General features: G+C 44.2%; 2 protein-coding genes and 1 long non-coding RNA gene across 9 annotated transcripts; 1 reads left to right on the top strand and 2 right to left on the bottom strand.

The window, feature by feature from the left end:
• The first annotated feature begins 46,687 nt into the window (after positions 1-46,687).
• On the top strand, positions 46,688-91,641 carry CLIC6 (chloride intracellular channel 6). Of its 2 annotated transcripts, none has more exons than XM_044250972.1 (6): positions 46,688-47,791; positions 82,647-82,756; positions 83,354-83,479; positions 84,109-84,215; positions 84,760-84,941; positions 89,854-91,641. In XM_044250972.1, exons 1-6 carry the CDS (start codon positions 46,688-46,690, stop codon positions 90,013-90,015), a joined length of 1,791 nt encoding a protein of 596 aa, XP_044106907.1. In that variant the 3' UTR covers positions 90,016-91,641. The 2 variants fall into 2 exon arrangements, with proteins under 2 accessions (XP_044106907.1, XP_044106908.1); XM_044250973.1 differs by lacking the exon at positions 46,688-47,791 and adding an exon at positions 48,068-48,438.
• On the bottom strand, positions 66,908-78,256 carry LOC122908314. Of its 2 annotated transcripts, none has more exons than XR_006384954.1 (3): positions 78,161-78,256; positions 76,638-76,801; positions 66,908-67,074 (listed from the first exon to the last, which is right to left on the bottom strand). It is a non-coding gene; the product is annotated as an uncharacterized LOC122908314 (long non-coding RNA). The 2 variants fall into 2 exon arrangements; XR_006384955.1 differs by lacking the exon at positions 66,908-67,074 and adding an exon at positions 75,754-76,214.
• A 72,797-nt stretch (positions 91,642-164,438) lies between the features above and the next one.
• RUNX1 (RUNX family transcription factor 1) lies at positions 164,439-412,083 on the bottom strand. 5 transcript variants are annotated; one of them, XM_044250968.1, is made up of 9 exons: positions 411,929-412,081; positions 411,586-411,702; positions 260,349-260,387; positions 254,029-254,282; positions 247,615-247,771; positions 228,175-228,279; positions 205,010-205,201; positions 174,523-174,684; positions 164,439-168,987 (listed from the first exon to the last, which is right to left on the bottom strand). In XM_044250968.1, the coding sequence occupies exons 2-9, from the start codon at positions 411,641-411,643 to the stop codon at positions 168,512-168,514; spliced, it is 1,443 nt and encodes a 480-aa protein (XP_044106903.1). In that variant the 5' UTR covers positions 411,644-411,702; positions 411,929-412,081; the 3' UTR covers positions 164,439-168,511. The 5 variants fall into 5 exon arrangements, with proteins under 5 accessions (XP_044106903.1, XP_044106904.1, XP_044106905.1 ...); XM_044250969.1 differs by lacking the exon at positions 411,929-412,081 and adding an exon at positions 411,822-411,840; XM_044250970.1 differs by lacking the exon at positions 411,929-412,081 and adding an exon at positions 411,788-411,802.
• Positions 412,084-518,770: the final 106,687 nt, after the last annotated feature.

The following is a 518,770-nucleotide window of genomic DNA, read 5'->3' as shown; positions in this document are numbered from 1 at the left end:
CAATAAGTATTGAACTAGACCGTGACGACAATACCTTTTATATATACTTTATATATACTTTTATATATACGTATTCGTCATTATATCATTGTTCAAAATTTATATAACCAGAAGTAAATTTTTGAGTTACCACTATGTGCTGTGTACAAAAGGAGATAATAAAAGGAGCAAAATAACGGTGCTTGCATTTGTGGAATTCATAGAGGGAAAGCACAAGTTCTCAAATAAACCTCTTCTCCCTACAAAATAGATAGAATTCCTTCACCGTGAAAGACAACGTGATGCAATGAAGACTTGGGTCTGAATTTCAGCTTCGCTGTTAATTACTTGGACGAGTAACTTGAGTCTTAGTTTCCTTATCTGAAAAACGAGGTCATATGTGGTAGGAGTCCAGTAAGGGCCAGATACATGGTAACTCTGTTTATGTGTAGATTTCTTTGGAAGGTGTGAAATCAGACCTGTATTTTCTCCTAAAGTGGGCTTACTCAATTTAGTTAAGAACTGTAACTGAATATAATAAAAGACATATCCAACTAATAGCTGTGATTTATTCAGAACATATCATGTGCTGTGGTTCCCACTGTGACAATCTCGCAGGGTTTGTGGCCACTAGGAGCTTAAAGTAGTAATATACATACAGAGATAACTCATGAACTAGAATGTGATACAAAGATCAAGAAATATAGGAACTACCCTACATTGCTGGTGGGAATATAAAATAGTGCAGTCACTTTGGAAAAACAATCTGGCAGGTCCCCAAAAAGTTAGCAATAGAACTACTCTGGGACTCAGCAATTCCTCTCTAGGTATGAACCCAAGAGAAATGAAAACGTATGTTGAAAAAAAAAGAAAGAAGGAAAGAAAGAAAATGTCTGTGCACACAAAACCTATATTCAAAGGTTTATAACATCCTTATTAAAATAGCCCCACTGTCCAGAGTGTGGAGCCTGCTTAGGGCTCTCTCTCCGGGTGCCTGGGTGACTCAGTGGGTTAAGCCTTCACCTTCAGCTCAGGTCATGATCTCAGAGTCCTGGGATCGAGCCCCACATGGGCTCTCTGCTCAGCGGGGAGCCTGCTTCCCCCTCTCTCTCTGCCTACTTGTGATCTCTCTCTGTCAAATAAATAAATAAAATCTTAAAAAAAAAAAAAAAGGATTCTCTCTCTCTCTCTCTCTTCCTCTGCCCCGACCCCCCTTTCCCCCCTGCTGGTGCTTTCTCTCCTCTCTCTAAAAATAAATAAAACAAAACAAAATAAAAAATAAATAAATAGAAACAGCACCAAAGTGGAAATAACCCAAATGTTCATTAGCAGATGAATGGGTATCTGTCCATCCATACAATGGAATATTATTCAACCATAAAAAGGAACGAAGTTCTGATAAACACAACCACATGATGGGCCTTGAAAACACTAAGCTGAGTGAAAGAAGCCAGTCACAAAAACCACATACTATGTTATCCCATTTATACGAAATGTCCAAGAGAGGCAAATCCATAGAGACAGAAGGTAGTTCAGTGGTTGTCAAGGGCTGGGAGAGGAGAGAAGACGCAGTAAGGGCTAAAGGGTATTTTTTTTTTCCTTGGAGGTGGGTAAAGAAAATGTTCTAAAATTGGACTATGGTGATGTTTGCACAACTCCATGAATATACTAAAAGTCACTGAATTGAACTTTCTTTTTTTTCCTTTTTAAAGATTTATTTATTTATTTGACAGACAGAGATTACAAGTAGGCAGAGAGGCAGGCAGAGAGAGAGAGGAGGAAGCAGGCTCCCTGCTGAGCAGAGAGCCCGATGCGGGGCTTGATTCCAGGACCCTGAGATCAGGACCTTTGCGGAAGGCAGAGGACCAACCCACTGAGCCACCCAGGCACCCCTCCTGAATTGTACTTTCAAGAGCAACTTTTACGGAATGTGAATTATATCTCAATAAATCTAGTGTTTACAAATAGAGAATGTGCTAACGGTCACGGGGGTTAGATGAGTTGGGGCAGAGTGGGTGACATTGCAGAGTTGAAAACTCGGTAAACTTGGCCAGACTTTTTGAAAAGGGTAACAAAGGGGATGAGACAGCAGTTTTGGAAAAACAACACCCAGGCAACCCGTTGCTGGGTGGGTCCACGTTGTCATCACCCTTAGGACAGGACGCTCTTTCAATCCAAGCTTACCCTAAGCTGCTTAGCGCAGGCAGAGAGGGCCGGGGACAGTGCATGTGAGTGGGAAATGGACCAGGAAAAAGAAACCTAAAACGCACACTGAGCGGGCCATCACAGCTGGCCAGCTGCTGAGCTAAGAGAGCAGGGCACGAGTTCAACCTCAGGCAAGTGGTAAAGAGAGTGACCTGTCATTGACTTCGGAATGCAGTTAGTCATTACTAAGGTGCAGGCACCGTCACCACACATTCCTTCAAGAGACTTTGGGCTCCCACCACCCACTGTGTCTTTTCTCTCCCTCTCCAGGCAGCAAAGTAAAGACAGGTCACCATCTTTAGTTGTCTGTGTGATCCCAATAATAATACCGATTTCATTTGGGTAGCTTTTAATTTAAGGGTGTACACCTGAACTAGCTCACATAATCCCCACAAACAGGTATTATTACTTGTTCTTAGAACTGAGGCTCAGAGAAGGAATGACCCACCCACAAGCAGAGAAGCAGCATATGGCAAAGCAGAACACCAGCTTTGCTCTCCACCCTGCTTCTGCCCCTTGGGACTCTAAGACACAGAACAATGGGGAATGAACCAAAGAAAAACAGCGGGGGTAAAGGACAGGAGAAGGAAAAATAAGGGAGAAGAAAAGAAACAAAGGAATAGGAGAGGTAGGAATTTACAAGCAAAGGAAGGAGGTATTTGAGGTTCCAGATGGAGGACAGGGTGATGATCTTTTTTTTTTTTAAGATTTAATTTATTTATCAGAGAGAGAGAGGGAGAGAGAGCAAGCACAGGCAGACAGAATGGCAGGCAGAGGCAGAGGGAGAAGCAGGCTCCCTGCCGAGCAAGGAGCCCGATGTGGGACTCGATCCCAGAATGCTGGGATCATGACCTGAGACGAAGGCAGCTGCTTAACCAACTGAGCCACCCAGGCGTCCCCAGGGTGATGATCTTAAGGAAGGGCTTACTCTCAGGGACTCAGGACCAGCACTGGGTGTGATGCTGGAGAGATAGAGAGCTCTCGAAATAGCAGAGCAAAATGACGGAATCTCTCAAAAATTAGGATGAACATCACCCCTTCCTCTTCTAGGGGCCTGCCTGGGGTCCTTGCCCTACTGCAGGCAGCATCCTTAGTCATAAAATGTCCAATTCTTCCTTCCACTTAGAAAATAAACTTTTATAGTAACTGCCATCTCTGCCATGCCTTATAAATTTAAGAAAGGCAGACACCTGTCCTCCGCTTTCACGGACACTCATGCTAACCACCAGTGGCCTTTCCCAAGGAGGGAAAAAACAGAGACAATGTGCTGTCAGCAGCACAGGTGGAAACTAAGCAAAAGATCCTGCTTCATTTGGATTGCAGACGTTGCTAAGGGTGAAATCCAGTCAACTTGGGGGCAATCTTTGAAGAGCTGTCCTACCATCAAACAGGTACAAAATTCCCGATGTGTCCTTTGGGAGCTGTTAGCTGTTCCCCTTTGTCCAGCTGCGGCGATGGAATCCAAGATCTACCCCTGTTTCCTGGTTGGGCATCCAATAGAGAGCCATCCCTTCTCCTCAGCTCGAACAGGCAGAGCCGATCCAGATGTTCAGATACCCCGAAGGCAAAGGAACCAACATGGGTGAAGAGCTGCTCTCAGAGATTCCTTTTTGGAAATGAGGGAAGGGACACAAATCTTAATCACTATATCCTACCATTTCCCGTTCATTTTCCTCCCCTAACTCCTTCCTCCATGTCAGCCATTGTAATTACCGAATATAAGAGACCAGGCGCTCAGAAAGCCACGTTTGGTTATTTTTGTTCTTAGCATCTGTCTCTTATATTTAATGCAGCCCGGTTATGCAAACATGCCTTTGCCCAGATAAGCCAGCCTATTCATTTGCCAGGTGGGAAAGTTTCATTGGATGACACTTTAGATTGCTTTCTATTTTATTCCGGAAATTGAAGGGGGCTGTGTGCAGTAAGCACTCGCTGAATGCTTATTAAATGAACCAACGGCATTTCTGAACACTCGAGAAATTATAGGCATTTAAATATTTGATTTAAGATAGAAGGCACATAGCTGACTTTCCGAGTGTTTGCTATTATAAAGGATGAACTGATCCAAAGGCTGCTCAAATGAGTAAACCCCTCAAATATGTCAATTTGCAAATTTCTATTTTGTTAAAAATATATGCTGCTTTTTGTTTAGTTTGTTTTTTGTGGTTTCTGTTGTTGTTGTTTCGGTTTTCTTTTTTCTTTTTTTAAGGAAAGGAACTTTCTCCCCAGATCAAGCCTAATCAACTTTCATTCTGAAATGTCACTTTGAGGGGTGCCTGGGTGGCTCAGTGGGTTAGATACCTGCCTTATACTCAGGCCATGATCCTAGCATCCGAGGAGCATCGACTGAGCCCCTCCTTGGGCTCTCTGCTCAGCAGGGAGTCTGCTTCTCCTTCCCCCTGCTCTCGTGCTCTCTCTCTCTCTCTCCTTCTCAAATAAATAATAAAAAAACAATATTTTAAAAAAATTAAACTAAATTCCACTTTTAAAATCCCTGTTGTTTTCTATGGTCTTCTGATGTTTCTTAAATCAGAAACTTGAGTTATAAACTGGGTTTTGAGAGAAATATTGGAATTTGGCTTCTTTGCTTTTCCAAGTTTAGAAGGTTCACTGGCTTCTCTGTCACCCTAAGTTCTCTTTCAAGGTAGCTGACACCGGTGAGGTTTTTAAGTGAGTTGGGATTCTTCTGGTTGCAAGTTAGCAAAACCTCTGGAGCCAGTTTAAACAGGAGAGAATTTAAATGTAGGGTGCCGTGTGGTAGCCCAGGGCAGCCTTGCAGCCAGGCCTCAGGATGGTCCTAGAAACTGGGCCTCGGTGGTTATCCAGAAGCTGGGTGGTCACTTGGGCCACCTTGAGGCCATGGGAGGTCAAGGACGGGTACATAAGGAAAAAGGTATCTACTTCTGGGAGTTCGCAGCCATGCATTTTCAGGGTGCTCTCATTGTTCCAGATACCTTCCTTTTATTGAGCTCGAATCAGGAATCCTGTCGTAGAATCACACAATCTCCTGTGTGGCTTCACAAGCCAGGGACATGTCGTCCAAGGTTCGGTTCTATTTGTTCCATCTCCATGGACTTGGGGCAGTCACCGGCCCTCTCTGACTCTCCAGATCCTCTTGTAGAGAAGGGTGGTGTAAGTAGCTTCCTGTCAGAAGTGCCGAGGGGCTGGAAACAGTGCCCGACTTCTGCCTGGCACAGGGGAGAGGCTCACGATGGAGAGGTATACTTATACTCCTGGTCCTGGCTCTCCCACTTGGAGACGCTCTTCTGTCCTCTGTGTTAGAAAGTCCTTTAACAGTGAGAATCCTGGTAAATGGATCTTCCCCTCTGGCCAGCTTCTAGGGAATGAACACCAGGGCAGGGTCTGGACCTGTTGGGTCACTGAAAAGACATGTCTGCCCACTGACCTGTAAGCTGGACCTGGGCACTTGGAGGCTCTCCTCACCTTCCCTGTTTTTGGAATGTGGATTCCACTGGCTTTCTGGGGCACATGACCTGGAGCTGGGGATGCGGTGTTGAGAACACCTGTGCGGCACATGTGACTGAACCCTATTAGGACCTCTTTACCAACTTTTAAGACCTGGTGTTAGGGCAGCTGTGGGAGTCCATCCATCTTTTCATCCTGCTGCTGCTCCAGCAGCCTCGCACCCAAGTTCTCTTGCTTATTAAACATGCCATCCACCAGCCCAGAGTGGCCCGCCTCTTTCTTTGGTCTCTCCCTGCCCTCTGCACACAGCTGAGGCTTTCAGATTACATCTGGGAAATTCCCAAGAGGATTTCAAACCAATAGGTTCTGGGGACCCGTGAGCTCCTATGCTGATGAGCTCTTCTCTTCAGATTGCAAGATGGGTGAGACCTTAAGGACTAGTCCCACCTCATACCCAGTCCTGAGGTCAGACTGAGGTTGTTGTCATCATTCCAACAGGAGATAGCTCCTTTTAGGGAGTGGGGCAGGATATCCCTGGGACCTCTCCCAGCGCCCTTCCTCAGGGATGGTTTTTAACCATGTGATAAGTTCCGTCTTTGATTTTACCCTATAGCATAGGAACCACATCTCATTGGCCTGTGATAGCCAGCAGTTGGTTAAATAATGATGGCCTCATGCTCCCGAACACACAAGGAGCAGGACCTGGAAGACAGCATACTCGCAGGTTCCGGGTTTTAGCATGTGGGCATCTTGGGCAGGAGGGAACATTATTTATCTACTTAAAGAGAGGGGTCAGGGCTGAAGCTGAGGTTTTGGCCTGCATAGCCTTAGGGAAGGAGCCACCTCTGACCTAGATAAGACTTGGGGAGGAGCAGGTTGGGAGCGAGGATTAACGGGAGCTCACTCTGGGGTAGTTAAGTCTTGAAAGACCACTTAGGGCTGCAAATGGAGCCCTCCAGGAGGCAGTTGAGTAGAGTATCTGGAGTTTCCCTGGAAAAGGCTGGAGGCATTCTGCGGGAGATGCAGCTCTAGATAGAAATCAAAGGCATGAGGCCATCAAGAGCCCCTTTGGAGTGAGGAGAGGGGCTTGAGCTCAGATATTAGTCAGCAGTGGAGCCTGGGAAGGTGGGCTGAGAGGCCAGGGAACCACTGGGCCAGTGCCGTGTCCTAGAAACCAGAGACGGGGGCTTCATGGAGGACAGAGTCTTCTCTGTCCAATGCTGCCAGAAGGTTGGCTTTGAGGAGATTGGGAAACTGAGTTTTGGATTTCACACTTTGGAAGTCATTGTTGGTCCTGGCAAGAGAAATTTTGGAGAAATGGCGGGGGATCAATGCCCAACTGGGGGAAGAATTGAATTCAATGAGCCTCAGCAACTCGTTCAAGAGGTCGTGCTGCAGACGGGGACAGAGGAGTGGGAAGAATGACATCAGAGTAAGGGAAGGGCTTGGCTTGTATTATAGATGGGAGGAGAGGCACCAGGTTTGCGTGCTAATGGAGATAACTCAGCAGATAAAGCTTGAGGACTGGGCGGGGCAAGGGGATTTCTGGAGCTCTAAGTGCCTGGGAAGAGGGAGGAGAGGCGGGTCCAGAGGGAAGAATGGAATCCATTTATTATTTATTTTATTTATTTATTTTTAAAGATTTTACTTACTTATTTGACAGAGACACGGAGAGAGAGGGAACACAAGCAGGAGGAGCAGGAGAGGAAGAAGCAGGCTTCCTGCTGAGAAGGGAGCCTGATGGGGGCCTCAACCCCAAGACCCTGGGATCATGACCTGAGTTGAAGGCAGCCGCCTAACGACTGAGCCATCCAGGCGCCCTGGAACCCATTTACTGCCACAGAGAGCAGGTAGCAAGCTCAGCACAGGTGCTGGGAGGAATGGGGAAAGTTCCTTGTGGTTGCTCCGGTCTTCTCAGTGAAATAAGAAGTGGTACCACCACCTGAGGGTAAGGATGAGGAACATGGCATGGGGAGTTTAAGGCGAGAGAAGAAGATGTAAAGTCGTCTTCCAGGAATGCAGGAGAGTGCGTACACTGGGGAAAGGCAGGAGGATTACAAATGTAGTATGAGTATAATATATGCACACATTATGTAAATATATGCACATGATTATAATATATACAAATGCATCAGTAGATGTAAGTAAGCATATTTAATATAGTATGTATAATTTAACATACTGCAAAATAATTACAATCAATAGTATCTAATATACATGTAATATGGTATATTAATATATGTTCATCATCTATGAATTGGAAATATATGCGGATAATGTATGCAATAACATTAATCAACTATATTATATGTAATTAAATATATTTATTTATAAATTATGTCTCCTTCACTATTCATAGTACAGTGATGCTTATTATAAAACATACATAAAAATAGATATATTAAAAGTATAGGAAAAGAGAAGTAAATGCACATTTAAATGTTTGTTTTATTTTTTATTTTTTTTCCAATTTATTTATTTTCAGAAAAACATTATTCATTATTTTTTCACCACACCCAGTGCTCCATGCAAGCCATGCCCTCTATAATACCCACCACCTGGTACCTCAACCTCCCACCCCCCCTTTGTTTTATTTTTTAAAAGTAATCTCTACATCCACCGTGGGGCTTGAACGCACAACCCCAAGATAATAGTCAAATGCTTCACTGCCTGAGACAGCCAGGCACTCCTGAATGTTTATGTTTTTACCCTCCTCTTTTCTAGCTTGGAAGACCAAAAAGGCAAAGTCTTAACAACCATCAAAAATACCCTGTTTTCTCAAAAATCTTTTGTACCTCTCAGTTCCTTATTAATGATGTCTTATTGAGAGTGATGTGATTAAATGTGTGTCATCCTTTTGGGAAATCATAATGAGCCACATGGTAGGTGTTCCATACTCCGCTTCCTAAATCAGAATATTCATTTTCCAACCCCATCTGTCGAACATGCCAGGGGCTGTTATTATTTATTGCTATTATTATGTGATGCCGTTAGTAAATGTCCATGCTCCTTGATGTCAGAGAGTAGTTTTTGCAAATTAATTGGAAGTTATTCATTTTTATATGTTTCACAAATGGTTTTAAAATGCAGAGAATCCCTTGGAAGCTTTTTAACAGGTTAGGAAATGGTGTTTCCAAGTTTTCAAGTGTGAGATTTGAGAGCTCTGATAGTTGTCACACGTCATTTGTCGGCAGTAAAAACACTAATGATAGAAAGCTTTCCAAACTCCTGTTTTCAGAATGTTCCCCTCGTAGTACATGTTTCTGGCAGGAAAGTGGTTATTTTCTCATTTGCTGTTAAATGCCACTTTGACCCGGAAGGGCCAGGCTAGGTTTATTCCTTTATCCTGACCTCCTGCATTGCTGGAGGGCAGTGGTTCCTTTCTCTCTGCCAACCCCTGCTTGCTTCCCTGGAAATCTCTTCACACCATCGTCCAGCAGGCATCTGTGTAAGGCACTTGTCCATTTTCAGGAGGATGAGTTTGATTAAAAACTAGATAATGTAATCTGCAAATTCTCTTAATGGGGATTTGGGACCTGCAGTAACAGCAAAATTTGGAAAGCAAAGACGGTGTGAAGAGCTGTGTCGACCCACGCCACCTGGAGCTCCAGCTGTCCCTTCAGGGTGCTGAGAGCATCCCATGACACCTGCCAGTCTGGCCCCTGCAGTGAGATCGGGTACCAGGGTTAGCCCACAGGGCGAAGCAGCAGAGCATACCTTTTGCCCTCGCCCTTTCCTTCCTTCCTTCCTTCCTTCCTTCCTTCCTTCCTTCCTTCCTTCCTTCCTTCCTCCCTCCCTCCCTCCCTTCCTCTCTCCCTCCCTCCTCCCTTCCTTCCTATGGTCCTTCTTTCCTTCTTCCCTCCCTCCTTTCCTTTTTTCTTTTCTTTTTCCTTTCCTTTCCCTTCCCCCTGTTTCCTTCCTTTCTTCTTTCTTTCTTCCTTCCTTCCTTCCTTCCTTCCTTTCCTTTCCTTTTCTTTCTCTTCGTTTTCTTTTCTTTAGTTAGAAACCAATGTAAACAAAAGTCCTAGTATTTTTCATTCATCCCAGTAAGTGACCTTGACCTAGTAGGGCAAATGAGCAGAATGCACAAAACTCCACCAGGGACAGCTTCTTCCACCTGGACTGTCTCACTCTGACCTGAGACTGTGATTTCTGGCTGTCGGGAGCCTGGGGATTGAGCGAGCTCTGCCCCTTCCACCTTCCCAGCTCATCACTGGCCTCTGAAATACAGGCTAATTCCCAAAGAACACTTTGGAAGGCCAAAATGGAAGTCTTCATGTTTCCCATCAAACTTGCTCATCCCTCTCTGTTCTGTTTTAATTTGTACTCTGCAATCTGCCCGATCACCGGAAAGAAACCAGGAGCTCTGCAAACTGCTCCCTTTACCTTACATCCCTGTCCCCTGTTCCCTACTCCAGGCGACCATCACTATATCCTGCCCACGCTTCCTAGGGAATAACATGGGCTGAAGTTACCCCATTGTCTTGATCTCCATCTCTACCCTCGAGTCTCTTCGCTCAGGACCACAGCTGGGTCCCCCATGCTGTGTAGCAGAACCAAGGACTCGGGTGCCTTCTTCCATTCACAGTTGAGTTAATCACCAGGAACTTCTGAGGAACAGCATCCAAATAAGGGTCATCAAATTTCCTCCCTTTTCCACTGTCCCCTCGAATGAGATGTGTCCCTACACAGTCCCCTATACACAATTGCCCTCTTTATCACCTTTATCAAATATAATGACTGTACTGCCTTCTAACCCGTCATTGTCTTGCTTCTGCATTGCACCACGAGCCGCCCGAGAGCAGGGAGGGTGGGGGTTCTCCTTGTCTGCGGCGTGGCGCATGGCACACAGGTAGTCAGCATTCAGTCCTCACAGCACCAGCCCGGCGGTGTCTGTGGATCCCAGCCCCAAGCGTGGCATGACCGGCTGCTGCAGGGATGAATGGGTGGTTGACAATATCCCCCCGACGACGGGCAGAGCGCAGATTTTATCAGAGTTTCCATTGAGGCAAGCTGGGAAAAGTGACCCGAAGCCTCGTTGAGTACACGAAAGCCATTCAGTGAGGAAGCCGGCCTGGCAGCCCCGGTCTGGCTTGGTTTGGAGCCCATTGTTTAGTTTACAGAATAAGCTGTTCCACGGTAAAGGGGGGCTGTGTGTATTTCACGCCACCCATTGGCCTGTCCTCCTGCCTTACGGGTGACTACACAGATGTGACGGGGGAGGGGTCGGTCTGCATTTTCGGTTTTAACTGAAGTATAATGAACACACGGCAGTTTCAGGCAGTTTCGGGCAGACGACATAAGGATTCGACAGTTCCATATGTTACTCAGCACTCATCCTGGGGCAAGTATATTTTTAAAACCACCTTACTGGGGGTACCTGGGTGGCTCCATTGTTTACGCATGTGGCTCTTGGTTCTGGCTCACCTCCTGATATCCGGGTCCTGGGATGCAGACCCACGTCGGGCTCTGTGCTCCGAGGGGAGCCTGCTGGAGATTCTTCCCCAACCCATGCTCCCCTTCTGCTCCTCCCTGCACACACACACTCTCTCTCTCTAAAATACATAATCTTAATAAAATAGGACCACTTTATTGAGGTATATAATAGGCGTGCTCTAAACTAAACAGATTTAAGCAATACAGCTGGTAAGTTTGACACACATGAAACCATCACCAACCAGAGTCAAGAGAGGGAATGTACCCATGCCTGCTGAGTTTTCCCAAGCTTCCTTTCCACAGCACTCCTAAGTCCCCCCGATCTGCCTCCTGGTACTGCAAATGAGTTGAGCTAGCCTGTGTTTAATCTTTCAGAGCTTCCTTGTTCTGTCTTCTCTTTACATACCTTCCTTGCACTTAAATTATTGCTTTATTACCTGACCTCCCTCTAGAGTTTTAGTCCAATTAAAAACACGCATTGGTCTGCTGAGTTTCCTCTGTAGCCTCCAAAGCAGTTTTCCAGTGATGGTTTATCTTGCTTGTTCTCTACGTCTGGTGAGTGGTGAGCCTGACTCCCAAAGAAAGAAGGACCAAGTGGCCAGCATGCGTTTCCTCTGCTGTCAAATGAGACATTTCCCTAGGGCCTCTCATCTAGTGGGGATGCGGTGTGGCAGCTCTCTGCAAGAAAGGACAGTGGCTCTGGTCAAGGTAACTGGTGGTCGGTGCCGGAGCCTCAAGCCAGCTAACAGCGTATGAACCTCCAAATGCCAGAGGGAAAGGCTTCCTTTGGGATGCCAGTATTGAAGAGTATAGACTTAGCTTCCCTCAGTTTGTTCCATTTATTGGTAGCGGCAGGTGGATTTTTGCTGTGTTCTGTGTGCTGTGTGTATCTGTGCCTGAGCGCATGTGTGTGCGTTTGTATGTGGATACGAGCTTGTGCATAGATAGGCATGAGCATTTGTGAGCATGTATATGTGTAATGTGAATGTTTTTGCGTGTGTCTCCGTGCCTGCACGTCTGTGCACGCACACACGCATGGCATCTCTGTGTTTGTGCAGGGAATGTGTGCCTAGGCTCATGTGTGTGTATGAGCGGGTATGTATGCACACATGCACGGGTGTGTGTCAGGTGCGTGTGCACATGTGTACATGCCTCCGTGCGTGGACTGGGGTGGCTGCTCCCGATACAGAGGCTTCAAGCAGTCCCTGTGTCCACCGTCGTCGTCTGCCGGTCCTGGTCCCGGGGCTGCTCTCTGTTCTCTCAGCTACATGGCTCCCTGGAGCTTTGCAGCTCCCTCAAAGTCGGCATTGCATTTGGTATGCGGGTTTCTTACTTTTACTAAGTCGGGTGGCCTTTTACTAAGGGTGTAAGGGGGACAGGCTGAGCCCCACTGTAGGCGTAGTGAGGGGGTCTCCTGTCTCTCACCCCCAACTACTCTTCAGGGCCCATCTGGGTGTTTCTTACTCACTTGCGAGACCAAGGCCATTTCGCTACAATGTGGAATCACTGTCGCCACCTTATTTTATTTAAAAAAAAGGTTTTCTTCTACTAAACCCACTTCACCTGAGTATTTGAAACTAGTGTTGGTCAGAAGAAGATCACAGGCTATTCAGAATGTAGAACTCTGCTTAGTGTGTTAAAGGCAGATCTATTTCCCCATCAGTCAAGTGCGCAGGCGTGGGAGGGCATGTAAGTTTGGGGTGGGGGTCGGGTTCCTTTTACCCACTGGGAGCTCCGTGGACTCCAGTGACACTTCGTGTCTATTTCTGGAAGGACCACGATCATGGCTAGAAAACAGCAAGGGCCCCAGTGTTGGAGATGGTGTTCAGATGAAAATGTCCAACCATTCCTTACTGTCAGCCAACCCTCTTGATAAAGATCACCCAATAAAACATAGCCTTACCATACAATCCGCTAATTGTGCTTCTTACTATTACGTGAGTTGAAAACTTATGTCCACATGAACACCTGCACATGACTGTTTATAGCATTTTTACTCAAATTACCAAAAATTAGAAGCCAACGAAATGCCCTTGAGCAGGTGAACGGATAAACGGTTGTACAGTCAGCTAATGAAACGTTATTCAGGGCTAAAAAGAGGTTCCCAGCCACAAAAAGAGAGGGCGGAATCTAAGATGTGCATTGCTAAGAGAAGGAAGCCAGTCTGAAAAGGCCGCATACCCTATGATTCCAACTACATGACGTTCTGGAAAAGGCAAAACCACAGAGACAGTAAATGGATTTGTGGTTCCCAGGGCTTGGGCGGGGGCATCGGGGAGGGAAGAATAGGTGGTACAGGGGAATTTTAGGGCAGTGAAAATACTCTGCATGACATTATAACAGTAGATACATAGCATTATACATTTGTCCAAACCTATAGGACATGCACCACCAGGAAGGAAACCCAAGGTAGCCTATGGACTTCAGTTAATAACAATGTATCAGTATTGCCTCCTCAATAACAGAGATGTACCTCCCCAGGGCAAGACGTCAGCAACAAGGGAAACGGTGTGCTGTGTGTGGAGTGAAGTGATAGATGAGAATCCCCTGTAGTTTGGCTCAATTTTTCCTATAATCCCCAAATTACTCTAGAACAGAACCTATTAATTAAAACAAAAAACAAAAAACAAAAAAAACTGTCTAATAATATGGCCACAAAACACCTGATGGAAAGCAAAAAACGTGAAGTCAGCTTGCCAGAACAAACTAGTCGCAAATTGTACCTGTCCAGGGTGATATTGGTGAAGACGTGTCAATAAAACGGAAAGCATGAAGTCACCCCACTGTTGGGGACAGTCCTTGCAAATGGTCGGGTAAGGAGAGCAAGGCATGGCAACACTGCCACCTCGTGGTCGAAGTCAGACTTGCAAGAGAGTCGCTTGGCGTATCCCATTTTCTGTGACGTTATCACTATATCTACATCTTTTTATAAAGCCCGGAGAAAGAAGGAACAGGGGTAGGAGGGAGATAAGTGGGAGGCATAAGGAGATCTTGGCTGTCCAAGGGCCATGTCCCTAACATTTTCCATCTGACAGACAGGCAGAAGGGTCAGATGGCGAGAGCCCAGAAGGCTGCTATACAGGTTAGGTACAGAAGGATCTTGAAGCATCTGATTGCTTAAAAATATCTCTGTCATGTAATACTGCTCACACACACTGCTTGATGTTGATTCCCACCATACACGATCGGCCAACGTGGAGGGATCCCCTCGTTCAATGAGGCTCTGGTGGGGGGGGTTCCTCTGGACTGGGCATCCCTCGTAGGGAGGGGATGTTATGTCCAGATGTCTGCCCCGTCTTCTGGAAATATGAGCAGACTTCTAGCCCCCTTTTCTGAGTGCAAAGAGATGGACCCCTTGACTAGGAAAGGGGGCAAGAATGCACACTTTGGAGGGTGACTCTGGAGCTGGAGGAGGGGGAACTTAGGGCTCCTGTCCGGGAGGGTATGTTTAGAGGGACACCAACAGCCAGTTGTGTAGGAGAGACCAATGGGGCAAGAGGCAGGGAGGCAGGGAGGCAGTGAGAATGAGAGTGAGCCTCTCTATGGCTGTGCTTCAGGTCTTAAAACTTAGCTGGTTAGGGGGTGGCTGATGGTGGGCGGCTTTGCCCCGACAGAGGAATGTCCCTTTTATGAAGGGTCTCTAAGTGGCGTTCCAGCCCCACGGCTCTTGCCCAGGTTGGCCTGTGTATCAGTTTCTGAGGGCTGTGGAAGCGAAGCACCATGCACCGGGAGGCTTAAAACAAGGGCATTGAGCTTCCTCAAGGTCCCGGAGGCCAGAAATCAAGGAGTCAGCAAGGGGATGCTAGCTCCGAAGCTCCAGGGGACGGTCCTTCCTCACCCCTTCCAGGTTTGGAGGGTTCCTGCTCCTCCTCAGGCTGTAGCTGCATCGCTTGGTCTCTGTCTCCACAGTCACAGGGCCTCCCTTCTGGCCTCTTTGACACCCAATCCCCCTCTCCTATAGGGACGCCATCCCTGGATTCCAGGCAGCCCCCCGCCCCCATCCAAGGTGACCACCTATGAACTCAATCCAACCTGCAAAGACCCTGTTTCCAAATAAGGTCACATTCACAGGTGCTGAGAGTCAAGCCCTCAACACACCTTTTCGGGGTCACTTTCAACCCATAGCATCCCTCCTGAGTTGCTCTGCAGAATCACCCAGCGAGAACTGCGTTCTTTCCCCGGGGAGCCAGAGCTGCTCTGGCCTGGGGTGCGGCGTCGTGTTAGGAAAACACAGTGGTTCCGTGTCGGTGTTTCTGGTCCTTTGGTGTGTTCGTGGCTTTGGGTTCCTCTGAGTCAAGGGCAAGCTCCACTGAGGTGTTTCTGCCCCAGGAAAGGGCCAGCTGTTGCAAGTCTCCAACCAGCTAGCCTGATTTGTCGTTGATAATCAGAATGATTCCTACAAAAAGAAAAATCCACAAATGGTGTCATTCTCCTCCCAAATGTTGAATGCATTACACCAGGAGGAAAGGGGCTGTGATCCGAGCCCCCCTCCCCCCGGAAGTAGTTGGTTGGTAACAAATTTGAACACGTTCTCCCCACTGGAATGGGAGCAGGTACTTGATGGTGGTCAGATCGCTTCTGGGGCCTCCGACGCTCACAGGTTTTCATCCTACATGAGCTGGAAGCAAGCAAACAAAATATTTCTAGCTAAAACCAGGCCCTGTCCATCAGCCTATCCCCCTCTGCTGCTTTGTTTTCTCCATGAAGCTTATCATTATCCTAGGCAGTCGGTTTTTTACACTATTATCAAGATTTTTGATTATTTTGTTCTGTTACGCTCCTGCATTAGCTGGTTATGGCTGCTGTTAAAAAAAAAAATCACTGTAAACGTAGTGGCTTAAACCAATACAGATTTATTGTCCTATAGTTCCAGGGGTCAATGCCACGGTGGGTGTTACTGGTTCCACTAAAATCAAGGGTGTCTGCGGAGCAGGGTTGTGTCTCTTCCTGGGGGCAGCGCCAGCTTTCCTGCCTTCCTGGCTTCTAGAAGCTGCCCTCAGTTTTGGCTTGTGGTCCCTTTCCATCCTCAGAGCCCCCTGAGATCACTTCACCACCCTGGCTTCCGTCATTCTGTCTCTTCCTTTCCCCCGGTGACTCTGCTGCCTCCCCTCTTCCATCTTTATGGAACACGTGGGGTGACACTGACCTACCACTTAGTTCGATATCATCTCTTTATTCTAAAGTCAGCTGATTGGCGACTTTCACTTCATCGGCAACCTCCATTCCCCTTCATCATATAACATCTTCACAGATGCCAGGAATTAGGGTGTGACCCTCTTAGGGGGGCTTTATTCTGCTCCCTGCAGTCTCCTGCCCCCACATGTAGGTTTCATGAAAGCAGGAATTTTTGTCTATATTCTTGTAAAAACACAAATGTGATGACATCACCTTCGTACTTTTCCTTTTTCACTATCTCCCATGGTCTTCCTATAGGATCAAGCATCCTTGCCAGCAGGAGTCTGCCCATGGTCCCCCCATCATGGGTCCTGAAGATAAAGATCTGAGACAAAGGAAGTGATCCTGGGAAACTCTGAAGGAAGTGGGGAAGGGAGGTGGAAGGAGCATATGCTGGTTGCATCGGTGGGCAGGTGACCAAGGCCAGCTTGGTGGCTCCTTGTGCGCAAGTGTGGAGAACACCCCTCCGTTGTCCACCCAAACAGCTTGGGAGCTGGGGTGTGAGTCTTCCATCGGCCAGCAAGGATGGTTGCTGGAGGTGTTGACTCCCTAGCACTTGTGGCTGGGAAGTCTTCAGGGGGTATCTCAGGTGCATGTGGTGGGTCGTTGATGGCTTGTGAGCATGGAGGGGATTGGGCAGGGTGCCTGCTACAGCCTTATGTCCCCAAGGGTGCCCGGCAGGTCTGAAGACACCTACTTGTGTGAGACGGGGCTGCTTTACACCAAGACGGCGGGAGTTCTGTGCAAATTTTAAGTTACCTGAAGGTCCTTGGATGACCAGCTTGTGCCAGTTTGCCCATGATTTTCCTGGTTTTTGCATTGACCCTCCCCTCCACTCCCCACCCCCCAATTGCCCCATGTACCTAGTCCAGGGAAAACCCAGACAGATGGGGCACCGTCTCTGGTTACTGCTCTTGGACAAGGTCATGCTGAGATGAGCAAGTTAGTGATTTAGAAAGTGCTGTTTATATATGCAACTCTCCTGGAGGCATCCAGAGCTAGCTTGTCTACACTGTTTATGGATGTAGAGATCCGTGAGGGTACATCGGCTTCACCCAATTCCACAGCCCCCTTGACATACAGATAGAGCACACACATCTTGGAGGTTCAGAATTTGAAGACCTGGGCATCCCGTGCGACTGAGAAAGGGCAGTGGAGGCCTGTGCCTGCAAGTTTTGGGACCTCTCCATGGTTGTTGTCATTTCTCTTCTTACTGTGCCCCATCTCTACCTTTGTCAAAGTCGCTTGTGCTCCAGTGAGGACTTGCCATGGCTGGATCCTGGGTCAAGAATGCAGTGCTCTCTAGGCTGACCACTTGCCTTTCTCCTCAATCTCCTCAAATGTCTTAGAAATAGGACATTTCTAGTCCTATTGAACATGCCAGGGTCTGTCTTCCTTCTGGAACTTTCCACGTATTGTTCCCCTGGATTCCTAACTGCCTTTGTTGACTCCCCAAGGCTTATCAAGGTGCCCCCTCTGTGCTCTCAAAGTCCTTGGTTCTTGCCCCTTGGCACCCAACACATTGTATTATACTTGGCCTGTTCTCTTGCCCAAACCCTTACTGAACTGTCTTAGCCTGCTCGGACGTCTGTAACAAAATACCATAGACTGAGCTGCAGAAATGGATCCTCTCACAGCTCTGGAGGCTAAAAGTCTGAGCTCAAGGTGTCAGCATGGGTTCTGTTCCCAGTGAGGGCTCTTCCTCTGGCTTGCAGATGGCCACCTTCTTTTTGTGTCTCTGCATGGCTTTTCCGCTGTGTGTCTGCATGGAGAAAGAGAGAGAGAGAGGTATCTAACTCTCCCTTTTTATAGAAGATCACCAGTCCTATTAGATTAGGACTCTACTCTTAGGAAAGCTTTTTGCTTTAAATGTCTTCTAGAAGCTCTATCTGCAAACACAGTCACCTTAAGAGGAAAGGCTTCAACATATGAATTTGGGTGGGGGTGGGGGCACAATTTAGTCCAGAGAAAAACCCGCAAGCTCCTTGGGGTCAGGGACTGTACTTCACTCCCCACTGAGCTCTTGGTACCATAAGTGGCAGTAATTATTCCCTGAATAAACAAACATACGAATGGAACAATAAAGATATCATTGTATCCTCCAACACCTCTGTGAGGGGGCATGCCATTTATGATCAATCCCATTCATTCTTTCCAACCTCCTTCTACTGGGTTTTCCTTTACTGCAGAGACTGGAGAAGCAGAAACCTCATTTCCCAGCCTGTCTTGCAAACAGGGTGCCACACGTGATTTGGGAGCTGCGGACTGAGGCGGTGAAGAGGGAGTTTGCAGGATTCTGTGCACAGAGAGATAGCAGTTGGGGGCATCTTTTTTTCTCTCTCTCATACAGATTTAGCAGGTTTGAAGAGCCACTGAAGGTGTCCCGCCACTGGAAGCAAAGGCAAACCTTCTGTCCCTGGAGACTCCAAAGCTGTGTGGCTTCCTGCTTCCAGAATTTGCCTTGGAGTTAGTTAGAAGCTCCTCTGGTGGGTCCGTTCTGGGGTACTGGCCTGTGAGTCATTCCTGGAAGCCTTCTTTGCAGCCTGCATTTTCAGCCCTTCTGAAGATTTTATAACCGCATACATGTTATTAAATGCATTTCTGCTTAAAATAGCTAGACTGGTTTCTAGAACCTCAGGTTGACGCTGCCTGAAACGGATGGCAGCTCTCACCTACTCATGGCACAGGTGAGACCCGAGAAGACCAACAGCTACCCAAGGTCATCGAGGTCCTAAGTGCCTGGCCCAGTGAAGACTAGGCCAGGCAGGGAGGGAGTGTGTTTCACAAAGTGGTATGGTCCTGCAGACAGAGATGATGGACAGCGAGATGAGGACGACGACTCAGTGAAGGGATGGCAGGAGTATGGGATGAGAAAATTTCAGGGAATAGATAAGCACAGGTTCCCCTTAGCAAACTGGCCACTGAGGGATAGAATGCAAGGCACGGGGCGTCACAGGTGTGAGGCTCCGAAGGAAGCCTGGGGTACACTTGCATCCTGCTGGGCCAGGCGGATGCCTCAGGTTACAGGGAAAAGTCTGGTGCTATTGGCTCTGGCACTCAGATGGAACGTTGCTGCAAAGATGTTTTTTTGTTTCTGAGATCCTCAGAAGCTGTTGGATAGGGATGTGGTGACTCTGCTGGAATCTGGTCCGGCAACCCTCTTTCAGACACGCAGCTTAGAAATTTCCTGAGTCCTGCCGTTGTGCTAGAGAGCACCAACCCCTTCCCAGATTTTGGAGGAATTCATAGTGCTGGGTGCACAGGTTCAAGGACATGGAGAATGGATTCTTTTTTTTTTTTTTTTTAAGATTTATTTATTTATTATTTGACAGACAGAAATCACAAGGAGGCGGAGAGGCAGGCAGGCAGAGAGAGAGGAGAAAGCAGGCTCTCCGCCGAGCAGAGAGCCCGATGCGGGACCCGATCCCAGAACCCTGGGATCACGACCCGAGCCGAAGGCAGAGGCTTTAACCCACTGAGCCACCCAGGCGCCCCAGGAGAATGGATTCTAAGGCAGAAAGTTCAGATCTGCCAGCATCGACCAGGAGCTGATGTAGTAAGTCACAACACCTGAGAACAGTTGGATTTGATTGTTTCCCTAACGGTGAAGTTCAGGGGTTTTCTCACCTCCGATGGTCCCAAGCCAAATACCTTTCACTTGCATCTGCAACAGGACTCAAATGGCCCTGTGTCTAAAGAAGGAAGAGAATTCCACGGTGTATCCATCGTTGGAGAAATTAACCTCCCACAACGCTGTCTTTTGTTACGTGGCTATTTACCACAGTGGTTGAGGCCACCCAGGGATTTCCAGGACTATAATCACAGTGTTGATGTTGATAAAACCGATGTCTTCATACAAGTTTGAAAAAACTAACTAATAGCTTTTGACAAAGCAAAGTTTCTTTCCATCAGGAAATTGGCATCTCATGCAGGATTTATTGTGATGGACCCAATGACCACATACTTCTGATTTCCTGGGGTCATGTACTAAACATTGATTCCTGGGCCCAATCTACAGTTGCTGAATTGGAATTTCTGGGAATGGTGCATTTATAAAAGTCTCTGATTTATAAAAGTCCCAGATGATTGAAACCTGGAAGTTACTGGTCATAGGCACACCTGATGCCAGCATCATCTGACTGCCAGATCTTTCAGTATCTGTCCCAAGATGTTTTCCGGGGAATCTGAGCAGTGAAAGAATGAGCCTCTGAGCAGAGAAGCTTTGAGCTGTTGTCCTGCATTCTTGGCTCAGTGTGGGAGGAGAAGAGGGACAGGCTCAACTGGCTCCTTCCTCCAGGGTGTCCGATGGCTCAGCTGCCTGGGCTAGGGGCCACCCCAGGACTCACACCACACACCTGTCCACAAGCTTGAAAGAGCATTCGTCCATCTTATGCCATCCCGGCTCTCAGAGTGAGTATATACGCATGCATTTGTCAACCACCTTATTCCAATACCACCGAACATCGGTTTGGTTGACCAAAGTACATTATGTAAATGTCACTAAAAAATCTAAACTCTGGTCCTCTTTTCTTCTCCCCCAGCATCTTGATTTTGGACTTCAGGCCTTCAGAATTCTGAGAGAATAAATTTCTATTTTTTTACTTGCAGTTTAATATATGTGATGGAATATTTATCATTTTAACCACTTGTAAGTGTACAATCCAGGGGCATTAAATACTTTGGCAATGTTGTATGACCATCACCACTGTCTTCACGTAAAACGTTATCAGGAATAAATAAATAAATAAATAAATAAATAAATAAATAAATAGACGTTATCAGTCCCCAAATAAATTCTGTATCCATTACACAACAGATCTCTTTCTGCCCCTGTCCCCAGCCCCGGACAACCCCTATTTTGCCTTGTCTCTATTAAATTGGACTGTTCTGGGTACTGCCTGTAAGTGGAATTATACAGCGTTTGTTCTTCCCTGTATGGCTTGTTTCACTGAGTACAATGTTTTCAAGACCCATCCACATTGTATCATGTGTCAGAACATCATCTCTCATTATGGCTGAACAAAGGTCCATTGTAGGTATAGACCTCATTTGAATTTTCTTTTCATCTGTTGATATGCACTAGGGTTGTTTTACCTTTTGACTATTGTGAACAACATGGCTGTGAAAGCTGGTGTACAAATACATGTTTGAGTCTCTCCTTTCGATTCTTCAGGGTTTTACACCTAGAAGTGGAATTGCTGGGCCATGTGATAACTCTGTGTTTAATTTCTTGAGGTTTTCCACAGTGGCTGCACCATTTTGCATATTCTCTCTCTCTCCCTCTCTTTTTGAGGAACTAAAAAAGGAATTTGTTTATTGAGGACGAGAGAATGAAAACAATACAAAAACCAAAAGCTTATCTGACTTTTCTTTCTCTCCTTCTCAAATGGGTGTTGGATTTTATCTGTACATTTTCTGAGGGTCACCATCTGCCAATGGAATCCTTTATACAGGAGGAAGCTGTGGGACAAATTCCTTCAGAGACCCTTTGGGAGAACTCTTATTGGGTGGGAGTGTTGCTCAATGTTGCCTACTTCTTTCCCTTACATGTGTGCTAAAAATAGTCTTTGCACACGATGGTGAGCCTCACAATTAGTAAGAAGCAGCTGTGGAAGCCCACTTTGCCATCTCCACACTGGCCGAGGTCCTCCCTTATTTTGACCACGGACAGAGGGTCTTTTTGATTTTCCAAAAATCCAGAGAACTCCTTTTTCATGAGTACTCTCAGGTCATCCTTTGTTAAGTAGCCTTTATCCTCAGCAAACCTGTGAAACATGAACATCATGATTTCCATGGGGTGTTCCATTTGAGACTGCATTTTGGTGAGGTCTGTGAAACCATGGCCTGAGGTGCAGCAGGGATGATTGTCTGGTTGGGACACAGGGCCAGTCAAATTCTCTCTTTTTTTTAATAAGTAAAAAGGATTTTTGGCTTTGTAACAAGTTTGAGGTGAAGCCCACATGGGGGCTCACTTGATGCTCTGTACTTGGTCTCCCTCCATCTGACCTGCCTCTGTCCCCACCATTCCCCCTCCATCTGCCCCACTGACAACCTCCATCTGCATGTCTTCCTCAGGCTCTACGTGATGGTAAGATGCCTGCAGCAGCCACCATGTCCAGTTATGCTTGAGTTCATCTCATGGACTCTGAGTTCATTGGAGACACTTTAAGGTTCTGCCTTACTAGAAGCTGACTGGTTTCTGGGAAGGCAAAGATAACAGCCTGTCCCATTTGGTAAATGTCCCCCCACCACATCTTGGGGAAGCCTCTCCTCCTCAAGCACTAGGTTTGTGAGTGGAGATCACTGTTCATCTGGTGTGCACGACTGTATCCCTCAGGGCTCTTCAGAGAAACAGACCCAGTAGGACATACAGGAAAGGGGATTTGTCATGGCATATTAGCTCACAGGATCATGGAAGCTGAGGAGTCCTCCTGCTGTTTGCAGCCTGGAGGCTCAGGAAAGCTGGTGGTGAAATTCCGTGTGGGTAGAGCCCAGGGTGGGAGAAGATTGATGTCTCCATTGAAGAACGTGGCTGGATCACCCCTCCCTCTGTCCTTTGTTCTATTCAGCCTCTCAGTGGGTTAGATGAGCCTCATTGGGGAGGGGATTCTACCTCCCAAGGCCCCTGATTTAAATGTTAATCTCCTCTAGGAACCCCCTCCCAGACACACCCAGAAAAAACCTGGGCACCCCATGATAAATCAACCTGACATAAAATTAAACTGTCACAGGGACTCAAGTTCTCCATCACTTTTGATCCTTCTTTCTTCCTTGACCTTCACACCCAGTTCCTTGCTCTGCCCACCCACACCCCCCAGCAGATAGTTTTTCTTGTACCTGATTTGCTCCCACCTATTTCAGTCTGTGTTAAGTGGTTACCACAGGCATTCCAGATGCAGAGGTAATAATGCACTCTTGAAGGTCTACTTGGTAATCTCACCATAGAACAGAGGAGAAGGGGCTGTTTGTAGAACCTGGAATAGGATCACTTCCCTCTTGTGACCAAGGTAACCCTGGGGCTTAGAAGGCAGTCTTGGGAGACCCACCGAATGTAGTAGAAAGGTATCGTTGATCAGGAAGATTTAAACAACATGACCAGCGAGGAGTTTAGAGAAAAAAAAAGGGGGGGGCAGGGGGAGAAGGTTAGAAAGTCACAAGCATAAGTGTCCTGGGGGTGCAGCCAATATTGTGTCATCAGATGTTTCTCACAACCCATGATAAATGTCTCTCTGTCCTGAGTCCATGTTCAAAAAGCAACCTACTGATTACTAGTTAGTGTCCCAAATGCTTACATGGCAGAAAAGCAGTGCCTTGAATGTTGTGACAAAAGTCCATTACTGGTCATTGTTAGAGATGGAAGGCTCTCTGAGGGGCCAGAGGGCAGACATAGGGCTCACAAGAGAGCACGATCTGACCACAGTGGGTAGAACTCTTGATGTGAACCCAAAGCCATCTGCACCTGTCTGCTCAGCCAGTATCACCTGCATGGCGATGCCATTCCGGGAAACCTTCCTTCCCCTGAGACATAGGCTTGAGTCTCACTTCCCTTGCATTGGGTCATCTTCTGATTCCTCCCAGTGTCCCAGGGTTTCAAAACCTTGGCCTGAATCCAGACTGAATCGGAAGATTCAAAAAACTGAGCTTCCTATTAGAGCCACAGAGTAAAAAAATGTGTCTCAGCTGTAAGTCCTAGGGGCCCAGCGTGGTCACCAGAGCCACAGCATGAGCAGGACCCTGGCCTTGGATCTTGCCCTGTTCTCACTCCACCACTGCCCAACCATGGCTGCCAGCTTACTGTGCCTGGGACAGCCCGCTCCTTGGCAAACCAAAAGGGGATTGCTTAGGGATACTACTTTACTACTCCAGCATGAGGAAGGACTGTTTTCTCCTCCACCCGCAACAGCCCAGCCAATGAGAGACAGTCACAGCTCAGCCAATGAGTAGCCACTATACTTCAAACTTCCAGTTTGCTCCTATGGACTTTTTGCTCATAACAGCCCCTCCCCATAGTCACTTTTCATTTATAAAAAAGCGGTCTTCTCCCTTGTTCTGTAGACTTGCCAATGATTTTGCCATAGGTTTCCTGTCCTGAATTGTGATTCTCCAGTATTTCAGAATACACATTTTTTTGGGGCGGGGGCTGGTGAAATAACTGACAGTTTTAAGTTTAATTATTAATATGTGTGTATTTTATTGTTTTCTGCATGTTGCTTTTTTGGGTTAATCCTATTTCTTGGAAATCACTCCAGAGTAGTACAGGGAACTAGTCCACATTCATGTCTACAGTCCACCGTGTAGCCATTCCTGAGTTTATTCAACCAGTTTCTAATTTGTTCAGCCATTCCTTATTGATGGGCATTTGGGTCGTTTCCCGCCTTTTGCTATTAAAAACAGAGCTTCTGTAACTAGCTTCGTGTGTATAGCTCCATTGCATTTTGCCAGTATTATCTTTGGGAGAGATTTCTAGAAGTGGGTTTGCTGGATCAGAAGGCAAATGTATAGATAAATTTGCTAGATAATGTCAAATCCTCCTCTATAGAATCGTACCATTCACATCACAATTTTTATGTCTATCTCTTTTATGTTATTAAACTAGAGCTTGTGTTTAACTTACTTATTATGTCCCATTGAGTCAGAAAAACAACAACAAAAAAACCCCAAAAATAAAAAAACCCACGAAAACAAACCACAAGCCATTTTCCCCCACTGTGTGTTTACTTTCACACAGAAAACTTTAATTCTGACACTTGTAGTCAACATGTCTATGGGGGATTTTCCTACGCTGAGCAATTCTACAACACCAGTTGGGGGTCCTACAATTTAACCAAATTCTGACACCATCTACGTGGAGATAGCATCAGCTCTTACAGCACAAGGGCTCAGTTTCACGAGGTTCCTCCTCACTCCAGATGCCAATTTCAAGTCTAGGTGGTCACCTGTGCTTCTGACCCATGGGCTATAAATCAGAGGTTCCCCTAGCCACCTCTTTAGTTAGGTTTGATTAATTTGTTAGAGCAGCTCACAGGAAACAGTTTACTTATGCATACCAGTTCATCATAAAGGGGTACAATAAAGGGTGTAGATGAACAGCCAGTCAAAAGCAATGCACAGGGCAAGGTATGTTGGAAGGGGGCCAACCTTCCATCCCTCTTCAGGTGCGTTACATGTTCAATCAATCTAGAAGCTCTCTGAAGCCCATACCATTGGGATTTTTATGGAGGCTTTCTCACATAGGTAAGGTCAATCATAAATTCCATTTTCAGCCCTTCTCCTTTCTCAAGAGACTGAGGGTGGGCTGGGAATTTCAAGCTTCTAATCATGACTTGTGTTTTTCTGGTGACCAGCCTCCATCTGGGAGCCCAGGCAGGAGCCCACCTGGCATCACCTCATTAGAACAAAAGAAACTCTCTGGTATGGGAACCGGGATGCGGAGAAAGGGGAACCCTCCTACACTGTTGGTGGGAATGCAAGCTGGTGCAACCACTCTGGAAAACAGCATGGAGGTTCCTCAAAATGTTGAAAATAGAACTGCCCTATGACCCAGCAATTGCACTACTGGGAATTTACCCTAAAGATACAAACGTAGTGATCCAAAGGGGCACGTGCACCCGAATGTTTATAGCAGCAATGTCCACAATAGCCAAACTATGGAAAGAACCTAGATGTCCATCAATAGATGAATGGATCAAGAAGATGTGGTATATATACACAATGGAATACTATGCAGCCATCAAAAGAAACGAAATCTTGCCATTTGCGACAACATGGATGGAACTAGAGCGTATCATGCTTAGCGAAATAAGTCAAGCGGAGAAAGACAACTATCATATGATCTCCCTGATATGAGGAAGTGGTGATGCAACATGGGGGCTTAAGTGGGTAGGAGAAGAATCCATGAAACATGATGGGATAGGGAGGGAGACAAACCATAAGTGACTCTTAATCTCACGAAACAAACTGTGGGTTGCTGGGGGGAGGGGGGTTGGAAGAAGGGGGGTAGGGTTATGGACATTGGGGAGGGTATGTGCTTTTGGGTAAATTGGAAGGGGAGATGAACCATGAGAGACTATGGACTCTGAAAAACAATCTGAGGGGTTTGAAGTGGCGGGGGGGGTGGGAGGTTGGGGTACCAGGTGGTGGGTATTATAGAGGGCACGGCTTGCATGGAGCACTGGGTGTGGTGAAAAAATAATGAATACTGTTTTTCTGAAAATAAATAAATTGGAAAAAAAAAAAAGAACAAAAGAAGCTCTCATCAACCAGGAAATTACAAGGGTTTCAGGAGCCCCGTGTCAGGAACTCAGGTCCAAGACCAAATCTTAGAACAAAAGATGCTACTGGTGCCCTTGTCACTTCAGAGTTACGAGAGTTTCAGGAGCTCAGTGCCGGGAGCCGTGGGCAGAGGCTAACATATATTTTTCTCTACTCTTACACCCATTCAAGAGAAAAACAAATTGAAAGACTAAAATTTTGTTTCCCATCACAAAGTTTATTCAATGTGTCCATAAAACAATCTTTATTTGTCCGTGAAAACAAGCCAATTTGGCTGTTTCATTATTTGGTACTTACAAAGGTACCCTCATGCCGTATTTCCAGTGCTAGTAGCTGGCGGTTACAATATCAGTAGAAATATTGCACTCTGAAATATTTCAATGAAAAAAATTTGTACTGTCCCCAGGGGGAAGAATTCTGGTGTTAGCATGTCCCTTGATGACATTACATGTTACTCAAGTCCTATAGAGAAGGGAAGCTCCCTCCTGTGCAAGATGTTGAATTTCCTTCAGCACGGAGCCCTTCTTTGCTCTCTCCCACAGATGTAGCCAGGACTCTCGATTCTCTTTGCCTCACATCACCTTCCAAGCGAGCTGGTTGAGGGCCAGCCCCTGGAAATATGGGGAGGGTTTTGATTCCATTTATCTGGGTCCAGTGGAGTCATGCCAGCCTGCGTGATACAGCTAGGTGCGTCATAAATTCCACGGACTGACCCCAAGACTGGGGAGTTTGGGCCCCATGATCGAGGTAACAAATTCCTGGAAGTTGGTTACCTGCCAAAAACCCCTTTACAGGTGGACATGTCCTGAAAGGAGGGCTTACACACCTTGGATATACGATCCTCTCTCCTAATGAGCCAGCCGGCCTTCAAAAAGACTTCTGAAGGGAGAGTGGCCACAGTGGAAGAAAACAGGATTCTGACCTCTCAGAGCCTATGGATACCAGGGAGGGATCAGGTGGTGGGTTCATTCAAAAGCTTCCCTGTAGAATAAATGCATTGCACAGGTGAGTCCTGGGACAAAACAAGGTTCACTGAAATCAGATCACTGCTGGCTTCAGGAAAGATTAAAGGGGGAGGTTGAGCCTTTTTAAAGCATTAGGGTGCACATCAGCTGTGAAAATTTCACAGGAAGGGGTTACCAGGTAGTAGGGTGTTGTGATCAAGACACCACTGATTTATTAAGAAAGGTCATCAGAAAAATATCAGACTTTACGGATAAAGTTCAGAAGGGACAAAGATTTGGAAATTTGAATTACTAACCTCTTTAAAAAAATTAATTATTATTTTTGTATTGGCAAGACAATTTTTAAATTTTAGTATTTAAATAACTTTAATGTAATAAAATTAAGGTATAGGATCCAAAAGTCAAAGCTATACTAGAAAGACATTCACAGGGATGACTCACTCCCATCCTCGCCCACTCCCCTGTAACTATGTATTGTTATTGTCTCCGTGTGGAGCCATTCAGCCGTCTGGCCAGCCGGCAGTACCTGCCACCTCTTTGGGAATTGTGGCAAAGGGGAGAGAAGGGCTTGATGAACATAACATTCCTTTCCAACTCTGGCCAGGAGGCGGCACCTTTAATCTGGACCCCTTTCCACCTGAGGGATTGAAGGGTCACCCTCCTTGTGGTGAAGGTGGAGCCTCTCTCCTGGCAAAGGGGAGTAAGGCCCCAGGATTGTGCTAGAAATGGACCAGGTTAACTGTTGAAAATCCAAATCATCTGCATGGTTATTTCAAGACTCGTTTGCCAGAAGTTGAAAAAGTTCCTTAAGAGAAGAAGTTGAATTTTGGAAGGGTAGAAGCCCTTGGTCTAAAAATAGTTTTTAAGGCGTTGGGATAAATGGAGCAATCCCCTAGACTCACTCCTCCCTGAAGCACTGCAATCTAGAGCCCATGCTAATGGTCTACTGTCAGTGTCAACAGTTTTTGACTGAGCACCCCATTAGCAAAAAAAAAAAAAAAAAAAAAAAATTTGAATGTATACTTCCAATATCCCAATATATGTAAATATCTTAATACATGTTAAACCACACATTTTTATATAAGAACATTTTATTCAGGGGTGTCCAGTGAGTTCGGTCTTGGAGCACGTGACTCTTGATCTTGGCGCTGGAACTTTGAGCCCCACATTGGGTGTAGAGAATACTTAAAAATAAATCTTTATTCATAGATTTCATATATTACTAAGAGAATGTTATACTATATAATACGCAAAAATATGTATTAAAGAGTGTTGATAATAAAACATCTCAATATGTGCTTATGTTTACTTCCTTCACCCTTGGGGTGTGGACACCTTGCTCCCTTGGGGACCACTACCCCACTCTCCCCAGATTCCAGAAGTGAGTTCTAGACTGTCTGAAAGTTCACCTTCCCAGACACTTCATCTTCTGTTCCAGACCCTTAGGGAGGAGAAGAAGTGGCAAGGAGACGGATGTTTCCTGAGTGTCTGTGATCGACCAGCAGGCCACCAACTCATTTTGTCCCTGTTGCATTTGTCAGACGAGGCACCCGAGGCTCTCAGGTGGGGGGTCTGCCACGCAGCCCCGGGAGGAGGGAGCGGGAGGGAACCCCCATGGCTGGTCTGCTCCAGGAAGCCAGGAAGCTGAAGACTGGACTTGGGGTCTGGCATGAGGGTAGGCGCATTATTTTGTTTATTTTTCTACTTGGAATGTTTTTAGAGAATTGTATTACTTTTTTTTTAACTTTTCAAATTTAGCCTCTTAGGAGGGGACTCTTTCTCCCTCATTGTCCCATGGAGAACTTGTTCTGAGTTGCTCACAAGTTGCTTTGTTTGGGTCATCTGTAGCAGTGCAGGCTTTCTCCGCGTGGGCACTACTGGCATTCTGGGCTGGATCCTTCTTTGTGCGAGGGCCATGTTGTGCCTTGTAGCACACACATCCCCAGGCTCTATCTAGTATACTCCCCCAAGCTCTAACCACCAAGAATGCCTCTAGATTTTTGCCAAATGTCCAATGTGGGACACAACTGCCCCCACTGGGAACTAACAGTGAAAAGTCCTAGCCCTACAGTTGGGTGAGCCCTTTTCAAATATAACAGATTCCATCATCCTTTGATGTTGAGCCCAGAACCACTGCTGGGGCCCCAGACTTCCAGGTTGGAACTCTCCATGTACCAGGAAGCAGTTACATTAGATCTGCAGAGAGTGGAGCCTATCCTGGACCATGGCCCCCTCCTTCCAACCTGTTCCTGCAAAGCACTCTCTCTAGATGCACGTCAGTTCATATACCTCCAGTGGACAACACTTTGGGATGCTGCAATGTTCTTTGAATAAAGCCCAGACTTTCCAAAGGGCCCTTCACTGCCTGATCCATACCGACCTCTGCAGGGCTCTCTGCCCGTCACCTGACCAGCCCATCCATGCGTAGCTCCACCCTCTCTGTACTTCTTGCTCTGGGTTTCCCCAGGCTCACTCCTCTGTCTGGAACGCTATCTCCAAGATTTATTTATTTATTTATTTTTTGACCAGCTGTATTTCAATTTCTCTTTCAGGTGTCCCCTAGGCCTGACCAAGCTTTATTCCACACCTACCCAGCCCCAGGTCAGGGTTGGGCACCCCTCCTCCATGGTCCTAACAGAACATTTATTTCGTCTGTCTTATAAGGAATGCTCCATCTGGGTGTGGGCCATGTGGCCTGGCCACCCCTGTGTCCCCAGCCCCAGCCCCAGCACAGTGATTGGCATGGCGCAGGTCTCAGAGCTCAAAGGACACCCACACTGGACAGTCCTGGCATGACGCACATGCTTCCCAAATAATAGGAACGGTCAAGTTCACAGGGTTAAGTTCACAGACTCTGGAGCCAGGCTGTCTGGGTCTGTGACTGGGCTCTGCTGCTTGGCAACTGGGTGCCCTTGGGCAAATCACTTACCCTCTCTGTTTCAGTCTCTTTATCTTTAGCACGGAGCAGTCATAACAGCATTTACCTGGAAGATGATTGTAAGAATTACATGAATTAATATATGTTATGTGCTCAAAACAGTGCTTGGCATTCAGCCAACACTATGAGTTTGCTGTTAGTGGTTCCTAATGCTTGATAGAACTTACCCGGGCTAAGAGGATAAGACTTGAGGTTTGAGGGGGATGGTAAGTGATTGGGATCAAGAGGGAAAGGGAGACAGGGTGGGCTGGGAGTCCTTATGGCGTAAGAGAAAACCAAGAGCCTGGACTTCCCCAGAAAGATGTTGGGACCTTGGAGAAAAGTGCAGGACAGTATGGGAAGATTCTAGAAACTCATTCATTTTATCAGATTTTGTGGTAGGTTAATTTTGATTTGGGAAAGGAGAATGGAATTCCCTTTCTTCCTTCCCCTCCTTCTTTGGCTTTTTCTCTCTAGGACTCACATGAGGAAGCTTCTCTAGAAACTTACTTTCCATTTATCACATCATTTCATTGGAAAAATACATTTCACATTTCTACCTTCTGGCTGGTCAACACAACTACTGGAAAAGAGGAGACTGCCTATTACATAAAACCACAAAGCTTTCTTCCTATTCTCAAGCACTTGGATAAAATGGAAAAATTTAAACCTGCCTCGGAGGCATTTCTAGCTCTCCAACCTATGCCCATTGCATAGAAAATGAAAACAAGAATTTTCCATCCATCATTTTCAGTTTGCATTCACAGGTCTGGAGTCATAGAGAAATAACCTGGTCTGGGCGTCAAGACTAAGTTTTAAAATCTAGAAGGGAAATGACTTTGAACTTTAGAACAAGGTCATCATGACTGGAGAAGCCAAGAACAGGAATGTTTCTTGATTCCTGAGCCTGTGTTCATGAGCTCACACTGACCTTTACTGATTATTTAAGCTCCTGAGGTTTAAGTGCAATGGAAATCTCCAAGTTATTTGTCAGCCGTTGAGTTAATTTGGTTGTTTAAACAATTAAATCAAGCAGGCAGGTAAGCAGACCCACGCAAACACATGCCTGACATTGGCACTAGGTGCCCTTGGGTGAATGGAGACTAAGTATGGCAGGACGTAGGAGTTTTCTCCTCATCCAGGTTGCCTGAGAGCCCGGGCTCCTGGTTCTGCCACTTACCAAGGGTATTTGACACCTTTGAATCTCAACCTGCTCATCTTTAAAATGGGATAGTCATTTAAGGTACCTCATGGAGGTCTCCAAAGTTGAAAGGAGATGGTCCACGCCCATGGTGTGTTAGGCATTAGTGTGACTGCCTGTGTTTTGGAGCTTAGGAGCAGAGAGACGGCTCCTACGAGGAGAAAGAGCTGATTCATAGAAGGCTTTTTGGGAGGAGTGTGAGCAAGCTAAGGGGGAGAATGCAGGGTGAGGTGGAGAGGGAGGGCGTTAGTCCTGCTAAAACAGCAGGTGTATCCAGTGATACTTTCTGGGGCCAAGAATGACCTAATGCCCTCAAGAAGCGATATATCAATTTTCTGGCATTTTTTGGTCCTGTATGTCTCTGATATCACCAACCTCCGAACCCAGTGCCCAACCTTAGCCCTGGTTCCGAAGGAAACATCTCCGATGCCATGAAGCTGTGGGTCCTTGTTTCCTGGGTCAGTCTCGTGGTTTACACGTGTAACCCAAGCATCACTACCTTCACTTTTGAAAGTGTTCAAGTTTGGGTTATAAATTATGTCTTAACTACACCAACCACCTTCTGTGCAGTGGTGTGTTTAGAAAACGAAGGAAAAGAGGCAGAGATGAGGAGAGGAGGAGACACAGCAGGTGGAGGTGGGCTGGGGGCAGGGCGGACGTGGATGCTGGGGGCCAGATGGGATGGTGTGGGGGTGTGTGGGGGGGTTCGGCAGGGGGTGGAGCCAGCCACAGAGGGAGGAACTGGAAAGAGGCAGCGCTGCCCTCCATGCTCAGAATGGGGCTGCCAGCCACTTGGAATTTCAGGGACAGCTGGAAGATAGGGGTGTAGTCAGGCAACCAGCATACAGATCGTATTTATAGCTTTGTTAAGGTGAACCTACATACATTGAAATAAAAAATTCTCTCGTCTCCAAAAATCCCCTTGTCCCTCTGCCAGCAGCGCCCCCACTCCCTGCCCCCAGCCAGCCACTGATCTGATTTGTATGGTTTTGGCTTGGGAATAGTGCCAGACAGGACACCTGGGCGGCTCAGTGGGTTAAGCCTCTGCCTTCAGCTCAGGTCATGATCTCAGGGTCCTGGGATCGAGCCCTGCATCAGGCTCTCTGCTCAGCAGGGAGTCTGCATCCCTCCCCTTCTTTCTCTGCCTGCCTCTCTGCGTAGTTGTGGTCTCTCTCTTTGTCAAATAAATAAAATGTTAAAAAAAATGGTGCCAGATAAATCGAATGATATGTAGATTTTTGAGTCTAGCTTCCTCTATTTTCACAATGTGTTTGAGATTCATCTATCAATAGCCGGACCTTTTAATGATGGAGGCTGTATGGGTACAACAAGTGAGGACATTTAGATTGTTTTCATTAACGGTATTATTTTGACCAATCAATACACTTGTGTAACTGGTACCCCCTTAAGATACACGTATAGGTTTCATTTAAAATACCGCCGAGAAACAAATTCTAGATTAAGGGCTCTTGACCTTATCTGAGCTATGGATCCCTTTGCTCGCCGGGTGAGTTCTCTCTAAATCGTTCGATGCCCAAGATAAAATGCGTGGGATCTCAAAGGAAGCCAGTTATACTAAAATGCAATTAACCGACAATAAGAAGAAATGTGTGGTTAAGAAGAAATATAAGAGGAAATGAAGGAACGGTGTATGCATTTCTTTACGAACCCATTACATAAATTCCAGAGTTTATGTAATTTCCATGTAGTGATAAGCAGAAACGACACTTCAAGTTAACTCGCCTCTGGAATGAGATACAAAAATCCCTCTGATTCTTACTGGGGATAAAGCCATGGCTACAATTATTGCAATAGTTCGCTCCTTACATTCATCCCTGGACGAATTGCCAAATTCGAGTTTTGTGAGTATAAAAATATGATTTTTCCCCAGGAACGCCAAATTCTATCCACCGCCTTTTGGGGACTTTGATTACGGTGCCTTGTTGTAATTTGAACATCTAGCTAGCTCATTTTTTTTTGCTACAACACGAAAAGGGGATGGCAGATCAATTTTTTTTTCGGACTTCCATATTCTCAGAATTCACCCAGGTCTTTCCCTCTGCTGACTCCCAGGTGCTGACTGATAAGTGAGTGCGTATTTCAGAGAGGTGCCTTGTCCCGAGTTGCTTCTGCAATGTTAGAAACTGCTGGGCTTACAGCAGTGTAACCATTATGCCTTCACATCGCATGAAAGAAAACTGGAACAAAGCCCTCAAAGTCCTCAGGGAGGTGAAATGTCTCTTTATCTCGACCTGGGAGACCTGCTGCCTGAATTTACAGCAGTGTATGCACACTTAAAGCAGAAGGAAAAAAAAAAAAGGCAAGAATCGGTTAACTAGGGGTAGAAAAATACAACTCGTAACCTGTGTTTTGTGAGCTCTGAGTTTCTAATGAAACACGAGCCAGTATGATTCTGGGAAAATTCAACTTCCTGGTGTAAAGACAGGCTTATAAAACAGCTTTCAAGTTTTGTATATATCGAATGCTCCTGCACTCACCCAACTGGATTTTTTCAGATGTAATGCACATAAGGGCACCAGAGACATGGAGACCGATAATGCCTTACAAACCACTGAAATTTACAAGGAAGAATAATTTTATCCCAAAGATACAAAATCTTCTCCAAATAGGGTTGTTTTGAAATTTAGTGGTTCAGGCTTTGTCTCACTCTTCCAAACAATCTAGAATTCCCTCCCCCTCTGACTGCCATATGTCTACATTGCTTTCACATCCCCCAAGGTTCTCACTCACTCCCTCACTATAAACATCCATATGGCCAATGTGTACCTTCCTTTTATTCTTTCATCAAAGATCCCAAGTGGCTTAATGTAGAAACGGTCAAAGACTTTCTACCTGGAAAATAGTTTCTTGCTCTCTCTTGGGTGCCTTAACACGTTCATGGGTGCGAAGCTTTTATTTCCCAAATAGAGGTAGGGACTTAAATGTGTAAATGCTCTTTGTCCTGGTAGTTCATTGACTCAAGCTCACATGAAGGTGTCCATGCGTGATGCTCAGGGTGGTCTTCCCCAACTTGGAAGAACGTGAGACATTCCTGCAGACACCAAGGCCTCATTTCTGGAGACCGGGCCAGCAGGCATTTCATTCTGACACATGCCCCCGGCACCCCTGTCATTGTGATGCACAGCTGGGGTTGGAGCACTGAAGGTCTGATGCTGACGCCTTATCTTTGTTATGTCCACAGTTCCACGGACTTCTTGTTTGGTCCCAAATAACCTTATAAGAGCAGGAATCTTATAAGGGATCACTTCCCAATGCTAAGGTTGGGAAACTTTTTTCAAAGACACCCAGAAAGCCAGTGCAAGTAAAAGAAGAAGAAGGTAGGGCTGGTCTGCCCTTGGCTTATTTTGGAAATTTTGTTTAAAGCCAATCCTGAATGTTAATAAATGCTATGAGTATCATCTGTGAAACTAGGGACTTAAACATGAAATGGGTTTTTAAGAAAAGCTGGCTTCCATTTCCAAATGGAGTCGGGAGCCCTCCAGAAGGAATCTTCCAGCTGGATGGTAAGGATGTATTTCTTTTTTTTTTTTTTTTTTTTCTTTGCAAGAAAGTTGCCATCCCTGTCTTAGCAGAGAAAGGGCCAGTCAAGTATCTTGGACTCTCTTGATTTCTGGGTTACAAATATTGACAAGTATAAATGGGGTTGCAAATGTATACAAATGGAGAAAAAAGTTTTATGAAGCATATGAATCCAAATAATGAGGATTGCCTATACTTTGTAGAGATTGACTCATAACACCCTTAGTGGAAGGACCCATGTCACGGAAGGGAAGACCAAGACATGTAGGGGTTAGTAGCTTGCCCCAAGTCAGACAGCAGGCAAGAAGGAAGCCAGGACTCTACACCTGCTTCCAGGGCTCCTCAGAGCCCTACCTGCTGCTTTCAGACTTGTTAAGAGTACCAGGTGCCATGAGACCTTAACTCTGCCAAGAGCACCTTTGGCATTGGGATCTTTCCAGAATATTTTATGGGTTTTAGGGCTTCAGGACAGGGTCTATAGAAGGCACTGTGCCTCTCATCCCTGCTTCTGGTGTGACAATTGTCTACAAGCTAAAGAACAGGACGGACATCAGATCTGGGCCTCTAATTGGCCCTGTTTTCAAGAAGAAATAAACAAGAGAAAAGAGAAGGAGATTTAGCAGCTGTGTTCAGAAGGCTGGCAGGGATAGGAGTGGGATTTGGGCAGCAGCCTTCATGGCGAGCCTGTAAGATGGAGGCTGTGGCCCGAAGTCAGCCGCCTGCACGGAGAGGGAAGCAGGTTCCCAGAATAGAGCTCCACATTAAGGCAGGGCACAACCTCACTGGTATGTAGAATCTGCAAAAGCTGAACTCAGAGAGACAGAGAATACATGGTGCTTTCTGAGGCTGGGGGTGGGGCAGTGGGGGGAGACTGATCACAGGGTACAAACTTTCAGTGATGAGATCAGTAAGTTCTGCGGAGCTAACGTACAGCTGGGTGATTACAGTTAACAAGACTGAAATGAAATATACTTGAAAATACACTTGAAGAATACTTGAAAGTTGCTAAGAGAGTAGGTCTTAAATGTTGTTTGCTACACCAAAAAATGGTAATTATGTGAGGTGGTGGAGATGCTAATTAACCTTGTGGTGGTGATCATTTCGCCATATGTATGTGCATCAAATCGTCATGTCGGACATCACACAATGTGATACGCCAATTAGATCGCAACAAAGCTGGCGAGAGAAATAAAGCACAGCATCTTATTCCATGATCGCCAGGGATGATTACCATGATTGGTTTTTTTTTTTTTTGTACAAGGGCCTGAAAGTGATCAAGTTATCCTCAGAGGAAATACTTCACACACAAAAAAATCATATTAAGAAGTGAAATTCACAACTCATAATTTAATCCAGTTCAAGTCCCTGTCATTTCCCTCTGAGTCATCCTCTTTTCTACTCTAGGACAGTGACCACCTCTCAGGATTGTTGAGATTATGAAATAATTCAAAATCACATATCATGTATAAAAAATGCTCTATCTAGTGGCAGAATGCATAACAATCTATTTAGAAGACGGAACTAGACAGAACAATCTTTAAGGTCTTTGATCTTACTGTTGATAACCATACCTGCACTAGAATTATGGAAGAATTTTAAACCTAATTTAGAATGTCATAAAGGAAATATAAAGGGAAGAAATTACTGTGCCTTGTAAACTTCTAATTAAATTTCTAATTGGTACTATAATGCTTTCTCTGCAAGATGGATAATTATATAATAAGTACTTATACATAATTTTTTATAGTGAATCACTGTACCCAAAATATTTACATACAAGGTTTTGTTCCAATAATACTGTGACATTTCATAAATAAATACAATAAAATATAACCAAATATCCATATTGTTTTTCCCCAACATGCTCAACAACCAGTCTGTTTTGAGATTTTGGTTCATTATTCTGTACTATGTACCAGGCATATAGGGCTCTTCTTTCCTTTCTTTCCTTCCTTCCTCCTTCCCTCCCTCCCTATTCCTTCCTCCCCTTCCTTGGGTTCCTCCTTTCTTTCTTTCAATCAGTAAGTCCTTTGCTTTGCTCATTTGGAATAAGGAAGTAAACCTCATTGCTAACTAAAACTTAAAACTGTAAGCATTCTTTTGCTTTTAATTTAAGCATTTTGTTTTCATGAAGATGACTGTTACAGCTTCCTTTTTTGCTCTTTCTGATGGGTTCTGGATCAAGACACTAGAAAATGGGTTAGACTGAATTTAGGATAGAGTCATGGGCTCAGAATGAGAGCTCAGTTGCTCACCCTTGGGGAAAACACTCACACTGTGAGAGGTAAACTCAGTTGTATTGTTTTTGGCTCTGGGAGACCTTTTCTGCTCACTTCCTGATTCTGAGCTTTGTTCCGCTCTGATTAGTGATTTCCACATATGTGAGATGTTAGATCATAGATTACAGAATTGGAGTGCTGAAGGAACCCCACAATCATCTGATTCAAGGTCCTCATTCAGGCGATGTACCATCAAGTGAAAGGGACTTCACAAGGTCACTGTATTCACCACTCTCCTGATACCCAAACACCTCCCGGGAGAGTGTGCCCACAGAGCTGAGGCCCAAGTAGCGCGTCCTTCACAGCTTTGATCTCTTTCTGGTCCAATCAGATTAAATTAAACCAAATTCAAAAGGAAAGCTCAAATCTTAGTAAGATTTGGAGGTGTAAAATCATGAGCTAAATGATTTCATCCTAAGTGTGTTGAATAAATGAACAAAAATACATTTCATTATTCTGTACTATGTACCAGGCACATAGGGCTCTTCTTTCCTTTCTTTAAGTTTTTAAGAATATGTTTCAAAATATAAGCAGCAAAAATATTTCTACAAAGCATGGCTGGTGAATTTGAATTCATAGAATGTGGTTAAAGATCTTCAAAATAAACAAATGTGTAATCAGAGTTATTGATGAAGCATGGTGTGAAATGCCAGCAATGAGCCAGTGTGAACATTGCAGGTTTACAGCTGTAGTGAGGTTTTTCCAAAACAGAGAGGGACCTTTGTTCCATTTGTGCTTATTTCTCCAGCACTATATGAGTCTGTGCCACAAGAAAGTCCTCAGAAAAAGTTTGTGGTATGATGGATGGTTGCATGGTTGGATGGATGGATGGATGGATGATAGATGGACGGACGGATGGATGATGGATAGATGATGGATGATGGATGGATGGGTTGGTCTTCTCAATGCTGTGAGTAGAACAGAAATGTTTTTTTCTAAAAGACAGTTTCATGACTATATCGTAGAGAGGATAACTTAATTTTGTGATGTGGTACTTACTTTTTCATGAACCTGTTGTTAGGCAAAATGATAAAAACAAAAGGGTTTTTGTTTTGTTTTTGTTTTTGTGGTCACAATGGTCAGCTTGTGCTTCACCCGGCTACTCAGAGCTTACTTGACTCCCAGCAGCAGGTATTTTTTGGATGTGTGGGTACAAGGTATGCTCTAGGATCACCTTTTCTCTTTACCTCCATCTTTTTCCATTCTGACAGATAATTTTTTTCCCAATGTTTCCTATAAGGAATGGAAATTTAGGAAATTGAATTTTCTAAGCCCTTATGTGTCAGTGGATGCCCAGGGCCACTAAAGCTGGCTTTTTGACAAATAGCAAGGGGTTAATATTTTAGATAAATGTCCTATGTTATAGAAGAAGTCCATTCCAATATCTGGACAGTGAAAAACAATTGGGCCAGCCCTTGGACCACCACCCAAAGGCAAATCAATACCACTCGGTGATCGTGCAGAAACATCCAAGTTTACAAAATGCTTTACACATTATCGTTTGCAAAGTTCAGAGGATCCTAGCGCGGTAGGTTTATTACCAAGAAGTGGCTTGCACAATACAGCACAGCCAGTTAGCAGCAGAATTAGGAGTTGAGCCTAGACTTCTCAATGCAAATCTCATAATCTCTCTCTCCTTTCAAAGAGTTTCTCATCAGGATTCATTTGTAATCTGTAAGGAGATGTTTGAAGAGTGAGCAACCCTCCGACACAACACAGCACCCCCTCACCTACTTCCTCTGAGCTCTTGGTAGAGTTGATATACTATATTAAGGCAATTTCTTTGGAAAATACTACAATCAGGGGGCTGGAGGGAGGCTGGTCTCCTTATCACCCAACGATTGACAATATGGGCTGATTAATTCTTGGTGGTGGGGGATGCCCTGTGCGTGGGAAGTTTAGCAGCATCCTGGCTTCTACTCACTAGAAGTCAGTAGAGCCTCCAATCACGACAACCCCAAAGTGAGTCCAGACATTACCAGGTGTCCCACGAGGGGCATAATTGCTGCTATTTGAAGCCCAGGGTTCACACACACCTCCATCCATTGCTGTAGATTTTAGGGTTCTGAAGGATGGGAGGGAGGAGAAAGAAAACTTGGGGAGTTTAGAGTTAAAAGAAAAGTGAATTTCTACAACATGTAGAGAACAGATACAGAACACTGGACAGTTTGAGAAAAATGCAAAAATGCTTAGAAAAAACTTTTATAGATAGAACTGGAAGGTTTCAAACGGACTGTCAGTCTTGAGTTTTAGTACTGTTTTATCTGCAGCAGGATCGTTACTGCTACTCCTGGTGCTGTTGAGAGTAAGAGGCGGGAACTGCTGCCTTGGGGGCCCAGGAGTCAGCTTGGCCCAGGAGTCCACACCCCTCCATCCCTACCCTTCTCCCTGGACTGACCATGAGAACTGCAACACAACTTCATGTTTTCCCTTCCAGACTGTAGGCTGCCTTTCCAGAAAGGCTTTCAGCAAGAGATTTGTAATACAATTTTGGAGGCTTCTCTCCTCCTCTTTCATCTCCTTCTTCCCCTCTGGTTTGTAAAAAAAAAAAAATCTCTTCTCTCATCCAACAGGTATTTGTTCCAAATCTTGTTTATTTTGAGAATAGTGCAAGATCATGGGGAAAAAAAAAAAAAGCCAAAAAAAAAATCCTCACTATGTGAGTTCATGGTAGGGTGACCATATGATTCATTGTCCAAACTAAGACACGTTTATGAGTGACAGGGGGTGCTTTTATGATTAGGTTCCCGAGTCAACAGAATAACCCATGACTGTCACTAGCTAAGTGGGATGAAGTGTTGTGGTTTTTCCAACACTTCAATATGCTGTTCTGTCAAGATGTGTCCTTTGGGATGATACTAACAATGAGGTCACAATGTCAACAAGTGCTGTGCTGAGCACATTCTCCGACTTACAAGGGCCATGGTCCTATTACAACATCTTCTGTTCTAGATGAAAAACTTAGTCACTATCCCACGGTTAAAGTGGGATTTAAATCAGCCAACAATGTGACCAGAGAAGCCACAATTTCACCATGGCATCATCCGTATTCATTTGTGTAATATCCTTATTGACTTTCAAGATGGTGTATCTGTGCTTCAGTCCCTGCCTTCTGGTTCAGGCTGATTCTTCAGCAGTAGCCTCCTCCTCCTCCTCCTCCTCCTCCTCCTCTTCCATCTCCTTCTTCTTTTTCTTCTTCTTCCTCTTCCTCCTCTTTCTCTTCCTCTGCGTCTTCTCCTTCCCCTCCCCTTTCCCCTTTTCCTCCTTCTCTTTCTTCATCTTCTTCTTTGTCCTCTTCTTCTCCCCCTTTTTCTTCTCCCCCTCCTTCCTCTTCTCCTCCTTCTTTTGAGATTCAATTTTTTAAAGTAATATGGGCCTTGAACTCACAACGCTGAGATCAACAGTTGCATGATCTTCCAACTGCCCAGATAGCCACCCCAGTGATAACCTTCTTTTAAGTGAAATATGCCTTTATATTTGACTAGGTAAATCCAGGGAAATTAAGGCAGGTTTGGGGCCACTATAAGGTGAGGAGGAACAGTTGTTGAAGAGAAATCAGTGCAAGGGGGGACTTCTGTTTGGTCATAACGCATCCTGTGATCTGAATGTTATACATACATCACAATCCCAAGGGTCCTTCTGAAAGGAAGAGACACCTGCTAGAGAAAGAGATCTCTATGGAAGTGAATCTATTCATTCTGGAAAAATAGCAAAATGACAAATCTTTACATTGTTTAGTTATGAGCCCTTGAGTTTTTCCTCATTAATCCCGAGTTATCCTGCCTCAAGATTCCTCATAATATGTGGTAGGTCAACTCTGTAATTACTAAGAGCTACTTAATTACCTGTACATTGGCCTCTTGCCTCCCAGCCTTGAATCTGTCACCTCTGTCTAACCCTCCTTGGTATTTAAATAGCTAATCTAGTGCTGGCTGCTGAGTTAACCATGTGCAAACCTCTAAGCACCATCACCTTGACCTTCACAATTCTGTTTCTTTGGTATTTCCTTTTGTGTTTCTGTGTATGAACTGATTTGACCTTTGCTAATAATTAAAAGCATTTGCTGAAGTATTCACCACAGTCAGTAGATAAGAATTTCTTTGAACAGTATTTCTGTGACATTAGCTTGTCCCCTGAAGTATAAAACCAACTGAGGTAAGTATTTTTGAAAACTGGTTCTAGTTGATACAAATGTATTTGAAAGCATACATGTATTCATTACTCCAGAGGTATCAAGCTTCTACTACAATGTGCCCAGTCCTGTTCTAGGCAGTGACAAAGAAAACCCCCGGTCTTCATGCAACAGCATGATGTTTGGGGGGTGGATCAAGAAAATAGATAATAAAGAAGCAGAATACATTATATGTAATACGGAGATAACTGCTATGGGAAAAATAAGGCCGAGAAGGCTGATAGAGAGTAGGAATTGAGCTTTGAAATAAGGTGCTTATCCACCACTCACAATAGTCAGGATATGGAAACAATGTATATATCCTTTGATGGATGAACAGGAAAAAGGAAATGTGGTATATACACACAAAAGGAATACTATTCAGTCTTTAAAAAGATGGGAAACCTGACATTTGTGACAACAGGGATAACACCTACAGGACATTCTGTTAAGTGAAATAAGCCAGGGAGTGCCTGGGTGGCTCAGTCTGTTAAAGCCTCTGCCTTCGGCTCAGGTCATGATCCCAGGGTCCTGGGATGGAGCCCCGCATCGGGCTCCCTGCTCAGTGGGAAGCCTGCTTCTCCCTCTCCCACTCCTCTGCTTGTGTTCCCTCTCTCACTGTGTTTTTCTGTCAAATAAATAAAATCTTAAAAAAAAAAAAAAGAAAGAAAGAAAGAAAGAGAGAAGCCAGATGCAGAAAGGCAAATACTGCGTGACCTCACTTACATGTGGAATCTAAATAGTCCGACTCTTGTAAACAGAGAGTAGAATGGTGGTTACCAAAGGCTGGGGGAGGGGAGGGGGAAATAGGGACGTGATAGTCAAGGACACAGAGTTTCAGTGATGCAAGGTGAATACGTTCTGGAGATCTAAGTTACTGCAATATCGTACTGTATATTGCTAAGAGGGTGAATCCTAAATGTTATCACCCCAAAAATATGATAATAAAATAAAATAGGGTGCTTAGGGAAAAGAGCTTATGAAAAATCTCAACAAGGTAAGGTCCAAGGCTAGCAAATTCTGGCAAGAGCAGAAGGTTTGATGTGTAAGATGCCAGTGAGGCCAGAAAGAGTTTGGGGTGTCTGATTTTATAGGACACATATTTCATATATAAGGACTGGACTTCTTCTTGGTGTGAGACAGGAAGTCTCTGAAAGGTTTCAAGCATAGGGATGCTCAGCTGGCCCAGCCCGTAGAGCATATGGCTCTTGATCTCACGGTTGTGAGTGTGAGAGCCATGTTGGGTGTAGAGATTACTTAAAAACAAAATCTTAAAAAAGAGGGAAAAAAAGTAAAAAAAAAAAGAAAGGATTCCGGCATAAAAGTGGCCTGGCAGACTCGTGATTTTGAGGGGGTCATCTGGCTTTGGGGTGGCGAACAGACTTTGGAAAAGCAAGAAAACCAGGAGGACCAGTTGGGAGGTGATGGTGGTTTGGTCCAGTGGGGCAGCAGTGGGGGTAGAGAGAAGAGGTTGGATTCTGGATAAGTTTTAAAAAGTGAAGATAATAGGATTTATTGGCACGTTGGATGAGGTGTGTGAACAAAAGAAATTAAGGTTTTCAGAATGTGCATGTGTGAGTATAAGAGTGTATGTCTGTATAAAGCCCCACATTATCCACAGATGTCTGGCTTAATTGCTTGCTTATTTAATTTTGTTCCATCCCAAAGCCCTGCAAAAGAAAGGAACCTCTCAGTTTTGCTCCTTGCTATATGCCGTGTCTAGAACAGTCTCTCTCTCAAAATGAAAAAAGTGTTTATTATGAGTAACGGGATTACAGAAAAATTGTAAAGAGCTCTGCTATTCTCTGTCTTCTCAACTTTTGGCTTGAACACTGTATTCATTTAAAAATAATATATTGGGGCACCTCAGTGGCTCAGTGGGTTAGGCCTCTGCCTTCGGCTCAGGTCATGGTCTCAGGGTCCTGGGATCGAGCCTCACATCGACTCTCTGCTCAGCAGGGAGCCTGCTTCCCCCTCTCTCTCTGCCTGCCTCTCTGCCTACTTGTGATCTCTCTCTGTGTGAAATAAATAAATAAAATATTTAAAAAATAAAAATAAAATATTTAAAAAATAAAAGAAATTTGTAGAATTATGTGATGTAAACATTTAACAATTGTTTATTAAGACTATGACTAAAATATGGAAGTCTACATTCTACAGATGGCCTTGTGTTATTTTTTTTTTTAAAGATTTTATTTATTTACCTGACAGAGAGAGATCACAAGTAGGCAGAGGGGCAGGCAGAGAGAGAGAGAGGGAAGCAGGCTCCCTGCTGAGCAGAGAGCCCGATGCGGGACTCGATCCCAGGACCCTGAGATCATGACCTGAGCCGAAGACAGCGGCTCAACCCACTGAGCCACCCAGGAGCCCAGCCTTGTGTTATTTTTAAAGCCAATATCAATGTGAGTAAATGAATGCAAAAAGTATATAAAAATAAATCCTAATCCTATAGAATAAAACAGCCTTGTAGGATATGCAGGATCATTGCTAGGATGGAATAGACTTCACTAGGGCTGTTTTTCAACAAGGACACTACCCGGGACTAGCCTTCAGCCAGCCAGTCAGCTGTGGTGAGTTTGCATTCATGGGTTAATCAACTCTGGGCTTGATTCAAAAGGAGTTTTTTCAGAGATGCCAACCTTCCTATAAGGAGGGTGTTTCTATTAACTTTGCCTAAGTTAAGGCTCACGAAATACTGTTAACTCACATACGTATGAGCCTTTGATTTGGTTCTTTGTGATGATAGAGCACTGGAGACAGTTGGTTTGTTATTAAGAAGGAATGTATAGATGTAACTAATCTCGGAGGTTTCCACGGAGAGCAAACAAACCCAGAGCCCTGAAGTAGGTCACAGGACCACAATGCATGTATACATCCCGAAATCCAAAAAACTCTGAAAACTGCAAGCTTTTCGGGGGACCTCTTCTGGAAGCAAAGCCAGACTGACCAGAACTCCTTTGGTGGTGAACTTGAACTGGGATCCCTGGAGCTATATGTGGTTTTTATGTATCCCATCTAATATGAGTGTTCACTGGTACCACTGCAGAAATAATGCGTCTGATCACGGGGTGGGGGTGAGCCGTGTGACATAATATATACTAGAAACTCTCAGCCAACTTTCCGTTTCTAAGAATTCTGTTTTCTGAAACACATCTGGCCTCACGGGCTTTGCCTTGTCCTGGACTGTGTTTGCCGTCTGGGGCTGATGGTGGTGCTGGCTTTGTCCTTCTTTGAGAAATAAGGCTGATCGCTGTCTTGCCTTGCAAATGCTTCAGGATTTTCCCAGTGACCGGAGGTTTTGCAAGGCAGCATCTGTGTCTGATATTTCTGTCTAGCTCATATGTGTGAGTGCCGTGCTTTGTGGTGATAAATCTTCTGGCCCCTTCCTTTCCCAACAGGGCACAACCTTGGAGAAACGAATCATGAATCTAGGTGGGCTACTGTCTTGTTACCCATCAGTGATGGACAATGAGTATAGAAGGAGACAGCCTGATGATTGCCTAAATGGATGACTCTAAACCGTATCAAAGATACCATCTGATCTTTTAGGGGTGACAGAGCCCTCTGCAGATGTGATAGACTAAGGTGTCTCAGGGCAGTGTCAAGGCCGCTAAGAGCCCGACAAACTCAAACCAGTCTTGAGTTGGGCTCCCTACTCTATCACATTTAGACTGGCCATCTGGGGCAGCAGGCTCTTCTCTGTAACCCACACAACTCAGCCTAGCTCATAATAAACTTACTACATAATTTTCGTTTCTTTCTTTCTTTATTTACTTACTTATTTGTCAGAGATAGAGAGAGAGCAAGCGCAGGCAGAGGCAGAGAGAGAGAAGCAGGCTCCCCACTGAGCCAGGAGCCAGGTGCGGCACGAAATCCCAGGACCCCGGGATCATGACTTGAGCCGAAGGCAGGGGCTTAACCGACTGAGCCACCCAGGCGCCCCATTACTACATAATTTTCATCAGAACTTCCTTTTCTTGGGGAAAAGGTGGCCAGTATGGGATTCTGGGAGGTTCCTAACCCAGTGAATGCCACAGCTCCCCTTCTTCAAATCTTGTATTTTCTCCTCTTTACCCCCACCTCCCCAAGCCCTTAACACGTAACAAGGTAAAGCACTGGCCGTGGGTTTAGAAAAACCTAGAATTTGAAACATAGACTGTTAGAGTCTTCAGGAAACAGGGAGATGAAGGATCTAACCTCTCCCCAGTGCAAGGCCCCCATTCTTGTCATACCTTGAGGAGGGGACCTTTGTGCTCAACAGAACCCATCTCTGGTCAGAGCAGTAAGACTCCTTTTGCTTCTATATGGGGCAGAGAAACCTCTCAGGAAGGGCTTGCAAAAATTGGTAGGTGTCCTCCCCTTCATCTCTCTTCCAGGATTTACCTCCTTGCTCTTAGACATTGAGGTAGGACCTGGACATCTGCATTAGGTACCAGCTGAGAAGCTGAACGCTTGGGTGCCTGGGGGAAAGCGGAGATTAGGTATTTGGGTGTCCAGTGTGGGGTGTTGGCGGGGATGTGATCCAAATGGCTCCGGAACTTGATGCTGTTACAGAAAACACCCAAGCTGCCAATAGAACCAGAATCTTTTCACTGAGATCCACAAGGGCCGTGAGAAAGGCTGTCATTGGCCAGGCTCCCAGGCCACCCCACCAGGGGGAGAGGATGGGGTGCAAACCCCGCCCAAGCCCCAGGGGGATGGAGTTGGCACTGATGACTTCTGGTCAGCCCCAGGACTGCAGGGCAGGCCTTTCAAAGGGTGCGGGAGCGAAGAGGTCTTCGCCAGCCGCGCTCTGCTCCTCGGTGGCCAGCGCCTCCAGGGAACCTGGGTCAGAATAGAGTCTGGGTGGGAAGCAGACGTGGAACCGCAGTTACGGTGGAGGTGGAGGAAGATCCCAGAGAGCTTAAACCGCGAGGAGAGGCGCGGTAGCTTGGGGTCGAGCCCCATTTTAACCCCGCAGTTCCAGAGCTCCGCCCCGCCTGGCGCCCCGCGAGCCCGGAGCCGGGCGTCCTCTAGGAGCGGGCGCAGTGGGCCCCCGGCGCGGAGCTCCTCGTCCAGGGCCGCTTGCTCCATCAGCAGTGTCAAGGAAGGGTCTCCAGGGGAGGACAGGGATCGGCGGCCATGGCCGAGGCCGCGGAGCTGGAGGGGGCCCCCCTAGGTCCCCAGGGGCCGCTTGAGGCCGCGGTGCCTCTGGCAGAGAAACCTGGCGAGCCGGGGGCAGCGGGCGGGAGGGCGGAGCGGGAGGAGGCCAGCGAGGGCGCCGCGGAGGCGCCGAGGGGCGAGGGGGCGGGCGCAGCAGCGACGGTCGCGGTGAACCACGCAGAAGGCACCGATCCGGACGGAGCGCGCGCGAGCGAGCCGGAGCCGGGCGCGGACAGTGGCCCCGGGGCCGAGACTCAAGGCCCGAGGGCCGCGCAGGGCGAGGCGGAGGCCGAGGAGGGCGCCCCGGGGTGCGCGGAGGTCCCCCAGGGAGAGGAGGTGAGCGGCGCAGAGCAGGTGGAGGAGGCGAGCTCCGACCGCGGCACGCAGGGCGAGGCTTCGAGGGAGATTCAGGGGGATTCCGGGGAGACCGAGGTCCCTGGGGCAAAGGAGAAAGCGGAGCAAGGGCCAGAGGAGCCCGGAGGCGGCACGCCGGGGGCGCAGGGGGCCAGCATGGAAGCCGCGGGGCAGGCGGGAGGGGCGCTGGGGGCCGAGGGTGAACCCCGGGACGGAGGGGATCTCAGCTCCCAGCCCCAGGTCGAGCCCACCGAGGCCGCCGCGGCGGAGATTGGGGGGTGCGGCCCCGGGGAGCTTGCAGAGGAGCCTGGGGGTGCAGCGGCGGGCGCCGCCGCCGACGAGGCGGGGGCGACGGGGACAGAGGAGTCAGAGGAAGTGGCCCCCGGGGACTCGAGGGCGGAAGCTGTCGAGGACGGGGACCAGGGTGAACCCCAAGAGGAGATGGAGGAGGCCGAGGAGGAGAGGCGAGAGCGCGGCGCGGAGGTACCAGTGGAGCCGGTCGCAGCCGGGGCCGAGGAGGAGCCCCCAGACAGCAGCAGCGCGCGGGCAGAGGCGGCCGCGCCAACCCGGGCCGCGGAGCCGGAGCCCGAGCTCAGCAACCACCTGGCGGAGGAGGGCCGCGTCGAGGGTCGGGAGGAGACCGAGCGGGTGAATGGCGGAGGAGAGGATGGCGAGACGTCAGAGGAGGGGGCCCCGAGGCAGGAGCACGACATCACCCTCTTCGTGAAGGTAAGTTGAATCTAAGCGGTCCAGCTGTCCGGACTGTCGCTTCTGTTCACGGGAGGGACGCGGGACGGCCTGGGGGTCATGGAGAGTCTCACGAGCGTTTTGGGGACAGGATGGTTTGGGAACAAGAAGTTGGGTTAGGGGTGGTAGGGGGTAGTGCGGGTGCGGGTCCAGCATCCCACTGTCTTTTGTTCTGAAAATCCTAACTGGTCCTTCTAGTCTGGAGATTATTGAAGAATCAATTTTTAAAAAAGGTGATATGCCCTATTAATGTTCAAAGCAATTCATGCCAAAGGATTTCACTTGAAGTGAAAAAAAAAAAATGCGAACAGGTTGTAATGTGAGAAGTCTCCCCGGGACTCAACTTTCAGAGGCCCAGAGCTGGCCAGTGTTTTCAGCTCCCAAAAAGTATCCCTCCTTGGTATTTGGAATGCAAGTGGAAATTTATTTAAATATTATAATATTTGTTGAGCATTTTAACCTGTATTTTGGAAGAATACAAGATGCTGGTGACTTGAACATCATCTGCTTTTAAGTCATATTTCAACCCTGCTACAAATGGGAAGAAAGCAATGATTTTATTGAAGAATTTGTAGGACACCACTGAGGAACTTTTGCATTTAAAGAGGCCTTTCTACAAGACATCAAAGGTAAAGGACAAGGTCCAGTGGTAGCTCACAAACGGGGATCTTTGTTAAAAAAAAAAAAAAAAAAAAAAAGCCCTTTCTGAGGACCTTCGGGCGGACCAGGAAAGCAGCAGATAATAAGGTCAAGAATGTGCATTGCATGTTGAATTGTAATCCTTTCAAAATACTTTCAGGCTTATAGAAGCCAGTTAGGACCTAAAGGTCCTTGATGGGAATGTAAGCAAATTCTAATAAGCAAAAGGAGAAATATTTCCAAAGTGATTAACTTCAGAATTTCAAGAATTGTTTGGGGGGGCAAAGGGGTTAGGGAAGAGAGGGCATGCGTTTCTTCACTGGTTCAGGAAGGTGCTGTTCTGAGCATTTCTGAAGACCCTGGAGCATTTCAAGGTTAGGTGTTGGGATATAATCTAAGGGCATAGCCCATAGGAAGGCCCCTGGGAGCTGGATGTCTGCAGGGATGGGAAAGGGAACTGGGAGGGGAGGAGGAGGGTGGAGCTGGACACAGTGCCGCTGTGTGTAGATCTGCCCTTGATGTAAGCAGTTCCCCCTTACTCCATCTCATGGCAACCTGCTTCCAGCATATCTTTGCAGTTTCTTGTTATAATTTTGGAATACGTAACATCTTCCTCGTCTTCCTGCTTCCATTTCTCAGCTCTCCAGTCTAGGCCTTTGGTGATAGACAGTGAGCTGGGAAATGAGATCCGATCACTTTATTTCTAAAAGTAAAATTCTCCTGTTGTTTCTTGTAGACTTTAAGATGAGGCCACGGTCCTTAGCCAGGCCACAGACCACTCACGATGGCCTTCTGGCCTCTGTGCTATTGCTTGGGTTCCCCCCCCAACTGCCCGACTTTCTCACCCATGGTACCACCATGCCAGCCTATTGAACTAGTTATCATTCCTTGCGAGATCCACATTCTTGCCTGCCTGGAAATTTCACAGGTGCTGTATCCTCTGCCTGAGTCAAGTTTCTCCCCCCCCCCCGACCCCACTCCTTGCCTCCTTCCTGGTTGTCTGCTGTGTGTCTACATTCAGCACGGGCATCGTCTCCTCTGTGGCACCTTTGGCAGCCCTAGTTGAAGGTCCCTTCACATGATGCATGTTTTACCTCTTCCCTTGACTGTGTGAGATCCATTTTCTATCCTCTATGTGGAGCACAGGCTTGGAGCATGATGAAGGTTTGAATGGGTGGCTGCCTACCCAGGTAGTATATACTGTGGACATTAGAGCCAGTGGGATCAAATTCTGGCTCTGCTGCTTTCTTGCAGGGTGACCTTAGGCAAGCTACGTAACCTTTCTGTGCCTTTGTTGCTTATGGATAAAATGGGGATAGTCATAGTACCTACCCCACAAGGTTGTTATGGGGATTCAAGAATTTGATTATGTAAAGCACTTAGAAAGGCACCTGGCTTGAAATAAGCATTGTATAATTGTGCATTCTTGTTCTATCTGCTCAGCTCCAACAAATGTCCATTGGATTTTGCACAGAAACAATCCCCTTGCCCATTTCATCCCTGCCTCTTTTTATTTTTTTAAGCTTTTATTTACTTATTTGTTGGGGGCGGTGGGAGAGAGGGAGAGAGAAAGTACAAGTAGGGGAAGGGGAAGAGGCAGAGGGAGAAGCAGGATCCTTGCTGAGCAGGGAACCCAAAGCAGGACTGAGGCTTAACTGCCTGAGCCACCCAGGTGCCCTCCCTTCTTTATTAAGGGAAGATCTCTCTAGGTACCTAATTACTCCATTCTCTGAGGATAGGCACGTTATGAAAAGTAAAAATAAGTTTCTTTGTTGTTGTTGTTTTCTCAGTTCCTGCTCAGGAGTAGTTTGTGTGGGCAGAGGCAAGGGGCTTGTCATGGACAGCTTTCCAGAATGTTTCGTTCTGACATGATCATCCTGGTTCTCAGTTGCCTGCTCCCACCCCATCTTTTTTTTTTTTTTCCCCTTTAAGAAAACAGATCTCTAAACAGGGAGATTGGTCTTGAAGCAACTGCTACTTGATATAAGATCTGAGGATCAGTTAAGATGTGCCTTGTAGGATTGTTAAGGCACTTCACTTTCTCTTTATCCTACAAATCATTACCCTTAAAAAACAAAAAAGACCCCAATGCAGAAATCAAGCAAAACCCTTTAGACACTTCTACCTTTTGAGTTCGTAATACTTGATTTAAAATCCTTAAATTAGTCTAAAATAGGATTTCTTTGCCAGATTTAGCTTTCTTGAGGTTCCTTCTTTGGGCTCCACTGAGTTTAGACCGCACTGCGTAGTCAACATCTGAACTCCTGGGTTTTGTAAACATGTCAAATTTTTCTGTGCCATCACTGGAATGCAGAATTCACAGATTTGTTCTTTAAGGAGAAGTACCACAAACATTCCAAACATTCCCCTCGCTTTCATCTGACAGTTTAGTAAACGTGGTTGTAATTAGCCCATATTTTATTTGTCAATTTTTAACTTTTACATTTCCCCATATTTTTAAAAATAAATATATCAGCTGCAAATATACCACAAAGTGATGACTGATGACCCAGTGACAGGTGCACATCAAATCTGCTTCTACTTTTAGCCACCTGGTAGTTTATATACTCCATCTTTGTGGAAGTTTATATACTTCATATACTATACTTTGTGGTAGTTTATATACTCCATCTTACTAATTTGACATTTTGTTTTATTCTGTAAGCATGCAAGAATGTATTCTTGAAAAAGAGCCAAGAACATATGGAACGGACCAAGGAAAACTTCCCTGAATTATTGTATGGTAAATTAATTGCTGATCATGGTAATTCTTACTTTTGTTTTTTTACGAAGAAGTGTTAATTATTTGTCATCAAATTATAGGGTAACCCTGAAGCATATTTAGTAAGAAAGTTCCCTTTCTTCTTTACTCATAACAAAGGGTTACAATGTAATAACATACTAACATAACAATAACAAACGACAAACAAAATACTGACAACAAAGGATAAGGTAGGAACTTCACCAGCTGTGGGGCTTTAGTTACTAAGGAAGTCTTGCTTACAAATTTGGTGTTTCTAATCCAATAGTACCTGGCAATTGTGTATATTTAAGGTAAGGTCTAGGGGTGGGGCTGTCTAAGATGGATTTCCTGGCAAATTTCACATAACCTAAAAACCTCAATGTGACCAATGAACAGTCCTGGGCCAGAGTCTAAGAGTTTCTTAAACCAGGTTTTGGACACCATATATTTAACACGTAGCTACTGTGGAGCTTGGAAACTTGCATTTGCCATCACATTTGGGTCTCTCAATAGGTGGAATTGGAGATGGAACAAAGTCCAACTCAAGAAGGACTTGACCTCTGAATAGACATTGTCACTGAGAACTGCCCCCCAACATAAATGAGTACATACATGGAGCCAGCCGAGCAGTGCCACACCATGTGGCCATGGCAACTTGGGAAGGATAGGTGTGTGTCCAGGAACAGCAGCTGAGAAACTCGTGGTAGACCAGTTGGCTGCAGCAATCCATGCACCTTTCTTAAGGAGAGAACATGTTGAGACTGTTCTGTGGGGGCTCAGTGCCCGAGGAGCTTGAAAGGGAGCTGCTATTTTCATACTCTGACCCTGTGCTCTGAAGGGAAATGAGCAAAGATGCATTTCTATGACTTTACCTCTCCCTCCAAAATATTATTTGTTATTTGTTTCTTGAGTGTCTTACACAACTTGCTTACAAACACATTTTTCAAATTTAAATTCAATTAGCCAACTTACAGTACATCAGTATTTTCAGATGTAGTGTTCAGTAATTCATCAGTTGAGTATAATACCCAGTGCTCATCACATCTTGTGCCCTCCTTAATGCCCATCACCCAGTTACCCCATCCCCCTACCCACCTCCCCTCCAGCATCCCTCAGTTTGTTTCCTAGAGTTAAGAGGTTCTCATGGTTTGTCTCTCTCTCTGATGACTTCCCATTCAGTTTTCCCTCCCTTCCCCTATGATCCTCTTCCACATGTAAGTACCGGATGATAATTGTCTTTCTAATGATTGATTTCATTCACCATAATACCCTCCGGTTCTATCCAGGTTGATGTAAGTGAGAAGTATTCATCTTTTCTTATGGCTGAGCTTACAAACTCATTTATGAAATCAGTGGAGTTAGTTGGGGTAGAAACTGGAGGAAACACTGGGGGGAAACACATGCTCACTGGGGATCATGGTCCCTCTCCCCATGCTGAATGAGATCCATGTCACAATAGCTTCTTCACATCATGTCCTCCTCACCTGGCATGGCGGTGGGCTTGTTCTCAGCTCTCAGTCAGTGCTTTTGGTAATGATAGGTAAATAGCCGAATGGATGCATAGTCCAAGGTGACTCAGCTAGTGAGAAGCTGGACACAAAACCATTTCCCACCAACCCAGTCTGGCGTCCCTTCTGAAAGATCCAGAGTCATTCTCCTCTATGAAGACATCTTGGTAACAGGGCTGCAAGATGCTGGACTTCCCTCAGGGCCGTGGGAATTTGTGGCTCTGCTTTGCTGGGTACACATATGCCATAGCTCTTGCCCCTCACTGTTGCTGACAGGCCGTGTGCTCTGGACTCTTCAGATGTCTTTTTTGGTGAGTGATCATGCTTCACCCGCAGCCTGAGGTCCTCCTTCTCACAGTGGGTCTCCTTTATAGCTTTGATTTCTCAAGGTCAGCTGCTTTCTAGGAGTCCTCTCAGATATCCTACTTCCCTGAGTATCTAGAGATCTGTAAGATACCTTCAGAAACAGCACACTGGATCCTTAGAGCAGGTAAATTTACCCTTTAGTTTCATATACATAGAAAAATAAAATCTAGACTTTGACGGAATGTATCAAGGACAAAGCTCTGGGCCATGGTTTAGGCTCAAGTGGGTCACAGAACTGTAGATTAGTCTGTTAACTTAGCCCATGTGGATTTATCACCTCCTACGTGTTGACTCTGTGCTAGAGTTTGTGTACCCAATGTCAAGCAAGACAGACAGGGTTCGTGCCTTCATATTTTTAAAATATTTATTTATTTATTTGACAGAGATCATAAGTAAGCAGAGAGGCAGGCAGAGAGAGAGGAGGAAGCAGGCTCCCCACAGAGCAGAGAGCCCAATGTGGGGCTTGATCCCAGGATGCTGGAATCATGACCTGAGCTGAACGCAGAGGCTTTAACCCACTGAGCCACTCAGGTGCCCCTAGACAACTTCTAAAGACATCAGTGTGTCTTTTGGCAACCCATTCTCCTCCCCACAGGGAGACGGTGTCTAATTCCATTTTCAGCTGGAGTCTTCAAAGCCTAAAATATTTATTGTTGGGCCCTTTAAGACAAGATTTGCTGACCCATAGCTTAAATTTCCCGTGATTCATGACCTGGGACTAGATACTCTGCCTCTGGCACAAAATTGAAGTTTTATTTAGCGAGGAAGAAGGGGAATGACTATTGAGTAAAGAATCAGCAGTATCTACAACAGTGAAAAATATTTAAGACACTATACATCTTATACATATTGTTAGAAATGTTATTTTTCTGTGAAGTCCCTAATCTTGATTTAAGTGAGATTGAAATAAAACAGAGATTATAAATATAAAAACATACAATGCAATGCAACATAATGAAAGGACAAGGAAGTCTTTTTCTACCCCTGAGGTCCAGCCTTTCAGTTTTTCTTCCTGGAGACAGCCACTGAATATCTTTCCAGAGATATTCTGTGCGTATGCAAGCTTATATGTAAATATTCTCACTGTATTAGTTATCTAACACTGTATAATAAGTTACTCTAAGACTTAGCAATCTAAAACAACAAATATTTGTTATTCACAGTTTCTCTGTGTCAGGAATTTGGGATCAGTTTAGTTGGGTAGTTCTGGCTCATAAGTTTGCAGTGAAGATGTTGGCAGGGCTGTGGTCTCATCTGAAGGATTGGTTGGGGTGGTGGGGTGGCTGACTCACATGTCTGTTGGCAAGAAGCTCATTTCCTCATCATTTGGGGTTCTCTTCCTGTGCTGCTTTGATGTGCTCACAACATGGTGTCTGGCTTTCCCCAGAGCATGGGTCCAAGAGAGAAGAAACCACAACTGTCACTTCTGGTCTTATTTTATTCATTAAGTCCAATACTTAAGGAGATCAAAATTAAACTCCACGTTTTAAAGGGAAAGTCAAATGATTTGTGGATGTATTTTTAAAAAATACCACACCCACCTTTTTTTTTTTTCCATAAAAAGTAGTACACTGGGTTACATCTTGCTTTCTTTACTTAGTAAAGAAATAGTATATCATTCTGTGTTAATACCTATAGTTCTATTAAATTCTTGTCAAAACTTCCATAGTTCTCTAGTAATGGGTATACTCTATAGTCAGTTTCCACAGGTGGATGTTTGGGTGATTTCCACTTTTGTATCATAAACCGTGCTGTAGTGGATATCCCTCCACAGATGTGTAATCACGTATGGTAGCTCAGTTCTTAGAAATGACATTAATACAGGAAAGGATGTGCCTGTTTAAGATTTTGATAATCTTTACCAAATTTCCTCTTCAGAGGTTTCACCACATAATGTCCTCCTAACACAATATGGAGGCCATGTTTATTTTCCCAACCTTCCCTCCTCAGAGTTTTCTCAAACTTTTTGAAGCTGAGAGGTGAAAAATGATACCCATCGTCATTTAATTCACATCTCTTTCGGTGTACTTTTATAGCTCCAACAACTATTGATACCATTTTTCCATGAGCAGCTTGCTTATGTCCTTTGCCCATTTTTCAAATCTATGTTTGGCCTTATTCTTCCTGATTTTTATATTAAGGAAATTAGACCATTGTCTGTGATGTGGGTTGGATATATTTTATGGGACTATTTTGACTATTTGTACTGGAGTAATTCATCCTTTTAGTCTTAGTAACTTCTTGGAATTGATGCATGGGAAAACCAAGCTAAGGCTGTGACAGACCTCTTCAAATCTTCAACTTCATTTACTAGGATCTTTAAATGTTCTGTTTTATCTTCCATTCTATCACTTCTTGAGTCCTGAGGGATCAGATATTTCGAATCTTGCCTTTCTCCTTTTCTTTTTAATTAGCAGGTTATATTTTATCTAGCGCATGCCCTCGGAAAACTACATTCTTTCTCACATGGTAAGAATTCCTATTCAAAACAAGGTTTAAAATACATAGATCGCAGGATCATTTCATGCCACACTGCTCCATGTGAACGGGTACGATACATCACTTTGATTGTGGCATGCCATCTACTGGGATGGACTTGAATCCCACAAATAAAAAACCATAGTGAAAAGAAATCAAATGTGGTGCAGTGATATCAAAATAGGGTTTCTGAGGTTGTCTCCTAGCCAGATGTTCTATTTATGCTCCCATCTGTTGAAAGAATTGACTAAAATTTATAGAGAATGATGACAAATCCTAGTTGTAGACATCTAGTGGATTGTGGAAGACTACCCAGAGCTTATGTTTAATTAGTGGGAGGAACTGAAATACTCAAATACCAAAGACCATTCAGAGAGATACTTTGGAAGCATCTCAGAGCCCATAGCCCTATGGGCAAGAGTTGATATATACTTATTCAGTCTGAGAGGGTAAGTCTAATTTGATATGTGTGTGTATGAAATCATCAGATTAGAAATAGTTTCTAAGTCCAGATTTTTACTGGGTTTATGTACTCTACCCCCAACTCACTGTGTCTTCTCCCTTTGGGCTTGGTTGGCCACATGAACGTTGAGGCTCTTGCTGGGGGGAGAAGTAAAAGCGGATTTTCTATCTTCCGAACTCCTGAGTGGTATTTTGGACCCAAGTGGCTATTTAAAGCAAATATTTTGAGTGCCTGCCAAGTATCAGACATTGTGCCTGGGGCTGGTGTACAATAGCGATAAACAATGATGAACACAACCCTCACTTTTCTAGAGCTTTTGGCCTACAGAGTGATCCAGAAGGAAATGGCTAGAGTGCAGTTTGAGGAAGGGGAGCTTGGTGGGAGGGTGGTTTGCTGGAATAGGTGGGAGGTGTAGGATGGCAGGCTGCACAACGAGCCTGAAAGGGGGGGAGGGGATCTAGCCTGTAGGTCTCTGACAGCCTGGGCTTCTCCACCCTTCTCCCTTCCCTTTGGAAGATTGTGCCATGCACAATGGATGGGAAAGAATGAGCAATGTACAAGCATGTCTACTGCATCAGGTAATAAGAATTGGGTGGTCAGTTTTAATGATGCATTTTTTGCAGAATGTAAATTTTATAATCTCATAAATTCTTTCCATCTAAGTTAGCAATGCCCCATGCATCATCATATTGCATTCACAGACCTTGGCTTGAATCTGAACACAGTAACTGAACAGCTGTTAAAGGTCCAAGCATGTTGCACATTGTTTTTGGCTTTCTGTTTCTATGGTGGAGCTGTGGTAAGGAATACAGTAGAAGAACAAAAAATGGGGGAGGTAGACACAGGTCACTCAGTGGTGTTCAGCTGGTAGATGGGTCCATCTGAGGGGTTCAAGGCAGCTTCTTGCATCTTTCTAGGGTCTCAGCAGCGTGGCTGGAAGGCTGGGCTCAGCTGGGCTCAGCTGGGGTTGTCAGAGGGAGGACCTACACGAAGACCCTCCAGCTGGTGGCCTCATGAGGGTCAGTGAACAAGGCAGAAGCTGCATAGCTTTTTATAGTGAAAACCACACAGCTCCAATGTTTGTCTCTAGATCCAGCTCTTTATTAACTTGAACTGGTTTAAGAACATTTTAGCAGTGCCTCAAAGCCATGGAGTTATGTCATTTATACCCAGGGATGGGCAGAATGGCGTCTCTGTGACATTTTCTACAGCTAATGTCAATATGTGGAGAGCAATGGAGCAATCTTGTTTTATTGCTGCTGTTTAGGACAGTCATAATATCATGCTTAAAGTGGCAGTTAACAAAAAGTAAGTGTCCCTCATTTCTGATGTGTTAATGCTTCCGGGTTTTCTTCAGCATCAGATTCTCTGCAGAGTTAAATGACACAAAGAAGCCATTGAGTTGTTACCCAGAACTTTATCCAATCTGACCATGAGTGCGGACAGAGTCACAGGCATTCCCTCCTGAAGCTCAAACAAAGGGAACCAAGTTGGGGTGGAGATTAAGTCGGTCCAAGAGTCGTCGAACTCACTGCCTCCCTGACCCAAAGGCACCCCCCAAAAGTGTTAATTTCCCTCATTTAGGAAGAAAGCCTCCTGTCCCTGGATCTCCAAACCAATAATGCTTTTGTTCTGCACAGACTTTAAAGCCCGTGAGGCCTGCAATGTGCGGAGTGTGTCAGACGCGCTGTGGCTGTATCTGAAGGGCCTCATCAGAACTCTTACAATGACCGCCTGCCCTGAGTCCTCTCCCCCCACCCGCTGCGGCCAGGGCTGGGGCTGGGGCACCCAGGGGTCTCTTTCTCCTGGACCGCAGCATCCTAAGCCCCCAACAAGGTTAGAAAAACACAAAGATAAAGCCTGGGGCAGAATGGGTCTGGGCTTTCTCCTCCCACAGGGGCTGGCCATCCCTTCAGGAGAGAGTCCTGCAGGCCAGAAGGCAGAATCGTCCAGCTTTGTGAATGGGGACCCAAGTCTATTGTGTCTCTGGGACCACACAGGATCCGCACACTTGGAAACAAACAAAACAAAAAGGGTCCCTGGGGCGAGTCTCTACTTAATTGGCACGGAATTTCTTCTTCATAAGAATAAATGGCTGCTTTGTAGAGAGGACAGAGAAATGACTCTAGAAAGGGTACATGGAGTGACCCAGATGTCAGCTTTAGGCCCTCCTTGCCCACGTGTTGTAATTACAGTAATTATATAGTATTGACCTTTGCTGTAGGAAATGCCACAGAGATGCCGTCCTGCCCATCCTGGATATAAAAGACGTAACTCCACGGCTTTGAAGCACTGCTAAAATGTTCTTAAACCAGTTCAGGTTAGGAAAGAGCTGAGTCTAGACACAAATGATTGGAGCATTTCCTCACACCCTGAAATCCCATGATGGTGGGGTGGGTTAAAGGTGGCTGCAAGTTCTTTGACCCTCCTTCCATTGGGAAATGGGGTCTCTGAGTCTCTCTCCTCTCTCCAAATCTGGCCAGACCCCTGTGACTGGCTGTACCCCAGTAGAATATGGTTCACTATAAAAGGCTATGTAGCTTCTGCCTTGTTCACTGACCCTCTTGAGGCCACCAGCTGGAGGGGCTCCACGTAGGTGTTCTCTTCGACAACCCCAGCTGAGCCCAGCTGAGCCCAGCCTTCTGGCCATGCTGCCAAGACCCTAGACAAGAGCATGAAATGACCTTGAACCCCTCCGATGGGCCCATCCACCAGCTGAACACCACTGAGTGACCTTTATCAATGCCACGTGGAACAGAAGGGTCACCGAGTTGAAGACCTTGTCCTGATTCCTGACTGATGAAATCACGAGACATAAAAAAGCAGCACTCCCTGCTACATTTGGGGTAATTTGTTACTTGGCAGCAGGTAACTGGGAGGTGTGGCTTGTGTCTCTTCTCAGCTGGTGAAATCTGGGTGGGTCGAAAGACAGCCATGGTGAGAGGCATGGAGGGCTTTAAGGCCAGTCGAGGAGTAGGCAGGGCAAAGAATTAAGGCTCCCTGTGGCTGGTTCCTCTGTTTGCTGCATGGATGTTTTTCCCTCTGCGGTCACTGTAGGGACTGGAATATTCTTAGCCATTCAAGAACGCAAACCACCAGGGTATATAAAAACAGGCTGCATTATTAAGCAGGCTTTCCAGAACAAGATGTTCTTTTGTTGTAATAATTCCTTGTGAGAATTTTACAAGGAAATAAGCTTTTCATGTCTGTGTAAAAGGTTCAGTTGGTATCAGGCCATATTATTAAATAAGGATTAAAAATAGCCCTGGAGTTTTTAAAGCGTAATTCATATATGAGGATAAGTAGTAAGTTCCATTTTGTTTGTCGGTGTACTTCTTATGACTTAATTCCACCTACTGTGACAATGAATACTAACGCAGCTAAGCCTCTGGCTGGAATTTAAAGCTAAGAGCAGTTCGATTCAGTGATTAAGTTCGGTTGGGGGGCGGGACTGGGGGGCGGTGTGTCAATCACCTAATCCATCTAATAATACACTGATTGTCATGATAGTTGAAAAGAATAAATACTATACATAACTTGGGAATGTATCCGGGATGAAGGGGCTTTTTGAAAGGTTCAGATTATGTTTCAAAGTTTCAAGATCTAAAATATATTTCTCAGGATCTAAGTATAATGATGACTTACAATGTTCTTAAGTTCTAAGTGTATGGAAGAGGGAGAAGCACTTTTCAATATATATATATTTTCAAGGTATATGTAAATATACATTTATTTTTATAACAAATATTTACTTTTAATATTATATTATTTTATATAATTATATAATAAATATATTTATTTTCTATTACATTTATATATAATAAATACATATTTATTATATAAATAAATAAATAATATTTATTTATTTTTTGCAGCCTGGAGTGAAGAACTTCTTAAACACAGTATATTAATAAAGTGCAGGCAACGGGCCCATCTCGCCACTTCCCTGGGGACAGGCAGCCGAAACCATTGGTTGGTTGGGCAAAGTCAATCTTGAAAGCGTTATCAATAGTGCAGGCTTGTATTTATTTGTGAAAAAAAAAAAAAAAAAAAAAAACCACTCAGGAGTGCCTGGCTGGCTCAGTCGTTAAGGGTCTGCCTTCGGCTCGGGCTATGATCCCAGGGTCCTGGGGTTGAGCCCCGCATCCTGCTCCCTGCTTGTTGGGGAGCCTGCTTCTCTCTCTCCCTCTCCCTCTGCTTGTGTTCCCTCTCTTGCTGTCAAATAAATAAAATATGAACACACACATACACACATTCTCAATGTTTCTTTTCTAAAGTAGGCCTTGCTGCACTTATGATATACATTTTTCCTCCATGGGCTTTTAAGAAGCAGGACACATAATCTTTGTGTCATGGGATTTGCTAGTATAACAATAAACTACCAACAAAGATCCGAAAACGAGGGTCTTAACGGCCTTTCTCTTCAGTCCTCAGAGGTGTGGGGAGAGAGAGTCTTCAATCCTTTGGCTCCGCTTCTGCAAGGAACCTTACTTCTGTCCTAGGGTTTGTGGACCGCCGCGGTCCTCGCTGATCACCTCGCTGCCGCTAGAGGGCAGAAGTGGGAAGGCACAAGCCAAGACGATGGGCCGGAAGGGTAGTTTCCTGGCCGGTTAGCAGTTCCCTCTGCCTTGGGAAAAGTTAAAGACCAGAAACCTTGCAGATGGTCTCTACTGCACAGTAGTCATGGCGATGATACAGCTGGAATCTTTGCAGTCATTGGCCTCTTGCCTGCAAGCAGCTGATACAGCCCTTCCTATTGACCTTGGCAGTTACCTTGGCCCCGTAATCCGCGGTGATAGCAGGAGTCCAGCAGGGCAGGGTCTGGCTTTCTGCTCTGCTCCCCGTGGGCCCTCCTCCCCTCCCATCTGCAGGTGGTCTGCTCCACCGCCCCACGTTGCATGGCTCCGTTCTCACCAAGAGGTGGGGGAAGGAAGTGCGGATTCTCCTTTGCTGTCACACGCCCTGCAGGAAGACGGGAGATGGTGATGCTGAGATCAGAAAAGCTTGCACGGAACTGCCGGCAGCAAAATCATCAGGCCCCAGCAAAGGGCTCGTCCTGTGAATGAGACGCAGTAAGACTGGTTACCCTCAATTGAAGGGAGTCTGGAAAATAGAAATTCTGGCATTGGAGCCGGGATATCAGATTCTGAGGGCTGCAGGGTCAGAACCCCCCCAACGAAAGCAAGCAGCGTGCCTACTTCCCTTGCACCTTACAGACGAAATGAGGCGAGAGCTTAGTGTGTTAGGGACTGGCACTCTCTCTCTCACATTTCTGTTGGTTTTCGCTCATGTTTGTCTCTGTCCCCCGCTGAAGAGGTTTATATATCTTTTAGAACACTATATCTTTCACAGGATACTCCTTCCCCAATTATGCAGTGGGTTGGGCATTTCTGTTCAGGTTGTTCCATTAGTTCCTGGCAAAGAAAATAACCTTCTGTTGTATCATTGTTTCTGTGGGAAAATCAGTCAATATATCAATTCAACTCACATCATCTTTCCCAGGAATGAGGTTTCCTTTTTAAGAATGTCCTTCCCTCTAAAAGGTATCAGTGACTCTTATTTCAGTAACGGATTTTTTTTTTAAACGTGTAGTCCAGATTTTCAGAACTATAAGCCTGTGGTATACCCTATTCTGATGAATCAGGTTGATTAGCTATTCAAGGTTTGCAGAGTATTATTAAGTTGTGACTTTCTGCACCGATAGCATCTGAATAAAAATGGAAAGAGTTAAAAATCCCCTGAAATTATTCAACTTATTCCTCAAGAATAATGTGTGACGTGAGTTTAGAGCTTTGGATTTCCCCTACACTACCCTTCGTAGGTGGAATTCCAGAATGTTCTCCCCACAATGGGTATCCAAAACTAGGTTGGAAGTAGGAGTCAAGGAAGCAGTACTTCAGAAGCTGATCCTACCCTGGTTGGGTCTCTCTTCTCTCCCCATTGCTACTGTCCACTAGACCTTGAGGACGTGTTGACAAATTAAAGACCCTGAATGCTTCTGTTCAGCACTGTGGTGGGTGCTAACCATCAATGTGGACACTGCTGCTGTAAACATTGAGGGTGCAGAAGACCCTTTTGATCACTACATTTGTATCTTCGGGGTAAATACCCAGTAGTACAATTGCTGGGTCATAGGGTAGCTCTATTCTCAACTGTTTGAGGAACCTCCATGCTGTTTTCCAGAGTGGCTACACCAGCTTGCATTCCCCCCAACAGTGTAGGAGGAGTTCCCTTTTCTCTGCCTTCTTGACAACATCTGTTTTTTTCTGAGTTGTTAATTTTAGCCATTTTGACAAGTATGAGGTGGTATCTCATTGTGGTTTTGATTTGTATTTTCCTGATGCCAAGTGAGGTTGAACACTTTTTTCATGTGTCTGTTGGCCATTTGTAGGTTTTTGACAAAATGTCTGTTTATGTCTTCTGCCCATTTCTTGATTAGATTATTTGTTCTTTGGGTGCTGAGTTTGTTCTTTATAGATTTTGGATACTAGCCTTTTTATCTGATAAGACATTTGGAAACATCTTCTCCCATTCTGTAGCTTGTCTTTTGGTTTTGTTGACTTTTTCATTTGCTGTGCAAAAGCTTTTTATCCTGAAGTCCCATAGCTCATTTTTGCCTTTGTTTCGCTTGCCTTTGGAGACATGTCTAGTAAGAAGTTGCTGTGGCCAAGGTCACAGAGGTTGCTGCCTGTGTTCTCCTCTAGGATTTGGATGGATTCCTCTCTCACATTTAGGTCATTCATCCATTTTGAGTCTATTTTTGTGTATGGTGTAAGGAAATGGTCCAGTTTCCTTCTTCTGCCTGTGACTGTCCAGTTTTCCTTGGGGCACTTTTATAAAGTTGCCTTGTGAGGGCAGGGGCGGGACAGCTCCAGGTGGTTCAGAGCAAGAGCAAAGTGCACACTCTGTTGTCCCTCCCTTGCCTGAGGGACCAGTTTCCTGCCCTCCCCTCTCTAAAGTACTTGTCCTCCTTATTTCTTCTGCATGGGAGAGGGGAGAGCCGAGAGAATGGTCTCCACTGCTGGATCCTCTACCTCCACTTTGGTTTCCCACCCATCTAGTGGTCACGGTCAGACCCACTCTTGGGGAGAAGTTGTCAGTACTCAACATGGGACCCAACACTGGAGTGTTGCAGGAAGGCGGCTCTCTGCAGAGAAGCCCAAGTTAATTGGTGTTAGCAGGGATTTCGCTGAAGAGGAATGGTTTTCCTTTGGGGATTGGGAGGTGGTGCAAAATAAAACCAGAGAGCACTTCCAAGGTCTTTATGTTTCAAAGCACAGAGCTTGCATGGCATCATCCATTCTGAGTATTATTTTTTATGATCATTTTCTGCCAATCCTCATTTCAGGGCCAATTTCTTCTATGGAAGGTGCTCTTGCAAGCTTCTCATTTGGTGCACTGAGGGGTCTGAAGTTCTTCCTTTTTATGAGAACTGTTGGGGGAGGGGATTGATGTTGGTGTCCCTCAGAGTTGCTCGGCACCACTCCAGGGGCACTAAACCCCCAGGATAGATGGGAGTATTGCTGTCCATGGCCCTTTCTGAGGGTTGTGGCTACTGGAGTTTGTTCTTTTGGCTTCACTTCCCTGGGTTTGGCAAAACCTTTCAGACTGGTCAGTTTGTGGGCTGTGACGTTTCTCTAGTGCTTTCTGATGTTTGATTCACCTTCAGTGCAGCGTAAAATGATGCTTCTTGGTCTCCCTTTGCCCTCCAAACAGATGCCCGCATTCCCTTGGAGCAGCCACCCGGATTCTGGCTCTGCACTCATGGGGCAAGCTTCTGCTTCCTTCTTCCTACAGAAGACTGTCCCCTTCCTTCCTATAAATGGATCACAGGAGCTTGTCCCGGGTTCTTGTGGGGGGGCATCTGGACCCTTGCATGCTCCCAAAGGACAGACCTGGGGGCTGGAGCAGGGCAAGGGGCTTCTTTGATCCTGCTCAAGCTTACAATGCATGGGGTGGCACATGCCTGGATGTCCGGGTGCCCAGGATCAACCTCTGGTTGATGCGTGGCATCCCCCCGAATCACAGCCAGATCATCTTCTCATTCTGTAGTCCTCCTGAAGGGGCAAACATTTGTCTTTCCCTGTATAGTTCATGAGCTGGAGGCACACTAGTGTGCAGTATCTGCAAGTTATTCTCTGCAAATAGGAGGATTTTGTTGCCTCCCTTTCTGAATTCCAGTTTCCCAAGCCTTACTTTGGCTTTCAACATAAAACCAAAATATAGCAATTCTTTTTTTTTTTTTTTAAGATTTTATTTCTTTATTTGAGAAAGGGAGAGGGATTGAGAGAACATGGGCCGGGAGAGAGGGGAGAAGGAGAAGCAGACTCCTTGCTGACCAGGGAGCCCAACTTGAGGCTCAATCTCAGGACCCCAGGATCATGATTTGAGCCAAAGGCAGACGCTTAACAGACTGAGCCACCCAGGCATCCCGAAATACAGCAATTCTTAAGGAACTGGACTTGCCTAGTTTGGATTTAGGACAATACATGAACATCTTTAGAAAAGTCCAGCCTCTCCTCTTGCGTCTGCATGTCTGTCTCCATGGGACAGATGAAGTGACTCATCACCCTGACATCGGATTTCTGCAGCCACAGTATGGTTTGCAACAAATTAGGGACATCGGTTTCCTGCCCGCTGACCATAACTGCCCCTTTTAAAAACAGGAGGCTTGGAAGGGTTTGCTCCTTGACGGGTTTGTGGACAACTCTGTGACGCTGATCTCTGGGGTCACTGTCTCTTTTGAGCTAAAGAGTCAGGGTTAGGGAATCCTGAAATAGTAGAGGCCCCTCCTTCTCTTTTCCCAGGGGTGAGGGTGGGGAAGGAGTTACAATATTTGCCAAAAAAAGCATGTGGCACAGGAAAGACTTCCTTATAATAAAGCCAGGGCGTTAGCCATGGCCTTGGCCAGCCCATTTGGTGTTTCTGCTTGTCTGGAGCGCAGCTGATCCCCTTGGCCTGAGGCCACCTGCCTTCCCTGTTGCATGGGTCAGGCCGGGGCATAGAATATAGTCCTAAAGACGAATAAAACCTCCAGATAATTCTGTAATGTCTGAGTCCCCAAATCTCCCTGTATAAATTGTGAATAACTGCAGATCGGTACTGCGTGTCTCTCTTCCCTGACAGAGAACTTCCAAGTTTGGCACATTTATTTTCCATAATCTAGGAATCCCTGAGCTTGCAAGGAACTCATCAGAGTCTGCAAGGAAAGGCAAAATAAAATCTAATCGTTACAACTGGAGTCCTTACCTTCTCAAGCATAGTTCTGCTAGAATACTGTCATTTTACTAAATGCTGCATATATATATATATATATATATATATATATATATATATATTTATTTATTTTTCTGACTCTGATTTTCTTGCTTTTGAAGCTTAAACCAACACTCCCTAATTTATACCTGATAGGATTTTGTGTCCTCTTGGTTGGTTCTTCTGTCTCCTGTCACTGATGCAAAATGATAGGCTGGTTAGAGTCCAAAGGTTGTGAGGCCTGAGATTTCTGTTTAGTAATGCAGGCTTACCTTCAGTGGGAAAACAGGGTGAGTTGGGGAAAATTAGCAAGTTGAAGGTGCTCAGGTTTTTTATTAACCAGGGAGATACAAGACAAAGTTTACTACATTTGCATTTAAATAAAAAAATACCATCCCCTTATACCATTGATCTGGCCTGGGGTCCCATAGTGTGTTGTGCAATCACCTTTCTCCTCCTCCAGAAGTTGTGTTTTGTGCTGGGAGTTGTTCCTTTGTTTGCTATTTTTTTTAAAAAGATTTTATTTATTTATTTGACAGAGAAAGATCACAAGTAGACAGAGAGGCAGGCAGAGAGAGGGGGGGAAGCAAGCTCCCTGCTGAGCAGAGAGAGCCTGATGTGGGGCTCAATCCCAGGACCCTGAGATCATGACCTGAGCTGAAGGCAGAGGCTTTAACCCACTGAGCCACCCAGGCGCCCTCTCTGTTTGCTATTCTTGTTGAAGTGCAAAAGTCATTCAGGGATAATCCATTATTCCATTAGGCAAGACAACTGCAGGAGACTCGTTCGTCTAATGCCTAGAAATGGCTCTGTTCTATTTGTCCTACCTGGTACCTGTGGTTGCTGTTTTTCAGTATACCAGATTTTTTTTTCTTTCAATTATGTAAGTATCATCGAGGCCCAATGTTTTATTAGTTTCAGGTGCACAACATAGTGATTGGACAAATCTATACATTATGCGGTACTCATCAAGCTAAATGGAGTCCCCACCTGTCCCCATACCTTATTACAATATTATTGACTATATTCCTTACACTGAGCTTTTCATCTCTGTGACTTATTTATTTCATAACTGGAAGCTTGTACCGCTTAATCCCTTCGCCTATTTCGCCACTACTCTGTACTTAAAAGTGAGTTTTGTTTGTTCTTTTATTATTTTATTTTATTTTTTAGATTCTACCCATAGACAAAACTATGTGGTATTTGCCATTCTGTGTCTGACTTATTTTACTTAGCATTCTACCCTCTAGTTCCATCCACGTTGTCACAAATGACAAGATTTCATTCATTTTTTTTTAGATTTTTTTTGTTTATTTGACAGACAGAGATCACAAGTAGGCAGAGAGGCAGGCAGAGAGAGAGAGAGTGGGGGGAAAGCAGGCTCCCCACAGAGCAGAGAGCCCGATGCGGGGTTCGATCCCAGGACTCTGAAATCATGACCTGAGCTGAAGGCAGAGGCTTTAACCCACTGAGCCACCCAGATGCCCCCAAGATTTCATTCTTTTATGGCCAAGTAATATGCCATGATACTATACCAAATGATTTAATATGAAATTTTGAATATCCTACTACAGCTATAGCTGTAGTAATTAATATGGCTTCTCAAAAGTGCCTTGAACCTTTTGGAAGGAGATCGGACAAGCATAGCTTTACAAAATGACATTTAATAAACGAGACGAGTGTTGATCTGGTTTTGCCACTTAAGCAAACACCTGTAGGAAGGTGCAGAAAGGGTCATCCAAGGGGACATTTTCATGTTGTGTACGAGGAGATGGACAGCGTCAGTTTGGCGGTTACTGGGGCCAGTGTCCTCCTGGAAAGAGAAAAATAACCGTGACCACTTACCTTAACAGACCATGACTTTTTTTCTAGATGATTCTCTGAGTTGTAGGCCTTCATGGAAGGCTGGTATGGGCATCTTTAGCCAGCTGGACTCTTACAGATCTCACGACTCATACTGTCTCGGTGAACTTTGCCTTCTACCTGGAAAGGTAACCACAAAGCTTCTGGTTTCTGCCAAATATTAAAAAAAAAGCATCTTAAATCCACATTCATCCTAAAACTGTATTTCAAGAACATCCTTAAGATATTTCTGATTCCCTGGCTAGTTCAGTCTGAACAAAAAGTTTTACAGAATTCCTAGTCCTATTCGTGTCCCGATCAATAGAACTTTCCTACGTTGGTCATTGAAACCAACCTAAGAGTCTTTGAGGCACTAAACTTTCTTCTTTGTATATAGGTGGTTCTAGGCCTTTGGCTTCCTTAAAACTTATAAACATTACAAAGAAAAATAAAGAGAAAGCAAGTACCTCTTTTGTTTTTCAGGAAGCTACAGGTTTCTAATGACTTTTGCAAAAGAGCTACAGAATTCTGAGCAAAATGAGAAACCTGAATCTGGACACTTCTAGAGATAATTAGATTTTTTTTTTTCATGTTCTTTTCTGCCCAGCAAATGGAGTGATCCTGCCTTCCCACGCACTGTACTTCCTCCCTCCTCTCTCCATTGTACTTCAGTGAAAACAGAGAAATAATTTGCAAGTCATAAACTGCTGTTTTCCTAACATGAACAAAGTACGCACAGCTGATCTCAAATCAAGATGCCTTTTAAAAGCCACATTGTTCAGGTCCCAGCTGTGTCTGGGATCTGGTTGTGGCAGTGCTAGGACAAAGAGACTAGGCCCTCTTTGGTGGTTTTAACGTGGGGTCTAAAAGGGAGCCCAAAGGTAGGAAGACCAGTGCATTGTCGTTTATTCAGGACTTTACTGGTTTTAAAATCGAAAATCTAGGTAGCAGGAAACCCCTGAGTCCCTGGCAAATCAGGAAGGTAAAGCCTCCTGCAGGCGCTAAAAAGGAACTTGTGACATTCTTCCCCAGAACCTAGTTAGGGCTGAAGTGGTAAAAAGGTGGTGGAAAGTCTGAATGTGCATCTCAGGACCACTAGGGGGCGCCATCAGCCTCTTGATGTCGTTCCACAGTTTGATGCTCTAAGGGCCTTTTGAAAAGGCAGGTTCTAAAAACTACAGTAAGGATCCAAGATTATAAGGGGCACAATGTCCTTGGGGGGGCGCTCCTTACCCTCTAGATGTGATGATCTGTGACTGTGACCAGTTAGAGTTTTGGCTGTATGAACCCTCAAATTGGGTTTTACCAAATAAAAAATTGGGCAAAGACAATAGCCATGTGAGTCCCAGTGGAAAGAAAGCTACCTTTGGGGCTGGTCATGACAGGCTGTGACCCCAAAGGTGACATGGAGGAACAAGCAAGAGTCCCCACCATTCAGGTCAAAGTGCTCACAAGTCCATATAGAGCTGCTGTGGTCCTGGCCTGGGTGAACGTGGACCTTCTTCAGATGGTAGCCTTACTTGCCCTCCTTGGTGCCCATGGCCATCATGCAAATCCCTGGCAAATGAGAGGAGTGGCTCCATGCAGGAAGTTTCTAGGACTAGGCCGAGTGCCACTTGCTTCAGGATTTGTCCCTCGCCATGACTGATCAGTTGGTTGATCTGCTGAGTTGTCTTAAGAAGAGGTTTAGCATTCTCATAGGGAACCACTAACTGTATTCATTCCTACTGATGTAACCAATTACCCCAAAACTTGATGGTATAAAACAACTCAAATTTATTATCTCAGAAGCTTGACCTGAGTCTTCCTGGGCCAAAACTAAAGTATGAGCAGGCAGGGCTCTGTCTCTTTCTGGAGACTCTGGGGAAAATCCAGATTTCTGCCTTTCCCTGCTGCTGGAGACCATCTGCATCCTTGGCTCATGGCCCCTTTCCTCCATCTTCGAAGCCAGCAGTGTTCATCTCTCTGGTCATTATTCCCTCCTTATAAATCTTTGCAGACCAGTCACATACCATAGCTTTCAAGGACCCATGTGATCAGATTAGGCCCACCTGGTAATCCAGGATCACTTGTCTATCTGGAACCCACAGCCTTGATCACACTGCGTAGTTCTTTCCACCATAGAAGGTAACATAACACGTTGGCATCCCCAGGAGCCATTATTCTGCTTTACGTGCACCAGTAAGTCATCTTCAAGCTTGGGTTTCGCCCTCTGCTCATCACCCCAGGCCACGGCCAGAGTGAATTGTGTCAAGAGTAGACCTACTTGGAAAGTTGGTTGGTGGGTACTTTCCTGTCTGCTTCTGAAGTTGTCCTCCTGGTCCTTAACCAATGCCTTCTCAGACTCTCCAGGGAGAAGAGCAAGTCTGAACATCCTTGGGCTGCAGCAGGAAATGGTCTTGCTTGGAGCTTAGGGCTCTCTGTGGGTTTTTTAGTGAAGCCTGTTCATGGCCAAGATCAGGCATTTGTTGTTGTTTTTTAAATTAACATATAATGTATCATTTGTTTCAGGGGTGCAGATCTGTGATTCATCAGACTTAGAAAATTCACAGTGCTCACCATAGCACATACCTTCCCCAATGTCCATCACCCAGCCACGCCATCCCTCCCACCCCCTCCCCTCCAGCAACCCTCAGTTTGTTTCCTGAGGTTAAGAGTCTCTTATAGTTTGTCTTCCTCTCTGGTTTCATCTTGTTTCATTTTTCCCTCCCTTCTCCTATGATCCTCTGTCTTGTTTCTCAAATTCCTCATATCAGGGAGATCATATGAAAATTGTCTTTCTCTGATTGACTTATTTCGCTTAGCTTAATACCCTCTAGTTCCATCCATGTCATTGCAAACAGACATTTGTCTGCCTTAAGAAGATTCCAGATCCAGACTCCCTTGGCCACGTGGCATGGGACAGGCTACATGGTCTGTGTTGGAGTGAATCCTAGTGGATCGACAGGATCTTTCAAGGGGCCCTTTGGCTTTGCCTGCCCTGCTGGAAGATGAGGTGGGACTGTCTGCTAAGGGTCATGGCTTTGCAGGACTCCCTAGATTCTGTCGGCAGATGTCAGCTCTGGATAGGGGTAGGGGGGTTTTGGTGTTAATTGGGCAGAAGGACTGTTTGTGTTGTAGTTGTGGGGATGGGGGCACAACGTCAAACTCATTGTCACCTTGAGTTATGGCAAGAGTTTCTTAGAGAGAAAAGAGAATATGTGGCACATGGCCAGAGGCCCCCCAGCCCACTTGGCCGCCAAAGATGTTCCCAGGATTGTCAAATGTCTTCTCCCTACTGCCCCAATCCCTGCCCCACAGGACGTGCATTTTCAGTAGCCTTCACCCAGATCCATTTTCTGTCCCAAGCACTGTTTGTCCTTTGCGCCTGGTTCTAAAATGCACCTTTTAATTATTATGGATTCCCCAAGCTACCTCCAATCCTTACTGAAAAGAGATGGGCTAAAACCAAGAGGTAGACCTTTACTCCGAGGAAGAACCTTGCTAGAGTTCTATGTAAACATAGGCCGGTGTCCAGAGTAGGTTGAAGAGGATCAACTTTGGCCAACTCCTGGGTTCTAACCCTGCTGGGTGACCTTGGGCAAGTTACTCTACCTCTCTGTGTCTTAGTTTTCTCACCTGTAAATGGTGCTAGTAATAGTGACTGCATCTAATAGGGTTGCTGTCAGGATTGAGTTGATAGAAGTGTTTAGAACAGTGGGTGGTAGAGTATATAAATGCTATGTCCTAGTTGTCCTCCTCTTCACTGTTTTACAACATAGCTCTTCCATTTGCAATGGCACTGGCAAAAGAACCGGGATCTGTTATCCTCTTAAGGACTCAGGTGAATTATTTCTAGATTTACCTAATTACTTGTCTTCTTGTTGGATTGGCAGGTGGGAGATAAAATAAGGTAGCACTTTCCAATCAGTACTCAGCTATCAACTCCAAATTCCTGTGAGGCAAACTTTCACCCCAGTGGTTTCTGATGCCGGGGTTACTCGCAAGGTTTTCCCACTTCACTGGGATGGAGGTTCTTGCTGTTCCTTTTAATCCCAGGGGTAATAGGGAGGATCCAAGAGAAATCGTGGCCCTTGTTGAGAGTGATATAGGGATTCCCAAATGAGGAGATCCTGATTTCTGGCCCATTTCTGTGGTCCCCTGGGGTCTAGAGGGTCCATTATACCCAGAGCTGGGCGATTCTGGGGTAGGTTTGCCACCCGGACCTCACCACTGATTTTTAACTGCTTCTCTTTCTCAAAGGCTTCCCTAACAACTCAGAGGGGAAAGGCTGTTCTTTTATTAGCTGGCTGTGCATAACTTGGGGAGATCGCCAGGCTGGTCTTAATTCCCACCTCCTTCCCAGACCCCTGAGACCTTACCCTCTGTTTATCTGTCCGCTTTCCCAGGGAGCTGATAGGGTTGAGCATTCAAGGTATCAGCTACCTAATCAGTGCATTATACTAATCTATGCTGATGTTCTGGTTAGAGAGGAGCAAAGCCCTGTTTCTAGGTAATCTAGGAGGACATTTACAAGTTTTTCCTCCCCTAAAAAGTAAGGCTCTCATCTAGGCAGACAGCATGGTGACCAGATGTTCCAGTTTGCTCAGCGCCTGGGGGAGGAGGATGCAAAATTTCCAGCTTTAAAATCAGGACCGTCCTGGGAAACCAGAATGAATTTGTTCCCCAGAGATGGTCATTTTGGGTGGGTGGGGAAAGGACCCTCAGGACAGGCAGGCTGGGGAGATACTTGAGGACAGATGAGGCTGACCACGAGGCTGGGCGTGGTGGATGGTCTCCTGGGGGAGAAGGCGGGGTTTTGCTGACGTTAAAGGAGCTGTACGTGATGAAGAATTGCTAGAACTTTGCAAGACAGTGGTCATTTGCTCCACCTATGAGGATTTTAAAAAATATTTTATTTATTTAATTGAGAGAGAGGGAGAGAGAGCAAGAGAGAACACTAATGTGGTGAGGGGCAGAGGGAAAAGCAGACTCCCTGCTGAGCAGGGAACCTGACGTGGGGCTCAATCCTGGGACTCTGGGATCATGACCTGAGCCAAAGGCAGCCACCTAACTGACTGAGCCATCCAGGCGCCCCCTCACTATGCGAGTTTTTGTAAAGTGACTTCCATAGGTGCAGCTTAGTGCTGTGGACACTGTCAGGGGAGTTAGGTAGGAGATGAACATGTTACAGACACTAGAAGGGAGCAGTCAACCACCTGTCCTGCTCAGAAGGCTGACACGGTCCACTATGAAGGAATGCAACCAACAGGAAACAATTAATAAACAATTTGGTGCTAAGCCAGACAGAGCCATCTGTATTGCAAGCAGAATTCAGCCAAGGGCAAAAGCAATGCCCAGCAGTCAGCCACAGGAAGGGATCCAGAATGGGAGCGAACACCTACAGGTTGGGAGGCAACAGTTGGTTTCAAGGTGGACAAATTGTATTGTAGGAGGGTGACATGGGACAATTAAGGACACAGCAGTTGGCCAGAGAGAACAGCATTTGGGGAGACTGAATGGGTTAACTGGCCTATGTTACAGAGTGGAAAGCTTCATCCTTGAAAACAAAACAGCCAGTTATGTCACCAGGAAAATGGGTAAATTCGGGAACAGCAGAGGGATTGGAATTTGGGATGGGCAAGCTATGGCAAACGGGTAGGTAAGTCCAGAGCACAAAGGAGAGGGACATTACGTTAGAGAGAAAAAGGAGGGACTCGCAAGGGGCTGCTTTGAATGAGTCTGTTGAAGAAGAGTGAGAGTTTGAGGAAGTTGAAGGTTTTTCATTGGCTGAGTTGTGGCAGTTTCTCATTGGCTGGGCCGTTGCCCGGTGAAGAGAAAATCTTCCTTCCTCCTGTTGGGGTAGCAAAGTTGGCTTCTTCCTGTTGGAAGATGCAGGGGACGCTTCTTTCTGTTGTGTCTGCAATGGAGTTGGTTGGGCAGGAGAACGCTAAATGAGGTTTCCCTCATTCAGTTTCACAAAAGGAGAGGAAAGAAGGAGGACAGGTGCAACAGATGATTAAACATTTCTGGGTGTCAGAGATTGTCCTCCATAACATCTAATGAATTCTCACCCAGTGGGGTGGGGTGCATACTGTTACCCTATGTTGTAAATGAGGACATCAGGGTTCTGAAGGCGAGGTACTTTGCCTTGGTCACACTGCAGGGACTCCAGCAGTGTCATTTTAATTTGCTTTCGAACAACATTCCAGCTGAATGACCTAAGATCTAAGGAAAATGGTATCTTATCTGGGTGGTCCAAGATACAGAAAAGATCAGAGGAGTTAGCAACCCTAGGCTGGGAGACGCAGCAGGAGGCTGTTGCAGGAATTTGGGTGGGAAGCTGAGACCTTTGCTGTGCTGGGGACAGACTAATGTTCAGGTAAAGGAGAGGAAAGACTCTGGCTTCTGTCTTGAGGACCTAGAAAGCAGCTGGGACCATTAACTGGATCCCGTTTGGGAGAATAAGAGAAATCTTTATTCACCCAATCCTGTCTGTGTCTTTGGGCAAGTTACTTAGCCTCCCTGAGCCTCAGTTTTCTCCATCTGTACAATGGGAATAGTTCTAAGGCATCCTACAAGATTTTGAGAGGATTAAATCTGATTAAGGGCTGTCTTTGGTTTAGAAACATATTTAAAATCAGAGCAGGTATTCAGGGACTCTTTGCTCTTCCCAGTTTTGAAAAATCATCTTAAAAATTGCTGATTTTTGGAGGACATTTCCTTCAAAAAACATTCTCATTCGACAAGAAAGGGATTGGCCAGTTTGTTTCCCTCCTGCTTCGCTAAAATAACCTTCCTTCATGGGGTGCTTGGGTGGCTCAGTTGTTAAGTGTCTGCCTTCGGCTCAGGTCATGATCCTAGGGTCCTGGGATGGAGCCCCACATTGGGCTTCCTGCTCAATGGGAATCCTGCTTCTCTCTCTCCCATTCCCCCTGCTTGTGCTCCTTTTCTCTCTGTGTCTGTCATTGTCAAATAAATACATAAAATCTTAAAAAAAAATAAGCTTTCTTCATGTGGATCTGCAGGTCTGCTGTGTAGACAGACCTTCAAATCCTGATGGAGACTCTTCCATAATGTGGAATTCACTCTGCCCCGTGACAGTGGACACAAGACAGCGCAGAACTGCTCAGGGTTCCTTAGACTTAGCATGGCAAAAGTCAGAGAGGAGAGCCACTTTCACTTTCCAGCAGGGGCCGTTGGTGCCATTTCTTGAGAAGAAAGCAGCAGTCCTCTTGGGCTTTTCAGCCCTGCCATCAGTTAAGGTGCGCACAGAGGTCCAGATGTTCTTTCCTCTGGGCCTTTCCCCAAGAGGTTGGTGCAACCACTCCCAGACATGAAGGCCGGCCCAGGCCCTGCCTTTTTCTGCCTCCTGGCTGAAGATGTGTTTGCTTTTGCAATTAAGAAAATGACCTGAGTTGTTAATTTTCACTTGGAATAGGTATAGGAGGCGTTACTTTTGGGAGGGGGGGGCAATCTGTGGCTTTTTAAGGACTGTACAGTCTGGCACAAAAATCACACTAATTGAGCCTTGTTAAAAAGTTCCCTCAATTCCATAATTGTCCGTTCTGGGGTGCTCCCATTTGGTGGAGTAATGATGTTGTTGCTGCCAGTGTTAATGACACTAATAGCCTTTTTTGGGTGCCCCGGAGACCCAGGTGTATCACACCAAGAACCTGCAAGGCGTAGGTCTCCTTATCCTGTTTTTAAAATGGAGAAACTGAGGCTCAGGGACAACCTGTGAACTGCCTGAGGTCGCACACTAGTCCGTAGCGGGGCCAGAGTTCACACCGGCTCTCCCTGGCTCCAGGCCCTGTGCTCATTCCCGTTGACCACTCTGCCTCAATATAGAAACTTCCATGTATCAGGCAAATGGAAAGAATTATACATTTTAAAAAAATTTACAGAATTAGTCAAAATCAGGAAGTCTCAGATCTGCTTAAATATTGCATTTCAGGTCGAGCCATTAGAGCAAGAGGCTTGGGGAAGATTTTACAGCCCATAACTCAGGTCTTCCCCTCCCCAACCCTGTTCTCCCTCTCCCCCCTCCTCCTTCTCTCCAGCCCACTCCTGTTAGCTGTTACTCTCCATGGGTGATATCTTAGTAGGAAGAATTTGGAGCTCCTGAAAGGGAAAAGTTCATGGACGTTGGCCCAGAAAAGAAAGAGGGGGGAGGGGCTGTGAGGCACTTTCTGAAGCCAGCCAGGATTCAGGTGTACAGAAGCCACAGGACTCAGGCCTCCGGTCATTTCCCTGTGTGCCAGGAACTCTCCCAGGCCCGGTGGTAGTGGCCCTGATGAATGAAGATGGGTCCCTGCCTCCAGACACCCCCCGCTTTGAGGGTTAGAGCTATCCTGGTTCTCCCACCTGCTTCTAAATGGGAGCCAGAAGAGACCCCGGAGGAGGGCCCCCACCTTTCTTCTGCTCCCCACCAGGCCTTCTCCTTGGGTTGGGACAGTCTCCCCAGCCCCGACCTGCACCAAATGGTGGGTGCAGAGGCAGGATGGATGCAGGCTGGGCAGCACAGGGAGCAGACAGTGCTCCCACATTTCTCTGTCACAAGCCCTGAGGATTCCAGGCACCACACGTCGGTGGTTGATAACGGTCGGGTCCTCAGGGACCATGCAAGGTGTTCATCAGACCCCAGAGTCAGGCTGTCCATGCAGTGAGCCTGTGTGTGCAGAGGGAGGGGAGCCATGCAGTCAGTGTAGACACACGGAACTTGGGAGGGGGCTGGGCGTACCGCCTGAAGGCTAAGCGCTCTGTGCTCAGCCTTGCCGTGCACGTCTGATGGCCAGTTCCCAAGTGTGTGAGGCCATCATGCTTCCGGCAAAGGACACTGGAGGAATTCGGGGAAGTTCGTGGGTGGGACTTGAGGGAGGGAGTCATCGCCTGTCTGGTTGGCTCTGACTTTCTCTTTGGCGGGCACAGAATTTCTCTCTGTCCAGCCTTCCATGGGGTCAGCGGCCAACAGAGGAGAGTCCTGGCCCCTCCCGTCGACCACACTGGTCTTCTCAGAGGAGAAGCGGTTCTGGTGGCTGCCCGTGGCCTTCCATGTCACACTCCGCCTTCTGCCTCCTGCCTCCCCTGGTCAGCTACTGTTCGTGTTCTGGCCTAAGTGCCTCCAGCACACTGGAAACAGGACAGCCTGTCATTAGTCACTGATTTTCTCCCAATCCCTGTGATGCAGCCAAATGAGCTGTTCGCCCCCACGTCCCTCCTGGTTTCCTGCAGGGACTGGAATACTTCCCTGCACATGGGGTGCTGTCTGACCCCCTTGGATGAAAGCCAGGTATCAGAAAAGGGACTACGAGAATATTCCTGCTTTATTGCCTCTTTTTTATCTTCCCTCTGCCCACCCCAGTTGTCTTTCATTTTACATTTGGGTAGAGGAGGGGGAAAGTGCTTACTTTATAGAATGGGTTTAACCTTTGGACCCCATAGAATTTTCTAGAAAGAAGGTAGAGCCAAGTGGTTGGAGAATCAGGGTGGTGGGTGTGTGGCCTGCTCTGGAGGAAAGGAGAGGGAGGGGTGCTGAGGAGCTGCCAAAAATACCTTGATGGGGGTCGTCACCCCAATGTCAGGTCTGGACCGGGGTCCTAGGAGTCCATTTGGTCCCTCAAAGGCAGTGGCAGGGCAGGAACATTTTAGTGGAAGCCTGGGGCATGGGAGGTGCCCCTTCCCTGTAACCGCAGTGCAGAGCTGGAGAGGTGGTCTGCCTGAAGCAAAAAACAGTGAAAGGAAATTTGAAAAAAAAAAAAAATTTTTTTTTCTAAAAAAAAAAAAAAAAATTTCTTTCCCCCCACAGATTCTAAATGGCACGATTATGCAGAGGGCAAGTGGGAGAGGCTCTAGTTTGCCAACCTCTAGGGTGTGACACGGGGACCCTTCTGCCTCGGGCCTGGGGGACTCTGTGCGGGGGACGTGGGGGCAGGCCAGAAAGGCAGCTCCTTCTCAAGTCCGCAGCTGCCCTCTGTGGCAAAAGGAATGTCTCGGAACGTGTCAGAGGCATTCCTGTTTTCCTTTTTGAGCATTACCATCACAGGCCCTCAGAACTGTTGAATCTGAAAGGCAGACACACGATTCTGGGTTATCCAAGCGTCTGGGACTTCACTGGAAACAAGACACTCCGCGCTCTTAAACTGCTTCATCTGATTTTATCAGAAATGTGTACAAAAATCCCCCCCGCCCCCACCGTGGGCTGAGAAGCTCCGCTGAGAAATTTTAGCCCAGGGTGTAATTAGCCCAGGAGAATTATCAGCAACGGAAAATAAAACCTGGTACCATAAAACGTCTCAATTAGGGCGACGGTGTCAGTTAGTCACTCCTCCTGTCCGCCTATTTATCCCATCATCTCCGGGGCTCCGTGAACCTGACCTGGACCGGCCCCTCCCGGGTGTTGCGCAATCCCGGGCAGCCGGGCCGCCTCGCTCCGCCCTCGTCCCTGCCCGCGTGTCCTAGCCCTGAAAACACATTCAAGTAATCAAGTTGGGCAGCAAGGCGTCCTCGGCGGCCCCCTCCCCCCCGTGTTCCCCCGACTCCCCCATGTGCAGGAGACCAAGACGGGGAAGTGTGTTCAGAGCCATTTAAGAGGAGGCGACACCGCGCATGTAAAGCTTGTTGGCAGCCCGGCGCCGGGCGCATTCCGGAGGACCCACTCACTCTGGGACTCACTCTGGAAAGCGCAGGACAGTCCCCAGCCCGCTAGCGCCGCTGGCACGCGACGGTGCTGCTTTGGGGCCACAGGGGGGTGGTGCGGAGGGCAGTCGTGACTTTCATCCCCTCCTTCCGAGCTCCGCGCGCGGCGCCCTGCGCCGTCCTCCCGCCACCTGTCTCCGGTCGTCCCTGTTCCAGAAAGGAGCCTGTGCCCCAGTGTCCGTGTCTGCAGAGCTGGGGGGCGAGGCAGGTTTTACTGGGAGGGGACGTATGGCTCCTAACCCCCACCCCGGAGATGGCAGACCCGCACGGGCCCCGCGGGATTTGGCCGCGTTCGGAAGGAGTTACGACAGGGGTCCCCGAGGCTGCAGAGGCGAGGGGGAAAGAGAACGGAAACTCTTGCCCCGCGCCGCGGAACTTACCTTAGGCTTGACTGTGCTTAGTGTAATAACCACTATAAAAATAAGAGGTTTGGAAGCGGCGAGCAAGTCAGGACTGGCCGAAGTATGCGGCTTTCGGTCCCTGCGCTTTCCGAGCCCCGCCCCGCTCTGGGCTCGATTCTGCCCCATCCTGCCGCGGTTAAGAAAGAACCGAGAAAGGGGAACCCTCTTACACTGTTGGTGGGAATGCAAGTTGGTGCAGCCTCTTTGGAGAACAGTGTGGAGATTCCTCAAGAAATTAAAAATAGAGCTTCCCTACGACCCTGCAATTGCACTCCTGGGTATTTACCCCAAAGATACAGATGTCGTGAAAAGAAGGGCCATCTGTACCCCAATGTTTATAGCAGCAATGGCCACAGTCGCCAAACTATGGAAAGAACCAAGATGCCCTTCAACGGATGAATGGATAAGGAAGATGTGGTCCATATACACTATGGAGTATTGTGCCTCCATCAGAAAGGATGAATACCCAACTTTTGTAGCAACATGGACGGGACTGGAAGAGATTATGCTGAGTGAAATCAGTCAAGCAGAGAGAGTCAATTATCATATGGTTTCACTCATTTGTGGAGCATAACCAATAGCATGGAGGACAAGGGGCGTTAGAGAGGAGTAGGGAATTTGGGTAAATTGGAAGGGGAGGTGAACCATGAGAGACTATGGACTCTGAAAAACAGTCTGAGGGGTTTGAAGTGGGGGGGGGTGGGAGGTTGGGGTACCAGGTAGTGGGTATTATAGAGGGCACAGCTTGCATGGAGCACTGGGTGTGGTGAAAAAATAATGAATAATGTTTTTCTGAAAATAAATAAATTGGGAAAAAAAATAAAAATAAAAACCTCCTAAGGGAAAGAACATCAAAAAAAAAAGAAAGAACCGGGACTTAGAGGGGTCCTTGCAGCCAGGCACCCGGAGTTTTATGTAATTCAACTGTGCTCTTCATACTCCAGAACGGAGAGAGGAGGAGCCTGGGCAGCCTTCGGAATGGCCAGGAGCGGGTGGATCCTTGGGTAGGGAATGGTTTCTGGAGGCCAAGCAGGATGCTGTTTCGGGGCCCATCTGCAAGGGAGTTGTACTGCCCACTCGGTGGGGTGGGGGGGTCCTGCCTGCCCACCTCTCCTCTCCAACCCTCCAGCTCCCAGAGGCTTCGGAGTCCAGCTGGGGGAAATCCTCAGGCCTTTTCCCCTGCTGGGTCGACAGGCCAGCACCTGCCCCTGGGGGAGGGAGGATTGGAGGGCTGGAGAGGGTAGGCTGTGCTGCGAGGGCCTGGAGCTTCCGGGACTCTGAACCCAGCCCTCTAAGTCTGTGGGTGCCTCTTTATGCGCATGAAGTCAACCTTCATGGGTCTCCGGCCACCAGCATGGTGTCACCTTGGAAGAGCTTGTTAAAAATTCATATTCTTGTGGAGCATAACCAATAGCATGGAGGACAAGGGGCGTTAGAGAGTAGTAGGGAATTTGGGTAAATTGGAAGGGGAAGTGAACCATGAGAGACTATGGACTCTGAAAAACAGTCTGAGGGGTTTGAAGTGGCGGGGGGGTGGGAGGCTGGGGTACCAGGTGGTGGGTATTATAGAGGGCACGGCTTGCATGGAGCACTGGGTGTGGTGAAAAAATAATGAATACTGTTTTTCTGAAAATAAATAAATTGGAAAAAAAAATTCATATTCTTGGGCCCCAGGCAAAACTTACTGAACCCAACTCTCTGTGATGTTTTAATTCATTGTTTTACTTATTTATTTATTTAATTTATTTTTAAGTGAGTCATGCAGTAAAGTAGCCCAAATGTAATGCCTGCCACTTGAATATACCTATGTAGCCACCATGGAGATCAAGATCTAGAACATTTCTGCTACCAAGAAGCCTCCTTCCCATTCTTCCCAGATAATACCCGACTTTCTAGGGACCACTGTTCTTCGGACTTTCATGAACCAGAGGCGTTTGCCTGTGTCTGAACTCCCATGAGTCCAGTTTCTTTCTCTTAACAACCACCTGTTGGGGATTCATCCACATTGTTGCCTATAGTAATAGCTAATTTTTTTCCCATTGTGATGTAGCGCCCTATTGTATGAATGGACTACAGCGTATCTCCTTTTCTATGCCTGATGATATCTGGGCTGTTTCCTGGTCTTGACTCTTGTACCAGAGTTACTAAGAACATTCCTATGAGTGTCTCTAGTGTTCCTCAGCATTTCCTTTTGTCAGGCATGGAATTGCCTTGTTGTAGGGCTTATTTTTTTTTTTTAAATTTTTTAAGTTTAATTTTATTATGTTAGCCACTATACAGTACATCATTAGTTTTTGATGCAGTGTTCCACGGTTCGTGGTTTGCGTATGACACCCAGTGCTCCAGGCAATCCCTGCCCTCCTTAATAGCTACCTTAATACTTTAATACCTCCTCCCCCCTTCTCCTCTAAAACTCTCATTTTGTTTCTTGGAGTCCACAGTCTCTCATGGTTCATCTCCCCCTCCAATTTTCCTCCCTTCATTTTCCCTTTCCTTCTCCTTGTGTCTTCCATGCTATTCCTTATGCTCCAGAGATAAGTGAAACCATATGATAATTGACTTTCTCTGTTTGATTTATTTCACTTAGCCTAATCTCGCCGTAGAGTTTATGTTTAACTTTGGTAGATGACTGCTAAACAGTTCTCCAGAGTACTTGTGCCATTTGCCCTCTGACCAGCAGCGAATGGCAGTTCAATTGCTCTGCATTCTTGTCAACACTTGGTATTGTCAGACCTTTTCACTGTGGCTGTTCTGGGAGGTGTGCATGGGATCTCTTTGTGGCTGAAGTTTGCACTGCCCTCCTGCCTACAGATGTTAGGAACATTTTCATGAGCTTGTTGGCCATTTGGATGTGTCTTTTGTAAAAAGTCTGATCAAGTCTTTTGAAAACTGGGAGTCTCTTGCCCTCTTAATTTCTAGGACATCTTATTATTTTTTTTAATTTTCTTTTTTTGTTTGTTTCTGGTGGGCTTTATATTAACATACAATGTATTATTTGTTTCAGGGGTACAGTCTGTGAATCATCAGTCCTACACAATTCACAGCACTCACCATAGCACGTTAGGACATCTTATTATTAACGGCCCCTCCAGGGGAGCCTGGGTGGCTCAGTCACTAAACATCTGCCTTTGGCTCTGGTCATGATCCTGGAGTCCTCGGATCTAGCCCTACCTACATCTGGCTCTCTGCTTGGCGGGAAGCCTGCTTCTCCCTTTCGCACTCCCCTGCTTGTGTTCCCTCTCTTGCTGTGTCTCTCTCTGTCAAATAAATAAATAAAATCTGAAAAAAAAAGAAAGAAAGAAAAAGAAAAAAGAAGAAAAAAAAAACCAAACAGTCCCTTCAGGTGACTTAAGGACACCATCTCTCAGAAGGTCCTGTTTTCTTGGCATCCGTTTTGGCCTTTCTTCAGTTCCCAAGCCAGCAGCTTGCTTCCTGTCTCGTGTCTTGTGAGGCAGGTTACAGATGCGGTGCTGTCCTCTGCCGCTTCTCTTAACCATAGGCGGTAGGGTTAACTGTGGCTGTGTTTCTGTCACCGAGGTCTGGCTGGGGGTGGGGCTTGCCGTCTGGAGATATGAAGAGCATGTCCAAGCCCCCTTCTTGCCTTTCCAGCAGCATCTCATCGTGCCATGGGCTTGTCAGAGGCCTGAGGCTTGGGAGAAAGAGGGCGGGAGAAAGAAGCATCTGGGAACTTCCTTTCTTGCCCTTGATCCTACTGCTCCATTTCCAAGGGCATGTGGAGCCCCCCCCCCCCTTCCCCATCACCTGCCTTTGAGAAGGACGTGATTTAGTATGTGTGTTTCTACGTTTAGGGGAGGTGTGTGTGGATGTGACCTGCTTTGGGTCACCAGAGAGGAATCACTCCCCTCTCAACACCACCTGTGTAATAAGCCCCCTGCTCAGTAGAAATGCTCCCCATCTCTCAGCCGCCCCATGAGTCAGATGAGGGGATATCCAAGTTTGATAGCGTACGGGGATCTAGAACGCGTACAGTGCCCCCCTCTCATTCTGGAGACGCGCACCGCAGAGGCCACGAGGGCTGGTGTCTCGGTGCGAGAACCCGCTGGTGGGTTTCTAAGGCTGCTCCTCCTGGAAAGAGGGGTACTGCTTCTGGAGACTATTGTGAGACAGAGGAGGGAAAGAGCATGTCTTTCTTGTGGGCCTTTGGTAACAAAGGGAGTTCCCAGGGGCTGCTCTCTCCGTGTGTGCAGGCTGGGCAGAGACCCAGCATGGCAGGAAGTGGTGAGTGGTGGGAAAGAAGGAGGAAATGCTCGGAGCAGCCTGTCCCTGTGCTTCCCCCACCCTCAGCCTGGCGGGGCTCAGCGGCTCCGTGAAATGGCCCCGGAAGGGTATTTACAGTGTTATGACCATTAACACAAATGTGTAACGGTTTTGTGCCCGCGCGTTGCGGAATCTGGGACTTCCCACTGTGAAGCCGGCTCTGATGAAGATTCCTTTTTCCACGTAGGCTGGTTACGATGGTGAGAGTATTGGGAATTGCCCGTTCTCCCAGCGCCTCTTTATGATTCTCTGGCTAAAGGGCGTTATATTTAATGTGACAACAGTGGACCTGAAGAGGTAAGATGGGTCTTCCGCATTACTGCAAGAACTGTACTTTACGCCTGGCAAACCCATTCACACCCACACCCGTTCTCACCCGCACTCACATCCCCCACACGCACATAACACACACACATACCACACACTCACACATTTAAAACTCAGGCATACCCACACATGCACACACTCACACTCACGCTCTCCTAGGACCCAAGGGCAATATCGTGGCCCATCCATCCTTGGTCAGGATCCTGAACGGAAGCCCGAGTCTGGGCTTCTCACGCAACAGCAAGATTCGGGAGGAGCTGGGGGCACCATAAGGAACTCGCTCCTCTAGCTACTGGTCTGCCGAGAACCTCTCAAAAGCCTGTGTGAGCAGCTCTCCTGCGATGACAATGGGGGGCGATTTTGCTTTCTCACCTCTGCCTCCAGAGAAGCGTCACACTTTTGTTGTCAGTAGGACATTTTGGAGACCCACGATCACTGTTGACATTCTTAAGGGTTGCCCCCCATAAACTGGGGAGGACCTGGCTAAGCTTTGGCAATGAGTCTGCAGGTTGGCAACTGTTTATACAAAAGCTGGTGCTCACCGCACCCCTCCTCCCCCTACCCCAGGAAACCCGCAGACCTGCAAAACCTGGCTCCTGGAACAAACCCTCCCTTTATGACTTTTGATGGCGAAGTCAAGACGGACGTGAATAAGATCGAGGAGTTCTTAGAGGAGAAACTAGCTCCCCCGAGGTAGGCCTCGAAAACCAGCATTCACAACCCGATTGTCACTTTCCCCCCCTTCACAGACAATTTGAAAGCTCCTGGCTTCTGTGTATTTGGTTTTCCGTGGCCACGGTACTTCATTTCCTTTGCTGTACCGCGGTGTGCCACAGAAAACACAGAGCGAGATCAGAAGCCTTGAGTGACGGTAGGCCTGGGTCTCTCTGCTCTGCACCTGCAAGTTGGCAATCATGGTTTAATGGCAGGAAGTGGGGGAGGAGGTGGGTTGATGTCACATGGGTCGGCCATTTCTTAGGTCCGCTGCTAGAAGGTAAGGCGTGCAGGGTAGCATGCAACGTTGCAGAGTGCTGGACCCAGAAGAGAGCCTTCTAGTGCCCCACCTTCATCTTACTTGGAAGGGAGCTAAGACCAGCAGGGTCCAAGGTGTGCCAGGACGAGAACAACAAGTGCTTTCTCCCTAGACTATTGCTTCCAAGACTTGGAGATAAAAAGATTAGGAGAACATTCCAGAGGGAAGTGTTCTCATTTATATCCACTCAGAGAAAGACTTGTCTGCCTCCCCCCACCTCCCCAACCACTTGCATGAACCCAAATCAAACATTGCTTTTCTGTGATGCTCCAATTCTGAATTTTTCAAGGTACCCTAAGCTGGGGACCCAACACCCTGAATCTAACTCTGCAGGGAATGATGTGTTTGCCAAATTCTCCGCATTTATAAAAAATACCAAGAAGGATGCAAACGAGAGTGAGTACCTGCTGTCTTCCTGTTCAGTGTTCTCCATGTGGACGACCCCTTGCTCAGCCTCTGGTGTGGCTGCTTCTGAGATCCTGGGAGTTCTGACTAATGTCCCTGGGGGTAGGGACCTGTATCTGGAAATGAGGAACAATGCCTCTAATACTGAATCGGCACATTGGTTTCAGGAGCTCGAGGTTGGGAGCCCAAGAAAAAAAACATTTTGAGGGGAAAAGAATGCCCACCAGGAATTCCCTGCTGCACCATGGGAATCAGTTTCAAGGAGGCTCCTTCCAGTGCTTATTTCATTATGGGCTTCCCATAAATATTTCTGAATAAGTGGATGGGTCCAAGAAGGAGCATTGTTGTGTAGACAGCAGAATTATTTTCTAGGGAGGAGTGAGTCCTTTATGCAGATCTTAGAAATCCACATCCCTCCCTCCAGTTCCCTGTGCTGCCCGGCCGTGTGTCAGGAGGGAAAGGTGATTGACTCCTTCCTTGATATCTAGAGAAAGGTGACAATAATTTTTACAATTTTTTTGCCTTTATGTTCTAGTTTATGAGAAGAACCTGTTGAAGGCCCTGAAGAAGCTGGATAATTACTTAAATAGCCCTCTGCCAGATGAAATCGATGCCTACAGTACTGAGGACATCGCTGTTTCTGGAAGGAAGTTCCTGGATGGGGACGAGCTCACGTTAGCTGACTGTAACCTCTTACCCAAGCTCCACATTATAAAGGTTTGATGTTCCTCCTACCGTAGGTGCTGAATACATGAATAGAGCTTTGTTTTATTTTGGCCAGACATCAAAACAATCTAAAATGCAGACTCTTGAGTTAAAAAGTCAGGTATTTTGTTTGTTTATTTGTTTGTTTGCTTTTTTTTCTCTTTGAGGTGGTCGAATCCTAAGTCTCAGATACAAGTATATTCCCAGGTATTTTTCAGGTGGTCTCAAGAAACATTTTGGGAGCTTGGCTTCCACCCCTCCCTCCTCACTGTGTCTTGTTCCAAGTCTTACCCCCAGAGCCTAAAGAAAAGTTATATGAAGACAACTTGAGGGCAACATTGACTATACCTGGCATTTAATGCTTGAGCCTTGGAGATGATGTGCCGAATCTGGAACACTGCAGTGTGTGTGAACTCAGTCACTTGTTGGTGATTAGCTGGGGAAATGGCTTTGCATAGGGATGACAGAGGTGTGTCTTCTCAGCTCTTAATATCTACCCCCTACATCTAGGGAGCAGCTCCTTGGCTGGGCCTCTGCCAGATTTGGCATTGTGTCTTCCCAGATAGTTGAACAGGAAGTCAGCTTCATGTGTCATTTATTTTAGGGTTTAAAGTCTCCCTAGACCAGCAGTTCTCCAGCATTAGTAGGCATAAGAATTATTTGGGGAGCTTTTTAGAATTGTAAATCCTGCCATCCAGCCTCTGGTCTCCTCAGTCAGAACTTCTGGGGGAGATCCTGGGGGATTCCAAAGTAGATGGCCCAACACGTGGCCTCTGGAGTTATGGCTGCCTCTCAGTGGTATCCCTAGACTTCAGGTCACTTACAGGTGTTAACTGCTATCATCATCACAACTGCAACATTGTGGGCCCTCAGGATCCTCAGAAGCCCCAGAAAGAAGCCCAAACCTTGTTCTGGGGCACCTTGATGATTAAAATCCCACCCAGTCCAAACCCAAGTCCTTGGTAGAAGGACGGGGAGATGGGCGAGAAGACAGAGGGAGTTTCAAGTTGAGGACCCTGTGATCTCATAAGGCATGTCATTGACTTTTAGAAATTTGCAAATTAGGCTCACCTGTCTGTGTTGCTGAGGCTTCCGCAGGCTACCAGCAGCCCGAGCTGCCTTCATCATTGCCTTGCCTTTCGCTTCTGCATTTCTTCTTCCTTCCTGATTCCGTTCCTAACCCTTGCCCCGTTTCTCTTCTTCTGTCTTCCCGGGTATGCTTGAAGGATACTAACTTGAAATTCAAGCCTTGAATATGTGTCTGAGCCCTTAAGTGAATATTGTTTTCAATAACGTTGCCAGTTCCCCAACACCTAAAATGTAGTATTAAGCATCTCAACTCATCAAAACCTTCTACGTCTGGGAGTCATTTTCCAACAAGTTATTTATGTGGTTGTGTGTGGTTTAGTCCTCACAGCGGTGGTTTTGTCGTCATTGCTTCGACTAGTGTAACATCGCAGAGATACGTGGAGGTTGGGAAAGAGCAAGAGAAATGCCCCAGCCATGTACCATCAATTGCCACTTGTTTCGCTCCTGTAGGAAAAGAGTATTTTAAATTTCAGTAGATGGGGTAGACTTCAGAGTAAAATAAAGAAGTTCCTGGCTCCAGTGTAAGACCATAGAGCAAATTTTTCAAAGCCGTTGAGCATTGAAAATACCAAATAGCTTCTTAACTTTTCAGGATGGAGCACCTTTGGAAGGGAAATGAGACTTGGTATAAAGGAATTTATGGTAAAAGATGAGAGAGTAAAGGAATTTGTAATCTATTCTCTTTCCTGAAATCCAGCAAAAATAATATGAAAAAAAAAAAAAACAGAGTAAAGCTTCATCTGTCATAAAACCAGAAAAGGACAGAACACTAATTCAAAGACTAAGAAACTGTCCAGTGTGAGGTGTCACAGAGCCAGTGCAGGCTTTCCTGTATCTTTAGCAAAGTTCAGATTTCTCCAAAAGTAAATAGTACAGTCCTGAAATGCCCAACCCAAATAGTCCAATAGGTCTGCCTCATTAAAGGATGATTAATAACCAGTAAGAACCTAAGTAGGACTTCTGTGAGGATAGAGATGATCAAGAAGGACCAGGGAAAAAGGAGAAAAAGAAGGATCTGAAAAGGAAAGGGCAGATGAGAAACACCTATGTGATGAGGACTTGCTCCAGTAAATGAAAATACATTCTAGTCAGATTCTCCTCTGTGACCTTCAAGACATGAAAGAGAACATGGATCTTTTGAAAAAAAGCTCAGAGATGGAACAAGATATCAAAAAACTATAACATCACAAGGAAGAGGAAAATCAGGCTGGTGGAACTCAAGACAAAAACTTAAAGACAAGTTTAATAATTTCAAAAATAAAAGTTACATTACACATAGCAAGACACAGAAAAAGACATTGCAGAAATTCATCAGGGACCTGGAGGACAGGCCTGAGACATCATCCAAAATCGAGTGGAGAAGCAGCAAGGGATAAACGTGATTAGAGATTTCCTGGATGTACATAGTTAAGAACCAGAGAACAGGAGAGAAAAAAGAAAGGAAGGGAAGGAGGGACAATTATTTTGAACTAAAGGATGATCTGAACCTTCAGGATAAACAACGTGCCATGACCGGAAAAGTAAAATCAGAACAATCAACACACTATGATATACATGATAAATGATAAATTACTGAACTTTGAGGATCAAAAGAACACTTTGGGTGTCCAGACAATAAAAGAATTAATAATAATAATAAACAGTAAAGCCACCTACAGAGGGAAGAAATTCAGACTGGTCTCATGCATCTCCATGACCACATTAAAACCCAGAAAACAGGGGCACCTGGGTGGCTCAGTCAGCTGAGCATCCAACTTTTGATCTTGGCGCAGGTGGCGATCTCATGGGTGGTGGGGTCGTGCCCTGCTTTGGGCTCCATGCTCAGTGGGGAGTCTGCTGGAGATTCTCTCTCTCCCCGTTCCTCCTCCCTCACTGCACATGCTCTCTCTAAAATAAATAAGCAAATCTTTTAAAAAACCCAGAAAATGGTGGTTTAATAGTTACAGAGACTCAAAGGAAAGATTGTATGATGTAAGAATTCATATCCAGGTAAATTGTCGTTTTTACCTGGATTTCTAATCTTAATAAAATAAGCGCTCCTGAGCCATTTTTTAAAATAAAACTTTTCTGTGATGAAATAATAAAATGTTCATCAAAATAAGAATCCAGGAATAGAGACAGTGTGTGACATAAAAGGCTAGTGATAAACATAGAACCTTTTTAAATCTAAAGACAGAACTAAAGACTAAACAATGTTGGGAATTATGGTTAAAGAACAGAATCAGAACATGGTAAACTTGGATGTTTTTATAACCAATGGAAGGGGGATAAGGGAGAAGAAATGGAAAAAAAAGTGTAGAGTTGTACTAATTTCCTCATTTGTCATAATCAGGAGTAAATAGATATCATCTAAACTTGACAGATCAAGAAATAGAGAATCTCTATTATTTAAGGTTATACTGGAAACCATGAGAAAAGTTAAAATAGACCATAAGCTTCCAAGTGACCAGAAAGAAATACAGAAACACACACACACAGTAATATATACAGAAAGACAGAAAACAATATAAATATTAAATTCAGAATAGGTACCATAAAAAGAAGATTATATCTATAGGAGGCATACACTTAATAAATTTGCTCAAAAATGTTAAAATTAAAAAAAATTTGAAATTAAATTAAAATGTGTTTTGCAAAACAAAAGGAAAGCAGAATCTTAATATTGATAGCAATAAGGTTGAATTCAGGTAAAAGATGTTAAACAATTTAGTAGGGTTTCTGACAGTTATATATTGTCTTATGCTGCATCAATGACTTCTGGCCTGCAAGATCTGAGTAATAGGTCCCAAAGATCTTCTCATTTGTGTTGTCCCATGTTCACTTCAACCAGACAACCCAAAAAACCAATGCAATAGGAGGCAACAGAGCAGAACTGAACTTTGTAGCCCTAGGTCCCTGTTAGGGGATGAATTGCATCTCCTCAGATTCTTATGTTAAAGTCCAGATCCCAGGAACCTGGTAGAATGGCCAACAGAATATATGCTCCTTTCTGACAAATTCCCCAACAACACCCCTCCAGTCAGACGAAACATCTCACACTGTAATGTTTCTCATGATGTTCACTCTCAGTTGCCCTTTCCTTACATCCACCATTTCCATGAATATAAGATTTATGTCCTTTTGTTGAACCTGAGATGATCTCTTCAGTGATAGGACGATGGAAATCTGTAGGAATAACATACACAGATATCTGGGATTTCAGGAGGTAAGGCTCAACAAGCAGAAAGAGAGAGCACTTCACAGTAAATCTGGCACATTCTGAACTGAAGAGCCTCATGAATCTTTAGGCACCAAATAACATAACAGCAGAACACACAAAAGCCCAAACTGCTGGCAAGACAAGGAGAAGTCGAACAAAGTAGAGACTAAATTCATGTCAGTGGATCCCAAGGACTATCTGGGATAAACTGGTGAAGGGGATTGTGTGTGTGTAGGAGCCATTCTTTTTCTTTTTTTTTTTTTAAAGAGAAACAGTGAGAGAGGGAACACAAGCAGGGGGAGCAGAAGAGAGAGAAGCAGGCTCCCCACAGAGCAGGGAATCCAATGCAGGACTCCATCCCAGGACCCTGGGATCATGACCTGAGCTGAAGGCAGACTTATGACTTATAAGCCACCCAGGCACCCCTGGAGCCACTCTTTTGTGCCCAGTGCTTTCATGGACTTTACTGTTGCAAAGTTAAAGTGCAATTTGGGCGTAGCCTGCCAGGCTGTATGAAGTATACATCAGGACTCCAAAAAGAGAATATATTACACACCTCAAAAGAGTGGATTGTCTGATCTAATTGTCTACATTAGTGGGCTTTTCCTTTGCTGATTGTTTCCTCTTGATTTTCAGATTGTGGCCAAGAGATACAGAGATTTTGAATTTCCTTCTGAAATGACTGGCATCTGGAGATACTTGAACAATGCTTATGCTAGGGATGAGTTCACGAATACGTGTCCAGCTGACCAGGAGATTGAACATGCATATTCAGATGTTGCAAAAAGAATGAAGTGAAGCCAGAGTGTTTTCTGTCTTATTTTCAGCTGTATGAGCTAGGCTATGATGCGTGTGTGTTCTTTGTGAGTGTACCATTTGTATTCCTTCCAATAACCATAATGCCCATATTTAATGATACTGTATCATAGCGAAATGGTACCTGGCCTTGTGATTTGTCAAGTCACGTGTGTATCGGAATAATACCAGTACATATTGTGACACACACCCCTTGTCCAGTTGATTTCTTATTTTACTTCTGTGGCATTCTTGGACCCTGTAAACCATTATATTAGGGCATGTGTTTTGCAATTTAAGTTTCAGAGCAAATTAGATTTGGGTTCAATTCCTCCTCCAATTTTTGAAAAAATTAATCTGTCTCTGATAGTTTTCCTAATCGTCACACACAGCTTATTTTTCTCCTCTATAGTAGTAGGTTTTTGTGGGTTTTTTTGGAACAAAAATACTCTTTTTGTAGTCACAAGATGATTACATGCCTATTTTAATATTTTAAAACAATGTCAGAGAGTATAAGGAAGGGATAAAAGAAACCACCTAAAATGTCACCCCACCTAAATAATTGCTGATAACTTATCGGTGAACATCTTCCCTCCCTTAGCTCTTGCAGATGTTCACTGCACACAACTCCATTCCTGTGAAGTTGGTGAGGGGAACTGTGGGTGATGCCTTTGGTGATCATCCACAGAGGATCCAAAAAGATTTGACCCTGCAGAGCTAGAGAATGCTTGCGATTAGGTTTCACAGGTGGAGAGTTGGCGTCCACGGACCCGCAGGGTCCTGCAGGGACCGCGGGGACTGGGAGCTATGGGAGATCCCTTCTCTGCCTGGACACCACTTTGGTGATGCCAGGGGCCTCCTGTCCCAGAACGGCAGTGGAGGAGAGCGCCCATGGTCGTTTGTTCCAACTTCTTTTTGGATGCCTTCTCTTGCTCCACCCCCTCTCATGAGGCCATGCCTTCATGGGGACCACTCAACACCAGCTCCCCCTTGGAGGACCCTCCTGTCCTATGGTGAAATGCGAAGCAGACACACTTCGATTCTTTCTAATGGTCGCCCTCAGACCCAGAGCTGAGCTTCTTTGGTGGTGATGGGCTGTGGGCCTAGCCTGGTTCTCATTGCTTCTCCCGCCTTTACAGTGTCATTTCAAGTTTAGGCAGGGAAATTCCAGAGAGACTGAATTTGTGATGACTACTCTTGGGCAGTTCTGGTAACCAGTCAGGTTGGGGAGGAAGTGGAAACTCTAGGCTGGAGAGTTTTCTGGTTTGTCTGTGGCTTGCCTGCCACCTTGCCCTGCAGCCAGCTTCTCTCTTTAGTGTGTCTGGGCTAGGCTGCCTGACTCCAGCTGAAAGCACGGGAGACAATGTGGAAGGCTGTGTAGATATGCATCACAACCCCTCTGGGTTTGAGCATTCTCGAGCATTCTTGGGGTTACACTCCTTTGATATTTACACACATCTTATAGAAACCCTCTTGTCCATTTGGTGGTAGCCTGTGGTTGATGCTAAATGCTCATTAAAAAATATGCATTTGCTTTATGGGCATTTATTTGGAAAAGAATTTATTGGATTTATTTGGAAAAGAGTAAGATGCGGGGCACCTGGGTGGCTCAATGGGTTGAGCATCCAACTCCTGATTTCCACTCTGGTCCTGATCTCAGGGGGGAGATGGAGCCCTGCATCAGGCTCGAGTCTGCTTGAAATTCTCTCTCCTTCGCCCTCTGCCCCTCATGCCTGTGCTCTTCCTCTCTCTAAAATGAGTTAAGCAAATCTTAAAAAAAAAAAAAAAGGAATAAAATGCATTAACAACTCTTCTGGGATTTAGTGACAAGTGTCCAGTAAGAGAACCAAAGTCCATAATATGGTGGCTACTTTGTATTCCTTCTTACTAGAGGCTCCAGGTTCGTGCAGGGGCTTTCTTTGTTAATCCTTTCTGTTTTTGGAGGTTGTGTCTAACATTCCCCATCATGCATGTTTCATATCTGTTTTGGGGTCAGATTTTCAAGTCTAGTGTTATCTAATGGTACATCTACATGTGGCCAATGAACAGAATACTACTTGTGACTAGTGCAAACTTTGTAATTTTAGATGGTGATATGATCTACATAAACTCTTTGTGCCTTAAAAATTAAATGCATAAAAATGTTTACACGAAACCAAGATCTTTAATCTTTTTTTTCCCACTTTATCTTCCTCACTCACACTTAAAGGAATAAAATGAACAGAAACGGCTTCCTTTAAAATAATGAGAATAATGTCGAAGCAGAGATTATTGATAATTGAATTAGAAATAATCTGTATTTGATTGTGAGCCACAGAGACATTTTAACAGAAACTTGAAGAGATTAGAAAAGACCTATCCTTGTGTGACCTGTTCTTGTCTGGGAGGCTCCAGTAGAGGTGCTCAGACTGTTCCAGTTTTCAGTGTGGTTGTAGGAAAATGGGTGGTCCCTAGCCATTCCCCCACCCACTCCGGGGTCCCATCCCCACATCCAGTTCACCTGCCCCTAAAAGGCTATTCCTTTGGGGAAGGCAAGAAATATTCCAGGACTGTTCTTTGGCTTCAAGTCTTTATTACAGTGTGGGTCTTGAAAAAAAATATGTTTGGTCTTGAAACATACTGTATGTTTCATTCAAAACATTCTTGCAAATATGGACATTCAGTGAATGAATCCCCACCTGGAGGCTGACTGAGAAGTTTTCTTGCCCAAGAGGTCCTACAATTAGGAAAAAAAAATCAGCTTTTCTTCTGAGCACAGAATTTCCACGTGTAAGCTGGAAAGGATATGGGAGCGTCGCAAAGTTGCACTGCCTGGCTACTGCCCAGGGATTGGGGATGGAATGAGGGAATTCAGTCCAGGAAAGGAATTCTAGAGACCAGAGGTCTCAAGAGGTAACTTCTGATCCATAGGTCCATCCAAAGGCATTGACTGTATGCCCAAGTCCCCCTCAGACAGAAAGATAGATACACATATACTCAGGGACATACACACAGACACACAGTCTCATACACACACACACACACACACACGCGCGCGCGCGCGCTCGCGCAAACATGTTCACATACAACAGGGTCACAAGCGTGCTCTCACACAGACACATGCACAAACACACAGACACACATATAACACAATATGCTCACCCATAGGCACACACTCACATATACACACATGTGCACACACATCCGCCTACAAACATATTGTGGGCAAGGTCAGCACTGTTCCCTTTCCCGTGTCATCTAGTCAATGACCGTAATACCTCTTAGCACCTATGACTCAGTCCCCACCTCCAGTGGTTCATAATTAGCAGACATCAAAGAATGTCTTTTGAAAAAAAGAAAACTCCAACATTTATTTTACAATTAAGAGAACAAAAAGTGCATCATCCCAAGAACGTATAATTCACAGAACCCTGGATACATACAATGGATACCTTGGGGTTCATATTTTTGCATTTCAAAATAATTTCTCTTTCCACACGGAGCTTTAATTCTGAATTTTTCAAGATGGTCAGTTTCCCTTCTGACATCTGCGTTTTGGTCTAATGTCTTAGCACACTTCAGGACATGACCACTTGAGAAGACCAGATGTACGTGTGTGGTCCCCTGCTCCCAGAGGGACTGTCATTCACCGTGACTTGCGATGGCATTTGCGGGTCAGAGGGACCTGGTTGCTGCCTGCCTGTGTGCTCAGTGACTCTGGAGCAGCTGCTTACCCTTGTAGCCTGTGCTCGGACAATGTCATTGTCCCCATTACAGAGGGTTTGTGCAAAATCTCTGATGACCCTCATCCTGGAGAAGGTTGTTGAGTCAGGGAGCGAGCCCAGAGCTGCCATTTTGGGGTCCCCATCACCATCCAGGGGAAATTGTGTTCAAAAACAGGGAGTTGCTGATTTGGGGGTGAAAGGCATCTATTTAGAAAGTCAGGCCTGGGATTTGGCCACCAATGTCCCAGTGACCGGGGAGGGTGATCTTACGGAGCCTGCTGTTCACTTCTTCCCTGTCAGGGACTGCTGTCCACACCGTGCTGTCTCAGTGCCCCTCCCGTGGCTTCTGAGCATTTCAGCGATCCTAACAACCCTTGGGAAAGGAGGCCTGTTTCTTGATGTCACTCCACTCCCGTGTATTTCTCCTGCCCCCTTCTGTAATGGGTTCCCTGCTGTCCTCCTGGATAAGTGCTCAAGGCCTGTGGGTATCAGTGACTGGCCTGGGGTTACCCACGAATCTACTGACCTGCTGGGCTCTGATCCCTGTAAAGCTGACTTTTTAGGGCCTAATGCTCTTGAACCTGAGTCAGGCCCCTTTCGGAAGCCCCAACCTCCTCCTACTACAAACGTCACCAGTACCGTATAGGGTCCTGGGAAACCCTTAAAAAGAGTGCAGATTCCCTCAGGGCCCAGGATAATCAGAGCAGGAAGAGGGTAATGGCCATTGCTCAAGGAAAACATTCCTTGGTTTTGTAAAAGGGTGTTCAAATAGCATTAAGGTTTTTGTTTGCTTGCTTGCTTTTCCCTTATCTGGCATTAAGCACTAACAAGTTAAACCTGTTACTAGTCTCTTCCCTAAGAGGACCTTTGGGGGTGTGTGTGATGTTTTTAAAAACCCAAAAACATGGGGCACATGGGTGGCTCAGTGGGTTAAAGCCTCTGCCTTTGGCTCTGGTTGTGATCCCAGAGTCCTGGGATCAAGGCCCACATTGGACTCTCTGCTCAGCGGGGAGCCTGCTTCCCCCTCTCTCTCACTGCCTGCTTCTCTGCCTACTTGTGATCTCTGTCTGTCAAGTAAATAAATAAAATCTTTAAAAAAGAAAAAACCCAAAACCAAAACTGAGCAACAGCAGGCACTGGGTCCTAAGTCTGCCCTTGATGCCTTTGATACATCTGAATAATCATTTAATCTCTCTGAGCCTTGTTCTTCTCATCTGGAAAATGGGAATGCTATCTCACAGTCAGGTAGAAATCAGTGTACTTAGAAGTTCTCTGTGGCTGGAGGCGCACACATGATTTTTTGCCTGTATTTGCTCTTCTTATATGGGTCATGTCAAAATGGACACGTTTACAGGACCTTGAACTTTTCTCCTGAAATGGAAGGCAGTTAAGCCCTGCCCTCCTGTAGCCCTGCCATGAAGTGCCTCATGGGGAATGGTGGCCACTAACTACTCAGCTGTCCCCTCTGGTGGGTCATTGTGAGCGGAGCTAGTCATCTGTCACGCATCCTGTGAACGGACAGGCTCCGCAGTTGACTGATGGCTCCTCTGGTACGCCTCCCATCTGGCTTTCTGTTGCGTGACATGTCCTTGAGCCTCGGAGATGTGGAAAATTAGATACATTAATGTGAGTGGTGTTCGAGCCAGAGCCGGAGGCCCACCGGGGTCCAGCTGTCCTTCTCCCCACGACATGGCCCTTTCTTCCATTCCCTGAGGTGGGAGACGTCATCCCACCTTCCACAGGAACTGGGCTTCAGGCAGGTAACAGTAGGCCTGGCACCTCTCCTCCCTTACCCCCGGGCCTGGTGTCCATTCAGCTTCAGGGCTTAGTAAACCCAGTCCAGCCTTCTTGGTGTCTGTCATTCAAGGTCAGCCCACTCCTCAGAGGGTGGCTTTTCAGGGCCAGAGAAGCAAAGCCTAAAATGTTCCCGTTGGTCTCAGCCTGGCTTCCAGAAGCCTCCACCCAAGCCAGGCTGGATTTTCTGAGGGCTGCTGGCTGTCCACGGTGGGCTCCGGTCTCTCATGTGGCTTTCTCTCCTGCTATGGGAAGTGCTCTCAAGGACAAGGAGCTCCTGGTCAAGCCTATCTCTAACACAGCTCAGCCACTTCTGTTTGTGAGCCCAGACTGGCGTGGGTTGGGCACTGCCTGTGGCCTTCAGGAGCTAAGGGCCCTTTCACTCCTTGGGCTCTTCCTCCCCTAGCCCATGAGCCCAGCGCTCCCTCCTGGAGCCCAACACACTGATGGCTTGGAGATGCACGAGGGGTTCCTGGAAGGAGCATGTTCCTGGATCCTGAGAAACCTGGAGCATCTGAGATTTCTCCTTTCTCTTCCCACCAGCCTTGACTCCTGGGCCCAGCACACCTCCCTGAGCCACCATGTGCTCTGTTCGCAGTCCCTGGAGGAAGGTGGGCGTGGTGGGTGGGTGGGGGCACTGTCTCCCCTCCCTCCTGTGGTTGTGTCCCCACAAACCTCCTTTTGGACCCTCACCTGCCGGGGAGGGTGGAGGGGCTGCTCACTGTGGGGTCAGAGAAAGGGAGAAGACGGTCCTGCTCCTGTGAAGTTGCTACTGGATGTCTCCAGGGCTGGGGCAGAGGCTGGCAACCTACTTAACTGTTCCCCAGTCCGTGGCCCAGCAATGGATCAATCCATCCATTGATTTCACTGTAGAGCTAGATCAAAAAACAGCCAGACAATCTGGACATGGAGTCCCACAGACCAGTCCCCCGTTCTCAGACTGCTGTCCAATCCAGGGCTTGTCCTCTGGGCTACCTGAGAAGACAGTGTGGTGACTGTATTATTATCCTGTGGTGCTCACCTTCGAACCCCACCTTCCACCCTGACCGAAGCCCACCTCTTTGCTGGCTCTTTTTTTTTTTTTTTTTCATCCTGGAGCTCTGACTTTTCCAATGTGCTCCCTACTAAAGGAAGACCCGCCTTCCATCAGACCAGAAGGCAGCTTCCTCACAACCCTACAGAAAGTGGACCTGGAAGATTCTATCCACATCTTCCTGCTCAGAAAAAAAAAAAAAAAATGAAAAAGGCAAAATAGAGATAGACCTTGGATTTTCCTGGAAGAATCCTCAAAGAAAGGGAGGGGGAGGGTAGAAGGATGAAAGAGAGGGAGGGGCAAGAGGAAGAGGAAGCAGGGGAGGAAGGAGGGGAGGGAGAAGGGGACAGAGGAGGGGCAGGGGGACTCCCCGCAGGGGTGGAGGTGACTGCGGCTTATACCACAGGTATGCTAGTACTTTCTGGTGCCCGAGGGACCTTTCAGGAAGCCCACGGAGTAGACACAAAAGTCAAGTTTAGCCGCAGCTACAAATTGCCTGGAGTTGACAAGGTTGGTGGATGGCGGGTGGTGGGTGGTGCTACGGACTTGGGACTTTTGGGCAGTGGAGGCTGCCAGGCCCTCTCTAGTCACGTCACCTACCAGAGTTTTTATAAAACATAAGCCCATCGCGGTCTTCTTAAACATGTGCACACACTTTCCCCACAGGGTGGACTGAATGAAAAGAAGTAAAAGAAAAATGCAGGTTATTATAACAAGGATCTTTGCCTCTTGGTCCCTAAGTCTGTATAAGGTCGAGGGGTGGAGGCCTGGTCGCGTCCTGTCATGGGGTTCCTTTACCCTGTGGTCTGGGGTTCTCCCAAGTTTGGAGTCAAGAGGAAGGAGAAAATGGGTGAGGGAGGAGTCCAGGATTCTGCAGGAGACTGAGCAGCAGGTCTGGTCTTGCCTCCCTCTGGATCTTTCCGTTTCTATTTTATCTTCTTTGAGGCGCGTATGCATGTACGGATGTACTTACTGCAGCTCACAAATGATTCACTGGTCCTGAAAGTGAATATTGTTTAAAGGAAAATCTTAGGGTCATTTGGCAGTCGTTCAGGTGTTGGGAGGCCTGTGGTACATACTTTGGTATTTTTTGCTAGCTCATGCAGGGGAAAGAAGAATTTGTTGTGTTGCGTATGATACTGGAATACACAAAGATTAAAAATACACAAGAAGTGAAAAAAAAAGGTTCTTGCTTTTAAAAAATGTGTAATTACAATGAGAAAATAGAATGGCGGCCAGAGAGATGCTCAAGAATATGCATAATGGAAACCAAGTGGGTAAGTGGGCAAGGGGGATACACTTAAAGATTTTTTTTTTAAGATTTTATTTATTTATTTGACAGAGAGAGAGAGCGAGAGCGCAAGTAGGCAGCAGGCAGAGAGAGAGGGGGAAGTAGACTCCCTGCTGAGCAGAGAGCCTGATGCAGGGCTGGATCCCAGGACCCTGAGATCATGACCAGAGCTGAAGGCAGAGGCTTAACTCACTGAACCACCCAGGTGCCCCATACACTTAAAATTTTTACAGTGTTGTTGAGGGGACACTACCACAAATGAAGTAATAGAAGTGATAAAGGACATTCAAAGATCACTTTATAGTTTACAAAACCTACACAAGTATGTGTGGTCCCATAGGCCATGGGTGTGTGCTGTGGTGGCAGCAAGGTGGCTGCCATCTTGCCTTGCGATCTGGGAAGAGCCTTACTTGTTTCTCTCTCATGAGTGGAGGGTGAGGGCCACCACAAAGACCTCGTTCTGTCAACTTCAGGGCCTTGTAATGTCTAGAGGGGGCAGAATATTCCAGTCAGAATTGACAACTTACAGGTTTAGAGATAGCAGTAAATGGAGGGGAGGGGGGATAGGTAAAGTTTAACCTTCTCCAGATCTTTACCGAAAAACTAAGCAGTTGGGCTAGATCGGTGAGTTTTAAATCTTGACTGCATTTTAGCATCATCTATAGCTTTAAAAATTGTCGATACACAAGCCACACCTCAGACCAAATGAATTACTATCTTTGGAGTTAGGCTTGGTCATTGGTGTTTTAAAAATATTCCCAGGCAATGGGGCACCTGGGTGACTCAGTCAGTTGAGCATCTAACTCTTGATTTTGACACAGGTCATTATCTCAAGGTCATGAGATAGAGGCCTGTGTTGGGTTCCATGCTGAGCATGCTTGGGATTCTCTATCTCCTTCTCTCTCTTTGCACTTCCTCACTCTCTCTTTCTCAAAACAAACAAACAACAAAACAACTTCCCTCTTGTGTAGTCAGGATTAACAACTAATGGATAGATGTTCCTTAAGCTATTTCCAGCAAAAACTCTAATTTTGGGGTCTGGGTTATGAGTCCTGGTGGGGTGGGTGAGGGAGAGGAGTGATGGAGAAGGTTGCACATACAATCTATCTCTACTCTTAGGGCAGTTGGTTGGGCCAGTCTTGGGCATCCATATAACACCAGTGGACTGGGTTGAATGCTGTCCCCACCAGGTTCCTGCCCACTTAGAGTCTCAGAGTGATATTAATTGGAAATGCAGTCTTTGCAGATGTAACTCAGTAAATTAAGATGAGGTCCTATTGGATTAGGGTGGACCCCAAATCCAATATGACTAGGACCTTTATAAGAACAGAAGACACTGAGACATACACACCTAGAAGGAAGGGGCCCCCCATGAAGATGAAGACAGAGACAGGAGTGAGGCAGCCACAAGCCAAAGGATGCTGAGGCTTGTCCACAGCCAGCAGAAGCTGGAAGAGGCAACGGAGAGTCCTCCCCTAGAGCCTTCGGAGGGAGCATGTTTCCGCAGACACCTCGATTTCAGACCTCTGCCCCCTAGAACAGTCAGAGAATATGGTTCTATTGTTTTGAGCCCCCTACTCTGTGGGTTTTCTCTTACTGCATCCCCAAGAAACTTTACCCAGTGAGTTTTGGGTCTGAGGGCAGCTAGGTGCAGATTGAGCCAGGATCTGTTTGAGGGAATTGGTGAGTTAGCCAACAGGCAACACTTAGGTCATTTTGTGCTACGGGATGGGGGACCAGACAGGATAGACTTGAGAGCCCTGTGTGTTATTTCTTTTCCCTGCTGTTTCTGGCTGGGGTCTCAGGAAAGATGAACTAACCTTCCTGGCCTTGGTTTCCTCATCCTTCCAATGTGGGGATGGGATGATAGGTAGTTCCATGTGGTTCCATGTAGTCCCATTACTGAGTTGGAAACCCGGAGTCAGCAAGGCAGTTAAGCACCAGTAGCAATGCTTAGCGAGACTCCCCACCCCCACTCCCCACAGCCCTCACCCCAGGGCTGGTTCTAAGTTCAGACCCTTTTAGCTACCTGCTTTGGGGAATTTTGTTAAATGTTTGGCTTTCTGGTAGAGCCACTCGCCCCATGTAGGACTATCTCTGCAGTCTAAGACTAAACCAGCAATATCTAATCATCTGATCATGTAAGATGAAGGAAGGATTAAACACTCAAAATGGGTCCAGTGAGCTACCTTTTCTCAGAACCCATCAACCCATCTACACCATCAACCAGACTTTTATAACCCAAACCAAAGGCCTGACTTTGGGCATTCACCTTGACAGGGCAAAGTGGGCACAGAAAACACAGGGATGGAGAAATGATGGACAAAATGTGGTCCCATTTCTCTCTGCGACTCTAGGGTAATATGCTCATTTTCTCTGCTGCCAGCAAAATACCCCAAACTTGGCAGCTTAACATAGCATGTGGTTTGGTTACCATGTCACAGGCTCTGGGGGTCAGGAAACCAGGCACGCCATAGTGGGGTCTTTTGCTCAAGGTCACACAGGATGAAATCAGGTGTCAGGCAGGGCTGTGATTTGTATCAGAGGCTGGGATCCACTTCTGAACCCACTGGTTATTGAAAGATTTCAGTTCTTTGCTGTTTTAAGACCAAGGCTGTCTGCCTTGAGGGACTGACCACCAAGACCCAGCACATGGCCTTCTCCTTAATGTGGCTGTTTGCTTCTGCAAGGCCAACAGAAGAATGTTGCTGCTGCTTGAGGATCTCTCTGACTTCTTCCAACTCTGACCTCTAGTCCCTCTCTGACTAAGGTCAGGCCCACTAATGATACTCTTCTTTTGGATTCAAGGTAACTGATGAAGTCAGGCCCACACAGGATAATGTCCTTAAGAAAAGTCAACTGATCAAGGCCTCTAATGACATAAGCAAACCCCCTTCATCTTTGCCATATAAAGTAGCAGAATCAGAGGAGTGATATTCCACTGTATTCACAGGTCCTGCCCCCCTTGAGGGTGGGGGAATTATGCAGGGCACATGGGTCCAGGGATTTGGGGGACTATCTTAGGTTTCTCCTGTCACTGATGAGTTGGAGAACCTGCAATGGCCATCCCAAGGGAAGTCTGCATCATTATACAAATCTCACTGGCTGAAGTCAGCTGAGATGATATCGATAAACATTTTAGGTGGACCCAAGCCACACCATAGCACTAAATGTTTGCCGCATGTGTCCCTGGCAGGCTTCCCTGGGATACTTCTACTCCTAATCCTTAAGCTCAAACAACCGTGGAAGGAGGACTTATGTCAGTTAAGTCCACTGACTTGATTTCCAGGTTCCTCTGACAAAGCAGGAGCTTGCTGACCTTCAAGTCCTGGCACCAAATGTACCTATTTACACAGGCTTTTGCCAAAGGGTGGGGAGAGAGAGTAAAGGAAGAATCCTTTGCAGTTGGTCAATACCGTGCTCTGTTGTGGTTTTGCTCCATGCTGTGCAGGTGACCAAGTGTCCCCCATACGAGGCAGATAGATTTCTCCTCCTTCGCCTTCCCTGCATGCAGCTCCAAAGTCAGTTGTAAAGATTAAAAATGAAAGAAAGAAGAAAGAAAGAAAGAAAGAAAGAAGGAAGGAAGAAAGAAAGGAGAGGAGGAAGGAAGGAGGGAGGGAAGGAAGGAAAAGAAGGAAAGGCAGATCACGGTTTCTCCTGTGTTAGAAAAAGCTATCTTTAGAAAGAAACAAATAGGGGTTCCTGGGTGGCTCAGTCAGTTAAGGGTCTGACTCTTGATTTCAGGTCAGGTCTTGATCTCAGCTCAAATCTTCATCTCAGCTCAGGTCTTGATCTCAGGGTCGTGTGTTTGAACCCCGCATTGGGTTCCATGCTTGGCATGTAGCTTACTTAAAAAGGAAAAAAAAGAAAAAAAAAAGAAACAAATAATCTAAGAGCAGTTGCATGGAGCTTGGAAGAGCAAAGCAGAAAACACCCAATTCTCTTCTACTCCCGTTTGAGTTTCATCCTGTGTTGTTAGTCAATGTCTGATGGTTATACATCACGATGCGGGTGTATTATCTGTTTCACTCAGGGGTGCTCCTGGCTTATCTGCCCAAACCAGGCAGTCTTTCAAGGGATGAGTTTTGGGGGCATGGATTTGCTTTCTCTTGCTTATGTTGCAGGGTCCTTGGGAGTCCTAGGCCTATGGACTGGAGTGGGAAGGGGAGCTCTCTGCCAAAACAGGACTGCCAAGTCGGGGAGAGGAGGCAACCAGTGGCACTCTGCGCTTGTGTACACATGAGATCCAGGCAGGCCTCCTGGCTCAATGGAAGGTCACCAGAGCAAATGTCAAGTGGCTGGAACGCTGGTCCGCAGGCCCTGGGGTTCTTATTGCCAAGAGAGGAATTCAGTCTATGTAATCTCCAACGTGGTCTTTAGCAGTAAAATCTCTGATTCTGTTCAACATGCAGTCCTTCACGTAGCCTAGTGGCTATGACCTGGTTTCCCAGCTTTTACAAGAGACCACCTCCAAGGAGATCACGGATATCTCCCCCTGGAAAAGTGGCAATGCGTTGGGCTTTCGAGGTGGGGCTGGTTGGCTTGTTTTCCTAGGAGATCTCCTCATGAGAGATGTTACATGACAGAAGGTTGCATATTTTTAAAAATTAAATTAAAATTTTAAAAATATTTTTTACTCTCCTTAGTCTCATGTTTTTCTGCTGTAAGAACAAACACCTTTCTTTCTCTCTTTCTTTCTTTCTTGACGACAAACAAGAGCTGGGCATGCTGATTTTGTTCTCAGCAGCGACTTTCCTCACTCATGTTAAATGAGATAAATGCAGTTTCCCTGGTAAGAAATGAATATATAGTTTCAACCACAATGCATATTCACAGATGAAATGATTTCTATCTTTATTAAGAAGCACATTTTCTGAGGACTCTGGGCTTCCCTGAAAGTGTGATCTTCAGGAAGGGACATGTTCCTGCCTTGTCCTCAGGACCAGACCCCGTGAATACTACCCACGAACACAGGAGGGATTTGATTTTGCTCTGTAAAACTTTCTGGGGAGTGATGATCACTAGAAGTGCAAGTGGCTGTAGGAGATAGGACATCTCCTCCCCAGGAGATCTTGACAAAGGAAACTCCTCATCTCTGGGAGGTATCACTGGGTGGCCCCTTCTGGCAGCTGGGAAACAGGCTAGATCTATCAAAGTACCCCAGATTTCAGCAATGTTACTTTTCTTTTCTTTTTAAAAAATTTAAAAAATTATGTTCACTTAGTCAGCATATGGTACATCATTCATTTTTGATGTAGTGTTCATTCATTAGCTGCATGTAACAGTGCTCATCACATCATGTGCCCTCCTTAATGCCCACCATCCAGCTACCCTCCCTACCCCACCACCCCCTCCCTTCTGTAACCCGTGGTTTGTTTCCCGGAGTCCAGAGTCTGTCCTGGTTTGTCTCTCTCTCTCTGATTTCTTCTCCTTCAGTTTGCCCTCCCTTCCCTGTGGTCCTCTGAACAATTCCTTATGTTCCACATAATAAATGAAGCCATATGATAATTGTCTTTCTCTGCTTGACTTATTTCACTCAGCATAAACCCCTCCAGTTCCATCCACGTGGATGCAAATGGTGGGTATTCATCTTTTCTGATGACTGAGAAACATTCAACAGTGTTACTTCCCATGAGAGAGGTTCCACTTGGTATTTCTGGGACGTCTGAAGATCCATTTCCATTGCTAAGGAGGAGATATTTATGAAAAGCAATGACATTCAAAAGTGAAATTTGTGGCAACCACTCCCTGAACACCACCACTGTGGGGGCCTTTAGCTCCTAGAAGACTACCCCAGTGGCCCTGTCATGTTTACCTGGTGATTAGGGTCCGGGTGGCGTGGCAGTGACTTGCCACCCCAGAAAATTCTGTCCTGTCCCACTGCTCAGCAGGGAGCCTGCTTCCCCCTCTGCCTCTGCCTGCCTCTCTGTCTGCCTGTGCTCGCTCTCCCTCCCTCTCTCTCTCTGATAAATAAATAAAATCTTTAAAAAATGTTTAAAAGAGGCCATCCCCAGTTTCCTCTGTGGAGGCTGGCCGGTCCTGGCCCTCTGGCTCCCTGTGCCACAACTGGTAAAGGAAGTTCGCATCTAGAACCTAGAGCCTGATGAATGGTTAATGCTGCAGCCTCCTTTCAGGGGAATATTCCAAGTAATATCAGAAGAAAGGCTATTGCTGGCTCCCCAGCACTCCTCCCCCAGCCCCCCTGCAGAGGCCTCCCCGGCTGCTGCGTGGATGGGTTCCTGGGTGTACGGCCCCTTCCGCGAAGGCAGACTTAGTGCCTCCTCCCCGTACGAGGCGTAGAGGAGGAAGTTGAAGTGGATGGGATCAAGGAACAGGGTGAGGGTTTAGAATGGGTGGGAGCAGCGAGATTACCCAACACTTGAGTTTTTAATCAACGGATCTTACTAAAGAACAGTATATCCTTTGTTGGGCAGAAAATAAAAAATGCGAAACAGAAGCCAGTGGAGATTTAATGAACAGAGCGATCAATAGGGCGCTTTCAGGAGGATTTTGTCACAAGGACCGTTTGAACCCCGCGGAGATGCGCCTCGGTGTGGGCGTGCGTTGGTGTCCCTTGGCGCCGTCTAAGGTTGGCCCAGGACCCAGCGCTAGAAACTTTGGGTTAATTTGGACAGTTAATTATTTCAAGCAGTAGGCCCCAGGATTCATGTTTTCAGTGAACTTTTAAGAAGATAGAAAATGTTTTCAGGGACAAAGTGTTCTAAATGCTTTCATAAATGACTCCATGTACTTGGGTGAGGAGCATAAATGTGAGCCGGGGAGGGGGGGTTGGGGGGCTCCTGAGATGACCAAGCAGTTGTAGATGTTTTTGAGACTAATCCCACGCCCTTCCCTGTCAGCCGAGCCTCGGTGCTCCAGCCCCTCTCCCTTGTTTAACTAGGACTTCAGGTAACTGAGTAAAAGGACTTGCCTTGGGCAAGTTCTCTAACTTTGCAGAGTCTCACGTCACTCATCACGTCGCTCATCTGTGAAAGGCTTTTTTTTCCCCCTCCCGGCTCTTGGAACAGTTAGGAGAAAGTACAGGGCAGTGTCTGAAAATATGAAAAGCTACGTGACATCAAAGACACTTATTCTTTCTTCCTGGCTATTGGGCTGGGCCTCAGAAAGCTAGAGCAGCCAGATGACCAGATAGCTGGGCCAGGTGTCAAGACACTTGTTAGTCGGGAGGCCTTGAACAAGTGCCTTTTCCCCCCAAAGCCAATGAAAGTCACACCTGCCTTTTTGAGGCTTTAAGAGGAAATGACAGTGAAATCAGTCTGACTTTGTCTAAAAAAAAATTGCTATAAGGGGAGCTGTATCGCTCCAAAGTATGTTTCATGTTAATTGTTTAGGTTGGTTCCAGGTGTCCTTTGTCCCTGAAACCTCCTCCAGAAGACTCTGTGACGTGCAATCCGGGGAGGAGGTCACCCCCGGGCCCGGGTCGTTTCTGAAGCCATAACCGAGTGCAGGGCACCCACACCCAGTCTGATTCACTTCCTCTGGTGAAGAAAGCACGCAAAGCACCTTGCAAGGCATAAACCGTGTTTCAGGCTTCCTGCTTTTAGCTGTTCCCATTTTGTCATGTAGATTGTGGGCCGCCATTAGGCATGACCACAAGTCTTTCAAGAAACCCAGTCATTATGGAGCAGCTGGGATTATACAAGAGAACTCATAGGAAAGTACTTTGAAAATGGCAAGGTGCAGCACAAATGCTCATGATACCAACAGTTATTTGGTCAGCCACTCTCTAAATCACTTTAATTGAGAAACTTCTTAAGCACCAGAGGAGAGACGAGTACTAAGAGAGAATGTTGACAACAGATGAACAACTCTACTTTAATTTGCTCACTTACTTACTTATTCATTTATTATTTGTTTTGAGAGCGAGAAAGAGAACATGTGTGGGGTGGGGAGTAGGCAGGGGGAGGGACAGAAAGAGGAGAAGAGAGAATTGCAGGCAGGTTCCATGTCAAGTTGGAGTCAAGCATGGGGCCTGATGTGTGGTTTGACTTCAAGAGATCATGATCTGAGCCAAAAACAAGATTGATTGATTGATTGATTTTTTAAAAGATTTTATTTATTTATTTGACAGAGATCACAAGTAGGTAGAGAGGGAGGCAGAGAGAGAGAGGAGGAAGCAGGCTCCTTGCTGAGCAGAGAGCCCGATGCGGGGCTCGATCCCAGAACCCTGGGATCATGACCTGAGCTGAAGGTAGAGACTTTAATCCACTGAGCCACCAGGTGCCCCCAAAACCAAGATTTAGACATCCAACTGAGCCACCCAGTTCCTCAGGATGTTATAGTTGAGAACTAAACTACACTCACCTCCCTGGGGTGGTTATTTGAAAATATGAGCTGTTTAGCAGTGTGTTAGGAGCTCCAGTCCTGGAGTAGCAAGTGCAGGGGTCATGGATGTGGATCCATGGTTGTGTTTACTTGTGAAGTAAAAGCGGCAGGTTAATCAATAGCAAGTGCAGGGGTTGGCTGAGACTTGGTCCCAGTCACCGGTATGACTAGAGGACAGGCAGTAGCTGAAACCCTAGATATTCTGACTCAACACAAAAGTGAAGAATGGATCTTGCATGGAGTGCACTGAGTGTCCTTGACAATCATGTAAGTGTCCTCATTTCCACATTATCATCTCCTGAAGATAGCCGTGGGGAACATGACTTTTCATCAATATCTCTGTACGTCAATATTCTGTATTTGCCCTTCTCTTTGAGGATATGAAACCAATCTTGGTCATTCTCTACCCTTGATTATCACCCAAGGACTGACACCTTTTCACATACATTTGTTGGTAAAGATATTAGTGAGAGAGACCCCTCCTATTTGGTGATGCCAAAGAACAAAATAAACACAACCATCTTTTTTAAAAATTAAATTTAACTGTTTTTCAGTGTTCCAAAGATCATTGTTCATGCACCATACCCAGTGCTCCATGAAATACGTGCCCTCCTTAATACCCACCACCAGGCTAACCCAACTCCCCACCCCCCTCCCCTCCAAACCCTCACTTTGTTTCTCATAGTCCACAGTCTCTCATGGTTTGTCTCCCCCTCCGGTTTCCCCCAACTCACTTCTCCTCTCCATCTCCCCATGTCCTCTGTGTTATTCCTTATGCTCCACAAATAAGTGAAACCATATGATAATTGACTCTCTCTGCTTGACTTATTTCACTCAGCATAATCTCCACCAGTCCCATCCATGTTGATACAAAAGTTGGGTATTCATCCTTTCTGATGGAGGATGATACTCCATTGTATATATGGACCATATCTTCTTTATCCATTCGTCCGCTGAAGGGCATCTTGGTTCTTTCCACAGTTTGGCGATTGTGGCCATTGCTGCTATGACTACTGGGGTACAGATGGCCCTTCTTTTCACTACATCTGTATCTTTGGGGTAAATACCCAGTAGTGTAACTGCAGAGTCATAGGGTAGCTCTATTTGTAATTTCTTAAGGAATCTTCACACTGTTTTCCAAAGTGGCTATACCAACCTGCATTCCCATCAATAGTGTAAGAAGGTTCCACTTTCTCCACATTCTCTCCAACACTTACTGTTTACTGTCGTATTGATTTTGGCCATTCTAACTGGTAAACACCACCAATCTTAAAGGCAAGGAAGAACCACTTAGCTATGACATCTGGTCATCTCTCTTGAGACCTTGGAAATTGAACCAATATTGAGCTCTATGGAATGTGCTTCTCCTCCTTCCTAAGGAAAGTCACCATTCTTTGGGGTCCAGGTCCTTTGTCCACCTATGGCAGAGCTTGGACTTGTGTCCAGACCTCTGAGTGATAGCTGAGGACTATGAATACAAGGCAGTGTTTCTCAAAGTGTGATCTTCCAATCAGTAGCATCTGCCTCACTTGGGAACTTGTTAGAAATGTACCTTCTTGAGCCCCACCTTGATCCGACTGAGTCAGAAGCTCTGACATCTGAATGTTGTTGAGTCCTCTAGGGAATTCTTATGCTTGCTGGAGTTTGAGAAGCACTTTCCATTGTAGGCCAAAGCAAACCTTTTGTGGGGGGTTGTGGTGGTGGTGTCAGTTCAATATTTTTCATCATGGGAAGAAGAGTTGAGTGCTGAATGGTGATTTTTATCACTCTTCCTTTTATTCATTCGTACATTCATTTAAAAAATTTATTTATTTTCAGCATAACAGTATCATTATTTTTTCACCACACCCAGTGCTCCATGCAATCTGTGCCCTCTATAATACCTTCCACCTCTTTTTTAAATTTAAATTCAATCAGCCAAGATATAGTACATCATTAGCTTTTGATATAATGTTCAATGATTCATCAGTTGCATGTAACACCCAGTGCTTATCACATCATATGCTCTCCTTAATGTCCAGGACCCAGTAACCCCCTCCCTACCCACATCCCTTTCTGCAACCTTCAGTTTGTTTCCCAGAGTCATGAGTCTCATATGGTTTTCCTCCCTCTCTGATTTCTTCCCATTAAGCTTCCTCTCCCTACCCCTATTGTCCTCTGCACTATTCCTTATGTTCTACAAAGAGTGAAACTGTATGATAATTGTGTTTCTTTGATTAACTGATTTCACTTAGCTTAACACCCTCCAGTACCATCTACCTTACACCAGTAAGAATGGCTAAAATTAACAGGACAGGGAAAACAAATGATGGCAAGGATGTGGAGAAAGGGGAACTCTCTTATGCTGTTGGTGGGAATGCAGTCCACTCTGGAAAACAGTATGGAGGTTCCCCAGGATGTTAAAAATAGAGCTACCCTCTCACTGAGCAATTACACTACTGGGTATTTACCCCAAAGATAGAGATGTAGTGAAAAGAAGGAGCATACACACCCAAATATTCATAGCAACAATGTCCACAATATCCAAACTGTGCAAGGAGCCAAGATGACCATCAATGGATGAATAGATAAGGAAGATGTGGTTCATACATACATTCATTTTTGAATGCCCATTCCTGCATCAGGCACCACATAGAGCAGAAGGACATATTGGGCATATATCCTTCCTTCAGGTAGTTGAAGAGGAGTCATGGCATCGATAATGGGGAATTTTCTATTGAAAAGTAAGGCAGAGGGAGCCTGGCTGGCTCAGTAGGTTAAGCCTCTGCCTTTGGCTCAGGTCATGATCTCAGGGTCCTGGGATCGAGCCCAGCATCGGGCTCTCTGCTCAGCAGGGAGCCTGCTTCCCCTTCTCTCTCTGCCTGCCTCTCTGCCTACTTGTGATCTCTGTCTGTCAAATAAATAAATAAAATCTTAAAAAAGAAGTAAGGCAGAATGCTTGTCTTGAATGCTACAGAGACATCAAGGCAATGCTATGAGTTTGGGAACATCTTGAGTTGCAGAGGTGAGATTGGAAATGTCAATGGGGTGAGAGAATTAGCAGTCATATGGTGGAAATGAGCCTAATGAGTTCTGGAAATAGTAACAGTAAACTGAGACTGGTCAGAGTTAGAGGAAAGAGCTTGTGCTGAAAGTTATATGGTTGAATTTCTCCATTCAGTTGAGGACCCCAAAGGTGCTGGCCTCAACGACTGAGGGGGCTGGGTGGTTGGCCTTCAGTGCACTTCTCAGTGATTGACTCTGAAACCTTCTGTCTGGTAGGGAGGTATTTTCAGACTTCTCTACAGTACATGCCTCAAGCAATTTGGCATGACTCGTGTGGTTGGGAAATAGCCGTGCTCCCAGGATAGCTTGACATGTCACTTGAGAAGACTCCTTCATCTGAGCTGTTCTTTTTAAGAAAGAGCTTTGAGCTGATTCTGAACTTGGAAGAGAGTCCAGCAAACAGCAAGTGGACACAGAAGGTCAAGTCACGAGTGCATGCCTCATCAAGGCCAGTCTTGCCTTCCAAGCATGAAGGAGACTACAGAGCTGGACTGGGTTCATCATTCATCTGCATTTTCAAATTGCAGCATTAAATTCTCTGTAGTCCACTTCCATTCCTTGAATCCATCTATATAACTGTATTTATTTTATTTATATATATATATAAATATAAATATATATATTTAGTTATCAGATTTTTTCATTAATCAGAAAACTTTATGACCAACCGTGTTAGATAATAGAGAATTTATTGCAGCTATGACTGCTCTTATTTTTGAAGATAACACTAGCTGACATCAATTTAGTATGGGCTCAGTTATCATACTGCTGTTTTAAATTCACTATTTCGTGTCATACTCACACTTATGCTAGGAAGTAAGCCTTACGACTGTCTCCAGCTTATAAGTGAGCAAACCGAGTGACAGGATGGGATATCTTCAAGGTTCTACAGTGAGTGGCATGACATGCACACACACACCACACACACCCCACACTCATGATCCTGCTGGGAGATGGTATCGCATCTGAGAGAGAGATAGGGATTCACATGAGTATGTGGTAGTTGAGTTCTGACAGGCTGAGCATTTTGGAGAAGCCACTCTTAACTCTTAGAGGACGGGTTACCTGTTCGCTGACATGGAATCCCTTCCTCACAGGTTTGTCGTGAGGGAAAAAAAAAAAAAAAGAGATAATATGTTGAAAAGTTCTGCTCTATTAACTACCCCCCTTCCATATCCCTTTTTTCTGCCACCAGATCCAAAAGCTAGGTTTCTCTGGGAGGTCATGGATGTGGATCCATGGTTGTGGATCTCTGATGGATCTCCTGATCCAACTCTTTTATCCCAAATCAAATGGGCCAAGTCCGTTTCTGATCTGTCTGGCCAGGTGACCTTGGTAATTAGTCGATTAACTGTGGGTTTCTTCTGGACCTTTTGCGAGAGCCAGGAATACTGACATAGACTTAGACCTGCTCAACCTCTGACAGATGGATGCCAGCATCCCTGAAAATAAAGATGTCTTGTCTTTGGGTCTGTGTGTTTGGTTCCCTGGGACTCTTCCACCATGGGGAGGTCATCTTTTCCTCTGCTTCCCCCGGGCAGATCCTGTACCTGGTGGTTTAGGCATATAGGGCTTCACATCCATACCTTCTCCAGCAAACAGTATTTCAGGTATCCTCTCACTAAACCTCCTGATCTCCCATCTCACTCACTGCTACCCTCACCGGCAGAATTTAACTCCTTTTTTTTTTTTTTTTTTTTTGGTAAAGTAGGCTCTACACCCAGCATGGAGGTCAACATGGGGCTTGAACTCACAGCCCTGAGCTGAGATCAAGAGTCAGATGCTAAACCGACTGTGCCACCCAAGCGCCTCACTGAATTTTAACTCTGGATAAATTCATGTAATAGGGTTTCCCGTGAGCTTGTGTCTCTCAGGGGTTCAGGAAAAAGCTTCATGCCTGCAGCAGAAACAAGTGTTTTCACTTCAGTTTTCTAGAGTGAGTGAGTGAGTGGGATGTTTGGAAACACATAAAGAAATATCTAAAAGGACTTCCTTGCTTCCATCCTGGCCCCCATCAGCCCACACCCCCTCTCTTCTCTTCTATGCCTTTGTCGATTCGTATATATTCTGGAAGAATCTGTGTATCCCAGTACAAGCCAACATGATACACATTATCACCTGCCCCTTTCATTCCACAAAATGTAACATTCCATACACAATATTCTGGACTTGTTTTTTACTCACATAATAAAATGTCCTAGAACTTTGTGCATATCCAAACACGGAGAGCTTCTTAATCTTTGTGTTGCTTCACAGTAGCTTGGAGGTTCCATGCTTTATTTAACAAAGCCATTCTTGATGGACATCTGGGTTTGTTTCCAGTTGTTTGCCATCGCCAGAGAAGCTGCAATGAATCATCTTGTACACATGTCATCTCAGAAGTGTCCCCGCAGTACAAATTCTCAGAAGCGCAGTGGCTGGGTCAGAGGACATGTGGACTGCAGCTTTGTTAACTCTTGTCTCATGGGCCCCACAGGTGTTATACTGGTTCACACTCTCCTGGGCAAGGAGCATCCCAGACTCCATGGTAATTGTTCCAACCCCAGTGTAGTTTTCATTTGCATATCTACTCATGTGCTTAAGAAATAGGATCCCCCCCCTTTTTTTAAGATTTTATTTATTTATTTGAGAGAGAGAGTGAGTGTGAGAGAGAACACAGCGGAGGCAGAGGGAGAGGGAAAAGTAAATTCCCCTGCTGAGCAGGAAGCCTGATGCAGGGCTAGAACCCAGGAACCTTGAGATTATGACCTGAGTCTTAGACAGACACTTAACCAATGAACTACCCAGGTACTCCAAGAAATAGGTTTTAAAGAAAAATTATTCTCTTTCTGTCTCCTTATAGGAATGGAATATTGCCTGTTTGTCATCTCCTGTGAATCCATGGAAGCCTGCACACCCTTCCCCTGTGGGAAGTCTCAGCTTTCCTGGTCCATAGGTCATCTGAGACCCTCTTTGTTGCAAAACGATTTGTTATTTTCAGAATAGATTCCTTCCCTTTCCAACCTAAGTATGCTTCCCACATTCCCAGGCAGAGCCTGTGAAGTCCTACCCATCAACACTCCCTCACCATTGGCTTCAGTCCCTGCCAGTCAGTTGCTCCCAGAGCACCAAGTCAGGGCTCTAGCCCTTTGTTGGAAACCGTGGAGAGAGCTCTAATTATGGAGATAAAAGCCATGTGGGGTGTAAATCAGGGCTCGGGTTGAAGAGGCCCCTTCTTGGCTCTTCCCCATCTCAGTAGATTCGTGTGTGTGTTTTGGGAGGGGAGTGACTGGCTGCCTCCAGGTTTAGTCCTTAGGACCCATGTGACAGCAAATGGCAGGAATAACGGCACTTGTGCCCTTTGACTGTTCTTATAAATTTTTTTTTTAAAGGTATCCGGAAAAAGTGACTTCAGTCTTTGAGGAATCTTATCTCTCTCCTTAATGAGGAGTCACAGAATCCATTGAAAACTCATACTTTCATCTTGCTGTCATGGCCTCTGTGTGGATCTCTGTCTCTCTATACTTGGTGCAGATGCAGCAGCCAGCTCTGCTCCCTGCTCTGTGCCCCATCTCCTCCTCAAGGCACAGAATTCTTTCTCTGCCTTCCCAGGGACTGACAGCCAGCGCTAGGAGCTCCTATGTTGGTCAGCTGCCATGTTTGGCAACTGATCTTGGAGGGACAGCTGAATGGGCAGTTAACGTCCATCCATCATTTCAAATGCAGGGAAATAAACTCAGCCCTCAGGCAGGGCAAAGACCAAGCAGGAGGTGAATCCTCCAGGGGCCATGTTCTCTGCAAATAGTGCAGGTGAGAGCCTGCATTCCTTCCCACCACATGCTGCATTTTCCACTGTGCCTCAATGGCCCTTATTACAGTGTTGAATCAGGAGTGGGATGGAGATTTCACACCAGATAGCTGTGAAGTAGGGATGCCTGGGTTTCCTGCATCTTCAGCTAAGTGTACCACCTACATCCCCTCATCTGGAGAGCATTTTTTTTTTTTTTGCCTTCCCTCTGATTTTTCTCCCTTAAATTTACTCTGCTAACCTCTCACTCTGCCATCTTCCTAAAGTGAACCCCCATCTCCGGTGCTTGGCCCAGGGCTCTGGTGACCAGCGAAGCCTTGGGAGACAATTATAGAAGGTCATGTCCCAGCTGGACTCTTTACAGTCCAGGACTACTTTAACCTTTCCAGAATTCAGTTTCTTCATCTGTAAAATGGGTTAGTAATAGTAATATCCAATGGTCAAGGGTAAGGACTGAAGGAGACATTTAGAAAGTGACAGTCCCCATGGAATGCTCTGTGGTGGCCGTGGGATGTTCCACTCATGATTGGTGGTGACCCCATTTGCTGCTCCTTTCAACCCACCATGAGTGTATGTGGAGCCACACTTGACCTGGGCTGTTCCCAGGCAGTGACAGTGTGTGGCGGGGTGTGACAGGGGTATTCTGACGGGCTCATTCCTGGAAGGATGTGGGGTTCCTCTGTTAGATAGTTTTGGCTTGAGGACTCTCCATGGGTTTGACTGGAACTTTCTTAGAACTGTGCTGTTGAGAAGCTTTGCCTATCTGCTCCCCTCTCCCTCCTTCCCAGGGTTAGACTTGCCTCTAGTTTGATGGCTCTCCCACTCCTGGCTCCTTCACTCTTTCCAGCACAGTGGTGTCTATATCTTGGTCTCTGCTTCTTGGAGAACCCAAAACTAGCATGACACCCAACACATTTTAGTTCCCTCTCTTCTTAGCCAAATATATAGCTCTAAGGCCATGTCTAACCATTTATTATCTAGAAATCATTTAAAGGGACAATGACGGATGTTAATTATTCATTTTTAAATTATTTTCTCTCAACCTGGTGGAATTCCTGTAAGTATCTCTCAGATTGTGAATCATGGGACTTTTTTGAGCATCAGGATTTGGGGGAGCTGCTTTTCAGGCAGACAGACAAAATTCTCAGGGTCTTTTTCTCTTGTTGACCAGGGATTAGGTGTTTTAAAATGTGTCTTTTTCCTACATGAAGATAAGAGAATAGTGTTGCCACCTCTGCCAGAGCTGTGCTCCCCGAAACCAGTGTCTCTCCACCCAAGGGCTGGAGTGGCTGGGAGGATCACCTCAGGCCTGGGAACTTCTATGTGTGTGCACAGAATCACCTCTGGTCTCTTTCTGGTCTCAGGAGGTAGTACTCCTTCCCTCTGAATTTGCTTTATCTGATTTTTCTAGGAATCTCAGCTCCTTGGTGCTGGCAGTGGTTAGAAACCCTCAAGCCCTTACTCTTTTCACTCCATAAATCAGCCTGTGGGTCCTGGGCAGCTCAGAGTAATGACACAATAAACATGAGGTGACAGAGTATGGAGTGGTTTTAGAGATCATTAAATTGACTCACCACATTTGCTAGGTGAGAAAGGAGGCCTAGGGTATAGCGGAAATTGTATTTCCTTTGCATTTCCCTTGACTTCCAACCATTCGTCCATCTACCGACACATTCACCTACTAATCCATTCACCCATCCATCCATCTATACATCCATCCGTCCACTGACTCATCTAACCATCCATCCATCCATCCATTATTCCATCCATCCATCCATCCATATACCAGGGCTAGGCTCTGAAAATACAAAGAATAAAATGTGACGTCTTTCCACTGAAGCTTTCCCAGTCCAGAACTGCCTAGATTCCATTCCTTAAAAAGGCTCAATTCAACCTTGTCCCTGAAATAGCCCAACTGTGTCATCCATCACTCAGCCTTTTGCAGTGGAAGCCTTTCAGATTCCATCAGCAACACTTTGGTTGTGGGTATGCAGGTCACAAAGAGAAGGATCAGCCACACATGCCTGTCCGTAGCTTCTTCCCAGAAGAAGGCACGCTTATGCTCAGTCTAGGCAGTGGGAAGCAGGTGCCTCCAGGCTCTGTGGCTGTCCCAGCAGAGAGAACCCACTTTTCAAGCTCTGCCTCCCTCCACTCTCCTCCCTTCTCTTATCCCCACCCCATTGCCCTGGTAACTCACCTTTCTTCTTTTTGCTCCCTGCATGCATGTTAGCTTTGAGGCCACCCAGAGATGGGTTCCTTTTATGGTCCTCCTTGTCCCATTGTCTTTCACATCAGAGATCCTTTCTCTCTTGGAGCAAATCCATTACCTTCTGTCCTCACTGCTTGTATAAAAGAGGCTCCGATGTGTGGGATGGGAGCTCAGGAAAGGAGGGAGGATGACAGGTACTTGAGCCATAACCAAGCTTACGGTGCTTACCTTCTAGAGGGTCAGAGGTCCAGAAGGTCCATTCAAAAGAAGGAACTTTTAAATAGGTCACTGATACCAGTACTGGGCATAAGAGAAAGGCAAGAGAATCAATAGTGAGGCATCTGGAAGAAACCATCAGCTCCCCTAGCCATGGTGATGGAGAAAGGCCAGAGCATCTTGTCAAGGACTCCTTTCTGCCACTCCCATCAGCTGGGTGAGTCACAGAGCAGTCCCCTCATGATGCTCCTGGTCCCAGTGTCATCTGAAGGCAGAGGCAGGTTGTGAGTAACTGGTCACCCAGCTACCAGCAGAACAATCCTGGACAGGCCATGAAAGCTCCTGGATGTCAGGACCTTTACCAGAAAACAAGGATTAATAAAAATATCTTCACCACCCCAGCGCTGAGTACTAATGCATAGAAGGCTTGCAGCATGCTATGCACACCACCAGTGAAGGGTACGTTGAGCCCTACATGGCGTGTTTGAGTGCTGCACAAACACCACCCCCTCAGGTACCAGGATTTGGTCAATAGTCCCAGGTTTTGGCGATCTTCAGGATGAGCTGAACAGTTTTTGGAACAGTGGCACTTAACCCTTCTTCATGTTTCAACCCCCACTGAGAAGCTCTCCCAATACCCGTGCGCATGTACACACACACACACACACACACACACACACAACACTGAAATTGTTGCCAAGGACCCAGGTAAGAAGCTCACTCTTAGTGGGAAAGACACAGCCTCAGAAACTTCCCAGGGGAGCTCATATAGGATTTGGTCCCTCAGTCAAGCCAGTTTCTCAGGACCCTGAGGGTCCTGGCTGTGCTAAGCTGTGGGGCCCAGACTTTTTAAGATTTGGGGGCTACCTCTGATTTCAAGTCTGTAGAAGTCCCAGTCTGTGGTTGAAAGGTGAAGAAAAGGCTTGGGACCATGAGCTGGTGGCAGCATCATGTTTTCCTGGTTTTTGTTTGAAACAGAGAAGAGAGATCAGGTGAAGCCTTGTACGTTGGCTGATTCTGGCCCAGCACTGTCAGCATGTGGAGGAAAAACTGAGAAAATGCAGAGACGTGGCTTGGGTTTATCATGCTTTTTTTTCCCCCCCCTTTCTTTTTTTTCCTCTTTCTTTTTTCCTCGTGCATGTGTACAGCTTTCCCAATCCTCAGTTGTGAGACATCCAGTTCTTTTCTCTTTTCTTAATTTTTTAAAAATTTTAAATTCGATTAAATTAATTAACATATAACGTATTATTGGTTTCAGAGGTAGAGGTCAGGATTCATCCGTCTTATACCACACCCAGCGCTCATTACATCACGCACCCTCCTTAATGTCCATCACCCCGTTACCCCTTCCCCCACCCCCATCCATGAGAAGGGTTACATCTGTGCTCTTGCTGCTGATAAAGAAGGCAGGGGTCCCTTGGGCCTACCTTGCAGCTTTGCCCTAGAGCTGCTTTGAGACCTCAGGAAACCGCTTCCTCTTTTAGGTGGGTGCAAACCCGCCGATCATCAGATAATACTCGTCACGTCCTTTGAAGCCAACTCTTCTAGTACCTGAGCACCTGGGGTTTCCTCTATGGCTTGAAAGCATGGTGACCAAGATACGCAGATGCCAAGATGCATGGTCACACCTGCAGCCCCTCTGGGTGACGAGATGCTGCACACCGTGGCATGTCTACAGTGGACGTGTAAAGCAAGCAAGGTCTTGGGTCTCGCCATTGTCATTGTGACTGTGGTCTCTTTCCAGCAGTGTGTGTGCCCTGGTGTGCCACAGACCTAGGGGACATTCTGGACTTTGCATGTACTTGGGGATTGGGTTGGGAGCCAGACAGAGTAGCAGACTGGGACCCTGAACCCTACCCGCAGGAGCCAGAGACATCTAGAGGCTCCTTGCTCCCACTATCCATTTGCCCTCAATCCTTTCTCACACTTTTCAAAAAACACAGTGATTCTGGCTGACATTCATCTTGTGATCTTGGCAAGTCACTTAGCTCCAGAAGTCTCAGTTTTCAAATTTGAGAAGTGGAATCATAATCGCATGGACTTCGCAGGATAGGTATGATGATGACATGAGGCCATTTTTGTGAAGGTGATTCATTAACAGTTTCTCACACGTTATTTTTACAAAGATGGGCTATTGTTAGGGCAACTTGAGAGGGAAAGGAACAAAGAGTGGGGGTAGATTCTAGGGTTCCACTCTTGGGAAGGAGGTCCCAGAGCCTCCCTGTGGGTCCACATAGAAGACAGTCCCAGCCCTGAAAGAGCCCTTGGCACGGACATGCAGTAGGTGTACTGTGGACACTTTTGTATGCCCAGTGTCATTTTAAGCCAGTCCCTGCCTGCTCCCACCTGGTCCCCTTCATACGCATGGAAATGGTACCCTGTGAATCCTTGGCTTACTGAGGAAGAAACCAGAAAGGAACTTCTCCCAGTGGCACAGCTAGGAGGTGGCATGGTCAGAATTTGAGCCTAGGCTGTGTGGTTCTTGCCCAGCTCTAAGCCATGGCTCTGCTGGATCTATTGGATATAGGATGGAGCTCCGGGAAAAGCCCACAGAGCTTGCCCTGCTGGCTTGTTCCCCAGAGAGAACAGCTTTTGCCGGGTTCATCCCCATGGTCACCCTGTCACCCACTGCATCCCTGAGGCTTACAAAAGGGACGCATGAGGGCTCTGGCTCTCTGCTCCTTGCACGCTGAGCACAGGCAGCATGCATACCCCACCCTTGGGATTTCCCTGAGGGCCCCACGTCCAAGTGCGTGACCTGGGAGTCCCTGGGCATCCCTCCAGGTCTGGGTGTCTGTGACAAATCAGTCACTGGCTCTCTTAGTTTGCTAGGATTGCAGTAACAGAGGACGACAAACTGGGTGTCTTAAAACAACAGAAATGTATTGTCTCACAGTTCTGGAAGCCAGAGGTCCTAAATCAAGGTTTCAGCAGGGCTGATTGCTTCTGGGGAAGAATCAGTCCCGAGAGAATCTGTCCCAGGCTTTTGTCCTAACTTCTGCCGACGGCCAGTAATCCTTGGCGTTTCTTAGCTGGGGGCAGCGACACTCCAATCTCTGCCTCTGTCTCCACGTGGGCTCCCTGTGTCTCTGTCTCATCATGTGAATGTCTCACGTGACATTCTTTTTATAAGGGTGTCTGTCGTATCGGATTGGGGCCCTCCCTACTCCAGCATTACCTCAGATTCGCTAATGACATCAGCAGCAAGCCTACTTCCAAATTGGGCCACACTGGAGGTACTGGGGGTTAGGATGTCAACATGTCTTTTTTTGGAGGGGGGACAAAATGCAACCCCTAACATCAGCTTTGCATACAACTGGCCTAATGGGTAGTATCTTTCGTCTTGTTTAAGTTTCCTTGGACTGGGTCAGTTTGAAAGAGTTGTTAACAAGATTCCTTTTGCTGCAAATACCCAGAAGGTGTCTCCTCTGGGGCTGCTCTGGGCGGGGGAGATGGGGAGATGTGACCCGTGTCCCCTGGGCGGCTCCACCTGCCAAGTGAGGCTTCCTCAGGGTCGCCTGTGGGCTTCTCAGAATTTATCAGAACCACTTTTGGGGTGGGATGGGGTCTTGTTGAAGACACAGTTTCTGGGGGTAAGAACCAAGAATTCGTTTTTCTTGGTAGGTGTTATGGGTTGAATTGTGTCCCTCGAGAAGATATGTTGAAGTCCTAACCCCCAGGACTTCAGAACGGAGTTCTCAGATGGAGTTCATGAAGTGGAGGCCATTCTAGAGGAGACTGGGTCCTCTCATGCAATAGGACTGTTGTCCTCATAAGAAGAGGCACGATGGCTGTGTGATGACACAGAGACACCGGGGATTAGGCCATGTGACGACAAGCAGAGACTGCGGAGTTGAAGCTGCCAGCCGAGAGAGGCCCAGCCAGTCCCTCCCAGAAGCTAGCAGGAGGCCGCAAAGGATTCTACAGAGTCTCAGAGGGAACCTACGTGGTCTGGCCCCCTTCCCTCATGGGGGTCATGGGACACTGTGAGGCCTCTTCCTCCCGGGTTCCTGACGCTGGTGCTCCCTCAAAGAAGGAAGAGCTGAGGAGAAATGGATGGCGGAGAGTGGGAAACATCAACTGTGTGTCAGGCGTTTTATGCATGGTCTCATTTGTCCCTCATCTGACTCTTCTGAGGCCAAGATTCGTAACCTTGTCCCCACTTCGCAGATGGGAAGCGAGGGAACTTGTCAGAAGGTTCATGGCTGGTACGCAGCCAGGCGGGGCTTCCTGGGGACTTCCTGGGGGATGGTCTGTGTGACATTGCTCGGTTCTTCCTGGCTCTGACCTGGACAACCTCTGTGAGGTGGTTCAGCAAACACCCATGGGTACCCTTCCTACCCTCCACGGCAGCTGGGCTATGCTACACCCTACAAGTGACACATTCCCCAAACTGTAGTCTTTCCCTGCAAACCCTGAGCCAGCCTGAAAAGCAGCCCCAACTCAGGGCCACCAACATGGAGCCCTGTCTGTCCCTGAGAGCTCAGTGCCCAGGGCTCCCGGGCAGGGGGACCCAGAGGATCCCAAGGTGTCCAAGTCCTTAAGGAGGTCTATGATGTCTGCGTGTTTTTTCCAGATGTGCTCCAAACTTGGACCTCATTGTCCTGCAGGGGCTGGGACTGTGAGTCACATGGAGAGGCTCCTCATAGTTATTAGGGGACTAGTAAGATTCCTCCTCAGAATATGCTTCAGGTCATACACCACACACACACACACACACACACACACACACACACACAGCTGACCGGCCTTGAAGTCATCTTCATGACTGTTTCTCTGGAGAGCCTTAGTGTCCTCCCCGTGCCCCATTTACGGGCCTTAGCTGTTGTACAGTTTCCTGTTGACCTCTGTGGTGTTGGCCCTTTTGAATTCCTCCTGTCTGGTAGCCAAAGCCAACTTTTCTCCAGGCCTTATCTCCAGGAAAACTGTACAAATGAGCTCAGGTCAGCTGGTCTGAGCCAGGGTTCTTCCCAAAAGCACCACTCTGAAGGTTTTCAGGATCACTTTGCTCTCTCTTTTTTGGGCCCAGTGAAGTCAGGGCCCTGACCCAGCCCGGAGTAACTTCCCTTTCGTTTCTCAAGAGCTCCCAAAGCTCCAGATAGTCAGACTAACCTTTACCCAGATTTCCTCATTTAGTTCTTAGAACCATCCAATTAGATAAGCACTCTGATACTTCCCATTGTACAGATTGAAAAACCCCCAAAAAGGAGGCATGGGGGTATTATGTAACTTATCTAAGGTCCCCTAACTAGTGGTTTTCAGAACTTGGACTCTAACCCAGATGTATTGAGGATGTGTAATCAAAATTCCACACAGCAGCCTGAATGTCTGAGGCGTGTTCATGTAGGTAGGTACATACATGACAGGTAATGTTGGGTAGATAGATAACAGGCAGATGGAGACTCTAGACATCAAAGGCTGTGAACTCCCACAGGAGATAGATATTATTTGATGTTATATATTTTTTTCTAAATCTGTCTTTCAAAATTATACCCAATACAGGCAATCTGCCTTATGATGACCATCTCCTAGGGGAGGAAATGAATGTCCAGAGAAGGTTCTGTGCCTGAGGGGCCTCCATGTGCCCATGCTGTGTGCTGACCTGCCCCCAGGAACCCCCTGTCGTGTGGGGCTTCATGGGGCCCCTGTTGGGGGAGCTGGCATGGGCAGTGGTGGTCCAAGCCTCTCCTTCAGGATGTCACTTCGTGTCTTCAGAACACTGGACATTGGACATGAGGCCTCATTCCCAGGAGCACGTCGGTTGCCACCAAGCAGTGTCTGAGGGGGACACGGGAAGCTGGAGCCCCCTCTGGTGCCAAATCCCCACCTGACCACGCTGGGGTCTGCAGCTAGGGAGGGGAAGGGGCCGGCGCAGGGAGCCCTACCCGGGGAGGCTGATCTGGTGCTCGACTTGTGGGTTTAGGACTGCCTCCCCGCCCCCGCCACGGCTGAGGCTGGTCGGCCAAGCGCTTCTGCTTCCCCACCTACAACAGGAGGCCCTTAACAGTGACGACGTCACAGGATGGTTATGCAGTAAACGAGTTTCTGTGTGAAGGATGCTTCAGAGGCGTCGGGATGCCGTTGTAGGCGACAACCTCGGGGCGGCAGAGGCCGATCTTTGGCCCCCAGATGATCATGTCGGCCATGGCGGTTGCTGCCACTAAGTCAGGTCCCGGGTTTGTCTTGGCTTGACTTGTTTCCATTTTCAATTGAAAATGAAATTTGGATCAACTTCAGCCTGACTAGGTCTGCTCCCTGGGCGCTGGCCAGCGAGCGCTGAGTAACTGCAGACAGGGTGGGGTCACCGGGATTTGGTTATTGGATATTTTCCCCCCTGCGGTTCTGGGCAGCCTCTCCAGGACAGGCAGCTGCGTCGTCTTAAGACTGGACTTTCCGGGAGAGCCTTCGGGTCACTCCAGGCGTCAGCTGGAAAGGGCTGCTCTTGGACGAGGTCACCGGCCTGTACTGGGAGCTGCCTCCTTCTGACCTGGAGCTCCTGAGCCCATCACAGTCTGGGTGACACCCAGCTCCAACGGCTGTCACTCCACTGCTAGGCTCTTGGAGCTGCTGTTTCCACAGCAGGCCTGGGCTGCTCGTCTGTGATCCTCTCTGTGCTTTCCCTGGCTGTAGCCTGTTCTCTACCCCTCTGACACCTTCCCCACCTGAGCTTTGGGGGAAGGCAGAGGCGGGGCACCCCAGCCGGGACACGTCCCTGTCCAGCCACGCGTCCTGTGGACCCCAACCACGACGTCTCCTTCCCTGGCTGGGATTCAGTTAGCTGGCTGGGGTGCCCGTCCTTGGCAGCTCCCCTGTTCTCCTCCAGCATGCTGACTGTGACCCGTCTCTCCATGCCCTCCACCCCAGGAACCACTGCAGGCCAGTTCTCAGGACACCAGCCCAGGCCAGATCAAATATTATGTGAAACTAAAGCTTGAATGGGGAGAGCTTCACTTGGGGCACACACCTAATGCTTGTGTGTGTGTGTGAGAGAGAGAGAGAGAGGGAGAGAGAGAAAGAAAGAAGGAGTATTTTTTTCTTCATTTGTTTAAAAATTTTTGTCTAGGGCAAGAAGTCAGTAGATACGCTAATACAGAACACTCAATCATGAGGACATGGGGGCCAGACCTCCATTAAGGTGTGCAGAAACGGAGGGGTCCTCCTGGGCGTATCCGGCTTGCTGGTCTTCTGGTATAGACTGAGGTGCCGCAGCCTCCCAGACTGGGTTATGACAGGTGGGAAGCAGTCCTGAAACCTGGCACGCTGCATTTTGTTGGGGATGTAGGAACGACACCCTCTTCTGAGTCCTTTATGAGGCTTTGTACCATGCTGGGCCGCTGGTGTCGGATGCAAACAGCGTCAATAACTCTACAAAAAGTTGCCAGACAATTTATCCCATTGGCACCAAGCCTAGAATTATAATCAGATCTTGAGTTCTTCAAAGCCTTCTTGCTTTGGACTTTCCAAATCGAAAATAAATATTGAGGGCAATTACCTTCCCTTAGTCCTCTGATGTGCGAAGGGGAGTTTTCATCCATTAATTCAAGAAACCTCTCATTTCATTCGGAAGGTATTAGCCCATGGAATATCAACACAGTTCGTCTAGGTTTTGACTAAAAGGAGGGAAGATTTATTATGCCCCGGGTTAATATTTTCCTCTCTTTAAGAAGTCTTGGGCATGCCAGACACTCCTTTTCAGACAAAACCGGCTGTTTTCTTCCCATTACTGGATGCATTGTTTGTGCGTCCCGCCGACTTGCCATGGTCAGAACTTCCTCAAGGGGGCAGCAAAGCACAACGCCGGCCACTTTTCTGGGGCTGTCCCTGGGGTGGCGGAGCCCTTTGGCACTTGCCTGCAGAGGGGGAATGGTTATTGGATTAGTGCTTGCCTCCTCAGGAGTTTCTTTGGGGTTGATACAAAAGCACTTCTTCTGCAGTGAAAGCCTGAACTTCCCCAGTCTCATTTTTAGAGAGCTGCGAACATGACCAGACCTATTAATTACTTAATTGAGATTCTGGGCTTTGAAGATGAAAAGTGTGTGTGAGTGGTAAGTTCTGTTGTTTCCAGGCTGGGAGAGCTCTTTCCTGGGGCTCTTCTGAGTGTCTCTCCAAGTCATAGGTCCACTGTGGTGACTTTCTCAGGTGACGTGGACCACCCAGCTCACCCCTGTGGGTCAGGGAAGTGTGTCTTAGGTGAACCCACTTGCCAATACTTCCTTGATCTTAAGCCACACCACGCTGCCTGTGGAGTCCCAGCAAAGGGGCTGGTCACACTCATTGTGTGTCCTTCTCACTCTGATCTAGTCACAGGCCCCGGGGAGTGGCTGAGAATCTGCAGGGGTGCTGGTCCATTAAGGTCTCTGCTTGGCTGAGATAGCCTGAGGTGGGTGCACTGATGGCTTTGTGGCCCTTCCCCAGGGCAGAGGGTACCGATCTCATCACTGAGCAGCACCTCCAAGTGCCAGGTCAGCTCAGGGTGAGCAATGCCTGTAGCTTCATCCACGGGGATGGAGGAACGGAAGGTAAGATACGGAGGTCTCTTGCACCAATGGAACAAAGTCACCCAGAATAATGGAAGCCTTGGAATGTGGCATTAATGCTCTAGTTAACAAAGAACTTTCACTTCCACATTACCTCACAGGAGCTGCTAGAAGGTTCTCGTGAAGAAGCTGACAGGAGGAGGAGGAGGGACTGCGGGGCTGGAAGTGGACCTGGAGAGAAGAGCTTCCCTAGAAGCTCCTGCGTCCCTCCCTCCCGTCCTCCCCTTTCTCCTTCCCATTATATGGGAGTGCCGAAGACAAAGTAGTTAGCAGGCAAAATCCTAAAGGCAAGCTTTCCCCAACTGTGGCCTAAGATACTAGCCTTCGTCTTGTTAGAATTTAAAATTAATCCCTATGAAGCAGGGTGTTAGACACACTCTGTTGCTCTTAGTGAAGTAGTCCTTGTAGACGGTAACTTGTTTTCCTTTGCGTCTGAACAGAAGGGCAAGAGACATCATTTAAGAAACTGAAAAGTCTAGATGCGGCATAAAAGGCTGGGGCGGAACACCCGAAGCCCCCCAGTCTAGGGTGAACTTAACTGTCCCATGTTGGGCACACGTTTCTTTCCCAACCCTCACTTAGAGCCCAGGGCCTGACGTGGCTGGGAAGTAGTTTTGTTTAATGTTTTGAGAGCCTGTGCAAGTCTCTGAGCTGGATTATGATGATCTCTAGTGCAAGTCCTTGGCTCACCCCCTATGGAAGTCCAAAAAGCACGGAGCACCGCGGTCTGCTGGTGGCCTGCCTTCCACATCCACTGGCCTGGAGTGTGGATGTGCAGGTGAAGAAATGAGAGGAAGGGGAAAGGGGCTTCCGTTCATCCAAACAGCTGTGTCTTTGGTGAGGTCCTTTGGGTTACAAACCACAGAGATAGATTCCAGCTTATCGGTTGAATCAAAATGTAATTGAAGCTGGGAATCTACTGGAAAGATTTGGGACATTTACAGGCTCCGGGTGGGAGGCGGTATGTCATGCTAAGTGGGCCCCTCCTCGCTGAGCTGCCCCCAGGACAGCTGCCCTTCAGGTGGCCTGGCCTCAACAATTGGTGTTTGGGTCTTGCAGGTCCAACCTTGAATACCCAGGAGCCCAGATCTGATTAGGTCAATGGGATGTGGCCAGGGGGTCAGAACACAAACCCGTGCTTGTGCATGTGTGTGTGTGTGTGTGTGTGTGTGTGTGTGTGTGTGTGATGTTAGAGAACCAGCAGCTTCTCCAAGTTGTCTGGTTGACCATTTCGTGTCGTATAGTTTCATACATCATCTGTCCAGCCCTACCATTGCCCTGCCAGGGGGCCACTATTTGTCTCCTATTAATGCTAAATGCAGCAGGAAAAAATACTACTCTTGGGGATTTCTTCAGCTAATTACCGATTTCCTACCAGAACAGTATACTTTCTTTAAGGGTTACCAGGTTTTCTGTTAAAAGAAAGTTTAAAAGTAGAGATAAGTACCAAGAATAAAATTAACATTGTCTTCAATTCCGCCATTCAAATAGAACAATCTTCATATTTGGGTCATATCCATCATACAGACAGACAGACAGATATACAGATAGATACTATGCATAATATATACATCTACTTTTTTTTTAAAGATTTTATTTTTTTAGGGACGCCTGGGTGGCTCAGTTGGTTGGACGACTGCCTTCGGCTCAGGGCGTGATCCTGGAGTCCCGGGATCGAGTCCCACATCAGGCTCCCAGCTCCATGGGGAGTCTGCTTCGCTCTCTGACCTTCTCCTCGCTCATGCTCTCTCTCACTGTCTCTCTCTCTCAAATAAATAAATAAAAAAAAATCTTTAAAAAAAAAAAAGATTTTATTTTTTTATTTGACACAGAGAGAGAGAGAGTGAGAGAGGGAACACAAGCAGGGGAAATGGGAGAGGGAGAAGCAGGCTTCCCACTGAGGAGGGAGCCCAATGCTCAGGACCCTGGATCCCAGGACCCTGGGATCATGACCTGAGCCAAAGACAGATACTTAATGACTGAGCCACCCAGGTGCCCCTATGTATCTACTTCTAACAAAAATATGATTATCATGAGCACATTGTTTTGTGATCTTTCTCTCCATTTGTTGAATTTCCTATTCCATTAAATATCTCTCATTTTTAATGGGCTCTTAATATTTTCCATCTGACACATGGGGCAAAGTATATTTACTTAGTCCTCCACTGTTGGGCAGTTTGGTACTCCAAATTGTTTTTTTGCTGTCATAAGCAATGAAGTGATGAACATCTTTGCATAAGTATTTGTGTACATCTGTGTGGCTGTTTCTTTAGGATAAATTTTACAAGGGAAAATATTAGGTTAAATGTGGACCCTTGTAAAGTTTTTGGTTAAGCAGGATCAAAAACCCTTCTGAAATGTCCCAAGCATCTTCCCCACCACACCAAATAAGACACCAATGCCGAGCATTATGCATTTATAAAATGTTTTCCTATTTTACAGTGACATCTCATTGCTGTCTCAACTTTTTTTGTTGTTTTTTAAAATACTTTTTAGCATATAAGGTATTTAAAATACTTATATAGGGTATGACATATAAAACACACAGATCTTAAGAGTGTAACTCAATGAACTTGTATGTATAGGGCTGTCTATGTGACCACCATGCTGGTCAAGGTCTAGAATGTTTCCACCACTCCAGAAGGCTGTCTGTGCCCAAAGAAGGTCACACTCAATAGATGGGGGGTGTTAGGGCTCGGTCATAAATTTTAGGGGGTCACCACTCATCTTCACTGGATTTACTTCCCAGGGATAGCTTACCTGCTGAAGGTAAGGCGGCCCATTTCTTTGTGTTAAGTGGGAAGCGGGAAGCCCTCCATCTTCTCATCCCCTGTGACACGTCTTGGTCCACATCTGGTGCAGATTCTTGCAAGTGTTTTCACTACATAAACTTAATAAACTATGATCAGCTCCTCCTGCCAGGAGCATCTTAGAAAGAGAGAGCATGGATTTGAGCACATGTGTGTCTTTAATTTTAAGACAACAGTTAGCAAAAAGACATGATGATAACAAGAAATAGGTCTATGGATCTGAATTTTGAGCTATTAAACATAAGAACCAGATCCCTAGGTGGTTGTCAGTAAGTTACCGTGTATTTTTAAAAAAGTGATCTGTGTTTTCTTTCTGCCTCCCTTGAATGAATAAAGATGCTCGAACAGGTGACAGATGTGGCATTGTTTATCCAGGCTTAGTTTGGGTTTGCATTTATTCTTTGCCATTCTTCAAAACTCAGATTAAAAATGGCTTCTAGGGGCTCAGGTATCTTCCACATGTAGTAGGCACTCTGTGGGTGTCATATTTACTTGTGTAAGGTGGTAGAAAGTCACAATGTTAATTATTTTTTAAAGAGACTTTTATTTATTTATTTATTTATTTGAGAGAGAGAGAGAGAGAGCGCGAACAAGCGAGGGAGAAGGAGAAACAGACTGCTTGCTAAGCAGGGAGCTTGACGTGGGGCTTGATCCCAGGACCCTGGGATCATGACCTGAGCCTAACGCAGAGGCTTAACCAACTGAGCCACCCACGTGTCCCACAACATTAATTATTGATGTATGGATTTAAAATTGAAGCATTTTTGAACTAAAAGTTCAAACATCCGAAAAAAGAGAAATTAAGATGGAACACAGTTTGGGAAAAATAAAATCTTTCAGCAAAACACACACATGTGCTGGGAGTGGTACCTGGTACCTGATGCTGGCAGGTGGGGACCCGTTCAGCCCATGCACTTCACCGAATCCATAGCAGTTACAGAGCTCTTGTCTCCCGTTCTCCAGACCTGGCGCTCGGCTCCTCTTTCTCTAGGGGGCTGGTGGCCCCTCATCCCATTCCTGCTAGTTTCACCCAGATCTGAGGCTTCCCCACTAACCCCTCAACTATTCTGCCTGCCACTCCCAGCTGGATCCTGTTTCCTGAAACCAATTCCTCAAATCTCTCCTAGATTCAACTGAAAACCACCATATCAACCGTCATGACTCAAGACCCACAGTAAAGAAATATGTTGTAGCATACAACCCACTGTATGTGTAAGCATGTGCATATGTACATGCTTGTATGCATATGTGGATAATATACCCTCCCCCCAAAAAACTCCCACAAGTCAGGATTCATGAAGTAATGTTTGCTTTTCTTGCATGGAGCCCTCTCAGACATTTGCTAATCCTTGTCGTTGCATCCTATTTTACTTCATTCCGTTCCCTCTCATTGGGTTCCATGTCATTAAGATTGATGTTACTGTGCCCTTGGCTTATAGCCACATGGGATCAGAGGGGAAGTTGAAGTCCTTAGCCTTGTTCTCAAGGTTCTTGCCAACCTGCCACCCCCAGGCTCCCTGTCCCTACCACTTGCGCCCACCATCCTTCAGCCTTTCTTCCAGACTCCGTGTAGGAGCTCTTGGTTTTATTTCCCACAAAGTGCCCCACTATCAGCAGTTCGTAAGGTTCCATGCTCATTCCTGCCTGCCCCTCTTTGGCCTTTCTCTACCTTATCCTCCTTGTCCTGTGGGCCCTGTTCAATCCCTGCCTCCTCTCTGAAGCATCCTGACCAGGAGCCCCCTCTCTTGTTTCTTGTCCACCCATCTGATGTCTAGATCAAGACGGTGAGCTCTGTTCTCATAACACTTAATTTACACCGCGTCCAGGTTGGTTTCCCAGTTCCAACCATTAGGGAGATGTTTGGCCAGGAAGAGACACTTGGCACTTCAGCAAGTTACTTATGCCTTGAGTACCTGACCTCTCCTCTCTCCAAGTCTCTGTCTTCAGGCTGCCTGTGGTGGTGATGAGGAATGGGAATGTTTTGGTAGCAAGTTTAAACCAGAAGCCATTTTCCTGCTAAGGTTTCAAGATTAGGTAGGCAGGTGCACCTGAAAAGGTGTTTGGAGTGCCATGCTTACATGCTTTCTGGTTAACTGGCTTTTATGAGCTAGCCAACCAACCTACCCTCTTCTCAGAGTATCGTTTTTACAGAAAACGCATTATATTGTATCTAAGTTCCAAACCACTACCTATTAACAGATTTGGAACACTCCTGGTCCTGTGGTTGAACACCTCTTGTACTGTACGGTCTCACCGTCTTTCCGTGTGGGCATGTCTTATCTTCCCAAACTCGATGCCAAGCCTTGGAGCACAAGCACTGTGTCTCCAGCCTCCTGCCATTTATTGCAGAGCTGAGCATACTGCCTTGTAACAGGCAAGCTCCCTCCATGACTACCCATTGGGGATATCCCTGCCGGCTCCGGGAACCCAGAGATCTCACCTGTGTCCTCATCTGAGTTTGTCCCAGAGGGAGTGGGTCCCTGTCTGTTGTTTGGAAGATTTTGAGGGGTACTTGACAGGCCAGAGAGAAAAAAGTGAAAGCTGTTGAAGGCAATGGGGAGGAGACAAAGAACAAGGAATGACAGGGGTGGAGAAGGAAGCTGATGGAGGAGACCCAAGCAACAAAAAGGAAGAAAGGAAGACAGGGGGTGGAGGGGACAGAGGTGTAAACAGGAGGAAAGTGAAAGGGGAGAAACAAAGCGAGGACAGGAAAATCAGGAGAGAAAAAGGTAGGGAAAACAAAAAGTAAAGAGAAAGAAAAAAATATATATATAATTCTACTCATCTGACCAGAAACTGTTTTTCAGGGGGAAAAGAGCAGAGAAGCTAACTTGGGGGAGGACATGGAAAGGAAATGCAGAGTTGGGATATCCATCCTGGATGGAAAGGTAAGGAGGAGGAGAGAATTGCAATCTTATAGCATGAAAGGATTAGAGAGATGCTTTCCCAACATTGTGGGTGCATTTAACACCTCTGGCCTGCACACTTAGAAATGGTTAAGATGATAAATTTTATGGTATGTGTATTTACCTTAAGAACAACAACAAAATAGCAAAGACCCAATTTGATCAACCTCTCATTCAGTGAACAAAGAGCCCTAGGTCACTGCATCTGGCATATGTACTCAATTTTATTCCATACATTTCTAATGTGTAAAATAAATTTTAAGCTTCATACTAGATGATATCCAACAGAAATATTGATTTGAAATAAATAAGAGAAATGCTCCAGAGGGAAGGATTGACTATTTCTTTTGTTTTTCTTTTAAAGTTTTATTTATTTATTTTAGAGAAAGAGAGAGAGAGAGAGAGAGAGAATATTCATGTGAGTAGGGAGGAGTGGAGGGGGAGGGAAAGGAAGGAGGGGAATGAATGTCAAGCAGACTCTCTGCTAAGCATGAGCCAAGCATGGGGTTCAATCCCATGACTCAGAGATCACGACCCTGAGATCATGACCTGAGCCAAAACCAAGAGCTCACTCAGCTAACTGAGCCACCCAGTTGCCGAAGGATTGACTTTAACTTGATAAGCGTTTAGGTTACATGGTTGCATGCACACACACTGAAGATTTGCAAACATACACTTAAGGACTCTACATTTCCTTGCATATAAATTTTACAGCAAAAGAAAAACCTATAAATAAATATTTAGCTCTAAACTAAAGTAGACCAAGGAGAAGGCTCAGGTAGGTGTTTCTGTGGGACAAGGAGCTATGCTGACCTAGTAAAGTAAATATCTGTTTACTGACCCAAGGAGAGCTGGTAAGGAATGACCATGGGACAGATGTCAGGTGGGCTGTCCCTGCTCCCAATTTATTTAGATGACACATGGGTCCCCATTTGGTCATAAGTTCTTGTATTTCCCTCCTCAGCTGAGATAGGTCTCAAAGCACCATTTATGCCCTCAGAATAGGTTATCATCAATTCATTAGGGCATTGGGGGGGTATAATGGGTCCTTAAAAATGTCCAGGTCCTAGACTTTGGGCCCTGTGACTATGTCATATTACACATCAAAGGAGGATTAAGGTTGTAGATGGAACCACAGCTGCCAATCAGCTGACCTTAAGATAAAGTTAATCCTGGTAGCCAGGATTACACAGTGTTTCTGGTATAATCACAGAGGTCCTCAAGTGAGAAAGCAGAAGAGTCAGAACCAGGGAGATTCCATCATGAGGAAGACTCAGCCTGCCTGTGCTAGGTTTTCGAGGAGGGAAAGAAGGGTATGAGCCATGAGATGTGCCTGGCCTCTGTAAGCTGGTACCTGAATTTTACTTTAGTTAGGCCCATGTCAGTCTTCAACCAGAATAAATCTGTGTTTTTTTAATGTTATTTCTTTATTTAACAGAGAGAGAGAGAGAGAGAGAGAGCACACAAGCAGGGGGAGCAGCAGAGGGAGAAGGAGAAGCAGGCTCCCTGCTGAACCCAGACCTGGGGCTTGATCCCAGGACCTGAGATCATGACCTGAGCTAATGGCAGACGCTTAACCAACTGAGCCACCCAGGCACCCCTACCTGTGTTGTTTTCAGCCACTTAGTCTGTGATAATTGGTTACAGCAGCCACAGAAAACAAATACAGACATAAATCCTAGAACTACTCAAAAGGCTTAAAGCTCTTCAGTACATGGTCAATGAGTACCTCACTCTCAGAAAGCCTCTGAATTACATTCATGTGTCAAAAAAATAAAATCCTAATAGTTGTCTACAGGCCAACAAGCCAACAATTATGCTTTTAAAATAGCTGTTCATTAAATTGGTTGAAAAATTTTAAATTATTTTTTGAGTAGTTGGGTGTATGTTGGTGTACATGGGTCACCTTAAAACCATATCACACAGGAAGCTTGAGGGGTAGTTTAAACTGTGGAGAGCCCTGGAAAGTCAGACATTGTCTAGAGAACTGAAAATATAGAGACTCAGTCATTTACCTTACTTGTTGCCTCTCCACATCAATGAAAGCCTTAATCTTTTCTGTTGTGTAGAGCTGGAACCTCCAGAATTACAAATCTTTAGCTCAGAGAAGTTTAGGATCGAGGTTTCTGACCCTGGCCACCTCTAAGCACAACCCAGAAACTTCTAGAAATCTTGATGGCCAACCCAGACCATGTAAACTGAAATCTTAGAGAATGTCACCAGGTATCAAAATTTTGCGAACTCCCCAAGTTATTCTGGTATGGAGCCCAGGTTGAGAACTGATGCTTTAGAAGGATATAAGGATCCCAGGATCCTATGTAGAACATCAAAGTAGGCTGCATGGATAAAGGCAGAGACTCTATCCATGGTAGTGAATGGTATGGGGGTGACTGGAAGCCTACGTGACAAAAGGATGCAGGTTCAGGTTTCACGTGGCGTACCAAGTATTAATTAAGGCTGCGATATTATTTGCGATAAAATCTAGATGCCTCGGAAACATTTCCAACGATTGCCTCATCCGTGTGAGCATCAGACCATGACCGTCTTTAGTTCTCAATGCTCCACACATGGATTGGGTGTTGATGAATGCCTGTCGACAGAGGTGAAGTCCCTGAGAAGCTCTTAGTGGTGACTGACAACTGCCAGGTGGGTCAACCTCATCGTGTGTTTGTCTCTGAATCCTCCTTGGTTGCAGGACTCCCACCAGTCTCCTGGCTTCTCTGCTTTGAATGGTTGTGGGAGACAAGATGATGAAAGTCTCCTGTCAAAGAACGATGCTTTGAAACCTCAGATGTCTGTTGAATAAACAAACAGGTGTGGATGTGGAATTGTGTCGTTATCCTACATCATGTTCTCTGCCCTCAGGTGATAAAGGGAAAGTAATCCAGTCCCAGGACTGCTCTTCCTTTTACTATAATTGTCAAAAGAAATATAGCAATAAAATTCCCTTTTCCTTGTATAAATAAGCAGGAATTTCACAACCCTGGGCAAGTGGAAAGTTGGAAAGTTTTCTCAGTAAAAAATATGTAGGGACAGGAAACTTTTAAAGAACTATAATATCCTGTGGACCAGTCACTGATATAACTATAATGTCATTAATTTGGGTTCTATTAATTTGGAATTTGCAATAAGGAACACTTGTCCAACTAATTCTTCTTGAAAAAATTTTCAAAATAATTCCTTCCCTGATGGAAAAAACACTGAGTCTGAACTTTGGAAGCTTACGATCAAATCCTGGATAGGAGATTTTTTACTTCTATGATGTTGGAAAAGTATCAGCCTTTCTAAAACTGGAATAATAATCTGTGGTTTGTTGTGGGTGTAATGACACAATACAGAGGACTGTAGAGTTCTTTGTAATTGTTTAAGGTTTTTCTTATAGTCTAAATCTAGTTGTTCAGTAGTGCTCTCTTAAACTCAAGAAACATAAAATTCTTTCATGAGTCTCCAAATTCTGGGTTTAGCAATTGTTTATAAATATGTTTATCATTAGATTGCATGAAATATAGAATTTATAGACACTACCTTTCTTTATCACATAAACATTTAAAATCTGGGGACAGTATGTCTAAATGCATTTAATAAAATAAAATAAGGTAAAACATATTTATTACTTTTAAAATTTTAATATAAATTCAATTGGTCACCATAGAGCACTTCATTATTTTCAGATATAGAGTTCAATAATTCATCAGTTGCATATAATACCCAGTGATCATCACATCATGTACTCTCCTTAATGCCCATCACTCAACTACCCAATCCCTCTACCAACCTCCCCTCCAGCAACCCTTTTTGTTACCCATAATTAAGAGTCTCTCATGGTTTTTCTCACTCTCTGATGACTTCCCATTCATTTTTCTTTCCCTTCCCCTATGAATCTCTGTGCTTTGTATTCCAATGTGAGTGAAACCACGATAATTATCTTTCTCCACTTGACTTATTTTGCTCAGCATAATACCCTCCAGTTCCATCCATGTCAAAGAAAATGGTAGGTAATCATCCTTTCTGATGGCTGAGTAATATTCTACTGTATATATATACACCTCATCTTCTTTATCCATTCATCTGTCGATGGACATTTCAGCTCTTTCCATAATTTGGATATTGTGGACATTGCTGTTATGAACATTGGAGTGTAGGAGCCCCTTCAGATCACTACTTTTGTATCTTTGGGGTAAATACCTAGTAGGGCAATTGCTGGGCCATAGGGTAGCTTTATTTTTAACTTCTTGAGGAAACTTTATACTGTTTTCCAGAGTGGTTGTACCAGCTTGCATTCCTACCAACAGTGTAAGAGAGTTCCCTTTTGGCTGCATTCTCACCAACATCTGTTGTTCCCTGATTTGTTCATTTTAGCCATTCTTGCTGGTGTGAGGTGGTATCTCATTGTGGCTTTGATTTGTATTTCTCTGGTGCCAAGTGATGTGGAGCATTTTTTAATTCATCTTTTGGCCATTTGTATGTCTTTGTTGGAGAAATATCTGCTCATGTATTCTGCCCATTTATTGACTGGATTATTTGGTTTTTTTTTGGGGGGGGTGTTGAGATTGATAAGTTCTTTATAAATCTTAGATACTAGCCCTTTATCTGATATGTCATTTGCAAATATCTTCTCCAAGTCTGTAGATTGCCTTTAGTTTTCTTGACTGTGTCCTTTGCTGTGCAGAAGCTTTTTATCTTGAAGAGGTCCCAATAGTTCATCTTTGCTTTTGTTTCCCTTATCTTTGGAGACCTGTCTAGCAAGAAGTTGCTGCAACAGGGGTTCTTCTCTAGGATTTGGATGGATTCCAGTCTCACATTTAGGTCTTTCATCCATTTTGAGTTTATCTTTGTGTATGGTATAAGAAAAGTTTCATTCTTCCGCATGTGGCCATCCAATTTTCCTAACACCATTTATTGAAGATACTGTCCTTTTTCCATTGGATATTCTTTCCCACTTCGTTGAAGATCAGTTGACCATAGATTTGAGGGTCCATTTCTGGCTTATCTGTTTTGTTCAGTTCATCTATGTGTCTGTTTTTTGTACCATACTGTCTTGGTGATTACAGCTTTGTAATAGAGCTTAAAGTCTGGCATTATGATGGCACCAACTTTGGTTTTCTTTTCCAACATTCCCTTGGCTATTTGCAGTCTTTTCTGGTTCCATACAAATTCTTGGATTATTTGTTCCATCTCTGTGAAAAATGTTGGATGGTATTTTGATAGGGATTGCATTGAATGTGTAGATTGTTCTTGGTAGCACAGACATTTTAACAGTATTTATTCTTCCAACCCATTAGCATGGAACGTTTTTCCACTTCTTTGTGTCTTCCTCAATTTTTTTCATAAATGTTCCGTAGTTTTTAGACAACAGATCCTTTACGTCTTTGCTTAGGTTTATATCTAAGTAAGTATCTTACAGTTTTTGGTGCAACTGTAAATGGATTGAGTCCTTAGTTTTTCTTTCTTCTGTCTCATTATTAGTGTATAGAAATGCAACTGATTTCTGTGCATAGATTTTATAACCTGCCTTGTTGCTGAATTTCTCTATGGGTTCTAGCAATTTTGGGGTGGAGTCTTCTGGGTTTTCCATATAAAGTGTCATGTCTTCTGTGAAGAGTGAGAGTTTGAGTTCTTCTTTTGCCAATTTGAATGCATTTTATTTCTTTTTGTTGTCTGATTGCTGAGGCTAGGACTTCTAGTACTATGCTGAACAGTAGTGGTGAGAGTGGGCATCCCTGTTGTGTTCCTGACCTTTGGGAAAAGCTTTCAGTTTCTCCCAATGAGAATGATATTCGCTGTGGGCTTTTTGTACATGGCTTTTATGATATTGAAGTATGTCTCTATTCCTACACTGTGGAGAGTTTTAATCAAAAAAGGATGATATATTTTGTCAAATGCTTTTTCTGCATTAATTGAGAGGATCATATCACTCTTTTCCTTTTTTTTTTTTTTAACTAATGTAGTGTATCATGTTGATTTATTTGCAAATGTTGAACCATCGTTGCAGTCCAGGAATAAATCCCAGTTGGTTGTGGTCAATAATCCTTTTAATGTACTGTTGGATCCCATTGGCTGGTAACTTGGTGAGAATTTTGGTACCCATGTTCATCAAGGATATTGGTCTGTAATTCTCCTTTTTGGTGGGGTCTTTGGTTTTGGGATAAATGTAGAGCTAGCCTCATAGAAGGGGTTTGGAAGTTTCCCTTCTTTCTTTCTTTCTTTCTTTGAAACAGCTTCAGAAGAATAGATATTAGTTCTTTAAATGTTTGATAGAATTCCACTGGGAAGCCATCTGGCTCTGGACTCTTGTTTGTTGGGAGATTTTTTTTTTTTTTTTTTTTACTGCTTCAATTTCCTTGCTGGTTATGGGTCTGTTCAGGTTCCTTTATTTCTTCTCATTTCAGTTTTGCTAGTTTATACATCTCTAGAAGTAAACCTGTTTCTTTTAAAAAATATTTTATTTATGTATTTCACAGACAGAAATCACAAGTAGACAGAGAGGCAGGCCGGGGGGAGGGCAGGGGAAGCAGGATCCCTGCTGAGCAGAGAGCCCAATGCAGGTATCGATTCCAGGACCCCGGGATTATGACCGGAGCCGAAGGCAGAGGCTTTAACCCACTGAGCCGCCCAGGTGCCCCACACTGTGTCTTTTGATTGCAGCATTTAGCTCATTTACATGCAGAGTAACTATTGAAAGATATGAATTTAGTGCCATTGTATTATCTGTAAAATCACCGTTTCTATGTATTGTCTCTGTTCCATTCAGGTCTATGTTACTTTTGGACTCTGTCTTCGCTTACAGGATCCCTTTTTCTTCATTTCTTGCAGGGCTGGGTTACTAATCACAAATTCTTTTTGTTTCTGATTGTTCTGGAAGCTCTCTATCTCCTCTTCCATTCTGAATGACAGCCTTGCTGGATAAAGTTCTCTTGACTGCATGCTTTCTCCTTTGGTACCCTGAATATATCATGCCAGTCTGTTCTGGCCTGCCAGTTCTCTGTGGATAGGTCTGTTGCTAGTCTAATGTTCCCACCCTTGTAGCTTAAGGAGCCCTTGACTCAAGCTGCTTTCAAGATTTTCTCTTTGTCTCTGAAACTTATAAGCGTCATTATTGTATGTCAGGGTGTTGATATATTTTTATTGATTTTGAGGGGAGATTTCTCTGTGTCTCCTGGATTTGAATGCCTATTTCCTTAGGGAAATTAGGGAAGTTCTCAGCTATCATTTGCTCAAATATATCTTCTGCCCCCTGTCTCTTCTTCCTCTGGAACCCCAATAATTCTAATATTGTTTTGTTTTATGGTTATCACTGATCTCTTGAATCCTCCCTGCATGGTCCAGTAATTGTTTATCTCTCTTTTGCTCAGTTTCTTTATTCTCCATAATTATATCTTCTATATCACTTATTCTCTCTTCTGCCTTATTCATCCCAGCAGTTAGAGCCTCCATTGTTGGGACGCCTGGGTGGCTCAGTTGGTTGGACGACTGCCTTCGGCTCAGGTCATGATCCTGGAGTCCGGGGATCGAGTCCCGCATCGGGCTCCCAGCTCCATGGGGAGTCTGCTTCTCTCTCTGACCTTCTCCTCGCTCATGCTCTCTCTCACTGTCTCTCAAATAAATAAATAAAATCTTAAAAAAAAAATCCTCCATTGTTGACTGCATCTCAGCAATGCCCTTTCTGATTTTAAACTGACTAAATCTTAGTTCCTTTATTTCTCAAGAAAGAGATTCTCTAGTGTCTTCTATGCATTCTTCTTTTTTTCCAATTTATTTATTTTCAGAAAAACAGTATTCATTATTTTTTCACCACACCCAGTGCTCCATGCAAGCCGTGCCCTCTATTATACCCACCACCTGGTACCCCAACCTCTCACCCCCCCGCCACTTCAAACCCCTCAGATTGTTTTTCAGAGTCCATAGTCTCTCATGGTTCACCTCCCCTTCCAATTTACCCAAAAGCACATACCCTCCCCAATGTCCATAACCCTACCCCCCTTCTTCCAACCCCCCTCCCCCCAGCAACTCACAGTTTGTTTCGTGAGATTAAGAGTCACTTATGGTTTGTCTCCCTCCCTATCCCATCTTGTTTCATGGATTCTTCTCCTACCCACTTAAGCCCCCATGTAGCATCACCACTTCCTCATATCAGGGAGATCATATGATAGTTGTCTTTCTCCGCTTGACTTATTTCGCTAAGCATGATACACTCTAGTTCCATCCATGTTGTTGCAAATGGCAAGATTTCGTTTCTTTTGATGGCTGCATAGTATTCCATTGTGTATATATACCACATCTTCTTGATCCATTCATCTGTTGATGGACATCTAGGTTCTTTCCATAGTTTGGCTATTGTGGACATTGCTGCTATAAACATTCGGGTGCACGTGCCCCTTTGGATCACTACGTTTGTATCTTTAGGGTAAATACCCAGTAGTGCAATTGCTGGGTCATAGGGCAGTTCTATTTTCAACACTTTGAGGAACCTCCATGCTGTTTTCCAGAGTGGTTGCACCAGCTTGCATTCCCACCAACAGTGTAGGAGGGTTCCCCTTTCTCCGCATCCTCGCCAGCATCTGTCATTTCCTGACTTGTTGATTTTAGCCATTCTGACTGGTGTGAGGTGATATCTCATTGTGGTTTTGATTTGTATTTCCCTGATGCCAAGTGATGTGGAGCACTTTTTCATGTGTCTGTTGGCCATCTGAATGTCTTCTTTGCAGAAACGTCTGTTCATGTCCTCTGCCCATTTCTTGATTGGATTATTTGTTCTTTGGGTGTTGAGTTTGCTAAGTTCTTTATAGATTTTGGACACTAGTCCTTTATCTGATATCTCGTTTGCAAATATCTTCTCCCATTCTGTCAGTTGTCTTTTGATTTTGTTAACTGTTTGCTTTGCTGTGCAAAAGCTTTTGATCTTGATGAAATCCCAATAGTTCATTTTTGCCTTTGCTTCCCTTGCCTTTGGCGATGTTCCTAGGAAGATGTTGCTGCAGCTGAGGTCGAAGAGGTTGCTGCCTGTGTTCTCCTCAAGGATTTTGATGGATTCCTTTCTCACATTGAGGTCCTTAATCCATTTTGAGTCTATTTTTGTGTGTGGTGTAAGGAAATGGTCCAATTTCATTTTTCTGCACGTGGCTGTCCAATTTTCCCAACACCATTTATTAAAGAGGCTGTCTTTTTTCCATTGGACATTCTTTCCTGCTTTGTCAAAGATTAGTTGACCATAGAGTTGAGGGTCTATTTCTGGGCTCTCTATTCTGTTCCATTGATCTATGTGTCTGTTTTTGTGCCAGTACCATGCTGTCTTGATGATGACAGCTTTGTAATAGAGCTTGAAGTCTGGAATTGTGATGCCACCAACTTTGGCTTTCTTTTTCAATATCCCTTTGGCTATTCGAGGTCTTTTCTGGTTCCATATAAATTTTAAAATTATTTGTTCGATTTCTTTGAAAAAGATGGATGGTACTTTGATAGGAATTGCATTAAATGTGTAGATTGCTTTAGGTAGCATAGACATTTTCACAATATTTATTCTTCCAATCCAGGAGCATGGAACATTTTTCCATTTCTTTGTGTCTTCCTCAATTTCTTTCATGAGTACTTTATAGTTTTCTGAGTATAGATTCTTAGCCTCTGTGGTTAGGTTTATTCCTAGGTATCTTATGGTTTGGGGTGCAATTGTAAATGGGATTGACTCCTTAATTTCTCTTTCTTCTGTCTTGTTGTTAGTGTAGAGAAATGCAACTGATTTCTGTGCATTGATCTTATATCCTGACACTTTACTGAATTCCTGTACAAGTTCTAGCAGTTTTGGAGTGGAGTCTTGGGTTTCCCACATAGAGTATCATATCATCTGTGAAGAGTGATAATTTGACTTCTTCTTTGCCGATTTGGATGCCTTTCTTCTATGCATTCTTGAAGTCCCACTAGTATCTTTGTAACCATTGTTCTGAATTCTAGCCCCAACATTTTAACAATATCCATATTTATTATGTCTTTGGCAGTGCTTACTGCTTTCTGCTCTTTTTTTTTTTCCTGGAAATTTTTCCTTCTGGTTATTTTGTTCAGAGAGGAATAGAAGAATGAGAGAAAAAATAAAATAAAATAAAACTGTCAACTATGACCCCAGCAAAATATCCACTAGGCAAATCAGAAGATATCAGAAACCAAAATAGAAAAAAAAAAAAGAAAAAGAAAGAAGAGAGAATATGATCAAAGAGGTAGATAGAACAGGATGATACCCTTGATACTGGCTGTATTTTGATATTTTTTTTTTAAAAGACATTTAATCCCAAAATTGTAAAGAAAGAAAAACTAATGTATATACAAAACCAGAATTGAATACAGTGAAAGGAAGCAAAAAATGAAGAATTTATCTATAAAATATAAATGCCAAAAGAAAATTTAAAATAAGACCAAAAAAGTTGATAAAATAAGAAGCTTGTCGAAAAAAAAAAAAGTAAATGAGAATTTTAAACTAAAATACTAAAGAAACAAGAGAAAAAATCCTTGAATTCTATATACTGTTTTCCTTTACTGCTGGAGTTTTGCAGTTCTCCATGCTCCATAAACTTCATGTTTGCTTGTTGTTCCAGCTGGTCTTCTAAGGAAAGGGCCTGGTGTTCAGATTCTCAGTTGACTGCCTGGGCAGAGTTGTACCCTCCACCTTTTCCAGGGGGCTGGACTGAGTATAAGCTTCTTCAGGTTGCTCTATGTGGCTTTATTTCGCTGAAGGCTTTTCATGCAGCTTTAGAGGGTGAAAAATAAATTAAATTAAAATGGCAATGCCTGGATTTCCAGTCCTGGAGCTGTATGAGGGGGACCTCCACTCTTCAGTGTGCCTTCAGTATGCCTTCATGACCTGAGCCAAAGGCAGATGCCCAACTGACTGAGCCACCCAGGTGCCCCCCCCCCCCAGCAAACCCTCTCTGTTTTTACTCATGAAGTTACAGAAGCCCCCAGAGCTGGTGACTTGGATGAGGTCATATAGCTTGTTAGAAGCAAAGCCGAAAACAGAACATTGATCTCCTGATCTGGCTCGGTGCAGATAGCAAGAAACCACACTGTCACTGGACTCATAAATTAGTTCTAAAGATGCCATGTCTTGGGTATATTTGACTTGCCAGAGTAGTTTCCACTGCCATTTCTGCACTCAGTCCTTGAATGCCAGGTGGAGCCAGTGCTGCCTGCCGAGGGCCTGAGACCTGTATGCAGGGGTCCCGAGACCCTTGATGTGCACCCCCCAGCCCTTCCCTGCTTGCCCTCCTCAGGCCTAGCACTCTGAGTCTTTATCTGAGCCTCGTGAAAGCGGGGTGTCTTGCTGGGGGATGCTGTCTTCCTCCCTGGTCTGCCAGCTTTCTAAGAAGATTCTATGTCTGAATCAGACTCTAGAATTCCAGGCCATCAGAATGGGAGGGCAATGGAAGGTTTTGAGGAGAGGAATAGAGACCATTTATAATCTTAACCAAGTCTGCCCAGTACCACGTGGAGGACAGACTTTCTGGGAACAAGAGTAGAGGCAGGAGATATGTAGGGAAGTTTTTTCAATACCTTGGCAAGATATTTTGGCAGATGGCAGGGATTTGCTAACTGCAGTTCATGGACCAAATCTGGCTGGACACCTGTTTTTGCGTGGCATATAGAAATAAGACTGGTGAACATTCTTAATTGATTCAATGACAGAGGACTCTAACTCTGAACCTCAATTAAAGGAAATACTATTCTCCCACAAAAGAATTCCATTCTCATGACTTGATCTGTATCTAAAAATTGTACTCAGTTGTTAATATTATTATATTTTAAATTTTATTAATAAAAATGTGTGGAAGCATGTTTTCTCTTTTATTTTTAATTTATTTATATTTTAAATTTTATTTTATTTTTTCAGTGTTCCAAGATTCATTGCTTATGCACCACATCCAGTGCTCCATTCAATACATGGCCTCCTTAATACCCACCACCAGGCTTACCTAACGCCCCATCCATCTTCTCTCCAAAACCCTGTTTGTTTCTCAGAGTCCACAGTCTCTCACAGTTCATCTCCCTGTCCGATTTCTCCCAATTCACTTTTCCTTTCCTTCTCCTAATGTCCTCCATGTTTTATTTTATTTTTTTAAGATTTTATTTATTCATTTGAGAGAGAGCGAGCGAGCGAGCACAAGCAAGAAGGAGAGGCAGAGGGATAGGGAGAAGTAGATTACCTGCTGAGCAGGGACCCCGATGTGGTACTTGATACCATGACCCTGAAATCATGACCTGAGCAGAAGGCAGTTGCTTAACTGACTGAACCATCCAAATACCTGTCTCTTTTGTTATGTAAGTACATGCATAATATCCTCAATTTTGCCCCTTTTCCCACAATACCTAAAATATTTACTATCTGGCTCTTTATGGGAAAGTTTTGTTACCCCAGGGCTGGTTATTAGCATTGAGGTGGATAAAATGGGTGGGTTCTGATACATTTTGGTGGAGAGTCAATAGGATTTTGATGTTTCATGCCAGTAGAATAGAGACAATGAGGCTGGTGAGATGTCTGATCCCTAAGACCCCTCCTAAGACCGTGAGGGGCCAATGGGCAACAGCCTCTGGGGTCAGGAGGTCTCCATTATGGCCACAAGGCAGGCCTGTCCATAGATAACTCCAGGCTGGATATTTGGGGGTCCTGACCTAACCCTGGCTAAGCCTGCAGCAGGGTCTCATGTGTGCAAACAACACTGTTGACCAGGACAAGCAGTGCTTGGTGTGGATCCTGGATACTCCATGGTGCAGCCAGTAAACAACGATGTATGTATTGATAAGTTATTCTCATTGTCACATTTCCAGCCACCTCCTCACCTTCCAATGACCAACAGGTTGGCTCATGGTTGGCACCAAGAATGAGCAGCTTAAAAATTTAATCAGGTTCAGGTAACAGGTAAGGACTGGTTCCTTAGTGAAGAGAAAAACAAAGCAAATATTTTGGATTAAACTAGGTGTGCTGTATCTTGCTGGAGCTTGCAGGCCCTTTGGAGGCTCTCAGACGGCTCTTAATTAATTGCTGGAGCCAAGTAGGGCAATCTTGTGAATGCGGCTGCTTTTGCTAATCTGATCCAGCCGTGCTCAGGGGAGGGGGCAGCACTGGTCTTGGATTTGGGGGATGAGTGGGGCGGGCTGGGGTGTGGGAGGAGCTCAACCCAGATGGTTGCAACAAAGCTTGGAACAGCCAACTTGTTGGTCAAGGAAACAAACAGGCCTTCCCTTCTAGGATTAGATACCTGGCTTGGGAAGGAGGGACCTGAAATCAAATCCTAGCTCTGACACTAAGTGTCCCTGAGAACATGGGCCAATTAATGCCTTTGAACTGCATTGTATCATATGTGCGATGAATATAGGATTTCAACCCTGCAGGACTGTTGTGAGAATCAAATAAGATGAGGATGATGGCATGTAACACAAGCTCCAAGTCCAGCCCTGCAAGACCACCGATCAGCTAGGCATGCCAGCAGCTAGAAGCAGTTCTGACCTGGGACAGGGAGAGGGGAATAGGTCTCAGGGACACAAGATGCTAGGGTTGGAGCGCTGCCAGTGCTAGGGACCACATCCTAAACTCCTGGGAAGCAGTGGACATAGCTCCTACAGAATTGGAATGACTGCGGCCTGGAGGAGGTGCTCTTGGCTGCTTAGCCTGGGCCTCCAGTGGGTGCAAGGGGAACTTCCCTTGGCCCTGGTCCCTGTGAGGCCCCCTTTTGCTTTCACTGACTTTGATATGGCCCATGCTCAGGTCAGAGAGGTTGAAGAGTCCTTCCACAAGCTCCAGTAGAGCGCCATGGTTAGAACACACCTCCTGGAGAAGCAGGGTGGGCTGCACCACAGGAAGGGCACATGTACAGTTGCATCGGTTGCACCTTCCTGGCCTATACTGACCCTTCAATAATCCATGCTGCTCGGGCTTCCTTTCTGTGCCCTGATTATACCTTTGCCCTTGCTCTTCTCTTTGTCTGGGACACCTTCCCTCCTCACCCTTCTCCTGCAGACAGTCTTCCCTGCGCATACAGGTTGGGAATAGCCCTCTTCCAGGCATCAGCACTGCCTGGAGACACCTCTGGCATTCTGTTGCCTTGTCCTTGTCTCCACTGCCTCCTCCAACCAGTCTTCAAAGTGCTTGAGGGTAAGCGCTAGGTACAGCTTTGAGTCTCCAGGATTGGAGTCAGTTCCCAGTGAATATTTGCCGATCTGCGCAGATCCCATTCCTTATAATGTAAGAGTTGAAACTATGAGAGTGATGGTGACCTGCCTAAAGTCATATGCTAAACAACAGACTCAACCCCTACTTCTGGCAGGGTCAGACATAACATCCATTCTCATCACATTCTTCCCAGATCAAAGAATGTCATACTCATGACTCAACAGGATCAGTAGCGGTCAGTCACAAAACGTTCCTTGAACATCTCATTGTGGTAGATCCAGGGAAAGCAGATAGTAATTACCTACAAGTCTCAAACTCAGGTGTGCAGAAATGTAACTTTTACTTTTTTGCTGTTGTTGTTTTTCAAGCTCACACAATCATTACATAAAAGCAAAACACTATTAAAAAGCCATTCTTAAGATGTCGTTTCCCTTTTATTAGTTTCTTGTGATTCTTTTTAAAATAGAACCAAATGTGAGCATAAATTCTTATTCTTCCCATTTCACATTAAATGGAATATGTAATCCTTTCCTTATCATTATTTTTTAGTAATAGAATATTCCATTATTGATTTAATCTGTCTTCTGTTGATGGACATTGGGCTGCTTTCAATCTTTTTTTTTAAGTTTTTATTTAAATTCCAGTTAGTTTACACTGTAAATTAGTTTCAGGTTTACAATATAGTGATTCAGCGATGGTGAATAACTCTGTGCATGTATTAATTTGCACAGGTATGTCAATAGGAAAAAATCGCAGAAGTGGAATCACTGGAATACAGGGTAAATGCTTTTGGAAGTTTTATGAATATTTCCAAACTCCTCTCCACAGGGTGGTGCCAATTTAGACTTGCACCAGCCCTGGAGAGAGTGCCTGCTGGCCACAACCCCAACAACAGACTGTCAACTCGTCTCTATTGGAAGTTCCCTTTCTACCTAGTGATAGTGCCAAGCACTGAGTTGTAGCCCTCTGATTCAAATGTTGAAATTCTAAGTGCCACTGTGACTGCATTTGGAGGTAATTAAGGTTGAGTTAAGTCTTAAGATTGGGGCTCTGATCCAGTAGGACTGGTAGTCTTATAAGAGGAGGAAGAGAGAGGCCATGCTCTCTCTTCCCACATATGCACCAAGAAGAGGTCATGTGAGGACAAAGTGGCCATCCACAAATCAGGAAGAGAGCTCTCACCAGAAACTGAACCCTCATGGATCTTGATCTTGGACTTCCAGCCTCTAGAAGTATAAGAAATAAATGCCTGTTGTTTAAGATGCACGGTTTATGGTACTTTGTTATGACAGCCTGAACAGACTAATATAGGTAGAAAAAATTATATATACTCTAGAGTAACTTATTCATGTTGGTGGTTTTTTGCGGTGGGAGGTGGGGGAGAGTTGCTTTTGAAACAAGCTTGGCGAGTTCAAGAGTTTTTGCTTTCTTGGGCAGCATCTATATACAACCATGGCAGCATGTCTTTGGCTTTTGCTGTGGTCTCATCATGCTTGTCTCCAGGCAACCAGTTCATGGCAACCTCCTCCTCTTTTTCCCTTTCTGTGGATGATGGGAGCATAGAATTGGATTAATCATAACCCTTGCTTCATGCCATACTCTCACCTTCACCCGCTTTTATTGAGTTAGTTATTTTTAATAATGATTAAAATAATTGTGAGATGCTTGTGTCCCACTAAGGTATCCTGTCACCAGATTGTGACTCTGTTTCCTTCTTATTCTGTGAGGCCCTGTGCACACCCCTCTCTGGGTGCGAGGAAGTTTCTGATGCTCCCTGAGTCTCTCCAGTGTTATCTCAGGTCATCCCTTCTAGTCCTGCTGCCTTTTCTACCCAACTGTTTTTGAGGTGGAGGCTGGGAGAACACTATAGGCTCAGTGTCTAACAACTGTCTCTCTGGTGCTGGGGGGGGGGGACTAAGAAAAGCCCAAATTTGTATCTTTGCTTTTTTCAAAAGTGTGAAAACTAACTCCATGTCTAATTTCTAGCTGCTAATCTCAACCAGTCCATAAAATTTCTGAAAATCTAACAAATGTCTTCTAGCATGAGTGTGTTCCAAGCTTACCCCTGGGATAGGGCATAGAGGCCTTCTTAAGAAACCCACAATTTTTCCTCTTCAGTTTCCATCCCCTTGTTTGGGCAGCATTTCTCTAATTCAGTGAAAGGGTCATCTAGTTCTCATTTGTGCTCTTTTTAACCCGTGTGGTTGACCTGGGCTTGCCATTCTTCAGGGATTACTTTACAGAATGTGACTATGATCTTTGTACTCTGTGTACTTTGTATCCATCAGTGAATGTATGTTTCTGTAGGAATAGGGGAAGAGAGTTGTGGCAAGAACAAGGCAGCACAGAGGAGAGTTCCTCTACTATGGAAGGGGTTTTGATCTGTTTTGTTTCTGTTGCCTTCCTGGTTGGCATCTTGTCGATGGCCAATAAAGATTTGTGGACTTCATAGATATCTAAAAATCTTATCTTGCTGCTCAAAAAAAGTAGAAGACATGGTGTCCTCATGAGACTTACAGTTGGTATAAGACATGAATGAACAAAGTAATAGATGGCCAGTGCCAAATTATGGCCCAGTGAGTTTTTGGTGGTTGTCTGGAGGACGGAGAGATTGCCATGGGTCAAGATGTTCAGAGAGTGCTTTATGGAGAGGATGGGGTTTTTTCCAAGCCTTGGAGGATGTTGTTCCTGGAATAAGCCCATTAACAACTAATTGAAAGTACATAATTCAACTTTGACAACCTGTCAGTGGTGTCTTACAGAAAGCCAGCAGGATTCTTCCTGCTTGGCCAAAAGACGTATGTCACTAGGAAGCAGGTTTGTTCAATGCACTCTTGAAACTTCAGCTCCCCCAAGCCATCTATGGCCCAAATTTGAGAACAGTCTTGTTGAATCAATCACTGAGTGGTGAAATAGGACCTGCAAATGTATGAGGAAGCTTCCTGTTCTCTGAGAGCTACAGTCTAATTAGGAAGATCCTGACACACTCAATTGACAGATAGATGAACAATGTTAGGGAAATGCAATTTTCCCTATTGTCCATCTCAGCATGGACTGGGAACTTATGGATGGGAGGTATGAAAGGAAATCATTATGTGGAGCCTCCCAGGATGTCCCAAATCAATATCCTAACTCCACACAGGTTGAACTCAACCTACTACCTTCCTTTTCTAGATGTTCAATATTTCCTGTTTCTTACCTCCAGGCCCAATGGCAACATCCACCTGACTGTGAAAATTATAAAACTTGGCAGGACCTCTAGTTTGCTGTATGTTGTGTAATCAGCATTCAGTCCATATGTGTTTTTTCACCCACTTATTCATTTATTCATTCACTAATTCACTCAAAAAACAAGACCATGATCTGGTCTTGGAAATATGGGAATACTGGGAAACAGTAGGGTGTATAGACCAAGAGCATGGACTCTGGAGAGGATTCCTTGTGTTGGAACACTGGCTCTGCCACTTACCAGCTTTGTGACTATGAGCACGCCGCTTAACTTCTCTAAGACTCAGGTACTTTATCTCTAATATGAAAACATAATGTACCTGTCATCTGGTTATTGTAAAGATTAGAGTTAGAGACTTCATAAGAGCTAAGCACAGAGTTAGCACTCAATACATTTACTATTTACCATTATTGTTGCTACTAATTCCATCACTGTGTTTGGTCTCATAACTTAGTAAGAGGATGGATGAATTATGACCCCATCCTTGTACCTTTAGCAGAAAAATTCTGTTGCCTCTTTTTTGGAAAGTGCTTATATCCCTTACCAAAAAGTCATGTGTGGTCCTTTTAATTAAATCATCCACTGGAAGAAGTGTCTACCAGGTGGACTTGAGTTTTTGTTTTGTTTTGTATAATTGTTTTTATTTATTTTTAAGAAAAAAATTAATTTTAAATTGATGAATTGACAATTAAGATCATGTATTAGCATCAGCATTAGTTATTACATTTAGCATTAATAATTAGGATTCAGAGAAAATAGCACAGTGGCATACATGTTAAGCTCTAAACCACCCATTATTTTTGGAAATTAGATTTTTTTTCATAATGATTTATAATTAAGAAAAACTGATTGACTGTATTTTATGTAATTTCAGGTGATGATAAAAGAAAAACATCTACAACAAACTTATTAAAAGTTAAGGGTAATTTTTCACGTGTTTTAACATTAAATATTTCAAGGCAAGATATGTTTTACCAATATGTTTTTGAGATAGATTGACCAAACTAATATATCTTCCACTAAATATTCTAAAAATATGAGCATTTGAGTCAATTGCACAAAAAGCCCTGAGAATATAACAATATCATGAAGAGTTTACTTTGTGCCAAATTCTTCATATCTATTGACTTGTTGAGTTTCACAATAAACTTAAGAGGTGAGGAACTATAATTCTCTTTTCCACTGATAGCAAAATTGTGAATAATGTTCTTGTGGTCACACATGCTGTTAGTGGCAGGAATGTTTGGATCAGGCAAGGTAGACTTAAAGGGAAAATGTGATCTAATCCTCTCTTATCCTTCCCTTTTAGACCCATGTCTGGAGGACATCTGTCTGAATCTTTCTGAACATGGCAAATGAACCATTGACCCCTACCTTAAATACTTCTCTGTCTGTGAGATGTCCCCATCCTTGGCTAGGTTGATATCAGCTGCTTTTGTGCCTTAGCTGGTACCCCTGGCCTCATCTACAACAGTAAAATGCTGGAAGATGGTCCCAGACACACTCTAGAAACATTCGCCTATTGCTAAAGGGAAAGGATGTAGGCATACACAAAGGTAAGAAAGAGGTATTCAAGTTCAGTAGTAGCCAGATAAAAGGAAATTATTCAAGCCCAGGCTCTAAGGCAGAGGACAATGCAACATAAACATCCTGGGGAAGACACAGAGCATCTATTATCACATCATATTACCCAGACTTACTCAACTGTGATGATTTGAGATGGCTGGGCCACATGAATGTGTTTGGCAGTAGAACCCAAGTGAGGCGGCTTCGAACCCAACACGTGACACCTGTGGGAAGAGACTGGGGCATCTGATCAGAATCTCCAAGGAAAAGGTGTCTCTGGGAAATTGGGTGTAAGGTCTGAGAAAACAAACCGAATGAAGTTCAAGGAGTTTGAGATTAAGTAACAGCCTCTACACCTTCATGTCCACTTTTCTTCACGAGTGAAGCAAGGGTCAGCTTCATGGCTACTGAGAAAGCTCCTGATCTAACTCCTTGTCTTCTTCCCCTGCTTTCCCTTAACAAGGGATCAAGCCTCCTGCAATTCTAGGAAATTCTTGAAATGCATCTTCCACCTGGAAAAAAAAAGCAACATGTGATTCCTAATCACAGTAGCAGTAAATCACTGGTCCAGGGGCTTGTTTCTGAGAGTAGGTTGAGATAAGAGGACACTGGAAAGTTGGAGAAAACACTGACCAATCTAGAAGCTTGAAGGGGTGAGAGAGGTAGTGGAGAGGACAGGGCACGGAGGATGAGGCTGGGGCATTTAAAGACAAATCTTGCTTCCTTTGCTCACAAATTAATTTGATTTCCTTATTTCCCCCCTCCCTTCTTTATTTTCTTTCTTCCTTCTATATGGTTTTTGAAGCCTAATACATTTTTTTTTTTTTTTTTGCACTGGGCATATAAAAACAAATGATACACCAACTCTGTCCTCTCTGAGTTCCTAAGAGAAGACCAAAGGTAAACTAGTAAAGTGTCACAATGAAATATGAACATGAACTATAGAAAGATTAAAATATAAAATGTACTGGGAGGAAAGGGGAGGGAGGGATTACTTCTGTTCAGGGTTAGCCCTTTACTTGCACAGCCTGATCTTGAGGGATTTTCATAAAGGCTGGCTGTTTCACTCATGCCTTCAACTGGGTTGCAAGCAGAAACAGTCTCTCTCCCCAGAGGAAAAGTAAGGTTGAAGTGGTAGTGGTGTTGGATTTACCCAAATTGTTGAACCTAGGTGGATTTTGGACCTAGGCCCTAAGTCGTCTTGTGCATAAGTAATGACCTTAAACAAGTCAGTTCATTTGCAAGCACCTCTGCTGGATTAGATAAACTCAGGAGTCTCTTTCTGCTTTCCTCACAATTATTTGAAGGGTTTTTGGGTTGATCTCCACAGGGCAGACAATTCACTTCCTTTATGAAACTTGTGGTTGGTAGGGAAGGGTAGAACCAACATAACTGGGTACCAGTTGCTTTCAGGCACTGTGCCAGGCAATTTTCAGGTATCATTTAATTAATTCTTCACACACCCTTATTGAAAGGCATACTATTCATCCCACTTTGTAGAAGAGGAAAGCAATGCTAAGAGCAATGAAGTACCATGTCCAAATTTACACGGTTAATTTGTGACAAGGTCTGGAATTTTTCTCCCATATTTGATCTTACTTTAAAGTCTATGCTCCATCCATCATTTTGCACAGGATAATTTGGCTTTGTAAAGCAATGGGAAAGTGGAGTCTAAATAGCCATGTTCATGGATTTCACTACAGTGGCTTAAATAAGTTTTGTTAAATTGGACTCCAAGGGGACAATATGGTCAATGGTTCAATAATCCTAGGATGTTCTGTTATTAGATGACTTGGCATTTTGATAATAGATATAGCATCTGGATGAATCACTGAACTTGCCAATATTTCATTTGTTTCATTTGTGTTATGGGGTTATAATATTTTGTAACCCCAAAATTGTTATGGGGTAACAATATCTACCTACACACCCTATGCTGCCTCTGATGGCTGGAGTGAAGAGCAAGGAAGATAATGTATAAATGCACTTTTTTGAATTATAAACTGCTATGAAATTTTTATTTGGTATAATTTAGTTTATAGTATCTTGGGTGTTTAAACATGTTTTTAGTTTTGATATTCAAATCCACTTACATACATAAAAAGCACAAATGGTAACTAGTGATTAGTTTGATTAATTGCCACAACATTAGCATACTTCTATGTAACCCATGAGAGCTAGCACAATAACAACACCCTAGAAGCCTCTCTTATGCTTACTCCCAATCACTGTCCACTTCTTCCTTCCTAAAGGAAGCAATCACTGTCCTGACCTCTATAACCTTACATTGCTTTGCCTATTTTGGTGTATACATAGATATAATCATACAGTATGAATTCTCTGTTAACTTCTTAACTAATACATTTAACTAAATCTTGTTTGGGAGAAAGCTCTTGTTGCTGAATCAGTAATTTACTATTTTTCATTACTGAATAATATCCTATTGCATAAATAGACCACAATTTATACCATCCTCATAGATTAATTGATTATTGAATAGTAAGCCAGTTTAAATTCCTGGAACAAACCCAAGCTGATGTGATGTCTTATCCTTTTTTATATTGCTAAATTTGATAATGTTTTGTTCAGTCATTTTGTCCCTGTGGTATTATGGATGAGACTGGGCTGTACTTTCCCCTTTTTTTTTTGCAATGTTCTTGTCAAGATTAAGGCTATGCTGGCTTCAGAAAATAAGTAGAAAATGTCTTTTCTTTTGTCATATGAAGAAGTTTGGTTATAATTATTGTTATTAATTTTAAGAAATTAATTTAAACTTAAATTTAAGTATATTTAAGTAATTTTAAATTTAGGGAACAAGTAACATCAATTGTAAACAAGCTTTTTACCAATGAAAGATATAGACTTGGAGTTTTGTTTATGGGAAGATTTTAAATCATACATCCAATTACTTAAATAGATGTGAGATCTATTTAAAGTTTCTATTTCCTCTTGTGTCAGTTTTGGAAGTATTTTTTTTTTTTTAAGGAATTTTTCCATTCATTTACATTTTCACATTAACTGGCACTTTGTTCTTAATGTCTTTTATCTATTTTATATTTGTAGTGTATTTTCTTGGTGCATTGACCCTTTTATTACAAAATGTCATTATCTTTATGAAAAGTTCCTCTTTATCTAGTAATGCTCCTTGCCTTCAAGGCTACTTTGTTTAATATTAATATGGCTATTATGGTTTCTTTTGGTTAGTGTTTGCATGAGTGTAAATCTATTTCTATTCTTTTATTTAAAAATTTTCCATATACTCATTTAAGTTGTGCCTCATATAGGCAGCATATTTTTTATCCAGTCTGATAGTTTTTGTCATATAATTGGAATATTTGGTTTTTATACTTAATGTTTTTTTTAATAATTATGGTTTCTGAAGAAAGAAACAAAATGGTTTATTTTGTTCTCTCTTTGTCTTACCTTCTACAATTCCTTTAATTTCATTTTTCTCATGGCATCAAAATGTGTCCACAGATTCTTTGATATTTCCTCTTTCAAGAGGTATAGCTTTATCTTCCTGTGAATGTGCCTTAGGCTTATTGACTCATTTCTATCAAATAGAATAGGCAGAAATGACAGTGAATTATTTAAAAATACGGGATCACAAAAGGGATGTTATTGGAACTCTCAAACACCCATTTACATGTAGTGAAGAACTGAGACTCCTTGGGGGTGCCTGGGTGGCTCAGTGAGTTAACCATCTGCCTTCGGCTCAGGTCATGATCCCAGAGTCCCAGGATTAAGTTCTGCATTGGGATCCCTGCTCCATGTGGAGTCTGCTTCTCCCTCCTGTTCTGCAGCTCCCCCTGCTCATGCTGTCTCACTCTCTGTCAAATAAATAAATAAAATCTTTTTAAAAAATTTAAAAAAGAACTGACACTCCTTGTCAATAGCCTTATAAATGAGTCTTCTTAAAAGTAGGTTCTTCAGGGTGTCTAGGTGGCTCAGCAGGTTAAAGCCTCTGCTTTCAGCTCAGGTCATGATCCCAGGGTCCTGGGATCGAGCCCCACATCCGGCTATCTGCTCAGCAGGGAGCCTGCTTTCCTTCCTCTCTCTCTGCCTGCCTCTCTGCCTACCTGTGACCTCTGTCTGTCAAATAAATTTTTATTATTATTATTATTATTATTTTTGTCAAATAAATTTTTAAAAAAACTTAAAAATAAAGTAGGTTCTTTACTCCTAGTGAAGCCTTTCAATGACTATAGCTCTGGCTGACATCTTGATAGAAACCTCATGAGAAGCTCTGAGTTAGAACCACACAGCCAAACTGTTTCCAAATTCCAGACTCACAGAAACTGTGGAATATTATTTTGTTGCTTTAGCTGTTAAGTTTTCTTTAAGCTGCTACATTTCTTATTTTATTTGGAGTAATTATTTCTTATTATTCCTTTACTCTGTTAGATATTTGTCATTATATATTCTTTTTTTCTGGTTTGTTTTGTGGGGGCCTCAGCTTATTGATAGTGATGCTATTGGTTAGAAATGCCTGAGGGCACTCACCTAGGCTTGTGGTGAGTTCCTCCCAGAAATTTTTTTTTTTTGGAACCAATGTTGTCAATAGACTGGCATTTGTAGTTCTTATTATGATTGCAAGATAACCTCAGGAATAGCCATTTAGAAACTTCAAGAAGATAAAGGTCCTGGAGAGCACATAACACTCCTGGGGTTACACAGTGAGGACATGAGAAGAAAGAGGGGAGGTGGGGGAAGCAGCCCTGGGGTTGTTTTTTATTGGAGTCAAGGATGAGGGGCTAGGATTTTGCAGGTTCACTCTCTATTGTTGATTAAAACATAAAAGTAGGAATTAAAGTATAGGAAGGGGAAAACAAGTGACCAAATGGTCATTTATCTGAATCTACTAGAGATATCCAAAACAGAGGGAAACTTCATGGGTGGAAAGGGCTGGCTCTTTATTTAGTCCTGTGACTGACAATTTGTTTATTCATGGTAGCCATCTTTGAAGTGATGTCTTGATAATCAAAAACTTAAGTTGGGCACTTGTGTTACAATAAAAAATCCCATAATAAAAACCCAGCTGTCAAGTGCTTATACTACATGGTCATTCTAGATTATAAAATGCATATTTGACATTGAAATCCACTATAAGTTAGTATTTTCTCTTTTATCACTAATGGATAATGCAAGGAACATAGGACATTTTAACTTTATTTCTTCTTGCTTTTGGTGTTGTTATTGTCATGTATTTTAATCGGGTGCCTAGGTGCCTCAGTTGGCTGAGCATCTAGCTCTTGGTTTCAGCTTAGGTCATGATCTCAGGGTCATGAAGTCCAGTCAATGTAGGGTTCCCCACTCAATAAGGAGTCCCCTCTCCTTCTCCTTTTGTCCCTCCCCCTACTTGCACTCTCTCTCTCTCTGAATATTTTTCCTACCTATTTTCTTATTCTTATGTTCTTATTCCTGTCCTGGAATTTGATTACATATATATTAGAACTTTCACCATGTACCATATGTCTCTTATTCTCTGTTCTGTATGTACTGCAACACACACACATTGAAATTTTATTAGTTATTCCCTATGGGTGTCTTGGTCTGCAACATAGCACTCCAACAATTACTGGAGGCAGAAATCTCTCAAAATCTACTTTTCACATACCAAATGCATAACTCTTCTTAACTTCATGATAGGCAGTCAAATAAACTGAGAATCAGGTCTTTAAAACCCTAAATTATGTTTATGATGTCAGAAAATGTATTAATTTAAACTCTATTTTTGACTTTATTTCTTTACCCCCCCATTTTATTCTTGTTCTTATTTGTTCTATCTTAGTCTGTGTGAGAAATATGTAAAATGTCCCAAAGTTCAGATTTGAACTCAATGTTGCCAAGAAAATACAAGACAAACATATAGGGGGATGCCCAGGTGGCTCAGTCAGTTAGGCATCTGCCTTTGATCTCAGTTATGATCCTCGGTGGGGAGCCTGCTTCTCTCTCTCTCTCCCTCTGCCTGCCACTCCCCCTGCTTGTGCTTGTTCACTCTCTCACTCTCTCTCTCTGACAAATAAATAAATAAAATATTTTTTAAAAAAAGATAAACATGTAGGGTCAATGACTATTAAACAATGTGAACTGACCCCCAGGCTGTCCATGACTTTAGACAGTTTTTTTTTTTTAACCCATTCTTTACACTTTAAGTTGAGGCAGTACCTAGAGAAGTGGTATCTTGTGAACTCTTACCTTTTGCCTACTTTGTGATATTCTATTTTGTCACCATTTTGTGACCATTTGATTTTGAATCACAGTTCTGGTGTCTTCAGATCGACACATACAGAAACTCAGACCTGTACCCTTTAAAACTCAGCTCCATTAAAGGGAGGCGCTAAGCTTTTTTTTTTTTTTTTTTAAATTTTATTTATTTATTTGACAGAGAGAGATCACAAGTATGCAGAGAAGCAGGCAGAGAGAGAGAGAGAGAGAGAGAGAGAGAAGTAGGCTGCCCACTGAGCAGAGAGCCCAATGTGGAACTCGATCCCAGTACCTTGAGATCATGACCTGAGCCGAAGGCAGCAGGTTAACCCACTGAGCCACCCAGGTGCCCAAGAGGCACTAAGCATTTTAAGATGTTGGGAATAGAGGAAAATCTTCCATTGAAGCCATTTCTTTACACAAACTGTAAGAGTCATTGTTAAGACAAGATGGGAAGAGCCTAATCGGCTAGTCTGAAAGAACTACCTGTTAAATGGTAAAGTACAGTATGTTTCAAAGTGACAAGCCTAAGAGCTGAAAATGACTCTTTGATCTTTAGAACCCTCATAAACAGAGGCAGTGTGCTTGCAGACCTATATTTATGTATTCAAATATTGGGAGAAAATCCAAGCAGAATCTCTGGACTGCAGGAATTTGTGGTTTAGACAAAGAGGCCAGGGAGAAGGCAATTACATCAAAACTTTTACAACATAAAGCAAGCTTTCTTCCCTCCTTGCTAACCAGTGAGCTGGGATCTTGCTAAGGGCTTGTTTTTTAAGTGGGTCTTGAACAGATCATTACACAGACATGAGGTATTTGTGAAGAAAGAAAAAAAAAACAATTGAAACCAAAAGAAAGACTGTTCTGTTTCTACATTCAATTTGTGGTTATTGCCACCTTCTTTTGTTTTTACTATCTCCTACTTCTCAGGGCCACCCACGTGCACATATCCCCCTCCTTAGTATTTAAATCATTAACCACATGTGGGGAGTTAATCTATGGACAATGTAGCCATTTCCTCTGTTTCATGGAGAAGCTAGAGAGTGTTCATAAATAACTTCAGGGACATCATCAGGGTTTTAAGGATGGTTTGTTGTGAAAAGACATTCAAATGGATTCAAATAAGTATGCTGTTGCCCCCATGGATACTTTCATTCCTATTAGCATGTTGGTGTTTTTTCTTCCTCTGACTAAATGATCTGGTTATATAAGAATGATAGGCACTGGAATGTGGTATCTGAGCTGTGGTTCCAGTAGTAGCCACTTACTCTTTTACTTGGTTCCAATGATGACCATAGGTATATATTTGTCACATGAAATATTGGATCATGGGAGACACTGATTGGATCATCAGAGACACTGATTCAAAATTGAGTTTTGATCTCATAACAGTCTGCTTGAACCAAGTTCTATGTATATGATTAAATAAATACACCTATATGTGCCCCTAAACTAAGAAACAATATAACAATATCTCAGAATCTCTGTTTCTCCCTCACCCACCAAGTGTAACCAAGTATCCTGAATTTTGTGTTAAGTATTCCCCTAATTTTCTCATAACACCAGTGTATGCATCCTTAAAACATTTTGCTTGCTTTTGAATGTCATATAAATAGAATTATACCCTGTACATTCTTCTGATTTTTCTCCCCATAATTTATTTTGCTACATGCAATTATAGTCCATTCACTTTCATCTTGATATACTATTCCATTGTAAGACTATAACACAGCTTATTTACCCATCTTCTATTGTGGACATATGGCTTGTTTCTAGTTTTTGCTATGACAATTAATGCTGTGCTGCTGTAAGCATTTGAAATATTTCTTGGTGCATATGAAGACTCTATTGAATAGTTTGCCTGTGATAGACTCGCTGGGACTAAGTGTAAGGATGTGTTCAGTTTTTAAGCATAATGTCAAATTGTTTTCCAGAGTGGTTATGCCACTCTGCAACCCCAGAGAGGTTATTTATACCCCCATCTGCAAAGTAGGAAAGTTGTAGTGACTCATTCTCTCTAACATTTTCTATTGTCTTCATTTTTTTTTTTTTTTTGGCAAACATACTTATAGTTTATAATAGTTAGATGAAATAGGCATTTTCAATTGTACATCACAGGTGTAGAATTTGAGGCTTAGGAATGCCAAGTCATTCAATTAGGTTTAAGGAGCATAGATTCTGGAAATGTCTTATGTATAAGGAGGAGATCATATCACTCAAAACCAATGTATAGAAAACCAGCTTAATGGCCAGTCATCTAATGGCCAGTTTTCTTCAAATCCACCTTTTTGAAGATTTTGCATCTGTTTGGAAACCCTTCTTGTGAAACTAAATACAAAGCAATATAACTAAATAAAATTAAATAAAAAAGAGTAACCAATATTGGTTAAAATTTGAGAAAAGGATCTTTAGAAAGACTGGCTTAAAAGTCTCCCATTTACTTACAAAGGAAGAAAGGATGCACAGATTTAAAACAAACAAACAAACAAAAATCCTCACATTATCTACAAAGCACTGCAAACTTGATAGCTACCTATCAAAGGCTTTTAAAAAAGTCAGAAACGCCCTTAGACATATTCAGCAGTTAGAAAAACAAGATGGCAGACAAGCATGGGACATGCAAGGAAGGCAAAAACTCTGCAGCTGGGTTAAATTTTAAGGTAATTTCACTATCAAGCAAAGTGGTTTTTGACAAACTGACCTATGAAATTTTGGGTTGTTACAAGTGTTAGGACAGAATTAGGGATGAGCTAGCAGTGGACACATGGGACCATTCATCCTGGTAGATTCTGGAGCAGCCACACTACCTCCTCTCACTTCTTCACTACTTTGCAGTTCCTGAACATCCAGAAGGGCACCTGATAAACTGGAAAGAATCAGAGTTTAGGGGAAGAGAAAGCACCTCTTCTCCAGTCAGTGCTTCTGACCAAGGTAACCATTTATGTGTGCATGCCACTTAAAATTAAGTTTGCCTTGGTGACAGAAAACCCCACGTATAGGTGGCTTAAGTGAAATGCAAATGTTTAGTTTTCTTTCATGTAGATGCATCCAGACATAGGCAGTTCAGGTGGGATGGAGACTCCATGAAGACATTGCACCAGGCTCCTAATGTCATCCACCTCTTGGGGTATAGCTCTCTTCCACTGACCATCACCTCATTTTAGGCAACAAGGCTGGGAAATGGATGAGGAAGAAGGGGCGGCATATGCATATCTACTCTTTGTTAAGTAGTTTCTCTGGAAGCTACCTCCATTTAGATAACATTGGCCAGAAGTTTGTCATATGGGATGCCAAGCTATAAGGAAGGTTGGGAGGTACAGTCTTTCTTCCAGACAGTCATTTTTCCAAGGGAATCTTTACTAAGGAAAACAGATATTGGGGTAGGCAACTGGCAGATTTTGGCTCTCTAAAATTCATTAATGAAAGGAAAGCACAAGTATTTCAGCTCTATAAATCCTGTTGGTTTTGCAGGTTTTAACATGCAGACCATTCTGTTTGACAACCAAAGTTAAGGCACACACAGACTTCGTGAAATCCTCCCTCCATCCTTGCGGGCCAGCTGATTGGCATAGGGAAAAGTTGAAGCTGACAGTTAGGCCTTGCTCTGCGTTTGCCTGCCCATAGGCAATGAGGCCACAGGGAGGGGAGATTCCTCACCTTCCAAAGTAAGGAATGAGAACATGGTAGGAAGGTAGTTCAAGGTCTCACCCCCTAGTTTTGCAGAGTCAGATCTAGATCACAGAATACTTGTTGGAGAATGGAATACTACTTTCCTACTAAACCATGTATGTGGCTGTCAAGCAGAATTATTTATTTATTTATTTATTTTTTATTGTGTCATTCTTTTTTTTCCCCCAATTTATTTATTTTCAGAAAAATAGTATTCATTATTTTTTCACCACACCCAGTGCTCCATGCAAGCTGTGCCCTCTATAATACCCACCACCTGGTACCCCAACCTCCCACCCCCCGCCACTTCAAACCCCTCAGACTGTTTATCAGAGTCCATAGTCTCTCATGGTTCACCTCCCCAAGCAGAATTCTTAGCAAACAAGGGAGGTCAATCTTTTTTGGCTACTGCAACTTCTGTTTCCACCTGGGTGTATTCTGCATTGTTGGAAGAAGTCTTTTTTTTTTTAATTTTTTTAAAGATTTTTATTTATTTGACAGACAGAGATCACAAGTAGGCAGAGAGGCAAGCTGAGAAATAGAGGGGGGAGCAGGCTCCCTGCCGAGCAGAGAGCCTGATGTGGGGCTCCATCCCAGGACCTTGGGATCATGACCTGAGCTGAAGGCAGAGGCTTTAAACCACTGAGCCACCCAGGCATCCTGTTGGAAGAAATCTTGAAGATCATATACTGCATCTGCCTCTTCCCTTGACCCACCATGAGGCAGGGGTCTCTGGTCACCTCTCCCCAGACTTCTGTTTCCAGGACTGCCAACTTCATTGTTATTCCTCAGACCTAAAACCTTGATGATATCCTCAATTTCTTTCTCTCCCACACATCATATTTAATTCATCAGTATAGCCTGGTGGCTCTACTTTGAAAATAGATTCATAATCCAACCATTCCTAACCTCCTTTTTGCAATAATCTCCTACCTTGAGTGACCAGATGAGTTGGTGAATGGGAGCTGAAATCCAGCCCTGCTCTACTCATTGAACTGTGTGCTTTGCTCCAGGGCTGCATCTGTTTGACAGAATAAACCTTGCCAGCATCTTGATCTTGGACTTCCAGCCTCCAGGATAGTCAGACAATACATTTCTGTTGTTGCTAGCCATTCAGTTGTGGTATTTTGTTACAACAATCCTTGGAAATGAATATACCAACTGATAAACAATATGTTATTGTTGATTTGTTTGGGGTCTGCCTCCCCCAGTAGGAAAGAAAGACTGCTGTTCACTGCCAAAGAATAAATTTTTGATGAAAGGCAACCATTTTGTAAGGAAGACACTGCAGCTTTGAATTGTCTGTAGAAACCCTCCCATAATCGCTAAAGTGAGGGAAGAAAGTGCCCCCATACCACTATTTATAATAACAAATAATCATACTTTGTTTGCATGTAAGACTTTTCATCTTCAAAACATTAATTAATCTTTACAATAGCATCAAGGAAATTGAAACAAGAGAGAATTTGAGGTATGTAAAACTTAATTACTGATATTAAAATTTGGCACACAACAAACACTCTTCCTTCTGGGGCAGTAAACACATTCTGTGTCATCTTCTCTCCCTTTGAAAATGTAAGCAGGGATCTTAATTCTAGAATGTGTCAGGAAGGAGACAAGGCTATCCCTGAGAAGCTGTAAAGGATAGGGTATAGTATTTATTCATCAGAGAGAGAGGGGCATTTGCTCACTTTGGAGTTCCCTTAGGATTCTGGGATCTAGAATTCTGAGACACCACTTAAAGTGGGGGTGGGGAAGCATATGGAGTGGGCTGCTTTTGAACAAAGATATGGGGAATTCCATCAGGTCAAAAGATAAAGATCAATGGTCTACAAACATTCAAAAAAAATGGTGGCAACTTTTTAAAATCCTGAGCCACATTTGGATACTTTTTGGTCAGAACTTTATTAGCAGCATCTGGAAATAAAGGGTGAAGGAAAACTTGGTTTTGAAAAAAGACAGTGGACCCAAAGTGACTGAGCAACACGGAGCTACTTCTAGAAATCTGAATCTTTGGATTGTCTTGGCTGGAAGGGGCAGGGATTGGGTGCTCATGCACTTAGCAGGAGGGGAGCACAGAGAATGCTTTACACCAGAGCTTTACTTTGATTGCTGCTGGCTTGCTATTCTAGCAAGGACTCCTGCCTCATCATTTCTTAAACATGGCTTGTGTGTAGTGACTTCCTTCCAAAGAGCACAGTATGGAAAGGGGAGTGGGGATTGAAGGACACTTTACAGAAGAGAGCCTGACAAACACTTCTACCCGCTGATCAAGGTCAATGCCAACAGTCATAAATCATGTTGATAGCATGTACCCTTGATAAAATATGATAAAAAATAGCATGTTACCTCTGTGATCTTCTTCCTCAAAATCCATAACCCCAGTTTAATCATGAGGAAAAAATGGCAGACAAATTCTCAGAGAGGGGTGTCCTACAACGTGCCTGACTAATACCTTTAAAGAACCTCATAAACAAAGGAAGTCTAAGAAAATGTCAAGAGCCTAAGGAAACATGACAATTAAATGTAGTATACTATCTTGAAGCAGAAAAAGGACATTAGGTGAAAACTAAGGAAATCTGAATAAACTGTGGACATCAGTTAACAATAAGGTATCAACATTGGCTCATAAGTTGTTGCAAATGCACCATACTAATATTTAAGATGTTAGTCACAGGGGAAATTGGGTGCTGGTAGAGGGGCTGTCGGAGGGTATGGGGGAGATGGAAACTCTAAATAGTATCTGCTCAACTTCTCTGTAAATCTAAAACTGTCTTAAAAAAAAAAAACAAACAGCTTCTTCATTAAGTCAAGCAGAGAGAGTCAATTATCATATGGTTTCACTTATTTGTGGAGCATAACAAATAGCATGGAGGACAAGGGGCGTTAGAGAGGAGTAGGGAATTTGGGTAAATTGGAAGGGGAGGTGAACCATGAGAGACTATGGACTCTGAAAAACAGTCTGAGGGGTTTGAAGTGGCGGGGGGGGTGGGAGGTTGGGGTACCAGGTGGTGGGTATTTTAGAGGGCACAGCTTGCATGGAGCACTGGGTGTGGTGAAAAAATAATGAATAATGTTTTTCTGAAAATAAATAAATTGGGAAAAAAAAAGATAAATAGATGGGGGCTCCTGGGTGGCTCACTGGGTTAAGCCGCTGCCTTCGGCTCAGGTCATGATCTCAGGGTCCTGGGATCGAGCCTCACATCGGGCTCTCTGCTCAGCAGGGAGCCTGCTTCCCCCTCTTTCTCTGCCTGCCTCTCTGCCTACTTGTGATTTTTCTCTCTTCAAACAAATAAGTAAAATCTTAAAAAAAAATAAAAATAAATAGATGAAGGGCAGAATTGAGAAGCTATGGAAGACTAGGGTTGTGTCTTCCACTCAGACCTCACAGGGTCTGCCTGACACTCAGTCATGCAGGGAAGAGGCTTTTCACTTGGAACTCTCCATGATCTTGAGCACTGAGCAAGGGTGAACAATTTCTTTGGAAACCCTTTGGGCTCCCCCTTTTCTGGAAACTCTCATGCACTCATTTCTCCCTTCTGCTTTTAAGACTAGCATTCTTTGAAGGGAAAGACCACTCATGAGGGTTTATTTGAGTCTTTTGTCATCAAGGAGTGTCAGTTTTTCTCAGAGCTTCAGTCTGGAAAATGGTGAAGGGCAAAGAGTCATGCACCAGACTGCTGGGCTCAAATCCTGGCTCCTCCACCAGCAGCCATGGGACATGGGCAGATTTCTTAACGTCACAGGACTTAGGTGTCCTTATCTGCAAAATGGGGGTAAAAATGGGATCCTCCCCCTCATTATAGGGTCACTGTAAGAACTGAATAAGCTAGTATATGTGAAGCACTTAAACCAGAGCCGAGCTTGTAGTAAGCATTTAAATATGTGTTGTTATTTTTAATTCACTCCCCCTCTGGCATGTCGTAAGCACTTCAGAAGGTACTAAGGTACTCTCTGACACTAAGATCTGGTTTAGAAATCTGCTACAGACAGTGGTCATCAAGTATTTACCTGGCAAGTTTCTGTTTTCTGCTTCTTAGCACATGGCCCATGGAAATCTAATTCGATAAAACATTTTGAAAGAGCATACTGGAGGTATCTGTCAAAATGCAAAATCGCTTGGAACTAGCAGTTCCTTTTGAATGTATAAAAATTCAAACATGAGGTCATAAGATATATGCAGAGAACTGTTGTGTAGCAAGACACAGCGGACACCTTCACTGTCTCTCAGTAAGGGGAAGGGTAAATGAATGAGTCCAACCATATACTTTCATGCAGTGTAGTCATTAAGAAGAATGAAGTAGGTCTAACTGTGCTGAAAGACACACATTTTATATTAAGTCAAAAGGTGAGCAATGATACATATTGTATGATGTCTTTTTACATGGATGCAATAAAGTATATGGTGTATATTATGGGTATAGAAAAAAGTCTGGAATGGCCAACACCACCCAGTTAGCAGTAATAGCAGGGCATGGATTGGGAGAAGTGGAAAATATTTTAACTTTTTATTTGATGCTGTTCATGTTGTTAATAATGAGCAGTATTATTCTGTGTATTTCCATTTATTGAGTGTATATTATGTGCCAACACTTTATGCAGAGTTTCATGTGTATTAAATTATTTAGATCTCCTAACTGATAGCATTAGTGTCTCTTTTATAGGTGAGAAGAGCTAGGCCACTGGTTCAGTTTGTTGCCCAGCGTGAGGCAGAACTGGAACTCAAACCCAGGCATTTAGGCTCCTGAGAACATGCTCAGCAGCCCCACTAGGCTCCCTTTCTGAACATATATAACCTGATCCTCCCACCCACCTCCTGCCTCCGTTCCTTAACTATGACTTCCCGGGGCCAGTCATTTCTTTTGATCCCACTTGCAGGGGTTCCTGACATTCTTTGTGGCCACCCTGCAGACCATGGGAGACCCTGAGATGGCAGCAAAAAGAACTGGGAAGGAGGGTTAGCCTAGGTGGCTCTTGGTCGGGAGGTGATTTGGTTCACATAGTCTCGAGGCTGAAATATGAATAATGTTTGGCCCTGTGGGGTGGTGAGGGAAGACCTTGTAAAAAACTCCCTATCACAGCTCAAAACTGATTCCCATGATTTAAAGAAATGGAGGCTGGGGATGGTGACTGGCCTCCTATTGAATATCCACCCTTTCCACTTCATGTTTGCAAATGCCATGTCTTTCTTTTGAATTATTATTAACATTTTAAAATCATTATTATTTTTTAAACAGACATTAAATATACAGACATTGCTCCTGCATACCCAGAGAGGCAGCACTGGGGTCCTGGGCTTTACCTGGTCCCCCCTGGCCTCAGAAACCAGAGGATGCAGGATGCATAGGGCAGAGAAGGCACAGATGTCAACCTGAAGCCTGGCGAGCCTATGAAGAGCTCCCTTGAAGATGTTCTATGTGCTGAAGTGGCTTCACTTGGCTTCCCAGCTCCTCCATTTCAGAAAAAGACAATACCAGTGTGCTATGGTGTCTGTACTTGCCAAACTGTTTATTTGCCATTCACTAGTGATAATACTGGATTTACAGAAGAAACTGTGGTACAAAAAAAGTAAAGACTCAGAGGCTCCTGGGCAGCAGCAGTCCAGCTGCCCTGCCCAGGCTGGGTATGGGGAATGCTGCCGGCAGCAGCGGGGATGGACACTCTGACTCTGAGCAGTGGACTATAATGGAGTGCCTGCTCTCCTGCCCTGTCTGGAAACACCTTGGACAGGGGCTTGGAGGAGTGGTGTTCTCTCATAGGGTATCTGGTTTAAACCTCGATATTGACAGTTCCCTTTAGGGAAGTATTCAATATGTCAGTACCAGGGAGAAAGAAAGCACACACAAATTTCCAGGATGCTTTGTGAACAGATCCAGTAACTGCTACACAAATAGACACTAGGTGGGGCCTGTCCAAGCAGGACTGCAATTCCCATTGTTACTTTTTTAATAGATGTGTTTTACTGTCATTTCAATTTGGAAGTTTATTTTTTCCATTGATTTTTATACATCCAGAATAGCACAAATAACCAACAGTTCTTTTTCTTTTTCTTTTTTTTTTTTTGCACATTCATTTCCCCTAGAACAAAAGGTGAACTTAAAAAAAAATTGGAACCATGCTATTAGCTCTTTACAAAAGTGAATAAAAAGTAGCTCATCTTTAATTCTAAAATAAACAAAGTAGAAAGAAGCATTTTTGTCTACAGTATTTAGCAAACATAAGAAAAAGTCCTTAGAAACACACACAAAAAAATTGAAAAAAAAGTTATTACAGGTATTAACAATATTTTATAATGAAGCTTAAAATCTATTTACATACATAAATACAATTAACTTTGTTGATGCAACTCTTCTGGAAAGAAAAAAAAAATGCCAAATGATCAGCCTCTTCAGTACTGATCTGGCTAAAGGGAGGGGAGAAACTCCAAACAGACAAACAAACTAAACCCCAAACGATTGTATACTGCAGGTAAACAAAAAGACATTTTGTTCAAATGTAAAAAAAAAAAAAATGTTTTCTGAGATTATTAACTGATTTTTCATGTATAAAAGACCCCAAACATGATGTACCCCAGAAAACAAAACCACCAAAAACAAAAATTGCCAGGATGGAATGTCCTAAGGAAGCAGGCCTTTCAGGAAAGAAACCTGCAATCCTAAATTGCAGGACATTTGAGTGAAACCATTCATTTCCTTTCCAGTCAGAGCATTTCTGTTTATCTGCACAGAAATGTGAGGCAGCAGTAAGGCTGTCTATTAACTCACTGATTGTAATTTGTCCAGGAAGGCTTTGGTTGCTGCACTTGGACAGCAAGCAGATCCAAAATGGTTGGCAATGTCTCTGCTCTGCTGGAAGAAACCCATGATGAGCAGGAGAAAGGCTGACTCACCATGTTCCTTTATGTAAAGCGAGGAGATCTGCAGTTCCTCGTGTTCTGGACACTTGGTGTGAAGTTGGGGGTGTGTGTGCTGTCTCCTTATATAAAGCAAGAGAATGGAGGAAGGAGGAGAGGTTTGATGGAGGAAGAAGAGAAACAGAAGGAGTTATTAGGGGGCCAGCAGAAGAAAGAAATAGAAGTCATATAAGAAATATAAGTCATATAAGAAATATAGTGAGAAAAACCAAAAAGAATTAAAATACATGTCCATGTTGAAATTATAAATAAAGGCATGAACAAGCAGTAGAAATGGCTTAATCTTTCTTCTCTTGGACCAATGCTTCCAGATACATCCAGTTATTACATTATTGGCTTAAGGGTCTCCTTGATTAAAGGATCACCTTAATTTACCTGAAGGCAATGAATACAATTTTTGCTGGGGAGAGGAACATTAAGTGTTATGTGAGACCTATCTCCAAAACACTAAAGTTTGATTTAATTTTTTCTGTAACGATTAAGTCTAATATGCTGGTAAGGGTCTGTGAAACTCTGACTAGCTAAACCAGTGGGACTCCAACGAAGTGACAAGCCCTCCTCATACATGCCTTTGAGAGTGAAGATTCAATGTGAAGCATTGTCTGATCCCCTTTCTAGGGCATTAGGCTGGTTTTGAGTTGGAATATCTTTAGGTACCAGAAATGAACTGAAAAATATAATTTTTTTTCCTTCATTTTCCCCCAACATTTTGTCAGGTCAGATATGGCAACATGTGTTGAGAACACTTAGGTTTGATTTGGGGTCAAGGGACCAAAGGTCCTTTCCAAAAATATAAATTTTCAATTTGCTGACATTTAAGGATAATTTTGCTGCAAAAACATAATAGAGAATAAGACATTAAATTGAATCATGAAGAGAGGATTATGTCTAAAATGAAAATGAATATATTCTGAATTTCTCCAAGATTTGTTTTAGCTCTTTTCTAGATAAGAATGACCTGACTGACAACACAAACTGCTTTACTCTTTCTTACCAAAGTGCTACTGCATCTGTGTAAAACAAATAATCAATATATATATATATATAAGAAAACTCAAAAACAAGTTGTTTTAAATAAGACCAGCTGTTTTGCTGCCTGCAGCCAAAGATCTTTCTAATTTGAATCCTTAAATTTATAAAATAAAAATCAAACACTGTTCTGAAGTCCTGCTTTCAAATACTCTTCAGAGTTGACCTGAAATCATTTCAACTAATTTAAGAGGTACATTAAATAACAACCAGATCATTTTGAGCACACATATGTGAAAATCAGCAGTTAGTATTTATGAGTTGTACAACAACTGCATTCTGACCAAATTCTCCAATAAAAATTTACAGTGACATTGGATACTTTTGAATTGTAGCCTTGGGCAGCTGTGACATGAATCTTTCCTGTCATGCTGATGCACAGATAAAAGTGCACATACCCCATTAGGTAGGGTCTCAGCCTGGTGAAAGCAATGTAAAGATGGCTGCTGAATGAGCAGCTTGGGATCGAGTCTGGCACAGCGGGGAGGATGCTTTCCTATGTGACTCCATGGAAGCACACAGAGGAAAACTGTCCTATTCAGGTCTGCTTCCAAGCCACCCTATGAAAATTCAGCTGGAGACCTTCAGGCACCAAAGACACCAGGTCTAGTTTCTTCCACTCCCAGCCTTGGGGAACAGCCACATGTTTTGTTCTGAGTCAATGAACAGGTACTGTATCAAATAGGAGTATTTTCTTGGAGCTAAAAAATCTGAATTCTGGATTCAGATGATCTCCTTACTACTCCAGAAGGGAGCAGTTAAGAAACCCATAAATCCGTTCTTTCGGTTCCCATGTGGATACTGCTCTTCCACATAGTTTACTTTGGATTCAATGGTTACAAAGCACGTCTAGAATTATGAAGCCCATAGAGGGAGCAAGCCCCTAGGCAGAAAATAAATCCTCTCCAGAGGTGCAATCATTGACAACTATCTGAACCTCCTGGAACCAGATTTGACCTTCTCTGTTGGAAAGGAGGGAGTCAGGTATGAGACCCTTTGTTGAGCTTGGCAGAAAATTCCATACTTCAGATCCTTCAAGTGACCCTCAGTATCTAAAAAGCATTAAAAACATTGCTGCATTAGCTACCAACTCGTTTGATTAACATGAAAGGGAGTTTAATGTAAACAATATTTAGATAACCAAGTCATCACATTGCTCATCCTTTTTTTCCAGCCTTCTTCAATGTGATACATTTAACTTTGGCTACTATCAAAAACAATAATGTAGTACTTGATATTTTTCTTCTTAATATAAGTACATTTAAATAATAAAAAAGTATCAACACATAAGTAAGTGTCTAAACAACAAGATACATAAATATCTAGGGATTCCTTGTGGGAATACAGTAGTTGAAAATGACCCAAAGCTGTAGCTGTTTCTCAAAAGAACAACCACACGAAAGTCCAAAGAAAAGTTAAATAAAACTTACAGAAAAAAGGAATCATATTTCTTTCAATTGTCAAAGCAAGAAAGAAGCAAGCTCAATTTTTTAATATATATATATAAAAATAAAAACCACCCCAAATGCAAATATGCACTTTGCAATTTATAAGGTGCTGGAAAAGAAAACTAAAAAATACAAATTAGATACCAAACAAGAGGAGTTGCATTCCCCGCCCCCACCCCAACCAAAATTCCACTCTTTGGAATAAACAACTTGGTTAAAAAGTGAAGTCAAGGGTATAAAATCTTTCTTTTATTCACAGCATCGCTAAATCAGAAGCATTCACAGTTTCCCTCTGGGAATCTTCCTGTTTGCCTTACGACGCGTCCACGTGGTGGTGAAGCGGACACCCTCCTGTTGGGTCAGGTTCGGAAAAGGTGAGCCGGGCCCAAAGCAATGGCGCTCCGCATGGCCTCGGGGTGCAGGCGGCCTGAGTGCCCCAGGGCCCGGGGTGGGGGTGGTCGCGGGTACGGAGCAGAGTGAGATCCCAGAACCCGGTTGGCAGAGGCGCGCCCCCTCCGCAGTGCCGGCCACGGACCCCATACCCATGGGCTCTCCAGAGCATAGGCTGGGCCTGGGCAGGGGGCTCCTCCCGCTGGGCTGCCGCGGGGCCCTCAGTAGGGCCGCCACACAGCCTCTTCAAGGCGCGCCGCGGGCGCCATGTTGGTGGGCGAGTTGCTGTGGCTGCCCTCAGCCTCCACCACGTCGCTTTGGTTCGGGAGGCTGGGGTTGAGCAGCGCCGAGCCCGTGGAGGCGTTGGTGCACGGCGGCAGGATGCGCGGCGGCGAACGCTCGCCGCCCACCATGGAGAATTGGTAGGAGCCAGCCGAGGCGCCGTAGTACAGGTGGTAGGAAGGCGAGCTGGCCTGGAAGGGGCCGCCCTGTGCCTGCGACGAGCCAGGGTAGGGCGGCGGCAGGTACGTGTGGTAGCGCGTGGCCGAGCTCATGGCCGACATGCCGATGCCAATGCCCGACGTGACGGGTGTCGGGGAGTAGGTGAAGGCTCCGGGGTAGTGCATGCGAGGGTCTGAGATGGAGGGCAGCGCAGGGAACTGGCGTGGGTCGCCGAAGGCTGTCAGGTCGGGGGCCGCTGTGGGGGCGGGAGAGAAAAGATTGTGAGGTGGGAGATGGGAGCCAGGGAGGCCATGGTTCTCCCGCCCGCGGCCCGCCCACTGGATGATTACCCAGAATGCTGCTGCCCCGGGAGCCAAGGGAGTTGGCTGCCTACCCAGCATGCTAGCGGGCAGGGAGGTGGTGTGATGGTCTGCGGTGACAGAGGGTGGTGACTCGGGGAGTCACGGAATGTAAGGTGGGATAGGCTACAATGTCATTACAATATAATAGGATGTAATACAGTGTAACATAACACATACTATATATAAATATAATATAATACCTGTAATATCGAGGTAATGACAGGGTTGGCAAACCCACCTTTTCGACGCCACCAGTTTTTGTATGGCCCCCAAGGTGAGAATGAGTTACTTTTCTAAATGGTTGAAAAAAGTGAAAAGGAAGATAGTATTTTCTGACGTGAAAATTATGTGAAATGCACATATCCGTTGCCCTGCATGAAGTTTCACTGGAATGAGCCTCACTCCTATTAGGAATTCTCCTAGTTGCTGAAGAACGACCACTGCAGAGTGGAGTCGTCATGACACAGACAAACCGTGGGACCTGGGAAGCCCAAAATATTAAGTATCTGGTCCTTTACGGAAAAAAGTTTGCCAGTCGTCGATAATCAATATATTAATATGCTAATATTAATATAAATGTAATTTGTGATATTAATATAACAATATGTAACTTATAAAATTATATGATAGTAATTATATGATAGTATGAGATAGATGCATCCATAGATTAATAATAGAATATATCATATATAATATGATATTGTGTTATAATCTTAATATGTAATAACATTATAATACAGCATACATAATATTTATGTTGAATCACAGGAAACTGCTATTTCTGTAGGTTTCAAACAATTAAAATTGTCATGCATGATTCTATGATTCTACCTAATGATTATGATTCTACCTAATGCATGCCATAGTAGTGACTGTGAGTGGTTGTCAGTGAGTATCAATACCACTCTTCCTCCCCTCTCATGTGCCTTTAGACTACTTCCACATTTTTAGCAAAATAGGACCTCAGTGTCACCTGGTATTCCCTCATGTGCTTCAATGATTTGTTAACACAAATGGCTGCAGGGCTTTGATTTATCTGCTCCATTTTTCCACATGTTTAAGTTTTACCAGGAATGGCAAAACTTTGTCTATAAAACTCACTTTGTTAGGATTCTGCATTTCTGGTCTCAGAAACTGGCTTTGGCCTTCATTGCATCCTTCTGCATTTTTCTTTACCATAGACTGCCCATGGGAAACTTTTTCTTTACCATAGGCTGCCCTTGGGAACTACTAGGGGCTTTGGGTGCCAGGAAGTGTTCCTTGTGTCCTGTAGATCAATTTCTCAGCAGTAGTGTTGTTGACATTTTGGGCCAGATATATATTTGTTGGGGGTGTGGGGAGCTGTCCCTTGCATTGTAGTATGTTTGGGAGCATTCTTAGCTTCTGCCTACCAGATGTCCATAGCGCTCCCATACCCTGCATTGTGACAACTAACATTGTCTCCAGACACTGCCAAATGTTCTGGGGATAGGGTGAAGCAGGGTAACCATTCCCCCACTCTCCGACTGAGAATCACCATGTAGATGTAAGATGGTATCCTGTTCCACAGAATTCTTAATCAAATGACTGGGCCAGGGCTGTAGTCTTTACAGCAGCAAACCCAAAAGACAGCAGAGGCAAAATTAAATGTTTAAAAGTTTTTAAGCTCCCAAATCAACATACAAAGTAAGTCCAAGTTCAGGATGGCATGTAGTCTGTGTCCTTTTGTGTTCAGGCCCATAGAGAAACTTGACAGAGCCAAGAGTTTGCTCTGAAAGGAAAGCTACCAGGGTGGATTAATCTGTTTTTGGAAGGCATCCGGGGTTGATCAACTTCCTCATATTTCAAGCCTATTATTCCAGCAGGGAGAGCTAGTGTTCTCATTCTCTTTCTGCCTTTCTCTCTCTCTCTCTTCCACTCTCTCATCCCCCCTCTCTCTCTCTCTTTCCCTTTCTCCCCCTTTCCCCCCTCCCTTCTCCCCTTTCTCTCTTTCCAAACTCCTCTATAAATTTGGGGTGAATGTGATGAGGAGGTATATACCCCTCATCAGAGAGGTAATTAAAGTTTATAGAAACAACCAAAGCCTGTAGCCAATCTCTGTGCTAATGAGGAAACCAGGAGTCTGACTTTCAAACAAACACTCCTGTTAATCTTTTCAAAGCCAGTCAGACATGTGGGCAGGGAAAACGTTGTAAACTGACAGTGGTTCTGGGGCTGCCCTTCCACGGCCACACTCTAGCTCGTCCTGAAGCCAGGCCGCACCTCATTCCACACGGTTTGTCCCTGGCCACTTACTGGGGCCGTTTGTGAGCAAGCTCTGTGTCACTTGTTTTTGCTCACCCAGAGAGCTGTGACAGGAAGCTTGACTCCATTTTTCCAGTTAGATTTCTATAGTCTAGGGAGAAGCTGAGGTAGGAGGAAGAGCATTAGGCAAATACAATCAATTTGTTGGCATCTGATGCAAGACTCTGGACACAAATTAATGACTCCGCCCAGTATTCCTCTTGCTTCATTTGCCCTGAGACAAAAAGGTGAATCCACTGGAAAATGAATGAAAGGTCACCCTGTTTCATGGCGATGTCTGGACATGCTCTGCCAGTCTGTTCCAACAACTACGTGGTAATGTGGTGATGGTACCAAGTTACCGTAATCCCCAGTGAGTCCGTGGCTGGTCACGGACATAAGTAATGCAATGATGTTATGGTCTCAGCTGTTAGAGGAAAATAGTTCTTTCACTTGTGGGCAGAGTATCTGAAAGATCCTCAATACTGCCCGTGATTCTCCTGTCTCCACCGCACCACTGGACAAAAGTAAGCTTTCTCTCCCCACACATTTTGATAATAAAAGATCTTTGGCCCTCTAGATACGTTCTGATTCAAATGATCTATTCAAATATTTGTTTCCATTTTTATGTCTCGTCTGACATTTCCTACTGAGCCCCACTGTCATGCACCAATCAGCCCACTGTCACCCATTTGTCCTTTGGGCTGGCCCGGTGCCCCCTTATTCCATAGTGGGTGGGGGTGGAGACCCCAGATAGTCACAGGGAGCTTTTAAAGAGTAGGAAATCTGGGGATTAGGAGGTTCAGGTATTTTAGTTGGAAATGTTTCCCCACCGATGGGGCTAAATATTTGCCATGACAGCTCAAGTGTTTGTTCCACAGCTTGACGTGGATGAAAGCTGTCCCACTCCAGCCCCTCCCACTGCCCCCAAAGGATTAAACAGCTTGAGCAGATAATGGCAGCCTTAAAAGGATCTTTTGCATGACTCAGATTAATGCATGCTGTCTGTCGCCCAGGTTGGCAGCTAAACATTAATTTTTTTTAAAGAAAAAAAAAAGTAAAGGAAAACCTCCAGATGACATCTCTTTTCAGACAAGGTGTGGAGACTGTCTGCAAAGGAGAAAGAGAGAAAGAGTGTGCAAGTCCCCCGTGCAGAAGGAAGTCCAGGTGGGGCTGGGGGTGGGGAGAGGGGCTGAACACAGAGCTCTGGGGCGGGATTAAAAGGAAAAACAGGAGCAGAGCAGTGTCAGGTTCTCAAAGCTGGCAGCCAGGGCAGCCACTTTGCTTTCATGTGTTGCAACCCCCTACTGCCCCCAGGCATATGACAAGGTTTTTCAGGCCCGCACTCCAGGCTTGATTTCTCAGAGGGAGATCTGCCAAGTTGAAGAGCAATCTCCCATGCCTTTCTCTGCCACCGGGGAAAGTTCATCTGGAATTCTCTCCCGCCCTCCCTCCAAGACAGGGAAGGATAATTCTTGGGTGCTGAAATGGGACGTGGTTTTTGTGTACTTCACACCCTCAGACCATAAAACGTCCTTTCCCTACTCCTTGGGTAATTGAGGTCCCAGTTATTCAGAAGCGTTCACAGCAACACGGGACTTGGGAGCACACATTACCCATTCCCTTTAAAAAAAAGAAAAGTCACCCTCGCATCTGAACACTGGTCAGTTGGAGCGGCTGCCCCCTGAGGGCTCTTGAAACCATAAGGTGCGGATCTTGGGTGGTGACCAAGTCAAAAGTCTTACGTAATACATTCCCAGAGACCCACAGCAGGCACATTACCAAGGAAAACAGTGATTGTTTTAGATGTAGAGAGCAGAGCAGTGCTCTGAGAAGAATCAATAAAAGTTGACAAGTGCCTTTGGAGTCAAACTGGTCCTGAGGGAACAGAACTTCTGAAACAACAAGCTGAACAGACGTCATCATTCTTATGCTACTTCCTCAACTCCTTACGCCAGCAGGTGCCCTGAAAATCTTGGCATTGATACAAAAAGTGGGCAACTAAGTTGGCTTTTTCATTTTACCACAGCACCTAAGAATACTCGAAGATGGTGGTTCTCAACCAGGGGACAGTTGGGTGCCCTCCAGATATCTGACAGTGTCTGGAGACATTTTTAGTCATCTTGTGCAGGGGAGGGGACCTATTGCTGTATCTAAGGGCCAGAGATGCCGCTGAATATCCTACAGTGCACAGGGCAGCACCCCCCACCCACCCACCCCCCTCCCCGCCTACCACAAAGAATTCTCTGGCCCCAGATGCCAATGATGGTGCTGTTGAGAAGCTCCGAAAAGAAGCTAAAGCATTTGGTGAAATCTCAAGTAATCACAACTGTCTGGAAAACACCACATTATCCGACATTTAAGATGGCAGACATGACGCCTTTGCCCCTTTGCCTGCCCCCTAATCTACTATAATCTGATCTCAAGAGCTGAAAAGCAAAAACAACCACCCTCCTCCCCATGCATATGAAGTGTGTTTGCAGGCTTCATAATGCTGAAGTTCTCTGAAGTATTTTCACAGTTTGGTCCAGCTCCAATTTCAAAGCTCCAAACAGGGAGTTTCTTCTTTTGCTTTCAACAAAGGAATTTTTCTCTAACTCTGATTTCCCTGCCCACGAGCAAAGGTGAGTGCCAAGCCCAAAAGGTCTCATAGGTTAAATGACTAATATTTAATGAGCTCGTATTAACAACAATTATGCTAACCACGACACCCGAGCTTTCCATTCTGTTCCTCTAATCCAGGATGAAGAGCTCTTAGTTCAAAATGTCTCATTTGAGGTGTAGCTATTTCCCATTCTACAGGTACCCCAGTGTTGTTCACATGACCTGTGAAAGCTTGCCACCATCAAATGGGCAGTCCCTCCTGAGTCCTAGAAGATGATTCCTTTGGCCTTGTATATTATTTAATCCCCCAGCTGTTACCTCTCTCTGCCAAATGTGAGCAACCCCGAAATGCTCAAAGAATCGTTTTCTACTTTCATATTCATAATCTCTCTCGCTAGATGTCAGGGAAAATCAGTGAATGGACACGGGACTTAGACAACCTTGTATTTAAACCACAATTTTACCACCCCCTCCCCTGAATGACTGCCAACCCCTTATGCATCTCCAGTCTCTCGAACCTTCCACTCTAGCTTGACTTCAAGGGGTGTGTTCAAGCAGCTTACTTGTGAGTCGACTGGAAAGCTCTGCAGAGAGGGTTGTCATGCCGCTGGCCCGTCCAGGTGAGATGGGTGTTGCTGGGTGTACGGAAGGTGAGGCGATCGATCCCAGGTACTGGTAGGACTGATCATAGGACCACGGTGGGGATGGTTGGATCTGCCTTGTGTCTGCAGAGAATCAGAGAGGTCAATCAAATGTAGAATGGGGTGGGGTTTAAGAAAAAACAAATCTCTTAATAAAAAACTAGTCACCTCTGTTTAAATATGTTATACATGCCTGTGGCCTGCTGACCAGTGTCTAGTAAGTCCAAGTATTTGCTTTTGTTTGATGATTTCCACCCTCCCCCGAGAGACACTGAAATACAGTTTATGTGTGATTCTTGAAGATTTTCCTCTGATAACTGTTTCTTCCAGAGGTTTGATTTAATCATGCTAACAATGATGGGAGAAGTTGAATATGCTTTCCAGGTAGAAGTTAATGCTCACCTATTAAACTACAGCACATATCAACCGCCCAGACAATTTCGGCTTTAGCAAGAGTTACAATTCTCATCCTCAGAAAGATTTTATAAACTCAGGTGGATCACCTATCCATCTGGGCTCAGTAAGCAAAAAAGAACATAGAGTTTTTTTGTTTTTCTTAACTTTGGCAAAAATATGCCAAGGACTTTTAAATATCCTCTATTTAGGTGAATTCTCTCCCAAGGAATTTAGAAAAGGTCTGGCTGGGAAGCTGACGATGAGACCTGGGGATTCGTTCACAAGCCCAGCAGTGGAGATCTGGCTCTACCAACCCAGACTGACAGGTGTCCTGCACCTTTTCAAGACCTCAAGTTTGCAATGTTTAAAGGGCAGAATGTTGAGCAAGTGTTTTATAGACAGCCATTAAGTGGGGCCTGGGATAGAGAAGAGACAAAACTCTGACTTCAGAAGATTTAGGTAAAGAGGATTTTGTAAATTTGACTCCAGCATTCATAGGAGTCTTAGTTTTCAAAAGCATCACAGTGCAGATGAAAAGGAGAAGAAAAAAATGAACAAACCCTCTAATCTCAGGCAACACGTGTAAGAAAAGTTGAATGGGAACAGTCCCCCCACAAGATAGCCTTCCATTTCTTTAGGGTTAAACATCGATTTTCTCTTTGTGTCCCACCTTCTCTGTGGACTACACTAGTTCCCAGGGGTCTTCATAGCCAGAGCTACAAGAAGCTGGGAGTAAATTTAGAAAGAGCAACATTTCTCAGGAAAATGCTCGGTGTGTATGTGCCAGGACATAAAGAAGTGAGTTCTTTCTACTCGTTGTGAAATATCCAGTTCTCCTTCCTTCAGGGGCTTTTCTTTTCCAGCAGTTCAAGTTTGCTGTTTCTGTTTATCTGTCTGAAGCCCGGCAGAGTGGATAACAGAATCAGGGGTTTAGAGATCTACCTGGATCCCTGGCTCTTCTGCCTGCCAACTACCTGCCCCCCCACTCCTCCCTCCCTCCCAGTCCCCGTCCCTCATGTGGATCGGTTTCTTTCTTTTCAAATAACTCAATTTTTAAGCTCGGAATATCTGGGCAAATATTTTCACTTAGAATCTCTGAAATCTAATATTAAAGAAGGGTCCTCGTTCCATTCTGAATTTGGGGGAATTTGAGCAGAAGGCAGAGAATAAAATAGCTGGTCCATTCTAAACTCAGTGGCAATGAAAGATCCACTATAGTCAAGGATCCTGCACAGCCTTACAGGTAACAGTGTTTCTAATAACTGAAAGCAAAGAGCAAAACAGCAGATTGTTCAACATTCCTGTATTACTATAAGGGTTTTGCTCCAAGTGAAAAATAAATTATAGACTCAGATATTTTTGTAAGACATGCATATGTCCTAGATATACACATTTGCTAGATGAATATATAGTACTCAAATATTTTAATCATTTAAGAAGCAAACAAAAGAGGTTTTATAATTGTCATAAAGTCCTCCGGGGTGTGAATTGCGGTTCAGTAATTCATGTCTTGCTGTGTAGACAGCCCAGCACCCCTAACCCCATGTCTAAAACCACAGTAAGCATAAAGTATTATGCCATGATTCATGCTCTGTCATGTTTTACTGTAGTGAAAAAGTTGTGCTAGGCTTTTCTAAACTCATAATTAAACCATGCAAACGTTGCATAATGTTTCACAGCCTTTTAAAAAATATGCTTTGGTAAAATGATCTTTATGATTAAAGTCCAAGTTCTGTGATTGTTTTTTTTTTTTTAACACAGGGTTTTAGATTCAACATTCTTGCTTCACACCACAACTTAGCTTTCCAGCGTTAGAGGAGGGCTAGCACTAAAACCCCAAAGGACCCCTGCATTATCATTTTTCATTCATGTGACCAGAGTGAGCTGCGTTTGGATTCATTGCCAGCGGTGGGCCAGAAGGTGGTGATGGCGAGCTTCTCATGTCAGGTTTTTTGGGTATTTTCTAATTCTATGTGTATTATTAACAAAAAGCCCCAAAGCACCAAATAGAACAAAAAAAAACTAGGACTGATGATATGGTGTATGCTGAGTTTACTGTTACCAGTTGTTCTGATGGGCCAACGTGAACACAAGAAGGCAGGTGTGGAAATATGTGGCAGTACTGTGGGCCACCCCAACCACGGGAAGGAGAGGCACGATAAGTAGGATAAGTGGCCTCCATGCTTGTCTTTGAGCCTAAACCACTTGTTTATACATCCTTATTTTCCTCTCTGAAAAGACATGATCTCAAAGCCCCTTCCAATAATGTAGGATTCTAATTCAAATTGATGGTATACAGTATTTCTCTGCTGAACTTGTATGTTAATCAGATTTAAGAAAGATTCAGGTGGAAGGGTGGGGTGAAGAACAGTGCTTGTAACAATAAATACACCTATTCTGGGAAGAGGAAGTTAGAGGAGGGCTCTAACTTCCCACTGGAGCTTCTTAGTCTGGTATCAGTGAAGATCCTGGGAGTAGATGATGCTTGGAAAGGTTTCTTCCTGGGGCACTGATTGTCATGCTGAGAGTTGCTTCATTTATTCATTCACATTAATTAGTTTGTTCATTAATTCATGGGCTCATGAAGTTATTCACATCCTCATTCATTCATGTTGCCAATGAGCATTTTTGCTTTCCTAGGGTCACTGTTTTGGGGACTCAGTAGTGAATGGACTATAGTCCTTGCCTTTAGGGAATTACAGCTAGTGGCGGACCTGTATTCAGGTGAATTGGTGGATTATCTGCCTAATCTGGACTTGCAAACAGCTGTTCCCACATTAGAGATAACCCTAATGGCATTTATTACGCACTTATGTTCTGCCTCTGCAAGGAACAGACTAGGGAAAGCACCTAATTTAAATCATAGATCAATTTCAGTCTGAATTCTACCTTTAGCCTGGGCAAGTCACTTATTTTCTCTGGTATGTAGTTCTCTTACTTCAAATGATAGTAGTGAAGAATAAGTGAGATAAGCCATATGTAAAGCAAGTAGCACAGTTTTTGGCCACATTAAATGCTCAGTACATCTGACTACTTTTTATGATTATATTATTAAAAAGGAAAATAAACCCATGCCAAGGGATTTATCTGATAATTTATTGGTAAGGCCATACACTCCTGCTCCAGGGTGAGGTTCAAGTAATAATATCATGCCATTCACTGATAAAAAGTTTGCCTGCTGGTCTTCAGCACCTGGGAGGAACTGGGCTACAGAGATTAAGTGGTAAAGGGCAAGAAAACTGGAGATTTGAGGTAAGGATAGAGGGGGCAAAGACCCAATCTCAATCAGTACACATGTCCATTAATAAAACGACTGGATTAGAAAATTTAAATTTGAGCCTCTCTGCCTCCTGTTTTTTTTTTTTTTTTTCAGGTTACATAATGTTTTGATGCAGCCACTTTACTGAGGTCGTTTTGTGATGGGTTATTTTCAGATGTCTGATCATCAAAAAATGGTTAAAACAGAGCCCCTCTCCTTTCCATTTGAAATGAGGTCAGAGAAGGGGGATTGGGGATAAGGTAGGGTGGATGTGAGTGGTGAATTCAGAGGGATCAATGGCATACATCAGTAAGAAAGTGAGTGCTTTCACCTTTTGATGCAGCAATATCAAAATATTTCCAGAGTGAAAAATGACCCTATCAAATAACTGATGTCAAGATGTTCTGCTGCTTCCAGCTGTAGCTCTGAAATGCAAGGAGCTTGGGGGTCACCACTCCCCTCTTTACAAGGAAGGGGCTGAACAGAGTGATAATTCATGACTCTTCTTCTGAGACTGTAGGGCAAACTGCCACCCTGAAATCTTGAGAGGCAGGTGACTATAGAAGATCTGAGTGAGGTGTGCATACCACGACCAGAAGCTGCTGGAGCTGTAAATTGGTTGGAACGCTTAACTGGTAATTTTGATAAACTGTTGGAGACCAAGTATAGACTACCATGAAAGTAAGAAACTTCTAAAAGCTTCAGTCATTTGTGCACGTATGGGGACTGGGGTGGGGACACTTTCATGAGATTGGCATCAGGAACTCTTCCAGGTTTTCATGGGATCCAGTATAGTAACAGTGGGTTACAGCTCAAAGAGACTAGAGAAGAGTTCTTAGGGAAGTCTAAAGACAACAAGGGAGATGAAAACAAGGATATTAGAGGAATTGAAGCCTCTGACATCTACAGCTACAGTAAACATGAAGCACAGCCCAACTCCTAGCTAGATGACCATAAAATCTCACACTCAAGTTTTACTTGAGTAAAATTTCCATTCCCATCACCTGATAAATCACGTCTAGCTTTCTTTCTTTCTTTCTTTTAAGATTTATTTATTATTTATTTATTTAATTTATTTTAGAGAGAGAGAGAGAGACAGAGAGGGGAATGTGTGAGCATGGAGAAGAGCCAGGGACAGGGAGGGAGAAAATCCTCAAGCAGACACAATGCTCAGCCTGGAGTCTGATGTGGGGCTTGATCCCAGGACCCTGAGATCATGACCTGAGCCAAAAACCAAGAATAAGAGGCTTAACTGACTGAGCCACCAAGGTGCCCCTCATGTCTAGCTTTCAAATCAGAAATAACAAGGCATGCCAAAATGTAAGGAAAGCAGTCTGAAGAGATACAACAAACAGCAGAACCAGACTCAGATGTGACATAGATTTTGGAGTTACTGGCTAGGGAATTTAATTATGATTAATGTATTAAGGGTTCTAATGGAAAAAGGAGACAGCATGCCGGAACAGATGGGTGATGTAAGAGGGAGATGGCAACTCTCAGATACAAAAGGAAATTCTAGAAATGAAAAACATTGTAACAGAGATGAGAAATGCCTTTGATGGGCTCATCAATAGACTAGATATGGTTGAGGAAAGAATCAATGAGCTCCAAAATATGTCAATAGAAACTTCCCAAACTAAAAGGTAAAGAGAAAAAACAAAGAAGGAAAACAAAGCAAACAAACAGAAAAACCCAAAACAGAACATTCATGAACTTTGGGAAAATTTCCAAAGGTGTAACATATGCATAGTGGAAATATCAGAAGGAAAAAGAAAAGAAAACAGAGTAGAAGAAACATCTGAAGTATTAATGGCCAGTAGTATTTCAAAACTAATGATGGACACCAAACCACAGATCCAAGAAGCAGAGAGAACACCAAGATAAATACCGAATAATCCACAGAAACATCTTACCTAGAGAGCAACAAGGATAAGAATTACTTCTAACTTCTCTTCAAAAATCATATAAGCAAAAAGTGTGGTAAATATTTCAAGTGTTTAAAGGAAAAAAAAAAAGCCACCAGCCTAGAATTCTATATTCTACAAAACTATACCTCAACAGGGAAGGAGAAACAAAGATAGAAATAGAAAACAAACATGGTACATATGAATTCAACCATGCCAATAATCACTTAAGTATGAATGTTCTACATGCACCAATTTAAAGACAGGGATTATCAGAATGAGTTAATAACAAGGCCCAACTATATGTTGTCTACAAGGAAACTATTTGAAATATAAAGACTCAGGGTAAAAGTAAAGAGATGTAGTAAGACCATGCTAACACTAACCAAAAGAAAGGCAGTAGCCGTATTAATTTAATATAAAACTGACTTCAGAAAAAGGAAAATTTTCAGGGATAAGATGAGAATTGCAAGATGATGAAAGAGTGCGTTCTCTAAGAAGATGTAACAATCCTTAATATGTAAGCCCCTAAGAACAGTGTCAGAAAACACAAGGCAAACACTGATTTAGTACAAGAAGAAATAGAAAAATACACTTAGTTAAAGACTTCAACACCCCTCTCCCAGTAACTGATGGATCAAGCAGGCAGAAAATTAGGGCATTTTGACCTGAACAGTGTTCCCAACAAACTTGATGTAATTGACATTTATAGAGGATTCCACTTAACAACAGCAGAATACCCTTTCTTCTCAAGCTTACAGGGAACATTTGCCCAGACAGACCATATTCTGGGCCATAAAATACACCTTAACAAATTTAAAAGAACAGAAATCATACAAAGTTTATTCTCAGGCCGCACGGATTTAATACTAAAAACAAAACAACAGCAACACCACCACTACCACCACCCACGAACAACAGAAAGTTAGCTAGAACAAATATTTGGAGCTTCAACAACAGACCTCCAAGTAACCCATGGGTAAACTAAGAATTCTCAAGAGAAATTAGAAGGCATTTTGAACTAAATGAAAATCCAGCTTCTCACTATTTGTGGAACATAGTGCAAGCAGTGCTTCCAGGGACAGTTAAAACATTGAATGCATATATTAGAAAAGAAGAGTGGTCCAGAATCAATAATTTAAGCTCCCAGCTTAGGAAACTAGAGGAAAAAGAGCAAAATAAGCCAAAAGCAAGCAGAAGAAAAGACATAATAAGAATTAAAGTGGCAATCGGGGAAACAGAATGACAAAGAAGGTGTCGCACAGGAAGGTGACAAAGAAAATCAACAAAACTGAAAGCTGTTCTTTGAAACTTTTCAAACGTCCAACTTTGGCCCCAGGCCCCTACCAGCCCACATAGGAGCATGGCCAGAGACCCCTTTTGGTTTGACTCGGACCACCTACCTCTCTGGGGTCTTGAATGCCCACCCTCAAAACCTGGATTCCCAACAGCACAATCATCTTCTCTCTGTCAGGGGCCAGGAGGAGGTTGGCAGCTCTGTGGTGTGTATTATAGTTAGAAGGCCCTTCCCTTGGCTCTTTGGCTGATATCTTTAAAAGATGCGACCTTTTGGTAACCCTTCAGAGCCGTTTAAAAACAGAGACCAGACAGTTATGTATGTCATGGGGCCCTGGCGTCTATTTTTAAGAGCCAAACCTGCTTGGTGAACACAGAAACCCTCAGGGCCATCCTGGTTTTTTTTTTCCCCTGGAGGATTTTTTCCCTCTTTCTGTTTGGAAGACAGCAGGGTAGTTCCCAGGGTGCCCTTCAGATTCACCTCAGTCATGGGTAGCTGGTGTAATGCCCTCTTGGATGCCTCCAAACGCACAACAGGATATGACTCAGGGCTCAGAGATGTGAGTCAGTTTCCAGGGTGATGTGTCAGGGCGGGCCCTGGGGGGGTGGTGGTGGTGGCAGCTTGCATCTCCCCATCTTGGACCCTTGGGAGGGAAGATCTCGGCTCTGCAAACAAGAGGATGCCCCCTGGGGCTCTGCTGCTACCTTTAAAACTCCATGCTGTGGTGGCCCCAGGCACGGGGTCCTTCTCTGCTTTGAAAGAGGCATTTCCCTGGAAGTCCCACTGTCCTTCAGCGCCATTTCCTTTGGCCTCTGTGGCAGGGAGTCAAAACGCAGCACGGCAAAAGGAAGGAGGGCTAAGCGGTCACTTAGAAGTGCGCCCAGGTAGCAGACACGAGATTTGCACGTTGTTGCTATCAGTGAAACCCCATGATAATGTGAGTCAGCTCCTACCAGCTTTGGATCCTGGAAAAAGCGAGGTTGTGAAATAGCTCTGGTATTTGCCAACCGTTGTCTCTGCCGGCTATACACATCTTGGTTAGTCATGTAGAGCTAAGATGCATTCATTCTTCCAGCAATTACTGGAAGAGAAGCATCCAGCACCAAGCCCAGGCAGAGACCTGCCCAGGGAGGCTGCATTTTAAAGGCCTTCAGGGTTTTGAGGGGTCTTGTCCAGATCGCAGGGCCTGGGAGGTGGCAGGCTGCCTGCAGGATGGAAAAAAGGAGGCGTGTGGCCATGTCTCCCCCACGCACAGCCTCTGGGACCCATATTTGGAGCCTGGTCCCAGGGAGGGTCCCTGGCTTTGCGCTTAGGGCCATTGGGTCAGGGCGCTGGGAATCCAGAAAGCCAGTCCCTTCCAGCAGAGCCACCCCCAGCCCTGGTGGCTCACCACAGCCCTTTTCCTTTCAAACCTGTTTCCTCATCTCTAAAAATGGGGGTAACCAGCCTCACCTGCCTCACAGGTGTGAGAGTTAATTAATGTTTGTGGAGCAGCTTTGAGAGCCACAGATGAAAGGCGCTCTATAAATGCAAAGTGCCGGTCCTCATTAGAGTTGCCAGACACTTCCCAGGGGAAACAGTTCAACTTTTGCCATGAGGCCTCTCCCCTCAGCCCCATCAGTCTGAGGCACGTCTGGAAAAGAGCTGTGGACTCAGGCACAGTTGTCTCTGATGAAGGGCTGGGGGGTAAGTCACTGGCTTCTAGAAAAGATGGGTGTGTGGATAAACACCTCCTGTTCTCTGCCGGCACCATGTCCCGGGGCCAGAGAGAGTAGCCTTCAGTTCCCATGGGGTGGAGGGAGCACAGTTTTGAGGGAACAAAAGGTACCTTTTGGTCTTCCCCTGTCTTCCCTTGCAGACTTGCAGACAGTTGCCCTGGACTTTGTTAAACAAACATCCATTGCAGATACCCTTCCCGTAAAGATTTTCTGCATTCTCACTTTCTGTGCCTCTGCCCTGGAACACACTTTCCAGGACCCCACTGATTCTATAGGTGGGCTGGGTAAATTCCTGTAGGGCCAGCCCACTGGCCAGGTTCAAATGATTACCCTATTAATTGCCTTCCCTTCCTCCCTTCTCCTTCAGGGAAAATCTCAAAACACAGGCAGTAAAGATGGTTCCCGTCCCCTCATTCTCTAGCCCCTTCACCCTCTCTGCAGCTTCTGGAAAGGGATGAGCCAGAAATACCATGTCAATCGCTGGGAGATCTCTGGCAGCCTCTAGCTTGGGATCATGTGCTTGACATAGCAAGAGGACCCTCACTCGCAGAAACAAGTGACAGACACCTGGAAGGGGGAAGCTACACGCAAGAGAGGCATGGCATCACCTGGGATGGCCCATAGCTAAAGAAACAGAATAATCTAAAGGAACATTCCGCGGGGATAGCACATGCTATAAAGAGGACCATGCAGGTTTGAGCATCACTGGCCACGGCACAGGATGGGAGACTGTCAAAGCCAAGCCACTGTCTAGACTGTCAATGGAAGGCCCTGTGAGGATGAGGGGGAGTCCCTAGGACTTCTCAAAGAGATACCAGCGATTTCTCTGACTAAGCAGATTCAGTAAGAGCAGTCACTTGGGGCAGCTCCTATTAAGTAACGTGGCCAAGCTTTGCCAGGGTCATTGTAATGCCTCAGAGTGGCAGCAGGCAAGAAAAAAGGAGTGATGTTCGCTTTGGGGCCTCCAGGGCTGCAGGACAACAGTGAGTTGTCAGTATTGGAGGAGACGCTCTGGATCCCAGCTCAGAAAGAGATCTGGCACCCAACAGCTATGCATCACGTCATTTTGTGGCCTGGCTTCCCCTGAGGCCACTCCATCCAGCTGTGCAGCCCCCAGCCCTCTGTGTCAGTGTATTTCCCTCCAGCCAACATCTGGACTCAGACACATCTCTCGTGGGAGACACAGGTAGTGCAGGGCGGACATGACAGGAAGCCACGCTCCCCATCCGCGTGATCACAGCTTTCACGCTGTGCTTTCTCCCAGCTGCGACCTAGATTTTACTTTAGCACTTTAGTGGTTTTAAAAAAAAGTTAACAATGGTTTGACAGATTTTAGAGTGGCTGAAGCCCTTCAAGCAGCCACTGTATCCCCTACTCCCATGCAGCATGGGCCTGAATGCATCCTTTCTGGATTTTTCACCCAGACACTCTGGTTTGGAGCAGCACACACTGAAGCATGGAGTTCTAATAAAATCAGGAGTCATATGAAGGGGGGAACAAAGGATGCAACACCACATCATATCTAGAGAGTGCTGGCAGGGAACCCGCAAGGATGCTTCACTAGCCTTTGACTTTTGTTGTCCCCAAACATTTCCAGGATTTGGGAACTATGTCCTGAGGCTGTCCCTCAGACAATCATGAGGGCCAGAGCAAGAGCAGAGCAAGGCTGTCATTTGGGAGTTGGAGAGATTAGGGCTGAGCCCTTGACTGGTCCTTTACTCAAGGTGTGCTGGCGGCAAATGAGTTAATCCCTTGGAGACTCAGTTTCCCCACTGCTTCCCCCAGGGAAAACGTGGTTTTGAGGTGAGCACATGTGAGGGTCCAGCAGGCTGCATATGGCAACAGAAGCCCTTCCTTCCACTGAGCGCCGGCCTCCTTCAGCAGCGGCACTGCAGCTGCTCAGCCCAAGGTGGTTGCACGGCGGCCACTCTCTCTTGAAGAGCTTCCATTCCTTGCTCCCCACCTGAAGGAGGGTAGGGTGAGTTTCTCAAGCTGAAGTGCCTGGCCTCCTTCCATAAACCACTGGCTCAGTGTCTGCATCAGTGTGCTCCTGTTTTCCTCACGCTCACTGCCGGCTGTGCTGTCCTGCCATGACTTTTCTCCCCCTACCTGCACCCACCCTTTGTTTTCCTTTCCCACACATCAGGCCCAGCTCCGGGAATTCCCAGAGGCAGGAGCCAGGAGGCCGGGGCCCTGGGAGGACCGCCCCCTTCTGCACCTCCACAAGCATCCATCCTGCCTTTGGCCCCAGGCACATGCTTGGGGGGAGCAGCAGCAAATGTGGTGTGAATCCCACCCTCCCTTCACCTCCAATGCTCTGAACTTCATAGGACTATAGGGCACATCTCTGAACAGATCAAACAGTGAATTTCTCCCTCTTAAAGGGCACTGGCCATTCCAGTTGGCCACGGACCCTTTCATTCTCCCATAGACATGACAGCAGACCAAGGACGCATATTCTCTTCACGTAAGAGGGGCCTCACCCCCTGCACTGGAGACCTGAGACCTACAGGATTCACAGATTCACTATCTTCCTTTGGTGGCCTCAGAGACACAGCAGGATGGGCCACTGTGAGCTCAGCATCACCCTTCATTCCTAAAACTCAACATGCTCCTGACCCAGAGCTCTAACTTCTTTTTTCACAGACACAGTTTTGGAGGGGTCGTGTTCACTACACTTCTTGAGCCCAAGGCTTCTCCATTCGTCAAAAGTCCCCAAGAAATAGTTCTCTTACACTTTTTGTTATGCTGCAACAACTGCAAAAGCACTCAAATATTTGCCATCCGAGCAAGACAGTGGGGGAGAACCCAAACAGCCTCCTCCTGGGGCAGCAGGTTCCCATGCTAGTTATGGGTTCTTTAGAATAACTGAGTTTCTTTGGCTTGTGAGCCAGGGTAGGGAGAGTCACTATCAACCTCTCTTCGGGGAGCAGGCAACCCCCTCTTTTGTCTGATGCCTCCTCGGCTGCCTTCTCCCCGACTTTCGCACGAGCTCAGTGCAAGAGGAACTGGTTCCCTTAAGTCTGCAGCCAGTGTGCACCCCGCAAAGGACTGACCTTGATGCGAACTAATTGGGACTGCCACAGATTAGTAACACAGGTTGCTGAGGTGCACTTTTGCCGCATAAAGGAGAGCTTTGAAGATAAGAGCTGCGCATGCTTTCACAAGCTCATCCCTGGTGCTCTGAACAAAGGACATAAACTAATAAAGTCAGATTCATCTAGGGGCAATCTACACTCGCAGAGGAATATCACCCCAAACTGATTCAGAAAGGCAAATGGAAATCTGACGGAATTCTTTTAAACTCTAACACAGATCTCGATTTAAAAAATGACACACACACACAAAAACTCTTGGTAATAAGCAGACCTCTGATGATCTAAAGATCCACAGCTTCATTTATTGACTTAGAGAAAGTAAATGGCATTTCAAATACAACCTTCATACTTTAATAGATGAGGTCACCCTGAGAAAGATGATACCGAGCCCAGCAGTGGGAAACCTCCCTCCAGAGGACTGCTTTGATTTACAAGGTCAAGGAAGGCTTTCTCAGAGAAGCAATAGGTTTTCAGTGACTTGGACTAACATGGAAGAATTTAAAAAAAATTTTTTAAAGGAGTGTGTGAGATAGCAGACTAGGAAACTCTTGCTCAACAAAAGGGATGACCTACAGAGAAGAGACGTGAGGCCTCAAAGCTGACTTACTACCAAGTAGAGATGCCCAAGTGACTGACTCCCCTTTGCTGCTGGCATGGAGCGCCACTGTGGACGACGAGATCCTTGTGACTTTCCCAGACTGTTCTCAACAGGGCTGTTTCTCCTCCAGGGGACATTGGGCAATGTCTGGAGATATTTCTGTCGTCACAACTAGGGTGAAGGCTGCTCCTGGCATCTAGTGGGTGGAGGCAGGGGTGCTGCTAACCATCCTACAACACACAGAGTGGCCCCCACATGGCAGAGAAAGACCTGGCCCCAAATGCCAGTGGTGCCTGAGGAAGACCCAGCCCAGGCTAGGCACGCACCCCAGGCACAGGACACGAGAAACTCAGGGGTGTTGAGAAGAGAAGGGGTGTTCTGGGAATCTTTTGGAGCCCCTGTGGAAACCAGGGTGTCTGGGGACCATGGTCTGCCCGCATGGCCTCAGCCGTCACACTGTGCCCAGGGAGAACTCCGTCCCTATGCCAGGATTTGGGATGACTCTTTCTCACAGCCTCATGGCCTGGCACCCAGACTTGAAACTGGCACGCCGTGTCCTGGGTGAGACGAAGGTGTAAACGACCAACAACATCACCCCTGAGCTGACCGTCAGCTTTGCCACCTGGGAAGGGACAGGCTAGTGCTTGCCTTTCCCAAGCTTCCCGGGCATGAGTCACATGTAAGTAGATAATGATGCAAATCACTATCAACATTTCTAAGGTTTCATTCCAACATCTCATGGAATGATAGTGCACAGAGAGGCCTCAGACACTCTCTAAGCCCACCACCTCGGAGAAGGCCGAAGCCTTCTTCGTGACTCCCTCTGCCCCCCACGCCAGGCTGGTGACACGGCAGGGGCAGACCTCTGGTTCTTCATAGAGGGCTGTTTCTTACTGTGTGATGACTGAAGCCTTTACCCCCACCCCAACCTAGTTACCATATACTCTCAAAACAAAACAAAACAAAAAAAACTGGTTTGACTTTCAAAAGGAAGAAAGAAAAGAAATAATTGTTAATCACAGTGCTCAGTGGACACAGGGGAAGGGATCCTTGCTCCTGCATACAGGCCTGGAATTCTGGGCTCTGTGGGGCTGACTGGGAAGTCCTTACTCAATTGATATCCCCTTTTCATCCTGAAACTGAGCCCCAGCACCCCCAAACCTCAAATAAAAGGTGGTGTCTGTTGCTGTGAATTTGTGCATCAGGGAGGGAGGGAGGGTGGGTGGCGTCTCTCTCCGACCCCACTGTGGTCGTGGGGTGGAGGTAGGCTTCCAGAAACAAGAAGGCGGCAGCAAGGATCCCCCTGTCGCCCCGGTTCCACCTTCTCTTCTAATGGCCTCCAACTGCCAAGTGGCTGCACTGTGCCGATTTTAAACCCTTTTATGGAAAGTGCCATACCCTTTTCTGCTCCCATCACTTAAAATAATGAGTTAGCCGTACTTGTATTAGTCTGTCTTTCAAGTGGATTAAATTCACGGTCTCGTTCTCCTCCAGTCTCGCAGGCTTTGGCCTGGCTGTCTGAACCCCTAGATTAGACAGATGAGCACATGCCAGACAGCAATGAAACGCAATTACCTAGGCAAACTTTTGAAGGATTTGAGCCCTGGGGCACAGGCTGTTTACGAAAGACTGAAAGCACCGTTTGTACTGAGCAGGACCAGTTGCCTCCGTCTTTTTGAGTTCTGGATCCCGCCCGCTGCTGGACTCCAGGCAGGATTTCTAGGGGGCAGATAACATCGGGCTTCTGTCCACACCTCTGTACCTCAGGGTCTTTGCTGTTTTTCAACAAGAAAATGCAAGTACCAACAAAAACCTATTCTAACATCTCCTTTTGTGTTCACTGGCTATCTTGCTCTCATTGGTTTATTATTATTACTATTATTATTTTGTATTGTGTACCACCCCGAGAAGAGGCAGCGAGAAATCATCCTATAGCTGCCTGGCTCTGTAACATCTTTGGAAGTGAACAACCTTTCCAATAAACAGGAACTTCCCGTCTTTGAAAAAAACAGCAGACCAGTCTCAACAACACGTCCGAAGTACTTTCCCCTTGCCTGGCACAAAAAAGGCTTCTGAGGAACTGAGGGAAGAGAAGGCGAAGAAAGCGAAAGGGGGGTTGACAAAGAGGGTGGCAAATGGCCTCCCCCACCCCCCCACCCCCAGTCCCCAGATGGCCCACGTTCTACTATTTTTTTTTTTTTTTCCCCCAGACAGACAAGTGGGCCGGCACAGGCGAGTTGGAATGGTCCTTCACCCACCAGCTGAGGATCATAATGCAACGCCACAGAGGGGAGAGGAAGGGGGAAACTTGGCTTTTGTCGTCTGTCTTAGGCACAGAGCAAAGCCATCGACGGGGTGGCAGTGAAATGTTTCAGCGCTGTGGGGCCTGAGACCCCAAGGCCTGGCAACAGGTCCGTTGGGGAAAGAGGCTTGGTTACAGGTGGGCAGGGAGCGGGGCCACCAAGGTCAAGAGTGGATGGAGGGAAGGATGGATTTGAAAAGCGCCAGAACCAGGAAGAATCAGGAATGCTTTTAGGGAAGGAGGTGACACAGGGACACACCTGACCGTAGGGGGAGGGCGCAGAGTGCAGGCGTCTGAGAGGCAGCAGTGAGGTGGGGGGGGGTTTCCAAGGAAATAGTGGGTAAACAACTTCTTTTACTCTGGGGTCTGAATCTCTAATTCAATGGGTAAAGCCAGCTTCAGGAATTTGGAGGACAGCCTTAAGGTGAGCTGTCTGAGGAGGAAGGCGGACGGACGGCAAGGAAGGACAGTGACACAAGAGTCTGGCCTGGGGGGTTAGGGGGCAGCAAAAGAAAAGGGTAGCTCATTAGCTTTAGAAAACAGAAGGCTGTAGAAGGTAATGGAGTCGGAAGGTCAAGAAGCAGAGACACTTCTGTCTTCCTCCTGGTCACAGAAGCAAAGGGAAGGGGCGAGTTAGCTGTCATCTGGGTGGGACCACCGAGGCTCCCTGTCCCAGGCTCCGAGCTGGGCTCTGGGAGGAGGAAGTAGAGTCTGTCACAGAACTAAGAAGCAAGGCTCTGCCCTAGAATTGCTTCTTTGGGATGAAGGAGATCATTCCGGGCAGAAAGTTTTGGACTTCAGATGAAAACATGTCAAGCACCAGGTTTGACGTGCTATCCCGAGAGCAGGGAAAGTCTTCCTCAGTGACTCCCACTCTCCCCTTCCCTGCAAATCCGGGCTAGCGTCGTGGGGGTCTGGAGAAGTAGGAGAGACAGCTCCTGCCTGCCCAAGCCTGTCACTCTTGGAACCATGACTGGAGATGGGGAGGTGAGGGTGCAGGTGTCCAGGGCTCAGGGACGCTTGGAAGGCATCTCAGTAGTCGGTTTCGCAGTTTGGATGATCTCAAAGCACAGAGGGAAACCTTGGGTCCTTGTTTCCAGGAGCCCATGACAGTTGGGGCATCAGCAACCTAACCCCATCGGGTAATGATGGCGGCCAGGCTTGGGAAGATGGTGAAGTCCCAGGCCCCAAAGGATGGGCTCAGGGCAAGAGAAGATGGACTTGATTATTGGATGGGAAAGGGGGGGGCAGGAAGGTGCCCTGAAGAATGGCAGGATCCAGGGAAGGATGGAAACCTCATGGTCCCGAGAGAGGCAGAGGCAGGGCCAGAGAAGGAGCTGAGAAGCCCGTGGTTCAAGTGATCTCAGTCGGAGCAGGTTTGGTTTCTGTCTCTGTTCCTCCTTGGCCCTCAGGTGGCCTGAGGGGGCCACATCTGCTTCTTACGCCACCACGCTCCCCAGGCTGTAAGTTCAGACAGAGTGGCCTCAAAGAGGCGGCTTTGCAGTGCTGCCTCTGGCCTCCCAGAAGCCACAGTCTTAGCGGTGATGCCATCTCCCAGGGCCCAGGGTCGTCGCAGGTATAGTCACTCAAGGTCGCATGGAAGGGGTTCAGAACTGGGCAGGAGGGAGCCAGAAGCCCCCAGGTTTCCTATCTCACCTTGCTGCTTCCTACGCCTCTCTCTGCTGCCTCGGAAAAGGTGTCCTGGGGCAAGCTGGCTGATGTGCGCAGAAAGAAACTAGGACAGCGGAGTTCAAAGTGATTTGCTCCGAAATCCCAGGCCTCAGATAAAATAAGCAGCCTGCACACATCCCCTCCCCGACAGGTCTCGGGGGCTGAAGCTATGAGTCAGCAATGGGACTTAGCGCTTAAGCCCGTTCTCGGCACTGAAAGGTCGGGGACTGCCTGTTTGTCGTTGGAGGACGAGCAGAACAGAGTGACCGCGGGCACCTCCGTGCATCCCCGCTCAGGTAAGAGCCTTGCTCACAGAGAAGGAAGCGGAGAGATTCCTTACAAGCCCCCGGGCCATGACAGGTCCACCGGGAGGAGTCACTAGGTGCTAGCGAGGGGCCTATTGTGGGGCCTGGCAGAAAAGGTCGGCTTCCCTAACTCCGGGAAACTTTTCCTTGATTTTTATCCCAAGGGCTTGCACATCGTGTGGCCCCATGCAACGCAAGTCATTTCAGGGGGGGGCTGTGACTGAGGAAAGAGCGTTCACAGCCATCAGCCTTGAGGGCTGCCGACCTGGGCCAACCCAGAAGAGGTCCTGCCCAGTGGCTGCAGGGTCAGGGCCTCTGGACAGCTGGGTGTGCAAAGGGTCTGCGGATGTAATGCTGGCGGCCTGCGGTGTTCTCTGTATTGGTAACAAGGGACGGCAGGGACAGAGCGGGGACAGAACAGTTTGCTGGTTCGTCAGCAAATAACCCCAAGGTGGGGAAACACTGCCCTCCGCTTACCACCCCAGTCACTCAAATGTCAGCAACGGGAGGGGAAAAACAAGAAGTGAAACCCGTTCCTGCACACCACCAGTGTGGAAAAAAGTTTGGATTTCGGCTTTTTTCACCATCCTGCTTCTCCACTCTGTGGCTCAGCTCCCTTGGTGACTGTGGATTTATTCTCCACCAGGCCCCGAGCTTCTTGTTTGGCAGTGGGAAATTCTCCTTCATAAGAGGGCTACTGTTGTATTGTTTGTTTGTTTTTAATTTCCAAAAATAAGGAAAAGTTTGTAAAATGGGGGGGGTGGGCAGGTCCCGGGAAGGGGCGGAAAGGAGAGGGCAAGGGAGGCAGCTGACCCCCGTGTATCCCAGTCTCGCCTTGGCTTCTCCCTGGCCCCCCAGGTCCCCCCCCCCCGTTCTGAACGTGAAAAATAAGCAGCCTGCGCCGCCTTGACTGGAGATGTGTCTAACAAGGCCCTCATTGTCTCAGACAGGTGTGAGATTGGACTTGATCTGAGGCCAACACCTCCAGTCCCGGAGCCAGCTCCGTGAGCTGAAAACATGCACCAGCCCTCCAGTAATACCACTGCAGCCAGCCAGAGTCTCAACAATTTAAGGCTTAACACACACAACATAAATCAGTGGATGATGGACCAGCCGACCGGCAGCTTCTTGGGTGGATGCCTGCAGACTGTCTACAGATCAGACCCGGCCTGTTTGGGTTATTTGAGACCTTTTTTTTTTGGTAATATAAAGATGAGAAACTGGGTGGAGCTGTGCGCAGGCACACGGGTGTTTGCCCTATCTTGTTCCAACAGCCCCTCTTTCACATAAGTGCTGTTTTGCAGGGACTGCTTGGGAAGGTTCACTGTGCTGTATCCAAATACTAGGAATGTGTTCAAGCTGGGGAGGGTCGGCAGGAGAGCTAAGTGCATGTATGTAGGAGCTGGCTGTGTGACCTTTGGCAAGTTACTTAACCTCTCTGGGCTCAAAGTGCTTCCTCTGTCTAATGAGAGGGCTGGCTATCTCATTCTGGTCCAACTTTCTAGGGTTCACTCCTCTCTGTGGTCCGAAGTTCAAAGTTGCTGTGGCAAACTGCCCAAATCAGGGGACATCATGACCCTTGGGGGAGAGTTTGGAAGGCTGCTGAATGCTGTGTTTCTGAGTGGATCTGTTCCTCTGAGCCAGAAAAGTCATTTCACAGCGTTTCCTTCATTGCCTCCTCCTCTGGTCTGTTCTTTAGAAACTCTGACTACTGAGGCCAGCCACGAGAGCCATGGAACTCAATCCCTGGGGACTGTGGTCAAGACATGTCAGGACCATGCACTGTGAGAGGCAAAGACAGAAGGGCAGGTCCACATCGCTAGTTAGTGCAGGGCCTCAAGTCCCTGCTTCTCTTGACTGACCCCTACCTAAGTTCCACGTAGGAGAGGTGACTACTGACTTACCAGGTCTTAGCCACAGGAGAGAGCCCAGAAGCCACACACACGTCAGAAACAGCGCCTCTGACAGAGGAGCATTTGCTGTCTGCCCATGATGGTCCTGGGGGAGCTCTGGCCTTGCTGTCCATGACCCTGACTCATAGGGAAACCTGTCTCTGACTCTAGTTCCCGCGTTCGCATGGCCATGCACCGTTCAGGGAGTAAATGCCGAAGCTGACAGCGGGGTCCTGAACCGGGACGCAGGGCTGTCACTCGGCACCAGCTGCCAGGCCCCAGCTCCCCTCCAGCCGCGGCTTCGCTGCGTTCCCACAGCTGTGGCTGCCGGGCCCCGCCCCGACAGACTCGCACACCTGTCTGCAGGCCTCCTTTTGGCCCGCCAGCCCAAGCCGCCAGCAGGCTCTCAAGGCCTGGGCCTGTGGGCGGAATCGGCCCAGGGAGGTATTTACTTAAAATCACACAGGAAGGTGAAACTCGGTTCAAAGAAATCCTTTTGTAGATGGTTCATTAAAAATGCCAAAGAGGCTGACCATTCACAGTCTCTAAATGTGTCCGATTCATGCAAGTTAGGGATGGGTCAGGGTTCATCTCTGGCTGTTACCCACGTGGGCCAGGGAGTGTCCTGTCCGCCTCTGCAGCTGTTTGCTGTCCCCCAGGGAGCAGGGCTGAGGAGGACGGAGGGTGGCCTTGAGGTGGGGATTCTGTCCTTGCCTTTTGAAAAACCCCCATTCCTAAAGCGTGGAATCCAACATTTTGAAAATGGAGGCACAAAGAAGTACACGATATAGAGTCCGACCAAGGGTGCCTAATCATCTCTCTGAGGAGACAGCACACTTCTAGAAAAAGGCCATGGAAGGACGAGCATGGCGACACATCCTAACGTGCGTTCCACTGACAGCGGAGACTATATTCTGTGGCCACCTCCGAGGCGGAGGCAGGATGGACCCACAGGATGGGGTCATCCTTGGGATGACCAGGAGTCCCAAGACCGGGAGTTCGGGTCTGCCTCCAACTGAGCCAGTCCCTGTCTTTCCCTGGGGCCTCTGGGGTCTCACGCGGAAAATAAAGGGCATTGAGCAATGACGTGTAAGATCCTTTTCAGCTCTACATTCCCACTGATTCCCATATGATCTTGCGGAGCAGTGCTGATGGGTTCTCCTGTCGGAGTTCTCCCAAGGAAGCGGACCTTGACTGAAGACGCTACAAAAACCACCACAGGGCGACTGTCCTCCTGTGAAACAAGGTGTAGCTCATCTGACAGGACGGATGGATGGATTATAACACCCTGGTGAGACCCCACTGCCCCCATGTGGGTACAATCCTAGCAGTTAGAGGAAAACAAATAACATCGAGCATTTATTTAGTGCATGAAGTGTACCAGGCTCTATGCTCAATATTTGACGAAAATATGTCTCCGTCCTTGCAGCAAGCTCTGGAGGTAAGGGGAAAACCCGTGCAATGCTCACTGCGTACCAGGCTTCCAGGGTATATACCTATCAACTCGCTTATGCTCACCGCTCTCCAGGGAGTCAGGTACTTCTCCTACCATGCCCGTTTTACAGACGGCGAGCAGCGGTGGCAAGGATTTCAGTGATTTTCCCAAGGTCATGTAACTACCCAAGTGCCCAACCTGGGATTTGAATTCCAAAGCCCATACCTATTCCTCACCATACGGATTCTAGAGTTAATTGGTACGTTCAGATTCTGTTTCCTCAGAAAGTGCATCCTGGGGGCTCCCCTGTTTTTCCCGAGTCCTCTTCTGAAGATACGGTGGGAGGAACGGGCATATCCTGACGGATGGGATGGAAGAACGGGTGTTCTGTCTTGACATGTCCGGGCCGCTGTGTCTCCCTCTGAGGGAGCCATGACTGACCAGGGAGAAAGTTTGAAAAATAAGAGAAGTTCCTTACAGACCCTCTAATGTATCCTCCCCGCCCCCCAACTTATCCCCTCCCCCAAGGCGCGAAAGAATCAAATGAGGAATTCGGGAAGAGATTCTGGAATAAGAGTAACAAGATTTCCTCTCCCTTCCACCTGAATTGGCCATCTGTAATTTTGCACAAATTCAATTTTAAAGTCATGCTTTGTAATTTGTGGAAAATCATATTAAATTAAACAGATCCACGTCTGGGCAATGACTTCTCTCATTTAGCAACATATGGTGCCTCGGAAAGCCCGATCCCACAGCAAAAATATTACCAAAAAAAAAAAAAAGGTGCTCTTTTAATCATAGGCAACAGAGTAGAGGTGTTCTCGACATCCCTACTGGTTTAAGAGTATGAGGCCCGACCGTTCATCAGCAGGAGCGGCGGCATGCAGAATTACAGAAGGTTGGCAAGGAAGACCACGTCTCCGATCGCTTATGTGAGGTGGGGGGACCTGGACTGGCCGTCAGGGCCCTGGTCACCGGGCGGCTCCGCGTCTGCGCGCAGGCGCAGCAGGCAGGACCGTGGAGGACCAGTTCATGCACCTCCTGGGGGTGGCAGGCTGCGGGGATTAACGGAACCAACAGCATCAGCCCTCGCTCTGACTGTGAGCTCTATTTTGTTCTTGCCTTTGGTAAACGTCTGAACCAGGCACCGGCTTTGCCATGACTCACTGCCGTGACTGCTCTAAAGGCAGCCCCCGCAGGGCCACCGTCACAGACATACGCTGCAGGTTCAAAACCGAGACGGGGGAGGGCGGGAATCACTGCACGTTTCAAACACTTGGCGCGTTCACCCGCAAGCCACCAGCCCTCTTGGACCGGCAATAGAAACCCGGCTGAAAACTCAGGCCATGACAGGTCTACGCAGCAGGCAATTTACAACCTTGTACGGATGAAGATTAACAGACCCCGAGAGAAGCGATCTAAATAAACCACTTAACGGGCAGAAATGCCAAGTCGAGCCCTCGAGCTTGTGCTGACTTTTACAGATATTTTAACAACTTTATCATGTAATTTGCCATCTAATCTTGCAGAGAGATGCGCTAATGGAGTGCGAGCGGCCACACAGCGCAGTAACCCCGGGAGACTTAGTAAAACCACCCTGTTCTCTTCCCTGGTATGACCCGCGACTCTAAAAAGCGCAGTCACTGGCCACATTACCTCCTCCTCCCTTTTAACCTTGAGATGTCTTTTACCACCCTTCCCTCCCCAATACTCCTGCAGGTTAAGTGTGTGTATGTAGCTCTCCCAAAGACAGAAGGGAGAATTGTCACAGCCTAAGCTCCCAGGGTCTTGGATCTGGCCTTGGGATGACTCAGATTGAACACATTCAAGCTTGTAAGTAAGGAGACATCCTCTGCGGGAATCAGCACGTCACAGATCTGGGAGACTTAACTGTTCCGGATGGGTGAGCTGCTCAGTCCCAGGGTGGTGCCAAAGCAAAGGCCTTCCCTGGGGATGCTCTGCCTTTAGACCCCGCTGGTGACCACGCCCAAACCCCAGAGCTGAAGGATCAGAATGCCCCCCCTCTCATGCTCCCAGCGGGACTGAGCTCACCATTACAGTGGCCCAAACCTTGCTAACCACACTGATCGCACTGACCCACGGAGGCGTAGACTCAGGGAGATTGGGTGGAAGAACCAAGATGGGGCACAGCCATGAACGCCACGTCTGTTTGCTCAGGGTTTGTAGCCACCCAGTTGCGGTTGGGTGACATGAGGTGCCCTGGACAGTCCTCTACGAGCGCCTCCCCCCTCTCGTTCACACTCCCTCCAGCAGGAAAAATAGGGGGTTCCGTATGACAGTCAATCACCTTCATAAAAAGAGTAGTAAACTCCTGCTGTTGATCACAACTGGAAGATGTTTTTCAAAATCTTGAAACAGATATTTGGAACATTCTAGATCCTAAGAGGTGGTGAATTAATGCTGGTGCCCAGGACTGTGGCACTTGAGCCTTGAGAGGATGACTGTGTTTTCTGCCCAACCTGGGGTACTCACGACTCATTCAGGGACTTGCTGTCATGGACTGTTTGGCTTAAAACTGCTGATTTCTTTTAAACATAAATGTAATATTCCATGCCACGCAGGACGGCAGAGCTGGCTAATACTCAGTCTAAAGACTGTCCGTAGGTCCATAATAAAAAATCAACTGGGGGGACGCCTGGGTGGCTCAGTTGGTTGGACGACTGCCTTCGGCTCAGGGCATGATCCTGGAGTCCCGGGATCGAGTCCCACATCGGGCTCCCAGCTCCATGGGGAGTCTGCTTCGCTCTCTGACCTTCTCCTCGCTCATGCTCTCTCTCACTGTCTCTCTCTCTCAAATAAATAAATAAAATCTTTAAAAAAAAAAAATCAACTGGGTAAGAAGTACGACCTTCCTTTTTTTTTTTTTTTTTTTTTTTTGCCCCCGTCAGTCCTCAGGTGTGGACAAAGAAACAGAAAATAAACATGATTGGCCAATGTTTATTTTTAGGGTGAGTTCTGTACTATTTCTTAAAAATTATTTTGTTTTATTTACTGTGGTTGGTAACTGAATCTCTAGTATCAAAACATACAATGTTCTGCCAGAAAGAGATTATGGAAGAAAGGTCCACGGAAAGAAACTGGGTTTGTCAGCGAAGATTTTCTTTACAGGTGTTTTGCAATCTGTACCTTTAATCTCCGTAACAACACTGCTTGGGAGGCCATTGTTCCGTAATAAGAAAGCTGCTGTGGGGCTAAGGCTTTGGACATAAAATGCAAAGATAGAAGACAAATATGCACGAAGGTGGCCTTCTGAGAAGCCCTCTGCCTCTGTACACTTTCCCCCAAAGGTCTGGCAGTGGCGCCCCCAGGGCCGCGGAGAAATAAGGAAAAGCAGAAGTCGCCAGAGTTCCTCAGCATTATTTAAATCGTACATGCGGATTTTTACAAAGTCCTAAAATAAACGAATTACACAGAGCCTGCATTTCCGTTCCCTGATGGTAGGAAAAATAACGAAAATGAGTAAAGTCGACTCGGTTTGGGGAACCACCCCCCCTTACAAGAGAGCACGGGACCTTTCTAACAGGGGGCCCCGTGTTCCTACCAGCACATACGGTCTGTTCCTCCCTTGGCACCAACTTTTGGTCAACTTTGACACGGACTTCATGGCCATAGTCAAAGTTTCTTTTTTCAATATCCAAATTTGGAAAGGCTATCCTCGGATGATTTGTAAATTTGGGATTATGAGGTATGCAAAGTGAATTGCCAACCTTTCAAAATGGGTGTCCGGTCAACAATGCTTTGTCATAAAGCCATTTTAAAAAGGCAGCTTGTCCAAATACGACAGGGACAAGCTAGCTAGCTCCGGGGAGGTCAATTTCTTAGGTCCATCCCAACTGGCTGGCTGTGGTCTTCCTGCCATCTTCTGTGCCTCCGCTTATTACCCTGTACAACGTCATGAGCTGTGGGGGACTAGGGCAGAAGGCACCCGAGCCTCCTGTCCACTGGTCTGTTTTGCGCCCCTGACACAGGGCAGAGCCCCCTTTCCCTATTGAGCACTGCTGGCCCTTTGGCCCCATCTGTACAGATGCTCTAGAAAATGTTAAGAAATATCTGATTTTGTCCAGGAAAAAAAAAATCATACATTTTCCTGACTGGGAAATTAAAGTATCAGGAGAGTGAGTTCTGGCAATGGTGGGGTGAAGTGTTGGTAGCCAGAAATGGTGGCGGGCACACAGTGTCAGACGCTGAGCCCACAATATCTGATGGGGGACATAAGAAAGTGATTTCTAGACCCTTCTGCTGCCTCCTCTCCTTTCTACCTCGGTATAATTGCTAGGACGGTGGCCCCCCAAAAGCTGTGTCCGTGTTCAGACCCACAGGACTGTGAATGGGACCTTATTTGGAGAAATAACCTGCAGGTGTGACTGAGTGAGATGAAGTGAGAGTTTTCTGGTTTATCTGGGCAGGGCCTGAACCCAATAAATGTCCTTAGAAGAGACAGAAGAGGGGATGACATGGATACAAAGGCCAGGTGGAGATGAATGCGGAGATGGGAAGGACGCGGCCACAAGCATGGAATGCCAGGAGAGGCCAGGGCAGATGCCTCTCTAGGGTCTTCAGAGGGAGCCTGGCCCTGCTGGCACCTTGATTTTGGACTCTGGCCTTCAGAACTTGAGATCATACATTTCTGTGGTTTTAAGCCATCGAGTTACAGCAGCCACTGGAAATGAAGTCACCCGGTTTGGTGATCCTGGGCTCACCGCTATGGCCCGGTGCTCTGTGGCTGCCAGTGGTCTTGGAGTCTCCAAGCATAATTGTTATTCCCATTTTGCAGATGGAGAAACCGAGGCTGGAGGAAGTTAAGTAACTATTGGAAGACGTGGTTCGGGCCTCAGTGGCCCGCCCGTGGAGCCTTCCGTCTCGGTCCCTCCGCACTGTCTCTTGGACATTGTGTTTCCAGCTTCTCTTTCCTGCCGATTAACTGTTGATGTCAAATCAGTGCTCCAAGGACAGTTTTATTAAAAGCTTATATCCTGAACAAAACCCTTTGTCAGGGTGGGTGAACCCTTCTTTGTTGTAATTAGAAAAGGTGCCCCTAGGGCATCACCAAGTCGCTTGGGAAGACATGGCATCCATGAAAACGTTCGGTGTGAAAACGCCGTCCCGCTACAACGTGGCTGATGGTGACTGGGGTGCTGACCACCGGCCAGGATGGTGGCTCCTTTGAAGGGCCAGTTTATGAAGTACTTCGCTGTGCGGTGCTTGGAAATCCAGAGCAAGCATTTGAGCAGTGCTCTTCAAGGGGTTCTGTGCAGGGAGCTACGCCTCTCCGTAAAGAGCGGGGAGAGTAAACGCCAGGCTTGCTTCCGAGCCGAGCAGGGTGAAGTAACTCACAGGAGCAAGCGGAAAGCAGGGGTGACAGACATCAGACTCACGCCACACAGGCAGAGGCAGACTAGGAGGCAAAGGCTCTCAATAGCCTTTTTTTCTTTTTTTCTTTTAAGGAGAAAGCAAAGACTTTCTCCTTAAAAAGCTTTCCTCCCATTCTACTTTCTCCTCTTCCAAATGTCTACAATGCCATTCATGAGAATGAGCTTTGCACACTTCCGAAACCCACCGTTTGCACTGCACCAGCCCGAAGACAGAAACCATGAACTGAGTTCTCAGTTCCTGCTTCTAGTTTATTAACTCTAACCCCCATCCGCCTGCTTGGGAGAAGAGGGGACGGGACAGGGCAGCGGCACCCCTACGCTGGCCCCTACCCCACGCATCCATTCCACCATTTTCTTTCTCCCTCCCTTCCTTCCCTCTTGCATTTATTTATTTTTATTTATTCACAGGGACACCTGATCTGGGCTTGATTTCAATCCTGTAAGATTCTGTTGTCAACCTTGAAAGGTTCTCAAATTCTGCCATCCCCGATAACAGTTATTTTTTAAATCATTCACTTTTTGAGTTTACGGCATGCTTTCTATGGTGATTCCAAGCACCCCGTTTTGCTTTGTCGTGTGACCATTAAAAGACCACGGACATATTTATATGTGCAAATTTCTGGTGTCTGATGGTAGTCTCTACTTCCAAGGTAATCCAAGGGCCCCCATCCCCCCTTCGATTTTGAACTTCTAGAGGAAGAGGAAGAGGAGAGAGAAAGACAGACTGAGAGAGAAGAAGGAGAAGAGAGAAGTGCTCTGTCGTTCGATATTTTACCCCCAAGGCTGGAAAGGGCATTTCTCTGTCCTCCTACAGGGAAGTGGGAAGGCTCTTCTCCCTTCTGTCAATGCAGCTGGTAAGCACCGACACAAGGAAGCCTCATTAATAGCCGAGGAACAAAGTCAATTCCTATCTCCAAAAGCGTCACAGGCAACCAGTACCAGCGAACACAGTCTTTCCAAAATAACTTTAACCTGTGGGGAAAATCACTATCAACACAAAAATCATCTGGAGAAATGGAAGGGAAGAGGGGACACCGGGATCTCCGCGCGCTGACCGTACTCTCGGCTCTCACAGCGAGGCACCCACACTCCTCAAGGCTCATCAGAGGTTGCCAGGATTTGGATGTGAAGGAGGTTCTGGTCCCAGTGAGCCACAGAAGAAGGCCAGGCTGTCACCCCAGTAAAGCAGACAGACTGGGAAGCCCTCCTCCTCCCCCTCGTCCCTCATTTCCTCCTGCTATTTATGCTGAGCTATTCTGAATTAAGTTTCCTTTTGTCCCCAACTTGAAAAACAAATGTCCATGTCCCCCACCTCCCATCCCCCACAAAAGGCAGCTTATCAAAGGGCCCACCACAGAGTCTGGCCCTAAGGTTCTCATCATTAGCAATATCTAATGATAGCAGAACGCATTCACACATGCCCGCCAAGGGAATGCCCAGCCCAGCGCTCCTCCCATCCCCCCTTTGATGACCGGGATTGCTCTTGACACTGCCCAATCCTGTGTCTAATGGATCCTCGATTCCAGAAAACCTGCCACCCGGTTAGCTCAGGCTCTTTAGCCAGAAAGGTCTGGGTTTGAGTCCAACTCTGTCCCTCATGCTCTTGGTGACTCTGTAATTGTTAACCTCTGAGGTTCAGCTGCTCTGCCTCTAAACCACACCCCAGGATTGTGGTAAGAGCGGAATAATGTACACAGGAGGCCTCACCTATGCCCAAAGTCATAACCAGTCCATTGAAAGAGTTAAGCCTCACGCTTTGACGACTATGGCAATGCAGCCAACAACAACAAAACTGGCCTCTTCGTCCAGTTTTCTGCACCGGCAGATAGAAGTCTGTCTCCATCTTCCCAGAAAGGAGGGGGTTATACAGCCTTAAATGTGGTTTGTCGTTTTTGGTAAATCAGGAGCCAAATTCTTAAAATTAATTGCCGGAGTTGCCCAGAGCCATCTCTAAGGGAGTGTATGTGACCAAGCCAGCATCAGTGACTTCATCTGTGCTGTCCCATCTTTTAAAAGGACACGTGTCCGTGTTCCTTCCCATGACTGAACAGAACTCTAAAATCCGGGACACCTGGGTGGCTCAGTGGGTTAAAGCCTCTGCTTTTGGCTCAGGTCATGATCCCAGGGTCCTGGAATCGGCCACATCGGGCTCTCTGCTCAGCAGGGAGCCTGCTTCCCCCTCTTTCTCTGCCTGCCTCTCTGCCTACTTGGGATCTCTGTCTGTCAAATAAATAAATAAAATCTTAAAAAAAAAAAAGAATTCTAAAACCCGCTTGTAGAAAGAAGTTCGTGACAATGTTAACGAATGGTGCAGCCATGAAAAAATGGCTTTCTGTTCACTTTTAAGCGCTGGTGAAGGAGGAAGTTGAAATTAACCTCAGCTCTTTTAATAGTTAAAACCTCAACAAATAAACAGCGGTTTGGCGGCATGGTAACTTGCCACCCTCTTCCCTTACCCTGCTTCAGATAATTTGAGATGCCTATTTTGAGTGATTCTCCAGCACATCTGATTCTAGATAAATAGAGGCGTTATTCTAGATCTGTGATTTCCTACTGACGGAGTTAAAGGGGCAGGCGTAACTCTCCGAAGAAGGCAAAAGCTCCCTGCCAACCGTGATCCCTCCAAACCCTGAGTCTCGGACGTTTGCCGAGGCAGAAAACATTCACACCCTGTACGGCATTGCTGTACGATGCCTGTGACTACCTTTGGGATATTTTTCTTACAATGATGGCTGCCATTTCAAAGAAAGCCATAACACATACTGGATTTTTATATAATGCATCTTCTTAAATATAATATGGAGTCTCTACCGCTAAGCCAAGAAAATAACCATTTTCCTACTCGTCAAGAACAAAATGAAGGTTCTGGCTGAAAGAGACTTTACTATTATCCCCGTTCACTTTCTAATTTCAAGGGAAAAAAAACATCCCAAGGGTCTACTCAAAACATGACTAGGATAAAAAAGCATTTTCTTACAGGGGGGATAAAAAAAAGAAAGAGAAAGGAAAAGCAGTTTTACATGAATATATCCTGGATAGTTATTTTTTTAAAAAAGTTCTTATGATTTTACAAGTGAAGGACTGAAGAGCCAATCATATTTTGGAAAGAAAAGGCATCAGCAATATAGTTAACACATTCTTTAAAACAGCAACCAAGCCTCTAGGGCACTCTAAAAGCAAGTTATTATTACTTACATGTTGCAGAAGTAAAAAGTTTTTAAAAGGAACAAGAAAGGGGTGAGGCTCTGTGTTAAACCTGATCCTCTGCTAAGTAAGCATACAATATTCCAAGGAGCTAAAGAATGCCTGTCCGGCCGCGGAGATGTCTCCGCCCCAGAGCTGGTGACGGCTGAGGACAGGAATTCACTTGCCACCCTCCCCCTCTTCTTTTTGGGAAAAAGAGCCTATCTGACAAGGAGGCAAATCAGACCTGATTTGCTCCTCGCCAAAACTGTCCGAAACCAAGCCGACCTAACGGTGGCTATTTCATCTTGCCGCTGCGTGGCTGAGTCATTGCTTTTAAAAATGCTTCATGGTTTTGGTTCCAGTTATCGGTGGAAGAAGGCGAGTCCCTTCATCAGCCGAGGAGGCCAAACCATCGGTTACACGATGAGAGAATAAGAACATAGAAATCTTCCCTTTGATGTTACAAATGGAGGCCGGAAGATGGCATAAATTAATTTAAATGGCCCTAACACACGATCAAGGAATCTCCTCGAGAATTTGTTCTGTTCGGAAGGAAATTTCATTTCACTCCTCACCCGTCTCTCTCACTTAACTCAATCCGATTTACCGCACACACTTGCATTTTGGCATTGAAAGAAAAATCAATATGCATCGTTTGAACAAGTATTCATGATAAGCGCCACAAAACTGATGATTCCAAGGAGGCTTTCTCCTAAACACACCAAAGATGAGTCCACAGATGAGGGAGAACGCACCAGCATCAAGATTTAGGTTTCTGTTTGGAGACAAGGGACCCGCCCTATGGATGGGCCACTTCGCAGCTGTGCGCATAGTATCTGATGGGAAGCCTTCTCTGGGAACTTTCCCCTCAAATAACAGAACCTCCCCCAGACACATAACAAGGAGATCTTGTGGCATGGCTATCAAACTCTGGGCAAGAAAGCATGCTTGCCTTTCGAGAGCCCCGCATGGTCTCACCCCAAAAGCGAGCCACTGGTCCAGAAACCTTAAAGACCTCAAGACGAGCACACATCCCACGGTAGGACTCACGCAGTGAAAACCCCTGGGGAAGCTAATTTCTGCGGTCCCAGAGGGCAAGCAGCATGTCCCTGGCTGGCCAGCTGCCCTCTCCCCCAGATGTGCTGCTCATCTCTCCCTCGGAGTTAGACAAGTCTGCTACTTGGAGAAAGAATCTTTCTGTGACCGTATTGCACACAGCTGTGTCCTGCGCAGCACACAGAAAATGACTACATTTCGGAAATTCGAAATGGTATCACAGAGCAAATAATCACTGACGTCAGTGGTTTCTACAGTGCAAATGAACTGTGTACTATCTAATTTGGCACAGTGTATTTTATGTAATTATTGTATTTTACAGTGTTTTTTCCTTTTTTTTTTTTTTTGGCAATTGCTTGCTAAACCCAGGTATGTGTATATGGGGGGGTTCATCTGCATTTTTTACTGATTGTCCATTTATGTATTATAAATAGTACCTTTGATGTGCTGGCATTTATACTTTCCTAGTATTTCTTTATACTTTTAAAAGAACATGTATTAGATACAAACCCCACAAATAATCTGAAGGCAACAACGATTTGAAACATCCTGGCATTCACCTTGTTTGGTGTGTGTGTGTGTGTGTGTGTGTGTGTGTGTTCAAGCCTACTGGGTAGGTAGGAAAACAACAAAGCCAAAGCAAACTCTTAAAAAATGCAAGCTATTATCTACGTAGAGCTCTCTCTCTCTCCAAAGCCCCGGTACTTGTGCCTCTTGATCTGGGGATCTCATTACAGCGCAGATCTGACTCAGGAGGTCTGGGGCAGGCCAGAGACTGCCCTCTAACAGGTTCCCAGGCTGCAGGTCCAAGGACCATTGGAGCAAGGAGAAGACAGGACTGGTCTAGGGGAGTGTGGCCCGAGGGCAAGGCGGGAAGCGGGCTCCCTCCAGGTACTTACCCTGCATCTGACTCTGAGGCTGAGGGTTAAAGGCAGTGGAGTGGTTCAAGGAGGCCCGAGGGTTGGGTGTGGGGGCTGGGTGGTGTGGGCTGACCCTCATGGCTGTTCGCCGCAGCTGCTCCAGCTCACTGAGCCGCTCGGAAAAGGACAAGCTCCCGGGCTTGGTCTGATCATCTAGTTTCTGACGATGTCCTATTGTGGGGTGGGGGGGGAGTGAGAAGGGGAGAGGGAGGCAGGGAAGGAGGGAGGGAAAAGATCAGAAAATGTATTGTGGCTTTTCTAAAATTCAGGGTTTTCTTATCTTTCCCCTCCCTCTTCCCCTCACCCCCAACGTGGATTTACGGGAGGTTGGCACACATCGGGCTGGCTCCCCGTGGAAATTCAGGGCCACTGTCCCCACGGCAGACAGGGGGCCCATCTCATCACAGGCCGCCGGGTGCTCCCCTGGTCTGCACCCCATCTCCCCAACCCTCGGTGCCCATCTCCACCAGGCAGAAGGTGGTGGGCATACAGGGATGGTGGCGGTGTGAGCTCAGAAGGGAGAGAAGGTGCATTAAGGGTTGGCCCTTGGCCACATGCTGCGGGCCGAGCTACGGCAGCCAGGAAAGGTGCCCTCCCTGTGGCATCGGAACGGCCGCTCCTTACTGCAAACCCAACCACCGGCAGGTTTTAGAGGCAGCAAAGTGGGCCCTGGAGCTTAGCGCACGCCCCTTCCAACAGGAAATGAGGTGTGGCTGTGAACCCACAGTCCTTGGGGAGGTCAGATTTCCTGCTAAATGCAGGGCCTGGGCAGCCCTCAGCCCCTCTCTGCTCCCTCTCCTCAAAAGCTTCTCATGAGCATTCTTCTTCCCTGAAGCCCACTTCCCTAGGTGTAGCCTCTAAGAGGGGGCTGACCGGAAGCTAGAGCCTGGGCCTCAGCCGGGCCGTCTACCCAGCAAGCTGGGCCTCCTGGAGCCCAGAGGCTCTGCCAGGAGACTGGATGAGCTTCCTCCAGGGGCTCAGGAATCAAAGGTGGAAAGATGGGCCCCTCTGCTGTCCGTATAGACAGTCAGTATCTATCCTTGCCTTGTTCCCCATCAAAATCACTGTCACCAGGATGCAGTGAGCAAGGGCCGCTCCCATGGGACAGGCCAGGAGGGTTGGGCCTCCTGTTTCCTCCCTTAATCCTCCCACAACATCGCTTTAGACTAGAGACCCAGGCCTGTCAAGCAGAACGGAGGCTCAGGATGTACTGATAGAGGCACTGTGGGGCCGACAATTCATTCTCCTTTCAAAGAGGATATGCCCCTGCTTCTTCCTCACCCCTGTGGTTCGAATAAAGAGTCATTGATCAATTTTGCCACCAAACACCCCCCCGCCCCCACTCTGGCAACCATCATCAGGGGGCTGCAAACAACATTAGGGGAGCAGCCTGCTTGCTGCGGTAATCAAGGGCTCTTTCACAGGCCCTGACCCAGACCTCACTTAGAAAGAGGATCCCTGAAGTCCACTCCCCCGGGCCCCGGGTAGGAGTGGGGTGGGAGAAGTGCCTTTTAGCCCAGCTCCCAATCGCTACAATTACAAAATTAAATTTTATAACTTGTATTATGGTTCCAAATCTCCGTGGCTGGCCGTTTCTTCCTGCTGCCAGGCCCCTTGGCACGGTTGACACGGTCTCAAATTCCAGACCAAAAAAAAGGGCCCACTATATTGCAGCGATTTTTATCATGAACAAGACCTGTTTGGCTCCGAAACGAGGAAAACGACTTAAGCATAATATTTGTGTAGTTCAAATGCAATGCTCCCTCTTTTCATGTGTCACCAAGGCAAATCTGGATTCTGATTCAGCCCCGCAGCCCACAACACTCGACCTGAACACAAACAGCCTGAGTCACAGCGGGCCAGCACACATGTGAGAGGCCTCTTACCGGCTGAGTATTTTAAGCACTGGCCTTGTGGGCGAAAGGCCATAGGGCCAGGTCCCGGAACCACTCATGTCATCCCTTTCCCTCAGAAGAATGAAAATGTCTTTTTCTAGAACATTCTATTTCAGTCTCTGATTGGATCTTTCCTTGACTCCTCCCTCCTCTTATCTTTGGGACAGATTCTTAGCTTTCTGGTGATCGGACTAAAAAATCTGGTATTCTTACCCCCCGCAAAATTTCCAACTTAAAGGCCACTCAAAGCATAGTAATTAGGCCTAGTATGACCTAATGGCTGGTATTAGGAGTCGGGCAGAGAAGGCAGGAAAAATGATTCTGGACAGTTCTACCACCTCCAGAAGAATGCCGGTTGGCGAAATCATGGTGCAGAGGCTTCCAGCAGGCTTTGTACCCATTTCAAAATTTCACATTCCTTGGGCACCCAGTGGCATTTTTGAAGAACACCGTGTCAAGGACAGTGGGTGATCCAGGAGAATGATGTGTACGAGGTCATTCTAAATACAAGCATTCGACATCTGGGGAGTTTACGGTTGGCCTTTAAAGAAAGGCTGTCGGTTGCGTCTGTCTCAGCCACCAAGCTTGGGGACCACATACCGCCAAGAAACAGAGTGAGGATAAGTCATTTTAGGTAACCCACTACTATGGCCAGGCATACCGTGAGATCATTATTATTTTTTTTTTATTAGTCCTCTCTCATTGCCCTATGTTTAAAAGAATGTTTTAACATGTGAGCAATTTCTGAACCAGCTGACACCTGCCAAAATCGTAGTCATTTACAGAGATTAGCTGATGACTGTCTGCTTTAGCAGGAATGTTCAGGCATAACTTTCAGAGAAAACAATTCTTCACTCTGAGCTATCTCCTAAGCCCTGTGAGTTGGGAGGCTGAGTTTAATGCTGGAGGAGGAGGGGTGGAGGCGTTCACTCCACACCCTCCCCACATATGGTACTGGCAGTAAGTAGAAATGTTATTGCCTCTGTGGGGAATCTAGAGCCCCTTCCTCACCGTGGTGCTGGAGGACTGTAACACCAAGGCACCGGGGAGATAAAAAGCATTATCATATTAAAGGTGTGGTTCAGATGCATTTATAAGCTAGATCAAAAGAACACCTCATTCTTCTTTTCTGAAGCCATCAGATTTCATGGGCCAAAGAGCAATATTTTGTAAGAAATACAGAAGCTTCCGATATAAACTTTCAAGCGGGGGAAAATGAATGCTTTATGTCTCCGGTTTCCTGTATCTGTGTGCAATTAAAATGTCAATTTGCCCCCTGAATTTTAAATACAGGAGTATGGGAAATGTCCACTATCAGACTCACTTTCCTTCTTTCCTGCTGAGTACTGGGCTTCAGAGGGCAGCAGGGAATTCAACTCTGGATCAGATCTAGTAGAATTACAATGCAGCCCTATGCATTTGCATGTTGGCCGCCTGGGTTTTGGGGCACACTGGAAGTCCACTGGAAAATGTTGACACAGTGGTCCTTAAAATCGTGGCTACCTCAAGATTTCATCTTAATGATTTTGACCAGAGTTGAAAAGGATACTAAATTATGTTTCTCTATTACCATTCCCACATTTTGAAAAAAAGTCTTTGATTGGGATTTTATTTTATATGCAGAGTCATAAAAAGCCGAAAGGGAAAAAAAAAAAAAGAAAAGAAAAATAAATTAATCCCATCTGCTAAATTTTACTTCTTCATTCCAAAGACATATGTCCTGTAGTTTTCTGGGCTGGCTGCCCACAAGGCATCCCTAAATGTTATGATATCTGTGATGGATAATGAGACCAGCTTTCAATTTTCCGCTATAAAAACGAGACTGAGGAGGTATGCATATTTCATCTATAACTGAACTGTCTTTTTCAAGAAACCATTGCTGAACTATGAAATACGCTATATGCTCTTCTATTAGAGAAAACAGGTAAAGCTAAATTGTCGCCTTTTCCTGGAAAATGCTGGTCAGAGAGAGTAATTTTATGGCAGTTTGTTAGTCCATGTTTCTGGAATGGGCTTACTACTTTTCTTGATAGATTCTCAGCAGAAAAAGTAGGAAGGTGTAGATTCAAAGCATGGTCATTGTGAGCTGTTGAGGAAAATGCATGCAAAATGATAATACCAAAAAGAGATCTATCTGTGTATCCACTTACAACTCTATCTATCTATACGTAACATTGTGATTCTTCTAAAAGCATCCGTGTATTTCAAAACATGCTTGCCGATCAGTCTGATACTAACAACAGGGATCTGGATAAAAAAAAAACATGGATTCCACCCCCGCCCCCCCACCCCACACACCTTAATTTGCTACTGCTTTATGACAGTGGAAAAGAAACTGATGTGTGTACAGAACAGCTCACGTTTCCTGGTGTAACAATCTCAACTCTGGGCTCCAGGGTCATTAAAGTCCTAAGGACAGGAAAGTAATCATACTGAATGTGAATGTGATCCTTCCTTAAAGCACCTTGTAGGTAATGAAATAAATCTTACCCGCAAACCTAGCCCTCTGCTGGATTATTTAATGTTGGATAGTATTGTTCCATTGTGTATATCACAGTAGAAAATATAACATGGGATATATATGTTACTATATTATATGTTAAAATATATATTGTATCTACATGTTTCTATATTAGCCAATGTTATATAAACTTTGGTGGCCTAACTTTTACCTCCAACTTCTTCCCATATTATTAAACTAGGAGACCCGTACAAGGTTATAGTACTTCACAACTGGAGAAGAGCTGGAGAAATCAGCCTTGTTTTTTAACCCACATGTGAGAAGTGAAGTTCAGAGAGGTTACGTCATTTATCTAATCTCACACAGCCAATTAGGTCTGAAAACACAGCCACTCCCTCAACATCCCCCCTCCTTCCCAATCTTGCTCAATGCACCTATAAATACCAATATCTGGGCACCTCCAGTAAGTAGAGAGGAGAGGTGTATAGCATTAGGTGCTTAGATCGTGGGGCCAGCAGAGACTCATAAGGATTTGCCCTTTATTATCCTACTTCTGTTCCCAGAAGTGCTTAGAGCCACAGCCGTCTTGTGACCCGTAGTCGAGAGCTATGGCTCACACACCCGAATAAGCATCTGAATCACGGGTCTGGCTTGGTAGGTCTGGGGTGTGGCCCGAGAAATCAGATTTCTACTAAACCCCAAGTGATGTTAGTGCTGCTGGTCCCGGGACTCTCCCGGGGAGTTGAGCGACACCTCCCTGTGGCGCATGTGCCATGAGTGTGCTTCCAGTTTGCCATGGGCGGGAACTGAACACACCAAATACACCGGAGCTGTGTGTAGACTAAGTATCCCTGAGCACCGAGTGCTGGCCTTGTTTTGGTGACAACTATTTGGTGGTCCTTCTCCTAATCGTTTAACTCTTCAAGGTAGGCAGAGCGGCTGAAAATGCCAAGCGTCTGCCCGACAGGTGGGTGTTACCCGTCTCTGCCTCGCCGTCACTGAGATGAGTCAGGGAGTCACTGTGGCTGTACTCGGGCTGATCTATAAGGAACCCAGGATTTTCAAGTGGAAAGTAACTCCTGTCCAGGCATCTAAGGAAGGACTTGGAGGAACAGAAGGCAAGGTTTACGAGGAACTATTTCATTCCACTTGACAATTCTGGGTGCCCACAAGGATGGGGGTGCTCTTGTCCTTCTCTCCCCCACAGAAACAACATGGCACCAGGGAAACGTGACTGCCAGTCTGCATCGTAAGAACCTCCATTATAAATCTGCTTTTCCACCCAACTTTCCTGTGGACAGGAGCAAGTCTCTTCATCACCCAGCCTCCTTATCTGAAAGCCTGGAATTAAAGGACTAAGACGGATTACTCGGAGGGGCTCTAAAAGCATTCACAGCAATTATATCTGCAGCAATTAGCTACTCAGCTGGTTCTTGCTGGACGCCTCCGAGCACAGGCTTTCTTGAACAACTTCATATGACGTTAGGACTTTCAAAGGTTTCTTTCTTTTTTTCCAGCCAGACACCTGGCCTGTGGGAGCCAGTACCAAGCTCAACTGTCAGACCAGTCCTCGGAGCTTGATCTGGAAGGTAGGGTTCTATCCGGCCTCACTACTCATCTGTGTGCTGCTGAGCACCTCTGCCCAGCACGTCCTCACAGGTCCCTCCCCCTGTGCCTCCTGCGGTGTTGTCAGTGGCCCCCGGGACAGCTAGGAGCCACCCAGGACCATAGTCTTCCTGGATGCTCTTCTCTCTCCTCTCAAGCCTACACTGAGCCTTTCAGGCTACCCTCCTCACTGGGGCCTCCCATTCTGGAGTTTGGTCTCTTCCCCATCATCATCCAAAAGCTGCATGCAGAGGCCATGGGCCACGAGACTCACCTCAAAACCCACTAGCAAATTTTAGGGGTTTGCAGCTGGGAAGAAAGCCAGTCTGCTGAACCTCCTCCACAGACTCACTTCTAGGCTTTTCTGATTGGAAAATAACCATACTAGGGGCACCTGGCGGGGAGTGCTCAGTCAGCTGAGTGCCTGACTCTTGCCTTCCGCTCAGGTCATGATCTCAGGGTCATGAGACTAGAGTCTGCACGAGATTCTCTCTCTTCCTCTCCCACTGCCCCTCCCCCTGCTTGCACACATGTACACTCTCTCTCAAATAAATATATAAGTAAATAAAAATCTCAGAGAATGGGGCATCTAGGTGGCTGAGGGGGTTAAGCCTCTGCCTTTGGCCATGACCTCAGGGTCTTGGGATCGAGCCCTGCATCAGGCTCTCTGCTCAGTGGGGAGTCTGCTTCCCCCTCTCTCTTCCTGCCTGTCTACTTGTGATCTGTCAAAAAAAAAAAACAAAATCTTAGAGAAGAAAAGGAAAAGAATGATACTCATTGGTTCCCAGCCCATCCCTTCTCATCAGCAGCAAGAGGAATGTGAGTCTGAGGTTAATGGTCATCACCCTACCTGTACAATCCACACCCCCTCACCCATGTGCCTTGGGTACATGAAGTCTTTGCTTCAATTTCATCTTCTCCCTGAGGACTTCCTGAACACCCAAGTTTAAACTGCAAACTGTCCCGACCCAGCCAATGCCTAGCTAGCCCTTTTGCTTCGGTTGTCTCCGCAGTATTTATTGATGTTACTTGTGGTCTGTCCGTTCCCACTGGACTGTAAGTGCCATGAGGGTAGGGGTTTTGCCTGTTTTTTTTTTTTTTAAAGATTTTATTAATTTATTCATGAGGGACTGAGAGAGAGAGTGTGTAAGAGGGAGGCAGAGGGAGAAGCAGGCTCCTTGTGGAGCAGGCAGCCCAATACGGGACTTGATCCCAAGGATTGCGACCTGAGCCGAAGGCAGACACCCAACCCATTGAGCCACCCAGGCATCCAGTTTTGTCTGTTTTTATCACGGCTGTATCCTCAGCACCGATGGGAGCACCTGGCACATGATAGGCTCACTAAACACTGACTGAATGGGCGCTCAGACCCTTCATGACCAGGGTCATCCGCCTGTCATTCCTCAGAACCTAGGAAAGCAGAATGTGTCTGGGGCAAAGGAAGCTTGAACTCAGGTTTTCAGCTGCCACGGAACGGAGGAGCATTCAGAAAAGCGACTTGTAGGGGAAACGTGCCGTAACCGAGCTTATCCAGTTTCAAGGAGAACTTGTCTCATTAGAAGTCAAACAGTCTGCAAAGCGTGTAGTCTCTAGTGTTTTCTTCATCATACCAAAAAAGAAAAGAGAACGGATACAAGGGCCTTGTGCTGAGTTGAGCCTCGTACCCTCGTGGGAGCAAAGCGCTGCTGCAACTCCCCTTGGGGTTTTTTGGGAGTATCTTTATGCATGCACAGACACACACACATACATAGAACCCCCCCCCCACACACACACACTCACATACACTGTCCCATGGGCCAAGCTCACTGCTAGAGACAAGAAGAAAAGGAAAAGTATACAAGGCCACAGTCTGAGGGAGAGCCAAGGGCTGCTGGGGAGCACGGAACACAGCCTCCAGGAGGAAGTAAGGCCTACGTGGGGCCCTCCCCCCTCCCTCTCAAACCAGGCCCCAAGATTCCCAGGGACAAAAACAAAAACAAAAACAAGACTGGGCTCCTGCCTTTTCAAGCCTCGGGTGACAGAAGGTGGCGTTTTTAGCTCGCCCGCACGAGCTTCTGGAGACGTGGACCTCCCTGAAAGCAGAGGAGTTCACAATCTGCAGTCACTGGTCGCCCCAGGTACCTCTTGTTTCTGTCTGGTGACTCAGGAGGTAATTGTAGCTTAGGGGAGAGAACCTGCCTGGTTTCTTGTGCTCTTAGCCAGAGGCAGCCCTCTGTGGGGGCGGTGGAGGCAACCCCAGAGAGGGAGAGGGGCAGACGGCTCACAAGTTCAAGATCATTTCTCCTCTATGAACCTGCAATTCCAAGTAGGAACCCTCTCCTCGATGAAGGGACTGTCTGCAGAAAACCCCGCTGGAGGGTGATTATAAAGTAACCCAAGAGTAGGATTCATTTCACCCCGGAGCTCCGGCCTCCACCGCGCTCTCTGAACTCAAGGTACCTCCTAAAGAGAAGGTACAATTTGGTGGCAGGGGGGGATTAGTACTGACAGGTGAGTAGCCTGAAATGGTGCCTGGGGCTTCTGAACTGAGTTTGGAGTCCTGGTTTTCAGCAGAGCCAGCACCAGGGCCGGGACGGGGGGAAGAGGAGAACACGATCCCAGAGGCCCACACCGGCCCACACCAGAGATCGCACTGGCTTCACTGCGCTGCCTGGGCATTCCTGTTCTCCGAGTGGCTCCTCCCCAGCCCACCCCCCGCCCACCCTCCCCTCCTCCGCCCCAAGGCTCCTTCCCTCTGCCCTGGCACACGCCCCCAGTGACCCGCAGAGGTGCGGGGACAGTAAACTGAGGGCCCTTGCCAGGCTGGGTGGTGCCCCAGCCAATGTACGGTGAATGGATAAAGGGAAGAAGGAAGGAGTGATTAAACTGCCCCTCCGGAGGCTACACTGATTCTGGGGTGTGCACCCAGCCGTGCGCAAGATCCTCTCTACTTGCTGACATCTGAAAAGGGATAAGGAAATTCCTTCCTATTCCTAAAAGGCCTGCATGCTGGGTCCCATTCCTAGCCGTGGGGGGAGGGTAGGGGGCAACATCTGATTTCCATCTCTCTCTGTCTCTCTCTCTCTCTGTCGTGTCATAAATGCCAACTGACTTTGGGGCTATCCTCACAGAGGCGAGAGACTGAGGGTCTGTCAAAGTCCTTTAGATAGTGGCTGAGCAGACCCTGCAGGTGTGTGGAAGACCACGGCGTCCTGGTTCCTGAGCACTCGCTGGTTCAAAAAGCAACAGTAACTAGTGGTTTCTAATGGGCTATGAGCCCCACCTCACACCATACAGAGAAAAAGCTTTCAAGGGGCGCCTGAATGGCTCAGTGGGTTAAGCCTCTGCCTTCAGCATAGGTCATGGTCCCAGGGTCCTGGGATCGAGTCCTGCATCGGGCTCTCTGCTCAGCAGGGAGCCTGCTTGCCCCTCTCTCTCTACCTGCCTCTCTGCCTACTTGTGATCTCCTCTGTCAAATAAATAAAATCTTAAAAAAAAAGAAAGAAAGAAAGAAAAAGCTTTCAGGTTGTCTGGGGGCATGAGGACCTCACTGAGGCCAACTTCTGCTCACAGCCAACACACAGCTGAGAAGAAGCGTCCGTCTGGAGGGGAGGAAGTCCTCGGCCATCCATTACCTGAATGGGCAAGAGGCTCTTTGCCTGGGATCCCCAAAGAGCCGCGACGCGGTGATGACCACACAAGTCCCACTGCTGCCGGGCGACGCTGGGCGGGAACGTTCTATTTATACCAAGACACAAATGCCCCCTGTTTACCCTGGTGACCACATCTGAGCCAGTTATAGAATGAAGGACAAGGAGGCTGTCAATACTTCCCTAGCAAAGGCAGACGACCTTCTCCCGGCAAATCCTTCCCAGATCTGAAAGGAACACACTTGCCCCCCTCCGTCTTTTTACCTTGGGGCTCTGCCTACGGAAGCCTGGCTTGCTGGGACCAGCGGCCCAGCCCCACTCCGCTCCACATGCAACAGGAGACTGGCCTTTCCCAGGCATGTTTTGAACTTTCTCTCCTTTGAACTCTGCCACAGTCCCTCCTCGGTCCGAGTACTCCGGTGCGTGAAGGCAGAATCCCAGCTCCATGACAAGGCGTTGAAAGGCTGGTGTAGATGATGCGGAGTCCTCCCGCAGCCTGCGGGGCGCTCCGCCCCCCTCCCCCCAAAGCCTGCCCTGGCTCTCCCCACCCCCAGCTTTTTTTTCTTTTTCCTTTTAACCACTTCTGCTTCCTTCATTTCTTTGCAGCTGCAGCAGAGAGATATAGTAAAGCTACTGTATAGGATTTTGAAAGCAGGGCCTCTGAGAGCTTTCCAAACTCCATACAAGCCGCTTATTCTCTGCCTTGTTTTCTTTGGCTTCAGGTTAGTAACACAGAATGAGTCAAACAGTATTAACTTTCAATAGGGAAGTGGTGTGGTCAACCGAAGCTGTTTGCGGCTAGATTGTGCAGATAGGTAGGACAGGTAATGAAGAACAGCCCAGAACTCTGCGAGGAGGTGAACAAGGGAGGCAGCCCTTGCTGAGAAACATCGAACAATCAAGTCTATGGGACTCAGACCATCCTTTTTGGTTGGCGGAGGAATGCACGCTAAGGTCTCTGACTGGCCAGCTTCAGGAAGCTGGCCATGTTGTGACTCTGTGGCTTGCACAATTGAGTACTTTGTGGATGAAAGGCTGTCTTCTCTTTTTTCTTTCTTTCTCTCTCTCTTTTTTTCTTAAATGATGCCAAAGCATGGGAAATCTAGTTAGGATGATTTCCCCTACTTGAGGCATGTCATTCCGGAGTGGACCTTTATTCATTTCTTGCTCTCACTTGGGGAGTGATCAATGCACCCCCCTCTTTCTCTTCCCCATCTTCCCAGCCCCATCTGGCCCATCTGGACGCTCCCCCACCTTCCCAGTCCCAGATCTCTGTCTCCCCAGGTTGGTGGGCTGGCTGCAGGTCTGCAGGGCCCCGGGGCTCTCTTTCTCCAGGCTGGAAGACGATGCGTTGGAAGCACAATTGCTCCTACAGACATTGATCGAGTCATCTTCTGAGAAGCTGATGAAAGATCTTAAAATCCTCAGATCCTCTCTCATTCTGCAAATGGGAACCGGAGGCTCTGAGAGGGGATGGGGCCACGAGCTCCACAGAGCCAGCCGGGCGGGAAGCTGCGGCTCCCCGGCCAGCGGTCTTTCCACCAGGCCTGTGGCCGCTCCCTTGCCCAGGGCTCAGGATTCCTTTTACAGTTCAACAGAGCAGCTCCCGAGATGAGCCCAGCCCTGGAGACTCAAATTTCAGCAGTTTCCAGTCCTTTCTGCCTGCACTCGGCTGCCTATTTATTTTGCGACTGGCTGAATCACCCAAGGAATAGAACGGAGCTTCTCCCCACCTGCTCCTGGCAGCCAGTCAGCCAGCAAACAGGACAGAAAACCGGCCTCTCTCTGGAGCCTTGAAAGATTCTCACCTCTGAGCTGCTGCAGATTTGACTGGTCCTGGGAAACTGGCATGGAGGCTCGAGGGTGTAACGTTTCACCTCCCTGAAAGCTAATCCAGAAATCTCAGGCAAACAGCATATGTAAAGAGCTATGGGCTAGAAAAAAAAGAGCAAGGACTCCGCCAGCTGCGGTAGGATCTCACATGCTCCCGCTCTTCCAAGTCTTTCATGGAGAGAAAAGGGAATCCTGGAGTTGCAGAGGAAAAACTGCATTTGGCTTTGGAAAAGAAATATGTCTTAAAAGAAAATGCAGCTCTCTTCAACTGTCTGGAGTGCTTCTTTTTGTTTTCAATCTTCTTTAAGGGGACATAGTAGTAGGTAAAGAAAATATCAAGATATTCTGAGGACAAAAGATAAAATTCCTAGCAGCATGGATTTACAGAGGGGGCTGATTTGACTGTCTCTATTTTTGTCTACAATTTTCTTCTGCTCAATTTCAAGACCTCATGAGATGAAATCTACCTCTGAAAAAACCAGTAATTACTTTATTTCAGATCCCTCCGATTTTTGTGTGATATACACAAACAACAATGAATTTTTCTATTGTATTTTTCTATTATTTTAACACAGCTATTAGATTTCTATTACCTAATCTATATGACTGCTTAAAAAGCACCTTGATACATGGGGCTCCTGGGTGGCTCAGTGGGTTAAAGCCTCTGCCTTTGGCTCAGGTCATGATCCCAGGGTCCTGGGATGGAGCCCCACATCAGGCTCTCTGTCCAGCAGGGAGCCTGCTTCCTCCTCTCTCTGCCTGCTTCTCTGCCTACTTGTGATCTCAGTCTGACAAATGAATAAATACATTTTTTCTTAAAAAGCGCCTTGATACATAATATCTCAATTCATCCAAAGCAACCCTATGTTGTAGACAGCTCTTAGGATTATTCCCATCTTACAAGATGACCCAACGGAAGTTTCTAGATGTGAAGAGACGTGGTAGGCACACAGAAGCTTGAATGCTAACGTTCATTTAAAAAACAACTACATTTTGATAAAATCTCTCTTTGGAGAAGGACCCCCTCTCTGCAAGACAATCTGGTTAACAGGATTTTGCTTCAGAGAGGAGTAAGTTGTTGAAGCTGGTTCAGTACTTGGAATTAATAATAGATAGGGTAAGAAGGAAAACAGAAAAAGGCCCTTATTGTATTATATTCTGGGGGCCCGATCTGCCAGGATTTTTCTTTCTTTCTTTTTTTTAATAACTTGGCAATGGCAGATATCTCGCCCTCACTTGGGCAGAATTCCAGTAGTTCCCTTGGTAAGGGCTAAGGGAAGAGGGAAAGGGACCTATATGTCCAGGGCATGTGCTAATATTTAGAAGCTCCTCTGTGCCAGGCTGTGCTGTCGTCAATCTGCACAGGACCTCGGCCCGCCCCTGCCCACCCCACCAAGGCTATCCCCTTCCTGGTTTTTCACCTGTGGAGGCTGAGCTTGGGGAGGCGAATCTGATCTCAGATGAGAGGTGAGGCTGAATGAGGTGGCCAGCTCTCCCGCGGCCAGCCACCACTCTAGTCCGCCTCTCAGGCTAGCTCATTTTATCCTCCTATCCCTCAGCAAGGCAGGAGCCCATTCTACAGATGGGGAAACTGCTGTGCAGCTAGTAAGTAGCAGGGATCACACTTGAAGCCAGGCTGGTCCAGCTCCAATGCCTCGCTCTCTCCTTCCCTCCAGCTCAGAGCTCTCTGCTTGTTTCTGAAACCGGGGCTCTGCCCTGTTGGCAAAGCTGAAGACCAACAAAAAGAGGGGACTCTGTGCCTTTCTCCTCAGCTCTTTAAAATGAACGAATTGGAAATATCACAAACCACTTCAAAGCGAAGTAAAAATAAGGTGATACCAGGAACAAATCCAAAAGGGGCCATGAATGCACACTGTCCTTAAGAATTTACTGATTTCAAAATATTTATTTTTATCTCAGATGACCAGAAGACTTACTTTTAGGCTGTGGCGAACAAAAACAAAAACCAAACCAACCAAACACGTAGCATATCAAATGTTCGACATTTTGGTATATGAAAGAAACCTGAAAGACTTCCATAACAGTCTGAGTTTTAGTCAATACTGGCTTTAATGGGACCTGAGTTTAGTAAATCATGGAAGTACCAAACTAATCTATTGCCATTAACTTACTTTATGGGGGTCTAGGGAGTTAGCAGATTAATTCGGTTGCGTTTCCTTAAAAAAAAAAAAAAAAGGCAAACAAAGAAACTTGCTTCGGGCACTTGAAATTTTTTTTTTTAACCTTGACTTTCAGCTATAAATGTATATGCACAATATCTGACTATCGGCTGTAGCCAACTTTACCAGTAACATCACATAACTTACTTGCACATAGAACCTGACAAATAGACCATATGTGCACGCCCAGTCACGTTATGAAAGAACCAAATGTCAGTGTCTTCTGCGATGTCTGATAATACAGCTGTAATGCCCAGTAACAGACTATACCTAATTTATCCCTTCTTTATTGTCAACTTTCCATAGCCTAAAACCTTCAAAACAAATTATTATAAAGGACAAGAGTACAGAAAGAACAGAAGACAACAATTGCCAAGTTAGTGCAAACGAACCTAAACACAGATCTAGTGTAAGGTGTAGTTTTTACTTGACTGATCTAAGCTGACCTTGTGGGGTTTTCTGTTGTTGTTTGGGGGCGGTGGGGTTCTAGGAGACCCACTGGGTGAATTCTTACTCAATGACTTTCTTGGCTACACGGCTTACGGAAAAAGACCCGAACCTTCGGGAAAACTAACGCGAGTTTGTTTGTTTTCAAAATAAGAAGTGGAAAATGGCTCGTGTGCGGAAAAAATTCTCAACCACTCCGAAGTGAGAAGCTGATCGTGATAATGCTGCGTGGCGGGACCAACAACAGTCCTTCCGCAGGCGAGGTTCCCCGCGCCAGGCCTGGCAGTGGCATTCCCAGCGCTGGAGCCCACCTGTTCCTGCAGCTCCCGAGGTGACCTAGGCCCCTGCTTAGACCCCGCCCCCACACAGTGCAGCTGGATGACCTGCGTGGACCTCAACTGTGCTGCTCCCTAACCACCACAGGTGGGGGGCCGCTCCCGCAGGCCGCAGGGCACAGGGCACAGGGCTTGCAAACCCAGGCGCCGCGTGTGTGCAGAAGGGCCCCCAATTCCACGGGGAGAGCACCTGTGTCTGCAATGTGTCCCTGAATGTCTTTGGAGGAAATGAAGAAAAGCCCTACCCAGCAGGTACTAAAATATCCCCCCAAAACCCCAGAATAAGTCTAGAAAGACACGTTGCTTTAGGGAACTTAGAGGGTGCCTGAGTGTGTCATCCTAAGTCTGCAAAACTTTCGTGTATTTAGCTGGTCCAGGCACCCCGGTGAGGGGAGCTGCTCTCTTCTGAGGCAAGAATTCAGACTCTAACAGACTCTGGCATACTTCATGTCCGTTTTCTAGAACAACATGGAAAGGTCTCCCCTCCAGCTTGTCATGCATATATTGAAAAGAGCCCACGCGTTAGATCTCAGTACCGACTTTCATTTGTTACTCAAACAGGATTTTTTTCCCCCTGGAATTTTTCACAAAGTTCAACATTTGGGAGTAAGGCCATTTTACTAAAGAGGGACTTAGGAACAGTGCCCAGAGTGTTTCAAGGGTCCATAAAAATGCCAGAAAAGAAATTTTACTGGGTCTAAATACAAAAGGAAAACTGAAAAAAAAATCAAAATATATAAATGTTTAATTAAATGTCTTAAAAAATGCAGCATGATGGCAACTTCATGAATTTTTAAACTTAGGATTCACTTTTTATTTTTTGGTTTAGAGTTTTCGCATAGCCAAAGGATTCCAAGACTAAATGCAAATAATTGCTCTGTCTTCCGAACACTTATCCTGTATTCTAAATGTTCTACAGAGGCTGTCTCCTCCAGCCTCCCAGTGCTGTGAGGTCAGTACGGCCACTGTCCTTGGAGGCTCGGCCAGGCCAGCCAACGCCCACCAGGTATGGTCACCCACACAGTTAGCAAGTACTAGAATGGGGAATCTCAACCTTGATTGTAATCACAATGTTCACGGCAAAGGAAATCAGGGCCAAAGGTAATGAAACGAGTTACTCATAGCCAGATAATTTCAAAAATAAATGACAAAAGCCCTTTCAAAAATTTACAGCCAAAAAAAAAAATATATCTAACATATTATGTACCTGGGTACAGGTGGCTATGTCCGACCTCACATAGGACAAAATCTCCTTCTCCCAGGGAAGGGGAGCCTAGCAGACGCGTCCTCTAAGGGGCCTTGTTTGTGGGGAACCCATGACTCTTTTTTTCTGACAATATTTTGTTACCCCTTCTGAGTGGGAACTAATTTGGAGATTATCTCATCCATCGCCTGGTTGGACAGAAGAGGAAAGTGAGGACCAGGATAAAAGCACTTATGATAATTGCCCAAGGTCACGCCCACTGGCCTGGTGGCGCCAGTGTGAACCTAGGTCCTCCGTTCAGGATCCAGAGACCTTCCTACATGTTTTAAGATTAAGAAATGGAAGCCTAAATAAAGGCAGATTTTTTTTTCCTTTAGCCCTTTATATACTAAATTCTAACAAGGATTGTGACATACTGGCTTAGATCCTGACCTCACTGGGGTGACACCTAAAATAGAGCTTGGGGGGGGTGCCTGGGTGGCTGAGTGGGTTAAGTGTCTGCCTTGGGCTCAGGTCACGGTCTCAGGGTCCTGGGATTAGCCTCAAGTCTGGCTCCCTGGTCAGTGGGTAGCCTGCTTCTCCCTCTCCCTCTGCTCCTCCTCCTGGCTTTCTCTCTCTCAAATAAATAAATAAAATCTTAAAAAAAAAATAAATGAAATAGCACTTCGGTTTGCCGTGGCCCCACTGGAAAGAGAAATCCAAGAGAATGGTCTAATTTTCATTGCATGCGTTTTCTCTCACCTCTCCCCCTCTGTTAGACTGGAAAGGCACCTAGATCCTTTCCTGGGGTTCTCACTGGTACCACCTGGAAGGAATTTTCTCCCTTCCTTTCTATAGCAATACAAATCCCAAATAAAAATCCTAGTGACTTCAATCTAGACAGGCTTGTTACCAAGAAGTCACAGGCCTCTCCAGGTCTTGGTGAGCTGATGGAGGGGGATTATCACTGCTTCCAGGGGGAGAAGCATACTTTCCCCCAGGATCCTTTTATATTCCCATTCATCTCGTGAACCTTCCGGATCTTGGCCTGAATTAAGTCTGTAGAAAACTTAAGGGTCAGGGACATCTTTATGTATATAAAATTCTTCTTAGTCTAGTTTGATGCTACTAAAATAATAAATAGAATGAGGTTCTAAAATTCACTGGACACATTTAGGCAGAGTACTATCAATCTTTGAAAAACTGCTTTTGCCAAGTCTTGGGGTAGTTTGGGTACTTAGCATGGCAAGAATTAAAGTACCAGTGGAAGTCACCCAGAATGTCCATTTTAGCACCAAAATGCCTTTCAGAGTGGGGAGGAGGAACATAAGTAAGAAGAGCATTTCCTCCTCCTCTTGGAGCCTCTGTCTCCTACTTTATATCTGGGTGGGAGGGAAGAAAGCATTATTTCCTTTCTCTTTTGTGAATCAGGATTTCATCTAGTAAGAACTAAGGTCCAAATCTGATATTTGAAGAATCTAAGGGATTAAGTAGATCACTGTTCACTGCCTGGAAGAAATGTTTAAGCTCTTCTGAGCAAACAAAGTGACCGTAGATGGATCATTACAATCCTGAGCTCAAAGACGTATAAAACTGCCTGCTATTCCACTAATCGGTGAAGAGCAAAGGACGCAACTTTCCATCCCTTGAAAGGGCCTCTCTAGTCCCTACCTGGACCCTCATGGAAGCTCTTTGCCAAAGGGAGGGACCAGAACTTGGAATGTTCGCCTGGCGATCATTTTGTCACATTATCTAGCTTTCCTGCAGGCCAACAGCGGAGGCCCCTGCTTCAGGTCCCTGTTGATGCCATCCCACAAGCAGACCCTGGGGACAGACGTGGAGCCAACCACCAGTACCTGGGGTCACATGGCTGCCTGTTGGGTCCTGCCCCCTGCCCCAGGATCCACCCGGGAGCGCTGATTCCCCGCCTGCCCGATGACTGCCAAGGCTCTGAGGCTCTGCTTTCTTCAAGACTGTATTTGAACCAGAATTATATTGATAAACCCTCCTAATAAAGAATTTCTGAAACAGAAATTTCAATACAATGAAGCCCAAGGAGGAGATGGTGCAGTTCTTAGAACCAGACACTGGCGTCTGTGGGTCACCGTGTCTGGACTGCTTCTCTCCAATTCTGGCTTCCTGATGGTATAACCTTGGGCAAGGGACCTCACTTCTTTTTGTTTCAACTTCCTTATCTGTTTTTGCAAAGATGATACCAACTAATCTATGGGAAGCTCTTTGAATGGTGCTGGGTGAACAATGGTACTAATTGCCAGCTATTTTTATTATTAGGTGTTTTATTATTATTATTTTAAAAGATTTTATTTATTTATTTGACAGAGAGAGTGCATGAGCGGGGGGGAAGGGCAGAGGAAGCAGCAGACTCCCTGCTGAGCAGAAAGCCCCACATGGGACTTGATCCCAGGACCCTGGGATCATGACCTGAGCTGAAGGCAGACACTTAACTGACTGAGCCACCCAGGTGTCCCTAAGTATTTTTATTTTTAAGAGAAAATAATATTTTAAAAACCCTGTTCCTTAGTCAGTCACACGAGCAATCTGTAAACATTTCTGCTCATGCTGCATTTTTCCAAAGAAACTTGACTTCAAATATTTTTAGGCCCATTACTGCCATAGTTTTCAGGTACTTTCACACATTCCTTTTTTTCCCTCCAAACATGGTCTCCATTTTAAGGATCTCGTTTCTTCTATCTCTGTTAGAGATTTGCTGCTTCCATTCCAGATCATAGAAGGAAATATATTTGTGTGGTGTAACTGCAACAAAATCCTTAGCAAAGCGACAAAGTGATAAAGGGTTAGGCCCTCCAGGGCACCCATGTTAACTTTGTTTCCCTATTTTAAAAAGGTTAGTCGGCAAGAAGGTTAGTGCCCCAGAAAAAAGTATTTTCTGAAGCTTTTAAGGAACGGCTCCACCTAGCTATCTGTGATTGTGAACTCCAAGCCCACACAACAGTTTCTGTGAGGGACCTGAGGCCAGGAGTTCTCCCAGAAATGGCCAGTATTGGTTGTATTAATCTTTTCAAGTTTTAATTAGGTCACTGAGTGTTCCGGATGTAACCGATACCCGGCCAGACGGGTCATGGCTTGTGATGTAGAATGACGACCCAGTCCCTATCCCTGGGATTCCCACCCCTTGCCATCGGGTTGCTCAGGGTCCCGACTGCTCACTCCCCTCAATGTCTCCTTAGCAAAATATCTTCCTCCACAGCACTGAGGTGCTACCTAGTCTCTGCGGAGAATGCGCTTCATTATCTTAATAGTATCGTATTACAGATGCATGGGTTAGAGCTAGAGTTTTTCACCAGATCCCCCCAAGTATACAAATATACATAAAAACAACTCCCAAATATCCTTGTCCTGAAAAATCCCATCAGTCCAACTCTTGCACTTAATGAGAACACTATCTTTCGATACATTAACAGGCCACAAAGTGTTCTATCTATGAACTGAAAACAGATTCCCCATTGCTGCTGAACGGAGCCCAGCCCAGGATATCTTCTGATGGTGCTCTTTCTCCATAATAAATTCAATTTTTCATCCACTGGTAATTTCCCTATTAGTCTGAGATGTCAATAAAATCCCACAAAATGTGGGGGAAAAAACACCTTGTGACCCCTCGTACACAAGTGTTTCAAGTTGAAGGCTCCATGCTTGCGACGAGACACCACCATTTGCCCTTTCTAGACCATCTTACAGCAGGCATGAACCTGAGACGTCCTGGAAGCCAACACCTCATCTCAAACATGTGGCTACGAAGCCACATCAGAGAGCTTAGAATAGGTCATGTACGTACGGCACAGGTGGATGGAGCGGTGCACGGATGGAAGGACAGATGGATGGACAGACAGATGTGCCAGGAGCTCCTCATTCTCTTTCTGCCTTCATCACCAACTATTTCCTTTCAACCAAAGTACATCATTTCAATTCTCTGGGCTTTTCCCTTTTTTCAGTCTGAGGCCATTAGGCCTGGAGGCTCTCCCTTCATCTCCCCTAGTCTTTGATTTCATGAAACAACAGAACTTTTCAAAACTATTTGAGTTGTGAATGCCAGAGCCACCTTACCAGGATTGGCCAGAATTCATAGTCCTGTTATGAGAAAAGGGACTTGGGAGGTGTTATTAATCCACAGATGTGACACTGAGTGGGCATCCTGATTGACATGCAATGACCTCTCTTAGCATTGCATTAGAAAGTGACTGTGAGTTATTCACAAGGGCCAAGACCAAAGACAACCCAAGTGTCCATCAATCAATGAATGGATAAAATACACACATGCACACACAGACACACACACAGACACACACACACACACACACACCCAGTGGAGTATTATTCAGCCTTGTAACGAAGGAATGTCTACCATTTGCAACAACATGAGTGAACACCGAGGGCATTATGCTGCATGAAATAAGTCAGATGGAGAAAGACAAGAACTGTATGATCTCACATGTAAAATCTAAAAAAAAGAAAAAGGAACTCCTAGAAACAGAGAGCAACAGATTGGTGAAGTCCGGGGCGGGGAATGGGGGCTGAGTGGGAGTGTAGGGAAGTGGGTGAAGGTGGTCAGAAGGTAAAAGCTTCCAGCTATATGGTGAACAAGTCCTGGGGATGTCAAGTATAGCATGATAACTAGAGCTAACAACACCATATTGTATATTTGAAAATTGCTAGCAGAACAGATCTTAAAAGTTCTCATCACACACACACACACACACACACAAACTGTAGCTGTCTGAGGTGATGGGTGTGTTTACTCATATTACTGTGGCGATCATTTTGTAACATACACATATATCAAATCATCATGTTCTGAACCAGAAACTTACACAATGTTGTATGTCAATTATATCTCAATAAAACTGAGGAAAACTTGCTTCACTTTGTCTTTGAAAGAAAGAGAAAGAAAGAAGGAAAATGGTTGTGAGTCGAGCTTCATCAAAAAGTAGTTCCCACCTTGAATCTAGATTTTCACATAATGAGGAAGACAGCCATGAAAATTAGCCCTGAAGGCCCACCCTTGCTTCCTAGGGTGAATAGAAAAGTCAGGATTACTCAAGCCACCCGGGAGCCTGTGTGCATTCAATTATTTTTCTAGAAGTCCTTTGTGCCCTGTGAGACTATCTAGAAACTCTAACACCTCCCTCTCCATGCTTACTACATTCCATTTAATTTTTCCTAAGACCCCAAATTCCACTTGTCAGGAAAGACTCCGTAAGAATGGGTCCTCCTTGGAGCAAATCCCTTCTGTCTGTTCAAGGAGCCATTCTCAATAATGACTGTTTTCTGAAGTTAGAAAACAGCAGGAGGGCAAACAGGATACACACGCTGCCACAATACTGTATTTTCCCCCCTCTGACTGCCAATTCTGAAAAGTCAGAGCACCCACCATTTTTCTTCTGAAGCTGGGTGGGTCTTCAAATGTTATGGGAAATATTGGCAGTGGGGCAAAACCCACCCTTTTTCTAATGCAGAAGAGAGTAACAGGTAGAGGAATACCACGGGGTCACTGGTTTAGTTTCTTCCTCCAGGCAGGTTGGCATATGAATGATTAGAATGTCTTCTACTTTTTTTTTTTTAATTATGTTCGGTTAGCCACCATAGAGTACATCATTAGTTTTTGATGCAGCGTTCAATGATTGAATGGTTCTATTTTTTAACAGAGAGCAGTTCTCCAGGCACCTGAGTGGGCCTTTCTCAAAGTTTAATTACCCTCAAAGTCAATTTCCTCACACCTCACAACTGCCCGTCCGCAGCCCTGTGCCTGGCTAGAACCGAAGTCTGCTTCCTCTCTGGGTCTCTGCAGAGAGCCAAGGCACCTGCGCCATGTTTCTGTCACATTATTAACATAGCAGGGTCGCTATGAGTCTTCAGTTTGCTGCCCCTACTTGGGAAACCTACAAGGGCGGGTCTGGTTGTCACTGTGTGGTCTCCTGCCCGTGACCTGCTTTTCAAACACAAGTTGGAATCAGGGGATGCTACCAACTCCCAGAGTTTCCCGAGTCTGGGCATGACTGGATCTTCTCCATGACTTCAAAAAAAAAAAGCGGAGAGGGGGTACACAAGGTCAGGAACGATGGGAGTCACAGACTAGGCAAATGGCAGTAAGGGGATGGTGAATGAAATGCCATGTCATGTCCCGGGGGGGCTGTCCCTGGTGGGTATGGTGGTGCCTTGTGGGGGTTCTTCCCACTCTGGGGCATTGAGGAAGCTGAGGAAGCACATGGGATGGTTCTAGCAAGTGACTGAGACACCCTGAGGCTGTGGCCAGGACCGCAGGAAACCCTCCCACAGCTGGGGTGAGCACAGGGTGCGTGATATGGAGAGCCACGCCTGGGGACCCCACCGCCCCAGCAGCATCCCCACCATGAGAAGTGCCTCTGGGGGACCGCCCCACTAGCGGCAGCCTCAGAGGCAGCCAGGAGCCTCTACTGGGAATGGAGAACATTGGCTGAGTTCGTCCTCTGTGCCAGGCACCCAGCACTGTCTCCTCCTGTCTCAGAAAGCAGCTCTCACTATTGTCTCCATTTTGCAGATGAGGAGACTGAGGTCCAGGGAAGCTCCGTAACTTGCTGAAGGCTTATGTGCCTGAACCACCAGACTCCTCTTGTTTTGCCCCCAGAGCCCAAATTCCTAACCACTCCGGCTTACAACCTGATCTCCCTGGATCTCGACCTACAGGCATAGCGGGAAGCCTTGTTTTTGAATCGCTCTCCCATCAGAAGAGAGAGTACTCATTTTCCACCAGGGACCTGATAGGGTTTGGAGGCATGCAGACGCCGGGCAGAACCCAGCCTCTGTGCTGGGGAAGGGTGTGGCTCTGGAGAAGAGTGTTACTCTTGGGTTTACTCAAAGATAGTCATTAAGTCACCGTGAAGACATCCTTCTGCAGACTAAACAACCCCACTGCTTTTTTAAAAAGTTTTCCTCACAGGAGATCTTTTTTTGGTACCGTCTTTCTATATTTACTGGTTTTCCCCCGGGAATTCTTCTGCCCTCCCATTCTCTATTTTAATCAGTCCTGTAATAAGATTCTGATCTGTGCCACAGAAAGAAAAAGGTCATTTTCATAGTTTTCATCTCTTGCCTTAACAAATGGACAAAAGGCCAGCATGGATGGTAATCAGCCCCTTGTGGTCTGCTCTGAGGCTCAGGCACTTTTTCTTGGTGCCCAGGCCCCCTCGTGCCCCGCACACATCCATTTACTGTTTGTTTCTGATCCTGTGCTCACCTCACTGTGCATTTGAGGAACAAGTCCTCAGCCTCCTGTGGCCCTGAAATGCTTCAAACACACACTTGACTCAGCCCGATTTGCTTCTCTGCCCCCTAAGAGAATGCTCTAAAAGGAGTCCAGGGCTCAGAGACAGACTTTGAGGGGTGAGTGTCAACCATAGATATTTTCTCTCTGCAGGGGCCGCAGAGTCCTCTCTGACAGAGATAGCCACACGTAGCCACATGTAGCAGTGTCAGGCCAGCCCAAGGATTCTGAGATACCGTCCCCGGTGCCTCAGTTTACCAGCCCGGAAGGCGTGCCAGCCCCGATGGGGGGCCCACTTACTTCGAGGTTCTCGGGGTCCATCCACTGTGATTTTGATGGCTCTGTGGTAAGTGGCAACTTGGGGTGGATTGGTGAAAACGGTGATGGTCAGAGTGAAGCTCTTCCCTGTTGGAACACAAAAGGGAACACCACAAAATGAGCGGATGGTCGGGTGGACCTGCCACCTCCATGAATTTATGCTTCCCAGCCCTCAGACTAGAAAGCTGGTACTTCTTCAGGACAAGTGAGTGGTTTTTCCAACACTTCCCTAGCTTCGGCTTTGCTTAGATTCTGAAGGGCACACCTCCCGTGTTGGTCTTGAAGCTCACACTTCATGTGGTTACATGGCTTTCGTTAAATCATCAATAAACAACACAGGATCAAGAGAGATTTGGTTTTGTTTTCTTTCGAGTCGAGACTCTAGGGAACATGGGATTGGATTGGCAGCTACCCACTCCCCCCAACTGTCTCCACGAGTAAAAGAAACCGTATCCATCCTTCCCTTCTAACATAGCATTAGGAATGACAGAAATCCCGAGTTTGCGAAGAGGCGAAGTTAAAATTATTCCCTCTGTATTTCAAAAACACTAATTGTGGTTAATTGACTTTAAATATTACTTTTCAATGCTAGATGTTATTAGAGGCACTCAAGGGATTGGCCAGACAAAATTTATAGTCAATAAACGGACTTAACGATATGGAACTGACAGATTGAGATTCAATAAGGACTATAAACGTACACACACACGTGGATCTCCACCTAAACCGCTTACAGACACGCGTGGCATGCAACTGTGTTTTCATTACAGGTGTTCACCGCTATGCTTTTGGTAACTTTAAAAAAACTATTGAAAAATATATTTATAAGTTAGAATACAAGGGCTAAAATGTAAGTAAATAATTAATACAAGTATACCAACGATTAATATTAATAATATAAGTAATAATATGTATTTATATTAAAAATTTAAAATATTTCTTCTTGGCCAAGCACTTTAGAGGATGAACTGCAGGTTTGAATGCTGACTAGCTGTCCTTTGGCAAGACCCCTCTGTGCCTCAGTGTCCTTAACCTGGAAGATGGGTACGCACGGCATGTTGTACCTTACAGCATTTGCAGGGAAGTTAAATGAGTTCATAGGAGTAAAACCATTAAAACGGTACCTGGGGCATGAAGGTATGTGTGTGAGAGTGTGTGTGTGTGTGTGTGTGTGTGTGTTGTGCCCACTTTGGTTATTTTTCTTCTCGGTTTCTCAGAGTTTTCCAACAGGATTCTAAGGTTTGACTAAGCATGACGCTCAAACCGCCCACATCATGGCAGTGGGTTTCTGTTGAACAGTGTCTCCTCTTAGTTATGTAAAATGAAACAAAACCAAACAGAAATGAAAGGAAAACAAAACAGGCCCATTCATTCCCCTATCTGCTCCAAAGCTTCTTAAAAAAATCAACTTGCCTTCCTTGCTCGTTAGAGCAGAATACTTTCAACTGTCATGCATGTTTTAATACAAAAGAAAGCCACGAACAAGGTTCAGTAAAAATACATAGGCCCTCCAATGGCATAGGGGTTAGGGGTGCCAACCCCTGCACTGTGGAAATTCCTGTATAACCTTTGACATCCCCCCAAAAGGACCATTAGCCTACTGCTGACCAGAAGACTCACCCACAATGTAAGCAGTCAATTAACACATATTTTGGATTTCCTATGTAGTATGTACAATGTTCTTACAATACAGTGTAAGCTACAGAAAAGAAAACATTATTAAGAAAATTGTAAGGAAAATACGTCTACAGTCCTGTACCACATTTATCAGAAAAAATCTGCATGTCAGTGGGCCTGCGTGGTTCAGCCCATGTTGTTTAAGGGTCAACTGCGTCATCTTTGGCTGCAGCAACCGAGTGATTCCTAATCATGAAAAGCGCCAGTGAACACTCCCCAAGGACTTGCACCGTGTCTCCTGGGAAGCCTGTGATAAGAACAGTGACAGGGGCTCCTGGCTTAGTGGGTTAAAGCCTCTGCCTTCGGCCCAGGACATGATCTCAGGGTCCTGGGATTGAGCCCCACATCAGGCTCTCTGTTCAGCAGGGAGCCTGCTTTCCTTCCTCTCTTTCTGCCTGCCTTTCTGCCTACTTGTGATCTCTGTCAAATAAATAAATAAATAAAATCTTAAAAAAAAAAAAAAGAAGAAAAAGAACAGTGACAAACCGCAATTGGATGCTGAAACGGGCTTTGTCCGGCCTGGCTATACAACCAAAGTCATGGCCGACCTATCTGCCTGGCGAGGTGAGACTGCTTTCTGGGGAGGGGTGCCCACGGGCCCAAAGCACTGGAGAAGCCCGGGGGGTCCAGCCCCCAGACTGCTCTTCCCATAGGCTGCTCTTCTATCCCGGAACCCAGAGAAGATTCCTTTTGGGCTTTAGGGGTTTGCCATCTTGAGAACATGGTTCACACGTGGCTTCAGGAAGATGCTCCAGATCACCTCTCCCCTGGCATCTTGCCAAAGTAGGGGGTGGGCAGGAGGGACTGCACCTCAGGCCCAGAGAGCTGGGCACAGTGATGTGGAGGTGGGCGGCACTTCCGGCAAGAGGGTTAGATGTGAGTTCTTAGAACTAATGATTTGACCTCTCCCGTCTCCTGGTCTGCAGAACAGGGGGTTCCGGACTTGTGGGATACCCACAAGGTCACCTGCAACTCTGACTTTATCTTCTGACTTTGCAGCCCTCCCGGCGTCCACGTTCATGGGCACACGTGTGCTTCCTCAGTTGCCTGGGCTGCTGTCGCAAACCAGCAGAGACCCACAGGCTGAAGGCAACAGAATTCTATGCACCCTGTCACACTTTTGGAGGCTACAAGTCCAAAATCAAGGTGTTGGCTGGGCCACGCTTTATCTGAAGGCTAAATCCTTCAGATAAACTAGGGGAGATAAACTAGGGGAGAATCCTTGCTGGCCTTGCCCCAGTGCTGGTAGTTCCTGGCAATTCTTGGTTTTCCGTGGTTTGCAGCTGCATCTCACAGTTTTTGCCTCTGTTGTCACATGGCCTTTTCCCCCGTGGGTCTTCGGTCTCCAAATCAAGTTTTCTTTATAAGGATTCTGGTCAATGGAGTTAGGGCTCACCCTAACGCAGGATGCCCTCGCCTTATTGATTACAGCTGCAAAGCCCCTCTACCAAAATAAGGTCACACATTCCATGGTTCCTGGTGCACATGATTTAGGGAACACTATTCAACCTAGTTTGAGTTCGGACACCAAGTGTCTTAAGAGTTCCAGTCTTGGCACTGTGGGGTCACAACTGCTCTATGGGCAACTATTCTTTTTACCTCCTGAAATGGGTCCCACTCCTGTGGAAGCCTTGCTGTAATCATCCTATTCTTGGTTTCCTAAATGACAGGAGAGAATTATCATCTTCATAATACCGGCATTTTTAGGTTTGTGTAGGACTTAGAACCTTCCAAACACATTCCCACATACTTTTGCATTTGATGCTCATAACGTTCTTGTGAAATAAACGAGATAGATTTCATTGTTCCTGGTGGACAGGTAGCAAAGCCAAGGCTCAGAGATGTTCAGCCATTGCCCAAAGTCACACAGCTTGTATACATGGCAGAACCCAGATGTCTCAGCTTTACACCCACTGTTCTTTGCATTATTGTCACGGGATCCCAAATCTCTACTTGCAAACTCAGTGACACCAGCACCAGGAATCCAGACTCTTGGTACTTTTCCCATGCTCCACCACCACTCAAAAAAGTGAATACATGGATGCCTGGGTCACTTTTTCGGTTAAGTGTCTGCCTTCTGCTCAGGTCATAATCCCAGGGTCCTGCTATCAAGTCCCACACCGGGTTCCTTAGTCATCAGGGAGCCTGCTTCTCCCTCTGCCCCTTCCCCTCTTTGGCTCTCTCTCTGATATATAAACAAATAAATAAATAAATAAAATCTTAAAAAAAAAAGTGAGTATAGTCCTGGTGGCTTCCCTATACCCAGAATGTGCTTACAGTTAACTGTAAGCCTGGTTATAATTCAAGAGCAGCTTCTCACCAAGCTGAATTTGCACTCCTGGCAGCTGAGTGTTGAATGCCGCCCCCTGGTTAACCACAGATTGGCCTCCTTAATCAGGAATGAAATTCAACCAAAGTGAATATTTGTGAAATTGGAAATTGTTGCTCATAATTATAATTCCATCATTTTATGTCCATCCTTTTATGGGCAGTCCTACGAACCGTCCGCCCAGCACAAGCTACTAGCTAGAGCCAAAGTTCTGGCCCCAGTGATGTGGTTCAGGAAGGTGGAGATATTCTGGTCGCTTCCCTCACAATGGGCTCTTGTTCACAGCCTTGAGCACCGGGACATCTGCTTATTACCTGACAGACGGAGGTAATAAGTGATGACATTTGGTTCACAGGTGGGTGTGACGTTTTCCCACTCCAGGAAACCTCTGCCTTCCACTTTCTCGTGCTCTGCGACCCGCCCCGGCACCGTGTGCTTGGTAACTGGGGACAGTGGGCCAGTGGGTACATGGGACTGACCCGCTGAGCTCCAGGACCCTTCCACGCTCTGCTGCCCAACCACTTCCCGGCCCATTCCTGTTGAGACTCAGCCCTTCTTGGCCGACACCTGCAGAAGGGGTAGCCACACCCCAGAAGCACGCGCGTTATTCGCCAAATTCCCTCATGAAACTGACCTATGGGCCTGGTATTTTAAGTGCGTGGGTGTGGAGGGTGAAAAACGCTCAGGTGTTTTTCCCAGTGAACTGCAGTCGGAACAGTAGGTCAGAGGAGCAAAGGAGTGCAGGCCGGCTCAATCACAGCCACCCCAAGAGTGGACCAAATGCAGGACCACAGGCAGCGGCAGGAGGATGCTGGTGCTGTAGAGACAGCCGAGGTTCACCCTTGCAGCCTGGAGACAATCCTTGCCAGGACAGGCACAAAGGCTCCCCGCAGCCCTGGCTTTGGCACCAGGAGACAAGCTGGGGCCTTGGCCAGCGCACAGGTGACCCTGGGTGGGCTACAGCTCTGGTCCCCCAGGGGGCAAGCTGCAGGGTTACAGGTGTCCAGCATGGGGATTTGGGAGCTAAAGGGGAGGGGGGCACTGAGACCTCCCTTCTCAACCCTCATGGAGACCTAACCCCTAGTCCAGAGAGCAGCCTCTGCTCTGGCCCATGGTTGGGTTCCAGAAGGAAAGATTTAGAAGCACAGACTGTGGAACTGAATAAGGTGGGGGGGACACGGCAAGGGACAGAAGGACTCCCTGACACCCCAAAACAACAGAAGATAAGGCACTGATTATACAATCTGGTAGCCCTGGGAATATACAGAGGGCTAGGTCTGGTCCAGACCCTCAAGCCAAAATGCCCGTGTCTTAAATCTCGGCCACTTGCTAGCTGTGTGACCTTGGGCCAGTTACTTAACCCGTCTGGGCCTCTGCTTTGTCATCTGCGAAATGGGGCTAATACCAGTCTTTCCATCTCACAGTGCCATTATGCAAGTGAAATGAAATAACGAGTCAGCAAGTATTAGTTAAATTATCGTTAGAGACATGAGAAACGTGATTCTGCAACGACTGAGCCTTGGGCAACCCCAGGAGGAGGAGCAGGTGAGGAGGGGTGCTGGGGTCTGACCAGGGGGTGGTGGGGTGTGCAGGTCAGTGCAGGGGAGGCGGCCCCCACAGAGCTCCACCAGGCTCCTTCCCTAGAAATTCCAGCAAACCCAGGCAGAGCGCACAGGGCGACCAGCAGGACAGCAGAGCGAGGCCCACAGCCCCATGAGGGAGAGACTGCACGTTTAACTCGAAGGTCAAGTTCACTCCCGCCCTGCCAGCTGGCGATCTTGGCGAGTCACAGCTGTGGCTGGCTGATCCGTCTTATAAAGAAGCTGGGCCCAGTGCTCCCTAGCTGAGCCTGTGGCCTCCCCTAGACGCCAGCTTGTTCGTCCAAGTGCAGGACAAAATACTGCCTGCTTTATTTAGTTGGGAAGAAGGTCACGGGGGAGTCTCGCAGACGCTGGTGGCCCTGACCCGCGCTGCAAGGCAGCCCCTGCTCTGCGCCCTGGGTCTCCCCGCGCCTGCGGGCCCTGGAGCTGGTGAACTCTGACAGCCGACTGTGGTCTCATAAAGCCGTGGCTGGACACGGCAGTTCCGCATGGCCCGGGCGCCCACTCCACTTCCTCACCGCATCTGGGAAGTGGCTAAACCTCAGAACTGCTCCCCAAAGGGCCGAGGGCGGGGAGGGGAAGAAGAGGCATAAAGGCCACTCCAACTCTCTAGTCCAGAAGTCAAAGAGCAGATTTGGGGAGGGGGTGGAGAGAGGGCTGTCCCGTCACAGCAACGTCCCCCTACTCCAGTGGCATCAGGGGCGACTTTCCAACTATCCCCCAGTCCTGTTGTGACTGTCCCTCCCAGGGTTTGGCTCCTGGGGAGCCAAGCCCCCTGCTGGGGCTCTTCAGCAGCTGGGCGTCCTTGGGGTCCGTTTGGACCTGTGAGTCATCTTCTCCTTTTTGGGCAGTTTCGGTGGGATGTGAAACTTGCCCTTTGTCACGCAAGGGAAGGCTGTAGGCACAGAGGACCGTCTGCGTGGGGGGTCATACAGCCGGGAGGCCCCAGCCCAGTTCTCACACACGCGTGCGTCGCTGCAGGAAAGCCAGTTGTGTTCACACACTTAAAACACAGCAGGCAGCGAGTCAGGAAAAATCAAAGGAAAAAAGAAAAAACAAAACAAAACAAAACAACAAAAAATGCATCTTTTGAGAAACAAGACAGGCTGTGAAGGCCCTGCTTTGGCCCTTCGCAAATTCTGGAAATCCCAACTGATTCTGAAATGTTGCCGGAGGCTTTCTCCTTTTACCGTATAGATTGTGCCCGGCCTCCTTTTTCACCAAGGATAACTGAGTATGAAAATGAATGTGCCCTCAGAGTCCAAGGGGACAGCTGAAATATTTTTCACAAAATATTTTAAATTTACATGTCTCACTTTTCCACTGAAACAACCAACCTAAGGGCCAAAATTCATGCTTTTGCTCTCTGTCCATTTCGTCATCCAAACACATACCACGACTTCTGACAGTCCAGCTGTATCGTTGTTTATTTGGGGATTTCTGAAGAGGGCACAAATCCTTCAAGTGGCACAGAAATTTCCTACTTTCTCTAAACTGAACCGAAATCAAGATGTTGGTGTGTGCCCAATTCCGTGCAAAGGGCCCCCTATGATTGCGGATGTGTTTATGTAATTGTACCTGCATCCACACAGGCAAAATGTAGGCGGGAGGCCCAGCCTAATGGCACCTCCAACCCCAAAGTCTACTGACAGAAGCTCAAGACACAGAACTCAGTTCTTCATAAAAAACAGCATTTTGTTTTTTTTTTTTTTTTTTGAACGATGGATTGTTTGAAAAAGTTGGTTTACTTACAGAAAACCAAAAACACGCAAAACGTATTCTCTGGAGATGTTCTATTAAAAACAAGCTGAGGACAGGGACAGCATCTTATTAATCTTTGCGTCTTCTGTTCCAAGGCAGTACAAAATGTCTGATAACTGGATCAATGAATTCTTCCATAAACTTTCGGTTCTGACAGCTGGTTCCTTATGATCTCTGATTTCACTTTGAAAGCGTCACTTGCCTTTTTCTGTGGCTCGGGTGTGAGCTCAGCTTTACCAAAGGAATGGGGGACGAGGCTTCTTCAGGAAGAGTAGGTACCAAACCACAAGGGGCTGTGATGGTCCTGTGACCTTGCACTCTTTTCCCGAGATTTCACAGTCCCTTGCTAATCCTTCCTTTTCTTTTGGTATCAGAGTTCCTGAATATTTTGGTGGAAGAATCAGGCTTTAATCCTTTTAGCCCAAACACTTGAATTTACAGCTCTCTTTAGGCCACGGCCACACCTGCTACCAGGACAGCCCTCTGGTTGGTGGCCCAAGTACCCCAGCGGAAGTTGAGCTAGAAGCTAACATAGGACAGGTGATCAAAGTGGCCTCGTCCTAGCCCGGATTCTGTTTGTGTGATGGTCCAGTGGCTCAAATACACAGCCCAACACCACAGGGGTGCTACGAAGAGGTCCAGGCATGGACACAGAAAGCAAGGCAGCGCTGGGGTCTTCTGTTCCTGCCGCCAGCCTTTTAAACCACACAGTGGCTGCTTCCTAGGAAGCATGAGGTCAGGTGGGTATGGAGGCTAAGACGAGGTAAGAAGAGGTAAGCCCCAGGCAAGGCTGGGGGTGTGGTAGGCAGGGCCTGGCAGGAGTGGACTCTGGGTACGATGACAATTACCAAATGAGCTTTCTGCAAATTGGGCATGCACTCATCTGAGGCTGCCTGTAGGGAGAACTGGAAGTCCTCAGTCCCTGATCCCCTAGGCATCCCTTCCCTTCTTCTGTCTGCAATCTGCCTATCTTCCTACAATTTGTATCCAGGTATGTCCAGTCCCTGCTGCCATAAAGTTGGTGGCTCTTCATTTCCCTGGGAGCAGACCAAAATTCCCAGTGTGGATGGATGTCAAGGTCCTAAACAGCTCTTTGGGTCTCCTCCTGCTCCAAGATCTTCCCCAGAAGGCTACCCAAGCATCTCCTGGCTCCTGGACAGACCAGGCGTTCCTCCCCACCCTATTTTCTCTGCTTGGACACTCTTCTCAATGCCTTCACCTGGATACTCTTCCACACCCTAAAATCTCTCAAGTGAGATGACCATATGCATCGCGCACATCTGATGAACGACTGAATAAAGAATGAATGAGGTACCCTCATCCAGTGACCTTTGGGGGTGGCGGTCGGTTCTCAGAAAAAAGCGATGGATATTATACTTCCCTGATTGGAAGGGTCCAAAGCCTGTGTGAGACTCACCAGTTAAAATGGAAAACACAAGGCCCTGCCTGTGTCAAAAGGTCCAGCAAATGTCTGCGGCAATGATCATAATACTACTATCATATTTATTTATGAATATTTATGAAACTCCTGCTGCATCTCCAGCACTCTCATTTTACGAGGTTCTTTGCAGGATAAAAGAATTCCTTGTATCCAGGAGTGGACACTGGAAAACAGCCTCCTTCCTAATGTTCTTATTCAGGGACTCAGAGGCTGATTCCACCCGCTCTTACCCAGCCTCCCCCCCGGCACTTCTCGCTGCAGAGGGAAGGACCACACTGAGATGTGGTTCTTCCTGAGTCCTGCCACACTGACATTATCTTGTTTCAATCATCCTGATAACCTTCCAAGTGTGTATGAAAGGCACCATTGCACCTACTGCACAGATGGGGAGACCAAGACTAGCACCTCTTAGCAAGTCCTGCAAGGGCACCCACTTCTCATACATGCCATGCTACCTTTCAAAGACGCACAGAATCATCACAGCTAGACGCGTATGTTCTATGCTGTCATTATGAATCAGAGGACCCTTGAATGGGAGACAATGGCTTTAGTATCATTAGAACCCATGGATTTGGATAGAATGCAAGATGCCAGCATAGTAAGAGACCTTTCCAAGCCATAGCCAGATTAATGAATTCCCCCATTTATAGGTGGCCAAAAGAAAAAGTGCAAGGATGTTCACTTGCAGTTTCTGAAAATGCTGATACAACCTGAAGATGGCTTCCAGTGGAACAGCCAGGATGTCCTTAAGCACAGTCCAAGGCAGGCTGCCGTGAGACTACCATAAAACTCCCTAAACCTGGGTGGAGTCAGCAATTACCGTGCAGGAAGAATGTGATGCTGCTGGGTGCCAGCCTCCGGAGCCCAGCGACAGGACAAAGGGATTATTCTGCTTCATTGTGAAAATGCAGTGCTTATTGTTAAAATACGGTTGGGAATTAAAGGGGCATGTATGAATCATAAATATTTGCATGCCATTAATGTTTGGACAAAAGACTTGGAATGGCTACGTTGGGAGAACTTCTTTTCCCATGAAAAACAGTGCTTCATATTACAGGACATATTTAATTTCGTCTCTGCCATCGCTAATCTGAAATCTCAGTGCCCGCTGCGTATAACTCTTTCGCGACCTAAGAACTTTATGCGGCTGAGGAGCGAGGGCAAGGGTTGATGGTCCCTTCCTGGAAAAAACTCATCTGTTTGGATAAACAAAAAAGCAGGTTCCCATTGTTGTTACCAGCTCACAGAGTTTCCGCCTCCTCCTCTACCGCGTTAGTGTCCCTGAAGCAGATGAACCACGTAAAGTAATAAGGCTTATCATGGGTCTTAGGGCAGGTCGTCCTCCCTGCACACCCCCACCCCACCCCCAAGGACAAAGCCAGAACCGGGCTCAGAAAGGTCGAGTCACTTGCCCACGGATGCACAGCTCTGTGCCAGTGTTCTCAACGAGGGTAGGGGGCATCCGTCCAGCCCGCTCCCACCCCCGAGGACTTTTGGCAATGCCTGCAGACATTTGTGGTTGTCGCAACTGGGAGGGGGACATGTTATTGGCTCCTGGGCTGAGGCCAGGGATCCTGCTAGCCATCCAACAACACGCCGGATGGCCCCGCGACAAAGAAACACCAGCCCTAAATGCTGATAGTGTTGAGGGTGAGACGCTCGCCTCAGTCAGTAGAGAATCCAGTCAAGCCTGTGTATGTAGGAACCACGAGACTACAACGCTTAGGGAGCAAGAGTCCTGGGGTGTCGCTATTTGAAGATACTTCATGAGAAATACCACTCGGCACCAGGCACGGGTGATATCACAAGGTGCCTTTCTAGGTTTTGAAAATTCTGGGGATTCCACCTCTTGGGAGTTGCGGGCGTGTCTCCCAGGGTGCTTGGGTCTCAGTTACCACCGCCCTGCCCCCACGCATGCCGCAGCTGTTCTTCAGCTCTGGCCCCGGCGACCTTTACTCCCAAGCACATGTAGGGACAGCACATGGGCTCTGTGCAGTCCCCAGCACAGATGAGGCCGCCAAACTCCCATTCTCCCCCCCCTTTTTTTTAAAAGATTTTATTTATTTATTTGAGAAAGAGACAATGAGAGAGAGCATGAGCGAGGAGAAGGTCAGAGGGAGACGCAGACTCCCCGTGGAGCTGGGAGCCTGATGCAGGACTCGATCCGGGAACTCCGGGATCATGACTGAGCCGAAGGCAGTCGTCCAACCAACTGAGCCACCCAGGTGTCCCCAAACTCCCGTTCCGATAGCTAGCTTTCTCACATTATTTGACACACTCTGTAGCTCCATGCCGAATCGGGGCGATGGCCACTTCACGGAGGGGAGCGAAAAGAAGCAGGTGTATCCGTGGGGCAGGAGAGTTAGGTGTGGGGCTTCCCATGCAGGGTAAAAGCAAGCAGCCAAAGAAAAACCAGAGAAAGCCCTCACGGCAAAAGGTATTTGAGAAATTCAACCCGCAGCAGATGTTCCCTGGATGTGAGAAGAATCCCGAGAGGACTCACTGGACTTTTTTCAAACCACCTTTGCCTGACTCTTCAGTGTGGGAAACAAGAGAGAGCAGATGTGTTGGGGCAGGTGGGAGAAAGCTCTGGAAGAATCCACCTGTCTGTCCGTGGTACCTGTAAACCCAGGGCCACCTCAGAGACGGCCAGCAACTTGGGTCCCTTCTCTTGTCCTTCTATATGTTCCACACACACACTTTTTTTTTTCCCCCAGGTGTGCAGACCAAGCCCTTTCCAACATCTGCAAGGTATGTATGTCAGGGATGCCTTCCAGGACTTGGCTTTTCACACTCTTCAGTTTGAGTGGACACTGGCCATTCATATCCCTCTGTGCTCCTGGACAGAAGGGGATCTGGGGTCCCGGACTGAAGCCCCACAGGGGGTGGTGCTGAACACTGAGAAGCCAGCAGGATCCTTTCATTATTTCTAACCATCCCTGTGGACCTATATCTGTGGGACATTCCTGGGGGAGCATCTGCAATGGGGGGAGTCTTCCAGGAAAAGCTTCTCCTGCTATGTGGCCCACCCCACCTTTGGCCTCTTCTGGATCCCACTACCACATCGCCCCATTCTGGATGTTAGTGTTTGGAGATGGGGATGATTCTATGTGTATAGAACACTGGTATGTTTTCATCCTTAAATTAAGATGTAAGAGGCGCCTGGGTGGCTCAGAGGGTTAAGCCTCTGCCTTTGGCTCAGGTCATGATCTCAGGGTCCTGGGACCGAGGCCCGCATCAGGATTTCCGCTCGGCGGGGAGCCTGCTTCCCCCTCTCTCTCTGCCTGCCTCTGTGCCTACTTGTGATCTCTCTCTCTGTCAAATAAATAAATAAAATCATTAAAAAAAAGACTTAATACTCACTTTCTAATTTTATTTTTTTATTCTCTGTGTACTTTTTAAATGTACGTGTTTCATGCATTTTGTAAAGAGGCAGAAAGTGAAGGTAGAGGGGCAAGGGAGAGATTTCACGACTTCTTATGAATGAGTGTGATGTGAGCAGAGGGTTCTCAGTCTCGGCAGGACTGACGTTTCAGATGGGTAACCGTGCTGTCAGAGGGTTTGTCCTAAGTACACAGGGTGTCTAGTAGAGTCCCTGGGCTCCACTCACTAGATGTCCCCAGCAGTCCCCTATCCCAGCTATGACAGCCAAACATGTCTGTAAGCTGTTGACAAGTGTCCCATGGGAGCCCAAATCCCCCTAGCCGGGAACCACTCGGAGAGACCACCATCAAAATCGGCAAGCAGACAGACCGATAAAATACCAACTGTGAACTGCCGTGAGGTTTCCAATGGGACCATGAAGGCAGAGCATCTGGAAAGACCCAGCGGAGCAGGTCCTGGAGACACACCATTTAACGGGGCAGACGAAGCCTTATTATGAGATGAGTTTAGGTCAGCTCCTCATTAATTCTAAATAGATAAATAGATACTGATTGTACTCCACACAACGGTTTCATGTAAGAATGAAGGAAAAACATCTGTGAGGACCCAAAACCACGGCCTTGAGCAAACTGGAATGTTTCCACCTCGAAAAGGCCCATCCCTTCTTGCCTCGTTGCCCAGATCTGATAAGTGCACAGATTACCAACGGTGCTCACGCCGCCCCTGTTCTTGTGCATTGCCTTTGTTTCAGCCCAGGAGAGTCTCCTTTGTTTGCACACGGTGACTCAGGGAGGGCCACACAGCGCCCGTGAGAATGCCCGCCAGCCCTCCCAGGAACCAGACCCAGGCTCTTCCTTGGGTTGGGAGGCTGGGGGAGTTGGAAGGGATCTGTAATTCGTGTCTCCTGTGCATTCATAAGGACGGTCTTAACTCTCCAGGTAGAAGCCAGGATTAATCTAAGTTGAAAAATAAGTGGGAAATTTACCTAACATCCTCCTGGAGAAAAACACAGGTTACGTAGCTTCTAAACAAACGCATCTTCACCCACGAAATCACAAGACACACGTTTTTGAACCTGGCAGCTGAAAGGCCACGGGCCTGTCTCCAAGAAGCTTGTTGGGATCGCTGCATGGTTTGGGGGTCCTCAACAACCTGCAACGCTCCCTGGAGACAAGTTCAGTGACAACAAACAGACTTCCGACGGATCCACGCCCAGTGTAGGCCAACAGGGTCTGGGCCACATGTCTGAGTCCCAAATCCGCGCAAGGCAAAGCGTACGCCAAGGAGAGCTCCATTTTGGACAGTTCAGTCAGACTGTGTACACTCTGCCGAGCGCGGGACTCACCGGTGAAGGGGGACAGACATTGCCAGGAATCCACTAAAGTGTGTGTGTGAAACACAAATCTCGAGGAACAGCAGTTCATCCCTGACACCCCACGAATGAACAGATAAAAGCGTATTTGGAAGTGTTCCTACGAACACTCAGTCCACGCTGCTCACTTACTAATTTTTGTCAATTGCATCATTTAGGCTTCGGTGAGAAGATACGATTAGCCTTCATTTAGTCCCAAAGATAATTTGGCCCAAGAAGACGTCTCAGTGGGAGGACGGATAGGTGTGCCCGTGTGTACACACGTACCCCCCCCCCACACACACACACCGACTGAAAGTCCAACAGATCCTCCAAAGCCACAGAGCCTCCACTGACAGGACACGACTCCTTATAAATACCCGTTTACTGATCTGGACTCATTTCATAACCAACAGAAAGAGAACGGTCACCGGACAGTATACCCTCTCTCGTTTCTGACAAGTAATTTTTCTTTAAAAAAAAAAAAAAATGACACAGACTCTGCTCCTCCATAACCCATCTTCTCCACCCTCTCCCGCCCCTTGCCAACCAGCACAAAAAAGAAAATACAAAACTGATTTATTAGAACCAGAGCAGCATTGCAGCCGTTGGCCGCTTCACTGTTTATGTCTATGATGCTTGCTGCTGAAACAGGAAGCTCTAAAAATCATTCAACCATTATTTCTCTCGGAGGCTCTTTCTGATTGATAGTCCTTGGTCCCCACCGAAAGCAACCGCCCTGACCAAACGCAAGCTGGCCGGCACGGAAGGGGTGGAGAGCGGGTGAAAGTCTAGCAACAGACCACCAACTCCGAAATAGTATTCATACCATTAGTTTCACTTAAAAAATGCTGTCTGACACTATCGGCGATGTCTGGCACTTCATAAAATCAGCAAGAAAACCATGAAGAGATCGATTGTGAAACTCTATGTTCCAGGCACAAGCAGTTTCCAAGAGAGCTCTCCTTCCTGGTCCTCGCCATGGTATTAGCAGAAACCAGGACTGCCAGGGGTAGTGGCTGGGGGTAGGGAGCAACTTGCTTTGAGAAAGGATTGCCACCCTTTTATTGGCAAAAGGGAAACAGAATGAGAAACCTGATCTCTAAAGATGAATTCTCCATTAGATCAGGGACATCAGCTTTCGACCTGCCATCCAAAGGAATTATTTGCTGGGGCTGCCTGGGGCTTGGTGTCGCAGAAGCTGGTCTTTTTTCATTGTTGTTGCTTTTAATCATGTCTTTTTTCTGGTATTTTCTCCAGGAGATCTGATTGCTAGCTTTATTATCTTGAATGTTGCCCATGGAACAGCTCTGGGGTTGTCAGAGAAATTTTTCCTGCCCCTCATTATGGGACTCCGGGATGAAAGGGAGAATGACTTGGGTCCTATGATAATATTGTGAGTCATTCCGACCATTTCTTAGTAACAACCACTCCATAAAGACATGTCTCTTTTCGTGCAGAACACCAGGACAGTTCAAATGGACTTTCCCTCCATCTCAGCCATAGCCTTTCACTCATCTGAAAGCCACCTCCCCATACTGTTCCTCAACTACTGCAAAATACTGTAAGAATGAAACTGCCTTAAGTAACAAACATTACACAAATATGCAATAACCCAGATTGTGACAGGGTAAATATTATGTCTGGGAAGACATCCATAGCAAGAACATAATGAAGGAATTTCATTTTTTAAAAGCATTGGAAAGGGGAACTATTTTGAAAGCGGGAGGTCAACATAAACAGAAATTCCTCCAAGGAATTAAACCCCATTCTAACGGATGGGAGAACTCCCAGACCTCCTGGGGCTGAGGGTGGATTCACGCTGCAGCTCTGCAGGGGTGTGTGTGACGGGAGGGACAGGTGAGGGGCAAGGGAAGCTTAGGCATTCACTAGAGAAGTACTGCATGTGGGCATACCTGATGGCCTTTGGGAGGTTTGGACCAGCAGTTTGAATGGGATCTATTTTCCTAATTATAGAAACCCGGTCCTGGCTATAGTAAAAGCAGGTGTTACCAAAACACACAGGGTACAAGAAGGATGTCCACCTTGTCTGTTCATTTACTCACATTCCACTTAACTACCCGGTGCAGCCTAGTGCGAGGCCAGCCCTCCATGGTCAACGCAAAGTTCCAAATTCACAGACGCTCGGCTTTGGGGGGGTGGCCCGTGGATCCCAGAAGGTCCACAAACGAGCCTCAACAGTCCTGGAAACTGAAACTGTGCATGAAACTCTGGGTAGAAGGGCACATGCATATTTTCCCCCCCTTGGGAGAAAAGGATTTTCACAATTATCTATGATGTTCCCAAAAGATTAAAAAATCATATTCTTAGGAATTAGGAGGAAATTTGCACTGGATTCTCTTCCCCCTTCATGATGTGGTTGATGATACGGTCTGGTAGATTTCCTCTTTGGTTCTAAAATGAATTAACTAGAGCCGTTTTCCCTGATTAATGGATTCCTTTCCAACTGATTATGTACTACAACAGCGACAGAAGCACTCACAGTTTGCCCTGCTAAAATTTCTTCAGTGTCTCTCAGCGGCAGCCATGAGACGCTTTCTTGTAACTGAAAATACCAGTGATAACCTGCCTCCGTTGTTGACATCAACTGACATAAGCTACTCCTAATTAACTTTGCCCAAGAGAACTTCTTTTGATCCTGAACTTCAACTTTCCGGGGGGTGAGGGAGGGTTCTTCAGAACGTGTGGTTAAGTGCGAAAGTCCTGAACAACGATCTGTGTGCTCGGCATCACCTCTCACCCCTGGGGGGCTGCCCACTCCTCCTGCCCTGCAAGGACAGAGTCCAGTCCTATGGAGACACTAAATCAAGAGGGAGCAAACCCTAAGGGGAAAGTATCCCCTGTATGAAATTTAAATGGGCCAGGAGAAAAAGGAGGGGAGGGGAAACAGGAAGACAGTTCAGACATGAAGCCTTCACCAATATTTTTCAGGGGCCAATGTTGTCAGCAAGGCCCTAAAAGCTGGATGGGCAGGTTTTCCCGGTTGCAGGCTGAACTTGAGGTTATAAGTTGTGATCCTGGAGAGGAGCCAGGGCCCAGACAAATCAGTTTTGTCGACCAGAGAAAAGCCCTTCCATGTTTTCCAAACTTCACGGACTGGCAGCAGCAAAAGAAAAGGGAGTTTCTTTCTCTGCCCTTCCTCTAGAACTGAGAACCAAGCCCTTTTGAGAAACCATCGGATCACTGCTGTTTGACAGACTGCGAACCTGGCATTGAAATGTTTGGATGAGCCGACAGCCAGGACCTTCTCGGCCACGGTGGCGTGTTGATGCCAATGACGTGTTTTCAGGCACATTTTCAGAAACAGAAAATGAAACAGTAAATAGTCTTACGATCGCTTCATAAAACATGATGAAACTTTTAAAGGACAAGATTCAGGGAGGAAGATTAAGACTAATTGTCAAAATTAGTGAGAATCCTCTGTTCTCTTCATAATGGGAAGCAAATTGAAAAAAAAAAATCTGGCAGGCTTTGCTGTTGACACTTACACTCAAGAGAGTAAAATCAAGTTGTACTTTATGACTGGAGAGAGATCATGAAACAAAGTCAAATGGGGCCTCCTGACGGCTCATTTTGTTTTGTAGTGCCGACCAAAAAAACAAAAACAAAAACAAAACAAAACCCTACAAACAAACAGAAAAACAACCCACTCAAGACCAACAATACACAGGGTAACCAGAATCGGGTCAAACATGGAATTAGGGTTCCTGTATTTTGGATTGCTTACGATCACTCCCAGGAAGCGGAACCCATTCAAAACAGATATTGTCCATTTATGGCATTTTCATCAGTTTTCTCGTTCCAGGTTATCTGAAGACAGCCTGGCCTTGGTCGTAGCTATTTTACTCTTTGGGTTTTATGCAAACTCTAGGGCATACTGGCATGAATAAGGCAGCCAACTGCAAACAATCCACACCTTGGGGAAACAGTTCACTGTTACCCAAGTAAACACAAGGCACCTCTATTAGTCACCCACTCAAAACAGAAATGGCCAATGAGGGACCAGAGCCCAGCCCTCCATGCCAGAAAAGGAAGCACGCTGCTTTCAAAATCCCAGTCTTTATTATCGCCGACTTACTGCACACTGCCCCAAAGCCCTACCCCTCTTCTCATGGGAAAGCTTCACAGGCCCCATCCCTTCATGGTTCCCAAACTTCTCTAACCAAAACCTGACACGGGGTCCTTCATCGACTCACACTACGACGATAGGACTTTCCCTGGAAAGGCAACCCAAGGGGGGTCTCAGCCATCGTCCCTAATGGAATAAATCCACAAGAACTGAATTAAGATTGTCAGCTAGGCTGGTAGGCAGAGGCCAAGCAATTGGGGCCTTTGTGTTTTATTGGCTTCTCACCTGCTCTTCCAGCTCCTCATCTGAAGCCTTCAAGATGTTTTCCAAACACACATCTCTGAATCATAATGTGAATTCAATTTACGGAAAGGTGGGGACTTTTAATATAACAAATGAACCCATTTAATGACTTTATGCTTTCATATGTTATAGGATCTCTCCTGCTTTCAGTAAGTGGATATAATTTTCTTTGTATTACCCTATTATTAACATAGTTAGTATTATGAACATATATTTTCAGTCACGTTATAAGTTTTTTTTTTTTTTTTTTAATTTTCTCCACCTAGGATTCTCTTTTGAAAATACTGTGGGCAGCTAAGACAGCAAAAAGGAAGGTCCTTTTTGCAACACACATTTAACTCTTCCCCTCTTTGACTAATCAAACACAGATTTTCTTGTATTTTTGAATGTCTTTATAAAGAGTAATGATTAGTCTTATGTTTCAATGTCCACTGGTTATGCTTTATTTTTTTTTAATACGAGAGTCATCTACTGCTGTTTATGTATTTATCATGTCTTTTTTATTATACTCAAAATACCTTTTATTCATTAGCTTATTCAATATATATTATGAAAATGAGATTTTCAAAACTCTCCTTCCTCCTTCCATTAAACTTCTAGTACTTAATGCTATTTATAAAATACAACTTCAGTTCTTACAATACAGAGAAAACACAATATTTGAAAATAACTGGAAACCAGAGGAGATTACGGGCCAAAATTCCTCTCTCTGCTCTAATACTTTAGTAACAGGCACAGAAAAATAAAACCACACATGTGAACTGCCCTGACCCAACAATTCCTTTGGGTAATCCAGTCTCGAACAGATCAGTACTAAAATGTTAACTGGGTCTGACCACTCTCCCAAATAATAAGAAGGCATCCACATTACATTACAGGAAGGTCATAAATATCATCACATTTGCCAAACCAGAATGGTAATGTGTCTTCATATTTATCATAAAATGGTAAATCTACTTGAAACCACATTTCAATAACCGTCTACTGTACATCTCTTAAAATGATCACAAGTGATCATGTGAAACTCTATTCTTTGTCATAGATAGCACATGGATTCTAAGTTAAAGGCTTCCATGATATACGTTTTTTATAATTATCAAGTAGAGATTACTAGTTGTATCATCTTAGTTTCTGTGATGGTGAGTTTTATATTTTTACATTTTTGTAAAGATGGGAGGAATTTCCTTGAAATTCACAATTAATGCTTTGCATGTTCCAAATCACCCTTAAACTAATTCATTAATAGAAAGCAACAATGTAAAGGTAGATTCTTAAAAAGATACCACATTTTAAATCAGTAATTTTTAAAAGCTTGAAGTAGTAATATCAACAAGAAAGACTGTGCTTCCAGGGATCCCATCACAGAAACTTCTAGAACATCACAGGCATTTCTAGAACATCAGAGACACTTCTAGAAGTTTTGAAATTTGGATTTGTTCCCATGTAAGACCCTGCACTCCCATTTTAGTTTCGACAGATACATACCTCTTCCACTCCGACCGACAAACCTGAGGTCATTGAATCTTGCAACTTGGTTTTTCATGGCTGCGGTGGCATTTCTCAATTCAGCTGAGTAGTTTTCGTCATTGCCCGCCATCACAGTGACTAGAGTGCCATCGGGGACATCCCCCAGAGCCACCACCTAAACACCAACCAAGGGACAGATGCAGACATCAGAAATGAAGTACACTTTTATGCCATTGATGTTAATTGTTTTAAAATAAAAATTAAGTGATCCTTTTAAAAATATATTTATTTATTTTAGAGAGAGAGAGAGAGAGTGCGTGCACAAGAGAGCAGGGGGAGGGGAGAGTGGGAGTGATTCTCAAGCAGATTCTGATCTGAGTGCAAAGCCCATAATGGGGCTTGATCTTATGACCCTGAGATCATGACGTGAACTGAAATCAAGAGTTGGAAGCTCAACTGACTGTGCCACGCAGGTGCCCCAGTGATCCTCTTTAAATTTGCAAGGGATAAGCAAGACAACAAGAAAGTTATTAATGGGAAGAATTTCTTTGAACACCACTATGCAGAACTAAATATAAATTTTGGAGTCTAGAACATTCACCTAATAAAGCCACCTAAGGTCACTTGGTGCAGCTGGGACAAAACTGCAAGGATTTTGAAAACTATGCCTTTTCATGAATGCAATCATCTTAATATCTAAGAAATGCAATGTCTTCTGTTTGTAAGTTTATAACCTGACCCATTGCTCGCTTATCCAGACGTCCACTGACAGGCCTCACAGGGCTCACTTTGCTTTTAGGTGTTAAACTTATTTCTGCTAAAATTAAATTCAATCTTTACAACTGACTTGCTGATGATTCCTGAATGACTCTCTCTTTGTAGTTCCTCTTTGAGACCCCCTACTTGCTTCTCTTATTTTGATTATCAGTAGCTGGGAATTCTGGCATGCAAGGCAAAAAATCAGAAATCTACTCTTTGCTTATTACTAATTGCAAAGTCAACAGACCTCAGAGAAGAGGGGTCTCACTTTCGCCTACTGCTCTGAATTCAGGAGTGGAACTATGTGGCATTTTTATATCTGTGGGTCCCCTAGATGTGTCAACTATGTCCTGATAGATGACTGAGGTTTTCCCCAAGCCCAGACGATCTTCAAGAATTCCTTTAATGTAACTGAATAGGAATGGATTTCCTAATAGGGCTACTGAAGAAAACTGGTAGATAATATTTTTGACATTCAGGTCATAAAAAAGCAGTAATTTCAAGGTAAAATGCTCTGAAGCCCATGACATAAAGATGGTTTGTGCAGTTGGTTCTAAGTTCTTGGCCATCATTTGACTCTTCTGGAAAAGATTTTTTAGGGGCTAGGTAATTATTATTAGCTATATTTCCATTGTTTCTATTTTTTTAAGTGGTCGTAGGATTTCAAATCAAAATGCCCCAACTTTTTCCTATTCCTATCATTTCTGATACTCCTCATGGCAATTTCTCAGTAGTGAATTCTGTGTTAATCATTCAATTATATAATCACTTTCTTCATTCTGTATTTGAGTTGTAAGAGCAATGAATTCGCCAGGGATTATTATTCCTTTTTACCTAAGCATCATGACATACTTGGGTTAAAACCTATATTTTCAATTCCCTTTTTCTGCCTGTAAATAAGGCTGCCATAGGCTCCCTTGTACAATAGCAGAGCCATTGTTTCTCAAAATGCCCATCGTCGTTGCCTGCTTGGCCATAACCCCTTCCCCGTGTCATCCAGGTGACCATCTCTTGCTTTTATTCCTTGTGATACATCAGCTTTCATATTCTGAAGAGTAGGACAGGGAGGACAAGCCATCTCATCACAAGGGGCCAGGGGACCAGGAGAACGAGCCCGCCCAGCGATAGATAGATATGTTCACCTGTCTTATCCACTTGCTCTGTGGAGCACAGTCTGGGCTTTTATCTTTCTTCCTAATCCTTTCCATCTCAATGCTGGGCATGTTTTCTATGAAGGAGATTTAAACACAACAGCTATTTATTCCCCAAGCACTCTCTAATTAGATATTTAGTTCCCATTATAAGTGTGTTTGTTGCCTTTTAATTAAGAGCAGTAATACGACAATTCCCTTTTGTTTCGAAAACATCATTGAAATATATCTCCTTGATCAGTTATTTATATATTTTACCTTTTTTCTCCTATACCCACAAAATGTGCTGGCTCTATTCTGCTTTTTTCAGTCTCTGAAAATTTTTTCCATTTTTTTTTCTCACTGTTTTCACTTCCTTCTGTAAAATTAGCTCACAGTGTTGAAATGCCCTCCTTGAACACATATTTTTACTTCCTCATCCCCATCTCCCTGTGATGACCTGGCTTCTCTATTTTAATCCGACATTTAGTTATACTTAACAAATGAGGTTTTCAAACTGAGTAACTTCTTGTTGGGGAAGAATCTGGGAAGAGGTTAAAATAAGTAAATCTTGTTGTCTATCTTCCAAAATGCATGCTAAATCACCGTCCTCTCCCTGGCTCTTCTCACGGTGCTCCAGGCCTGTTCTGCGCCTCTCTCCTCTTTCCAAAACTATCTTTGTCAGTTTTTGGCAAACTCAGGAGACCTTCACCAAGTAGAAACAAATATAGAGTAAAATGATCATGGTGGCTAAATATGAAATGGTTGTTGATGTTGGAACTTAAGACTAACAAAATTAGCAGTTTAACCCTTTCTACCCCTCCCTTTCTTAAAAAAAAAAAATGCAGCAAAGGCCAAAGATATGTGGGTGCTTGAAGATAATTTTCTTTTGTTTTGTATTTTATTGATCTCAGAGAGATCTTCTTTCTCTTTTTTTGGCAGGAGGATAGGGGAGAATATTAAATTACAGTAATAACATATATTGTCTAATTGTTAACAAGCACACTTAGACTAGATTAAAAAATTAAAAAAATTAAAACTAACACGGCTGCTAATTTGGTACAGATTGTCCCACTGACAGACAATAAGAGCAGCATTAAAGAAAAAAAAAAAAACCTCACTTCAAACAGAAAAAAAAAGAAGGAACTGGAATGAAAAGCTATAAACAATAGGTAAGGAAACACAAACATTTACATTTTAACACAGACCAAACAGACAAGAAGGGACTTGCTGGCCAAAGGATATCTCATATTTCGTTTTACTTCTCTGTTTTTAAAGTATCAGGAAGTTGGGCAAAACATCAGCCCTCCTATGCACTTCATGAGTCTCCCCACACTGGGGTTGGCCAGGCTGTTCACAGTTCAAACTGGCATTTCGAACAACTCTAATTAGGTTGAAATTACAGTTACAATTCATTTATTTCAAATCCCTTAATTTTCCAGAGTTTCAAAGAAAGCTGTGGAGTGGAACCCAGAATTCAGCCAAGATGACATTTAATGCATACCTAGGGACTGCAATCTTGCCGGCAGAAACACTACTTACTGCTTTCTTACGGAAAGAATATGACTATTAGCATCCAAAACCTCTGAACTTGCTGACGGCATGTTTATGCCTTTGGACCCTGGTGTACCGGGGCCTAAACAAACTGTAAAACTGCAGTATTTAAAAATACATATATATCCTAAGTCATCTACATAGCTCTTTAGGCTGTTTCTGGAAATAGCGGGTAACTCGTAGCAAATTGAAGATTTTCCCAGCAGTAAAATAGCTCTCTTTTCTATACTAAAAAAAAAATAAATAAAAAAAAAATAAAGGTGTTCCATGGGAAAAATGAGGGTGGGGTATGTTTTGGGGTCCAGGATAGGCAAATAGGAAGATTTTAATCTATTTGAAGGAAAAATTCATAATTCGAAGTCTCCCTTTAGTTTCTAAGATTCAAACAGGGGATTTACACATAGGATTTCAGAGACTGGAAGAGAATCACTTAAATGCTCTGTTCATCAATATCATCAGACTTTATCACTGTTTCACATTATCTCCTCCTTATTTCAGGGAATATAGTCATTGTTTACCGATGAACTACTTAAAAAGATTGGCTGGGGCTTATTTGAAATCCACATTTTGAAGTTGTAATTTGTACAGAAACAGTCCGGGAGGCAGGTAGATGGCTAAGTGCGGACTGGGGCCAAGGATACGGAAGCAATCAACCTGGACACTGTCACCTCGTGAAGGCTAGCTTGCTTTTCTGCCTAACCTTTGGGTTTGTTCCCTCACTGAAAATGCTGTCTGCCCCTTCAGTTGTGCAGGGAGCAGGCGTCCTTCAGGAAGAGGCCTCTCTTGATGGGGACGGAGTGCTGACAGGTATTACTCAAGAGGCCTCATTTCTCCGCTGTCCTTCCCTTTCCTCCATATGTTCTCAAGACCCACTTGAAATTTTTTCAAGAGAACTATGCCTTGGTCATTTAGGAGATGACAAACTATTACTCAGTAAAACAAATCCGATATTTTAAAAATAATATTTTAAAGTCAATTATCATTTTGAAAAAAGAAATCTCTTTGGTTACTAAGATTTCTACGGAAAGAATCCCCTGATGCCTCATAAAAGCAAGTTATATGATTTTTTTACAGTGTTTTAGAAAAAATATATAATGTTTGTCTTGGGGTGGCTTGAGAAACTGCATCACTTCACCTCCTGAAGATTATTAATCACTTAGTGTTTTGATATGTTTGGGCGTTGGTTCCTGGCAGAGGAGGGGACATCCAGAAGGGATCCTGATTTACCCCCAAAGGAAGCCAGATATCTTAGAACCCACTCGGTTGGTGTGTCAGGGGCACCGGGTTTAAATGACCCTATGGGCGATTATCAGCTTGTCTCCTCCCTCTGCTCTTATCTGAAAGAGGCCCCAGGGCCTAGTCCCCTGTCACTGAGTGGACTCAGTCCTGTCCTCCAGCTAGAGGAGCCTGTTTAGGTAAAGAGATTAAAATTATTTAAAATTGAAATAAGCTCACCACCCAAATCTACAGAGATGAAGGACAGCAGGGAAATAGCCCAGTTGGGCTGCTCAATCCATTCCCCATTCCCTTCCCCTCAAAACCTTCTGCTTCCAGAACACTGAGGCACTTCTAGAGACATAGGCAATGACATACTTTCTTTTGTTCTTACTTCATAACGTAAGTTCGGAAGGTGCATAAAACTTAAAATTAAAGAACTCCCACAGTACTTTATAAAAAAGCCAACACTGCCCATTGTAACTAGATCAAGATCCAGTAGAGGCCTGGAACCATTAAAAAAAAAAAAAAGAAAGAAAAAGCTTATGTTAAATTCATCTCCCCTTAAAGGGCACAATTACCTTAAGAAGAAAGAGTAGCTGATCTTTACAGCTCCCCCCACCACTGCCTTTCTCAGCCCTTTCAAAGAACAGGGAATGACTGCAGATTGTACTAACAAGTTGCCCCTTCTTAAACCCCCTCAAGACAGAAGAATAGAATCCCCAACCCCAAAATCAAATTTCTACTGTTTTTGGCTTGGGTGTGTGTGTAGGAGGTGGGGAGGCGCTGGTGGTGGTTGCTGTTTTTAAATTCAATTTTACTTTTTCAGTGTGGGTGGTTTTAAAACGCCCAGTGCTGTTTCTATATTCCCCTTGAAGGCCGAGGGGTTTAAAGGCAGCTTGACGGCAAGATTAGGGGCTCAAGTGAACGAAGACCCCTTGAGCGGTTCATCTTAAGTTGCGGGATCCATGCCACCGGCCTCCTCAGACAGAAATGCCCCTGGCGGGTTAGACCCCGACTCGCTGAAGACAGCCTTGCCACCTTTCCCGGCCCCAGGCTTAATCTAGGTGAGCCGGAGATAAAGGTTCGGGAGGGTTCCAGGAAAAGAAACAGGATTCGCTACTTGCGGCTTCTGGCGGAGCAGACTAGAAGCTGCAAAAAAAAAAACTCTTCAGAAAACTTTTGCAAAGCTAACTATGCCCTCCGTGGACTTTGGACATGCTAATTTCGATGGGACTGTTAAAGACGGGGTAGGAAGCCTTGACAGTTTTCCTTGTCAGTTTATTTTCACTGACCCGAAAGTATGAAAGTAGCTTTATTTCCTGATGCCTCCATCGGAGGGAGGCAGAAAGGCTTGGGTGTCAAGCCAGGGGTCGGGGGAGAAGCAAGGGAGCAGACAGGCTTGTCAGAACTGGGTTAAAACTTTTTCTACTTTATAGCAAAGCTAAGGACCTCTGTCAGGGAGCTCCCGGGCGGCCCTCATTGGACCCCTCTGGGGACATCCAGATTGTTTTCAGTCGTCCCTGGAGGCAGCCCCTGCGGGTCCCACCCCACCCTCCCCCGTACACACACACACACACCGAGGATCACCACTGCAACCCAGCATCCCCGGTGTCCCGAGAGCAGGAGGACGGACCAGGGGCCGCGGGGGGCAGCGCCGGCCCCTTTCTAGAACCCGGCCCCGCCCGCCCGGCCGCTGCCCTCCCGGATCGCCCCTGGCCTCCGCCGGCTTTCGCCCGTCCTGTCCTCCCGCCACCCGCTCCGGGCCGAGTACCTTAAAAGCGATGGGCAGGGTCTTGTTGCAGCGCCAGTGCGTGGGCAGCACGGAGCAGAGGAAGTTGGGGCTGTCTGTGCGCACCAGCTCGCCGGGGTGGTCGGCCAGCACCTCCACCATGCTGCGGTCGCCACTCCTCAGCTTGCCGGCCAGGGCGGCGCCGGCGTCCGGGGCGCCCAGCGGCAGCGCCTCGCTCATCTTGCCCGGGCTCAGCGCGGTGGAAGGCGGCGTGAAGCGGCGGCTCGTGCTGGCATCTACGGGGATACGCATCACAACAAGCCGATTGAGTTAGGACCCTGCAAACAGCTCCTACCACGCGGCGACAGGGGCGCGGATCTTCGGCAAGCAGCTCCAGGGAGACCAACATACAAGTTCAGGGGCCTTTATTGCTGCGGGAGGGGGGGAAGGGGACTGGGGGGAGGCGGGTGACCAAGTTACTAACAGTCCAGGAGCGGGGGCAGTTCTGTGATGCCGGTGAGCCTTATAACCGGCAGGGCTCCTAGCAACCGACAGCTTAAATCTTTAAAAACTGGGCGACTAGAATCCAAAGTCAAATGCCGAGGGAAACTGTCTTCTGAATCTTGCTTTGAGAGTTTAACTTCAGTCTCTGGCTGTTAAAAAAAAAAAAAAAAAAACTTCCCGGAGGCAAAAATTCCCATACACTTACTAAAATATTTATACGGAGAGCAAAAGGACCAGCAAATACATAATTTGGAAGTTCCAGTAGTAAATCGCCTGTCAGTTTTTTTTTTTTTCCAGGTGAGTTTTGTCTAAAGTCCCAGTACAACACAAAATATGCGAGTGTCGTCCGTACACAGAGCCACTTTCATCATGCAAAACTGGCTTCGGTCCTCAAAAGCAAGAGCTGCTACTTCCAAAGGTCATGCTACTAATGTATGTGCACGTATATATAAATATATACATTTGCTCTACTTCATAAAATATTTACAATTCAATCTGTAGAGAATTTAAACACAACAGAAATCCATTAATGTACGCTGCTGATTCTTTTTTTAAGTAGCCTTGAAAATAATCTTCAGTAGTTGAAGAAGGGCTGGGCTAGAAATACTTGTCATGTTCTTAATAAATTCTGGCAAAACGCTTAGTTCAGAAAATTCAGTTTTTCAAAGAAAAGCTAATCTTAAAGGAAAAAAAAAAAAAAAGTCCAAGTCGATGACACTCAGAGTACAGCTCTCCACATCTGAGAACTCGGGTTTGGGGATGTTGGTTAAGTTTGTGGCTGATCCTGTGGTTGGTGGGAGTTGAGCAGCCGCCGAGTCACACGCACGCAGACACGCACTCTTCCGAAGCCAGCCGCTGTCTACATCGACTCGGTGAGTCAGCCCGACTTGGGCAGTAGTGAGACGATCTTCCTCCAACGTCGCCCCAGCGCCGGCCGGTTAAATGCCGGGACGCACCTATACCTACGATCACGATCACCGCGGAACCGCAGCAGGTGGAGCGGGCCTGGAGAGGCTCCGCAGCGCTGATCGAAACAGACCGGGCGGCTCGAACTATACACGCAGTCACACTCCCACGCACACTGCCACGCACACGCAACTTCACGGCTTGCCTCGAAGCACAGCACACTTTCTCCTGCAGTTGTCAAAGGAAACAACCGGGGAAAAGTTCACAGGCAGGAAAGAAGTTGAACAGCCAGCCAAGAAACCAATTCATTCAAGAAAGAGAAAGAAGAAGAAAAAAAAAATCGTAGCTCCAACGCAGGTCAAGAAGAAGCAGCGAGGGTTGACTGTCTTCTGGCGTCCCCAGGAGCCCCAGGAAGAGGTGCCTGCCCGCGCAAGGCCGGGCAGCGTGGTGCCCTGGCTGGGTCCGGCCGCGGGGCGCCCGTCCCGCCTGCGCCCGCTGGCTCTATGAATGAGAGTGCCTGGAAATGAACGTGCTTTTACTGTAAGCCCGGCCCGAGGAATTCCATTCCCTCAGCTCGTTTGCATAGGGGCGGCCGCCGTCCAATCACAGGCCTTTCCGGTATCAGCCAGGGCGCGGCTCACCGCCGCGGGCTCCTGGAATTGGCCCGCGCGCCCCCGCCGCCGCCGCCGCGCGCTACTGTACGCGGCCTCCGCGGAGAGTCCGAGGCTACCGCGGCCTCCCCGCTCTCCCCGCGCACCCGCATCCACGCACGCACACGCACACGCACACACTCACACATTCGCCCGAGGCCCCGCCCTGGTGCGAACCGCGGCCCTGCGTCTTTGCACACATGCACAGTCGCGCGGCCGCCCGCCCGGGGCTGCAGTGCGCAGCGGCGCCACTGGCGGCCGCGGTCTGGAGACGGAGGATGTGGAAGGAGAGGAGGCTGGCTGGCCCAGGGACGGCTGGGGCCGCGCGCCGTGCCGCGAACGGCCCCGGGGCCGGAGACCAGCCGGACGGAGGCGCCCCTCGCTCCCTGGAGATGCAGCGGCCGCCGAGAGGCTCCCGGGACCGGCGCCGGAGCCCCGGGGCGGCCCCAGGCCCTGCGCGGCCACCCGCGGCCGAGCCTCTGCTTCCTCTGCGTGGGTGGGATTCGGCCGCGAGGGGGCCGGAGGGCCGAGGGCCGAGGGCCGAGGGCCGAGGGCCGGGCCGCAGAGCGGCTCCGCGCGGCCCCAGAGCCGGGTGGGCAGCAGTAGAGAAGTGGCGCTGATTCATTTAGTGAGGCCAGACGGTTCTCGGTCTCCACAACATGGTTTTGTGTTTTTAGTTTTCTCTCTTGGTTTGTTTTCTTTAATTGGTGTTTTCACCGCGTCTGGGCTGCGGCTTAATTATGCAGCGCGCCCCACTCAGTCTGAGTGTGCTTCGCGGCGAGCAAAGGAGTGTCGGGATCAGAAAAGACCCCAAAGAACAAGCTCGGGGAAAGTTGAAAGCATCCGCTGGGCTGTTTCCCTGTTCTGGGAGCGTCGGCTCCCCCGCAGGCGGCACTGAAAGCCCCCCGCTGGGCCCAGGTCGCCCGAGCCCTGCACCCACCTCCGGCTCCCCGGAAACGGCTCTGGCTCCTCTCCCCGCCCCCGCCCCCGCGCGCCGGAGCGGCCCGGGGTGCTGAACCCACCCTGGCTTTGCGCGCGGGCGGGAACTTCCCCAGCGTCGGTCCCCGCGGCGCCGGGGGCATTTTCGCGGAGCTTAGAAGGGCCCCACCCCGGCGCGCAAGGCCCGTTCCCCCCTCACCCCCCACCCCCGCCTGCCGAGGGGCTCCCTAGCTCCCCGGGGACCCACTCCGCCCCCATCACCGCCGTGGGGTCCTCATCACCCGGGGGGAGGGCTCTCACCCCACCCTCAAAACGGAGACATCCACTTCAACTCCCGAGAGTGTGGGGGATCCCCTCCCGCGCCCCCCCCCCGCCGCGGGGGCCCCTCCCGCCCGCCGCCTCCTTCCCCACTGCGAACGCGCGGCTAGGGTGCTGGGGCCGCCGTCGCGCCGAATTCTTCTTGGGCTCTGCGGCTGGGGCCTAACGGATGCGTCGGTCAGGGCGGGCCTGCCGGGTAGGCCCTTCCCGGGCGCCCAGGCTGCTTCCCTTGCCCCAGGACTAGAGAGGCCGCAAGGGCTGCGCGGAGCGGCTGGGAGGCTGGCGCCGGTCCCGTAGGAGGCCCTGCGGGCCGCGGGCTCGGGGCGGACGCCAGGGGGCAGCAGCCGTCCTCGCTGCCGCCCCGGGCGCCGGGGAACGCCCCCGATGGCGCGGGACTCTGCCGCCCTCCCCCTGGCCTGTGGGTCGCTCTAGCAGCAACACTCGTTTGGGGAGAAACGACTGGAATCGGCCGCTTCCAGCCCCTACTATTCCGGCCGGCGGAGCTGGTGGCGCAGGAACCCTTCCGCGGGGTTCTGCGCTGTCCTGACCCGCCCGCATCAGAGTCTTTTCCCGAAACCCCTATGCCCGCGCTGCGCGGTCGGCCAGCTCGCCACCATGGGTGCTCCTGGCGTCCGCGGCACCGTCCCCCAGCCCGAGGCCTCGGCTCCCTCCTGCCCTTGCGAGCTTCTCCCCAGGTGGGCCGTCCCCTCCCTCCTCTCCGGGACACCCGGGACACTCCCGAGAACAACCAGCAACTTGCTGCATTTTGTTTTCATGGGTCTGGGGTCTCCGAAAACTGCTTTTTATTTTTTCCTTAAAAATGATTTTGAAGCAGCCGAATTTCAGGAGTAAAGACCCACGAAAGTCCCTTCTCCACCTTGGCGCAGCGATTCCAACTATTGCGCAGTGGCCAAGTCTCCTTGTCTGCCGGCCCCCGGCCGGGCTCGGACGCTGCCGGCCCTAGGGACGAGTTGGGGCAACTTAAACCCCTTTACCGCGGCTCAGATACATCGCTGTAAGAGCGCACCGAGCGCTCCTGGGGACCGCCTCCACAGTGCATCCCCCGGGACCTCCGCGGACCTAGAGGGTGCACGAAAATTTGGCAGAAGCGAAAACGGGCTCTGATTTGGGGGATATAGCGGACTGGGGTAATTCGCCCTGCCGAAAGGTCAGAGAACCCCCTCTGGGGCTTGGGCGGTTTGAAACCCTAAACCCTGCGAGGGGCTGTGGTCGGACTCTCTGCGGCGGTCTCCCTGGCGGGGTCAAGTTCCTGTCCCTAAAAGAGGTACGGGGATAGATGCATCAAGTTTAGCCCTTCAAGGGCAGCACTGTGGGCGCTGCTCAGCCGAGTATCAACCAATAAATGTCGAGTTTGAACGTCGACAAGGATGATAAGAGCAGGAAAACCTTTTGCTGATTTATTCTAAATCCGGCCGCAGCGCATTTAAGGTTCCTGGGAGCTGCGCTGGCTCTAACTGCGCCGTGCGGTGCACACTTAACAACAAGAAACAAACAAAATGCAGCAATCTTCCTTGTCGAGGGACTGAAATGAATGGAAAGCAGGCAGCGTGAGGCTCAGCTAAGGCGTATCTGGAGTCCCTTAGTCTGAAAGACTTTTTACAGACCTTACAAAGTTCATCATCTCATACGAAATGAAAAGTTCCTTCTCAACAGAAGAGTCCATTTTAGCGGCAATATAGAATTTCCCTTCGTCTGTCTCTCCAAGAAAGGAAAGGAAACATTACCACAGTCACTCCTGGAATAATACTAAAATTTACTCTTGTCATAATACCAAAAAAAAAAAAAAAAAAAAAAAAGCAACAACGAAGCGATGTGTTGGGCGGATGCTATAAGATGGATTTTTCCAAATTTGCTGCCTGGGGGAAACTCCAATAGTGCTCATAACAGGAGTGAAATGTAAGTTTTCGCAGGGAAATTTTAAAGTACTATTTGGTTAGTTGGAAGAAAAATATCAGTTTCATTGGGAAAAATAACAGTTCCTTGACGTTTTCCTTCAACTTAAGGTAAATATAAAACAAAGTGGTCTCAGAAAATACCTAAATATTTTACACTTTTGCCGTTTTAAAACCCTCTCAAAAATAAAATATGCCTAAAAATAAGATTAGAATCTCAACCATTCTCTTAAATCAAAATTCTCCTCTGTGAGTAACATATTTCTAAGATTACATTTCTAAAAATGCCATATTTCTAGAAGAAATTTTTTTTCTATCTCAGTGGACCATTTCAATGAAATAAAAACCAGAGAATGTATTTGGCTAGTGTTTCTGGACCAAACCGGTGCGGTTGATACAATGTCACAAGGATGGAGAATATTTTTGTGAAGAGAGTAACGTGTTCACGTCTGTGCAAATAACCTGCTGTACACAGGGTCCAGTTTTCAACATTAGAATTTAAACATCCTTCTCCGTCCCCTACCCTCTGATGTGGCTTTGAGATTATTTTACTTTTGGAATCTAATTACTTGGGGGACAAGATTCTTTCGTTCTGTCACCATATCCTTCCTCCATATGAATGTTTTCATAGGATGTGGCGCTTCATGTGTGAACTGTTCACATAATCCTGCAGCTCCCAAGTAGCAAACTGAGAAATTTTTAAAATTAATTTTCTTCCAAATTTAGTATGCTTAGTAAACATTTCACCCTCATAAAAGTTTTGCATTGCCACTGTAGTAACAAAGGTAATAAACTAGGTAATAACTGATAGAAGCCAAGCTCTATTTTTTTTTTTTTTCCAGAGAGTCATGTAGACTCATTTAATAACAGCAGAATACACCTGTGGTAAACTACTCTGCGGTACTGAGGGTATCATTTAAAGTTTCATTGGAATGTTTTATATGGTTTGATATTTACAATACGAAGAACACCTTTTAAGTATTTTTGAATCAGCAAAAAAAAAAAAAAGAGCCTCAGTTATTTGGCTAATTTATGTCATAAGTTACTTATAGATTTACACAGATAAAAATCATCCATATGCACGTATGAATGTGCATATTTTATTTAAAATATAATTTGGAATCCAACATACCGTGAACATCTCTAGATGGATTCATTCCGTGTACACATTCTGAAAGAACAGAAAGTAGGAAAATAAAAATAATTGTATAAATATACTGACGGCAAACACCAAATTTATTGATAGTTGATAAATTTTATTCTAATAGTAATACATGCAAGTATGAAAACTAAATTTCTGTCATTTATTTTTTATTTTAATTTTAATTTTTTGTTGTTGACCGATTGCCCCTCACACTTTTTAGCACTGGAGATTTTTATAGTATATTGTCAGCTTTGGCACAGGAATAGCTTAAAACAGTAACCAGCAAATAACAAATGAACTGTTACATTTGCACATGCTTATAGGGGACTTTAACAAATATTTTCCACTGCTAGCTAGTGCTGAATCTTTATCTTTCATACAATCACATTTTTAAAGCTTTGTATTTGATGCTAATGTGATATGAATATCAGAAATCCATTTGGAGAATGTAAAAGTGAATCAGAATTCAAGGTGAAATTAAAACCAAACCCTAACTTAATGCCAAAACCCTTGAAAATTGGTATTATAGCACAATTGAACTGCAAGAAGTAAAAACAAGTTTTTTAAAGCCATGAGGATAAATAATTTTGAATACATCTTTTGAAAGAAAAAACCCGATAGGTAAACATTATCATAACTTACTTCCAATAAGGCAGTTTAGAAATATTTCCTCCTTGCTTGCTTACTCTCCTTCCCTATGCTAAGGAGGCAGATTATTTATACTGAAGCCTCTCATTCTTGAAATAACAATAACATCCTTAAATAATGATATCAGTTATTACTGAAAATAACCATCATATGATAATGGTCATATATGAATCACTTACTATGTGCTGCTGCATATACAGTTATAGGTAAACCCATTAAGCAACGTCATCTGAAGCTACTTCTCTTTCCTTTCCATATCTACATGCATTGTTCTGATCTTGAAATTACTGGGTTAGCCTCCTATATGACAGAGCTCAGCATTTGCCCAAAGAGTTGCCCAAAGAGTGATTCACATGGATACACCATTTTCAAAGCCTTAGGATTTGAGCATTTCAAAAATTGCAGACCTAAAGCTTTCAACTTTACTCCACAATATTAATATATCTTAAATTTTTTTTTTCAAACAAAGAAAGGAGGTAATTATTTCAGATTTCCAGACGCTGTTTAAATAGGCAGGAGAACAAGATTTACAGCTCCTCAGTCTTATATTTTTTTTGCCAAAGCAAAAAGAGCAACTAAAATAATAAGGGGTTCTGCAAGACTGCCCTATGATGAAAGATTCAAGCAATTAAATAGGTACTGTCTCCAAGGAGCATCCTTAAAACAAAACAAAACAAAACACCAAGATTGTGGTTTGCATATACATAAAATAACTCCATACAGATTTTAAAAAATAGAGCAGGGGAAAATCATTCGCACTAATTATGAATGATAAGGTAAGAAATATCAAATGTACCCTGAAGTTAGTAAGTTCACTTTTAATGAGCATGGGGAAGAATCCACAACAGTAATACCAACCAGGCAGCCAAATTCATATTAAAGAGACCCAGTAGAAAATCTCTAGAAACCACCCTGGAAAGTCTTTCATGGGACCCTAAGAAGCCTTTCCATGTCAGAGGCTGAGACACAGAGGAGCAAAGTAGAAAAGCAAATGTTTTGTTTACACATCTAATATTTCACTGGTTCTGAGAGAAAAACCCACATTTTTCTTTAACCTAAAAACAAGGGCAAAAGTGAGCGAAGTTTAAAAGTGGTGTGTGTTGTCTGTTGGAAGTGGCCCTACTTTGTCCTGTGCCTGTAGGCTTGAGGCCACATGAGGCCACACCATGAAGCTGGGGAGGGGCAGGGGAGGTCTGCAGGTGAGGTGGCACCTGTGGAGGTTGGCGGTCATTTGCCCAAAGAGTTGTTAAAGATGCTACAACCTAAACTGTAAGAGAGGAGATGTCTTGGGTGTTTATGGCTGCAAGACCTCAATTTGGCTCCCCTACCCTCCAGCTCTCTCCCATGGATTCATGCCTTTCTTTCTTTCTCCCTTCCTCTCACTGAATGCTACTAAGTGCCAGGTAATGGCCAAAATGCTTTTATATAACTTGCTGCAACAACACCATGAATCCTTATCACAACACCATTACCATCTCCATTTTACCGATGAGGAACCTCGCACTCAGAGGGTTTAGGAGACTTGACAACGCCACTGTAATCTGCTCACGTGAGCCTGTGCACACACACGGATGTCCACATACGGGTCTGAATGCATGATGAGCTGTGTTTCTTTCTGGCCACAGCTATGTATTTTCATGGGTATCCTTGGTAGAGCTCTGACAAATTAAGCTCTAATCTCGTGTGTCAGTTTGATCCTCCCCTGTTTCATCATCTCCATTAGACACTATCCCTGAAATTCTTTACACTGAAAATCTCGAATGTCTAAGAGTCACAGTCTCAAGTTATTTCTGGCCATTCACAGAGTTTGAGGAGCAAGACAAGGTCCGTTTAGCTTTTAAATTTTTTTTTTAAATATTTTTTTTAAATTTATTTGACAGAGATCACAAGTAGGCAGAGAGGCAGGTAGAGAGACAGGGAGAAGCAGGCTCTCAGCTTAGCAGAGAACCCAATGTGGGGCTTGATCCCAGGACCCTGGGATCATGACCTGAGCTGAAGGCAAAGGCTTAACCCACTGAGCCCCCAGGCATCCCTAGCTTTTAAATTCTTAATAAATATTAAATAATTTCCTAGTCCTTTCCTGCCTCCACTCCTTCAAAATGACATCTTTGGGACTTTCCTAGATATGAAGCACCTGATCGCCTTCCCCCAGCAGTTCTCTAAAGCTTTCTATGTGCCAGGCAGACTATCAGGGCTCCAGGAAGATGGTGGGAGGAGATACAGGAAAAAGAAAAGACCATACCACCTGGTGTGCTTGGGAAAGCCTCCCTTCATAGTAGAGGTGATACTTAATGTGACTCCTGGAGGCTAGGTAGGCTTTTACCAGGCGGTTGGCAAGGCTGGAGGAAGGGTTTGGGGAGGCGGGAGGGGGTAGGGGAGAACGTGCTCCTGGTGGAAGGGTCAGCAGGAAAAGATGTGAATTTGTGAAATAGAACCACATGATAGTGTTAGTATAGTTAGTCGGAGTGTGAGCCTGGGATCAGTGTGCTCACCAAGACACATGTCACAGGAAGCTGAAGAAATTTGCACTTCAGTGTGAGGGCAATGGCTTCTATGAAAGCCTTGAAATCTGGAGAACAACATGACTAATACATGTTAGAGGGAAGTAAATCTGTCAGAGGTGGATAGGTGAGTGGGAGGGGACAGAGATGAGGGGGAGGGAGCTACTGTGGCTGTCCCACAAGGAATTGTCAACATCTGTGTTGGGGTGGGAACAATGGAGATGGAAGAGGGCGCGGTTGTGGGAGAATAGAGTGTTCCCCACCTCTGGCCCAGGTGCCATGACCAGCAGTAGAGAAGACCAGAAGTGGTGGGGTGTGGAGGAAGACACGAGAATCGGCTTTGGATGAACAGAATGGAGCTCTGGGTGCTGGTGGGGAAAATAGCCAGGAATTGAGGACAGAGGTCCTCACAGATCTACAGTGGCTTGTACAGAGACTGTGTCTGGGGAGAAGAGAGCATTGACAGAGTCCAAGACCATCAACATCTAAGGAGTTGATTAGAAAAAGATGGAACCACCAAGGAGACTGAGCTAGGAGGAGAAAGAGGAGAGAATAGATTCTTTCTTTTTCTTTCTTTCTTTCTTTCTTTGATAGAGAAAGAGAGAAAGATCACAAGTAGGCAGAGAAGAGGGCTGAGTGGGAGGGGGAAGCAGGCCCCCTGCTGAGCAGGGGACAGCCTGATGCCCTGCTGGATCCCAGGGCTCTGGGATCATGATCTGAGCAGAAAGCAGAGATTTAACCCACTGAGCCTTCCCGCCCACCCCTCCCCCCACCCCGAGAGAATAGAGTCTTTAAAACAAAAGAACATGGGAATTTTGAGAGGAAAGGCATGTCTCAAAGGCCAAGGCCAAGGAGGGGTCATGGAGACAATTACATTGGATTTGTCTCTAGGGGAGGCATGGTGACCTTTGCTAGAAGACATTCAGTGGAGCTGAGGAAGAGGGGCAGCGAATGGATGTAGGGAGGGGGAGGTAGGTGCTTTGTGGAGGAGGGAGGAAAAAGGTAGAACGGCCAAGAGAGGGAAAGCCCAAAGTTGAGGGGTGTGTGTGTGTGTGTGTGTGTGTGTGTGTGTATGTTGAAGATGGAAGACGCGTGAGAAAATTAACATTTGCTGTGTGCATTTTACCGAAGGTCAGACTCCTCAGGTCCCACCCCAACTAGCTCTTCTTGCTTTGCTCATAGCATCCTCCTCCTCCTGGCTTCCAAGTTGGATCCATGGATTTATCTTTGAGCTCATCCAATCTGCTGCTGAGTCCTGTTTTTGGTTACTTTGCTATAATTTATCCCGCTTTTCTGTCCCTATTGCCATCCTTCTGGTTCAGGTTCTTACGGCCTTTCACCAGGTTTCCCTGCAAAGGTCTCCCACAAGGGAGCCTCTCTTAATTTCATATAGTACATGCAGATTGATCTGACACACCTCTGCTCTGCAAACTCCATCACAGAATGCACCCCAACTTCAGAGCCAGCTCTTCTGTACAGTCCTACAGGATTAAGGGCTACCTTCCATCACCATCTTGAAGGTGATGTCTGCGCCTCAGACAAAATTTTCTCTCAAGAACCAAATATATGCTTCTTCATGTTCTCCATGTCCTCTGAATGACCACTGAACTGTATTTTACTTTGTGTTTTAGCTATTTGAATACATTGAGGAGTGGGTTGGGTAAGAGGGAAGCGTTGATTCCAGGTTTCTTTTCTTTTTTCTTTTTCTTTTTCTTTTTTTAAAGATTTTATTTATTTATTTGACACAGAGAGATCCCAAGTAGGCAGAGAGGCAGGCAGAGAGGGAGAGAGGAGGAAGCAGGCTCACCGCTGAGCAGAGATCCCAGTGCGGGGCTGGATCCCAGGACCCTGAGATCATGACCTGAGCCGAAGGCAGAGGCGTATAACACACTGAGCCACCCAGGCGCCCCTGATTTCAGGTTTCTATGTGGAATGACATTCCTGGTTTCTGTGTGGAGTGACATTCCATGGTGTCAACTTCTTGGCCTCTTACCACAATCCCATTCATCCTCCACCATAAAAGACTAAAGTGCTTGGTTAGTAGCTTTGGGAATGGAAGCCAGGCATAGTAGGCAGAATCCTAAAATAGATCCCCAAGATTTCCCACCTTAGTCTGTAAGACTGTGAATAGGATGGGGTGTCATGCCCTGGCTATGTTACATGGCAGAAGGAATTTTTCTGATGGGATCGATGTCACTGATAGTTGACTTGGAGTCAACCCAAAGGACAAGTTATCTGGGGGCCTCATCGATCACATGAGACCTTTAAAAGTGGAGTTTCCTCAGACTGGGGCAGAAATGCGGTAGAGAAGGATCCGATGTGCATGCATTGTTGACTGGATGAGGGAGGGGGCCACGTGCAAGCATGGAGAGCGATCACTGTGTGTGACCCCTGGCTACTACCGGCATGGAAACAGGACCTCCTCTTGTAGTCCTAAGGAGCTGCATTCTGCCAGTAATCTGTGAAGCCTGGAAGTTCATTTTCCCCGCAAAGCCTCCAGATAAGAGCTCAGCCTGGCCAACACCTTGGTTTGTGGCCTTGTGTCTGAGCTGGGAACTCCCTGCGGCCCAGCTGGACTTCTGACCCACAGAGCTATGAGCTAATAAGTGGGTGTGGTGTAAGCTGCTAAATTTGTGGTAATTTGGTAGTGTGGCAGCAATAGAAAATTAGTACTCTGAGCATGCTTTTCCCCTCCCCTTTTTGTTTTGGGGAAGCACTGCCTGTGTGCTAATGACGAAGTCTCTATTTCTGTGGTTCTGTGGCAAGAAGCCACGTTCTGAGCCATGGGCTCCCAAAATCCTTGGTGATAAAGCTGGTATCTTAATCCCTGACTTCCTGACTCCTTTGTCTGTCCCACAGTTGGTTCTGGATCACTGGGGAGCAAAGATATCTTTGATTGGGCTCCCTTAATGTCAAATGTATAATTGTCTTACTGTCTTCTGCTTCACCCTCACCCCCATGCCAACACATAACCACTAGATTTGAACATCTTGCTGATGAGGTTGCTTCCTCCTTCTTGAATCTCTAGTAGTACCGGCATAAACCGAATGTGTTTTGGAAACCGCTGGAGATCTGGTTAGGTGCAGATTATGATTCAACAAGTTTAGGTGGGACCTGAGATCCCACCTCTCCAGCAGGTTCTCAGCCTGTTCTCAGAAAAGGCAAGAGCACCTGCTCCGTATCCAGCAAACATTGTGTCCAGCACACAGGAGCACCCAAGAACATGCACTGTCCCCAAAGTTTCCTTAAACAACATTGCCAAATGCAAACTGACATCAGAGCTATTTCTGGTCTGGCTTTTCAAACTATTGTTATGGACTGAATGTTTATGTCCCCCTCCTCCACCCCTATTCATATGGTGAAACCCTAACCTGCAATGTGATGGTATTAGGTGTGGACTTTGGGTGGTAATTAGGTTTAGATGAAGTCACAAAGGCGGGGTTCTCATGATGGGATTAGTGCTCTTAGAAGTCTGAGAGCTTTCTCTCTCCTCTCTCCCGTCCTGGCTTCGGGACACGGTGAGAAGTCAGCCATCTGCAGGCCAGGAAGACGGCTCTCACCACAGTGTGGCCGTGCGGGGCACTCTGACCTTGGACATCCAGCCCCAGAACTGTGAGAAATAAATTTCCATCGTTGATGCTACCCCATTAGGGGATTTTGTGAGAGCAGCCTGAGCCAACTAAGACACAACTAAGACATGTCACAACTAACTGTGATAATCGAATCTCCTTTTATCAGTGCATCCTCTAACAGACCTGACACCCAAAGCTTTACACGTATACTTCCCTTTAACCCTCTGGAAACAAATGGTCCATCCTTCTTCCCTTCACTTTACCATGAAGAAACAGAGATTTAGTGATTGGCCCAATTTCAACGCATGCAGCTCACCTCTGGAGCGCCCAGCTGTGACTAGCCATCAAAACCAGGTTGCAAGGGGCGCCTGGGTGGCTTAGTGGGTTAAGCCCCTGCCTTCAGCTCAGGTCATGGTCTCAGGGTCCTGGGATCGAGTCCCACATCGGGCTCTCTGCTCAGCAGGGAGCCTGCTTCCCTCTGTCTCTCTCTGCCTGCCTCTCCATCTACTTGTGATTTCTCTCTGTCAAATAAATAAATAAAATCTTTAAAAAAAAAACAAAACCAGGTTGCAAGATGGTTCATATCGTTATCCTATCACCAGTCAAGTTTCTTTACTGGATCCTGACAAGTTTCATTCAAACTATGTGGGTGGTCTTTCTCATTCCGGAACAGCACTACCCAATAGAAATATGATGTGGGGCATCTATAATTTAAAATTTAAAATTTTCTAGGAGCCACATTAAAAAAGTAAAGAGCAATGGGTGAAACTAATTTTAATACTATGTTTTAGTTCACTCAGTATATCTCAAACGTTTTTATTTCAACATGGAATCAGTATAAAAATCAATGATATTTCCTTCCTTCCTCTTTCCCCTCCTCCCTCCCTTCCTTCCTTCCTTCCTTCGCTCCTTCCCTCCTTTCTTTCTTGCTAAGCCTTCCAAGTCCTATGTGTATTCTATAATGATAGCACTTCTCAATTCAGTCTGGCCATGTTTCAAGCCCTCGAGAGTCAGCTGTGGCCAGTGGCTACTGTTTTGGATGGCGCAATTCTAGAGTGACCCCTTAAGACAAAAATTCCCTCTGCATAGCAATTGTGCTACTATTGGGCCAGAGTTCATGTGAACCCTGTTTTTACCCTTGTTATCAGGGAAGGCCATTAAGTAATGCATCTTTCCTGATGCATATGTTCTCTCTGGGCTGTCCTGAAGGAAAGTCCAGAATTCATATTACAGTATCACTTGATTGACAAAGAGGCAGAAGGACACACAGAGACTACAACTGAACTGCAAAAGCCGTGGTCAACACCACTGCTGTAGCTTCATAGCCACGGAGGAACCACATCAACCTCACGTGTTGTCCACGTGCACTTAATGTCTACCAGCCACTGATGGCTCAGCCTACACAATATTGCTCGGGCTTCCATGAGCTCTGGAAGTCGATTATGGAAGCATCTCTTGCCTCTTTCCTTTACAGCAAAATTGGTTTTCTATGAATTTCGTATAAGCAACATGGATTAGAACAAGAAATTCTATTTTTAATAAACCATGATTCTAAAAATAGAATCGCAAAGTGGCTAAATGATACTCATCCTCCAATAGCATTTCCTATAAACAGGTTTATTTTGAAAGAGCATTTTTTTTTCAAAGTAACACTCAATGTCAAGTTGCTGATGACTTCCAGTTAAAAATATACTAATAGTTCAAACCGGTGAGGCAGCTGTTGGTCTAAGTTGTGGAGTGAATGCTCCTCTCTGTCCTCCAGTGCTCAGAAAAAAACAACAAAGGAGAAGATACAGGGCGAGATCTGTTACAGAAACCACTGGTTTTACCTCCTTGCATGGCTCCTCAGGGGCTGCTGGGAACCTTTGAAGGTCCAAGCACCTTTTTAGGGCAAACGTACCTGGGTTCCACCCCTAGGTCTTGTGGGTTGAGCACAGAGGTCAAGAGGCTGATGTGTGGGGACGCCTGGGCGGCTCAGTTGGTTAAGCGGCTGCCTTCGGCTCAGGTCATGATCCCAGCATTCTGGAATCGCGTCCCACATCGGGCTACTTGCTCAGCAAGGAACCTGCTTCTCCCTCTGCCTCTGCTGCCACTCTGCCTGCCTGTGCTCTCTCTCTCTCTCTCTGGCAAATAAATAAATAAAATAAAATTTAAAAAAAAGAGGCTGATGTGTGGAGACTGAGAAGGGATGTGGATCTTCTCCACACTTTCTTTGGCTAATTAGCCATAGGCAGAAGGTGGTTTTCAGGGAAAGGCTGAAAAACCACTCGCCGTGCATGAAACTGGTCTCCTCTTTGAATGATACTCTTTTATCCCAGCACTGTGGGAAGCACCCAAGCATCGAGAAGCATCTCAGAATCTACACAACAGGGAGGTGAGTTAATATGGTTTCCCATGGTTTTGAGTCCCCGCACTGAGGAAACTTACAGCAGAAAACCTTTCCGGAAGATGATAGAAGTTTTGAGTCTATAAAACAGCTGTAACTTCTGAATCTCCTTTACTGTAGGCTAAAATTCAGTTAATATCTTTAAAACCACTCCTGACCCCATGGATGAGAAACAACGCACCATTTTACTAAAGGTGAGTAAAAAAGTCGATGAATGAATGTGGGAAAGAATGCACAGGAGCCTCGTGCCTCGTTCCCGTATCATTCCACAGTGAAATCTCCTCCCCCAGGGAAGCAGTGTATTTTATTCCTTGTGTTTATGATTTACCTTTTCTCTCCTATAATGAAATAGGAAGGTGTGATTGTTTTTCCCCTATGCAACATGTATGTTTAAAAATAACTAGGTAGGTCCATTTAACCAGTTCCTGGACTGTTAGACATAGGAAGGAGGGCTGGGGAGGAAGTGTAGGTCAGTTTGATAAAATGAGCACAATGATCCCTTGTGAGCTGATAGAGCAGTGAGGGGGACAACATGACATCAAATGTAGACCATGGTGTGTAACGGGGCAGCCAAGTATATATATCCAATATATGTGTCTTCAAATGATGGGATGATTCACTTCCCTCCCAACAGCAGACGTTACGTTTTGAAGTTGTTGGTGGCATGACTGAATGAATGGTGGCACGGTTCATGCAACCAACATAACCCCGGTCCGTCTGATTCAGGAGCACCCAACTTATGTCTCAGCAGTAGAGGCGCACCTCGAAGGAGGCTTCAGTGTGCTACCAACCAGATGGCCCAGGGCCGCTTAGCTACCTACCTCAGCCCAGCCTCAGTTTTCTTGCCTACAAGATGATCAGCACCATGAACATTTACGCATAAATGCCACTTGGAGTTGTGAGAAATTGACCTGGCTGGGCGCTGACCTACATCAGCACAGTGCTGGAGTGAACTTGGATTTTGAGTGGGGTGGAGAAGGAGGCAAAAGGGGAACCCAGAATCAACTTAACACAATTGTGGCACCCCCCTCAGACGGTAGAGAAATTTCCCATGATTGTAGCAGAAATCATTAGAGAGGGGCCCTAGAAGCTTGAGATAAATCTTGGGTGTGAATCAACCGTCTGTTGCCCACAGGGGAATCTGCTTAAGAATCAAGAAAGAGTAAGAAGTGAAGGTCTATGAGGAATTGCTGAGAAATCTATATTGATCAATTAAGTAATAAATTGCCAAATGTTGGTCTTAGAGTGTTCTCCACACTCTGATAAGAAGGCAGATCCTCTCACGTTAATCCTGCTCTCTGTAGATTTAGAAAAACAGAATTTTACATGAAACGGTGGGCTAAGACTGTCATGCTCTGCTTTGCTGTGGGGCCATGGAATTACCATGATCCACAAGAGCCTGAAAATTTCAGTTGTAGTATGAAATAAAAAACAGTTTTAAAAAAAGGAATACTAGAAGAGATCATTCTATTCTCTAATTACATAATTACATTTTCTGTCTGTAATACAGATAAAAATTCTAAGGTCTGCATTGCAATGGTTGGTTACATATTTTCAGATTACATTAATATTATATTATTATGTTCTTGTAATACTCACATTGTTATGAATAGTGTACCATACACATGATGGTAAGGGATATTAAAAACTTTTGTGGAGATTTCCTATGACACATCATTGTTTATTTCTGAATCAAAAAGTGGCTAGGTAAGATTTAAACTTTTTGATATGATTGTTTTGTGCTTCCTTGGAAAATTCTGTTTTAAATCTATTTTTCAAAAAAAATAAAAGCAAATTTTGCTACAATTTTTTGAATGAATAAATGGTACCAACTATAGAGATCCCCTGTTCTTGAAAGGTAGAGGGGAAGGGCAAAAATAATTTTAAAATATTTATTAATTAATTAAATAAATAATTTTATTTATTTATTATCCCCTCCTTATCCCCTCCATCCACCTAGCAATCCTCAGTTTGTTTCCTGAGATCAAGAGTCTCTTACAGTTTGTCTCCATCCCCAGTCCCATCTTGTTTCATTTTTTTCCTCCCTTCCCCCCCATGACTCCCCTGCCCTGCTTCTTGAATTTCTCATATCATAGAGATCATAAGATAATTGTCTTTCTCTGATTGACTTATTTTGCTTAGCATAATAGCCTCTAGTTCCATTCATGTCATTGCAAATGGCAAGATTTGGGGTTTTTTTGATGGCTGCATAGTATTCCATTATGTATATGTGTGTGTGTGTATAGATAGATAGATAGATATCACATCTTCTTTATCCATGCATCTGTTGATGGACATCTAGGTTCTTTCCATAGTTTGGCTATTGTGGACATTGCTGCTATAAACATTCAGGTGCACGTGCCCCTTTGGATCACTGCATTTGTATCTTTAGGGTAAATACCCAATAGTATGATTGCTGGGTCATAAGGTAGCTCTATTTTCAACTTTTTCTGGAATCTCCATACTGTTTTCCAGAGTGACTGCCCCAGCTTGCATTCCCACTAACAGTGCAGGGCAAAAATATTTTTTAACAAAATTAAACAAAAACATCTGAATAATAAACATCTGTGAGCTAATTTCCAAGTTATACTTGTATGTATATACAATGAAAACAATATGCAGAGATCATCCAAAGATTATTAAAAATGGTTACGCATCCAAACATCCCTTGAAGATTTTTTCCCTTTTTTTTTTTTTTAGAGAGAGAGAAAGAAAGAGATCAGGGGGAGGGGCAGGGGAGAGAGAGAATCTTAAGCAGGCTCCACACCTAGCTCAGAGCTGACTCAGGACTGGATCTCACAACCCTGAGATCATGACCTCAGCTGAAATCAGGAGTCAGATGCTTAACTGGCTGAGCCATCCAGGTGCCCCAACACTTGAAGACTTTTTACCACACATTTTTGCAGAGAGACAGTTGTTTTTTTTTTTTTTTTAATATGAAGAGAAAGGGAACAGATGGCTGCTCTATCATGATGACAGATGAGCCCCAAATGAACTCTAGTTCATTTCTAGTTGAACTCCAGACCAATGAATACGCTGATATTTAGTGACCATAAAGGGCTTCCGTTTTTCTTGCTTCTCTAGTTACCTTAAACAATTCAAATGCATATGAAGAGTTTCAAAGCAGTAGTGGTTAATACAGCATTTTAGGGTAAGTTTTGAAAAAGGGCATGCAGAAAGTATTTAAATAAATGTGGACTTGAGTTTGTTTTTTTTTTTTTTTTAATTTGACAGATAGATCACAAGTAGGCAGAGAGGCAGGCAGAGAGAGGAAGGGACGCAGGCTCCCCGCTGAGCAGAGAGCCCGATGTGGGGCTCAATCCCAGGACCCTGGGACCATGACCCGAGCCTAAAGCAGAGGCTTTAACCCACTGAGCCACCCAGGTGCCCCTGGACTTGAGTTTTTTAAAAAGCATTGAATTTTAAAACGTTCTATGATCGTCAAGTTCTCCACTTAGGGAGCATCTTACTTTTTAGAGAAAGAGATCCTGAATCTAATGTATTTCCTTACCACTTCTACAGTAGAAAGGATTTGTTTAGCCAAGAACTCTTTTGCTGGGGACACTGTGTAATGACGTGAGCTTCTAAGGAGGAAAGAAGAAAACTTCAGCAAACATGCCAGTAGGGGCCCCACTTTTTGTCTGTACACATGGGGCTGAGTTGTCAAAGAGAGCCAGCTCCAGGGTGAGCTGAATGAAGGACAAACACTGTCCAGACTTCCTGGGGGATCCTGTCTAAGCCACCTGGGCAGACCCTTTCTCTCCAGTGCCACGCTGTTCTGGAGATCATGATTTAACAGGGGCAAATGCAACAACGACATCAAGCAAAGTGCAAGATGTAGATTTCTTCCCCCTCACTAACCAAGCCCACAGGGGATTTCATTTCTTCTCTTTTGCCTCAGGCACATAGAGGCTAGCAATTTTCATTTGGTTCCTGAAATGATTTCCAAATCCTTCCCCCTTCCCAATTAGAGTGGAAATGGATTAAGATCTCTGGTTAACTCCTTGGATACTAGGATTGAGAAGGAAATAAATTTACTTGGAAACTTAATTTCACTTTTATGTGTTTTTCCCCCCTGATTAGGAAAAAATGAAGGTTGGAGTCATCATTACCCACCCCCCCAACAAAGACATTTCTTTAGAGAAAACATGATATTGCCTTAAAGGCAAAACAATAGAAGAAAAATTTCCTTAATGAGAATGTTATTCTGTTACTAGTGATCTTTATATTTAAAAGTGTTCTAGAATCCTTACTAGTAAAATTAGATACAAATTCAGACACAACCTAGGAAGCTATGTGGAAGCAGCAGTCGCAAAGGAGAGGAAGGCTACAGCACATATGGGATGTTCTCTTGGTTTTTACTAAGCTTGACATATCTGGGGAACTGAAAAAGAAAAGTGTCTAAGGATCTAGAAACAACTAGATCACCTGAAGCTCAACGAGTAGTTCTGTGCCCCTCCCCAAAACCCAGGGTTAAAAGAAAAAAAAAAGCTTCTCTTTATTGGTTTTTCAGATTTGGCACATTGAAATCCAAAGTACATATACCCCCAAATAGTGACACAGCAGCAATTGGGAACAAGAACCTTCTCTTTGCGGGAGGTTCTTTGCTTCCAACAGAAGGAGGAAAGGCCCTTGTGACTTGCTTTCTAAGTCAGCATTCCCAAAAAAAGCTAAGTTCCCCTCTGAGACAAAATTCTGGATCTTTAAAAGTAAATGTGAGCCTTTTCTATTTTTAAAAAGACCACTAATGCATGAGCATAGATACGACTCAGTAGGTTGAGGAAATAATTTATCCTATCAGAACAACCTGGATAGCATTGGCGGCAGCTCGTGGATGCATTGTATTTTGACTATGCTAGTCTTTACCAGGTTTGGGGGTTCATCTACCTGAAGTCAAGAGATGAGATGGTTTGACCTCTTGGGGACCCACTGAGTGAGTGATCCTAGCTTGCAAGACCAGAGAAAGCTGGGGAATTGACTCATCAAAAAGGAAAGCCTTATTAGTGCTAATAAGGTTCTGATGACTTAGCAAGTGTTATTGGGTAAATAATAATGGTCTCTAACAACGAGCGAGCTACTTCTGAGTTAGTGGTCTTGCGGCAGGGGCTTCCCATGCATTATCATCTCTAATCCTCTTAATAATCCTATTGAGTTTGGAACTCTGATCCCCTTCAGCTTCAAGGTTTAAACAATTTGAACCTCATTGAGATTGAGCACAGAAAGAAAGAATTTGACCAGGTGCAGACAGAAATCAGCCTCTGAATTGTGCGTGTTAGAAACAATGTTCTTCATATGTCTCAGGAGAGAAGTTTTCTAGATAATGACTTTCCGAAAGGACTGCCTTTGTTCCTGAGAGGGAGCCTCTGCCCAGTTCAAGGGAGGTTTGCAAACAGGTCCACTCTAGATGCGTGGTGCAAGGAAATGAGCTGCTTTAGAGACACTGAACCCAGATAGATGGATAAATATTTCAGCGACTTTTCCAGAATGTACTTAAGGAGCAAAGTCCATCTCAATTTGGGTTTGAGCCCATGGCCTTATAGTTTAAATATAAAATGCATTAAAGCCCTTTATTTAGAGAGCCATATGCCATTTTTAGGGATCAGCCCCAGTTCTCCTTCTGACTTCATTGGGAGTACAATGCAAATAGGTGTCTCAATATTGTCATTAGTATTCATTATTTATTAGGATCTGATGGTGTATTCAAAGCCCTGAGGGTCACAAACTTCCTCCGGTGGAAGGCTTGATGCTCAGGACCGTGCTTCCTTAGTGTACAGCCTCGGGGGGCTTGCTACGGAGTGAGAAGCCCACGACAGGAGAACCCAACTCAGCCCTCACCTGTGGGCTCGGAACCCAGAGAAACGCATCATGATTTCTGATTTAGAAAAAGGCAGGACATTGCTGTGTAAAGTGTTCTGAACAGTGATTTCCAAACATAGATTGTGACCCACTAATTTGCTGTAAACTGAACAAAGTGATTATTATTGTTACAATAACAATTAAAGAAAGGGAAGAGGAAGAAATAGAAGCAAGTAAGTGGAAAACAGAATTTTGCAAGTGGTGAGAGAAAGGATTGCATCCTGAAGCCCATCTTCTGACTGGCTGATCCAAGTCCTGAGTCATGCATATAATTCTCTTCTTACCCTCGCCTGCTCTTCGAAAGGTTTGAAAGCCTCCGGCCTAACCGTTCGTTTTTCTTTCTTTCTTGGTACTCATTTTGTGACGTGACTCAGTGTGTAACTCTCTGTGATTCTCTTCCTAACCACCCCGAGCCTCAATGGTCTCACTGGTCCTAGAGTCCCGCCACTGTCAAAGTTCTCAAGAAGTCCAAGGTAAATCAGAAACTGCTGAAGAACTTTGAAAAACCAAACACACTCATCATGGGCAAAGGATCATTACAAAACAGACCAGGGGGAAGAGGTTTTGAAGGTTGCCCTTTTGTGGAATAACATCAAATCCTGCCAAGCGGTTGAAAACAGCCTCAGCAAATGCTTCGTACACTCCGTTCATGAGAAAATAGAGAAAGAGAGCTCTGGAAGCGAGTGGTTTCTCCAAGGTCCTGCAACAGTAGCAGATCTGGGACCCCCTGATCTATTCATTAGAGTCCTTCCCCAAAACTGGCTGCCGTGCCAACAGCCACGTTGTTACTTGTTGAAAAGAAAGAAAGAAAAAAAAAGACAGGATCTTGTGAAATTTTATTTACAGAAAATTTACAACTCATGAAGAGCTAAATTGATTCTTCCCTTTCAAAGCGGTTTCCTGATTGCAATCACATAAATTAAACTCCGGCCCCGAAGAAGTTGCGGGGACCAAGTAATAAATCTCCAAGGAGAGATACGGGGAATCCTTTGAAAGTCTCAAGAATACCGCAGTGAAATGCAAACAGTAAATATTACTAATCTCCTGCCTGAAATGTCAATTGGGAAGGGATTTTTTTTTTAAAACTCTGTTGGAAAGGTGGAAGGAAGAATGTCTCTTTCCTCGCATTAATAGTCTAAACTGAAAGCAAAGGGGGAACCAAGAAGGGTCACCCAAATGTCCTGTTTGTCTCTCCAGGGGGAAAAGTGGGCTGGAACACAAGCTTTGCTGATCTGGCAAGGCCGTTGCTCAATGCTCTGTTGTGACACTATTTTAACTGTCACCGAGGGCTGGGACGGCGAATATTGCACCAAGTCCTCTGCAAGGTGCTTCCTGGGCTTTGAGACAGGATGGTTCGGGGGAGTTGCAATCTCTCTTCTTGTGGAGCAGATAACGCCTTCTGCTCACGGCCACTATCTTTGAGTGCTGACGCTGTAGATAACACGGTTGGTTTCTCACTCGCTGCCCAAGCCCTGCTTTCCTAATTGGTAGGTCTTTATTGCTAAAGTCTTTTGTGTGTGTTTTATCAGAGATATTTTATCATCTCTCTCCAAAAGTCCTTTGTCAAGGTCGGCCTTTGAACTTCTTTTGCATATACATTGAATGTGACGGATGATTCAGGGTATGTAAAAGGCTTATCTATAATTCTGAAAAAAGAGGAACAGAGTCATGGATCTTTCTGCCCTAATAGATCTTCTTAGGGCCTGTGCGTGTGTGCAGGCTGTGTGTGTGTGTGTGTGTGTGTGTGTGTATGTGCATGTGTGGTGAGGGGCAAGAGGTATATCATCTTATTTATTTTCAAGGCATTATGCAACAGTATTTGCATAAAGGCAAATACTTTATGCCTTTGGTTTTATGCTCCTTAAATTCCCAAATGCTAAGGGCCAGCTTGTCTTGGATCATAGAAAGGCCCACCGAGGGCAGGGTTGACCTCACACTTGGCCAACTCCATGCTCCCTTCCTTGTTCTGCTTCTAGACGCCCGCCAGAGTCTTCCTAAGACTCTCACTCTGCATTCATTTTGTACAGTGCTCCCTGGAACCAAGCGGCAACCCTTGCAGGACCCGGTCGTGCTTGCTCATGTTATTTATATCTCCTTTATGTGGAAACAGATGGAATCCATTTGGATCCCATCAGATAGGTTTATAACTTAACCCCCCCACCCCCCCGTTTCATTTTTTGCACGTCTGCTGTCAACCCCCAGCCTGCAACTGTGAAAATCATACTAGAAAGGAGGACAGAGCGGGACAGACGAAGGGGGCGGCAGTCCTCCCTCTGGGCCCACAGGCGGCCTTCTCGTGCCACTCAGGAGCTGTAGAAAGCACGTTTTTATAAGGACCACATCATATTTCTTACAAAAAGAAAGAAAGAAAGAAAGAAAGAAAAGAAAACTAAGTGCTGTTCTGTTTGATGTCCTGCCCATCTCCAAAAGAAGGTGCGGAGAGTGGCGAGCTCCTCAGCGGGGTCAGGAGGGCTGGTCCTGGGTGATGCCCCAGGGCTCTTCAGTCCGGCCCCGGCCACCTCTGCGACAGGAGGTGAGCTTATTTCATAATCGGAAAGTATAAAGGAGCAGCGAACTCTTCACAAGACCAAAACTCGATCTCTAGGAAGGCTGGTCCTCTCTCCAAACTCCCTCAGCTCACCCCACATCTTTTCTCTTTTTCTTCCTCCTACTCTTCCCCATTTATGAAACTACTACCCGCCAGGGGGTGAGGGGGCTCAGCCTGCGGGGTTTTGTGGTGTGAGGAGCGCCCGCAGGCCCACGCGCACGTGGAAAGGAGACAACAAATTTCAGTTCTGGAACAAATCAAGATGTACGTAAACTGGTTCTGGGATCAGCGTCCGCAAACCAGCGCCAGCGCCTGCCTTATTCACAGCCTAGCCCTGTCCTCCCCACCGGCGCTTGGATGCCCCGTTCCCTCTGCACCGGCCATCCGGGGAAACCCAACCTGGCATTTGTGGGTCTGAGTCACACCGTGACGCTCCCCGGTGTCTGGCGAGCAAGCAACCGCCGGCCGAGGCTTCCCTTGCTTCCCCTCACTGGCTGGAGGGCTCAACGCTCTCCTAGCTCTTATTTTTCTTCTTCTTCTTCTTTTTTTTTTTTTTTTTTTTTGTGATTTCCTGATCGAATCATCAATGATGGAGATCCTTTTCAAAACTTTTTTTTTTTTTTTTTTCTGGTGGGGAATTCAGTTAGAGGCTTCTGGGAACTAAGAACAAATGAACTCTCTCTCTGAAGTCAACAACTGCATAATGAAAGCTAAATGCAAACGCAGAAGTCCCTCTCCCTATTTGTCCTCCGGCTCACTTACCCTGGACACTAGAGGGAAGCCTCCCCTTTCCCCCATGCAAACCTGACAATTGCTCTGAAAGCACTGGACAGAGCCCTCTGCCCGCTGCACGGCCCCCACCCCAGCTGCCCTGGACATTATGGGGGCTGGGTGCTGCTTGGCTGTGAATCACACACTGGTGAGGACTCCCACTGCACAGGTTAGGCACTTTGTTTCAATATCGCATGAAACTGCAACACAAGACTTCTGAGGAGGGCACAGAGCCCCTTGTTGGACTTTCTAGGGGAAGGGGAACTCGCAGACTGGAGTGGTGGGGGAAAAGGAGGTTTCCTGATTTAACTCTCCCGTGGTGGTACGGGACCCGGGGAGATGAATAGTAGGTGCTCCATAAACGCTTGCTAGAAAGTTGGTAGAAATCAGTATCGAAAACACATTTCTGGGGATGATGTAAGGAATAAAGAAAAAAAAAAAAACCACATACAATGCTGACAATCATAGGAAACAGTGTCTACGAAAATGGATAGCTTGCCCACAGCAACCCTGAGAGGGGCATCTTAGTCTCTATCAGATCAGGGAGGCGCAGAGAGATGGGGACATCCGTCAAGGTCATGCACCTGCAGTCACGTTTGGATCCATGCACTGATGGGGGAGGGGATGCAGTCTGGTTGGTGTTGGGCTTTTCAGTGGGGAGAATGGGCAGTAGCCCCTCTGGCCAGCCCCCTGCTGTCTAGTAGGCAGAGACCCATGTGAATCCGGTCATGTATCTAACCAAATTCTGTGAGGGCTTTCCCCGACACTCAGAGCTCCAGGCTCTGGGTGAATAGACCCAGCCACCACTCTGCCTCACAGAAACCTGCATTGTCCCTTAGCCTGCTCTGCCATGGCCTCTATCTGTCCTTCAGATATACCAAGCTCTTCCTGCCTCAGGACCTTGTCATGTGACTTCCCTCTGCCTGGATCACTCAGCCCCCTGGTTTTTCCCATGACTGCCCAAACGTCATCTGTTAAAGCAACAGTTAAAGTAACCCTACTCCCAGCCCCTGCACCATCCATCCTACCAATCTCCACACACTGATTGATTCTCCTCATTGCATTTGTCCTATTTAATTTCTGTTTCCTTATTGCTCATCTGCTTCCATCCTTCAAGGGAATGGGTGCTGCAAGGGAGAACCTCTGTCCTGTTCATTGCTGGAGGGCTCCTAGCATCTAGAAAAGTGCTTACAACTGCGTAGATTCTCAATAAATACTTTCTACGAATGAATGAATGAATGAATGAGCTATAGCTGTCACCTCCTCTCCAGCCTGTTGTACCCTGAGTCAGCCCAGATATCTCAGAGTGAGGAGATAACTGCTTCCAGGTGTTGAATAATGAAAACACACACACACACACACACACCCCAAAAATAAATTTCCCTTTGCAACTTGCTATTGAAATCACTGGGTTCCAGTAAGTCTTGGAGCCTGGGGAACCTCCCGTCTGTTTTACCCCTCTTGGTGCCTAGAGGGTTTGGAAGTTGACAGGGTCAATAACCTAAGAGGGTTCCTCAGAGTTTTGGACACAGTGATGACCACAACTGGACCGAAGTAGCAGGAGCCTGCTTCCTGACACAGTTTCTCATGCTCTGGTGATGCAAACGGATCGCTTTTCTCTCTCCGATGGTAAAACATTTCTGGTCAAGTCAAAAGCTAAGAAACACAGCAAGGAAGACTCATCGGTAAAGCCGCTGGTCCCAGTGCCCCCTACCTGCCCCCCTCATTTGGCAACTGCAGACGACTGTTTCCATGGCTCTCCTAGTCTTTGGGGTACAGGCTAAGTGGAACAGGAAGGGATTCTCTCTACATCTGGGGAATCCACATCTGATGTGACTCTGAAATTTCAGGTCAGTCTGAAATTGTTCCCAGATATATAGGACATATATAGATGAATGTGATTGGGTCTGGGCTAAATCTTGCTAGTTGATGGCAACAGGGGACAGGAGAAGGCGCTGGCCTTGGGGCCATACCTGCCTGGTTCAGTCCATGCAGATAGGCATAGACTTGGCAGGTGCAGGAGGGAGCAGTGGCTCTTCATGAGCTTTTGCTGGGATGAGCGGAGCTCCAGGAAAGGAAGAATGCTTATAGAGCTCTGACTCAGGGCTGCCTGTCTGCAAATGAAGGGAGCCAAGCAAATGGGGGCAGGTTTTCTGCAAAGATAGGTGTACCATTTCAAAGCCCAGGACTGAGGGTAGCATTCAGTATTGGGGCAGCATTCAGAAGCACAGCAAGCTCCTGCTGCCTCCAGTATCTCATCCCTTAAGCCTCGTCACATTTTCTCTCCGTCTGTCTCTTTTGGGGCACCCCTTCAACTTTGCCCTATTTTCAACTAGGCCTCAGGGCAGAAAGCAGACTTTGCACCACCCCTTGACACAGGGCTTGGGTTTGGGGTAGCTGTGGGGGCCCTTCTGTTGTATTCTTTAATAATTCACATGGCAGCATTGTAGGAATACTTTTAACTGCTTCTTAAAAGTAATTAATTGATTTTCTGACATATCAGTTAACCATGTATTATACTGACACAAAGTTGTGTTTAGGTTTCAGGTTGGACCCAAGGACTGGATGGATTAAATTCACCCCAGAGTTTAGCTTCAGAGACTCTAAAAATATGCCTCTCAAAAGGAAGAGTGTTTTACATGGAGTGTTGTCTAAAAATCTAAACCATATGTCCTTTCTGGGCCCGTCAGTGGGGTAAAATAAAGGTTTGAGGACATGTAGCTGCTCAGACGTCGAACATTCAAGAGGCATGAAATAACCTAACTGTTACTCAATCCGCTCAACACCCCTAGATGAAAAGTCACCACGGCTTTTCTCGAGAATTCTCTCCGTTGGTGTGTAACAGGAGGAACTGCAGCCAAAACATGTTCGCTAAGGACTTTTGGAAGAGGCAGACCACTCTGCATAGAGAGGTCCTCTCCTTTTTGTAGCTGAGTTTGCAAGATCCATTCACTGCTGCCTGTGATGGAAGGAGTCTCCACAGGGAGGATTCCCATCAACGAGGCAGACTTTATTAATGGGGACATTAAGACACAGACTAGTTAAGTGGCTTGCCCTAGGTCAAGCAGTGAGGCAGTGAAATGTTGGAAACAAGGACTTCCTGACATCTTGGCCTCTGTATGGATTCCTCTGCAGCAAGAATGGTGTAATGTTAATGCATTCCCCTGCCATGGGGTCGCCATGTTTATTGGAACACCTAGGGTGCCCACTGTATAGAACTCCTTAGAGGAAACGTTCAGGGGAGACGGGTTTCTTTCCTGCTCCCGATGCTGACTGCCACACTAGGATTCTGGCCTCTATCTCCCCCTTGCTTGGTGCCCTGGGGAGTCTATGAGAAGAACGCAGCCAGGAACCCTCAGGAGGAGGGTGAGAGGCGGCCAAGTTCCCAGACCACCACATCCTTCTCCCAGACACATCCTGGCCTGGGTCCTCTTCGAGTGGTATGTTTGAGGTCCAACACTGGCTCTGTGGTGCCTGAGGCAGACAAGCAAGTCTGTCTACTTTTGGAGTTCAGCGTTGGGAAGCCTGCTGTTGATGCGTGTCCTAGCCCCATCCCACAATTTGGCTCTAATGGCAGCGATAGAGCTGGCCTCTTGACCTGCTTATGTCCCCCTCCTTTTTGTCTATCTCTTAATTAATTTGGAAACCAGAAAGGCTGCTGTTTATTGAAACTGCTTCAGTCTTCAGCATCCACAAAGAGATCTGAGCATGAAGCTGGGACACGTGGTGACAGGAGAGCAAGCCCCCTTGAACTTGATACACAGAGAGCTGAGGCTGGCTTCCTGGCTCTGCTCCTTCCCTTCCGCTGCTTAATTAATCTGCTTCCTTAATTTTAGAACGGGGATAATTCCTCTTTTCCAGCTCTGTTGTGAGCATTAGGTGAGATATGCTGTGAGACAATGCTTAGACTACATTTGGCCTATCTGTTTCCAATTAATGGGACTTGAACCATTTTTTACTGCAAAGCACCAAAGGAAAGTTATATAAAAGTACTTAAATACCTTAAACATTTCCATATTTTTACTACATTACTTTTTACTAATTGGAGAATATCTTATGTTCTGACTAACACTTCCAAGGAGGAAACTGTAGCAAAAAAGTGAAAGACCACATGGAGACATGGGAGTAAACCCTTCGAGATGAAGGAGATGGAGAAACACCTCTCGGGTAAAGTCCAAGCTCATCAGGGATCTCATCCCACTGAGAGCTATACTTGGCATTCCTTTGGTAATTATTTGAGTTACCACTTCTTCTTCCTTCCTTAGCCCAACCCAAGTGGGCACCGAGACTTCTGTTCATAGCACCTGCTTTGAATGCATGGAAGAGTTGTCAGGGTGGGCAGCAAAGGGAATTAGCATGTTAAAATCATCTACGAAGCATTATTTGCAAATGCACAGTGTTCTGATTAATACACATGTGACTATTTCAATTGTGCCTATTACCTTGTTTGTTGCTTCTTGGCAAAGTGGAAAGTGTTGTCATACTAGAGAAATAAGTACAAGAGATCAGTATTGTTTAGGTAACTCATTTGAGAATCATCTTCAAATTTTAACCCTTGCAAATTCCAGTTTTCTAGGTCCGTGTTATTTTGCTGACATGGAGAACAAACGTTAACATTATAAAAATATGAAGACAAGCATCCGCAGGGGCATGAAGTGTTGACTACCAACAGCCTCTTCACATTCTTAATCTGGGGAAGTAAAAAGCTTTTACCCAGAGATGTAGGTTGTCTTCTTTACTTTTTAAAAGTATGGTAACAAGACATCCAAGGCAGATTCAATAATGCATATTCTGAAAGTTGTTTAGGTAAAGAATAGATGGGATTTTGTAGGGGGAGTGGGGAAGGTGACATGAATTATTTATCGTGACTCTAGAGATGGAGGAAAAGTCTCAGGATTTTGCTGAAGTCACTGATTGATTTTCTGACACAAGAGAAACGAAACTCAAGGGGCCCCTTGCTATTGTACGTTAGACACATGTGCCCCTGTGAAATGAAGAGCTGCACATCTGGGGCTAGAAGTTTGTGTCTCTGGGGTGGGTAGGGAGAGGTGGTGATTTTTGTTGCCTTATAATTAATACCTCCTATAAAGTTCTCAATGTGATCAACAAATTAGGAATTCGAGATTCAAGTAATGAAATGCAAGCCTTTCCCTTGTGCAAAGACCCACGCCAGCCATTCCTGGAGAGGAAGAGTGGATGAAGGTACCACCCCAAATCCAATGGATGCTCAGTCTCGTAGGGTTGGTCACCAAATACTGATCATTTGATGCAGAATGTCATGAATGTAATCACGGAGATACAAACCACGTGTTGGGGGGCACAAGAAAGAGGAGGGGGGAGTTCCATCTGGAAAAATTGGGGAGTTCTGAGGAGGAGAGCATAGGAGAACTGCTCCTGGAGAGAGTGGGGTTTTGGGAAGAGAATTTAGGATAGTTCTGTGACCCCAGCAGAGGAAGCAGGGAAGCACAGAGGATGTTCTGAAATCCTGCTTATAGGATGTGGCAGCAGCCTAAACAGGCGTGGGATGGAGAAGGCCCAGGAGGGACATGGGGCTGCAGGGAGGCCAGCCTCAGGAAGGGGCAGGGTTTACAGAGCACTGACCGTGGGCTGCTAGGCCCTGAATCAGTCCTGTATTTTTTGTGTTATTCTAACTGAATACTCGCAACCATTCTCCAAGAAATACAGCATGATTTTTCAAATTTTATACGTAAAGTAGCAGTTCTCTATAATGTCAATAATATACCCAATGCCACCCTGAGGCAGGTGGGCAGAGGCTGTTAGAGGCAGCACGGCCCTAAGCACCGTCATGCTTCAGGGACCATATCAGCGATCAGTGAGAAGGACGAGCTTGAGTGGGTTGAGGACGGAAGCCTAACAACCATTAGGAGATCCAGCAGTCACCTTGGTGAGGAGGCCATGACCTCCAGGAAAGAGGACGCAGATGGAGAAGAAGAGGACTCAGAACTGTGGAACTGGACACCGGGGTGAGGCTCAGAGACGGATGTCTGAGATTTTAGTCCAGGGGACAGGCAGATGGACAAAACCCATGTTACGAATAAGTGGCCCTTGGTTTAACTAAAAGAATTAGAATTCTGTGTTAGCGTCCTGCACTCTAACCCTGGGAGCATGAGCCTTTGGTTCTTTGGCAGTAAAAAAAGTTGGACAGAGCTATAGCCCTAAATTTGACCAAGGTCCCCCCCCCCCCAATGAGAAACGTAATGAAATGGTGGCATCCCTTGATCTCTCTCTCTTTTTCTTGGTAGAAATATCTCACAGAAGGCAGATGTAAATGTGGGCAGACAACAGAAAGGCAACAAGAGAGGAAAGAGCCTGGAGTGTTTAACCCTCATTTTAGTTCAGGAATGAAGGAGGGCCCTGGTTCCTTGCAAGAAAGGCAAACCACTCACCATCACAGGAACTTGGAATCAATTTGTAAGATGCCTCGACTGGACTCCAGACGCATAACCAGAGGAATAAGAGACGGCTATAAAGACCTTGGCTTTGACCCAAGTTATGATGCTTTGTCAAGGTCAGGTTGATGTGCAAATAATTGGAGTTTTTCCCTGGAGGGTCCTCATGAGATGGGAAACACAGGGGATGACGACAACTTTCACCTTGAAAAACTCTTGGGGAGATTCCTCAACATAAGTTTACAACAGCCATCCTCTCTGGTCTAGGAGTTGGAAACAATCTGGCCCATGACTAACCTTGCAGGATTAACATGTGTGCTCAGCGAAGCAGTTATCCCTAGTCACTGGGGGTATGTGGAAGCATCTATGTTTGTTGGATTATTTTTATATGCTTATATGCTGATATGCATTATATATATGCTTATTTTATATATTGTGCTCTCTTATGGATGTCCTGCTTGTATTCTTTATTGAAGAAATATCATGGCTTCATAATCATGAGGGCTATACTGTAAATCTTTCACCTGTTTAATAAATTACATGAAATAAGATGCATTAGATATATACATAAAATTACAATGTATTGATTTTGAGTATTTTGAGATATACTCTAATGCTTAGAATATGCCAGAGACTGTTGCAATGTATCAATTCATTATAAATTAATGTATCAATTTCTTTCCCACTCATCCTATGAGCTTTATATTATCGCCACCCATATTTTATAGACAAGGAAACTGAGGCACAGAACTGTTGATTAATTTACTTACTACAGTCACATAACCAGCAGAGTTGGGATTTGAACCTAGATATTTTGGCTCCAGAGCACACACCTTTTTTTTTTTTTTTTAAGGATTTTATTTCTTTGAGAGAGAGAGAGAGAGAGACGGAGACAGCGTGAGCCATGGGGAAGGGTAGAGGGAGAGGGACAAACAGATTCCCTGCTGAACATGGAGGCCAAGGCAGGGCTCGATCCCAGGACCCTGAGATTGTGACCTGAGTCAAAGGCAGACACTTAGCTGATGGAGTCACCCAGGCGCCCCCAGAACAAATACTCTTAATCAGTCTCCTGAAGCGTCTACTCTTTATGTCAATTTGCAAGTTCAGTCTTTGAAGAGTGATAACCACAGAGCAAAGGGACCTCTGATCTAGTGACCAAAGAGGACCTAGAGAAGTAAACTCATTTAAGATTGCATTTGTCATCTATGCCCTTTTGGTGGAGACCAGATAAAGGATCTACTCAAATTTTTTTGACTCTCTGAGTTATTGGCCTACTATACTATCTTGCCAGCTTTGGATGAAAGCCCCCATTGCACCACTGGCCTGTCCTTTGCGTCCCTGGGTCTGGTGGGCTGCCCTCACCCCTCAGGGGCTTGTTCTTTACCACATATCTGGCACTCACCCAGCACAGCCTAACTCTTCTGGGGGGAAAATGATTTAACAAATTAGTGTGGAGTTAAAAATACTTCCTTCTTCGATTGGGTGGTCTCCCTGTAGAACTGAAACAGAATTAGGTCCAGGAAGTGGCACATATTTTGGAAACTGACGTTTGATAATGGAGTATTATTAGACTCAGTGCTTTGGCCCTAAACAGGCTTTGTGCACCTTTAGGAAAGACTATTTCAGATGAATCTTTTAAAATGTGAATCATTATAAAGAGAATGTGTGCACTCTGTCTTCGTGTTATATTTTTGGAACATATCTGAAAAATAGATTTAAGCATTTGCTCCTTTAACACATCGTTATGAGCTGGTGCACTTGGCCAGGCACTATTTTAGGAACTTGAATGAGAACAGTGACCAAAACAATAACAATAATGATAACAAAACCTCTTCTTTGGGGAAGCTGACCCAGGTTTGGGTTCAGATGGAAACATCTGAATGAATTCAAGTTCTATGTTTCATGTGTGGACAAAGGAAAATGACCATTGTTAAAGACCAAAACGGTCTTCATCTTTGGAAACTTGTGTTCATATCATTGTACCAATTTTGAGGACCCTCAGTTCTTTCCTTCCATGGATATATTTTAGTATCTTAGCACATTCTATGGCCTCATTCCCAGCCTCTTTTATAAATGTCTGCTCCTTTTAGTGTTTTCTTAGACCTCAATGAAAGCTTTCCTCAAGACCCCAGCTTCCCTCCATCTAATGTAAGTTATGACCAAGTCATCATCAACCTGGTGAGTGTCTCCAGGTTCTGGCCAAAGAGATGAACCAGAATGAAAGCATTTGTACCTAAATTAAATTGATAGTACAAAATTTGTCTATTTTAATCATATCATCAAGAAAAGGCCATGGTCTTAGGGCCCTGGGTGGCTCAGTTGGTTAAATTTGGAACTCCTGACTTCAGCTCAGGTCATGATCCTGGGTCATGAGATTGAGCCCCATGTTGGGTTTGGTTCTCAGCCAGAGGTCTGCTTGAGATTCTCTCCCTCTGGCCCTCCCCCTAAAATAAATACATCTTAAAAAGGGAGCCAAATCCAAAGGAAATAAAAACAAGATATTAAAGAGATATTTGAACTCCTATGTTCATTCCAGCGTTATTTATAATAACTAAGATAAGGAAACAATCTAAGTGACTATCAATGGATGAGTGATAAAGAAAATGATTTTATATATATTATTCAGCCATGAAAAAAGAAAAAAATCCTTCCATTTGCAACAATATGGATGGACCCTGAAGGCATTCTATTATGTGAAATAAGACAAAAAAAAAAAGAGAGATAAGTACTGTATGTATAATTTATATGTAAAATTTTAAAAAAGACCAAATTCATAGAAACAGAGAGTAGAAAAGTGGCTGCCAGGGGTTGGGGGCGGGGAATGGGGAGAGTTTGTGAAGGGGTACACATGTTCAGTTACAAGATAAAGTTAAAGGATCTTAAAAAAAAATGAAAGCATTTGAGGCTCCTGTACCACCTGCTAAGGAAAAACTTTCAACTAGAAACATGAGAAGAAATTTGCTAATTTTAGACCAAATTGAGTAGTCAGTAAAAAACCTACATGAGCATTTCCCACTTTCCTATTACTTAAGCTGTACTTAATAATTATATTCTTGGGCATACCTGAAAACATCTTTGGGTGTGAATCTCTGGAGAATTCTTAACTCTTTGTAGAGTGAAGGCACTATCCAGTTCACACCTAGAATAAAAAACCCAGGGATACGTTCCTCTCCTTATTCCCCTGATCCTGTGGGTGGGGGTCATTTTATAATGTTCACACTGGCAAGTCACACTCTTGATAAAAACCCTTTTCATATAAAGCCCAGGAACTAATTAGATATTCTTTTTCCCCCTATTTCTTCACATGGCAAAATATGTATAACATAAAATTTACCACTTTAAACATTTTCAAGCATACAGGTCTCTGAGAGATTTTGTACATTTGCATTGTTGGGCAACCATCACCACCAGGATGCACCAGCATTGGTTCCTGCTTTTGAAGGTGACAGATCTCTAAGTGAGGGGTTCTGCAAGGTGTGCACAAGATTAGGGAAGGAGGGAGAGCAGCTCTTGTTTAGCATTCCTAGGTGGACAGGGGAGGTTTTGAGCAGTGGTGATACCAGAGGAACCCATGGGATGTGCCATCCATGGGTTAGGTACTTAACACATGCTATTTTGTCCAATTCTCTCCACAGTTTTATGAAGTAGGTTCTTTACTGTTCCTGAATCATAGATAGGGAATCAAAGCTTGGCGAGGTTAACTAATTTGCCCAAAGTCTCACACCTAGTAAGCAACACACCACTATGTAGCTCTTAACTGCTCCATTATACTGGTATTTGGAACTGCAACTGACAAGGTAGGGAAGGGGGGCTGCAGGACATTCCAGGAAGAGGGAGCAGTAAGCTGGACACATGGACTTAATAAGAAGCATGGAGGAATTTGGAAAAATGCATGTCATCCTTTCCAAGTGGCTTAAAGAGGGTTACTACCGATGTCTGCTAGATACCTCCAGTGGTGACATTTGGCAATGAGTCCCTTGTTTCCCATCTGTCCTTCTAAGTAGCATGGCATCTGGGACACCCAGAGACACCGGACATTAGGAAACTGCAGGACTGGGTCCAGTTTGGGTCCCTGTTGCTCAGAAGATTTTGGCATAAACAGATGGAAAGCATCAAAACCATTTCTGCTGCATAAATATGTAACTACCATAGATTTAATACTTGCTGTAAACCAGACACTAGTCTTAACTAGTACTTCACACGCTAACTCTTTGCAACAACTCTTAGCTGTGGGTGCCATGATCATTCTATTTAATTAATTAATTTTTCAGTAAGCTCTATACCCAGCATGGGGCTTGAACTCAACCCTGAGATCAAGAATCACATGCTCTACCAACTGAGCCAGCCAGGCACCCCATGAATTCCAGGGAAGATAAGAATTCGTTTATGGTAACATAGCTAGGAATCGGCAGGGCCATGATTTGAAGTATATGGAGATCAAAAATAATTGTAGATGGGTCATTATCAATGTCCTACTATGAGTCAGACCCTAAAAGTCACATTTGTCTCAGGGTGATATAGTGAGGTTCTTGTTTCGCCCTCTGTGAGACCTTTTACCCTCAGCCGTTAGGACAGATGGCTGTAAAGTTCAGTGCGCTCAGAAAGAAAAGTAAAGACTCTCAGGCACCCAGGAGCTGTTAATTCCCTTTCATCTTGTGCAACAGTAAAGATGAAATATCTATATTTAAAGTGTGTTCTTTAAGAGGTGGGTTGTCACTGTCCGTTAGCTTTGTGGTTACCATTTCTTTCCAGTTCACAACTGGGCTTCTGAAGAAGCTAATTGGTGAGTCCTGCGTGTCCTGAGTGCCAGCTATATATATTTTTAAATTGTGATGTCATGAAAACCCGTGACAAGTTTTAAGAGTCAGAATTTGGGGGCACCTGGGTGGCTCAGTCCTTAAGCATCTGCCTTCTGCTCAGGTCATGATCCCAGGGTCCTGGGATCGAGCCCCATGTCGGGCTCTCTGCTCAGCGGGAAGCTTGCTTCTCCCTCTCCTGCTCTCCCTGCTTTTGTTCCCTCTCCTGCTGTGTCTCTCTCTGTCAAATAAATAAATAAAATCTTAAAAAAAAAAAGAGTCAGAATTTGTCCACAAAATGAAATTCTAATTATAGTTGTTACTAAAAAAAGAAAAAAAAAACCCAACCCCTAGTTGTTAAGTGTCCATGGGAATTCAAAGTACTCATGTGTAAGGCTGAGCTTGTGGCCAGCCCCATCCCTACTGCATTTCCTATATTCCTTATTTCTATGAACAGCAATTCTGTCTCCCATCACTCAAGGGAAAAATCTCAATTTTTTCTTTCTCAACATTGCAACCTTGTCAAAGAGGGAAAAATCTCTTCTTTACGGTTGGTTTATGTCCATTACCTTCTTCCTACCACCAGTGTTTCTTTTGACTGCTCATATGATCTCTACTTTACTTAGGGTATTCCCTACATCTGGACTTGACACCACCTTTCCATCTTTCGTGATGCTACTAAACCATGTCTCTCAAATTCAAATCTGAACTTACTTCCCTGCTCGAAATCTTTCTATAGTCCCCACTGCTGGAGGCCCCGCTCACTGGAGCCTCTGCCCATGCCTCCCACCTTCCTCTTCTTGAACCTGATACTCTTACCGTATTGATTCTTCTGTTTCCTCAGCATGTGAAGCCATTTCACAAGAAGGGCCTTCACGCATCGTGACTCTCCATTGTGTGTCTTGCCCCTCGCCCTGTGATGCCTCACTTTTCTTCACAACATTGTCTTCAGTCATCAGCTCCTCTTTAGATCCTGGCCTTTTGGGCCACCCCAGTTAGGCTCATCTCTTCATCTCCTTCTAAGTCAGTTCAGTTACTTTTCAGTACATGCCTGTGACCATTTGCAGTACTAGGCTCTGTGTTGGGACTATGGAGAGGAGTGTGGTGCAGTTCCTGTTCTCAAGGCAGACAAGGCTAATAATCAGTATTTACTAGGTGTGGTGGTGACACAGGATGGGTGGGGGCTAATACCCTAAGGGGGACTCAGGGTCCTACAGTTAGATTGTCAAGGTTGGGCTTCTGGAAGAATGATTAGGAAATTGATTGGTGGCAAGTAGCGGGAGTGTAAGAGCTGAAGGGGAGATGGTTCAGTTAGAACAAGCAACATGTCCATAGTGTGGTGTGAAATAAGAAGGTGTCTGGGGACTTTTGCGTGGCTTGGCATCATGGAGAGAATCTGCTGTGGCATGAACTCAAAGAGGAGGGTAGGATCCAGATGGAGAAGTACCTCGTTTATTATGCTCAAAAGCTTACATTTTGTTCCTTTTCCTAGAATGTCCACTTCTTTCCCCATCCACCTTTCCCACCAACATCAATCTAAACACAATGAAATTTTAAACTCTTCCCAAACTATCTCATCCTTCTAGAATAATTCTTTAAATTTTTGTATCATTGATAGTTGGGTGATAGATCTGAAAACCCAATTACACAGATCTTTTATTGTTGTCTGAGTAATATGAGTTTCTTGCTTCCTCAATATTATAGATTGAATTCTGTCTTCCAAAAAGATATGTTGAAGGCTAAAATACTGGTGTCTGTGAATGTGACCTTATTTGAAAATAGGTTAAGTGCAGCTATAATAAAGTTAAGATGATGTCATTAGTGTGGGTCTTAATACAACATGAGTGGTGTTTCTTTATGAGAATCAAGGAATGCTATAGGAAGACACAGCATGGTGAGAAACTACATGATGTCAGAGGCAGAGATCAGAGTGATGCAGTTGCCAGCCAAGGGATGCCAAGGATTGCCAGCAACCATCAGAAAGTAGCAAGAGGCAAGGAAGGATTCCCACCCCTTAGGGGAGGGTGGACAGCCCTGCTGACACCTTGGTTTTGGACTTCGAGCCTCTAGAAAATGTGAGACAGTAAATTTGTTGCTTAAAGCCACACAGTTTGTGTTCCTTTGTTATGGTTTTGGAAACCAAATATCCCACTCAATTGTCAGTTCCTTAGAGATCAAAAATAGATGGAATATTTTAGTATGATTACAGAACAATTCAGAAAGGTGTTGATTAATTGCAAAATAGGTACGTGAAGTAGAGGTGGGAGTTTGCAACAGTCAGAAGGCACAGAGTCCTCTGTATTCTCCAAAGGCCAGAGCTATAGTGAGCTTGACTTACATATCTCATTTGCTGTGGAAAACCTGCTTTTCTCTGCTACTGAGCCATCCTCTTTTATGGTTGTTAAAAGCAAATAGGACAGAACATACACACAATTGTTAACAGAAGTTACCTCTACAGTGTGATACTTTGAGTAATTTTGATCAACTTTTTGCTTGGTTGTATTTTCTTTTTTTTATGTTCTCTATTTCTTTGAATCAGTATTTTATTTTATTTTATAATTTATTTATTTTTTTAAAAAATTTATTTTTTAAATTTCTTTTCAGTGTACCAGAATTCATTGTTTATGCACCACATCCAGTGCTCCATGCAATACGTGCCCTCCATAATACCCACCACCAGGCTCACACAACTTCCCACCCCCCACCCCTTCAAAACCCTCAGATTATTTTTCAGAGTCCATTTTTTCTAATTTTAATAAAATGCATATATATTTCTTTAATAAAAGATACATATTCTTATTTTTATTTTTTAAAAAAGATATATCTCTGGGAAAGGCACATGTTTTATGTGCCCAATATTAGGAGACAGCCCATATTTATTCTTGATTGATTAAATCTGTCAGCGTTTTGATCCACAGCAAAAACAAACGTGGGTTTTTCTAAAGCTCTTTGGGGTTTCTCATAAAGCAGGCTTTTTAACCAATGTTTTGAGCATATCAGGTTAAGGTATGTGAAACAGTCTCTCCAAGTGGGATTTAATGTAATGCAATAAGAAGTGAAGATTTAATAGAGGATTTCTTTCCTAAGCAAGGGAAGAATCAGGTGGTTGTTTATCATACTTTGTATTAGAGCGTTTAGCTCTTACTATCAGCCAGACAGATAAAACGGATATTCCCTGAAGACATCAGCACCTTACACAGAAAATCAGTTACTCAAAAAAACAAAACAAAACAAAACAAAACAAAAAACACAAGGGCAGTGAGAGATGCAGGTACTGTCTGGAAAGGGTGGTTCAGTAGCACAGGAGAGGTTTCTCCCGCTGCCTCTTTTCCCCCAGAAGTCCTGGGCTTTCCTTTTAGCTAAAGTGCAGTCACACAGTCAGCTGCTGGAATTAACATTTACTTGCTTAGCCAGGAGTGGGTGAAAAAGTGCTCTAAGCATTTCAGAAAACTTGACTTCTACTTTATTAGGGCAGGGAGAAAATCCTTAAAGAAAGTGAGCCCATTATAAAACAGAATTTAAAGGATGCCAACGCAGGAAAATAACTCAGTCTTGGGACACACCACTAAAGAATTAATGACAAAAGGTGGGGCTTCAGTTTTGTTTTGTCTTGCCACACTCCCCATAACATAGAAGGCATGAACACCAAGCCACAAGTGTGGTTTCTTGGTTTGGGCACGCAAGTGTAGGGGAACTGGACACTCATTGTGAATTAGTTTCTCCTTTGGTAACTCTTACCCATGAGGCAGTTAGTTTTCCAGAGACGATGCTTTGTTGGGGATAAAAGATGGCTGGTGGCATGCAAATGTCTTGTGCCAAACGTGATCTCCCCTGTTTTCTGTGTCTTGGGAAAGTGGGACAGCTTATTTCTCCTGAGGCTTTTCCTTTGACTATCTATGATTTGCGTGTGTATTTGGACTCTGAATTCATTAAGGTTCTCTTGCCTTGCCTTGACCATTCAGTTTTTGACACCAGTGGTAATTTGCAAGAGTGCAGTACCATACCATGGATATTCAGGGTGCTATTAGAATTGATTAAACATAGCAAGTGACATGCAGTATGTATCTAAAACATGTTTTCTGAAAAGAGCTTGCTTTGGGGACACAATCAAACTGGATATTGCATTGAAGATACTAGGGTTTGACTCTTCCATAGTTAATGGATAGACTTACCAGCTAGCTCCAGTAATGTGTCTTCTAGAACAGTGATTCTCAAATTTTATTGCAAATTATGATTACTTGGAGGATTATAAAAATCATAATGCCTGGCTATTTCTCAAACCAAATTAAGTCAGAACTTTTAGAGGTAGAATCCAGGCCCTGGTATATTATAAAAACTCCCCAGGTGATTCCAGTAAGTAGCCAAGTTTGAGAAGCATTTACTGCCTTACAGCTATAATATCTGTAAGTAGCCACTAGTCCTACATATAATGTAATTTAAATAAAGTTGCAATAGCCAAATTTCAAGCACTCAGTAGCCAAGTGTGTCTAATAGCTATCATACTGAACAGTGTAGAATTACAGAACATTCTTTTCATTGCAGAAGTTCCCATTGGTCAGCATTATTATACAATCTGACGCCCTATTATGTCTCATTCTTTCATCTGAATAAATAATGAATGACCATACTGTTGGTAGGATTTTAAGGAAGATGTTCTGGGCGTCCATAATTTCTCTATTTTGCCACCCATCTCTGAAGGGGTCAAGTTCCAACAAGAAGGCTAATTAAAATCATTTAAATTTTTCTGGCCAAAGCTACATTCTTCTTGGGAGGAAAAAAAAATCTGATATACTGGTCCAAACAGTAGGGTGCTTTCCTGAGTCCATGGCTATGGTTGGTGCCCATGGGAATTGCTAAGCACATTGGAGTGGATAGTCCCCTCAGAATGCACCAATGGGCTCTGGGGCTCAGAAAGGCCCTGATATCTTGAATGTTTACTTCTCTAGATCTCTTTGGGATCTAATTTTGTGAACAAATCTTCTTTAGAAAGTAAAGAGGATTCTCTGCCCTGAATCCTTGGATCTGTGAGGAAGCATCTAGCATGTTTCCTTAGCCCAACTCTGTGCCTCTTACTGAAACAACTTGACACACACACACACACACACACACACACACAAATAGGTGAGAAGCAGATTTCCTCTCAAACTTAGGAATGTAAATTATTAAGTGTAATCCTCAATTAGGAAACTCAGATATATAAATTAGGGATCTCAGTAACCTGCTTGACATCATCATAATGTATTTATTAAGGGGTTTGAACCTAAAAATGCTCTTATGGCAACGCTATAGGATGACCATCTCAGGGGAAAACACAAAGCGGAGTTCAGTGGTTTACCTGGAAATAGCACAGCTTTGATCATTTGACTCCATTTGAACTCAGAGAAATAGATTTATTTCTGGAAAAAAAAATTTTTTTGGTGTGGGGGGTGTGGGGGCCTATTAACAGAGAAAGAGGTTATTCACATGGGAAGCTGATCTTTCTGCTCCTTATGACACATTCTGAAATATTTGTTTTCCTTTAATGGAGCTACCCTAAGCTTCATGTTCCCCAGGGCACCCAGATCCGTCTCCCCATGGAAAGACATCTGGCTGAGCTGTTTGTCCAGCATTAGAGGGATTGGTTTTAATAAAATACCAATGAGGAAAGAGTGTATTATTGATCTGAGGAAAACAAGTGACATGATCACAAACACTGGTTCTTCAAGAGATGAAGCTAAGAACCTCCTCAAGGACCTATCTTAATAATCTTTACCCCCCAAAATTGAGTTACAGTGACAACTCATCAATACCGTATTGTTAAGTAAGGAAAAAGAAATAGGAAAATAACAGATCTTCTGTATATTCCATTTTTGTTAAAAAATAAAACAGAAGCATTATGCTTGTATATACATTTGAAAAAAAAATAATAATCTTTACCCAAGTCACCCTCTTGCTGTTCTTTTCTGTGCCTTTCACTACACACACACAGTGTGTGTGTGTGTGTGTGTGTGTGTGTGTTTGTGTGAGACTGTGGTGGGTTCTTTAGAGCTCTGGAAAGTGCTTCCTAGGGATTCTTTAAATTTGTCATCCTGGAAAATTCTGAGACTCTTCCACTATTGAAGTATTCACATACCCCCTTTTAAGTATTAATCACTGTAGTAGATACAAAGAAGTATCAGATGCAATTTTTTGACCTTTAAGGATAAGTGAGGCCTCATATGTGGACAGAGTTACTCAGTTCAGAAGTCTTACCCATTTCTTTCTTGAGTTTTAGAAAGGAGATGATAGTTTTTCTCCTGGGAATTATCATGACTGAACCTGCCAGGCAATTCGCGTTTACTATCCTAAGAGTTTGCCATGCATTCTCCGTGGCAGTGAACAAAGCTGGCTGGGAATTGGTGAGAAAATCCCCATCTTTGTCATCCACTTGTTTGGGTTGGAATCAGATGGGTTTTGTTGTCTAGTAATAGGATTATCTAATTTATCTCAGAGTTGTTCGTGTGATTCTTGGAGCCCAGTATCCTGATGAATGTATAAAAGGAATTTGAAGTGGTTTGTGGTAGTTGTCCTTACACACCTGTGGCTACAGGTGACTCACTCTCTTAAAATTCCTCCAATAATATTATTATTTTTCTAAATGTCTGGAAAGTAGCATCTTTGTTTGCTAGGGATTGTTTACATTTGAAAACAAGTTAATCAACTTTTTTTTTTTTTTTAACTACTAACAAAGCAATTGAATAGTTTGAACCTGAGTTAGATTCTGGTTGGTTTGTTTGTTCTTCTGACAAGGGGACTAGAGGAAGGGATGACCAAATAAGGCTCGTCTGGAGGCCTACTTCCGATAGGCTGGTACTGGCTGGCTGAAGGAAGGGTTCTGAGGTCATGGCAGGACAAAGCAGGAAGGAGTCCTGTGATCAGTTATAGATGTTTCCAACAGGCAAGGGGTGAAGATGTGACTATATACATGCCAGACATTTCTGATCTCTGGACTAGAGAATTAAGCAGTTGGAGGGGGCTATGGAAGATAAGGCATCACAGGAAGACTGGGTTCATGCTGAAATTTATACTTTATTCCTTAGGTAGTAGAGAGTCATGGAAGAGTCTTGAGCATGACAGAAGTTATGATTGGATCTGAGCTTTTAGGAAACCAACCTGGCCATATGTGTAAGATGAAGAGAAGCGAGGCAGGGTAACCAATGAACTAGGCGTCCCAATAAGGGACAAGGACAGGGAGGATGTGAGAAACATTAGAACTGCCAAGGAGCTGATGATGACCATGAGATTTCCATTTAGGCTGATTGGTTTATGGAGTGTTATTTATTTTTTTAATCTATTCCGAAATAGAATGTTTAGTTTATACCATAGGCAATATTAAAATGGTTAATGAATAATATGTAAGTGAAAGAAGGAGTAAGTGAGTGAATAAAAGTTAGGGGAAGGAGGTAGTTTTGAAGAAAAAAGGACAGTTTTTACTATTGGTGTTTGGGGTACATTGAGTTTGGGGTATTGCAGGAGCCTTTTTAGAGAAGCCCCTGGGCTTCTCCAAACCAAACATTATACCATTGATAGATTATAGATTCTTCTCTCTCAACAACTACTTCCTACACAGCATTTTCCCGATAGCTGATCCAAAATGCTTCTCCAGGAAACCACGCCAGTGATTTCTATCTAAAACAATAACCATTTCTGGAGGTTTCCATTATATGATATTACTTGTGATATGATGAGTCATTTGACTTTTACAATTTTTATTATTGAGGAGATTACCTCAATTCTTCAGAATTGAGATTCCCCATTCTTCAGAAGCAGAAAGTGAGCCTTGGAGAAGTTAAAAAACTTGCCAAAGTCCATACAGATAGTTACTAACTCAAGCAGCAGAGCTGGGATTTAGACTCAGTCTCTCTCCCTCCAAATTCTACAACTGTACTTTTTCCTTATACTATCTCTCACTACTAAGTGATACATTCTAGAAAATGCCCATCTTAGGCTTTCATGTTAAATAATCATGCCTGGTGGACCCCACATCACCCACTACATTTTCTATTCTTTCCTGTTTACTCACCAATTTCTCTCATCCTTGCTTTTCTGACCAACTAACCCCTCTTTCCCTTTGACCATACCCATCTGTGCTCCCAATGCATCTGTGTCTTCTCTCCTCTTTTCACTTTCTATTCCTAGTTCCTTTGCAGGTACATGTGTGTCCATGTGCATTAAGATTACGTGCATTTGGAGTTAAGAAAATTTGCGCAAGAAAATGTGGGACAACTATGGCTACATTGTGGCCTGTGTTAAAGGAAAGCTTCTGGATTTAACCAGAGATTATAAAGGTAAAGGCACAGGACATAACTATTTGTCTTGGGAACTTGGTGATTGGGGCCATGATCATGGTGAAATTGTTTAGAACGAAATGCCTCTTCTTTAGCCTATGTACTCATTAGACTTCTACAGACCTCAGTTCATGGTCTTTTTTTAAAAATTTTTAAATAGAATTTATTTATTTTCAGCATAACAGTATTCATTATTTTTTCACCACACCCAGTGCTCCATGCAATCCGTGCCCTCTATAATACCCATCACCTGGTTCCCCTAACCTCCCACCCCCCCGCCACTTCAAACCCCTCAGATTGTTCTTCAGAGTCCATAGTCTCTCATGATTCACCTCGCCTTCCAATTTCCCCCAACTCCCTTCTCCTCTCTAACTCCCCATGTCCTCCATGCTATTTGTTATGGTCCACAAATAAGTGAAACCATATGATAATTGACTCTCTCTGCTTGACTTATTTCACTCAGCATAATCTCTTTCAGTCCCGTCCATGTTGCTACAAAAGTTGGGTATTCGTCCTTTCTGATGGAGGCATAATACTCCTTAGTGTATATGGACCACATCTTCCTTATCCATTCATCCGTTGAAGGGCATCTTGGTTTTTTCCATAGTTTGGCGACCGTGGCCATTGCTGCTATAAACATTGGGGTACAGATGGCCCTTCTTTTCACTACATCTGTATCTTATGCAGGTTGGTGCAGCCTCTTTGGAGAACAGTGTGGAGATTCCTCAAGAAATTAAAAATAGAACTTCCCTATGACCCTACAATTGCACTCCTGGGTATTTACCCCAAAGATACAGATGTAGTGCATGGTCTTTTGATATGTGTGTCCGTTACTTGTTACAAATAACCCTGTAGGTAGGAATCAGTCTTTCCAAATAGCCACATAACCAGGTCAAATTACATCTAGAGCTAGGTGATGCTTTGATGCTCTTTATAACTGCTTTTCATTGAATCTAACATTTTAAGTCACTAACGATGACCCTGACATCTGACATTTTATAAGTGGTGGGTTATTATCAGTCCTTCTTCAAGTTTTGAGGCACTATTTTTTCTTATGACTTATGGCAAGTTAGAGTCAGTAAGATTTATTACTAGACAACTGGACACATACCACTGTTTTACTATGTTCAGTGTACTGGAGGTGAAAGTAGAAAATAGTCAAGATCTAAGTTCTATTTTAAATAAAAACTTCCTATGAATTGCTTTGTCTTTGGTTTGGCTGGACTTGCAATACACCACATGGTGCCTGCTGGGTGTGATGGACCCCGTTCAGGAGCCACCTCCAACCTTCTTGGCTCTTTGCAATGGATCTTGTCTTGCCTCTGGGTCTGGGTGGCTTTGGCGATGGTCACCATCATAAAGCCACGGCTGCTGCTGCTGCCACCACAGACCAAAGAATTCTCATACGTGACACCAACTGACAAGGGAAATTGGCCACATCTGTGCACTCCTGGGACTAAACTTAGAGATGTTCTGCTTCCCCAGTGTCTGCAGAAGGTGCCAGGTAACAACTGGCAAGTACAGGAGGATTAATACCCTATTGGATGGATTTTTTAACAGCGGGAGATAGTAAATGGGAAGAATCCAGCAGGAATTTGTGCACCTTTGTTCCAAGACACAGCAGTTTCATTCAGCCTTTCTGGATGTTGTGACAGGCCAAGCATCTAGTTAAATTTCTTGTAAGCTCTGGGCCAAGTCAGTAATGCACTCTCTTAAATTTGCTTCCTCCTCCCATGACTTTTTTTCTTTCATTTTCATTTCCTTGGGAATGCACACCTGTTGCACCACCCCAGTGAAGTTTTTGCGTGTAGCTTCTGACTCACTTTCTATGTTCTAAGGTTGCTAGGTTAAAACACTCTTTGCCCTTTCTACCAGACCTGAGTTCCTAGAAGGCATGAATCAAGTTCATCATTCTATTGACAATGTCTAGATATTTTATCCCTGTTTGCTAAATAAAAATGTCTGCAGGCCCTCCGTCAAAGGGAGCTTAATCAAGGACACCAGAGACTCTCAGTCCAGCTTGGCTTTGACCTTTAGGTCATGCTCAACTTGCCACCCTTATATCAGTCTATCTTGTTTCATCTTGCCAGATGTTGGAAAGCTTGGCCTTGGAGGCACTAAAGAACTAAGAGGACTCCAAGATATAAACACACAGGTTGGCCCACATGCTGGTGATCCTGGGGCCATGAAAGACATGCCAGAGAAGCAGAAATGGAAGGTATAGGGCCATCTATGTGACTACTGGTGACTATAGATCTGCAGTGACATAGGAGGGCATGATGGACTTGTGAGGTCAAAGCTGTGATACTTTGACTCTCCTGGAAAGAGGCTGAGGGGGTATAAATCAAGGAAGAAAGAGTAAGACAGGGTAGGAGCTACCATGAAGAATAAGCATCTAACCCAGAGATTCCATGGAGGTCTCGTTAGTTAAACTTTTAGCCACCCACATGGAAACAGTAGGCATTCCTTTCATTTTTCATCTTTCTTTTTTCTTTGGACTCCCCTTTATTTACTTTTTCTATCTCCCTCACAGCCTTTCTTTTTTACACTTTTTTTTCAAAGACTTTATTTATTTGACTGAGAGAGACACACAGTGAGAGAGGGAACACAAGCAGGGGGAGTGGCAGAGAGAGAAGCTGGGGTCCTGCAGAGTAGGAAGCCTGATATGGGGCTCAATCCCAGGATCCTGGGATCACGACAAAAGCTGAAGACAGAAGCTTAATGACTGTGCCTCTCAGGCACCCCTTTTTTACACTTTTGATTGTGTCTTCCTTTGACATTTGATGATTAAAAATATGATCTACTTACACTTAATGAATTCTTAAACCAATATTTTCTTAAAAGCACTGGGTGTGGTGAAAAAATAATGAATACTGTTTTTCTGAAAATAAATAAATTGAAAAAATTTAAAAAAAGAGTAAAATTAGTAAAGAGAATTGGAGAGGAAACCAAAATGTACTTCCATAATTAAAATGATGTGTTACTCATGTGTTAGCTGCTTCTAGTTGATGTGCTCTTGAGGAACATAAAGTGAACAAAGAAAGGGATCTTGTAGCTGTGGGCTGTCCTTCCGCTGCCATGATTCTTCTTTATGGGATCATGTCATTGGTGATTTTTAACTAGAATGGGTTGGTGTTAAACTTGGGTTTAAAATCCTGATTCTAATATTCAAACATGATAGGACCTTGAGTCAAACATTTGGTTTCTTATTTTCTCATTTGTTATGTAGAGAATACCTTCAGGAACATGCCATGTAAATTTAGAGAAGATAGAAGAAATAATGGCTAAATATGATTTCAAACATTACCAGTAGGTCTCTGGGTTCAAAGACTTTACTATTGGTCATAATAATGTGATTGATACTCATGGTAATCACTGAATTAGCCCCTCAGTTTATAAGCTTGAATATTTTGGTAAACTGTGTAAAGTAAGTTTCTCAATCTAGAATCTATTGAAATTTTGGACTGGATAGTTCTTTGCAAAGAGCTAAACTGTGACTTATAGGAAAATTAAAAGCATCCTAGGCTTCCCTCCATTAGATTCCAGTAGCATCCTCCACCTATGGTATAACAAACAAAAAATGTCACCAGACGTTGCCAAATATTTCCTTGCCAGGTAAAAATCTCTCCCAGTTGAGAACCACAGAAATACAGCATGCCTAGGTCAGCAACAGTTTTCCTCCCTTATATTAACATTTTGAATAAGACTTAGAAAACAAACATAATACATATCCCCAGGAACAGCAACATGGACTGATACAGCTGGTGTATACAACAGGGGGTTTGCCAGTGTTTATACTGAACACATAGCTCTACATAACCCCAGCCGCTGCTGTACAGAATTCAGAGTTTACTTTCTGTCCACACTAAGAAGTGACTTATATGGGGGGGGGGCGAGAAGCTAGGAGATTCCTCTCCCAGAAGCTCCCTTCTGGATCAGAATGCATATGTTAGTACCGCCTGTGAGCTGATTTACAACCCAAATGCTATTTGTCCACACACATCACATAAAACCTGAGACTTGAAGACACAAGCTGCCGTGTTCATTTTCCCCCTAAATTCTTTTGTGATAACCATTTAGAATTCAGCCTGTTTTTTTTTTAACAATATAGTACTCTGTCATTTCCAGAAAATGTTTTAAATTAGTATAAAACTTGGCTAAATTTAGCTTTTATAGAAGAAAGAATAAAACATAATTAACTGTTTAAAGAAGAAAACAGAAACCACATGAAGAAATGAGACTTGCTGGCGAGAAATCTAACAGTAGTGTTTGGTAGCTAACCCATCTCCTGTGTAACAGATGTTCACGAATTTAAATGGAAACAGGATGCCCATCCATGTAGAAGCCAGTGGTGATAAAAAGCTAGTAACTGTGTGCACGCATGAGTCTGACACAGGTGCGGTGTCTCCTGTTTCCCACTGCCCAGCGATGGGGCCATTAGAACACCAGAGTGGATGGGGTAACAAAACTCTCAGAATGGCAAGAAAATTATCGACAGATAGATGTTTGGTGGACCCTGGCCGGCAGGCTTGCCACGTTAGTCTAGTCTGCTTGCTAATAACTGCCAGCCCTGGTGGAAAAGCAAGCACTCTGTTTTAAGGCTCTTGAAGCATTAGTTTTTGGTTTCAGCAGGACATACACTATCTTTTGTCATTTTTATATAAATACTTGTGAGTTGAGAAGAACTTTTTTTTCTCCCTATTCAGACTACTATTTATGGCTCTTTAGTGGGCAAAGGGGTTCATTTGATTTAAAAATTAAAAATGATTCTCTGTGCGGCTTCAAAAAAAGTATTTAAAAAAAAACTCTGCCTAGAACAGAGAGAGACAAAGGATTCTATTGTACCACTGACCTAGGCATGCCATGTCTCTCTCTGTGTGCAGACAGAGGGCCTGGCCCAAAGCACGCAAGATTATGCACAGATGGGTCCAATCTTTGTCACCTAATAAAGACTCACTGAATCAAAGGCCAGATTATCATTTATTCTGCTGGACTGACTAATGCAACATTCTCTCTTTAATGTAGTCTTTTCTTACTACTCAGTTATTGTTATTATTATTGTTGTTGTTGCTGTAATATTTTAAAACACAGATGGACCTAGTAGGATACCATTCTAACATTATGGCCTCCAGCCAAAAAAATGACAATAATCCATTGTTGAGAGCTTGAGTGCCTTGCATGACTCACAGAGGCTCTGGGTTGATACATGTGAAATCATCCCAATAACTCAATCAAGTAGTTTTGCTTTAATTCTTCAGTTTCCACATATCCTTTGAAATTAACACATGAAACTCAGAGTAAGTTAATTATAAATAAATTAATGGCACACTATATAAATTCAGAATAAATTGAATAACCAATGAGCACCTTGGAAGATGATGTCATTGCAGTCATATTTTATTTGAGCTCACTCTAAATATTCTAAGAATGGTTTTCTTCAGTACAAAATCTAACAAAATTGGATTAAAAAACATTTTGAGTCTCAGTGTGGGGTTCTGGGGTTCATCTTCTATGTCATACCTCATTCCACAAAGTGAGGCAATTTCATAATGAAAAGAAAAAAAAGGAAAATACCTGGGTATGAGAGTGGAAAGGAAAATCCCCTATGTGTCAGGGGTACCGCTTTTCACCTACATTTTCCAGGTTTTTCAACAGAAAACACCAGCTGAATTTGAGTACCTTTCTCTAAAATCGTTTTCTCTTTGATGCATGGATTTCATAGCAGGCCTGCAGGCTCCAAAGAAATGAGAAATTAACTTTACCATCTCTATTTTCAATGAAATTCTCACTAAAGATGCCAGACCTTTGGCTGCAAGCTTTTGAGGGCAACTTTACATTTCATTCATACAGAGTGCTAATTTTTTTTTTAAGTTTACATTTTTATTAATAGGAGCAGTTCATAAACCATGTATTATATAATATTCACTGTAAAAAGACCCAGTGTTACCAAGAAGAGATTGAGACATAAAATGCCTCTACATACTATATGTGATTTTTTAAAAAAATAGTCTCATGCCAATTATGTTTCTGGGATAACTAAAGGTATCATAATTTCCTTCTTTCACTAAGGAGTTATCAAGATAAAAAGTAAGTGAATCCTCTCTCAGAACTTAGTATTTGACTACACCATTCCAGGTTCTAATTTAGAACTAAGTTAGTTCTCATTAGTATGAAAAACTGGAATAATTTTCTCCTCTTTTAAGCTCAGATAAATTCTTCATCAGATCTTGTTCAAGGTCCAATGCAGACAAATTTTATTTTTATAGATCCTCTCCTTTTTCCTCCTGCTCTGCATTTGCTCTTCTTCTTTTTTTCCTGTATGTGGGGATCTTTCTGATCTGCCAAATGTCACATCTGCCAAAATGCTGAATACACATTGTTTAAAAATATGTGTGGATTCACAAGTGGTACTGGAAGAACTGGACATCCACATGTAAAAAAAAATGCATCTAGACACAGACTTTCTACACTTCACAACAATGACCTCAAAATGGATCACAGAGCTAAGTGTAAAATGTAAAGAATATGGCATAGGAAAAAGCCTAGATAATCTTAGGTATGATATGACTTTTTATATTACAACACCAAAGGCATGATTCATGAAAGAAATAACTGGGGCGCCTGGGTGGCTCAGTGGGTTAAAGCCTCTGCCTTCGGCTCAGGTCATGATCCCAGGATCCTGGGATCGAGTCCCGCATTGGGCTCTCTGCTCAGTGGGGAGCCTGCTTCCTCCTCTCTCTCTGCCTGCCTCTCTGCTTACTTCTGATCTCTGTCTGTCAAATAAATAAATAAAATCTTAAAAAAAAAAGAAATAACTGATACATTAAGCTTTGTTAAAATTAACACTTAAGGATAATACCAAGAAAATGAAAAGACAAGCTACAGACTGGGAGAAAATATTTGCAAAAGATATATCTGATAAGGTACTGTGATCCAAAATATACAAAGAACTTTTAAAACTCAACAACAAGCAAACAGATAACCTGTTTATTAAATTAAAATATGGGCCAACGACCTTAACTGACCTTAACCGACACCTCATCAAAGAAAATATACAGATGGCAAATAAAAATGTTCCATATCATATATCATCAGGGAAATGTAAATTAAAAGAACAATGAGATGTCACTAGACACCTAAAGCTAAATTGCTTAACACTGACAAAGCTAAATGCTGACAAGGATGTGGAATGATAGGAACTTTCTTCATTACTGGTGGCAATGCAAGATGGTACAGCCACTTTGGAAGACAGTTTGGCAGTTTCTTACAGAGCTATACATACTCTTAACATATGATCCAGCAATTGCACGCAGTATTTACCAAAGGAGTTAAAAACTTATGTCTCAGTTATCATATGGTTTCACTTACTTGTGGAGCATTAAGGATAACATGGAGGACATTAGGAGAAGGAAAGGAAAAGTGAACTGGGGGAAATCAGAGGAGGAGACATACCACGAAGAGACTGTGGACTCTGAGAAACAAACAGGGTTTTGGAGGGGAGAAAAGTGGGGAGTTAGGTGACCTGGTGGTGGGTATTAAGGAGGGGACATATTACATGGAGCACTGGGTGTGGTGCATAAACAATGAATCTTGGAATACTGAAAAACTAAACTAATCTAATCTAAACTAAAAACAAAAACAAAAACCCTTATGTCTACACAAAAACCTACACATGGATATTTATAGCAGCTTTATTCATAATTATCAAAACTTAAAAGCAACCAAGATACCTTTCAGTAGATGAATGATAAGCCCAGATAATAGAATATTATTTAGTGGTAAAAAGAAGTGAGCTATCAAGCAATGAAAAGATGTGGAGAAAAGTTAAATACATATTACTAAGTGACGTGAATCTGAAAAGGCTACATGCTGCATTATTTCAATTTTATGACATTCTGGAAAAGGCAAAACTATGGAGACAGTATAAAGATCAGTGGTTGCTTGGGTTTAGGGGCAGAAAGGAGGAATGAATAGGTGTAGCATGGAAGATCTTAGGGTAGTGAAAATATTCTTTATGTTGTCATAAAGGTCATAGGGTAGTGGAAATATTCTTTATGTTGTTATATACCTTTGTACCAACCCATAGAATGCCCAATACCATATGTAAGCTATGCTGATTGGGTGATTTTGATGTGTCAGTGGAGGCTCATCAATTGTAGCGAATTGTAACAAATGTATCACTCTGGTGGAGGATGTTGAAAATGTAGGAGGTTATACATGTGTGCTGGCAGGAAGTATGTGGGAAATCTCTGTACCTCCCCCTCAATTTTTCTGTGAACCTAAAACTGTCCTAAGAAAGTGAAGTCTTTATTTAAAAAGTAATTGGTGCAGACTCTTTGGAGAACAGTGTGGAGATTCCTCAAGAAATTAAACATAGAACTTCCCTATGACCCTGCAATTGCACTCCTGGGTATTTACCCCAAAGATACAGACGTAGTAAAAAGAAGGGCCATCTGTACCCCAATGTTTATAGCAGCAATGGCCACAGTTGCCAAACTGTGGAAAGAACCAAGATGCCCTTCAACGGACGAATGGATAAGGAAGATGTGGTCCATATACACTATGGAGTATTATGCCTCCATCAGAAAGGATCAATACCCAACTTTTGTAGCAACATGGACGGGACTGGAAGAGATGATGCTGAATGAAATAAGTCAAGCAGAGAGAGTCAATTATCATATGGTTTCACTTATTTGTGGTGCATAATAAACAGCATGGTGGACATGGGGAGTTAGGAGAAGGGAGTTGGGGAAAATTAGAAGGGGAGGTGAACCCTGAGAGACTATGGACTCTGAAAAAACAATCTGAGGGGTTTTAAGTGGTGGGGGGGGTGGGAGGTTGGGGGAACCAGGTGTTGGGTATTGGAGAGGGCACGTATTGCATGGAGCACTGGGTCTGGTACAAAAACAATGAATACTGTTATGCTGAAAATAAATAAAAAAATAAATTAAAAAAGTAATTATAAAACTAACAATAATTTTTAAAAGTTTGGAAAGTTGGCTCTTTATTAAAATCATTATAACAAATGACATTCTCTTTCTTTGCAACACATTTTTTTTCTTTTTTTTCCAAATTTATTTAGTTTGCAACACATTTTTGTGCTTGATATTATCATTTGTCATAATCCTTCATTATGCTTTTGTCTACAGCATAGAGTAGCAAAAAGGAATAACTTTCTGATGATAACCTTTAGTCAGATAGGGTCCTGGGAATGTTCTGACCCTAAAGTATAATCTTGGTTTTATTGATTATCTAGCAAATGTTGAGACTAAAGGGATTTAAGTCTTCCACTGGCAACTAGCATCCTAAGGGAAACTCATATTTATCACTGACTTTCTAAATTCAGCTTATGTAGTGGTGCATTTCATATTTTAAAAGTCTTCATGAAGGTTTTAAAGATGAAATTTGCAAATAAATTGGATGATTCATCATTAGGCATATTGTGTTTTTGTTACTTTTTAGAAACAAGTAAATGATTATTATAATTTTATCAGAGAATCTTAGTGGATCAAATGATAGGTTTTCTAGGAAAAAGCCTGTAAAACAAATTTATCTCAGGGAACAAAAAAGTTCAAGAAAGAAAATTTAATATTCTCTTAGGCTCAACAGATACACTTTTTACTCTAACAGCTGCTTCTGTAGACAACAAAAAATGAACAAACATGACTATTTCAAAATAGAAATGGCCACTTCTCTTTTGTCACTAATTGTTGATGGTATCAGTTTGCTTCTATCTTGTCCATAGACAACTTTTTCTACTGCTAAAATAGAAAGAATTCTTCCTCTGGAGAAGAGTATAATGGCCGTGTGTATATAGAACAGGGGTACCCATTCATGGCAGAAAACAGGTAAGAGAGAATTGGCTCTAGAGAGCCAAAGTGCATCTGCCTTTTCGGAATGAAAGAAGAAACTTGAGACTTAAAGTAAACATCAGCACTTGGGCGCTAGGGTCCAGCCTCCCAGGAAGGTACGTAACATAAGCACCAATAATACTTTCCCCAAGACAAGAGCTAACTAGAGACTCCCTAAAACTTTTTACCCAGAGATTCTACACTTAACTGTAAAAATAATAACCTGTGGAAGCATGTATTAGTGGGGATGCTAGACCCCAGCCAGCTTCAGCGTAGGTGGTTAAGAAAACTCTGGAACATGTCAAATTCTGCGATCTTTGAATTACTTTGTTTCCACGTTTCTTTTCTTCCTCTCAGACAGGACCTTTCAGGTTCACCCAAGAATTGTGCAATATATAACCAAGTATGCCTCTCCCCTTCATATTTTCCTTTGTTTTTAGTTTAAAGAGCAATCTGCAGCCATCACACATTTAATGATCTGCAATGAAGAGGCAAGTGTGTTTCAACCTTATAATTTTTTCTGGATTCTTTTCAGTGTCAAAAAAAAAAAAGTGCTAACTTTTTCCAGAACACAGTCAACATCTACTGCTTGTTTTATATGTCTGATGGGTAGCAAGAGTTGGGAAATAATGCCAGAAAGTGGCTGAGAATCTTGTGGAATGGAAGGAATGGGATGTAGGAACATCAGTGGCTTACAAGGCACTTAATAATGGGAGCTTCTCTACAAGCCACAGTCCAGAATTCTTGGACTGTAAGGAAAGGGTTTGCTTAGGGACTATGTTTATGGTCTATCAAGATGGAAATATTTATTGTGTGTTTTATATTAGTCATGAAAATCCAGAATTTCTCAATACAAGTTCTAAACACATAGACAATAATAAATGGCACTAAAAGGAATAATTATCCTCATGATTTAAAAAATTCAGTTCTTTGATAGCATAATGATCATGTTTATATATGTGTACACACACACACACACACACACACACACACACACTCTAACCCAGTAACAGATTAAAAAGGACAGTTTGCCTCCAGTTTGTGTCTAAGTTCTGAATCAAAGTTGAGGGAAGAAATGAGATTAATTGCATTTAGTTTTGTTCTAGGGAGGAAAAGGGAACTTGTGAGCTCTTCAGAAACCTCACCTTTAGCCAAACCCACTTAGCCTTGAACTGCTCTCATTTTCAAGTGAAGTGAAATGATGCTTTTCTTGCAACTTTCATGAGGAAGTATAGGAATTTTCTGGTACTTTAAAGAGTGATAGTTCGTAGGTGTCTCTTTCACTGGGTTTGGAAACTTCTGATTTTTGCTTCTGGCTCCTCCAAAATATTTTTGTACTTTTCAATTTGAAATAAAAAAAAATTCAAACCTAGTTGGCCTTCTTGATGAGAGAAATGACCCAGCACTATTCAAACAGCAGAACAGAGAGCTGGAATTTGCCGATCCTGCCTTAACCAAGGAAGGATGGCTGTGGCTCTCAGACATGAAGAATATGAAATGGTCCTTCCTTGGGTCTCTCTATTCTAAAAGTCTTGGCTGAGAGTTCTGTCCCTTTCTTTAATTACCTGATCAGTGTATCCTTCTGACAAGCCTTAATCCAGAAATGTGACAATTTCTATGTTCACTCTAAAGTTCAGATCAGTCTTTCTCTCTTTGTGCCTCCAGGGTTCCGAGGCAAGAGTGACAGTTTGCTCAAGAACGTATTCCTCTACCTTTACGGGAGCAAGTCTGTTCATGGAACACTGTTCTAAATAAACAAGGTGGGAGAGAAACCTCACTGAGTTGGGAGTTGAGACCCACTTTCTCCTTCTGGTTTGTCACTAGCTAGGAGTGAGACACGGGGAGGTTTCCTCCTTGGGACTCAGTTTCCACACCTTTAAAATGAAGGCTATCTAATAATATCCATGAACTGGGATGGTACACTATCTCCCACCACCCATTTCTCTCTCGGTATAGTCCTATGCATGGATTGTTTTGTACCCCTACCTGTTATAGAATAAGGAAAATAAGTAAACTGAACACAGTTGGCACTCTCTGAGGAAGAAAGCTTAGGCTGATGGTGGAGGGTGTGTGTGGTGGACGAAGAGGGAGCTTCTGGTTTCTTGGGGATGCTGACCTTACTCTAAGATACCAAGAGCAAGTCTGCCTTCTCCTTTCATCCCAGAATTTCAGCTTCTTTCTTCCTGTAGCTGTTCTTGGGGCTCTTAAATATTTTACAGGAACAGTTCTCTACTTTTCCATATAGATTTAGACTCATGTCCAGTTCCACTCATCCCTTAGCAAGAAATCTGACATTACTTCACAGTAGAGTCTGAATATGAGACACAAAGACCTACTCACACTTAAGTCCAAAGAAACAGGTTTTACTCTGTGATTCATTTTTTTAAAGATTTTATTTACTTATTTGACAGAGAGAGACACAGCAAGAGAAGGAACACAGGCAGGGGGAGTGAGAGAGGGAGAGGCAGGCTCCCCGCTGAGCAGGGAGCCTGATGTGGAGCTCGATCCCAGGACCCAAGGATCATGACCTAAGCAGAAGGCAGATTCTTAAGGACTGAGCCACCCGGGCGCCCCTACTTTGTGATCTTAACATAATCTACCAATCAGTCTTTCAAAACTCTTGTCTTTTCATGTATGACATGTTAAGACTTTTACTAAAGAACTCTCTTAAATATCAGCCCAGATAGTCTGCAGAAAATGTTTCAGCTCTATTTATCCACATTCTTTCTGAGGGTCATTTTACTAAAGCCAGCTATCTGAAAGACGAATGTACGGGATTTAATTTCTTAATGGTATAAAAGGCTAATAATGGCTTTACTGTTTGATGTTTGGCTATAGATGATGATTTCTTTTTCTTTTCTTTTCTTTCTTTCTTTTCTTTTTTTTTTTTTTTTTTGAAGTTTGGAGGATTATTTAATGAGAGACATACGTAGCAAGTTAGAGCTTGCTAGCTTACTTTATCTTAGTAATACAGAAAACTCCTTAAACTGTGGATTCTCTTTCAGAGGGCATTCTGAACCATGCAAAATATGGTCTGATTTCTCAAAGAAAATTAGAAAACAAGGAAGGAAAAGGACCTCTAAATTTCATAAGCTCCTCATTCCTCCCCCACCTCCAATCTCTGCAACCTAATCCAAAATTAAATAAATGAGATTCTAACACCAGAGGTGTTATGGTGGTGGAATGTTTAGAAGTCATCCCTTGAGGTATCCACCTATGTTGGGGTGGGCCACTGTGTTCTTGGAGATAGAATGGAACGAGGTCTTGGTGCTAGTTCAATTATTGGGCTAGGTGACCTTCCATAGGTTATTTACATTTCAGTTTTCCAAGATACAGAAGACTGTAACTTTGAACTTGCTCTAATGCACTCAAAGGAAAATGTCATATTCATTTACATATATACTGATAAGTGTGTCTGGCAAGAGTATATACAAATGTGGTTGTGCAGATATCCTCACTGCACTAGAGCACTGTGTAGGTTCCATAGTCACTTGACAATCACTCACCAAATGCCTCAAGGAGCACATGGCTTTCTTCACTCTGCCCCAAGTTCAGGTAAGTGTCCATTATTGCTCTGAGAGCTACTCATGATTGTGCTTAATTGATATTTCCATTAGTCTGATGAATTTAAATGGTATTAAATGCCAGGATTGGCCACAAATTGAGTATGAGGCATCCTTTGTATCCACATGGGATGGTGAGCAGGGTTTTTAAGGTGGAGTGGTAAGGACTAATAGTAGGGTTAATGGCCCCTTTCCAGGGGCGAGATGACACCAGATGCCCCTCTGTTGCTTGCACTCAGCACATGCTTAAGTCTGTGCTTATTCTCAAGGACAATTAGCAAATCACACTGGTTTTGAACCCCAGAGGCTCTCTTCAGCAGTGGCACAAATTTGTGCTGCTAAGTGAGACAAAGTGGGCTGGAAACCTGGGATCGGGTTGAAGGAAATCTTCCCTCCTCTTCCCTCAGCCAAACCGCTACGTCAGTTGTGAAACCTGAAGTTTTATAAAGCTCTATCAGCTGCCCTCTGAACTGGGTTCCGAGCCCCAAGTAACTCTGTCGGCTTTTAACCCACTTGCCTTTCCCTATATTGGCACATTGTACATCTCCAAGTAATTGGGATATATGGGAAGCATGCAAAGAAGACGTCCACAGGGGACAATCAATCATGTCATCAAGATCAGTTTCTGAAGAAAACAACCACAAATGTTAGAGTGAAAATAGACTAATTTCAGTCTGACTGTTCTACTGTTCTTGGTTTTATGACCATGTTTTTCACACTGGGTGGAAAAATACAAAGAACTGCCCTGGAACTAAAAACAGAAAAGAATCTGTTTTGAGGAACATTTTCCCCCTTGACTTCTCTGCTGTATTTACCAGATGTACCCCATGCCGGCTCCAACAAGAACCACACAATGGACTTTAGGTCCATTCCAGCACACAACACCTCAAATGTGCATTCTTAAAGCATAAAAATTGTCTTTAATATCTTCCTGGCAAAGTACTTCACATGAATCACCAGTTTTCCAGTTGTTACAACAAAGAAAGACAAAGGACCAACTAATCAAAATCTACTTTACTAACTGCAAAAGAGAGAGATGATTACAGAAAGCCAATGTGGTTATGAAGAGAGAACATAGAACCATGTCCCAGAGTTGGTTCAATGATCATGCCACATGGTCTTCTACATGTTATTTATGTTGGAGCTTTCTCATTTCTCAAAACAGACTCAAAGATTTATAAGGTTGTGCCTTTGGGCTTGTTCTAATGCAATCAAGTAAAAATTACATATTGATTTATCTGTACATTGACAATTGGGTCTGGTAAAATTGGGGGGAACAGACGTCCAACCCTTCCAAGTCCATTGTCTACACATGTGTTTTCACTTATAGTCACTTGATAGGGATGGTGGTGGTAGAGGCTGTGGGAGATTTACCTAAATAGAACATTTGCTTATGTGATAATACCCTTTCTCTTTCACCCAAATCTCTTTTTCCTTTTTAACTAAAATAGCAAGAAAGGAGATTTAGAGAATCATATTATGTGCTTCCTACAGCCCCAACAATTTTCTTACTCTTTGAGATTCTCAACCTTGGTGAACAAAGAAAGTTTCCGTGAATTACATAGTAATTGGGGGTACAATGGGGTGGACTCAGATTGGGTAACACTTTGCCCTTAAACAATTGTTCTGGGTTGATTAATGTGTGGATGCATAGACATGCCAGCATATGAAATAGGTGGTTAAATACCATATTGCTTTGGGTGTTGCGCTTACTATGAGGGTTTCCTCTAGTATGAAAGTCATCTGGCAAAGTTGATCCTCACAGTTCAAGCAAATGATATGGAGGCAGAAAAGGGACTGGCATCTTTCAGATCAGAAGGCATATGTTGCACTGGGAACGTTAGAATTGGACATAGTTGGGTCTGTATTTGTGTGACTAGAGAATATGATAACTATCACAACCATGTTATTGCCATAAATAAAAAGAGTTGTTTTATTTTCAGTGATGCCAGTGGCTAAGTGAGCATTTTAAGAATAAATCTATAACTGAAATACCTTCTTTGGCTACTGCTCATTAATCAGCTAATAACTGGCTATATTAGCTATGAAATAGTTTCAGTGTTAATACTTCCACTCTCGAATGAACTATTTAATGGATGGCTTCAGACTTATTTTGGGAACTGTTAGAACATCAAAGTATGGCTTATGGAGCTTGACAAATGATACATTGTATTTGAGCATAATCTATTGTTTCCAAAGTTACTTTCCAATTGCCTTTTTGATACGATTAATAACAAGTACAATTAAATAACTCATTTCATTAAGAACAGGCATGCCAATATAGATATAATCTAGACATGTAATTTGCCAAAAATATGTTTGTTGAGCATCTGCTACATGCCATCCATACATTGACGAATGTCTAGTAATCATTTAGACACTAGTTATTAAAAAAATACATGTGTAATCTATATATTTTCAGGTGGACTAAAATATAATGACATAAAATACACACACAAAAAAGCACTCTTCAGTTTTTCTTTTTCAAAACATAATTCCACAACCTCACAGATGTATGTAGGTCCATTTTTCTGTGATTAAAAACATGCTCAGACTTGCCTAATGGAGTATGTAAGCCACCTTCCCTAGACCTCACTGTCTACTTCCTTGGCAGTGGGTTTTCCTAACTCCATGTCTCTGCCAGATCCTTACCACAAGAACACCCCTACCTTCCACCTCCACTTTCTTACCATCTCCTCACTTCCCAGCCCAGAAACCCGCTTTTTACTCCCACTGCTCTCCTGAAATTGCTTTTTCAAATGTCACTGGTGTCAACAGTTGCTGATTCAGTTCTTCCCCTCTAGATTTCTCTGCAGTGCCCTCGACAGCACCCTCATTGAAATGTTCTCTACCCCTTAGTGTCTCCTTGACTCAGCAGCAGCCCACGCCTTTTCTTCACTTCTCCAACAGTTCCTTCCATCTTCTGTGCTCTCACCTCCAGATAGAAGTATTCTTTAAGACTTTCTTTTCTCTGCGTGCACCCTTTCTCATGGGACTTAGTTACTTCCCTGGGTTTCAACCACTGTATCTATGAATGGGACTCTCAAAACTCTTCTTCGATCTGGTTTCACCTTAAACTCCAGTCTTATATCCCCACTTGTTAGCTGGGTGCCTCATTTCTTGATGAGCTTTGGAACTCAACATATCCTCAAATAAAGTCATTGACTCCTTCCCAGTAACCTTCCCTTCCAGGTTTTCTGGTTTTGTACATGGCACCCTATTCTCCCAGCCACCCATGTGATCTTATATGTGGAGTCTCTCTCTCTCTCAGTTGGTCATTAATTTTCTCAGTTCTACTCTATCTAGTGACATGTCCCATCTCCTCTTGGTTTGTCCTGCCACCATCTCCATTAAGTTCCTCATGAATCCTTTCTATGAACTGGTCTTTCTAACCCCAGTATCTTCCCACTTTCCAATGCTGGCATGTCTTGCAAGTTCTCTAGGCTGATTTTTCCAGAGAAATGGTATCTTCGTGTCATTGCTTTCTTCAAAAATGTTCTACTGTGTTCTGACTGCTAAACTCATGTTTTTAGTCTTTTCTCTGCTCTTCCAACATGTAACCATGTTCTTCAAGCCAGTGGACTTTGTGATTGATCCAAATAACACATGACATTCCCCTCTTTGCCTCCTGTCTATGCTCCTCCAGCTGCTCAGAAGGTTCTCCTTACATATCTCAGTCCTTGTCATGTCTCCAGGCCCAGCTCTGTTGGCACCTTCTCCTCAAAGCCTTCCCCTTCTGGTGATGCTCTGAAAATTAGAACAGGGTCTTTCCGTTTTTTTATATCTTGGCTTGATTAATACACTACAGATACAAAGGTTGCAGGGGGTCTTATACAGCAACATGTGGTTGACAAATCATTGTAGAAAGTGGCTGCTGAGAGCCGATGTTTGTTTATGAAAGGGTCCAGCTTTGCAAGCTGAGTGTAGAAGAGCCTTCCTGGCCAGGACAGGGTGGTGGTAATGAATGAGTTTGGGCTATGACATCCCAGCTGTCTCCAGACTCTCCCAGTCATTTCAAAGGGACAGGAGAACCCCATAGGGAACTACAATGTGGGCATCACACACATAGAAGAGATAAGGGACTTTTACCTTCAGATTCCTACATATGCACTACACTCAGTATTTCCCTGGTCTGTAATTGACTACTTCTCCTCACCTTGGCCAAGGCAGTGCACCTTCTAGAGACCAGCTCAAGGACACCTCCTCCGTGATCCTCCCTGAGCTCATGCTCTCTCCCTCTTCTGACCACACATGGTGATATATCTGTTTCTCAGTTGGCCTGATTACTACACTCCTGGATTTTAGGCCTGTCATTTCATCAAGTAGATAGGAGATTTTTGAGTGGGAGACTAAATGTTATTCATTATGACAGTACCTAATATAGTCTTTTGCTTATAGCTGGTATTTAATCGATGTTAGTTGAAAAAAACATTGAAGGATAAAGTCTCGGATTTTTTGGACCACCATCACTCTCAGATATGTTGTGTCCTATACAAACAAGTGTCTATTTCTCAGCCTAGTGCTCCGATTGATGAATTTTCGTAGGGCTTCTAGGTAGGGCAACTTTTAGAATAAAGACACACACCCACAAGTGAACTCTCACACGAATGACTAAATAATCTCAAACCCTATTATTTATATAAATCTAAGAAAATATGCTGAAACTCCAGTTATGTCTGGAAAGTAGAAAGCCTAATCATTATAGGGCAGTGTGTCTTACTTTTGTCATGTCCACCCGAATGTATTCATAAAGGTGGGAAACCGCAGCTATTCCTCCAATAGTATGAACACTTTCCACAGAAGTCCTATATATTGTGGTAAATAATAATACACATCTCCTTCATTTTCTCCACAGAGATCTTTATTTTTCTCCCTGCCTTCCAGTCAGATGCCTATTCATGAGCTGAAGGGACTTCACAGTTGCACTGACTATAAACACACTCATGCCCAACCCTTTCTTAGAAGTGTTTTCTCTGAGCTCTTCATAAAAGTTCCTGTGGAGACTGTGGCTCTTTGTTCAGGGTTGGAAGAGAACTGTCACAGTGGGGGTGCTCACGACAGGGAGTGCTGCAGACCTTGGAGACAGGGGTTCCGTGGACAGTTCACCTCCTTTGCTAATGTAAAAGACTTGGCTCCAAAATCCAGTAGGATCTTCTCATGAGAGTTTCCACTTAGAGGCTGGTCAGTAGCCCTATCATCTCTACTCCCACCCAGACGTTAACTGAAAAGAAATTCTCTTTTGTTTCCCTTTTGAAAGGAAGGTTGGTATTTTGGCTTGAGATTTAGAATGGTTATCTTTGTTAAAAATGCTCTTCTTCATATAAATGGGAAAAGCCACCACAAGCAAAGCCACAGCAATCCGAGCTTTTCAATCTTGGCCTCAGAGAGTGTTGATGTGGACCTTGTATGACTCCATGAGGCCAGCCAGAGGTCAAGTGCACCTGGGCTCCATCTCAACCCAGACTTTCATTTCATTCATGAGAACTCTCAGTGTGTCCTGGCACAAAATAGTAAGAAAAGTCTCTGTTCTAGGTAGCAATAGGCTCTCATAGGAACATTTCTCTGAGGAGGTCCCAAGGACTCTGCTTAACTTATCCAATGCCCAGACTCAATGTGAAGGGGTCAGAGTACACAGACTTCCATTTTGGCTATGGGGACATAAGGAGGACTGAGGTGGAAACATGGATTCACTGATTAGCACTTCCCTAACTGGGGAAAGACTGATAACAAGGATGGGGCTACCAGGGCAGCTGGCTTTTACAGAGCAGGCCACTTCCAGTCTGACTCAATGGTGCAGAAACCAGCAAACGCACAGAATTTCCTGCCTGGTGATGCCCATTTATTTATACATTACTGTTTTTCCCCATCCCCCCAAAACAAGCACATTGGGCTTATCTGGATATTTAGAAGGCAGGAATGAAGAGATATTTGTTTGATGTTCTAGTTAACTTGACCTAGTTAACTAGATACTTGATGTTCTAGTTAACTTGACCTAAAAGGAACATATGAACTAAATGACGCACCCAAAACTTTTTTGGTGAAAAAATCAATGCCAGTCCAGCAATTTGTTTCAATATCTCCATTAGCCCACTTTTGAGGGTCACTGGAAAGTTCTACTAACAGTAGGATTTAAGAATAGTAACCTTTGTCTTCTTGAATACATACCTTCTAGCTGCTGAACTGTCAAATGAATTTCCATCAACCATATCGTGAGTTTTTTTTTTTAAACATGATTTTCTGTAATAAAAACAGAGATGTGACCTACGTGCCAATGAGACTGGATTGACTGCTTTGGCCAGGGAATGGTTAAGAGGACCTTTTGAAAATGAAATCCAATGGGATGAGGAAAAGAAAATTTTGCCCACCAGGTTGATGTGCTCATTGACTCAGTACAAAGCCATGAAGGCAAAACCCCAAGCCCAGGGATGACCACGCCGAGGAGAAAAGAGCAGTAAGACCTGTCTTGAGATTATTTAGCCTGTCAAGGGGGAGAAGGGGGACGTCTCAATGCCAACATCCAGCTTTGTTTAGCCAACCAATAGCTAATGTTTATTGGTCGTATCCCTTTTGGCAAGTATTGAGCTTGGCCCTGAGGGCACAAAGATGATTAAGTATGAGGAATTACTTCAGGCAGCTTATAGTTTCTCCAGGTGAGCCAAGTTAGCTGTCCCTCTGAACCAGATGGTCGGTCGTCAGTGAACCACACCGACATGGGCATTTCATGCTCAGAGAGACAGAATCTGCCTAACTGATATCATAGGATCATAGAATTTTACAACTCTAAGGGACCTTAGACATCTTTTAGCAAATTGAGATAAAAATAAATGATTGTTATAGTTCCTTATAAATGGCCTAGAGCTGAACAAACATTATTATCCTGTGTAAGGGTCTCAGTTTATGAAGGCGAAATCTGACACAAGGCTAAGTGATTATCCAAGATCTACTAGCCACGTCATTACACATGTTGTGTAGTAGTTATAACTCACATTTTATGGTTTGTTTAGTATTCAAAACTAACATCTCTTTTTAAAAACTACATTATAACATGCAACAGGGGGGGTTAAGGGGGTAGGAGAAGAATAAATGAAACAAGATGGGATTGGGAGGGAGACAAACCATAAGTGACTCTTAATCTCACAAAACAAACTGAGGGTTGCTGGGGGGAGGGGGGGTTGGGGGAAGAGGAGTGGGGTTATGGACATCCGGGAGGGTATGTGCTATGGTGAGTGCTGTGAAGTGTGTAAACCTGGTGATTCACATACCTGTACCCCAGGGGATAAAAATATATGTTTATAAAAAATTAAAAAAACTACATTATAAATAACAGATATATAGAAGTGATGGGGGGAAAACTGCACCGAAGAAATACTGAAATGCAATTTTGTTCTCCATACCTAAAGTATAAATAGTGAGAATAGCATAAAAGCAAAAAGGGGAAAAGAATTAAGTCTGAGCTTAGGTAATCATTAATTACACGATGGCTTAGTTGTATTTTATAGACTATCTGGTGGGCAGGATTGTGAGATACTCCCCTCCTCCCAGGGTTTCCCACCCTAATCTCTGCAGGTGTCCGTCTTTGTACTAACTTCCAGCATGGTCCAGGGGAAGCACTAACATCCTGTAGAATTCCAGAGACTGTAATGAAAAGTTCTGTTTATAAATCCTTTATTGACATTTCGTGAATGATTATAGCACTACACGCTGCTCACTCTCTAATAACTCATGATGTTCGTTAGAAAGGGCATCAGCAATTTGTCAACAGCCTCTGGAAATCAAGTGATGAGTTATTTACATTTTACAGTATTGCCAAGTGTTGGGTAGCTCCTCCCAGGAGGGGATTCTCCATCAACTTATCTCACAATAGGGACAGTTCACACAGGTGGTTTTGATGTTCTGGAGATGAGCCACAGTCCCTTCTACAAGTCCTTGAGGAGAGTGACAGCAATCCCAGCAATGACAGTGGCCCTGTCACTTAAACTCTAGAAGCTGCGTGGAATTTCTTTTGTGTCTTTTTAGTGGGCTGTAATTCATTTGAACAAAAGAATTCTTATTTGGAAAAAATAAGGTGTGGCATTGGCCGGTTATCATGCTGGCTGCTTTCGACTACTGCTACGGGTCACTTCTTGCTCATGTGTTATAAGGCCTGGCCTGGACCAGAGTCAATATATATTATCCGAAGGAAGGAATGTGTTGTAGGTTTGTAACTACTTTATGGCTTCTAAGCTTTCTTGTTCAGAGTCCTCCCCACTTTGGAGGGTTAAAAAAATAAGGTCCTCATTTTATAATAAAAGAAACTAGGGTTTGGGAAGCCACATTCTTATTTCTAATCAGGGGCTCTGTTTCCTGAAAATCCTGGGTGTTGGGGTCAGCAGGCATTTATATACTTTAGGTCACCTCATTTGTTTCTCATTAATTAAATCCTTATACCAGGATGTGGTCTTTATAGCTCTGTGTTTCAGATGAGAGGCTCGATGAAGTTAGGTAATTTGATTGAGTCACACAGGCTAGGACTGGTCACACTGGCCCTCAATCCCAGGTCTCTCTGCTCAAGAGCATGTGATCCAGCCTCCCCCCGCCAGCCTCATTAAGCCTCTAGAAAAGACAAATGCAAAACTCAGTAAAGTATGGTTTGAATATGACTTGATCTAATAGGAACAGAAACCCAGTGGGGAAGCATCCCAGGCAAAGAAGAAACAAATTCTGCAAAGAGGAGCCTATCCAGAAAGACTTCTTAACCCCTTGGAGGAAGGGAGATAAGAGGAGAAAATTCTGGCAAAAGCAAAATCCTGGAGACCGAGAAGCCAAGTTTAAGGAATGGCGGGTTTATTGCCACAAATGGCCTTGGTATTTCAGAAATGATTTGATTATAGTTTTCAGCAAAGCACTGGCCACAGTTGTGAACCTTGCTCTTATGGACCCAAATCTAAACCAAATAACAGATCCTCATGTGTCCTTTGGGATATTGTCTACTGGCTCATTCAGGTTCCTTTCTCCAAACACATCACTTTGAGTGGCCATATTTTAAGCTACAGTAGGAGTAGCTCACCTTCGTACACTTGGCTATATTTGCATAGAGATGGTATTCAGAAGATTCAATTCACATGTTTTGGTCTGGGTTTAAAAAGGTGTCTTTGATTGAGGTGGGAGAAGATAAGAGGAGAAATATCATTTGGATGGTATCCCTCCCAGGATGCTGTCATGGACTGGGTGTTCGTGTTCCCCCAAATTCATGTACTGAAGCCCGAACCCCCAGTGTGAAAGTATAAGGAGATGGGCCATTTGGTAAGTAATTAAGCTTAGATGAGCTCCGGAGGGTAGGGTTCTCATGATGGAATTAGTTCCAGTATAATAAGAGACCAGAAAGCTGGCTCTCTCTCCATCTCTCATGTGAGGATATGGGAAGGAGGCTGATGTCTGCAAGTCACAAAGAGAGTTCTCACTAGAACTTGACATATAGGGCATTCTGATCTCAGACTTCCAGCTTCTAGAACCGTGAGAAATAAATGTCTATTGTTTTGTACCCTTTCAAACTCCCCAGGCTATGGTGCCTATACACACACACACACACACACACACACACACATACATATAAACTTAGACTGCTATAAAATATATATATATTTTATATATATATAAAAGACAGATGCATTTTGTACATTTTTACCTATGACTGGGGGGATTCTCTGACAGGTGCATTTCAGGGGTTATGCTGGAGGGCAGGAGACTAAAGGAGCAAATGTAGAAGGATGAAGAAACAGGGTTTCAAACCCAGTGGCTAATGAAATCCCAGGGAAGTTCAGAACTGTTAAATTGCCAATATTGGGTGCCCACCCAGACTCTAGCAAGCCCAAATGTTTGCAAGGTTAGGGGAGGTTTAGAAGCTTGTACTTTAGTATTTAATTACTTTATAACAATGTTTATTTTATTTATTTTTGAGAGAGAGAGCATGTGAGCAGGGGCAGGGAGAGAGAGGGAGATGTGGGGAGTCCGACATATGGCTCGATCCCAGGACCCTGAGATCATGACCTGAGCCGAAACCAAGAGTCAGACACCTAACTGACTGAGGCATCCAGGTGCCTCAAGAGGCCTGTATTTTAAACAAGGTAGTTGTTTAAAACTGCCTAGGTAGTTCCTATCCTTACTAGTTTGCCAGTGACTGTTCCTGGGGTTTGTGGGGATTAGATGAGACAAGATGAACAAAAGCACAACATTGTACCTGATATACTTTAAGTACTCAATAAATGGGAGCGATTGTGTTTATTAATGGAGAACACTATGGTGTAGACTCTAATTTTCCCAGGGAAGCAGGGCTTTGCTGTTTGTCAGACTCAACACTCTGGCCTCTGAGGAAGCTAGGAGGATAGGCATACTGAACATAACCGGCTTTGACTTTAATGGAGGATAGAGGAAAATTGCTGTGATGTGATGCATATTCAGCAACAAAATAACAACCTGAAACTAGATGAAGGAGTAGGTCATTTGCTTATCAGCAAAATCCCCAAAGACCTCCAGGCTTGATGAAGGTGAATTTTGAAGCATTGATGGAAATGCGTTAATGAGGATATGAAAGGGTGGTTGGTTGGTGACCATCATGCCTGAAGCTCTGTTGAAAAACTATTGACAGCTATATTGCTTATTCCTGTAGTGGTCAGGAAATAAAATGCCTTCGTCTCATCAAGTAATTGCATTAAGATGCTACTGGGAAGCTTTGGTTGCTTTTCTGGAACGGGCAAGAAGTCAACTGTACTCCAACCAGGTTAACTGTCAAGAGGCATTTGGCTCAAATTTCTTTTAGTTCAAATAACCCATCCCCCCCCTTTATACATCTGCAAGTGCACATATAAAAATAAAGTCAACTGGTACTCGAAATAAAACAGTACCATTGTTAACAAGCCCTGTGTTTCCAAAATGGAATTCAGCAAAAGAGGTATTTTTTGTTTTTCATTTTTGGAGGGGACATTGTGTAGGTTTGGACACAGTAGGAAGGCCTGAAATGAATAACAACAAAGCTGGCATGAGAAGGATCTCCAGAGACTGACAATAGGAGCTCTGCACCCAGATTCATCTGCAGGGAGGGTAATGGTACACTCGGCTACAACTAAGCAGAGAGAGACATGTTCTAGTTAAGGTGGTTGTGATAGGCAGCATTTTCCTAAAAACCCAAAGTCCAGAGAGTTTCTCATTTGAAAGATACAATTGGGGGAAGATGATGAACTCTCAAAACAATAATATAAATAGACAAATGGTCAGTTTGGGTTGAAGGTGTCATTATGTGATCTCAAATCCTTGGTTTTCTAAAGGCCCCATTCTATGTCTACACATTCACAAAGACCTAGCTACTAAGGGGAAACATAGTTACTCAGCCATTTTGTCCACACGATGTCAAATTCTTGGCCAGTCCTGTTGGTCACCAAAGTGTTGACTAGGAGTGTTTTTATTACGTGACATGCAAGACACAACTTGGTGAATTTGTGTGTTCTTCTGCTAGGACTGCGTCTCTTATGGGCTGTGGTTCCAAGACTGGGGACACTGAGCAAGGCTGTTTGAGTCGCTAGAACTTTGACCTTGTGTTCTCATATTCCTCCTCCTTACCGGCTCACATCTCCACAGTCACAGGCAGGGTGCATTACTACATTTTACATCAATCTTCCAAGTTTGAAAAATTACTTCCACTTGTGAGGTTAACTTGCCCTTTTTCCTCAGCTTTGAATTTTTCCACTAGTCTTGCTGTGAAGATGGACTCAGAAATAAATGAATGCCTTCCACGTGGCAGGACAGCCGATTTCAAAGGATGGTAGGAGCCACCAGGAAAGGCACCCAGATTGTTCTTGTTTGAAATAATAGTGTCTACAAAAGGGAAGGTGACACCAGAAAGAAGCATATACAAGCATCTGAGCTGCTTGCCCTGACCTCCAGCTTGGGTCACCTCCTCTTTGTCTCACAGCATCCAGGTGCCAAATAGAGAGGAAAATGCTGACTTAGTCAATGCAGGTGTTATAAGTGCTTGCTACTATTTGCTGACTGCTTTGAAGATGAAAGGTATTATGGGACACTAAGTGCAATAATTATCAATTATAAAACCTCACAAAACTCCCTGGAGAATCAGTGACAAATGGGAAGGAAGTATTAAGGTTTGTGACAGGAATCTAGGAGCCAGGGTGGCTTGTGAAATATGAAGAGTGTCCTCACCTCAGGCATACAAGGACCTCACTTGTCTTTGGAGAGTCAATGCTTCCTTGCGTTAAAGCAGTAATGTTGGGGGGAGATGAGAAGGAAGCTTCCTAAGATACCTTCTTAAGCACCCATGGGACCCTGAGCTGAGTGTGCCTGTACTCCTCTTCCTTCCTGAGAGGAAGTGTGTCTGGAGCACGGCACAGACATCCTGCCCCAGCACCTGATGAAGCCACATAGTCATCAATTCATTTGACATGTGCCCTCAGTCGGATACACCATCAGACTGATGGCTCCCAATGACCCAGAAAAGGTTGAGGTTTTCTGAGATGAGAAAGCTCAAATTTGTAAACATGACCCAATGGCCAAAGGAAGCATTCCTAATTCTGAGAGCTATGAATAGTGGCTATTCTGGAATGTATGACTAGCTAAGCAACCCAAAGGTTTCTTACCCTATTGCTTCCAGATAATAAGGTATGAAGAGAAACCCAGTCCAAACCCTAAATGAGGTTTCCCTTTCATAGGGCCCATGTGGTGGCACCATGCTTCAGACACACTCTGTCATGCTGCCAATGGAAATTTATCCCCCATTGGTTTATCTGCTTAGGTTTCTCATCCTATGCATCCTTGTGAAGGATAATGGTGAAATGAAAATCCTCCCAGTACAGCTTTTTTTGAACATAGAGAAGAATTGGGTGGCACTCATAGGAATTACGAAGCATTTGCTTCATATTAGATGAGGGATTAGATTAGGGATATTCTAATTGTGGGAATTCTAATATGGGAATCCCATATTAGATTAGGGATTTTCTAAGAAGCTGACTTTTGGCTGTAACAGAAGTGACTTTCGTCTTGAGGGAATGGATGACATTGGGCTTCAAGTCTGAAAACTGCCAGCAACCCGCTGTGTGGTCATGGGAAGGACCCTTCTTCATCTTTCTGAGACTCAGCATCAATACCTATAAGATGAAGTGTAGCTGGATCAGTAACATTAAGTTCCATTCTGGCTTTAAAGACTCAGTGTCCTTCGAGCTAGGTCCAGAATGGTATCTAACCAGGGGAAGGGAAAAAAAAGACTATTTGACTTGCATGGGAGAAACTTCTAACTGTGACCCTGAACAAATTATTGAACCATTCTGTGCTTCAGTGTCCTCAGCCTCAAAATGGGGATAACACCATAAGGACCTCCTAGAATTCAGAGGATGACATAAATTCATATCTGTAAAGCACTTAGACCTGTGAATAGCACATAGTAAGTGCTGTGCAGATGTTTATCAGTAAGCATAAAGAAACTAAACCATGAATTCCTCTGGTAGCTAAAGAGAGACTGAGTGAGCTGAAGACCTTTTAGCTAGCCACAAATACATGAATAAGACCAGAAAGAGAAGATAAAAAGAGGGTTTATTGAGGAAGACAAGTGTTTAGAAAAGTTGAGGAGGTGATGTGTCCAGGTTTAGATCAGTGGTACGGGGAGGGAGTTAATTTCTCCATGAACCTGAGATCCACAGAGAGAGTAAACTTAGCTTAGAGCTGGAGGCAGAAGCAGAGGAGAAATGTCAAGGGCAGTGAATCACTCAAGGTTTCAGCTGGTGCTGATAAGCCAATGCTTCCCAGGGGGATGGCTTCTCTCAGCCCTGTATTCACTGGCTAAGAGCAGAACGGTGACTATGGAGGACACACTCATGTGTGTCCATTAGTAGGTGGGCAACCTACTAACCAGTGCAGTAGGGGATCACTCTGAACTAGGAGGTTCAGTCAAATGTGCATAAAGCTGGGAGGGCATGTAAGGTTAAGCATTGAAGCACTAGGTGGGGAACCCTTGTGAAGGGTGGCACAAAAGCAAACATGGGAACACAGAACAAAACAGACCAGAACACATGCCCCAAGCCTCAGTCAGACACAGAAGATAGGGGTCAGTGACAGATTGGGGGCCTTAGGCACAAGGGAGAAACTTGGGTCAAAATCTTGGATCTCCATGGGAAGAACTGTTCTGTGTGTGGGGGACAGTAAACCAACTACTCACCAAATCCACTTTCTGCTCTTCTGGGCCGGTGACCAGAGGAATGTCTCAGCCTCCCCGGTGGTTGGAAGCCCATTTATGACTCAGTCTGGGAAGCAGAATGTGAGCAGAAGTGCCAGACCTCATGCCAGGCCCAAAGCCTCTCATACACAATCCTCCATACCCTTTCCATCCTGCCAGCTAGATGCAGATCAGCACTGCAAACTTGCAAGATGGCAGAGTCACAGGGTGGGTGAAAACTGGGTCACAGAATCAGGTCAGGAATACCCATTTTGGATTTTATTGTGATAATAGATTTGTGAGGTGTTATATCAGCTGGTGTTATCCATGAAACTGAGACTCCCATGAATGGAATCAGTCTAAGGTCAAGGGCCAAGACATCCTAAGACTTGCCCATCCTGGGACAGCAATGGAAGGCCCTTTTGTCTTCAGTCGTTACTGGAAGGTAGACAGATTATATGAGAGTTTATTTTTCCTTGAATGTGTATAATTTATAACCAAAGAGTCCCTTATGTTGTTGAGCACAACCAGATAAACAGACATGTCAGTGGGTACATTGTAGAAGGTGGGAGAAGCACTACTGAGCGAAGTATGGACAAAGGGGCATCATAAATGTCTTCAGGTGAAGGGTGATGGGAAGATGAGGGAAAGGTGGGGAGCTGTCCTGCGAAGGTCCTCTGTGATTGAGGAATTGCATCATCAGCTAACTTTTCTGGACTGACAGACAACGATGGAGAAAAAAACACTCTTATGGCATAACAAGACACAGTAGCCCAGAGAAGCCATTTCTTCGTGACAGGGTTTTTACCAAGTCTAATAGGACATTCATTTGTTCCCTAAATGTTTTGACGGACCACTTGAAAGAATGATAAATTTTGATGTGTAGAGAAAAACCTGGGTAACATTTCAGCAATAGACTTCAAAATTTAGTGCTCCTGAGACTCTGACCCTTGAACTTTCCTTGATGACAGGACAGAGCAGAATGACTTAAAGGCAAGCAGTTGTGTCTCCTATGTTTTACTAATAATGATATGTGTCCCTAATTAGTTTGCTCTCATATTTCCTAGAGTGAACAATGATTTAGTCATGTTGCACAGACAATATTCTTTCCCAAGTAAACCTTCCGTGAGAAAAAGAGGAGAACAGGCATGTTGGGTGAAGCAGGATTATCTATTTTCTTAGTGAATTATGTTTGTGGATCAGTGTCCTTCTCCAAGAATGCATTCTTTTGAGTCTCCAAGCTCTCTTCCAGTTTAATGGAAGCTCTATTTATGTGTTTTATTAATTTATATATTTTTGATGTCTGAGAAGTTCATTGCACTTTTTGCTCCCACTAAACATTTAAAAACATTTAGAAAGAAGAGGCTGTGTTTTGCCAAAGGCAAAGGGCTGAACACCCTCTGTGACTTAAGAGTTTGCTTAGGACTCAAAACAGGATGTTCTGTTTGACCAAAAGAAATTTCTTTCTCTGCTTTTAATGCTCCTGTTAACTCTTCCCTTTTGATGGAATATGACAGAAATATCAGCAGTCAGCCAGTAAAGAAATTACTTATAGAAATTTGCAATTATGAAGTAGTTCCCCCTCCTCATTTTTTTATTAACAGTTGAGATTTTTCAACTATTGGTGTTTTTGTTGGTGTTGTTTGTACACTTGTTTTTTTCCCTCTCCACTTGGTGTCTTAAGGCTATGCTTGGGTTCAAACAAGTAAACCAAAGGATCTTGGCCAAATGACCCAAATCTAGATTTAGGAACCATGTACCTTTCTACTTCCTCAGCTACGGACAAGCATGATCTCACTGAGACCATTTTGCAAAGTGTGATGAAGAGAGAGATCATGGTTGTTTCTCTGTGAAAAAAAATGAGTAATTGATCCATATTGTCACTATCCTGACAACCTCAGAGAGCCTGGCTGTGGGGAGAGAATTTGAATATAGATTCTTGCACTTTGCCAGTCAAAACATGTGCCTGCCCTATTTTTGCCTTATGAGATCCCAAGCAACCAAAGGAAAGGAATAGAAGTCATGTCAATACCAGAATTTTGCTCTCCATATTTCTGAAATGCTCCCATAACAACGCCAATGTGTAGTCAAGATTGAAGGTCTCAGTTATAGAGCATTTGATGTCTGTAGTTCAGGTTGTGGGCCCCTTGAGAGCAGGGCTATGCTACAAGGCATATTCTCCACACTTGGCTCATAGACAGCATGGAAAGAACACTCTCTCAGCACCCACATGGGAGACACACCTTCCCCCAACCCCAGCACTGTGGAGTGTCCATTGCATTCCAGATTATCCCTGGTTTTTCAAACTCCAGTAGAGAAGAGGCATTGGTGTAATACCTTGGGAGCTGCTAGGTGAGGACAGAAAAGCCTAGAAGGGGCAAGAGACCAGCTAGACTACAGACTGGCTCAGTATCAGTAATTCCCTGGGCCTCAATGTCCTTAAATATGTGAGCTGCTTGCAGTAAGATGGTCCCTGAGGCCCTTTATACTGTTGAAAACCCATTATTGCATTTGTTACAATGCCAGGGCCATCAACTGGGGGGGCGGGTAGAAAGACAGACCTGAAATAGGGGAATTTTGATAGCTAAGGATGGCCCCTTGATTTTCTTTCCATATGATGTGCTGTCCAAGGTCCAGACCACCCCCAAGACATATTACAGTGAGAACAATCTGAAGTCCAGACAAGATGTGGATTTTGATGGTGGATCAATGGGACATTATTTAGCACAGCTGTTTCTGTCATGATGCTAGACTAGGGAGATTTACCTAGGAGGAGATTCTTCAGGAAGGGGGGCTTTTGAGGGACTTGGCTGGCTTAATCTTAGCCCTGAGAAGCACTGATCCTGGCACATATGAACAGGGCTTTTAGGCTCAGAATGTTCTAGGAGCCTGCTTTTTTTTTTCAACCTCAAGTAAATAAAACTTATGTATGTAGATGGAAGACTGGGACCGCCATTCTATCATTCATTCATACATTCATTCCAGGTCCTATCCTTGTTTTCACAGAGCAGACAGAGAGGCTCTGGCAACAGAGAGGTTCTGTTACCACTGTGGTAACACAAAGAACAACCCACTAACTCAACCAAGTGACCAGGACCTGGGATTCCAACATGAGAACAGTGGAAGCTGTCTTCCTCAAGAAGTGAAGACCTCTGTAAGAAGGTTGTGTGCTTTATGGCAAACAAGGGCATTTTATTGCTAACCCAGAATTGCAGATACCCTTCTATACCCATGTACTATCCCTCACAGCAAGGGATGAAGAAAAGAGCAGTTGAGGTAGGAGGAGAGCCAGCCCTACTAGTGGGAGTGTCTCAGAGGTCAGCCAAAAGTAAGGGAAAGTAGCATGAAGGAGAGGGAAGTGGAAGTGGATATTCAGCTTTCTGATCTGCCGTCTGCCACTTAAAGCTTTGTGACCAGTGAGTTATGTCCTTCTCTGGGCTTCAGGTTCCTCATCTAGGAATTGAAGGGCAAATGCATAAAATCTCTTCTGGCCTCCTCTGAAGGCACTATGGATGGCCAGAAGAGCACCAATACCCTAAGTGCTTTTAGCAAACAAACACTGTCACATGCTTGCACACATACACCATACCCATGTGCTTGTGCATTAGCTCACACACACATATCCTACTCACACACTTCCATGCACATGCAGCACACACACACACACACTTCTTTGCTAGTACTTCCACACATGCTCACACGTTCTCTCATGCATTGAGATCTCGAGTATATATTCCATATTTCATCCATATTCCACACTTCATCTCCAAATTTTCAGAAAACAGTAACAAACTGGTCAGGAAATGCAAATAAAAATCATCTGGAGGGTTTTTATGGGCTTCTGATGATCTTGCTGCCTCTGGTTTAGCTCCTTTTCCTCTGCCAGATACTTTGGTTTTTATGTAGACACCTCTTTCAGGAAAACAAGGCGTTAAGAGAAAAGGCCTAAAGCAAAGGATTGTATAATAGAAGAAAGAGGAGAAAAGCCCTTCCACCCTCATATGGGGAGGGCCGGGAATTGGAAGGATGTTTGGAGTGTTCTTTCAGAATATTTGTATAAAGAACTACATGTCCTTGTTTACTTTCTGTGAAGCCCCATTTCCTCCCTCAAATTCCTGGTGGTCATACTCACCAGTTATGGGGATCTTCAGATGAAAATCTGAGACACGGAAAGCACACACACACACACACACACACACACACACACACACACACACACAATAGGACAGGGGGATCTTGAATATCCAGGTCTCCTTTTTGAGATCTAGGGCCATTTCAAATCAAGTTTCTACCATACCACTGTCTGACCTGGCTCCGCATCTGCAGAGAAATGCAGAGCATTTCTGGGGAATCATACCTGCAGACACCTGGGCATCCTGGGCAAGTCATGGAAAGTTCAGGAAAGTCATGTAGAAGGTGAGTATTCCCACCTGTGCACACCAGGAAAGGGATTGGCCAACCAAAACTCAGGGTACCATATTGGAACTGTCCCCTTACTGCACTTCCAACATCTTCTGGAGAAGGGCAAATTTTGAGGTCTCATGTTCAGGTACAAAATGCTTTCCCATTGCTTAATCAATTTCACTGATACAGTTATGCAAATTAGACAGAGCCCTGTTATATCAACAAAGAAACTAAGGCTTCAGGTGGCTAATTTGTCCAAGATGACACAGCAAGAAGGTAGGAGAGCTTATAGTTGGATTTGTATCTCTTAAACACAGAGGCTAGTCCTTTACTACTGTACCATAGATAATAAATGATAATAAAAATTAATCATCATCATCATTTGATATTTTTGAAGGGTTTAGCAAGTATCTGATGTCATTTTAAGTGCATTATATAGGTCAGACTCTTTAATCCTTACATCCCTATAAGGTGGGTGCTTTCATCATCCTCAGTGAGCAGATGCAGAAGTTGAGCCGCCAAGGGTCAAGCAACTTGCCTGAAGCCCACATGCCAACGGATGGAGAAGTTAATGGTTTGGACTAACCACTCGGCTGCCCAGAGGAAGGCCTGAGGTCACCGCCCTTTCCCGCAGGGTTTCAATGAGCAGCATCATATGCACACCCCTTTCCTGACATCAATAGAGGGCTTCACCCCACCAATCCATGGTCACCCACTTTCTCCCCAAGGATCAGGCCATTGATCCAATTATGAGTTTGCTGCAAATGGAAATTAATGTCATTTGCCCTGCTATTTATTTTTGTGTTTCCCGCTGAAATTGCTATTATGGTTACATATGCCGTACAAGAATCGTGATGATGTTGTTTCTAAATTAATTGTCACCTAAGAGTTTCCTATTTTCCCTTTCCTTGATGATGGAGTCTGCAAACAAGGCAATAGTTCTTGTCACACAAATGTGCCGGATAAGGCTAAGTAATGACGGGCCAGGAGCCAAAGTGTAAAGGGGCATTTAAGAAAGAATTATTCAGACAGTTATCTCATTTCTTCAGGAATGGGGCAAAATCTTAAGGGTATAATTAAAACAACTTCACAGACATGTTTTTAAAAATAGTGTTCTATCTTTCCGCTGGGTTTTAGATTGGACTGAAGGCATCATTGGATGAACCTCTCAATGGGCCACTTAGACTATATACACCTTGTAACCTGCCAGCCACTCTCATAAATGTGTGAACCTCAGCGTCAGCGGCAGGATGGGTGGAGTGGGGGAGCTGACCTCCATCCAAGGAGCCCTGAACACTGGGGCCCAGTGCAAATCAGACCTTTTGTAGACGTGCACAAGATACGTGAGAGTCATTTTTGGTGTTACCTTGACAAGGTTGAATCTAGTGTTTTGTACAAAAGAAGTCTCCTTAAGAAAGTCTCCAAAAGAAGTCACCACTTACCAGTGGTGGTAAGGAGTGGAGCAGAGTCCCATTAAGTAGAATGAGAAAGCATGAGGTGCTCATGCCAGCTAAGGTGGCTAATGGATGTCAGTTCTAGGATCCTCTGAGACCCTCAGCAGAGCCCTACATATTTGATAGAAAGGTTGCCACGTGAAGATAGAACACCAGACTGCATTCTCCCAGGGCTGCAGGCATTGGTGTCCAAGGAGTTTCCATCACAAAGAGTTGCAATCTTATGTATCACATAATTGCCTCTTTCAGAGAAATAGCCTCTTTTCCATTTCAGGTCAAATCCAGTTTTGAGGCCTCTTAAGTGCAGGCACTACGACTGAGCAAGCTAGAGAATCAGTGGATGTCTCTTGTCCCCCACCCTACACTCCATCCCTGAGGTCCTGAATTCTGAAAAAATACTCATCAGCATTCCTGGGCTGCTGAATTTCTCTCCAGTCCCAGACCCCAATTCGAGCTCTCTGCAGACTTTGCTGGATCAAGAATGTCCACAGGAGGTAAGTTCAAAGCCTCTTAGATCTAGGACTGTGTCCTGGTTTGGCCATCTGTGTCTGAATAAGGGAGTTGATTCTAAGCTCTCTGCTGGCTTGCTGCTTTGGCCTGGTGATCCTTCCAAGGCAATGCATCCCTCAACAGAGGCCCCCAGACTCACCAGGAAGAATGGGATACTCAGGAGGGATGCGGAGAAACATTAAACATTGACTTCTAGTTAAGAGGATGCTTGGGTATGGCCCTCCAAAGAGTTCACATTTGGGATGGGAGCCGTTAGTGGCAGGCCTCCAGTGGAAGGAGGGGACTCTAATACCATTGGCGAGACTTACTCTCCAAAGTCTCACAGTGGCCAGATTGTTTCTTGATCTCACACTCTTTTCAGGTAGCTTCCCTGTGACTCCTTTTTCAATTCAAGATGAAGACTATCTAAAATGTTCTTTTATCCTGATCCCAATGGACAATATCAGCATGGGACTGCAGAAGGACAGCCAGAGTATGACTCGCTCCCGGGTACCACCTCCACAAACCCCAGGGAACATTCTGGAATAGTCCAACACTGCTGTGGGATGTCCAGAAAGCATCTACCACAGTGAGCAGGTAGACTGACCTATGGTAACTGTGACCTTCAGTAACTCGACCTGAGGGTGAGTACCCACCCTTTGTGACTGAAAAATGTGATGCTGACAGAAAGCTCTGTTCTTTCTGATACTCTGTGTCCTCTTGGCTAGTGCTAACTTCACATACACCAGGAAGCCATATTCAGGTTTAAGTCCAGCTCAAAAAAACTGAGTCACCATACAGACAGTTCTGCAGCGGGCCTCAGAGTGGTGAAACCGTGCACGGAAAGTTCTTGCTCCCTGTTTAGGAACTGCTGGGTAGAGAGGTCTCAGTCAGACATTTCATACCACAGTCTCGTGTCTGAGAAGGGGGTTCAGTTTTCACTTATCTCTCATGCCCTTTGAAGTACAAGCCTCTGTCTGCTTAATGCCCGAAACCAGAGAGACGACGATGAATTCCTTTTACATTAAACAAATCCAAGTCTGGAAAGGCAGTCATATTTCTAAACAAGTAAACCCAGCCATGATTGGGGCTTTTGCAAAGCTCAAGATGGTTATCCAGCACTGCTGCTAACGGAACAACAACAAAAAAAAGGCAAGTGGAGGTGACAGGGGGCCCTCTGACACATTTTCCAGCCATAAACCCACCACCGGCTCAGAATCCGTACTCACAGGGCAGTCTGTCCCCTTGGGAACTGAGAAAAAAGAGGGAGGGAGATGGGAGATGGAGAGAGAGAGAGAGAGAGAGGAAAAAAAAAAGGAAGAAAAGATGAAAAGTGGAGAAAGAGCAGAAGGAAATGAAAAGAACTTTACTGCTCAGTTTCTTCTCCTGCCTGACCCAATTATCAGATTTTGCATTTAAGTTTAAGACAGTAGATCAAACAGCAAAAGGCACTTTGTACTTCTGCCAGGAGACCATATGATATCTCTCAGTGGCTCTCCTGCAGGCCAGGAATATGGAACCAGGCCTCTGTGCTGGGCCTGCATATGGCACAATGTGCACAAAATAGTGAAATTCATAAGTCCCTGCCCCCGTGGATGACGTGCAGGATTTACGGCCCTTTATCAGTTATAGGGAAAAGGCGAAGCACAATCTAATTATAACTTTCCTCAAATAAGTCAAAAGGCGAGTGAGAACTGAAAGGACAAAAGGCTCACGTCACGCTTAGTTGGCAAAACTGATCATCTTCAGGGTTGTTTTTATGGGAGACAGGACTTTTTACAAGGTATGGATCAGATCTGCTCTGGGTATTCTGATGTTGCCGGCCGCCTTGTGCATTCCCCGCAACTGGGAAGGCCTGGGAGGCAGACAGGAAGTTCAGGGCTGGCCCCCTGAGAGCTCACACTTTATTATGTATGGAGATGGTTTATGTGGGCTATGCACGGTCTTGAAGCGATTTTCGTGCCCTTGGACAGGGCTTTTTGGCTTTGCGCAGTACCATGAGGTAGAGGCTTTGGAAAGGTTACTTCTCACTTCCAAGAGCTGCAATACACATTCTTATCTTAAGAATGAGAGGCGGGGGTTTGCAAGGACATGGCCCAGAAGGATGTTTCCTCTTCGCAGTAACATGTTTTGGAAGCCACCTGGATGACCTCTGCTCCAGTGATGACAGTGCAATTAGGTTGGGCACAGTGGCACTCACTTTGCCAAATTAAATTAGCTAATATCCTTCAGAGATTTTTCAAATCCAGCCCTTTCTCTGGGAGAAGGCAAGGGGGTGGAACATGGAAATTGTGGTTTTGCATGATCCTGGATGGCTGGATCTTTAAATACTGACCTCAGAGGTCACTTCCCCTGCAGGCCTTTTCAGCGCCCACTTCCCTTCACCCTGGAGGACTGGATCACTTCCTTACTCTGTCCCCAAAAGCTGGGCTCCAAAGTTGGTCAGAGGTCCTGTTCGGCTTTGGGACAGCCATTCATTTGTGCCTTATTTTTCACATATGTAAACTCATTTGGTTTTGGCAATGGCCCTGTGAAGTAGACACCAGTATTGTGTCCATTTTATAGACTATCTAAACTCCATTGCATGCTGATGAAAACCATGGGCTCATGTAGCAAGAAGGGAACAACTGGTAATCTGGACGAGGAGTACACAGTTCTTTGTATCAATCTTGCAACTTTCCTGGATGTTCAACTCATTTCAAAATAAAAAGTAAAAAAAAGTCTCAGGATTTAGATAATTCTGGATTTCAATACTGGCTTGGTCATTTACTAGTTGTTTGTAAACTAAGAATTTCCAAATCTTAGCTCATTTGATCTTCATAATCCCATAAATTGAGAGAGGTATTACATATTGATCTCAGCCACACTCAAACCAAGGCCTAGAAAGTTTAGAGAATATGTCGAAAAGAGCCTGTGCTCATCCACCCAACTTGAACTGACTTATTAACACAGTGTTAACTTCCCTAGAGCTCTGAAGGAACACAGTGTTGGGTCAGTTCCTTTCGCCAAAGAAAATTTTGTGGAACATACAGCAAATTCTGATCAAGACTCTGATCTTAAAAGATGTGGCAGTTAACTGGAAATTTCTTAACTTCTCTTAATTAATTTCTAGACAATAGATCAATAAGAAGAATCCAGGAAAGGCTAATATTTTGGAACTTTGTTAATTTTATCCTTTTCTTATAATCATTACAGATTGAAGAATGATAATTCTTTGTACCTCATCATAAGAAAATATCTTATTAATTTGATCACTTTAATCACCTTCCAGGCACATTTAAAAAATTATTTAGTTATTTTATACAGAAAGAGAGGAAGCACATATGTGTGCACATGTAAGTCGAGGGAGAAGCAGACGGAGGGAGAGTGAGACCTCAAGCAAACTCCCGGCTGAGCACAGAACCTGGAACCCGATACAGGACCGGATCTCAGAACCCTGAGATCATGACCTGAGCCAAAATCAAGAGTTGGCCATCTTAACCAACTGAGCCACCCAGGCTCCCCAACCTTCCAGGTGCAATTAACGTTTTTGTTATACTTTCTTCATTCTATCTAACACTCATCAGTCTATCCATCCATCCATCATTCATTCATTCATCCATTCATCCATCCCCATATCCATCCATACATCCATCCATCCACTTATCCATCCATCCCTTTTTCTATCCATCCATCCTCCACTATGTATGGTATATGTACATTAAGTGTTTGTCAAAAAAGGAAGGTGTGTATTTTGTCTCCACTGAGTTGAAGAGAGAGATCCATGCATAACCATACCAGAAGGTAGGAAGCATTCACATCATAATAGACAAGTAGACTCCAGCAGTCAGAGGAGGGAGAAATGATTCTTCTAGCAGACCCATGAACTGTAACAATCAAACCTCAAGCACCACATATTTCACAGAGCCAGGGTAAGGACATGTTGTGTGGTTTGCCAGCTCCTTATAAAAGATTTCCGTGGCTTGCCTAGATGGAGCAGTGCATTGCCCTGATGTCTCCATGGAAGAACACTCTCTGGGACAATTTTAATAACCCTTGTAGGGTTGTAACTGATAATTTAGAGGCCATAATTTTCTAAATACAGTTTGGACGAATTTCTTCAAACACAAGAGTAGGCGAACATTTAAGTTTATGTGGCATTTTTATATCCAGTACCCAGACCTTTATGTAGTTTATTTCATTCATATGGCACCTGGATTTTCTCTAGAAAAACAGGCAATTACATTGCCCACCTCTTCAGCTATCAGGCGATTCATAAAATATTGAACTAAAGAGGGGCCTGGAATTAATACTTTTCATACAGGGAAAGGTCCATTTGGTTTCTGTCCCCACATCAATATTCTACTGCAGAACATGGTAATTAAATAAATAGAAGTTTTACTAGATTCTGTGCCAAAGAACATTTGGAAGCAAAATTAATTATAATTGCTGATCCCATTTAAGCACTTGCTTATGATCTGCTTAAAGAAATTTATGGTATGTATTGCCTAAAAAACAAAAAAAAAATCAAAAACAAACTTGTGTTTCAAAAAAGTGTGAGCAAATGCAATTTTTGTTTTGTGATTGGTGAAGTGAGTCATATGTTACCATCACTAATATGTTATTTGACAGAATTCCATTATGAATTCTATCATAAAATTAATGATCACCCTTGATTTTTCTTTTGGGTAAATGAGGTGCTGCTTACATGTAAGGTTTAGTTATTAGAGACTACCCTAGAGTGGAAAAGTGAGATGTGACTTTCTACTTATACAGTGGTGTGGGATTTTTGCATTGATCTGCTCTTTGGGATGAGGAGGATCTCTTCTTCAGTTCAGGGGTATGTGGCCTTCATTATGGTCATCATTTGCTGGACCTGTTCTCCTATGCCCTCCCACATTATCCAGTTTGCATGTAGAGAATGTGGGGTTCAAAACCCCTGATGTTCCTTTTGACCCTCTTCTTCCTGGACATCTTGCCCTGGGTGATATCATTGAACTTCTACCTTTATATTAGCCAACCTGTAATCCATATGTCTCCAGCCCACAACTCTTTCCTTGAACTTCTAGACCAAATTTCTAGAGGGCCTTGAAAGCTCTACATGTATATTTTCAGGGATCCTCAAAACCAATATATTTCAAACTGGGCCCATCACTTGGATGGATTCCCTAAATCTTGGGAAGGCATCACATATAAGTCCCTTTCCTCTTTTAGGATCTGTCTCCTAGAGAGTATCTCTAAGGTTTTAGTCCTGCATTCTATTAGTCACAGAGGGAGGAGGTGGTGTGGATTTTTATTCCTGCCCTCTAATTCCTCAGAAGATATTCTGCCCTGGCTCCGGACATTAGACTGCATAGATTGGTGTCTTTGATTGTCTCTCTGGCTTTGCAGTAATCATGCCTCTGTGTGTGTGTGTGTGTGTGTGTGTGTGTGTATTTCAATGGAAGGAGCTGAATGAGGGAGGTCAAATACTTGCAAGATACTGGCTTCGGGTCCTGGATTGGACGAATCACATCTTTTCTATAGGATCTGCTGAGATCACTTCATGGTGGGTCTTTGTGGGATTCAGTGTGGTCATGTGTGGGATATTTCTGTGTGTGAATCTTACAGTATTCCATAGATAGAAGCTATTTTTAACAAACTATGTATTTTCTTTTATTGCTAAACTTTAAAATTTTGTATTTATTGATGTAACAAATGTTTTACTATAGCTCTAATCCACTCTTTATGTGTCAATTATTAGAATCCTCTAGAAATCTCAAGCAGTTGTTTCATTTATCAGGGTTATGATGGTGGCTTCCTTTAATGTCATGGAATACTCAGCTTGGATGGAGTTCCTTCATGTCAGACCCTAGTTTCAAGTGTTGTCACCACCCAGGGCAAATGGCTCATCTGACACTGTTAGCCTATAAGGAGGCTTTTAATCTTTTTCTAAGGAGGGGAAGATTGGTTTCATCTCTCTGTATACTACTGCAACCCAGTTTGCTTTTATTATTGCTATTTCCAGTAAAAGTGGAATTTTGGCCTGGATTTTTTTAATAACTTGTTTTGTTTGTTTGCCTTTTGTTTTTGTGGGTTTTTTTTTTGTTGTTGTTGTTTGTTTATTTGTTTTAAAGAGAAAGAGAACATGTGTACACTCAGAGGGAGGTGCAGAAAGAGAGAATCTTAACTAGGATCCAAGCTCAGCAGGGCTTGATCTCATGACCCTGAGATCATGACCTGAGTAAAAACCAAGAGTCAGGCACTTAACCGACTGAGCCACCCAGGAGCCCCTGAATTTTTTAAAGAATTACTTCAAACCTCCTCTTGCCTCCACATGTAGACAGAACTTTAGACTATGTTTACCTTTTTTGATTCATTGTTTTTCGAAGGTGTTCTGTTTTTGTAAAAGCCAAGTGCAAAGGGATGACCTCAGTATCTGTATTTCTTATTGGTATGCATGATGGATTTCAGTCCTCTTAATGATCACATGAGAAAAATTATTTATTCAAAAGATTATTCAAAACCTGGACCATCTGAGGGCAGAAGAAGAAGTCTTTGCCTCCATTCTGGAGGTACTGATGAGGCAGAGTCCTCATGAGCTAAAGACTTGCCCATGTTTTGCCAGAAGCTTGTCTTTAACTAGAGCAAGCTTTGCATGAAACCCCATTTTCAAACCGAAACCATGAAAAAAAAAATGGTGGTTCAGTGTGGTTTTTACACAAAACCAGGTGAAGCTTTGTGGTTCAGCCAAGGTTTGACTTGGAGCCAGAGAGACCTTACTGTGCTTGACTGGATCCTGTTTTATGTTTCATGTTCCATTTGGTTTTGTTTCCCAAACCTGAAATCTGGGGTTCAGATGAAGGGTGCAAAATGAGCAAAATGAAGGTAGCATGAAATCTGGTACAGATGAAGACAACATTCACTTTATAAAGGCCATACCACTCTCCTGTCTTGCTGTCTATTCCTGTTTTCTTTCAATATTCCTTCTGGAAAGGATCGTCTGCATACTAAATATTTCCCTGGGATTTTATTTAAAGAAATAGAATTATTAACGCTGTACAAAAAAAATAGCAAAGCCAATTTTGTTCATTTTCTTTTTCTTTTCATTAGATCCATCACCCAATCTGTGTCTTCAGGTCAGTCATTGAAACTTTTGGAGAAAACATTTTAAGCAACAAACTGTGACATTACATATGCATGGATTTATTCAGCATGCTTTCAGCATCTGTGCTGTGTTGGATACTTTAACTTAGTAAATCTCACAATATATCGTAATTTTTTTAGAAGTTAAAAATTCCTTAATTTTTTATTCCCGGTACCACTACTACCACTTACAGGGCAATATAATGGACGTAACGAAGAGAAAAAGAAAAAGACAAAGCTACAGCTGATGAAAGAGCTCGGGATTGTACATGTGATTGACACTAGATCGCATTAGTCAGTAGCTGGACCTTTTGCAAACTGGCTCTGATAGTCCTGAACACGAAATGTTTCCTGTTTAACTTGCAGTAACTTTTCTGACTGTGGATTATCCTTCCTTTGGTGGCAGATTTCTACAGTTCCTCTAATGCATTAGGGATGACTGTCTCAAAGTAACCTGTAGCTTTCCTGATAACTCCTCGCTCTCTCACCTGCTAATAACTGTAGCCCTTTTCTTTTGAAAAATTTTTTAGAAGTTTCTGCTGCCATATCAACCACTTCTACCACCAGATCCATAACCACCACCATAGGGACTGGCTGAGCTTCTTCCAATAAAACTGCCACCTTTCATGGGTCCCTAATTTGATTGCGTTGTCCACTATAATTCCAAAATCATTAGAGTTCCTACCACCACCATAGTTATGTCCAAAATGTCCTCCTTCGCTGTACCCATCATATGTACACCACCACCTCCATCTGCCTCCTTGGTTTCCATATCTTAGTCCACCATCACCATTGCCTCCTCTACTACTAGAACCAGGACCATCATCATGGTTGCCACCATCAACTCCAGATCCATCATATCCACCATCACCTCTCCCATTACTACCTCTGCTGCCACCACCTCCACCACCAGAGCATCCTCTTCTGCTAAAGCTCCTCCACGACCCATAAAGTTGCCAGATCCTCCTCCATGACATCTTTGTGATCAAGTGACTGCATTTCTTATTTAGAAAGAGACTTTTTCACTTCTCAGTTGTGTCCATTAATAATGTGGTATTTCTGAACAATAGTTTTTTTTTTTTTTTGTATTTTTTTAGGAAATGAAAGGCAGGGGGTGGAAAGATAGAGGGAGAAACAGAATCTTAAGCAAGAGCCATACCCAGTATGGAATCTGACATGGGGTTCGATCTCACTACTCTGAGAACATATGAGCTAAAACCAAGAATTGGATGCTTAAGTGACTGAACCAACCAGGCACCCCTAAACAACAATTTCATCAACAATTTTATCAAGCAACCAATTTTATCATGATTGTCAAAAGTTACAAAAGCAAATCCTCTCTTTCTTCTACTCTGTCTGCCTTCCATAACTTCTGTGCTTTCAATCTTGCCATACTTTTCAGAGTAGTCTCTCAAATTATATCCTTCTGTATCTTCTTTAATGCCACTGACAAAAATTTTCTTCACTGCTAGGTGGGCCCCAGGCTTTACAGAAACCTCTCTGGAAACAGCTCTTTTGGTTTCACTATATTCCTGTGTTCACCTCTTCAATGTAAGAGTAAGTCACAAAACCCAAAACCCTGGAACGTTTTTTGGGTGGTCTCTCATCACCACACAATCTGTAAATGTGCCCCTATTTTTCAGAATGTTCTCTTAAACTATCATCTGTAGTTTCAAATATTGAACCATCAATAAAAAGTTTTCTCAATTGCTTTGTTTCCTTTGGATCATGGCCCTCTGTTTTGAGACCAGATTTGCCTCTTCCAACTTGAGTTCAATACCATAATATTTTACAGATAAAGAAACTAGGCTCAGAGTGATTGGATAACCTGCCCATATAATAAAAGGAAAGGCAAACAAGAGTAAAGCTAGGCAGATGCAATCAGCAAGTGGTAGACAAAGTTTGCTCGAGGTCTTTCTCTAGCTCTTTCTATTATACCATGTTGTCTAGAAATAAGACCACAGTTCTGTCTTTCAAGAGCTTTTAACTTGGAGAAGGAGCCAATATATATGGCATGTATGGAGAATCATTGCATGTAGTGTAAAGTGTGAGGTGCTGTAAGACTTGTCCAGATGGCAAGTTGTAGGAGTTTGGAGGAGAGGGAAGACCACCTCCAATCGGGGAACTGTACACTTTAAATGTACACAATGTTGTATGTCAATTATATGTCAATAAAGTTCAAAACAATTTTTTGTGAAAACTAGCATTAGGGATGCTTCACAACTGTTGGGTGTGGAGGTGGTTGGGAGGAAGGGAAAAAAGTCATGGTTGTTAAACAGGGTAGGCAGAAACATAAAAATGAGAGTTTGGTTGGTTGAAGTGATGTGTATAAAGACGAGTTCAGAAAAAATAATGAATACTGTTTCTCTGAAAATAAATAAATTGGAAAAAAAATAAAGAAGAGTTCAGGAAAATAACTTTGGAAAGAGAGGTTGGGACTAAATCTTGGAGGGTCTTTTTTTTTTTATGACCAATGAGTTATATTCTACCTGCAGAGGGAAGCCATTGAATATTTTTGAGTTAAGAATTGACAAAATTCAGAGCAAAATGCAAGCAAAAGCCTGCATTTAACTCTGATTTAACTTTGAAAGTTGTGTCTCATTGGAAATTCAGATGAGGATAAAAAAATGCAGTAATTGGCCTTTAAAAAAACAGTGAAGAAAAACTAATCATCCCTATACTGTTTGAGCTCAACAATGACATATACTTGAAACTACTGAATAATATCAAGCTCTTGCTTAAATTTGAAGTTAGATTTATTAGCACATATCTTACATGAATATACTCTCAGCTGCCTACTTTCCCAAATGGAAAAATGTCCCCAAATATATGGGCTTTTTTTTTTTTTTTTCATTATCATTCCCTTCTTCCCCCCACCCGGGAGAAAGAACAAATTAACTTTAAATTCTCCTTCGTGACAGACATGAAAGACTAAGGGATAAGATTTTGTCAAGCAGGATTGAGTTTTGGAGGGTCACAAGTCATTGTGATGTCAAAGATTTTTTTTTTTCACCCCCTGAGAACAAATTTTTGTCCTCTTGGGCACAGTATTGCTCCTATTGAGAATGAATGATATAGACCCAAGCTTGCTTTGGCATCCTATTTTTTCTTTTTTTAAGATTTTATTTATTTGTTTGAGAGAAAGGGAGCTAGGGAGAGGGAGCACAAGCAGGGGAGGGGCAGAGGGAGATGGAGAAATAGACACCCCACAGGGCAGGGAGCCCAATGTGGGGCTTGATCCCAGGACCCTAGGATCATGACCTGAGCCAAAGGCAGATGCTTGGCCAACTAAGACACCCAGGTGCCCCTGCTATTTTGATGAAAACAATGGAAACTCTAATGTCTGGTGAAGTCTGTGTCACAGAAAAGGAGGACATATATAACCTCTAAGCTCCATAGGCTAACAATAGACAGAGATGCCACCTGGGAGGTTAGATGCAGAGATCACACAGAAAAATAACATAACATTAAAAAAAAAAAAGGAGAAGATGAGACCATATAGAAATAAGGTTTAAGATTAAAAAAAAAAAAAAAAAACTTAAGAGGGGAAAAATAAAGAAATAAAACCCAGCAACTATCAGGAAGAACAATCTTGTCAGAGCATCATGGTCAGTAACATGTTGGTTGATTATATTTCCCTCTAACTACCAGTTTTCCTATAAAATAATTTTTATTTTTACTTTTTTACTATGCATTCTGCCAGGTGATGGCAGTAGAAAAGTCAAGAGAATGCTTTATGTAGATTGCACAAAATGAAACATGCTGGTTATCATCAATATGATATACTTCTGGAAACCTGAAAACTTGGGATAGTTTCTCCAACCTCTCTCCCTCATAATGGTGATGTTCCTTTATGTGATAGCTGTAATAGTAATTCATTTTAACCAACTAGGTAGATGTTGTTTGGAGACACCTCAATTACCATGATTTAAAAATACAGTCATCGATAATTTAAAAGATTAGAGTGGTTGAGCATAAAGTTTATTTTTTAAAAATTTTTGTCTATTGCTTGAACAATGTATCACGTCTTTATGCCCAATGAACAACCTTCCAGAAATTCTACCACAATGCCTTCCTTTCCACAGAGGTGTATGAGGCTATGGTTTCTAGGCTGACTTAATGAATAGGGATGCTGTTTTATCAAAAAAAAAAAAAAGACAAAAAAACCCAAAACAAAAACAAAACAACAACAACAAATAAAAACACTTTTCTTTCCCCTTTACCATGCTTAAATATATGAAAAAAAAAAACCCTCTAGTTTTATTGTTTAACCTGAGGACTCTATTTTTTACTGGAATAAAATTTAGATATTACTGGGAGAACATTACTTTACTGAAAAGTTTCTTTCTTTCTTTCTTTTCTTTTTTTTTTTGAGTGTGATCAGGGTAAGGAGATGGCAAAATTTAAGAACAGCTGTAGAGGGTCATTAAGGAATTGTCTGATGTTTCTGCCAGTTCTACTGATAACCTGTGGGCCACTTTATTATTTAAACCTCTCTATGTTTGAAGACTTCTTTTTCTGATACTGAGGCAAGTCTTCCTAAGCCACTTGAATACAAAAAGGAGTTTTTAGATGACTGTGCTGTCTCCCCTGCCAGTTCTCATGCAAAAACAGCACCTTGATTCATCCTGGGCCAGATAAGCTCCTTGTGCCTTTTAGGAAACAGACTGTTTTCTCCTGAATTGGAGAGAGTAAGGCTCCCTGATGATTTCCACTCTCTCCAGTAGGCTCTGAGCACTAAAGATTCCAGTCACACCTGGCCTGATTGGGAGCTGTGATGTCTCAAGCAAGCTGCATATATTCCCATGAATATATTCATGGTTCTAGAATAGCACCTGTGACCCACATGGCCCACAGAATGAGAGAACGATTCTGGGCTTGGCTCCAAAATTTCTATGTTGTAAACCCTCTTCAGTTTTTCCTGTAAGTCATGGTCTTTATGGCCAATGCGTTTATTTTTTGTTTGTTTGTTTGTTTTTGTATAAGTTTGCAACTAGAAGGTCAATATAAGCACTTTCTATAATCACCATCAAACAATATTTATTAAGAAAAATCTTTTTGGGGGCACCTGGGTGGCTCAGTGGGTTAAAGCCTCTGCCTTCGGCTCAGGTCATGATCCCAGGGTTCTGGGATCAAGCCCCACATCGGGCTCTCTGCTCAGCGGGGAGCCTGCTTCCTCTTCTCTCTCTGCCTGCTTCTCTGCCTACTTGTGATCTCTGTCTGTCAAATAAATAAATAAATGAATCTTTAAAAGAAAAAAGAAAAATCTTTTCGGGGCACCTGAGTGTCTTAGTTGGTTAAAGCCTCTGCCTTTGGCTCAGGTTGTGATCCTGGCACCCTGGGATCCAGCCCCACATAGGGAAAAAAAAAAATCTCTGCTCAGCAGGGAGCCTGCTCCACCCCACAAGCCCTGCCTGAGTCTCTCTACCTACTTGCATCTCTGTCTGTCAAATAAATAAATAAAATCTTAAAAAAAAAAAAACAAAACTCTTTTCAAGGGTGCTTTACCAGTGGTTTACAGAGAGAATCATATAGGCAGGCCCATAATTTGGAGGGGTCTATGGAATCATTCAGGCAGGCCTTGATAAACAAATGTTAATATAAAAACAACCAGGCTGAGATTCAGTCCATTTGTCTGGGGTTGGCCATATTGGTTGTTTTATTGCTGCCTTCCTTCCCGAGTGGTCTTTACCTGTGCTGTATCTGTTGCTTGATATTTTGATTACCTTCCCTGAAATATATACATTATCTGCTAAATCTAAGTCATATCTGTTTTTAAGTGCATTTAGTGGCACTTGGATGCTGTGCCCTGTACTATAAAAATACCAACTTTGAAAAGCTAAATTTTCACTAACAAGATCTTCTCCCCTTGGTCCAAAAGCAACATAATACAAAACAGAGGGCAGGACCAGGAGTCAGAAATGCTAGCTCTGCCAAGTGGTGTGGCATGTGGGACTCACCAGGCTCTAGAACCAGGTTACAGGCTCCAGGCACAGCTCTGCCTCTCACTCTTGCGTGGCCTGGGACGGGCTACCCGCTGTAAGATGGGATAAAAATAACAACTTCCTCACAGGTTGAATGAGTCAACTTCCATAAAGAACTTAGAGGAGTGTCTGGCTTGACAGCAAATACTCTATGAAGATCTGTGGTGTGGCTTTGATCCTGGCTTTGTCATGGAGGAGCAAGAGGGGTACCTCTCCACATGTCAGTTTCATATGAACGACAGATTAAATTCTCTGAAACCCTGTAGCTTTATTGTTTGTTCTCTAAATAAGGCGCCTTGCAAACATCTAGGGGAAATCACTCAGAGTAGGGGACCATATAATTTATCATTAAAACAGGACACTTTTAGGCTTGAATGGGGATGCTATAAATAATTAAGATTTCTGGGGACTCCTGGGTGACTCAGTCGGATAAGCATCTGCCTTTGGCTCCGGTCATGATCCCAGGCTCCTGGAATTAAGAGTCCTGCATGAGGCTCTTTGCACAGCAGGGAGCCTGCTTCTCCCCCTGCCATTCCCCCACTGCTTGTGCTCTCTTTCTCTCTGTCTCTCTCTCTCTCTCTGTCAAATAAATAAATAAATAAATGAAATCTTACAAAAAATAATTAAGATCTCTGGGATACTGGGCATCGGCCAGACCAGTGTGGTGGATCCGTATACAGCAGGTCATGTCGTGAGCCATTCGTAGACTGGAGATGGGGGATTCCGCCTTTGGAGATTTGAGGGTGTGGGTATACTCTCTCAAGGTATAAGGGTGGCATTCAAATGGCACACAGCTGAAAACACTTCCCAAAGTGTGTCCTTCTGCTCTGCCCCTCACTTTCTGCAACGTCGCCCTTCGTTTTTTCCTCCAGAAGAGGGATCAATATCACTAAAGAAACAGACTTGGATAGACGCACGTTATGTGGATTTTTATTTCTGCTGAGTTTTCTCCTGTAAAGCTACCTCCACTATCCCGAGAGAAGCAGTTTTCCCCATTACTGATGGAAAGTTAAGTCTCCTCATAAGGAGGATTTCCCTTCCAGAAATCCAAGACGAGAAAAAGTATCAGACAAGGAGATTTTGTGCCAGCGAACAGTCCTTTCCAAAGATTTGAACGGAATAATTTGTTTTTCATGGTTTATAAGTAGCAGATAAAACCTACATGGAAAAATGGACAAGAAGAAATGGAAAATAAGACACAGAATCTGGAATCGTAAATTTAAAAAGCAATTTGTTTTATTTTAGCCATGCCCAGAAATCACTTGAGGTTAACAAGTGAGTATTTCTACTGGAAGAATCAGCTACAATTAGGTCACCAACTTAGAGAAGATGTAGGCGGAAGTTTAAGTACCGAGTCTATCATTATAAAGGTACTTTATCAGCAAGACTGTCAGTCATGGACTGTTGACTTAAAATGATTAAGAGGGTAAAATATCAAAGAGGAAGTTGAAGAGTTTGTGGAAAGGCCCCTGTTATGAGGAGCAGCTGAGGGTCTCGATATTAGAAAGTCATACATTCCTTGGGGAGCAGGTTTTGAGTTCCTTGACCTCGACATCAATCTGATGTGAATCAAAATAGAGACTTGCCTCCTCCTGAAGTCCTTGCTCTGGCTATACAAACCCGGCCACACACTTAATTTGGTGGTGACAAAATGACAAATGTGTTGTTGTTTGGATAACGGAGACATGGTAATACTCAACTGATTTCCCACTGAAAGTTGGATGTGAAAATCTCTAACAGTACTATTCAAACTTCTCATTAAACAATCAACAACAAACAAGTAAAAATCTGGAGACCTTGGACCTGGCACCCATGAATAGATTCTGCGTGGATCAGCTTAGCTTACCTGGGAATGGATTATTATTATTATTATTACTTTTTCCCTAGAAGTGTATTTGGCAGTCTGAAAAGATTTCATTGTTAATTCGGCATCTAACATTGCATTATTTATGGGTTTAATAATGACAAGATTTGGCAAATCTTTGGATCCACATGAGCCATGGAATTCAGAAGAATATTATTTCCTGCCATATTAATAACTGCTTTTTTGCAGTGGATTTTACTTGGTAACTTATTCGATCCATTTGGTTTGATCATTTAGGTGTTTCAAGCCACCAAATATGGCCTCAAGTTTCACAATGGCTGTGTCTATTTCCTTAGCAACCACATGGTTCTTAGACTTGTTTTTTTGGTATCTGTAGGTCATTGCCATCAGCACAGTGGGAGCCCCCCTCTCAAAAATTTTCTGTTGCTTGAACAAAAGCCTGAAAGCATGGGTCTCAGAACAGCTGCTGAACACATAGTTGTAAGACGAGGCTCAAGTATTTGTTGCCAGCAGTGAGCTGGGTGCATTCATTAGTAGGTGACCATGCTGAAGACAAGATGTACAGACAGAAGACGCTTCTTTTTATCCAGCAACCATTCAGTGCCTTGTTCCATTTCCTTTACTACATGCATATTAGTGTTTATCTTCTTGAATCACTAGAATTACAAAAGATTTTCTTTTTTGTTGTGTTATGTTAATTTTCTATCAAAGATTCAAAAAATAGCTTTTGCCATGTGTTAGGTATAAAGAATTCTTTTCAGGACCAACTTTTAACCATGGATCTACATTGGTATCAGATGTTAGGATGAAGGTTTACTATTGATAGAAGTGTAGCTCTTATAAGGGTCCAAGATCTAAGTTCATCCCAAGGTTCAGTTATAAAATCAGAAGATACTAATGTGGTGAAAAAATAATGAATACTGTTTTTCTGAAAATAAATAAATTGGGAAAAAAAAAGAAGATACTAATGTGTGTGTGTGTGTGTGTGTGTGAGAGAGAGAGAGAGAGAAAGAGAAAGAGAGAGGGACTGCATTGTGAAAGCTACCATCCATTAGACTCTTAGCCTCATTATCATTTTTTTCTTCTTTATGTCTAAAAGAACTAACTCCTGGGAAAATATGGATAATATCTCTATTTTAAAAATATGACATGAATTTGGAGAAGTTAAGTCTTCTCCCAAGATCTCACAATCAAGAGGTGTTAGAACCAAGATTTGAAGCCAGGTTGGTCTGTTGCCAAATTCCAGTATACTTTATGCTGTATTTCAAGGAACATTTCCTTCAGGAACATTCTAAGCACTGAGTTCTCTGTGAACCCTCTGTGGTTCTTTCTTCCAGTTCCAGATGTCAGGCTATAAAGGGAGAAGGTGCTAAATGTAGATGTTGTCAACCAGCAAGTGAATGAGATAGAATACTTGGAGGGTTAAGGCCTTATTGGACACCCAAATCACACCCTACCCATAGGTCTGGGTCTCTCAATGGCTTCTAAGAAAGTAAAGTATTAGATGCTCTAGTGATAGTATGAATCATAGGAAGTGCTAAGCTAAAATACTGAATGAGTCATTCTTTCCAGAAACATTGGCATTTATTTCTCTAAAACTTTTGATAGACTTTTATAGATGGGGTAGAATAAAATCTACTTAAAATTTACTGCTACTACTACTAAATACTAAAATAAATGTACTACTATTAATAATGAATGGCTTTCATTTTTTGACAAGTTGTTATGAGCATGTTGAATTATTTGCTTATGAAAACATCCAATAGCATGCTACATGCCTTCTGGGTATAAAATAAGTGCTAATTACAATAAATGTAGTGGTACATAATCTTTTAACTGTCTGATCTCACTGACACAATCTGTGTTCTGTTCTGGGTCTACAGCAAACCTGGTTCTTGGATAGTTAGCAGGTTTTTGAAACTGGTTGGAGGGGGATACATAGAACCTAGCCATCACTTGTATGCTGGGTGAAAGGTGGGGGTATCAAAGTCAATTCTGAAGGTTTAGCCCTGGTGACTAAGGGGTTGGTGGTCCATTGTCAGAAAGATGAAAGTTGGAAATTCTGAGAAAAGATGATGAATTCTATATAGGACACATTTGCCTTGAGGTTTCTTGAGGTGATGTCCTCACAGATGTGTTCAGGAGCCACTTGAAGACTCACCACAACTCTGAGATGGACTTGCCTGGTGGGTTGATATTGCTCATCATGGGCCTATTGTGTTAAAGGCAGGAGTGGGGAGATTCCCAAAGGAGAAAAGGTGGAACAGGAAGAGAAGAGAGTCTAGAACAGTGTCTAGGAGACATCTGGGGTAAGAGAGGGGGAAGAGTAGCAGAGAAGGAATTGTGGAAAGAGTAGTAATAATAAGAGACAAGAAAACAGGGCCAAAGGGTAGGATAATTTTCTTTTGAAAGATAATATGGTTTAGACTATTGGCCCTGGAGGAGCAAATAAGTTAGCTCAATCTTCGTATACTGTTGTGCACCAGTGTCCCATACAAGGACAGAAAGAAGGGAGGGATGTGTGAAGAACCCCAGAATTCTACTACAGTCTACTACATAACTTATCTGTGGGGGAGACTGTCACAGTAGCTACAGCTCTTTGGTGTGCTGTGGAGGAGAAATGGTTTGTAACCCAGTATTCCAAAGGAGATGGGGCAGCAGGAAGAGGAGAAGAAATTTCTGAGTGAATGAGAAAAGCATTTAAAGACACGAGACACAGCAGGTGGAATGGGACCAAGAGGGGAGGACAGCTGAGAAGGAAGGGGGTGGATGAAGAGCTGGCATAACAGGTTCCAGAGGAAGCAGGGGGCATTGAGCGGGGAGCACATTACTTGTTTCATCTCTGGAAAATGGTGGAGCAAATACAACATTCCTCAGAAAGAAGACATGTAAGGGTAGAGCTACATGGCATCTCAAGAAGAAGTGAACACGTACTTTTCTCAGTACTCACTACTCTTCTAAAGAATACAATGGGGGAGAGTCTTTCGAGAGGAGAGGTTATCTGGAACCTATGATCCAGCTGGGAACAGTTCCTAAAGATAGAGCGCGGTAGGGTGTTTTGGGTAAATTAGGCATTGAATGCAGGGGTTAAAATAAAATAATCTTTGTCAAAGTGGTTTTGTGATTCCAACAATACTTAGAATACTGAGAATAAAAGCAGAGAAAATAAGTTGTAGAGTATGCATAAGGGAGGTGACTTGCAGCAGTCATTCTGTGTGACCCAGTAGTGATAGCAAGGAACTTAGAACTCATGTGAAAGGTAGAGGGTATTCCACATAAATATTACGTAAAAGGGGCGCCTGGGTGGCTCAGTGGGTTAAGCCGCTGCCTTTGGCTCAGGTCATGATCTCAGGGTCCTGGGATAGAGTCCCACATCGGGCTCTCTGCTCAGCAGGGAGCCTGCTTCCTCTTCTCTCTCTCTGCCTGCTTGTGATCTCTCTCTCTGTCGAATGAATAAATAAAATCTTTAAAAAATATATTACTTAAAAGCCCTTTATTCCCCATGGCCCCATCACAGTGCCTTGTCAGAGGGTTGATCTGCCACCACGAAGGTGGCAAGTGCAATCAGTAGGAGTGAGGATAGTAGACTGAAAGGAGTAGAAGCTGTGAATGGAAGAACATTCCAGAATATGAGATCTTGGAGATGGTACTATTATCACTTGGAAAGCCTGCAGCTTATGGCAAGATTTGAAATACTTCAAGACCAACTGTGCTTCACCCCCCTCCTGATTCCCTACTCCAAAAGTTACATTTCTCTAAAAACATTTAGAGAAATGTGTTTGGTGATCTCTCTGAGATACAACTATTTGACCAGACTCTTTACGCTGATAATTTACCTCCTTGGATACTGCCCACTCTTTCACTTTCTAGTCCGCTCCACATTAACTTTAATGCTCCTTTCGTCAAACCCTGCCTAACCATGTGTCACAGATGGGCACCATTTGTCTTCTCAGCCATGAAAGGTGAAAGGTCAAGATTCAACTTCATGCACAAAGATCTCGGTGCATGGAGGAGGTTCCAAAACCAAGGCCAGGAATTACCAATTCCACAAACCTAGGCAGGAGGTGGTGTGGGAGAAACAGCAAATGAGCTGTGGTCCCTTGAGTATATCTGAGTATTCCTGTCTATCTGGAATCTCAGAATATGACCTATTTGTAAAGAAGGCCTTTTGGATGTGATGAGTTTGAGTCGTACCAGATTAAGGTGGGCTCTATATCTAATGACTGTGTCTTTGTAAGAAGAGAAGACACACGGAGACGCAGGGAGAGTGGCATGGGAAGAGAGGGAAGCAGCTTGCCCTAGAGGATGGGGCCTCGGCAACCCTAGGAAACCAATACAATCTTCTGATCCTGATGACTAACCTTTTCACTGCCCAGCTGGAAGCTTCTCCCAGGAGGCCATGTTGTCCCTGGAGCCTGTCCCGATGTAACCTGTGTGATTTAAAGTCTTGGGAAGTCTCATCCCAGAAGGCTCCATGCCCAGGTCAATGTATTTCTTTGGGCTGCCCTTGTCATTACAACGTTCTGACTTACATCTTTGCTCCTTTGAACTTCAATCAATGGCCGCCCCAGGGACGTTGTTTTGACTACACCGCAGTTTTCTAAACTCCCCACTGTGTGGTTTCCAGGTCAGACAGTCAGGCTTTGTTCTGTGAATCACTGCCCAAGGAGTCAATTAAATCTCGCTCGGCTGCCTTGTGGCCTGGCTTCAGTGACTTTGCTACAACGGGAGTGTTTAGAATTTCCCGAGGAAAGCCAGAAGTGAGCGGGGGAGGACCCTGTGCTGACACAGGGGAAGGGATTCTGATTAGGGAGCTCATAGGGCAGTGACAAATGAAGGCACCAGTAGCTTAGCTTCTTGGCTTGGAAAGGAGCGATGCATTCCTGACACACTATTTCGGGACCCAAAAGAGAAAGTGAGGGGCTTTGGAAATCACTCCAGAGAGGCTGCCATCAAGGGGAGATGAGACATGTGTTAGCACTACCGTCCTTTCGCCGCAGGAATGGGAAAGAATCACAGTGTGAGTCTGGTTGTGATCTTTATGGTGGGAGGTTTCCTTTGAAGTCTGACATCACTGAAAAAATCCCCATAAAACCAAAAAGGAAAAAAAGAGTATCTCATTCTGGCTAGGAGTGTACCAAAGAATATGGAAATGGGAAACTTACAGCTCTCTGCAGAAACAGGAATGGGCAGAATCTGAAGTCACTCGGGAAGAGAAAAGGAAAAGAAAATGCAAGATTTCTCAAAGGGCCCAGAAAGTGCTACCTTTGTGGCTTGCTTGCTCCCAGAAGAAGAGTCCTGTGTGAAGCCAGTAGATCCAGACAGAGGACCAGCCCACCCAGAGAAGTTGGGGTTGGGCAAGTCACAGAGACCCTAGGAGATTCTAGAAATCTAGGCAATTCCTGTCTGTTGTCCCTTCTCTTGCAGGATGGTGTGGTGCTCAGAGGAGACACAGCATGTGAAATCACTCTGTACATTTCTAAGCATCCTATAAATATAGGCAAGTGAGGACAGGTACCCACTAAAGCTAGTCCCAGGATGCCTTAGGTCTCCTGTTTACCTACACCATGTCAGCTACCAGCTAAGTGGGGGCTAAGGATTTCCACAGAAGCCCAGCTCCAGGAGCCCCAGTGGGTTGGGACTGTTCCTTTTTTCTTTGCATCAGTGATGCATGGGTGACACAACCAGGGGGAAACAGGCAAGCACAGAGACAGAGATTGGCATTGCTCCCTCTCCAGAGCCTTTGGAGGGCCGTCTCATGCCGCACTGCTGTCCCAGGAGCTGTTTCTTTGGGACGTGAGCCCAGATGAGCTGGCGAGGCATAGACCCCAGGGAAGGGGAAGGCTTAGGAACAGCCACCCAACGTGCAGCCCTGGCTCATGCTTTTCTCTGAGCTGCAGCATCACTGAGTACTTGCAAAAACTGTGCTGTGAGCACTCGTGTTTCTTCCTCCAGCTGTGGGACACGGTCTTTCATTTTCATTCACCAAAATTTCCTAGGTGTTCCCTATGCCATGAGGCCTGCCCTGAGCCTGCCTTAGCTCATTGCATATCCTCTTGGTCACCACACCTTTTTAGTTCTGCTCACAGCTTGCATCAGTCCTCCCCTGCCCATCTGCTAACTATAAAGTTAGGTAGTGATTCCACTTATTATGATTACTATATGGGGGACCTTCTCTCATGCCCTAATCTTGTCCCAGATGCAACACACCACATGTGACAGTTAACAGTTTGTGGATTCTAATACAGTAGGTACTAGTGGGCAGGACAGCTTTGAACACCTGGGAAGGAGACATGGGGGTGTCTATCTAGGTTCCAGGTCTCTCGGATCCTCAAAAGGGACTGGAACCAACAGGTGGAGGTTCAAGGGGTGGGAGATTAAGAACATTTGTCTTTGGTGCCCTAAGCTCTCCTTATACTGACCTTTGTACTCTAACTTACTTGGGGCAGCCTCTTACTTAGTTCGTACTAAAGTGTAAATGACTAATGGTTTACCCTTCCCTGGGAGAGCTGCCTTCTCAGACTTACTAAACTTGAAGATTAAGGCCTGAGGCTGTGCTCAAAGGTCAGTGAGGGAGGAAGGTACTTGTCTTGGATGAGGGCTTTCCCAGCCTTCTGAAATCACCCCCTTGGGCAGCTGTATGGCATGATATGCCCCTCAATTAATGTACTTTCTCGCAGTCCAGATGGCTCAGGCCATTGTGAGGATGATCCCTTTCTCTCTGGACTCTCCCTCCCCAGCCTAACTTGAAAGACAGAAAATCTATCCAAAGTAGCTTCAGGGAAGAGTATGAAAATCTGTGGGCTGGAGGCATGTCAGTTCTGGCATAATTTAAATGTCTTTGTGCTTTAAAAATGGAAATGCCTAGTAAGAGTTCTTATTGTGCTCTTTGACTTGCTATAGACAGTGGTGTAGAGGGAACCTCAGGGTTCAGGTTGTAACAAGGCTGCAGTCCCTTCCGTGGACCCCTGGAAACTCCCTAGGTCCCACCTGCCACATCTGGAGAAGGGGGAGAGGTGGACACTAATGGGCTTTCAGGCACCAGATTACTTAACTTTTCTCTGCTTTGACGTCCTCATCAGTCAAGGGTCCTGCTCAGAGGGTGGCAACAGAAGGAAATGTAATGACATGCACATAATACCCAGTTTGGGGGTGGAAACATAGTAAATGAGTTATTATTATTTTTTTATTATAATTAGTATTTTACAATTGTTAGGGTCATTTCCTGCTCTCAGCTATGAGTCTAGGATTTGTTTTTCTGCTAAAGACTAACTTGGGATTCTGAGATTCTGTCCCTTTGCTGTTTTACTGAACAGGTCCCTTCCTGAGATGTTGCTCTTTATGTCACTTTCATTTGGAGCAGCCCTGACCATCTGGAAGGACCAGATGGGAAAATGCATCATGGTGAAGCATCAGTAGATCAGGGGAAAAAGATCTTTTTCAACCAGAAATTATGCCATGAATTTTCTTGTGATGTAAGTGAGGTTTATAACCTACTAACCAGGGGAGGCTTGCAGACAAGGTGATTCCTTCTGGAATCTTCCCAAGGTAAGAGCAGGAGTCTTTGGAATGATAGAACTGCATATGTCATACTGGGTCACCTGTGTGTCTAGGCCTCTTATCAAAGAGAATGAGGAGTGGGTGTTTGCTACACTGGGGAAAAAACAATAGATATAATGGGTCTAGTCATCAGGGTAGATTGGAAGGAGGGGTTTTAGTCAAAAGTTTTTAAGATGGTGAGTCTCAGTTTCCCATGGCTATTGTATCATGAACCACATCTGGGATAACTCCATTAATGGAGTCATCACTGAGAGACAGGGAATGGACTTTCATTGACATTTCCCATAGAAATGGACAAAAGGTCAGTAACTTTGTCATAGGACGGATCAGCACTGTGCTTCCTTGGGGGTCAGAGTGCTTTGGGTAACTCATATATCTTCTCCAAGGGCTGGACAGTTTGAGAGAACAGTGAGGCATTCTGACCAGCTTGGAGTTGAGGCAACTGAAGAGACCCCAGAGAACTCCCTTGCGCCTTCTACCATGTGAGGTTTCAATGGGAAGACAGTCCACTATGAACCAAGAAGAAGATTCTCACTAGACACTGACTCTGTCAGCCCTGTGATCTTGACTTCCCAGCTTCCAGAATGGTGAGAAATAAATGTCATTGCCCAGTCTATGGTATTTCTGTGGCAGACAGCCAAATGGACTAAGACAGTTGAAAGCTAGAAGTGACCTTGCATGCTTCCCTGGGCTGCAGGACTGGTGAAGCCCAGAGTCTTGGCTCCTGGGACTCTACCTCACCTGCCTCTCTCCTTATATCCCAGCTGCATCCTTGCCTTGGGCTTTAGCTATCCTGACCGATGGCATTTTTTGAGTCTGCCAGATCCCTTCCTGCCCCCAGGTCTTTGAACATGCCCTTACCTCCACCCACAACTCCTTCTTCTCTCTTCCCTTGGCTAAATTCTCCTAGATAAAGAGAAGTCCCATCGGCCATCGCCTCCTTGGATGGCTTGCGTGTCCCATCCTCTGCTTCCTGGTTGGTGCTGGGGGTCATCCCCTGTGGGGCCCTTGATGACAGGATTATCCACTGACCTCTGTGAAGCATCTACAGGCACTTGCTCTGTCTTCCTGGACAGAGCTCTTAATATGTGCCCGTCACCTTTCTGAGCACATCACCGATATCAGTGCCTTCAGCCCAATCAGGCAAGACTACTTCCATTCCTCTTTTGCAGGTGAGGATGTAAATGTACCAAGAGGTCATGCAACTTGCCTGAGGTCACACGGCTGATAAATGGTGAGTGGGGGAGGAGCTCCTGTGTCCTTATAGTCCGAACTGGGTTGAGTAGTGTCTCCTAAAATTCTCACCCATGTGGAAACTCAGAACATAACCTCCTTTGGATAGAGGGTCTTTGCAGAAGGAACTGGATAGGATGGGATCATCCTACCCTAAATCCAGTGGCTAGTATCCTTATGAGAAGAGAAAACACGGACATGCAGAGGGAAGAAGGATGGCTGCGGTCAAGGGCAGAGAGATTACAGTGACGCAACCTGAAACCAGGAATGCCATTACTGGTGACCAGCAGAAGCTAGAAGGAGGAAAGGAAGGAGTCTCCCCTCAAGCCTTCAGAGGTGGGGTGGCCCTGCTGGATTTCAGACCTCTGGCATTTGGCACTGTGCGAGAAACAAAAATCCTGTTGTTTTCAGCCACCTCATTTGTGGTCATTTGCGATGGCAGTCACAGGAAAGTATAAACGACCTCGCAGAGAATGGAGGGAGCGGTTTCTGGGGGTGGGGGATGGTGTTCCCACCCTTTCCCAGGATGGGGGAGAGGGCCAGCAGGCCTGCTTTCCCTGCAAGTTCTGCCTGGTGATGGGTGTGGTGGGAGATTCTCAGGCCTGCCAGCCACTTCTTGACGCGGCATTTTGGGAGAGACACAGTGCTGGGCACATGACAGGAACCTAGGGCACATGCCAAGGGGGTTGGACTTCGGGAAGGCTGAGAACAGCCACCCAGAGCCTCAGTTTTCCCTTTTAACAAATAGGGCCTCTATGGGAATGGGAACTTGGGCCAGGCACTGTTTGAGGCCTGGGAGTGCAATAGGCAAAGAGGTTGGCCACAGTCTCTGTCTCTAGGAAACTAGCGTTCTGGGGGACAAGGCCATGAATCAGCCCCTAAATAAACAAGTGATGATTTATGAGAGCGGTCAGGGATAGGAAGAAAAATCTCCTTCTCAAAAGATATAGAGGTTTCAAGAAATGAAACATAATGCATAAAAATAAAAGGCCAAACGGAATGGTGAGGTCCTTTGTCTGTAACAAGGATCATGCATTCCCACGAATGTTTGCATGGTGGTCCAGACAGGCCTCAGACTCAGATGATTGCTGGCCGGCTGGGCTGGGCTTTAGAGGGCAGCTTTCCGTGGGGCCAGACTGGTCATCCAAGTCTACTTTCTCCATTGTGGGGCCAGCAGTGAAAAGGATGACTGGACAGGCTGTCTGCCCAGACCTCAGGAAGAGCAAAGACTCCCCTGGGCCAGTTCCCCAGGCTGAGCTGGCAGCAAGGCAGGCAGTTCCCCGAAAGGGCCACTCTCCTGCCCTGCCAGGAAGAGAGTCCGGGAGGCCTTTGAGGAGCACCTGACTGAGGTGCCGGGCACTTGCCGCGCCTCCGGTCTGGCAGAGGCCGTCACCCTTGAGTTCTCAGGTGGGTGCTCTGAGAAAGATGCATGGAGCCAATTTTAGGAGCTTTCAAAACTTCCAGGAAGAACAAAAAGCGAACTTTCTTTCTTTTTTTTTTTTTTAAGGTTTTATTTATTTATTTGGTAGAAAACACAAGCAGGGGGAGCAGCAGAAGGAGAGGGAGCAGCTCAGCTCCCGGCTGAGGTAGGAGCCCGATGCAGGACTTGATCCCAGGACCCCAGAATCATGACCTGAGCTGAAGGCAGACACCGAACCGACTGAGCCACCCAGGGGCCCCAAGGCAAACTTTCCAGAGCTAATATGTGAGTCTTAGAGATATCCCCCCATAAGCATGGATACTCTTAAATGCAAGTAAAGACTCAGCTATAGAGCAAGGTGATATAAAATGCAAAGTACTATTAATCATGAGAGAATAGACATCATTATTTTAAAATAGAGTCATTTTGGAGAGAGGAGCAGTTCTGGGATCCAACAGAACTGCACCTCAGTAACTTTCCACCTGAGACACCTTCTCTGGTCAAACACCCCCCTTATCCACGGCAGGGTTGGAGGAGATGGGTCTATTTGTTTATCTCTGGACACACACAGTGACTGAGTGGCGGGGGAGGGTTGGGGGAAAGACCTGGGATAAATGCAATGTTCTAGCTTCTTCCACACACATCACTGAGGTTCTGCACTTCCTGATTTCCCTAAACGTTTATTTGTCTCATATCCTTTGAAGTCAGACACGTGGCTGTGGTGGGAATCCTCTCCCCTCTGAGAAGGCTGTTGATACGCTGGACAGTCTCAAGAGCTCCCTGCACACCAGGAGAAAGCTCCTCCCCACTTAGGGAGTGGGGAAGGACAAAGAAGTCTGAGATGGTAGGGATCATGGGGACTTGTCATTTCAACAATCGTCAGATCACTGACTGAATCCAGAGTAACATGAAAAACAAAGCTTCTTCACCAGATTTCCCTTTCTTTCCTCCTTCTTTCCCTCCTTCCTCCCTCCCTTCCTCCCCTCTTCCCTCTCTCCTTCCTTCCTTCCTTTTTTCCTTTCTTCTTTCTTTCTTTCACATTTTATTTATTTATTTGAGATAAAGAAGGGGAGAGAGAGAGTGAGGTCACAAGCAGTGGGGAGGGGTAGAGGGAGAAGCAGGTCCGCCACTGAGCAGGGAGCATCCTAGGACCCTGAGATCATGACCCAAGTGGAAGGCAGACAGTGAACTCACTGAGCTACCCAGGTACCCCCATTCAGATTTTTCTTTTAAAAAAAAAATTAGAAATAATCTTTGAAGAAATGTCACAAACTCGGAGGAAGGATAAGACATTTACTCAAGATGTAAACTATCGAAATGGAATGATCGATTGTCTTCTTCTATTGGTGAGGACACAGAGAAGGGTTTCGGGTCTGAAGCTTTTGTACATGTATATTGACATTTTCGTGGTTGTAGATGGATGTAGCTTGACGTAAAAAAATCAGCCACTGGCGTGGGTTTTTGTTTTTGTTTTTTGTGGTTTTTTTGTGTGTCTATATGAGAGGATGGGTGTCCACTAAAGTGACTGTGGCCAACATTTCACAATATATAGAAGTCACGTCATACATAAGCTGTCTGTCTCATATCAAACCAGCTCTGCATGTCAGCTGTATCTCAATAAAACTAGAGAGAGAGAAAGAAAGAAAGAAAGAAAAAAGAATGGAAGAGAAAATAGCAAAAAACATGGGTGTGGACTTGCAGCCTCCGTTCTACCCGGGAGCCTCCTCTCTCGCGCGCCCTCAGACACCTCGGCCAGACTCTGGGGCGGTTAGCTTGGTTTCCTGGCTGGAATTGCGACACCGCTGCCACAGAGTGTCTTCGAGCTCCAGACAGGCCCGTGAACAGGGTGTCAGGAAGTCCGGGAAGCCATGAGTCAGCTCAGCGCGGGCAGCTGGGCCTCTGGGGCTCGAAAGGAAACTTGACCAGTAGCCGAAGTCAACAAGGGGTGCAGAGCAAGGCGGGCGATGCTGGGAAGGCAGCCTGGGTGAGGCGAGGGGTGAGGGGCTGGCTCCTGAGCCCCCGGCCAGCGTGTCCCCATGGGCCCTCTGCACCAAGCTCCACCCTTCCCAGCAGAAACTTTCCGGCCCTTTCGGCTCTGACCACAAAGGGTGGAATTGAACGGCCTGAAAAGTCAGTTCGCGTTGGTTTTGCTAAATTCAAAATGATGGAGTGAGTAATGCATGAAAAGCATCTTTTTCCTAATTGAAAAATAAGTACTGCAATTCTGCTTGCAACTTAACTTCTTTGGAAGGGAGATCGTAGCTTTCTGGGAGGGCACTGGAGATGGAACTTGTACCCTGGCTGTTTCTGCGCTGTCCTGTATGGCCACGAAACATGGGTTTCAGCCAAGGCCATTTAGGAAGGAACATTCTCTTAGTTTCTTTCTCATCTCTTCCCTGCCCCTTGGGATAAACCTACCTACAGGTATGGCTTTCTATATTGGTTTCCTCTTTCTGTCACTCCTACCTTTTAGAATCACACTGCCCCACGCTCCGTGTAGACCTGCTTTTCAGAATTTCAAACACTGAGAAATATTTGAAACTGCAGGTCTGTTTTCCAACACCTGGACCTTGAACTTGATATGTGTACAGCCCGCTACTAGGTGTGTGGAACAAAGAAACCCCAGATTTGGTAGGGCTGTGTATCTGTGGACTGGGACTCCCGCCTATGAGACAGGAATTCTCCCCAGAGCTCTACGACCTCAGGGCACCCCCCCAGGGGTCGGGACTGACTTAACCAGGCTCCGCATTCACTCCCACCCCTTAGCCCCACTGGGGGGCTCTGATGTGCCACTCTGCTAAGGAGAGGAGGAGGGAATTCAAAGGCAGAGAAGAGAGAAAGGCCCATAATCTGGTCTCCCAGGAGAGTTTATGCATGTGGGGCTGCAGCCAGAGGTTGAGGGGCACCCACTGAAGACAGAAGGCCATAAGGATGGTCTCCTCTCATTCTTGCCTCTGGCCTGTGGTCCCTCTTTTTCCAACCTCGGGACGTCGTCTATGCAGTCAGCCCATCACATACATAGGAGGTGCTGCTGGGACCGGGAAGACAAAACCGGTGGCCTAAAAGCAGATTTTCGAACAATGTTGACACTTCTCAAATATTAGTGAGCTTGAAAGAAAACACCAAACTCTTCCCTCTACGTGTCCTCCCCACTTTACTTCCTAACCTGTCTCCTGTCTAGTAAAACTGGAAGTGGAAAAAGTAAGTATTGCCAAGATCCTCCTAACGGAGTGTGCTGGACATTCCCTAGAAACTCGAGCGTTCCTGTGGTGCTGCTTTTCCCTGGGTTAATCGCTTTGCTTTGCACTGTGAGACCAAGAGGTTAAAAACAAAGCAAAAGAACCCAAACCAAAACATTAAAAAAAATTTTTTTAGAACTTGTGCAATAGGACAGAAATACTATCAAAATAATTTGTGAAATTCAGAACTGTTGCCGTATTTTCTATAGGGTTAACTTCTGAGATGAAAGACTACTTTGGAACCTATGATTTTTTTCTTTTTCCCAAAATAAAATTTCCTTCATCAAACTGCAGAAATTTACTTGGGGGAAGAAAATGCCTAACATGTAGTTTCCACAATGAGAAACACATTCCCATGGCTTTCGGCCACTTTCTGTCAACTCTGCGATAGACTTAAATTGCATTCATTTATAATGAGTTAAAAATATGAATGAAATCTTTAAATTTGTTAAAATAAAGCCATGGTTTAAACCTCCTCGCCCCCTGCACAGAAAGAGAGGATATTAGGTGGCAAATGACCTCACTGTCATATCTGAGTATCAACCCCAAACCTGACCACTCATATTTAATTTCAAACAAAATGCCGCAATTTCACAATTAAAAAAAAATTAAAAATAGACAGCCTCTGTTGCTGCAACGAGATAGGGCCGTGTGATGGCTGTGAGCATGTCTCTTCCTGCAGAGTTTCTGGCCTTGAGTCCACAGAGCCCCCGCCAACTTCAAAGGAAGCTGTAGGAGATGGTGTGTGGAACTCCAGATAGCCCGAGGAAGGGGGGACCCTTCCTTTGCCAAGAGGCGTTGCTAAAATTAGAGGGTGAGGTTGTCTCAGCACGGGAGGGGATCTTGGCGATGGTCTGTTTTAATCGATGATGGAACCCTTATTTCTTTTGCGACCTTCAAAGAGCAACGCTTATGCAACAACAGGAGGGGAGGTCTTTCTTTTAGAGATCCTTCCCTCTGCCTATCTTGAGCTCCCGCTGCCGATATTTAAATCAATTTCCTCTTGCTTTGGGGCTCAGCACAGATGGGGAACAGCCAAGGCACGGTTCTTTTCCTCCGTGCTTTCTAAGATGGTTTTTATAATCTGAGACCATCGTTTGCCCTCCCTGTTCATCTGGGATGCTGTCATACGGACTTCATTTTGTCCTTCTCTGTGCATTTGGGATGCATGTGGGAAGTGGGTTCTGTGAGGTGGGTGAAGGGTTGAGGCCAGCCTCACACTTGGGCTGAGCACGTGGTCACCTGCGATGCTCCCCCATTTATCTCCCTCTCCACCTGCCTTGCCCTGGCAGACAGCATCTGAGCATCTGCCCCTGGAGAGTCATGCTTTGGGGTGAGTTTGCCCCCCTTCTGTATTTTTCTTTCAAACTCTAAGTCCTTCAGGAAGGGGTTAAGTCCCTTAAAATTAATATCTTTGCTACCCTTATTTCCTCTCCAGAAATATTTAGGGAAGCGAGATGGGCTAGAAGAGGGGATGGGGAGGAGAAGCAAGGGGCTTAGGAAAGGGGACCTGAGTGGGACCACAGAGATCAACCCCATTTCCCGGACAACATCCCCTGCGGCTTCCTCAGGAGGACCACACGATGTCCAGAGACCACTGCGTGACTTTCAGAGATAACAGGGACAGTTCCTGTGACATCCGCTCCCCTCCGCCCGCAGCCCCCATCATCTTTCCTCCTCCTCAGACGATCTCTTTTCGGCTCGGGGTGCCAGGAACCTCAGCTTTGCAGGGCCAGGAAGGAGCCAGAAACCCTAGAGCCCTGTCCTCATCTTGTCTACTTTTTTTTTCTCAAGGCGAAGCAAACTACAAGCCCCCTTGTCCCACCAAATATCCAGCCATGGAGAATAATCAAGAAATCTGTGTTTGAAAGCAAAACTGTTCTCTTTGAAGGAGTCCGCCTTTACCGCTCGGCCCCACTAAGAGGAGATTTAATAGACCTGACCTGAGGCAGGCATATGGTACTAAGTAGGTCTGTTAGAGGTTGAATTGGTGACTTGCCGTGGTTGTCAAGCATTGGGGGCCTTGAATTCAGGCCTGTGGGTGAGCAGGGCATAGACCGCTGGGCAGAGTTGGCCCTTAATCTCCTGCCAGCTGGACCCAGAGCTAGGGCTTGGAGGCTGGAGCACGCGGGCTGCTCTTGGCAGAGGTTCCAGAAATGATCCTGGTGGCAATGAGAGCCTGTGGCTCTAGGCCTGCCCCAGAATAACACACTGTCCGCATATGTTAACAGACAGCCTTTTCCCCAGAGATCACAAAATGCATTCCATTTAGCGTCTGTTTTGCAACTGTTACTATCTGTGTTTTATGGACAACCAAACCAAGATACAGCAAGGCCTTTGAGCTGTGCCATGTGAGTGTGAGGGGTCAGGGGCTGTCCTGGGAGACCCGTGCTTCCTGAGTCTCCGGCTAGCGCACAACAGCCTTCCCCCTTGGTCCCCATCCTCTCCACCCCCCCATCTCCTTCCAGAATGATCTTTCTGGTGTGCAGATCTCAGGGACTGGTGAGAATAAAAAGGAACACGTGTGTTCTGAACTCCCTGTAAGAGAGAGTCATATTAAAAACACACACACAATCTAGTGTTCAGCATGTGGGGACATAGATGAAAGGGGCGGCAGATCCAGGGCTGGGGTTTGTGACCACACGTGGTTAGGCCTTCCCCCTTAGGACGTGCACAAAAATGAAGGGCAAACGTGGCTCCTTCCCTGCTGGAGCTTCTCTTCCATTAAGTGTCAGACCATGCCGATCATGCTCTCTCTGCTTTTAAAGATGTGACCATCCCAGAATAAACAGAAAGTGAACATGCTGGATGAATGCTAAGTGCCATGTTCCAGATTATTTCAGCTGGCTCTACCCAGGCTGAGCTTCATCCTCACTGGGCAGAGCGAGGACATTTCTCACTGAGAAAAGTGTCAAAGCCACATTTATAACATCTGACTCTAACACAAATGACATTTATTTATATAGTATGTATAGTAAGCTCCACGCCCAGCATGGTGCCCAACAGGGAGCTTGAACTCACAGCCCTGAGATCAAGACCTGAGCTTTGACTAAGAGATGCTTAACTGAGGGAGCCACCCAGGCATCCCTGCCCACAAGTCTTCAGTTGTAATCCAAATGAGGGCAGATGATTTCCCGAGTTAGAATTAGCAACATAAACCCTGGAACATCTAGCATCTCCATGTGCTAGGCTGAAAGAGATCTAAGGGATCTTTAGGGTAGAGCCCAAAGCAACTCCCAAAATGGAAACTCAAGTCTATACTGACTTTTTTTTCCCAAACATACAGGGAAGATGGCCCCACAAATTTCACTGGGAACCAGTGTTTAATGAACAACCAGCAAACATCTGTCATGTAACCATGGTGTGTAAGGTTTCTTGTGAGGGCACAGAGATGGTTATGTTACACGTGGGGCCGAAGTTGGCCATGTGGGTGGCCGGACCCAACATGGTTCTTGCTGATTGCACTTGTTCACAGGGCAACAACTACTTCCAATGTTTGCAAATTCTTTGTTCTCTCTCTCAACTGATGTCACATCTTTGCTTCCTAACTTGAAGATAACTTTGCTTCGTAACTTGAACTGGAGCTGGGGGCCACTCTTGATGACAGCCTTGCACATACATAGAGGGAACAGTTCTCAGGTCGCTGCTGAGCCACTTTTTCCAAGTGCTGGGGTGAACTGAGGATAAGGCCACAGAAAGCAAAAAGTAGCCCCTAATATGTCCAAGTCCAAACTCTCGGTCTGTCCTGCCAGTTCTGTCCCCCTCTCTCCAGAGTCTTCCCTGCCTCTATGGAGACTGCAGTTTTCAGACTGCTTGTGTGAAAGGACACTTGATCCTCCAGACTTCTCTTTTGCAGACTCTCCATCCAAACTGCCATCAGACAATGTTGGCTTCAGCCACTTTCTTTTATTGTCCCTGTGAAACTACTTTATTTCTTATCTCCATTTGTAATATGTAGTATTATTATTATAAAATAAGTAGTTTCTTATTTTTTTAAGTTTTTTTAACAGTTTTATTGAGATAAAATTCACTGCCATACATTTCACTTATTCGAAGTAAAAAATCAATGGTTTTCAAAAATATTCCAAGATTAATTTTGTGAGTTATGGTATGATAATATATACATAACATTAAATTTCTCATTTTTCCCATTTTTCAGCATACAATTCTGTGCCATTCTTTTATCCACAACTGTTGTTATGTAATCATTACTGCTATATTATCATGAAAACTGTTTTATTTTTTATTTTTATTTTTTTTAAAGGTTTTATTTATTTATTTGACAGGGAGAAAGATCACAAGTAGGCAGAGAGGCAGGCAGAGAGAGGGGGGAAGAAGGCTCCCTGCTGAGCAGAGAGCCCAATGGGGGCTCCATCCCAGGACCGTGGGATCATGACCTGAGCCGAAGGCAGAGGATTTAACCCACTGAGCTACCCAGGTGCCCCTGAAAACTGATTTATTACTCCAAGCAAATAATAAACTAGGAATAGAAGGATACTTAATAAGGGCCATCTATGAAAAACTCTCCACTAGTATACTCAATGCTGAAAAACAGAAAGCTTTTCTCCTAAGATCAAGAACAAGACAAGGAAGCCCACTTTAGCTACTTCTTCAAGAAGCTCTTGCCGGAGCGGTTAGGCAAGGAAAAGAATCCAGGGCATCCAAGATGGACATTTCTGTTCACAGACGACATGAACTTACTTGTAGACACCTACAGTTTCCACATAAAAACTAAGAAAGCAAATACACAGATTTAGCCAAGATGCACGGTATGAAACCGACACCCCTAAGTCAGCTGAATCTCTATACATTTGCAATGAACAAACCAAAAAGGAAATGAAAAATCAATCCATTGACCATTGCATCAAAGGGAACAAAACACTTAGGAGTCAACTGAACCAAAGATGCACCAGACTTGAACACTGAAAACGACAAAACCTTACTCAAGGAAATGAAAGACGCCCTAGAACAAATGGAAAGATGGGCCAGGCACGTGGATTGGGAGACTTAATCATCAGTAAGGTGACAACATTGCCCAAAGCAATCTATAGATTCAACACAGTCACTACCAACATCACCATGGTGTTTTTTAAAGAAATCAAGAAACCCATCTTCAGTTCCTTGTTGACTTTCACACCTGCTGTTCTTTGTGCCTGGTGTGCTCTGGCCCCACATATCTTCAGGACACCCCATTTCATCTCTTTCCAGTGAGGTTGTCACCCCCTCAGTCACCTGTCACCTGTCATCTCCTCATTGTGTCCCTCTCTCATTACCTTTGTATTTCTGGTCCCCTTGTATGGGCCTTATTTTTAATCTGTGGCTTTTAATGTCATCTGACCAGAGTGTATATTCTTTTAATTTATTTTTTGACTTTCCTTTTTGAACACAAGTTTCATGAGTTTGGGGATTTATGTCTGTTCGCTCCTACATTCCCAGCACTCAGAATATACCAGGCACGTATTAGCCATTCAAGACAGGTATTTATTGAGTCCAAGAAGGAATATAAGACAGATAAGGAAAATGAATACATTTGGTCTATTGTTTTTATAATGAAACAAGATCAAGTGTCTACTACTGGGGTCTTTGCCTCTTGCTTTCCTTGAAAGAGCTCAGTCTTACAGTGAAACATGGTGATGCTAGAACAAGACAGCTTCGTTGCACACTCACAGATGAGGCAAGCTCATGTGTTTCTTCCTATTTAAAAATCATGTTCCCATTGAGCTGTTTTCAAATGATCAGCTCTCTTTCCAATGTCCCACTCCCTAGAATCCCAGTATATTTGAAGTCACTTCCCGGCCTGAAAAAATCATCAGGGTATCTTAATCCATCTTAATCTTTGATGGCAACGGACCTAAGTGCGTGGAGATGCAGTTATGACTATCAGCAGGATGCCAAGAACTTGACTTTGGCTGGGTGAGAGCAAACCTTAATACCAAGGGAGCGAGCAGACAGCTGGTAGGAAAATAATGGGTGTAAATGTAAGTGAACGTAAGGGATGAACAGTAACGGGAGACTCCCACAAGTGGGAAACTTTAGGACGTGTAGACACAACTACGTGCCAAACAAATTTACAATTTCACATACTTAGCTTGTGATTTTCACTTTGATGATGATGAGTGAACAAGAAGGAGAAAAACTGTCTGTTAAAAGATGACTCATCTATGTCTTATTTTAAATAGATCTTGGGAGCGTTCCCCTGAATTACTTCACTGGCCTCCCGAATCCATGAGTTCTCCCAAAGAACAACACAAAGCCACACTTCATCTGGAGGGTGAAACATCGTGATGGCCCCTGATCCAGTCTCACTTCCTGCCTTTCTACTCTCGGGGAAGCAGCTGCTGCCCTTGGAAGGAGGAGTCCAGAGATCAGAAATGAGCACTTCCCACCCAGAGACGGAGGGCTGATGCACTGCTGTGAGCTCCGTGATTCCACTCATTGGAACAGTATCTTTAGAATTCCCATGGAGTAAAATCAGTGAAAATCAAACACACATGTTTCGGGGTTTTTCTTTCAAATACGTCATTCTGGTGGAGGATAGATGTGTACCTTCCAACTTTCTATTCACCTATGTATTCAACACATTTTCAGAATAATCCAAAGACACTCATTAATCCCACCTGTAGAAGATTTCTCTGAAGGGGGAAACCTTTGTCACTACCATCTGCTGTTGAGAAAATGAAGGGATGAGAAAACTCTGGCGGCTCCCTTGGGAAGCTGGAAGAACCTGGCACGGTAGAGTTATTTCAGAGGCTGTTCATTCTGCCTGAGCCTCCATGGTCACTTGCATTAACTTGGGCCAAATGACTGATTGGATGCCAGTCATGCTCGTGATGGTGACACCCCACAGGATGGCAAAGAGTCTTCGGTTGTGCCAGAATTTTGTTGCATCAAATAATTCTAGAAAGCAGGAGGCCCAGAAGCTCAAACTGGGACCTCCCCTTTGGTATGGAATAACAAAGAGCTTCAAGGGTCTGCAGTAAGTCACTCCTGTCAGCATGCGGGTTGCAGCCCTCAGCATCTCAGCCAATCTCAAAGGACCCTGAAGTAAGTCTGTTCCCCACTCATGCTCCACAGAGAACAGCACGGTGATTTCAGGGGCAAAGATGAGGGTGCATCGTGAACCAAGTCAGTGAACCTCAGACTAGATCCCAGTTTTCTTAATCAGCCTGTTCATGGTAGAATTAATCCTTTATTTTTCCCAAATGGACTTAGGATCACTTGACATGGGACCTTATCTGACTCTACTTCACTTCTGGTTCATCCTTTTTACTTCTGTACCTGCAGATTTATCACGTGATGGGATCATATTCAGGGGAAATAGAAACATTAAATTTTTCAGCTCACAAAGGAGGCAGCTCACAGCTTAGGCCCTTGCTTGTCGCCTGCTTCCTGGAGGGGTGACTGTCTTGTGATCCCAGGCCTGACTGTCACCTGGGCTTAGACCAAAAACCAGGCCCCCGAGAGCATATCTAGAGCTGGATGCCCATCTTTCTAATTCATGTCACTTTCCCATCACTGAGGGACTTTGATTTGGTCTTGTCTAAGACGGACTTGGGAAATTTATCTTTTGTTTTAAACTTTGATGCCCCAGTGTCTTAAGACAGTCTCATCTCTGCCTTTCCCCACCTGTAGCATTGACCTCTAAACACGCCGTGACTTCCCAGTTACTGAAACAGAAGTCACAAGAAGATTTTATTGATCTACACAGAGGTAGAAGTCATGTTCCTTATTAAGGTAGGATTTCTTCCTTATGCCAATGTGTTCTCTGCATATGACAGAGTGATGGAGAAATGGGAAGATCGAGATGAGAGAGACAGGGAGAGAGAGAGAGAGAAACAGACACAAGATCTGCATCCCCTACCAATGCACACACAGAGAGAAGGGAGAGAGAAAGACAGAAAAACAGAGACAGAAAGAGAGGCTGCGTATTACTTTTTAAAGCCCCCTTCCCCCATCACCGGCGTGTCTACAGTCCTGTAAAGCACCATTAGGATTCTGTGTGACTCATTTTATATTCCAGAAAATAGTCTCTTCCTGTCTTCCAAAGGACCACATTTTAAATTCCAGACTTGAGTCAAAGAAGAGTCAGACGGTACTGATGCCCACCCCACTGATTATTTAGTTAATCTATACTGAGAAACTCCACATTATATAGTTTCTATTTTTAAGCTTCAGAAGGGACCGTTTTTCAAACATACATACTACTTAAGAGGCAGTCTTCCTGATCACAGCCTGGTCCCTGATACGGCATTATTTGCCCCGGAAGGACCCTTACTGTTCTAACTGCCCCTCAGCTTCTTTCTAGAAGCTCCGCTGTAGAGGGTGGGACCCTAACATAAACCACAAGCTCTTGCCAGCTGGACACCTTTCCTTACTGCTGTGGATGCTGCACACAGAAGAAAAGCCAGGTATTGGCCATAGCAGGGACCTTCTACCCATCTCCTAGCGCTTCAGCTTCCTTTGCATTTCATGCCAACGCCGGAGGGGAGGGGAGCGGAGGGGTGGCACTGTCGTGTGACTTTTCTGCTGTACCACAGGACCGCTCTGTAGCCTTGATACGTTTAGTTATTCCCTGCTCAAGCGGAATGTGTGGTGGCCAGCACCCCCATCCCTGGCCAGAATGCCTGGGGTGCTGTTTTACTGGTTTGGCATCCTCCCAGCTGGGAAGAGTTTCCTTAGGGCCTCCAACACTGAGGAGGTTTTTTACATCATCCTTGGCAGACTGACCCCCATCTGCAGTTATCCTCCAAGACAAGATGGACAAGAAGTCTCATCGATGATTGCCACAAGTTCCTTAGATGTCGAGGAGCTTAAGTGTCACTCGGCAAACAGGTGTTGCATGTTGTAGTTGGGTGCATTGTGTTCAGGAGAGGGGAGACGCAGAAGGAGACACACACACACACACGTACACACTTGTGAGACTGGAGGTTTAAAAATCTCAATCTCAAAATACTGGAGATTTAAAAATTAAATGTTCTTAGTGTTTTTCTGGAAAATCTGCTTTGCCTCCATAAAAGCCTCAAGTAGATAAACTGAGTTCAATATCCTTTTCAGGAAGCACAGCTAGAAGGATAGGCCATCCAGTAAGCTACATCACACTCCCTCTCAAGCCTTCCAAAGCATTCCCTGCAACCCCCTTCCTCTAGGAAATGGGGAACAGAATTGTATATATGGCTCAGATGCTAAGACCCCGGCAACTACAGATGACCAGACTGGGATTTGAGTCTCTGCTCTGCTGGATGACTTTGGGCAAGTGAGGTCAGCTTTCTGAGCCTCATGAGGGTAGCAGTAGGACCAAAGTCGTGGGTGTCATATATGAAGTACTCAGCCCTGCACCAGGCAAATGCATAATCTGTACATGTCAGTGACATTATATTATTAACCTTTCCTTTTTTAGGGTGGGCATAGGAGCATGGAGATGGAGCAGCGTCAGCAAATCCTTCACTTCCAGGTCCCAGCCTGGTTCTTTAGAAAGGCTGTGACCAGGGCTTGTGTGTGGCCTGTGCTCTTTCTCCATCAGACTGAAGGTCATGTGACTAGTAAGCACTTGAGATGTGGCTGGCCTGAACTGAGATGTGCTCTAAGTGTAAAATATACACCAGATCTTATGAAAGACATATGAAAAAATATAAATGATCACAGCAGTAATTTTTTGCATGGGATACATGTTGAAATGATAATATTTGGCTACGATGGCTAAATGAAAATAGGAGAAAAATTCACCTTATGTTTTTTTTTTCACTTACTTGATTGTAGAGAATCAAGAATTAAATATGTGGGCTTGCACTGTATTCCACTAGACAGCACTGTTGTAGACGTCAAGTCCTCTGGACAGGGTCTGTGTAAATGTGAGTTGGGCAGATGCTATGGCCTGCCAGTGAATTTTCTCTCGGGTTTTATAGGAAAATACCCTTCCCACAGAACTGCATTGTAATACCATTGGCTGATTGGATCTCTACTCCTAAATTCTAGCTTGACCCGGAATTTCCTCAGGCTGCAGAGTCTCCTTGGCACCACGGTTGCTTGTGCCACTGCATGGGTGTTTGAAAGGTATCTGAACTCAGTGAGTCTAAACACCATCTCTCAAATACTTTCAAAGCAATATTGGTGAGGTCTTAATACAAACCAGAGCTAGCCTATGTCCTAGCTTTAAAAACATTCTTGATCTTCTCTGTGTCCAAGCTCTTTAACCTGGCATTCAAAACCCATTACAAACCAGCCCTACTTTATGGATATGGCTCCACCCCACGTTAACCTCACTACCTCCAGCCCCCACTTTCCCCACCACCATCAGATCATGCTACTTAACATGGACATGCTCAGCACCCTTTTACTCCTGAGTCTTTAATCGGTATTGCCTCTTGCCACCAATCTTGTCTTCCCTTTTTTATCTACCTTGGGAGTTCTATATAACTTAACGGTAAAGTTAAAGTCCACACTCTCTGGAAGTTTTCCCAGCCCTCCCCTAGCTGGAATTGATCCATCGTCGCATATTTAAGAGCATTTTGATTGTGACACCAGGATAGAACATTCTAGTTGATTCTGTGTTAGCATCATGCAGGTGAGCATTTTTCTTTCCACCTAGAGGTGGAGTTCTTTTGCATTTGGTGGTACTTATTCATCTTCTGACCCTCCTTCCTCATAACAATTAGCCCCGATTTCCAACAATCATTCGGAAGGCGCTAACACAGGAGGGCAAATTTAAGTCAAGGACAACTGTGAGCTCAGCATGTCCCCTGGAAAGACAGCTGCCCAGGCTTGTTTTGGCTCTGCACTGGGAGAATTCTATGGGGATTGATGAGGAGGGGTCAGACCAAGGTAGCGTTTGAAAAGAAAAAGGGAACAATTAGGTTGTGCACATCTTTGTAAGGAGACTCTTTAATAATCATGCATGTCAAAATATTTGTTGAATGTGCATTTCAAGAAAATTTAATATCAAGATCAAACTTCAGTCATGGTGAGCCCAAGATGTGCTTCAAATTTAGCTTATTCTGCCACTTATCCCCTCTTTCCCTTCATTGCAGATGTGACAGATGCCTAGAGGTGGACTCAGCTCTTCTAACCACACTGATTATGGAACGATCATTAAAGCCGTGAATAAGGAAGGCTTCTGGAGAAAGATAAAATTACACTTTTATTAGGACATCAAACAGGACCTTGCATGAAAAGAGCTACTGATCCAAAAGGAAAGACAATAAAGGGAGAAAAGGACCTTGAGGCCCCTCACTGTAATGGAGAGGCTGACGCTGGGCTTTCAGGAGAGCTGGTCGTGTGTGTGTTGAATTACAGGCAATTATCGGTGGTCTCCCTGTTGGCCCTGAAGAATTTAGAATCGCGTCAAAAGGAAACATGATCTATCAGAAGGGAAATCCTGCTGCATCTTTTAACCCTGTGCCAACTCTACTGGGTGGAACCTCTCCGTGATGCATTTTATTCTTGAGATCTTACAAATAGTTGTTGGTGAAAGTCAGTAGGAGGATCTTTCTCTCCCAGCTCACATGCTTTGATGGGGCTAAACTGGGGTTGTAAAAAAATGCTGAGTGATTTTGAAGACTGAAATAAAACCCGCTCAATGTCTTCTCTGCCATCTACCAGTCTATCCATAAGGGAGGAAACAATATTTGCACATAAGCCAACTGTATATTGTTCACCAAGACAACCCTGAAGTGAAAGACCATGAAGTTTGGTCTGATTCTTCAAAGAGAAAATGACACTCTGGTCAGTGCAATTTTAGTGTTAATTATAGTTCATTATATTCCTGGAGTATGTTTCATTTCCATATGAGTATACCAGACACCTGAACACTCAGCAGTGAAAAATAAGGGAGACTAAGATAGTTCAGATGCTCCATTGGGCCAGGCCAGTTGCAGACAGTGGACATTCATACATTCAGTGTAGCATGCCCTGGGCTGATGAGAGTCGGCTCTGTTCATCCCTGCCCTCACCCTGCATCCCATAGCAGGGACACAATATGCTTGTGACTTAATAAAGTTTACTGAGTTTAAAAAAAAAAAAAAAAAAGAAGCTAACTCCTTCAGGGATGACTCTTTTTAGGTTATTTTTCCAGGTTGAATTAGAAAGTTGACACTAATTAAATGTGGAATGGAGCCAAATAGCTTAACATGGCTATGGTTCATTTCCTCATCTGCAAAACATGAGCATATGAGTGTATATCACTTCCAAGCTTAAAAGTTCTATTAGTTTATGTTGTAGAGATGTTAAAAATTACACCATTGGGGCACCTGGGTAGCTCAGTGGGTTAGGCCACTGCCTTCGGCTCATGTCATGATCTCAGGGTCCTGGGATTGAGCCCCGCATCGGGCTCTCTGCTCAGTAGGAAGCCTGCTTCCCCTTGCCTCTCTGCCTACTTGTGATCTCTCTCTCTGTCAAATAAATAAATAAAATCTTTTAAAAAAAATCACACCCTTGTCTCAATATTTTAGACGAGAGTCTATTTTGAGTGTTCACACAGAATTACCTAAAGGGATGATGATGTCAAGAATGAAGCCCTACATTAGAATTATTCCAGGAAAGCATCTTGGTTTATGATCAACTGAATATTGTTTGGTGATACTAAGTTGGATTCTGCTTCATCTCTGGCTTCAAAGCATATGAAAACCATATTGCATATTTTGATTTCAAGTTTTCTTGCCCCAGTTAGACCACTAGCAAGGCATTATTACTCCATAAGCCTCAGCAAAGTTAAAAAGAAGATACCCCTCAGATTGTTTTTCAGAGTCCATAGTCTCTCATGGTTCACCTCCCCTTCCAATTTCCCCCAATCTGAGGGGTTTGAAGCAGCGGGGGGTGGGAGGTTGGGGGAACCAGGTGGTGGGTATTAGAGAGGGCACGGATTGCACGGAGCACTGGGTGTGGTGCAAAAACAAGGAATACTGTTATGCTAAAAAAAAAAAAAAAAAGAAAATACCCAATACTGTAGATTTGGGGATAATGATAACCACTCCTGGAAATTTAATTGAATTTAATTGTTCATGATTTAATTGTTTAAATGTTTAATTATTTAAATGTTCAAATTTAATTGTTCAACTGTAGATTTGGGGATAATGATAACCACTCCTGGAAATTTAATTGAATTTAATTGTTCATTATTTAATTGTTTAAATGTTTAATTATTTAAATGTCCAAATTTAATTGTTCATTAAGCTCCTTTTCATTATCATTTCCATCCTAATGTTTACATAAACAGAGTCCCAAAACACCAACAACTTAGAACATTACTACTCTACATGTCAATAAAGGCACAGCCTTTGTTTATGAGAATGTCTTTATTTGATGGTGTCTTGAATTTCTTCCTATTCCCAGCTTCTAGAATACTTCTTGGTAGAGAACGATGGTTGATAAGTTTGTTAAATGAATCAATGGATAGAGGAACGAGTGACTTCACTTTCTCAGACCTTCCCCCATCCCTGGCAACTTTTCTTCTGAGAATCCTTCTTTACCCTACCCCCTTCTAGCTCTGAGTCACTGAGACAGCCACTACTGACTCATGAATTGTCACTTGTGATAAAATCAATGTCTAGACTAGACATTACTTCTCATGGGCAAAGAATATGTCATGTATTGGGATTAGTAGATCGCTCAATGGGTTGAAGTGGAAAAGAAGAACCCATTTCAACTTGGCATTGACCAAAGGATACAGAGGAATATAGGTGAGATAACTGTACTAACCAAGAATGCTAGATGAGGTTTTAGTGCCCTTGAGAGTCACTGTCTGGTGAAAAATGCTCTGCGGATTATCAAATGGAAATCTAGCATGTACAACTGTCGTCATTTCAGTAAGAAATGGGGGAGAGGATTATTTATTACCATGAAGCAGAAAATAATTTTTGCTGATACCCTTGCCATTTTGTTTTAAAGTATGATGAAATTTTGGGCACTCTTTCTACCCCTTGCCTCGGCTTTTATGTGGGCAGGGTTGTTGTAATTTCTCTGTTCAAATAAAGTCTGTAGAAAGCCACAAAAGGAGATCTGGACCCTAAAGCTTAACGGATTCTGGAAAGCAGCTGGCTTGTAACATGAGTCATTCCAGTCAAGCTTTCTCTTTTGTATGTTTTCATCTGACCTAAAGAGCGGGTTATTGGATGTCTTCTGGCAGGTGCTATGGGATTAAGGAGGTAGCTGGTCAGAAACAAACTTTGAATTAAGGTTTTTTAAAATAGTTTACTAAAGTAAATGTGATCGTTAGCTTAATCCCCATATCTAACAGGAGGTTCAAATTTAATAGTGAGGTTAAAAAAACTGGTTGGCATGTGTGGCTATAGGTCTCTGTGCTTTGCTCCAAGAGCTGTATTTTAGTGTTAATGATGAAATTTCCAGTACACTCCTATTTATCGGGATATAAGCATTCCAGAAGCTCCAACATCTACATTATCTTTCCTTTTATGCAATTTTGAGAGAAAACCAAGTGGGGCATTAATACACTTAGAAGGGGAAATTATTATTTTTTTTTAAAACTCACCTTTAAAGGAAATTACAAGGTCTGTGGAGCTTCAGAACAGACTCTGACACCCTTGATTCTGGGCCATGATAAATGAATCAATTTTCACATGGTAACCCTCAGGTATTTCTGAAGATGCTTCAGGTTTCCAAATCATTGTAAAAGGATGAACTCATATGGCATTTACTTTAAGGGGTGTCAATTCTCCCTTAATATATCTAGGACTCAAATTAATAAGAGCCAGTAACCCATGTGTCACATATAAACGTGTGGATTGGGATCTATATGCATATGTCATTACCACCATCATAGACAATACTTGTTACCAAAGAGAAAGAGCCCATAAGGAGAATTTGGGAAGGAAATGACATGCACTTGCTACTAAGGAGAGACTATAGAAGGGACAAAGTAAAGTAACTTTTTGCATCTAGAAGTTATAAACTCCCAGATTTCAGATTTAAACATCTAAATTCAAGCTGCAGTGCCTCCTCATATAAACTGAACCTGACCTTGGACAGACCCGCTTGCACACCTCTAAGGGGAGATGATTCGTAACACTGCTTGCTCTCACAGGAAGGTAAGGGATAAAGGAGGTAGTTCTCGTGAAAGCCCTTTACAAATGCTAAAGCAGAATATAAATCAGGGGTCCGCAAACTTTTAATGTAAAGAGCAGACAAAAAATATTTTAGGTTATGTGGCTTGACTCCGTCAAAACTACTCAATGCTGCTTTTGCAGCAAGAAAGAGGTTGTAGACAATGTATAAATGAGTGGGCATCACTGTTCCAATCAAATTTCATTTACAAAATCAGGTGCTAGGCCAGAATTGGCCCATGGGCTAGAGTTTGTTGACCCCTGATGTAAATACTTGTTTTTGTCATGATCACACAATAGATATTCCCATAGTGCAGCATGTTTGCAAGCATATTACCCTAGTGCATGTTAATATACACCTCTACATCATTTATCCACATTAAAAACATCCTGCCTTTTTTCAAGCCACTGGGACTGGTAAGTAAATGAGACTGCATTGGAGCTCTACAGGTAGAGATGAATTTTCACACGCGCACTGCAGAGTGAGAGCGAGGCAAAGGCAACACAAGAGTAGGCTCTTGCTTGTTAAAAAGTCTCATCTAGATGAGACTAATGCATTACACCTTTAAATATACATATGAATCTAGTTTTGAATTGGGTAGCAATTGTTTTGTTCATTCTATACTTTGTCATAGACTCACAAATGTAAAGAATAGGCACCACCATAAAGAAAGAACTCTGAAAATCAAAGAGAGAGGTGAAGGCTATCAGATGTGAATTTATTAAAGACCTTCACCCTCATATTGGAGATAGGTTATAATCAAAATAGAATAAAGCCAAGTGAAGCTAGTGTCCAGTGACAGTAAGGATTTGGGGGAAAAGAGCCACCTTCATGCACGGCGAGTTGAAACTGGGGTAGTCATTCTGCAGGACAATGTGTCAGTATCAAAACTCTTAAAAATGTTTGAGGTTTATATTTTACCTCTGAAACTAATAAAAAAAATAAAATAATAAAAAATAAAAATCCATGCCTTGATCTACCAGAGTCAGTTGAACATCAACAAACTAGATTATTTTTTAGACTTTATTTAAATCCAAATTAGTTAACATAGAGTGTATTATGAGTTACAAGGGTAGAAGTAGTGATTCATCAGTTGATGTAACACCCAGAGCTCATTCCATCAAGTGCCCTCCTTCACGCCCACCCCCCAGCCACCCCACCTCCTCCCACCTCCCCTCTAGCAACCCTGTTTATCTCCTAGAGTCGAGTCTCTTTGGTTTGCCTCCCTCTCTGTTTTCATCTCACTTAATTTTTCCTTCCCTTCCCCTATATCCTCAGGTATCAAAGGGTCCAGTTTTCATACAGAGAGCTGGACAGATCCATCTACTATTTCAAGCTCCTGCAGCTGCTGAATTCTACTGGGGTAAATCAGCTCTGGGGATGAAGCTGTCAGGGGAGGCACTATGTGGGACATAGAAGGCTCCATGAGGAGACAGAGAACCTTCTTTCCAGTCCAGGATCTGTACTTACCAGCTTTGTAGCCTTGGGCACATTTTAAGTCACTGGGTCTCAGTTTCCATATCTATAAAATGAGTTAATCATCTCCACTAGTTTAACTTTAAAGATTTGCTGGGACGGTCAAGCATGATAGTGTGTAAACATGAGAACAGATACAGAATTTAATAAAAAAAATATTGCCCTCAACCATAGTAGCATTTTATACTTATTTAGGAAATTGATTCTTAAGATTCTTAAGATGTGGTGAATAACAAGGTAGAATCAAAAGTTTTCTGGTCAAGGTCAAGTCAATGGTATGATCCGATTTGCTAGCCACTTCTTTTCCTGAATTTTCTACTTAATGGAGGTTTTACTATGCTGGGGAAAACCAGAAACCAGGGGTCCTTGCTAGAAACCTGAGTTAAATCATCCTCAAACCCATCTGCAAAGGTGAAAATGTTAAATTTCATTTGCTGTCCACGGTCCAGCCCAGGTAATTACAATTTGCTTAAAATTTCACCACAGACAGCATCATAAGACATGGTGGAGGATGGGAGGAGAGGTCCTTAGTGCCAACGGACCTGCCTCCTCTCCAGGCAGTGGTAAGGCATGGGCAGATGGTGGGCCAGCCTCTGCAGAAGGTCTGGGGGAGTCACGTCTGTGATGAGCCTCCTCCTGTCTGCGCCTCAAGCTTCCTGACTGACTTCTAGCCCCACACCTGGGAGTCCTGAAGACCAGTCAGGATGGTTTCTTCCTCATCAGTGGTGTTGAAAAGCCAGAACCATAAAGTGTTAAGACTGGAGAGCCTGGGGGAAAGCACTTGCCCAGTAGCTTTTAAGATAATATGCTTTTGCTAACAATAATCCATTTTAGCAAATCAGTGGGTCCCCAGATCCCTGCCCTCCAAACACAGATTGGGCCCTAGCCCTCCATGTGGGGTGAGGAGACCAGCTGTTAGCATTTCTTGAGATGCTGCTCTATCACGGCTTCGGGTGGGGAATGAAAAGGCTGCCTCCGGGTAAAGTAACAAGAACCCACAACCCATGATTGCCCCATTAGGCAGCTCTGCCAGCAACTTCAGGTTTCTGAGTTGGAAGTGGTGAAGGGCGGTGGTAGTGTGGCCCTGGCCGGAAGTAGTGATGCTCATGGAATGGACAGAGACCATGGGAGGAGCAAGAGCACGGCTAAGGGATCCACAGAGTGAGCAGAGGGCATGGACTCCTGAACTAGAGCCAAACTGGAGTGAGCGACCAAGTGGCGAGCAACCAGGGAAGGGAGCTGAGGGGCACGGGTGTGGAAAGGGCAGGCAGGTGGAAAGCGGGATAGTCAAGGTCTACAGGTAACAGATAGACCCAGCACCCCAAGTTCTGGTCTGTGCCACAGCCGGATTATGAAAATCAGGAAACACAGCAAACAAGTATCCGAACCTTCCAACATCCGTCTCTTTCCCACCTTCCATGTGTGGTAGAACACAGACCTCAAAAACCAAACCTTAGTCAAGGACACTCAATCTGACCTGTCCCTCCTGAGTGACCTTCGCTTCAGTCCCATTTCATTCTTAGCTGTTGCCCACATTAGGCCAGAGTTTCATGGCCTCCATGTCCCTCCTGCTTCTTTCTGTGGTGGATCCTACAACCAGCTGACTGAAGGGCTCATGTGTGCTGGGACGCACAGGCACTGAGTGACCTTCCCTTCAGGGGAGTCCTGGGGACAACTCCACGGTGCCACCAGCCTCATCAATGCCACTCAGACCACTGAGAGACTTTGCTCCTGGCTCCTCAAGAGGCAGCTTTCATGTCACACAAGACGTCAACAGTGTGAACAATATTTCTCATTTTGTTTAACTCTTTTGTTTAATTCTTTTTATTATCCACTTTCAGATTCAAATGAATTGTGAATTGTGCCTTTTTAAAGAAGATTTTGAAAGAAGACTTTCTTCCCCACCTCTCTGAGGATATTCTCTAGAGGTTTATTTCCAAGTGAGAAGATCCCAAAAGAGATGCCCTCCCACATCATCAGTTCAGCAAATCCCCATGTGTATTTGTCATGAGGTAGTCACAAGCTTCCTAAGAAAGAATAATGGAAGGTTTGTTGTCAGATGGGAAGTTTGAGGAACAAAGTTAAATACAAGTAGAAGGTTTCACTGTTGCGGAACTTCTCAGAGCCTTTAAGGTGCTAATGGGCCCCGTGGCACTTCCAGGAGAGGGGAGCATCAGGAGCAGCAGAGACATGTCTGCCATAAGCATCTCACAACCAATATTCTGGAACTGTTCTTGGGAAAAAGTCACTTCGGTGAAGGCCCTCACCTCATGGATCAGACATGATGCCAGGAGGATAAGGAGACTTAGCCAGACCCACAAAGGTAACTAGTTGCAGAACTGAGATGAAACACAAAACCACGGTGAGGTGTGCTTTCCTTGGCCATGAAGGTTTCCTTACTGGAAGGAATGTGCACATTTTCAGAGGGACCACTTGGAAGGAGAAATACTCCTGTGTACAGGCAGGCTTGTCCAAACCTGTCCATTAATGGAGGTTGCAAGCAACCTCTTGACTGGACTTGGTGAGGGCAGTAGGACATTCTGGGATGTGGCTTCCTTTGGGTGGCCAGGATGGGGATTGGGACACCCAGAAAGCCCCAGGGAGGGGAGCACAGTCAGCAAGAGAAGCACAGAAGAAGAAAGAGGAGAGGAGAGCCAGCCTGTACCCATTTTACGATTTGTCTGTGTTCAAGTAAGGGAGTGGCTGCCACTCCTTCCTCCTCCAGCACACGGCCCCTGCACTGTAGGACAGGCATCTTCAGTGGCACCGGATAGGGGCTGTCTCATAAACCCAATTCCCACGTATAACCTCATTTTAATAGAAAACTTTATTTCAGTTCCAAATAACTGACTCATCAGTGCTCCTCAGGACAGACGCTGTTTGCAATGAACTGGATACATCCTGCCACGTTCACCCCAGATCAGTCACTTCAGGGAGCAGAAGCAGGTGGGGAGGCCCGGGAAGACAAGGCCACATCGTGCTGCAGAGGAAGCATGATGGGCATATAGTCAACCCACACCCAAGACCTCTGCCAACGTCAGGAAACAGAAGCCCCTGTGCCCAGCGACCCAGCCCCATCTCTGTCCCACCGGAGGGCTCTTGGCCAGTTTCCAGAGCTGTGACTAGGTGACTGGGCTGCTTGAGCAGTTCTGACGCCTGAACCACCATATACCGAGTGTACTATTGTAATCAAATAAAACTCGCAACAAAGTTAACCTAATGCGAACGTGATGATTTCTGTAATTGCCACAGGGCTGCACAGCGTGGCGTGAAACAGCGTGGTGCTGGGGCCAGGAAGCCCGAGGCTTAACTCTGTGTGGTGTTACTAAACAGTTCTCCGCCTTGGCTGATCTGTTCGCCTCTCTGAACCTTGGTTATGGCTTCTCTAGGATGGGAATAACACCTTCCTCATGGGGGTCTCGGGAGGTTAGTGGACTAGGATGCAAGCAGTCTTCTTGCCCAGGGCTTGGGATCGGTCTCACTAAGGTTAGTGAGATCAGTCAACCCCTACCAAGGAGCTATGGACTATCTCAACAAAGCGGTCCTAATCTTCCAAGCATGGTCACCTCATAAACCCTTCTCTGAGGCTAGGAGTGTCCAGGCATAAAGGGGCTAAGACAGGAGCCCTGGGGGAGCCACCCAGTGTTTGCCCCCAAGTGCCCACGCTTTCTCCTTCCTGGCTTCATGCCGTGGGGAAATAAGTTAGCAGCCTTAGGAGTCTGCCGCATCCAAATCTCTGGGCCTTAGAGCCTGTGCATGTCTTCCCTGTGTGTGTATTTGTGTGTGTCCCCATGGCCTTGGGATAGAGAAGAATGCAGTGAAACTCAGAGAACGCTGAGTGATGGTCAGGAGGGCAGGTGATGGGAGGAAGCAGGGATTTGCATGGAAAGAGGGGAGCGATGGGAAGGAGTAATGGAGATGGTCTCCCCAAAACTAAGTGGGGCTCACTGGAATTTAGGAGGACTGAAAGCCCAGAGCACCAAGCCTACCCTTCCCTGGAACCAGACTTTCCCCACTTGCTTAGGGTGAGAAACGACTTGGGTTAGGGTGAAGGCTTTTATTCCCCAGTGAAATCTAAGCTTCAGAAGGTCTGCAAAAGCTTGGGAGGCACTGGGCAGGAATGAAGGACAGAATGCCGAGCGGGTGAGGGAGCCCTGGGCGAGCAAAGGGGCCTGGATGATGAGGACTGAGACCTAGAAGTCATCCATTTGCAGATGGTTAGCAGGCTACAGCTTGCTGAGGGGTCGGGCTCACTTCCGTCCAGGCCTGAAACAGGCGGAAAATCTAAGAAGGTACAAGAGAACTGAATTGGGAATGAAGATGCCTCATGTCTAATATTCATACTGTCTTGTGTGGTTTTGGGCAAGTTACTTCACCCCTCTGGGCCAGAAGGTGCTCATCTTTAAAAAAGGCAGGGAATGAGGGGGTCCTTGCAGTCTGTCCCGCTGTGACTAGCTGTGGGTCTGTATTTGGGGGGGGGCTACAGACACTGCAGGGTCTGTGTGGTCAGTGTTTCTCATAGTCCTGTGTTCTCTAATTCACTTTTTTAAAAAAAATTATTTATTTGACAGACAGAGATCACAAGTAGACAAAGAGGCAGGCAGAGAGAGAGGAAGGGAAGCAGGCTCCATGCTGAGCAGAGAGCCTGATGTGGGGCTCGATCCCAGGACCCTGGGATCATGACCTGAGCTGAAGGCAGAGGCTTTAACCCACTGAGCCACCCAGGCGCCCCATCTCTCTAATTCACTTTTATCACACCAGCTCTCAGGAAAGGATTTTCAATTTCTTCCCACTGGGTACCAGTGACCAACAACCCTTCCAGACAGAGAATTAAAATCTTTGGCTAGAAATGCCTGGGTGGTTCAGTCAGTTAAGAGTCTGCCTTCAGCTCAGGTCAGGATTCCAGGGTCCTCGGATTGAGTCCCACATCAGGCTCGTTGCTCAGCAGGGAGCCTGCTTCTCCCTCTGCCTGCTGCTCCCCCTGCCTGTGCTCTCTCTCTGACCAAAACAACAACAACAACAACCCCTCCTTTTTTTTTTTAATTTTTAAATAAAGTATTTAGCTAAAGAATGGAGGACATACATACACCATGGAATTGTCCACTTGATCTGGGAGGGCTGGCAGCAAGGAAACACCAGGACTGTGAATTCACACCCTGGCAAGCAGTTTATAATACTCACACAAAAATGAAGATAACAGACCCAGTCCCTAGGAGCTTAAACAAGTGAGAGGCCCAGACTGACCCTGCTTCTTTGCTCACCTAGGATGCTGCTTCCCTTCTAAAGGAGGCTGCAGGAGTGGACCGGGGCCTGGGGGGTGACCCACAAAGCCCAGATATGGAATAGGTCTATTAAGTCAAATGAATCATATGGATATTATAGTATATTGTTATGGGCTGAATTGTGTCCCCTCCTAAATTCATATGTTGGTGTTTCAACACCCAGCTCCCTACAGTGTGTTCTCCATTAGAGATAGGGTCTTTGCAGAGGTAATCAAATTAAAATGAAGTCATTAGGGTGCGTCCTAATCTGGCATGACTCATGTCCTCATAAAAGGCACATGGAGGGGGAAGACGGTGTGCAGACACAGGGAGAGGATAGTCATTTGTAAGCGAAGGACAAAATTCTGGACCAGATGCTTCCCTCACAGCCCTGGGAAGGAACTAACCCTGGCTGATACCTTGATTTTGGACTTTTGGTTTCTAGAACTGGGAGACAATACGTTTCCACTGTTTGAGTCTCTCAGGTTGTGGCACTTTGCGGGGAAAACCCTCGCAAATTAACATTTTTATCATGAAAAAAGTTCCTCCCTGCAGCAAATTAGCATTTATATCATGAAAAAAGTAATTTCCTCTAAGATTAGTCTTCAGCAGACTGGTGAGTAATTTGATATTAGGGTGATCTGATATTGTCCTAATTACTACTGAGTGTGGAGACCAGATAAAGGCACTCCAGGCATATGTAGGTCTGTGGATGTACACCTTGGTGAATGGATGATCCCTTTCTTTGGAGAAGGCACCTCATCCTATAGGTGGTCATACCCCATGCCGTGACATTAGATTTGGCAAGTGGAACCTAGACTGGATTTCAGCCTCCACTGGCCCCTCAACTTGTTGTCTTTGTGCAGTGCCCAAACTGCTCAACTATCTGTAGTAAATCTTCATGAGACCAAGGGCCCCTAAGGGACAGGGGATTATCTTTCTATTTGGGGGCCCCAGAACTTAGCCCAGAGCTGACTTTCCAATGACCCTTAGCTAACTTCTGTTGTCTGAATAAAGGAAGCTTGATTTGCTTTAGCATTTGAGAGGAAACAGGGGATAATTTCACCAGGATGAGACTCTAACTCAGAGTCTCCATAGGTCTCCACTGCCTTGAGGATGAAGTCTTACTAACTGGCTTAGATTGACCTGGACTAATGCTCTAGCATTAGGTGTATATTGTTCAGTCCCATGTGGTTTGAGAATGTTACTCCCTGTGCATCTGTCTTTAGTCTTCAGCAGTCCTGGAACTCATGGGGGCAAAAGCTACCACATCCCCTTTTGTGTCTGCAAGAGGCCCAGTATAAGATTGTCAACCTACATGGGGCTCATGGGTGGTGCAGTCCGTTAAGTGTCTGACTCTTGATTTCTGCTCAGGTCATGATCTCAGGGTCATGAGATCAAGCCCTTGGGATTGCAGTAAGTAAATACAATAAAATTCCTTGAATCCCTGGGCCTTAGTAGGTCATATGGGATTATATGGCATACCCTCACACCCTAGAAAAATAAGTAAGATCTTATTCTCAGCACTGATCCAGGGAAGGGAGGTTGATCACTGCCAGCCAGCCTCTTGTCTGGTTAATCATAAACCCAAACCTATGGAAGCCAAAGGCATTGCCAGAACAAAGGGACAGTTAATGCTGCTCTTTGCATACAGGACTCACCAGGAAGCTCACTTGCTCATTTTTGGCACCCAGCACCAGCTTCCTCCTGCATGCAGCTGGAATTCTAGCAGAGGACTGCTATCCAGGAAGAGGTCATTTCCATGACAAAGTAGGGAACTGTGAGCCAGTGATGGGCTGTTTGCTCTGTCTTAGATATACCAGGGCTTGTCTGAGACCCTAGGGTTTCCTACTTTGAGATTTTTCAAACATGGAAAACTTGAAAGCAAGTCATGCTCTTCCCCTAGATGACTCAACACTATAGAGAGAGCAAAGAAAAAAGGATTATTCTCTAAGGCCTTAAGGGTGGCCAGTGGCTTTTAAAGAGAATTGGCATAAATATGTCTTTCTCTGTAAAAAGTTTTTGTCCTCCAGACCTATACTCCCAGAGCCTGGAAACTCAGAATGATCTCTTGGACGTGTGTCATCATAGATCAGACATTTCACAGCAGAGACAGATCCTGAGCTGATATGGCATGGGGTAGAAAACACAGAGGTTTTGGGTTTGGGTTTGGTTTGCCCTCATTTAGAAAGTGGCACCCAAAGAATGACTGAATGAGGGATGTTCCTTAAGTTCTCTAGTGAGATGGCAAAGCAAGCATGGACTGAGGGGCTCTTTGCAGAGGCCGGAACTGGAGGGAGAAAGTTAAGGTCAACAGTGCTGCGTGGGGGCGGCACGGGATGGGGGGAGTTGGTTATGCAGAGAAAATGTGGGCCCTTGGCCTTGGTGGATTTCTTAGTCTTGCTGCTGCCTTGAGGATGGAGAAGAGGAAGCTGCCAGTGTCACCTACTAGTGCCCCGACTTCTTCCTCTCACCCCATGGTCTGTCTCTGTCTCAGAGTGCAGCAGGGACTGTGGGTTGGGCTGGTATGTGGGTGGAAAACATGGTTTAAAAAAAATAAGTAAATTGGAAGGGGAGGTGAACCATGAGAGACTATGGACTCTGAAAAACAGTCTGAGGGGTTTGAAGTGGCGGGGGGGTGGGAGGTTGGGGGTACCAGGTTGTGGGTATTATAGAGGGCACGGATTGCATGGAGCACTGGGTGTGGTGAAAAAATAATGAATACTGTTTTTCTGAAAATAAATAAATTGGAAAAAAAATAAGTAACCCAATTAATTGAGACTGTGGATGCCTTAAATTATGCCCTTGAAATAGTGACTCCTTTTTGAAAATACAGTTGATCTAGGACTCTTAAAGGAGGACTTTGTTTCTATGAAGCTCATGGAAGGTTCTGACCCAAGGTTCCATGAGTGGCCTTTGAAGAAGATGGTAGGGGCCACTCATTCCTCCTTCTGCTACTCCCTTCACAAAATGGGGATCCGTCCTGTCTCTGACTCCTCAGAAAGTTTCCTTAGATCTGGATGGGTGTGGGGAACAAGTCCACTGTGTAGCCTGAGGCCTCCTGCTTTCCCTTCAAGGCTGGTGGTGGCCAAGGCACGGGGGAGTGCCTTCAAGGGGGTCTGGGGCACAGGCAGCCACAGTCTTTGGTCAAGAGAAAATTCCATGCAAGGCAGAGCCCACTGAGTACTTTGCCCTTGGGTCTGGGGCTAGGCACAGGCAAAGTGGACTTGAACCCTGGATCCAGACGGTCTGAGTTGGAACTTGCGACTTTGGGCACCACATGATAGCTCAGTATACTCATCTGTAAAATGGGACTAACAGTAACATCTAGCATAGAAGGATCATTTTGAGGATTACTTGAGTTATTCTTTGCAAAGTACTCGGAACAATGTGCGTCATGTTTTTCTGTAACACTGTTAACCTACTTCCCATAAGCAGCTCACTGGGGCGGTGGTGGTGGGGTGTTCCATTGTCTAACCCAAACTGGGCAGAAGTTAACCAATAGCTGGCAGGGAATGTAGATAAAAGTAACTTTCCTTCAGGGAACTTCTTGGTGGCTCCGTGGTTTACTAGTGGCTTTATGGAAAGGGATGTGTCTTGTCTTTGATCAGGATAGAGTTGAAGAGTTTGTACTAGGTGTGTACACTCAGGGGGTGGCAAGGGATAGAATAGGGGTGCAGGAGGGGCTCCTTCTTGATCTTCCTTTTGATGGAGCCTCTCAGTCCCCCATCTGGCCCCACCTGGGATGGCCTGAAATGTAATTGATGTCAGAGCCTCAGGAGTTGGCTCCTTCTTAGCCTTAAACCAGTGGGGGCTTGGGGAAGTTTTGAAGCCAGCTTTCCTGCACAAAAGACCTCGAGATCACACTTGAAGATTTCGACGATCGCTACTGACCCATACATTTCCAACCACAGCAGCTCTTGGTGATACGGTGTTGCCACCATTTAGAGACAACAGGCATAAAAAACCCCAAGAGCATAGATCATTAATAAAAACACGAAGAATAATTAGGCCATGATGGGTTTCTGGTATTTATTACTTTTGTTGTAAAATCATCAGTTGAGCTCTATTGTATAAACAATCTCATCTTGAATGGTGGCTGTGTTTAACGACCAGCCTACAAAAATCCTGAAACTGAACCATCCACTCATTGGAGATGAAGCAAACGTGAAATGTTTGAAACTCCTGTGTCCTTGCTGGAGAAAGAGGAGGCAGGCCTTCACCCCCAAATTGTACCACTTCTCCTGTAATTCTCTACCCCTCTCAGGGCAAATCAGGCTGGTGGGCAGCTGCTTGGCAAGCAGGGTGGTTTGCAAGGGATGGGCTCCCCTTCCCACAGAGAGGCCAAGGGCACTCAAGTATTTCCAGCTGACCTGAGGGGTCTGGGGCCAGAGCAGGGCCTTCCTGCACTTTGTGTCCCAGACCAGCAGCCCTGCTTTCTCTCCTGGTCACTCCCCATGCACAAATGCATCTAGATACAGATGGGATGGGAGCCAAAGTAGAAGGAAAAGGTAGGAGGATGGTGCTGGAAAACAAGGTCAGCACTGCTTGGTCCACACGGGACTGCTGAGGAGTGCATAGGACCAAGGACAGACGGAAGGAGTGAGAACCAGGTGAGTATCTGTGGCAACCAGAGGGTCCTGTATGTACACAGGGAAAACACATTCTTTTGTACATGGGGATAATATCTATAGAAAATAAAATATTATAATATATACTTAATACCCTATGAAATACATATTATTTATATATAATTAATAAATTAATCATATATTTTTATGTTAGGTGATATATATTTTTGCATATTATATTAACAACAGGCATAATTATAATTTGAATATAATAAGTAATATGTTTATAATTTATCATTAATTTGTTTCTATCATGTTATAATTAATATTGGTAGATTATATTTCATATATTAATATGATTACATACTGCATCAAATGTTTTATTATAGATTATATTGAATATATCAAATATATTTATATTAAACATATATTTTATAATTTTGTATACTCATATTAAACATATATAAATATATTTATATAAAAATAAAAATAAAAATTTATTAATTTATAATTAATTAAAATTTATGATTTATATAAAAACTAAAAAAAATAGTTCGGCACATGGCTGCATAGCAAGAGACTACATTCCCTAGCTTCCTTGACAGCCAGGGACACGAGACAGCCTCTCGTGTTTGTTTAATTTCTGGTCAATGGCCTTCCAGGAGGAGGGTTGTGGGCAAATTTCAAGCCTGCAATTAAAGGGAAATAGCAGATCTTCCCATTTTGTATTGTCTCCTCTGGCTGGCTGGAAGGTGGACATGGTATTGGGGTCTGGAGCAGCCACTTTGAACCATGAGGTAATAGCCAGGCCTTGTGGAGGGTAGATCATCATCATTCCTTGTGTTTATGACAATGCCACACCAGCCTACCCAGACTCTCCAAGAGAGAGGAGCACACTTTTACAGGTTAAGCCCAAATAATTTGGAATCTCTCAATTACAGTAGCCAAACTGCTATCCTGCTATAACACAATGCATTTATTTGTCTGCTATGAACAATGAGAGCACGTGTGAGGTAAAAGTAGATCTCTTAGCATCTCCCAAAAGACTTTGCAGAATTATAACTCACTTCCTGCATTTTCTTCTTTTAACTTTTCCTTTCCTTTTTTTTTTTTTTTAAAGATTTTATTTATTTATTTGACAGATGGAGAGACAGTGAGAGAGGGAACACAAGCAGGGGGATTGGGAGAGGGAGAATCAGGCTTCCTCATGAGCAGGGAGCCTGATGAGGGGCTGGGTGAGGGGCCGGATGTGGGGCTGGTGCGGTGCTGGATCCCAAGACTCCAGGATCATGACCTGAGCTGAAGGCGGATGCTTGATACCTGAGCCACCCAGGTGCCCCATTCTTTTAACTTTTCAAAGAAATCAGTTTTTCAAGAATCCGTTCACCTCTTACCCAGAACACCTGACCTAAAGGTAAAGATGCTACATCATGACATCAGGTCAGTTGTTTTCATTTGTTTGTTTGCCCGTTTTTTGTTGTTGTTGTTGTTGTTTGTTTGTTTGTTTTGAACCAGGGATTGCTGTAACTTGATGATTTTTAAACCCTGTGTAAGATGTTGTAGGTGGATTTGCAACTTTGCCTCATTTTCTAGTAATGCTGAAATTCTCAGCATCCTGTTGCAATTCCTTGTTCAGAAGAGCGCTATAGGGTGGAGCATAGTCTCTGAAATAATCCTGATGTTTGCAACATCAACAATAGAGTTGGTTTTTAGAAGCAGCTGGAGCCATCGAAGACCAAGACCAGTGATAAATAAGAATAATGAATCCTGGTAAGACATTACCTTGGTCAAAAACCAAGTGAGATCTCAAAGTCAGGACTCTGTTTTACTTGTTGAGCCCACAAACTGAACCCTAAAGTCGTTTCCAAAGAGCACCTCCAAAAAACACCTAAAGTGATTGTGGAGCTGTTGAAATGCGGGCAGATTTGTGCAGAGAACTACTTTGAAGGACCCTGCAATTACAGATGTGCAAATTCAGGAACATATAATTAAAACCAGGTTTATTATTTTCTATTCATCATCTTTTCATTCATTTGTTTATTATCACGGTTAAATGAGAACGTCATTCATAGAGGACATTTCGATGAGGTCTGCAAGGTCATGAAAATAATCATGCATTAATTTGAGCAATTGTCCACGACAGAAATTTCCTTCTTAAGTGCATTCAAAGCTCTCCGCAGCCTTGCCCTCCACCAGCTGAGTGGCATATCCTCCCACGGAACTTCCCATGCTCTATACCCGTCTTACAAGGCAGCCTGTGGTCCCAATCGACTGTGAACTTCACTGTTCATATCTGGCCTTGGCTCATCCTCTCCTTCCTCCCTAAGAACGAAACATCCTTTGACTTGAGTTTTTACTCCTTCATTTCATCATAAAATTGAGTTCTTTATTATTTGAATCTTTATCTGGATTAGCCCAAATGTATGGGGCCTTTTATTTATTTGGCTCCAGCAAAGCAACTTTATTTATTTTTATTTTTATTTTTTTAATTTATTTATCAGAGAGAGAGAGAGCAAGTGCACAGGCAGACAGAATGGCAGGCAGAGGCAGAGGGAGAAGCAGGCTCCCTGCCGAGCAAGGAGCCCGATGTAGGACTCAATTCCAGGACGCTGGGATCATGACCCGAGCTGAAGGCAGCTGCTCAACCAACTGAGCCACCCGGGCATCCCCAGCAAAGCAACTTTAATTAGGAGAACATGGCAATTCAGCAAGAGGCCTGCATGAGATAAAGAATCAACAGTCAAAGAAACAGGAGGACAGGCTTGCGAAGCAGAGTATGAGGAGCAGTTTCCCAGAAGGAACTGCTTGACAGGAGAATTAACAAATTTGAAGAAGTTTCTAAGGGAGGAAATGGGAAAATGATATACCTCTCTGGAAATCCTTAAAAAATAAGGTCAATTCTTATTCCCCCCCAGGGTGGTTATTCATGATGAACACAGGAAGGTTAAGGGGATGCGTATGGTTTGTTTCTACCCTGTGTTTTTGGACAAAGAAGAAGAACAGAAACAAGTTTGAAACTTCAGGAAGAGAATCTTAGTATGGCTAGACAGCCCCTAGCAATGACCAGGACCCCTCTGACGCACAGTGGCCCCTTCCTGCTACGCACTGAGTCAATGCCAAAAGGAATCATTTTCTGTGATTGGAGAGATTTGTGTATGAGTGTATTGGGGGGGTGTTCTTTTTATGCACAGAGAAGTCTGTATTACTGATTTGAGAACACAGTTTTATAGCTTGTGTGAAACTATTTTCAGGTTAATTCTCAATTACACCCTTTGCCTTGGAGGGTCAAGTCTTTTGGTTTCCAGTGAATATTGTGGTTGTACCTGTGGTTACCCACTGACTTCTCATCTGCTTTGCTTATCTGATAACAGGCAAATGGGGAAAGAGCTTTTAATATCCCCCAAAAGGGGAAGATTGGTAATTAGTTATTCACCGCATGGAATCAGGCCAGGTCAGTTTACTCCAAGAAAGAAAACAATCTGGATATTGGACTTTGGGGTTCCTTTTACACAAGATTTTGGTATTACTGGTCTCAACTGGATTGCTTTTTGATTTTCTTTTCTTCTGAAAGCCAGGTCAAAGCATTACATACTGCAGAAGAGAAAGCAACTTCACCTCCTCAACGCTGTCATTTTTCTGACAGCTCGTAAATTTCAGCCCCACACCCGCCCGGAATCTGCGCGGATCCGCCCAGGGCGTCATCAGCCGGTGCTTGGGCCCCAAGCAGCATTAAGGGGATCCTTGAGAAAAAGCAATAGGTAAAGTAACTGAAAGAGCAGCGTAGAAAGCAACAGTCAGAAACTGGCGGGGACTCGAGCGGCCAACACAGGAAGGGAGGCGGTGGCGCGGGTCCTGGTGCACTGTGCACTGCAGGGACGGAACTTCTGCAAAAGCTGCCTGCCCGCGTTATCAGCGGCGCGCAGGCCTGTGGTTTTCTCGCTCTCGCAACCCTGCTTTAACTGCCGGTTTATTTTTCGACAAACAGGATGCCTCCATCTGAGGCTGTCAGCATCCCAGGCTCATAGAGAGAAAAGAGGTAGTACAGCCCCACCCTAGAAGCAAGGCGGGAGGTGGGGGGTTGGTGGGGGGGTCGTCTGTATCAAGAAGTTTCCCAGAGAAGCGACAGCCCTGCAGGTGCCGCCCCTGGGAGAGCATCAAGAAGGGCGAGGAAGCGGGAGCCAGTGAAACCCCGTTCCCCACCCAACACCTTGTAACTGATTACAGGGCTCCCTCTTTGCAAGAATCTTGGGAGACAGAGAGACCCAATCATGGGTGCAGGATGTGCAGGTTGGAGATTTAGGATAATGCTCCTCAAACTTGAATGTGTATCCCAATCCCCGCCTCATGGCTTTTGTGAAAATGCAGTCTGATTCAGCAGGTCTGGGCTGGGGCCTGAAATCCCGCACTTCCACCAAGTCTCCAGACAATGTTGATGTTGCTGGTCTGAAGCCTACATTCTGAATGATAGCAAGGCTTTGAGAGATTCCTGTCCCATCATTCTCCATATATTTCTCTGGATAGCCTACAAGCCTCAAGCACAGGATTCCACATTAGAGCATATCCTATTGGATGCCCCAAGTATTTCAGGCAAGCTGTACTTATTCCCGTGGCTCTGGTTTAACACCAGCCGCCTTGCTGGTGGAAAAGGAAACTCCTTTCTGCTCCAGAGGGAATGAAAATTTGAACAAGTTAAGGGATTTTTCACCTCCCAATTGGGAACACCTTCAGGGACTCAGGAGAGTCTAGGTTACTTTCTGAGCCCAAAGGTGGTGGGGAAGGGGTAGCATGTGACAGATAAATAAAAACTTACGCACACACACAAAAAAAACCCCAGGCAGTCAGGGTCTTCCTGGTGAGGAAGATAATTGAATCTCACTGTTGGAATTCCCACAACACCACAGCTTTTTCATGAGCTGTAGAGTTTGGGGCAACAGTATAGAATCTGGAGCCCATATTTAAGTATTCTAGACCTAACTTGATCTCACACAAACTTTAGAATCCTATAGCATACACTTTGAAATATATGTTTTTGAGTCATATATAATAAGCGGAAAGTATGATCTCAGCTCTGAGACACCAGACTAGAAAAATCCATAGAATGTGAGAAAAAAATCACAAGAAGATGCGCCATCTCAACGAATAAGTCCCTCCAGTGGAGGTACTAGCTGTCAGATATAGGAATAGTTCTGCTAAATTTTGCCAAACCCTGAAATTTCATGAAGATTCTGTTTTGATTTCATCAAAACCAGTCAAAGGCTTCCTGTTACCGAGTGTTTCTCAGAGTCCCGCCAAGGTTACAGGGCTTTTAAAATGCAGATTCCTGGGGCCTCCTGAGATACCAGGAGAGGCTCAAGGATCTACATTTTAACAGACCCTGCAGGGGATTCTTCTGTAGGGCCAAGTTTAGAATCCCCTGGGTAGCAAGTTCAAGTCCAGCCTTCTTGCCTCAGCATTCAAAGATCTGGCTCCAATTTTGCTGCTCGCTAGTGAACTGGTGCCGTCTCTTCATTGCCCGTGAGCATCTCTTGAGCCAGCTCGACTGGGCACCTCATTCATGTCATCTCCTCTGTTTTTCTCAGCCCTGGATAAGACAACCTCTTCTCGGGGGGCCTCCTCATATCGCTGCTTCTCATTCAGCAACCAGTCACCTTCCTGGCTTGTGATGCTTCTTACATCTACACTGTGCTGTTCAATCACCGTGTTGTTCACTGACTATTTCTCCTGCTTGGGCTTTGCCTCCTTTACTCCTAGACAGTAAGTTCCTCGAGGGCTATCCCATGCCATATCATCTTTGTCTTCTAGGCCATCTTCTATAACACATGGCCATGAGTGTATCAACCATTCAGTACATTTGTGATGGGTCCTTGCTAACATGTTTTACACAGTGTGATTAACCAGGCACACTGTAGCTCTGGGATCAGAAGAGACTGGGAAGGGGAACGGGAGTGGTGACGGTAGGGTTGAGAACCTGGTTATATGGTTCATGAAAGACACAGAGAGAGTGGGGGAAAGGGAGCGTGAACCCCTAGCTCATGTGCTTGCCCTATGAAGTGGAGAAAGATTTTCTTTTTGCTAAATATAGTTTCTGCTTTACTTGAAATCCAGACGATCATATCTATGAACCAAAGGATAGATGTTTGTTTTTCACACTCATGCCCCAGTGGTGGATTTCTTGGGTGGCCTCTCCCCACTGTCTCCCGTGTTCCAGCTAATCTCCCTCCTTCATTTTGTGGCAGTTGGTGGTCAGCTGAACAGCCTACTTTGAGCTCAAATTAGAGGAAATTTCATGCATTGCGTATAACTAAACAGAATAAAAGCATTGTAGTGTATTAATGATTTAGCAATAAATACACCTCACCTTTAATCCTGACATAGCTAGGATTACTGCTCCTACAACCTTGGCTTTCTTTCCTAGCCTTTCTGAATGCTAAATTCTTATTTTTGTTATCTCTGAGCCTCCATGTTTTTACTTTCAAACTCAACATCATAATATTTGCTCATAAGGCTTTGGGAGGCAGGTGGAGTAATGTATGGAGACCACCTGGCAACCTAGCACACAGTAGGAACCTGTGACCCATAATGCCCCGCCCTGCGGCTCAAGTGTGCTTTCTGGAGGAATGCTTTCTGGTGTTCCTGGCTATTCCTTGCCTCAGGCACCTTCACTGCATCTCAATCACTTGCCCACTGTTGCCCTTTAATCCTTAACTTCTCCCTTAAGGGAATCTTTGGACTCAGTAAGAATCCCTTCCGTTTTAGGCACATCCCTGTGGGCCATCTGGTCGCTGTCCTGACTGGTGTGGAGGTGGCCCCAAACACTGCTTCTAGGACTCCTGGCTCCTCCTTATCTTCTCTCCCCAGCCTGTGATCTGGTGTCTCTAAATGCTGTCTCTGGTCTTGTTCTTCATGCTGGTTCTCTTGTCTTTTATCTGTCTTCTTCCTTTTCCTCTGATACTCAAAGTCCTTACTCTAGTCTTCAGAACATCTGTTTAAGGTGATAGCTTCCTCCTCCATATAGTAAAGAGATTCAGATCCTCTTTTATAATATCAATGTGCTTATAGAAGATACCAGACCGTGAAAAATCCTTGGGATCCCCAGACGACCTCTGTGACCATAATTTCTAAGACCATCTAGATCTACCTTTCCATAGGTACTTGTCCTCTGAAGACATGCCTAACTGTCTCTCCAGTTTCAGGGGGGAGGGGCCTCACTTTCCAGAAAGGAAAACACCAAGAGGGAATAAAGACAAAAATATATCTCTGCAGCCATAACCCTGATAATACAAGGTGATAATATAAGGCTGGATTTCTCAAGTTGTAGCTATTTACATTTGGGGCCTGATCATTCTCTGGTGGGGGAGAACTGTCTTGTGTGTTGTAAGGTATGTGGTAGCATTTTTGCCTCAACCTGCTAGATGCCTGTGCACTTCTGTCCCCCCACAAGCTGTGACAACTGAAAATGTGCCCCAGGGGCAACCTCACCCCTTGCCTCACGCCCTCTCCATCTAGTTAAGAACCACTGATTTAAGATCTCTGAAGGCGATAAGCATGGTGAAGAAAATGGGAAAAGTAATGAGAAAAGGCTAGTCTAAGAAGAAGTTCCTGATATATGGTCTAAATAAATGAAAAAGGGGACTGAATTTGCAGATCCACGGGAAAGGAAGCATGGGAACAAACCTTAAGGAAAAGAATGAAATTACAAATATAAGAAGGCATTTATTTGGACAGAGAATCCACTAAGGAGTGTTCCTGAATGGAACAAAGGATGAGGGCCAGCCTTGACAGGATCCCTTCTAGGTGCAGCCGTGGCTGTGGGCAAAGCTGGGTGTGTCCACGTGACTGGGGTTCAGGCCTGGCTGAGGGAGATTTAGGTGCAGACAGACTTTGAGGGAATGGTCAGTGGTGGTCAGGAGCACAATATACAATAGTTGTTCAATGGATACAGATGGTCTCCTAGTAGAATGGGGAACACATATATGCAACTTCAACCGCCCAATAGTTCACTGAGGAACATTTTCCCCTAAATTGAGAGGTATGCAGAAAGCATGCCAGGTGCCCTGGGCTAGCCGTCCAAGGGTCAGTTTGTGTGTCCACTCAGCTCCGTGAGACTTTACCGAGAAAGGCAAAGCAGAGACCCTACGGACAAATCTTCTGCACGTTATGTACCAAACTTTTTCTGGTTTTCCATTTGTTCTTTTTTTTTTGGACAGGAGACAAATGGTTTCACTTTCCCATAGAAAAGGTCTTTTTGAGTCGGTAACAGAAGAACAGAGGGCATCATTTCTGTTGTTTTTTGTTTGATGTTTTAGCGATAACCCCCTGGGAAATGGAGTGGACCTTATTATCTGTCCTATGATTAGAAACTCTCTTGGGTATAGGCATTTATTTCTCCATATAGGTACTCATTTTAAAGCACAATCCAGTCAGGGCACCTGGTGGCAGAGTCAAAGTTAAACTTCTGACTATTTTGGCTCAGGTCATGATTTCAGGTTGTGATCTCAGGGTCGTAGTATCAAGCCATGCAGTAAGCTCCATGCTCAGCACAGAGTCTGCTTAATATTCTCTCTCCCTCTCCTTCTGCCCTTCCCCCTGCATGCTCTCTCTCTTTCTAAAATAAATAAATCAATTTTTTTTTAAAAAGTATAAAGCACTTTCTCATGTGCTTCTTCTTGCATACTTGCTCACCTTCCCACAATGGACACCCACCAGACTTTCCAACCCAAAACCCTTTGGACAAAGGTGGAAACAACCCTATGTTGCCTGCTTCTGTTTACTCTAATATCCCCACATACACTTTCCTATCCTTAGCTAATTATAAGAGTTGGGGGGAGGACCAACTGTGGGTAGAGATCCTAATTTCTTGCACCTTGCTGTGTTTGTGTGGCTGGAGAGACTACTGCAGCCTCTTCTGTTCATACCACTGGGGTCTCTACAACTCAGCAGCAAGCACAAGACTGAAGGATTTATTGATCTATCTGTTCATATGCCTATCAATGCATCTGTCCATGCATCCTTCCTTTCATCCACCAATCCATCCATCCATGCATCCACCCATCCATCCATACATACATACATCCATTCACCCACCCATGCATCCATTCATCCATCCATCCAAACATCCATCCACCCATCCACCAAACATCCATCCATCCATCCAACATTTGGTTAGTGCCCATACCTTGTCAGGTGTTGTAAAAAAAGAGAAAAGGGAGACATGAGATTACTTCTCAAAGAGTTCAGAGTGTCTAGGAGAAAACATTTATAAACAGAAAACATTGAATTACACTTTGGTAGGTACAGCACTACATATATGAATGAATAAATAATAGTGGGAACTGGAATGTGCCCTATTGCATGAGATCCCATTGTGCACCCTAGAAGTCTTGGCCATCACTGCATCACTCTGGTAGCCCCATGGCTTTAGGAGGCAAACATAGACTATGCTTGTCTATGTCTGTGATGGGGATGTGGGGAAGCCTTGCTCTCTGTTCTTCAGCATTCTCCACAGACGCATGTCCCAGGACTTATAATTACACAGTGACTTCCTTGCACTGAACAAAGGGCCTGTTGAGTGTCTTTAATAAACCTGCTACCAGAAATCATAGGAGCAATGACAGTGGTGCAGAAGAAGCATTTTCCCAAAGAGGATTTAAAAATTATCTGTAGAAAAGTGAAATTGAATGTACTTCAGCATTTCTGAAACTTTTGGCTAAATTTTCAATCATCTCTGGGTCCTTGAAACTACCCTTACCTGGTCTTTTTGACTGCTTTTCTTCTAGATATCAAGAGTCTTCATCAAAGACATGCTGACAAACCCAATATGAAAAAGGAAAGAAAATGATTTGTTCAAAATCAGGACTCTGAAGGGCACCCAAGTACTTCAAATAATTTTGAAATAGTGAAGAGCTCTTTTCTTGTCAATTCTCCATCCTATTTCCCTTGATGTTTGTGTTTAGAGGACAAGATCATTCATTTTTAATTTTAATTTTAATTTATTTTTAATTTATTACAAATTTAATTTAATTTTAATTTATTACAAAGAACATGAGTGCCCAGGTCATACTCTCTCTAGAAGACCATCTCTTAAGTATGCCCAGTTTAGTGGTTAAGCACTCAAGACCCCAAACCAGATGAGTGGAGAGTCCAGCCAAGCTTCTTCCCAGCTGTGTAAACTTGGATGAGTTTCCTGGCCAGTCTGTTCCCCAGTCCCCTCTATGTAAAACAAGGATACTAACTGTCCCCACCATATAGGTGACAGCAGTGATGTGAGTTCCTATTTGTTGGCACTTAACCCAGGGCCTTGTCCTTGGGAAATGCTACATAATTGTGCTTGCTCAATAAAATCTGATGTTCCTACAATGCTCTATCATCACTTCCTATGGGATGACTTCCTTCTCCTGAATTTTAATGATGATGTGTGCCAACCACAGCAATCTGGAGGTGTTGTTCTAAAAGTACCTAATTTTCTCTCCCTTGCCCTAGAAAAACTATTGAAGGTCAGGTTAATAGGCCTGGCCTCTTCTAAAAAGTAATCCCAGTCTACTGATTCTTTCTTGTTTGTCCTCAGCAGACTGGAATAGTGGATGCCTTTTATTTAACAGTCTAAAACAGCTTTGGGAGGTGGGTGGAGCAGAGGTCCAACCAGGTGAGGTGGATACAAACACGTTGGAAAGGGTCAGAATTACCGCATCTTTTTATTTCTTTGGACCTGTAAGTAGATGGGGAGCAACAATAGTGCATCAGTTCCCAAGGTTTCTCTGGAGCAGTGGTTCTCAAATAGGGGTGACTTCATCTCTCAGAGGACATCTGACAATGTCTGGAGACATTTTTGATGGTCACAACCAGGGGAGAAGAAGCTACTGGCATTGAGTGGGTGCAGTCCAGGGGCTGCTGCTATACGTCCTACAATATACAAGACACTTTTCCTTCGCAAAGAAAGGTCTGATCCCCAGGGTGAGCAGTGGTGAGGTTGAGCAACTCAGCACAGAATTATTGGAAGGCAAATTCTCAGCGTGCCTAGGCCTTTCCCTTACAGCGTCAAAACTGAAGTATCTCAAGCCCCTACCCTCTCTGCTCACGGGGAGCAGAAGATCACAGTGCAAGGGTGCACACAGCACGAACTTGAGACCCCGAGTCAGCCCCGAGCTCCTATAACACACTCCAAACTGTGTCCATTGCCAGCCAGGCCACTGCGTCATGGGATGGGAGGGGGTAAGCCAGAGACATTCCAGCTGGGCTCTGCCTCCTGCCAGCACTGTGGCCTGGCTGCTTTCTTAACCCAGCTTTGCTTCATGCGTCTTTTTTATTGTTATGCTATGGGCATTAAGAGCTGTACTTTTCTCCTAAGGGTTTTTTTTTTTTTAATTAAAAGAGTGGATGGTGGCAATGTGCCTGATGCATTGTAAGCACCTGGTGAATGTTGGTCATCCTTCCCATTAATAAGCAGCGATGAAACTTCATTGTCCCCTGACTCACAAACCCTTCCCCAAAACAGTGCAGTGTGTGAGATCCGACGGAGCCTGGTGGAGGGGCTCTTCCTTCTCTTCCTCCTGGTCCAGAACCTGTCAAGGGTCCTGCAGGAGGAGCTGCCCAGGCTCATCGGTGATGATGGGCGCTGAGGGCCCTTCTTGGCCTTCTGCTCCTTCAGGCTGCGTGGTGTCTATTAGAACATGGAAGGGACAGATGAGGCTGTTTGAAGCAATGCTGTGTGAATGACATGCTTGAGCCTAACTTGACTTGGTCGACATGGGTAGCTTGGGCCTCACAGGGGGGCCACTGTGTGCCTGGGGGCCAGGATTCCCCAGCAAAAACCAGAGCTTGGGTCATAGTCAAGTAGAGATCACGGAGGGAAGACAGAGAAGGAGGGAGGAAGGGAAGTGGGGCTGGGCAGGCCAGGCCCTGAGGTGTGTGCACATGGCCCTAAATAAGCATGCAGGGGTGTTTTCTGAGTCACAAGAATTCCCAAAATATAATCTCTAGTGTACACCATGGAGTTTTTATTTCCCTGTCAATTGCACACTCTGCCTAAGGAAAGCCAACTCATTTGAGGTAATACAGAATCACCTTTCCAAAGGACTTTTATTAGTTTACTGTTTTTTTTTTTTTTATTGTAGAGAATAATTAGCTTGAGAGCCTTTTAATTTGTTCCCATTAAGATGTTTGCATAGCAGCAATTAGAGCCTGGCGGGCTCTCTGCATTCTCTGTGAGCAGGGGCCTTTCACCGGCTGTGAGCTGGCTTTGGGGGGAAACATAATTAATTCTTGCGGCCTTTGCCACGTGGAGCCCAAGGAGAAAGGGAAGGAACTTTCTGTGAATCTGTGGGACTGGTCGTAGAAAACCCAGATGAGAAATGCCTTTTATACAAATAAGGTTAAAAAGAAAAGAAAACCTCAAACCCACCTACTTGAAAACAGGATTTGTAATGATGTCAGAGCACTTTTGAAATTGATAAATGTTTCTGCCGAAGGGTGGAGAGACTGTTCTGAAAGACTCACTAGGGAGTGGGTCTCTTGCTCCGCAACTGGCCCCTGGAGATGTGGACGGTCCTGTTCACAGGAGGGGCAGAAGCCACTTCTTGCTGTCAGAGTCAAATCCACAGCTTCCAGGTCAACGTTTTATCTCAACCATAGAAATAACTAGATAGGAATGTTCGCTGGAACCTTCACTGAAAACCCTGGCCAGACTCAGGGTCTTGGCAGTGTAGGTTCTGGGGGGCTTCCTAGAGGATGAACTCAGGAGTGAGGCCCCTGGTGACTGGCCAGATCATTCTGTGGGTTCTTCTGTATGTTGGGTCCTGGACATGGACCAGGATGGGGCAAGAGAGGCACCTAAGACACAAATTTAAGGCAGTACCATCTCTGAGAATCATGCCAGAGTGCAGGGACATGGAGTGCAGGGAATCCTGAGAGTGAGCACCTCCCTAAGATGTTCTGGAAAGTGCCTTGCTGCTTCAGGAGACGGTCACCCCTGCTGGATTCCCAGACTGATAGATGAAGATAACTGGCTGGGAAAAAATACTTAGTGATGGCTTCTCTCCCCGCCTAAACCAGCACTTCACAATTGTCTTGGGAACAGGTTATCCTGGCTCACCCTCTGGTTTGAGATCACTGGCTTAGAGAAGTGTCTCTTGTGGACTGCCCTGGATCCACATGAACATTTCCCTTGGGGGCGGCTCTGATGGGGAGGGGCCGGAGGGGTAAAAGGAGCGGGAGAAGACAGCACTGATACCGACGGGAGGGACTCGCAGGCACTGAGTGTGCGCAGTGTCATGGAAGCAGTCCCAGACCGTGGATGGTACTCCTGGCCACCTGAGGTTCAACCTCTCTCTACCCTCAATGCACACAGTGTCAGCTGCTGTCCAGGGGCCCCAACCAGTCTCTAACCAAATCACCTATCAAACCAAGAGGATGGTGACTTCCCTGTGGACAGACCGTGGGCTCTGCAGTGAACACTTCCATTTGTTCCTGGCTCCCGCATTTACTAGCAGCATCTCACCTCAAGCAAGTTGCCTAACTTCTGCATGCCACACTTCCCTCAATAAAACCGGATTAGTCACAAGAATTCCTACTCCTAGGTTTGTGTGAAGGATTTAATGAGGTAACACAAGAAAATGCTTGGCACCATGCCCTGCTGGTACATAGCTTATGCTCAATAAATTCCAGCTTGACTCTGATCAGTTTAACTCTGGTGAGCTCAGCCCTCAGCCGAAAAGCACTACGATCATTTCTGCGCTGCTCCATGGCGAGGGAAGTTGGCCCAGTCGGTCATCTGAGCACGTGCCCGGTTCTTGGCACAGCCGCAAGGCTGTGTTCTGGGCTTAGCAGAGGTTACTTCCCTGCCCTTGCTTCTTTTCTGTACAGCCTCTGTGGCATTTCTCAGGGTTACTTTTTACCTGCTGACTTCTTTTATGTGTCCACTGTTTCATGTATTTTATCTCAAATCCTCTTGCCAACCATGCAAAGTAGGGATCATTGTATCCACTTGACAGATGAGAGACTCGGGCTTTGCAGGTTTAGGGGAATGGCTTCAATTCACACAGGTGGTAAGTGCTGGTGACAGAGTAGAAACCAACCCCCGGATCCCAAGCCCCTGGACTCCCTGCCCTCCCTCTCCGTCCATGACCCACACCCTCTAGTCAGGCCTGTCTTTCTGGTCTCCCTATCAAAGACAGCTCGTAGAAAAGGACCTCATGGTGAAACACACAGGATTCCTTCTGGAATGAAGTTTATGCTGAAACGTCAGGTGAAGCTTCCAGGTGAAGAACAAAGAAAGGTTTGCTTGTGGAAGCTGAGTCCCAGTTAACAAGATAAGAAATTTGCAGGTTATCTGGAAACTTACCGTGTCACATTGAGGTATTATCGGAGGGGGAGGAAAAAGCACTGCAACTTACACTTTCAGGTGTTTCTTATTTCAATGTCTATTTTTAGGATGTGTTTTATGATGCATGGGCCATAATTACATCAGTATAGTAGGGCAGGCATGTCGTTTGTAAGTAAATAACTATGCCTAGGTTTTGAGGCATGCTAATTAAGTTTTATTTGTATCTCACATGATCAAAAGGGTTTGGCAATGACTCTCGATTTCAGAAGTTCCTGTACCACCTACAAAAAGCTTTGTCCAATTCAGTCCATCATGGGGAGAAATCCCACCGCGTTCTTTAAGGCATACAGATTTGTTATGCGAGGCTCTACAAGTGTTTGTGTGCACGTGCGTGCGTGTGTGCACATGAAAGTGAGAGAGAAGGTTCGAGAGAGGAAAAGCCTTTATTTTTCTTGAGAGAGACTACTTGAGAGTCCAAGTGCTTTGAATCGGGAGTGCTGCGAGGACCTATAACCTCGATGGGATCCTATGGGAAGACAGCATTCCCCCACTTCCTAGGGGTTCCTTTGAGAGCTGGAGGCTGGCAGCCCCGGCCCAAGCCTCTTCTGACCCCTCCGCGTGAACACGCAGTTCCTCTGGTTGTTCAGATTTCAAATAGACTCTCATTCAAACCAACCTGGTTAACCCTAAAATTGCTTAATGGGGTGGCGGGCCTGTGGTGGGTAGCTGAGCTACGGCATTGCCGGGTTTATCGGGTAAAAGAGAACATCCAAACCACAGGGCGGGTGAGAACCGTCAAATCACACCAGGGCAGAGGAGGCTCTTCCGCCGGCAGCTTCGTTCCTAAGCTTCTGCCCGGCTCCATCTAAATGGCCCTGTTTAATGTTCCCCCGCAATGAAAGGGATTTAGCCCATAAATGACTGTGGTGTCTGACCAATGAAAAGAGTAAGAAAGATCAGGAAAGCTGTCTGCTAATCATGGAGACTCCCAGGTGGAATCTGCCACCTATGATCACTCCATACATACTTTATATATTATGCATTCCGTGTTATATACTATGTATCATATGTCATACAAACAGTTGTACTGCGAGAGTTATACAATTACGCAGTTTCAAATGCCGACTGAAACTATATAGAGATATCTCTATAGAACTATATAACACATAACCTTGAAAGCATCATAGGGGACCCTGTCTCATGGTTCATTTGTTATTTAAACAGATTAATCCACCCCTCTGATACAATGATCTCTTTGTTTTGAACATAACCCAGAGGGAAGTGGGAAGTGTATGGGAGGCATAGCTTCTTTTTTTAAAATGTGAAGCAATGATGTAGGATGATTGACAGCTGAACAGAATGTCCATTGTTGGCATTTGTACCTCTTTACACGACCCCACCCCCTTCACAGTCTTAAACTTTGTTTAAGGTTGTTTAATAATTGTTCCTCTGCTCTAGAACTTTGGGAGTCAGAGCCATTCTGATCTTTATAAACAAACAGTAGTTTCAATAATAATGACCTTGGCGCTTGAGTTTCTGTTCACACCTGCCAGGGCCTATGTGATTTCATTTTCCCCCATTCCCGCCACATTATGTACGCCAGCCTGTAAAGGGCTGGGACAGGAGAGAAGACTCCCAAAGTATACAGCTATTTTTCCTTCCTCACAGGTCCTCCAGACCCTTGGATGGGTTTTATACATATACAAAGTTTCAGGTTTTTACAAATTATGCCCGTGCAAAGTGGATGAGTGTCAGGTCCAGCTGTGACTGCTGGGGTGGGGGATGAGGCTGCACAGAATCTGCCTGCACATGGCATGAAATGAGGGGTTTGGTGCACAGAGTTCAAGGGCAGCAGAAGCTATGTGATAAAGGACAGCAAACCGCAGTTGGCATTAAAACTGCTCCCAGAGGGGAAAAAAAATGGCCCCCAAACCAATATATTTCAGTTGACCTCCATTCCCTTTCACACATTTTGAGGCTAACATAAAAAATAACCATTGAAGGACATGCATGCTAAAATTTTTTGCACAGCAGAAGGAAACTGCTTCTACCTTGAACAATGAGAAAGCTGCTCTGACAACTTGTTTCTCGCCCCTGAGAAGGCTCGCCCCAGGGTGGCCCGTGACCACAGAGGAACATACAGTGTGTTTAGGATTCTAAGTGACTTGTTGGCTCTTTTAAACACACCCCTATCTGGCAAACTGACACACGCAAGAGCTTCTAGACATTTCTTTGAGCTCTAATAATGAAAATAGAATGTGTGAAATCCTATACATTTTCAGGAGAACTCAAGTTGTGCGCAGAGCTAAGGTAGCTCTCAAGGAGAGGGAGAGATAGGTCTGCTTTTGGTGCTCTCAGCCTGTATCGATTTGTCACTCCTCTTATGGTTTCATTCGCCACCGGAGACCAGGAAATGATCTTTTTAGGACGCATAGTCTCCGTGGAGGACCTCCCAAACACCAGGAGTAAGAGCTGGGTAGCTAGCAAGGAAGGTGAAGTACAAAGTGGGAAATGTTGGAGCCAGACAATTCTGATTTCAATGGACTAGCTTTTAGGATCTGGCAAGTCGCATCCTTGAGTCCGAATCAATTTAGCACAGGCTGTGGGTTGACACAAAGAAGCATCCATTTTAAAATCAGCACAGCCATTGGGCCAACCTAACCAGCCAACTAAGATTTCTATTTTTGGTGACCTTTTCCATCTGGGCTCCTAAAATGCTCACTATTTAGAAAGAAGACCATGTGAAAATACACACAAAGACCCTGGGCCTAGAGGACACTGGCCCACACCAAATCAACGATTCTCTAAGTGCACACGGATCTTACAGCACAACAAAATGAAAGATTTACATTGTTTCTCATTTTAGGGAAAAACTGAATGAAGATTTTTTTTGTTTTTTTGGTCTTAGGGAGGCTTTGACTTGCCGGGAGACAGCTTTGCATCCTGACTGAGGAAGTAGACAGAGCCCATCATTACAAAGCAGAAATAATCTATCACTTGCAGAAATACAAGGTGTATATAAACAGTCTATCTCCTAGATGGAGGGTTATTATCTGGCTGTCATTTTCCATTGAAGATAAAAATATATTGCAGTAAAGTTAAGGAGGACAACCTAAAAAGAAAAAAAAAAAAAATCCCCTCAAGAAATTCTGTAGAAAAGAAATCTCTTTAAAAAAAAAAAAAAGTTGTGAGGAGTTCTCCTGTGGGGTATTGAGAATGCAGAAAATTGAGAGCCAGGGAAAAGTGAACTATTTCTAGTTATTGACCAATCCATCAGCTCCAGGGCCAGGCGGGGTGGCTCTTGGACAAGCAAAATGCTTGTGAGGCTGTCTGCGTTTCTCACAAGAAAGGCAAGTGTGATTCTGCCTTCCACAAAGAACATCGATGTGACCTTGACTCCATGTAACCAGCCCCCAGCTCTGCCCCATCACATCTCCTGCCTTTCTACTGTCAGTCAACCCAGAATAAACACCACCCTGGGGGGGCCTGGGTGGCTCAGTGGGTTAAGCCTTTGCCTTCGGCTCAGGTCATGATCCCGGTGTCCTGGGATCCAGCCCCGCATCGGGAATCTCTGCTCAGCAGGGAGCCTGCCCCCCGCCCCCCACCCGTCTCTCTGCTTGCCTCTCTGTTTACTTGTGATCTCCCTCTCTGTCAAATAAATAAATCAAGTCTTTAAAAGCAAAACAAAACAAAAAACCAAACCAAACCAAACCAAACCAAAACCACCACGTCTCAGCCTCAGCTTCCATCCACAAGTTAAAGAATTCAGGGTTTCTCTGCATCTATTTTCAAAGCGCTACTGACACAGAAAGTGTTGGGACAGATGTGACGCAATGTCATCGGAAAGCACACAGTCTAGGAACCGCTTGTGCTCTTAGGAGATGGTGCCCAGGGGTCAGCTACCTGCCCTCCGCTTTCCTCTGCTCTTAGGACAGGCCAGAGTGGACTCCGCTGTCCCAAGCACCTTCCAAACAGAGGCCTCGTGACATGGGTCTGACCTACAAGATCTATAAGGGGAAGTTTGCAGAGACAGGCTTCCTTTCCTGAAGCAAAAGACAGAGCCTCACAAGGAGAAGGGGTTGGCACCTCCTTCCTGCCTGGACAGATCGGAGGGGCCATGGGGCTGCACTTCTGAACTGGTTGCCTCAGGAGACAGGCCCATACCCGGTTGTTCAAGCCACTAGAGTCAGATTTTCCTAACAGAACTCTCACTGATAAACCCTAGCAGGAGCTTTACACTTTTTTATGTCACTGTGGTAAAATGCATTATTGCAATCATCTTTTGGATCATCTTATTTCTCTATGTTAGCTCCTCTCTCCCTTCTGGGGCATCATTCCATATTATCAGGAGATTAGCATGGAAGAAGGGAGGGTGAGAGATTCCAAAGCTCAGAGTATGAGTGTGTGTCTCTCTGACAACGAGGGGAAGGCAGCAATCCAGAGGAGTGACCAAGCAGACTTTTCCAACTGGCCAAAGGTTACTTGAGCCTTTTGAGTTCTGTTTTGTGTACCATGAACCACCCATAATTCTCCTAAAGCACTCCCTCATTATGTTCAGGGTTGACAAAGCTCTTAAAGGAAATGCTCCCTTTCCACCACTCTGGGCCATCATAGTTATGACATCTTTTGGTGGGGAAGGGTTACAGACCAAGAAAGACACATTGCCTAAGGCTTATTTTACTCAGCAAAAAAAGGCTTAACGGTGGGCGCCTGGGTGGCTCAGTGGGTTAAGCCGCTGCCTTTGGCTCAGGTCATGATCTCAGGGTCCTGGGATCGAGGCCCACATCGGGCTCTCTGCTCGGCAGGGAGCCTGCTTCCTCCTCTCTCTCTGCCTGCCTCTCTGCCTGCTTGTGATCGCTGTCAAATAAATAAATAAAATCTAAAAAAAAAAAAAGGCTTAACGGTGGGGATTGGTGGCACCAAGTAGGAGGGTTGGGGGAACTTAAGGAACCAGAACTACAGGGAACGTGTATTGCAGATTGTACTCCCTGCTCCGGTACCAGAGAAGCTTCTAGAGAATTCTCTAAAGAGTGGGAATTAGAAAGAAAAATTTTTTGAGTGAATGTGGGAGAATGCTTCAAGTGTGTAAAAATGGTAGGATGACCTTTCCTATCAGGAAGTAAAATAATAATAATAATAATAATAATAATAGTCCCTTCATGTTGTGAAGCTAAGAAATGTGTGATGTGCTCCACGATAGCTCTCTGACGTGTTCAAAGATTTCGAACAGGAACTCTGTAACTCAGAGGCAGCCGCATTGAGAACATCACCAGCCCCTTTTGTAGAACTCGAATGAGACACAGAGACATTTAATGACTCATCTGGGTCACTAGGAAGCTACCTGAAAAACTGAAAATGAGCTCAAGCTTCCTGTGCAGGCCTCTGCCCCCTCCCCCAACCAGCGAGCAGCCCGGGCGCCAGCGTTTCTGGGCTTTGATAAAGTACATGATTAGAAATGTCGTGAGAAGCACAGAAATAGGCAGCATCTCAGAGGTCTGGAGGCCTTGCATGGAGTTCAAGGGAGAAAGGGCTTTTTCACTAAGAAGGACTTGAGGAAAGGAAAGCTGCACCAGTACACTCAAAGAGGAGAAACATGTGTCAAACTTGATGTTGCAACATGGCCCGACTGGCCTCAATACTTCAAAGCTATGCTTGTTCGGTCGAATTGTATAAAGGGCCCAGGCTCTTCTTTGGTTCTCTTTGTGGGTACTTCTAAGTCAAGCAAGGGTGACAAGCCGATGGGGGAAAAAAAAAACGGCCACCAGGATGACTTACTTAACACCTCCCACAGCCCACTGGGGTTCCTGCCACTTGACCTTTGCCCAGGATCTTGGCTGTAGCCCCCACCAAGACCACCCTTCTTTACCTCCGGGTTCCCTCCCTCCACCCCTTTCTCTAACTCCTGCATCACCTTCTCCACGGAGCCTCCTCTAGGACCCTGGGACCTCTCCTTTCCCAAAGTGTCATCTGAGATAACCGCACATGCATAGCCAACTTAATATTTCTGGACCGTTCCTGTGATTGTGCTGAGCGCTTGACCCAGGTGACTTAATTCAGGCCACACAGTGACTGTCACAGGAGGTACCTCTGTCCACGTTTTATAGACTAGGAAACCCAGGCTCACTAGAGAAGCCTCCTGGCTAACGTCGGAAAAATGGACAAGAGAAGTCCATCATCACTGGGCAGTCGGTGCACACCCCACATTCACCCCCTTCTCCCCGCGTCCTCCTTCCTCCGGTGCTGTCTGTTCCCACAACCCCCCAGGTTCTCGTTCTCTCCTCTACACCAACACCTAGCCAAGCCCTGGTTGCTCTAATAAAATCTCTGTGTGGGGCAGCCTTGGAACCTTCCTCTGCCCAGACCCAACATCAGACCCAACCTTGTTTTCGCAGTGAAGGGGCAGGTCTTTTCTGAGCATACATTTCAGGTCTATTTCAAGGGAACAACAGAATCTCCTGATTGCTAGTTTCTTTCCAAAAGCTCTCAAGGCTTCTTGCTGCTTAGCCCCTGGATCAGCAGCCCTTTCTGCACAGGTTTCTGCTACTGGTTGCTCAGGGGCCCTGCCCTTGGTGTGTGAGCAGGTGTGGCGCCTCTGGTGGCCTGCCACTCCCCACCCCCACTGCTGGCACGTGTCTTGGAAGAATCTGAAATCTAGATACAATCCCGCTGGAGGGAGTAGAACCAAGGCGTGGGTTCTTTTGGGAATGGCTCTCTGCTCTTTTAAAGCTTAAACATTTCAGAATTTCTTTGTCGTTTTCAAAGTTTTGTTAGCATGCAAAGCAACAACATGGAGAAGGATAGGATTATGAGTTTAGATGGGTTTTCAGCACTTTTTTTGTTTGTTTCAAAATGTGTGGGCAGTTTCAAGATGCGAGGCTCTATTTTGTACCGAGGGACCTGGGGTCATCCAGGAGAGCCCCCAAAGAAAGGCAGAGTTTTCTTATTGGCCAGAGGGAGTCAGATCGGCTAAGATGCAAGTCTTGGGCTGAACCGTGTCCCCTCCAGAATTCTTGTGTTGAAGAGTCCTAACTCCTAGCACCTCAGAATGTGACTGTAGTTGGAGATGGTTGTTGTTGGGTTTTTTTTTTTGTTTTTTTGTTTTTTTGTTTTACAGAGGTGATGACTGTTAAGTGAGATCATTAGGGTGGGTCCTCATGCCATACATCTGGTGTCCTTATAACGAGGGGACACCGGGACACAGACACGTGCAGGGGGAGACCACAGAGAAGCCCACCATCCACAAGCCAAGGAGAGAGGCTCAGAAGAAACCAGTCCTCCTCACACGTTGAAGCCTTCAACAAATAAAGCTCCACCAGGATTCTGATGAGACTTCTGGCCTCCAGCATCGGAAGGTCAGGCATCCTGATGTTTAAGTCACCCGGTCTGGGGTACTTTGTCACAGTAGCCCTAGAAAAACCACACCGATTTCACACATCGCCAACTACGCATGTGCAGTTTCATCTACGGCTCTTTGCGATCTGGACCCTTGAGAGTCCAGAGGCGCGCACCTCACACATCAGGCTCGTATTCTGCCATTCCCTTCGAAAGCCGCCTCCAAGAAGACAGTAGTGAGTCAGCCTCGCTGAGATTTCTACCTGTGGTTCTAGGAACTCAGAGGCATATTAGCAGTCAGGCTTTGCATAGACCACTAAGCCACTTCTAAGAACGAGGCTACCTGAGGATTTTGCAAAAGTACGTCTGTGCCACCGCTTTTCCTTTCCACGCTTACCGCCGCGCTTTGGGCTGGCAACCTGCACCACACGAGAGAACGCGCATTGGGGTTCTGCAAGGCTGTACGTTGCCGACCACGCGTGTTCATGCCAGGCAATTTGAATCACGTCTTCCCTCGTCCCCAAGGCAAATGAAGTGAGCGCTTGGCCCGGTGGGGTGGGAAGAGCATGGTGCTTTCTGCGGTAGACCACAGTCACTTTGCATGCCCTCTTTCAGACCCTTGCTTGCCTCTCACCAACAAGGGAACCCGCCATCCTTGGTCCCACAGCTGGCTCTCTCCGCCACGTTTCATGTGTTCTTTGCCCAAAATGAGTTATGGGCTTCCTTCTGTGAGGATTGCACGGACTGATAAAGTACATCCCAGGAAGAAAACAAGACGCCATTTCCCCCTGTAGGTCCTCGCTGCAGCGGGGGAGGGAACTCTCACCGTAAATTAAGCCAAGTGAGAAGTGACCATGGGGCTGAACGCGGCTAATGGCCGGTCTATGGGAATGGAGTTAGAACCCTGACAGGAAACCATCTGTTGGAGGCGAACAGACACAGCTCTCCCAGGGGCACGCTCTCAGGCAGAGCCCAGATGGCACCAAAGGCAATGACATTTTGCCACCTCTCTGACCCCGGGGAGTATGGGTGGCTAATGCGGACAGTGTCAGCCCTCACCTTGAAGGGCCACCATGATTAAATCAACAGGGAAGTTGCCAAGATTTCACTTGAAATGAAATCTCCATATGATATTATTAAGGTAGAGTTATAAATCCCCTGAGTTCCTTTTCCAGAGACCAAGGCGTGAACAAGGCCTTTCTTCATTAGGCCTTCTGAGGCTTGATTTGGGTGTCAGGGCTATCTCCACAACACTTCCCTGAAAGCAGCGTGCCCCTAGTTCCTAACCTGGGGTGACCCGGTGACTTCTGTGAGCCCAGGCCCTGTGGCTCTGTGTCAGGGCCTACCCCTGTTCTGGTTCCTGGCAGGAGAACAGGTCCCCAGGTCCTTCCACCGTTCCGCTGTCTGGCCTGTAAGGACCACTTCGAAGGCAGCCCCGCACGACACACACACAATCCAATCTATTGCCCGGTGGAATGTTTTCCAGTTTCCTGAACCGGCCTTCCTGAGCAGATCAGCTGGGAAACAATAATGGCTTGGAGAATATTGAAAGCCGAGCAAAGGCAGGAAGACCTTTCTGCCTGTTATTCTGCAACTATTGCTTCCTTTGCTTGTTCGTGGCCTAGAGGAAATGCAGCCGGGAGCGGTTCACAGCTTCTCACCAGCGACCGGCCTCTCTGCCGCGGGAGCCCGGGCGCTGCTGTGAGGACAGTGACTCACGCCCTTCGCATGATTCAACTTCACTAAAATGTCCTCAGCTGCCAGGAAAGAAGCACTTGCAAACCCTCTAATTTGAAGCTTTGAATCAGTTAATGACTTGCTTTCTTCCCTTCTCCTGAAATCCTACCCCCATACACAACAGCGAGCGCGCGTGCACACATACACACCCACCACACACACACACACACACACACACACACAGAGCTTTGTCAAGTTTTTAAATTTCAGGGACCCGGAAGCACAGAGGCTCTGCGGCATTCACAAGAGCATTTGTTGTGACAAAGTGGCTGGCAGCTCTGTGCATTCCCTTGCTCATTTGGCTGTATGCATAAATAATGAGTCACAGATACTATTTGGGTGCGCGCGAGTGTCTGTCTGTAGCCAGAAAATTAATTATGCCCCCGTCCCGTCCCACTCCACGCCGGCTCTGCCAAACCATCAAGCCACACTTCGCAGGCGTTGGTCAGAGTGCGTGCCCCGACACACGGCCGTGCCTTCGTGACATTCTTATGTTATTATTTTTGTTTGTTTAAGCACAGCCCTCTTTTCCCACCAGAGATACACAAAAGGCACATGCACACACATACTCACACCCTCCTAGCTGCAACTCCGGCTACAGCTTTGCACATTTTTCAAGAGGCCGATTGCAAAACTGCAGACAGGTTTTCCACACTGGCTGTTCCTACGAAATGGAAGTGCGGGATCTGAAGACCCAGAGCTGTGACAACGCTGGGCTTAGGAAACTTCTTCATTGCTCTTTGCAAGAGGGACCTCTGTACACGACAACTTGCGTTTTTTTTTTCTTTTCCTACCTTGAAAGACGCTGGCTGCCTCAGTGCACAGTGAGGCCCCATCCTGGGTATTTTTTACCCAGTCAAATCTGCCTATCTCCTGTACTCTCTTTGCCCCTAAAGTCCCCATGCCGGTCTAACTGTGTTTGGGAGCCTGGCCTCCGCCTCCCGCCCATGCTAAACCCCAGGGCCGGCTGCCCCGTGGGTCCCAGGACGTGCTGAGCTCAGGACCCTCGGCCGCAGTCCGCGCAGGCAAAGGGGCAGAAAAGAAAACCCTGGGAGCTTCTCACCAGTTTTCTAATCTCTCTGACCTTAATCAGGAGCAGCCCAACTTACTTGCACTTGACAAAGTTCTCACACACCGACCGAACACTTCAACAGCTTAGCTAAGTATTTATTAAAACATTTCTGAAGAGCTGCCATCTGATGAATAAGTAATCCAATAGCCTTGTAATCATACTCCCGAGTTTGAATTCTTTCCACAAAACAGACGGGGAATCGGCCCGAGCTACGTGCCCCGGGTTACAATAGCGCTGCCATTTCGTTATCTGCCAAACTGAGCAAAAGTAGGAATCAAAAGACCAGAGCGTACTCACCTCTCATGAAGCACTGTGGGTATGAAGGAAATGACTCAAATATGCTGTCTGAAGCCATCGCTTCCTCCTGAAAATGCACCCTCTTCTGAAGGCGGGGGATTCAATGATTTCTTTCACCTTTGGAGTGAAAAGCAAGAAAGGTCACTGTTGTCACCTCACGCCCCAGCATGGCTCCCTGCATCTCTGTTGTTCCCCCCCATACCTCTGGGGCTCCCTGAGCCCTCTGAAAAATGTACCTTTGTGAAAACAAATATTCAAATTGTTCAAGATTTTAAAAAAAAAAAAAGAAAGAAAGAAAGAAAGAAAGAAAGCGGCGTCTTGGCTGTGGGTTGGTGATGCTCACCACTCTGCGAAACCCTGTGGTTTGCAGTCAGTGTGATTCGTCCTGCTTGCTGACCACTATGCCGGGCGCAGTCTTCTGACACTGCCAGCCTACCCAACTTGTGGTTCTGTGGTTGTTTATGAGGCCCAAAGAAGTTTTCACACAACCCAAATTACAAATTTAACTGTTCCCCTTTCCACAGCCCATCTTAATTGGTTCTTGCCAATCATGTGACTTAAGTGATGTCAATTTTTTTTTTTTTTTTTTACTTTCTGAGCAATGCCCTTCCTTCCCCCCACCTGCCCTCCCCCAAGCTGTGCAAGAAAATAGCCGAGGAGAGTTTGCAAGAGAGGGATTGTAGAGAAAAGTGACTCAGTCTCTTATTATATCGACGGTCTTTGCTGATTGAGGACAACTTGGGTCCTGTTGTTGTTATTTGTGGTTTTTGGAACTACTGATTATTTTGATAACAATTTCATTGCTGCTTATTCAATAGTAATTCAACCCTGGCATCAGGCTTCTGCTCAGACAGGATGTGGATCCCATCACTTAAGACGCTGGGCATCCGCTCAGGAGAATCTAGCCCTTGGTAAAGACTGTAGCAGCCTAAGTGAAACTATAAAAGGAAAAACAAAATAAAAGGAAATGCTTTGCGGAGACTCTGACCCCTCAAAGGGTCTAGCAACTTGCTGATACGGTAAAGCCGAGAAAAAGGGGAAGCATTTTAATTTTGTGATGGAAAGACTTCTGTAATAAGAGCAAAATTATGGGGCTTTATTCCTCCTAAATGAACATCTTTTTAGTAAAGAGATGAATCAGAGTTGTGTCTTACGCACACACAAATTCGGAGTCTGAAGGCAAACAAAGAAAAGAGAGATCCTGTATTTTGAGCCAAAGCCAGTGGCTAACCTGCCCCTGTTTATTTTTTTGTTTTCACCTGTGAAAGTTCAGTGACTTGCATCTCTCTACTTTGAGAGGCATCCAGAGGCTAATTCGGACCTGGAGGTAAACTCCGTCTAGCTCTACCATACCTACGCTTGGAGTGAGTTAAGAAGACTTCACAGCAGATAGAGGAACCAGAAGGGATGCGTCCCCAGAGCAATCCCCTTCTCATGCGACTGACCCAAGAATATGCTGTAGCTCATCCTCCACCTTTGGGAGAAGACACGTTTGGAGGTGCTAAAAACAGGGAGATTTTACATGTGGGCACACATACTTATTTCTCTCTCCTGCTCATTGCCTTTAAGTGCTAACAAATAAAATAGTGTGCTTTGTGCAGTTCCAAGACAAAGAAAAACTCTCCTTCCCTCATTTATTTTTTTCCTAACTTTGCCAACCTCTCCATACATCTGCCACAGCCCCACGTACACACTGCGTTTCCGTGTACACGGTCCAGAGCAACGGAGGTGGTGGGTCTCAAATGCCAGCCCTGGATTCCCAGCTGCGCAGGCAGAACTGGCAGACATGTTCGAGAGCCTGTACTGTCAGAAGATGCCCTCGGTTTTCCCCTCATCCACCCGGTTTCGCCCAGACCCACAGCAATAACGTGCTCAAGGGCAAATGGCACAGGTCTTCTAAAAGGAAAAGACATGATTTTTACTTACTCCTGTTTTGACTAAGGCAGGAATTGAAACTCAAGAGGCTGCTTTCTCCTAGACTGGTGTGAGGTTAGTAAAAGAATAATCATGTATGTATTTCTTTTATGATATTTATTCCTATCCAAACACAGTGATATTTCCTATTGCTTCTCAGTGCAAATCCCTCGTGAAGATGATTAAGCCTATGTCCCTGTGCTCCCTGATGAACTCAGGTCTGGGTCCAACCCCACGTCAGGCTCTTTTCTCTCCTCTGTACGTAAACTCCCTGGAAGGCTCTTACGAGCCGAGCGCCGTAACATGCAGCTGCCACCTCAGAGCTGGCTCAGACTTATTAATGACTTAGCAATTCAACTGGCGACACAGATAAATCCTGATATTTCATTTTAGAAACTCCCCAGATGCCTTCAACCTTAGGTGTCCAGATGCTTGAAAGGAGGCTCTGGATGTGTCAGCTGACTGCCCGCATTCCTGGCTTCTCTCTGCGGGCCTCACTAGAGCTGAAGAGATATCTTTCCCGGCAGAGTCTCCACAGGACCGGTCACATTGAGAGATGACCGTAAGGCTGGGGTTTGCTACAGCCTCACCTTATGCTGTCATCATTCGTGATTGTCGGGGCCGGAGTTCCAATGGGGCACCAGGGGGCAGAGTGGAAGGCCTGCATGCTGGGCTGCTTTGCCTTCCTCCGAGTTATCAGACACACCAGCCATAGCAAAACCTTACAGCTTGGTGAGGCAACAGTTGGAGTTTTCTGGCATCCTCTAAGTCATGACAATAAGCAGAGCCTCAGCCGGCCACTGGTGAACTTGACCTTATCACTTCCCTAGGATCCCAAGACGAAAAGACGCCTATGCTGTCAGTGAGCCGCCTAGAGGAATAGTCAATCCTGTCTTAGCTAGAACTGTTGAGGATTCTTTAAGTTTGTGCACTGACCTACACCCTGTGACCTACTTCCTGCAAATGACTCAGACCCTGGGCTCCTGGCTTGGGAGTTTTACCCTAGTGGCTATGACTGACTGTGGCTTTGCCAAGTCATTGGATGGCAGTTTTCAACCTGGCTCAAACTGGCTATTGTTTCTACGTGCCACGATTAGGGGGGAAATATGCTCAGGTGTTATTTTTAATGCTTCTTTAAAAATACCACCAAAGGTGGAAAGATGCACAGTTGCAAAGCCCTGTAATTAATGTATAAACTTCCTTGAGCAGTCCAACTCCGTCAAAACATTCTCTCTTAGGCTTTTGCTTTCCGTGATTCTGTGCGCTGTCTCTGAGCATGTTAATTGTAAGGCAGATTCTTTGACCAGAAAGGAGAGGCAAAGAAGGACCTCAAAAAAAGGAGGTGGCCTAAAATTCCAAAAAGACAATGCTGCTAACTTATCCCTCTGTAGAACGCATTTTCATTCTTTTCTCAGTCTTTGTGTTCCGACAGAGGTGCTCTCCAGAAACTTCCGTGCCATGCTGACAATCACCTCGGCGATGCATTTGAAACTGAGACATGGATGTCAGAGCTACAGCCTGCCCTTGGCAAACCGAGCAGGTTGAAATCACTGGAGGGCTCCGCAGGCCCAGCTGTTCCGGAACTTCTTTCCTGGCCCCTCCCAATGGCGTCCACAATGAGGCATGGTTATCTTATGAGTCTGTCACTCTGCCTAGTAAAAGTAAAATTCAAATTTTAATCCCCATAAGACTTTATTGTATGGCCAGACAGGACTTGCAGGATGTATTTCTTAACTTTGCCTACAGGAAGATGTGTGGCTCTGTGGAGAGATAGAACTTAAAAAAAAAAAAAAAAAAAGGTATTGAAACCCATCAATGAAACTGGTCAACTCATCTACTCAAAGCTGTCTAATGACATGAAAACCTGCTTAATGACCATCGTTTCCAATATAAGAGTGTAAAATAAGCTGCTTCACTACCTGAAGGGCGGCCTGTGGGTCAGCAGCGTTGACATCCTCTGGGAACTTGTGAGGGTTCAGAATCTTGGGCTGTGTTCTAGGCGTACTGAGAACTGTCCCCAAGTGATTCCTGCACACATCAGCACTTAGACAGGGTGGCCCTGAGGAAGCCCAGCACAGGTAGGGATTTGGTAAACAACATGTGATGATCATTTTCTACAGTATTTGAGATCTGTGTTTTCCTTAGAGCTTTCCAAAAAGTCTAATGTTTCTACCTTGTTGCCTTGACATAATTTTGTGAGCCTTAGATGTTTCTAGACAGCAGAAACCCACAAGAAGGGAAGCTCATGTCCTCCAAGATAGAGCTTTCTCAGATTGTCACTCAGACCTCCCCTCTTAAGTGCTGGGTTTGGGTCAAGTTTACAAGTTGAGGTTTGATACACAGTGTGGAGAGGTTTCTGTGTGTTTCATCTACCAAACTGGTGGCCACACAGATATAAACAGAAGACTTTTTCCCCCTCCAGGGGCCTCAAACGCTGAGTTTGCACTAGTTTGCATTTTGGAAACACATCAATCCTGTGAGTTCTTCCTGACGCACACCACATGTTCACAGGTCAGCGCTGCAGGTGGCCTCCGTTGTCCCTCATGGGCTGTCCTCCCCGCTGGAGAGCAGCTTCTGCTCTGCAGCCATCACCCTTGCAGATATCATATCCTGTGCTTTGTTCCGAAAGGAGGGACCCAGCCTTACGTTGTCCTCACTTGGATCGGCCAAACCAGAGGCTCAGAGGACCCACTTACACAGACGTTCAGGAGTTTGGCTACCTTGTTCAAATGCCTCTGGATCCTTTCAGGTCTGCCCTGGGCCAGGAATCTTGTTTGGAAGGGTTTCTCCTTACAGAATTTTGGCTCTTCAGCTTCTGGTGCCATTTGAAACCAGGAGGGTAAAACTGGAAAACTTAAACAAACCCTCTTTGAATGTTAGAAATGTTCAGCATTCGAGGTTTGGTCAAATGACGGAAAACATTCTGGGTTGGTACTGAACTTTCCAGCCTGTTCCTCCAACCTTGAGGCTAATTTTAGCATGGGATCCAGGCAGGGAAAGCTAAAGGAAATGAAGCAACTAAATTTACTCTGAGTTGGAGAAGCGGGAATTTACATTGGTTAGATAGTGTAAGACTCAATAATTCAGTTTAGGTGGCAAATCATGAGTGTCTCCAGTGTGATGGAAGCACCTGGCTTCACCGGCTTTGGGGACTTTGGACTATTCTTGTAATGGCTACTCATTTTCCTGGTAGTAGGCAAATTAACGAGCTTCCGCATAACTCCTTACCAACTGAAGTATAATACGACCTTTTTCACTGGTGTCTTGTGAAGAGCAATAATTTTTGGACTATGCAAAGTGGTTTTGAATGGAATTAAAACGAGACCTGTGGTTGATGCTTCAATATGGAAACGAGTAATAGGTGAATTTTAATACTTGGACTTGCTGAGTATCACAAACACATGATGTCAGGACCCAGGCGAGAGGTCTGGGTAAGAACAAGTTGAAGAAAGCCTACACAGTCAAGGCTGGAGATTCATCACTAAAGATGAATCTTTAGTATTCATCACTTAATTTTTGAATTAAATGTTCTTTTGGAAGAATATTATTCAGCCCTCCCAACGCAAGCTGCCGATTCTTACAGAACCTCGAAATGTCAAAATCGAAAGAAAACATCAACTGTCCTGAAAAAACAAAATATTGCACTTAAAACTGTAGGTGTGTATTTTAATTTCCTCTTCTTTAAATTCCTTTCCCCTCCTTTGCCAGCTCAGCAGCCGGCTGCATTTCTGGGTGGAGAGCGGAAAGGAAGATCTTGCCTGCCTTCTGGTTCTGATTTCATCTTCTTCCCAAGTTTTCAGTTTACTCAAAGCAGAGAGAGAAAGCAGATATATTGCCGTTTGCCACACCACCGGAACCACACTATAGTTACCAGCCCCTCCGCCTCTGAGGCCAGTCATGTAACATCCTTACTGGGACTCAGAATATATTGACGATATATATACGCATACATTTAATTGAAGATACTGTTCCCCACATAGGACTTACATCTGAGACGATATTCCTTCCAGGATAAGAAAATTTGGAGGAATGGCAAGCTTTAGTGGAACTAAAGGATTCCTGTGGGCCTAAGATGGGTGAGAGTTCATTTAGGTTTCTGTCATCAGAGGACAGTGGTCTTGACTTGCAGGATACATGAGAGTTTGGTGGCCTTTGATTATTATGGAAGTATTCATCTTAGTTTGTTTCTCTGTGCTTTTAAAAATTTTACCATCACCCATTGACAATTCTCAGATTTATATGGAAAATGGAGGCTCAAGGGTATGAGTTTCTGGCCACCTGGGTCGTACGGTATGAACTGGGATTTGGGAATTTCCTCACAATCAGAGTCATTGTTCAACAGACATAGGGGGTTTCAGAAAATCAACCTCATGGGTGTCGACAAGCCTGAAATTGTCTCTCAGGGCTCCATGAGTATCCTTGTCAATGAAAAGATGTTCAGGAAACACACACTTGACTGAGTTTTGTAGGTGATCTTTAACCTCTTCTTTCAGTGCCCTTGTCCTTAAACAGAAATCCGTCATATCCCTCTGTCAATTCCTTTTCCTTTCAAAATCACAGTGGTTCCATGATGGGGGCCTCCTTTCTCTACCCTCCCTTTCTCTGATAATGGTCAGAGGTATTTACTTACGTATGAATGCCTGTCGCTTTAAGGTCACTCCAGACTTAGGACTAAGGACCCTTTTTCCATTCCCCCAGCTATATGAATCTACATCTGGGTTTCTACCACTCCCTGACAGGGCTCATGAATTTTCTCTATGGTCCTCACCATGCAGATGCCTCTCAAGGAAGCTCTCCACCACAGCGATTTTGCTTTCCTTGAATTCTCCTGTTATCATGACATGAATTTGCATATCTTAGTCTTTGGCAGAGTTAGTCAATCCCTCCTTTTCCCTACATTTCTTGTCTCTTCCAATGTTTCCCCCTAGGCTTTACTAAATATCAGGAATGCCTCACTTTCTCTGCAACTACTTACCTCACTGAGTATTTATTTTCTAATCTCAGGCTAGGCGGACTTGGTTGGGCTCAGAAGGTGGTTCACAATCATAGGAACCATTCACATGAGAAATGAAAAGTTGATATCGAAGTGACTAGTGTGGCCAGGGTACGGACTGGGGAGAGGGGAGTTAGACTCCCAGAATACACAGTTTAGGGAACCTTGGACCGTCAGTGTCAACTCTGAACTTGGGTGACCCTACGAGTGAGTGCTTTCTTAAATTTTGTACCCTATGTGCCTTACTTGCCTCACCCTACTCCGGACCGTGCATATGGCTTCCAAAACTGAACAGAGACCATAGGCTGGGGAGAGGCTGGTGTCTGAGTCAGGAAGAATTATGTGGCTGGAAATCCTGAAGCACATGGAATAGTGGAGTCCTGAGTGGGGTCTTGGCAGATACTCACGTTTTGTTTTGTTGGCGGTAGGCATGTGCATTTTGAGTAGATAAAAAGGACAGGGAGAACAATGAAGGTGGGCAGAGCTCTGAGGCCAAAGGCAGATCAGAAATAAGTTCCGTCTGCTTGGGCTTTAGTGAAGAGTTCAGAGTGGCTGCCACCTTTCAGCTATGAGGTAACAAGCATCCTGACAAAGATATGAACAGCGGAAATGGAGGGCAATAGGATGTTGATGGGCTGACAACATTAATAGTCTTAGTGGCAGTACTCTTCCTGCAATCATAGCCTTTACCCTCTAACTGTGGTGCCTGCCTCTCTGACCCTGGGCTCCCCCTTAGGGCTTGCTTTGACCAATGGGACAGTTGCAGATTTGCTGGAAGCAGAGGCCTGGAAACGTGCTTCCTCATTAGGATATGCCTGGGTTGGTGTGCTGGAAGGCAAGATGCATGGAAGAGAGTCAGTCGTTCTGGTCGAGGCCATTGTAGATCAGCCAGCAGTGGCCAGGTGACCATCAGACACTTAGGTGAACTCCAGCCTAACCTGGAAGAAACGACCATCCACACCCAGCCATGACCTGCAGAGGTGCCCTGCCTTCCCATGAGGTGTGAGCAGTAATAAATAGTGGTTGTTTTAAGCGATAGCGTTTTGTGATAGTTTGTAGCATCACATTACCATGGCGATAGTATCCACTGAGGAAGAGGTAAAGACGCAGAAAGCATCAGCATTGATCTGCAGGCTGAGGCAGTGGGGCAGAATCAGGTATTTTCAAAGTGATAAAAGTTGGAAGCTCAAATGAGAATACCTGTAAGAGGGTGGGAGGAGACAGGAGCCAGGGGAGGGGGACAAGGGGAAGAGGACAAAGGAAAAGTGAGCATGGTACAAACCAAGGGAAGACATTTCAAGGGATGAGAGACAAACTGAGTTAGATGCTGAAAACCGAGATAAGAAAAGCAAAGACTCTGAGAAGGTCAATGAATTTGACAAGAAAGAGCCACTTGAGATCTCCTCCTTTATGACTCTTCCTCTGACTAAACAGAAGGGTGACATCCGATTGTACTGGTATGCAGGTAAGCAGATCCTCCCTCACTTGAAAAGGAACCTAGGGGCACCCGGGTGGCCTAGTTAGTTAAGCATCTGCCTTCAGCTCAGGTCATGATTCTGGGGTCCTAGAATCAAGCCTCACATTGGGCTCCGAGCAGGGAGCCTGCTTCTCCCTCTCCCTCTGCCTGCTCCTTCCCCTGCTTGTGCTCTCGCTTTCTCTGTCAAATAAATACATTAAAAATTAAAAAAAAAAGGAACTTAATATGAAATCATTATATACATACATATCTAAGTTGGTTATGTGACTTTTTCTGTCTCAGTTCAATTCCAAAAACATTAATAGAGCATCTACTGGGATAGCATGGAGGGAAATTATACCCCAAAAAGAGAGATATGAGTATTCTTTGTTACTGCATTCCACAAAACAGCTGGATCCTGAGGGTATGTTTGGGAGGGGCTGACCTGAGGCAAAAGGAAGTGACTTTCAACGAGAGGAACATCCATTTTCCACAGCAGCCACAGATGTTGAGACAAGGTGAGTCTCTCAAGTGGCCACCTGTGGAATAATGGCTATTCCATATCAGAGTGAGGGGTGAGAGAGGACCATGGGGAAATTTCCAAAGACGTGCTCAAGAGCCACTTGGGCAACCAATTCTCAGTGAGGGCATGAAGGGTCAAGAGTGGGCAATGAAGAGGAGGTTCTTGGGAGAGTGTTTGAATTGTGGCTTCTCTACTCCTCTCCCCCTGCCAAGTGGCCAAGATATAGGGGCGAGTCTTCCACTTGTGTCAAATCTGGAGAGAGGGGCAGAGAGCATGTGTCACTCAGTCTGGGGCCTGACTCACCCCTGTGACCATGAGTGACTTTTTGTAAGGTGGGATAGGAGTTGCATTAGGAATCTCCAGCATCCCCCTCCAAGGTGCCGCAACTATGGAGTCCCAAGTAAGATGTTAGCTTGGCACTGTTTTAAAAGGGATTCTGCCCATAAGGCTGGGCTGCCTAAGTATGGAGATCTCAGCCTGAAGAATTTGTAGTATAAACCATTGGGAGCAGGAGTTGAGATGGGAAAGGGGGCTGAGGTGCTAGAAAAGGGCCTTGCGCGGAATGGGGAGTTGGAACAGAATGAGACTTGTAAGAGAGCCCTTGAGAACGCACAGAAGAGAAACAATCCATGTTAAACATCCACAAGGCCAGAGAGAGCCAGGGCACTTAAAACAATGGCCCATAAGTGAGCGGCTCGTAATCCCTCCCACAGTCTCCCTTCATCCTCTCCAGCATAGCAGTGTGCAGGTGGAATTAGCAAGGACTCAAGGTACGGAAGTACTCGAGGCAGAAAGGAGCCCCATGAACCCACCCAGGTAGGCAGCCCAACAGGCTCTAATGGTGGTGATGGCTGTTTAATCAAGTTGGCAATTAAATGATCTCAGACTCTGTTTATGATATAGTGTGAATGTAATTTCTCTTCTTTAAGCGAGGGTGCAGGGAAAGAATCACTCATACTAAACAGGTTTTCAAAAGATGGAAACAACCCAAAGTGTCCATCAGTGGATGAGTAGACGAACAAAATGTGGTCTACCCTTACAATGGGGTACTTTTCTGCCAAAAAAGGAATGAACTTTCCATGTGTATTGCAACATGGATGAACCTTGAACACATTATGATGGACATAGAAGAACAAATATTTTGTGATTCTCCTTCTATGAGGTGCCTAGAATGAGTGAATTCTTAGAAAAGAATACAAAGTAGAGGTTGCCAGGGATTGGAGGGAGAGAGGAATGGGAAGTCACTGTGCAATGATACAGTTTTAGCTTGGGGTGATAAAAAGTTCTGGAAATGGATGGTGGTGATGGTTGGGCATCATGAATATAATTATCAATGCCACCAAATTATACACTTAAAAATGGTGGGGGGGGGTGGGAGGTTGGGGTACCAGGTGGTGGGTATTCTAGAGGGCACGGCTTGCATGGAGCACTGGGTGTGGTGAAAAAATAATGAATAATGTTTTTCTGAAAATAAATAAATTGAAAAAAAAAATGGTTAAAATAACAAATATAATAGCCACATTTTACTATAATAACAAAATCAAGTGCCTTCTATAATTAGATCCAGTGACCAAAATAACCGATCGTATCCATGATGGGGCTCTTTATATTGGTCCCCATAGCTGCAGGGTGAGTAGCAATGGAATTTATTTATTTGTTAATATTTATTCCCTTTAGCAATGCTCTGTTGGCCAGTGTAAAATACATATAGCCAAGACCTGGATATTACCTTTAAATGAGTGGGTCAAGATAGTCTACCTTATGGCTTGAGACTCAAAAAGTCTTGTTTAATTCAGTGTGTGATACAGCTAATATAGTAGTGGCTACCTGAAAGACATTAACTATACCTTTATTATTTCTACAATAATCACAAACAATCAGAAGATTGCACAGGAAAAGGAGTCTTCATAAAATTTCTGACTCTGGTCACTTCTTACATGGTAGTCTATACATTTTGTTGTAGAAGAATCTAAAGTTGTATCTTAATAAGTTAAGCAAAATGTAATATTTTAACAAGACTTAATGTATTAAGTCTTAACAATATTTTTTCCAATATATAAATTGGCTTGTATTAAATTTCACTTCAAAACCCATACAGGCCAGCACACTCGGATTCACACACACAGTTGAATCCAGGATATTGATTTCACTTTGTGCTCTACCCTCGCTTGGCACCAGTGTGCAAGCAAGCCCAAACATATCACCTTTCTGCCTTCCCTGTTCCCGTAGTTAGTGGACCACACAAAGGGCAGGCCCAGAGAGAGAACAGATTTAATCATAAGTCAAATGGTTAATTCTTTTCCTGTAGTCTCTTATTATGCAGGGATTATCTTGTTTGATGCCTGAACTGGAAATATGCTAACATTTGGGTTGACTCCTACCCAATACCTTTTTTTCCCTTGGATCTAGTCAAGTGTTCACCATTACTCTTCTAGGCTTCCTGCTCCCAGATCAGTCAGATGAAACCATGGAGTCATGCTGATGAAAGTGTTTAAACACTTAAGGATGGCATGCCTCCCGGGGTGCTCTTTACAGAGATGCCAATGGAGATTCAAAATAAGAAGTGGGACTGTGATTCCAGGTTGACAATTATGTCTCCTGTGCTGTGCCGTTTCTGGGACAGTGCTGTCCCTGGACTACCTAGGACCTGGTTATTAAGGTGGTAAGAAGGAGGTGATGAATTCTTTTAGGGTCAGAACTCTTCACTTAATGAAACTACATCTCTTTCAACTCCAAGATTTTCATCATTATTCGTATCACTCACCCAATGAGTAAATGAGCTTCAGCTCATTTCTCTCTTTTATGGTAAATTGGAAACATTTGGAACAATTAGGTGATTTCACTGCACTTCAAGCCATCACCTGAATGATGGACTACGTTTTTAGTCCATCACTGCCAAAAATATGCTTCTGTGATGCCATGAGGGTAGGGATGCCAGGTTTAGGAAAACAAAACAAAAAATGATGCACCATTGATGTTGAATTTTAGAGAAAGAAAATGAATTAAGTTCTCAGTGTGTTCCAATTAATGCTTGAGGCGTACCTGCAGTAAAGAATTATTCACTGTTTAACTGAAATTCAAACTTAACTGGGTGTCCTGTATTTTATCTGGCAGTCCTCACTGACAGTCAAGATGTGAGATATGCATATGTACGTATCACCCAAGAAGCAGGAGGCTTCGGGGTTAATTTAAGTGTATAGGAAAAGATAATAGAATATGACAGTGGACTTCAGTCACTGTAGGCTAGAGAGGAGTTCTTTGTTTTTGGTTTATTTTTTTATTTTTATTTTTTTCCTTTTCTTTCTTTTTGTTACAGTCCTTTCAAAGCCCTGGAGGAGTCTTTAATATCAGACTCATGGTGCCATTGGTTTGTCCAACAGTAAGACGCAATGGTGGGAAGGATCATTTACCTTGCTTTTCTTCCAAGCTGGATTCACCTGCTTTCTAGTTCAGGAGGACTCCTGGTGGTATTGTTCTCCCACACTGCTTTTCCAAAGGAGAACCCGGGCGTGCTAATTGCTGGGTGTCAGCGACGTGCCTGGAAATGGACGACAGCTGGGAGCTGAGTGCGTTCTGCAAGGAGAGGTTGGGGTTTCTATTGTATAATCTTGCATCCTTCCATCTGCACTGGCTTTTGTTTTGGGTCCCAAGCAATTGGCTAGAGCTGAAAACATAAACACCTCCATGCGCTTGCCCCTTATCATTTTCTTTTCATGTTGGTTTAGGAAATATACCTGAGGGACCAAAGACACACAATGAACCCAGCAATTACCAACCACCATGGGCAGGCAGTAAAGGCTCCAACAACAAAGCACCCAAGGTTGGGCTACTGCTGGTCCCTGACTTTCCTTAGGATGATGGGGACGCCTGTCAGTGGCCAGGCTCTAGGTCTGAGTCTAGGACTCCCTGCCACTTCTGTCTTGGGACAGCTGATTTCCTTCCTGCCAATGATGGAGGACTCAGGAAGTTTTTTTTCCCCTCATTTATTTTGCACAAATAACTGGCACAGATCATGCATGGTGCTGGGAAAATGATTTAATGAAGGGAAGGAAGCAGACTCAACTAAGTTTGTCATCTATGAGACTTTTTAAAAAAAGTTTATTTATTTATTTATTTATTTTAAAGTTTATTTATTTATTTAGTAATCTCCACTCTCAATTCAGGGCTCAGGCTCACGACCTTGAGATCAAGAGTTGAATGCTCTATGGACAGAGCCAGCCAAGTGCCTCTAAACTGCATATATTTTGACAAATGTCTACATCTATGTAACCACACCCCTGTCAAGATACAGTACATTTCTACCACTTCACAGAATTACTTAGAAAATCCCCATCCCATCCCACCCCCATGAGGGAAACTACTGTTCTTATTTTTCTTCACCGTAATTTTTGACTATTCTAGAACTTTATACAAATGGATCATGCAGTTTGTACTTTTGTGTATCTTTAGTTGAGTGGATCAGTTCTTTCCTTCTTACATTTGCTGAGTAGTATTGCTCTGTATGGACATACCACAATCTCTTTCATCGTCTGTCGATGGGCATTTGGGTCGTTTCCAGTTTGAGGCTATTACAAATAATGCTGCTATGAATACATGTTTTTGTGGAATTTATTTTCATTTCCTTGGATAAATATATAGGAGTGAAATTTCTGGGGTAAAGTGTAGGTGATTATCGAAAAGATAGATGACACCAACTCTTCGTGAGGAGTAGAGCCATGTCACTGATATATTACTGGGGAGTATAAAATGACACAATCTTTGGGAAAAGTTTTGGCTTTATTAAAATAGACTATGGAACATTTAATTGGAAAGTTGTTAAAAGAAAGAGTGGATCTCTCTTTTTCTCCCCTCTAGGAAAGGCTTTGGCAGAAAAATCCCAAAGGGACATTATAAAGAGAAGCCAGAGGGATAGGGGTAGGGAGAGACATTTCAAAACACCATTTCATATCTTAGACATTGAGTTTTGCCCTCACTCTATGTGTTTATTGAGAATATTCTGTGAATCATGTACTGTTTTAGTGAGCAAGATAGACAAAATGCCTGCCAACTTACATTTAGGGGTAAGTCCATCTAGAATAGAGGTTACGAACATGAACTGAGTTTGAATACCAGCTCAGCACTTGTTAGCTGTGTGTCCTTGGGCAAGCTACCTAACATATCTGTGACTTAGTATTCTCACCTGAAAAATGGGAATGATACCATTATATTCTTCATAGGGTTGTTGCAAAATACCAATAATACATATATGTTTTTTTACCTCAAAGGATTGTTGTGAATAGTAATCTGGTTAATGTCTATACAGCACTTAGAAAAAGTTTTGGCACATACTAAGTATATGTTAGCTCTTATTGGATGGGAACTTTATGTTGCTATTTAACACAAAGTTGCTAATTAACATGCTATCTGTGGGAGCCTTTGTATAAATGATGGAGAAAGGGAAAAATACTTACCTCTCCATCCTCTTAGGGAAAGACTGAGCAGATGTGATTTTATATTCATGCTCCCTTCCACAAATAGTAAATGACTTAAGAAACTGTTCTTATTTGCCATATTCTAGTTTGGTCCCAGCATATCAAAAGTGTTTCTTCCTTTAAGCAATTCTATAAAATTATCAGAACAGCAATGACAATTATAGACATGTGGAAAACATATTTATCATTACCAAGCTAGAAATCAGAATTATCTTATTGTATGACTGGACTGAATTATTGTCCAGAATATTCTCTAGGTTCCCCTGTGCTTCCCCATCACATATCCCATGGCTTCACTTTTCCTCCTCCCACGGGGTAGGCAATGTCTTGGCTCAGGCTGCTTGTTCAATGGTAAGGAGCAGAGCCAAAACCAAAGGGTGGCTTGCAAACAACAAGAAGACGATCCCAATCTCTGTGGTTGTGATTATAGTTGGTGGGCATAATTGAGCCCATACTGACTGACGCATTGGCTCCAAACAAAACAAACTAACTCATTGTTTTCTCTTTCTCTGATGTCAATTATTACTTTTTTTGGTAGTTAGTTGATTATTTTTAGGAAGAGTATACTTTTCATGTACTAAAAAGTACGGGTTACCTCCAGAACAACCCTTGTCCCCTTACTAAATTATTGTGGATCCACCACACATGCATTCATCTAAATTCGCCATTCTTTTAATATTCACTTAACAGATGGTTCACAATCCCTAGTCTATGTTGCTTTCTGGGCTGGGTGCAGGGGGAAGCAGGCAGCAGTTCCCACATGTGTAAGACAGGGAGACAGGGTTCCTGTCCTGGGGGTACTTATTAGAAGAGTGGAAAATTTTGTTTTAAGGCCCATAATATGCTGTGTAAAGTAACACTGTGCTCTACTTCTACCACCATCCTTCAACTTCAAGTGCTGGCCTCTCGTTATAGCGTTTTATGAGCTAGTATTGAGTTAGTGGTTACCCTAATTTGTAACATTTATAAGGGTTAAAACTCATATCATATCCCTTGCTCCTTAGCTTTCCAGGCTTACTGTGTGTCTTTAATTAAATTCATCTCTCACCAAATGCCCCTTCTGTTTCCTTAATAATACTCATCACTCTTATTGGCTACTTAGACCTCTGTAGATTTTCTTGTTGAGGCAGATATCTAGAGTAATCAAAATCTCTCCAGAGTTTGACACACTATTATCTTGTTGGAGAGGAAGAGAATGACAGAAATATCTAGCTGATAAACACTACAAACATATTTCTGATTTACATAGTGCCTGACCAGAACTTTCTAGATAATGGACTCAGTATTCTACTTTTCTTCCCCATTGTCATCCATTCACACATGGAATTTTATATGCTCTGGGGCTCAGGAGTAGGGAAGTAAAACTCCTTATACTGGAACACATTATCACTTTTTCCAGGATCCTGGGCATATCACTTATCTTATTAATTGCCAAATAATTACATTTTTAATATATTCTAAAATCTTATAATAGATCTGCACTCTAAAACAGATTAACCCAATATTTCAGGTAGACCTGGACAGATGGAATTTTGCATCTTGACCAAAATAGTAGCTAGACTAAAAAGACATAAAATAATGATTCATTGAACACTGCATCAAAAACTAATGATGTACTATATGTTGGCTATTGAATTTAAGTTAAAAACAAAACAAAACAAAACAAACCCTAAAAGACAGACAATAAGAAGAAGAAATATTTCTTCCTGCTTTGGTTACCATATTTTCACTTAGACAGATGTTTCTTTACCCAAAAGAAAGAGAAAAGAATGATTCTATTGATTTTAATTTTCAAATTAATGATCTTTGGTAACTTGAATGTACTTTTTTAAAATAGAAAAGTAAAAATATGATAGGAAAACACTGATTGTTAACTTCATCAATACTTGAATTCATTGAAAGTTTACTAATTATACTAGCAACTTTCTTTAGTTCACTCCTCCCTGTTAAGTGCCTTATACTCATCTGACTCTCAGAAACCTGTACTTATCCCCATTTTACAGATAAGAAAACTGAGGTATAAAGTAGGCGACCAGGGTATTTAGCCTAGGCAGGCTGGCTGTAAATTCTGTGCAAGTAATGACTACATGGTAATGTCCAGAATATTCTACATCATTACCTTTACTCTTTGTATTTATTCTTTTTTTGGTAATTTTTAAATTTTTGTATAAACATATAATGTATTATTAGCCCCAGGGGTACAGGTCTGTGAATCTCCAGGTTTACACACTTCACAGCACTCACCATAGCACATACCCTCCCCAATGTCCATAACCCCACTACCCTCTCCCTACCCCCCTACCCCCGGCAATGCTCAGTTTGTTTTGTGAGATTAAGAGTCTCTTATGGTTTGTCTCCCTCCCAATGTATTTATTCTTAGTTTAAGAATCAGCTAAAATAAGTGAGAGGAGATTTGTTGCAATAGTAATTCAGATTTCACATGCTTTGTAGTTCAGCACTGGGATTACTTGCTAAAGGTTAATAGAAATATTTTCCCTAAAGTTCAGAGGGTCCATAGGATGTGGTACCCAAATTTTATTGTCTTTCTTATCTCTACAATAAGCATTATTTTTAAGGTGTTCAATTATACTACAAAGGGGTCATATGCTCCTTCTGGAGATTTAAATAGCACTTTTGAGGGATAATATAAATCGACAGTGACCAGACCTGTATTTTTGTCCATGTCTTTATGAAAGACAGGATGCATTTAGTTCATTTTAGATCTCATTCAATGAGAGAAAGGGATGATTTAGTAGATAACTAGATTGTCTGTAAAGTGATTCAAAATGACCATTACATTTTTCCTTCCTCCAGATATTCCCAGCACTTTTTAACTCCTCATGCAATGAGTATTGTGGGACACGCTGGATTATAGCTCTCAGTGGCCAAGCCTTATCTTCCCTGTCAGACTGTAAACTTCTGAGTGCAAGGGCAGGCCTCATTCATTGCCATGGTACCTTAAGAACTTAGAATGTGGTCGGGGCCCACCACTTTTTTGTTGACTGGTACATCAGTCATTTATTGCCGTAGTCCCACTGAATTAAAAACATCCAAAAATCCAGAGTGCTTTGAACAATGAACATTTCTGGTTGGTCTCCAGTCTCCAAGTAAGCTTGGTACCTCTTCTGATCTCAGCCAGGCTCCCTCCGGCTTCGTCTGTCAGCTGCAGGCTGGCTAGGTAACTTTGCGGATCTTGGCTCTTCTCCCACATGTTGGGGGTGGCTAGTCTAGGATAGCTGCCGTGGGACAGCTGGGCTCTCTTCCATATGGTCTTTCATCCTCCAGGGTGCCTGCTCAGGCAGCTTCTTACGGAGAGGAGGTGGCACAGAAGAAAACAAGCAGGAATGTCTACCGTCTGTGACATCTAAGCTTGGAATGGGTGCATTGTCATGTCTACTGTATTGTATTGGCCAAATCAAGCCACCAAGCCAGCCCTGATTCCAGGGGTGGGGAAAATGAGCTGGACCTTTTCAGGGGAAGGGCTGCAAACTCACCTTATAAAGCATGAGTATATAAGGGGCCAGGGGGTGTTGAGGAATTGGGGCCAACAGATCTGCCACAACTAGGATAAAATAAAGATGAATCAGAGGTGGTGTCACAGTAGGAAGGGGGACGCAGAGTAGCTGGTTCATGGTCCCTACACTTTCTACAGCTATGTGACCACAGACTTGCCATGTTACGTCGCCTCATATCCTTCGTTACAGTTCTGGATCTTCCGAAGGTTGTTGGGAGGATCCAACAGGATATACACACTGAACTGCTTTGTAAATTATAAATCTCAATGCACGTGTGAACTGACATTACTGTCATTTCATTTGAAGTGTGAGAGACTTCTGGTAATTCCCGTTACTGACAGATTTGGAGTAACACCCGCAGAGAAAGTGCAAATCCCCATAAACAACATTTTTCTCACTTTGCTCCAAGACGGGATCTGATGCATTTTGAGAACCGTGTACAAGACCCCATGGGTGCCCACTCGAAATGCAGACACATTTTAAATATGCAGCTGTACCCCTTGCCTTCTGGAAGACCAGACATTTGCTCCTGCTCTGGGTAGCTCCCACACAAAAGGAGCATGGCCCCCAGTAACCCCTCCTTCTGCATTTGTTTCTGCTTGAGGGATTAACAACCTCTTAAAATAAAGTCACAACTTCCCCACTTCCAGATTTTGTGATGTCACTGTGATGGGGACCTTCCCTCTTCTGCTGCCGGGGATGATTTCATGGTGCTTGTTGAAGTGAGAACTGGTCTTCCACGGTATTGGCAACCGTGTACGTTGGAGTATTTGAATGGATGGATTTCCCCCATCTTGTGGCACTCCTTGTGATTAAAATGGAAATGCGTTTTGCATAAGTGACTTGGAAGGAGTTTTTTCTATACCCCAGTGGTCTGGATGTGTTTAGGAGTCAAATGTGAATGCAAATATTTAACACATTGCGAAAAAAGACATTTAGGGAAAAGAGGACCAAAACTGATTTAATATGCGTGGGGGTGAGCCCACGTTATTTTTCCACACTTCAAGAACTTATAGTCAGCCTCTGAGGTCCCTGAGACAAACTGTGGGCATTTAGGGTGCCTGAGGACATGTGGGATCCCAAATGAAAAGACCTAGCTAAGGAGAGAGAAAAGTTAGAATTTGTTGTTTAAGATTTCATTCTCCAAAAGACTTACCACTGCATGTGTAAATCCTAAACCCCAAATTACCTTAGATGACCGGACACATCACATGCACTCTGCTGGGATGTGAAACCAGCAGAGACATTTTCCCCCTTCTTCTTGGCGCTGATGGAACTCACATGTTATATGAAGCTCAAGCTGCATTTATTTAAAAGCAAACCCAAGGCAGGGCTGCACTAATTCTGTACATACTATTGTTAATTCCTTTGAAATGGTGCTGCTTCATTCATCTGGGCTGCCTTAGGCCAGGTGGGGAAACCAACTGGCTTTTGCCTTCCTGATGTCCACGCCACTCCCTTTTTCCTGGCCCCGTGTCCTTCTCCTGTCTTGGGACAGTGGCTAGAGATTCGAAGAGGACCTCAGAGGGACGGGTCCTCCATCTTGACTGACTCTGAGGGCCATCATGCTGCCGGGCTGGGATGTCAGGGAGCAAGGAAGAGGGACCCTGGGGGTGATCTGAGAGTAACCCTAGCAGGCCAACAGCAGCAGCCATGCAGTGTAGGAGAGACAGCACTGTCCTTTTTTCATTAAGTGTATTTATAAACATACTGAACATGAAACATTTTTCCTTTCTTCACAGTGATGGATGATTATATGTCTATGAAATGTTTTCATTTATTTGGCGCCAGGGTAATCAAAATCAGTTGAAACTGTCCCACTGAAGGGAAAGAAAACAAGTGGGCGTGGGACAGCCTGTGTTCCGTCCCTCATGCTTCTCAAGGGTAGTAGCTGGCAGAAGGGCTCGCTTCTCAAGGAACATGCTCTTCAGCTGGTAATTACTCCCAGTCCTGCTCATGGCCACCATCCACAGAGGCAGCGGCTCTGCAGCCCTTTCAAAGCACTCTGGAAGCAGTGTGGGAGCGTCAGGACGGCCTCTGCGTGACTCCATTTAGGCTGAGAAAGAGCTGGTCCCAGAGAACCTTTGTGAATGAAACGCTCCCTGTGCTTTCATGTCTGCCCTGGCCCATGTTCTGGGTCAGTCATTGTGATCTCCAACATCCTGTTTGAACTGGTGTTTTCCACTGCATACAGACAAAACCATTACTGTTCTAAGCTCCTAATGACTGTACGAAGACTGGCAAGGGAGATTAGGTAGGGAAGCAGGCCTGACCTGATTGTTGGGGAAAATCCAGAGAACACAGGCCTGGTCCCTTCCTCTGTGGATGCCTACAGATCTCAGATCTTCAGTTTATAAATCCAGCGTGTGGTTGGAAAGGTCAGTGGGTTGGCGAATTGATCCAGCCTTACCCCACAGTCTGGTTTTGCTCACTTCTGGTTATCTCTTGGTTTCATGGCTTGTGATACAGGCATGTTCACAGGCATGGGGGTTAAAATAATGATTTCCCTGATCTCCAGTCATTACCTTGCAAGGAATTAATTGGAATACTGGAGGATGGAAAGCGCTTTCACTCCTTGAAAAGACGTAAGAATTTTTTTAGTAAATTAAGAGGATTTCTTTATAGTTGTTTTCTTATTAAGGCAAGCGGAGTCCTAACTGGTGTTTTCAAAGTAGGCTCAGAAACTTCCTGGCTCTGAGTTAACAATGTGAGAAGGGCTTGGAGAAAGGCCTTTCAGAATGTACCTATATGTGGTTTTAAGAAAATTATAATTGTAGTTCTAGTATAGAAACCACCGATCTATCTATAAACACACTGTGTTCTCTCTGAGGTCATGAACTATAGAAAACGAGTGATCTATCCTAGGGCTCCCAAAACTCTGACACTGGGGTTCCTGGACTCTTCATATTAAGGAGAACAACTGATTGATATACTTCACCTACAAGGGAGCCAAGATTTTACCTTTGCACTGTGTCAGGGCATGAAAGGAGCGCTGTAACTATGAAATCCAACTAAAAATCATAATCATAACATTGATACTTTCTATGCCTACAGTAGGCAACGAATAGAACTTCCTGTTATTTCTCAAATTCCCATTTTTAACCGTGCACTTCAGAAATACCTAATTTCTAAAAGTAAGTAAGTTGAAAATCTCAAATAACAGGGTGCATTATTTAAAATATTTACAATTGCGGGAGGTCTGAGTGGTTCAGTCGGTTAAACATCTGTCTTCAGCTCAGGTCATGATCTCAAGGTCCTAGGATAGAGCCCCGAGTATGGCTCCCCGCTCAGCGGCGAATCTGCTTCCCCCTCTGCCCCTCCCTCTGTTTATGCGCAGTCTCAATCTCTCTCCAAATAAATGAATAAAATCTTAAAAAAAAAAAAAACATAAAATATTTACAATTGCCTCTGGAATGCTCGGGTAGTTTGAAAAAGACAAATATAGGTGCAGCAGATTTTCCATGTTTCGTATTAACTTTCCATAATTAAAAATTAACCAGTATGATTAAAAATATGTTGGTAGTACTTATAAAAGAAGGTATGAGAAAGATACTCTTAGGCTCAAAACACGATGGCCTGAGTAATGCTTGAGTTGGTGACCCGGGTTTCAAACGTTTAGCTCTTCAATTACTTGGGGTGAAATCTGTTACTTCACTAAGAGAGGAACTGATTAATTCAGAAACTAGTAGCAACCAACTTCCTCCCAATGAGATAAGATGACATCACCCCAAAGGTCCAAGGCAGTATGCTAAACACGGTTTCAAAATAGCCAGTAGTGTTGGCTGGAATGGAGTGGCCCAGCCAATCAGTATCACCCATCCTTCACCGTCCAGCCCTGTAACCTCAGCGTTCAGAGTCAGGGTGAGCAAAGCCAGGGGCAGCCAGCCAAGTCTTATACAAATCCCTAAGATGCCTTTATCTCCGGATAAATAGATCATGTTAAGGATTTCTGTGGCAGAAATGGATCCCATAGACAGCATAACTTTGGCATCTTTTTAGCTAATATTTTTCTTTGTAGACAGAGCCAATTGATTTATTTTAGAATGAGCATTTTCTATTTTTATAGGCATCTCTTCCATTTTACTTAGAATCTTATCTAAAGTGTGAACAAATTCTCAAATGTTTAATATGAACTGAGAAGAGAAAGCCCCTTAATCAGAGTTCAATTAACTGGTTTTGCTTGCCAGCAGATTATATATTTCACGAACACAACCAGCTGTTGCCCCCACTTGCTTAGTTCCAAGAGAGAGAGTTCCGATTCTTCTATTTCTTCCTGTAGCTTTTTCCAGACTCAGCCAAGGATACATACTTCCTCTCATCCACTCTCTATCATTCTTACTATAGAATATCCAGTTTCTTTAAATTTATGCAAGGCCTTTCACACTCATACAAGCACACAGTCATCTATGTTTGTGGCATGCTATGTAATTTATGAGGCCCAGTACAAAATGAAAATGTGGGTCTGTTGTTCAAAAAGTATTAAGAATTTCAAGATGGAGGGCGTCCGGGTGGCTCAATCAGTTAAGCGTCCAACTTTTGATTTTGGCTCAGGTCATAATCTCAGTGTTGTGAGATCAAGCCCCATGTTGGGCTCTGTGCTAGGCATGGTGCCTGCTTAAGAGTCTCTGTCTCTCTCTCCCTCTGCCTCAATCTCTCTCTCTCTCACTCTCAAAAAAAAAAAAAAAGATTTTAAGATGGTGACATCTGAGAACAGATGTCCTACATATGTAGGACCGTGTGGGTCTCATGCCCATGAGCCAGCCATGACCAATATCAGTAACCACACTCACACAGGCACATTCCACGTACACAGCAAAGAATGTACATGGAACAACTAAACTTCTACTTCATGCTAAAACTTCTCTTTCAGCTCAACACCAATTCTCCATAACTCAGTCCCAATATGTTAGCAAAGAAAACAATGCTTTCTGAAGGTAAAATTTCTATAGCTTACAAAGCACTTTTGAATGGATTTTCTCCTTTGATCACAAAATTTTTTTTATCTCCAATCAGCCAATAAGCAAACAGGAAAAGTTACCCAAGGCCACACCACATATTTTTTTCTGATTATAAGTGTACTGTATAGACAATTCAAGAAATATGGGGAACAGAAAATATTTATTACCCTCCAAATACCACCAATTAGATAACCACCATGAAAGTTTTGATATTCATTCTCTAAGTCTAGTTTTTTATGAATCTTTATACAAGAGTTTGTGCAGGTTCCTGTAGTTTTCCTTAGCTACCCTGGGATGATATCATACATACTACTTCTTAATCTTTTGCACTCAGTAATATGACACAGGCTTTTTCTACACCATCAAACTCTCTTAGGAGTTACTATTCATAGCTGTATAGTATTCCATCATGGTTGGTAAAGAATCCATTCAGGAATAAGTGAGACATGGTAAACATAGAAAAGATGGCCCAATCAGTGATCATTCCTTCTCCTACTGTAAGTCTTTTACTTCTCACAACTACCTTATAAACCAGCTGTTATTATGTCCACTTTCATAGATAAAGAAATCGAGGAGCTAAGAGTTTAAGTCATTAGCTACAGGCCACATACCTATTAAGCACAGCTGGAATTTGAACCCAGGTGTGCAGGAAGACATATAATGCAGAACTTGTAATGACAAGTTGCATAATGACAGCTGTACATATTTTTTTGTTTTATTCTGTAGAAACATCCTTTAGTCTAAACATCATGTAGAGCCTTGGAGATTTTTGAGGTGTGACAGTTTCTTTAGGAAACAACATCTAGGAGAATCAGTGGGACCAAGAGAAGTATCTGGTGACACAGACAAGTAAAGATGACAAGTAATGATCAGGAGCAACCTCTGGGCCAAAGAAATACTGCTCCAGAAATTATTTCCTGGTTCATGGGAATTCTTTTGGTCACAGAGAGTCAAATTTAAACTAAGCAGAGATGGTTGCATCTTAAAAAGAGCAAATGCAGGAGTGGGAAGTGGGTTGATTTCTGTCTTTAAGGCAGTAACAATTGGGGTGAATTCCTAAGCCATATGTCTGTTGGACTGGGTGATTACCCTTGAAGTGAGGATTTAGGACAATTTCAGAAAAAAAAAATGATGTTCTTTAAATTTCTCAGGAGAGATGGCTTGAGAATGATTTCCTGGTGTAATACTGCTTACCCTTTTCACTCACCCCCTCTGGCTTAGTCAGCTAGTTTCTCACTGACGTTCTCAGTTCCAGGAGCTGAGTCCCAAAGGGGAATGGAAAAGATTCCTGGCATATACATTATTAGATCAGAAGAATTTCAGGATGAGTAAGAATAGCCTACTACCCTGTGTCTTGACCACACAAGGATCCCCCAAAAGGGAAGGCAATCAGCAGCTGTGTCACTCTTCTGTGACTGCTCTAACACATTGCCATGAGGTAGGTAGCTTAGAATGACAAATTTATTCTCGTTGTCCTGGAGGACAGTCCAAAATCAAGGTGTCAGCAGGGTCACACTCCCTCCAAAATTTGTAGGGGAGAATCTTTTCTTGTGTCTTCCGGCTTCTTGGGGCCCTAAATGTCTTTCAGCTTGGAACTGCTTCTCTCCAGTCTCTGACTCTGTCTTCATGTGTCTTCTCGGTCTTCATCTGTTCCTCTTCTGTCTCTTGTAAGGACACGTCACTGGATTTAAGATTTAAGTATTTAAGTATTCAGGATGATCTCATCTGGAGATCCCTTGCAAAGATCCTTGTTCCATACAAGGTCACATTCACATGGTCTGGGGGTTAGCTCATAGACGTATCTTTTTAGCAGCCATATGCAACTGTCTAAAATGAGATAAGCTTAGGTGTCCAGGTGTCCCTTAGAAAGAGCCACTGAGTCCTCCTGAGCTTAGACTTGGAGTAGGGCCTTTTTTTCCTGGATAACATGCCTCGAAGGACAGAAGAGCTCAAAGCCAACAAGCTGAGACAGGCGGGGGAGGGAAAGCCATGCCTGCAGGGAAAGGCCTGTGTAGCAAACACATGTAGGGCCAGGTGGAACTACAGCTACCTCAGCAGATTGAGGCCTGGAAATGGAAGCTTACCAAAGACCCAGGCCCCAGTTTCCCAGCCTGTGTCCTGTCCTGGCATGGAGGCACAGCCCTGAACTTTGACTCTGGGCAAGAGGGTGCTGCTGGAGAAGGTGAACTTTCTGTCCCACTCAATGAGGAGACAGTCAAAATAGAAATCAAAGATGGACTTTTTTTTTTTTTTAAACTATGTTAGAGAGGGTTCGACAGAAAAACAGAACCATTAGTGGAGGGGGGGGAGAGAGAGAGAGTGATTGATTTTAAGGAATTGGCTCAGGTGACTGTGGGCCCAGCATGTCAGAAATCTGTAGGGCAGGCCAACAGGCTGGAGAGTGGGTAAGAGCTGAGGTCCCTGTCTTGAGTCCTAATTCCACAAACCAGCAGACCAGAAATGAAGACAGTAGTGAGAGAAACCATTCTCTTTGGAAAACCTCAATCTTTGCTCTTAACGCTTTTGACTGATTGGATGGGGCTCAACCACAGTATGGAGAAGAATCTGTTTTACTCAAAGTCTACTGTTTTAAATGCTAATCACATAAAAAAAATGCCTTCACACTAACATCTAGCCTGATGTTTGACTGAACTACTGTACACCATAGCCCAACCACGTCGACACATGAAATGAAAAAGCACATTTATGCACTGGAGTGTGGACCTGGAATCTAGACTTTTTCTTCAAATATTTCTGAGCACCTGGCAAGGGCACAATACTGCATCATGTGCTGGAGATAGGAGAATGGATGGGATAGCTGTGGCCCTGCTGTCACAGAGTTTATAGTCCACCCATCAATCTAGACCAAAGCAAGGTGGCAGTTACAATATCCAGAGGTATGGATAGGCAGTTGAGAGAACACCCACGGGTACTCACTTGAAGTCCTGGAAGTCAGAAAATTTCCTCCAGACTTGGAAGAAAATAGGTGTGAACCAAAGAAAGTGAGGAAGGTAGAAGGACAAACATCTCAGGCAGAGAGAAAGCTTAGAGTGAAAGAAAACCATGAGAAGTTGGAGAAACTGAAATATAGTCATTATGGCTGGAAAACAGAACGTGAGGTTCATGATAATGGAGAGGAGGCCAGAGGGGTGAGCTTGGGGGGGGGGTGGACTGTCCTCTCTCTCTCTCCTCATTCTTAATTGCTGTGATTAGAATTAGTCCTCTTCCTTTCTCAAATGGTTCACGTCTAGTTCAGAGTAAAGTGGCTATTTGTGTTTTTTTTTTTTTAAGCTTGTTTTATGAATTAACTTATTACCAAAAAGGAGGAGAAGTAGATAATCATGTCAATGAGAAATGTTCTATATCCTTCAATCCTTGCAGGGTTGCCCACATCCTTGGAGGAACCCCTTCCCCATCCCCCTCCCTTTCTGGATGCTGGAATCTTCCCAGCTTTACCTTACTTCCGCAGCCCTGGCCTTTCATTGAGAAGATGAAAATTGGAGTGAATTGTAATTGAATGTTATTCAACCTTTCCATATTAAAGTGAACATGAGATCAAATTGTCGGTTTTTCCAAACTTTATGTCATGTTGTATTAGATTACTTTCCTCATGCCAGGACATAGAGCTCATATGAACCCAGAGTGGAAGGAATCTTCAAATTTTGCCAAGTCTATAATGTGAAGAAAAAAAAAAAAATCTAAGTGAGGTGCATTTGAACGTGAATGAAGCCCCAGCTCTGCCTTGGCAGCAGGATGAAATGAACTCAGCCCGCACTTGGCATTTGGGTTGCTAATGTCCCGAACTACACCTCCCAAGCTGTCCGAATTCTACCAAACCAAAAACACGTTTCACCAGATGCTTCCCCCACTCATTTCCAATATGTGCGCTTTGTATGGAATGAAATCCATATGTTTCTTATCCATTTACACTTAAATCATCAAGATGTTACTCAATGATGCCTCTGTGATTTACAGATCTCTTCAGTCTTTTTTTTTTAATTTGAAAAAGGAAAATTATATTTTGTAAAGTGTAGACTTGAAACCACAAATTTGTACAATGAAGAAAAATGTGTGTCTGCTGTTTTCTTTCTTTTCTCTTCCAAGCTTCAAAGGAGGCATTGCCAACTTGCAAACACATGAATTCCAGAAGCATCTATGCCAACTGCTTGTGCCTGAGTCTCTATGTCTCTCTCATTACTACCGTGATCTCTTGTCATGGGAAAGTGTGTGTGTGCGGGGGGTGGGGGGCAGAATGAAGAGAGAATAATTTAGAGAGAAATTGGTAAGAGAAAAAAGAAAGGAAGATACAAAGGGAGGGTAGAAGTAAAAAATTTTAAAACTTGGAGCTTGTGGGAAATGGATAGAGTTAGAGGTGAAGGAAGAGAAAACAGGCTTAAGGAACAGCTTAAGGCAGCCAACTACATAATCCTCCACTTGTTAAAAAGATATTTGTATAGTGCTTTCTATGTACCAGACTGGTGAAATAAAGATGGATGCAAATTCTTCAGTGCCTTCCCCATCAAGAGGGCCCATTTCTTCTCTGCTTGAATCAGAGGAGGCATGGAGCTACTTTGCCCAATGCAGTTCTGTGGAAATGATGCTATGCCAGCTCTGGACTTAGCCTTTAAGAGTACTATTACCTACTGCCGTGGTCTCTAGAACCTAGCTGCCATGCGGAGGCCATCTGTGGACCAAGTGAACAGCCCCAGATGACTGCCAGGATTAGCTGCCAGCCTTGTGAGCAGCCATCTTGGATGTCCAGCCCATTCAAGCCTTCAAACATGAAGATTACATTAACATTTCATTACCCCCTTTCTCTGAGAACCAAAAAGTTGCTTTTCTGAAAAAGTCTTGTCAACATTAGTGGCCATAAGTATTTGCTTATACCACGGTGCTTTTAAGAGGAGTCTTTAAAAATTTCATGCCATCGTTGGCATGTATAAATGATATACATTCTTCTGGGATGTGACTCTTTTCCTTTTAATGACCCCATGTCCCAGTAGCAATCATTTGTACCAAGGTGACCCTATTCAAAAGAACTTTGCCAGTATCTTTGTGTGTGGTCTTTGTATTTAATATCTAGCTACTAATTGTTATCTATCTATCTATCTCTCTATCCATCTATATCACCTATCCATGCATCACAAATCTCAAATCTCACATATATCTCATATATATATCATACACACATACAGTATTAACACATCCTATTTTAGTTTCATAGTTCCCTGAATGGATTAACGGATTCAATTATTTTGGCTTTTGATCTATTTTTCTGGAAACTAGATTTGCTTTGTTCTCTAGATTCATTTTCTTAGACTTTGATGTGAAGCTGGAAGGAATGCATGGGTGACTTCTGAAATATTGACAGCCCCCTGCATTGCTTCTTACACTTTTCTTTCTTCCCATTAGTTTTTGAGGGATAATGATAGCTGCCATTTTTTAGTATCGGTATGTGCCAGCAACTATGCGAATAAGATAACATACGTTATCTCATTTAATTGTCATCATGATCCTTAGAGGTTTGTACTATTTCTCTCACTTTACTGTTCAAAGCAGAGACTGAAAGAAACTCAGATAATTGCTCAGGGACACAGAGATAGTGATAGAACCAGACTTGAATCCATATTTATCTTATTCGAAATCCATGAGATCATAATATCTTTCTTTCATATATTATAATAACAATTCACACAAAGGGATTGATTTGGTCATGCATGTAGTGGTTTCAAAGGTTCTTCAGACACCTTCTGTGCTCAATAGTTTAGTTAAAAATACTAGGTAAAAGGCTAGTGGAAATAAACAGGACGTTCTTTTGGCGCCTGGGTGGCTCAGTCAGTTAAGCATCTGCCTTCATCTCAGGTTCTAATCTCAGGGTCCTGAAATTGAGCTCCACATCAGGTTCCCTGCTCAGCGGGGAGCCTGCTTCTCCCTCTCCTTCTGCCAGCTGCTTCCCCAGCTTGTGCTCTTTCTCTGTCAAATAAATAAATAAAATATTTAAAAAAAATAGGACATTCTTCATATGTATCAAGAGTTCTCTGGGCAAGGATTTGAGTCTTATTTGGTTTTATCAGTGAAATGGGATTGCAGTTATTTCTTACCTTCCTTGATGTATCAATCAGCACAGGTAGTAACAAATAATCCCACAATCTCAGTGGTTTAAAACAAAGTTAATTTCTTCCATGCTTTTCAGCCTCTGAGGCTTGGGTGGGACTCTGCTTCATGTTGTCATTATTTTCATTCTGGGAGATAGCACTACCTGAAACATTAAATGGTCACAGTGGCAGAAAACAAAGAGATCTCCAGAGGGTTTCAGTCGGGCAAGGAAATGCTCCAGTCTTAAAGAGGCATATTTTACTTATACTCACAAAGCTTTCTTCAGAGCTAGTCATTTCCTACCACTGGGGAGCCAGGAAAGGCAATCTTGCAGAAGGGGAATGTAGCTAGGAGGGGGAGAAATTCAAATATTTGGAAACAAGCATTAGTGACTACCACATTAATGGTAATTTAAGAATTCATAGTTCAATATGTGGAAAGACCTTAAAAACAGAACACATTTTATGCCTGACACATGTCAGTGTTTTATCAGTGTCATGGGACTCAATTGAGAAATTTGGTAATTTCCAGACTTTTCTTCAAATCCTTTCTCCAGACTATCCTAAAGGGAAAAACAATTAATGGGAAGGTGACTGTGAGTCCTATATTCTTTTTTTTTTTTTTTTAAATCTTTAGGATAGGGTTCCTGCTAAGGACTAGTTTGAGATAGACCAATCCTGCTGTTGAGAGCAAAGAAAAGCTGGATAGAGCATGGCCATGCACATGTACTTGACTGCACACACATACACATCTACACTCAAAGAGTTACAAAATGGACTCGATTTTGGGTTCTAAGATCTCTGAGAGAAAGCTCACTCATTGAAGGGAACCTGACATTCTATGCTGATTTCCCCTAAGATGCCTTCCTAGTCATATCCTGGGCAAAGAGGCTGAGAAAATGAGGCAAGCATAACTCAAGGGCAAAAAGGAAGAGAGTCTGAGCAGAGCTTTTGCTAGTCTCATGGGTCTGGGGGATAAAAATGCATATTCAGTCCCATTAAGGCAATCAGAATGTGAGGCGCCAGAATTTTGGAGAAAATCATAAGCTCAGAGAAGTGAGGAATAAACTCTGAGCTGCTTTTCTTCCATTGGTTTTTGTTGATTTTTAAATTGTTCAGGTTGAGAAATAGATAATCCAAAATAGCAATCAGTTGCTAAGAGAAAAAAAACGCCACACAGAACTAATAGGTATCTCATGATATTGGAGTAGAAAGAAATTGTAATATAGGGATTTCCAAAGGAATGAAGCCTAGTTAGCAACCCAGTTGAGACCCCCTAAAGTACTATATTTAAGGAGTAAAAGCAGGCCAGAAATTAAAGAAAGCCTTGTAAAGACGAAAATCCAATTTCAAACCAGCTCAATCCCTCGTTGGATTAAGGGATCTGCTTCCATGTTACCCATATCCAGGGGGCCAAAGAGAATTCTTTTGAAGTTAGATAAGATCATCCAGAAATTTTATATATTTTTTTCATAAACAATGTTTCAGGCTCAGTAAAAATTACCAGGCATATCAAAAATAGGACCGAGAGAGAGAGAGAAACAAACAGAATCCCCACATAATATTGAGACTTCCAGATGTATATTTAGAGAAAGTTGTGATGAATATGTTAAACAAAACAGATGACAAGACAAAGAATGTTACCACAGAATTGGAATATATAACTTCAATGGAAATGGAACTGAATAGAAAATCAGAACATTAAAAAAATATATAATATCTGAAATTAATTATGCAATAGATATGATTATGAGCAGATTACCCAGCTGAAGGGCAGATTAGTTATCTGGAATATTTGTCAGTAGAAAATAACCAAATGAAAGCAGAGAGAAATGATTATAATCTATTGTGTGTGTGTGTGTGTGTGTGTGTCTTTGTGTGTATATGAAATTGAAAAGGAAATAAATAAATGAAAATAAATACAAATAATAATTTTGATGGATTAGAAGACTTGATACTATTAAAAATGACAATTTCTTTAAATTGAACTTTCAAGTCAATATTACCAAATAAAAATCACAAATAGTTTGTATTTATGCATGCAGAAATTGAAAAGCTGTTATTAAGATGTATGTAAAAATGCAAAATGCCAAGAAGAGCCAAGTTTATGTTCAAGAAGAATAAAATTGGGAAGACTTATAGATCAGATTTCAAAATTTATGGTAAAGCTATAATTTTTGAAATGATATGGTATCAGTGCCAAGGTATATAATTTACATTAGTACAACTTCTTTTGGAAAAATAGATGAATGGCAAAAAGAGAAAGAGAGAAAGAAGAGAAGAAAAAAGATAAAATGGAAGCAAAACATCCAGTGGAAGAAGGATGGTCTTTTAAATATCTGTAAGGATATCCCCATTGGAAAAAGTAAATTTCAACCCCTACCTCACTCTATACACACAAATTAACTGTAGTTGAGTTGTAGTTCTAAATGGGAGAGATGAAAGTAAACAGCTTTTGGTGGATAGCATAAGCTAATATCTTTGTGATCTAGGCAAAGATTTCTTAACTAGGACATAGAAATATTAACCATTAAGAAAACCATTGACAAGTTGGGATGGCATTAAAGTTAAGAACTTCTCTTCCTCCTATGACACTGAAAGTGCATGCCACACAGTGGGAGAACATATCTGTAATACAGTCATTTGAAGAGGGACCTTTGAAAAATTGTTCTTTTTTAAAAATTCAGATAACCAAATAGAAAAATAGGAAGAATTGAACAAATGCTTCAAAACAGAAGCTCTCAGGGCTCCTGGGTAGTGCAGTCAGTTAGGCATCCAGTTCTCGGTTTCAGCTCAGGTCATGATTTCAGGATCATGAGATTGAGCCCCATGTAGGGCTCTGCGCTCAGCACAGTCTGTTTAAGACTCTCTCTGTCCCTCCCCACCCCTCGCACACATGCTCTCTCTCTGTCTTTCTCTCTCAAATAAATTTTTAAAAAAGAGAGAGAAGCCCTCAACTTGGTGCATATGCTAAGATGCTGAGTTTCAGTAGAGTAGGACAAACGCGAATTAAAGTCACAGGGAATAGCATCACTCACCCACTGAAACATAGCAAACAAACAAAACTGACAATACCAAGTGTTTTTGAGGATGAGGGGTCATCAGAATTCTCACTTTCCCACACAGTTCGTGGAGGTGTAAATGAGTCCTATCACTTTGGAAAAACATTTGGGGGTTATTAGTAGACTTAAAGGTACATGTACCCTTTGGCTAGAAATTGCACTCCTTCTTTGAACATAACCGGATCAGGTAGTAGAAGAATATTCATAGCAGCATATGCTCAAATGCCAATCCACAGGAGAATGAATAAATTGTGTATTCATACAATAGGATTCTATGTAGCAATGAAAATAAATACATGAATTACTGCTATGTAAACACACACACACATACACACACAAATGAGTCTCACGAATCAAATATTGAAAGATGCAGATACCACAAAAAGCACAAATTCCATGATTCTTTTTATTTCAAGTTCAAAATAAGGCAAACTGAACTCATACTGACAATAGACAGGTAGCTGCTACATTAGGGGAGTAGAAGGAATTGGCTAGGGGCGATGCAGGGGGAGTTTTGGGGTGCTGAAAAATGTTCCATTTCCTGATTTGTATGACAGTTACATGGCTTTGTTCATTTTGTGAAAATGTGTGAAGCTTTACTATTATAACCTGAATGTGGGTTATACTTCGATAAAAGTATTCAGATAAAAACCCTAAAAACTCTATAGGACAAATACATCCAGTTTCTGAAAAGCATCATTCTTGTCAGAAAATCTACAATGCTGGATATTGAATATGGATTCAATTTTAATATTTTGTCCTTTTGCAAAGTAGAGAAGTACTGGATGTTTATTTAAATGCCTTCTGTGATACAACCAGTAACATGTCAGAAGTGATAAAGTAAGCTGTAAAATAAAAAAAAGAAGAGAAAAGAAAAGAAAAGAAAAGAAAAACCCCTTCTTATCCTTTTACATTTTTGTTTTGACTTGGCTCTTTCTGGGTGTAAATATGGAAACTAAAAAAGATGAATTTGAGGGCTTTAAAGGAAAATGTTCATTTCAACAATGGAATCAACTTACTGATTGTACATTTCTGATACATTTCTGTGCTTTGTTATATAATGATCATCATAATAATTCTTTATAATTGTATAACATATTAGTGCTCAAAGCACACGGTCTTAGCTTTAATTCTGCCCCACTTTATTTTAAAACACTGAGGCAATTCAATCTTGAATCATCTGCACCATAATTCTGTAAAGTGGGCTGGAAACAATGACTCTACTTCCTTTTAGAGATGAGAAAACCACGATGGAGGAGAAGTTAACCTACTTGTCCAGGATCACACACACACATCTTGCAAGGTACAGACAGAGAAGGCCCAGATGCAAATGTTGTAACATTGAGAGATACTGGTGTTTTTCCACTAAGTTCATCTTTTCTTCCTCTCTGCCATGATTTTGGTTAAGAAGGTTTAGGATCATCATTTTCAGGTCGGACTTGGCAGAGATGGACCAGTGGCGAAAAGGGAAGTTGTATCACGGAACACAGTTGAACTGAGGTAGCTGAAAAGCTGGATCAAGGCAAACTTGGGCCCCAACATCCATGACCAAACCATAAGTCAAGACACAGTAAAAGACAGTCACTGTACATAGTTTTCATTGATTAACAAAAACCAAAATATGAAAAACATATAGAATAAGCTACTGGGAATGCAGTCCCAAATGATTCATTTGTTTCTTAAAAGGTTCTGCTGTTTGATGAAACCAAAACTTACAATCTTCTAGTTATTCTAGTTCTGCTTTTCTGGGAAATAAATGGCAGAGCTTCCCTGTGGAAATTTTGTGTTTCCTGGGGAACAGGAGCAGGACAAGGATCACGTGAAGAAAACTTCAACTCTGCATTGAAATTCAGGAGAGCCAGAAAAGACCTCTAGACCTTTAGCTGTGTAGCCCTGTGGCTAATCTCAAAGGGCCTTGACTCACTGTCCTTTCAGAGATGTGAACTCCTAATTCCCCATCCCTCCATCTCTGTCTATGCTTAGATGGAATAGGAAATGATAGTACTGTAAATCACATACCTTCTCTTCATTCACTGACTTGGTGATCACAGATAAACTTATTGAGATAGGTTGGGTTCATATTTTAGGTACTTTGGGTTAATTCCCCATGAGTGCAAAAAAATAATTTGACCTGTTGGACCTATCTTATCCTCCCTTCCTAGACCGTGACTCCTTCCTCTGGTTTTCACTATCACCCATTTGCTCTGGAAACCAGACTGACTTTTCTGCTCTTTCTGATACTTTCCATTTCCTGACCAGTTTCCATCTCAGGGACTGGAATCCTTCCCTGAAGCCTAACAGGGTCTTTATTTCCTCCATATTCTTGTAAGTTCCTGTACCCTCTCTACCTCTTTAATGAACCTTGAGATTGAGGTTTGCATACACAACCATTGTTAGGTTCCTTCTCTGAGACCTTACATTGGAATTCCCTTTGCCAGAGCCACTGCCTATATCAGTTATGATGGCAAGGAATAAGAAGAAATTAATGGTGGCTCATTCAATATAGTCATTTTATTATCTTGCACCATGTTTGAAGGTAGATGGTTTCCTCTTTGGTGTAGCAGATGGTTTATGTCCTTAAGGACACAGACTCTTTCTATTCTTTCTTCTCTGGGATTTTTACCAGTTACATTTTTGTCTTCAGACTTGTCATCTCATGGTCATAAGATGGCTGACGTAGCTCCAGATAACATAGCTCCAGATGACACAGTCTCATTCTAGCTTTGCAAGCAGGAAGGAAGGGACTGACACAAAGGCATCCTCCTTGAGAAGCTAGGTTTTGTTTGTTTATTTTTGTTTTGTTTTTATTCAGAATGTGAAGGTCTTCCAGTATACTTCACTTTGTGTCTCATGGCAGGAAATTAAGACATATTCCTATTTATAACTGACCACTGATGAAGGGAATTGGGATTACCATGGCTGGTTCAGGCCAATCAAGAGTCATCCCAAATCCAGGATGAGATGCACTTCCTGGGGATGAAGACACCTCTACTGAACATTTTGAAACAAAATTGGGAGGGCACAAATATTGGATAAACATGGAACCGTGAAGAACGAGTCTGAGGTGGGGCTTTGTACCACCCACGCACTCTAGATCCTAGAGAGTGGGTTGAGCTCTTAGTTTTGTCATTTGACCTTATTTTGGGCTGTGATCAGGACAGAATAGACATGGAATGCATGCATGCGTCATGTAGGAAAGAATGCACACTTAGAGGAATAAATGAATGGAATAGGGGTGTACATGCTTTTCTCCCTTATTCATAACAGACTTACCAGAACTTTCCTCTTTATCCTTGTATTTGCCTTTAGTAAGAGGTAACTTTGAGTTCTGCTGTTGTCATGCATTTTACCATTCTGCCTCCCCTATTTATGATTTAACTCTTCAGCTTCCAGGAAGCATGTCTCTATTTTGTTCCTTTTTCTTTTTTTTTTTTTTAAGATTTTATTTATTTATTTGACAGACAAAGATCATAAGTTGGCAGAGAGAGAGAGAGGGGGAAGCAGGCTCCCTGCTGAGCAGAGAGCCTGATGCGGGGCTTGATCCCAGGACTCTGGGATCATGACCTGAGCCGAAGGCAGAGGCTTTAACCCACTGAGTCACCCAGGCACACCTATGTTCCTTTTTCTTAAGCAGGTTTTCCCTCAACAAATTCTTTCTCTTTCTTCACTGTTTTTCACACTCAGTAGTATCCCTGTCTTCCTGCCAGGGTAATGTTTCTTATTCTTTAAAATCAAGTTCACTATGGTATATTTTAATTATACTAAATGTCACCGTTTTTAGGTGTACACCTTAATGAGTTTTGCTAAACAACTATGAAATCACCCCCCACAAACTATTTATAGAATGTTTCTATCAGACTCAAAGGTCTCCTGTTGCCCCCTCTTTCTCCTTCCTAGTCAGTCTTCTTTTGATGCCCTCAGCCCTTAGAAACCACTAGTCTGATCTCTGTTCCCATTGTTTTGCCTTCGCCCTGACATTATGTGAATAAAATAATAGAGTAAGTAGTCTTTTGAATCTAGCTTCTTTCAGGGGGCTTAACGCTTGTGAGATCTCTGCATGTCCTTGCATCTATCAGTAGCTATTTGCTTTCGTTGCTGGAACAGTTGCCCATTTTATGGATGTACCACCATTTGCTCATCCATCCACCAGCTCCTAGACATTTGCATTTTCCAGTTTGGGGCTGTTACATTATGAATATTCACAAGCAAGTCCATGTTGACATATGTTTTAATTTCTCTTGGATACATAACCAGGCGTGGAATGACTGGATCATATGGGAGACCTACATTTGCCTGTTTAAGAAAATGGCATACTGTTTGCAAACTGGATATTCCATTCGACATTCCTTCCAATAAATATAGGATTTGAGTTTCTCCACATCCTTGCCAACACTTGTATTTGCCTGTCATTTTTATTATAACTATCTCCTGGGTTTAACATGGTTTTTTTTACTGTGGTTTTATTTTGCATTTTTCTAATGATGTTCAGCATCCTTTTTATGTACTTGTTAGCTGTTTATACATCCTCTTTGACAAAATGTCTGTAAAACTCCTGTCCATTTTTTGTTGAAGATTATGTTTATTTATTTGAGAAAGAAAGAAAGAGTGAGCAGGGGAGGGGCAGACGGAGAGAGAATTTAAAGGAGGCTCCAAGCTGAGTGAGGAGCCTGATGCAGGGATTGATCGCAGGATCTTGAGATCATGACATAAGCAGCCAAGAGTCAGAGGCTTACCTGACTGAGCCGCTCATGCACCCCAACTCCTGTCCATTTTTAGATTGAGTTGTTTGTCTTCTTATTACAATTGTATGGATTTCTTATATATTTTGCATACAATTTTTTTAAAGATTTTATATTTTTTATTTTTAAAAATTTTAAAATATTTTATTTATTTATTTGACAGAGAGAGCTCACTAGTAGACAGAGAGGCAGGCGGGTGGTGGGGGAGCAGGCTTCCTGCTGAGCAGAGAGCCCGATGTGGGGCTCAATCCCAGGACCCTGGGGTCATGACCTGAGCTGAAAGCAGAGGCTTTAACCCACTGAGCCACCCAGGTGCCCCTGCATACAATTTTTTTTTTTTTATCAGAGTATGGGACTTGCAAATATATTCTTTCAATTTGCTGTGGCATGTCTTTCTGCTTTTATCTTAGTAACTTTTTATGCACTAAAGTTTTAGTTTTGGTTGGAGGGGAGTGTTGTGGCTGGGAATGCAGGGTATTTCTCCCTCTTTCCACTTTTTTGGCATTTCTAGCAGGGCCCACATCTCCTGCTGTCGTTCCAGCCTCTATCTCTAAGAATTCCACTGTTTCTCTTTTCCCTTCAACCTTGGGGTAGGAGTGACTTCTTTTTGTCATCACTGGGTAGTCTGGTCATCAACTTGAATGTTTACCACTTCCAACCTTTTTGCAGTTAACTCCCCATTTCAAAGTACCTGAATATGGGCTCTGTTTTTCTCCCTGTATCCTCAGTGAAACAACATTGCTGTTTCACACATCATCTTAAAACACTCTTATATTGCCTTTTTACTGCCTTTTTCATATTGTCTAAATTCCTCTTTTAGATGCCAAAGGCTTGTAATAATTTGGCTTTTGATAGACCAACATATCACTGTTTTGCACCTTTTCCTGCCACAAATACTCCTACCTTTAGTGCAATGCATGTCCCACTGTTCTTTGACTATATATTCACTCTTCTTTTCTAGACTGTGAGCTGGGGCCATATGTTACTCGGTTTTTATCCCCAGACAGGACAGAAGACCACTGCTCACCAGAGGGAAGAGTGGGTGATGACAGTGTGAGAAATGTCAAGGTATCTCCAAGTGGAGAAAGGCCATTTTTAGACTAGGCTTTAAGTCCGTCAGCAGCTTTTCCAAGACAAGGAGGTTAGAAAGGTCCTCCCTCACCAGCGCACGGAGGATCCTTATGTTAGCAGGAACATCACCCAGAGCTGCGGTGCTCAGACCAGTTTGGTGTGCAGTGTGAAGGGAATGTGAAACGTCTTTGCTCTTCGTGCTTTATCTTTCCTCCTCCCTCATTTCCCCCACTTATTCCTATACTGCTCACAGACACACACCCACCCCTTGCTGTCTCTCTTTTCTGCCTAGAAAATGGTATTTACTCCTAAAAATTCAAGTCTTTGTTTTTGGTTTTGTTTTTAGTTTTTCCTTCTGAGAAGCTTTCTGTAGACGGATCAAGCAGAATTAATGGTCCCTTCTTCTGGGCTTCTCTAAGAATGTGTGTACATTCCTCATAAGCACTTAACAACATGTTGACTGTAATTAGCTGTTTGTGTGTCTGTCTCCCTCACCAGACAGAGGGTCAGTTTTGTTAGGGGTGGGGCCACATCACATGCCTTTTCTTTTGCAGAGCTGACCCTCAGGCACAGAGGACTCTCACACCCACTTGTTGAGTCAATGAATGCAATCCCTTTCAGTATGATATACTTTTCAGAGAGGTTATGATGAAAAAAAAGGAAGAAATGCTGAGAACCTGACCTTGGTTCTTTGTCGATTATTATCTAATTTCTGTAGAAGTGCAAGGTGAACTAGGTCATAGTAGCCCATTTCAGCTCATCTTTTGGACCAGGAAAATAATTCGCCAGCCATTTCCAGAACCTCTGTTGTTTCCATTAGTCATCTGAACTTCTCTACCCTGAAATAATGTACACGAACACTGCCTTCCAAAATTTCTCAAAATTTTATTTTGAGAATTTTTTTTATAGAGCTTTGTATAGTCATCTAAAATGCTTTAATATAGAAATTTGATATTCTAGAAAACTGTTCCCATGAGGCACGGTAAAGATAATTCTGAATAATGTTAGCAGACCTGTCTTTCTTACTTAACTTGTACTTACATAACTTACTTAACTTATAGTTCCACTTAACTGCTTTCTCCGTTCCCTGTCTCCCATTGCAATGGCCACCATCCATTCTTTAGGTTGAGCTAATCCCCCAGATTCACAGTTTATAGGATACACCTGACACTCACCTACTCAGAGGCTATGGGACAGGAGTCATGGTTTGCCAGACAAGCAGTGCCCAGCATTTCTCTCAGTGAGGACTCTTGTGGCAGTTGTGGCACAGGAGGAAGATGAATTCGCATCAGGCTCTGCCCTGACTTCAAAGCCTCATACCCCCAAAATGCACCAATATATCTTGTAACAATTCCAGAGATATAGCTTCCAGGGTCCCCGTAACGGCCATGTCTCATTATAAAAGTTATAACTCAGGGAGGCCCCCAAACAGGGTACCCTAATTGGGTTCATTGATAATTTCTCCCAGTCCAGATGTGAACTACCCATCAGGGTTATTTTTACTATAATGAATGTTCCTTGGAACAGAGTTGACATTTTAATCTTATCAGGTACCCAGAGAAGAGAGCTAATCAAAGGTTAAATTTTTATGTAGTAGGGGAGAAGATTTGGTTGATTAGCCCTTTGTCCTCACCCACATATCGTAAAGGTCAGATTCCCTGGCACAACGTTCAAAAGCATCCCCAGCCCCTGGGGTGGGGGCCTTTCAGGTTTGTTCACCCTCCCCTTCATTTTAAGTATTTGTCACATCTGACGTCTCACCATTTTCTGGAAACACATTGTACTTTCAAATTGTCTAACCTTGTCACCCCAAAGGTTTCCCCACTTAGAAATGCTATGAAGTGTGTAAACCTGGTGATTCACAGACCTGTACCCCTGGGGATAAAAATATATTATATGTTTATAAAAAATAAATAATATTAAAAAAAGAAATGCTCCTCCTGATTCCATTTTAACCCTCTCTCTTTTCTAATTCATGTTTCCTTGTGAAGGTCAAGCCCAATGCAACCTCTTCTTTTAAATGTCTCCCTGATGTTACTTCCCAGGCAGGCAAAGTCATTTTCATCTCTGTTACGTAGCATTTTATTCACGCCATGATTTAGAATGGAGAAAGAAGGAAAGGAAGTGAGAGATGCTGTCACCCTGAATTTCAGTGAATTGCACTTGCATCTTCAGCAGGACTGGCATCCCCCAGAGCACAGAGTCTCCAACTTTGAGTCCCTGGAGTTGACAGGGTGCAACTAATATATATATATATATATATATATATGCCCCCAAATTTTTAGAGAAGTCAATGAAATGGCATTGATTTCAATTATAGATCAACCAGAAAACTTCTGAGCACTGGTGAAAAAGTCCAAGTTCACCATGTTTTATAAAGTTTTATGATGATTGAAAGCACTTCTTGAGTACTTCAATGTATGGCTACAGTTATCATTTCTTCAATTAATCTTGGTCAAAATGGAGAAGACACTCTGTTGTACCCCTTCAACTGATGGGAAAACTTAGAGTTAAGAAGGTTGAGTGACATGCCTGTGTTCACACAGCTATCAAGAGGAGGGGCTATGGACTCTGAAAAACAATCTGAGGGGTTTGAAGTGGTGGGGGGTGGGAGGTTGGGGTACCAGGTGGTGGGTATTATAGAGGGCACGGAATGCATGGAGCACTGGGTGTGGTGAAAAAGTAATGAATACTGTTATGCTGAAAATAAATAAGTTTAATTAAAAAAAATTGGGACAAACGAGAAAAAAAAAAGAGGAGGGGCTGGTTTAAACTCAGGAAGCTGGTTACAGAGCTTGACTCACACCTCTGTTGTACTCTTTCTCTTACACTGTGGGGGATGCCAGAGGGCAAGCCAAGGGCCAAGAGGATCTTTATTCTAATTTTCTCTAAAAGATGGCAAATTTAAGCTGCTCACTCTACGCTTCTCTGCCCTAGAATCCATGTAGAAAAATTTCAAGGTCATCTGTAAATATCACCATGGATGGTCCACTGGAATATCTGATAAGTTGAGTAAAATACGTAATTTATTAAACTCTATAGTGGTTATTTTTTATAACATTTGTAAAATACACTGAAACATTTTGGCTTTTGGCCTCTAACATCATTGTGTCAACTCTGGTTGTTGTGATGGGAGTTCAATATTCTTAAGCAGCATATTTATAGGGATTTCATACCCAAAGAAGCAAAAAAAAAACTGAGCCTCAGAGGACCTGGGATACATTTTTCCTAGCATTAATATCTATGTCATTGGGTGTGTCGCTATATAAATTATTATGTTAATAGAAACATCCTGTATGTATTTATCTGTGCTCCATTTGCCATGGTCTAAAACCAGTAGCATCCATCACTTAGAAAGGTTGTCCAACAGTCTCCAGTCAAGGATAGAAACATGTGATAGTTTTGATATTTTAAATCAGAAATTTTATCTACATTTATATCCACAAGGTACATTAAATAAAAACATCCTGATGCTCTCTTAAAATATTTTGTCCAGTTCAGTAAGTAGCATGAGTCCTATCCCTGAGACCTTAATAAGGTACCCAAGTAGGAGGGTAGACCCTGTCCTATTATTGAGACTCTTCCAGGAGATTCTTTCTTTCTTTCTCTCTCTCTCTTTCTTTCTTTCCTTCTTTCCTCTTTTCCTCCTTTCCTTCTTTCTTTCTTCCTTCCTTCCTTCCTTCCTTTCTTTCTTTCTCTCTCTCTCTCCCTTCCTTCCTTTCTTTCTCTTTCTTTTTTTCCTGGATCAGATGTGGTTTAATTTTACTTGAAGGTATTTCTGAATTAGTTTTCTCAGGAAGCAGGAATCTGAATAGTCTACTGCTTTATTGTTCATTTATTCATGTATGTATAGCCTTCTGCTAGGCTTTCTTTTGTGCACTAAACTATGACAGAACCTCCTTCATTGCTTCAATCTTGAGCCATAATGATATTTTCTCACTGGCCTAAAACTTATCTCTAGACCTAAGGAAATCTGTTTTCATATACCTTTGGATAGTAACATAACTAGGTTTGGGGGGAGGAAGGAAGATTGTCAGTCAAATAAAAGTAGGACTCTGAAATATTCTCCTCTCTCACCACCTACAAACCTGACAAAACTTGGGTCTGGTCTAAAAGTACCAACTCCAGAGTGATAAAGACTTCATGCCTCAGGTGTGACTACCTATTGCCAGAGAACTTTCAGGCCCAGGAAGAAAGGAAACAGGTGCTGGTTATTCTAGAAGGTAGGCAGCAAACAGAAACTCTTCTGCATTTCTTACATGATTCTGAATTTTTTGGATAAGGACTGGGCCCTTGGGGAGTTGTTCAGGCCCCCTTCATTTGTCTGTCCATAGCCTCGGTCTGTCTATCTACCTATCTATTTACCTGCCATCCATCTACCCATCTGCTTCTCATCTACCCATCTATCATCTATCTCATTTCAGGTAACTCCCAACATGGATGTAGCTGAGGCAAACCCCCTGGTGTGTTTTAACTCTGGAGTCCTCAGGGTGACTTTGGGTCTTTGAGAACTATGGTTTATGCTGGCACCGCAGTCACCACGTGGCCATGGAGAGAGGAAGGGAGACGGGAGGTTCTATGTGCTCCATCTTTATGACACTCCATATCATCACTCACATCTAGTCACAAAGCTCACGGAGGTCCTATTTCAAATATTTCTTTTACAGATAATTTGCATTTTTGGCTTTGTTGCAGGTTCAGTTATAATACATGAAGCTTCGGGGAGAAATCAGAGTGCCACTGGGGTATTTTTTTTTTTTCCATCAGACACATTGTTCTGGTTACAAATAAACCTCTCCTATATAGAGGAATGTAAAAATTGTATTCAAGAGCATGATATAAAGAAAAAAATGTAGCCAATACATTTGGATTAAATTAAGAAAAAAACTGTGCTCATTACATTTTTTTTCTATTTTTCTTGTGGTATTATTATAAATTAAATTGTCCAGTGTCACAAATGAAACTTATTTGTCCAGTCTCCTTTGCCAGGACTGTTAAAAAGCTTAATTATGGGGATTTGGTCATTCATCCCCACAGGACTCATCTAGGAAAACATTTATTCAGGCCCTTCCTCCCCTATAGGCCTCAAAGTACAAGACCAATGATGACACAGACTAGCTCCTCCTTTTCCCAAAATGCAACCTGTTCCAAAAGAGCACCGTACACATACATGGCATACAAAGCATAATAAATACTTAAACACCGATCCCCGAGGGGTCGACAGGAAGAGTTTACAGGAAACATGTTTATTGACTAACGTGTGCTTGAGTGTGAACTGGGTGGACTTTTACATGGACACTCAGAGTGGCCTGGGAACCAAGCACTTGCCTAACCCTCGAGTTTTGCTAACCAAGTTGGAGATGCTTGTGATGTCTCAGTTTGAGTGTAACGAGGTCAACTCCTATCATGGCCATTTCATTTTAGCATTGACTCATAGATGCTTCCAGTTAAGTTTGATGCTCAAATCATCCAGTTCCTCAGTTCCTCTGTTTTGTTTCAGACCCATCAGGATTGGCTTGGCTTTACTTCCTTCCTTCTCCACCACTGGCTCCTTGGTCTACGAGACATGTTTGTTTTTACTGGTAATCCCCTGTGTCTTCTTAGCAACTGGAGCCAGTGAAATGCCAACTGGGAGCCAGCCATCATTGGCTTCCTTTGTGAAAACATTAGGGAGAGTTGCCAGGATCCTTCAACCAGTCATAGGAGATGCACATGGCTCTTCCAGATCTCTACCTCTTCCCTCCATGCCACTACCTCATGGCACAGGTAACACTTTGCCTGGATTTGGAATACTTCCAGCCCCTCAAATTCTCATTTCAAGGGCCCATAGGACTGCATCATGCCTGGACCCATCTTAAGTACTTCTCCCTGTTTCCGCTTTGTGCAACAGATCCCACCAGCTGGTCTCACTGCATGTTCTCTCACATCTTCAAGAACTTTTCTCAACCATCTCTTCTCTCTGTTGTATCCTCATGTCACTCTCTCTCTTAGGTCCTGCCCCTTAGCATGGAAGCAGGATTAAGTTATTGCCCTGTATGAAAGTAAATAAACATAGCTGTGATTTTTTAAGAAAATATATCCACTCAATGCTTTTTTCTTGACATACTGAACTCTGTTGATCCCCACTCCCCTACTACTACTACTACCACTCCCACAGCTACACCCTAGACATTGATACAACATGGAGTTCTTCCACCTATGAAAACTTACATCTGGGTTCCCTCTCTCTGCCACAATACTGTATTATTCTTGCTCTCCTACTTCTGTATGCTTACTATATGTGTCCTTTTATCTCTTGGAAGATTTGTTTGCTCCTAAGTCTGTGCTATTCTCACTTCTAACATTAAGTAGCCTCCATCTCATGACCTGTCTTTCACTCCCAAGCAAGCTTATCTTTCCTCCTGCTTGCCTAGCACACTATATCCTTTGGCCAATACAACAAACCACCTTGTCTTCACCTTCACTTCACTCAGATGCCATGTAGACTTGTGTTCCCTCAAGTCTACCCTCAAGTCTACCCAACTGTCCTTCTGCAAACCTTGCTACTGTTCCCTCTTCCATTCCCCTAGACAGAGTTTTTCTATAGTCCTCAAATCCTCATTGGAATTCTCTCCCTACTCTCTCGGGGAATTCCTTCTCTTAATTCCCAAAGAAATGGAGACCACATGAAGTAATCCCTCATATTCTTCCCCAAGCACTGATGATAAGTGGATCTGTTTTCAGAGCCTTGAAATTTTCACGGAGAAGCCAACATCCACTTCTCACAGTTAATGTCCTCATATGGCTTTCAACTCCTATCCCCTATCTGCTTCCTCCAGGGTCTTTTCTTATCAATTACCTCCTTATTATCTTTCATTTCCAGTGACTTTTTTTTCTACTCTTCCTTTCCTCTAACCATCTAGCTGTGCTTAAGTATTCCTCCGTGCATAAACAAATTAAAAATTATAAACAAGAAAAAAAAAGCACAAAATTTATCCTTGACTATCTTCTTGATGTGTCCACCTTCTCTTTAGCTCCTGTCACAGACAAAATTTGTAAACAATCGTGTCCTCCACCTTGTCTTGTAGACCATCTAATGACCTTGTTTCTGCCCCCAACTCCACCAAAATTATCCTAAGGTCACTAAGACCTTCCTATCAGCATACATGACCGTTTCATATCACTCAGCCTCTGTGGGGATTTTGCTGTTGGAAATTCTCTCCTCCATAGATTATTATAACCATTGTCTGTAGGTTCTGCCTTCCTCCCTGAGCATTTCTTTTCAACCTGCTCAGCAGAGTCCTCTTCCTCTGCTTTCCTCTGAATCATCCAGGTTTCCCAACCCAGAGCCTCTATCAGCACTCTTCAAAACCTACTTCTGTAGGACACCACCTTCAGCTCAGATCATGATTCCAGGGTCCTGGGATTGAGCTCTGCATCAGGGTCCCTAAGGAGGGAGCCCACTTCTCCTTCACCTACTCCCCCTGCTTGTGCTCTCTCTCCCTCTCTGTCAAATAAATAAATAAATTCTTAAAAAAACCCAAAAAACTACCTTTGCATTCTTTCCCTTGGTGAAATGATTCTTAACTAAAGCCTCCCACAAATTAAACTTTCTTCTAAAACACACATAACACTAAGGAAACCAACTATTATGATGGATAGTTTACTTATCTGTATACTTTCTTTATCTGGCCAGTGAGTTTCTAGTGAGCAGAGTCATGGCTCCATGCCTAGTAGTAGCTCATGGAGAAGACAGTCCATAAATGCTTGTTTGATTTAACTGAGTTGTGTTATTATCATTTCTCTCTGTTGTCTGTTTATAGTATATGACAGCTGCCCTTACAGAAGGTCTATCCTGTCTTAATTCTTTTTCTGGACTCCCATTTTAGACCTTAGCACACTTTCACACCTCTTCAAAGCATAAGGCTTCCCAACATGACTTCTTACTCTCATCTATATTCATCTTCATTCAATTGTTTTGTGTGTACAAATGCTTTTACATCTGACTTCACCCGATCGTTTCCTGTTGGCCACCTCTTTAGATACTTCCCCATTTTCTTCCCAGTCAGAAGTATGCTCTTCACAAGGACTCTCATCCTTTTGAGGCAACTTGCTGTTTTATTCTCAAGTCTTAGAGTCCCACTGGTCTTTGCTCTAAACTTTTAGAACTCTGCCTTCTCTCAACCAGACCATCCATCTGACAATTCCCAGCACACTCATTGTTGGTTGTCACAAACTCTGGAGTAACCTGCTCACTTTTTTTTTTTTTTTTTTCCAGGGCCCTACCACTTCCTTGTTGGTTAGACTAGATCTAGAGAAGCATTTTGCATCACTTCCTTTTTTGGCTAAGTCAATTCCTAGCAGATGTCCCCAAGGCCTCTCCCCACAGAAATCCCTCCCCCTGCCATCTTGCTTTCCTCTTGCTGCATCTGTGCCTGCTGTTTGATCCATGCCTGGAAAACATCATCACTTCCTCCATCTGGATGGGTGGTCCCAGCATATTCCCTCTCTGCTTTTCCTTTAATCTTCAACCAAATTCTGTCCTCCAAAATCCCCTCATCACTGCCACATACTTTCCTTCAGGTGCACATGGCTCTCACTAGCCCAGCTTGAATCTGGTTCTCTGGAACAAGACATTTCCAAGACCCCACTGTCCTAGGCCAGTCAGGCACCTGCTTCTTTAAATTGTGGTGATGGTAAGTAGTGGTGCTCACATTCCCATGTTAAAATGCAATGTTTTATTGTTTTGTTTGTTAACTGTATTTTATGCCTCCCCATTTGGTATCTGGACATACCACTAATTCTAGGATTCTTGGAAGTGATTCCTGACTGTGAATTACCTGGCATCACCTAGGTGTATTACTTTCTCCGTTTTCTACACAAAAATTTCCCAGCATTTATTTGATTTTACACTTGTTACAGAACAAAGCCTTGATTATTTTTCTTCTTGAGTTTTTTTTTTATTTTAACTTTTTATTTTTTAGTCTATTTTTTTTCAAAACAAAGTTTATTATTATTGTCATTATTATGTGAATGTTTTTGGTAAATCTTCATGTTATAATTTCTAGCCAAGGATACGTATCTCAGAATAATACTCTAGGACATAAAAAATCAAATTTGGTTCTGAAAGCAATGTCATAGCAGTGGTTACATTTGCTAGTAGCAATAGTAGTAACTGCAAGAGAAGTTACCATTCATTCAACAAACATTAAGCACCTACTATATGCCCAACAAGATGTTATATGTTGGGGAGAAAACCGTGATATGTCCTCCAACTTTCCAGGCCCCAGGGAACCCGCTTTCTAGTGATTGACATAAATAATAGTCATGTATTCACATGAACAAAAATAAAAATCAACCCTGTGATACAAGGATGGCAGAGACCACTGGTCACTCACCACCACCTACAACAGCTTGGTGGTAGAAACTGTGAGTCAGCTGGACTCAAGACTGCCCAGCCAGAGACACAGAGACCACATTCTCCTTTCTGTAGAGAGGGATTCTCCTAGTTAATAAGCATGGACATGGTACTGCCTGAACCAGCTGCTGTCCTGAGTCCCTCTCACATACCAGCTCCTTCGATCTTCTCAAGAATGCTTGGAGGTATGTATTATTATTATTCTCTTTCTGCAGGTGAGGAACCCAAGGAGGAGAGGGTTGAATATTTGGTTCAAGAACATACATCTTTTAAGAGTTGGAGAGGAGTAGGGAATTTGGGTAAATTGGAAGGGGAGGTGAACCATGAGAGACTTTGGACTCTGAAAAACAGTCTGAGGGGTTTGAAGTGGCGGGGGGGGTGGGAGGTTGGGGTACCAGGTGGTGGGTATTATAGAGGGCACGGCTTGCATGGAGCACTGGGTGTGGTGAAAAAATAATGAATACTGTTTTTCTGAAAATAAATAAATTGGAAAAAAAAAGAGTTGGGATACAAATTCAGACAATGTGATTTCAGAGTCAATGCTCTTAACCATTGCACTAGGCTTTCTGCAGATGTATCTTCCCAGATCATCCACGTGTATGTACATATGATCCATGTGTGTGAACACAAACCTGGAAGCCTGTGTGTGTGTGTGTGTGTATACAGAACTCTGTTATTTCACTTAGAAATAACTGATCTTTTGATTTAATACAGCAAATCCAATCCTGCCTTACCCTATGGGGTCAACTCACTGCATAACCACACTTATTGACTATAGACACCATTTGATCAAAAGCATTGATGACTCTGAGGAAAATAATCTTGGTCATGGGAAGGAGGGACTATCCAGATTATACATGATCCTAGGGTTCAAAGGCTATTTGATAACTTACCTCCTATCTTCATCTTCTCCTGCATATAGGCAGAGACCCTTTGAGACCCTAAGTAGAAATACAACTGCGATAGTTCTAGAAAGGTGTTTTTCTTATGACTAAGTCACAGTCACACATCTGCTGAGACTAAGCATGGGAGAAAAATACATTTTTGGTCCCACCTGATCTTCATGTGGTGGTCAGCTGTGCCAAACTGGACTTCAGTGCAGACTTCAGTGGAGTAACTGCTGCAAGATAAGTGGGAGCACATGGCATGTGCAAGATAAGAACCCAGCAGCCTTACATAAATGTGAACAACAATGCTCTTCTAAGTGGTCTTCTGAGAAAAGTACTGTTATCATCAGCATTGTTCACACTTACTAACAACTTTCCTTGGATGGGGTTGTCAACATGTTTGTTCTTTTAACCTGAATTATCTGCCAGGGAAGAAACTCTTCCCAAGATCAACCAGCAGTTGTTAGTATGGGTTGTGGCTCCCAGAGCAGTTTCCAGCTGTTGTCAGCACAGCAGGAAGGAGCGGGTGCCAAGATAGCCACAGCCTGGAGCCAGGCCAGCCCTGCCCAGTAGGTCAGGCCTTATACACCATCAACCAAGGCTTTTGGAAAAACCTATTGTGGACTATTCAGAGATGCACTAGATCTAATGGGATGCTACCAGGGAGAAATTAAGATATAGGACATATGGTTTGTTGCTTCTTCATTCTCTGCCTTCCCCCTTTAAAGTATTTGAATATTTGGATATTCAATTCATATTGAATATATGAATAAAATATTTGAATGGCCCTTCCACTACCCAGAAAGGGCCAAAAATTTCCATGCCATATTTTAATACTAGTCTGTTGGCTTCTTAACTTGATCCATATTGAATATTCCACCATTATCTTAAGTTCTGCAAAGCTATGCAGTCAGTGTTAAAAAAAATTAAGTGTTAAAGTGAATGGAAGGTGCTATATGTCATCTCTTAAGTTGTCACCCACTGACATATGCTGGAGGGTCATCTGACAATGATTCCCATGGGTGTCCTGGAGACATCCATATAGCTCTTTTGAGGGGCCAAATATGAACTTTGAGAATGGAGAAAAATAAAAGCTCTCTCTGGACAAGCGTCCATGACTTTTGTTTTCAGTGTCTGGACAGAATTTTCTTACTTCTACTTGTTCATTCAATCATTTATAGGCTTTATTTATTCATTTGACGGGGGCGGGCAGAGTGAGAGGGAGAGAAAGAAACTTAAGCAGGCTCCATGCTCTGGGCTGACCCAAACTCAGGACTCGATCTCATGACCTTGAGATCATTACCTGAGCTGAAATCACAGTGAAATGCTCAAACAATTGAGCCACGCAGGAGCCCCTTATTCACAGGCTTTTAGAATCAGAAGGTCCAGGGCTGAATCCAACCTCTTATGTTCTTGATGTGTGCTGTTGGGCAAGTCTGTGGTATTGCTAAGCCTCAATATCCTATGAAATGTGAAACTAATTCATTCAGTCAAGAGATGGATTTGAGTCCCTCTTGGGCTGTGGGCATAGCAGAGAGTAAAGAAGAAAGACATGGTTCCTTCCCTTACAGAGTATTTGAATATAGAAATAGCAAATTAGAATATAGAGCAGAAGAAATGTGGGATGTTCTTACTTTTTAGTCAGTGTATTTGTCTTCTTATGACTGCCATAACAAAGTACCACAAACTGGTGTTTACAAATCACAGGCGTAATGTTCTCTCATAGTTCGGAAGGCTAGAAATCTGAAAACAAGTTTTGTTAAGGCCATGCTTCCTCAGAAGTCTCTAGGTAGGGATCCTTCCTTATCTCTTCCTAGCTTCTGAGGGTTATGACAATCCCTAGCATTCCTTGGCTTATAGATACATCTCTCCAGTTTCTGCCTCTGGTATTACATGGCTTTCTTCTATGTGTGTTTCTTCTGTGTCTGTATGTCCAAATCCCCCTCGCCTTTCTCTTATAAAGATACCAGTCATTGGACTGAAGGACATACTCTGATCTAGTATGACCTTATCTCAACTTGAGTATATACAGACTATATTTCCAAATAAGGTCACACTCATAGGTACTGGGAGCTTGGGTTTGAACATAACTTTTTGGGAGACATAATTCAATCCACTACAATCAGGGGCCAAAAAATTTCCTCAGAAGTCCCCAAAAGACATCTCTTCATATCTTTGGAGCTATAGACTCATTCCCTTGGTCTAGGGCACACATGTCTTCTATGACTTTCAGGAGTTTTCTGGTTGATATATAACAAAGGTTAGAGTTAAAATAGCAAGGGAGAAGAGGAATGGGACATATTTGCTAAATGGACCTCAGAGTCTGCCACATAGGGAGAAAAACTGGGAAGCTGCCATATAGAGATGACATAAGGGACTGAACTAAAAAAGAAAGGCATAACATATAAGAAATATTTACAGAGGTAGACTCAATATATCTTGGAAACCACAATTATGAACACCAGAGAACCCATGCCCAAGGGTGAGAGTCAGCCAGAATGTGGGAAAGGAGACTCTGAACTTGACATGCAGTGAGTGAGTAGAGGGCATTTGGAGAACGTGAGCAAAAACCAAGCTACAAAGAGACATAGGCACAGATAGAGGGATAGCTCTATTTATTTTTCCTTTGTAACCCCCCATCACTGGCCCCATACACTGCCTCATCTACTCATCAAACCCAAAGTGGAAAGCATATTCCCAGCCTCAGCAAATCCCTGGCAAGAACAGCTCTCTGGGAAAATACCCAACACATGCCATGGAGACTGGAAGGCTTCCGGATGACACAGTTGTTCTTGTTTGAAGGTTGAACATCAAGAGTGCTTAATAAATTACAGTGGGAACTGTTCCACTTTCATCTTGTCTATATTTGGACGTAGTGTTTTAACTATTCCTATGGTTCCATCTCCATCTACCTGTGTTGTTGGGGTGGAGACATGCACACTGGATTTTTCTGTTAGTCACTGCCTTGGTAGGTCTCCAGCTGGAAGTAGTCAAGGACAGTGTTGGAAGCTGAGGTCATCCCTTTGATTCTGGTAACCTGGCTGGAGATTCTGCACCCTTGGAATCCAGTTTGTTCATTTCCAGAAAGTCAAGTTTGATAAATTAGTACCTAATCTATTTTGTTCTCAAATACCCATTGTGACAGCTTACATGAAGTTCAAGGAAGATCTTCCCAAGTCTCCTCATTTAAAATATACTGTAGCTTTTATAGGAGCATTAAGAAATAATTTATTTCCATTTTCTTCATGTTTTTTGACTTCTGAGTCCTATCTTACGCTTTTACCCACACTAAACTTTCTATAAAGTTTTCCTTGGGATTGAGCCTGCAGGAAGTAAAGCATAGTAATCTTAACCATTTTATTGGCCCTGTTCATGTTGGGACTTCTTTCATTGATTCAAATCCCTTACTTAGTTGTCTCCTCATTTGATGAGAGATAAAGGGACACAGAGCAAATTATTCCCACTTTTCAGATAAAACGGCGAAGGGACAAAGGAGTCTAAAAACTTACTGGGTTGCCCAATGGCTGATGCTCACTCTGGGGGAAAATTACTGACCCTTTCATCCCCCCCTATGCAGAGGGAGCCTTCAGTTTCCCTGTGGGTGTATGCAAGCATGAAGGAAGGAATTTCAAAATGTAAAATTGTCTAAAATATATGCAGAGTAGATTGAGATAAGTTATATGAAAACACTGGGCACCATATCTGCCATATAGAACATGAGCTATGTAATTTAACTTCCTTCCCAGTCTTGACCCCAAGTGTGGATTGTTGTATTAGCATTTAGATATGGTACTTTGATATAACCTGAGTTCGAATACAATAACATGATACATACTATAGTTATCTGACATGAGTCAGAAATGATTTTCTCCTAGCTGAGCTGCCATGAAACCTTCCTTTACCTTCCCTGAGTGCTGGCAATTTGTGTGAGGAGAAAGATGTGAGCTCAGCCCTTGTGTTTGTATTCACTGAGAAGATAGAGAATCTGTGTTAAAAAAAAAAAAATTAAAAAATTATCTGTGTATACTCGTGGGTGGGGAAATGAAAGTGAACTGAATTGTGAGGAACTGAGTCAACAATTCATGTCCTCACTTAAGAAGATTGATTCCTGGATTTGCTACCACTTTCCTCCCAGCCCCTGGGAGAACACACTGCCTCTCACACCCTGTCTCCCAGATGAATGTGGGTTATTAGGGAATAGGAGCTCTCGATTCCTTTCAGCTGCAGAGGTTGTTGCAGGCTGAATTGTATCCCCTCAAAATTCCTCTGTTGAAGTTCTAACCCCTAGCAGCACAGAATGTGACCTTATTTAGAGATAGGGTCTTTATAGAGGTGATCCAGATAAAACAAGATCATTAGGGTGGGTCCTGATCCAGTATGACTCATGTCTTCCTAAAAAGAGGAAATTTGGACACAGAGATACGCATGAAGTTAAGATCATGTGAAGACATAGGTAGTCATCACTTAGGAGCCAAGGAGAGAGACTTCAGGAGGAACAGACCCTGTGGCCACCTCGTCCTGGGCTTCCCAGCCTCTAGACTGTGAGACATTACATTTCTCTGGTTTCAGTCACCAGGCTGTGGAACTTTGTTATAGCAGCCCTAGCAGATGAATACTAAGTTCTACCATTCGACTGTTTAATTATGTCATTACAAATGTGATGCTAATGGAAAATGTTTTTGTAAATGTTGACATATATGTGATCTTTTTAAAAGATTATTTATTTATTTATTTGAGAGAGAGAGTGAGAGAGCTCAAGTGAGTGGAAAGGACAGAGGGAGAGGAACCCCAGGATCATGCCCTGAGTTGAAGGTAGATGCTTAACTGACTGAGCCACCCGGGCATCCCTAGATACATGCTTTCTTATTGAGTCTTAACATTAAGAGTGTGAGGTAATAATCAGTTTCTTCTTTCTACAGGGGTTAGACACTCCACTGCCACTAGGAGATTAAGAAAGTAGGCTCACACATGACTTAACCAGTCCTCCAGGGTTGTGGGGCAGATCCAGGTCACAACTGTGTGGCCTGCTTCCCAGGTGTTTGGTCTATCTCTTACCTCACACTGCTGCCTTGTGAGGGTTTCTCAGAACTCATATACCTGCTATTTAAAAAAGAGAGATAGTAAAAAATAAAGGTAACTGTCCAGGGAACTTATACAAACCCTGTCTGAACAAAGACATTTAAGGCTGAGTCTATGCACACCACACATGCATGAAGGAAATATGACAGCCACATTTTCCTTGTCAGTTTATCTCATTTGCTGGCTTCTTTAGTCCAATTTGGCTGAAAAGATGATCATTGTTGCCAAAGCCACAGAAGATGGAGGAAGACACAGAGCTCTCAGGACAATAAATAAATAAATAAGAATAAAATACCCCTAATTTGTTCCAAATTGTTAAGTGCGAAGCTCCAGGGAGCGCCCTTTACCACATGAAGACAAGTGTTTACTGCTGTCATGGGGAGAGAGGGGCGCACAGGTTGCTGGAAGGCTTGCAGGTTAGTAGAACTTTCTGGAGAGCAATATGGTAGTATATCTCCATGGGCTCCATAGTCTTTGACTCTGTAATTCTACTTGGGAGAGTTCATCCTGTGAAACAGACCAATCAAAGGTGGGGGGATTTGTGTGTATGAACGTTCTCTGCAGCTCAAGTGTCTGCCTCAGGACAAAGGAGCAGAGCATGGAGCAGGGAGGAGAGATGGGGTTGGGGGTCACATAGCAGCCTGGAAGCCACCCCTGAGGGTCCCAGACCTGGCACTGCTTACACACAAACATGGAGAAATCTGGGTCATTCACGTATGTCTAATAACATGCAAAGTTATTCATGACCTATATCAACTAAAAATAGAAAACATTGCATGAATAGCATACACAGCATGACCCCATATGCATATATATGTATGTATATGTGTTTCCATATACATCCACAATATGCATACATACACAAATGAGATGTGGCAGGAACTGAATGATGCACACCAAATGGTAACTGTGGTTATCCCTGGGTCATAGATCACAGAAGAGATGATGTGCTTTTTCCTTTTGCTTTGCTTATTTGTAATTTCTAAAATTTCTACACTACATCTCTATTAATTTAGTAATAATAAGCATTTGTCATAAAGATGGAATAAGTTAAGAGCTCTAATATTATCATGGTAATTGTCTTTATTTCAATCTGAATTATTTGATGATGAAATCTAGCACTGATATTTGCTAAGAACACCAAGAACTTTCTTATTTCATCTGAGGTGTTGCTCTTTCTTTCTTTCTTCAATGTAGTTTGCCTTAAAACCAAGTTCGGATAAAAGGAGAAATGTTTCATCTCAGGTTCTTAGAAGCCTGGACAACCATATCACTTAACACTTTACCATGTGCTCAAAGGAGTGATGGTCAGTAGCTTGACTGAGCTGTAATGTTACCTCTGATTGCATCAGTATTGTGCATTTTGTCTGAATTAGTCAGAGCTCCCCAGGGAAATAAAACCTTTGTTATATATAAGGAATTGGCTCTTGTGATTGTGGAGGTTGAGAAGTTCCAAGATCTGCAGTCGGCAAACTGGAGACTAGGAGAGCTGGTGATGTCATTTCAGACTGAAGGCAGGCAGTCTTGAGACCCAAGAACTGGTTTTTTCGTTTGAGCATGAAGGTGGGATAAGATCAGTGACCTAGCTCAGTGATAAGGCACTAGGAGTTCTCTCTTACTCAGACTTTTTGTTCTTTTCAGGTCTTCAACTGATTGTGTCTTAACCAGTTCAAACTGCTATAGCAAAATTCCATGGATGGGAGCTTAAACAACGAGCGTTTGTTTCTCATGGTTCTGGAGGTTGGGAATTCCAAGAATAAAGGGCCAGTAGATGTGCTGAGACCCACTTTCTGGTTCACAGACAGTTATCTTTTCACAACATCTTCACAATATGGAAGGGGTGAAAGAGCTCTCTGGGGTCTCTTTGATAAGGGCACGGATACCATTCATCAGGGCCCCACTCTCATAACCTAATCATCTACCAAAGGCCCCCACCTCCCAATACGATCCCACTGGGGCTAGGATTTCAACATACAAATTTCGTAGGAGGGGTGGGGTGGCACAAACATTTGATCTATGGCACATTGGTTGAGGGCCACCCATATTAGGAGAGGCTATCTGCTTTCTTCAGTCTACTGATTCAAATGCTCATTGTATGCAGAAACTCTCAGAGACATACCCAGAATAACTTTTGGCCAAACATCTGGGCACCCTATGGCTCTGTCAAGTTGACATGAAACTAAGCATCATATTGTCCAACACTCAAATGTCTCTCTCAATAAGCATAAACGGCTGAGCCAAACACCTGAGGTCCTGTTCCCCTCCATCCTGATGAGTCTGGCAGACCCCATGGGCTGACTTACTTTTCTGGAGTCACCCCACAATGTGACCTCAAGAGACCTTGACAATATAGAGGACTGTGACTTAGTTATTGGAACATAGGTGGGTCTATTTGCTCTAAATTAAACTGTGCAGGAGACAGACCCTATCAGAGAGAAATTACTTAAATTACAAACTTTCCTATTTAAACTCTTCCCTCACCCTCTGAAATATTTTCTCACTCTTGCCACCAGCTGGTTTTGTGGGGTGGACACACAAAATCAAGCTGTTGCCACCATCAGACTGGCCACCTCATACAGATGTTCCATTCAGATTCATGTTCTCAAAAGCTGAGGGAAAGAGTTATTTACCTTTTTCTCAGCCTCCCACCCCAAGTGCTGCACCCTGGCAATTTTGGCACCAAGAAAAAAAATGTCAAGGCACAGAGTTGTTTGGTTGTTCCTAAATTCAAGATTCTATTGAATTCTAGATTTGGATTTGAAGGATGGTGGCTCTTTCAAGGCAGAATTGAGACCAGGGACAACATCTGCTCACAGGGGCTGGGAGAACTGAGTCAGCAGAGAAGCAGGACTTCAGAGATGCCAACAGACACAACAGACCATGTCCAAGGGGTCTAATAGTCTTGTCAGCTCTGGAACTGCTCAGCCCTGGTTTTCCAGTCTGGGGGTACATCACACAGGTGGAGAAACAAATGGGGCTCAGGACTGGTATGTGAGGATGTGGCCACCAGGGGCGTGTGTTCATGGACAGCGAGGTCCAGGGTGGGGGTAGGCCAGTGGGCTAGGGAAGGACTCAGGGACAGTAGGGCAGGGATTAAAGTCTAAATCCAGCCTAGAAGTTTTCTACTGGGGACAAAATCACAATGTCTGGCACATTTGGGGGAGTCACAATGGAGGGTGCTCCTGGCAACTACTGGGTAGAGACCAGGGGTGCTGCTAGCGTCCTACAATGCAAAAGACAGGCTGATCCAGCCCCCCACGTCAGCTGTGAAATGTGTATATGTATGCACATGCACACTCACACACACACGTGCACACACATGAGGAATACTTAACTTTACAGATTAGAATAGCAAAGACTGGGAAAGAAACCACGATGGAGGGAAAGCTGTGACCTGGGGCAGCTCAGCAGCCTGGGAGCATACAGCACTGGCTTGGCCCAATTTGCAAGAAAGAACACTCATTGTTCAAAGCCCACTGTGATGCCAAGGTTGTAATCAGAGGATTGGTCCGGGGTGTGTTATTTATTTATTTATTTACTTACTTATTAATTTATCTTTTTATTTATCAACACCCACTAGACTTCAGGGAGGGAGAAGAACCTAAGGTTTTATTTTCAGCTTCAGGCAAGAATGACTCAGGGTGAGCACTGGGTGTTCTACATAACTGATGAATCACTGAACACTACATTGAAAACTAATGATGTACTATATGCTTGCTAATTGAACTAACTAAATAAATAAATATAAAAGAAAGAAAGAAAGAAAGAAAGAATGAGTCAGGGTGGGGCATCATCCAGGGACTCACGTAGGGGAGGTAAGGAGGCAAGAGCAGTAATCTCTAAAAATCCGCGAACAACATATGAAAACTCTCCATGAGGTACATCTTAGGGGCTTTCTCCTTTCCTTTCTGTTCCCCCTCCCATATACAGGCTTTCTTGGAGAGGGACAAACAGTGGTTGTAAAGAACATGTGCTCTCCAGCTAAACCTGTCTCAGCTATCATTCCTGCCCCTTGCTGGCTGTGTGACTTCAGGCAATCTATGTACCCTTTCTATGCATCTGTTTCCTCATCTGTAAAATGAGCACTCTATTGCGTAGTGATAAAAAGTGTTAAACAAGATGCTATTTGTAAAGCTAACGGTTCTCTGTAAGAACTGTGTTTCTTAGCTTCCCAAAAGAGAGAAACTTTTGTTTTCTATCTTCCAAAGTTAAGCCTCTCACGCAACTGAAACTAGAAAAGAACATGAGAGGGAGAAGTAAGGTCCTTGCCTTTGTTCTTTTCTTACAACTTCCAGATTCCAGGGGCTGAGAGAGTAGGGTCAGTTGCACATCTTCTTAGAGGACACTGCAAAACGAGGGCTGTGGTTGGGCGTTTTGTGGGTGAACTGCCTTGGAGTAACTTGGAAGGCATAATATTCTGCCCCCAGGAATATAAAAACACCCAGCTGAAATTGTGTAGGTCTGTTCAGTCTGCCTTGCCATACCATGTTTGGAGACTTGTCATAAAACATTTCACTCCCAAAGCATTCTAAAAAGTGCAGGCTACAGTAGGCATTTACAAAAGCTCAAACTGTGTCAACACAGTTTAGGGTACAGTATAGGGCGTCTTATCAAAACTTTCACAAAGCGTATTTCCCTACACAAAACATGGGAATGCCACTAAAGCCTTTACCCAGCATATGAAAAAAATAAAGAGAAAATAAAACATGCTGAGATTTATTTTTTAAAGCTCTGCTAAAGGATGAATGTGAGTAGAAGTTTTCTTTTAAATGGTCTTTAATATGCGTGGAGGTATTTTCACATTTCATCAACTGCCTGACTAATGCACACCAGAGTAAGAAAAACTTTTTGTTTTGTTTTGTTTTTCCTCACAAGCTTTTCTACTGGGATTCTGCTTCTTACCAAGAGGTGAGGCATCTTTGACCACGGTGCATGCTAGATGCCCAACTGTGTGTGGGTGACTTCCCTGCCTGTCCTGGCTTGGTTCAATTGGTCACCCAGAAAGTGAATGTGGTATTAGGGAACAGGGGTAGCATAAAGAGGTCATGTATGGAGATGCGGATAACTTCTTATTTCCCACTGGAATCCAAATAGCGTTCAGGACCAGTCCCAAACATAGAGGTCTATGTTGACAAATGATAGCTCTGACAATGAAGGAACAGATGACCTCAGGTATGTGTCTCATCTCTGTGGCCTTGGGAAGGAAATTTTCAATTGGAAGGTTTTCAGGCTGCTACTCATAGGGACCATTAAAGTCACAGGCTGGTTTTCTCCTTGTGATTTACATTGCAATGCTCTGTAGGAGCTGAAGTCAACCTTCGAAGCCCACATGGCCCTGTTTTACAGGGGAGTTGAGAGCCACTGAATTTATGTCCTTGTTCGAGCCTCCACAACCAATTAGTGTCAGAGGCAGGCCTTGATCATGTAACTGCTGGTTCTTACTTCTGGGCTCCTTCCCCCACGCTGGGTGGGTCCCTTCCTGCAGAGACATCTGCTCAGAAGCATTCGTGCCTAAAGAGTGACATGACATTTTTCAGCATCTATTACACTAAAAACTGGAGCCCACTGTCATCCTTCACTTTGTTCCAGCAAGTCTTTATTTCCCACTTCGCTTTAACTCAAACCTCATGTAATGTGTCCAAATGCCTGCCTGAATCCATGCTGACCTTCAAGACTGCCAGACCCGAAGGGGGGATATTTCACTTCCCAGCTGCTCTCAGGAAGAAGGACAAAAATGAATTCTCAGGTTCCTCTTCTCCTGGTCTTTGAGTCAGCTGAAGCAGATAGAGCCCACACAACGCACCTTCTTTGTGACCATCTTTCCTCCTCTCAGTTTTGCTGTCAAATGTCTAAAGAATTAATTAGGAGAAATATGCCATTGTGGTTTTTACAAGTCCCTAAAGTTTTAGGGGGAAGTTAATTATTTCTTTAGGGAATGCCCTCAGCAGTCCAGCAATCGGGAAAGATGAAAAGACATTGGCACTTTTGGAAAAAAATTAAGAAGGAATAAGATGGTGCTATTAATGCAGTAGAGTTTTGAAAGTAGGGTGTGCACTTGTTCCAGAAGCCTCATGCCCTCAATCACGGAAAATGGGGAATTTCAGGCCCTGGGGAAGAGTCCATCCCATATTCTGATGGGCTTCTGTTTAAATGAACGACTATTTCTTGAACATGTTCTGTGCTGTCGACTGTCCGCCCATTAGCTGCCCATCACCACGTCAGTGTTTGTCATCTGCGAGTGACCTGTCTGTGAGCCAGCTGTTAACCCAGCTGGGTTTGTGGTGCCTTGTTCTATATGAGAAAGAAAAAAAAAAAAAGAATAAAGAATTCAAGAGTCCTGCTTTGGAAAGATTCTGAGCCCGCCCCAATATTCATCAACTTCTCCATTTAGAATTATTCATATATGTGGTGCATGCAGTTTCTTCACACAGTTGTTCTTTTGGTTTTGCTTCTTCTATGAACATTTCAAATGACCGAAGACAACCAAGAGTCAATGATTTTTACCACAATTCCTCCCCAGGGGTATAGCTTGTGAAGTGGCTGTGGCCAGATCCTCTGGGGTACCCGCACTCTGTGTACTCTCATTCTTTACTTTCTTTCTTTTTTTTTTTCTCCAATTTATTTATTTTCAGAAAAACAGTATTCATTATTTTTTCACCACACCCAGTGCTCCATGCAAGCCGTGCCCTCTATAATACCCACCACCTGGTACCCCAACCTCCCACCCCCCCGCCACTTCAAACCCCTCAGACTGTTTTTCAGAGTCCATAGTCTCTCATGGTTCACCTCCCCTTCCAATTTACCCAAATTCCCTACTCCTCTCTAACGCCCCTTGTCCTCCATGCTATTGGTTATGCTCCACAAATGAGTGAAACCATATGATAATTGACTCTCTCTGCTTGACTGATTTCACTCAGCATAATCTCTTCCAGTCCCGTCCATGTTGCTACAAAAGTTGGATATTCGTCCTTTCTGATGGAGGCATAATACTCCATAGTGTATATGGACCACATCTTCCTTATCCATTCATCCGTTGAAGGGCATCTTGGTTCTTTCCATAGTTTGGCGACTGTGGCCATTGCTGCTATAAACATTGGGGTACAGATGGCCCTTCTTTTCACGACATCTGTATCTTTGGGGTAAATACCCAGGAGTGCAATTGCAGGGTCGTAGGGAAGCTCTATTTTTAATTTCTTGAGGAATCTCCACACTGTTCTCCAAAGAGGCTGCACCAACTTGCATTCCCACCAACAGTGGAAGAGGGTTCCCCTTTCTCCACATCCTCTCCAACACATGTTGTTTCCTGTTTTGTTAATTTTGGCCATTCTAACTGGTGTAAGGTGATATCTCAATGTGGTTTTAATTTGAATCTCCCTGAGGGCTAATGATGATGAGCATTTTTTCATGTGTCTGATAGCCATTTGTATTTCTTGATTGGAGAAGTGTCTGCCCATTTTTTGATGTGTTTGTCTGTTTCGTGTGGGTTGAGTTTGAGGAGTTCATTATAGATCCTGTATATCAACCTTTTGTCTGTACTGTCATTTGCAAATATCTTCTCCCATTCCGTGGGTTGCCTCTTTGTTTTTTTGACTGTTTCCTTTGCTGTGCAGAAGCTTTTGATTTTGATGAAGTCCCAGAAGTTTATTTTCGCTTTTGTTTCCTTTGCCTTTGGAGACGTATCTTGAAAGAAGTTGCTGTGGCTGATATCGAAGAGATTACTGCCTATGTTCTCCTCTAAGATTCTGATAGATTCCTGCCTCACGTTGAGGTCTTTTATCCATTTTGAGTTGATCTTTGTGTACGGTGTAAGAGAATGGTCGAGTTTCATTCTTCTACATATAGCTGTCCAGTTTTCCCAGCACCATTTATTGAAGAGACTGTCTTTTTCCCACTGTATATTTTTTCCTGTTTTGTCGAAGATTAATTGACCATAGAGTTGAGGGTCCATATCAGGGCTCTCTACTCTGTTCCACTGGTCTATGTGTCTGTTTTTATGCCAGTACCATGCAGCCTTCCCATTGAGATCAGGAACAAGACAAGGATGCCCACTTTCACCACTCTTATTCAACATAGTATTAGAAGTCCTAGCAACAGCAATCAGACAACAGAGAGAAATAAAAGGTATCCAAATTGGTAATGAAGAAGTCAAACTCTCTCTCTTCGCAGATGACATGATTCTTTATATGGAAAACCCAAAAGACTCCACCCCCAAACTACTAGAACTCATACAGCAATTCAGCAGCGTGGCAGGATACAAAGTCAATGTGCAGAAATCAGTGGCTTTCTTATACACTAACAATGAAAATACAGAAAGGGAAATTAGAGAATCGATTCCATTTACTATAGCACCAAGAACCATAAGAGTCCTGGGAATAAACCTAACTAAAGAGGTAAAGGATCTATACTTGAGGAACTATAGAACACTCATGAAAGAAATTGAAGAAGACACAAAAAGATGGAAGACCATTCCATGCTCTTGGATCGGAAGAATAAACATTGTTAAAATGTCTATACTGCCTAGAGCAATCTATACTTTTAATGCCATTCCGATCAAAATTCCACCGGCATTCTTCAAAGAGCTGGAGCAAATAATCCTAAAATTTGTATGGAATCAGAAGAGACCCCGAATCGCTAAGGAAATGTTGAAAAACAAAAATAAAGCTGGCGGCATCACCTTACCTGATTTCAAGCTTTACTTTCTTTCTTAATGCTCTTCCAGATCTTTACCATGAAGAAAGAAATATGTGAATGGACTTAATGCCATTTAACTGTAAGCTTAAATGCAGTTAAAATGGTAAATTGCACAGGATGTATACTTTACCACAAGACAAAAGAAATAAATTATATATTTTTTTAAACAACAAATAGAATTTTAGCTGCAGCTAAGCAACAAACCATTAAGATGAAAGATAGTGGAGACAGAACTCCGGTGGGTCTGAATTTCTCAGCCCTCACTAGGTGTTTTACCTCCCGAACCAACCCTGGGCAGTCTTCAAATAGCCTCAGTTGTGTAAGGAACCTTCTGCAGATGCATCTCAAGGAACTGAGGAGGTATTCAGCTGGAAAGGGAGGCTCAGTGCCAAGGAATTCAATTGCTTCCTTGCCACTTGTTGCTATTTATGTGTGAAAATGACACAAATTTATCCTGTGATCCAGAATTTTAAACAAAAACAAATAACTCTCATGAAAAAAAAAAAATCTTATTTTCTGTCTGCTTTTCTCTTGGAAGCAAAACATTGCTTTTCTTAAGTGGGATGAATTTTGCACTTCATTAAGCACCTTGATCTTTTCAACACATGAGGCTTGAATGCAATAACATAATCTTAGATCATCTAGATTAATGATTACAATAAAACCGTGGCTATAAATCTTCAGAGGGCTATGTAAACCAACCAGCTGTGGAAGCTGAAGTCTGATTTCTGAAATTTCAGGAAGATTTATTTCTATTGTTGGTTATCCTATATTTTGGGTTTTGTTTGCTTGTTTGTTTGTTTGTTTGTCTGTTTACATTTATCAAACTACTAGTCCTAGAGCTGACAGGGTCTTCAGGGGGTAACTTGCCCCCTGGCCTAATGTTCAACCCCAATCCTTCCAGTATGATTAATGTTCAGCCCTGACATTTCTATAGGAACCCTGACAGTACAAGTTAGGAGTGCTATTTGCACATGACATGGTTTCCTCCAAGATTCTCTACAGCACAAGATGACTGCCCTGGATTGAGGTCAGAACGATCAAGGCTCTTCCAAATGCTAGAAGCTGCCCAGTTCATCTCCAAGACATGTATTGGTCCAGCAAGAAAATGTCTCCTTGGCCTATACACACCAGCACAAGTGAGGGATTCAGACCTTCAGGCTTCCAAAGACAACAGAGCAGTGCACAAGTGAAGCCACTTCTATGTATGTATTTCGGTTGAGGACTTCCAAACTCTTCCAGAAACTCTGGGTCAAGACATCAGGGTTCCTTAGCAAGGAGAGGAAAGAGAAGCTTGGAAGAAGTTGATGCATTGTTGGTCCTGTTGCATAGGGCAGCAGCTCATGGTTCTATCAGGAGTTCCAGTCAGGTTGTTCTGGAAACTTCTGTGGTTCCACAGATGCAAGATGCGAACTGTAGTACTGTTTCACTGTCCTCTTTGAAGGGAGATTTTCAGATGCTTCCATGTGGAAAAACTCAGAAACAATTTATGCTTTATGGGTACATGTGTTTTCATCCTTATTATATCAAAACTGAGCAGTCCACTTGATAAAATCCAAATGATTATTCGACTTTTGCATTTTTTATTACCTTACACTGGTACCTAAGCATGAGACTAGTGATTGTGTTGTGGGTGTCTGATTGGGAAAGACATGGGGGGCAGGTCTCAATGTGGGCAGGGCCCATGCAAACTAGACAGCCCTCTGTCCAATTTTTTGGATGAGCATTTATATTTCCTTTCTCAAGCTACCTTCACCCAAAGGTGTATAGTGATTGGTGGCTCTGGCCAACATTAGAAGCCTGACTTCAAAAGGAGTTGGGGACACCAGTAGGTCAGGGTACAAAGGGATGTTGGCCTCCCTCCCAGGGGAGGTAGATGAGACATTGATAGGTCACCCACACCTGCCTTAGACAGTAATCTTCACAGATCCTTTTCCAAATGCAGTGGCTTAAGATAAGCCAATTTGCCAAACACCTGCCAGAGAGGAAATACATAGCCAAAGACATATTATCCCCAAACTGGCAGAAGTGAGCAAGGTGTACGGAAATGACAATTACCCTAGTAAAAATGTAACCGGGAACCACCCAGTTCGACTCTAAACAAACAAAAAAATCTTTTAGAAAAATTTAGCTCCTGTAGTTTCTCTTCTGTTTGGGTAGGGATTGGTAATGGGGAGGTTCCTGATTATTTCTGCCATGTCTACATTGTCCAAGGGGCTGCTGGCACCTGTGAAATATCTGGGAGTATATGAGATAAGTTTGCAATATTCAAAATGGTTTTACTAAAGGCTCTGAGACAATAAGGAAAGTGAACAGGGAGCATCACAATTGAAGAAATTGTGAATGCCAAGACAGGGCAAGTTGTATGGGACCCAGCAGGAGGGCAGACTGGTATTTTCCCAGCAGACTCATGGTCCACTTTCTATGTCTTTACACTGCAACCAGGGGAGGGACTCACCCCAAATGGGTTGCCATACCAAGAAAGTGAGATGGCCTGGGGGAAGCTCTGCCTCTTATCCACAGGGACGCAAGCTTACTTTTGTAAGCATCAAGGGGAAATCATAATTCCATACAACCCCCTGCGAACCCAGACAAGTAATCAATATGTACCAGACAGACCAGGCTGACCCATTTTGTTAGCTGCAGAAAGATGTCTTAATTCTCTTCTTTTTTGGATTCCTTTAAAATTTTTCCTCAACAGGTTCAGTTTTCTCCTTCTGGAACTCCTATTATTTGGGTTAGGTCTTCCATTGTATCATTTAGGAAGGGGAGCTTTGGAAGCCTTCCTGGGTGGTGGTGCCAGTGAAGGAATGAGGACAGACAGGAGAGTGGTCACAGAAGCAGGAAACATAACTCCTCGGATCCGGTGGGAGTTGAGCAGCACTCTCATTTTGTCCAAGAGTGGCAGGTTTCCAGGACATCGTTCCTCCTAGGTAGGACTACCACGGGATGGGGAGTCAGGCCTTCCTGGCTCACACACAGGCAGCAACCCTCCAGGCTCTGTTCACGCCCCGCCCCCATTTCCTTAGGGGAACACAGTGAAGCCCACCTCCATGTTTGATTTCCTCCCACCTACGAATCAATCTCTTTCCACTGCTGTTTTGATTTTACACAGGTAATTAGTTTATTCTGAACTGTAATTGCTTAGCATTTGCTTGAAAGAGCATATCAGGCTGTAAGCTCTCTGAGATCAGAGTTCATCCTTATGTCCCTCATATACCTAGTCTGCCTCTCTCCCAACTCCCAAATTCCCCCTTCAAAGTTACATGTCTGAAAGGGGTGCAGTTCCCATGTGAGAGGGTCCAGAGAAGGTAAGTCCTTCCTGAGGTCTCCGGAAGAAGCGTGAAGAGCTCATACTCCACAGTAAACAGAGTGAAGAGTTCATGCTCCACAGTAAACACAGTAAACCGTGTCAACACCAACTCCACTCTCCAGCCTCTACCCACCTTTTTCCCTTTTCAGTCTCGTCCTGACCCCCTGTTCTTTTCCAGACTTATTCTTTTCTCTTGTGAATGACTCAGAACCTTTCCCAGCCAAGTTTGTTTTTTTTCCAATCCTCTTCTACATCACAATCCTGGAATACTCTACAAATTCTCCAGAGTCAGGAAGGCCACACTTCTAAATTTTGTGCAAGTGTATGTTGGGGGGTGGGATATGAGGAGTAGCTTGAGGGATCTGTGAATATTTTACCCTCATCATCATGATATAAGTGTTATAAATAATATGTGCATACTAAATGTTTATTGCACTGGGTTATTCTTCCATTGTGTGGATGGGTGGCTCTGGAAAGGAATTCACTGTGGGTCCAATACATCATAAAATAATGGCCCTTGTTCCAAGAAAGGGACCCCATTCCCCCTTCCCCCCAGAGTTTCACAATGAGCTAAGGAATGGTAAAAAGGGCTTGCTTCCTTAGCAAGAGAAGTGAATTCTGCCAAAGGAGGCATTCAAGATGGGGTATTTATGTAGGGATATGTGCTTGTGCTTCTGTGAGTGTGTTGCTGTGAGCAGGTAGCAATCTTGGTCCTACAGAGTCAATGCAGTAAAAATGAAGGGCAAAAATTTGGGTTTTGGGTGCCTGCAATGTCACACTAGTCCTGGAACAAGCTGTTCTTGACTGTCTCATGCTACCATTTTCTCTCATCTGTCCTTCATAGAGTTCTTGGGAACCCCAAATATCCTAACACACATAAAACATTTAGCACAGTGCCTGGCATATAGTAAATACTCAATAAACATCAACTTTACTATTTTAGGCTTGACCCCAACTGCAGATGAGAGGCTTTGAAGGCCTCTATAAATCCCCAGGAGAGGGGTCCACAAGGAGCCGAGGGTGTGCTGCCTCGAGTTTTTGGAGCTGTCTTAATATATTTGAAATTTATACTGAAATCCAATGTGCAGAGGTCCCCTGATAAAAACAGAAAGAAAAAAAAAAAGTGGAAGCATATGGTGGTCTGTATCTTAAAGAAGAATGACTTCAGTTATAGAAACAGGCTGTTGGAGAAATATGGCTTTTCAGCCCCGTCAGTCACAAACCTTTTCCAAATGTTGACATTACGCATGATATTAATATACTATAAAGGGTCCGTGTAAAACTGGAAAAGCACAAACACACCATGCAAAGCCGGAGTCATGCTAATGCCCCTAATGGATTAGAAGCAAAAATTCACAGCTAGCTTTGAGTATCAGGGTTTGCGGTGGATTGTGTCAGGAGGACAACAATATCGACTAGTCACCATCTAAGGATGTGGCAGAATCTGGATCATCCCAAATTAAAGGGAACATTTCTCATCCACATTCTGATTAGCTTTATTTTACTTGATTGTCAAAAAAGTTTTTTGACCTTTGCCTCTCTTATAGGTTTGTTTGTTTGTTTGGAGGGGTGTAGCAATTCCCATTTAGAATAAAGATCCATTTTTTTTTCTTTACCTCCCCAAACTTGGAGGAGTTATTCAAGCAGAGAACAACCTTTGAAGTTAAGAGAAACTGTGCTATCAAGCCAGAATATGAAATAAAATCAGAAAGGGGCCCCTAATGCATTATGGAATACAGTGCAGAATCCAGCCGAAGGTGATGCTAATTTCTGGTCTTGTCAATGAAAAACAGACATCAGGACTACTTGCTCTGTATTCGTCTGAATCCTCAGGACTCTGAGTTGCCACATGGCGATCCAAGAGAGCTAGTGGGTCTGGCGGGCGAAGGGGGGAGCTTCGTGAGGGGACCAAGGCTGGCTCCTTTATTTTCTTTGGCATGGCTTATGGAAAAGTCAGAGAAAATGAATTTCAAATGATGGGTCAAAACTCAAGATTCGAAACACATTTCTTCTCTCCTGTAGGTCTCACGCATCCATGGACGTGGTTTCAGTAACTCCCCTTTCCAGTTGTAGGTATGGTGTTCATGGAGTTCTAGTCAAAGAAAGATTTTCTTTCCAGTCGTTTACCATGCAATGAATCTTTTTAAACCCTGTAAAGTTTAAATTGGCTGTGAGTGATTACACTCATTTCCCAAATTTTCCCCCCATTTCTTTCCTCTTTTAAAATCGTCCCTTTTGCCTGTGGCACATTTTTCATCAAAAATGTGTGTGGCACAAAAGATCCCCATTAAGCCGATGACTGGGATAAGGGTTGTCACTCAGGCAACTTTCTCCTCACACTGTACCGTTTGTCCACGTTGTAAAAATACTCCGAGAACCGATGACTGTTTGCGTGCTAAACGAAAACATAGAAACAGCATCTACAGTTTGGTCATAAAATCTAAGAAATTGGACAGATGCACGAATGCCTTTATGAGCAGAAGAGAGGCAGTGGCTTTATAAAGAGGCTGAACCTCCCAGAAGGAAGGGGTGGTGATGCTAGGAGTGGAAGGAAGAGTGTCCTCCTCTTCTGAAGGAGGAGACCAGGCTGCTCCTGGTTACCTAGGCTAATGCAGGCACCTTTGGAGGAGGGTCACATGCTTTGAATTTTGTATAAAAAATTGTGTACGGAAGAGCGGAGCACACCCCGCCCCCATCAAAAACTTGAGCCAGGGGACCCTTGTCCTCCAGGCACAGAGTATTGCCACGGAGGATTTTGCAGGCTCTGACCTTGATCCTGCTCCCTCTGCCCCTTGCTTCTAGGCTGATCCTGCTCCCTCTGCCTCCTCTCCCTCTCTAATGTCCCAGTCCTGCTATCTTTAGTCCATTCCCATAGACCTGGGCTTTCTAGCTTTCTAGTTCCTCCTAAGCCCCGGGCCTGTCTTATTTTTAAAAACACAGTATTCCCAGTGAGCACAACAGAATAATCATTTTAAGGACCCACCTTCGCAAAGACACCTACCAGTGAGAATGCTGTGAGCAGGCTTTGCTTTAAAAACACTAGGGAGCCAGTGGGAGGGAGGAGTGACCCTGTCTCTTACTAGCCTGGGGGTCTACTTGGAGGAAAGCTTCCTCCCAGATTAGGGATGCAGAGATGTTTTCTTGGGGCAAGGTTTTTTGGAAAAATGGAAGTCTGTGTCTAATTTAGGATCTAGTAAAGAATTTAAATTTGCCCAACGAGGGGTCTGGTCTTTGCCCTTGGTTTCTGGGAGGTACTCACTAAGCCCGTGGAATGTCCTGCCTGATAGGAGTGTCTTTGTTTGCCTTGGGTCTTTGCACCAGCCAGATAATAACAATGTGATTTAGGGTGGGGACTGTGAGCCACATCAACATGCTTTTGGAGAGGGTCTTTGAGTCCCATGTTCTCAGCTCTGCCTTTGAAGGGCTGGAAACTGAAATCAGCTCCACAACCCTGTCCATGTGATGGGACCCCAGGAAAGACTTTGGACCCCAGAGCTCTGGTGAGATTTCTTAGCTGGCATGCTCTCTGCATCCCATCACATCTCAGTGCGGGGAAGGTAACAGAGTCTTGATGGTGTGGAGACAGGACCACTGGAAGCTCTGGGTTTGGTACCCCCTGGACCCTACCCTGTGCTCTTCTCCCCTGGGCTAATCTTACTCTGTATTCTTTCCCTATAATAAGCCACAACTGTGAATGTAGCAGTTTTCAGCACCATGAATTATGGAAACCGAAGGTGCTTTCAGAACCCCTTGGCTTGTCATTGAGCTGGAAGTGAAGAAGGTCTTGAGGACACTGGTTTACTAACTTTGAAGTTGGTGGCAGGTAGAGGGAGTCTCACCCAGGGTATTTTTCCTGAAATGAGGCCTCACTCTCTGACTCTAGGAATATTCCAGAATTTGTGCCTGTGGCTTTTTCTGTCTCATTTCTCTACTTCCTGACGGAGCCACTTGTTCTTCTCACCTCTCGGCTGCATGTTCTCCACTTCGATGAGTTTTACTGGAATACTTATGTTCAAACTAAGGGTTGCTTCCTAAATGATCCTGTGAAGACTTACATGTGTAGACGAAAGGAAAATTTTTACTCTCTGAAGAACTGGAAAGCCTCTGTTTTCTGAACTTGACACAATGGACAGGTTCTCCAGGAATGGTAAAAGGTCAAGCCCAGAGTACATGGTAGGGTCTCAATAAGTATTCATTCCTACCCTTATCAGTGTGTTGGGGCTGCCGTAGGAACACACCACAACCTGGGTGGCTGAAAACATCAGCAACCCATTATCTCCTAGATCTAGAGGCCAGAAGCCTGAAATCAGAGTCAATGGGGCTGTGCTCCCTCTGAACCCTGGAGGGGGATCCTTCCTCACTACATCTTAGCTTCTGGTAGGTTTGATGCCACCTGGCCATCTTTGATGCCCCTTGGAATGTAGCTGCCTCTCCCCAGTCCTCCATCCTCATGTGGCCTTCCCTCTTTGTCTCATCTGTTCTCGTGGAGTTCTTTTTATAAGGACACCAGCCACGTGGGATTAGGGGCCCATTTTACTCCAGTATGACTTCACCTTAGTTAATGACATCTACAAAAATATTTCCAAAGAAGTCATATTCTAAGGTACTGGTGGTTTGGACATAAAAATATCTTTTCTGAGGAGACACAGAGCTAAGGTCCTTCAAACACTTACTCCTGACAGTGTTTTTGGATGATTTTCTTGCAGAAATCTTATTCTGAGGCTGAAGTTATCCATGAAGGCTTGAATTACATCCTGAGAATTAGCACTCTGACACCTGCCCAGTCTCCTTTATATCCCCATAGATTTTTCAAACTGCGTGGGACACTGGGGACTATCCATCCCAAACTCCTAAAAGAAACTGAAGGGAAACACCCAAAGTCATACAGCTAGCTACTGAGTTCAGAGCCCAAGACAGGATTCAGATGCCTGGACCCTAATCCCACACCATCGTCGCCTCTTCCTGGCTCAGTGACTTCACCTGTGAAATGGGGGCAAGAGTCTCTCCTTAAACCTTCCTTTGAGAAGGGTTCCAAAAATGAGCTTTCTAGAAAGCTAAAGTGACACATGTGGCCTCCTAAGCCTCAGTTCCTTCATCTGTAAAATGGGAAGAATTGCATCACTGTCTCCCAGTCTGAGGAGGGATCCAAAGAGATAAAAGTCTGTGTGTGCCCAGAGCACACATACATAGATGTGTATCACAGCTCATATACATGAGACACGATAGTTCATTGTCTCTGTGAGCAGTGATCCTGAGTGGGATATTTTCTACTGCGTTTCCATTCATTAATAACCAACGTATGCAGTCACTCTTCCTTCACCTATTTTTTCCTCATCTTGCTGCTCCCAGATGCTTGGGGAGCAAGGAGAAGCAAGAACCAAAGGGGCATTGTTTCCTAAGGGACACTCATCCATCAACCCCGTTTGAGCAGTGAGCACACTTAGACAGTCACTTGCTACACCTTGCCTTTCTCTGCATCTTGACTTTGGGCTTATCTGAGAGCCTTTTGTTCAGGCTCATAATTATTCAGTGACTCAGTAGCCCACAAGCATTACCCATGGAGCCAGACAAGACCAGCAAGCTCCGTGGACCACCTGTTCCAAGTCATTTCCTGTGTGGGCGGCAACTTCACAGGGCTGAAAATGTGAGTTACGGTAAAAATGGCCTCAGCCCTGGCGCTCTGCATTGTTGAAACTAGATGGAATCTCGCTCCATTATGTGCTGGCCAGACATATTTCATTATCATTCTTTGCATATATATTAAAAATTCTTACCCCTTTGTAAACAAATGTTCTCAAGGGGGAGACAACACACCCTTGTGATGTGATGAGGCTGTATGGAGAGTAAACACACCCCCATTTCACTTATTAAGTCAGCCCCGTGAGAACAGAAGACACGGTGATCAAGACAGCCTGCGCATTCCTGTGTGTTCGCTTACAGATGGGGGGCTGGGGGGGGTGGTTCACGAATATTAATGATAAATTTGAAGCCATACATTGCATGAAATGACAGTTTTTTGGAAACAGTTTGAATGAATCAAATGTTCTGTTCACAGTACACTTAAATTGGCCAATGGAGTGGAAAAAAAAAAATACCCCAAACAGTTATTTATGTCATGTAGACAAAACACTGGGTTGGTTGACTGATCATTTCCACTCTACAGTGAGCCACCCTTGGTATTTTCACTCTGAGTTTAACTGCACATTTTTCCATGAATGTCACTAACTGCTCCTCATGAGGAAGATCCATTTTTAACCTTGCTGCCCCTCATCCTCCGTCTCTCTGATCGCTTTGCAGATTGCGGAGTTCTTGGGTCATGATTAAACTTTAAAACTAAAGCCTGCTAATGTATGATCATGAGAAAGAGTCTAGAAAAAATAAACTTGAGCTCAGGAGGCAGGGAGGCCGTACAATATTGAAGAAAGAACAGGAATTAGGAACCGGTGACTCTATTGAAGTTTTGCCGTATGACGTTGTGCTGGTTCTAACCACTCTGAGCCTTAGCTTCTTGATTTTCAAAACGGGGCTGGTCCTACCTTCTTCCCAGAGTTTTAAGGATGATGAATGAGATGTGTACTATCTATCTCTTAGCAGACCCTGAACTAAAAGGGGGGGGGATCTGTCATCTACATTTATAACTCAGTCAAAATAACTAAAAATGCTGCGTACTCCAGTCCTCAACCCTTATTTCCCATATACCATCTCAGTGATTTAAATATTAAATCTAGCATCATACACATATTTTGTGTAGTAGAGGTGGAGGAGGAGGGAGTAATGTACCCAGTAACACATGATGTTCCTTGAGTGAAGGGTGCAGATCTCAAGTACTAACTATCCCTTTTGCTTATAAAAGTGACCCTGATGTCCTCACTCAGTGGTCAGCCTTGCAGTGCCCAGGATCATGCATTCACGGACTCGTGTATTCCTTCATTCAAAGAACACCTGGGTGGACACCGTACCAGACTCAGGGGACATGAAGCACGTGTCATGCCTGACCTCAAGCAGCTCACGGTTTGGCAGGGTAATCAGGCATTAAGCACATGCCCCTGCAGGTAATTATTTGTGTAAGCTGGGATTGGGGCTGTGAACAGCAGAGTGCGGGGTGGTATGGGAGACTGAGCTGGTCATTGAGCTTGGTCATCTAGTTTTTTCCTCCTGCTCCCAGCCAGGCGGATGCACTATTGATGCAACACTAATGAAATGAATGGTAAGAGGAGTCTGAGAATACAAAACATGGGATAGAGAGGCTACTTCCTTTCAACTGTTGTTTCTGCCTATTTATATAAAAAGGGCCTTTCGATGTTGCAGAGCTTTGAAGTGTAATATGAAAAATAGTTCTTTGTGCTTATCACAGTGTCTTTCATTCAAGTTGCTCATAAGCCCTGCAGGCATCACCCCACTCATTTTTGGAACACTTCTCAAAGGAAGGTTTAAGAAGAGTCTCTTGCCCCCATTTCACAGGTGAAGTCACTGAGCCAGGAGGAGGCGACGATGGTGTGGGATTAAGGTCCAGGCGTCTGAATCCTGTCTTGGGCTCTGAACTCAGTAGCTAGCTGTATGACTTTGGGTGTTCCCTTTCAGTTTCTTTTAGGAGTTTCGGGTGGATAGTCCCCAGTGTCCCATGCAGTTTGAAAAATCTATGGGGGTATGAAGGAGACTGGACAGGTGTCAAAGTGCTAATTCTCAGGATGTAATTCAAGCCTTCATGGATAACTTCAGTCTCAGAATAAGATTTCTGCAAGAAGATCATCCAAAAAGACTGTCAGGAGTAAGTGAATACTGTGTTTGAAGGACCCCAGCTCAGGGTGCCTACAGATGTTCAAGAATAAGAATGACTGAAATGCTGGCTAATGCCACAGATTATCAGGACTCAGCCCAGACGTACTGTATCCAAACTCCCAGGCAGAAGCCTGGGAAGGAATTACAGAAATCATCAGGCAAGTCTGGAAGACACAGTGTCCATCCAGGTCAGTGGTCTCAAGTTACCGGGAACCTTAGAAAAATGGGGATGGCTGGATCCAATTCTGGAGATTTTATTTACATGGGTTGGCATGTGTTCTGAATGTCCATAGTTTTAGTATCTCCCCCGGTGATAACTATGGGCAGCCAAGATCTAGAGCAGGTTCTGTCATTGTGCCCATGAACTTGTGCAGAGTGAGTTTGAGGAGCCTAATCTTACAAAGATGTAAAAATCATGTCTAAAGCCATCCACTAGCTGACAGCAATGTAGAGTTGGACACTCAGCCTCTGACTTTGCCCCTCGCTGTGTCTACCACACTAGGTGGATTCCCATAATGTCTTTTTTTATTTTAATTTTAGTTTTCTTTAAAATTAAATTTATTTATTTTCAGCATAACAGTATTCATTATTTTTTCACCACACAAGTGCTCCATGCAATCCGTGCCCTCTATAATACTCACCACCTGGTACCCCAACCTCCCACCCCCCCGCCACTTCCAACCCCTCAGATTGTTTTTCAGAGTCCATAGTCTCTCATGATTCACCTCCCCTTCCAATTTACCCCAACTCCCTTCTCCTCTCTAACTCCCCATGTCCTCTATGCTATTTGTTATGCTCCACAAATAAGTGAAACCATATGATAATTGACTCTCTCTGTTTGACTTATTTCACTCAGCATCATCTCTTCCAGTCCTGTCCATGTTGCTACAAAAGCTGGGTATTCATTCTTTCTGATGGAGGCATAATACTCCATGGGCCACATTTTCCTTATCCATTCGTCCGTTGAAGGGCATCTTGGTTCTTTCCATAGTTTGGCGACCGTGGCCATTGCTACTATAAACATTGGGGTACAGATGGCCCTTCTTTTCACTACATCTGTATCTTTGGGATAAATAACCAGGAGTGTAATTGCAGGGTCATAGGGAAGTTCTATTTTTAATTTCTTGAGGAATCTCCAAAGAGGCTGCACCAACCTGCATTCCCACCAACAGCGTAAGAGGGTTCCCCTTTCTCCACATCCCTTCCAACACATGTTGTTTCCTGTCTTGTTAATTTTGGCCATTCTAACTGGTGTAAGGTGATATCTCAATGTGTTTTGGTTTTTTTTTTTAAAGATTTAATTTATTTGACAGAGAGAGATCACAAGTAGGCAGAGAGGCAGGCAGAGAGAGAGAGGAGGAAGCAGGCTCCCCGCTGAGCAGAGAGCCCGATGCAGGACTCGATCCCAGGATCCCGAGATCATGACCCGAGCCGAAGGCAGCGGCTTAACCCGCCTGGGTGGCTCAATGTGGTTTTAATTTGAATCTCCCTGAGGGCTAGTGATGATGAACATTTTTTCATGTGTCTGATAGCCATTTGTATGTCTTCATTGGAGAAGTCTCTGTTCATATCTTCTGCCCATTTTTTTTCCAATTTATTTATTTTCAGAAAAACATTATTCATTATTTTTTCACCACACCCAGTACTCCATGCAAGCCGTGCCCTCTATAATACCCACCACCTGGTACCCCAACCTCCCACCCCCCCGCCACTTCAAACCCCTCAGATTGTTTTTTAATATGATTGCCTGTTTTGTGTGTGTTGAGTTTGAGGAGTTCATTATAGATCCTGGATATCAACCTTTTGTCTGTACTGTCATTTGCAAATATCTTCTCCCATTCCGTGGGTTGCCTCTTTGTTTTTTTGACTGTTTCCTTTGCTGTGCAGAAGCTTTTGATTTTGATGAAGACCCTGAATCACTAAGGAAATGTTGAAAAACAAAAATAAAACTAGGAGCATCACGTTACCTGATTTCAAGCTTTATTACAAAGCTGTGGTCACCAAGACAGCATGGTACTGGCATAAAAACAGACACATAGACCAGTGGAACAGAGTAGAGAGCCCAGATATGGACCCTCAACTCTATGGTCAATTAATCCTCGACAAAACAGGAAAAAATATACAGTGGAAAAAAGACAGTCTCTTCAATAAATGGTGCTGGGAAAACTGGACAGCTATATGTAGAAGAATGAAACTCGACCATTCTCTTACACCGTACACAAAGATCAACTCAAAATGGATAAAAGACCTCAACGTGAGACAGGAATCCATCAGAATCCTAGAGGAGAACATAGGCAGTAATCTCTTCGATATCAGCCACAGCAACTTCTTTCAAGATATGTCTCCAAAGGCAAAGGAAACAAAAGTGAAAATAAACTTTTGGGACTTCATCAAAAACCCATAATGTCTTAATGTAAGTTTTCTTTTAAATATGAAGGGAAAGGTCTTAATTACATTAGTTTAGGGGAAAAAAGACACTTAAAAATTTAAAATTTGCAAACTTATAAAACATTCGACTACTTAGAAATCAAAATTTTCTGTATGAGTCCCATCACCATCATCATCAACACTAAGGTAGTTCAAAGACAAACATCAGCTTGGGGAAATAATTTGCAACGTAAGTGCGATGAAAAATCTTTAGAAACCAATAAGAGGATAAATAATCCATGGGAATTCCATGAATAGAAATTTGACACACAAAAAAATTTAAGTGACCAATAAAAGCATAAAAGTATATTTACCTCCTTAATAATTAAAGACATAGAAATTAACATACCAGTGAATTATCAATATCTGCTCATCAAATTATGAATGATTATATGAATGATAATCTCTGTTATTGGGGAGACTATGGCTGCTGGTGATATGTTAAATTGGCATCATCTTTCTGCAGAGCAATTTGGCAATATACATCAACAGCCTTGACATATGTTTGCACTCTTTAACTTGGTAAGTCTACTTCAAACAAATTGTCCTAAGAGGGAAGTGTATTAAGATGAATGTGTAAGGATCATTTTTATCACAGAAATATTTATGTTATCAAATATTTGGAAGTAATACAAACAGCCATTAATACACAATTGGTGAAATACATTTTGGTTGATCCACACAATGTAATAATATGGAAAGATTAAAAATTATATTGCAGACTTACATATATTGGCATAGAAATACAGTCCATGTGTATAAGGTGAATAACGTTACCAAACAATGTATCACAGGAGCTCATTTTTTAACATGTATGGGTGAGTATGTATGTGTCACATATGGACTACATATGGACCACAGAAAACCTAGTTTTCTCAAACCTAGTTTGAGGTCCAATCCTGGGCTTTGCTAAAGACCACAATTCTCAGGGACTGAAAGGTTTTCCAGGAAGTGACTTTCCATTTTTTTTTTCAATTTATTTATTTTCAGAAAAACAGTATTCATTATTTTTTCACCACACCCAGTGCTCCATGCAAGCCGTGCCCTCTATAATACTCACCACCTGGTACCCCAACCTCCCACCCCCCCGCCACTTCCAACCCCTCAGATTGTTTTTCAGAGTCCATAGTCTCTCGTGGTTCACCTCCCCTTCCAATTTACCCCAACTCCCTTCTCCTCTCTAACACCCCATGTCCTCTATGCTATTTGTTATGCTCCACAAATAAGTGAAACCATATGATAATTGACTCTCTCTGTTTGACTTATTTCACTCAGTGACTTTCCATTTTAACCTTGGGACAGCCTGACCAAATGAGGATGATGGATCCTCTGGTCTTATCCCTAACTAGTTGTGTGACTTTGAACATGAATTTTTTTCATGCTTGCAGAGCATATGCCTTTTAAAAAAATGGATTTGTAATAGCAGTGGTTGGAAAATTTGTACTCACACCTATATTAACAATATTTCTATTTGGGTGGTGAAATTATAGGCATTTAAAAATTCATTCTTCAATGTTTCCTCAGAGCATATATCCATCATTTTCATAATATGAAAAACAAAAAAAAATTGTTTATATTAAAAATAATCCCAGGGTCAGTTAGAGTCTATTTTTGGTACCAAGAAAATGGCAAAATGATACAAGTGTTTCCACAGAATGTCAATCACAGACATTTACTAAAAATCAGAAGCTGAAACCAGAGATTTAAAAACAAAGAGCAGAATGGACATTTTCTCCCTCTCTGGCCACAATAACCAGAAATGATAAAGGAATAAATAAAAATTACTCCTTATTGTATGGCTATAATAATAACCTCCCCATATGGATTTGGTGTGCTTTGGAATTGGCTCTAGAATGATTCAATTACATTATTCCCAAAATAAGGGTGCACCCTATGAACAATTTTCCAAGTGAGTGCATGTCGTTTGAAAACATTCACCTTAGAAGTTTTGATATTCATACTTTTTTTTCAGAGAGGGAGCAGGTGGTAGGGAGGGATAGAGAGGGAGAGGGAGAAAGAGAAACCCAAGCATTCTCCTGGCTGGGTGCAGAGCCTGATGCAAGGCTCGATCTCACAACCCATAGATCAGGACTTGAGCCAAACCCGAGTCTGACACTTAACCTATTGAGCCACCCCTCAATATTCATAATTTTTCCATCGCTTTGATAAGGCTCAATAGTGATACCTTTCAAAGAATCTTGTATTGATTAATATTAATTTATCAACTGAAGAGTCCAACTGACAAGTGAAGCAGTTGGTCCTAAACTTTGTAGTTCTAAGCTTGGGGCAACTTAGTAAGATCTTTCCCCAAAAATGGCTTAGATTTGGGGCATGTGTAAATCTGCTTAGTTTGGTTAGAGACGGTGATAGGGAAAGAAAAGTTGCCACATGCCTCATGGTATGAGCCATGGCCTGGAAGGTGAGTAGAAATAAGACATACTCGTTCTTGAAATGTCCAAATTGTACATTTTAACATGCATGCTATGGAAAGCTAATTCTGGTACCTCTAATATATCTATAGTCCTGACTTCCTCTAGGACAAATGCCCCGGCCAATTTCTCACCTGTCTTGCAACAGCTACAGACTTTGGAAGAGTCTAAAGAAAGCTAGAGAAATTAGAGGCTGTGTGCTACAAAGACCTGCTACCACCTTCCCAGCAGAACCCCAGGTCATGGCCCTAAACCAATCACCTGAATACCGTATGCATTTGTTAATGTCCCAACTTTTGAAATTTTCTTCCCAACTCCTTATTCTCTGTGCTTTGTTCTCCATATCAGGAAAAAACGAAGACATTGCCAAAACCACTGACAGCTCTGCCTTTGAAAACGTCTTTACTTCCTTCTGTGTCTGGAAATGACACCTGGATTCCAAGACATTCTTCGTTGCTTTTGATGAGGAATTCTAATGACTTCCTCCATGAGTGTGCAGGGTTGGGTTCACATGCCAGGATTCCTGACAGGTTTTCACAGGAGCATTCCGACTGCAGTTTTACATATCCTTTTGTGGGAAGGATGATAAATTAACAATACTTCTGCAGTTTCTTTCTCCTTAACTAAGTGTACATCCCCAGATTTATTTTAATTAAGCAGGAAGGTTTGCAAAATTTTCCTTCCCATATTTATAATCTCTTCCCTGTTGGCACGGTGCTTAGACTGCAGGAGCAGCAGATCCCAGGCTGGTGTGCTGGAAATGCAGGAATCCCTGGATAATGCCCAGCTCCTCCAGACTCTTCCTGTCTAAAATACACTTTTAACCCGGAAACATGAAAATACGAATTGGATTTCCGAATATGGACAATTAAAAGCACAGTGTGTATTTTCTCAGTCTGCTCTGGAAGATTACATACTAAATGCCATTGTCGCTCCCTTAAACATAGCTATGGGATTATAATGGTTTGGGAACAGAGAACCCAATAGAAAGATTGTGTATATTTTAAAAGCTTTGAACTAATTTTACTGTCTTACCAATGTAGGCTGTCAAAATCTAGCTATGTCACAAAAATTACTAAAATGAATCAGCTAATTATTTTCTCAACCAAAGCTTTTAAATATCAAAACTGATTAACTCTCACCTCAGTCACGGCCTTGGTCAGCCACTATGTGGCTAATAGTAGACAATAGATGTCAGGGTCACTTTTCTAATAATTTATATATTTATAAGTTACTCCATTTCTTTCTTCTGCTTCTTTGTTAATTCTTTCCTTATACTTCTTCCTTCCTTCCTTTTTTTTTTTTTAAAGATTTTGTTTATTTATTTGAGAGAGAGAGAGAGCATGAGAAGGGGGAGGGTCAGAGGGAGAAGCAGGTTCCCCACTGAGCAGGGAGCCTGATGAGAGACTCGATCCCAGGACACCTGAGCTGAAGGCAGTCGCTTAACCAACCGAGCCACCCAGGTGTCCTCCTTTCTTTTTTATAGACAATTTTATTAATCTGCTCAAACTGCGGTAACAAAATACCACAGATGGGGGGAGGGGTGGGTAAACAACAGAAATCTATTTCTCACAATTCTGGAGGCTGGAAGTTCAAAATCAAGTTGCCAGTTGATTTGTTCCTGGTGAGACTCTCTTCCTGGCTTGCAGATGACCCTCTTTATGATGTGCTCTCACATGCCAGTGAGGGAACGGGGAAGGGAGAGAAAAAGAAAAAGAAGAAGAGGGAGGAACAGGAGGAGGAGGCAGAGGGGGAGGAGGAGGGGAACAGGAGGGAGGCAGGAAGGAAAGAGAGAGAGAGAGAGAGGGAGGGAGGGAGAGAAACTGAATAAGAAAGAAAAAGTCCTTTGGCGTCTCCTAGTCTACTATAAGGACGCTACCCCTACTGGATAAACCCCACCTTTATGACCACACAACCTTAATTACCTCCTTATCGACCTAACCCCAAATGATGATCATGTTGGGGGTTAGAGCCTCAACATATGATTTTGGGGAGATGCCTTCAGTCAATAGCAACAACTGATTATATAAGTGGAAATTGTCTGTTTGGTTTGGGAGAGCTGGCAGAGTCTGAATGTACTTGCTTCTCGGGGAGAAACGTTCTGTACAAAGAACTTCAAGTAACAATCACAAAACATTGCTGATATGAAAATCCATGACAGAATGAGGAAAGACTCAGCAGCATCTAGAATCCCTTCTCTGCTGTATCTTTTTCTGGTTGCATGGCCATGAGCGGGTGATATAAGGTTTTGTGACCTGTTTTTCTGTGGGAATAATTGTATTTGTCTTAGATAATTACTGACACATTTAACTGGGAATTTGCACCTAAAATGCTTGGTGAAGGACTTGACCTTGTAACTGCTCACTTTTACCCATTATTTACATCATCGTCACCCTCATCATCGTCATCATCATCACTGTAATTATCATTCCTAGGCTGGTTAACAGCAGAGTGAAAGCCTTTTGACTTGTAAATAGTCATCTCATCCTCCAAAGTGACATATGCAAGACATTAGTCCAGAAGCACCGTTTGAAATACTTTTCTGTTCAAAGCAAATCTTAGAGAATCCTATTCATTGGTTGTTGCACATGGTTCACCACCCAGAGAAAAGCTGTCTAGACTTTCTTTCAACCACCAACCTGAATCCCCGTGGAGATCACTATCCACTGAGCAGAACATACCTTTAACAGCTTGCCTTCCTTCCCACAAGAGGGACTTTGCAATGGTTTGCAGGAAACTCAACACAGAGCCAACCACTGAAGTGTCTCCAGGAAGAACCAAAACTCACTGCGGACTAGCGGAGAAAGAAGGCCACTTGAATGAATTTTCAGTTCAATACAGTCAGTTTTTCTCAAACTATTCAACATTTGCAATGCCTGAAAACACTTTCTCCAAAACCACTTCCAACCCACAGTTCATAATATTTTTATGATTAACCTTAGAGAGAGCAAAAACATAGCCAGAACTGTGTCATGTTCCCACAACTTAACTTCTGGTCTTTTTCACCAGTGGGGTGGGGAAGGAGGGTGGTGTTGCATAGGGCAGAGGATGTAGAGAGAAAGCCCTTTGTCTGGAGTTTTTAATTGCTGAAGGGTTTTTACCAAAGAAGCAATTCCTTTCATACACCATGTCTCACCTTGAGTTCTTATCCACTAGGGACATAGTTGATCAATGATGTAATTCTGCAGTTATTTAAGGATAGTGATTCTTTTATTCTCACAAAAGGTTTGCACAAAATTAAAAGAAGCCTGCAGTCATTTATTTTACTCTCTCAGGATTGTTTATTGTTTCTACAAGTCAGGGCAGTCCCATCTTTGGAAGGCATAGTCTAAGGGAAAAGTCGATAAAATGATAGCATTGTTAGATGGGGTGGGGTTTTGCAAAATAGACTCATTGTTGATGGTCTTTTAAGGTAACACTTTATATTTTATCTTGTGGCCTTCTGGAAACCATGAATGTTCATTTGGAGTAAACAATAACAACAATATTGACTCACCTTTTAGAGGTTTTGCCACCATTGACAATTCAGTAAACATCTACAAATTGTAAACTTCAATAAAAGATTCTTGAAAAGGGTCATTTCCATGCAACTTCTGTCCCATGCACTGCCATGAAGCTTGTTGGCCTTTATACCACGTATAAAATGAGGAATCATAGGCACATTTAATATGGCTTCTTTGAATATTATAAGCTTCCCCTTCCCAATATAATTAATCACTTTTCCATGTGTGATGGAAACTGCAAAGTGATTTACTCCCCTTGGGTTATAAAAATATTCCTAGATTGTCAGCTTTGGGCTCTCAGGCTCTTTGATCTACTTTCAATGTTAAGTGTGCAGGACCCCCAAACTGGGTGGGTGGCCTCTACTCTATAATGTGAGGAAAAAGCTGTGAATTTTCCCCCTTATTTTTTTTAATACCCAGGAGTTTTTTATTTAGAAAAGAAAATCTAATACATAATTGGTACCTTTGCAGTTAACTCACCCAAATGTTATTTGTTTAAGAGGTATTTGATGTCCAATATACTCAGTGTTGTGTGTGTGTGTGTGTGTGTGTGTGTTTAAAAATAAGGCTGTTTAAGCTCTTTTCCTAGAAAAAGAATGTTGCCTTTGCCAAAGGCACATTATCTTTTTTTTTTTTTAAAGATTTTATTTATTTATTAGACAGAGAGAGAAATCACAAGCAGGCAGAGAGGCAGGCAGAGAGAGAGAAGGGGGAAGCAGGCTCCTTGCTGAGCAGAGAGCCCGATGCGGGACTCGATCCCAGGACTCTGAGATCATGACCTGGGCCGAAGGCAGCGGCTTAACCCACTGAGCCACCCAGGCGCCCATGGCACATTATCTTTAATGTCCAGCATTTTCAGTCTATTTTCTGCAACTTAAAATTTTCCACATTTTAAATTGTCTCCATTCTCCAAACAGCAAATTGGTAGGGTTAGAAGACCTTCCCTTCCTAGCTGCTGACTTGCCTTGCTTAGGAAATTTAACACAGTCTCTCCCCTTTGATGGAGAAACCCATCACTGATGGGAGCACAAATGAGAGAATGGTGAGGTCTTCAAAATCTGCCTCTGTTTAGATAAACACCTTCCAACTTCCAAATCTCTCCTATAGCATTATAATGCTTATTATGTTTAAAATTGATAGAAATGCCTTGAAGGTAGATCTCCTGTGAGGAAAAAATTAAAAAATCTAGTTATAATGAAAAAAAAAAAAAAAGCAGAGAAAAAGGACTAAGTGAATTTAAAAAGCCCTAAATGGAGAGCTGTTCACCTGTTATTACAGATGTGAATAAATTATGTGACATAACTGTCCAAGCATAAGAATATCTGTAGAATTCAAGAATCTATAGGACAGATAACTTGATGAACCACACCCCCAGTCTAAGAACCCAACACATCTTTGAAGATGGGTATGAAGGTGGTTTGGGAGAAAAAATGGAAGAGATAGTAACTTTTTAAAATCCTGTTGAGGTTCCTTGGGTTACAATTGATTTGTTATATTTTCTATGCCAAGAAGAGAGTTCATACCCTTCCAAACAACATAACTCCAGTGAGATGTTTGGTTGGGGAAATGAGTCATGTAACATAGTATGAGTGATGTCTTTTCCTTTCTTGTCCCTAAAGTCCGCCTATTCCAGGTGTTTCTACGCTTGCATAAAATAATCAGCACTCAGCTGGAGACTCTACGGGCTCTTGTTCCTCAGATGTTCTCCTGGGCTTCATGCATACATAGTCTGGGAGGTCACCACAGATGATATTAGCCTCTTTATACTCAGTACTTTTCCCCAAAGATGTTTCAGGAGTACTTATGGGGCTGTACAAACCCCAGATTGTTAATTTCTGCTCTTGGACGTCATTAAATATTCTTGCCCTCTCCAGAAACATTCTTTGCCCCTGCAGAAAGCTGTTGAATCCTTATTAGGTTCATTCAAAACTTAGTGACCTTTAGGCAGACCCCCAAAGATGAGAAATGATAAAGAAGAAAACTAGGAAGTGTCATTTGTAGACACAGTCAATGCATTCATTTCTTGTTTTTGAAGTAATCAACTCTTGAGTTAAGAGTTTAGAAATTCTATTCCGATTTAGGCATTCTTTCAAAAGTAACTATGCGAATGATTTCCAAGTTACCCACTCTATAATTCTTGCTAAGTTGAATAGTGCAATATTTGCCGCAGGCTAAAGTTGAGTATTTGATTTTCATATCACAAACTTCTGATTAAATGCTCCTTAAATACTCTGTGGATTGTGATTATCAACCATGACCTCCAGGTGACCTGTTGTTCCAAACCAGACAGGAAGAAAGAAGGAGGGGTCTTAGAGGAAACAACACCTATTGTAAGGAACTCTGAACTAGAGTGTCAAGAAATGTGTCATTAATTCGATTCATGATCTTAGGCAAATTCTTCTTTTCTTTCTTATTTCTTATTTCATTAAAAAAAAGGAAATAGAAAAATGTCATCTTCCAAGAATATGGTAGAAAAGGTAAGTTGAGTTAAATGGTTATAGTTGATGTTGCCCTTCAAAAGTATTAGTTAAAAGTATATAGAAGAAGACCCTGAGGGCATTGCTTTGGTGACAGAGCAATTCTATATCTTGATTTTATTGGTAGTTACATGAATCCATATCCTAGATAAAATTGTATAGAATTACACACACACACACAAACACACACAAATGCATATTAAAAAATGCTAAAAACTGGACTGGTTTGCAGGTCATGTAACAGTATTATACTAATGTCAATATCTGGGTCTTGACATTGCACTTTGTTTATATAAGATGTCGTCACTAGGGAAAGCTTGATGAAGGGTACACTTGGACTCTGTGTATTATTTTTATAACTTTCTGTGAATCTATTCTTATTTCAAAATAAAACATGTTTTAAAATGCCATTACATATCTGTCTCCAGGTGCCTTCTTGACCAATCTGGTATTCCTTATGTGTACAATTTACAGTGAAAATAAAAGTACAAATAATTAAAAAGGCAAAAAAAGACATTGGTGAAAGAATGTCAGTTGTTACAAAGGGTAGGATGAGTCACAACAAAACCATCAAACAAGGTTCTTCTCTTGTAACTTAACTTTGCATAAACGTGAATACAATGGTTCCTTGTTTAACACCACTTTGAACTTAGAAGCAAAGTTTTTAGGGACAGCCTTTTGAAATCTAAGCCTTTTGTAAACTGAGATGCCATGGAACATTTGTTCCATGAGCTGCTTCACAAAAACAAAGCAATCTGTAGTAAAATAAGTTTGGAAATACTGAAATTAAACATATTTTTTTCCTGGATCTTTTTTCATAATAGTAATTTAAAAAAGAAGAAACATACCTTTGAAAAAACAGACTCCAGACTTCTACTTCCTGAAACAATGGAATAGGTGGTCCAGATGATTTGGCTCAACTCTCTGCTGAAAGCAAGTAGAAAGTTGGATCTCTCTCTCTCTCTCTCTCACACACACACACACACACACACACTGTTTGATTGAAGGCACTGGAGAACTGTCGATAAAGTGAGTAAGTATGGGGCTAAGATCCAGGAAAAGACAGAAACACAAAGAGAAGTTTCCAGCATGGGTCATTTTCACCATAAAATAAAAATTTTTACCTGGAAGAGTAGACGAAGAATTTGAAAAGATACTCAGAGCTTTTGCCAATTTCACACGGTGAGTGGGAGAAAAACAGGAATTCAGAACCTGCCAAGAGTCCTGGTATATCTCTCGTGCTTTGGGTTGAGACAACGGAGTCCTATATCCTGGGAGTCAGGGTGGATAGAAAGCAGAACAGCCATTTGGAAACTGAAGCCTTCCTAAGGGTCACTTCAATCCTTGAAATTGGTCCCAGGATGCTGGTGCAAACAAAAGTAAATCATCTTCTAGGAAGTTAAGGTCTTAAATTAAATTTATGATTTGCCACATTCACCAGGCAGTCAATTGAAAATATCAAGACATAGGAGGTGATAAGGAAAAACAGTAGAAGCAGACCCCAAAGGGCCGCAGATCCAAGAGTTGCCAAACAACAGAATTTAAAATCACAGTGCTAAAGTGGTCAAGGAGATAGGAGAAAAAAATCAGAATTTCTTTTTAAAGATGTTATTCATTTATTTGCGGGAGAGAAAGAGCACAAGCAGGGAGAATGGCAAACAAAGGGAGAAGCAGTTTCCCTACTGAACAAGGAGCCCAATGCAGGACTTGATTCCAGGACCCTGGGATCATGACCTGAGTTGAAGGCTGGTGCTTAACCGACTTGGCCATCCAGGTGTTCCCCTAAAATGCAGTTTTGATGAATATTTGGGAACTGTCAGGATAATCTTAGAAAACTCCAATAACTGGAATTAGAAACAGTGAAAGAACTAAAGCATATTAAAGAGTAAGAGAATCAGCGACTTGAAAGACAGATTCAGAGAAAATATCCAGAGGGAGGCACACAGGGAAAAAAAAATAAAAGAAGACAGAAGAAAGAGTAAGAGTAGAAATGGAGTGACAAGTTCATTATACATGTAATGAGGTTCCTTCTGGAAGAATAAAAGAAAGGGAATGGTACAAACTTAGTATATAAGGATGCATTGTTTATAATTTTCCAAACTGGCAGAGATTCAAGAAGCTGGAGAAATCCAGAGAAAAACCCCATCAAAGAAAAGGACAGAGAATCTAAGACAATGGAAAAATAAGAGAAGTGACCAGAGAAAGAAGGACATATGATTTTCAAAGGAGGGACATTAGACAGACAGTTGTCATCTCAAAAATAAATAAATAAATAAATATAAAATAATAAATTGTTAAAATAAAGTGAATAAAAATAAAATAAAATATAGAAGGTAATAAATGGGAGTTTTCAAAATGCTGAAAGAAAATTAATATTCAACCTAGAATTCTACATTAGGTTAAAAAAAAAACCTTCAAGAATGAAGACAAAGTAAATACATTTTCAGACAAAATCAGAATGGATTTGTTGCTGGTAAACTTGAATGGAGGGAAGTAGTGGAGGTCTTCTTCAGGAGGAAGGAAAATGGTCCCAGATGGAGGCTTGGAGATGCAAGGCAATTGTGTCTATATATTAAAATGAATTTTGACTGCACAGATCTGTAATAATATTGGAATAGAGTATTCAAAGATGTGCAAAAGCAAATTACCCGAGGGAAGAAAAAGGAGTTTCTGTATGTATAACTGGGGTGAAAAGAATTAGGCTTGGGTGCATCAGGGCCAATGGCATCTCTAAACAAACCATGCAAGAATAGTGAACTAGTATTAAACCCTCATGCTCACAGAGGGGTGAAAATAAGACAAATGTAATTATTCTATAAATCCAAAGTAATGCAGGGCTAAAGAAAGGGAATCTGGAAACAGGTAGGACAAGTAGAAAACAAATAATAAGATGGTAAATTCTTCATCAAATATATTAGTATTTCTAACACTACAGTTATTGTAAACTGTGATCTTGGTGACTGACAATAAAAATAATAGTTTATGTATGGAAGTCCTATGTTAAACCACCTAACAAGTAGTGGCTCATTCAATCCTCATGGAATTCATATGTCATAAGAAGAATTATTTTTTCCCACTTTAACAATGAAGAAATTGAGGCACCGAGAGGTTGAATAACGAGCCCAGTTTCACCCAGCAGGTGGGGGCCGAGCTGGGATTTGAGACTGTGCAATAAAGGCCAAACCTGTGTTTTTTTTGTTTTGTTTTTGTTTTATGTCTTAAACAATAGAAATTTATTTTCTCACAGTTCTGGAAGCTGGAAATTCCAGATCACTACAGTTGGGTTCAAGTGAACCCTTGGTTTGCAGATAGCCTTCTGTTTAAGAGTGTTTACTCAATATTTCCTCTGTGCATGCTCATGTCCTGGTTCCTTTTTTTTTTTTTTTTTAATTTAAATTCAAGTTAGTTTCCTTATAGTGCAATATTGGTTTCAGGGGTAGAATTTAGTGACTCATCACTTGCGTATAACACCCAGTGCTCATCATAAGTGCACCTCTTAATGCCCTTCACCCATATATCCTATACCTCTCCCCTCCAGCAACCATCATTTTGTTCCCTACAGTCAAGAGTCTCTTACTAAGCCTGTGTTTTTGATCACCACATTGTTCTATATGATTCTGCTCCTCCTGTGGTAGCACTGAGTAAGTTGCTGACTTACTGTCTGGCGTTAAAGAAAATAAATTGTTTGAGACTTCAGGAATTTCTCCGGAATTAGAAATTGAAGCTACCATTATTTTAAAACTTAAAATTAAAAAAAAAAAACATACTGAGACCAGCTTGGTGGCTATTAATAGTAAGAGCCTTAAGAAATTTCATTCTTGGATGCAGTATTTGCTCCCACTTTGAGGACACTGTCACAAAGACTAAGTACGGGAAAAATGCATGGGCAGAGATGTTCATGGAGTCTTGTCTGTTACAGAGAAAAAAGTGAAACAGTGTAAATGTATTATTAACAATGAAGATTAGTGGATGAGATAATATTTGGCAGTTAAAAAGGTACTAATAAATAAAAGCATTATATATACATACAACATTTACATGTATATAATAGAAAGCCATTATATTAAGTGATGGAGAAGGAAACCAAATAGTGTATAAATAATCTCCTTTCCCATTCTCTTTTACAAAAATCCCCAAAGAGAAAGAGAACTATGCAAAACCAGATATAATGCTGAAGAAAATATACTAAAATATTAGTAATCTGTATGTTTGGGCTGTAGGATTACACATGCATTTGTTCCTCTTTTCGTATTTTCCAGTTCTTCTTGGGACCTGCATTAGATCATTGACACCAAACATGGTGGTTTGAAGCAGTGAAACCTCTTATCCGAGGAGAGGGTACTTGGACTCTCCCTGAGAGCATTTAGAAAAGGATCAGTTACCCAAAGATGGCAAAGTTCCTGATGGAACGTAGCCTTGTTGCCTTCCAGGGAAAACCCAACAATGAATACCCAGTGGTTTGGACTCACTCGTCTTGTGCCTGTTGCCTTGGCACAGAGGAGCCCATCGCTTCCGATGGTTGCTGCCCAGCAATGGCCAAAGCAGTTGCTCTAAGGGAAGACTGTGTCTGTGCCTCATGGATGGCAGGAGGAGAGAGGAAAGAGGACACTGGTGGGAAAAACACACAAGGAAACAACCTGTGTGAGATCACTTCTCCTTTTGCAACTTTATTATTATTATTTTATTTTATTTTATTTATTTGACACAGAGAGAGAGAGAGAGAGAGAGAGAGATCACAAGTAGGCAGAGAGGCCATCAGAGGGGGAGGGGGAAGCAGGCTTCCCGCTGAGCAGAGAGCTTGATGTGGGGCTCGATCCTAGGACCCTGAGACCATGACCTGAGCTAAAGGTAGAGGCTTAACCCACTGAGCCACCCAGGCATCCCTCCTTTTGCAACTTTAAGCCATACTTTTGTAGATGCATCCATACATCTATCCATGATTATTTCTTCAACAAATAACTGTTGCATGCCTGTCCTAAGGCAGTGCTATGCTTGGGGCCAAGGGACTAAAATCAGTTTTGGGAAGAGATCTAGGTTTTGTCTGAACGATCAGTCAATCATGGAAATGGAAACTTCATGCTCTATTTTTTTTTTTTTTTTAATCAAGGTCCATTTCAGTTTCCTTCTCTACTGCTATTGATATGATATTGCTTAGCATATTTAGTTATACTGAGAATCAGAGAACCTGCTGGCTATTTACTATGCTCCTTTAAAGTTAGTGTCTCAAAGGCTACTTTATCTTTGGGTCTTTATCTGGGATCTATGGACCCTGAGGATCCATGATTAGGATTCGTATGAACTTGGTTAGGACAAAATATACCCTAATTTTTACCAACCTCTAGTTCAGATATGACATTTTTAAAATCATGAATATAGAGAACAGACAGCAATAATATTAGAAAAACATACGACTTTCTCATCAACAGAAATCACAGGTATTTGATGATAATCTCAAGCCACATTGTATTTGTTACAAATGTATAAAATATTGTGTATATTCATCACTTCCCTGAAATTACAGTCATTCTGTTTGGCAGTAGTTCTTGTTATTGAATAACTTAATAAAAAAGTATAGATGCTTTTATTTATAATTTAAAAAACCCTCTATTTTAATAGCTATTTTGATACTAGATTTTCCCGAAAAATAGAACTAATAGGATTCATATATATGGTTTATTATGTATAAAGAGATTTATTATAAGGAACTGGAGTGCAGTTATGGAGGTTGACAAGTCCTGAGATCTTCACTGAGTAGGCTAGAGACCAAGGTCAATTTTGATTTCTCCTTGCTAGTCAGGATCAAGCACACCAGCCAGGACAGTAACTCCCTTCTTTGCCTGTTCATTCAGATTATGAGGATCCCAAAGTGGTGAAGCAGCAGTCTTAACTTCCAGCTCAATGGAATCATTGTTTTGTCTCCTGATGGAAGCGCTCTGCCCTTTGGAACTAGACTGCTAGGCCAGCAGAGCATAACGTCATGGGAACAGGAAGCAGAAGTTTTGCTAGGGGGTCATTAGGGGTAATAGAGAGTAGTGTCACTCCCATTTCTACCCCTTGATTCCTGGACCCATGATTCTTGACTAAGAGAGAAGCAGCACCATATAGTGAATGCTGATTCAGAGCATATACAGCCTTCTGGAGAACCTTGTTCCACCCCTGAGGGTATTTCCACCCAACCAGCACTGTGAGTCTTCAAGAGGCCATTCTACTAATCTATCAGGCCAGCTGTTTCAGGAAGGTTGGGAACATGGTTAGAACTCTAGTCAAGCCCATGAGTGTGGGCCCACTGCTGTACTGCTTTACTGTGAAGTGAAACCCTTAATTGGAAGCCATGCTGCATGGAATCCTATGACGATGAATGGGGCATCTGTGAATTCATGGATGGCAATTTTGACAGAAGTACTGCATGCAGGATAGGCAAAGCCATATCCAAAGTGTCTGCTCAGGTAAGAACAAAATGCCATCCTCTCCATTATGGAAGTGATCTAATGTAATCAACATGCCCTCTGGTAGCTGGCTGATCATCCCTGGTAATGATGCCATATCAGGGCCTCTGTGTTAGTTTCTGCTGCTGGCAGACTGGTCACTCAGCAGTGGCTATAGCGATGTTGGCCTTGGGGAGTAGAAAGTCCATGTTGGGGGCACCTGGGTGGTTCAGTGGGTTAAAGCTTCTGTCCTTCGGCTCAGGTCATGATCTCAGGGTCCTGGGATGGAGCCCCACATCGGGCTCTCTGCTGAGCAGGGAGTCTGCTTCCCCCTCTTTCTCTCTCTGCCTGCCTCTCTGCCTACTTGTGATCTCTGTCAAATAAATAAATTTTTAAAAAATCTAAAAAAAAAAAAGAAAGAAAGAAAGTCCATGTTGCTAAACCCATGCATAATCTGTAACCCTGTACCATGGTCACTTTGTTCATGATAAGAATGGGCAATGATGGAAGATGTGGTCCATATACACTATGGAGTATTATGCCTCCATCAGAAAGGATGAATACCCAACTTTTGTAGCAACATGGACGAGACTGGAAGAGATTATGCTAAGTGAAATAAGTCAAGCAGAGAGAGTCAATTATCATATGGTTTCACTTATTTGTGGAGCATAACAAATAGCATGGAGGACAAGGGGTGTTAGAGAGGAGAAGGGAGTTGGGGTAAATTGGAAGGGGAGGTGAACCACGAGAGACTATGGACTCTGAAAAACAATCTGAGGGGTTGGAAGTGGCGGGGGGGTGGGAGGTTGGGGTACCAGGTGGTGGGTATTATAGAGGGCACGAAAAAATAATGAATACTGTTTTTCTGAAAATAAATAAATTGAAGAAAAAAAAAAAGAATGGGCAATGATGGGGTAGCTGGGGTGGCCAGTTGGTATTCACAGAATAGAACATTCTCTTCTCCTGATTATTAAAATAACCCTCTTCTGAGATAACCTTTTGATGAGCATTCACATGGGATCCAATTATCTTTACAGGTTTTTGCCCATTAGAGGGGTCTACTCATATACCTTTTCCCTATATTTCCTTGTCACCAATTTTTCTATAATGTTCTTTCTAAGTTCCTGCCCATCCGGTCACATAATAATTGGCCACAGCCCTAGGACAGTATGTAATCACACATCTAGCCATGTCTCCTTCCAAGCAAGGTGCACAACTAGGTGCACTGCTCAAAGTTCTGTCCAGTAGGAGGATTTCCCATCACTTTGTCCTTAAGAGATGTCCCAGAGGAGCTGAGTACCATAGCTGTCCACTTTCAAGTTGTGGTTGTGTATCATACAGACACATCTGAAAACCAGGTACAAGTCTTCTCTTTCTCTGTCAATTGGTTTTAGGGAATTCTTCATGAGGCCATAGATACAGGCTGGGAGAGAGAGAGTAGTATAGCTGAAGAGGGGGCCATGGACATTTATGTCACTTCTTTGTGTAACTTGTACATTCAGGGCTACTCAGGCAAGTCTGGTTTCATATCTCTTCCATTTGATGACAGAGCATTGCTGTGCATGCCCAACTTTATGTCTTAATGGGTCAGGAACTGTCTGGTTCAAGATGGGAGCTCAAGTCACATGGTAACCTGGTGGCCTGATGTTAATCATTTAATCTCAAGTAAGGCCCAGTAGCAGGCCAAATTGTTTCTCAAAAGAAGAATCATTATCTACATAGAAGAGCAAAGCTTTGCTCCAAAATCCTCAGGCACTCTGCTGCAATTCACCCCCAGTCTCCAAATAGCATTTCTCTCTGTCACCGATACTTCAAGCACCATTGGATCTGCTGGACTATATGGCCCAGTGGCAGAACAGCTTGGACCTGTTGTAGAGCTTTCTCTTGTTCTGGGCCCCATTCAAAATTAGCAGCTTTTTGAGTCACTTGGTAAATAGGCTGGAGAACACACCCAAGTAAGGAATATGTTGCCTCCAAAATCCTTAGAGTCCCACTAGGCATTACACCTTCTTTTTGTTGTAGGAGAGGCCAGATGAAACAACTTATCCTTAATCCTAGAAGGGTATCTCAACAGACGCCACACACTTGACATGTAAACATTTCAATTAGGTAGAAGGCTCCAGAATTTCTGTTGGATTTCTGTTTCACCCATTGGCATGCAAATGTGTTACCAGTAAGTCAAAACTAGTTGCTACTTCTTGCTCACTAGGTATGATCAACACAATATCATCTGTCCACTGCAATGGACCAGTATCATCTTTCATGGAAGAGAAAGGCAATCAAGATGCCCACAAACTAAATTATGAGGTCACGTGGAGAGTTGATAGACTCCTGAAGTAGGACCATGAAGGTATATTGCTGGCTTTGAAAGAAAAGAAAAAGAAAAGAAAGAAAATTGTGGCTGAAAGAAAAGTGCTTCTGGTGATCTTTACTACTGTATTTTGAGAAAAAACATATGGCAGGTCAAGGGCTGCATACCAGGTACCGGTACCATGATATGTATTAATTTTCTCAAGCAGTGAAACCACATCTAGTACAGCAACTGCAACTGGAGTCACCACTTGAATAAGCTTATGATGATCTGCTGTCCTTCTCCAAGATCCACCTGCCTCTGCACAGGACAAATAGCAGAGTTGAATGGAGATTTTGAGGGAATCACCGTCCCTGTGCTTTTCAAGTCATTGCTGGTAGCATTATTCTCTACAACCCTTCCAGGAATCCCTACTGGATATTTCTTGGTGTCCTAAAGATAGTTTTTCAGAGGGTAGTTCATCCAGGAAGAAGTAGAAGTAAACTAGTTTTTCTGCATCTCAGGAGTTTTTCCATGGTTGGGAATTTTATAAACTGGGTTGGGACAAAATATGTCTTTATTTTTACTAACCACAAATGCAAATGTAGTATTTTCTTCAATCACAAATATAGTTAACCCATGGAAGTAGTAGTATAAGTACTTATGACTTTCTTACCAATAGAAATCACAGATATTTCCAAACCACATTATAGTTGTTGCACACATATCAAAATATTATGTATGTTCATCACTTTCCTAAAATTATTTTCATTCATTTTGGCAATAAATCTTGATATTTAATGAATTAATAAAGAAGCATAATTTTTACCAGTTACAACTATTTAAAAATATTTTGATAACTGTATTTCAATATAAGTGCATTTAACAAAGTAAAGCAATATTGGTAAACCTGGATGTCTTGTGTCTCTGATCACCATTATAGCTTATTTTGGTATGGAGCAACATCTTCTGTATTTTCTACCTGCCTAGATAATCTCTAATAATCTTCATGACACTGATAATACTATTTTATTATATGGTTCCTCTCATTCAACTATTTCACAAATTATTTTGGACATGAGTCATAAGACATTTATGAAAATGTAAACCTTCTTATTTCTACTCCCCCAAGTGTTCTACTGAATTTAGTTCTATTGAAAGAATTATACCCTTTGTTGTTGCATTCCAATCATGAGTGCTACAGTAATCTCAGAGTTTTAGGAATGGCAGAATAAGGAAAAGCTTTCCATCAGAGATAATCACAGAAGATACTTATTCATTGTTTCTTCATTCAGCTAATGTTTTTCAGAGACCATGTTGAATTTTAACAATGTACCAGATTATTTGGGGTTTCAAGGATGGATATGACATGGTTACAATAGTAAAAGAGCTTAATCAAGCAAAAGAGATAGATATGCAAAAGACCCTGGGGACACAGAACACAGAGCAGAGGAGTCTGTCTGGCACAGGAGAGCATTGCTTTGTGGGTGAAGATACATAAATGTGGTCTTAAAGAAAGAGTATAACTATAGTTGTCCAAGTAGAGAAGGGACACAGGAGTAGGATTGGTTATAAAGGAATATGGTTGATGGTGGAGCCATTACAATCAGAGGAAGCAAAACAGCAAAAGGAACATATATTTTGGGGACCACAATTGGTACATGTTGGGCTGAAGCAAGAGTTATCTGGGTGAGAAAATGGGAGAAGGTGATGCCAAAAATGTAGCATGCCTTGGAGACTGGACTTGGGATTTCTCAATAGGTAATAGAAAGCCACTAATAACTTTTAAGCAGAGGAATAGCATGATCAGACACAAGCATTAGAAGGATGATTCAGGAGATGACACATTGAAGGGAGACAGGGAATTAAAAAGATCATTTGACCCATTTGAATTTGGAGAAAGAGAAAAGAGAAGAATCAAAGTGGCTTTCAACTTTCTTGTTTAGGTGAGAGGTTTGGGGGTGACATCCTTAATTGGGGAATGTCAAGTCAGAGGCAGAAAGTAAAAAGATGAGAGATACTGAGTCTGGGAAAATAAATGCATGAGTCATCCACATGGAAGTGATAGTTAAAGCTATGGGAATAAATGCGTTTTTCTAGGAGAGTGTCTAGACTTGAGATGTGAGGAGATTTGAGGACACAACCCCAGGGAACACTAATGTGTAAGGGTGGAGCCAGGAAAGATGAGTCAGTGAGGGAAACCAAAGGAGGCAAGTCAGACTACCCTTTGGAGAATCCAGAACAGGAGGAAAATTCAGGGCAGGGGGTGAGTGGTGAGAATTTCAATGAGAGTTTCAAAAGCAGCTACAGAGGCCGAGGTCCAAGATGAATATCCTGAAGGTGAAGTGAAATTGTCCATATGAAGATGACATCTAGGGGGCTACATTAGACTGCTAGGCTCATAGCAGAATATCAAAAACTGGGGGTGGGTGTCGTGGGGGCCTTCAACAACAGAAGTTTCTCTCCTTGCCATTCTGGAGGCTGGATATCTGAGATCAAGGTGCCATTAGATCTGGTTTCTCCTGAGGTCTCTTCAGGAGAAAGACCTGGCTTTCAGGAGAAAGAGTTGGCTTATAGATGGCCAACTTCTCACTGTGAGGACACAGGAAGAAGCATGGGGCTCTTATTGTGTATGACCACTCTTGGGTTCTCCTCCTGCTCTTATAAAGGTATCAGCCCCATGAAATAAGCCCCCAGCCTTATGACCTCACTTAACTTTAATTACCTCCTGAAGATCTTACCATTTAGCACAAGTCCCACTGGGGGTTAGAGCTTCAACATATGAATGAACGAGGCACAGTTCAGTCTGTGACAGGAGCTGTGATGGGAAACAGTGACGTGAAATGGAGTTGCAAAGACCCAGTACTTCAGAGACCAGGAGCATGTCAGTTTCTCTAGGAGGATATCTAAAAAAAATGATGTACCTCTTGAGAGCAGCACATGTATGAGAAGACCCATAACTGATTTTCGGAAGCTTGCGAACCAGGGTAAGATGGCATCTGCATTTTCCCCACAACGGATTGGCAGTGTGAAGAAAGTGACCTTCCAGTACGAAGGTTTGTTATCTACTGTTTTCTAGGGGGTACTGACAGTTGGTGCTCCTTAAGTCTATGAGATAGTCATGGCCAGAGAGGGGACATGTGCCCAAGGTATAGTGTGTGCAGATCTACTTGGTCAACACACTGCCATAGCTATGTATCACTGAAACCTCAGCCAACTATTGAACAGTCTGTTTTTTAGATGCCTTTCCCATCAGGAGCTACATTTGGCCACAGCCCCTACTGACTCAGCAATGTTGGAGTTGGTGCTGGACAGCAGAGAAGGGTCATTTTATTGCTTGATCAGAGGAACACACATGAAGATGGGGCTCTCTGACTAAGCTAGATCTTCTGTAGAAACCCAAGCTTCTGGGTCTGCTGTCACCCTTGTTGCCCACCAGCCAGAGTATTCTCTTTGAAATGTAAATTATATGGCTGCACTCCTTTGCTAAAATCCTTCAGCAAACTTCCATCATACTTAGAATAAAACTCAGGGTCATTGCCAGCACTTATTCTTGCCATGAACTATGGGAGTGATTTTATCTCCCTCCTTCTACCACCATGGAACAGTTGGTGATGTCTGGAAACTTTTGGGGTTGTCACAACTTATGGCAGTGCTAATGGCATCTGGTGGATAAAGGCCAGGGATTCTGTTAAATGTCTTATTATGCACAGGACTCTGACCCTCCTCCCTCTACAATGACAAAGAACTATCTAGTCCTAAATGTACTACAGGGTACTCATGCTAGTGCCCTGCCTACCCTGCCAACTGTCTCTGGTATTCTTCCTGGGCTACTCTTCTTTGTGTCAGTCTTGATTTCCTCAGACATGTCATTCCTACCTGAAGACATCTGCATTCACTGCTCCTCGTGTTTCCCATAAATGTTTGCAGTTTTTTTGGTCCTAAGCTTTTCTCTGATCCTACCAACAGGTTTCCTCTCTCCCATCACTTCCTCCCCTTTCTTCATAGCATTTGTGATCATCAGCAACTATAGGCCTTAATGGCCTCTTTTCATCTGTGTTCCTTGCTATGAGGTGACCTCCATGATAGCATGGGCTTTGTCTTGTTCACTGCTGTATATCCCATTTCCAAAATACCAGTGTATAGTTGAACCTAACAGCCGGCTGCCAAGAGCTTAGGAGGGGATGAAACCTGCCCTAAGAGGTAGAGAAGATTCTTGGGGAGCAATGATGTGTAATCCCATCACTCTCTCAATACTCATCTGGTGAATACATTGAAGTTGCCTGGCTCCATGTGTACCTAACACTCACCCAACATAATGAGGGACCTATCAAGGGGGAACATTGGATCCAAAGATTTACAAGCCATGGAGGCAAATGGCAGGCATCATAGAAACACTTGCTTTGGTGAAATGGTTCTTACTTCACTCACCTTTCATTCTGGACTTTTACAATAATAGGTTGGGCAACATGGCCAGCAACCTTGAACGCTCAATTCAAGTGCAGTTTCAACTTCGTTCACAAGGTATTACATAAATCACATCTATGCCTATGAGTATGTACAAATGTTCACAGATTTATTATCATACAGAGGTGTGGGTTCTCTTACAATGGCTAACCTCTGTTTTGGTCAAATTATTTTGATTAGAACTTAAATACAACTGAAATCATGGCAAGTCGAGAGCTGGGCAAAGGAGAACCAGCCAGAAATGATTCAAAATGTTCTGCCATAGCTTAATGTTTCCAAACAGAGAAGGTTGGGGTTCACTTTAAATCATTTATAGTAGAGACATTTTAGAGCATTGTATGAACTTTTCTTCTATTAAATAATTTCAGAACCCACTCATAGTCAAGATTCTTGATTTCCTGTCAACAACAATTTTCTTCTTTCTTTCTTTCTTTCTTTCTTTCTTTCTTTCTTTTTTCTTTGATGAGAGCTCTCCCTAGGGAAAAAGTAAAAACAGCTTTTCCTGGAAGAGTTCATGCTGCCCTCATTTACCTTTTGCATAACAAAAGCCCAGACTATAATTCTGAATGGCTGTTTTGTGTAGTTGAACCAGGTGTTGAGCTTGGAGAGACTGAACATTAGAAGTCAGAGAAATGCCAATTTGCTCTGTTTCAAAACACTTTGTTTCAATCACTGCCAAAGCCTTGGGGCAAAATGCTATAATCTATTTTCAGTTCCAGCTTTTCAGTTGCTTGGCCGTATTTTTTATATTTTTTTAACTTTATCAACATACCCAAGTGACAGTATCACTTATTAACCTTATTGATCTGAAAAGACTTTTATTAACTATAAAATGTATTCATTATTTGGAGTTGGTACTAGTTACTTCTTGGCAAGAAAACATCAAAGTCCTGAGGGATAAAAACTGATTTATAAATAAATAGTGAACATGCTGGTTAAAATACATCAGTGATATATCTGTTTATAGATTAAATAATATAAAGTCAAATTGAGAAAGGCAGTGCCACCCAATTTAAAAGATACTGACATACCTGATAAGGGTATATTTTCAATTTAGAGAGTTAGAGAGATATTCTATCATTGTTGGATGTGTGTCACACTGGGTTGATCCAGTTCTTTATTATCCTAGCAGTACTCCACTGGTAAAGAAGGATGTGAAAGAAATGGCAGCATCTAGATACCTAGCTATGCCTAGATGACAGAGATACCCCTAGATGAATGCATAAGACTCATTCACTCAACAAATATTTTTGAGCATTTACGATGGACTGGATATTATTCTAGATGCTGGGTTTGCAAAATAAACATTCACATTTATGTTAGCATTGTATTAAGCACCTGGGCCTCTGAGCTGGGATTTTTCCATAATCCTTAATCAATGTCTGGACAACCATAGATACCATAGATCTGTGGGTTTTCTCTCCAAAGAAGGAGGCTAAAGAGCTGGGATGCTTATGCAATAAAAAAGAATGGGATTCTCCTTTAAAGACATGGAATCCGGGGCACCTGGATGGCTCAGATGGCAAAGCAGCTGCCTTCAGCTCAGGTCATGATTTCTAGGTCCTGGGATTGAGCCCCACAATCACCAGGCTCCTGGCTGAGCAGGGAGTCTGCTTGCTTCTTCCTGTTTCTCCCCACTGCTCTTGCTTTCTCTCGGTCTCTCTCTCTCTCTCTTTCAAATGATTAAATACATCTTAAAATAAAATATAATCTTAAAAAAAAAAAAAAACCAAAACATGGAATCCAACGGTAAACTGAGGTGGGCAAATGATTTCAGATTTAAATCTCAGGATCCTCATTTATAAAATAACCTGACCTCATCAGATTGGTATCATAGGCAAAATGGGATAGTGTATGTGCTCGTGGGAATGTAAAACGGTATAGCCATGGTGGAAAACAATCTGGCAGTCCTTCAAAAGTTAAAATTACCACGTGATTTGGCAATTCCACTCCTACGTATATATCAAAAGCATTAAAAACAGGTACTCAAACAAATACATGTAAACGCATGTTCACTCCAGCATTATTCACAATAACCAAAAGGTGGAAAGAGCTCAAATATTCAGCAACTGATGGATGGATAAACAGATTGTGGTGGCAGACAATGGAATATTTTCTAGCCAAAACCAAACCCCCCAAAAGGAATAAAGTAATGAGACAGGCTACAACATAAATGTACCTCAAAAACATTGTTACGTGAAAGAAGCCAAACACAAAACGTCACACATTGTAGGATCCCATTTATATAAATATCCCGAATAGGTTAATCCACAGAGACAGCAGCAGGTTACTGGTTGCCAGAGGTCGAGAAGAAAAATGCTTGTTGGGGTGGGGGGAGGGGTTGTGAAGAAAATGATTTGTCGGTGGAAGTGTCGGATGCACACGTGGGGGACGTGTAAACGCCAGTGAAAGGTTCACTTCCAAAGTGCTAAGTGTCCTAGGGGTGAATTTCACCTCAGCTCAAAAGAACAGGAGGCAGTGTGTATGAAAATACTCCACACACATTTGAGTGATTCACCCAGGGTTACCAAGGAGGCCGGAGTGGTATGGGTGAAGGCTGTGCGCAGACACAAGGGGAAGTCTGGAACTTCTAGTGACTTTTTCTTAAGAGGAAAAATCTTTTCTCTGAAAGGATCCCGCCCCCGAATTTTCCCTCATGTCTCATTGGCCAGAATCTGATCACATGCCCATTCTTAAACCAATCATGGCAGCAAGAGAAGGATATCCTTAGGCCAATCAGGTTCCTGGGAGCTGGACGTGGGTCAGCCTCTACCGAGACCATGGCCCCATGTGTGTGCGTGCATGCGTGCGTGCGCATGCGCGTGTGTGTGCGAATGTCAGAGAAGTGGGCTCTGGAGGAAAAGATAGGGGTAGGAGGACTGCGCTTTGGCAACCCTCGGCAGCACTCCCTGTTAAAAGACCTGGCATCATGGTCATTAAGGATGAGCACATACCGGCAACTATTACACGTGTGGTGTGGGAAACAGGAGCTTCCCCACAGAGATTCAGAAATACTTTGCAAATCTAAAGGACAATCTGGAAGGAGATTTAAAAAAACCAAAAATCCTGGTATGAAATATGGTCCTATAAATCTGTAAGAAACAGTGACCACTTTGAGATGCCCTTACATCTGGAGACAGCTTTATAGGAGCCCGTATAGGGCACAGTGAGTTAGGGAGGCAGTGTGGATGGGTGAATGGGGGTCCTGAATGCGCGTCTTGGTGCGCCACTTCCACCATGGAGAGGACCTTGAGTAAATCTGGATTTACCCTGGAAAAACTGAAGCCTCTTTGAACTTCAGATTTATCTTCTGTTGAAAGAATTATACTCGAGGGTAAAAAATGCTGTCTGATACATGGTAGGTATGGGGAACATTGACTAAATTCCCTTGACTGTCAGGCCAAGTGGACGTGACTCACACGTGGATTCCACCTTATAATAAATATTATTGTGCAGTGTGTCTTACTATACTGATGCATTTGGAACTGGAACAAGTCATGAAAATTGCATGAACGAATGAATGAATGAATGAATGAAGCAAAAGTTAAAAGTCTGAGTGCCTCCACACCCAATGTAGTTGGAAGTAGAGGTTCTGATTGTCCAAAATCCACCAATGCTGCATCCACCATTGGTTCCTAACCCTGCCCCATCAGCACTCTGCCTTCTGTAGCAATCTCTAACTCAGTACACCTTCTTAGGTCTGGCTTAAAACCACTCTTAAAAGATTTTCATTTCCTAGTTCCTTCTTGTCAGGTGTGGATACATAATTCTGGGGGCTTAGTGCAAAATCAGGGCTCCTTGTTTAAAAATTATTAACTCTGAGGATAGCCATAAGAGAACATTAACCCAGAGCCCAGAAATAGACCCTCAACTCTATGGTCAACTAATCTTTGACAAAGCAGGAAAGAATGTCCAATGGAAAAAAGACAGCCTCTTCAATAAATGGTGTTGGGAAAATTGGACAGCCACATGCAGAAAAATGAAAGTGGACCATTTCCTTACACCACACACAAAAATAGACTCAAAATGGATGAAGGACCTCAATGTGAGAAAGGAATCCATCAAAATCCTTGAGGAGAACACAGGCAGCAACCTCTTCGACCTCAGCCGCAGCAACATCTTCCTAGGAACATCGCCAAAGGCAAGGGAAGCAAGGGCAAAAATGAACTATTGGGATTTCATCAAGATCAAAAGCTTTTGCACAGCAAAGGAAACAGTTAACAAAATCAAAAGACACCTGACAGAATGGGAGGAGATATTTGCAAACGACATATCAGATAAAGGACTAGTGTCCAAAATCTATAAAGAACTTAGCAAACTCAACACCCAAAGAACAAACAATCCAATCAAGAAATGGGCAGAGAACATGAACAGACATTTCTGCAAAGAAGAAATCCAGATGGCCAACAGACACATGAAAAAGTGCTCCATATCACTCAGCATCAGGGAAATACAAATCAAAACCACAATGAGATATCACCTCACACCAGTCAGAATGGCTAAAATCAACAAGTCAGGAAATGACAGATGCTGGCGAGGATGCGGAGAAAGGGGATCCCTCCTACACTGTTGGTGGGAATGCAAGCTGGTGCAACCACTCTGGAAAACAGCATGGAGGGGTTCCTCAAAATGTTGAAAATAGAACTTCCCTATGACCCATCAATTGCACTACTGGGTATTTACCCTAAAGATACAAATGTAGTGATCCAAAGGGGCACGTGCACCCGAATGTTTATAGCAGCAATGTCCACAATAGCCAAACTATGGAAAGAACCTAGATGTCCATCAACAGATGAATGGATCAAGAAGATGTGGTATATATACACAATGGAATACTATGCAGCCATCAAAAGAAACGAAATCTTGCCATTTGCGACAACATGGATGGAACTAGAGCGTATCATGCTTAGCGAAATAAGTCAAGCAGAGAAAGACAACTATCATATGATCTCCCTGATAAAAGGAAGTGGTGATGCAACATGGGGGTTTAAGTGGGTAGGAGAAGAATCAATGAAACAAGATAGGATTGGGAGAGAGACAAACCATAAGTGACTCTTAATCTCACAAAATAAACTGAGGGTTGCTGGGGGGAGGGGGATTGTGAGAAGGGGGGTGGGGTTATGGACTTTGGGGAGGGTATGTGCTTTGGTGAGTGCTGTGAAGTGTGTAAACCTGGCGATTCACAGACCTGTACCCCTGGGGAGAAAAATATGTTTATAAAAAAAAAAAGAGAGAGAGAACATTAACCCAAATGTAGGGCCCTTCTAAACACAGAACCTTGTCTGACTGCCCAAATCACAGGTTCATAAACCCGGCCCTACTTATTACTTACAAATTCTTTAGCATAGTGTGCAAGGCCCTTCAGAATGGGGCCTTCTAGCTTCTATCCTCAGTTTCCCAGGTTTCCAATCAGCTTTTGTCACATGGCACTTCAATCACACTTTTTTGCACCCTTGTCTCTTCCCACAAGAAGGTGAGCTTCTTGAGTTCAGGGGATATGTCTTATCTCCTCCTTACCTCCAGCTCATAGCCTGGTGTCTGGTGTATGGGTGGTGCATAAATGAACATTAAGAATGGCCACGTGGCTGGATGGCAGAAATCCCAAACCATTTATTCTCAGATGTGACTTTGGGTGGGGCCTCTAAATCTTATCAAGTGTCTGTTCAGGTTTTGGCTTCGACTTCTGACTTTGCACCTGGTTGATATGTGGCTGTCTTTTCTGGACACTTTGTATGGAATTCCTCCCACTTCCATTGGGTTTTAGTAAAAAAGATGGTTCTTGGTTCTCAGATCCCAGCTCTTCATCTATATTCCTATTGCAAGGTGACTTAGGTACAGTTTTCCTAAAGTAGTTCCCCACACAAGGACTTGAGAGTATTTTATTTGCATTGGGAAGAGTGGGGAAATAAGAAAGTAAAAGATGGAAAACTATAAAGAGATGCCTGAATTAGTAGGTTCTATTACCTGGAAACTGGGCCCTGTCTGCTGAGGTCTTTCTGGAAAGTTGTGTTGAATCTGACTCCAAGTGATCCTATCAGGGGTAAAGACTAGCTCCACAGAGCTGTTCATTCACAACTGCTCCCTGTCCTCGACTGAGAATCACTCTGGAACCCTTTCGGCTCTTCTAGCTTATTCTGTATGTGCATGTGTGTGCCCATAGTCAGAAAATAATACTAACCAGGAGATGCAGGAAGCCATCAGCATTGATGCAAGTAGTCCCTGGGATAGGCTGTGGGGAAATTGGCAGAGGACTGATGACATCTGATACACAGAGGAATAGTGGTGAGCAACCCTTGGTAGAGGTGTTCTAAGATGATTATAAGCTCCAGTTAGGGCATCAGTGGCAGAAACTATAGCAACTAGTTTCTTATGGCTGCCATAACAAGTACCAAAAGGAAATAATAAATTCTTTCAGAGTTCTGGAGGTTGAAAGTCCAAAATCTAGGGGTCAGTAGTGCCACATTCCCTCTGAAGGCTCTATGAAAGGATCTGTTCCAGGTCTCTCAACTTCTTGCTTGGCTTTTCTTCCCCCTCTGCATCTTCACATCATCTTTCCTCCATGTTTGTCTGTCTGTGTCCAAATTTCCCCTTTTTATAATGACACCAGTCATTGGACCCACCCTAATGACCTCATTTTAACTTGATTACTTCTGTAAAGACCTTATCTCCAAATAAGGTCACCTTTTTGAGGGAGTAGGAGTCAGGTCTTCCACATATCTTTTTTAGGGCAACATAATTCCACTCATAACATGAGCAAATGAGAGAAACCACTCCTTTGTCCCACTCAGTGTCCCTAAGTGGGCAACACCTAACAAGGAAATGTGCTCGTTGCCTACCTAGATGTTTTAGAACAGCCTCCCAAAATAACAGCTACTGCAACTTCCCACTTCAGTCACTCACATTAAAGAGAAAAATGGGCCAAACTCTTTCAAGCAGGAATATAGACTATCACCAAAGTTATATGCATATGTAAGTGTAAGATGAAAGCCAGTGTGGCTTACAAAAACCATGGGGTAATTCTGTCCAAGGGGAGGATTAATTGGAAGCCCTTTTAGGTTAAGACTGACTACTGTGGGAGGTATGTGGCAAACTAGGAGAAAATCCACAGGGGGATCTTTGTAAAAACTAAAATAATTAAAGGCTTCAAAAATAGGACCCAGAGAAAAAGCTAAAAGGAATTTGATAATTTGGCCTACAGAAAAGCAGACTGAGGTGTGGCTTCCCAGTTCCCCCGCATTTGAAAGGTGGCCAAAGGCACTCCTATTCCTACTGAGAAGAGAGTGATGGGAAAAGGGCTTAAACTGAAGGGGGAGATTTGGGCGGGATAAACTGAAGAATGTTCCAGAATTAACCTACCTGGTGTTGGCACTCCAGGATTGGTGAACTGACAGAAGAGACTTTGCTTTTGCAGTAGCTTAATGATTTATGCAGACTTCTTTTACATATATAATCTCATTTGATTCTCCCCCACTGTTTGGGGGAACAGGGTAGATAGCATTGTATAAGCTATCAAGTGCTGTGCACATGATTTATACTAATAGCTTACAAAATGCTTCATTTTTACTAGATCAGGGTATCTCTGCCTCAGCAGTACTGACACTGGAGCCAGATCATTCTTTCTTATGCATTATCCTGTATGTTGGAGAATGTTTGGCAGCAACTCTGGTCTCTTCCCAGCGATTGCCAAGAGCACCCTTGTCCAGTCATGACATCCCAAAATGTCTCCAATCATGGTCTTCTCCCAAGGAGACAATCACCCACGGTTGAGAACTGATTAGTCTCAGTTCCCCCCCAGCTCAGTTTAAACACTTTCAGTATTTTTAAATCTTCTTAGAAGATACCAAGCACTGTTGTTCACTTTTTAACTATTTGAGAAAGATGAAGAGACAGCCACTGAGTTCTAAGATCTTACAGACTACTGGGAAATGGCATTTACATTTCTTCACAATGGAAGGCGGCCATGTGTCCAAAGGACAGAGGTCCTAGGACCCTTAAGTCTGTCCAGCATTGTTGGGGAGGAACCGTTTCCACAGAAGAGGGAGGATTGAAACTAGAATGTTAAAGGATGAAGAGGGGATTTATCTTCTAGATGTTGTCATTTATAATATCATGCACAACAACTTATCCAAGGCAGGGGTCATTGGACTCTCGGCTATGGACCAGGTCAGGTTTGCTATCCCCCCCCCCTCTCTTTTTTAATAAGTAAAGTTTTATTGAAATAGAGTTACGATCATTCATTTAACAGTGACTATGGCTGGCTATGAGATATAACAGCAGAGTTCAGCAGTCGTGACTGAGTCTCTATGGCTCCAAGTTGAAAATACTTACTACCTCACTTTCAGAAAAAAAAAAAAAAAAAAAGTCAATTCCTGTCCAGGTCCTGGAATTACAGAGTATGGGGACCTTTACTGAACATCTGTTGTTCAATATCACTTCTCACTGCTTTATGTAAGATCATCCACTGTGTACCAAACACTGTAATTTGTGTATGTGACCTAATTTCTTCTCTGCAATGACGTTGAGAAATATGTATTATCATCTCCAGGCCAACAGATGGAAGTTCAGATAGAATAATGAACTTGTTAAAATCATATTGTGAATAGGTAGGTTAATGCTGTGTTCAAAGTCCCATTTTCTTGATGCAATGTCATTAAAACTGCATGAGCATCAGTCTCCCGATCCATCAAAAGCAAATAAAGGTATGGAGCACTGGGTATGGTGCAAAAACAATGAATACTGTTATGCTGAAAAGAAAAAAAAATCATTCTGATTTGTTATTTTAATGTTACACTTAATTTTATTTAAATTAGATCGCCTACATTTATAAACAATAACCTATGTAATCATCTCCAGAAATGCCATAGTCCCTGTTAATTCTGAACCTAGTTTTTCAAGTTTTAATGTTGTTTATGAGTTGTTTCAAACTTTACAATAAGTTCATATTTTGCTTATGTTAAAAAAGAAGGTACCTACCTTTTTTAAGTGTAAGATTTCTTATGAAATAGAAGTGTCAGGAACACTTTTAATTTGAAAAAAATGCTATATAGAAAACAGTGATGCCAGTTGTATAATTATGAGGTAAATGTCGCACTCTGTGTTCTAGTAACTTTGGGATCAACTGTATCACAGAAGTAAACCAGCAGGTACTCCTTTTACTGCCTTTGTGGTCCACTTCACTAGGTGCTTCCTGCCCCATCCCAGAGCTCCACTGGCATGTCCAGGGGGAGAAATAAATCTGCTCGGACTTAAAAGAGGCTTGAGAGCAATGGTGTGATAAAACTGCTCCATAAAGCATTGAGAGATCCTGGAAGCCACAGTAAAGATAGTCCTTAAATTAACTCAGGATGGGGTTGCCTGTGTGATGGAGGAACATGACATACCCCAAAGAGCAGATGTCACCTTCTCTCCACCCCAGGATGTGGACTACTGTGGTGTGGATAGTACAGCAGGTGGAGATGGGGCAGGCGGGCCTCAGCGAGATGGACAGGGGCTCATGAGCCCCCCTTTCCTTGCTTTTCTTCTCCCCTATATTCTCAGTAATGTGTTTTACTGGGTGTGCCCACATCACTAGGCATGTGTGTAGAACAAAATGATAAGCACATCGTTAGCATATTTTCATTATGATAGTAACGTATCATATTCTGTCGATATGATAAGCAGATTGTTATGAGACAATTGATCCCTAAGTAGTATGGAGCACAATACACAAAGCATGTTAAATTCATCATTTCATTTGGCCCTCACAGCCACCCTCTGTAGCAAGTGCTGGTATTAGTTCCATTTTACAGATGAGGAAGATGAGGCTTGGGGGGCACAGGCAACTTGCCCTGAATCACATAGTATCAAGATTAAAAAGCACATGTTTCAGAGGCCTACTCATTTTACTGCCTCTGTAAAAATGCGATGCCAACTGAGGATATTTCCTGCCCTGGGCAGCAGGGAGGCATTCCAGCCTCCCTGAACCCACGTGTTCCGCCCACGTCTGACTTCCAGGTCTCCAGCTTTCCAAGCTTGCTCAGATGGTCTCCGAATGTGTCAGATGCTTCAGATAGGATAGACCCCCACAGAATGGGCATATGCAACCAATCAGTATAGTAAAAAAGAAGGAAATGATTTAGTCCCCCTCCCTTCCCCACCCCCCCCCATGTATACAACATGTGGAAGGTATCTGGGCACTAGAAGAAAGAGGTGTGAAAGCCCCTAGTGCCCTGGGCCAGAGGCAGC

The sequence above is a fragment of the Neovison vison genome, chromosome 6, assembly GCF_020171115.1.
Source record: "Neovison vison isolate M4711 chromosome 6, ASM_NN_V1, whole genome shotgun sequence".
NCBI classification, from domain to species: Eukaryota; Metazoa; Chordata; class Mammalia; order Carnivora; family Mustelidae; genus Neogale; species Neogale vison.
This window is presented reverse-complemented; position numbering and strand designations above follow the sequence as displayed.

Bases quoted from the DNA above. Each gene is read 5' to 3' on its own strand.
- CLIC6 (XM_044250972.1), top strand. From the start codon at position 46,688: ATGGCCGAGGCCGCGGAGCTGGAGGGGGCCCCCCTAGGTCCCCAGGGG. The intron at 47,792-82,646 runs GTAAGTTGAATC...TTTTCCACGTAG, and splicing joins ACATCACCCTCTTCGTGAAG to GCTGGTTACGATGGTGAGAG. The intron at 83,480-84,108 runs GTAGGCCTCGAA...GAATTTTTCAAG, and splicing joins GAGAAACTAGCTCCCCCGAG to GTACCCTAAGCTGGGGACCC.
- RUNX1 (XM_044250967.1), bottom strand. From the start codon at position 411,643: ATGGCTTCAGACAGCATATTTGAGTCATTTCCTTCATACCCACAGTGC. The intron at 254,283-260,348 runs GTATGTTGGATT...GTATCCCCGTAG, and splicing joins TCCATCTAGAGATGTTCACG to ATGCCAGCACGAGCCGCCGC. The intron at 247,772-254,028 runs GTACTCGGCCCG...GTTGGTGTTTAG, and splicing joins CCCTGCCCATCGCTTTTAAG to GTGGTGGCTCTGGGGGATGT.